Source organism: Lissotriton vulgaris, chromosome 1_1 (genome assembly GCF_964263255.1).
Source record: "Lissotriton vulgaris chromosome 1_1, aLisVul1.2, whole genome shotgun sequence".
NCBI classification, from domain to species: domain Eukaryota; kingdom Metazoa; phylum Chordata; class Amphibia; order Caudata; family Salamandridae; genus Lissotriton; species Lissotriton vulgaris.
In genome coordinates, this window is record NC_141685.1 from 834,714,246 (window position 1) to 835,290,961 (window position 576,716).

The 576,716-nt window shown below is 44.8% G+C and overlaps 2 protein-coding genes across 3 annotated transcripts; one reads left to right on the forward strand and one right to left on the reverse strand.

The window, feature by feature from the left end:
- The first annotated feature begins 12,314 nt into the window (after window positions 1-12,314).
- On the forward strand, window positions 12,315-262,968 carry LOC147747975 (cytochrome P450 2D6-like). Its single transcript, XM_086957438.1, has 9 exons — window positions 12,315-12,805; window positions 107,265-107,436; window positions 151,911-152,063; window positions 158,411-158,571; window positions 179,489-179,662; window positions 184,405-184,546; window positions 189,591-189,778; window positions 229,964-230,105; window positions 261,633-262,968. Exons 1-9 carry the CDS (start codon window positions 12,596-12,598, stop codon window positions 261,809-261,811), a joined length of 1,521 nt encoding a protein of 506 aa, XP_086813564.1. The 5' UTR covers window positions 12,315-12,595; the 3' UTR covers window positions 261,812-262,968.
- Window positions 262,969-312,234: 49,266 nt separating this feature from the next.
- LOC147747976 (uncharacterized) lies at window positions 312,235-465,201 on the reverse strand. 2 transcript variants are annotated; one of them, XM_086957454.1, is made up of 8 exons: window positions 465,028-465,201; window positions 461,210-461,336; window positions 433,087-433,197; window positions 419,486-419,575; window positions 401,333-401,404; window positions 398,053-398,151; window positions 378,798-378,893; window positions 312,235-315,772 (listed from the first exon to the last, which is right to left on the reverse strand). In XM_086957454.1, exons 1-8 carry the CDS (start codon window positions 465,049-465,051, stop codon window positions 314,970-314,972), a joined length of 1,422 nt encoding a protein of 473 aa, XP_086813580.1. In that variant the 5' UTR covers window positions 465,052-465,201; the 3' UTR covers window positions 312,235-314,969. The 2 variants fall into 2 exon arrangements, with proteins under 2 accessions (XP_086813580.1, XP_086813589.1); XM_086957463.1 differs by lacking the exon at window positions 398,053-398,151.
- Between the last annotated feature and the right edge of the window lie 111,515 nt (window positions 465,202-576,716).

The following is a 576,716-nucleotide window of genomic DNA, read 5'->3' on the forward strand; positions in this document are numbered from 1 at the left end:
AACTTCTAGTATTTGGATTTCCTCTGCTTTGCTACTCTGGCACGGACATGCAGTTCAAAGTAACACTCTTCATTCACTGAGCGTCTGCTCTACATACACCTCTGCTATCTATGAGGAAGAAGAAACCATCCAGGCTTCCAAAGTAAACATCTATCGTTCTTCTTAATGTCTCAAATGGACCAACTTTACTTTCTCTCAACAACCAACTAACACCCTTTTTATTTTATATGGTAAACCACCGTCTTGACTTGAATTTGAGTTTCACCCAAATGATATATTGCAATGCACACCACACATGCATTTTCTGATTCACCAACACAGGCAGTCATCTTTTCTTTCTCCTCCAACCATCCTTGCTTCAAGCAGCCATGCATCTGATTTCTTCTTATCAGCCACCTCTGCATGCATTCAAAAACACGTATCATTCTTTACAGTCATAAATGTTACGACTCGCTCGTCCTTCCTTGCACCCTTCTTTCCCTTTTAGTTCATCACATCCCTCATGTTCATCTGATCTAACTTGGCTTCAAGATAAAAGTTTCACAGCTGAGTTGAAGTCAAATAGAGGGGGCCATTGCTTACTCGAGAACTACCGAAGCTAATGCTATTGCTAAGTCAAGGGTGACTGTCTTCTCCGTGATTGGCAAAAATGTAGTTCTAAATTAGTAACTGTTCTTAGCAGTACAGTGTACTTGTACTAGTGTACTGTCTACTGTACAGTACATCATACACCCCTTTTGGAGCCTACTCTAAAATGTCAATAAGTAAGGAGTATAATAACTTACCACCGTCCGCCGCTACTGAGTCATCCCCCACAGCAGCTCCTCATGGTGGCACTTGTGGCGCCGGTGCATCAGCCCCTTGGAGTGGACGCCTCAGGGCTGCTGGCCCTGGCACTGGTGGTGGTAGGTGCCGCATCCGATAATGTGACGCCTAGAAAAAACATGTCATATTTTTAGATGCCATACACCACCCCCTATTTCGTCTCGTAATGGAAGAAAATGTTAATACATAAACTATTTTTAATTATTGGGACTGAAAAAAAGTGACGGTTTTGGGGAGGGTGTTAACTTTTTACATGCTTAGCCATAACATGCAACACTTTTTGGCTCAATTGATGAATGCTTGCTTTTTAACGTCCACCATTTATCTAATTACAGACAGAAGATTCCATTGCCCTTCTGCCAACAAGAGCTTTTCAAATTTCACCATCTACTCCACATCGCCACCAGTACTTGAAGTTCAAACAAGGTGAGGTCTCCCGCACAGTTATTATAATAATTAGATGTGTTAAGTTGAAGTATATTCTAGGGATGGGTCTTTAAACTTTAACGTCATCTATCACCACTGCTCGCTGGGAATACTGCGCTATTAAAAATAAAGAAATAGTTTTTTTATTTGTTATTTGAAAATAAAACTTTAAAACTAAAAAACACTGTGTAGTTTTTGTTCCCGAGTGAGTGAGCGGAAGAGTTTGCAGTTGCACTACTGCACTTCGCAAGCATGCTTCTGTGACTCCGATAGGTCAGGACTCAGTAGTCTTCTTCTGTGTTGTATAATCATTGGTCAGACACACTAGGTAGTCGGTCAGGGGATTGGAGGTTCAACTTCTGTTCTGACTGAGATATGTGGAAAGTCGACCTGCACCTATCATCAACAATGTCTGTTTTCTCTTGTGACTTGTCCATACTTCTGTATGTGCAGAATAGTCCCTGAAACACTAGCGGTATGGTATATGCTCCTATCAAATCAAAACGCCAACTACTAGCTTATTCTTGGTGGACATTGACATTTTGTTGTTGGGAATTGTCAAAGCACTAACATTAAGAAGACTGGAATAGACAGCAAGGGCAACCCAAAGGACTGCACTCAGTGCCTAGAGCTATTGCTGGATCAGAGCTTTGTTTAACTCTGTTTGCCGACTGGGCAAGCTTAGCTACCTACACAGACAGACTCGTAGTCATAATAATAGTAAATAGTAGTAGCACAGAGAGTGATATTAGAGGCAGGATAAGAATGTAGAAACAGTCTACAAGAAGATCAAAGACTATTTTGTAAAAAATAGAATTAGGAAACAGTTTGGAATGAATAGGTGCTGTAAAAGATAGGGAAGTATAATTATTAATATTAACAACAGAACAACTTACTGGGGCCAGCAGAAGAGACCTCTGAGGACAGATCCTGCCCACCTTGTTCCGCTGGCGTCTTTGTCGTCTTGCCCCGGGAGGTGCTGATGATGATCATGAAATAAACACAAACATGGATGATTGTTTTTTTGAAATATTTGATTTCTTTGACAACAATCTAAAATTATCTTGGGGAAACAAATTACCAACAATTGCACTACATGTATTGACCTATCTGATCTGGTCATCTAGGAGGATAGTACAGTATTGCTGGATTCACAGACCATCTACTTGGAAAGTTATGTAAATCACAAACTAAACCAACAACAAAAAGGTTCTACTACGACTGCCAGCACTCAGCAGCACGCGACGAGACAAACACAGTCCGTCATCATGATTGCAGACCACTAAAAAATGTCCTACTACTAAATAACAAGTCATAATATACTCAACCTATCAATCCACCACTATCTCTTCTTAGTGGCAGCAGGAGTACAAAGGAAGGACTAGACTTGAGTCTCTAGTCTCTCTAGCATTACGCAGTTCTGTAAAGTACTAGACTCATACATAATGAGGCCAAATAAGCACAAATTTGCAAACAAGTAAGCATAGCAGCACGCCACTGAGCAGGCGAGCACCTGCAATCACAGAAGCTATTTAAAACATTAATTGACCTGCAATGTAATCGAATCGGCAGCCTTCATGCACTTCGGAAAAAACATATATTAGCAATATAACACAGAGCAGAAAAAAACAAAGTAGTTATTAAATAGCTACTCACCAAGGCCAGGGATCTCAACGCCTAGCAGGTCGAGCAGGTCCTGCTCCCGGTCAAGGAGGTCCGACCACCAGTGCGTTACCTGCTTGTAGGTGCACCGGACTGCCGACTCCCTAAACACGGCCCAGCACACCTTTTCCCAGAGCTTGCGATGCTCCCGGAGGCCATACCCTGCACCGGGCCTGCCGCCTGCTGCGACGGTCTTCGGGATATGGCGCTACACATAAAATAAAGTGCGCCCACCTCCACCGTACTGAAGATCTCCCTGGCCAAGACTTCCTCCCCCCTTAAGCGCCCACAAGGGAGTCGGGTACGAGCTGCGGGACCCTTCCCCTTCATATTCTTCCCGGCTCCCTTTGCCATGGTCCTGGACAGGGTTAAAATAAAATAGGAAAGAAAGAATAGGGAAAAAGTCAATAAAAGGAAAGAGTTCAAAAAAGTAGTTTTAAAGTATTCAAAAGTAGAAAAAAAACACAAAATGTAGATGTAGAAAAATAAAGAGATAGATAATGAGTAAAAAAACATTAAAACGAAGTTCTAAGAGATAAAGAATTGCAAAGATTAGCGGAGGATAGAAAAAGCATGCCCAGACCCATAGCAAGGAATGAAAAACAAGATGGCCGCGCCCATTGGGACCGCATGGGTAAGTTTGCGTGATATTTCCCCCGCGATCACGCAAAAACGGGCGCGAACACGTAATTGCACACCGCACGTAGGAAATGCACAACGCGAGCATGCAACTGGTGCCCGGAAACGGAAATACGCAACGCAGACACTGAAAACAATATGGCCGTGCCCATGTACGACCGCATGGGTAACTTCGCGGTTGGCACGCTGAAAAAAACCTGCAAACGTGCAAAGCGCCCTGCGAACACACTAAAATAAAAAAAATCTGCAAATTAGCACAAATTTGCGGATTTTGTGGACCCTGAATTTGCTTTCGCATGAATTCGCGGACCGCAAATTCCCAAATTTCACCCTTACTTACGCACGATCAAGGCGAGTAAGTGCCAGATCGGACAGTGTTCCGTGGTGTACTTGGGACACTAAGTTGGGAGCGGCCAGGTGGCGCCCCTACAATGCAAGATTGAAACCATCCTGGCTTGGGAGCCACCCAAAACGCAGACAGAGGTGAGAGCCTTCTTAGGTCTCACAGGGTATTACAGGAGGCTTCCCAAGAGGTATGGAAACATTGTTGCACCCTTGACAGAGCTGACTTCCAGGTAGCAGCCCAAGAAGGTGATCTGGACTGACACCTGTGAGAAAGCTTTTGAGGCCCTGAAAGCTGCCATGTGCCCGTGCTCAGGGCACCCAAATTTTCAACTGAGTTTATTGTTCAGACAGACCCTTCAGAGCATGGTGTGGGGACTGTTCTGTTACAGATGAATGAGGAGGGCCTAGATCAACCTGTAGCTTTTATCGGAAGAAGGTTACTTCAACGGGAACAGAGGTGGAGTGCTATTGAGCGGGGGGCATTTGCTGTGGTCTGGGCACAGAAGAAGCTGAGACCATACCTGTCTGGAACTCACTTCCGGGTTCAGACAGACCACAGGCCCATCAGATGGTTGATGCAGATGAGGGGTGAGAATCCAAAGCTATTGAGGTGGTCTATTTCCCTACAGGGTATGGACTTTACGGTGGAACACCACCCTGGTACAGAGCATGCCAATGCTGATGGTCTGTCCAGATTTTTCCACCTTAGTGATGAGAACTCCCAGGAGTTAGGGTAGTTCCCCCACATTTCAGCTGGAGGGGACACGTGTTGGACCTGGCACCTGGCACCATTAGCGTGTGTCTCCCTTACATCTTTGCTGTTGCCTCATGTATTTTTGCTGGTGTTAGATGCTTTGGGCACTGTGCCACTGCTATTACGTGCCACAGTGCAGGTGCTCCCTCTTGTTAATTGATGTGTTAAACAGTGGTTCCATGTTTTGCTATATGGTTTACTTGTCAGACCCTAGTCTGGTGCACTGAGTGTGCCCAGGGTATGTAAACCCAAATGCTGCTGGTGGGCCTGCAGCACTGGTTGTGCCACCCACAAAAGCAGCCTTGTAAAATGTGTCTGAGGTCTGTCATTGCAGAACCTGTGTGCAGTCTGGTACTATCATGCTGACTGGGCAAGTGCACCCACTTGCCTGTCTCCAAACCTTCCCTTTTCTTTATATCTGTCACCCCTATGGTAGGCCCAAGGGCAGGGTGCATGGTAAGTATAAGGTAGGACAAGCCCTGATATGTGTGGCATGTCCTAATAGTGAATTACAGCCATTTCGTTTTTCACTATTGCAAGGCTACCTGTTCTCCATAGGCCAGAATAGGTTGTTAGATTATTACATGTTTATAATCCTAACTTTCTCAGGGAAGATGGTAGAAATTCGAGTTTAGATTAGAATGCCTGAACTAAGAATGATGAAATACATCTTTTAGTGAAGTTGGTTTTAACATTCTGTGTTTGCAAATACCACTTTTAGAAAGTAGGTATTTGCTTGTCTAACCATTCAAACCTGTCTCTGCTAGGTTGTGTATTCCTTTGTATGGTTTTGTCAGAGACAGGGCTGGGGGATTCCAAGAGATAGGCTGAGTCACCCAGTGGAGAATAGAGAGATTTGCATCTAGATGGGAGGGAGGAGTTGCACCTGAGCCTTGAATAGGGCTGTGTCTGCCTTCCACAATGCAGGCTCCACCTCCTGGGGAGCGGCTGATGTCTCTGCCCTGCACACTGAAAGAAGAGAAGGAGTCCTATAAACAAAGTGCTCCAGGACTGTACTTGCCTTCCACAATGCTGGCTCCACCTCCTGTGGGGTGTCTGATGTATCTGCCCTGCACTGTAAAAAGGAAAGGAGAAGTCTGGTAAACAGAGTGCTTTGGAACTGGTTTGGACTGGGCATCGGCCCCTCTCCCCTCAGAGAACAAAGGATTTTGGGGTATAAATATTGGGACCCTGATCCCATGAAACTAGATCACTTTGGACTACAAGAGGAAGCCTTTACTGAGGAGAGGATCCTGAAGAAACTAAGGAGAGACTATTCCCAAGCTGAAGTGCTGCTTGGGGGATTGGCCTGCAGTGGTTGCCTTACTGACAAAGGAAGGAGAAAGGAACTTTGTGTACTTTGCTTTCAACTTGTGAAGGATCTCCAAGGGCTTGGAAGAGAGGTTGCCTCCTGCTAAAGTCTCAGGGACAACAGACTTCACCTCTCAGCTCCCCAGAGTTCTTTGGAAGTGATTGGGCTGTTTTGGGTCTTCTGAGGAACAGCATGTCGCAAGGAGCTGGAAGCGCGACTCAATGAGAAGAAGCTTGTCGACTTCACTGTGCCTGCCGTCGCAACTTCAAAGGAGGGGCTCGCTGCTGGAACTGTTGCACTGCACCACATCGGAGATAAGCGTGCTGCAACGAAGAGGAAGCGTGTTGCCTCTGTAGCTGTCGCATTGCACCGCATCGAGAGAAGAGTCTTGCAACGAGGTCGGAGCGTGTCACAGTCGCTGTGCCAGCCGTCACAACTCCGAAGGAGGGTGTCGCCACTGAAACTGTCGTACTGCACTGCATCAAAGAAGAGCACCTTGCATCCCCAAGAAGCGCACCGCCGTCGGAGCTGCGGTCGCTGCATCGTGCAGAAGCTTTAGTCATCGTGGGAGAAGAGTGTTGCCGCTGGAGCCGCTGCAGTCCACGCATTGAACCGAGAACTTCTCGCATCCCCGATAAGCGCGCCGCCTCTGGAAGATCTTCACGTCTTTATTTCCTTGCACCTGAACTTTGCCGCATTTCCTTCGCTGTAACATTGCTTGTCGTGGAAGTGCAACGCAACATAAGGTACATTGACGCAAAGTGTTGCATCTAAGAACTGAACTGAACTAAGCTTAATCTACCATTTTAAAGTAACAGTATTGTGTATTTTGTCATTTTTGGTCTTGTGGTAACTCTATATAAAGTATACTTATTTTTTATATAAAACCTGTGTGGTATCCATTTGTAGTGTTGTCACTGGGTTACTGTATGTGGTCAAAAATGCTTAACACAACGCCACTGAGTTAAAGCCTGTCTGCTCATGCCAAGCAACCAAGGGGGTGAGCAGGGGTTATTTTAGGAGTGTAATCCCCTTATGCTGACTAGAGGCAAGGGTCCCTATTTGTCACAAGTACCTACCTGTGCCAACAAGAGACCCCCAAATCTAACAACGGGAATACTTGATGGCATTTATTTTTAATTATGAATCTGATGTATCCTTAAGATTTATGAGTTTATTAGAAGTTGTCAGAGTTTCTTTCCTGTGCTTCCTTGTATCCATACCTTGGATGTGATAGGCAAAGGTCTTCTTCATCCTACGTGTTCCAAAATTGGAACCTTGAATTCCATCTTTGTCAATACTGCGGTAGATATTCTAACTTGAGGCACTGTCATTTTGTTGGGGTGCGCCCTTCTTCTAGATTCTTGGGATTAGGATATGTCCCCTTTCCTGTTGATGGAAAAATGCTTATTCCTTTTAGACTCTAAGGAGGGAAAAAACTAAGATTTCACCATTTCCCTAATCTCTAGGTGATTTTTAGTGGGCCATATTTTTGCTGGGAGGAAATTCCATAGTTTGGCAGTTTGAACTGAGAAGTATGTGCGCCTAACATTTTTCTTTTTATAAGGTGGGGTGCTGTTAGTTGTGGTAACAAATTTGAACATAGCACGGTTTTCTACGAGTGTGTCTTGGGGTTCGTCAATAGAGATAATGGTCCAAATTGGTTTATTCCATCGTGAGCTATGGAGAGTGGTATGGAAATATGTACCCAATGAAAAACTTTCATTGCTGGTCGGATGTTTATTTGCTGACACATTTTGAATTCTTTGCGGTCAACTCATTGTTGATATTGGCATTCCATGGTAAAGGCTATTGGCCAAGTCTTAATGTGATAGAACAAGCAAGGTGATTATCTGGAACTTCTTTGGGAAACCCAGGTAAGAAAGGAGGCATTGGAGTATCCTCATGGTGTGAAATTTGAATATAACCAATTGGTTAATGTAAGAGATCATGCAGATGGCCAAAAACTATAATTTATATGTGTTGTGCCTTAATGAGGCCGTTGACTGTGACCTTGGCCCTTCAGGCCACTTTATTAGCAGGTTGTAACATTCCTATTTGCTATGTTAGGATTTTTGAGTTTGAGGCAAGACGTTATCATTCACTGATCAATGTATTTGAGGCTGACATCTAATTTTGGGAGGTCAATGACATAGATGTATCTAGTTTGAAGATTTTCTGGGTTTCAACAGTGCAGTTGTAGCAAGTGAGGTTTAAGAATTTCATGAATTACTGTAATGATTTGGACCAGATATTGAAAAGAAGTGGTGAGATAATTGATCCTTGCTAAACTCCTATCTTGGAATGAAAGGATTTATAGAGATGATGCTCAACCTGTTATCAGGATGAGAGTTGATCCTGTAGAATGTATTTTTTAGTATACCAGTATCACATTGTGTGCTCACTGAGGTTTTGTGCTGTACAGTGTCAGGTCTCCTGATAGGTCCAAGAGTCGGTGTGCTGCTACTTCATATTTATCAACTAAAGTTTTCAAGATGTCCTAAGTGGAGAAAGTACAGGAACTGCTTTGTCATACTTGACCTCGGGTACAAACATCTCAGGCATGAATTAGAAGAGAATGAAACATGACACTACCAAATTTCGCACCCTCTTTGGTCACTGTAAGAATTACGATACCTATCTAGACTCTAAAAACGAGTATCAGGGCTAAAGATAGCTCGGACTAGGTGAGGGACCAAATTACACCCCACTCCTCTTGCAGAACAAACACCTTTGAGGGATAACATAGGACAAAGTTAACGCTCAGGCTGATAAATTGCAGTATAGGCCCCTTCCTCTAAAGAACACGGCCAAAGGGAAAACCATGACTGCCTTACACCTGGGAACAAGAGCTAGGGCCTATGAGGTAATATGTTGTTGGACTTGGCCCTTTTTGCAGGGTTATCCCCAAACGTTTTGATTCTTCCTCCTATTTTTTCCTGACCTGTTGTTGTTGGTTTTAGGACTCTGGGTTCCTTACCACTACTAATCAGTGCTAAAGTGCATATGTTCTCTGTGAAAATTGTGAGCATGATTGGTTATTCACGATTGGCATATTTGACTTACTGGTCAGTCCTTAGTAAAGTGCACTAAGTGTGCCAAGGCTGGTAAATCAAATGCTACTTACTAGTGGGCATGCAGCACTGATTGTGCCACCCACATGAGTAGCTCTGAAAAGGTAATGAAAACCAGCTACCGCAGTGTCTGTACGCAGTTGTTAACTGCCATGTCGACTTGGCAAGTGCATCCACTTGACCGGCCCTAACCTTCCCTTTTCGTACATGTCAGTCCCCCCTAAGGTAGGCCCATGGTATCTCTGTGGGCAGGGTGCGGTGTATGTGAAAGGTAGGACATGCCCTGATGTGTGTGGCATGTCCTGATAGTGAAATACTGCCAATTTCGTTTTTCACTATTGTAAGGCCCATAGGAAAGCATGGGAGTTTGTTTAAACCTTCTTATAAATATAACTTACCATTGGGACCAGATAGGAAAATACATTTTAGTATGCCTGAACTTAGAATCTAAAGATGCATTTTTAGGAAAGGTGATTTATACATTATGTGTTTGAATACCACTTTTAGAAAGTTAGTATTTTCTTGCTTAGCCATCATGTGTGCCTCTGCTATGCTGTGCATTGACTGTCTGGCTTTGGAATGACAGGGCTGGGGATGTGCAGTGGCTCTAGAGAGTCTGGATGAGTCAGCGCTAGGCTGAATAGGCCTGATCTGCATTTGGAGTGGTGAGAGGGGTAGCACCTGCACCTGAATAAGGCTGTGTCTGCTTTCCACAATGATGGATCTGCCCCCCTGTATTGTGTCTGGAGTCGGGGCTCACACTTACAATGGAGGTTGTTGTGCACTTGCAAAGTTCCCCCCAGGACTGGTTTTGGCTGGGCACAGGGCTTCTCGGCTCAAAGAGAACAAATACATTTTGGGGTATAAGTATTAGACCTGAAACCCCTGAACTTTAGAATACTTCTGGAATCAGGAGGAACCTTTGCCAAGGAGAGGAGCTGGAAAGTACTGCCCTTGCTTTGTGTCTTGGGTTGGCCTTCAGTTGCTGTTTCTGCCAAGGAAAGGAGAAGGAAGTTGCTGTGCAATGTTTCCCCTGCTTGCGGAAAGTCTCCCAGGGCTTGAGTAGAGCTTGCCTTCTGTTTTGAAGTCTCAGGAACACAAAGACTTCACCCCTGTTACCCCTGAACTTCCTTCCTGGGAGTTCTGACCTGCCAAGTGTGCCTGTGGCTGTGTGTGACCTCTGGAGGTTGTTTCTGCTACTTACAGGGAGCTGGAAAGCAACGCAACAACAAGAAAATCGCAGCATCTCTCTTCTTGCAACAGTTTTTCTGACGCAACGCAGTGAGGGAAGAAGAATCTCCCCGCACTGCTGTGCCGCTGCTCAAACTGACCCAGCGCTTGTAATCGCTACAAGAATCGACGAATCGAGGAAGCTGAAGAAATCGACACAGTGCCGCTCAATACCGCCGCATCGTTCGATGATGTATCCCGGATTTCCACGCATCGTCCCTGTCGAGGCATCACCCGTTGATCGGAGTTGTCTCAGAATCGACACATTGCTTCCCCCTACAGACTGGACCTGACACACCACTACCCTGTGTCCAGCGGATATGTCACATCGTATCCAAGAAGGTCTCAGGAATCAACCCATATCTTTGTTTTTTTACGCTTCCCATTGTTGCTGCTGTTTGGCTTGGTGAATTTTGTCGCAACGACAGGTACTTTGCAAGAAATCACGGGTCCATAGTTTTCTATGGACTCAGTTGCTAAAACCTTTTGAAAGTCAACTTAAGAATACTTGTATATTGGATTTTTGTCAATTTGGTCTTGTTAAAGTTTAGATAAAGATACTTTGTTTTTCTAAACCGGTGTGGTGTTCATTAGTGGAGTTATCATTGTGTTACTGTGAGTGTTGGTACAAATACTTTCCACATTGCCTTTGGGATAAGCCTGTCTGCTCGTGCCAAGCTACCAAGGGGGTGAGCAGGGGTTAGCTAAAGTGTGTATCCCACTTATCCTGACTTGAAGGAAGGGTCCCTATTTGGACAAAAGTACCTACCTCTGCCAACTAGCGACACCCATTTCTAACATATGTCATGTTATGCTATGTTATGTTATGTAATGTTATGTGTATTTATAAAGTGCACTATCATCCGCCAGGATACCCTGGCACTGAGCAGGTGTTTGTGCCTAGTCCTGCCCATGGTAGGTAGGTTAATTGAAAAGATAGGTCTTCAACTTCTTGTGAAATTCAAGAAGAGAAGAAGAGGCTCTGATCAGTGGGCAGGTTTTTCACGCTTTAGGAACAATGGAAGAGAACCTTCATCCTCCTGATCTGGTACAGTGTATGCACAGGATGTATGCCAGTAAGAGTCCTGTGGAGCGCAGGTGTCATTTATTTGCACGTTATGTATAGCGCCACTGTCTTCTCTCGGTTACTTCACAGCGTTAAAAGTCTGCACAGGAACCGTCTTTGTTCCGAGGGGGGCACATAAGACATTAGCATCTGTTCGTGAGGTAGGAGCGTTGTCTGATCTTCTCCATAACGACCCATTTTCTGCCAGGATTTTGAGAGCGAATGTACCACAGAGGCCAAAGATGGAGCGAACATGCAAAGATCACTTTATTTTTCCCCACATCTGATCATTCCATAGAGGACTGGGATTTGATGAACATGGAGACTGAAAAAAAAAATACACATGCCAGTTAACTGATTTCTCCACATAGAGGCCACACATTGAATGGGCTTTAATAGCCCATGCTTTTTTCCACTTCAGTTTGATTTTCTCTACACGGGGACTAAATACTGAGTGAACAAGAAGTCTGCATCCTTCTGTTTGCTCATATGTCTTTCCCTCTCACTGTTTGCCCCGGGTCTTTCCATGTGTGCCTGCTTATGTAGCCTGAATACACGTGATTTAGGACCGTGCATGTCTATATACTTCTACATGTGTGTGTGCTGTGCAAGTCTCTGGGTATTGGTCTGTCTGCACGGATTCCTGTCGAGCCATTAGTCAGTGTGAATATATATTGGGTGATCTGGATGCATGGGTGCTTACATACCTGGTTGTCTGTGTGCATGGAAACCTGTAGGTATTTGACTCATGCCATCTGTTTGTGGGTGTCTGTTGGTGGGGTTGGTCTGTGTATGAATTGATATTTGTGGGTGTGCTGTTCTATTTACAGATGTGCATTTTATGTGTGATAGATTTCGCTATGTTCAGACATTATGCAAGAGTCGAGCCTATTTGTTTTTTCACTGCGTTGCTCGGCAACGTCAGGTGTGCCATAAACTTGTACTGATTCACTACCCCACCGCCTTCTTTTAGTGGCCAATGAGAAGGCACTGCCGTCTGTCCAACAGATCAGATGCCTGCCTTCTGCAGAAACAAATGAGAGGGAGGGAGAGACAGAGAGAGGCAGATCGGATTTGAGAGAGAGGGAGCTGATCGGTAGAAACGCTATGCAATTGGGCGGACCTAGGAAAAGAGGCAAGGACTAGATAGAAATGTGGAAGTGAGGATATCAAATTTAATAAGTAAGCACTACAACAGAACGGGGAGGGTGGAACGAAGAAACAGAAAGTGACATTTTGGTAGCGACTGGGAGGTAGCAAGGATGGGTCTGCTCTCTGCGCCCTGGTCCCTCCTGCCCTCGGGTGCCTTCCTGACGATGCTGGCCCTCTTCTTCACCGTCTTTGCTCTGCTCTATGACTTCATGAAGCGTCGGAGGAGTTGGAGCCGCTTCCCACCCGGACCCACCTCCCTGCCCTTCGTTGGGAACATTCTGCAGGCGGATTTCAAAAATCTACCCAAATACGTTACTCAGGTAAGTCAGTCAGCAGAGAACAGCTTTGAGCCAATGAGTGTTGTCTGAATGTGTTGTGTAGTGAAGATTAGGCACCATACACAACAATATATATGAGCAGGGCAATATGAAGCACGCTTTCCCTAGCATTTGCGGTCATTTACAGGTGTTTTATGTAGTTAGAACTCGCCCGTAATCAGAAAATTATGTCACCAGACCTGTAACAATGCATCACAAGCGAGTCCCCTACACGTGTACGCCACCTAACACGCCTGTAATAACGCATCACAAGCGAGTCGTGATGTCACAAATGCCTCTGCCCTGGGTGATAGAACACGGCCATGGCTGGTTTCCCTTAGAAGCTGTGAGGGAAGAGAGCCAACAGCAGCCGGAATACGGCGCCTGTGCGCCCCGAGAAGATTCTGTGTGTGGTAAAAAAAAAAAATGTAATCCCCATCTGTACAGAGTTGGTATACCGGTCCGCTGCCCAAAAGTGACCTCGACTCACAACCTCCGAAGGAAGGATGAAGGAAGGTTGTCCCGAAACCTGCTGTGTGGATTTACGATGAGCAAAATCTAACGTTGCAAAAAAGGTATTTATTCATCCCAAGTAATAGGTTTGGGTTTAATTCATCGTTATTTCGCTCGCCACAACAATCCAGTTTGGACTCAGACATATGCAAATCAGCCTTGACCCTGGTCCTCATGGGAACAGTCCAGCCCGAACTGCTAGGTCCTCCCTGGACCGGAAACCAAGCATCCTGGTACAGGTTTCAGGGCATCACCCCTCATCAGCCAGTATAGGTTTAACCCGGTGGCCTAGCGAGCATGGGACCAACATCTGGGCATACCCTTCCCACTAAGGCTCTCTGTGCCACTGGATTCAAGCTAGTAGTGCCACGCAAGGGGATGCAGGGCAACGCAAAACCTAAAATGAGATTTACCAAGTAATGCAAGGCCAGCTTGTGTGGCCCTGCGTGGCCTGGTAAATCTGGAGTAACGCAAGGCAGCGCAAGTTGCTGCATTACGTTACTCTGCATGATGTGCGTGTTAACATGGATGGAGTGTGGGATTTTGCACACATCCACCCATGTGGGCATTTTCATGTTTACCAAAACTGGTAGACCTGGCAATGTGTCAGAATTGAACGCCTTCCTATTACAGGCGCAACACGGAGAAATAACGTTATTTCTTCATGTTTCCTTTTTCTATGTGTGCTGCATTCTGCAGCACACTTAGAAAGAGGAATATGCCTATGGGGAGTGTTTTGGGCAGGAAAGTGCCCCTTTCTGCACAGAAACAATCCTGCCTGTAAGGCAGGCAACCTTGCTCCATGGCACAAGGTTGCCTGCGTTAGCGTTAGGTTGCAGATTGTGTAGCAGCACCGACGGAGTACAGGAATGAGCCATATCTTGATAGGTATAGTGCATTCCTGCCCTCTCCCTTTTGCACAACGCAGGAAGTTGTATTTTTGCGTCACATTGCATGAAAAAAAGTTAAATGTGGCCCTCGGGTACCTTCCTCTGTTTAAAAAGGATTGCCCTAAGTGGTTATTCAGACTGACACTAAACCTCATGCATTGTCGGTCGGTTTACTAAAAAGTTATTTTTTTTTTCATTGTGTACCTACTTTTATTTTGGTGCAGCAGAAGTATATATTAATTGCAAAGTAATGGTCTGAATTGTAGTTTGGCAGACAGGGTACTCCACTACAAACCTGGTGGGTTACCCCTACCGTCACACTGATGATCCACCCACTGTGTTTTGAAGCAGGTGGACTGTCAGGTTTCTGACACCAGTCCCCTTACTGGCTCCACCATTTGCAAGCTTACACCAACACCCTAACGGAGTAGGGACTATCAGTGTAAGAATATCTGTCCGTTCCTTCTACTTGGAGAGGAAGGTCTGACATATTTTTTTGCATTCACGTCTCCAGTCCTGAACAGATCAGGTCTTCAGTCCTATGACTTCGCACACCCTGGGAGAAATCTCCCAGTGTGTCAGGGTTACTAGTAATTTGTTTTTCAAAAACAAACTCCCTCTTCATGAGTTTGTTGCTGAAAAAAAAGTTGATGGTGCAAGTGATGAGCAGCCAGCTGAAACATGGCACCCACTCTCTAAACCTTCTTTGGCAGAAGACTCTGCGAAGACACAGAGATCACAGCAGGGTGGGCTCATAATATGGTGGGGGGTCAGAGTGGCAGATGTAAATGGCCTTTGTCACCCTGAAGGATGGCAGGCCACCAGCCAAGCTAGAAATCAAGCTCTAGGACAGGGTTCTCCAAACCGGTCCTGGAGGGCCGGATCTATGCCAGATTTTTTGCATATCCCCATTTAGATAAATGTAGGTATTTTAAAAATCTGGCATGGATCCGGCCCTCCAGGACCGGTTTGGAGAACCCTGCTCTAGGACATCATGCAAATAAAATAATATTCTTAAAACAGTAATAATAATAATAAATACAACTTTACAAGTATTTCAAATATTACCACTAGTCTCTGTAGGAAGAATTGTGGTAAGGAGGGGTGCACATTGATGCTAAGCATGAGCGAATTTTGCGGATCTCGCGTTCGCGAATTTTGCGGATTTGCGGATTCGCAATCCGCAAAATCCGCGAATTCCCGCGAATTTGCGGATTTTTTTTTTTTGTGTTCGCCCGTGTTTCTGCCAGTTCGCGAGGGTTTTGTACACTTTCGCAAATTGCGAACTTACCTGTCGGGTCGCAAGTTTCGCGAACTTGTTGTTTCTACGTGTCCAGCCTGTTTGGGACACTCTTCTTCATCACTGCCACTCTCTGTCACCACTGCCACTCTCTGACTACTCATGCCACCCTCTGGCCCACCCATGCCACCCTCTGTTTCATCACCACACCCTCTGGTTGTCCAGTGTACATTATTTTCGGCAAAGCAAAGCACACCTTCCCTGCCTCAAGTGAAATGAATTAATTTGGGGCTGATTAATGTGTCACAGAATATTTTTTTAGCTGGCACCTGCTTCCTTAGTGCGCCCTGATTAGTGATCTTTTGCACTTGCTAAGTGCTTTCATTGTTGCAAAATTAGTTACAACACCTGCCCTGCCCCAACTGACAATAATGAATTAGGGGCTGATTAATGGATTTTAACTTCCAGCCTGGCTCCTGCTTGTCTCCCTTAGCTGTAATTCAGGACCTTTGTGGCATATGTGTAACTATTCTGAGGTTCAGAGCAGGGTCACATAATAGTTTCAACTGGCAACTGAACTCTGGAGGGGCCCCTCAGGAAGCACTACAGGAAATGGCTACTAATGATGAGCCTGAACTTTTGAACCTGGTAAGTAGTTACTTTCAGTTTTGCTAAGATCGTATTTCTGCAATTTTGCACTTATTCGCGGGGCGCGAACTCACGCGAACAGTGCGAGCAGTGCGAGCAAAATCCGCTGCTCGCGGATTTGCGGATTTTGCGGGAAATTCGCAAATCTCGCGGATTGCGGATTTCCCGAAAATCCGCAAAATCCGCGAGCGGAACGGATTTTCCGCCCATGCCTAATTGATGCACATTTCCTCATAGAAAAGCTGCTGACAGCAAGTTTATCATTAATACCTGTCACTCTGTAAAACCCTCCCTACACCATGACATGGTCTCTTTCTACAAATACCTTATAATTTTACAAAAGGGCACTTGACACACACAGCCTTCAAAGACATGTCTCCACTGCTATCAGCAATAACATTGTCCAGACCAATAAAGGTCAAGGTTATACATGTAATGGTGCTATGCCTTTGCGCGGTGACCTTTGCAAGTGCCAAGAGTCAAATAAAAAATGAACATTCTGTTCAAGTCTGTAAGTACATGCGCCAGTCCATGACTGGAGCAAAATTCCTAAACCATATGCTTCCTCTAAAGTCCCGCCCTCTTGGGATTAAAACCCCCCCACGCCCTTCTAGCCTACTTGTCATGACTGTAGGAAATCCACCTGTTCTGCATGGCCATCCTTGATTTTTCACAGTTTTCTGGATGTTAGTTTTGATATATATATATTTTTTTTTTCCAAAGACCTTTATTGTACACTCACAGTATGACACAGCGTAGTGCCTACAACCCTTCAGGCCGGCCGCGTCTGGTATTAGACCTTATCAAGATTGGAGGAGTTACACAGCCCAATAGCGGACAACCCAGAGGTCCGGCGGCGTGACAGAAGAGCATTCGCACATTCTAAACCATTCATGGTACGAATAAGTCCCAGGTCTATGAAAGTTTCAGTTTTTTTTCCCCCTGTAACATTGGAGTCGTCTACCCTGTAGCAAACCTTTCGTGTTTAAACCCGTAGTTGTAATTTTTCTGAACTTTAATACAGATGCATTTGTACATATAGTGAAGACCGTGAGACCACTGCTCCATATATTTTGACAGTCATATAACAAGCAGAATATATCAGGTAATAAAAATAAACTTGTGCAGTATTAACCAATACTAATGAAGAGGGCAGCATGAGTTATAACAGTTAATTTCGCCTCAAGAAGCCACTCTCCATCACCATTCCATGCCATTTATGCAATCATCCCCCATAACCTTTTCTGCACACTACTCACAGCATACCATCGTTGAAGCAGAATCCTTATTTGGAAACCAGGGAATCCCATCCATTCATTTTCATTTTCATTTCATGAAGCTTTATTCGGTTCATAACAATTGATGACCATAAAAGCACATAGCAAAATGCAACAAGGTAAAATGCATAAGTAGCAGTAATGTTTAAAAAATCATACTTTTCCTAAAAGCCATAGATTTACAGATAAAACTTGCAGCATAAAAACATATAAAAGGGCAGTCCATATTGTATAATATACACATTGCATCCTCCACAGTACGAATACCATACCTAATAAATATTGGTTTCAAGTATGCATTCCTTACATGTTGAAACAACGAACAGATCAGCATAAAATGCATGGTGCTTTGTTTAGAATGCCCATCACAGGGACAAGGGCCAACCGGGTGCTTTTTTTGATGTGGAAAAGCCACCAAAGCATGAGCAATACCAGCTCTCAATCTAGTTAGCACAAATCGATGCGCCGGCCTAGTTACCACACTCAGGTAATTCTGGAATCCCTCGATAACAATATATTTATTGTAAAGATTAACAGTAACGAGGGAATTGGTCACGGCTGAGCGTTTCAGAGCTCTGTAGGACTTAAGAGAGTTTTTCATGTCTTGTTTAACAAGACCTTGTGGGGGACACTGATCTAACAACAAGTTAATATCATAAATACTCAGGTAACTGTCCACAACATATTTAAGCCATGGTATCATCAGCCAGTTGTCTAAACCAAGGCAATCCCTAATGACGAGTTGATTAAATTCAGTCTCTTCCTTGAGCCAAATCGCTCGATAGAGTAGTAGAGGCCTGAGTAAGGCTAGGTCCCCCAGATATGCGACCCCTACCTCTTTGTGTATCAACTCTGTAGGGGCAGATTTAGGGAGGCACAGTAATTTCTTTATAAAGTTATTCTCTTCCCTCTGCAGGTACTCAACATTACAATAACCCCAAAGTCCCGCCCCATAGAGGGCGATGGATACACTGCGCGCCTTATAGATCTCCATCATATCCTTAATTCGCCTATCTCCCAATTTAGAGGCAAATTTGAAGATACCAAAGGAGCTTTTTCTCATTTTCGTCCTAACATTGGTTAATTCTTGCCCCCAGCTACCATCGCTGGAAAAGGTAACCCCCAGGTAGCAAAAGCTGTTAACATGCTGAACCTTTACCCCCTCTATAAAAAAGGCACAATTTTTTCCCGTCTTTGTCCCACAGGTCATAGTATGAGTTTTATTTTTATTAATCAGCATCCTCCTACTCCCAATAAAAAGTGTAAACCTGTCCATCAGGCGCTGCAAGCCAACAGGTGTTCGGGACAGAAGAACCGCGTCATCTGCGTAAAGCAGAACAGGGACACTATTACCAGCAACCTGCGGGGCATCAGCTTTAACAGATTTCAGGGCAGAATCAACCCCATTGATAAAAAGACTAAACAGCAAGGGGGCGAGGACACAACCCTGTCTGATTCCTCGTTTAACATTAAAATTTGGGGTACACTCTCCACCAACCCCAAAACGAACACATGTTTGCATCTTACTGTACAATCTTGCAAGGAAGAAAATGATTTCTTTGGGGGCGCCCATATCTAGCAGAACTGACCACAGGAGGGAATGATTTACCAGGTCGAAAGCACTGCTTAGGTCAGCAAAGCAGAGATATAAATTACCGGGCTTGGCTCTAGTATACTTGCCTATCAACAATTCTAGGTTCAGGCACTGGTCTAGCGTCCCTCGCCCCCTCCTGAATCCATATTGTGAATCGGCAAGAATCCCGTTCTCATCAGCCCACTCTTCTAATCTAAGTAACAACACTCGACTCATAATTTTAACCGAGGAGTCAAGCAGGCTAATAGGCCGGTAATTACAAGGTAGAGCCTTGTCCCCCTTTTTATAAAAGGGGACAATGATGGAATCACCCCAAGAAGGTGGAATCAGAGTGGTAACCGCAGCATTGAGTACCAAAGTAAGTATTGGTCCCCATAGCAACGGCTGTGCCCGGAACACATCAATTGGGACTCCATCTGGCCCCTGGGCCTTTCCACCCTTACTGGATTTGATACTATTTTCCACTTCCTTCAGGGTGATATCTAAAGGCACCACAGGCCAAGGCCTTTGGTCCTCGGGCATAATGAGATCTTCCTGAAAGATTGCCGAAAAGTGTTTCACCCATTCCTCACTCCCAACATTGGAGGAGAGCTGTGGATTGTTATCATCTTGGAGGAAAGGGGAGTTAATGGTGGACCAAAATAAGCGACTGTCAGCAGTTTCTGCCGACTCGGTTAGAAGATCCCAGGCCTCCTGCTGAAGTTCCTTCTTCCTTTTAGATAATGCCTTTTTATATTCAATTCTTAAAAGTCTGACTCTATTCTTATCTCTCGGAGTAAGGGCTAGAGCGTGTTTAAGTTGCGAAAGGAGGGCAGTACATGTATGGTCAAACCAACCTATCCCTTTTCCGCTTCTACCCGAACTGGTCCCCGTAAAGATGTTATTGATGACACTGTTAATGTTAAGAAAATGAGTCATAACAGAGGCAGGCGGACATCCTGGAGTCAGGATGATAACAATATCCGCCAGGCATTTATTTACAATAATGGGTTCCACTATAGATGCTTTTTCCCCTTTCCACCTTAGCCTGGTCCCATTAGCCCTATGTGGTTCAACATCTACCAAAGTTTTTATTGGCCGATCTACTCGGCATTCCCATATGGTAATTTGCATAGTGATGTAGTTATGATCGCTCAGGGATGAAGCATCCCTTACCATGGTCAGGCAGTGAGGTACCAAATTAGATGAAACCATAATATGGTCAATTATGGATCCACTATTCCGCCCAGTAAAGGTTGGGATGGGACTAACACTACCCCCTAGGTCAGCACTTACTAGCTCTAGGTCGTATGAGGCCATCACGTTATTAATAGCTTCCCCATAGGCATGATGTGGGAAATGCGCCATGCAATCCCCACTATTGGTTTGAATCCCACATGCCCTAGAGGAGGACAGACTACAAACTGTTAAATTAAAATCCCCTAACCAAATATAAATAAAAGTGCATCTTGCCTCAGATATCAGCTTCATGAGGGCACAATCTAACTCCTCAATTACTTTGTGCCGTAAGTTGTTAAATATATTATTATAAAAATTTATTAAAAGCACATCAGTGCCGTCCATTGTGCGGACCCAAAGAATTTGCGAGTGGGGTTCGACTACCAGATGTTTAATAATTGTCAGCTGTAAATCCACAGAAATTAGGAAAAGCAAACCTCCCTTTGCCCTGCCATGCCTTGATTCAGTAGCTTCTAGGCTATAGCATGTGTACCCTTCAAAACTAGGTTTGGCAACACACCATGTCTCCTGTAGGCATAAAATGTCATAAGACCTTATAATTCCCTCCCACTCTATTTTATGTGCCTTAGAAGCCCAGCCGGCAATATTCCAACTAACGATTGAAATCCCCATGGTAAGCTCATTATTGGGACTACCGTGTGCATTATTAGAATTCTTGCCTTTGCTACAATGTTCATTTGTAGACCTACCATTTTTGGTAACAGCATCATTCACTAGGTCCTCAGAGATCTCAGCGACATAAGACCCACTTGCCCCTCTACACTTATTGCCCATGATATCATTAGACTGCTGACTCTCAATGTCCACATTTACCTCACAAGGATTAGTCAGACTGACACCCCTGTTGGCATCCCCTTCAGGGTCCCGCCTCTTAAGAAGTCAATCATTCTGATCCAGGGAACTCAGGGGTTGATACCTGTTCTGGACAGGGACTTCGTAGACCATCCCCTGGGTTTGTGGAAAAAATCTAACATCATTAGTTGGGAAAAAGGGGTTGGATGGAAAAAAACTATCCACAGTAGGTGTAGGGTTTGGTGTGGGCAGAAAAAATCTATCGCCAGTGGGAACAAAATTAGGGTTAGGCTGAAGGAATCTCTCGCCATTGGAGGCAATATTGGGGGTAAAAGTCCTATCTCTACTAGTGGTAGGTGGTATCTTATTAAGATAATTATAGAAATAGCCCAAGGGACGTGCGGTTACATCGGTCTCGTACTGAGTTATTGCAGCAGCTATTAATAGGACCGTCGCCACATGCTGGGGGTGTTTGAAGTTAACAATCACACAGTCTCCCCCACAATTCTTTCTGGTGTTACCAACCCATGTAACCCTTCTAGTAGATAGAATTTGGTCCGAGAAATTGATGGGGAACCCACAGTGTCTATGTAGCCAGGCAACCGTTTTATTCTTTAACGAGTCCCGCGGCTCATGAGGAGGTGTAGCTTGACTGGGTACTAGGGGTGGGACGTTAGTTAGAACCACAACGTAAGGCACACACTCGGGTGGGAGGTCTGCCGGGCGATTGTAGCCAGCAGAGGCCCCTGCAAACCCAGTAGCTGCTGACGAAACTGGCATTGCCGGTAACTGGGCTCCCCCGCCTGTCTTAGGAGCTGGTGTTATACTAGCAGGTCCCACAACAGACCCATCAGCCATAGTCATCACTGGTGGTGCCTGCATTACCCTTCCTGGATTACATACTGGTAACATACTTGTACTTGGCACAGCAGATGGAACCTGCGGAGTCAGACTAGTCATATTGGAGCCAGAAGTCGCATTTTTCGTAGAACAAGACCTCCCATTAATTGGCTTAGGGGCAGAATGAATACTAAGGGCATCCTTACTAGCCGGTCCAGTGTGAACTGACTTGGCTGCGTGCACATCTAGCTGGGATCCCAATCTTAGTACTTCAGCTGATAAGGCATCAATTTTTGCAAGTAATGGTTCAATAATCAGCTTCAATTTACCGTCGATGCAACCCACCAACAAGTCAAATTGATCAGTATTAATATTAACACAATTGTCCTTGGTTAATGTCCCTTTGTCGCAGACAATTTTATTGGGTGTAGGTTCCTTTTTCTTCCTGGACATGTGGCCTCCCCGCTTGGTAATTAGTTTTTTACAGGCTCTCATAGAACGTGTAGCCCTTGTGCATGGTTGCAGGGTACCATCAGTACTTTCCAGTTGGTTTTCCACAGGGATAGAGTCATCTAACATTTCTACAGAAGTAGTTCCGATGTTGCAACTAGTATCGTTAGACTCGACTATAACAGTAGGGGAAGTGTTAATTTCGTTGGTGGGTTCCAGGTTTAAGTCAAGTTGTAGCTCAGGTAAATTACCTTTCCCCAAAGATTTTCTTCTGTCACTGTTGATCCTACTAACAACTTTGAGCAGATAATTATCCGTTAGGGTGGTTTGTATCGACATTATGAGTTGTGATTCGGAAAATAATAAGCACGGGTAGTAACAGAAGAAGTGTGGGAAAATAACAACCACTCGATAGCCTTCTTGCTAACCGCAGTACATGGTTTATGTAAATCGGAGCACTTACTCAGACCAACGGCCAAGGGGGGTGGCCCAGCCACTGACGGCCTAAGACGGCCCGCCCTCTGCCCGCGCTCCGCCCGCGACGCAGGATTAGCCCCTTCCTTTTCAGCGCCTCCGGGCGCGATGGTGGGCTACCGCCCTGCTACCTGGGAGCTGTAGTCCCCCCCCTCGGCAGCCGCACGATGAGGCAGGCAGCGGCGGCAAGGGAGACCGACAGCGTGGGGTCCCTGGTGCAGGCAGCGTTGTTCCAGTCTCCTGGGCAGGTAGGCAGAGTGCACTTGGCCCCAACAGCAAAGTGTTCGATTCCCTCCTCAGTTCAACTCTGCTCCCGTTTTTTTTCCCCCTTATGCCGGTTCGCTGGTTTTGGGCTGTATTGTACTATTTACCATTCCATTCAAGCCGAGCAGCCTCCCTCTCTCTGTGCACACCTCTGGCGCCGCGCCGCTCTTGCCCCATCTCACCTGGGAAGCTGAAGCATTCTGGATCACACAAACGGACCTGTGGCAAAAACAGCCGGCATCGGCATTAACATCAGCAGGAGCGGACGCGAACGCGGGCACAGGAATCACGCAGGACTCCCCTGACGACTCACAGTCTGCCTCCAACACGAAAACGCCGCCACAGGACCACAGCTGCGAAGCACAGGCAGATGCATCGGCACTAGCGTCGGCGAGCACACCAGCAACAATCCGCCATCATTGAGGGGGGTGGGGCTTCCATCCATTTACCCGTCAGGTAATAGAGCATATAGTACAGCATAGACATTCATTAGTCGCAGTCCACAGTGTATGGACCCATGTCCTACCCGTCCATGGCAATATCCGCATCCTCCCGGCTCCCGTCATCTGATGGATCTATGGTAGCCGTCAAATATCCCCTTAAAGGATTCCATATGTCCTTCGCTCTACTACGCACCGGTTGTGTTTCTGCATATACTGTATTCTGGTCCTGGCAATAAATAAGATCAGTTAACCAGTCCTTAAATTTCGGGGCTCTTCCCCTCCCCCATCTACACGCAACTCTTCGTTTCGCTAGCAATAATGTGACGTCCACAAACCTCCTGACAGATTTAGGAGTCTGCATCGTATAACCTAATAGCATAGTGAGTGGATCTCTATCAATTGTGTCGCTTAACATCTCTTGGAGAGCTGTGTGAACCTGGGTCCAGTAGTCATATACCACTGGGCAGTCCCACGCTAAGTGTAAGAATCCTGCCCTGTCCGAATTGCACCGCTCACACCTGGCATTGTCCGATAATTGGAACCTCATTTTCTTTTCCGGGGTATAATATATCCGCTGCAAGAACTTATAATGAATGATTTTGAGTCTGCAGCTGGAGGAGACATTAGCAGTGATACCACAACAGTAAGTCCATTGTGAGTCAGTTATCTCCCTGCCGATATCCGCACTTCAATTTCTTAGTGCCTTGCTCTCCCCGCTTTCACATTGCAGTCGAATAATCCGGTAAAGGTGGGAGACCAGATGCCTTCCAGCCGCAGATGTAAGCATAACGTGCAGCGGCGTCACTATGTCAGGCTCATCCGGAAACTGCGGTAGCACACTCCGCAGCCCCTGTTGTAGCCTAACGTAATAGGAGAGTTCTAATGGCGTAGGTTGAACACCCTGAAACATCTGTTCACGCGTTTTTAACTTGCCATTCAGAAATAGGTCCCCCCAGGTGTACACTTTCAGTCTATGACACATTGTGTGAAACCCTCCTTCCTGCAACAGTGAAAGACGTGGATGATAAACAAGTGGCATGCCCGGTGCGTATAGCAAGGTAACGGGCAACATATATAGGATTCGTTTCCACGCATCAATAGTACATGTCACCATAGTGGCCGGTGTCTCTATAACACTGGCTGGGCCATGAATGATACCCTTCAATGGGAGAGGTCGGACTATCCACTCCTCTACAGCTAATTGTGGCATGAACGGTGTAGGTGCAAACCAATGGTAAGCATAGTGTGCCTGAGCGCTTAGATAATATACCAGAAAATCAGGGACATCAAATCCCCCATTGATGTAAGGTTGGGTAATGACAGACCACGCTAGTCGGGCCGCTTGCCGCCCCAGAACAACCGCAACAGTTCCGAGCGCAATGTTTTAAAAATAAAAGCCCCCGGATAGTATGGGACGTTCTGAAAGAGGTATAAGTAACTAGGCAGAACCACCATTTTAATTAGCGAGGCCCTGCCAGCCATGGATAAGGGTAATGATATCCACCGTGTAACATCATCCGTCAATTTAGATATAGCTGTGCCATAATTCAACTGTATCGTCTCTTCCTTTACAGTAGATACACAAATACCCAAATTGTGGAGGTCAGAGCTACACCATTCCAGTGGATAATCCAGAGGAAAACGGGACACAGCTGGAGTCAGGGGGAAAAACTGCGATTTCCTCCAATTGATTTGTATCCCAGACAAGCGACCAAACACTAAGAATTCTCTCAGTAGCGAGTTAAGGTTAGATTGTGGATCCACAATGTATAATGTTATGTCAGCGGCATATAGCGATACATCAATCTGCCGCCGAAAACATTTAAATGTGCTCTGTTTATGTAGTTGTCGTATGCGACATGCTAAGGGTTCAAACGCAATCGCGAATAGTAACGGGGATAACGGACATCCCTGCCTGGTACCTCTTGTGATTGATATTGGAGCCGAAAGCTCACCATTAATTAGCACCTTTGCCGTCGGGTCGGTATAGAGTAGCCTTATCCATGCAATAAATACCTTAGGGAATCCCATTCTGTTTAATACTGCGAAGAGGTAGCGCCATTCTACCGAATCGAATGCTTTTGTAGCATCAAGGAATACAGCAGCTACAGGCAGTTCTGGTGCTATGGTTTGAATCTAAGAGAAAAGGGTACGCAGATTGTGAGCAGTGGATCTGCCTGGAACAAACCCTGCCTGGTCTGGAAGCACTATCATAGTCCTGAGCAAAGAGAGTCTGGTCGCTAGAACTTTCGCCAGTATCTTTGCGTCACAATTTATAAGGGAGAGTGGTCTATACGAATCGCACTCTGTGGGTTCCTTCCCTGGTTTTAAAAGGGAGGTAATTACCACCTCTCTCATTGAACCTGGCAATATGCCCACCTCCAGCGACTCTTCGAAAACCTCCTTCAACACTGGGGCCATTATATCAATATAACATTTATACAATTTGGCTGGCAGGCCATCCAGCCCAGACGCTTTACCATTAGTGAGGGACATAATAGCATCGCGAATTTCATCTCTCTCGAGCGGAGCACCAAGAAATTGTCTATGTGTGTCACTCAGCCAGCATAATGCCACATCGTCTAAGAGCTCCTCAAACCGTACCTCACCGGAACGCTGTGTAGAATATAAACCTCCATAATGTGTTGTAAATAAGTCCAGAATTCCCTTTGTATCTCGGCACGCACTACCCTCCGGTGTGTGTAGTTCCAGTATGTTTGTGTTACCTCGTGGATGTCTGGTGATCTCTGTTAGAGCACATCCCGGCCTCTCCCCCTCACAATATCGTCGTGCTTGCCAATGTTTGCCTCTGAATTTGGCCTCCCTGACCCCCTCCTCCTCATATTGCGTAAGCTTATCTGTAAATTCTTTGCGTATAGGCCCCACCGTTCCCCGTGCCATCCGAGTCTCAAGCACTTTCAATTCACTTTCTAATTTCTTAATGGTGCCTTGGATGTCTCTCAGGGCCCCAAAGCATTTTGCGATGCAGTACCCCCTGACCGTTACTTTAAACACTTCCCAAATGGTATCAACGCTCTCCACCGATCCCTTATTCCTAGGAAAAAATTCAGCAATCTCCTCCCCCAACTCCGTTTTAAACACTTCATCTAATAGTGCCGTGGGCTGCATGCGCCATGTGTGTTGTGCCCTATCGTACCCTGGTATAGAGATTTGGACCTAAACTGGACAGTGGTCCGATTATGACCTTGGTAAGTGAGCAACCCTGCCCAAATCAACCCCTAGTCCTCTAAACAGCAGGCAGTAGTCGAGTCTAGCCCAAGTGTTAGCATACGTCGTAAAGTGCGTTCCTTCCCGAAGCCCAGCATGAACAAAACGCCAGCTATCTATCAATCCCCCTTCTCTAATTATACCTTGAAGTGCATCCCTGACGTGTCTGTTATATTGGGGACATCCATCAGATCTGTCCAATCCAGGGACCATTGCAACATTGAAGTCCCCTCCCCAAATAATATGCAATGAACCTGTGTCTAGTATCTTACCCCATAGATTCGTGAAGAATTCAGGCGTATCTACATTAGGAGCATAGCAATTCACTATTGTAACTGTGTCAGTGCCAAGCCTGCCCCACATTAGAACAAAGCGTCCCTCAGGGGCTGTGACATCACCAAGCTTCGCAAACGGCACCGATTTTTTAATTAATACAGCAGTACCTCTGGCATACGCGGAGTACGAAGAGAAGCTTCTCACCGCTGCCCACTTGCTAGCAAATGTGTGAGTGGAGCGTGGGCTCAGATGCGTTTCCTGCAATAATGCAATTTGTATGTGATGCCACTCCAAATATGCCACCAAATTCCTACCTTTCCTGGCATCATTTAAACCCCTTATATTCCAGGATAATACAGATATTTTCGAATTCCGCTCAGTAGCTGTCATCACAATTCCAATCTACATGTCTTATATACAATATACTCCGGAGCAGTACCTTCTCTTTCTGAACCTGCGCTGTAGTACTTACAAGCATCTGTATCTGAAACAATTGACACATATGAAAATGCAAACAACAATCCGATTTACTTCCCCAGCCACCCTCCCCTGTAAGGAAAAACCCCTCAACTGTCCCGCACCTCCACCCACCCACTGCAGCATCCCAAACATGCCAGCAAGACACCCCCCCTCCCAGCCCCTCCCCCCTGAATCAGTTCAACAATCTTTGGGGTATACCCATAGGGGTAGTCTGCTAGATGGTTCACTCTATCCCGGCTAATCACAGAATCCCTCAACAGATGTCAAGGTAAACCAGGGAAAGCAGGGGTGTCCGACATGACATCACAAAGTAACCACTGACCCCCCAACCACCTGTTCCTCGATGTATAGACCCACTGTCACCACACCCGATCATATTAGGCAAATGAACATTTTTACATTACGTCCCAGTCACCGCAAAGACATCCTTCTGCAGGCCAGTCAGGCCCCGGATATAGCAGCCTGAAGAACAAGAGGGAACCCCATAGCTCCATCGTCTGCGTTTATTCCACCCCGACATAGTCCCTCCGTCCACCTCGTCATCTTCATCCTGGCCCTTGTTTCGTGTCTTCAAGGACTTTAAGAACTTATCCACTGACTGTGGGGTGGTATGAAAAGATTGCTTTCCCTGATAGGTGATGCATAGTCTATCTGTGCAGTACGCAACTTCTGCTTCACTTGGACACATTTGCGGCGTTCTTCTTGCACTCTGGTAGTGAAGTCTGGGAATATTTGTAAGGAAAGGCCATCATAGCTAAGCTGTTTCTTCTCTATTGCGGACCGCATCGCAGTCCCGGTAATTGAGCAGTCTAGCCACGATAGGTCTTGGCGTCATTCCGGGTTTTGGGCGTGGGCCCAGGGTCCAGTGTGCTCTTTCGACTATGAATTGCGCTGATAGTTCGCCCTCCGCAGTGATCGCCGTCAGCATCTTTTCAACATAGTTCTCTAGGCGTCCAGTGTTGGTGCTCTCCGGAATGTTCAAAATCCTAATGTTATTCCTCCTACTGCAAGCTTTCATGTCCTCATTCTTCACATCAATTATGCGCATCAATTTGTCCATCTGGGTAACCGCTTTTTTAAGTTGTTCAGTGATGTCCTCCGTGTCAGAAATGCGCTATTCTGCCTCTTTTAATCTCCCCTCATGGCCATCCAATTTATGTGCTATATTATCCAGGCGAGATTGTAGCGTATCCACTTTTTCACCAATCGTAGCAAACCCCTGTCGCATCTCCGTAAGTATAGTGCACAAATCCAGGTAAGGTGGTGATGCCGCTGAGCCTGCCATATTCTCCTGTCTCTCCTCGTCAACTTCAGGCGTTTTTTTGGCCGGTCTCTTATTGTCAAAGGTAATGCGCGGTTGCCTGGGGTCCGGTCTCCCCATTATGTTCGATTCAAATGACGTGCACAGTACTGTACTCACCTCTGTAAATGCAGTGCGCACTATTAGTGAAGCTTCCCGTCACCTGTAAAGAAGTGGTGGAAATTCACCTCAATTATCTCCAGCACAATGTCATCCAGACTCCTCTCCTGATCAAATCATAAAAAGCCCAATGACAGGGGCAATAGAGTCTGAAATCGCCACAATATGAGTTCCGGAGCCTTCCCGCCAATAGGAATGCAGGGCCCCGATCCGTGCTGTGGAAGCACCTATCAGTCTCAGCCGGCACAAGTCCACTCCGCCGTATTCCTTTGAGATCTGTTCAAATGAAGGTATATTATAGGGTTGGAAGCAATCGTATATGCTCACCAGCGCCTTAGTCTTACTTCAGTATGGAGCGCCTGTGTATGTCCCCGCAGCCAGACAAGCCACCTGCGCTAAGGCATGTCAGAGCTCGCCTCAAATTTGTCTGGTTAGCCAAGGATGTGGGCAAGAAGGGCGATCATGAAGTCCCCAGTGCGTATCCACTATGAACTATATGCCCTGAGTCGCATCTCCCAGTCGCAATTCAACCCTACCGATGCAGGCATATAACGCGGCACTGTGATCCCGCCGCAATCTGTTTTGCCTCACGCACTACAGGAACCGTTCTGCGATAGTAATTTTGTCCCATCTGATTATTAGCCACCATTCATCAGCCCGAGGTTGGTTCAGAGCGTGACCGTTCCTCTCAGTCGAACTAACGCCCGCTATGCAGCTGACATACAGCTCGCAATTATAATCACAGAAAAAACAGTGTCTGCCATTTTCACCTCGCATTTCAGTATGCCGCCGAGCACAAACCTCGCTTTACGTACCTCTTTAGCCAGCTCTGATTCTCCATTGCCGGTCGTTTTAACGTCCCGACTCCTCCACCAAATCAGTCTGGGCAGCAGCGCGTTGTCCGAAGCTGTGGACGTATCCTCCATGTGGACGGCCCTCTCCCGCCACCGAATCCACGCCGCTCTCGCAGATCCCGCAGACGCTTACCAGTTCCAGCGCCGCAGTCCGTAGTGCCCCCTTCTCCTGTCCGGCGCCTGAAGTGAAGGTGTGCAGACGGCAATCTCAGCAGCTTTGCAGGTCCGACGTTGCTACCGGACCTTGACTGGCCCAAACGCAGTTTTTTAGGTGTCTGTGGGGTGTTTAAGTGAAGGATGAATAATGGATCTGTAGTCGGACGGCAGGAGCCTCAGCAAGCTGCAGTCATTCCGCTCGTGCGCCACCTAGCGCCCCCCAGTTTTGATGTTTTATTAACTGTGCACTTTACCCTTGCTAAGCAGGAGTAAAAATACCGGAGCTTCCCTTTTAAACATGGTTAAATTGGCTTACTCCTTTTTGACACATGTTCTTGCTTGTAAGCCCCTAGTATATGGCATAGAAAATGCACATAGAGCCTGGAAATTGCATTCTACCTGTGGACTGCAGCACCTAGTGTTCCCTCCACAAAGTGGGTCTACAAGCCATGGTCTTAGGTCTACCGTTGTAGTGTGGTCACTGCAGTTTAAAACATGCAGTGCGACCCGCAAAAATAATAACCCTTTTACATATTATTAAGTCACTCCTATGTAGGCATTGCTGCCCACGAGGTAGGGTGCATGGTATTTAAAACTAGGACATGTAGAAAATAAATGTCAGCATGTGCCTACAGTGACAAGGCCCCCAGAGCTATTTTCAACGTGGCAGGCCTGGCTCTTCCACAAAGAAAGCCAAAGTACAGATTAAAATATAAATATTGCTATCTTGGGGTTGTGGCAAACTAGAAAAATAATGAAAACACTACTTTTAATATTTATTAAAAATCCAACATTTTTAATAAGTATTTAGGAAAATAACTTTTAGAATGTTTTTGTTACCCTGACTGAAGCTGCAGTGGCAACAAATTTGCATCATCTCGCTGGAAGCTGCCCATTGTGTACTTAGCTATTAAAGAGCTGTGAAATTTCTATCATGAACCACACAATAAACCATGTTGATTGACAGGTTGACCTAAATGGGCAGGGGTTATTCTTCTGAGCTCACCTAGGCATTTAGGATGAGGGCTACAGTCCCTCCTGTTGGCACAACAGTCTCAAATCCTTCCTTAAAAGCCTGTATGAGGCACATGGAATTGTTATACCCACCAAGGGGATCTACCTGGACCAGATCACAATTCTTATATATCCTCTCTGGTTGCCGGAGGACCCTGCTTTGCCTTATCAGACTTCTGCCTCATGTCCTCATGTTTTTTGTGGGCCCCAGGGCCTGCTTCCAACTGAATATTAGAGTTAGATGTGGGAGGACACTAGTAATTTCTCAAGTAAATTTCCCTACACACAATCAGCTCTTAGAGCCCAAGTTTAGTCTGGCTTAAGACGTTGGTCACCTTGGAATTGCCTTAACACATTAGGTTTTGGGCCTGTTTGCAGTAAGGCACTGTCTGTGCTCACCTAGGTCATCTCTTAATGTCTACTAAGTCTGTGCAGTGAACTCCGCTCTGCTCACGGAGTTTGTGGAGATTTCTGCACTCTGTGTTACGTGGAGCTTGCAGAGTTCCGAAAAGCTGCGCTCTCCGGAGCTGAGTTTTTTCCCCTCGCTCGCGTTTGAGAATTTCAATTTGCAGAGCGCGAGTGAGGAAAATCCACCTCCCAGCAAGATTTTTCCTCATTCGTTACTGTCAACCTCAAGTTGGCGAACGCAAGTGTGGAAAATCAATTTGAAGGTCAGATTTCTCATTGCATGTGGTCGAGTATGCTCACGACTGCTAGCATTGAGAAACTGTCCTCTCGCATTAAGAAAGCTGCCACTCGTGTAAAAATCTACTTGAGCAGCAGAAAGGAAGCAACGTATGCTTACCCTGGGCATGGTGCCGTTCGCAATGATTGGACAGTGCCGACAAGCACCTGGCACTAAAAATCAAAGGAACAGCATTTATCCAAAGCATTCCATAGCTTGCGGAGCTCCGAATAGCACGGCAGAATTTGTTTTGCAATTCGCTGAGTTCCACGTAGTAGAACTCCACGAACTCCGCCCAGGCTTAATGTCTACCCAACCCTCAGACAGCTTTTGGGAGCTGCATATCCACTTTTCAAGTTTCTCAGGTTCAATTTTTAAAACAATGGTCATTTTTTATGTATCTGCATTCTTAGTATTGTGCTGTGCGTAAGTCTATGGGTTCAAGAAGCTTTGCTTGTTACTGAGGTTTGTGAATAACCAGACTGTACCTATAAACCAGTAAACATATCAGGCAATAGATTCCTGCACAGGCTGTTGGCATTGTGCCCAGGAACATCAATGTTCAAGTTGAACGTGGAATTGAGAATAACTGCTGTTTGCGGAATAGATTGTTCCTAACTATTTATTTTACGGAGAGTACTATGCACCAGCATTAATGTGAGAACTTTCTTGTGACACATTCAACAGTTAATAACAATGGTTGCTGCACAAGGCCGGACTGGCATGTCGGGAAACCTGGCAGTGCCCTATGGGCTGGTCTGACAGATCAGTGTGTAGGCTGTGTTTTTAGGAGTTTGTCGGCCGTTTTTCTTGACAGGTGGGACGGTTTTTATTGTTGCTTTCCCTTATATTACAACAGGCATTGCCTTTAGCATACATCAATGCATACAGTCTCCCATACTTGCAAAACACCTACACAGCCTCGTGTCTTTACAAGTTACAAAATGGCCTAATTTGCAAATGAGGCCCAATATTTTAGCTACCTTGTTTGATAATAGAGGCTACTTTTATTTTGGCGCCTGGGAATACTTTTTTCCCAATCCTTCCCTGTTCTTGAATGCAGTCTTCTTGGGTTGGCACTTGTCAAGCCTTAGGCATTTAAAGTTGAGATATTGAGAGTAAGTGGAATGCAGACAATGCCTTCAGGGAGAGGCCACCACTTTGGGAAGATATTTTACACCTCTCAAGTTTCAGTGGTCTTTGGAAACATAATTGGGTGAAATATATCTGTTGGAACTGAGAGGACTATTTGTGGCATGTAGGATTTCTAATAAGGCTGCCTCTGAAGCAATACCTGAAAAGGCATAAGCTTCAATACAATGCTGCATTTTTTCCGTCCTTTCCGTTTCACAACTGTGATTTTTTATCTTTTGCTTCTTTTTCTCAGCAAGGAGATTAGAACATATCATGTGACGTGTATTGTATTACATCATTGTTGTGCCCAGTTTTATGTAGATCCTGTTCTGCAGGAAAAGGTCATGCGATATTTGAAGATTTGACATAATACTGCTGCTTATTTGTATAGGAACCTTTTTAACTTCTCCTTTTCAATCTGCATTCCTTTATATGTGATTATGAGCACTGGGGAATTAATGTTTGTCTTTCATTAGTGATGTTTTTTAAACAACAGTTATTGCGAAAGACGAAAGATGTACACACAACTTGTAATTGTCCATAACTGCTAAAACACATGAATTAAGCAATGGTGGCTGGCGACAATTGAAAGTGGTGGGGGCGTAAAAGTTCATAATGAGTGAAATGCGACATTTGACAAGCTGGGAATTTGATTGGAGAGGGAGGGGGAATCGAACCGGGATCCTGGGAGGCTCTTGTACCGATACGCCATCTTTTTTCAAGACGGTGTGGTATAGTTGTTGCACGTTGGGCACTTTAAAGCGGGATGCTGCGTGAGGACGCAGTGGGCGCGCTGCTGGCACACCAAAGGCGCACCTAAGACAAGCCCGTCTGCGCCCATCAGCGTCCCGGAGGCGGCCGGCGCCGAAAATGCTGCTGGTTCACCATCAGAGCAGCTAAACATTATCAGGTATGGAAGAGATAGCCTTCTTAACATCAGTAGACGTATGAGCTGCAGGCCTCACCTCCATATGCAGTTGAGCGACGATCATCCTGTGTGTAAATATTGCAACTGGGTAGCTTCCCTAATCCAGGAGAACGCTATTTAAACTCTAACACAGGTATACATAGATTCCAGCAGGGTTGTGCAGGTAATCACCTGAAGGCTTTCCTACTTAATACTCGCTCAGTAAAAAAACATGAACTTCAACTCAACGACCTGTTAGCTGACGCAAATCCTGAACTTCTGTTTCTAACTAAAACTTGGCTAACGGATGCCTCTAACCCCACCTTCGCTAGCGCGATTCCCCCGGGTTACCAGTCCTAAGGAAGGATCGACCTAAGGGGAGAGGAGGGGGTGTGGCCTTAATCTTTAGGAGCTTCCTCAGCTGCATTTCTTTATCGATCATGGAGATGGAGGGGGCAGAGAGCATTGGTTTCCTCCTGACCGTCCATCGCGGGGTAGTAATCTACCACCCAGCGGGGCTGGGGGGGAAATTTTGGAGTCTATCAGCCATGCTGTCCCTCCCATAGCTGCCAACTATAGTCACTGCCTGGTCCTTGGAGACTTCAATATCCATATAGATAACCCCTCAGAACCAGAGCCTATGTGGTTGCTTGAATCCCTTGACATACTTAATCTAACCCTGTATGTCTGTTTTTCCACCCATGAAAAGGGGCACATATTGGACGAGATCTTTTGATCAAATCGGATCAAAATGGATGTCCCCCTTGCCTTAGCCTAGTTGGATCACCGCTTGATAGGTTTAGAGTAGAGGCAGCAATTGGTCTGCCCCCTGATGCTAGCCATAATACTGATTTCTCCCTTATGAAGTTTCCAGACATCACATTGGAGCAATCCCTGGCACTCATGAAAACTCTTAAGTCCGGCTCACCATCTGATCCCTGTCCAGCTAAGGTACTGTCATCTATTGCTGACTTGATTAACCCTGTTGTGAATGTGATTTTGGACACTGCCCTATGAGAGGGGCTAATGCCGCAAACCTGGGAACACACAAAAATTCTCCCGCTTTTAAAGAAACCCACGGCAGATCCTGTGGTCGCTGGTAACTACAGGCCTATATCCTTGCTGCCTCTCTTCTCCAAGGTCTTGGAGAAATAAGTCAACATAGTCACCACGGATTACGAGGAAGCCAACCATCTTCTGCCAGTCGGGCTTCAGAGCTAATTTCAGCATGGAAACGGCCCTGCTAGAAGTCACTGAAACTATTAAAGCAACACTTTATAGAGGAGGCAATGTGGTTTTGGTGCTGTTGGACCTCTCCACGGCCTTCAATACCGTGCCCCACAACAGATTATTGCAAAGACTTAAGGATGGCGGTATTGGAGGCACGGTATTGAAATGGTTCACCTCCTTCTTAAATAACCATTTACAAACTATCTGGTCCCCTCCTTTCGCCGCCGCAATCCCTCCCATGAATGTGGGGGTTCCACATGGCTCAATATTGACCCCAACATTGTTCAACTTGTATATGCCCCCCCTTGCACTCCTCGCCGAGAAATACGGTGCCAAAATAGTGTTGTTTGCGGATTTATCCCTAAATCTACTTGCAATACAATCGCAAAAAGACTGACTGCTCATTTCATTTTTTACTAGGTATGGTGGTTAGTTTGTTTACCACCTGACTTAATTCTTATGAGGAATTATTAGCCTTTTCGATTTGATTTGTATAGAAAGCACCTTTTTAGTTTAGTAAGAGGATTTTGTTTTTGGAAAATGCTTATTTTCATTTTCTAGGTCATCATACCTTGACCTCCATCACCTTTCTAATCTCCTACAATTTTGTTTTTCTAAACTCAGTGCTTCTGAGAACCAGGGAGGAGAGGGAGTCTCCCTGTTTCCTGATCACCTTATAGTCAGTGCTGCCTCAATAAAGGCTGAATTCAGCCAATTTGTGTATTCTTTAACAGCTATCTCAGGATTGGAGTTTAGAATTGGTTGGTAAATATTTCGCTGTTGCAGTTATCGGTCGGGGTACATTTTATTCCAAGCTCTATATTCTATTGGATGCGTGTTAGTATGTTTAACCGATGAGCTCTCCGGAAATTTCAATTCAAACAAGATAGCAGAGTGATCAGTCCAAAGTAATGGTAATACCGCTTTCACTGTGATAGCCAACTCAGAAGTAAATAGTCCATCTAAGGTATGCCCTGCCCTATGAGTGGCATTATTTACATAATGTGTTAAGCCTACGGAACCCAGTATTTTTAGTAGGGCTACTGTCTCTTTGTCAATGTTATCTTCTAGATAGAAATTAAAATCACCCAAGATATTGAAATTGTTTGAAAAAACTTCGGATTCTAAGGGTGAGTGAATGTTACTATTAAAAGTACCCCTGGACCCTGAAGGGCAATATAAGAGAATACCCTTAAAAGTACGTTTCTGAATAATTTCTAATGAAAAGTGAAGTGCTTCTTAGTGCAAGTTAGAAGCCGGCGAAAATTTGGCTGAATATTTTTCTTGATATATTATTACAGATGACACAAAATGCAGCCACAAGATTCTTATTGGGTTTGCCCAAATTTCAATCTGCCTCTACAGAAATTCGGATTGCACTGTCTCCCAGTGGCAAGCTGTAAAAAGTTCAAGGCTTTATGCCTGGCTTACAAAGCTCTAAACAATACAGGCCTTTAAATGGTATCTTCCTAGTAGACTCCTTCACTCCACCGAGCCAAATATATGACTGTTCCCAGATTTCAGAAAACCAATTGGGGAAGATGATGCCTGAGTTATGGAACAGCTAATCTTTGGAACACTTCCCTTCCATATTAGGTCTTCACAAGCACTTCTCTCCTTGAGGAAGGGACTTAAAACATTGCTCTTTCAGCACTAATTCTCTGTTCTAGTTGTGTTTTGTTTCTATGAGGTTCAGTGCCAAGACACCTCAGGGTATTCGTGCACTCAATAAGTTGGAATAACATTAACATACAGAAGTAGTGCAGGCCTCCGGTAAGTATAGAGCAGGGACATTATGGACAGTGGTTTAGACTTCTCATTGATTGCTGAGAGACACCACAGAGGAGAGACATGTTCATATATGAACTGTCTACATCTCAGCAGCATTTCCAGGGGTTGGACTTCCCTCTTCATATGCTCCATGTAATATATTCAAAGCCATTGGAATTATGCGGCAGAGGAGGACCAAATTATGCAGCAGTGTTTTCTAAATTATGCTGCAATAAATGTCAAATTATGAAGCATAATGCAGCAAATTTGGTGACTGTATTATTTCATTATTTTGCCAATTTTGAACACGGTAAAACATTCTGGGAATCGATTCCACAATATTAGTGCCAATGTAACACACACATACGGCAATAAACAACTGAAAGATGACCAGTCGACCTCTGCGAGGGCCATTCAGTGCACAGAAAAACATGTTGCAATGTTTTTAGTACATTTTCATCTGTTTGAGCTACAAACAAAACGATTTTTTGATGAAAATCTGCAGATTATGCAGAAGATGATGTATTATGTGGCAAATACAGCAAATTCATAATTATGAGAAAAAAGCTGAAGATGCAGAATCACATAATTCCAGTGGTCTTGAGTATATTCATTGGTTGGTCAATTATGGTTCTAGCATTGGGACCACCTCTCTTTAAAGTATTTTCGCTCTTTGCTTAACAGTGCTTCAGGGATTGGCCAGTGATACTCTTGGGTAGTCCCGATGAGCCTTATCATGAATGCCTGCAAAGGCGTAGAGTATAGCTATGCACCTCTTTTTAACATGTAGCATTGTCTAAACTCAGTTAATGAATAAGCTGTAGACAACACAGCTCTGAAAAGAAAAAGGTAACAGCTCTGAAAAAGGAAAAGGTAACAACAGTGGTGTAGCTCGGGAAGAGGGGTGGTCCACCCTGGGCGGCACTTGTTTTGGGTTGTATGACGTTACAATGCGGGCTTTTACCCCGCATGCCATTACAACGCGTGGATTACAACGAAAGTCGTTACAACGACTTTCGCTGGAGGGCGCTGGATAGTGGAATAGTTTAATTTTCTATTCCAACTCCAGCCCACGTTGACAGTAGGGAAGGTGTTGGATAGAAAATTAAACTATTCCCTATCCAACAGCGCCCTCCAGCGAAAGTCGTAACGACTTTCGTTGTAATCCCTGTGTTGTAATGGCATTGCGGGGTAATCCCCGCGTTGTCATGGCTGTTCTCCCTTGTTTTGGGGGTGGCGGCGAGCGCAAGGTAAGTTTTCATTTTAAAAACCTCTATTTTATTTATTAGTCGTCTGTCGACCCCCGCCTCCGCTCTTACCTGCACAGGGCGTCACTGGGTGACAAACGCAGGGACCGCCCCAGGCAGCAAAAGCTTCAGCCATGCCACTGGGTACCACTACTGATCGAAATGCCATCCACAGATACTGACCAGTTGACAGCCAGTTCTAGATGACATTGGGACGTTTTCTTGCTTTTAATCATCTGTGTAGTCAGTTCAGTGTCACAACCGTTATTATTAATAAGCAGAGCAAAACCCTCACATTTATGAAATAAAAAACAGGTAGGAGAAATTGATGTGAATTAACTAAAGAAAAAGCATTAAGGATTATTTGCAGAGATTAGACAGCACAGCTTCGGCCAGAGTTAGCAAAGAAGAACCAGTCCCAGTTTAAGCAAAGTGCACTTTTTCAGGTTCCTTTACGGGGAGCTCAGTTTTAACATCGAGATGTTGTAAAGGGGATCCCTACACAATGGAAATGGCTCATTTTTGCAAGATGGCGGCTGTGCTCTCGGCCGAGTGAGTTGGCGTTCTGCTCTCCTGAGCTACAGTGGACCCCCTGAATTGACCGTTCTGCTCGTTTCATCTAACATCGCCTAAATACTTCTCAGTGGCGAAAAGCGACCACTTTGTTCACGGCACTAACCTTCCGTTTGAATTCCATCCAGCCTGTTATCCCTTGGAAGCTGTCATAAGGGGTGTTGCAGTTTAAGCAAAAACAAGCCTTGGGATAGGACTATGTCACCTCTCAGACCCCCAGGGTAGATGAGTTATTGTTAAACTTGCTTGTGGAATTACTATTTGCACCATATAGGGGTCAAACCACGACGATCCAACTATCTTTGAGGTACTTGAAGCTGAACTGGCCACCTGGCAGGGCCCACTAGTTTTGTGTGGTGATTTCAACATATCACTTATACCGTTGTTGTCTAATACCCCCTCCAAACAGAAATATCATGGTCGTAAACCCAGGGTGTATCAGGCTGTTAAAAGACTCTTGGGTAGTTATGGATTAATTGACGTCTGGTTACAAAACAATGCTCACGACCCAGGATTTCCTTATTTTTCACATCCTCACCAAAAACAAGTTCGGATTGATTACATATTTGTCTCTGGAGATTTAGCACCACAAGCGACAATTAATAAACCCCTAAGAATAATTTCCGATCATAATGCACTCATACTTGGGATCACAGCCAATTCACAATACACTCAACGGCGCCCCTGGTCGTTCGATAGGAAACTCTTGTCTAATCACAAGTTCATTATTTATCTTAAATACTGGACAGAAGAGTTCTTTAACATAAATCGGTTCAGCGCTTCCAGAAACACAGTTTGGGACTCCTACAAATCCGCTTTAAGTGGGGAGATTACTAGTTTTCAGTACTTCGCCAGAACTAAAGCAAGAATAGAACATGATTTAAAGGTGTCAGCTCTGGCTAAAGCTGAGCAAGACCATACTACCTTCATTGCACAGGGTAGAGATGCTAGTACCCAGATGCTCCAAGTAGCGGTCATAAAAGCTGAGCTTAATACCAATCTTAGCCAGAAAGCTGCCCAAACCTATAGAGCTCAGAGGAGGAAGGTTTATGAAAGCGGTGAAAAGGTGGGAAAGCAGCTTGCACTTCGAACCCATCAAAAAAACGTAATAAATAACATCTCTACAATTATAGACGGTGGCCAGACCTTCTCGCAAGCAGCTGATATCATCCTTCAATTCCAAAAATACTATCAAAGGTTGTATTCAGAAGAAGCTATTACCCCCGAAAAAGATATCGATTATTTTCTGGCGAATTTCCTCAATAATTCGGAGGCTGTTAGCCTACTAGATGATATATCCAGGGAAGAGTTAGAAGGTGAGATCACGTTGGCTGAGGTAGAGTCCGCATTATCGCTTTTAACATCTGGCAAAGCAGCGGGCCCGGATAGATTGCCGATCGATATTTATAAAATTCTTGGCCAACAATTATGTCCCCTTCTATATGGTTTATTTCTGGGGGTTCAGTACAATGGTGTTCTTCCACACTCCTGGGATGAGGCCAGTATTATTGTTTTTCCAAAGAAGGGAAAACCACCAGAGCAATTAACATCCTATCGCCCAACATCTTTGATTAATTCGGACTTCGGACATCTGGTCTCACCGTGGCAACATGGCTTCGTCCCGGGCAAGGGGACTACAGACCATACCCGTCGGGCTAGTGCCCTATTTGATGCCATGTCTGTCACGTGGGGCCGGATGTCATGATCCTACTTAACGCTGAGAAAGCCTTTGATCGTGTTTCATGGAACTTTTTGTGGGTAGCCATGGCACGCACTAATTTCGGCCCTAAATTTTTGAAATCTATTAAATCAATGTATCTACGTCCCAAAGCAAAACTTCTAATGTTAGGTTCAGAATCTGGTTATATTAATATTGCAAGAGGCACAAGGCAGGGGTGTCCCTGTTCGCCCCTACTTTTCGCTCTCTACATCAACCCCCTAATTCTTAAATTTTTGGAAAGCAATGTTATTAAACCAGCACTTTGTAATCAATTTGAAACAAAAGAGTTAGCTTATGCTGATGACATTGCGGTTTTAACACCTGACCCGATCGAGGCGATCCAGGAAATTGAGCGAGTGGCCTTAGAATATGGTAATTGCTCGGGGTATTCTCTTAATAGAGGAAAGACTGTTATCCTATGTACTGATAATACTGTCTGCCCAGATCAAAGAAGAGCTAAGACAGCTACTTATCTTGGAGTAGTCATCTGCTTTAATACTAAGCTTGTGGTGCAACTTAACTTGGATCCGCTCCTAGAAAAGATAAAGACTGATTTGGATAGGGTAAATGGTCTCTACCTCTCCATTATAGGTAGGGTTAATTATTTGAAAATGAATGTACTGCCTAGATGCCTATATTTATTTCGAGCTATTCCATTATCTGTCGAACCTAAAATTCTCACATTGATCAACGCCCTTATGTCTACATTTGTTTGGCAGCACGGTAATATTAGGCGATCACACTCTTTTCTGTCTCTTCCACTGGATAGGGGGGGTTTACGCTACCAAATATAACTTTCTACCACTGGGCAGCTTTGCTTAAACAGCTAACCCCTATGGTCTTAGATTCAACCGAAGAAAATTGGACTGATAGAGCGTTAATTCCCTCAATTTATAAGCTAGTATTCGGCCAAGATGCTAAAAGTTTATTACTAAGAAGGGCCGAGGCAAGTTATTACAAGAAGAACAAGGGAGAAATCCTAAATAGCGCCTGGAAAATCTGGGATAAAGTAGCCAAACACATGCACATTGGGAAAATCAAACGCTATACACCTCTCTGGCATTCTACTATCAAACTTGGTCTTGATTTTGAATCTACTGCAAGGAAATGGGAAAGGCTGGGCATTAAAACTGTTAACGAGTTTTTGCTAAAAGGATCAGACACTGTTTTTACTGATTTAAAATTGAAATATGGTCTTCCTAATGGGGACTTTCTTAAGTTTGCACAGTTATTCGCTGAGGTAAGAGCTTAAGGGTCTCCACTGTGTCTTTCAAAAATTGATATAATTGAGACAATTGGTAGACCAAATACTAGGATAGGAACGTTTTATGACACCCTTCTGACTGAAACACTGGATGATATGGAACAGACCGAAACTAAATGGGCGGCGAAACTCAATAATCCAGATATTGATATAGACAGAGTCCTGGAGTTGAGCCATAAATTATTTATGGCTAGTAACCTAAAAGCTCAACTGTTCAAAACAGTATTCAATCTCTATTTTACCCCGGCCAAACTTTTTGCGTGGGGCAAAAGAGAGAATGATCTGTGCCCACGATGTTTACAAGGACCCGCTACTTTAATCCATATGTTTAGCAACTGTTCCGAACTTATTATTATAAACAATATGATTGCTTCCTTTTGGAAGAAAATATTTGGTCATAAACTCCCCGAGTCTGATACCTTATTTGTCTTAGGTTATGACAACTCTTCAAAACTTTCAAAAACTGAAGAAAGACTCTTATTCATTGGTACAGCAGTATTGAGATTAATTTTGTCCGCCCGTTGGAAAGAAGCTTCCCCAACTAGCTTTCAGATGTGGCTAGCCCGCTTTTTAGCGGTTTACAGTTACGAATCAGCTACATTTGCTACTAGAGGCTTTAAAGCAAGGCTTCGAGGGGAGTCGATTTGGCGGGCTGTCTCAAATTGGAAAGCCGGGATAATTCCAAGTGGAATTGGCTGAGGTTTACAAGACTCTATTTGATTGTATTTATACCACTTAGTAGCTCTTAGCCTATGCATTTAGTTCCACAGTTTTAAATGTTCCTAAATCTATGTATAATGTATTTATACATGAAGCTTTATGTTTGTTTTGTTTTTTCTCTATTACATGTATTTTTTTCCGTGTATATACTGTTTAAAAGTATCTCCAATTGTCTTATGCTGCTACTGGTTCTTTATTAAAATAAATAAAATAAAAAAAAGGAAGCTGTCGTGGTACTGGCGGGCTCTGTTCCGTTCTAGCTGCTGCACACCTGGTTCGGCGCCCCGTGCAGTATCCTTCCGATTGAGATTTGGCGGCTGCTTTCCCGGCTATCGTCCCACGCCATCGGCTTCAAAAATAAAAGGATGCCGCCGAAAGTACTCTCGAAAGCGGCGGCTGCCGCTCTCAAATCCCGCAGCTCTACCCGCGGCCAGCAGGAGGCGGAACCGAAGGGCTCTGCGCCCGGGGCCCAGAAGACTCGCCCTGCAAGTACGGACAAGCCCTCACCTGTGATTCCTACTGCAGCCGCCGCCAAGGGACAGACATTACCGGCAATGTTTGACAGGCTGGGAGGTAAGGGAAAATCTTTGGCTACAAATGATGGGTCTCCTGATATAGTGCAGGGAAAAGTCTTAAGATCGTCTGGAGTCCCTGTTGGAAGGGGGGGGTGAATACCTCCTTAATAGTACCTATCACTGCGATTTCTGACTCTGCAAGCCCCCCCCCCTTATCGACCCTCCTGAATTCCCTGAACTCATTCATCACAACAGTATATCAAAAGAGGCAATTCTGACACCAGGTTCAGTTCCAGACCTCTCTGCTCATCAGTCCTCCTCAGCCCAATGCATGCTGGATAATGTAGTCCAGCCTACCAACGGCCATATATCTACTTCTCTGGAGTTACCTACAGAGTTCTCTCACGACACTAGGGGGTCCGTGCTCAGTGAGTCTACGGAGAATTTTTACTCTGTCTCCGATCACTCTCTGTCTGGGGAGGATGATGCTGATCGCCCAGAGCTCCAGTGGTCGGACTATGGTAGTGACTCTGCTGATTGGCGTCCCAGCCAGGCATCAAAAGATCTGAACATTAATACAGTTCGTAAAGCTCCGGGTACTAAGGTTCCATCCCAGTCTAATCAGCAAAACCTGCAGAAGGAACTATCTATGGAACAGTTTCAATTAAATTTGCGGGATGAATGCGGAGGCACTAGTGAGACTATGTCAGGTATCCCCGAAGAGGTCTCATTGATAACGATCTATCAAGCCATAATGATGCATAGAGAAGCAACTAGGCAAGAAAATATGCATACACAGGGGGCCTGCGCAAAATGCAGAATTCTCTCTGACGGGTTATTAAAACCTGTACTGAGACCACTACCAGGATTGTTGAAGCTGAAGAAAGGATTTCGGCTCTTGAAGATGCCGCAGCTACTCAGAAAGACTTAGTTACAGAGGTCAAAGAACAACGTAAGGACAACTTATGGAAGCTTTCAGATCTTAAAAACCGGGCGAGAAGGAATAATCTTTGCGTTTTGGGGATAGAGGAAAATAAAGAGGGTGACTTCGCTCTGCAGTTTTAGTGGAGCTTTTTTCCGAGGCTTTCCCAGAGGTCACCCAGTGGGATTGGAATCTTGAGATACAAAGAGCGCATCGTTTTCCACAAAATAAGAAAAAACAATCCTCTGCTGCTGTGAATAATTCCTACCCCGTGCTATTTTGGTATGCTTCAATAATTTCCTTGCCCGTGAACGTATATTTGACCTCACTAGACCCAATAAGAAGCGATTTGCTAAGGAGTGTCAATTCTTTGTCCGTCCGGACTTCTGTTCAGAGACGGTCACTCGCCGCTGGCATCTGCGACAACAGATTCCTCTGTTCCAGGCGAAGGGCGTCCAGGCATTCTTACTTTTTCCGGCAAAATTAAAAATCATTTTCAAGGGTCAGACAAAGTTTTTTCTGTCGGAGATACCTGCTAAGGAATTTTTGGACTCAATATAGTTTGAGTTAGGCAATGTATTATCTTGATTGTTAAATATAGGGCAGAACTTATTTTCATGTCCTCTTTCTTTTCTCTTCTTTTTCTTTGATGACCTGAGGGTTATATATAAAAATTCTGAATTTTTTCCTAGTTGATGTTTCAGGGTTATCTGATATCTCTTTGGAAAAGGGGGAAACTATAGGTTCAGAGGAGTGTGGGGATACGCTTACTCAACCATCACAAGGACCAAGGTCCTGTTGCTCAATGTGGGGGGTGAGGGGTGTGGGGGTTCACTGGGTGGGCGGGTGAGCTTAGCTGGGGTGGGTGGGCCAATCAGGGTGGGTTGTGGGGTGGTGTGGTGGTGGTGGACGGAGATGACCAGATTTTTATTGACAGTCGGTTGTATCTCTTAAATGTATTTGATCTGACACAAACTTTCTAATTTTTCTTAAAAAAACAGTTTGATTGTAATCATGTGTGTGATAAAATGTTTAATAGCTTTCTAGGGCTGTTTTTCTTTGATCAAACTTTATGGCTGCTTCTAGATTGACATGTGCAATCTGGAATATTTGCGGATTGAATGACCCTAAAAAACGTAGGATTTTCTATAAGATGTTGCAGGTGATGCAGGCGGATATAATCTGCCTGCAGGCAACTCATATACCTTGGGGCAATCGGGCTTATCTTAGATTCTTGGGTTATGAATTAGTGGCCTGTACCCGACAAACCTCCATAATTAGGGGTGTTGCTATCATTTTAAAAACTGGGATAGGGCGTGTTAAAAGAGTAATGCAAGACAATTTTGGTAGATGGTTAAAAGCAGAGTTATTGGTCAATGGTCGTTTGTTTTCTATTTGCTCGATATATGCTTCTAACCTTGACGACCCACAGGTCATGAGGAATTTAAATTTAGAGTTAGCTACGTGGCCGCATCCAATGTTTTTCTGCGGGGATTTTAATATCAATATCCCTAGTCATTTAGATATAATAAAACATAACACATATGTAGGACGAAAGCCCCAATTTTATAAGGCGCTTCGGATTCTTCTAATTGAACACGGTTTGACTGATCTATGGCATTATCACTATCCAAATCAAGAGGGCTATACCTTTTATTCAATACCTCATAATAAAATGGTACGCATTGACTATGTTTGTACTTCTCTTCAAACTGTTGGGTCTGTTAAGATTGAAATTAACCCAAGGACTATATCCGACCATAATCCTATTATCTTTGACTGTCCTTGGGACCATCCTGTTAATCAAATCAGACCATGGACTTTTGATAAGAAACTCCTATTAGATAAACTATATCAGGAACAACTCACTCTTTGGATCTCAGAGTTCTCTGCAATTAATACCGGCACTGCCTCGGTTGGTATTGTTTGGGACACATTCAAAGCCGCATTGCGCGGTGAAACTAAAAGATTTGCCTCTCATCGTTGGAAGACAGAAAAGCAATTTGTTAAAACTAGACTAGCAGCCCTTCAACAAGCTGAATTGGATTTAAGTCTTAATATTCGTATGGGGGAAGAATTAGCAGCTAGTTTGAAATCAGTTGCTATAGCAAAATCCAACTTATTAGACCCTTTTTATAAAGATATATAGCAACCAAATATTTTCAATTGCGAACCTCGTACGAGCTGGGTGAAAATTCCGGTAAGGTTTTAGCAAAACGTTTACAACAAAAGGCTGTAGCTAGTCAGATCATCAGGGTCAAAGATCAGTCCGGTATAATTCAGGACACAACCAGTGCTGTTGTAAATACCTTTGTTAATTTTTATTCAACCTTATATACACAATACATGAATATAACTTTACAACAACAAACTAGTTTATATCAATTTTTCCAGTCTATGGATACTCAAAAGGTCACAGATGAACAGAATCAAATTCTGGCTGAACCCATCAGTTGGGAGGAAGTTGTTATCGCTATGAAATCTCTTTCTAATGGTAAAGCCGCAGGGCCGAATCTCATTCATCTGGAATTTAAAAAAAGTTTTGCATACTTATTCAAGCAGCAAATGTTAGAAGTTTTTCGTCTTGCCCAGACTGGGTCAGTTCCTGATTCTTGGCGACAGTCTACCATTGTTCTTTTCAGAAAGAAAGGCAAGGATAAATTAAACCCAGCATCATATCGACCATCCAGACAGCAAAATCTATTCAAGGATATTGGCTTTTCGTCTAACCCAAACAATTGTTCCCTTGGTCTCTATTTGTCAGCATGGGTTTATTCCCGGCCGGGATACGACGGACCATATTAAGCGTGGTGTAGTAGCCCTGCTAGACTGGGCAAAAGTCACAAACTCCGCCCTTGGGGTGATCCTGTTGGAAGCCGAGAAGGCGTTCGACAGGGTCTCCTGGGGGTACCTATGGGGTGTTTTACGCTGGAAGGGCTATGCACCAGAGTTCATTCAGGCTTTACAAGCATTGTATATATCCACAACTGCTAAAATCCGCATCTCTGGTAGTGAATCACAGTATTTTCCCATCAGCAGGGGCACCAGACAAGGATGTCCCTGTTCTCCCCTTCTTTTTGCTTTGTTTATTGATCCTTTTTTATGGTTAATAGAAAAATCTCAGACTATTACTCCTGTTACTGTTCATGGAATTGAATATAAGGCATTGGCATACGCTGATGATATTATTGTCCTAACTGATAATGTTGCCCAATCTTTTCCTGCATTGGAGACGCTGGCAGCTCAATTTGGTTCAATTTCTGGATACAAACTAAATATCTCAAAGACGCAAATTTTACAATCTACGGCTATGCCAATCTCTCATGTTTCTACAACCACGGAGGCAACATACCTTGGTATTCAAATCTTCCCTGATGTAGATCAGATTCTGGATCTGAATTATTCCCCAATTATCGATTCACTTCATAATAAATTAGAGCGGCTGGATAATTTACATCTTTCATTATTTGGCCGATCTAATATTCTTAAAATGTTTGTCCTCCCTTAAATTTCGATATCTTTTTAGATCTATTCCACTTTTAATCCCCACTTTAATTTTAACAAAAGCAGAAAGAATATGTCAACGATTTTTATGGTCATATCGTAAATCAAGGAGGGCAGCTAAGTGGACCTGTCTTCCGCAGGATCGTGGTGGGTGGACAGTCCCGAACTTAATGTATTATTATTGGGCAGCTATGGTCCAACACTTTGCCGTTCCGCTACTAGGTGATGTTGTTGAGCTTCCGGTACATCTCTCACCATCAATATACTCAATATCTTTGGGAGATTCCGCAAAAGGCATATTAACTCGTGTCCTTGAACCGAGTTATTTAAAAAAAACTAAATTCAAGGTTTTGTGGGCATTATTCTTGGTTTGGCAAAAAGTTTGTCGCCATTTTCATATTCCTAAACTTAACTATTATACCCCACTAAATGCCTTTCGATTACTTCCAATGATATTTCAAGAGTAGGGTGGCAATTACTTGGACAGCCCTTGGTTTGAAGGAGATCAGCGATTTAGCCGATCTCGGGCAAATGGCATCTTTTGTTTTTTTGAAGGAGAAATTCCATCTGCAGTCCAATAATTTTTTTAAATACTTACAATTGAGAAGTTTTCTTGATAAAAAGCTTCCTCTAAATCCAGTAATGTTTCAAAAAATTACTATTGTTGAATCTACAAGAAAGAAAGAAAAAATTGGCAGTTTATATCAGTCTTTTCTATCTCAACTCACTGATGATTTAGATGACCAGAATAATAAGTGGGCAACCAAATTTGGAGTACCTTCTATTGATGTAAAATTTCCTCTGGTGTTAGCCAGGTCTGTTTTGGTTTCAGGTACTCTCCACTCGCAAAGTTATATGGCTATTTTTAATCTTTATTATACACCCGCAAAACTAGTTAGATGGGGGGTTGTTAGCGGGGACAAAGGGACGTTTTGTGCAAGATGTAAATTTCCGTCTGCAGATTCTGTTCATATGTTTTATAAATGTCCGGAGTTATCTTTTTTTTTCAACCAAATTGAACATTTTCTTACCCAGATTAGTCAAACCTCAGTTAAAATCTCACCGGAAATGGTAATCACTGGCTATGGACATTCAACGGCCCATGAAAAAACAAGACATTTACAAGCGTTTCTTTTTATTGCCATGGCCATGGTCAGACTTTGTGTTACATCACTCTGGATAAATCCTGAACCCCCTACCTTTTGCCATTGGAAGGCCTGGATGCTGGCCTGGTTCAAACTAGAGACTGCCGGTCAGGCTTTCAGAGGAAAGAAAAGACGTTTAACTGCCTCTAAGAACTGGGCACCATTCGAAAAATGATTGGCAAATTAATAATGTTTTTCAATCATCATCGTATAATTTCTTATGTATGAATTATGTATGATTTATGTTGTTTGGTTTAAGCTCTCTCCCCCCACCACGGGATAAAAGGGAAAAAATTCAATAAATAAAAAAAAAAGGAAATGACTCATTTTAGCTTGCCTGTCTCCACTTAAGCCTGTAACCCAAGGATGTAGTGAGCAAGGCTTTATGTGGGAGAATGGCAAACAACGGGTTGAGCGGACTTCATCTGTCCTCACAGTCACAGATGTTTAAATAACTTTATACTTTAAACAATGCACACTCACTAGGAATAATAAAGCAGTTGAAGATAGTTCTGGCTTTATAACCATTTCCCAATTGTCCACGTAAATCTATCGGTATTGCTAACATTTCCCTTGGTGTTGTCCAAATTCATTATTGGAAGTAGCTGCAGATGCAAAAGAGAAATTCAGATTTCTGACGTGCGTCTTGTATCTTGACCCTTCTAACAGACAGAACAATCTATTTCTCTAAATACAATTACTTCATTCGAGAAACCACTGAAATAATTAGATTTGCACTCACTAAGTGGTGTGTAAACGTGTTCTCAGTGGCAGTCAATTGTTTTCATTTTCAGGCTATTTCAGGCCTTTTGACTCCTTTCCTTGAGAATGAAAACAAAAGTGAGCTTTTAATAAATGGTGATGTTCATAGACGGTCACCCACATTGCGATTACAATGATTAAATATGTGAGTGAGAATTTTACGCATTAGTATCCGAAAAAACTATGGGGCCGATTAGGATGTTGTCAGGAAAACATTCCCACTGAGTCGGGTTAGAAATGCTCTCCAAACAATTCGTGTTCGGTGAATCCTACCGACCAATTACAATGTGTCCGGATGCCTATAGACTCGGTACAGTCAGACTCCCATTCATTTCAATGGGAGTCTGTGTTCCGAACGAGAACATAGGCTCCCATTAAAAAAAGGGGTGTGTGGGGCAAACCTTGTACCCTGCGGCGGGCACTCCATGGTTCCTGCCGCACCGGGCATGGTTGGGAAGGGGGGTCTCTTGGGTCCCCCCACAGGCTTCACCCGGAGTCCTACGGGTGACGGGTGGCCTGCTATGGGCCCCCAAAATCCGATTCCCACAGCTGTTTTGTCTCGGCCAAACCAATTTAGAACGTCTATCCATATTGGTCAGGGTACTCGCTCGAAACCATCTCCTTTGGGCGGTATGATTCAGCTCCGAACGACTGGGGCTGCCTGAATCCCGTTCGCAACCGATTTGGACAGCCCGGACTGCTTCCTTACATTGTTCTTGGTCATCCAGAAAGATGACCGATTTGGTTAGGAACATATGTCCTGATTCAGATTTTCAGAATCCGAATCCCGTTGGTAGCATTTTCTGCCGTCATTGTAATCGGCCCCTATATGTCAAAGTGCATATTTATAGAACCCAGCCGCCATGAAGGTCCTGGACAGATTTGGACTGCTGCGCTGTCCGGACTTTCAGTGTATCAGAGCAAATCTGGGTCTTTCCATGTGCATGCCCCTGACCCCATTGTAGAACCGTCTCATGCATTATATACTGTCTGAACCCATCATCATCAGATTCTTGGGCGTCCAATTCAATTATATTGATCCAACGAGGGCAATAAGAGCATTTTACAGCAGTGTGCAGGGGTCACTTCCCTTATCTGTCACGGGTAAAATACTAGCAATTGCTAAACTAGAGGAGGCATTGTTTCAGTTCTTGATAGCAAATAGGGCCATAATTACTGGGTCTGAGCGTGTCCCCTTGACTTGGAGTACATGAAGAATTGGGGTTGCCATTTATATGTGATACTTTGGTTATGCCCCCTTTGTTGTTTTGGCTTAACTGTTGGCTAAACAAAGATTTAGCTTTCAACCACCAGGTCTTAAGAGAAAATATGAGCCTTGATCATATGTCACGCATTCCATGGTTAAAATACATTAAGCACTGTTTTGAAGAGCTGGGGCTGCAGGACCTTTTTTATATAGCCTAACACTATCACTTTGAAGGATGTGGAATTTGTAAAGACAACTTTTACTACCCTAAAAAAGCTTGGTAGAGATGATCTAGAAATTGGAAAATCTAGCGTCCGTAAACATGTGATGCTTAAACAACCCCATCCATTGAGCCATATCTGTTGTGGCCATTGACGTCTCATGAGCTGTTTTTATTGACCAGGTTCCGATTGGACTATTTCCATCTGTTGCTTGCTGTCCCAAAAGGGAGCTGCAGGGGCCAGGTGTTAGCATCCTGTGGCTGCGACAGAGTGTCTCCTCAGGATTTGCTACACTTTATGTTTTTCTGTAAATTTTATGAAGTTCCTCGTAGATATTTTCTAACTCCTCTCTTAAAGACGTTTAATTTTATCCAGGTCCGCCCAGCCCTTTTTTATTTACAACTGCTGAAACCAGAATGTGTATCTTTTATAGTAGGCTTTTTGAAATCCTCACTGAGTTCTGGATCTGTATGGAGAGCTAGTAAACCCTCAACGTTGGTAGGCACCCCCCAATACCACCTATAAAGATTAAGTTTTTGTCCTTTGACTGTGTGTTTTTGACCCCCTATTATACCTTGCATTAGAAGTATATATTTAAGCTTTTTAAGGGACTATCTCCCTCCATTTTACTGCTATGAATTGTATCTTTTAATTGTTATATGGAGTTGTGTATCTTTTATGGTTTTATTCTTAAACCGAATAAAGTATTTTGAAATTGAAATTGAAATTGACTTGGGAGTACACTTGGATTATTCTTGACTACGATTGATCACACAGATCACACACAAGCCCGCTCGACTCTCCAAAGCAGCATGGGGTACAGGGCAGTGGAGGGATTATGGGGAGACAGGCTGGACGAGCAGCCTGCGCCGCTCCGCCTATCTAGAGCTGCTCCCTTGCTGTTATACAGCATGAGAGCAGCACCAGGATTGGCTTGAGTGGGTAAACTCACTGCTCATTAGGAAACTGGGGGTCTGCGGCTTTGAGCAACGCCCACTCACTAATGAGCAGTAGAGAGACGCCTTTAGTACGCATGTTGGGCTGGCTGGAGAAAGGTAGCCGTCCAACCTGACATGCGCACTTTGTGCCCTAGGTGCCTTGCGCTGCTACCCATGTGTGTTTATCAACTTGAAACAGCCCCACCCCAACCCTTTTCAGAACCTCCATCGTGCCCGTGGTTGAACTGGAAGACTCGCAGTCCCACCAATTAAATACTGGACTGTTGATTACAATAAAGTGTGTACCACTGACTGTCAATACTGTTTACTGTGTGGTGTATATTTACATTATGGGGGGGCAAAGTGTCATTGGGTCAACGCCCTGAGGCAGATACCGCCCCTGGAATACAGTCCAATTTGTAAGCCATACGGTGCTCATTTTAGTAGAATGTTCTAGATGTAAAATCTATCCATTAGAATCGCGATAATAAGTAGTGAGGGGGATTAGCAGAGGAGCACAATAGATGGCGATTTGGGTCATTGTGTTGTGCATTGGAGCTATAGGCTTATAACAGTTTTGACAGGATGGTGAGAGTCTATGATCTAGCGTATCATTTCACGTGCCAAGAGCTAACACCAAGGAGCCCAACAGTCTGCCAACTTTGTGGGAGCCAGACACTGTGGCCCATTACATAGAGAATGATGGGTGACTTAATTGCCTGAAATGTTCCATACTTCCACATGACGGCTGAGTTTATGATTACTGTTTGTGCCAAATCTAATATTTTTGCCCACCACACTTCTACAGAGCGCTTCAAAGATGGGATCTACTAATGTATCAGGATAAATCTCATTGACAGTAGAAAGAGCATAATCAGTTGGCTTGAAAACAAATTTAAAATGTATCTATTGTCTCTTCAGGGAGCCAAGAAGTGAGCGGTACAGCAGAAAGCATTTTCCCTAGGTTAGTCCGGAGCTGGGTACTTTCTATATGGTACTTTAAGAGTCCTTTAATTGTTTTGCTTGTATGTGGAGCAGGAGGTTGCTCTGGACTAAGCTACAAACCATATGCCACCGAGGTATCCCTACCCATGTCTAATTACCATTAGAACATTGGAATGTTGGGAGCTCCATTGCAGACAATGGACTGCTCCCTGCTTCTACGGGCCGGTAAAGGCCCGCAGAGCAACATTCCAATGTTCTACAAAGGCTTCTTGAAGCTCGAGGGGATTTATATCCCCTCGAGCTTCGAGAACCCTTTGTTGAATTTGTTAGAACATTCTGCTCTCTAGTGGCGGAATATTCTAATAGCCTTATAGCCCTTCGTAGCAGGGCTATACCGGCAATTAAAGTCCCGCTGTCTCGTTAAAGTCCCTCGCCTTCGGCTCGGGCCTTTAACGATTCAGCGGGCCTTTAATAGCCGGTATAGCCCGCTATGGCGGGCTATAAGGCTATATTAGTGCACATACAATTGAGTATTCCTTTTGGGCAAACTACAAAATATTCTGTAGAGATCTGAAAAATTCTCCTTTACTCCAGTACTTAAAAATCTATTTGAAAAGGTATCATGTTCGAATCCCTTTGACCTTACCTCTTCGTGCGACACCCATTCCTCAATTAAATGCACCTGAAATTATCTTATCTATCTATTGTTCCACAAGTCTGAATTCCAAATTTGAACTACATGTGCACGACATCTCAGGGAGGGTGTGAATTCTGAGTTACCGAAAACTGGTGTCATCCGTGATGGGTAATGCAACAGCCTAGAGCTCCGGATTGTAGGCTCCTAGTAAGCTAGTGTCTTTAAAAAAAGTTGGGAGTCTTATGTGTGCTAATTTATGGGATTTGGACTAAGGTGTCCGGATATATCCATAAACGTGATTGTTCTAATTGGAATCACTGATTGTCTGGGTTGTCGAGCACCTAGTGTATTATAGCAACCAAGTGACATATCTACTATTCTTTCACCCAATGCAACACAGCAAGGCAATTTGATGCGCTGTGCTGTTTTGTGTGAACGGTAGAGAGCAGAAATGCTCCATATTTACAAAGATATGACACTCTTCAGCTCTCTCCTTGCTCTGGTGTACTGTGTGCAGGCTAGCACCAGCGTGGGCACCCTTTGCACCATTGTGGAGGGTTGTTTATGTTACGTGCAGGAATGTTTTTGTGCAGGCAGGGACACCTTCCAGTACAAAAACAGTAATTAGAAACACATGCCTCTTTCAATGTGTACTGCAGACTGTAGAAATAGGAATAAATGAGGACAAATAAAGTTCTTCTTTCTCATTACACCTCTGTCGGGCAGGCTCTCCATTTTGGCACAAATCCAGGTTTACAGCATTTGTAAATGTGGGTTTTTGTCACATAAATGGGTGGATGAATGCGAACATCCATGCTCCACATAATGCAAAGTAACTCAAAGCAGCACTATACACTGTGTTGCATTACTTTGTCTTGACTACACCATGTAAAACGGCTTTGAAAGGCTTAGTAAGTCCCCGTTAAGGACTTGCATTGCCTTGTGATGATTTGCGTCAAGGGTCTGGAAAGTACTTTATGGGAAATTCACCAGCATCCACTGACACTTTCAAGTTGTTTATGGAGATTTGTGCCCGTCTACCCTCTTTATGTGTAATATACAGTTAAAAAATATATTACATGTAGATATTTTTTTTTTTTTTTTTTTTTTTTTTTTTTTTTTTGTCCTCATTTGCCTTACCCACTGCTTAGGAGGTGCCAACCACCTTGCGTGTCCCCAACCAAGAGAGGGAACCAAGAAGATGAAACCCATCTCTGGACCTGGACTCCGAGATATTTTACTGGTGGCAGAGAAGTCCCAAGGAGAAGGGAAATGTAAGTTCTTAATCTGACTCCATCTAGGTATGTCTCAACCTGCAGGACCAAAACACCGTATCGGGGCCAGACCCGGTCCAAGGAGTAGTGTTGGCATAATCATAGGACCCGGGGAAAAAAAAAAAAAAAAAAAAAAAAAAAAAAAAAAAAAAAAAAAAAAAAACCCCGGAACACTATCTCCACTGTGTCAACAGATCCCAAAAAGCCAGATTACGGTTATTGCAAGCCCTAGCCATGTCCACCTTTGATGTTTCGTATAGTGACGTGAGCCAATCCGAATATATTGGAGCAGATTTTTCCACCCACTTTATGCAGATCTGTCTCCTAGCCAACAGAATAGCATAAAACAGAAAAGATCTTGCTTCGCCAGAAATACTGTCCTCGATTCCAAAGATGATTAGTGGCAATGAAATTACTAATGAAGTGTTCATAATGCAATTTAAGGTAGATAGCACTTCCTCCCAGAACTGACCGATGTTGGGACATTCCAAGAACATGTGAATATCTGAAGCTCCTGGTAAATTACATTTGTTACACTTCTTGTCTGGGAGAAATTTGGAAAGTCTCTGCGGTGTCATATAAGCCCGGTGTGCTGTGAACAAATGGTTACGCCTCAGCCATGATGGTTTCACCACTTTATGGAGGAGCGCAAAAGATCTTAACCATATCTCCTCACATTGTAAGCCCATTGTCTCGCTCCACAATTCATCTGGAAGGGTGAAATCCCCATCGGTTTCCTCCAGAAGCTGCCAATACCAGAAGGCCACCTCCTTACCACCCCTAGGTCTTTCTAGTAGCAGCTGCTCCAGGGAGCTTGATTTCCCGAATAATGCATCTTTGCGCCGCTGGGCACTCCCCCAGCTTTCCAGCTGAATGAATTTAAATCTAGAGAAAGCTGGGCCTATGCGTTCATGCAATACATCCCAGGGAAGTATCGATCCATCCACCAATAACTCTCCCCATCTAGTAATTCCTGCTTCCTCTAGTGATGAAGATAAGCTGTCCCTGAGACACTCCGGTAAACCCGGGGAGTCCCATATGGGAGCGAAGTTGGAATAGTAGGACAGCCCCAATCTACTTCTAATGGCTAGCCAACCCCTAGCCCAAGACTGTATAATTTTCAGTCTTATTTTCTTGAAGTATTTCTGACTCCCAAATTTAAATAGAAATCCGTCAACTGGTAAATTTGCTCCGGTTAACATGGCTTTATACATTGCCACCTCCAGAAGACTCGATGGTGTTTTTAGTAACATCCTGGAGTAGGACAACTGAAAGGCCCAAGCGTAGTATACTAAATCCGGTAGGGCTAGGCCCCCCTTCTCCCTTCTCCTCCTCAACTTCTTCCACGCAATTCTAGTTGCCTTGTAATTCCAAATAAAGGAGTTAAGCTCTCGCTGACATCTGTCCAACATCTTCACATCAAACCCCAATGGAATGGCACCAAATATAAATATAAACTTAGGAAGGATAGACATTTTTATTAAGTTGACCCTCCCCATTATGGAAAGTGGCAAGTGTGTCCAAGATTTCAATAGGCTCTTACATTCCCTGAAAACTCGATCTAGGTTAGTTTGGGCAATGGTCCCAATGTCTTGGGTGATTCGGATCCCGAGATAACGCATAGAGGTGGTGATATTAATGCCTAACCGTGGGTCCTGGATATTCCAGACCATAACCTCGGTCTTACTTGAGTTAATATTGTAACCCGAAATCTTACCGAACTCTTCCGCCTTCTGAATCACGGCCGGGAAGGACAACACCGGGTCCGAGGTAAAGATTAAGATATCGTCGGCATATAGTGCCGTCCGCCTCTCCCAATCCTTAAACTTGAATGATGGTATATTTTCGTCTGCTCGCAAAGCCTGAGCAAACGGCTCAATGTACAAATTGAAAAGGAGGGGAGAAAGCGGACAACCTTGCCTCGTACCTCTGGTGATCTTAAAGGGGTCTGTCAATATTTCGTTAATCAGCAGCCTAGCCGAAGGGGATCGATAGAGTAAGGCAATAGTTCTGCGAAAGCCCTCCCCAAAGTTAAACCTTTTTAGCACTTCGTTTAGGTAGGGCCAATTGACCCTATCGAAGGCCTTAGCTGCGTCAAGGGTTAAGGTGGCCAGTGGTAGGGAAAAAGCGGAGGCTATATCTATAGCCCCTACCAAATCATGTGTAAGATCTGAAAGATGTCGCCCTTTAATAAAGCCTTTCTGATCGTGATGAATAATGGTGCCCATTACCTTACCCATTCTTGCTGATAGTATTGCGGCAAAGATCTTATAATCACTATTCAGTAAAGAAATTGGTCTATAGGACCCACATTCTGATACGTCCTTCCCCGGTTTGGGTATAAGAACAATAGTGGCCTCACCCCAAGATTTTGGAGGTGGCTCTCCTTCCCTGAGGATAACGTTAAAAAGAGTTGTCATTACTTGGACGATGTTCTCCCCCAATACTTTATAGATCTCCCCAGGGAGACCATCTGGACCAGAAGCTTTCCCTTTTTTTACCTGTCTTATAGCTTCCTTTACCTCTACCTCTGTTATTGCAATCTCTAAACTGTTGCTCTGTGTTGTTGATAAGGTTGGGAGCACTATTCCATTCAGCCACGTGCTTCGTGCCATCTGATCATCAGGCAGTTCTTCCCTATAGATAGTCTCAAAGAATTCATAAAAGGCTTTACCTATCTCGTGACTAGCTGTCCTAGGTACCGCCTCCCCTTCCACCTTGATTTCTCTAATATATTTCTGAGCTTGGTCCGATTTAGTTTTCCACGCCAGTACTCTACCCGCGGCCTCACCAAACTCAAAATGAGAGATCTTACTTGCCTTCCATCTTTTGTTAACCCTCTCTTGTAGTGTATTTTCTAGTTGGTGCTTTAGCTCAGCCAATTTTAACTGCTCTTCAGGAGATCCTAGAGACTGACCAAAATTGGATTCTATGCCCTTCATTTCTTGTTCCAAACTATTTACTATATCTTTGTATTTTTTACTCCGATATGAGGACCTATTAGTGATGCAGCCTCTCAAAAAGGCCTTAAAGGCCTCCCAAACCACCACTGGAGTGGAGGACTCCATATTAATTTCAAAGAAGGCATTTGTCTCAGTGGCCAGGAATTTCACTTCATCTTCTTCAAGTAGGAGTGTTCGGTCAAAAGACCAAGAAGGATGTTGCCTCCTACTGTCTGATCTAATTGAAAAGACAAGGGCTGAGTGATCTGACAGGTGAGATGGAAGATAATCAATCGCTATTAAAGTGTCTTTCAAATTATAAGTAAACAGAGCATAATCAATTCTGGATGAGTGCTTAAAACGACTATTCCGATATGAGATCCCCAATTTACTGCCTACTCTTTCCCGCCAAGGGTCCGCCAGGCCTAGCTGGACCATAATAGCTAATAGAGTTCGCCTAGACTTTGGTGAACTACAGGCCCGTGAATTTGCTGATTTATCTAATTTAGGGTTCAACACAATATTAAAATCGCCCATCCAAATCACCGGGTCCTGAAAAAGTAGCAAATGGTTTCTGACGGCATCCAAATGCGACGGATCATCTGAATTTGGTCCATAATAGCCCACCAGGGTGTACCGTTGACCCACCAACTGAACTCTCAATATCAGCCATCTCCCTGTATGATCCTCTATACACTCCAAGATTTGGGCTTTCGCGGCTCTTTTAAAAATAAATATAACTCCCCTAATGTTAGCATTGTGGTCGGTAGAGCTGAATTTATCCACCCATTTCTGTTTTTTAAGTATCTCTACTGCCTCTGATTTAAGAAGGTGTGACTCTTGAATTACAATAATTTGCGCCGGGGAGTCCCTCAGATACTGCATTATACGCTCCCTCCTACTTCTCCCTCGTAAGCCATTGACATTCCAAGACAAGTAGTGGAGAGCTGTCATTTTACCACCGCTACCCCCCTCGTATCAACCTCTCTCTGTAGCTCTTGCGGGAACCTTAATTTTTGCCATTTTTGATGTTGGACAGATGTCAGGAATAGACTTTCCGAAAAATAGTAGGCAGACTTTTGAGGATATTTTACTTTATTCCCCTTGCCCCCCTGCACCCACCCTCCCCAGGAAAACCCTCCCCTACTTACATGTAGATATTTTTACTCCATTTACCCTGCCTATCCAGGATATTTCCTGTTTTCCCCAACTGTGGAGGCCTGTGAATAACTGCTCTGGAATAGATAGTTCTCTAATGTTACATTGTGTAGTCTTGTGGGTGACCTGGCCAGATTTACTTTAGTGTTGTGTTTCACTCAGGTGACTTCATATGAACACAGTGGTATTTGGACAAAGTATCGAGATACGGAAATATTGAGTTTCCATTGGCTCCCGATACGCAGCCGTATCAAATTCAAATCGCTGTGTATTGTTTACAAGTCACTCAATAATCAAGGTCCCCACTTTCTCAAACAGAATCTTCTCCATCATGTCCCAACCCGATCTCTTTGTTCCTCTATTCAGAACTTCTTGACTGTGCCTTGCACTAGAACAGTCACCTGGGGCGACAGGCGTTTCCTGGTTGCCGCCCCTAGACTCTGGAACACCCTTCCTGCACATATCCGAGCAAGTCCCTCCCTGTTCACATTCCGCAAACAGCTAAAGACGTGGTTATTTGACCAATAGCCTTGTATATCTTCTTTACCCCAGTTGCTGATCCATCCCTTAACTAGCGCCGAGACGCCCACGGGTATTCGCCGCGCTCTACAAATGTCAATAAATAAATAAATAAATAAATAAATGACATAAATAGCATGATGCCAAAATATCGTTGACAAGAAAATTGCTTTTTTTAGGGAAGTAATATCGTTTTCAAGAATATCAGTGCATTTAATATTGTTTTCAAAATTATAATTGTAAAAAATATTGCATTTAATTACAAATATGGTATTTTCAATTTATTAATTATTACATTGATAATTATGTAAATTGTGTAATTATATTTTTTAAGTTCTATTTTGGGTGCAGGGTTTTAGGTTTGTGTGGGTATAGGGTGGGAAGTAAAATAAGTAATATTTGTATAATGATTATTTTATTAATTGTTTAATTGACTATTAATTATGAAAATTGCATGATCATTATATTTCTCAAGTTCTCTTTTATATGCAGGTTGTTGGATTTAAGGGGTATAGGGTGGGAAGTTAGGTAATAATAAATACACAATGAATTATTGATTTATCATTCATTATTTAATTGATTCTTAACTATAATTTTTTTTAATAATTATATTTTAAGCTATATATTAGGACCAGGCTGTTGTGTTTGTCAGGGAAGTATAGGGTGGGAAGTTATTTTAGTAATAATTGATAAAACATTGTTCATTTATGCATAATTATTTAATTGATTATTACATTTGTTAATTTTGTTAAACATGTTTAGTTAAAGCGTGAGTCGCTAGGTTTGTGGAAGTGTGTGGGAACATAATAAATAAATTCATTTAAAAAATGTAATAAAAAATATTTATTAACATAATAATTACGTACATTTTTAATTGTTTTTAAGTTTTAGGATTAACATCCCTTTATTATTTTTAAAACATATAGCTTACATTATTATCCGCCTACACCCATTTTTAGGGAGGCTTCAAAGAATATAAATTGGAAATTGGGGTATATCCGTTTGCAATATGGTATTGATCGAGGTAAGAATCTCTAACCAAAACGCTGCCAATTTGGGGCATTGCCAGAGTATATGTGCGAGTGTGCCCTGTTGTTCGCATTGGCGCCAGCATCTCCCATCCCTGGATTGGTTCCAAGGCGCTATTCTAGCAGGCGTGTGATACTAATATTGGGCGATCTTGTGAAGCATCTCCTTACTGGTAGTGCTGAGGGCCTGATGTGCGTGTTCTATGGAGAATGTCATTCCACTCCTTGTTAGTGAAGGTGCGTTCACATTCCCATTCCCATCAGGGCAGAGACGGTGAGTCTATCGGGTGGACCAGCTTTACTAAAAAAGCATAACTATCTGAGAGGAGTTTGGCGTCTGAAGATCTAGTAAGGATCCATTTCTCATATGCTGTCAGTGGCCTACTGGCATGTGAGCGCATCCAGGGCTGCAACACCCAGTGTGTTACCATGATATATTGCCATTTTGCAGAATGTGGCAGGTTGAAATGGCCTTGCAGGTTGCATAAGTCCATTAGTCCGTCTATCGCCAAATAGATCCCCAATATTCTTACAGTTGGCCTCTTGCCAGGGCTTGAACGCTGCCCCTGTGAGTGCTGGTGGAAAATCAGGGTTACCAATTAGGGGAGTCTGAGGTGAATTGGGTTTTGAGAGCTCATGTCGCAGTTGTACTTTGTCCCACACCCCCACTGTGGCCCGCATGACTGAGGAGACATATGCCCCGGCAGGTCTATGCGGCGTAGGTAGCCAGGGAATCTTCTAGATGTGGGTTGCTGCAATGGATTGATCATAAAACCACAGTGCTTCACAGTAAGCATGTGGGACCACTCCACCATATAGCGGAGTTGCGCCGCTTGGGAGTAGCACCTCAGGTTCGGGACACTAAGACCGCCATCCACCAAAGGGAGGTAGGCTCGGGCCTTGGACATACATGCACGCTTCCCTTCCCAGACGAAATCCCAGAGCAGGGATTGTATTCTCTTTAAGACCCTAGGAGGGGCTGGAGGGGAAGTGTTTGCATTGTGTGAAGAAGCTTAAGTGTTTTTTAGTTTTATATTAATAATTTTCCTATTAATATTTCTGGTTAAGTAATAAGGTTATTAAAATATGTTATGTGTTTGAATTGAGGTACTTTTCCTACTGCTGCACAGACTGGAGTGGGTATAGTAAATATTACCCCTCTGGAGTCCAATGCTTTCCCTACTCTTGCACAGACTGGATTGAAAATAGTCAATTTAACCCATTCGAAGTTCAAAAAGGCTGGCACAAAAAGGCAGTGGAAAACTGCGATCGTAATTCTTCAGCCAGAAAGACCCGCCTTGGGGATTACTGTAGACCTTCCGAACGGCGGTGGCAGTGGTGAAAATGTATAAGGCAACCTGTCACAAGCCATTCAGAAGACTGGTTCGGATTCCATTCCGACTGAGCCCATCAAAATGGCTTGGTAGGAAAGAAATCTGAATCAGTGATTACAATGCTGGCAGGAGGGCTCCGACTGATGGTCGCAGCCCTTCCTGCCCACATCGTAATCGGGCCCTAAGTCTTTGAATCCAATACTGTCCTTCCTGTTGCATAGACTGGAATGGGAATATTGTATCTTTTATTTACTGATTTAAACACCTAGGGGTCCATTAGGATGGCGGGCGGAATAAGTCCGCCCGCCACCCTAACGGAGATCGGGACCGCCCGTCTAAAGGGAGGGGGTTCCGATATTGGCATTAGGATGCGCCCGCCACAGTGGCGGGCACATCCTTCATTTTTAGCATTGTGGCGGGCGGTGCGCTCTCGACCGCCCGCCACAATGCTAAAAATGCATTTTTGCATTTGCATATACAAAGCGGCAGGCACCGCGCGGTGCCTGCTGCTTTGTATATGCAAATGAAGGGGGGGGTACCACAGGTACCCCCCCCGTGTGCCACCCCCCTATGGCCGTCACTCTGAGTGAACACCGCATGCCTTTCCGTGGCGGCATTGCCGCCAAGGAAAGGCATTGAAAAATGCCCATTGTAATATTGCGGGCGGTGTCTGACAGACACTGCCTGCATGTTACTCGTTTTCCGCCCCGGCCGCAAGGCGACCGGGCGGAAAAGTGGCGGGTGGTGTTTGCCTCCGCTGCGGTCCCCCCCGCCATTGTAATGTGGCGGGGGGGGGGAAAGGGTGGCGGGCGGGCATTTCTGTCGGGCGGCTCGCCACCGCCACCATGGCGGAGGCGATCCGCCCGACATCATAATGGAGCCCCTATTATTAAAATTGTTGAAATATATATTTTAAGAATTATTTGTTTGTGTATTTAACTTTTTATATATAGATTTTAAAAAATTGGTAATATTTTTATAAATATTTGTTTTAAATTTTATAGGTTTTTAAATTTAATTTGTTAATTTAGTTCAATGTTTTGTACTTGTGTTTTATTATTTTTTGTTTTTTAAAATATATAAATGTATATTTATATTTTTTATAATAGTGATTTTTAAACTATAATTACATTTTTTGATGTAAATGAAAATATATATTTTTATTAATAGTATTACATCATACATATGTGGGGGGATGGCTTAGCAAGCCAACATGGCGGTTGCACTTTAAGAGGGCTTCAGACCCCTCTAAGATCTGTTGTCATTCGAAATTCCCTCCAGTGACATTAGCCAAGTTGAGGCGCCTTTAGTCTGCAACAATACGTCGCTTTACGGACACTTGCTCTATCCATTGCTATTATTAATCAAACAATTTACCACAACAATACCACTCTAAAATGGCGGAGCCTAAAAATACAAACAAGTCCTTCTTTGACTATGACTAAACATACGTCAGTGTGCCTGTAACCTCCGGGTCAATTGAATATAAGTTTTATAAATGAACGAACACACAAAAAAACATGATCAAATATCAGACAATATTGAATTTACCTAACTTAAAATATATACCCTGTAGTTCCTTTTCTCAAGCATAAGAAATTAAGCTAACAAACACTCTCCGAGCGCAAAATTACGGACCCTGTCTTCCGGGTCAACCTCTTTCTCTTCCGGTTTAAAAGAGGCAGCATTTAGTCACACATAGAACGCGAAAGCGGAAGACACATCCAGCGGGTTACCGACGACGCAACTTAGGGATTTTACCCTTACAAGTAAGTGGCTTAATAATCGCAATGGACACCCTTCTCCATGTTAAAATCTCGTTGTCCGCGCTACCCCACTTTGACTAAATATCGGACCATTTTTCCTCCGCACTAAGACTACACGCCGGCAATTAATTAACTTGCTAGCGTATTAGCTTAAACAATATCACAGATTGGATTTTACAAGCGAGACTCTAAACAACCATCACCACCTTGCAACTCGCCGTGTTTAATAAACAATGTCCCCCTCCCTCTGTTTGAGTGCTACAACCTTCAGAATGGAAGAACAAAGATGACTTATTTCACTAGGTCCATCTCCTTTACTTAATTGTACACACCGCAGCGCATTGTGTCTTAGCTATACCTGCCTTATAAATGTTAAAATACCCTAGAATATAGACTATTGGCTCATTTTACGAGTACTGTGGAGAAAAGGCAATGAAATGGTTGTGGCATTATCTCATACCTAGAATTTGAACCCTTGTTAGATAAAGAAACATACTGAAATGGAATCTCATGTATATAGCGTAGAAAACTCTCTAAACAATGTACATGTTGTATCAACAGATTCACATTTTGAAAAAAACGGATTTTGGTTTGGAAAGTAGCACAAATTATGAAGAACTGTAAAGAACAAACTATACTATAGGTATGCAGCAGTAACTGTTGAGTCATTTTTCTCGCTTTACACCTTTCTGGCATGTCATCCTGATCACTTGAAACTACATTATTCTGTTTAACTTATTCAAATCTGATCATTTTGAATTGCATCCTCTGTAAATAGCTTGACTAAACCTCACTCATGATCTATATACAAAAACTCTATAAAACATTCACGTATTAAAATCACAGAGGTGATTGGTTCTGGCTCTCATGCATCCACTTTCGTTTATGTTCTTAAAATTGTCACAGGGGTACATCTTTTCCACTGATTCCTAATCAGAAACTTATACTATGAAATTACGCTAGCGTCTATCTATCTCGCACCGCTTCACTTTTTCCTTCTCATCTCCATCTCACTGGTATTGGGGTCAAAGGCTAGTTCTTTCAAACCACTTGCGTTCATATATGTATTTCTGATCTCTTACAGCCTTGAAAAAGCCCCGGCGCAAATCGCCACTGGGGGCGAAACACGTGTCGGCTGTTCATGTTTTTATCTAAATTAACAAAGAGCAATTTTTCTACACAATATGGACTTTTGACTCTGACTACATGAGTAAGGATTCAGCCTAAGGATATCAAGAACCTTTGCTAAACACACTCATTACCCCCTTTAAGACTTTACTGTTCAAAAACTCAAGAGGTCCAGAGTTTTTTTGAGTGTGTTTTCTTTACAAAACAAAACGTGAAAACTGATATGGACTTGGTATTTCCTGTGGACCACTCTCTCTCCCTAGAAACTCTGGCACGCCCTCCCCTGCAGCATTCCGGTGAACGAGAGGTGCCTGTAGGGATCAGGGAGGCTCCAGATGGTGATCCAAGGAGCCCCTCCAAACTACACTAAGATGGCGGTGGAGCAGCCTACCTTGTAGTGGTGGACTCCTTGTGCCCGAATGGTGACGCCTTGGTGCGGAGGGGTTCCCGGGTGATCCCGCTACTTGGTTGGTCCTGAGGTGGGGGCCGTCCTCTTCAATCCAGTCCGATGTTGCCTCGGGGACTTGCTGACACCGCTGCAGACAAAATGGTGGTCCTCGATTGAGCAGAGCTCCAGATGCCGTCGCAGGCACCCGAGGTGGAGGCGGGACCCTAATGGTGCACCGCCCCTTGCGAGGGCTGCCATCCTCGGAGACTGGATGCCAAGCAGAGAGCAAGATACACCCGAAATTCGGCCTGCGCCCGGGGGGACATCATGGGAGTGTCGGTGACTGCTACGAGGCCAAGACTAGTGGCGACCTGCCGTCTGAAGGCTTGTGACCCTGATATGTCCTGTACCAGCGGTGATCTCTGCTCCATCCTACCCTGCCTGAAGCTGTACAAGAGCCTCTGGACAGCCGTGACTGGGTTCACACTCCCGCCGCCATATCGCATGGGGAGTAGCCAGCTGCTTAGAGGGACCGGCGAGGCCTAGAGTGCTCGTGAGGAGGCGGCACCTGGGAAGGAGTAGACTGGGGCTCACCTGAGGCAGTCGACCCGCGAACGGCAGGACTCCTCATGAAAATAGACATTTAGCGGGCGCTCTAGGGCATTGAAAAGGGTGAGGTTCGAGAGCACTGATGCCCTTCAGCGAAACCCCCCCAAGCATTGAACCCTGTTTCCTTTTGCCCCCAACAGCACTATTTGAGTGAGGCCTGGCATAAGATCGGCGACTCTGGGGTCCAGTCTGTGGAAAACTGCAACAATCCTTCACAGTGCAAGAAACGGGGCCCTCTCCCTCCTGGTGCTGGCTTGACACTCCAGGGCTGGAGCCTGAGGGAGACTGCCGAATTGGACTGAATGGCAGGAACCGCTCCTGGCTATTGACCTGCGACCCTCATGATGGGGTTGCGTAGTTCCTGTGTACAGAACATCTGAATTTCTAGAAAGGAAGCTCTTGAGGGGCGGGGCCTATGCTTAGCCCCTGGAGGGTGGTCTCCTCCAGTCCTGATGCGGGGCATTGTGCTAGGTGACCCCGGGTCTGTGCTGGTGGGCAGACGGCACTGGAGAGTGAAGGACTTGCTGTGCCGGAGCTCTCCTGAGACAATTGATCGGTAGTGGGGTCCGAGTTGGACCATGGCTGCGTTACTTGGCCCGTGATCGGCGGAAAACAGCACCAGTTTCCTTAAGGATCTTTTAACGAACAGAAACACTCCCTAACTAGTAAAGCAGCTCTTGTCTTGCACAACTGAGCTTCATAGGCGGGCTGAGGATGATGAAACCGATTGCGGCAAAATATTCTCTGCCTGGTGGGCTTTCCTAAGGTATGTGAACCTTCACAAATAATACCTTCATCGAAGACTGGGTTAAATAATGGATGCCCCAGAATGCCCTTTTGTCATGGTTCATCGCAGAGAGGGTGTCGTGACCTGACAGATAAGGACTGGAGGACACTAGGACCCTGTGGGTCATGAGGGAGGTGACCAGGTCACCGGACACCACATCCGGTTAGGAGACAGGAAGGGGATCAGACTGACCAGGACGGACATGGGGATAGACGTGCATGTAACCAGCTACGAATATATATAATAAAGAAAGCGTTGCACAACCAACCTTTGTCCCGCGTTTGATGTGCTGCCAGCGCCCACAACAAGGACACGACAGAGGCCCCATTGGGCGCTCGAGTCTAAGCTGCCGCCGGGAACCCCCCACCGGCCAATTATCACAATACAAAATTTCAGAGCTCCCGACCAGAGTTGTCCCACAAAGACCCCAAAGTCACGATCTTCCCTGATTACACCAAAGAAGTGGAAGCCCAATGAAGATCATATACACATTTGAAACGGAAACTACGGGACCTCAACCTGCAATATAGACTCCGCCTCCCGGCCCACCTCAAAGTGATATTCCAAAATAAGACTTTTTTCTTGGGCAACAAGGAATGCCCAGCCCACCCATTGAGAGGAGCCCCCACAGTCAGAGCCCCAGAAAGGACCAAGAGCAGGTTCTTGTTGGCGGTGCGGTGGATCCTGAAGAAGATGTAACGCTCATGGTGTGGCTTTGGCCTCACCCACAGGCTCCTCCATCGAGAGGAGCCGATGATCTCCACCCCAGGAACTGGCAGGAATCCATGAGAATGCTGAGAGTCTATACCCGGCACCGGAGGTGAACTCCATGGCCGCTCCTGGGTCTAGCTTTGAGGACAAAGACCTCTCACACAGCCCCCATATCTGACTATGCATGCCCTCACTAGAAATGTCTTTGACTGGAGGAAACAACAATCCTTAGTTATAGAGGAAGCTTATACATTGCCATACATGACGCTTTAATAGCTAGTACTCCCACATTCTAAATTATCGTTTACTGGGTGAAAGATGCTTCATTTGGGGAATTATGGGGAGGTGGGTTGGTTGGGACAGTGGGTAGGGATTGTTTTCCCTGCTTTTGTTGCTGTTAACCTGTTCTTCTGTGACGCTGTGTAACAAAGTTAATGATGCATCTCCGCATGGTCTGCGTGGTGAAGTTGCGCACTATCAGCCATTCCTTGAGCCTGGTCTTCAAAGCTATCTTGGCACCACGGATCCTTGTCCCCGCCGCTGATACCCTGTCATGATGTCACAACATTACAGTGGAACTGAGCACCTTAGAATCCTTTCATGGAACGTCTGTTAGATAAAATGAAGTGGGCGGTGATCTTAAATTATGCAAGAAATCCACTTGATGGGAAATCAAGTCTCTTTTAGCACACCAGGGCTTTGATAGAGTGTTGCACTATAAGTTCTCTAGCGGGGCTCGAAGGAATATTGATCCTTTTGCGGGGGTCCCTCCCATTTACACCGACTAAGACAGTTATCGATCCCCTTGGACATTTTATCACACTTACAGGCACCCCAGGGGGGCAGGGGGGGGGGGTGCAACTATCAATCTGATGGCAGTGTACTCCCTGTCGGAAAACTTAGAATTCACAAACAGGGCAGCCGTAGAGACGATGTCCTCCCTCCCCCAAGGCCTAACAGTGATTGGAGGAGATTTCAATGCATCCCTGACTCCACCAATGACGCCACAGGCTCACAATTCTCACATAGAAGGCGGGGGTTAGATTTCTCAGAGACAGCTCCACTTAACTGGGCCTCTGCGATGTCTAGCATACCTGGCACTCCAGAACACTACAACATATGCATGCATTTGCTGCACATCCACCCACTCCCGCATCGACCTCATTTAAATGCCCACCCTGGACTGTAGATTAGTCACAGAAGTTAAGATCCTGGCACGAGGCATTTGAGATCCCTCCCCACTCCCTGATGCAAGTGGGGGGCCCTTTGGGAGTGCTGCGTCCCATATGGAGGCTGAATGCATGGTTCTTTTAGGACCAAGAATATAAGCAGGGGCATGGAGGGAGAACTGAAACACTACTGTCGTACAAATGAGGGCACAGTATAAGTTCAGGGAACATTGTGGGAGGAGGATAAGGTCACAATTTGAGGTTATGCAAAAGTGTTCCTTAAGCATAGGCGGCAGGTTCAAGACCGCCATCTTTCCCATCTCGAGGCCAAAGCCCTCTGCCTGGCAATTACCGTGGCCACAGGGAATGAGAAGGAGGACCACCGGCTGCTCTAATTAGTGCAAGAGGACCATCTATCTTGAATCCGCCAAAATTATCTGGAGGTCCTCTGTGGCCAGGCTGTATGGCTGGGGAGATAAAAATGGCAAGTTGCTTTACTAGCCCACTACTCATCCCCTGGCCAACTGGATAGTCCCCGAAATTCGAGACTCCGGCAGGCAAACCTCCCAAACCTCCACGGAAATCACCCAGGCCTTTGTGACCTACTATGCAGAGCTTCATTCAGCAAATCGTTTGTGCACGCCAGCCACCAGTTCTCTTTTTCTACATTGTGTCCCTCTCCCGCAGCTCCCAGAGGGTGAAGTTGAGGCAATAGATGAACCCTTCACCACTGAGGAAATCGGTGAAGTGATCTCAGCACTGGCCACTCGCAAGACTCCCAGTCCAGACCGGTTCCCTGCGGAATATTATGCAGACATCTTGACCCCACAACTCCACACCATGTTTGACAACGTCCTGGAGAAAGGCACCTTCTCCTCTGACATGGACACCACCACAATAGTGGTCATACCTAAAACGGACCCTCCCCCAGCTTCCTGCTCTAGTTACAGTCCCAATCTTGTTAATGAATACTGAGATTAAAATCTACACCACAATTCTCACCACTTACCTGAGATGTGTGATTCACACTCACTTACACCCTGATCAATATGTCTTTATGCTACTTCGCAGCACACTGCACTGCCTGAGGAGCCCTCATTTGGCTCTCACTCACCGTCATCTCCTCACTCATTATTTGGCCTTAGTGCTCATTGACTTTGAAAAGGCCTTTGATACGGTCGACTGGCGCTACTTGGGGTGTGTTTGGAGAGGGGAGGTTTCGGTCCCCACTTCCGGAAGCTGGTGGCAGTCCTTTATTCCAACCCATCTGCCCTGGTCCTGGTTAACGGCGCACTATCAAATACCTTCCCAATCAGGAGGAGTACCCGGCGGGGTGCCCACTCTCTCCCCTCTTATTCACTCTTGCAAAAGAGCCTTAGGACTGTCTCATACGGGTTGATGAGCGGATTCGGGGAAGGCATTGGCATGACTCCCTGAAGGAAAAATCACCCTTTATGTGGACAATGTTGTGCTCTTTCTGGGCGTCCCAGCCCAATCTGGACCGAGATGTCTCCAAATCCTCCAATCCTTTGAAAGAGCGTCATGCCTGAATCTGAACCCAGCTACATCTAATGTAGTGCCCCTGCATCCCTCGCAGGAGTGTGTGGACTGGCAAACCACCATTCCCCTGCGGAGACTCTCTTTTAGATACCTAGGTATTTGGGTGGCCCTTCTCCCAAAGCTGACCTGGTCCCTTAACGTGAGCCCGCTGCTCAACATACAAAAGATAACCTCAGGCGTTGGCAAACCCTTGCGCCTAACCCCCTAGGCAGGGTTGCCTTGTTCAAAATGATGGTTCTGCCCTGTCTCCTTTACGTTCTTCAGAACCTCCTGCTCTATCTACCCCGCAGTTGGTTTTGATGGAGCAAGTACTCATAGAAAAGAGACTTGCTCGGAAGCAATCCTCTCATTTAACTCCCTAGCATGTTATTAATTAAGTATTGTGTAAAACTAATACGCACTACATGAAAACGAGGGATAGTGAAGCTTGCGTATGTGTTTGCAAACAAGAATAATTCAAACGGCTTTCTAAAATGGCTGTAAACTGGAAATCTTTATTGTGCATGCGTCAATTCTATCTACGCAGTATGACAAGCTGTCGCTTGGAGGGAAATTCTTGCGCATGAGCAGAAAGTACTAATATGGAGTCTTGAAGACTCACATGCTTTGCATCTGCTTTGCTTGAAACTAAATGGAGTGAATTTACTAATGCCAATGCGGGGAAAGTATTATTCAGTAAAAAGGATTAGAGTAGAGAAGGGTGGTATACAGTGAAACCATTTATTCTTGAAAGTAACATCTGTCTTTCTGACTTTATTACTAGTGTGCATTTGGGCCTTTTGGGTATGTCTGGAGTGAGCTGTGTCACATGGGTTTTGCGTATGACAAGTGGAAGTCAGCCCGGAAGAATGACGTGTGGTTCAAGAAGATTACAAGGCAACAGCCTGCCTGAATCCTGAGAACCGGCAGTACAAGACCTGAATGAAAAAGACCACATATTAAAGTCAAACATTTGTAACAGATGTAATGTGAATATGGGTGGGAAAATACAATATGAATAAAAATTAAGGGGAAGGGTTTAATAACAAAGGGCTAACTGAAAAGAGTGATATGTAAGCATAGTGTGATGATCCTCCCCCTTGCCTGACCAATCAGAGTTAGTATTGTTACGATATTGAAACATTAATGAGTGATACATGAGGAACAAAAATATATCATTGAGGTCGTTTTTAGTTAGTTAGAGAGACGTCGATGCTGGATGCTGCAGAGCTCGGGATGCTGTCGGAGTATCGAGAGATGCTGATGAAGAATCGAATGTAGAGCTTAATATCCTAAATTATTAGGCTTAGAAAGAAGATTGCGGAAGAATCTCGAGGAGGAAGTGAGTGTCAGAGAGGGGTGTGGTGCCACCGTCGGTGTTAGAGAGACCATCTATCCTGTCCTGAATCCTGTCTTGAAGTCTTTGTCTCCTGAACTATCCCGGGGGACCCCTACTAGCCCTTTGGCCAGGGGATTGGTCTTCACACCATCCTAGGTAATTATACATTTCGTGAATTTGCAGATGTTCTTTTCACTCTGTCCTCTCCTTTCTGAGCATAAGTCATTGCAAGTCAGGGGTATATGTTGATGATTTGATTAATTGAATCTTCTCTCCTATGGGTGATGGTGACTGTATTGAACTTTGAAGTGGTTCACATGCAATTAATTTAGATAAAGATTTCAAACTTACCCGAGTCTCTGGTTATTTACTTTAAGAGTAAAGGTTAGAATTAAGTTATAATTTTCACCATCAACTAGTTCAACTAATGGACTATCGACCAGAGGAAATAACTTTCTGATCAGTGAAAGGTTGGTTTAGAATGAGGAATAATCAACCTTGAGGTATGATAATGTAATAAACTTTGACTCCAGCGGTTTACTCAATTGTGTAAGATTATGGGCCCAGGTGAGTATATGGTATTGGAGTATCTGTTGTTGGTATGCCGCTGGATCAGTTTTCTGGTAGCAGAGATATGGTTATTATTGACTAGTTTGGTGATAAATATTGATTTTTGATTAATGATTTATGTTTAACAAAAAGACTTAGGGGCACATTAGGATGGCGGGTGGACTTTGCCGCCCCCCAACCCGTCGTACAGAGGGACCGCCCGCCATAAGGGCGGGAGTCCCATGCCTGCATCCCTAACATTGTGATGGGCGTTGCACTCAGCACCGCCCTCCACAATGTTAGGGAGGCATGTCGTGCACTTTGGTGCCTGCCATGTTGTGCATGCAACTGCAGGGGGGTACCATAGGTACCCCCCATGTGCACCCCCCACCCCCGGAGTCCTTGGGGGCCGCAAAGGGCCCCCCTAGCAGACTCTGCATGCCTTTCCATGGCGGCAACGCCGCCATGGAAAGGCATTTCTAAACGCACATTGTAATATGGCTGGCGGTATCTGAAAGACACCGCCACCATATTCCAGCTGTTTCCGCCCCGGTCGCAAGTCGACGGGGGCGGAAATGCGACGGACGGTCTTTCCGTCCGCCGCGGACCCCCCAGCCATTCTAATATGGCAGGGGGGCATTTGTGCACGGATGGCGGGCGGATTGCCCCCGCCGGGCCGCCGGTTTCCACCACCAACCCGGCGGGGGCAATCCGCCCGCCATCCTAATGGGGCCCTTAGCGTCTTGTTTTATGTCGTCTTGAAAATTCCCGGGGAATGAATAGCGGGTAGTGATAGAAGCCACACTGCAGTGAGGTTACTCATCTGTTGGAATAGCACTGAGAAGCTACGCAGGGCTGGCAGTGTTAAAATTAGGGACTATTTCATATAAGAGTCGAGTGTGAGTGATAGCAGAAGAATCGCTGATTAAACTTTGGTCTTTTATCACCTAGTACGGGTATCACTGAAGGAGTAACAGGTTCTCTCGAGCTTGAATGAAGGGTAAACAGAGGTTTTTACTCGCAGTAAGAGAAGGGCCAATTCTGAGACTCCAGAATAAATTGAAGATATATCCTTTGTTTTAGTGGAACAGGCAGAGCAGCGATGTTTTTTGTTGTTAATAACGGATTTTATTTTATGAAATGAGTTTTCGTATTACCATGTGAAGGGAGGGTCAGTCACAGGGAGCCGTGCTGGGATTAGTTGAAACAGCAGGCGTGAAATAGAAGCAGATTGTAAAGGAGGGGTCAGTAGTAAGGAGTGAAAGTGACGTCACAAAAAGGCAGCACTAGCATTGGTCAGACCACGAGTGTGAGCCTGAGTCTGGTCGGTTGTTAGATAGAAGCCGCACTAGTATTGGTTAAAAGGGAAATTATATGTCAGATTCTGATTTTACTGCGGCTGTGAGTCACACTGACAGGAGACTTCAAGAGTTTGTGTAGTATTCTTTTAAACATGTGTATCTAAAATGTATGGAGGAAAGAGAGAGCTGTCATTAATAAAGAAAATTAAAAATTTCTTTAAGAAAGATAAACCTGTGTTGACTAGAGAGGGAATTCCTATTCCACCGCCGAAAACGCCTGCTTCCCTTACGATGATGGAAATAGGATATCATACTTGTGTGTGGTTGGAGAATTGGATAGAATATACCAAAGGTGATGGAGTTCTAGCTTTCCCAGAGAATAGTACGTTTAATGGCAGAATTCTTCAGAATTTGAGAATTTAAATGAATGAGTTGGAAGCAAGACCCAGGTTAACTCAGTATGAGGCTTTAGAAGAGTGGGAGATTGAATCATTTGAACGAGATAGAAACAGGAGTGGGGGGTATTTGGGAGCTTTTCCTTGATATTCACGTGAGTCACGTGAAGGTCAGATGAAGCAATGGAAGAGAGCTATGGTATCAGAAGGTTTATATCCAGTATTAATGACTGAGGAACAATAAGGGAACAGGTGTAAGGAAAAAACTAAACATATGAATGTGACAGGATATGTTGAGTCAGATGATGAATTATTGGAGGATATTTTAACTAAAAACTCTCCACTGTATCAAGAAGGACCCAGTAGAGTCACACCGAGTGCACCAGTAATGGGAAAACCCTTTGTTCCACAAACTTTACATGATGGATCAGTTAATAGAGTGCCTCAAGACAGAGAAAAGGAAGCGTTAAGTAAAAATAGGGAAGAATTAATACAGAAAATAGTCCAATTGAGTTTATGCCCGGAAGCATTGACAGTACCAGTGACTATAGGTCCTGTTACTCCATTATATGGAGATAAAATAAATTGTCCAAAACCCCTAATTGTAACAACTCCTTCGAATAATCCTAGAAAGGAGGTAGTAATAGCTAATGATCAAGCCAGTGAGTGCGATTCAGTCATTTCATTAATGCATCTAACGATAAGAGAAACAGTTAGTGAAACCCCGAAAAGAGTTACACCTAGTAGTTCGAAAGAAAGAAAGTCTGTGGTACCCTCAGGAACTAGAAGCTCAGCAACAATAACCCCGGAAGATGTTGAGAGATGGGTACAGGGAAATGATAAGCAAAGCCCACCCCCAAAGATTTAGATATTTACAAATTGAAAGTAGAATTGGAAGAGATGATATCTGGAAACGTAGGAATAGAAAAATTAAATCATTACAAGAAGAATTGTTGTTTGTGCGCTGCAGTATAACTAGAAATGCAAAATTGTTTCATGAGAAATTGACAGAGATTGCTTCGGAGATGGGAATAGATATAGGGAGATCAAAAGGATTACAAAAACCATATTGAGTGGAGTTTACTGATAAGGATTTGGAGAATATGAATGTGTATGGTAAGAAATTACAGGTTAAGAAGGAGTTAATGTATATTCTGCAAAAATGGGGAGACATTGACAAGTGGAGAACTAGGTGGACAAGAAAGAAGGAGGAAGCTCAGGCGAAGGAAGTGTCGTCTGCATTTTTGTTAAAAGAATCAGGAAAGCCAGAAAGATTGTGCCTCATGAGAGAGGTACATGGAGGTGGATACGTTCATGTTCCATGGAGCAGACAGGATATTTTGTCATTTACGAACGATATTCCTAGATGAAGAGAGAAACCAGTTGAATGGTAAAAACAAGTTGAAAGAATTGTGAAAGTTTCAAAGGTTTTGTTAAAGGATTTGGATGGTTTGTTTGACATAGTGGTTCCTACTGATTTGTGGACAGAATGTAGAACTACCACTGATTGACCAAGTGAGGAGTATCCAAGGGACTCGAAAACAAGAGCACCCTCAGATGAGGTGATGAAGAAATATCATCATGTAATTACTTTTCTGAAATGAAATATCCCATCCAAAGAAACAGATTGGGTAAAGATAGATAGAACAACTCAAGAGCCAAATGAGTCTGTACATGCGTACTATGAGCGACTACTACAGGTGTTTAAGCAGTATAGTGGATTCGAAAACATTGAAGATAAGGATATGAGACATTTTGTGTATCGATTTGTGTATGGTCTGAAACCAGAGATTAGTCAAATGATTCAGCAGCACATGTTGTGCTGGCAGGGAAAGCCGATAAATGATATTTTGAAATACTCAAAATACAGTGGAGATTATACTGAGGCAAGGCATACAAAGTTAAAAGAGAAGATGATGTGGGCACAAGTAAAATTGGCAGAACAGCAGGAAATTAAGTTGAATGGTCAAACTGATAGTCAGATGAAAGAACAGACTATGAATGATCAAGCTGTGAATGGTGGTAAATTAAGAGGATGAATTAACAGAAAGGTTGCAAAGAAGAAGTTTCCTTGTCATGTGTGCGGAAAGCTTGGATATTGGAATAACGAGTGTAAGAGTATTCGAAATAATAATGGGCCAAATCAAAATTTAAATCTACAGACGCAGAATGAAGTGCTTATGAATCAGCAGGTAGTTAATTCACAGTGTCAGGTGCCACCAGCTCCTATGCCACATTTTGTGAACCAACCAAAGTACATTACGGACGCTGGATTTCAAGGAGTAAGTGGTAAGAAAAATTCTGTGGTTTCACAATATCTTTTGCAGATTAATGATGATGAAATTAGTTACTTGCAATGACGGTGCCTGAGGGGGAGGAAGAGGAATGCGTACTTGGGCCTTCTTGCTGGTAGATCAGTCAGGTCCATTTGTTGATGGGAAAGTGGAAGGTAATGATGTCACTCTTCTATTAGATACTGGTGCTACCCGTTCTACTGTGAGAACAGCAGACATCCCAAATCTACCCCTCTCTGGAGATTCTATCCAAGTTGTAGGCGTTTCAAATCAACAGATCAAAACCCCATTCACTGAACCAATGGAAGTGCATATTGGAAATTTTAAAGCCATGCATAGATTTGTAGTTTGTGACTCTAGTCCAGTAAATCTATTGGGCAAAATAAATTACACAATCTACTACACACCAGATGGTGTTCCATTCCAAACCACTGATGAAGATATTGTATATAAAATCATGCTAGCTAAACGAGGCACAAAAGTAAATAAAATGTATTCTTTGATGACAATAAATGATTTACCAGAAGATTTGAAAACAACAGTGAACCCAGAAGTATGGGATTTCACAGGAAAAGAAATTGGGTTAATGTTAAACGTAGATCCAGTGAAGGTGACCAGTAAAAGAAGGTGCAGTTTATCGCAACACCCGACAATACAAAATTAGTTCAGAAGTGAAAGCAGGAGTTGCTTCAGAAATTTACCAAATGATTAGACAAGGCATTTTAAAGGACATAATGAGTAGTCCTTGTAATTCGCCTATAATGGGACTTAAAAAGCCTACCGTAAAATACAGGCTAGTAGGATCTGTGAAAAATCAATAAAATTGTGGTGCCTTGTTGTCCTGTAGTGCCAAATCTAGCAGTGATCCTTAATCAGATACCCTGGAATGCAGGCTGGTTTACAGTAATTGATTTATGCCAAGTCTTTTTCTCTATTCCTTTGCACCCAGATAGCAAGTATCTTTTTGACTATAAGTTTGAAAACCGTATTTTGGCATGGTGTCAAGTTCCTCAAGGGTATACAGAGAGTCCCTCACTTTTCAACCGGATTCTGTATAAGTGTCTAGAAACATTAGTCATGCCCAGAAATTCAGTCCTAGTACAATATATTGATGACCTATTTGTGGCATCAAAATCACGAGAAGATTGTGTCACTGATTCCATTGCATTACTGAACCATTTGGCGGAGGGAGGACACAAAGTGTCACCAAAAAAGTTACAATTTTTTTGAACAGTAGTTAGATATTTAGGCTACAAGATTGAAAGAGAAGTGAGAAAAGTGATCCCTGAAAGAATTAAAAATTATCAAGAAAAGGCAGTAACCACAAACGCAAAGGGAGATAAGAATGTTTATAGGAGTAGTTGGATATTATCAGCAGATGATTGTTGGGTTTTCCCTGCTGGCAAAGCCTTTGATTCAGATGACACGAAAAAGAGCAAAGGATCCAATTGTCTGGAACGATGAATGTGTGAAAGCATTTGTGAAATTGCGACATTGTCTGTGTGAGGCCCGTGCTTTCGGTATGCCTGATTATGCAAACAAATGTGCACTATTCTGTTGTGAGAGAGGGAGAGTTGTGCACTTTCAATCTTGACACAAAGGCATGGTTTAAGTCGACGTCCAGTGGCCAATTTTTCTGCTCCTTTGGATCCTGTGGCTTCAGCTTTGCCTGGCTGCTTAAAAGCAGTAGCTGCTACCTGTATGAGTCTGGAGCAGAGTGAGTCAATTGAGATGGGACATCCAGTTAAAGTCTATGTCCCACATTCAGTCGAGATCCTTTTAACAAGAACTCGAACACAGCACCTTACCCCTAGTTGCATGACTAAGAATGAAAAAGTGATTCTTGAGCAGAAAATGTTACAGTGATTAGGTGTACAATGGTAAATCCAGCCACACTATTACCAGACCCACGTTGTGAAGAAGTGAAAGATGAAGAAGATCATGATTGCTTGGATGTGACTGAGTTGTGCACTAAGCCCCGCCCTTATGTAATGGAAGAACCTCTGAAAGACCCAGATCATGAATTATTTGTAGATGGTTCTTGCCTGAGAATGGAGGGAGGAGGACTCAGTGCAGCGTATGCTGTATGCAAAGTATTTGGGTTATTGAAGCATCCTGTTTACCGGGTGTCAAGTATGCACAAGGTAGCCAAATTAGTCAGACCCACCAGGATATAGCGGCATTGATTAGCAAATTTAGCGGCACAAAAATGGAAATTTAGCGGCACAAATATGGAAATTTAGCGGCAATTTAGCGGCATTTTATTTAGCGGTTTTTCCTGCAACAAACACAGATATCTTTGTTTTTTTAGTTGTTTAACAACATGAAACCACGTATATTTGGTTTATTTACAATGTAGACACTTTGTTTGGCTTCAAGGCTGCATATAGGACAAAAAAATGTTAATGAATAATAATGCACACGATTTCAGTTTTTTGTCTTCACTTGTGCCATTGTGGAGGCGCCTTCATGATTGGTTCACATACAGCAGGCCCTGAACCTCGTCACCACTTCAACCCCCCCCCCCCCCCCCCCCCCCCAAATTTAAAATTGTTTAATGTAGCATCATACTCATCTGGCTCCTTTTCTCCATTATCATCATCTTCGTGAATGGATGGAAGTTATTTCAGTGGAGTTAACTGTCTAAACCCAAGCCACGGGAAAGCTGCTCTCCTCTAACATTAGTAACCAAGAGGCCATTGTTTAGCCCTCCTGACAGGTTCCACACCCACCTGCGTTTTACGGCATATTTCAAACAAGCATTACATAACAGCTGAGCAAAACATCCTCACATGCACGCAATAAAAACACAGGCTGAAAAAAGTCTAATAGCGTTTGGGAAATATGTGTCAAAAAATATGAACAACGTTTCCCATATTGCGAAACAAAAAATCCGACAATTGCTCTTTAACTCGTCATATTCTTAGTTTTCACTTGATTTACACATCTAAATTTAATGAACATATTTCATACTTGACACTGTATGCTTTCTTCACATTCCTTTTAGATGCAATCATAAGAGTACTGGAGAGAGGTGGGCGAGGGAGAGATGGGCTGCTGTTAGACGAGGGTAGAGAAGTTTCTGAGAAATGAAAAGGGACGAGGTGGAGGGTGAGGTTTGGAGGGGTAGGTGGGCGAGGGTGGGGAGACGTTGGTGTCTGGTGAAAATAGAGAATGCTGCCAAAGCACGGGGAGGCCTCGGCTGGCGCCGGTTTCATCTGGGGCACACGAGTTGCTAGGTGCGCGGGCTTTGTCTCCTGCCTCAGTCCTGAGCCCTGAAGTTGGTCCCAGGTGAGGAGGGGGTTCAGTTCCCATTAGCGCTGTTTTCTCTCAGCGCGCTGCACCAGATTGAAAGCGCACCAGCCAATCGTGATTCCCGGCTGCCTCCGAGCAGGGGGCTCGGTCCTCAGCAGCACCGCGGCCGAGAAGACAGGGCAGAGAAAGGGACGAGCAGAGCCCCTCCCCCGCCGCCCAGCAGAGGCGGCGAGACTCAGCCCGAGAGCCCACGAGAGAGAGAAAGAGGGGTGAATAACAAAGCCTCATTAACAGGTGAATGGGTCTTTCAAAGACCTGTGAAGAGCTCCGTGCGGCTCTGTGTGTGCTCGGAAGCTGCCTCGGGCCCCGGCTGACACACACGAAGGGAGGGGGCGCACAGCCAATTAAAGGGCATTGTTTGTTATGCTGTCTCCCAGTAAATATCGCGGCCAATATTGTTATTATCGCGGCCATCGCGGTAGTCTGCCGATTTCGCGATTTTTTCGTGAATCGCGAAATCGCGAAATGCTGGAGGGTCTGATTAGTGGCATTAACAATGGCATGCAAAATTGGGGAACAATGGAAAATAACCATATTTACGGATAGTCAATATGGTTTCGGGGTTGTGCATTACTTTGGCCAGTTATGGATGCAGAGGGGATTTCTGACTTCTTCAGGATCCCCTATCAGAAACGGTAAAAATGTTAAAGAATTGTTGGAAGTGATAGAATTACCAAAAGAAATAGCAGTGGTCAAGTGTGCTGCTCAATGACTATGTGACAGCAGGTAACAGATACGCTGACCAGATTGCTCAATAGAAGATGTGAGAGAAATAACATGGTGCTAAACTGAAAAATTGAAACAAGTTAAATCAGCTGCCAACTTATGTTTTTCTCAGCCTTAGACACATGGGATGAGGTAAGACAGTTGCAGGATAAAGTTGAGATAAACAAAAAGGAAAACTGGATAACATCAGGCTGCAAAAGGAGAACAGGGGATGATGTTTGGGTGTACACTGATGGCAGACCAGTCATACCAGACTGCTTACTCTCTCAAATGGCAAGAATGTATCATGGAGATACACATGTTTTTAGGGATGCTATGATCAGACTATTCAGACAAAATTGGTACAATCCAGTGTTTAGGGTAGTTGCAGAGAGCCTTTGCCAAAGATGCTTAATTTGTCAGCAGCAAAAATACAGGCAGGAAAACAGTGGTCAGTTGCGGAAAAATTGGAAAGGTAGAAGGACCATTCACGAGATTACAGCTAGATTTTATTGAGTTGCCTCCAAGCAACGGAATGAATTATTTCCTTGTCATAGTGTTCTTGTTTTCAAGATGGGTGGAAGCATACCCCATGAGAAGAAATGACACCCTCACAGTTGCCAAATTACTGTTGAGGTAGTTGATACCTCGGTTTGGTTTTCCGGTCACTTTGGAATCAGATAGAGGACCTCATTTTAATAATTAAATAATTCATCTAATCTGTGAAGAATTTAAAATTGAACAAAAACTACACTGTGCATACCGCTCAGGGGCTTCTGGAGTGGTTGAGCAATTAAATGGCACATCACTGAAATGGCCAGATGCATTGCCTCTTGTGTTGATGGGACTCCGAAGTATTCCTGACAGAAAGACAGTATTGAGTCCCCATGAAATACTCATGGGAAGGGCAATGAGACAAGCATTTATTCCTGGTCACAAATTAATGAATGTAACTGATGATCTGGTGTTGGATTATTGCAAAGAATTAGCTGACCTAGTGCGTTCTGTCTCTCATCAGGTTGGAGAAGACACAGTTGCAAAGAGCAGCCAGCACAGGGGCATGATTTCAACCCTGGAGACTGGGTGGTTGTGAAGAAACATGCAAGAAAAACGTGCTTCGCACCCACGTGGGATGAACCACATCAAGTCATACTGGTCACTAATACAGCTGTGAAGTGTGCAGGTTTACCCAATTGGATTCATACCAGTCACACCGAAAAGGTTCCAGGCCCCACTTAAAAGGCACAACAACTGAGCGAACCAGTTGAAATGGCTGTAGGTTGCGAAGTCAAAGAATACAGAGTGATAGATTCAGAACCAAAAGACGAGGAACAACCGAGCACAAATCAGGAGGGCTGGTTACCATTGGTTGACATACCAGAAGTTATTATTCAAGCAAGAAGCAGAACAAGATTAGACAGACAGGAAAGTAGTGAGGACCAGATAGGTATAGAAGAACATGCTCAGGAGGTAGTAAACAAGGTTACTCGAGACCCTGAGCAGGACCAGACAGATAAAGGAGAACATACTCAGGCGAAAAGACATACCAAAGGTCCTGAACAGGGACAGACAGGAGAAGAAGAACACGTTCAGGCAGCCAAAAAAACAATTGTAGTAAGACCTGAACTGGATCAGTTAGGAGAAGAAGAACAGGTTCAGGCAGAAGAAGATCAATTTGAAATAAGACCTGAACAGAACCAAATAGAGGAAGAAGAACAAGTTCAGGTGAACGAAACAACAAATCTAAGACCTGAACAGGAAGAGGTAGATAGTGAATCTGAAGAAGAGGAAGAATGGATTGTGCCCAAAAATATCAAAAATAAAAGAACTCTAGAGAGCGAGATAAAGAGGGTGAAAGTGCAGTACAAGTTAAAAGGGTCAGAAAAGGTGACAACTGGCCAGGTGGAGTCAAAAGATTAAAATACTATCTGAGAAAAACAAATGAAAGACCTGAGCAAGTAAATGAGGTTACTAGTTAAACTCGGTCTAAGCAGTCGACTGTGAAAAGCACTTGAAGAAGTCCAAAACTGAGAATTTTGAACAATAAATTCAGGGTCCTGAGTGGACCTATGTAATATTGGAAGAATTAGAAAATTTGGATTTGGGTGAAGAGACAGAAGAAGAAATAAATGCTGCACATATTGATGAAGGGAAAGTGAGGCCTCCTTGAAACCAAGAGTTTGAACTTGCAAGTAAAGAAAAGAAAAGAAGAGGAATCTTCTTAGACAAAAAATGGCTAAAAACAGGTTTACTGAATGACCAAAATGAAGTTGCGCTCAAAGATGTTGTACAGCTTGTATATGTAACATTTTGTTAGTAAGAACAGTAGCGGTGCCTTATTTGATGATAGCTAATAGAAGGAATGAAACAGTTAATAGTGGACATATATTTACAGTAAGAGGGGATAGAGTAGAATCAGAAGCAGCAGATGAGATAGATGTACATCACACAGTATCAGATAATGACACATCTTTAAATGTCTTCACAAACTTGTTATTCCAATACTTAGATACAATGGAGGTTAGTGATTGTTATGTATGTATGAAATTACCAGCTTCAGTATCAGAAGTGTTACATATCACCACTTACCTTTAACATATGGTATTTCATGTAATATATTAATGAGTTTGTTCTATAGAACAGGGAACCTTCAGTTTTATTATTCAAACTTAGATGTAGTATTTTCAGAACTTCCTATTCGAAAGAATATAAATCCATTTCTAGTAGTCAATTTGCACAGTTTATGGAAGAATTTTTTCTAACGATGAAATCAATAGATTTAGTCAAAGCTCACAAGAATAACTTAACGTGTACATTACGTGAAGAACAGAAAGTGTTTTTCAATTTAGTTGAGGAAAGGAGACAGGATTTCCAAAAGAAAGCAGTTGAACAGAAAATCAATGTACCACCATGGGTTGGCAAAGAAGAAATGTATGCAACTGGCAAGGCTCATGCTGCAATGTCTCTCGACTTTGAGAAGAAAGGGAAAATCTGCCTCCATAGATTAAAGACAGATTATAATAAAGTATTTATTGGTTCCAGTGAATGTGAACAAAACTTCTTAATTCTGGGAGGTTGGGGACTAAAAGGGGGAACTGATCTGGTATTTCCTGGGGTGTGTGGGAATATTGTTTACTATAAGCTGCCTGCGGGGTGGTACGGAATTTACTACTTTGGGATAGTATTTCCAAAAATATACCATGTAAAAGAATCACTGGAAACAATGAAAGCACTAATGAACTAACACGAAGAAAAAGTGCTTGTTTTTCAAAAATATTAGGTGATATATTTGGTGCATTGATACCTTCATTTGGAGTCATTCTAAATTCACATAGAATTTGTCAATTGTCAACAGTAGTTGATCGTCTCACGACTGATACTGCTGGGGGTTTCTTGATGATTAATACGGAAATGGTGGCGATTAGATCTATAGTTTTACAAAATCAACTTGCTCTTGATATTTTATTGGCAACAGAGGCCGGAGTCTGAAAAATGTTGAAAGTTCAACATTGTTGCACTTACATACCTGATAAAAGCAGGGAAATTAGAGGGTATATTAAGAATATTACAAATCTTCATGAAGATTTGAAATCACTGGAGGTTGACAGTGTATGGGAAAGACTAACAAAAATAATTTCTTCAATAGGGACTTGGTTTTCTAATTTAGGGAAAAGTATTTTAGGTCAAATAATTCTTCTGTTAGTTGGTATAACAATAATAGTTTTTTTTTTATTTCTTTATTGCAGCCGGTCATTGTTACAGGCATACAGTCATAACTACAACATTGAACAAATCGTATGATATTATATCTCCGACCGTATAGTTAGAAACAAATCTACCATTTTACTTTTTAGGAAACGTCCCTCTGTTTGTAACTTCCCCCCTCCCATTCCCCTGCAGCACTTAACATTCCGCACATATTTTTATCCACAGGGCAAGTCAAAACATTTCCAAACAATTGCGTAATTTACAGTACATGATAAACAACTTTGATACACACTCTGCTGACGTTGTGACTTTCATATTAGCACTTCCTGTTGTCTGGCTCGCTGAGCCACAACTCCTCCTATGCATCATGTTGACAATTTTACAACTGAATAATCCTTTATCTCATAGTGGGCATGCCAGTGTCGCAAGACATTAATCTAAAAAAATAAAATTAGGATTTTGACAAGTTAAACTTAAGACAAACTTAAACACAGTTGCTGCAGGAACTTGGATTTATCAACAATTAAAATCTTGGAATCATGTAAGTTAAACAAATAAAAACAGTTAAGTTAATCATTATCACAGCTTCATCTGCTTCCTTCTTATATTCCACATGTGACCAAAAAACTGGACAGCATGACAAGCAAACACGGGTCTTAGGTCAGATCTAAGGATTCAGAAGCTTCCCCATAACACCTTAGATGCGGCGCAAATATCCCTCCCCAGTGCTGAGCTGTCCATTGGAACTAGTGCTGAATGGACGTCCAATGGTCGTGCGCAGCACTGGGGAGGTAGTGCTGCCGTCGGCCAACGCCCGGACGCAGCACTTAAGAGGATAATTACCTGTCCCTAGCAGCTTGCATACTGGTGTAAGCCACTTAACTCTTGGTTGTGGGGAGGCTGGGCACGTAAATAATACATGAGCAGGTGATTCAAGTCCAGTAGGACAAATAGAGCAAAACTGTGGTAGCACTGGTGTGCTGTGCCAAGAGCTTATGAGTGAGATCAGGGGTAGCGTGTCAAATCCTGAAGTGCATATATAGTTTCCTGTCATTGGGAACCTAGATGATATCTAGATAGCTTTCCAAAGAGCTGACTGACTTGGAGGCCATAAACTCCAGGGTTAGCCGACCCCATGATGGATTGGAAATTTTAGACTTGGCTACCCAATCTCAATATTGGGCTTTGATTGGATGTTTGGTATGGAGCAAAGTCGGCTCATTGTTTTCCCTATAGCCCTCCAGCCCTATGTCTGCCAATAAACATTTCACATTTCTTAGCCAGATTATTTTATGAAACTTATCTAAAGAGCTGACTTCCTCAATAGTAGAAGCATAAGAGCACAGTTCAGGAGTGGCCCTGATTCTCCAACAGAAAAGCAACGGTTGCAGCTTAGTCTTCTCTGCAATGGATTTCCTGCCCAGATCTAGCCTTATGGGGAGAAGGGGTGTACTCTGGGGCAACAGTACTATGCTCCTCAGGAACTTATTCTCAGATCTAGAGAGGCCATCTATCTTATCAAAGCCCTACATTTTTTCCCCATATAGGGCTGAACTTACTGCTATAACTCGTAGATCTGCAGGGCTGCTGCCACTGGTCTACTAACACCTTAGCTGCTGTGGAACGTCCAGCTCCAGTGCTGAACGTTCCATTGCGCAGGTGCAGCTGGAACGTCCAACGGCCGACGGCAGCACTCCCGAGGTAGTGGTGCCGTCGGCCGCTGGTATAGGCGCAGCACTTAAGAGGCTAAAGGAAGCACTTTGTTCTTTACTCAGGGCTCCAGATATTTGCATGTGCCTCAGAGTCGACTTAGCCACATGAGCTTCTAGGTCATATCTTCAGGTAATGTTATGCCCAAATAGTCAAAGGTATTTACTCTCTCAAGAGGGATGCCTCCCAGAGTTGGTCTTCCTCTATATGTTTTGTGGTGGTTGATCATCAAAAAGAGTCCCCCTTGTAACTACATGCCAAAATATTTTCAAATCTTTACTACCACATGCCTCCTGATGAGCCCCTACCTTTTTCATCCCAATTCCTTTTTGCTCTTTCTTTGGCTTTTTTATATGACCTTCTCAAGTCTCTCACTAGGCCAGTGTTCTTAGACCTAAGTGCAATCAACAGTTGACATTTTAGCTGTCTGCACTCACAGTTGAACCATGCATGCTGCGATCTTGTGCTAGGTCTGGATTCTTCAAAAGTCATGGTCTCAACAAAATGCGCAGCCAACTGCTTGAAGAAATGGGAGTGTCCATACGATATTGCATCTAGCCCACACGGTTGCTCGAGCAGGGCTGTGATCGCTGTTGTGCACCCTACCAGTTCTTGTTTGATCAACTGTAGCTTTCCCTGGTCCTAGATAAACTTTCGCCACTTGAGTTGGCTCTATCGTTAGTTGGGTATAGCTCTGTTGTAATTAAATGCTCTCTAGCTCTCTAAGGGGGCTTGCCCTAAGGAGACACCAAACTCAGCGGATTGTGGTCGCTGTCAACAGTTGTGCCCACAATCATGTCTATTAGCAGGGGCCTTAGCCTTAGGTGTAGCAGAAAGAAACCAATATGGCTTGTGCAGTTGGTCCAGGAGACGCACCACTGCCAGGTGAATCGGGCAAGCCTGGAGTAACCAGAGGAGCCGAACAAAAGCAGAGTTGACCCTCAATTGGACCCACAGGCCGGAGGCACAGGAGTCGCAAGAGGATCTCAAGCAGCTTCACATAACAGGCCACAGAGCACTCAGTGCGAGGTGACTGAAGATTGTTGTGGGAAAAGTAGCCAGAGGTGGGGGCACTCGGAGCCCAATGCACTTGTCAAGGAATTTTCAACAAGCACATGCACTTGCACATGTACTCGGTGCACAGGGGTTTGTGTATTGCAGACCCCACAGGAATACTGACCTCAAACTCGGTGGGAAGGCAGCTTGGGCCTCAAGGGATGTAGAAAACCACCTCCTGTGTCGCTGGACCCTTCACAGTCCGTAGGATCTTGGGAACAGCAGATAGGTCAGCAGTGTGGCGGTGCCTGCAAATGGAGGGGAGTGATTCCTTGACACCAAGCAGATTATCTTCAGGTCTCTTTGATGCTCCACAGGTCGTGCATGGATCCTGTATGGTGCACAGGCACAGGCAATGAAGCAGACTGAGAGCGAGATGAAGTCAGGCCCAAACAAAGTCGAAGTCCAGAGTGCCCAGATAGTCGAAGTGCAATGGTTTCAGTTCTGAATCTTGTCCACGACTGATCTAAGGGCCTACAGCCAGGTAAGCCCTTAAGTAACCACGGGAGAGGGTTGGCAAGATTCAGGGGACCCTGCCAGGGGAGGGTCTGGAAAGGGGGGAGGTTACTCCCATGTTCTTTGTCTAGTGTTGTCTAGTTTTTGGCCATGTCTGAACTGGGGTGGTGTGGAGTGCAAAAAACTATGGATTTAGGCCCAGAGCTATGTACTGTGGTGAATGTATGAAATTGTTCTGCATTCTGTCCATCAATTGTTTTTTTTTGCATCAGTCACCCCGAGTGGGATGGGTATGCTCAGATGTGAGTCCCATGCTCTCCACACCACTGGAGTCAAGCTATCCTGGCTGAAGACAGCTGATAGCCAGAAACCGGTCCTAGGATGCTTGATTCCGGTCCAGGAAAGACATGGCTTGACAGTTCGGGCTGGACTGTTCCCATGAGGCACAGGGTCAAGGCTGATTTGCATATGGCCATGTCTGAACTGGGGTGGTGTGGAGTGCAAAAAAACAATGGATTTAGGCCCAGATCTCTGTACTGGGGTGAATGTATGACATTGTTCTGCATTCTGTCCATCAATTGTTGTTTTTAGGTCTCGGGACGAAGCTGCAAAGCAGCTTCCGGTCAGAGAATTAATGTCCTCTAGTGGGGCCTCAGAACCCGCCTCCCTGCCCCGTCTCTCCACCATTGGCTGGCTTCCTAAAAGGAGGCCAGCCATTGGAGGAGAGATGCATCACTTCAAACAAGCCCCGTCTTTTTCGGATTTGGGGGCGTGATTTTTTGCATTCTTTAGCCCTGTGACGTCGTCCGTCACTCAGGACAGCAAAACACGCCCCCAAATCCGAAAAATGCCGTAAGCTTTGTGGCCGCCATTGCTGCCTAGCCTGCGCCGAGTACGGTGATGCTGCCGCTTTCCACCCGCTCTAGAGCCCCTTCCTCAGCTCTGACGCGGACACGGGCAGTCAGGTAAGCTTTTTCTTTTTTTTCAAATGTATTTTTTAACCCCCGCGCCACTCCCGTCCCTCCCCCCCCCCCGCCAGTCCCGTCCCTCCCCCACACCAGTCCCGTCCCTCCCCCCGCGACAGTCCCGTCCCCACGCGCCAGTCCCGTCCCCCCTGCAGTTGCAAGGAGAGAGGATCCACAAAGTGCGCCAAACATCATCAGCTTGGGTCCCGTCCCCCACGCCAGTCCCGTCCCCTCTGCAGTTGCAAGGAGAGAGGAACCACAAAGTGCGCCAAACATCATCAGCTCGGGTCCCGTCGCCCGCGCCAGTCCCGTCCCCCCTGCAGTTGAAAGGAGAGAGGATCCACAAAGTGCGCCAAACATCATCAGCTCGGTATAATAAATGCGCGCTTACTTTGAAAAGGCTCTGGAGCAAAAAAGGCGCTATGCAAGAGGAGTCTGTACATATTAAAAAAACACAGTAGTACGTTCCTGAAAGACAATGGGCAGCTTCAGTTGTGGACACTAAATGGGGAGAAAAGGTCCAGGTCGTGGCATGCACCTCGGAGGATTTCCGAGTCCGGGTGTGCTCTAGTGGGTGGTGGTGTCCTGCGCCTAGCTCGCACAAGTATCCCTAGAGGCGGAGGCGCTACTCTTTGCCCTGTTACTTGTTCATCCCAATGGGCCTCCCTTGAAATGGCAAAAAGAAACGCCATCTTCTCGAAGGGTGTAATGGAATCCCGGTCACCCGGTCTGCTTAATTAAAGGAGCGTTCCCACTTCCATAAAACCGCGCTTAATTGCAAAGCAGCTCGCGCTCCACCAGAGGTGACAGTAGCCCCAAATGTACCTTTGCTCGTGTTATTCAAGGAGCAGCTCCTAGCAGTCAATCCGAACAAATGGCACAATGAACCTTTTCTACTGCCCCCCTCGCCCCCCCCCCTACTACCCCGAGATGCCTTAGCCCCCCATACTACCCCGAGATGCCCTCGCCCCCCATACTACCCCGAGATGCCCTCGCCCCCCCATACTACCCCGCGATGTGTCGCAATTAAGTACCAGAAATTAGCAACTTCGGTAATTTCGTTTGTTGAAGAATCTTTTTACACAAGGCGTGTTTCTATTTGCGAATGAAGAGGTAACATATCTTATCAGTGTTAAATTATATACAGCGAGCTGTTCTGTTCTTTTGGTGAATGCTTGTTTTAGTAGCCGTTCAGCCGGCTCAGTATCGGCATATTTTAATTTAACGAACCAACTCGCCCTCAGCAATGAGGGCGAAACTTTGCAACAGGGGCGTTAAAAGCGGGCGGGAAAGGGTTTTGATGAAAAACCGAGCTCCCAGAATGCATCATCGGTATGTGGCGGGGGGGAGAATGAGTAAAAGTATGGCGGGGCTAGGGCAGAGTCATTTGTACTTAGAAATACCGGTTCCACTGACCCCTCACAGATAGGACAAGGGCCTGTTTATTCTCTCATTGTTTGGCCAACTCAGACCGAGTGTGACGGACTCCCCCCCCCCATCCCCACTGACCTGCATGGAACAGTATAGGCGCTGGCAGTAGGGGTGTGAAGACTGCCGCCGACCCCCAGGATTGCTATGCTGCAGTTCAGGACAAGAATGAGCAGGCAAGAGGGCTTTACAGTTTGATGTGATCTTTTGCGTTTGCAAGGCATTCAAGGTCAGGGGTCAAACGGCTTCTGGAAAAAAGATATTGCTGTTAACTTTTCGTCCTGTGACTGCAAAGAGAGGATTTTGTAAAGTGACCTATCTGGGGTCAGGGAGTGTGAAAGAAAGGGTAGTAGGTTGGGATTTCTTTTCTAACACCCAGCAACATTTGAACACCTGGAAATAAACTGTCACATAATTAAAAATATGTCCGTATGAAGGAAAGCGCACAGGAGGCACGTTTTTAATTCTAAAGTGTGACGGAAACAACGTTTCTGATAGGTGCGAAAATGAGAAATATTCCCTGAAAGTTGACAAACGTATAGATATTTCAGTAAAGCTGTATGTTGTGCAAAGTTATTGGGCATTTCAAAGCAAATGTGCAGTTTGTAAATTCAGTGCGCTTCCACGCGATGCCCAAGTGATATATGTGCAAATGTATGCTCTAAAATGCACCCTCGCCTCATACCACACACTTACCACTCTGCTGCTGCAAGGGTCCTCCAGGGCCCAGCCAACACTCCCCCCCCCCCAAACCACAGGAAGCAGACCCTGCCCCTCCACCCCCACCCCTGGCTCCTCAGGGCCCAGCCAAAACCCAGAAGCCTACTCATAACCATAGACAGCAGCAGACCCTTCCCACCATAAACCATATGTAGCAGCTCCTGCCCCTCCGCCACACCCTGGCTCCCAAGGATCCGGCCAAAACCTGACATGCCACCGCACAGACAAATAACCTAAGCGCCGCTTGGTCCGTAGACAGTCATGGCTGCTGTCCCATTACTCATTTCTCTGCACAAGCCCACCACGGTCACTGCTGCAGACCACCTCCCACCCCACCCCCACGCGACAGCCCCACTCAAGAGGACCGTGCGGGCGGGGCAGCTGCTTCAGTTGGGGTGAGCCTGGAGCCAGTCACCTCCACGAAAAGGGACCTTTGTCCGCAAACCAGCCGTGCCACGCATCGCTTGTCTTGCAAAGGGAGCTCTTTCTGAACACAGACCTACAAGGTGGCTATGCTGTTGTTTTATTATAGCGCAGGCTTCACCCCTTCAAGTTTCACACCGTTGTACAAGATTTAGTAATAACACATGGAAACAACACGGAGAAACATGTCCAGAAAACAAGATAACGGGAAGGAGTTAGTGGAACAACTTCTCTGTGGTGCATAGAGCGTCTGAAACAAAAGCGCATTGCCAGCATTTGGTGCAAAAACTCCAGAAATGCACTCGCTGATCTTTAAAGCGAGAGCAGACAAAGCACAGCACGGAGACGATTTGAGGGGTTAAAGCAGCACAGCTAGCAGCAACGAACAATCGCACAGAAAGTCAAGAAAAAGCCCCTGATTCAGAGTTTGCGAGAAGGAAGGTGCTCTGGATCGTACTTGATAAATAAGTATACCGTAGGGTCCGTTATGCGATTAATAACACTTATGACAAGTTTATGGGGTATAACATGCTGATTTTAGTGCTTACTGCACCAAAATCGGAATGTGCGCTCAATACTTTATACTTTTACCCTGTTACACTCCGGCAGGTTTAACCTCACAAAATTTAAAGAAGGAGGGATATTTAACACACCCAGTGATTACTAGGATGAGTAAATAACACTCAACTCATAATTCCGACCACTACGCAAACACGAGTTTTCGTAGTGCTTGGAAAATAAAGGTGGCTAGTAAGCATTTTAAAGTATACAGCTTCACTGCCCTCATGAGCACGTCTTCATTTCACCATTCACGTGAGTGTGTGTGTGGGGCCCTGTGTGTGTGTGTGTGTGTGTGTGGGAGGCTCGCTCTGTGTGTGTGTGTGGGGGCTCTGTGTGTGTGTGTGTGTGAGTGGCTCTGTGTGTGTGTGGGGGGGACTCTCTGCAGTGCAGCCACAGAGCATGGGTCACTCTTGGCATTGTAAATGACAATGCAATTTATTTAACGATTAAGCTATTGCAATGTAAATGACAATGCCATTTATTTACGATTTAAAAAAAAAATGTCATGAGCAATGCCAATAGCTCTACCTTTAATAATGCCGAGACCATTGCATTGTAAATGCTTGTTGCATTTGTCACCCGAGTGGGATGGGTATGCTCAGACGTGAGTCCCATGCTCTCCACACCACTGGAGTCAAGCTATCCTGGCTGAAGACGGCTGATAGCCAGAAACCGGTCCTAGGTTGCTTGATTCTGGTCCAGGAAAGACATGGCTTGGCAGTTCGGGCTGGACTGTTCCCATGAGGCACAGGGTCAAGGCTGATTTGCATATGGCCATGTCTGAACTGGGGTGGTGTGGAGTGCAAAAAAACAATGGATGTAGGCCCAGATCTCTGTACTGGGGTGAATGTATGACATTGTTCTGCATTCTGTCCATCAATTGTTGTTTTTGCATTTGTCACCCGAGTGGGATGGGTATGCTCAGACGTGAGTCCCATGCTCTCCACACCACTGGAGTCAAGCTATCCTGGCTGAAGACGGCTGATAGCCAGAAACCGGTCCTAGGTTGCTTGATTCTGGTCCAGGAAAGACATGGCTTGGCAGTTCGGGCTGGACTGTTCCCATGAGGCACAGGGTCAAGGCTGATTTGCATATGGCCATGTCTGAACTGGGGTGGTGTGGAGTGCAAAAAAACAATGGATGTAGGCCCAGATCTCTGTACTGGGGTGAATGTATGACATTGTTCTGCATTCTGTCCATCAATTGTTGTTTTTGCATTTGTCACCCCGAGTGGGATGGGTATGCTCAGACGTGAGTCCCATGCTCTCCACACCACTGGAGTCAAGCTATCCTGGCTGAAGACGGCTGATAGCCAGAAACCGTTCCTAGAATGCTTGATTCCGGTCCAGGAAAGACATGGCTTGGCAGTTCAGGCTGGACTGTTCCCATGAGGCACAGGGTCAAGGCTGATTTGCATATGGCCATGTGTGAACAGGGGTGGTGTGGAGTGCAAAAAACAATGGATTAGGCCCAGATCTCTGTACTGGGGTGAATGTATGACATTGTTCTGCATTCTGTCCATCAATTGTTGTTTTGCATGTCCCCCCGAGTGGGATGGGCATGCTCAGACGTGAGTCCCATGCTCTCCACACTACTGGAGTCAAGTTATCCTGGCTGAAGAAGGCTGTTAGCCAGAAACCGGTCCTAGGATACTTGATTCTGGTCCAGGAAAGACATGGTTTGGCAGTTCGGGCTGGACTGTTCCCATGAGGCACAGGGTCAAGGCTGATTTGCATATGGCCATGTCTGAACTGGGGTGGTGTGGAGTGCAAAAAAAACATGGATTGAGGCCCAGATCTCTGTACTGGGGTGAATGTATGACATTGTTCTGCATTCTGTCCATCAATTGTTGTTTTTGCATTTGTCACCCCGAGTGGGATGGGTATGCTCAGACGTGAGTCCCATGCTCTTCACACCACTGGAGTCAAGCTATCTTGGCTGAAGACGGCTGATAGCCAGAAACCGTTCCTAGGATGCTTGATTCCGGTCCAGGAAAGACATGGCTTGGCAGTTCGGGCTGGACTGTTCCCATGAGGCACAGGGTCAAGGCTGATTTGCATATGGCCATGTCTGAACGGGGTGGTGTGGAGTGCAAAAAAACGATGGATTTAGGCCCAGATCTCTGTACTGGGGTGAATGTATGACATTGTTCTGCATTCTGTCCATCAATTGTTGTTTTTGCTTTTGCTCCAGAGCAGGAGCCAACGGCTACCAGAACTGATTTGAACTGGACTATGCTCAAGGACCTCAAATGTGCCTCTCATGAAGATTTTAAGGTGCTTTGCAAGCGCCCCCATCCAACGCTAATACACTAAATCCTGTCTGGGAGGTGGTCACACTTCCCTGTGACAGGATGCCTATTGTTCTGCCTTCCCCTGCTTGGGCTAGACTCAGCAGCAGGCGGACAGAAATGTGTCTGTGGTCGGATGCAATCAATTTGTGCTGTCCGGGTCAAGAAGGCTGGTACCGGAAATACAGAGGGCCCCACGAAGGGACTACATGGTGGGTGGAATCATACCTCCCACACCGGTTACAGGTTTGGGGGTATGATTCCAATTTTGTAATACCAAATACGATAGGGTTGGTTGCAGCCATTTTCGAGATAGTCATCACGAGGTCGCGTAATGAACCTTTATATAAAGTATATGGCTGCTTCACTGACAAACCAGGAGAATGGACTCTGTAGGCTGCAGAGGCGTCCTGCTCATGCAGGGGCACCCTCTCACTTAGAACCAAGCACCCTTCCCTCAGGATTGTAAAGGCCTTATATAGGAGTGATGTATAGGTTTTAAGTGCAGTGACCCTTAGATATAGTAAACCTATCTCTTAAGCAAGGGGTGCATGCACCAACCTACACAGGCTGCAATGGCAGACCTGTAGGTCCATTTTGAATGTTCTCTCATGGGTTGCATATTACACGCTGCAGCCCATGGGAGACCTCTGGGGTACCTATGCCCTGGGTACATGGGTACCATATACTATGGACTAACGACAAGGGTACCCCCATATCCAATCTAGGGTGTACCTAAGTACATTGCATAACAACTTAGGGAGAAAGCAGACAGACTGGGGTCCTGATTAGCAGGATCACAGTCAGACTAGTCAAAAACAGTATTATATCCAGCAAAAAGTGGGCGTAACCATAAGAATCAGATCCTACTTTCCTACATCTGGTACATGGCATTTTTAGGAACATTAATCATAAACATCTTGTTATAAGATGGAGGGGGGGAATATGCACTCCCTAATCAGTGGACTACACATAGTTTCACTATTTAGAGTTTGATCCTGATGCGCAGGATGTACAAGAAGGCCCTTTGCTACTTACAACGCCTCCAATCGCTTTGCCAGAAATTTACTAGATATTGCTAACTCAGCAAACTTCCGCTTGGGACCTACGGGGGCAACTCTTGAAAGTGAGTAACAGCGCCCTGCGGGAACCGAACATGTATCATTATCGGGTAGGTTGCCAATCCGTGGGGACAATTCCTTCCCTTGGGCATTAGCGTTTGCGCCTCTTGCCAGGAGAAGATTTACCTGGCCTCTGAGGTCACCTATAATGAAGTTGAGAGCTTTGATTTCTGCTCTCAAGTCGCTTATTATCTTGAGGTCATCTACATCACTCTCAACTTACCCCTTGGATGGTAAGGGGTCATTCCCCACTGCCCTCTCTCCAGTTCACCCATTGCTAGTGAGTCATCTACCAGATTTAAAAGTGGTGTAAATCTGTTACTGCAGGTTAGATCTAGTGCAGGTGTACCTTCGGTCAGCAAGATGGATGAATGAGATGTTTCAGTGACAGATGGCTTGGGTATGTCAGACCCATGACTTTATGTAGTGTGTTTCCGAAATATGTGGGGAATGTCATTTTTTTTTGATAATCACATTCTTATTGACATTTTTGAGAACAAAATTCATTGGTATCACGTCACATATCACAGTAAGAGCTTCCCCGATCCCCCCATTGTCAGCATCAAGCACAACGACATCCCTGATTAGGAGAAGAGTCTCGTGATGGTAGGGCAACAAAACTGATCAGGGCCCTTCAGGGCGGAAGCAGACCAAACCATTTGCCCCATACCTTGTTGAACGTCTCTGGGCATCCCCGCGCTTCAAAGAGAGACTCCTCCTGCACCCCACAACAGTCCACCCCCCTCCTCCATTTCTGCAGTATTGGTGCCTCTGCCTCTGCCCACTTAGCAGCTATGTCTCATTTCGCCACAGCCAGTGCGGTTCCCAGGAAGCGCCTATCAGCTCTGGTGTCATCCAATCCGTCCAATACCCCCAGTAATAGGTGTTTTGGGTCATGGGGGACCACCCAACCCAGGACCTGCGTGAGTTCCCTTCTTCACCCCCCACCCCCAGAACAAATTCAGGGCTGGGCATAGCCACACCATGTGAAATAAATCGGCTGGCGCGCCAGAACAAAGTGCGCATTCCGGGGAGGCTCTCATACCCGCACCAAAAAGGTTGAGATAGGTCGTGTGGAGGTAGTACAGCTGGACCAGCCGTAACTTGGAAGAAGTAGTTAAGGTCTTGGGCGCCATAAGGGCGTCGCGCCAATCCGCTTCATCTAAGGGACCACCCATCCCTCCCATCGCTCCTTAAGCCGATCTAGAGATGTGGGGCAGTTGTTTACCAGGGAGCGGTATATACGGGACACTCCTCCTCGCCCCAGATTACCCATCATGACTTGTGCTTCCAGGGGGTTGAACTCTGGGAGAGAGGTGGGTGTTGGGAGGTGCATGTGAAGAGCATGACGGAGTTGTAAGTATTTATAGAACTGGGAGTGCAGGAGATCATGACGGTGTTGTAGATCGGCAAAGGAGCGCATATGGTCTCCTACCCACACATCCCGAGTTGAGTTATTCCCACCAAATCCCAGCGACGAAAGCCTGCCAGGGATGCAACCTCGGTCAGCCAGGTGCCATGCCAAAGTGGTGTCTGCCTAGTCAGCTTCCTATCCCAGTTCACCACGCGGAGGGCAGCACGCTAAGCCACGAGGACCGACCTGGTGAGTTGGGGCATGGATTGCGGAACCGGGGAGCCATACAAGAAGCTTAGAATTTGCGGGAAGTCAAAGGCCGAAAGCTCCACCCGGTAAGCTGGGTCAGACCTGCCGCCCGCAAACCAATCATGGATCACTATAAGCTTGGTAGCTAAATAGTAGAAGTGGAGGTTAGTGATTCCCATGCCGCCGTCGAAGGGGGGAATCCGGCAATGGGACAGGGACATGCGCGACCTCCCACCTTCCCATAAGAAACGAATGAGTATGCCATCAAGCTCTTTAAACCAGCTAGTGGGGAGTTGCCCGAGGTGTTCTGTAGGATATAAAGAAAGCAGGGGAGAATCATCATTTTAAAGAGGGTGCTTCTGCCTAGTGGGTTGAGGGGGAGAGATTGCCAATTCTTGAGGTCAGTTTTCATCCGGTTGACCAGGGGGGTGATGTTAAGGGCCCATTCCAACTCGGCAGGAGGGTCACCAACACTCCCAGATACTTAAATGACTGCCTTCGAAGGGGGATCGCGTCCTGCCAATCGAAGCAGTCCCGGGACGGGTGGAGGGGGACCAGGGTGGACTTAGCCTGGTTGAGATGAAGGCTCAAGACCTGTTCAAACTCAGAGAAGGCCAGCATAGACCTAGGGCCCGAGTTCTTTGGGTCAGCTAAGTACAGAAGGACGTTGTCTGCGTACAAGGTGACTTTGTCCACCTGGCTCCGATCCCACGCCCATCCCTGAATGAGGGGGTCCTGCCGGATCAGCGCTGCCAGGGGCTCCATAGCCAGGGCGAACAGGAGCGGACAGAGGGGGCAGCCCTGCCTGGTGCCCCTCCGGATTGGGAATGGGTCAGAAAGTGCACTGTTGACCAGGACACGAGCGCCGGGGCGATTGTAATGGGCCTGGATCAAGCGGCGGAAGGGAAGGCCGAAGCCCATGCGTTCCAGAACCTCCTTTAAGTACCCCCAGTCTACTCTGTCAAATGCCTTCTAAAAATCCACGAGGAGAAGCGCCAGGTACGGGGATAGGCGGTGCCGATGGGCCAGCGCCAGATGAAGGCGGTGTATGCAATGGCGGGTACCTCTGGCCGGCATAAACCCGCATTGGTTGGGATGGATCAGGTCGGGTAGGAGAGGCCTAAGTCTTTGGGCTATCACCGTAGCGAAGATCTTAAATTCCGTATTTATCAAAGAGATTGGGCGGTAGTCAGAGCAGTTTAGGGAGGGTGGCTACGTCTTTGGGTGGAACACAATGGTCAACACATCCGATTCAGGGGGGAAAAACCCGTCTTCCACCACTTGGCCAAAGAATCCCAGAAGGTGGGGGACCAGGTCGTCACGGAACATAGAGTAGTATTCTTGGGGGAATCCGTCAGGTCCGGGCGTCTTACCAGAGTGCAGCAGGGTGATAGCTCCATGGATTTCCTCCTGGGTAAGGGGGTGGTCCAAGGAATCCGCGGCTTCACGGGGGAGGCAGGGAAGGCTAGTTCCGAATTCCTCCATCAAGGCAGCGAGGGAGGCTTTGGGGGTACGTGCCTCGTATAGGGCAGCGTAATATTGAGCGAAGGTTTGCGAGATAGCCATCAACGCCACCTGGCGGGATCCATCGGCAGATCGAATCTCCGGAATAATGAGATGGGCCTTGGGGTATGATAGCTGGTTGTGCAACAGTTTGCCATTCTTGTCCCCCCACCTGTAAATACGGGCTACAGAGGAGCGCCATAGCATTTTGGCCGACTCAAGGGAGAGCCTCTGAATCTCATCCCGGACCAACGCCAGTTGCCTAGACGCGTCTGTTGAGCTCGCAGCCAGCTGGACCCGCTCCAAATGAACGGCTCGGGACTCCAACAGCGCCAGTTGGGAGACTCCGGCTGCCCGTTTGGCGTGCACTAACCCCCTAGCGACCCCACGCACCACCTCCTTGCCCGCCTCCCAAAGCATGCCCTGCGACAGAACCGAGCCTGCATTAGTAGAAAAATAGTGGCAAAGCTCTTGACCAAGAGCATCCACCAGCTCAGGGTCTTGTAGGAACCAGGCGTTTAAGCGCCAGGTCGTCCTGGAGCCCAGGGAGGGGGACCGATACGGAGAGAGATGGGGGAGTGATCCAAAATCCGCCTAGGAAGGATCTCGGCTCCAGATATCAGTTGGCAATCTATGGCGGGCATTTGAATAAGGTCTATACGGGAGTGGGTGTGATGGGAAGCCGAGGTGTATGTGTATTGGTCTTTGCGAGGGTTCCACACCCTCCACACATCACAGAGACCCATAGCCGAGGTCCATCCTGTGAGGCTCTTCGCGGAAGTTAGTCGGTGCACCGAGGGGGGGCCTGTCGAATCCCTAGAGGGCTGTAGGACTGCATTAAAATCTCCCCCAATGACCGTGAGGCCCTGTGGCAGAAAGGAAATCACCTGTGTAAGGCGCTGAAGAGTATAGGCCAGGAGCCCCGTGGGAACATAGGCGCAGAGAAGATTGATGAGGTTGCCCTCCATCATCCCCGATATGGCCACAAACCTCCCTTGCGGATCGGTGGTGGCATCAATTAACTTGAAGGGGAGCCGACGTCGCAGAAGGATTGCCTTCCCCCTGGAGCCCCTGGCGAAGCCGGAAGGCCAGTCTCGGTCGAACCCATAGCGTGCCAGGAATTAGCAGTGGGAGCCCAGAAGATGTGTCTCCTGTAGGAGTAAGGCAGCGGGTGAGTGGCGGCGAGCCGCGCGGAGCACTGCAGTGCATTTACGTTCTAAGAGAGGACGCGGAGAGGCGCGTTAGGCAGGTGAGTCATCTGTGAACTCGGGGCAGAGTGTGAGGCATGAGGAGAAGAGAACCCCCTCGTGAGCAGGGGGCGGGTCACGGCCCCATCCGGGCACCGGAGCATAGCTAATGGGGGCAGGGGGCGCACTCAAATGCAAAGAAAGACAGCAGGACATATGACTACCGATGAGAATAGCGGACGGCGGCCCGTGGGCGGCCAAAAACAACAAACTCTTAAGGGAAAATGGTCCCTCCCCCCTCCCATTCCCCCCAACTCCCCCCACCCTATACTTCGAAACAGGAAGCATCTGTCGCCCTTAACTAGTCACCTCCTCGCAAGGGGGCAAACAGCTAAACGAAAACGGTTAGCAACCACGGAATTGGGACATGGCTGAGTCGGACCCCCCTCCATGCATTAGGATGAAGAGCTAAGTGCCTGATAACAGCAAACAATAACAAGCAAACATCTGCAGATCAAGATATGTGAACTCGGGACCACACCGCCGGGAGGCCCCCGACATAACCGGTCTGTGTGCTCAGCGTGGGCTCATACGCAGAGTTAGGAACAGGACAGTAGCGACTCGCTACGGGATCTAGTTGTAGGCACCGGTGGTAGATTTTTATTTTATGTAGATAGTAAAGTGGGTTACTGCTTTTAACACTGAGATCCTTTTGTTACCTGCGGTTCATAAATTGTAATCCTTCTAAAAGACCACAGTGAGGTATGAAGGACATGTGACTCGTACACCATGTACCCCTCACTGTCTCATGTAACTCATCTTGTGCATTGATTTACACATGTACATGATTTATTGTCAATGTATAATGTGTATGTTACTTAAAGAGCTCTGACACCCTGCATAGCACAATAAAAGAAATAAAACAGTGCTATTGAAAATGTTATTTGTGTATATACTGGGACAGACACATCTGACATTCTTACAGTACATACATCTCTTATATACAGAGACTGAACAAAGGCAAAAGCATGCCTCTTGTTAGACCTGACATCATTGGCTTGAGTCTCTCCTCCATTTTTTCTGTTTGCCTCCACTGTTTCACGATGTTTTGCTGGTATATGCTTTGGGCGCGGTGTCGCTGCTGATCAGTGCCACAGCGCAAGTGCTCCCTATGTTAAATTGATGTATCTATTGTATCCATGTTTGGCCTATTTGGTTTACTGTCAGTCCCTAGTCTAGTGCACCAGGAGTGCCGGGGCTTGTAAATACAAATGCCGCTCGTGGGCTTGCAGCACGGGTTGTGCCACCCACAGGAGCGGCCTCGTAAAAGAATGTCTACGGGTCGGTCATTGCGAGACCCACGTGCAGCCTCGTGCTGTCACGCCGGCTGCGCAAGTATACCTACTTGCCAGCCCCTCAAACCTTCCCTTGACTTCATGTTAGTCACCCCTATGGTAGGCCCACAGGCAGGGTGCGTTGTAAGTATAAGGTAGGACACGCCTGACCAAGTTGGCATGTCCTAATAGTGAATTACCGCCATCTTCGTTCTTCACTATTGCAAGGTAGCCTGCTCTCCATTAGTTAGAATGGGCCGCCGGGATTATTAACGCTATAATCCTAGCTGGCTCGGGGAGCATGGTGCAATGTCGAGTTTGGTATCCCTGAACTCGGGGTTTAATTACGCATCCGTTGGTGTGGATGGTTCTTGGACTCTGGGTTTGAAAATAGCACTTTTAGAAAGTGTCTATTTTCTTGTCTAACCATATCTGGTTTCTGCTGGTCTTGCGTGTGTGTGACAGGAGCTGGGTGGCTCCACAGGTCTGGATGAGTCAGTGTGGGATGAGTGGGACATTTGCGTTGAGAGTAGGGGGAGAGTAGTTGTTGATAGCCTGCCCTGCCTGGTACAATGCTGGCTCCACCTCCTGCCAAGCGGCTGATGGCTCTGTGCCTGCCATGGACGATCCTCGCCCCACCTCCTGCCAGGAGGCCGATAGCTCTGCTCCTGCCAGTGTCAATGCTGGCTCCACCTCCTGCTGGGCGTCTGAGGACCCAGCCCTGCTCAGTGAATACGCCAGGTGCTTCTGCCTGGCTCCACCCACAACAGACCCAGGATGTTGGGAAAATCCCCGGCATGGACAAAGGGATCAAAGCCGAAAAGGGGTATAAGAGAATGACCCCTGAACTAAGAAATCAGATCACTTCTGACAAGGAACCCTGTAACTAAGGACAAGAGGCCTGCTGATCTGAGGACTTGCCTACCCCTTCTGCCAGTGTGCTGTTGTTGGGGGAATCCTGCAGTGCTTCTTTATTTTTGCCAAGGAACCAGGAGAGAGGAACTTTGTGTGTACTCTCACGCTTGCTAAGAAAATCTCCAAGGGCTGGAAGAGTGCCAGTCTCCTGCTGAAATCACAGGGCTAAAAGACTTCATCTGCTTAAAGTGCTATTTGCTGGAACCTGTGAAAACAGCACCTCTGAAAGGACCAGCAATCTCGACGCCGACGGACGTCGCCGAATCCAGCTCGACGCAGTGGGTAACGGCCCCAGTGTCCCGCTTCCTCGACGACCGGCCGCCGGGCCCGACCGACGCCAGCAGCAACGCCAGTGAGTGGGAGTACGGCTCTAGCTCCAGAGGACCTCGTGTCTGCACCGCTGCTGATCGCATCAACTGTGTGCCCTTTCGACGCCGTGAGCGCTGCTCACTCTGTGCAACCGCATCATCGACGACGCCTGCTGAGGCCTGATCGATACCGAAGACGCGACGCCGGATTGCTCGACGCCGCTGATCATCGTGTGCTTCATTTTCCAAAGGTACTGTGTTGTTGGGGGTCCGTGTGACTCCGGGCTCGACGTAGCGCTCCTCGCAATCGACGCCGAACCTTTGGATTAACTTTGCCTCGACGTCGTGTAGCCCCCGTGTGGGTTACCCTGTTGCTAAGAACTGTATTGCCAAGAAGAAGATTTGCTTTGATACTAAAGACTTTTGTGCTAAAGAAGAACCTACCTTTGAACTATCCTTTTTCCCTTCCCAGAGTATTTATTAAGATTGTGTACGTTTTTGTCGTTATTTGGTCTCGTGCTAAGCCTTATATAAAAATACTTATTTTTATAATACTACTGTGTTGTGTCCATTTGTAGTGTATGCACTGTATTACTGTATGTGGTCATAATTGCTTAACACACAGCCTCTGAGATAAGCCTGTTCTGCTCTGCCAAGCTACCAAGGGGGTGAGCAGGGGTTATCGAAGGGTGTGAACCCCTTGCCCTGACTAGAAAAGGTGTGTCCCTATTTGTCAGAAGTGTATACCTCTGCCAACTAGAGACAGCCGGTTCTAACATTGGATGCAGCGGTGAGGATTTGGACCTTGCATTTATGACCCATGTACAGTGATTAGTGTGCGCTACATAGTGAAAGCAGACCATAACGCAGTCACAATCTAATTGGGAAGGATCCTATTTTTGGTTCTCCACTTTTCTGAAGCTTGATTTTTTTAACACTGCCAGTTTTGACCATGAGTGACACCGGAGTCACTACCCCTGTTGTTGTCGTGGAGGAATTCGACAGAGCGAAGATAAACGTCTACAAACTGGAGGAGCTGAAATCCTTCTGCAAGAAATTCAAAGTTCCTATCAAGGGCCTCAAGATTAAGGAGGAATATCTCAAAGCATTGCAAGCCTGGTTAGAGGCCAGAGATCCCACTGATCCGGTGGTGGTACCGCCAGTGGAAGGGGATGAGGAGGCGCCAGCGAATGGGCCTGAGTCCTCTCCCGGAAGCAGCGTTTCCTCCAAAGGTCTTTCCCCTGAAGAACGAGAAGAAAGGGCGAAGGAGCGAGCATACAACATGGAAATGGCAAGGCTAAAGATAAATGGGCAGTTGGAGTTAGAAAAAGCAAGAGGTAGAAGAGAAGCTGATTTGGAGATCAAAAAGTTAGAGTTTGAAAGAGAGAAATTAGCTTTGGAGCGTGAAACCAAGTTGAGGGAGTTGGACATCCAAGCTAAGAAGTTAGAATTGAACCCCTCTGGTGGCAGCATTCCATCTGGGCCTGCAGAAAGTAAGTTTTACTTTCCCAAAGATGTGATAAAGGATTATCATAGAAACGAAGATATTGGCCAGTGGTTTAAAGCGTATGAGTTAGCATTGTTGGCCCACCAGGTCCCTGAGAAGAATTGGGGAGCGGGGTTGTGGGGTCGCTTTGTGAATGAGGGGAGAGATAGACCTGCCTGTTGCGGATAGGATGTCGTATACTCATATGAAGGATGCTTTAATGTTGCGGTATGGCCTAACCCCCGAGAAGTACAGACAAGCTTTTAGAGAATATAAGAAGTTGCCTGGTACGACGTGGGTTGAATATGTGTCTTATTTTTGCAGAGCCATGGATGGTTGGATAAAGGGCAGCAAAGTGGAAAGTTATGGAGCTCTTTATGATTTGTTTGCTTGGGAGCATTTGTCTAATAACTGTTTTCCAGAGCTGCGCCAGCACCTTATTGATAGCAAGATATCTAACCCTAGAAAACTTGCTGAGGAGGCGGACCGCTGGGTCAGTACCAGGGTCCACAAGGGTCCAGTGGGAGACTCAGCCAAAGGTGGGCAGGGTCCCCAACAGAAGAGTGGGGGGGGGACAAGGGTAAACAGAAGGAGTCTCAGAAAGGGCCCCAAAGTAATCCCCAAGGGAACCAAGGGAAAGGTTCCCAGCCTCCCCCTGAGAAGAAGCCAGGGGCCCCGACGGGTAAACCTGTTCATAGGGGCCCCTTAACCTGCTACACTTGTGGGCAGGTGGGACACCGGTATTACGATCCCCAGTGTCCCATGAAGAAATCGAATGCACCGCCGAGTGCACCCCCCTGTCAGTTGGCGAGTGTAGCCCTGGGAGGGGAGGAGATGGTTGTCCATGGTGGGAGGGGTCCCGCAGAAATGTCCCTGGTCTCGCTAGGAGACATGCAAATGGTCCCTCCACCCCCTCTGCCTAGTAACACTAGTAAATATAGGCAGTGGGTGACCATTAATGGCCATAGAGTGGAAGCTCTCAGAGACACCGGAGCGAGTGTGACAGCTGTCAAGTGTCACTTAGTGTCCAGAGAGCAGGTGGTTCCCCACGCATTCTACCCCGTGATAGCTGCCGACAACTCCCAGAAAGAGTGCGAGGTAGCTCAGGTTTCCTTTGAATGGGGGGGAGTTTCAGGTACTCTTCCGGTTGCTGTGAGGCCCGCCATGCCTGTCGATTGTCTCCTGGGCAATGATTTAGAAGACTCCCCTTGGGCTAAGGTGGAGAGAGAGGCGCACTTGAAAATGTTGGGCGTGCCAGAGTGGGTGTGTGCAACCACTCGATCGATGACAGCGAGTAAGGGTGTTGATGGGGTCCCGGAGCCTGAAAGTACGGCCCAGGACCCAGCTGTGAAGAGAAGAGGCAGGAGGCGCGGGAAACCGGCCCCCGTAGTTCCCGTGGTCCAGGAGGAGGTAGACCCTGAGGGGGATGCCCTGGAGCCCACAGGGGAACAAATTGCCGAACTGGGAGACTTGCCCGAGCTGACCCATTGGCAGCAGGATGGTGGTCCCTCCAGGGAGGAATTCTGTGCGGAACAGAAGGAGTGCCCTTCTCTTGTGGGCATGAGGCAGCAGGCCTCAGCCCAATCCTCAGGTGATCAGTCAGGGTCACATTTTGTGTACTGGGAGAACGACCTCCTGTATAGCGAGCCTAAGGCTGCTGAGCCTGGGTCAGCCCGTGTGCTGGTGGTACCTAAGCGCTTCAGCGCCTTCCTACTGGGTTTGGCTCATGACGTTCCGTTAGCTGGACATCTGGGGCAGGACAAGACCTATGACAGGCTTGTCACCCATTTTTATTGGCCTCAGATGCGAAGGGATGTAGACATCCATTGCAAGACTTGTCACACTTGCCAGGCAAGTGGGAAAAGCGGAAGGAAGCGGAAGGCTCCCCTCTAACCTTTTCCAGTGGTCAGTACCCCCTTTGACCGGGTGGGTATTGACATTGTTGGGCCCCTGGACCCCAAGACAGCCCTGGGCAACAGGTTCATCCTGGTGTTGGTGGACCATGCCACACGGTACCCGGAAGCCATCCCTCTCAGAACAGTGACGGCCCCCGTGGTGGTACGGGCACTGATGGGTGTTTTCTAATGCTGATGGTCTGTCCAGATTTTTCCGCCTTAGTGATGAGGACTCCCTAGGTCAAGGGTAGTTCTCCCCACATTTCAGCTGGAGGGGACACGTGTTAGACCTGACATCATTGGCTTGAGTCTCTCCTCCATTTTTTCTGTTTGCCTCCACTGTTTCACGATGTTTTGCTGGTATATGCTTTGGGCGCGGTGTCGCTGCTGATCAGTGCCACAGCGCAAGTGCTCCCTATGTTAAATTGATGTATCTATTGTATCCATGTTTGGCCTATTTGGTTTACTGTCAGTCCCTAGTCTAGTGCACCAGGAGTGCCGGGGCTTGTAAATACAAATGCCGCTCGTGGGCTTGCAGCACGTGTTGTGCCACCCACAGGAGCGGCCTGGTAAAAGAATGTCTACGGGTCGGTCATTGCGAGACCCACGTGCAGCCTCGTGCTGTCACGCCGGCTGCGCAAGTATACCTACTTGCCAGCCCCTCAAACCTTCCCTTGACTTCATGTTAGTCACCCCTATGGTAGGCCCACGGGCAGGGTGCGTTGTAAGTATAAGGTAGGACACGCCTGACCAAGTTGGCATGTCCTAATAGTGAATTACCGCCATCTTCGTTCTTCACTATTGCGAGGTAGCCTGCTCTCCATTAGTTAGAATGGGCCGCCGGGATTATTAACGCTATAATCTTAGCTGGCTCGGGAGCATGGTGCAATGTCGAGTTTGGTATCCCTGAACTCGGGGTTTAATTACGCATCCGTTGGTGTGGATGGTTCTTGGACTCTGGGTTTGAAAATAGCACTTTTAGAAAGTGTCTATTTTCTTGTCTAACCATATCTGGTTTCTGCTGGTCTTGCGTGTGTGTGACAGGAGCTGGGTGGCTCCACAGGTCTGGATGAGTCAGTGTGGGATGAGTGGGACATTTGCGTTGAGAGTAGGGGGAGAGTAGTTGTTGATAGCCTGCCCTGCCTGGTACAATGCTGGCTCCACCTCCTGCCAAGCGGCTGATGGCTCTGTGCCTGCCATGGACGATCCTCGCCCCACCTCCTGCCAGGAGGCCGATAGCTCTGCTCCTGCCAGTGTCAATGCTGGCTCCACCTCCTGCTGGGCGTCTGAGGACCCAGCCCTGCTCAGTGAATACGCCGGGTGCTTCTGCCTCTCTCCACCCACAACAGACCCAGGATGTTGGGAAAATCCCCGGCATGGACAAAGGGATCAAAGCCAAAAAGGGGTATAAGAGAAGGACCCCTGAACTAAGAAATCAGATCACTTCTGACAAGGAACCCTGTAACCAAGGACAAGAGGCCTGCTGATCTGAGGACTTGCCTACCCCTTCTGCCAGTGTGCTGTTGTTGGGGGAATCCTGCAGTGCTTCTTTATTTTTGCCAAGGAACCAGGAGAGAGGAACTTTGTGTGTACTCTCACGCTTGCTAAGAAAATCTCCAAGGGCTGGAAGAGTGCCAGTCTCCTGCTGAAGTCACAGGGCTAAAAGACTTCATCTGCTTAAAGTGCTATTTGCTGGAACCTGTGAATCCAGCACCTCTGAAAGGACCAGCAATCTCGACGCCGACGGACGTCGCCGAATCCAGCTCGACGCAGTGGGTAACGGCCCCAGTGTCCCGCTTCCTCGACGACCGTCCGCCGGGCCCGACCGACGCCAGCAGCAACGCCAGTGAGTGGGAGTACGGCTCTAGCTCCAGAGGACCTCGTGTGTGCACCGCTGCTGATCGCATCAACTGTGTGCCCTTTCGACGCCGTGAGCGCTGCTCACTCTGTGCAACCGCATCATCGACGACGCCTGCTGAGGCCTGATCGACACCGAAGACGCGACGCCGGATTGCTCGACGCCGCTGATCATCGTGTGCTTCATTTTACAAAGGTACTGTGTTGTTGGGGGTCCGTGTGACTCCGGGCTCGACGTAGCGCTCCTGGCGGTCGACGCCGAACCTTTGGATTAACTTTGCCTCGACGTCGTGTAGCCCCCGTGTGGGTTACCCTGTTGCTAAGAACTGTATTGCCAAGAAGAAGATTTGCTTTGATACTAAAGACTTTTGTGCTAAAGAAGAACCTACCTTTGAACTATCCTTTTTTCCTTCCCAGAGTATTTATTAAGATTGTGTACGTTTTTGTCGTTATTTGGTCTTGTGCTAAGCCTTACATAAAAATACTTATTTTTATAATACTACTGTGTCGTGTCCATTTGTAGTGTATTCACTGTATTACTGTATGTGGTCATAATTGCTTAACACACAGCCTCTGAGATAAGCCTGCTCTGCTCTGCCAAGCTACCAAGGGGGTGAGCAGGGGTTATCGAAGGGTGTGATCCCCTTGCCCTGACTAGAAAAGGTGTGTCCCTATTTGTCAGAAGTGTATACCTCTGCCAACTAGAGACAGCCGGTTCTAACACCTCTCTTAAGTACCGGTGAAGAGATAAGCTGTGTGCCTTTATTGCCCCTCCATGGCATTTACATTTAAGTGTGAATTTTCCAGCCCGCCTCCAGTCAGGATAGTCAAACAAAAGGAGGTCTGTTGGCCCCTTAACTTCAGACCAGCTGGAGGTGAAAAAAGTTCCCTCGCTGCCTGTACATTGCTGCTGGGAATGGAAACCAGACTACATGTAGATGCTGCTAAACGTGTCCCGGTGTCTGAAAATTACACCGGGACAAGTTCAGCATATTTCAGCGGGGCCCAACTTCTTGGCAGAGGGGACGACGTCCACCTTGTGAAAGGAGTGGGTGGATGCCATGTACCTGCGTGTACCCTTGACTTGTGCCCTGGACGTATCACACAAGTAAGCACTGGAAGTGCACATTTAAAACAAGACTCTGTCACTGGTTTGAGCAGCTGGAAATAGTTGTTAGTTGTTGGAACTTTATAAAGTTATGTGATGCTTTTGGCTGGATAGAAGCACCATTTGTATCCAACTCTAATGTAATTACAAAGTTTAAAAAAAAACTCAATAGCATAACTCAAACTGAAAGAACAACACAACAGAATCATAATTGCACAGCACAACAAAAGACAAATACAACAACCCTACCATAGTACAACAAAAACACAACATATCACCACCACAGCAAAATGCAACACAACAGATATGCACAGGTATTCGTGACACACATCACCACCTCTGTGAAAAAAAAACTAAGGAGATGCTTTAGAATCATTCAATATTTTTTGCGTTCTGACCCTAATGCCCTTGCCTCGTTTTCCTCGCTTTCTTTATTGCAGCTCAGGAAAAAATATGGAGATGTCTTCAGCTTACAGTTCTGCTGGACAAACGTGGTGATCATGAGTGGGTTTGAGTCAGTGAAGGAGGGACTGATTACCAAATCCGACGACACGTCTGACCGTCCACATTTCCTAACGTTACAAAAGCATGGCTTTAAGGAGAATAGTTCAGGTATGTGCCCACAATCCGTAGCTGTAGGGAATTTTGGAACTGGTCAACAAACATGTTGCTGTCAGTATAACTACCACCATCTGTCACATCTCTAAGCTGTCTGTGTCTGGATTTGCAACGCTATTTTTATGTTGATATATCGTCTTTGTAGTTAGTACCCTGTTTTGCCAGTATAATATCATTTTTTTTAATTCAAAGAAGTTGGTTTTACACTCTTAAAAGAAACCACTCATGCAAAGATGTTCATGTAAGTAAAGATACATATCTATTACCATCGGCATGGAGTGGGCATTCCAGAGATGGGTTAAGGTGGGTGTTTTTGCAATCTAAAAAACGTTCACAATAATAATTAATCACAAGGTCTTTTCTCATTCATTCCTAAACTAAACAAGCATTGGCAAAGTCAATATTTTTCACCTATGCGACCTCTCTTAGGTTGGTCAATGTTTTTTTACATGTTGTCCAGCAACATAAAACCAGTGGCATGTGGCAATGCAAATAAGTGATAACTAAGAAGGGCATATTGGCTGAGCCACTCTTCTACAAGCTATCCTTACAGAAAAGCCATATTTAATAATAAAATTATCAACGTTTTAAAAACAAATGTATTGAGCAGAAACACAGAAGATACACAAAAGGAAGGAAACTGCAAAACGATTTGGACCATAAGTATCTTAGTATACCTATGAATTTCCAACAATAACGAATGTAAAGTATAAAGTGCAATGTGTCATATTTATCCCGGGTATGTCGTTTCTAATAGGGTTAACGTTAGCAGCTCCTTACCGATTACAGTGCAATTACCGTACAATATGCCATTTAACATCCAAGCATACCAATTGCAATTTATCTTTATAGAAAAAGATAAACTGTACCAAGTGCAATACAATACTACCAGAGTTTTATAATGTGCAAGATGCGGTATTTCACAAGTTTATGCTATTACTACAAATTAAGACTGATTTATTATAGATACATTTCTAGCTAAAATGCAATATGCAAGTTACCATCAAAAAGGGATGTTAAAAATATCTTCTTCTGGGCATAGCTCCGTCTAAAATACAATATGATAATTTGCCTTCTAAACAATCTCTAATAGGGAGAGAGAAAAAGAAACAAGGAAGAAAAAAAACATTCCTCTTGGTCTTCTGAATGTACCTTGAAGTACTTTCTATCACAGTATTTTCCAAACAAGAATTTACAAAAAGTGCAGTGCATAAAGTGCAAAAGTGCTAAAATTTAAAAAGAGACAAAGAAATGTTCCCATTTTCCTTTTTTTTCCTTCCCCTCCTCCCCTCCTTCCCTTCCCCTCCTTCTTTTCCTTCCCTCCCCTTCCCCCATTCCCCCCTAACTCCCTCCCTTCTTTTTTATTGATCCGACCCTACATCTCCAATAAGGTCTCCAGCCTCTCTATAAACCTCCATACCATACTGAATCTTTTATTAGCACCTATTCTCTTAGCATATGCTTCTTCAAATTTCCTAGTACGAATTAGTTTATTGAACCATTCCGCATAAGTAGGTATTTTTTGGGACCTCCAATTCTGCAGGATCAGTGAACGTCCAACTTTGTCCCTCTTCCATGTTATGCTGTAAGCCCCAAGGGGGCTTAATAGTCGGGAAACGGCAGGCCCATAGGGCCCAGGGCCGGGCTAAACCACTGAGGGAGGCAATTGCTACAAATGTCTCTTCCCCTCTTGACATACTGAGGTTCCGTCTCTGGCTTGCCCAACCTAAAAGTGCAATCTCTGCGTCAGGCGCCAAATATTTCTGTACTCTCCAGCTAATAGCCAGGAAGAACTTCTCCAAGAATTGTCCCAACTTCGGACAGGTAAAAAAGGTATGAAACCAGCCTCCCTCACCTGGAATCTGACAACAGAAACATTTGGTCTCTAATTCAGAATAAATCTTATGAGGAACATGGGGAGTATAATACACCATCCAGCGTGACAGAAATGTCATTCATTTAAGATTAGCTGCTCGTAGGGCCTTGCTGCCTAGCTGTGCAAAGGCTTGCCAATCCAGATTTGAGAATCTACATTGAGTCTCCATTGCCACTTTTTCTAAATGGTTGTTAACCATAGTAGGGGTGTGTTACTGCTACAACGCATCTTTTACAACGTAATGCTGTTACAACGCAGCTATTACATCGCAAATACCATTACAATGCATGCCATTACAACGCATGGCATTACATAGCAGATGCTAATACAACGCATACCATTACATCGTAAGTATTGGTAAGTATTGAATTTTTTTTTTAATTTTATTTAATATTTTATAATTGATTTAATTATTATTAATTATAAAAAAATATTTATTTCGTTTTTAAATATTATAAATTAAATATATTATTTTAAGTATTTTTTTAAATAAGTATGAGTATAGGAGTATATGTTTTGGGGTACTGATGTATAAGTTTTGGGGTGTTTGGGTATTTTTAGGTTTTAGGGCAGGGTTTGGGTTTTGGGGTACAGGGGTGTTTTTAGGTTTTAGGGCGGGGTTTGGGTTTTGGGGTACAGGGGTGTTTTTAGGTTTTAGGGTAGGGTTTGGGTTTTGGGGTACAGGGGTGTTTTTAGGTTTTAGGGCAGGGTTTGGGTTTTGGGGTACAGGGGTGTTTTAGGTTTTAGGGCAGGGTTTGGGTTTTGGGGTACAGGGGTGTTTTTAGGTTTTAGGGCAGGGTTTGGGTTTTGGGGTACAGGGGTGTTTTTAGGTTTTAGGGCAGGGTTTGGGTTTTGGGGTACAGGGGTGTTTTTAGGTTTTAGGGCAGGGTTTGGGTTTTGGGGTACAGGGGTGTTTTTAGGTTTTAGGGCAGGGTTTGGGTTTTGGGGTACAGGGGTGTTTTTAGGTTTTAGGGCAGGGTTTGGGTTTTGGGGTACAGGGGTGTTTTTAGGTTTTAGGGCAGGGTTTGGGTTTTGGGGTACAGGGGTGTTTTTAGGTTTTAGGGCAGGGTTTGGGTTTTGGGGTACAGGGGTGTTTTTAGGTTTTAGGGCAGGGTTTGGGTTTTGGGGTACAGGGGTGTTTTTAGGTTTTAGGGCAGGGTTTGGGTTTTGGGGTACAGGGGTGTTTTTAGGTTTTAGGGCAGGGTTTGGGTTTTGGGGTACAGGGGTGTTTTTAGGTTTTAGGGCAGGGTTTGGCTTTTGGGGTACAGGGGTGTTTTTAGGTTTTAGGGTAGGGTTTGGGTTTTGGGGTACAGGGGTATTACGACTTTATATAAATTAAATAAATTAAATTAATTTTATTTAATTTAATTACATTAATAACTATATTTACAATTATTAATTTAATTGTATTAATAAACGATTATATTTAAATTACATTATTTAAAAATGTTTAATTAATTAAATTCTTTTAAATATATTAAATATAATTATATTATGTATTATTTATAATTTAATTAAATTATAATTATATTTATTGTAATTAATTACATTATATTATTTACTATTTATAAATTTTTTATATTTCATTAATTATATTATTTTAAATATATTAAATTAATATCAATTTTAATATTAATTAAATTACTATAATTAAATTAATTACTGTTTTAAAAATGTTATATTATTTTTATTAATTTAAATTAATTTAATTAACTTTATTACATTTTTAAAAAAAAAAGATATACTTACCTATACTTACGATGTAATGGCATGCGTTGTAAAAGTATCTGCTATGTAATGCCATGCGTTGTAATGGCATGCATTGTAATGGTTTTTGCGATGTAAAAATCGCGTTGTAACGGAATACGTTGTAAAATAACGCGTTGTACTGACACCAATCCATAGTAGGCTCCCCTTGAGACTGTATACAATGATTCCAGTTGCCCAACCCTCTCAGCTTTGCTCTAAATAGTGGAGTTGTGCCTGGGGCCAGGTAAAAGACTGTACCTTTTTAGTAATTGTGAAATCTGAATATATTCAAAAAAGGGAATGAATTGAATGAATTTATTACATTTGAATAGTTACTTAAAACTATTGCAATACGAGTTTCAGATAATAAAATAAAATCATGATAAGATAAAATTACATATTTCCAAAAATTCATAGTTCCTTAAAAGGTCAAAACAGTTGAATTGCTATCAGGTAAAAATTGCTTTGTTCTTTATACCCAAAGTTCTCAATGTAATTTATGCGTTCTGCTAGGCTTCATACTCTGTCTGGGCGGTACTACTATCCAAAAGGAGACGTTATTGAGAACCCTGTCCAAGTGCTCATATGGAGATTTCCCAGGTCGACCTTAATGGTGGCAGTCTCGTATCATGATTAGGAGTGCACACAGCATTGCAGCTTCCCTTTGGCCTAGGTGGAGTTTAAGCGTTCAATGGCATTTTTTTTCCCGGCTGCATCTAGGAATCTCACTAGTCTGCAGTTTAATTGAGGCGTTCCTGGGCATGCCAAGCATGCTTGTATCCTTGAGCGAATATTCCTATGGTTTAAGGGGACTCTTAGCAGCTGTCTCCTTTCCTGTGTCAGCTCCTTGCAGGAGCATAGTAAATGGGTAATATCGCCCTGGCCAATTTTGCACACACTACAAGATGTTCGAGATGGCTCCCTCTTCCATAGTGGAAGGTTCTGAGTGCACAGGATCAAGCCGAGGCGAAATGTTAAGAATTGTATTTTCTGTGATTTCGAGTAGCCCAGATTGAAATATTTTTGAGGGGCCAAGGCTTTGCAGTCATCCAGGCATGCGATCTTGCTGAAAAATCTGCTTTGTCTTCCACCAAAGCCAGCTTTTTCAAGGATTTCCACACTAATTTCTTGAAAGCTGAATGGTGGACCTGCATGTTCCAAATGGCCTAGAGTCCAGTGCATGCTAGAGCCTTCTGAAGATAGCATCTTGCAGGTGAATCCTCCCTCTGCTGAAGATTTTGCCATAGAAGGTTATTTAGAGTTTCGGGAGCGGCTAGTCTAATTTTGCTCCAGCAGTTGATATATGCGCCGTATCTGGCCCATGATTGCTTCAGTAGGCCGAATTCCAGTCTAATTTCTGCTGAGGAAGTGAAGCTTGAGAGGTTAAAGGTGGTTCTGTATGCTTTTTCTAAGGTTATGTCCAGCAGTTTTGCATCTCTCCCTCTTAAGGCTTCACTACCATAAGTAATTGTGGGAAGAATTTTGGCCTGTGCTACTTTTAGTAGGGGGCTTAATGTTGGGCCCAGTAGTTTAGATGTTAAACTTTTCATGGTTAATGCTAGCACCAACCCCTTTCTTTTAATCTCCTCTAGTTGTCGGACAAATGATCCTTCCTTATCAATGTAAACACCTAGGTACTTATAGATTCCCGCTGAGTCTATTCGTTCGTGTGCAGCCCAGCTGCCAGCTTCTCTCTGGCTTCCTTTTATTGTTAATTGACAAAGTTCTGGTTTCTTTAAGTTAATTGATAACTTATTTGCTTCAGCAAAGTCCTGCATGCTGTTAAGAAGATGTTGCAAGCCTACTACTGTATGGCTGAGCAAGATTACGTTGTCTGCATAAAGGAGATTGGACAGAGTTGTGCCCCCCATCCTGGGTGCGTGAGAGTTGCTAGTGTTGAGTAATTGCGGGAGGTCTGCCATAAATAAATTAAACAACATGGGTGCAAGCACGCAACATTGTTTGAGGCCCTTCGTCGTATTTACTTTCCTTGTCAAATGCCTCCCTGTGCCAAGTTTTACCTGTACCCAGGTATTAGGGTTGGGGAGCATTATCATTTTGAAGAGAACATTTGGGATCCCCCAGCTTTCCAGCTTCGCCCATAGCCTTGATCTGTCCACATTATCGAAGGCGGCACTATAATCAATAAAACAAAGGTGCAGCTTATTCGAGGTGTCGCACCTCACTTAGACTTCTAGCCAGGTAATGCTTCTGCCGGCTAATAAGAAGTGCCCTAACTCTTTGAATCCCCAATGAGTCCAGGACCTTATATGGCTGGCCTGTATTTGCAGACCCAAGCTCTTGCATTCAGTTAGTTCCAAAAAATAGGATCCTGTGGAGCAGGCCTGTTTCGAATAAAAAGAATGGAGTGTGTAGGTAAACTCTTGCAAGGTCTTATATCTCTTTTTTCTCAGTGAGTTCAGCTGTTTTCAGAAATACCGGGACCTGTGAACCCGCCTCTTGCACCATCTTGCCTAAAAAAAAATCTCAATAGAATCCTTGCGATCAAGTAAACGGGCTGTTAAATCTAAAAAGGCTGCTTCATAGTATATACGGGCTTGAGGAAGTGCAAGCCCCCCCTGGCAGATGTCAAGTTGGAACACTGGAAGTTTTACTCTCTGAGCCTTCTTATTTCAAACAAATCTTCTAAACAACGTTTCTAGCACCTTAAAATAGATCGCATTAATTTTTATAGGAAGATTTATAAACAAAAATACCAGTAAGGGTAAGATTGACATTTTAATAAGAGCCGCCCGACCTATCTATGTAAGCGGTAGAAACAACCACTCTTCTAGCAGCTTTATAAAAAAAAATTCTTGTTGCTTTATAATTTAATTTATAAATTTCCGTGTAATGGGTAGTAACATAATTCCCTAGATATCAGATTGGATTGGGACTAAGGGCATGCTGTTTAAGATTATCGAGAAGAAAATCATACAAAGTATTCATTGTTAAAACCTCAGTCTTGTTACGATTAATTTTGTAGCCTCCAATCAATTCAAATTGTGTCTATTCGCCTAATACTAAATCAATATTCTGTCTTTTTGGGCTGAGGTAAAGAATGATATCAGCAGCAAACAATTTAGCCCTACCTGGTATTGGCGGTTTAATCTCTATACTATTACAGATTTTAGTGGCTAAGGGTTCAATATAAAAGGTAAAAAGTACAGTGGAAAGTGGGCACCCTTGCCTAGTCCCCCGATTGACAGTAACCGTCCCAGCTAGATTTGAATTGATAATCACCTGTGCCTGAGCCCCTTGATAAATATTACGGAGCATTTTTATAACCTGGGAGGGAATCCCCCAACTACCCAGACCATAAAACAAGGCATCCCAATTCACTAGGTCAAACGCTTTCTCGGTGTCGACCATCATGATAAGAGCTGGAGTTTGATTGATTCTCTATGGATCACGTTTTGAGCAATTGGAGAGAAGCACTGCACCCAGACTTTCATTAAAACTTTATAGTCGGAATTAAGTACGCTTATTGGTCTATATAAATTGACTTCTCTGAGGTTCTTCCCTTTCTTTACAAAGCTGATAACAATAGATTCCTTAAAAACTGTCGAAACCAGCCCCCCATATTTACATGGTTGAAGAGCTCTACTACGAAAGGTGTCAATTCTTTTGCAAAAGCTTTATAAAATTTAATTGGTAGCCCATCATTACCACACACTTTTCCTCCTGACATAGAGGCTATGGCACGCTGAACTTCAGCTGCACAAATATCAGCTTGAACCGCCTCTACCTGGCTATTTGATAGCTGTGGGAAATTGATGTCCTCAAAATATTGTTGGATAGCCTCTTGCCCCACCTTATACTTAGTTGCATACAGCTGCTTGTAATGCTGCAGGAAAACTTGAGAAATAATTTCTTTATCAGTCACTGGGGTTCCTATATTAGGTTCTAAAACTTCGATAAGTAGGGCCGCTTCCTGTTTAGTCTTGGTGGCCCAAGCCAGCTGCTTGCCTACCATTTGGCTCTCTTCTTAAGCTCGCTGCTGGAATGTGCGGGAGCTATTAATTTCTTCAAGAATAAAGAGCTCCTTTAGCTCCTGTTTAGCTCATTTCCTCCTAAAGAAGCCTTTTTCTGGAGCAAGCCAGAATCCACCGCTGCTTGGAGTTGATCTATCCGAGTCCTATGTTTCTTATACTGCGCAGCCATAAGGGCAATCAGCTCTCCACGAATTGTGGCCTTTAAACCCCCCCAAACTGAAAAAAGATCAGCCGTACCCTTATTATCCTTAAAGAAACTCCGATATTCTGGAGCAGAAATGGGGGCCAACTCTTTCTCAGACTACTGGCTGGTCAAAGTTGAAATAGAAATAGATGAGGTCCAGGCCCAGGTGGCAGATGGATCTTTCAATCCACAATGGTTATCTGATACAAGAGAATGGATATTGGAGTTTTCTAAGGGAAAAATGATTCCAAGTTACCTATTTCTGTGCATGTGAGATCGCGGGACCATGTTAGGATGCCTCGTCAGGGGTAGTAAGCGCTATAAATGCATGGTGTGTTTAATGAATGAATGCCAAGGCATGAATTCCTATGCGTGAAGGGGAAAAAGATAGTAATTAAAATAAATGCAATGTTAACAATGCATGGTGTGTTTATTGGGGGAACAACCTTTACAACGAAGGTTTTACAACGCAGTACTGTTACCACGCAACTTTTACAACGCAAGTCGTTACAACGACTTGCGCTGGGGGGCGCTCCAGGATAGTAAATAGTTTAATTTACTATTCAACTCCTTCCCGACTATCCACGGGGACTGGAGTTGGAATAGTAAATTAAAATATTTACTATCCAGCACCCCCCAACGCAAGTCGTTGTAACGACTTGCGTTGTAAAAGTTGCGTAGTAACGGCACGCGTTGTAAAAGTAAGCATTGTAACGTCGTACATCCGTTTATTGAATGAATGCTAGGGTATGAATTCTTTGTGTGGGGGAAGAAAGTAATTAAAAGTAAAAGTACCACCAGTGTTGCATAGTAACAGTGAGCTGGAAGAGGCTGCAGGGGCTGTGTGAACTGTGCTTTGTTTCTCTGGTTAATGGAGGGTTAGAGGCGTGTGAAAGCCGGCCACCATTCAGTACAAGCTGGATAATATTACAGGAATACTGCTCAGCGGTGTCACATCTCACACCCCACCGACTCTACCAACCCGTTCTCTTTTGCCTATCCCGCCAGCGCTCTGTAGTTGCCAAAAATTGACATGTTGACGCTTTATAAAATCCCCAGAATATTGTGACTTGACATGAGTCAGGTGGTATCAGTACGACTCCGGTGGGTGCACTATGCCTGTTGAGTATGAGAGGGCTGCCCTTGATGTAAACCATTTAATCAGTTTTGCACTTATTGACCTCCAGTAGAAAAGGCTGGCAGGGCAACTTCCTGTCTATTTCATGTAAAAAGGCCATTCCCTTCACTCCTCAGTTATAGAGCAAAGTAGAGAGGGCACTGAGCAGAGCTGAAAATACCAATAGCGCCTAGAATGAATGTGTGTAGCCCTCATGATGGGGGTAAATATTAATAAGCTGATTTGCGGCAGGCAAATAATTAAAAATGTTTCTCACTCCTTTCATTTTGGTAGCCAAGGGAAGCGAGATCCGGGACTGGATGGTGTAACCAGCTATAAGGTGCTGGGTCATGTCCCCCTTCTCCGCCAAAGCTTTGTGCCTGTGCAGATTGGAATTAGGAGGCATTTTTAAATATAGGAACTGATGTTATGCACATTTCTACCACCAATAAGATAAAATAAATCTCTCTCTTAGCACATAGATTTATTACTGGAAGGCAGGGACGGGGGATTTTGTTAGGGGTGGGGTGCTATGGTAGCGGTATCACCCGAGACTGAAGCATAGATTGCGCTGCGTTTTAGACCCGGCATGCAGGGGTGGAGTAATGAACACCAGTACATTATATTCTGAATGTTCGATATTGTAAATCTTGTCTGCTTAAGGGTGTGAATTGAACTTTGTTATTTGAGGGTGGTAGGGAACCTCTGGGGGGAGCACAGAGGAGGCACATACACTGTTGGATCAATATTAAATACTCATGTCATTGTATTAAGGGATTTTAGTATTACCGGACTGCCTAGCCCCACCACTGAAATTGTTGTAGAAAAAGTACAGACTGGCACACTCAAGTTGAGGGGGGGCTTGAAAGAAAGAGTCAGATACTAACTAGATTTGGCAGCCACAAGGATAGTCCACAACTGTACCACATGTGAATCCTTACAGCAATATAAGTACTGAAGTGCATGCCTGTTTGTGCCGTTGGGGCGGTAAGTCGGAAAGATGATGTGCACCGTTTCCATGATCTTCGGGTAGTCTGTGTTTCTGGGATTGAAATAGCAGAGGGCTGAAAAGCAAGGCTTGGAAGCCGATGAGTTCCAAGCTTCATGTAGAGAATAACATTTACAGTGTGAGTTAAACAGAAATCACTTTAACCAATTAAAGACAGCGGATCAGATGGCAAAAACATTTGAACAGAAATGCCATCACTTTAAAAATTAAACGAACCACAGCTCAAGCACTGTACAGGCGAAACCTTACAAAAATAGTTCCACAAAAGTGGAAGAAAACAGTAATTTGTCTCCTGGAAACTGATAAGAGAAACACAGGAAGAGACATTGGTAAGTGCAGGAAACAGTATTTCACCGCCAATAGAAATGGAGAAAAAGTAAGTGGCAAGCACAGGAACCAATGAAAAGCAAGGAAAGCAAAAAGGTCCCTTTTAGGATTTATATTAAATACAATAGATTTAGAGCAAGCGCTATGTAGACAAAACCTAAAAAAGGCTGGAACTTTGTTTGGTCCCAGGGTAAAAAGCAGGTCACCTGCAAAAAAATATTTTTCCCTTTGGAGAAAAATGAAAAAAATAGTTTCTTGGCACAACAAGCCAAGTCAATAAGCAAAGCTTTAGATGACACATGGTTGTCAATGGCAGTAATGCACATATCCCCCAATATCTTCTTAATAATTGATTTGAACCCTAAGTTATAGTTATGTGACATTCTACATTATGCATCCGATATATATTTATATTTGTGTCTTCATATATGTCAAGTGGCGCTCGTTCCTGGGCAACTGGGTACTTATAGTTAGAATTGTGCTTCCATAGGAAATGCCTTTCTTGTGTTTGCTAATAGTATTTGCGCCATTTGACAAATCTGCACAAAACTTCCAAAACAGTGCTCTATTTTTGGCTACTTCGTTCATGGAATGTTTTGGGGTGATCAATCAAGCAGGGCTGCAAAAAAGGGGGGGTTCTACAATGTGTTTTCCTCATTAATTTTTACAAAAGAACTTTAGACACAGCCACAGCCCAAATGTGTGAACAGATTTATACCACATTTGGCAGAAAGATACATTTGTGTCCAGAAAGAGTGCTTTTTTGTGATTTGGTGTAAATCCGTTCAATAGTTTTTGAGGAATTAAGGCTAGAAAACATGTCATGCTTAGATGTGATTGACTGCCGCCACATCAACAAGCATATGGCAACAGCCTTCTTAGGACCTCCTGACCCCCTTAGCCAGGTGGACCCGGCCTTTGGCCAAAAATGTTTTTTGAAAAAAGATCAGTGAATCAGCAGCAAAATTGAAAAAATACAAGTGCAGGAATACAGGGAGGGAAAGCATGTCTGCTCCCACTTGGTGAGAGCTTTAAACATGTTCCTGCTGTGTAGAAGTAGGCTTTTGTTTTTCTGCTTGTGTTCTTGCAGGCTAGGAAACACATATTGCTCCCACCCAGTGAGAGCAAACAAAAACAGCTGCTCAAGTGGCCTCCAAGTGCTACTTGTTTGGTGTCCCGAGTGGACCCTGTGGCACCCACCCACAAAGAATACTGGACCCGGGGATGGGGTCCAAGAGGTAGCTGAGTCTCGGGGAGAGGGGCAACCCTCCTCCCCTTAAAGTTAAGTTCAACCCTGGGGTAGAGTCCCTGGGGCCTATTAAGGCTCAGGGCCACACATAGCGCCCTCCCTAACATACATGTTTTGGACCCAAGGGATGGGTTTCCTGGGCTCCCTTGTGGCTTGGGGAGGTGCGGTACAACCCCCGATACAAATATCTTTTTACCCTGGGGGATGGGGTCGCCAGGGTCACTATTGGCTCAGGGAGGTGAGCCATATGCCACCCTCCCCTTTAAAAACCAAAAAAAAGCCACAGGAATTGGGTCCTAAGAAACCAAAGGGACATGGGGAGGAGGCTATCCAATGGGTTGGATGCAGGCCCTGATTCCAATCCCACGCTGCACACAACCAAAGGATGCACATGGCATTGGGTTGCCTGAATATGGGGTTTGAATGTAGACCCTCACCACGCCCTAGGCACTGAGGCCAACCCTCGCCATGCACGGCCCTAGGTCAAGGGCAGCTGGAGGTTGGCTTTACAATTGGTAATAAAGGTTTACATTATGTTAGAAAAAAACGATAAATTCACTAATAAAATAACGTTATAGTTAGTGGAAAACTTCAGTGTCAACTAAATGTACAAGGTGGACCAGTTTAGAAATAGTGAGACAGGTCTGGGTAACAAGTGTATAAATTATGACGTGGTAAAGAGATAGTTGTTGATCAGTGCCAGCGAGCCTTGTTCTGAAAAAGTCAGACTCCCGGCTCCCAAATTCCCAGATTTAAAATATCTGGACGGTGTCTTAAGGAAGAGCGACCGAGGCTGACGCATCAGTCGGAGAGTCTGATGGTTAGGTAACGGGACAATGAATTGCTAGTGTCAATTGACTTTACCCTGAGCACGGCCGGACCCTTCGTTGCGAAGATCTGCAGTGATTGCATTCTTCAGCTCCCAAAATGCTGTCTCTCTTTCAATAGTCCAGTTTATTTTGTTTCCATTGATATGGGATTCTTTCAAAGTGGTCCAAAGTGATGCAGTCAGGGTGGCATAACCAAATACCCACTGTCTCACATAATTGCAGTGTCCTAGGAATTGCTGCATTTGTTTTGTGGTGCTGGGCTTGGGCGTATTTTGGATGCTCTCTATTCTGTCTGTTGTCACTCTCTCACCATCTTTGTATATTATCTGTCCCAAATAATGAAATTCTGTCTGCACATATTGTAATTTGGCATTGTCTACTTTGTATCCTTTTTCTGCAAGTTGGGCTCCACACCAGAATGTCATCCACATACTGTAAAGTGTGCTTTTATATTTAGGTTTGTTTAATACTTTGTTACTGTCCTGTTAAAGATACTCAGGGATTCACAAAATGTCTTCTATAGGACGCATTTGTACCAATGTTTACTATACTTTTGTATCCTCATCTTGTCTGCAGGGAAAGTTTTCATCAAGCGCTCCAAAGAGGTCTCCATGGTCCCCTAAGTGTGTGTGATTTCCTATGTGTACTAGAAGTGACACTTTTAAACCCTTGTTTGTTTGCCCACTGTCTTTAGACCTGCCTCCTTCACTAATATATATATATGTTCTATGAATATTGCTAACCTATTGTACTGGTGAACACATATTGATCATATGCAGTGTTACCTGACTTCACTTATACCACCATGAGGCTGAGGTGATGGACATGAAGCACACAAATCCGTATAACACTTCTTCCATGGTTATATCTGGTTTGGGTGCATTTATGGGGGGGGGGGGGTCTAAGAGGATTTGTGCCTTACATGTTATAATATTATCATGAATATAAATGAATATTTGCGGTGCTCGAGAGTGGGGTGTGGTGTCCCATTCATGTTTCAATTCCTGAATCGTAAATATCTGTGAGGAAAGCATCAAGAAAGCCCTCTAAGATGATGTGTGACTGTTATTATATGAATTCCAGGGGTATTACATGGAAACAGAGGTTCTCCATGAGCCTATAAAAATATAAATTTTAATTCAATCTCAACTGTTACCTGCCATGGTAAATCAATCTCACTCACTATTTTGACTCCCTGGATATTTATCTGAAATAAAGTTTCCCCACATCCAGAACACCCTAAGGGTTTGTATTGAAATACCAAAAATATTGCGAAGATCTTGCTGCTTTTCTTCATTACTTATACCAAACTGTACAACAACTGTTGGGGAACCCTGCCACTTCTCTATGAGTTATCTTTTGTGATTATGCAATACTGTACTCTTTGTGTTGTCTATCTTATTCATGGAGTGATATCTTCTTGTTGCTAATGAGCTTTTTGGATTCAGAAAACTCATGTTAAAATAAACTTTAAACAGATATCTGGAATAACTCCATACCGTTTGTAACATGAGGTATAATGTGATAAGATGGTTGCTGCAGGTATTTCTAAAAGTGAAATCCATGTTGTCCTTCTTTTATGGTGGTGGAATTACAAATATATACGTAATGACGAAGCAAACGCACCTGACCCGTGAGCAAGGAGCGGTTAGCTATGAAGCGCGTCAGGCATTTTTTTTATGCTTGAAAAATAAACATTCAAAAGAAATTGAGCTGCAGCCCGTCTCATCTTGTATGACATCCACGTATTGGAAGAGGGGATTATTGGTGATTTGAAGGGGTTCTTATCTCCGCTGCAGGCTTGCCTTCATAAGAGGCGGGAGAATCAGCTATCGTGCTTGTGGAATATATTCACATATATTTAGTTAAAAAAACTATTATTTAACTAATAATTTTAATTCCTATTATAATTGAATTACTTTTATAATTATTTAAAAATATAAAATATATTTATACACAAATACCCAATAACATATTTTTTTCAACCAAGCCATTTTAATCACAAATAAAAAAGCCTAAAAACATTAAATTATAATTTAAAAAACATAATAATATAAATTGTAACAATGTAAATGAAACTATAATATTTTACATGTAATACATATACATATAACTGGTCTTTGCCAGGGGTAGAAAGTCGTGCTGCAGTACACCGCCTGTACCGCTGGGGAAAAACTTCTATTCCCGTCAACCCCTAGGACAGCTTCACACACTCGTGACAACGCAGACCCAGGGCATGGTGGCCACCAGCAACTACTCTTTGTCAGGGGGAGAAAGCCGCACTGCAGTACACTGTGTGCACAGCTGGGGAAAAACGTACATTCCTGTCAACCCTCCCAGGACAGCTTCATGCATTCATAAGCGTGACACGGACCCGCTGCACGGGACATGTGTGTGGACACGCTCTGGCCTAGGGTGGGCCCGTCCACGCCTCTCGGAGATTGGAGGAGACTGGGCTGGGCCCCCCCCCCAACATCACTGGTTCCACAGACGACGTTGGAGTTCTACCATGGGCAATAACAATAAAAAGCAGCCAGAATCTTTTAAAGGCAACAAACACCAAACAAAGGAAATACAAATAATGGAATGGAGACTCTTACTGGTAGGGGTTGTTGAGGGAAACTCAGGTGGTTCCATCCCCCAAAAAATGATGCCATTACTCTGCCAGAGGATTCCTTGCCAGACAGACTAAATATACACCTGCTTCCAAGTGACTCTTTGGCACCACCTCCTGAGGAAACAATAGGTAAGAGGAAAAGAGGTGTGTTGAGAGTCCTATCTTCTACTCAAGCTCAAAGACCTAAGAAAGGTCCCATAACAAGTACTTTGATGGACTCTCAATCCCAGATGCAGGACTCATACCCTCCTAAATTTGATGATCTCTGTGAAAGACTGAAAAGCCTTTCACAAACTATGGTACAGCTTCTTTTAACCCCTTCAATGCTCATGACGAGCTCAGCTCGTCATGAGGCACGGTTGAGCTGTGCTGATGACGAGCTGAGCTCGTCATGAACAACTGGAATCAAGGATCTGCAGCACATGAGGGGAATTGCAGCAGCAGCGATGGTGTTAACAAGCTTGGAAACTATTTATCAAAGGGTAATCCAAATAACAGAAGTGGTGGGTATCTAGAAATAGGGGCCCCTCCCATGTTAACCCCTAGTTTTCGGAGTGCCCCAACCATATCTTCAAATTTGTTTACCACTACTCCAGGGAGGGAAATGATTAGGCTGTGGCAGTGGAGAGGAGGACAGGTCCTTTCCAAATTCCTCCAGTGCCAGCCATGGTCGTGAGTCAGCCAGATAGGGTGCCCAATGAATGAGGCCCTAGACGAGCACCTACAGGTGATAAAGTGGAGAGCCCATTTTTAAAGCAAGTTTGCTCTAGTAAAGAAGTGATCAGGCCATCAACAAGGGTGAGGAGGGACAAAGGAAATGTACCCCTAGCAAACAGAGGAAGCAAACCACCATTGTTTTGCCTCCCCGGCATCATGCTCTTTCGTTAGTACTGGTCAATGTTCTGGAATTAAGACCATCCCTACCTTTGATAATGGAAGAACTAATGTCAAAAGTACTCCACTGGTTGATTAAGCATTCAAGAGTAGGACCGCAAATTCAGGGAACACCTCCTTGTGGTAGGAGAACCACATAGGTCAGTCCCACACCAAAGTATATCAAGGGGGACTGCATTGTAGTCAACATGGATAGCATTGTAATAGTTGGAGAGTTATAAAGCCAATTGCCTACAGTACCAACAGTAAGAACTAAGATCTTTGCCTTACCATTGGGGTTTTTCTTTAAACCAAAAGATATTGTGAGGTACCAGTATGGTAGAGAAATGTTTATGGGCACCCACCGTAGCAATATCTGCACTAAATTGCTTTTGCCCAGTGTCCCCTACGACCTGAGAGGGATTCCCATCTCAAATCAATTCACACCATTAGATAGTTTAGAGGACTGTGCTTTGCCTCTGAACATTGAGATTCGATTCACAGAAGGAGGACAGGCTCCCAGCTATCCACCAGGGAGGAGAGTAAAACTCTAGATGGAATCACTGAGTTGAAGTTGAAATCATGGAATACTGCAGGGTACAATGGTAAAAAAACAACATGGAATGGATAAGTGAGATTAGCAAATTGTATATCTTCTGCTTCCAGGAGACATGGGAGGAGGGCCTATCTCCCTGAATGGTTATTGTTCATTACAAACCCTGCCCTTACCATCCAGAATGGGCAGAGCAAAGGGAGGCTTACTAACATTATTAGCTAATACTGTCAGAATTAAAATTACAAAACATTTTAATAAGTCAGTATTTTTTCATTATGTGGTTTGGGCGGGAAAGGGGGATTGGGAGCTGGTTATTATAAATTATCATAACAACTACTTCGGAAACTTAGATGATGTTGCAGAAGAAGTTGAAAGGGAACTAGATAAATATCCTCCACTGCAAACCCCTGAAAATACTACGGATGGGAGACTTTAATATAAAGAGTTGCCCAATAGTTGGCAAATCTATCTGTGGAGTTACAGATCCAGAGAGGGACCAAATTATTCATTTTATTCACACTCTTTATGGGAATGTCCTAAATAGGCTCCTGATTACCTGGAATTTAGTGATAGGCAATGGGATAAATAAGGATATCAGATACGTGGACAGAACCTTTATAAGAGCAGTTAAAGCATCAAGGATAAATTATATTATTTTCTCAGATTATCTGAGAACTAGTATAAAGGCTGTCAAGGTGCTATCCATTGACTTTAACAACCATGCCCCCTTAACCTGTGAATTTGGTTGGAGGTGTGATATTCCCGGTACAACTAGGAAAGTTGCTAAACTAGCCCTTACCAGGAAAAATGGCTACATTTTAAAGTGGGATAAAGTGGATGTGCAGAAACTAGTCACCTCACTTCTAATATACATGATGTGATTATCTGTCTGGATGACCAGGTAATGCCAAGTCGGGTGACATGTGTATTCCAAGATATTCTAAGTGGCATTATTCAGCAATTAACCCGTCTGTTACCGTTAAAAAAAAGCACCCATTGTTGCGGTGGGTTGATATTAAACTGTTCCAATGCACTCTCACACCTGCGCACAGCTCCAAAAGGGGTCCTTACAAACATTCAGCTGGTACGGTCCTTTCAGGCAAGGTATAAAGCAGTAAGATAGAAAAGATTGACATTTTGAGATAGGAAGCGTGGGAAAACTTGCTTCAAGTCACCAAGACACCTTAGGGCATTTGTGTGCTTTATAAATTTTAAATCAAATCAAGTCTTTGAGTGAAATGATAATATTGGGTTTTGGAAGACAGTAATTGCCCCTTTTAGAAGATTCAGGGGACCCGTCTCTAGAAGTATATGTTGAGGAAGAGAGGTGGTTTAACCACTTTAAAAAGATTTTCCATTGTAACAAAGGGCCACGCACTCAAGTAGATCCTTTTATGCGATAGCTCATACCCCTTCCATGTTAATCGAAGTAGCAGAAGTAGATTTAGCCTTGCAGCAGTCAAGTGCCTAGAAGGCCCTGGGTCCAGACAGGGTTCCTGTCGATATTTTTTTAACTAAGATCTTCCTATGGAGCCCATTGTTAACAAATGTTTTCAATTCAATATCTAAAGTAAGCCCATCAATTTCCTGGAAGCACTCAATAATTACACCAATTTATAAGAAGGGAGATACCTCTAACGCTAAAAATGATAGGCCTATTTCTTTAATTGACATTGCGGCTAAAATTATGGGCCGTCTCCTATTCAATAGGCTACAAGAAATGTCAGGAGAAAAGAATATTCTCCCTAAGGCTCAATATGGCTTCAGGAAAGGTACAGGCACTATAGACAAATGCCTGAATCTAATGCTGGTGGAAGCCAAATATACTTTAGCAGAGCAAGGGCAACCTTGTATAGCCTTTATCGACCTTTCAACTGCTTTTGCCTGCGTGGTCCATAGCAAACTGTGGGGAAATTATGGAGAGCATGGATGTTGAAGCCTTGATGATCAGCTATGAGGGGGAGCCACAACCAGTAAACTGTATGGAAAACAAGGGGAGTGTACAAAAAACGTTAACATCAAAAAGCATGTAAGACAAGGCTGCATCCATGCCCCTTTTCTTTTCACCCTCTGACGAATAATTTGGAAGCATTTTTAGTGTGGGAGCACAACGATACTCCTATATTGAGGTGGCCCTCCTGCCAATATTCCTCTATGCTGACCACATGGTGTTTAAGGAGAGAATCCCCAGTGGCCCTACAGAGCCTCATAGAGGAGTCTTCATGCTTTATGGACAGTCTGGACCTACATGTTAATGAGTCAAACACATTTGTCCTCACTACAGCGACTGGTGTGAAAAAATCTTCAAGTAACTTCATTGGAAAAGTAGAATAGAAACGGAGGATAAGGTCAATTATCTGAGAGTCCTTTTTGATCGTAAATTAAATGGGAAGGACATGGTGACAAATAGAGCCAACCTCATAGAATGAAACAATTTTTTTAGCAAAGGCAAAAGCCATCACCACATACGGGCTGCAATTTGGGGTGTCGTGAACATAGAAGAGTTTCAAAGTAGGGAAGACTTTTTGTAAAAGTTTACTAGCTGCCCCCAGTGCCTGCTAAAACTTTGTCTGCCATTCTAAATTAGGCTTACCTTTTATTACTGACGCAATCAAATTAGCCCCATTATTAATGTGGCACTCAATATGGAAAAGGGATAGTGTTATACTGAACCAGTCAGTGGAAAGGGACATCTTAAAAATGGATCACACATCAAGAATACCTTGGTTGGGCTATAGAGAGACCTCCTTGACATCACTAAGTTTGTGTGAACTCTATGATACTCCATCTCTTTGCGCCACCTTCCTTAAGGCTAAACTTAAAGAACTTTTTTTATTTAAAGTGGAAAATAATAGAGCGGAAATTAATAGGGACAAAAGTACAATCATTTTATAACAGACGTTACCCACTGCAAATCATAGTAGATTCTTATATTTGGGTAGTGTTCATAATTCACAACATTCGTTAATTTTGACACAATTCTGTTTAAATCTCTTCCCACTTACGATAGGTTAATTGAACCAGCTGTCGTCTTGTATTTGTGATAGTATATCTACACATTCTAACATGCACCTTTTATTCTTTTGTTCCCTATAGTCAAGAAAGGAAAAATACATCGTCCCACTTTTGCGCATATATGGCCTTAGACAATGTCCTCCAGCACCTTAATTTATTCTAGGGTCCGACAGTGTAAATTGTTCTGATTGCCTGTCGCTCCCTGCCCCCCCCACATCCCTAGAATTGTGGCAGTGCCTAGCAGGCACCGCCCGCCTGATTAGGATGCAGTATCCCCATCAGCATTTCCATGGCGATTCAACCAGACTTTCAACAACATAATAAACAATTGAACATATAAGTATGTAAAAAAGATAATATAATTATATTTTTGATAAAAATTAAATACAATAAATACGTATTACAATGTTGAAAACTTATCATAAATTACTACACATAATATTATAAGATCAATAGAAAACTATATTCTCAAAATATTACAAATGAATAAATACAATATTATTTACATTTAAAAAACACAATTAGCACATACGTTAATAAATACCATAATGAAAAAATAATTACTTAGTTTAAAATTTGTTATTACTGAATTTAACTTTCTATCTTGCACTTCAACTTTCTAGAAATCTTCGTTAAAATAATACTATTTGCACATGTTACAGAATTAAATAATAATTAAGTAGTAATAAGTGTTCATTCCTTAAATAGTTATAGATAATTACCATCCCACCATTTAGCCATTAAAACAAGACAACCCACACAGTTATATAAATTAACAAATTATTATTTCCTTTATTTTCATAATTAAATATCCAGTTAACAATTGCTATGAATTTTTAATTAATAATTAATTATTAATGGTTAAATGATAATCCCACCGTCTATTCCTACAAATTCAACAACTCACACCTAAAATATAATTTAAATAATTATTGTTCACATATTTAACATAATTATTTATCATTTTTGTAAATATTCTAAATAAAATGTATTAATTCATATATTTAATTTCCTACACACTCTTTACACATACAAAAAAACACCACACAATATTAATAAAAACATTTAATAGATTTCACAATTTAAATAATTATTATTTAAATAATTACCATAATTTAAAATGTAAATATTAACACAAATACAATTATTAAATATACCTAATTTAGTTACTTTACACCCAATATCCCTAAAAAACACACTACTCATACCTAAAACTTAATTTAAAAAACATTAATTATACAAGTACTATTAGTAATTATCTATTAAATTAATTAAATAATTACTAATAATGAACAATAATTAATTAATAAATTCCAAATAATCGAGAACAGAGGGCGCCCCAACCACTGCATTTTCTAACACGCGCTAAGGACGCAAATCCTTACTTTTTAAAATTGAAGCTCCCACTTGTTTTTTTTTTATTTTTTATTTCACAATTCCTATGTGTTATTTTTAAAATTGAAACAGCATTGCACTCACCTGAGGCTCTCTCTGACTACTAGATCGCCTCAGCCACCTCCGCCCTGCTCCCGGGTCCAGAGCACGTGACCACGAGGAGGGGCATAGGCACCCGGCTGATTTACAAGCCGGTTTCAGCGCGGGAGCAGGCACTCGAGAACAGAGGCCGCCCCAACCACTGCATTTGCTACCATCGCGCGCTAAGGACGCAAATCCTTACTTTTCAAAATTGAAGCTCCCACTTGTTTTTCTTTTAAATTTTCACAATTCCTTTGTGTTATTTTAAAAATTAAAACAGCATTGCACTCACCTGAGGCTCGCTCTGACTACTAGAGCACCTCAGCCACTTCCGCCCTGCTCCCGGGTCCAGAGAACATGACCACGAGGAGGGGCATAGGCACCCGGCTGATTTAAGAGCCAGTTTATTTATTTATTTATTTAAGGATCTGTAGTGCGCATGACTGCCTCAGCGACGAGGCGTCCCAGCGCATCCAGAAACCAGACAAGAGACTGGGAGTCACAGCGAGCGAAAAATATCAAATAGTGGATTCAGCGTGGGAGCGGGCACTCGAGTACAGAGGCCACCCCAACCACTGCATTTGCTGCCATTGCGTGCTAAGGACGCAAACCCTTACTTTTTAAAATTGAAGCTCCTACTTGTTTTTTTTTTAAATTGTCACAATTCCTGTGTGTTATTTTTAAAATTAAAACAGCATTGCACTCACCTGAGGCTCGCGCTGACTTCTAGAGCGCCTCAGCCACTTCCGCCCTGCTCCCGGGTCCAGAGTACCTGCCCACGAGGAGGGGCATAGGCACCCGGCTGATTTAAGAGCCGGTTTCAGCACGGGAGCGGGCACTCGAGAACAGAGGCCACCCCAACCACTGCATTTGCTACCATTGCGTGCTAAGGACGCAAATCCTTACTTTTTAAAATTGAAGCTCCCACTTGTTTTATTTTTAAATTGTCACAATTCCTATGTGTTATTTTTAAATTGTAAACAGCATTGCACTCACCTGAGGCTTGCTCTGACTACTAGAGCACCTCAGCCACTTCCGCCCTGCTCCCGGGTCCAGAGCACGTGACCACGAGGTGGGGCATAGGCATCCGGCTTATTCAAATGCCAGATTCAGTGCCGGAGCACAGGCATGCCCGTCTGCACCCGTGCGTGCCTAACTGGGACCGGGGGCCAAGACACCGGGCCCCCGTTTCCTGTACCGCACAGAGGACCTCTTGAGACTGGGTCATAATACTGTGCCACTCAGTGATTCTACTATTAAAGCCCTCAGATCACAAAAGCTACTCAGGGCCCATAGGGGATCAGTCACACACAGGCTCACTGCACCCCCCTCAAAGCCACCTCAACCCCTCTCACACCATGGACCCAAGTTGGCCATTCTTAATACTCGCTCCCTACAAAAACACAACCTCAAGGTTTTTACCCTCCTTCAAGATAACACCCTAGACCTTCTTGGTATCACAGAAACCTGACTTGAGGAGTCCTCTACCCCGGACATAGTAGCCTCCCTGCCTCTTAACTATGCTGCCATCTACCACAACAGACCGGGCAGTACCAGAGGGGGTGGTGTAGCAATTCTGCACAAACAAGAGCTGAAGGCAGAAATTATCTTTGCAGAAAGCATCGAGGGGGCAGACGTATTAGGGGCAAAAATCTGCTCTCCAACTACCTTCTTAGCCATCTTAATAGTTTACTGTCCCCTGCATACCCTCCCAAATTCGTGGAGCTCTTCATTGAACTAGTCAACGACATCCGCACCCGTTACCAATGCTTACTAATAATGGGAGATTTCAATTTCCATTGGGATCAGACTCCTATGGAAAGCCAGGCCATCCAACTCAATGAAGCATTGACTTCCCTGGAACTTAAACAAGCAGTAAATGCACCCTCACATGAGAAGAGCCATACTCTAGATCTAGTCTGGTCTTCCCACCCGTTTACCTGCCCAATAGACATCAGTCCCTGTGCTTGGTCTGACCATTACTTAATTAGTGGCCAGCTTCCACCCACTAAGCGTACAGTTAACCCTGCACCCGAGTGGAAAGTGCTGCGAGGCTGGAAAAAAATCTGAGCAGATTACCTGGTCAACACCCTACAGAACACAGTCCCTCCACATCCAACTGGAGGTAATCCTGACTCAGCTAGCATCGCCCTGTCCACCAGGATGAAGCAGGCCATATACATAGATGCTCCCCGGCGTAGAGTCAGATTCAGGGACAAAGGCAAAGGGGCCCCTTGGCTCAATGACTCCCTAAGAGCCCTGAAGCAAACCATCCCCAGAAGGAGAGAGCGTGGCGGAAAGCCTACAATGCAGACTCCCAATCAGAGTACCTCTCAGCGCTTGGAGCCTATAAAAAAGCCATCCTAGCAAGGAAAGCTGAATTCTAAGAACTTAGGGTCACCTCAGCTAAGGATACTCAAAAAGAAACCTTTCGTGTACTTTCTGAGCTAAGAGAAACAGAGACTGTGAAGGCCGCCCATAGCCCGGAGAATTGCAGCAAGTTTCAATCCTAAGTCAAGGACCTATTGAACGTGATCACAGCCACTCCCATCGTCTCCTGTCCACTGTCACCGGTCCCCCCAGCCCCCTTGTTTGCGGCACCACTCACCGTCTTCCCTACTCTGACCACCGACTCTCTGCCTCCCTTAATTGGACGGGTCAAGTCACGCTCCCCAGCAGACCCGTGCCCACCAACAATCTTCAAGATGGCACTGCAAGGGATCATGGACGAAGTACTTTCACTTCTCAAGCAATCCCCGGTACATGCCATCGTCCCCGCTAACCTCAAAGAAGCACGTGTCATCCCACTCCTGAAGAAGCCAGGAGCGGACATGAAGAACTTAAAAAATTTTAGACCGATCTCCCAACTCCCCTTCCTAGCAAAAGTGCTGGTGCAGCACATGCTGAAATCCCTGTCCCACCACCTCGAAATAAACAACCTCCTGCAGCACAACCAGGCAGGGTTCAGGGCCTATCACAGCACATAAATGGTCATGCTAGCAGTGCTAGACGATCTTAGGCTCCGGGCTGACAAGAAAAAGCTGTTTGCCCTGGTCTTACTGGATCTGTCTGCGGCATTTGATACGGTCAACCACAACCTACTCCTGTCGCAGAAACACGATCCGGGAGTCCAGGGCACAGCCCTCAAATGGCTCACATCCTTCCTCAGCGGTCGATCACAGAAAGTACAGTTGATGGCCCACACGTCCAATTCGGGCAGTCTTTTCTGTGGAGTCCCGCAGGGATCGGCAATGTCCTCCCTCCTCTTTAATGCCTACCTACAGCCCTTGATAGCCGCCCTAAACACCATGGACTGTCAGATCTACAATAACAATGATGACACCCAACTTAACATCCAGATCGACAACTCCCCAGCCTCTCACGCAAAAACACAAAACACCCTTAAATTTATCACCAACTGGATAACGGCAAACTCCCTAAAAATCAACCCGGACAAGACTGAGGTCTTGGCCATCAACCCTGCCTCTAACCCTTGGAGCAACCTCTTCTGGCCTCAGGAACTGGGCGCCGACCCGGTCCCAGCCATGGCCGTTAAGAGCCTAATGTGGGTCCAAAACTTATAATTCAATCTGAAGAAATCACTTTTTAAATTTTTGCTTAAAGTGCATTATTTAGTTAGCCTACTAATGCACTTTAAGCTAAAATTAAAAAAAGTGATTTATTCAGAGTGAACTATAAGTCTTGGACCCACATTCTTTTTTATTCTAATGTGTTGTGGTTAAAAAGAAGGATTAATGAGAACAGTATTGGTGATTGTTTAGTTTTCTATTAGGTCAGTGGCTTGGCCTTACTGTTGGGAGCCCATACCCAGTGGTGTTTTCTATTCCGTTAAGAGCCTAGGCATCAAAGTTTATGCTAATCTGTCCATGACTCAGCAGGTGTCTGCAGTTGCAGGAACTTGCGCCGGCCTGATGAGACAGCTCCGTAAGCTCGCCCCCCTCTTGACCTTTTCCATTCTCAGACTGATCGTGTTGGCCATGATAATCTTACGTATCGACTACGGAAACACCTTGTATATAGGCCCCCCTGAGAATTACTTGCCAGACTCCAGGTCACTATGAACGATGCTGCCAGGCTAATATTCAGACTATACGTAAACAAAAAGATTCTATCAATGTGTAGTGGTTTAATTTTTATTTTATTAATATTTTTATGGGTGGTGACAATCTAGTAAATAGACTCTCTCTTTGGGTTGCAAAGATGAGAGCACAATGTGCTTTTTAAAATACCCCTCACACACTAAAAAAATCCAGTAGTGTCATGCTTCATCATTGGGGTCTTCCCGTCCCTCTACGGGGCGGGGCGTGCTACGACCTGACCGACTACGCGGGAGCACTAGTATGGTGACAGGACTATGTGACAGTGCAATGTGGGTGATGTCAGTGAAGTGTACACTTAGTAACTGAGCTTTGTTTTAGTAGGGACCACTAGAAGGTCCTGATGAGTAGGCAGTAGGGGACTGCCTACGAAACATGTAGACCAGGTTGTAGCGAATTGCTCCACCTCAAAACCCCCTTCTTAACATCCCCAGCTAGGGAAGTGAATAAATTGTTTTTTTCTACTAGCTAGAGGATTTTTAATTTTTTTATTCCCACACATCGTTAGGTCCCTACACTTCACTGACATCACCCACATAGTCCTGTCACCATACTAGTGCTCCCGCGTAGTCGGTCAGGTCGTAGCACGCCCCGCCCCGTAGAGGGACGGGAAGACCCCAATGATGAAGCATGACACTACTGGATTTTTTTAGTGTGTGAGGGGTATTTTAAAAAGCACATTGTGCTCTCATCTTTGCAACCCAAAGAGAGAGTCTATTTACTAGATTGTCACCAACCCATAAAAATATTAATAAAATAAAAATTAAACCACTACACATTGATAGAATCTTTTTGTTTACGTATATCAGATTGGAGGGTGATTCTGTCAATACCTCTTCACTTCCTCTACTGTTTTGGTAATATTCAGACTACCCAGAGGGGCCCACGCCACTACCCTCCTCCAACAACTGCACTGGCTCCCAGTAAAACAGAGAACTTAGTTCACGGCCCTCTGCATCGCGCATAAGGCAATCTATGGCCGAGCTCCCATGTACATCAAAGATCGCCTAAAACTTTACACCCAAATAGGGCACTCCAATCCTCAGAGGCCTGCCTACTGGCATGCCCCCGCTTCAGGCCTACTTCCAAAGGGGGCAGAGGCTTTTCCACCTCCACCCCCCCCACTGTGGAATAAACTACCAGAGACACTGCGCAAAGAGCGCGCCCTTCTCCCCTTTAGGAAGAAGCTAAAAACGGTCCTCTGCTCAGAACCTTGGGGCTCTCCCCAATGCTAATCTCTTCACAATGCTAATCTCTTCACATCTGCAGGCCAGGACGTGCCTCTCTCTCTTGACTGTGTATGAAGGTGAGCAACCCAATATACCCTTGCGGGCTTGGGCAGAAGGATAAGTAATAGATTGGGCCAGCAAGGGATTTTATTGTTAAGGTTAGGAACCAGTCAGTGCGGAACTCAATCAAATTGTATGCTCACACTATTCTTTGATTGTAACTGGAGAAATCAATTATCACTATAAATCAATAACGTTACCACACTAACATTATATAGTAACAGTAATAATACAAAAACCAGGTTGTTATAGTCAAAAGTATTTCTTTGTATTTTATTTTCGAATAGAGAGTTTATCTCTTGTGCTTGATTAAGGGTACATAAGAATGCAGGTAAGATATACTTTGGCAGTGTTGTTCAATGACATGGTATATCTAAAAAAAAGTCTAAACTGCTGATAAATGATAACTTTGACTCCAGATAAAAATAACATGAAAGTCAATGATAATGAGTGAAACTACAGCAGAATTGAGTCAATGTTGTCGACGTTTCGGTCTTTCTTTTAAATTCACAAGACCATCTTCAGGACAGAAGTTTAAAAAGCATTAGATCGAAGACCCTTTGTAGCCAAATTATAATGGGCTGTCTTGTTAAGCCAGTGAAACGGTGTCACAAACGGTTAAAAATCGACCATTCTGGGCGACATTACTTTCAGACAAAGGCAGTTCTTCTGTTGTATGGGAAACAATACGTGCTTGTCTGTCAATTCCAGTCTGTTGTTTTCACGTTTTGTAGTTTTAGGATTTCCAAATTACTAACACCTAAGGGCCTGATTCTGATGCCGTTAGGAGGGCCTCCTAGCGCCATTTTCTCCGTCCAAATCGGATCGGGAACATGTCTTTCCGACCAGCTCGGAAAGGTTTCTGACACACCGAGTATGGAATATCCCAATCCCAACCCAACAGCATTTGGAATGACCGAGCCGTACAGAGCAGAACCGTACATCTCTAAGGGCTGCGTTTCCGAACGACCAAGTACGATGCTGGATTTAGACAGCCTTTATGAATCATGCCATCCGACTCGAATCAGACTTTGGGGGCCCCTAGGGGGCACCCCTACACCCAGAGCCTTCCCAACCAGGCCTGTGAGTGTTCCCATGGGCCCCCCCTTACCAATCATGCACAGTGTGGCAGGCACCAGGGGGTGCGCACCACAGGGTGCCCGATTTTCCCCAGCCACCCCTTTCTTCAATGGGAGCCTATACATTAGGTCAGAACAAAGGCTCCCATTGAAGTCAATGAGAGTCCAACCGAATCGTATTGGGAAGCATCCGGATGCATTGTACTCAGTTGGTTGGACTCTCCCGATCTGATTTGGCCGGAAACCATTCCCAAACCCTTTCGGTCAGGAAGCTTTCCAAACCACATCAGAATCGGGGACTTAGTGTCTCATTAGGATGTCGGTCGGAGTTGCCTCCGACCTACACCTTCTATGACTCAGGACCAACCAGCCTCCAGTCAGCGGTTCTGACCGCCTGATTACGATGCGACTGCACACTGTTCGGTCGCATACTCACTTTTCTCTATGTGAGCTTGTGTCACGGCCGTAAACTGGCTATAATACAGGCTCATACAGCTAAACGGGAGCCATGCTTAAACTGATGCGCCCCAAATCCGAAGGTGGCATTCGTTTCCCTAATTTTAAGTCATATCATTTGGCCTTCCTGATTAGACAAGCTTTTTCTTTGGCCTATGACTTTCAGGATACTCCCATACCTGCCTGGGTTCTCCTTGAACGCTCTCTTTTGAAGGATTTTTCCTTTCAGCATACTGTTTTTATGTCAAATTGTTCTTTTTTGACTAAATTTCCTATTCTTAAATATTCCCAAGCTGTGTTATCCAATGTATTTTCCTCTCACCTTTCCCCATTGCAATGTTTTTTAGCATCAGTTGTATAGTATAACAAATTCCTTCGTTACAAAGGTAAAACATTTTATTTCAAACACTGGAAGGAAAAGAATGTTGTATTTGTTCATCAGTTTTTTGTTGATGGCTCTCTCCTTCCCTTTTTGCAATTGCAAACCTTATTTGACTTGCCCTCTTCCTCCATTAATGAATACAATATTATAACATCTGCCATTCTATCTCATTTATCCTCCCTTTCACCTCCAGCTACATTTCCTTCTTTTATCCCTTCCTCCCCTTTATATCCTTTATTCTCCAGCCATCAACGCAAAGCTGCTCATGTTTATTCAATTTTGACTTCGATTGTTGGTGACCGTCCCAAATCTGCTGTTGAGATTGCATGGGAATGTGAGTTTGATACTTCTTTCCCTGTTTTGTTGTGGGATCGTATCTGGTCTAAAATGTTTAAGACATCTATTGCTGCTCGAATTACTCAATCTTTGTTTTTTATTCATCATATAGTCATAATTACACCTGTTACTGTTCATAAGTTTTCCCAAACTTCATCTACACTTTGTTGGTCATGTTCTAAAGAGCCTGGAACACTTAAACACTTATTATATGCTTGCCCTCCTGTTCTTTCATTTTGGAAGGAGGTGTGGAAGACTTGTATGCGCATATTCTCTTGTTCCGCTCCGTTATCATTACAGAATGTTTTTCTAGGCTCGTTATCAGATGATGTTGATATTTTATCTTCTTCTGCCAGATTGTTAGACCTGTTCATCTCTATTGCATTCAAAGTCATTTTATCGTAATGGAAAGATAATTCTAAGATTTATGTTCATACTTGGTGGAATTTTGTATGCGATGAGCATAGGCTCTCTATTGCTGCCTCTTCTTCTACTCCCCAAAAAATTAAATCTGATCTTCTTTGGCTTCCTTTCACATCCTATCTTTCTTCTAATTCTCTTTCTTGAATGCTTTCTATCTATTCCCACATATATTTCTCCTTCGCTTTTCTTTTATTATTCTTCCCCTTCCCTTTCTTTTTCTTTTCTTCTATATCTTCTTTCTCTCTTGTTCTCTTTCTGCTTCTTTTCCTTTCTCCTTCTTTCTCTTTCCTTTATATCCTTCTTATTAATCTAATTAGTTTTTAGTGCATATGTTATGTATTTCTTATTTATACGTACTATTTGCCTGTTTTACGTAAATTCATAACATGTGTACTGTTATTGTCTTTAAAATACTCAATAAAAATGTATTAAACTGAAAAAAAATACAGCTAAATGGGGGTATTTGTAAAATCCTGCACCCTGTGGCACGCACCCTATGGTGCCTGCACACAGTGTAGGGTTTTACAAGGGGGTACCCTAGGCACCCTCTCAACTACCAACCATAGACCGAGGAGGCAATGGGGACTCTAAGGCCCCCAAAGTCACTTTCCGACAGCCTTTCCATGTCGGAAAGGCCGACAAGGAAAGGCTGTGGGAAAGCAACATCGTAATCTCGATGGCTGAAACGCCATCCATAGGGGATTATGGTGCCATTCAGATTTCCTGGAAGAGACTGAGAGCCGGACCGAATTGAGTTGGAATGGCCGGCCAGTTTACTTTATGACTGCTGACATCGCAATCAGGCAGTTGGAACGCAAACCAACTGTGTTAGTCGGAAAGCCTCCGACCGTGGTCAGAAAGTTTCTCATGAGCGGTCGGAGGCTTTACGACCAACAAAGGAATCGGCCCCCTAATAACAATATTTAAAAAAACATTAACAATATTTAAACATATACTTCAAATAACATACAATTAAAATACATACTAAAATTTTAAAAAACATGATGTTATTAACAACTGTATTTTAGTAAACTATATTGATGCTTTCAATATTTCTATAAACTATATTAATGACTTTGATATTTTTAACATTGATATTACTTACCTAAAATCGATATTTTTGACAAATAAATTCTTGCATATGATTTTTCTATGTCACGATTTTTAAGGTTTGATTTGTAGGAAAATATTATTTTTTCAATATTCTCTCTGAATACCGATAAAGATATATTCCCCTGTCCTGAGAGCCCAAGTATACTGTTGTCTGGACCCCAAAAACAGTTTTTTGCCATAGGCGAACATGGATCATACTTTTGCGCCATCACAAAGGCCTGTCTTGCAGACTGCAGTCTTGTTGGGCAAGAGGGGTGTCCAAAGAACTGCCCTCATAGCGGTTGAAGGCTACTGCCTTCACAGAAGTTAAGCAGCACAGTGGTGGCAGGATACTGTGTAGTGATCTGTAGTAATGAACAGCCTTTCAACCCTGTGTCACTGGAGTGAGGCATAGAGGTTCATTCCCTGTTTAAAAGTACCTCTGCCTTGTGCTCAAATTGCGCTTGGCCTACATCAAGTAAGATGTGGAGTGCTGCGCAGCACAGGAGTGGTGACTCGTCGTTGGTTGCATGTGTGCCTGAGAGGGCTACAGTACAAGGATGGAGCAGTACTGTGCAATGCATGTGTTGTTAGTACATGTGCTGGGTGTATGTATGACTGAAAGGAATACTTTACATGAGGGATGTAATGCTGTGCAGTGCGTAGGCACCGAAAGCATGGTGTATGTGTGCCTGTGTGAAGTACAATATGTGAAGAGTGATGTATTGTGCAGCATGCACATAATGAGTGTAAGTAACACACCCTAGTTGATAATAGAAAGGCTTCAGTGCTGAACAGTGATCGCGGATTGAGTGTGTGTACTGAATACATATGTACATGCAAGGGTACATTGCATAGAGGTAACAGTGCTGGGCCCAACGTCTGCTTTGAATGCACACTGAGTGAGTGTACCTACAATAGTACATTGTATGGAGCATACTAGGCTTCATTTTGGGAAGCCCAGACCTGTCTGGTGAAGATGTGAGGAGTGGAGGAATCCACCAGACAGATGTGTATGTTACTGCATTTCTGTGAACTGGGTGGGGACCCACTGGAGGGAAAAGGAAAAGAATCCCTTTAAAAAACAAAAGACTGCTCTTTGATTGAGTGATACTTCACATGGGAGGGGCCAGGACACAACTCAGGAGCTAATAAGGAAATCAAAGAGTGATATGTGGGGTCTGGGATTAATTTTTTGGTGCACATATCACTGTGGTCGATATCTAGATAGAACGCTGGTCACTTCCTTAAATTGTATTGTGGACAATCAGCTTCAGTGTCCTGACTGCTGTGACAGACATCTTTCATGAAGAAAGAAGAAAAGAAGAAGTGCACTCTTTAAAGAAAGGAACCTCAATATAAATTGTTAAAGACCCAGACCCTAAATCACATTTGGTGTCTGGAAGAAGACTGTGAGAAGGGGAGGTTGAGTCTCTAAAAATGTGTCATCTGCCAAGCAGTCAGACGGGCTGTGTGAGAAAGGGAAGCTCTCCAAGACTTCTGCCTGTGACCAGGACTGGAGGCAAGACCTGCTAGTCTCTCTGCTGAATGAGATGACATCATCCAGGGAAACCAAGACTACCTGGTTTGGAGTCTATAGCACCAGTGCCTGCTTGTTTGCCAAGACCATTGTCCCATATGAGGAAAAGGAGAGCATTGGAGGGAGTGGGTTCCAGTGGGGAGCCCTACTGTGAGGAATCCCTGTGTAAGGTCTGAGGATTCGACGGTGCACTGATCAGGCCTTAGCCCCTGTGACGACTGTTTTTGGAGATTCCCTATGCCAGGAGAGGGCCACCGGTGGCTGAGACAAATATCAAGTGCTTTGCCCTCAATGCCTCTTGGCAGTGACCCCAAATGCCAGACTGAGCTACAGGTGATGAAGTTGTATAACTAGGATGCTAGGACTCGAGAATGCCTAAGCGGCAACCCTGTATGCCAGGAAGGGCCGCAATGATTTGGGTTATTGCACCCGGGGAGTATATATTGGGGTCAGTAGGTACAGTGAAAATTCTGTGTGCCAGGAGGGGCTGCCGGGACCAAACCATCAAAAACATCAGGGAGTCGCCTGGGGCTGGAGTCAGGTCGTGACAAGCAGGTCAACCCATGCTGAAGGAGCTACCCTGACTGACCCCTGTGGACAAGGAGGATGCCAAGGACGATGGCGCATTCTCACAGGACTCTAGTCGGGAGATGAAGGACTAAATTCCCCCAGTGCTTAATTTGTAAAAAAACATTAGTGCCAGGACTCTTGTCAGGAGACCATTGCAGCTTGCACCACTCATTGCCCCTACTAGTGCTGTTGATGCCACTACCATCACAATAAACCATCACACTCATACAACTGTGACAATTCAGAATTTAAAAAAACATGAAAAATGAATAATACATGCAGCCCAAGCCATTTTAATGGCTTTGGGTGGTATGTATTGCTGATGTATATTTAATTATTAAACAACTGTTTTGTGCTTCTCACAAAACTAGACACACAGCACCAGAATGTGACAGCTGTTATAAGAGCTGGTATTGAAAATAAAGTGCCAGTGCTGAGCAACCACAACCACTGAGTCAAATTAAGCACTGAATTTCCCCTGCCAGGAAGAACTCAACTCACAGCATCACTGTGAGCTGAAGCTGCTCCAATCGCTGAAGACAGTGTCTGCGCTACATTGGCGAAGCCTGACTTCTCCAAGCAGGATCTGATCTCGTGAGTTCCTGCTTTCAGGGCACCCTGTGTAAGGCCAAATGCTTCTGCAAGGAAATGCCTCTTTTTGCATATTTATCCCCACATTTTTGGACTGATGCTGCTGGTTTATTGACTATGAGAGGGCACTGAAGTCTGCTAAACAGACCTCAGTGCCAGTGTTCTAACCCATTACAAAGTGTATGTTAAATTGGCAACTGCAATTGGCAAAGACTGACTTACTTATAAGTCCCTATTATATGGTACCCAAGGCAGATAAGGTAGAGTGTCAATCCACGGCTGCAGCACTAGTTGTCCCACACTGTGTATGACAGCATACAAAATGGATTCCAGCCTACCACTGGAGACTGGAACAGCAGTGGTCATATGGCTGAGATACCCGCCACCCCCTCTCAACACAATCCCCAAGGAATGGGAAACCGGAAACGGTTCTGAACTTTTGGAAGACGGGAGGGAGTGACCCTCCCGGCCGTATTTATTAAAATATGAAACAAAATTAAAACATTAAAATAACAGTTTCATATTATGTACAATTTCATTTCCACATTGCGATGTTTGGCTAACCTTAACATATTCTCTAATACAAAGGTTCACCTAGCCGAACTAACATCCTACAAAACATTTTAACTTGAAATTGTACATCCTAACGTTTAAGGGCCAACGGCAAGGTCGTAACCGGTGTCAGATCCCTAAACCAGAAATATCCCCCTCACTTGTGAGGGGCGACCGCACAGAGGTGTACCTCACGTGCATCTACCAATTTCCCTTGACTTGACGGGGGCCCCAATAAACTCGACGCCATTTAAAGGTCGTCCGAGGACTCGTGTGAGGTGTCTAGAAGGTAGCGTAAACCCCCTCCCAAACCCCACACAACTTACCACATCTGCCGTCGCAGATGTCCTGGCCCCGGGAAATTCCCCAGGAGGGGGCTGTAGCCCCTCCTACCCAGGAAGGGGCCTTGACCGCCTTTCCTTTCCTTTCGGCGGCCCATCCTTAGAAGGGACCGCCTCCCCGTTGAGGGGCCAATGGCCACCTCCCTCGAGCGCTCCCATCCGTAATGGGTGACGCCCACCCATAGGGATCTTCCAATTACTGCTCACCGATCATGACCTTACCGCCCGACCAAAATAAATACGACAATTCTAACTAAATTACTAAATGACTAAATTACTAAATGACAGTAATAATTACAACTTATTAAAAGCATGATTATTGATCAACACTAGTGCAGAATTACTTTATTTGGAAAAACATACTACAAATTGACCATTCTTTATTGCATATTCAAAGTTATCACGATAATCATCACAACCTGCAAGAAATAGAGTCACCACATCAAACTTTATTCAAAACCACTTGCTGTCCTCAGGGGCTGGTGGGTGGGTCAAAATTGGCTCTTCGTTCCGTCTCGAGCTCACGTGCAGTGAGGAGGTGCAGCTTCTGAGCACAGGAACAAGAGGATGCTTTCTTGGCTTGTTGCTCCTTTTATCCGTCTTCAGGGCGGGCGTAAACCCGCCCCTGCCTGCCCCAAGGGCGTGGCCGGCCGCGTCAGTGTCTAGGCCAGCCCACTCCAGGGCGGGAAAAAGGCGCGCCCCGGCTACGCCGCTACGGGCATACCAGCCGAGACTCGCCTCCCGCCCAAGATGGCTTCCCGGGGGGATCGTGGTACTCCGCCATACGTTCGGGGGGACCGAATGGTCGCCCCTTTCCATATGGCTGAGATACCCGCCACCCCCTCTCAACACAATCCCCAAGGAATGGGAAACCGGAAACGGTTCTGAACTTTTGGAAGACGGGAGGGAGTGACCCTCCCGGCCGTATTTATTAAAATATGAAACAAAATTAAAACATTAAAATAACAGTTTCATATTATGTACAATTTCATTTCCACATTGCGATGTTTGGCTAACCTTAACATATTCTCTAATACAAAGGTTCACCTAGCCGAACTAACATCCTACAAAACATTTTAACTTGAAATTGTACATCCTAACGTTTAAGGGCCAACGGCAAGGTCGTAACCGGTGTCAGATCCCTAAACCAGAAATATCCCCCTCACTTGTGAGGGGCGACCGCACAGAGGTGTACCTCACGTGCATCTACCAATTTCCCTTGACTTGACGGGGGCCCCAATAAACTCGACGCCATTTAAAGGTCGTCCGAGGACTCGTGTGAGGTGTCTAGAAGGTAGCGTAAACCCCCTCCCAAACCCCACACAACTTACCACATCTGCCGTCGCAGATGTCCTGGCCCCGGGAAATTCCCCAGGAGGGGGCTGTAGCCCCTCCTACCCAGGAAGGGGCCTTGACCGCCTTTCCTTTCCTTTCGGCGGCCCATCCTTAGAAGGGACCGCCTCCCCGTTGAGGGGCCAATGGCCACCTCCCTCGAGCGCTCCCATCCGTAATGGGTGACGCCCACCCATAGGGATCTTCCAATTACTGCTCACCGATCATGACCTTACCGCCACAGGCCGGATAGTTGACCGGCTATCCGGACCCCCCACAACACTCCTGCCTAAAGGTCATGTTATAAACTCTTTAACCAAGCTATGAGGTCTCCTATGAGTAACTCGTTCCCCACTCGGGACAAATGAACACCATCCCCCAAATACATACTGTCCCCTTTAATACAACCATGCGAAACAGAATGCAGTGTACTTGAACGAAACAATCTACTCACTTTGTTATTAATTTTTCTTACTGAATGATTCAGAGCAGAAAGCGAAATAGCCCCCCGCCACACTTTTCGTGGGATCATATGGGACCATGCAATTGTGCACCCTGGAACTCTTCTTGCCAACCAACTTACTGTGGAAAGCATTGCCTCAAGAAGAAGTCGTCTACCAGTGGCCACCAAATCGTTGCCCCCAAGATGGACTATGATTATAGACGGCGGTGACCTTGTCCGCCCTAACAAACCCTCAAAAAATGATTGAAATTGGTCAATACAGAGCCCGCCCTTTCCGTAGAAGGACACCCTGTACCCGTATTCCCCAGCCACGTGAATCATGTCACCTGCTTTGAATACGTCCGCGGCACGCCTCACGTATGAGTGGCCCACGACCCACACCTCCTTTTTCACAGCCGGTGATGTCTGACCGCTGGTCCCCAGGTGTCGGGTCGACTGCACAGTCCGCCCCGCCTCGTAGGCTTGCGCAACTGAAAACCAAACAAAAACAAGAAGCGTGAGTACATCATTACAGCTTCACAACATGTGCAACCGCACATACCTTTTATAACAGTTCGAGGACCAACGCCCCACACGTTTTACTTCTTCTACACTCAGAGCCCTGGCTGTAGCCTCTGTAGCAGCCCCTATCCGAAAGGAATGGGTCCCAAACTCGCCGGGGTTCAAGCCCGCGGCCGAAATCGACATCGCAAGCACCCGCTGGAACTGAAACCTCGTCAGTGGGGTGGCGTCAGCGTGTCTCAACAAGGTCCCCCCCCATGATGCCACCCTTTGCGCTAAATATTCCTCTACGCAAACCACAGGGCACATGGAAGACCCGGGAACCCTCTGTAGGATTATGCAGTCCCCAATCGCACCCTGATCGGTTTTGGACCTGACAAACGAGACAGTCATCGTCTCCCCCTTGACCTGAATGTGCTCTCGGCACAGTCCCCCCATCGTATCCTGCTTGTTCCTCGCCACTAGTTCGCTTACCCGCATAGCCCCATGGAATGCCAGCGCAAAAGCGGCTCGGAATAACACTGTTTCATACTGTGATGAACACGTCGCAGGGAGTACGGATAATAACAGGGCCAACCTATCCAGACCTATCGGGTGCCTCTCATCTACTCTGCGACCCTCAAGGCGTTGCCACCCACGTAGCGCTTTTTGCACAACGAAAGACGCTGTCGGGTCCTGGATCCCGTGAGCCCTTGCCATAAAGGAAATGGCGGCCCGATGCCTCTGGGCCGTAGCTACAGATTTGCCTGCCCGATGTAAAGACAGCAGAAATTTTACTACAAACTCTTCCTGGCCCCAAAGCTCCCCCCTAGCAGTCCCCAAAAAGGCCCAATAGGAACGGAACGCCCCTTCGTATGCCTTCCTCGTCCTGGGTGCTAAACTCTCTCCCACGAGGTTTTGTAGTTCGGGGCACCGAGAGACCAGAGAGCTTCGGGAAAGGGTGCCGCCACCGGGTCCGCTGTGGGCAGAAAACCCCAGAAGGCCTGCATACGGAAACGAGAAAGCGCATCAGCCGCTTGGTTCACTACCCCCGGCACATGTTTTGCCTTAAATAGCACATTCAATTGCATACACAATAACACAATTTCTTTGAGCAATCTCAGAATCCATTTGCATCGTGCTGCCTGACTATTGATACACTCAACCACGGTCATGTTATCAGACCAGAACACCACAGAGTGATCTCTGAACCCCTCGGGCCAAGTTTTCCGGGCCACCAGAATAGGGAAAAGTTCAAGAAAAGCAATGTTACTTGTCAGCCCGCACTCGTGCCACCATGTCGGCCATTTTTGAGCCGACCATCGAGTGCCGAATATGGCACCAAAACCAATGCTTCCTGCCGAATCTGCCCACAGCCCCAGCTCATCGGAGGACACCGCCGGTTTGTTCCAGACAATTCGACCATTGAAATCCGCCAGAAATGCCAACCAAATGCGCATGTCCTGGCGAACCTCTGCCGACAGCCTCGTGCGATGATGACCCTCCTTCAGGCCGACCATGGCTTGAGCGATCGAGCGGGAAAAGGGGCGGGCCATCGGCATTACTCTCAGGGCAAAATTCAGCTGGCCCACCAATTGTTGTAATTGAAGCAGTTTGACCTTAGATTCATTAATACACGTCTCCAGGGATGACCTGAATCTTAACACTTTTTCTCTCGGTAATCGAAAACAACCTTCCTCTGAGTCGAGCTCGATCCCCAGAAACTCGAGGCAAGTCGAGGGACCCACAGTCTTACCTGGTGCCAATGGCACACCAAAATGCTTCATTAAGACACGAAATTCATTCAAAGCCTGTCCACATTCTGGATCCCCGGCTGCCCCCAGAAACAAAAAGTCATCGAGATAATGCATAACATTTTGAAAACCCGTCCTCTTTGTGAAGACCCATTGCAGAAAACAACTGAATTTTTCAAAATAGGCACAAGATATAGAGCATCGCATTGGCATACATCTATCCATGTAATAGTGACCCTGAAACATGAAACCAAGGAGACGCTGATCGTCTGGGTGTACCGGGAGCAACCGGAACGCTGACTCAATATCTGACTTTGCCATCAGCGCACCGGGCCCTAGGCGATTCAACATGGCGACGCCCTCATCAAAAGATGCATACCGCACCGAACACACTTCCGGGTCTATCGCATCATTCACGGAAAGACCACGTGGGGCTGATAAATTATGTATCAGTCGAAACTCACCCGGGTCCTTCTTGGGGACCACCCCTAAAGGGGAACAAACAAAGTTAGCCATCGGTGGCACATCAAATGGACCGGTGACTCGACCTCGAGTAACCTCCTTCCCAATTTTTTCCTGTACCACGGTCGTATGTTGCAAGACCGACAGTTGGTTCTTACATTTTGCTACACCCTGAAAATCCCCCACTGGGATGCGGAAACCATATGAAAACCCGTTCCGCAACACCCCAGCGGAAGCATGATCCGGGTATTCGTTGAGCCAAGGAATCATCGCCATGATATCAATCGGAGTAGGTAAAGGCGCCCCTCGGACTATTTCAGACCTGTTTGGCGCTTCCCCTACCACCGTTATCACCCGTTTTGGCTCTGCACATGGACTCAGGATGGGATGGCTGCCCACACACCCCACATTCGTGTCTGAACTTGCACGACCCCTGGGGCCTCGTACATTTTCCCCTGTTAAAATTCCAACAAATCCCCCTTTTACCTGCGTTGCCATTCGGCTTAGAGTGGTAGTCGTTACCTGCACCCGATCGAAAGGGTGTTCCCAGGTATTGGCGGGAGGACTCGCCCCCGCTACTCCCTACCAATGGTACTTTCAACATTCCTGTACTCTCCATTTTTGACCATGAGACGGAGTCGTAACAATCCCAAGTCAAGTTTTTGTCGTGTTCTTTCGCTTTTCTAAAAATATTATCATAGCAGAACCACTGATTGCCCCCATATGATACGTAATACTCCATGATCCGTGACTGATAAATAGGTAATTCGGTCAACAACTCGGGCCTACGTTCGCCCATGATGGAGGTAAAGATTCCCCATGCCCTGCCCCAAGTGCCAATGTTTTCGTCGACCTTAAAGGCGGCCATATTTGCGCGCCAAACACTCGGATGCATGAGCTCCTTTTGGCTCTTAACATGCTCCATCTCATAATGGTCGGTAAGCAACGAAAAAATGTTTACATACTCATCCGCCCAAATCTTTTCCTTAATTGCCAGAGGAACATGCTGAGCCACCTTCTCCCTTCGTGAAGGTGCAGACCCCTCCCTCGCCATCGGCAATGGCCGCTTACCTGAACCAGAAGCTGCATCCGCCGCCGGACCTGGGCCTGTTGCTTTTTCTACCGCCGGAGACAGCGGGGTAACTGACGATGGTGCTTTCACCGCCTCCCTAGTTTCACGCAGTTGTCTCATTAACACCCGGGCGTCGTCAGCCGTGGCGCCCTCGCTATCTTTCCCCAACCACGCTGCCAATTGTGCTGCTAACTCGGGAGGCATATCCTCCCCGGACACGGGAGTGACCACCACGGGAATCGGATTCCCCTCCTTCGGCACTGGAGTTGGCTCTTCAAGCGGGATATCGGGAACCGGGGTTTCCCCCCCAGATGCCCCCCTTCTGGACCTCTTGCCTCTCCCTCCAGGGGCTGCTCCCGACAAAGGTCGTTTCGGTCCCCCTTCCCCGTCCTTAGCTGCCATCTGCTTCTTCAGATCGGTTACTTCTTTCATGAGCATGCGGAGCATCTGATCGGTACTGACTCGCTTCCCGACTTTCTTGGGCATTCTCAGACCGAGTATCTGTAAGACAAAAATCACCGCAGCAGCGATGCGGTTAAAGACTACATGGAGTCTGAGATCTTGTGAACCATGTGTGATAATGTGTACAATATGTCTTTTTTGCAATATGATTTAATATATTTTGTCAAAAGAAATTCTCTTATTAAATAAGAAGAAGAATTGCTAATTCAGGTTAAGAGGAATTGCCTTGTTGATTGTGTTAGATACAATACTACTCCCATACCTCATAATTGTGCTATTAATTTTTCAGACAGCGAGAATTTTGGTTTAGTGGGTGAAGTGCACAGGGCCAGTTGTTCAGTGATTCCCAAAATTGTAACATGTAAAGTGCACTAATTCATTTGGGTTGAGTTGTGCTATATAAAACTGCAGAAAGTAGGACTAGTTGTGCACTCTCCTGGGTGAAGGCAGAAAAGATTTCTTGAGGCAGCATTTTTGGTGAGTCGTATTTTGCATATGATAAATATGCGTGCACCAAGGAATAGGCTATTTGCATAATCAGTTTAGAGATTATGAGTTGGAGGGTGGCTTGCATTTTATGTTGGTGAGCAAGGAAATACTCCTTATTGACCCCAACTAGACCTTCTTCCTGTTGAATTTGGTCACCCAAGACAAGCCGGAGTAGCCAAACTCAAGTATTTGAAACTTCTCAAAAGTTTACAAAATTTACAGTTACTAATGCTTGTTTGCAGTTAAATAAACAATTCAGTTGTCTTCAAAAATGTGTATCTCCTGAACCCTCCAGTTAATTTTGCTCATCTTGGGCTCTAAAAATTCATTAAAATATAATCTATTTTTAGAAGTTGGTGTTGGATTTCTTTCGTGTTGTGAGGCTTTCTTGTTTCGCTGTTTGGTACTGTTGAATGCTTTACACTAGTCCTTTGTTTAAGCTTTGCTACTGGAAGACTTGGCTACCCATGGTTAAGCTTAGGGTTTTGCAAATAAGCCTGACTGGACCCAAGACAGTTTATGCAAGTGTATTACACGGTAATCCCACACAGCTATACCATATCATAAACCCAAATCCTCATAGCTTCCGTGTTCTAGCAGCGGGTAAGACTTGAACAAGGGTCTTGGGGCCCCCCGGAGATTCGCTGCTGAAGGTACTCCAGCACCATAGACACTTTTGACCAAAATTCTGGGGAACTTCTGTGTACGGCCTAATAATGTGCATTCCCTGGAGGCAGCCACCAGTAAATGGGAAATAACCCTTAACATGTTACAAGAAGGAGGGTGGGATAGGGATTCGCCTGACAATGCATCCTGAATTAGTCTGATTTTATAAGGGACTTCTCACACCTACGATTGGGATTCCTGTTGGGTACTACGCCACTGATGATCCCCTAAACATTTCAACAGGCTGAAACGCCGTTGACTCTTACAGCTAAAATCTCGGCTCTAGCTCCTTGAGGATACCCATCCTGACTGCATTTGTGTATATTAAAATTAATTGTTTGGGTATCTTTACTATGTAAAAATTTCACCACCAACTTTCTTTTTTTTTTGGGTCGCTGTACATACTTCCTCACGTGTCACTTGTGTTGTCACCATTTCACGAGCAATTGTGCACAGTATGCCACAGGTTACATGCCATTTAATGTAACGCAGTGCTGTTCTTACGCATGTTGAAATATATGAAGTTATTTATAACAAATATGTGCAATCACCAAAACCCAATTTTTTGTTGTCCAATTGTATTTTTGTCTCCGTCGTTTCTCCTTCTGCTCCCAGCAATTAATTGTGCTGCTTTAAATTGATCTTTCACACAACATAGCATGGCACGGTAGCTCGCTGCACTGAGCTGAGCTACATGAAAGTTTGATAAATATGCCCCCCAGTGCTTAATTTGTGAAAAGAAAGAGCGCTGGTGTTCAAAACTCTGCTTAGAAGCCCACAGCCGATGCAATTACATGCCATTGAGTCAAATACCAAAACTGCATAGTGTGTAATCCACCTTAGGCCTTTTTATTAATTCACTATCAAACACTCCCTGTCCCTTTCTCGCGCTCCTGCGTTCTCCTTTGTGAAAGTATTTCCTTCTTTCTCATGTTCTTCCTTTCCCTTGTGTGTGTTTTTTCCTCTCTTGCTTGCAGTTAGTATCTGATGAGGACAAATTAGGTCCCAGACCACAAAAATAAGTGCTGGTGCCCCCACGGCAACCACAGGCTAAAAGTAACCATTGCATTTATCATTTTTGCTCTGGGCCATAGTCCATGTTGCCTTTCACAATAACAACCTCAGTGGTGTTGTCTACTTGCCACAGGTAAATATGATTTAGCTACAATCGTTTTTTTTGTTAATATTTAACTTCCTGGAATTTACCCCATTTCTTTTTACACCATCTAGGGTTGCTGCTGGTCATGATTTACTCTTTTCAACATGCGCTCCTACATCAGATAATTTATTGAAGTTAGTTGTCGTTATTTATATCAAAACGGGCTTCGGAATTATATTGCATGATATATTGCTTGCAATTTACTTTTAGCTCATTTGCTTGAAATATTGCCTTTGGAGCAGAATGCAGTTAACATGATGGAAATAAATGTTTAACGGAAAAAAATGCAAGCGACCTGTCAAGAAGATCCCTAACATATTTGTAATTCCTTTCAGGGGTTGGCAGAGTGAAACAAGGCAGTGTTTCATGTTTAACTAAAACAGTTATCCTTAATTTTAGAGTGAAGTGGTCAATGCTTATTTTTTTAGACAGTAATACAACTTTGGGCCTGATTACAATGCCGTAGGAAACGGTCGGAGCCGTTTCTACGGCATCGTGATCTCCTTTAATCCGACCTATTTGGATGGAGTCGGTCGGAAATTATTCTGAACCAGATTTCTGAATGGTTTCCGACAGGCTCTGAGATCCTGTCTGCCATTCAGAAATCCTCCTGTAATTCCAAGGGCGGCTTTTAACACCCGAAGGATTACAATGTCAGATTGTAAATGTAAATTGATACTTGTATAGCGCACTACTCACCCGCAAGGGTCTCAAGGCGCTTGTACGAATACCGCTGTGGAACCCATCCCGGCTTTCCCTGTGAGGCGTCCACTCCTGGGCACCCCCAAGGTAGAGGCCAGGCATCCTTAGCGTTGTGGGGGCCGTTGTGGAGATTAAGCAAGCTATTGCCCAGAGTTGCAGAGTGGGACTCCATGATTGGAATAGGCACCGAGGGGAGAATTATCAGGTCCATGGAATTTTGAGCCCAAGACCCGCCGAGGCGGGGAATTGAACCCTGGTCCCGGGCTAGACCTCTGCATCAGGGTCTGACGCTCTAATCATTGAGCCACACTTCTCCAACAGCTTTTCTCTGCTGGCTGTTTTCGACACAGAAAGGCTGTGGGAAGTTGACTTTGGGGGCCCCTAGTAGGGCCCCCATGGGGCAAGGCCTCCGAAGGCGGTTGAGGAGGCACCTTTGGTGCCCCCTGTTGATCCCTGTACCCCGTGCTAGGCACCTTGAGGTGCCTGCCAAGGGGTGCTCCTATTGTAAAGAATAGGAGTGCAAACCTACAGTGTTCTGTCGCATCCTAATTGCTGGGTTGGAATTGCTAACAGTAGGTCGGTCGGTCCCAGTACCCAAACTATGTTGAACAGACTCAGGTCTGTCCTACATCATAATCAGGCCCTTAGGTTTCACATTTTCAACTTAATCAGACTGTCAGTGTGGCTGGCAAATGCTGTGGTTGTCGAACACCAGAGTCGCTTAATAAGTTCTCCCCAAACTTAGTGCCGGTGCCGTCACCTGCAACCACTGGCACAAAGAAAGCACCAAAAGAAGTTTTATGTATAGATTTACAAATGTATGCAACTTTGATAAAACATAAACGGGCATATTTACAAAGAAAATACGCAGCGCAGTGTGTCCTCTTCTTGCGCTGCATGATAGGGAAAGAGCAGGAATGCGCCCTACCTAGCCATTTACGGCGCATTCCTGTTGTTTCCACCATGGTGAAAGGGTGCCTGCTTTCTAATCAGAATTGTTTTTGTGCAATAACAGACACCTTCCTGCAGAAAAACAGACAGGCTCCTGAGGCATTTTCCTCTATCTAGGTGTGTTGCAGAATGCCTCCCTGGGGCAGAGTAATGCAGCACAGCAATATGCACTGCGTTGCGTTTCTGTAGATTTGTCAAGCCATGCAGGCCACACAAGGTGACCTTGTATTGCTTGATGAATCAAAAGTAAGAGTTGTGTCACTCCTGCACCCTGTTGCACCGTGCAAGAGCGATGCAACTCTTTAATAAATATGCCCAGATGTTCTAAAATCATCATAAGGCCCTTCCTAGCCATGATTCAGGGTTATTAGTTGCCAGAAAAGATAGGTGAAATACATTTTGTTCCATTTGATCACACCTGAATTTCAATATGCTTATTCTGTTTTGGGGGGAAGTGGAAGGATGACAGTACCTAGGATTTTCAGAATAATCCTCTTTGTTCAGTGCTTTATCCTAAAATGAAATCAAATCTACAAATAGTAATTTGTTAGGCTCCATTTGGTTTCTTTTTTTAATGTAAGTATACAATTTCTGCTCTTTTTCAAACCTTTTAAATCTTCGCCTATCTCCGTTGACAAAAATTACATGCAATTGCTTTGTCAATGCCTCATTTTGTCCATTATGACCCTAACTTGCATTTTACGGAATAAATAAGATTTACTTATGTATGTTCCCATACTTTTCTCATGAATGTTTTTTTTTTATTCCGTTATCATATTGTTTTCCATATGACTGCTCGTATGCCAAGTATTTTGTTTTGTTTTAATTCTACAGGAGTGGTGTTAGCAAGATACGGTCAGTCCTGGAGGGATGTTAGGAGGTTCTCACTTTCCACTCTGAGAGACTTTGGGCTGGGAAAGAAGTCCCTGGCAGAGAGAGTGACAGAAGAGGCTGGATTTCTCTGCTCTGCATTCAAGTCCAAGGATGGTAAGTTTCTGCCAGTGAAGAGAATCACACTCTCCAGCATAGCAGTTGGCAGCATGTCTCCCTGTGGTAGATTATTGCAGGGATGCAATTTTGAGGTCTCCAGAGAATGCAACATTTAACTCTGGCTTTACGACCTCAGATTTACAAATAGCAAGGACAGTGGCAGGAAAGAACCCAAACAGGTGTCACCTAGACCAGTGTTTACTCTCTGCATTTTCATCCTTTTGGCCACAGCCCATAAGCACTAAAAATGAGAGATAAACAAAACCCAACCCTTCCCCTTTTCTAGCCCCTTGGCATCATCCTATTTACCCCAGAGTAAGTGGGGTGAAGACAAGAGGGAACATATTTCCCCTCTCTCTCGCCTGACTACACAGTGCCAAAGGGAGTAAAAGTGGGGCAAAGGTGAGACTGGCTCTAGCACTATTAGGATACCTTGAAGTGCAGATAAGATGGAAGGCCTCAACAGTTTCAACTTCTTCTTTTGTACTTATGCTGCAATAAAGCAAGAACAGCCCTATTATTGAGAGTTGCTCTTTCCCTGGCACTGTATTTGTCCTGCAGAACCTTCTACCGTTCCACCATGGGATGCACAGGAGTGGCTTAGAGTCTCAGTACTGGTACCCCAGTTAGAGTGGGGAAGGTGGAAATTCTGGTGACATAGTTATACTAAGCTCTCCTCTGCCTGTAATTGCCGCAGGTATTTGCATGCCCTACTGCACAGGGTCCATAGGCACTGCTTGGGAACAGAAGGAAAAATATGGGAAAATGAATCTATACCTAGGTATCTGATCTTCCTCTATTAATAGCAGACTGTGCTTAGGCATTTGAGGTAGGTCCATGGTCATGAATTGCATTATCTTTGTAGACATAATACTCTATTACAAATATTTGTGTTGATAATATGTGGCTATACTTAGGCTAAAGAGTGTGTACATGTACATATATGATGGCCATGTCTATATGTGATTGTTGTGCCTGTGCATTTGAGACTGTGGCTGGGCATTGAGGCTGTGTGTGAGGCTGAAACTGTATATTTGCTATATGATGGTGCACTTGAGCACATACAACTCTTTTTGGTATTGTATGTTTGTGCCTGGCACATGATGGTTGTAGGTAGCCTAAGTTGTTGTGTCCATAGCATGTTAAGGATGAACCCCAAGAGCATCGTGTTAGAAACTTCCTATAGGGCTGCTAACTAATGTATCTTATTATTTGCTTTAAAAAATGTTGGTCTTCCTGTGATAATTGTGGAAATAGGACACATTTTTCCTTTAATGATTTCACTTCCCATGCTAATATTAGGCTCAAGCATTATGGGAATATGCATCCTGTAATGAGACAGGGATAATGGGTATGTCAATTTCCTGAGATGCCATTATAATGGGACAAGGGGCATAGGACTAGTGACTTCACTTCAACTTCTGGATTATGGTGAATTAATATCCAGGGATTATTGTATCTATAATTATGGTGGTACAGTTTGATTTATTTATTCGGGAATCCAGACTTGAGTATTACGCAATCCATACTTTGATGGGTTTCTCCTTTGCCTATGTCTCTAGTAGCAGACCTTCCTGCTCTGTGCTTAAATATTGCGATGGCAGGAAGCACAATGGAGAGCTCACGTATTCCATTACATCATGCAACCTAATTTGCTTCATGGGGCCTCATTAAGGGCTATCTTGATTTAGATGCAGAGATACTGGGTAAGGGGTAGGGATGTGGTTGGTATCCATGCACTTAAATCTGAAGATTACACGCTATTTCCAACAGGACAGGTAGTATTGTGTGCTCTGGAAACCAAATCCATTTGGTCTATAAGGTCAGATCAATTCATCAACAAACCTCCAACTGATATCCTAGATGATTTAGGAAGGAAAACCACTAACACAGTCAAGCAACTGGTTGCCAACAGTAGGCACAAGTGCAAAGGAATCACTTATGGTGCCCATCAGCAACGCTTCATTGCAGATTCCCTGAAGGCACAGACATATCCGCCTGCCTATGTTAATCCTGAAGTATGTGAGCTCAGGCCATAGCAGTCACTGACTGGGTGGGCTGTCAAGCCACCCACTACTCTAAATCTGCCTCTAAGCCTCAACTCCCTCGGCCTACATTAGTAGGAGCCTTAATGAGTAACTCAGCAGTGGAGAGAAGACCACTAATTCCCTTTTCCAGTCATGTGGTAATGACAGCATGTTAGACTTGGCATCTTTTGGTGTGTTTCATCTGAATTTTTGCTTTCTGACCTCCCGGTTTTGACTCCGTTTTTGCTGTTGTAATGATTCTTCTCACTTTTCTCACTGCTGATCAGTGGTAAAGTGCAAGTGCTTGTGTAGTAAAATGTGTGACGGATTGGTGTTTCCATGATTGGCCGATTTGATTTATGTGTCAGTCCCTAGTAAAGTGCACTGGGCCTGCCCAGGCCCATAAATCACATGCTGTTGATGGGTTGCAGCACTGGATTGTGCCACCCACTCAAACAGCCCATAAGGTGTAACTCTGGCCTGCCATTGCAGAGCCTGTGTGCAGTCTGTGACTGCCATGTCGACTTTGCAAGTGCCCCCACTTGCCAGTCCCTAAAACATCCCCTTTCTACATGTTAGTCACCCCTAAGGTAGGTCCAAGGTACCCCTGTGGGCAGGGTGGATTGTATGTGAAAGGTAGGACATGCCCTGATGTGTTTGGATGTCCTGATCGTGAATTACAGCCAATTTCGTTTTTCACTATTGCAAGGCTACCTCTTCCCTTAGGCCAGATTGAGCAGTTTGATTATAACATTTTATAATCCAAACTGACCCAGGGAACATGTTAGAAAAACAAATTTAATATGCCTGAACTCAGAATAATAACATACATCTTTTAGTGAAGTTGGTTTTAACATTCTGTGTTTGAAAATACCACTTTTGGAAAGTAGGTATTGTCTTGTCCAACCATCTAGCCTGCCTCTGCTAGGTTGTGTGTTGCATATCTGATTTGTGAGTGACATGGGCTGGGGTGTCTCCGGGAGACAGGGTGAGTCAGCACAGGGCTGAATAGACCCATCTACATGTAGAGTGGTGGGAGCGGGAGCACCTGAGACCTGAATAGGGCTGTGCCTGCCTTCCACAATGCTGGCTCCACCTCCTGTGGTGCGTCTGATGTCCCTGGCCTACACTGTCAAAAGAAAGCTGGAGTCTGTAAACAAAGTGCTCCATGACTGACCAGAACTGGTTTGGACTAGGTACAGGACCCTCTGCCTTCAGAGGACAAATGATTTGGTGGTATAAATATTGGGGCCAAAACCCCAGAACTTTAGAACTCTTTGGGATCAAGAAGACTGCCAAGAACAATAGAGCTGGAGAAGCTATGAGGAGGAACTACCACTTTGCTGTGTGCTTTGCTGTGTTGGCCTGCAGTGGCTGCTTCTGTCTTGGGCAGTGAAAGGACTGGACTGAACGTTCTGCAATCTACTTTTGTGAGTTTCTCCAAGGGTTTGAGGTAGAGCTTGCCCCATGTTAAAGAAGTCTCAGGAATAGAAAAGACTTCAAGCTCTTCTGCCCTCAGCACAGGGAACTGTGTGTTTTGTGCTGCAACAGAAGAAAAGCAACTCAACGATGTTTACGACGCTGCTGCTCTCACCGATGATGCCTGCTGACGCCACTACAGAGCCACTGCTTGCACTGCGACCTGTGGGCACTGCACTCCGCACCGCATCGCTTCACGACGGCGCCGTGGTATCCCCAAGGAGGCCGCTCCATACCTGAATCGACGCGGCTGCTTGCACCGTGGTACAAGGGCACCACTCGTAAAGTTACATGACGCACCCCCCTCATCCCGCACCGCAGCCTTGGCCTACCAACGCCGGTGCCATCGACTCCAGTTCGTCAGGCGATGACAGCGCTTCAGCAACTGCTTGCGTCGTGACCTGCCAGCACTGTGACGAGCACCGCCTTCCACTCGCACCGCAACCCTTGTCTCAACGACGACACCATCTGACACCGCCACCGAGCCGCTGCTCGCACCGCAACCTGAGGGCACCGCACGCTGCACTGCTGCACTTCGTACCGCAGCACTCAACGCCTGCCGACACCAGCAATCCTGACTTCACCAGAGAGGAGTTCCATCTACAATGCGTGTGACTTCGAGGGCCTCGACAACTCCTGCACCGACCTCCGGAACCGACGCCAGCGAACGCAGTGCTTTCAGAAGCTCCATGAGAGGTCGCTGATGCCCTGTATTTCTGATAGGTACAGTTTGCGAGTTACCCGAAACCGTAGCTGGCCCGCAACACCCGGTCAGCCAGAACTGTTTGGATTGGTTTGGTCACGACGCCGTAATAGCCCCGTACGGAGCTATCGACATCAAGGAATTGTGTTTTAAGGTTATTTTGATAACTGAAGATTTCTTAGTATTGTATTGTGGATTTCTTTATTGTGTTGGTCTTGTTTTAAGTATATAAAAATAATGGATATTTTTCTAAACTGGCGTGGTGTACTTTTGTAGTGCTTACACTGTATTACTGTTGGTTATGTGCAAATTCTTTACACACTGCCTCTAAGATAAGCCTGACTGCGCGTGCCAAGCTACCAAGGGGGTGAGCAGGGGTTATTTTAGGAGTGTAACTCCCTTATCTTGACTAGGAAGAAGGGTCCCTATTTGGACAAAGGTGCACGCCCTTGCCAACTAGAGACCCCCATTTCTAACACAGCAGATAAAAGAACATTGGTAATTCTAATGTACTTGTAATAGCACTGAATTGTTAGCATGATCTGCTCTGCAGTGTGCCAATCTGGAAGCTGAGCAACCAGTAATTTGAGGCTAGCCCAGTCACTGCTGATTCTCTCACTTCTGTTGGCTTCCTCCTCTAGCCTGGGTTGCTCTGGGTGGCTTTGATGAGCACATTTTAAGAAATGAATTATAATCTAATTGTGAAAACAGGCAGGAAGCCATTTTCCTATCAATAATCTTGCATATATCGCAAGTGTGACTACTTTACTGATATCCATTTAAAACACACTCTGCATACTGAGACATCTCTTAGAGGTTGAACATTATAAGGGACGTGATATGTAAAGGAATAAAGTGATTTTGTCCAGGATCATGCAATTTGATTATCTGGGAAATTTGGGATTCAAAGTTGGCTTCCATATCTTGACTCTATAATTTAGCCATTGCTCCTAATTACATTATCGTTTCAACCCTAGTTTGATTACTTTAGCAAGAAAAGTCACCACCGTCTTACCAAACCATCCAGTATGAGTGTGGTAAACCTGAAGTGGCTAGATCTCTGACCATTATTGTTCGGGATAATTGTAATTTTTATTAAAATACATTTTGTAAGAATAATATTTTTCATATAGTCACATAAATGTTATTCATGAGCACATTGGAATAATGATACAAGAGCACTATTCGAAGTACTGTAGCAAAAGGTAGACTTTGCTCGGTAATTAGAGCTCTCTCACGCTTACCTTTTAATCACCAATTTAGTTGACGGTGTACTTTTAAATGCACTAATATTTTGTCTTGTTAAAAAAGAATTGTGAGAGGAAAATCCCCTAAAGGCCCTTTCATGTGGCATGCCTCTGACACCTTCAGTGACTCTTTAAATTCTGCACGGTCAATTTATTAAATGGATATTTAAAATTTGAGAATGCAGTTTTAAATTCTCAGGCTCTCTCTCAAGTTCATCGCAGTTCTAAAGTCAAAATCACCCTGTTCATTCACGCCCAGGTCTGGCGACTGGGCTGTCCATCCATGTTCCATATTTTGTAAACCATAAAAATATGTATCCTGTGAACACAAGATGCATTCCATCCATGCACTCCTTTTCAAACTTTCATAAATTTGCGTGCAAATCTTTCTTTGATGTTTGATAATTCATTTATTTATCAATAGTATTTTGTTCAAAACATATCATTGTATACATGACTGTTCAACATATTCCATGTCTCAGAAACATTTTTTCACGTTGCTAGTATTGCCCAATGCATTTCAAGCGTATCGCCCTTCCTCAGGGGACTTCATAAACTCTTGATGCATGGAATTTTTCATTCACGATGTTTAGCGGGGTACTGGAACCGTGGAGTTTCCCTCGCTAATCTCGGCGTGCAGCGCTCTATACGGGCTGTCCATCCATGTTCCATATTTTGTAAAGCCAGGGATGTTTGTAAATGGCCCTTAGTTTATAAGCTGCGGGGCTTCCTGAATATGTCCCTTCTGAGCTAACCCAGAGCTTCTGGTTCATGTTAAAAATGGAGCCAAGGCAAGATTGACCTGATCTTTGGTTATCAGAAGCTCTTTTGAACATTTAGGCCCATAACTGCGTTTGATGTTGGTTCTCCTGTGCTTTCTCTTTGCAGGCCGTCCATTTAACCCACATCTCATGATAAATAATGCTGTGAGCAATGTGATCTGCTCCATCATTTTTGGGGACCGCTTCGAGTATGATGACAAAAATTTCAGGAAAGTGCTGAAACTATTTGAGGATATAATAGGCTCTGGCACCGATGTACTTTTGCAGGTGAGTCATTAATATTATCACAGCACAAATTACAAGGTAATATGCAGCAGTAAAGTAACTTTGGCTTTAATTAGTATTATTTCATGAATTCTGTAACAATGGTTTTGACAAACAGAACGATAATGGGTGTTATTTATGTAACTGCATACTAACAGAATGGCAATGCAACTTAAAGAAACACATTTCCTTCCTTCAGCTGTTGTTCTAGTATTCTGTATGACCAATTAGGAATAGTCAAGAATCCCAAGGGGGTCAGGATGTACACAACTCCAACTTGAATCTTATGTGTCCTATTGAGTCACTCTTAAAAATGCAAGTATTAGTATCCATACCAAACATGTTTTAATACATTCCCTGACCTAAAGATTTTCCCTGGAATCAATCCAATTGTAAACAATGTTCCACAATATATATTAGTGTATCTGGCTTTTACCTCTAAAAATTATGTTTGCTAATATTTTGAATTATGACTCTCTCGGGTAATATGCAGGAGAAATCAAATACAACATTGTCGGTTTTACATAGTGGCTGGAAGTAAAGAAACATGAATAATTCCTTCATTTTTATGCTGAGAGAAATGCATCAAAGTATGGATCCATATAATCTTTCAATTTCCTCTAGTCTTTGGTTTCTCTTTTATCTGTGACCCTGGAAGTATTTGGGAAAAAAACACATGACCTTTAATTAATGAATATAAACTACTATCAGTATTGTGCCCTTTCCCAGTCTTTTTGGAAAGAAAGGGTGCCTATGAAAGACAAGACATCTCTCATATTCTGACAATTGAGAAATTTTAGAGGAACCAGAGACCTACTGTCGATATTTTGGATATAAAAGCTGCTTTCCCAAAGCTTTGTTCGACGTGACCGACAGGCAGTAAGCGACCATTTGTTTTTCAGTTCCCCTTGTATTTAATTTCTAAAAATGGGAATATTAGTACATGTAAGGAAAATTGTTCATTATATGGTGTGGTTATGGTGTGGTTATGTGACATTGCTGTGTACTAAACTTGCAAACCCATCTTGTGTCCCGTCAGTTTTGTTTGCAAAACCTTAGGCCAATCCTAAATAACCGTGGCTTTGAGCAGTCAGGCTTTGTCAAAGGAACTAGTGCAAAGCATTTAGAAGTACCAAAACAGTTGAATAAGAAAGTAATACTCTGACAAAAGAGAGCGGGGGACTGAGAGTGAAAAAAGGTCCAGTGCCCTTGCTTCAATACAAAGTATAATGCTTAAAGGGCGGTCACTGTGCCTGAAGAAGAAAGGGGGAGGAGAGAGGTCTAGGGTATAGATAGGAGAGTCAGAGAGACTAATAATTGATGCCCTCACACATCCCAAGTGATGCCATACTTCATCACAGGGCAGTTGCTCCTCATCTGGCCAGAGGTCTGGCAGACAACATGACGAGTTTGTGTGCTCGCACAATGTGACCGCCTAACCTATGTGACGGTCCTGCACCCTTTCTCCTTGACCCAGGGGGCATTTCCCTCACGCAGATGAGGTTGGATTACTCAAGATAGAATCCAATAGGTGGCACCACCTCACTTTAGGGAGAGGCGTTGCACACTTCCACTCACAGATAGGGGCGCGAAACATGTTGACCCATTTAATATAAACTATTAATACTTATGTCCACATCTGACTACCTAGGGTCATTACAATCCTCTAGTAGGACCACCATCTATAATTTTTAAAATTGGCAGAAGAATCCACCTATTAAATTGACATAGCATCGATTTGCTCTAGTCAATTTTAGATTCACTCATTTCTTTATGAACACTTCCTCATAAGCATCATATGGCGAGAAATTTAAAAGATCTCTGCTAAAGTGACCCTTCGGGAGGTCCGTAGGGCATTGCAGTGCCGGCATGACGAGGATCAACCAGCCTATGATTAAGCATGACATCCCTTGGGATGTGTGAGGGCATCAAGTAAGAGTCTAGCTGACTCTCCTATCTATACCTTAGACCTCTCCCCCCTCTTTCTTCCTCTGGAACAGTGATCCCCGTTTTGGAGTATAAAAAAGAAATACGACACAAAAAAATACAGCACTGATTTATAAAAGTAGCTGCGTTATTATTAGACACCAAAATGAACAAAATCCACTGAATGGTTCCTGGGATATAAATTACAAAGCAAATAATAAATCACTGTTTTTCATCCAAATTGCAAACAAACATGGGAAACTAACGCTGTTTGTGGTTGCTTGGAAAACGTTTGAAAACTTTTTTAAAGTTGTCTTTGGTTATTTTGGTCTTCTTTGGGTGGCCAACTATGATAGGGAGCAAGTAACAGGGGCAAATAGGCTTGACAGGGCCATTATCTTACAGTCAAAGCAGTCTCCAGGCTAGTTTGAGGCTCTATGTGCAAACCGCTATCAACATCAGTGGAGTGCTCCTGATCTTAAGGATAAAGGATGTTGAAAGATGCTGAGGAGGCTAATCCGGTGATGGGGGTCCTACTGGGGCCACCCTTTGGTTTGCAAACATGATGGGGTGACTTTGGCCACAGGGGTCGATGTCCCTTGAAGTCCAGCTAAAAAGCTGTTGAAACTGGTCTACTGGTCTCTGGTTACAACAAAACCAGTGGTTCCCTTTAACTGAGGCTAGTGTCTGAATTACCAAAATGCACTCTCCTGGATCCAGCAGGCTCTGGTGCAACTTTTAAGCATCGAGACTCCATCTCTCAGTCTGCTTCATGGTTGTCCATGGCGGTCAATCGATTGTGGGTACCAACTCGCCAAGGCAGGCTTCTTCAGCTTTTATGGCCCTGTATCCGTAAAATGACGTCAGCCGAATGACTCTTGAAGTCAGGTCTTCTGTCTGGGGCTCAGGGATGATGTTTCTTCTAGCAGGCTAGCAGGGCACCACAGGCACAGGTCCAGTCAATGTTGCAGCCTCTCTTTGCCGGATCCAGGGAACAGCAGGGCACTGCTTCTTCATTCCTCTGTCCAATGTAGATGAGGTAAGGGTGCCACTTTTATGGCCACAACTTGCCTTTGGGGGAGGTGGTGACTATTAGCTAATGGGTTACTGGGTCCCCTCCCACTGTATGACAACTTCCTGCAAAGTGTGGCATTTTGCTATCCCAGAATGCAATGTTCTGCACACTTACAGGATGGCAGAACCCCTTTTTTGATTAGTGGAGCTTGGTAGCCACACTAGAGACGTGGATACCTGGTGATTTCGTCCTCACAGGAAAACCGCTTTGGTAACTGTTTCTGCCTCTCTATCCCAGACGCCAATCTGTCTACGAGAACGAAACAGCAGCTTCTCTTGTGTTTGTCCACCATTGCTCTTCAAAGTCAGCCTCCCCTATGAAGCTCGTCTTTTGGGCTGCCAACAAGTTTGGGTTTCCTGTCAGGGAGTGGTAACACTTCCTCCAATGGCAGGCCCTTTGTGCTCCTCGTTCACACCTCCCCCCATGGGGGTAGCAGGCTGTCTCGGGCCATCGACCATAAACGTTCACTGGGAAACCTGTGGAACAGAGTGGCAACTTTCTAAAGTTGCCATTTACTTTTACAATAAGTTAGACTTGGGTATCAAAATGAGTTTAATATAAAGATTCTTTTGATATATTGCAATACCAACTTTCGAAATCCCATTCAGAAGTGTGCACTGCTGAGTTGTCAGCATGTAACCTTGTACTAGCTATTGGGGCTACTAGCTTTTTCACAGCAAAAATAAAAATTTGCAGTTTTTACAATTAAGATATATAAAACACATGTCCTACTTTTTAATATGCAGCACCCTTCCTTAGGGCTTAATGTGTCTTCCCTAGGTGTGACTTAAATATATTAAAAAGGAAGGTCAGGACATTGTCATTAAATATCAACGTCAAGTTAGCAGTTCGGAAACTACTCTGCCAGCCAACAATGGCAGGCTTGAAGTCCTGCTTTGCTTTTTCACACCTGTGGTGGCATAATAAGTGTCTCAACAATAGAATCTCCTTTCACGTACCCAAGGGGAACCCCCGATCCGCTGACCTTGCCTTGCTAAATCCCCGCACAAACGCAGAGCACGAACGGGTGGACGAACCTTCTCCTATATTGCGGCCAAGACCTGGAGCAATCTCCCGATCAACATCAGACGTGCCCCCACCCTGCACATCTTTAGGAAGACCCTCAAGACCTGGCTCTTCAACTGACCGGAGTTGTTGAATCCCCCCTCCCCCCAAGCGCCTTTAGACCCTCACAGGTGAGTAGCTTGCTAAAAATCTCCTGATTGATTGATTGATTGATACGTACTATAGTCCAGGTGGGACTCTTTAACTTACAGGCCCTGGGTACCCCTGGTACTATATACTAGGGACGTAAAAGTAAGGTAACTTAAGCCAACTGTGGGTGAGACAATCAGACATATATTTTTTAAGGGTCAGAGCATTCAGCGCTGTTTTGTTTCTCAGACATAAATATTCAAGAACAATTGTACTTTAAATGTATTTGGGACTGCCACAAGGGGTGCCAAAATACAATCAATTGAAAAGCACAGCAGAATAGATTCATACACTTCCATCTTAAAAATAGAATTGCTCTGATTATGAGATATCCAGTTATCTGTACTCCCTATGTATGTACCTTGAGAATTTTGTGTAGGACAACTGCTATATGTGCACGTGGTAAATATATGCGCAGGCCTGTGGGTGGGGTGAGGGGTAAAAGTTGAGTTGGGGCGGGAGAGTAGAAGAGGAAAGGCGAAGGTTTTTTCTGGAAGGGGGAGCATTGTATGCACACCCTGTCAGAAAAGACAGGGAATGTGGCTAAGCATATGCTATAGCCAAAACCTCACGCAATTGTACAGTGTAGAATACACTCACCCAGAATAATGGGGTACAGTAACACCAACTCACTTGGTATCCATAAGGTAATTCCACTCTGCCTGTCTCATAATGAGGGTGTATATTGGTTGTTGCAGATCTTTTACTGGTCCATAATTTGACAGATAACAAAGGCTCCTGCTTTTATGGTATGAATTTTATTTAACATTTGCGACTGTATTTATCCAGATTTATTGATTTGCCCATTTTATCTCTATTTATCCATATTTATTTTGTGCTTAGTGTAAAAAATAAAGCTGCCATAGCTATATTACCATATGTATTTAACCTACAAATGTTTATTCATGTTTGAATGTCCAATGGATTTTAGCCATTTACAATACAGTACTGTCAGTTGAAACCATTTGCATTGTAGAACAGCTTAAACAGCTGCATTCTGCAGTTATTTAATCTTCATTGAACAATTGTTTCAATTTTTTTAACTCCCCTACCTGTCCACCTGCACAGATAGTGACCTAACACTAATGACTGACAGTAGTGAGAATCGCCCAAAAGAAAACCTAATGCACGTATTTATCCTTATTTAAACGTGAATACAGATAGGAAAATATATGGTTTTCTGTCTGTATTTATCTGTAATAACGAAAAGCTGGGAGCCTTACATAGATCCAATTACCATTTACTGAGTATGTATAAAGCTAAGTCATTTGATCATAAATAAACCCTGTTCTGTAGCAGTCTGCCTAACTACAGGTTATTGTATTCTAATGCATGTGTAACGAGAAGGACGGAGTATACTTCACATTTGCGATGGAGTACCCCTCCCAAATCTCTAAATCAAGCCCTGAATCAATATATCAAAAAAGCTTTGTTAGCCTTCAGATAAAAATAAGTATTAATTTTTTTAAAAAGCCTCAATTTTTAAAGTGGTGCATAAACCCATTTCCAATACTGATTCTCTGATAGAGGCTCAATGAAGAAGGCAAAAGTAGTGGTAAAGGAGACATCTTTTATTGAGGTCTTCTAGTAAAACAAACTGTATAGGTGGGTGAATGTCTAATTACAAGTCTGGCTTTAAGTGGCATAGAAAGCGCCTTTAATAAACCAGCAATTAATTTAGGGATACCTTTACATGGAGACAGGAGACCTCTATGTTAAAAGAAGTTCTGACTTGGGAAGACCCCTCCACTGCAAAACAGTGTAGCACTCCGTTGGTGATCAACAACAAAACACATGTAGAGTACTTGCTGGTACACTTGTGACACAAGAGTCATGTGCAGGAAGACTGCCTACTAGAACACATGGAGTATTACTTCACGGAAAATGTCGGATCAGTGAAGTTGGCCATAGCCATCTGGGAGGCCTAAAAGGCTGTACTCAAAGGGAAGGCATTAGCTCTTAAAACTGACTATATACATAAACAGAATGAACACCTAATCCAGACCGAGGTGGACCTCGTCCCCCTGGAATCAACCCACAACATGAACCCCTCGGACGAGACGGCAACTCGCCTCTGAACGAAACAGCTAGAATATAAAGCACTAGCCTTAGAGAAAGCGCATGCTAAACTGTTGAAGACTCGCCACCGAGTGTATGAATTGGGGGATAGAGCAGGTAAAATGCTGGCGTGGCTCGAAAAACGCGAGCAAGGCTCTAGATGGATCCCAGAGTTGGCCGGACCTGGCAATTCTCCTATCACAGACCCCGGAGAAATAGCGGAGGTCTTTGCTGCCCATCTGGAGGGAGTATACACAGCCAGGGCACACTATAATGCCGGGGAGTCTAGACTGCTCTTGAATAAAATGAGACTACCCACTCTTTCCGAGGCTGGCGCGCAGGAACAAGAAGCAGACCTCTCAACAGAAGATATTGGCAATCCATTGTTTGCCATACAGTCAGGTAAAGCTATGGGCCCCAATGGTGTCCCTATTGAATTTCTGAAGGGCATGGCGGGGGAGATTCTCCCACACCTGAAGGCAATGTTCGAGGAGAGCCGGGATGCCGGATGCCTACCACTAGACCAACGGTTAGCTTCAATAGTTGTTATCCACAAACCTAATAAACCGGCTACTGATTGCGGCTCCTATAGGCCGATTTCCCTCATTAACTCCGAGGTGAAAATTCTGGCGAAACTCCTCGCTACCAGACTCATGACAGTCCTCCCTGCCTTAATCCACGAGGATCAGGCTGCAACACGGCGCTTAATCTCCGTAGGGTCCATAACGTTATGAATAGAATACCATATCTTCAAGAAGACGCAGCTATCCTCTCCCTCGACGCCACACTAGTCTTCGACTCCATAGAATGGTCGTACCTTTTCGAAGTCCTACTTCGTTATGGTTTTGGTCCCAAATTCATTCAGTGGATCCGACTGCTCTATACTGATCTTTGGGATCAGGTTTATGTTAATGGTCATACATCCAGAAGATTTCCTCTACATAGGGGTACTAGGCAGGGATGTCCTCTGTCCCCACTATTGTTTGTGCTCACCCTGGAGCCTCTAGCCCATTGGATTAGAACTGACACCTCTATCCAAGGCCTCCGGTGGAATGATGATACATATGACAAGATCTCACTATACGCAGACGACATTCTCATCTACGTCTCTTCCCCTAAATCCTCTATCAATAGTCTACTGCACGTCATCACTACTTTTGGCAAATACTCTGGCTTCTCCATCAATTGGTCCAAATCAGTCCTATACGGGCTGCACGGCCCACTCCCTCCTCTTCCGAGGGGGTACTCGATCGATGTGGCCCAGGACGGATTCAAGTACCTCGGCATCTTTGTCACCCCAGACCCCAAAATCTTTTATGACCGTAACCTCAAGGGCCCGCTACAAAGACTTCATAACGACATATCACACTGGAAATCACTCCCTCTGTCTCCCCCGGGCAGAGCAGCCCTTTTCAAAATGCTTGCACTCCCTCACTTTTTGTATGCCTTGCAGAATTGCCCATTTCCCATTGCCGACTCCTATTTTGGTTCTCCCCGCATTGCTCTTCCCTCGCTCACGCAGGGGTGGTTCGATGGCGGTATAGCCTTGCCCAATATCCGACTCTACTAATGGGCTTCTCAATTGACTGCCACTAACTCTTGGTTATATGGTCCACCGACAAATCCTGCTTTCCACCTCGAACGATATCGGACGGGCCGAGAGGGCTACCTTGGGGCCTTGTATGGTAAACCTTCCCGCACCCGCTATATAGGCCCGATGTCACAGACACTGACAATTTGGCATCGAGCAAATAGGCGGCTCGGCTGGTCTGACACTCTCACATTATCCACTCCGCTCTGGGCCTCACATATGGTAGGCTCCCTCTGCCACTATCAGGGCTTTGACAAATGGGACATGATCGGCATCTCTACCCTGGGAGACATGCTTCACAAGGGCAAACTATTGACATTCGCAGAGCTCCAGAAAAAATATGAGTTAGCCCTATCTGAGGCCTTCCGCTACCTCCAAATCAAGCATGCCATACTCGCTAATGTCCCTGATCTCTCTTCTATTCCACAATCCTCTCCTCTAGAGCATAGGTCTTCAAACTGTGGGGGGCGCCCCCCTGGGGGGGGTGCAGCATCCCCTCAGGGGGGGTGCGCACTCCACACCACCACTTCATCGTCCACTGTTGCCTTCAGGCGCCTCAGCCTTGTGTGTCTCAGCCTGGCCATAGTCAGAGTGGAGATGCAGGGGCGCTAAGAGGTGAAAAACACAACAAAGCCTCGTTAACATGTGAAAGGCCTTTTAAAGAGCTGTTAAGTACTCGGCGGCCGGCAGCTCAGAAACTGTCTGTGTGTGTGCCTGGAAGCTGTCTCAGCCCGGGCAGACACACGATGAGGGGGAAGGGGGGTGGGGGGGGTGAAGAATGCCAAGCAGTCCCATCCAAAGGTGAGGAATCAGCAGTTAAATTTGAATCCACCAGAAAGAGTAAGTAGCTTGTTCTTTAATAATCGAGGAAACACATTCAATTCCCCCTCTCCCTCAATGGCTTCTCTATGTGTAGTACATCCACATTCCATGGACACAATCCTGCCCACTGTTAAAAAAAAGTCTGCAAGAAATTAAAACTACAATGCCGTGTTTTTGTGGCATACCAACAACAAAAACACAGCAATGAAGATTTAATTTCTTGCACTACGTCACTGTGCTTACAACTCTGCAAGAAATTAAAAATGAAAACTACATTGCCGTGTTTTTGTGGCATACCAGCAACAAAAACACAGCAATGTAGATTTATGTCTTACACTACGTCACTGCCCTTACATCTGTGCCGACTTTGGAGTTGGCGTTTGAGACTCGGCTTCGGCTCATATGCAAATCACAATTTTCCCGTGCCTACCAAGAAAATATTGCGTGCATGTCTGTTACTGGTGCTCATGTAAAACGCCAATACCTTTGGGTAGAGTTCACCAGTAAATAATAAAAGCAGATCATGTTAATTATGCTCTCCTGCCTGTTCCATGCTGCATGTAGTGAAGTAGTCGGACTCACTGTGCCGGTGTCCCTCAAATTGGAAGCAGGCACAGCACTGTGACCCGGGCTCTTCAGAGGGGTGGAGAAGGCAGTGTGCTCCTGCAGTGGCAGTGAGCTGAGACCGTGACTGCAGGCCTCGTTAGCCGGCCTGTGCAAAATTTACTTCAACAGAACTAACATAGATAAAGGCTCAATGCTATTTTATTACCTTGCGGAAGGCTGGGACAAACAGGAGGATGTGCAGCAATTGGCAAACATGCAACTGTACACATGGAGCTGCGGACTGACCCCATATTAGTAATGGTGGCCTATATCAAACAAAAATGGAAATACAAGTGGGAGTATTTGGAGGGTGTTTTCGCAACTGTAACTTGTCAAGAGTAGCCTTTGTTCCAATTATCTCTTATCTTTGATCCACACTTTGGGGACCCTCCTGCACCCAGAGAGTGTGCCCGTACAGAGACACTTTGCGAGTCCAAACCGGTCAGACAGGAGGTCCTGTATTTTTTTAAGGCATTTGACATGGCTGCCACAACCGATTCAGATACTGTCAGCTCTAACATGATGATAAAATCCCTATCCATAACATATCTCACAAGTCATAGAAACTTAAGGAAAGGCTATCTGATGGGGGGGAGTGGTGGCTGAAACCCTCTGATCCCTATGGACGTTGCACGCCTCTTAAAGACCATGTGTATATTTACATACCTTTGTAAACTGATTACACAGGTTTGTTTTCTGGTTCCAGTACCCCCTGGGACCCTACTCTGCCTATTCCTTGCATTTGGATTTTACTGCCTTAGTGTGAGAATAATTTTTATCATTAGGAATATAAAGTAGGGTTCCCAGAAGAAAAATGCCAGCCATGTGTTTAAAGAGCCTGCAAAGGCCTTGTCTTGACTCTAAATAGGGTTATAAATAAAATAGTATGTATTCATTTGTAATGTGACTTTTCAATCTTTGTTCCCTTTAATTTTCAGTCATTGATCATTCAGGCAGCCTTAGAACACAATTAAAAATGCTTTCTATTTATTTTTGCTGTTCCAAGTATGCACAGATAAGTGCTGAAAATAGGCTTTAGGTGACTGCTTATTTTTGTACCATCTGGGACATCAATATAAAGAGCTGGCAATGTTAATCGCAAGACTGGAAGTTTGATGCAGGATAGGCCCAATATTTATTTCCTCCACTCTCGATCCCTGGAGCCTGAATAATGTCATAAAAGCAATAGTTTAACTTATATCTCAACCCTTATGGCAAGCCTCAATAACATGCAGAGTAATTTTAACTGTGTTTGGGAATGCACCCTGCATTCAGACAACTCACTCCTCATTCTCGCCCTTCTTTTTTACAGTCACCCTGCACTCACAGGGATCACAATGTACTCACACTGATCATCATTTACTCATACCACTCCCTCACCCTGCACTCACAGTGACCACACTGCACTTATGCCACTCACCATTAACTCACACCGTTCTCCCTCAACTTACTTGCGGTCACTTGAGCACACTAAGCATGAGCGGAAAATCCGTTCCGCTCGCGGATTTCGCGAATTTTCGGTAAATCCGCGATCCACGAACTCCCGCGAATTTACTGAAAATCCGCGAGATCCGCGAGCGGCGGATTTGGGGGGCAAAAGTTCAAGCCTGTTGAACTTTTAACTATTTTAGGATGGCGCCGGCAAGCTGCCAGCGCCATCCTAAAATAGTTACTAAGTTAGCTTCAACAGGAAGCACTAATAGATAAAATAAAGCAGGTGCTCGAGCACCTGCTTTATTTTATCTATTAGTGCCCTGATGAAGCTAATTTAGTAACTATTTTAGGATGGCGCTGGCAGCTTGCCGGCGCCATCCTAAAATAGTTACAGGATGATGTGTGTTTTGTCGAGGCTGGGTAGGTGTGCTTTCTCCCCATATCTATCGTCGAAAATTAGCTATGATGCTTGATGGAGGACTTTGCATAATTGACTTTCACGAGCTCAATCCCTGTGCAGTTCCGGTGACCACGAGCTTACCTGATCCGTGCCTGTCCTTTTATGCAAACAAGAGGCATGTGAACTCGCATATAAGCCTCGCCCGTTTGGCCCTGCCCCTCACACTAGCGATGTGCACCGTTTTCCCGCCCGGCCATTACCCACACAATCCACAAAATCCGCATATCCGCAAATTCGTGGATTTTGCGGATCGCAAATTCGCAAATTCGCAAATTCGCAAATTGCGAATTCGCAAAATTCGCCCATGCTTAGAGCACACCACACACTCTGCACTCTCAGTGATCACTCTGCACTCTCCACTCACAATGCTCTTGCGCGGTTCACCCTGTACCTCACCCTGCAGTCACACAAGTTCACCCTGTACCGCACCCTGTAGTCACACAAGCACACTACTCACCCTGCTCATGTGACACTTCACTCACCAGTCCCCCTCAGGTGTGCGATCAGTGTTAGGGCCAGCCCTGGCTGGGAGTCTTAGCCCTCCCCCCCCCCTGAAAGTTCAGGTCTAGTTGCATCCCATGTTGCTTCTCACGTCGGAAGTACGTTTCACTGGGCTCTGCAGGAGGGAAGGTCCATCAATGATGCAGAGTACAAGCTTCCAGAACTTTTTTGTTAGGTGGTGGTGATGGTGGGGGGGCTCGACGTGTAAAAAGTTTTCAATGGGGGAGCTCAGCCAAAAAAAGTTTGAAGACCCCTGCTCTAGAGGATAGACTCTTATCAGAACCCCTTCAAGCCAAGGCGATATCCCTTACCTACTGCAAGCTCTACAATAACATGCCCAACACCTTCCAGCTTCTGAGAGACAAATGGCAAGGCGACATTGGTACCATGGAAGATGCTGAATGGCACGCGGCACTGATGTCCCAGCGCGAATCAGCTATCAATCACAGATTTAGGCTTATACAGTTAAAGATATTACACAGAACATACGTGTCTGCTCCTCTCCTAGCCAAAATTGGTAGGCGTGCGACAGATCTCTGTCTCCGTAACTGCGGGCAGGTTGGTACCTTCTACCACACTATCTGGGAATGCCCGATGATTCAAGACCTATGGAAGCGAGCTGTTCGCAAGGTGTCTGATGCACTGAGAAAACCTGTTCCTCTATCTCCCAAAAGCGGACTCCTTAAAGTATGGGACCCCACAGATCTCACTGCACTAGAACGACAATGGGCGGCTCTGGGCTTTCTCTTACTAAACGTGAAATAGCAATGCAACGGGGCTCGCCAACTAAACCGCTCTTGATCAAATGGGTCGCTGCAATACATGTATGTATGTTATCTGAAAAAACTGTATACAAGGTATGGGGATGTCCTGGAATTTGCGATAGGAAATGGGGACATTGGAATGTTTATAGAGGCGAACTTTATACTTCCCCTACAACTGAAATGGCGATGACCAGGAATGGTCCTCCCCGCACTCACACTTGTAATGCACCACTGTAATGTATGCCCTCTATGTCAATTTTGTACTTCATGACTGTCAACTGATCACTTACTCTGCTTTTGTTCAATAGAATATTTTAAATTTTAAAAAAAAGAGTCATGTGCAGGAAAGCATACCGGCCCATAAGAATGCTGAAATAGAGTGCAATATGGCATAAGGCACTCACAGCAGGGACATTAAACCGTACAAGTCCTTACTATTATTTTCTCCAAATATAGGAAGCATTTCAGTGATACCAGGAGGTTCACAGCCTCTTCCAACCGGTATTGTACTACTTTGAGATAAGAGGCTTTTATATCACAAAAACCGCTAACTTGAATAGTCTTTATCTCACTGTTGATAGGAAAGGAGAAAACCTAAAGATTGCGAGTGTAAGAAATTGATACTTATGTCAACACAGTTGATATTCACAATTTCCCTGAAGTTAACATACACCATGTTTAGTGCCCCTCTTTAAACTAGGCCTGGGCAATGAACTCTGCTCCGCTAGCGGAGTTCACGGAGATTTGTTAACTAAGCATTCCATTAAAAACACGGAATTCAGACAAAAACTCTGTTCCTCCACATAGCGGAGTTAGCTACTAACCTACACCCACAAATGCTTTGATAAAGCAACTTTACATTCGAAAAAGCATATAACCAATTCATAAAAGTGAAGTTTGAATATGAAAAATATCAGGAAATGAGAGAGGTGATGATTTTAGGTTCCCCCCTAACCTAGGGGGAACCAAGCAGATGCCTTGAACACAAAGAGAATGTCATGCTGAACGATACAGTGGTGGTCCCATCCTCTTAGGACCGCCCAAAGCACAGTTATGGGCAAAAATACAATCCCAACCAAAGACCCTGCAAAGCATTATGGGACGAGATTAGCAGTGGGCAGTGAATATTATAGTGTCCAATATCAAAATATTTCTGCAAAGAGCTGCAGTTCAACTAGTCGTTACTAGATGTCACTCACAAAGTTACTGTTTGTCAGTAATGAAATTTGGATCCACTATCTGGCTCTAGGTCATGGGCAATGAAGTGGTGATAATTTTTTGTGATTCCAAATTGTAATCTCTCGAATAGGTCTGCAGTTAAAAGCTGCTGCATGTTTTTTATGGATGGTAGCATTTAGTGTTTTTGCATTTTTAGAGATTGCAGTTTAGGGAAGGCTATGTGGAGGGAGTTTCTTGGGTTCATAATTAGGTGATTAGATTGTGACATGCTGATGGTGAGTGGTCAGTTAATTGGTTGGTAATGTTTCAGACTGGTATTCTACTTAGGTTTCAAGGTCCGTTTAGTGTGGTAGTCTTGTGTTTTTGGAGGTTTTCATGATATCACCCTTAAGGTGTTGGGTGGCCTTTTAAGAGACACTTAGACCATTTGTGTTCATTTGCAGTGCCTCCCAGAGACATTAGTAACATCATCCACTCTAAAAAATGTTTCATGTTTCCCAGTCCAAAATGTGGGAGAATCTTTTCTTGTGATGTTGGTTTCTTTTTGAAGTACTGATAAAGGAAGCAATCAAGAGTGGAAGATACATTTGTTCCCTGATTTTACATGTAGCTCTTTGCCTCTTATTTGAACTTGCACCTGAGTTTTGCTTCTGGATCATATTCTGGATTTTACTCCTGGTTTTCACCTGTCTCCTTTCTTCTCCCTGATGTAAGGATAAGTTTGGTGCCTTGATGCTTCCTTCAAACATTTTTTTCATCTCCTATCAAAAGCTACAGGATTGGCAATGAGATTTTTTACCCTTTGTGTTTTTTCCTATCCTGAGACTCTCATAATCAGACATGTGACACCTTTCACATATACTGTTCTGTGAAGAGCAGCCTGTAGGCTTCTAGAAGGCTTCACTCTTTCTTTGGATAATCAACTTGGGGACCTAATAGGTCATAACATCATCCAGTGTTTGTCAGACTATTATCCCCTTTTAAAACCCTCCTCGGATACTCTCCTTTGCAAAATGGAGTATGACTTTCTTTAAAAGTGATTTTTATCAGGGCTATCCTCTTGTCTTCTGTCATCTTGACAAATAGTGAACATTTCTGAGAAACCTCTAAACTTTGTAGCACCTACATATATTATTTTTGATAATATTAGTTGTATGCACGTTTAACACACTCTGAGTGGCAGATATTAATATATTGTCATCTAAACATTCCTGCGCTCTAATAGTATTTGTAATCAGAGCTCATGAGGGGACACAAATAAGTTATGAATTCCTATGATAATATCTGATTAGTTTGTTGTATACATTTCCATTCATTTTTCTGCCTCACAGAATACACTAATTCTGGCACTGTTTTGTGGTTATAGTGTTCTATTGACAAGGGGCTTTGGAAAATTACTAGGTGCTCCATGTGGATCAGACTTGCACATTGCAAGTCCTGCAACATGGCCTTTTCCAAAATCAAACCTTAGAAAGACTGGACTTTCAAAAGAGCCTATGTGCTAGAAGATGACATAGGGATCTAGTATGCGGATTTGATAAAGGCGTTAAACATGATTGTAGTCTCACCATCACTGCCTGTATTCAGTATCTACCTAAACTGGTATGTTGATTTTTCATTGTATTATAACCAGGGTTCTCATGTAAACAAACCTCCAACAGTGAATGCACCAGCTAGGCACTACCAGTAGACCACTTCAATGCTTTAGAAATCCTTTTGGCCAGCTCCAGTTAATTCTTGGCTGTCACTTACATTCTGGTCACTTCGCCATATAAGAATAATTTTCTTTTTCAGAATTTAATTACATAACTTTCATCTTTCTAACCTCACTCAGTATTGCATCAGCAATTTTGATCAGCCAAATGTTGCTACTTAATTACTTTATGACTGTCCCAAGCCAGCCTGCCTGGTGTTGAAAGACAGCTAGGGATCATTCTGCTGAGAGTGGCTTACCTGAATGATGGTGATACATTTTGCTTTCTTTTTATTTATTCCGTGTTTTATATAGGGCAGCCATGACCCTATTAGGGTACCCGAGCGCTTCACAATGCCATAACCAAGAACTTTTAATGGCCGGTTTGGCACAAACCTTTAAGCAAACATTAACAAACATAAAAAATCAGATGCAAACATTAACAAATGAAAATATCAGATTGGGCAATTTGTGCTTACTTTAACATGTATACATGTCCTAACGATTACTAGAGATCTATCTGTGTTAACATAGTCTGTGATCTAAAATGTTTAATAACAGTGTCTAGTCTTTTGTTACTTATGGTAGGTACTTGCTCATAAGAAAGGTCTTAGCTTCTTTTTTGAAAACTGTTGATCTTTCTGATGCTCTGGGGGAGTGAGTTCCAGATTCTTGGAGCCACGACAGAAAATGCTGTGTCATAAGTTATCTGCTTACAGAAGAGGGCAGGTTTCAGTAATAGGTCTCCATTGCTCCGAGAGCATCTGCTGCCTCCTGTCAATGTGATTTTCTGGGCTAGATATAGTGGTGTTTTGTAGTGTATTGCTTAGTGTGTGAGACATGCCATCTTTATCTGGATTCTTGCTTCATAAGGAAGCCAGTTTAGTGCTTTCAGGTGTGGGGTGATGTGGACACACTTTCTGGAGCCTGTTATGAGTCTTGTGGCTGCATTGAGACAGGCTTTTAGTGGAGCTTTTAAAATCTTGGGTAGTCCTGATAAAGTTGTGCATCCGTACTCAATCCTCGAGATTACCAGTGCCTGGACTGCCGTTTTGAGATCTGTTGTAGAAATTAAAGGTGTTCTAAGATAGCTCAGATGGGACCAGGCAGTTTAAATCATCGTGCTAATGTGAGATTGCATGTCCAGGTTCTTATCTAGCGTGATTCCAAGAGACTTGGTTGAGTCCACTATCTTTGGAGTACAGTTTAGCACAGTTATCCAAGTTGGTTCATTCCGTCATCCTAGCTGAGCTTTTCTGGGGTGAAATCAGAAGGAATTCTATTTTATGCCAGTTAAGCTTGAGATGAATATTAGTTAGCCAATGAACGGTCCTCTTCAATACCAGGTTCATGATGGTAATCTCTTCCAATGAAGTCCTCTTGATATATATCTGTGTGTCACCTGCATACATTTGAAAGGCAATGTTTGCCTGCTGTCAAATGTCTGTTAGAGGTTCTACATAAAGATTGAATAGATTAAGTGTGGGCCAAAAATCAGTTCCGCTCGGGCAATTTGCGGATTTTCAGCAATTTCACGATCCGCGAATCGTGCAAAATTGCCAAATAATCAGCAAAGCTAACTTTGTAACCATTTTAGAATGGCGCCGGCAAGCTGCCAGAGTTGAAGTTGCTTACTTGTAAGTTGCAATTTAATTTCTGGCAGCTTGCCGGCTCCATTCTAAAATGGTTACAAAGTTAGCTTCAACTCGGGCACCTGGCTTAACTCTGTAAGTGCTTCCTGTGGGCCAAAAATTAAACCTCAACAGGAAGCCCTTTTAGATATAAATAAAGCAGGTGCCTGAGCTCAAATTCAGTAACGTTTTAATTAGCCCAAAACATTAGTGAGCACGGTCGAGGCCGGGCAAGTGTGCTTTAACCCCATATCTGCCGTTGAAAATTAGCAGTAATACTCGAGAGAGGTCTTTGAATCCCTGAGTTTCTCAAGTGCAACCCCCGTGTAGTTCCTGTGACCAGGAGGCTGCTTACTCCTCACCTGCTGCCCTGCTCGCTCGCTGACCTCATACACGAGAGGCATGTTGACACGCATAGAAGCCCCGCACCACACACTAGCAGTATCAAACGTCTTTGCAGCCTTTCTCAATCTCAACTATGATGGACAGCTCACTCAAGGGACCTCGGCGCATTTTGGCGCTGTGGCAAGTTACCGGCACACATGGTCAATGGAGTCAAATCTTCTGGCCCTTTACGCAGTTGCAGTGTAGGAAAAGCACTATACATTTACCCAACAAGGTAGCACTTACTGATTAGCCAGTAGAAAGTAATCCAGGTGAGTAGAGTGCGAATCGCAAAAAAGTCTGCGAGTTTGCGCGAAAATCTGCGAGTTCACTGATTTTTTTGCGATTTCACGCGAATTCGCGGACCGCAGACCTGCAAAATTCGCCCATACTTAGAATAGATTGGGGATAGTGTTGATCTCTGTGGAACTCCAATAAGATTTGGGGTTGATGCTGATAGTATTTGGTTCACCTTGAATCTTTGCGATCTGTTGTTTGGGAAGGATCTAAACCATTCTAGGACCGTTCCTGATAGTCCCATCCTTTCCTCAAGCCGGTTTAGAATTTTGACATGGTTTACTGTATCAAATGCGGACGAGAGGTCGAGAAGTACTAGGAGACAAGTTTCATTGCGGTCTAAGGCAAGAAGAGTGTCATCCACTATGTGAAGAACTGCTGTTTCCGTACTGTCATTTGGTCTGAACCCCGATTGGCAATCGTTCCGAAGCTTCAATTCAGAAATGTGTTGGCTCAATATTTGTTGAACACATTTTTCTAGGACTTTGACTAGCATGGGAATGTTTGTTACCCGTCGAAAGACATTAGGGTCTGAAGGGTTCTCTGTAGGTTGTTTTAAGATTAGAATAACTTGCCCCAATTTCAGGCTGTCTGGTAATGAACCTTGTGATAGCGAAGCATTAATAATCTTGGTCCACGAGGTGATGAGCAAGTGGTTGATCGTAGACTAGCATTTTGGGGGATGTGGGTCATTGAAATGGTTGTTTGGTTTTATGGTCAAAAGGGTTTTGGCAATATCTTTGTGGTCATAATAAATGAATTCTGACCAGAGAGCATTATTTTTGAGCATTGTCTGTACTGGTTGAGACTGATGCTTTGCTGGAGTGCTCTTTTGAATCGAGGGGGTCTTCGTGTCATTCTTGAGCTCAATCTGTAGGGAGTTGGCTTTGGCTGTAAAGAAGGAAGAGAATTCTTCACAGCTGATTTCTGATTTTTTTGCTTTTAGAAATGATTTGGCCATTTTGTTAGATTGATCTTTTAATAGTTCAAAGAGTTTCTTCGGTCTATTTTTTGCATTATCCAATTCTTTTCAGAAGAAGTATTTTATTTAATATAGAATACTTTTATTGTAGGCATTTCTGGCCTGTCTTGGTAGTTTTAGGTGGTTGGTGGATGGATGTTTTCTCCATTTCTGTTCAGTTAATCTGAGCGTCCGGCTTTCTTCGTTGAGGGATCCGTTAAACCAAGGGTTATTGTCCTTGATCTGCATTCGTTTAAGTTATAAAGAGGCTATGTCATTAATTATTTTCATCAACGTCCAGTTGTAATGTTCCGTGAATTCGCAGACGTCTGCCATGTTGTTGGGAGGTTGCAGTTCTTTCTCACATCATGCTGCAAGATTCTCAATGTTGAGACCTTTGGTGTCAGGGACTCATTGCCTGGGTTTGATTGATAGTGATGAAGTTTTCCTTCTTATGTATGGTACTCGGAAGGTAATAACGCGAAAGCCAGACCCGTCTCAAGGGATGATCGCCATTGTATCCACTGCTTTTTCTTTTGAGATGATCCAATCTAGTGTAGAGTCTTTCATGTGGTTAGTTAGATTGCAATCTTGAACCAAGGATTGATCTCCAAGGAAGACTCTGAGAAAATTGACCTGACTATCATTGTGGTCTTCCCAGTGAAGAGTTAAGTCCCCTAAGAAAATGCCAGACTGAGGAGCAGAGTTTGCTGTGATGATTTCTATCAGCTGGCCTATGAATATGATGTTTTTGACTGAGGGATGGTAAAATGCTTGTAGTTTGCCAAGTTGATTATCTGTGGATCTTAACCTCTTCGCTGTGGTGCTAATTCCCCCGCAGTGCTGGGGGAAGGGGGGCCGCGCGCGGCGGCGCGGTGCTCGTGACAAGCTCGCTGCACAGTGGCACTGTGCTCATGACGAGCTCATCATGACCTCGCCCGTTTCAATGGAACGCCCAGCACAGCGGGAGAATTATCCCCACGTGGGCATTCAACGGAGGTCATGACGAGCTCAGCTCGTGATGAGCACAGCGCCACTGTGCCTCATGATGAGATGAGTTCGTCATGAGCACTCAAGAGGCTAAGGATAGCCCGCGGTATTCACATGATTCAAGCGGGTCTGAGTGTACTTTCGTGATTGCGATGTCTATGTGTACAGGCGATGCCTCCTCCCATTTTCTTAATTCTGTGAAGTCTCACGATGATTCAGATGGCAATGATTCTGTTAGGATGGTTACGTTGATTTCCTGGTTTAAGATAAAGTTGGCTATGTCTGTGGCATGTTTCCTTGCAGAGCGGTTTCTGTGGGATATCACTTACTGAGTCTAGCTTCTCGGGGATTAAAGTCACTTTTTTCAGGTTATTGAGGTTTGGTTTCCTGTGGTTCATTCATGAGGTTCTATTTGCGTTGATTGGGACTGATTGAAATTTTTGTTCCTCTACTTTATGGGGTGAATTGGGCGATGACTCAAGGATGGCAATAGTATTTGTAACTCAATATCTTGCAATCAAGTGCAGTCTGGCAAAAGAGCAATATACCTTGCAATCAATTTAAGTTGATTGCAAGGTCGGAATAGTCTGTTTGTCAAGGACATTGGTGTGGTGTTTAGTTTGCTGTGTGGTGCGTATAATTTCTGAAAAAGTCTTTTTTTGAGAGCTATTGTTCTGAGAGGTGTAAAATGTTCTTCATATCTTTGATGGCGAGTTGCAAAGCCCTGTATTTCTTGTTCAATTTGGAACTGATGGTATCTAACTTCAGTCGTGAAGGAGGAGAGATGAGCGGTTGTTGGGGTGAGCCTGTAGGTGTGTGTAATGAAGTGCTGGGTAAGTCTAATTTCTGGTGATTGTTGCTACAATCTGACCTTTCTGTAGATAGATTCCTATTCTTTAACGGTATGTCAAGATTGTTAGTTTCACCTTTAGAGACTTATGAAGGAATATCCTCAAATGTTTAAGAGTTTCACAGTACTCTTTAAGAATTGGCTGTGCCATTTATTTTGCATACGATATGGGTAGAGAAAATAGGTATATCTAGGGTGTCACAGGTACAAGCTGCAGACTGCGACTCAAGTTCCACATTCATCAGAACATGACTCTAGCACTTGTTATATTCAAACTAGAAGATATTCTGAAGAATGGTACAGGAAGCAATATGACCTTTTTACTGTCTCACAATTGGAACCTCTCTTTGCTTTCAGAAATGTCCATCAAAGTAGGGAAATTGCTAGCGGGGGCACAGACTCACCATTCATTACAATCTCTGTCTTCGTAATTAAAATGCAGTGATAATAAATTAAAATGACTATTCTTATTGTGTCCTTCAGTTGGCGAACGTGATCCCTGTCTTGGTCCATTTCCCTGGAGTGGGGCAGAAATTGTTCAGAGCTCAGGAAAATCTCTTTGACTTCTTGAGGGGCATCATCGCAGAGCATAAGGCGAGCTGGGACCCAAATTTGAAGAGGGACTTTATTGATGCCTTTTTGGAGGAAATGGAGAAGGTAAGGGGGAACCCAGACATGAATTAGCTATTTACTAGAGGATGGACCCACCTTTATGTTAAGCTACCAGGTTTTTTTTGTATTAATTATGAGAAATGATAAGACAGTGGTGATTTAGCCTGGCAAGCCTAAACCCCACTGCACAACCTATTATAATTGTATCCATTTCTTCTTTTGCTCCCTTTGGTCATGGGTGTGGCAACTGTACTCATACCATTAATTAGCTAGTTCACTGTATCCAGGGACCCTTGTAACCCACTCTTGTAGACCTGTTGAGCTCTTGGACAATTACACCAGTGTGCCTGTTACACTCAAAAGGTGATTGGAGTTGGAAGCTGCTTGCAATAAATGTAACCCCTGGCAATAGCTCGGTGTAGCACTCAAATCTATTGCTCTTTTGCTCGCTATTCCACCTCAGTTTGGATCCAGCCATATGCAAATCAGTCTTGAGCCTGTTCCACAGGACAACAGTCCAGCCTGCACTGCCAAGCGAAGTAATCCCTGAACGGGAACACAAGTAACCCAGGACCGGTCTCATCCTAGTTATGAGCTCATCAGTTAGGTACAGCTTGGTTCCAGTTACACAGCAAGCATGTGACCCATAACTGGGTATACCAGTGCCACTAAGGGCAGTACATGAAACACAAAAAAGGTGATGGGACGCTGTTTGCAATAAGTTTAACCTTGTGCAATAGCTTGGGGAGGCACTCTAAACCATTGTTCTTTTGCTCATCATGCCATCTCTGTTTGGACCCAGCAATATGCAGATCAGTCTTGACCCTGTTCCTCATCGGAACAATCCAGCCTGAACTGCCAAGCCAGCTCCTCCCTACATCGAAACACAGCAACCCAGCTCAGATAAGACGGAAGTCCTCATCCTGGGATCTACGCCCTCTGCCTGGGATGACTCCTGGTGGTCCCATGCCCTGGGCAGCGCACCCAAACCTACAGACCACGCACGCAACCTGGGCTTTATCCTGGACTCCTCCCTCTCCATGACCAGACAAGTCAATGCCGTCTCCTCGTCATGCTTCAACATCCTACGCATGCTACGTAAGATCTTCCGGTGGATCCCCACCGAAACCAGGAAGACGGTCACTCAGGCCCTCGTCACCAGCCGACTGGACTACGGCAACTCCCTCTACGCCGGAACCACTGCAAAACTCCAGAAAAGGCTCCAGCACATTCGGAACGCCTCAGCACGACTCATCCTGGACATCCCCCGACACAGCCACATCTCCGCACACCTGAGAAACCTGCACTGGCTCCCCGTCAGCAAGAGAATCACGTTCCGACTCCTCGCCCACGCACACAAAGCTCTCCACAACCAGGGCCCAAGATACCTCAACGACCGCCTGAACTTCTACACTCCCACCCGCCAGCTCCGATCGACCACCCACGCCCTCGCTGCCGTCCCCCGCATCCGAAGAGCCACAACGGGAGGAAGATCCATCTCCTACCTGGCCGCCAAGATGTGGAACTCCCTCCCCACCCAGCTCCACCTGACCCAAGACCACCTCGCCTTCAGGAAGCAACTCAAGACCTGGCTGTTCGAGCAGTAGCGGACCCCCCTACCCCAAGCGCCTTGAGACCCTCCGGGTGAGTAGCGCGCTATACAAATGCTTTGATTGATTGATTGATTGAGGACCAGTTTCACCCTAGGCATGGGCTCGTCAGTCAGGTACAGCTTGGTTCCTATTATACCGTGAGCATGGGGCCCTTGTGTGGGCATTCCCATGCCACTTTGGGCGGTACATGAAACACACAAAAAATGATGGGAGGCTACTTACAATAAGTCTAACCACTCGCAATGGCTCAGGGTAGCAAGCCAGTTCTTTTGCCCACCATGGCACCTCCGTTTGGACCCAGCCATATGCAAATCAGTCTTGACCTGTATCTCATGTTACCTAGATGGCTTGGTGTGCAAAATAACTATGGATTGGGATTCCGCCCGCGTGATTACCAGTGGCCGAGGTTAATTCAAGCATTCCACCCATCACTGTTTTGTATACTAATTGTGTCATCCTAAGTGAAACGGCTATGTCCAGATATGGGTACTGTGCACACTGTGTCACTGGAACGAAGCTGTACCTGGCTAATGAGCCCATAACTAGGGCGAAACGGGTCCTGGAATGCATGTGTTCCATTTCATGGAAGATCTGGCTTGTAGGGCTGGACTGTTCCCATTTAGCAGGGTCAAGACTGATTTGCATATTGCTGGATCAATGATGGATAGGGATGCGACTGAGGAATTACCAGTAGCTGAGATTAATTTGAGCATCCTATTCATCACTGCTTTGTTTACTTAGTGTGCCGGTTGGCACAATGAGGTTGCCATGTCTTCACTGCACCCTTGTGTGGGAGAATACACTCCAATACAATCTCTCATTGCTTTGGAGGTACTTGAAATGCTGGTGTTGCTGTTGTGTTGTTTTTCATCTCATGTTTTGAACAACTAAGTTTGCACAAACCTTTAAGCAACTTAAAATGATAACCAAATGTCTTCTTTTGTCAGGAAGATTTTGTAATCTTCTATTTGAGTAAACATTGTCCTTACCCTTTATCTTTAAAATCAATCCGTAGCCATTAGCACATGCAAGATTGTGCTGTGCTTTTCCTGTTTGAGGTTCTTCTAGTTATGTTATGTTATGTAAATGTCTCTTTTATAGCGCACGGCTACCCCGAGGGGTGTCCCGGCGCTTTGGCAAAGTTTTGTTGTTCATGTGCATTAGCGTTTACAAACATTACAACTGCATAATGCATAAGCATAGATGAGCAAGTTTAGCCATGGGCTCTGATTTTAATAGCTTGAATGTGCTTTATCAGGTCTCCTTAGACAGCTGGTCCCACATGAGACACCCATTTTTATAGTGAGGAAACTGACTTATTTAATCCTTATCGGACAATATTCATACTGTAATGTTGTGTGTTATGTATTGAATTTTCCTATGACAAAACCATTTTATGCAATATAAATCTAACTATATGTGAGTTATTATAAAAAGTGTTGTGAACAATCAATCTCCTGTTGGACCGTTATACTTTATTGCACTTTGATGGTTGTTTTTCACTGCATCTGGACACTACATACAGCCTGACCTGAGTTGAATCATTGACTTCAGACCCATGTATGCCCAGAGAGTCAATATGTTTACATGAGCCCCCAATTTCTGTTGCACACTGTGTACCATGAGGGTTGATCATTACAGCCATGATCTTCCTCTCATTTACATCTTAATGGCCCCTTTGATTATCTACTTTGGGGCACTCACCCTGACACACCCATTGTTCAGTACTATCAATCGAGCATTTGATGACGTAGGGAGCAGCAAATAGACCATGACAGAAGCAATCGATACACCGTCCAAGTATGCATCTAGAGACCCTATAAAGCAAGCTGCCAGCATTGGCAAATGAAATGGCTCCCTCATATACCATCAGGGATGCTCGAATATTTTGCAGGAAAGACCATTTTCATAAGGTACTTTGGGCATATTTACAAGGCCCTTTTGCCACTGGAGCGTATTGTTTTATGATACTGCAGTGTCGTAGTGCCATTTCACATATTTACAAGGTGGCACTAAGCCACTTAACATCGCTTAATGCCACCTTGTAAATATGCCCCTTTCCGCCGCAGTCTTCTGAGGCAAAGTGGTGGGCATTGGGTGTTGCAGTTAGTGTTTCACCGCAACACCCATTGCTTTTTGAAGCTGCCCCATATTTACAAGGCTGGGGCAGTGCCAAAAACCTGGTCTTAGGATAGCGATACAAAGAGAAATAATTAATCTCTTGTTTTTGCTCTTTGCATGTTTGCATTCTGCAGCACACATAAAAAGAGAAAATCACCATTATTGATTGTTTATGTGCAGGAAGGTGCCCCTTCCTGCATATAAACAATCACCCCTGCAGCGCAGACACCCTTACAACATGGCACAAGAGCACCTGCACTAGGGCTAGGAAGCTTTTTTAGTGCCAGCGCTAGGGGGAACACCGGGGTGCACCGTTTTTCTGTAAATACTGCTCATCAATGCATTTTAAAAATGTCAGAGCACGGCGTTGCCAAATTTTGCGTATTACCTCCTCTGACATTTTTTTGTAAATATGCCCCTTGGTGTAATGTTGGCTGCTTGCAGCACCCTCCCTATTATGATAGCATTGGTTCCTAAGAGGTGAGCCTGAGAGTAAAAGGCATGGATGGAAGGAGAAATCTGCAATCTGGTCCTTCTCTTTCCAAGATACATCCCAGATAACAACTTGAAGTAGTAAATTAAAATTAGGATGAGTAATATCTGTAAAAGAACATATACCTCAGCCTTTTTTCATTAAGGACTACTGGCTTTGTAGCACAGATTCTTTTGAGTGTGTTGTGACTGTCACAGTTTTCTTAAGATCAGACCCCAGCAGCAACCTGGTTGTACCAAACTGCAAGGCTGTAAAAGTGTCTATGTTTGTTGTGTGGTCACCGGGGTACGAACCCAGTGATCTTGACCCAACAAGGTCTTTGGACTTGCTTATTCATTTGTGAATTTTATGGAGTGGGCAGGGCAGACAGCCCTGTTTGCTTTCCATCAGGACTCTGCTGTGCAATAAGTATCAGCAGTAGCCACATTTCCCAGCACTGATAAGTTTATCCCTTCTTTTGCTGTCGCTCGTTACTGATTCTCTCCATCATATAAGGTAAATCATTGTGTATAACGACACTACACTTTGATTGAACTCTGTCTTTATTAATGTCCTTTCAGGTCAAAGGTGACCCCCAAAGCAGTTTCAGTGAGCTCAATCTCCTCGTAACAGTGAGTGACATGTTTTCAGCAGGCACAGAGACCACTTCCACAACTCTACGCCATGGGCTGTTGTACATGATGCTCTACTCAGACATTCAAAGTAAGTGCCATATTTGCTTTCGGTTATTCGTGGAACACAAGGGCTAAATTAGTGTTCTATCTCTCATCTTACAAAATAATATTATTGATCAAAAAGCTAATATCACAACTTACCAACAGTCTACCTGAATTGACTTGTGATCATCTGACCCTCTTAATTTTCTCCTCCCCAACTGTATCCAAATGAGGCTTCTAACAGTCAGACTCAAGGGGCATTTACTCCATTTGCCCAAGCATTTCAATTATTCAAATATGTTTATGCATGTAGTTAAAATATGGCAAAACCATTGTATTCATGAAATATTAAAAAACATAAATTAAAAGGCAGTGGCGTAACAAAAAGCAATGGTCCCCCCCTGCAGAATGTGATGAGGGACCCCGAGTTTCACGCACCTCGCAGATATTCTTTGGCCTTGGACGGAATCGGTCCCCCTTTAAAGGGTTGTTTTCTAAGAAAACAAGGCAGAAAATGACAAACTGTATTGTGTGCAATTCCATTTATATATAGCGCTCATTACCCATGAGGAGCGGTAGCAAGCACTATAGAAATGCAATGAAGTGGAGAACTTTTTTCTTTTTAAATGGGTTTGCAGTGGCTCAGTGTCCTCCAGACACTCCAGACTTCTCTGTCAATTGCATTGCACCTAGCATTGCGTTGGGGCGGAGGGGGCTTGTGTTTTTTTTATAATCAAATCCAAGTAGTGGCTAAAAAAAATACGAACCTCCAAAGTGGTATTTGCAAATAGTGTTATGGGCAGTACTGTTTCTGTGGATGATGGTGCATGGCACTTATTAACAGGGTAACTGGAATTAAGCGACAGGGAATGACCAAATTATGTGGCAGGGTTGACTAAATTATGCAGCAAGAATAAGGATACTATGCAGTGTAATGACACCACACATTTTGTGATAGTACTTCTTCATTAGTTTGTCATTTTTACACATCTGATATAAGGTTTGACTTCACTAATACTAGCTTACTACCCAAATACAGGAATAAACAGCTAATGATGGAAAGTCAACCTTTGCGTAAGGTCTTCCACTGTGCAGCAACACATGTTGCTGGATTTTCAGTAACTTTTGATCCTTTCTAGCTGGAAACACATTTTACTTGCAAAATCATCAATATGTGGCTAATGCATACCCACAATGATGCAGAAAAAGGCTGGGGTCCCAGAATTGCATAATTCCAGTGATACCACTTATTAGTGGGAACAGGGCCTATTAAAAAATGATCTCACAAGCAGCAGTCCACATCCTTGGAGTAACATATCCCTGGCTTTCTGTTCTATCTCAGAAAAAAGGCTAGCTAAGACTCAAGCACTGATGTTGCTTGGGAGACTGTCATGAAGTATTGGCTTCAGGGCGATGGCTGGACAATAACACCATATCATACATGTAAAACAGTCAATACACAGGCAGCGGCTCAGAGCAGGCCGTCACTGTGCTCCTCTTCCTCAAATATGCTCTTTGGCTACGTTTTGTATGAGCAGAACATGCACACTACAGAAGGGACACAAATGAGGTGCAATATTCCATTATGCCTTGTTGAGGACTACTGGGTGCTAACCTGTCATAGTCCCCTTCACAGAAGGCACTTGTGTGCCTGTCCCACCTTGTTTTTGGGGACGGACACACTATAGACTGAAGAGGTGGATTAACATGGCACTGTGCATGGACAACAGCTGGCACTGCGCCTATTGAAGCATTCAGACAGCTCCGCAATCGTTGGGTCTACCTTTCAGTCATCTTCCCCATCTCTGCAAGTGACAGCTGGTACTTGGAAAACATTGAGATGAAGGAAGAAGGAGGATGCCATGCTCTAGATATACAAACTTACTTTCAAAGACTCACTTGAAATTCATATTGGCTGTGCAGGTGCCGGGCCTTGCTGCTATCCCTCAAAATGATCCATATTTGCAGTCAGCTGGTGCCTGCTTAACCTTCTACAATTCTATGCCAGGTGCACATCATGTAAGTCTACTTCTCTGTTTCTGTGGGAGCACATTCATGTGCTCATTGGGAGATCCTCCAACAAACAACTTCTTGTTCCTTGGAACCATTTGTATATTTTGTGGCTTATGTTGCTTTTCCTAAGAAAAGACCGTCCAGTAGGGCTAAAATGCCCCTAGGCGAGATTTCTCAACACGGTAGGTTGAGGAAGGTCATGACCGTTCGCATTTAAAAATCTACATCTTTACCACACATTCCTTTACCATGCATATTGTTACAGCGACATGCCTTAGAGAAGCGCTGGACTTTGGAATGGTAAAATTTACTATTCCAACTACAGTCTGTGCAACAGTAGGGAAAGTGTTCAAGTTTAAAGTACAATGCCGCTTTCCCTAAGGTATATTGTTTTATCGATATGCGTGATACAGGAGCGCATTCATTGTAATGCCTTTGTTGTAATGGCAGTGCATGGTTTGCGCCACGCTGTACATGCTGTTTTCCCATTTTGACTATTTAATGAAGAGAGGAAAAACACTGCATGAACGAAATCATGAACGAGGTGCACAGTGCAACATTTAAGAGCCACATTTTATGAAGCCAGAATTCAACTTAAACTGGCATGTACTACCCACAAAGCGCTCCTCTCTAAAACACTAAGGTACTTAGCTCAGAAAATTTAGCTCTCAGCGGGAAGCAGACCAGCTAGGAGTGCCAGAGAGCTGTTGTTGAAACCACCTATCTTTCGGAAGAAGAAAACGTAAAACAGAGCTTTCTCCAGAGCAGCCCCCAGAATCTGGAACTCACTCCCTCCAAACATTAGAAAAAGTCCAAACACAGCAACATTCAAGAAGGAAGCGAAGATCTTGCTAATGAGCAAGTTCCTTCCTAAGGCTAGACTGTTTATCATCAGCCTTGTGATTAATACCCAAACGTCGATCGTGAATTGTTTCTGATGTAGAGCTCACGGAAAGAACATCAGAACCATTTGTATAGAAATACTGTTACACCTTGTTCTTTAATCATTTCCTTAAAAAAAAAAATTCTTTTGCTGAAACTGCTAAGAAAGTCGGGTACCAGAATATTATATATATTAATGCTGCTATACCCACTGTATTCCAAATGTACCTCATGTAACTGTGAAGAGCTCTGACATCCAAGGGTTACGTCCGCACTATATATAAAACTCTATAAATGAAAATAAATACAATTTTATTTGCAATCAGGCTAAGACCCAATATTAGTTTTGTGGTCTACTTATATTATTATAAACACATAATTTATTAAATACTGAAGGCCATTTTAACTCTCAGTGCACAGAGAAATGATATAGCGTGTTTAAAATGTGCAGAGTATGACTTTGTAAATAAATCTCACACCCTGCCTTGCCAACTTTAAAATGCTTCATTATGGAAACACAGGACACTATCATATCATGCATATTAATTTAACACAAATTCTTATTAATTCTAAATTCACGCTCATGCACCCACACTTTCTTATTGTGTCAGGATCTTGGAAGAAAAATTATAGTCCCCATTAAGCATCAGCTAAAGCAAAAGTTCTTTAAAATATAGCTAATTTATTTATTTATTTGCGTGTTTATATAGCGCTATGAATAAACTCCCGAAGGAGTATCTCCGCGCTGATGACAACCGGTAAGGAAACTGATAAGGAAGCAATGAGTTTAAAAAGGGAGAGTGTTGTGAAGCTCCTATAACCAGCAAAGGTGCAGGTTAAAATGAACTAAACAGAAAGGTTTTCAGATGTTTTCTGAATTGGTGGTGGTTATGGCACTGCCTCAGTGAGAGTGGAAGTGTGTTCCAGAGATTGGGGCCTACTACGGACAGAGCCCTGCCACCTAGTCTGGATTTGATTATCCTAGGAACATTCAATAACAGCTGGTCACTGGATCTAAGGGATCGAGTAGGGACATAAGGGACAAACGTGCTGGCCAAATACTCTGGTCCCAATTGATTGAGGCCCTTATGGATGATGCAGCAGGTCTTAAACTTCACCCCTTGGCGTATTGGTAACCAGTGAAGTTTGTGAAGTAATGGTTTTGATGGGGATCTGGGGGGTGCATTTAGCACCAACCTAGCTGCTGTATTTTGCACCACCTGTAGACGATCCAGAACCTCCTCATTTGCACCTGCCAGAAGACCGTTGCAATAATCAAGGCGGCTTATAACCAAAGCCTGAACTAAGGTTTTCCTATGAGAGTCAGGGAGGAAAGGAAAAATTCTACGGAGGAGACCAATCACATGGAAGCAGGATCCCACAGTAGTATTGACATTTTGCTTCATGGTCAGCTCCGGCTCCAATCTAACTCCCAAGTTCTTGATTATTGTTTTGGGCTCAGGAACTGGGCCCAAATCAGAAGGCCACCAGTCGGGGGACCATTGAACCCTGGCTTCCCCGAAGAGCATCACCTCTGTCTTTCCAACATTACATTGAAGGAAGTTGGAAGACATCCACCTTGCAACTGCCTTCATCCCATCGGAAAAAGATTGTATTATTTCCGGGGTAAGTTGTTTAAAAGGGAAGAGCAGCTGCGTATCGTCAGCGTAGGACACTGGGTAGAATCCAAAAACTCTAGTAACATCTGCCAAGGGAGCCACATAGGTATTAAATAAAGTCGGGCTCAAACAAGAGCCCTGCGGGACTCCCTTGGTGATGTTGACCTCTTCCGACCTAAACTCACCCATGGTGACAGATTGGGTGCGGTTGGAGAGGAAGCTTTTGATCCAATCCAGTGCCCTTCCGCCGATTCCACTCACAGACAGTCGTTCGATCAGGATGGTATGGTAGATCGTATCGAACGCTGCCGATAAGTCTAGCAGCACCAGGACAGCAAAGTAACCCCTGTCCTGGTACAGCCGCAGGTCGTCCGTTATCGACAGCAAGGCCGTTTTGGTGCTGAATTTTGAATTTTAATGCCAAAAATATTCAGGGGCAAATGACTCAACAGATTAGATTTCACATTCCGTATTCAAATTGAATTCTCTGTTTACAGTCACTTTGGTCACTTACAACATTTTATGCATTTCAACTGAAGTTGTCGCTTATTTTACTTACTGTCTCTCTCTGTCTAGGAAGAGTCCAGGAAGAAATTGATCGGGTGATCGGAAGAGAGAGGCAACCTACAATGGATGACCGAGCCAACATGCCTTATACCAATGCTGTCATCCATGAAATTCAGCGATATAGTGATATTCTTCCCCTCTCTGTACCGCACATGACATCAAGAGACACAGAGGTTAATGGCTACTTTATACCAAAGGTAATTCTAGTTATAATTTCAATCCAGCAACCTCCTCTTAAGAGAGTCCAGTTCTCTTCAGATATCTTTCCTCAAGGACAGGCATCCATTTTAATGGTAAAACAAAAGACATGGTTAGTCATTGATGGTCTTTGTTGCTCATTAGCAGTGTACACATAAAAATCTCTGAATGCCTGTTAGAAATGGGGGTTTCTAGCTAGCATTGGCTTGTACCCTGTCCAGGTAGGGATCCGTCCTAGTCGGGTTAAAGAAGTTACTCACCCAAGAAAAGCCCTGCTCAACCCCTTGGTAGCTTCGCATGAGCAGTCACGCTTATCCCAGATGCAATGTGTAAAGTATTTGTACATAAAAGCACAGTAACACAGTTACAACACAACAAATGGTCGCCACACCAGTTTAGAAAAATAACCAATCTTTATCTAAACCAAAAAAGAACGAAACGACAAAAATCCAACATACACAAATCAAGATATTACTTTTAAAAGGTTTAAAACAGTTCAGTCAATATACTTTTTTGCATTAAGTGCCGGGAATATGTAAAAATAAAAGACAAAAACAGGTGCAGGAAAGGTGAAGTGCTGGAAAGCAAGGTGATGAGTTGGTTCCTTACATTCAGGGAAGGTAATGCATCAGTTCCTTGCTCCCAGAGGAGGTGATGCGCTAGTTCCTTACTGTTATGCTGGTGAGGTGATGCGTCAGTTCCTTACTGTGAGAGGAGGTGATGTGTCCATTTTTTACTGTGCAAAGAGGTGATGCATCATTTTTCTACTGCGTGGGGAGGTGATGTGTCATTTCTCCAGACACCTATCCTTGGTTCCTTACTAACACGCAGCATCGATGTTGACTTGGCACACAGGTGCAGTGCGTGGAAAGTCTGAATGCTCTGGGGATGATGCGGCAGAGGTGAAACAGCATTGCACCGATTCTCCCAGCCATGAACAGGCACTACATCGATCCTTCGGCCACCGCATGGTGATGCATTGTATTTTTTACCACACAGCAAGCTTGTGGTGCGAAAGACAGGAGCAGCAGGTCACTGTCTGGACTTTCCTCTTTTGTCTGCCTCCAAGGTCTCAGAATTGGGATTGAAACCTTGTGGCAGGTCAGAACACCCATCAGAGGAGTTCAGGGGCTGCAGGTTAAGTCTTTGATGGCGCTAAGACTTCCAGCAGGAGGCAAGCACACACATGCCCTTGGAGAACCTTGATAAGCAGGATACAAAGCAAAGTCCAGTCTTTGTACTTCTCCAAGACAGAGGCAGCCAACAGTAGGCTAGCACAACACAGCAACAAGCAAAAGTGGTGGTTCCCCTCATACAGCTTCTCCAGCTCTTCTTCTTGGCAGAATATCCTCTTATTCCAGAAGTGTTCTAAAAATCTGTGGTTAGAGATCCAATACTTATACCTTTTTTGGCCTTTAAAGTAGGAATAGTTCAAAGGATAGTCTTTGTAGTGCACAGATCCTGCCTTGCCCTGTCCTGGCTCCAGACACATTACAGTGGGGGTGGAGACAGCATTGTGAGAGTACAATCGCAGCCCTATTCAAGTGTCAATGAGAACTCCTCTCACCACTCTAGCTCAGGAAGGCCCATCAACCTGGTTATTGCCAATCAGGATATGCAGTGCCCACCTCAGCACCTTTTGTGTGATTGTCTAGAGTGAATACACAAACAGCCCAACTGTCAGTCTAAACCAGACGTTGATTCCACAGGCAAGCAGAGGCACAGAATGTTAAAGCAAGAAAATGTCCATTTTCTAAAAGTGCCATTTCAAACACACAGTTTAAAAAACATCTTCACAGAAAGATGTGTTTTAAATCCTTTGTTCAGGGAACCCATGCCCCAAATCTATACCTCTTCTCAATGGAAAGTTACGCTTCTAAGATGTTACAAAGTGGTACAAAAGGGGGTGGTGATGGATGGAGCATCTGAACCAATCAAACACTCACACCCAGTCAACAGATCTGGGTTTAATCCATCACCGTTCTTTAGCCCACTCTGCCACCCCAGTTCAGACATGGCCATATGCAAATCAGTCTGATCCTTTGCCTAATGGGAACAGTCCAGCCCGAACCGCCGAGCCATGCCTTCCCAGGACCGGAAACAAGCTTCCTGGGACCGGTTTTTGGCATTACAGCCGTCTTCAGCCAGGCTTGCTTGAATCCAGAGGCAAAGTGAGCAAGGGACTCACAACTGAGCACACCCTGCCAACTTATGGCAAACAGAGCCGTACAAAAGGGGGTGGTGATGGACGGAGCATCTGAACCAATCAAACACTCACACCCAGTGTGTGATTTTCTAGGATGTTACAAGGCAGCTCCAATGATAACCTAGGGGAGAGATAGCCCTTGCCATAGTGAAAAACATAAGTAGCAGTATTTTACTATCAGGACATGTAAAAGACACCAGTACATGTCCTACGTTTCACATACGCTGCACCCTGTCCATGCGGCTACCTTGGGCTTGAATTAGGGATGCATTACATTAAGAAAAAGGGAAGGTTTGAGCTAGGCAAGGGGGTGCACTTGTCAGGTTGACATGGCAGTTTAAAACTGCATTTGAAGATGATGCAATTGCAGGCCTTAGACAGGTTTAAAGGGCTACTCATGCGGGTGGCACAACCAGTGCTGTGTGCCCAGAAGTAGCATTTTATTTATGGGCCCTGGGCGCACACAGTGTACATTACTAGGGACTTATGAGTAAATCAAATATTTCAATCATGAATAACAAATCAAAATCACAATTTACATAAGGAGAACTTTCACTTTAGGAGTGATCAGCAGTGGTAAAGTACCCAGAGTACAAATACCAGCATAAACGAAGTCCAGCACACAGTAAAAAATACCTGAGGTAGGGGGAAAAGAGACAGGGGAAATCACACCAAGGATGCCATGTCTAACTGTGCCGCTATAAAATCACATTGTGTGCTGTACATTACAATCTTTTACTTAATGTCACTAGATATTTTAGCCCTTAAAAGCCAAACTTGGATAAGAATTACCCACTTATCTCTTTTGCTACAATTGCTCATATACTAGAGTTTGTTTTAGACAATGCCAAGAAATGATCGCCTCCATGTACCAGATCAGTGGCAAAAACATGAACCTAAAGTACCCTCTTTGGATTTGCTTAATAATTTCTAGATTGCGTGTCTCACTAAATACTTCAACTGTGAGGAGGCGGGTAGGCCTTCATCATAAAATTGTGTGGTCTCCTTCCATAACTCCATTACCTCAGTCACCCTATTCTGAGATGCTGGCATTGACAACTACGTTGCTGCTATCCAGTTCATCTGAGAGCATTGCTAACAGCACCAAAGATGGTGGTAGTTCAGCTGCCCCATCTGTAAGGACACATCTTATAGCATCAAATGAAAACCAATAAAGCACTGTAGAAATTATCATGAGCTTTCACAAACAGATATATGTGCATTTGTAATGTGCCTCAAATTTGAGTTACATGTTTTGAATCTACAGTAAGTGGTGGACGTTTACCTCTAAAACTAGCTGTCCCATTAAAGGGACATATATTATTTTGATGAACAAAACATGTATTTGTGGCAAATTACTAAATTAATGCATTTCATTTCAGAACAGTTTTCTAATTTTTTAATCCAACGTGATGTTAGACATATTCGTGTACCATTATACAGTCCATCTTCTAACGGTTTGGTTGAGAGGGCCAATAGGTTAATCAAAGAAGGTGTGCAGACAGTTGTTGCTAACAATCTTAACGTTGCAGATTTTTTACATTTTAAAGTGTGGAACTACAACATCACTCCACAAAGTACCACTGATGTTGCACCTTTTGTTTTGTTAAGAGGTAGAAAACCTATCTCTGCTATTAGTCCTACTTGGTTATTAGACAAAGTTGAATGTTATCCCAATATTAACTTACAGGAAGTGCGTGAACATGTTAAGGAAAAACAAAAGTGTTACAAACAGAATTATGATAGTAGAATGCATGTGAAAGAAGGAATGTTAAACATTGGTGATTGGGTTTTAATAAAGAAACCCAATAAAGTCAGCAAAGGACAGTCAACATTTTCTGAACCTGTAAAAGTTTTGAGAATCAACAAGACAGCTCTCTTATTACAGAACAGAGGATGGTGGAATAGGAACGACTTAGTTAAGGTAACTAAAGTGTGCCATGTTAGACTAATGTTATGATTTGTTGTCTTTGCCTCAAATTGTGAAGCGCTCTGATATCCTTCGGGATCAAGTTTGCGCTATATAAAACTTTATAAATAAATAAATAAGATCAGTGATGCATATCACTGTCACACATGTAATATTAAACCTTTCCTCTTAAACATAATTACACAATTCCTGGACGTGAGAGGCACAGGACCAACATAGGTCTGTAATTATGACATACTTTCCAGTGCATTGATTACAATAGAAATGGCCTGCACTTCTTTTATTGAAAACCTCACATAATAGCTGAAATGTTTACCTCTGTTATTTGCAATTTTGTTAAATATTAAATGGTTTCCTTGTGTGCCTCCTTACATCATTTCATGTGCTTCTTCTTAATTTAAAACTTAATCTTAATAATTAATTCTTGGCATTGTAACATACATTGATAGTCCTACATCCAGTGCTTTTCAGTGTCCAAGCACACCTTTGTTGGCAATACATATTTTACGTGTTCCGCCAATCTCTGCAATCTCTGTCAACATATAGCTTCGGGAATACTAGACCTCAAATTTTCATACTAATTACAAAGCATACTTTTCTAGTTTTATTCTGAACCCCTGTTTCTTCATGTCTGACATGACGAAAAAACAGTGCAAACCTATAGCTTCTTTTTCATTTCTTTAAAGGCCATGTGATATGTTATGTCTATAAAAGCCCTTTTGTAGTTCTCAAAGAAAGCACATAACGTTGTGTATTAATCTGAGACCCTGAAGGCTCGATTATTCCAAGTGCTCTATCGAAAGAGTTTCACAGTGTGCTAAATTCTTTCTGCAGTCACTTTCTCTTGGTTAACATTATTTATTTCTTCAAATGTTCTCCACACACAAGAAAGAACCGCACCTATATTTATAAACCACATATATTTTGGCACTAAGCAACCACCATAGTCCAACTGTTTCTGCCCCTGATGTGGACAGGATGTGGTACTTGCTCAGCAGGTACACATTTCCTTTTAACTCTCTGTATAGTTCACATTGAAAAAATATTCCCAATGCCATTGCTGTGGAAGAGGAACTGTTTTCTGGTACATATTTACGTAGAAAGATAGTTCCTTTAGCGTCAGATTTGTACCACCTTTGTCTCCACACAGTTTCAACAATTTCAGCTTAACTTGATTTCAGCATGTTTATGGTATACATTTTACAACAAAGGGTTGTTTAGTTCAAAATCACATTTGTATCAGTTTTATCACACCAAAGGAAGCTAATTTCACAGGCATGCAGCATCTATTGAGGAAAATAATTTAATCTCATGAGCAAGTTTTAAAATGTGATTAACACAGGTTTAAGCATATAAGTACTTTCAAAGCGAGTACATATTTGTAAAGGACAGCCATTTTCTTTTTTTTATATATACGTGCACAAAACAGTTCCTTCTATCTGGTAAATCATTTAGGATGCAAGCTTTCAAAATCAGTGGTATAGAATGACTCCAGTATTCTGAACTTGATCACTCTATCAACTACTATGACCCTTTTCAGAACTCTTTCTAAAGAACACAACCATGTGTTGTCACGGGGGTATGTTGCTTTAAAGCATCTGGCCATGGTAAGCATCACAATCTGGTCTTTTATGACCATTGAGAGGTCAAAACTGTGTTTCTTTTGAAGAAAGGGCATACTGGCTATACATATGTTCCTAGCATGTACATTTCAGCACAAGGAAGGTATATTCGGCTGTGCATGCTATATAATTATCTATTTTGTTTTATGAATTTTGTGTGTGGTCTCTTATATTGTTTGTGTCAGCTGTATTTTTGCAGGCCTTCATGAATAGAGACCTAATCTTAATGTCTCACCCATTTCCACTGCTATTGGATTATTGGGCATGCCACTGTGTCTCTCAAGATGTACTTTATGATGTCTGATACTGCCTAATTCTTTTCTTTTAATATCATTATTCAATAATTACTCCCTTGTTTTGTGGCTACTGTCAGTTAGGCTGTATGAACAACTTTCTTGTGATAGTCTCTTGCTTGAAATATCATCTGAAAATGTTTTGATTTTGTTTCGTAAAGGGCTTAAGTACAACATATAGGTTTAATTCTCATACGTTCATCATATGGAATACTTTCTTTCAACTCTAGTTGTATGTTGACTGCAAGCATGCTGTATCATGTTGCTAGTTGTTTCTTTGTAAAATAAGAGTTGTTTTGAATGAATTATTCTCAACCATCAATTTTGGATTCAATTATATAATTTGTTAATTATGTATTCCTTCTGTCATTCTGAGATTCAATTATGTTTGATTAAAAGTTTATTCATTATTTTGTATAGCTTTATCATCTGTTGCATAACACAAATACGCGATCTATAAATCTTAGCCTGATGGCCACATTCTTTCTCTCTGCAGTCTTCTTTTTCCATGTTACATAGTTTTCTTACCAGCCTCCTAGTAAGTTTATGTGGCTTATGGTGAACCGTGCTGATGCCTGTTCCTCTTAATTGATGATAGATGGGATGTTGAAAAATAGATATTTATGTGTTTAACAAAGTTGTAGTATTTTAATAACTATGGGGCACATGTATCAAAGTATAAGTTTGCGATTCCTTAATAACGTTTTTTTGCGAATCGCTATTAAGGACTCGCAAACTGCTATGTAGGTAGGAATCTGCTAATATTTAGTGATTCCTACACATTCCTTATTTGGGACTCGCAAATTGTGATTCACAAATAAGGACTGGCTTCCCATGAGGCCCATAGGAATGAATGGGAATAGCGTGCACAATTTGCGAGTACCCAATAGGTTCTTGCAAATTGCGCATGCAATTTCAGGGCTGCAAGGGTTCCTAAAGGACACCCTGTTGCACCCCTGAAATGTGCAGGTGTGCACATGTGGTGAACATACATGCCCAAAGGGCATGTATGTGTGCCACATGGCACTTTGAAAAATGCATAAAATTGCATTTTTAAAGGAAATCGCAATTTACCACCAACCTGAAGTTGGTGGTAATTTGCGATTCCTTTCAGCAAAATCACAATTTGCGATGTCCCCCAGAATAGTATTTAGAGAATCACAATTGCAATTCTCTAAATGCTTGAGCAAAATAGGCAATCGCAAATTTTGTGATTCCTTATTTTGCGAGTGGGTTTCTACTTACCTGCATTGCACACAGCTGAATTGCGATCGCCAACGCTGAAATTCTGCCAATTACAGCGTTTGTGAACGCAATTTACCTTGATACATCTGGCCCTCAATCAATCAAACAATCAATCAATCAGGGGTTTGTAAAGCTCGCTTCTCACCCGTGAGGGTCTCAAGGCACTGGGGGGGTGGGGGGTGGGGGGCGGAGGGCAGCTCCAGATCAGTTGAAGAGCCAAGTCTTGAGGTCCTTCTTGAATGTGTGCAGGGTCGGGAAGCGTCTGATGTTCACAGGGAGATCGTTCCAGGTCTTGGCCGTTATGTAGGAGAAGGCTCTCCCGCCTGTTCTGTTTCTGCGGATGTGTGGACCTCTGCCAGGGCATGATCGGAGGAGCGGAGGTTCCTCTTGGGTGCATGGAAGGATAATCAGCGTTGAGGGTATTTGGGTCCGATGTTGTTGAGGGATTTGTAAGCGTGGATGAGGAGTTTGAAGGTGACCCGCTTCACCATGAGGTGCCAGTGGAGGTCTTGTAGGTGTTGGGTCATGTGTATGTGACGTGGAGTCCCAAGGATGAGTCTGGCTGCAACGTTCTGGATGGTTTGGAGTTTGTGTAGAAGGGTTCTGTTGTTTCTGGCGTATAGGGCGTTGACGTAGTCAAGTCTGCTGGTTATGAGTGAGTGGGGGACGGTCCTTCTGCAGTTGGGGGGATCCATTTGAAAGTTTTGCGGAGGATACGTAGGTAGTTGAAACTTGTGGAGGTGACAGCATTGATCTGGCGGTTCATGAAGAGGGAGGAGTCGAGGATGATACCGAGGTTTTGTGCGTGGTCTGTAGGGGTGGGTGGGTTCCCGAGGGCGGAGGGCCACCAGGTGTTGTCCCAGGCAGAGGTGCAGAGTCCGAGGATGATGACCTCGGTCTTCTCTGAGTTGAGCTTCAAACAGCTGTCTTTCATCCAGTCTGCCACGTTCCTCATTCCTTCCTGGAAACTGAGTCTGGTGTCTTTGGGCTTCTTCGTGAGTGAGAAGATGAGCTGGGTGTCGTTGGCATTGGATACAATGCTAAGCCTGTGCTGTCTGACAATGGCAATGAGGAGGGCCTTATATCTATATGCTGTTTATATGCAGGAAGTATTTGCATACCTCTGTGCCACCACAGTGATATTTACTAGTGTATAAGTAGCAAATAATAATAGCATTCATTATGTGATCACATTCACAGTTGACCTCTTGTATTTTGGTCATAAAATCTGCACTGTCACTTCTCCCTCAACTATTACAACTGTGAAAGCTTTTGGTCTCTGTGAATTAGCTGGTTTAACTCATGGCACATGCACCACCAGATGCATATGCCAACCTTGAGGAAGCTGTAACCTCAATGCTGATGCCCCACCATCTCTACATCACTTTGGAAGGACCAAGCTTATGTTCCAGGACTTGTCCTCTATGTCAATCTGCAAATCTTTTTTGATCTCATTTTGCCTTCACAAACTGCACTACTATTGTTCTGTGAGTTTCTTAAATCTTTTATACATTACACTGTAGCAGACCTAAACTGAGAGGCTAAATCCCGAGATGAATTCCAAGCATACAGAACAATCATATGCAATGCAATCAGTCTCGCCTTTGGGACCTTATATGTATTTAGCTATGCAGCTCATTAGCCTGGGTGCTGAAACATCTACTGTTCTTTTACATGGAGGGAAAGTAAGCACCAAACTGCGTGACAGGCCAGGTATGGGAACACATGGAGAGAAATATTGCCTTTCAAAGGAAATGGTATAGTCCAAATCTCTGTTTTTAAAATAAAAGCAGGGCCTTCGGTCGTCATATCACTGAAAATACAAGATTTGAAAAAAATATTATTGTCTACAGGTACTTGTGGAAGACTATTTCAATGGACTGGAATCCAGAGAATGCTAAAGTGATTCTGGTATTTTACTGACCTCTGCTTTTCGCTTTCTATCAAGAAAGTCAAATAGAGGCAGTTGCAGAAAAATAAAAACAGAAAGTCCCTCAGCAGAAAGCAATTTTGGTATTTTACTGACCTTTGCTGGTCGTTTTCTATCAAGACAGTTAAATACAGGCAGGTGAACAGAAAAAAAGTCCTTAAGCAGAAGCAGACAAGTCCTAGGGCTGATCCCCAGAGCCCTCAAAGTACATACACATATAAGTATATAATAATAATAAAGGAGCTTATAGAGCGCCTGGTAACGCCTTCCCGGCGTGTCCCCGCGCTGTGGAGAGAAGAGACCTACCAGAAGTCAAGGAGCGGACCCCGATTCCTGCTCGGCACTATGTAGTGAATAGGTCTGTTTTGAGAAGACTCCTAAACCTGGACTCAGAGCTTTCCAGCCTAAGGCATTTCGGGAGTTTGTTCCAGCTTTGTGCGGCTAGGAATCTGAAAGAGCGGCCGCCCATCCTGGCTTTCTGAAACCTGGGAATAACTAACTGTCCGGTCCCTACTAATCTCAGCACTCTACCTGGCACATACCTGGTAACCAGATCTCCTAGATAGGAGGGAGCCTTGTGCCAGAGGATACAATGACATATGAGCAGGGATTTGAACAAGATCCAATCCTTGATAGGAAGCCAGTGAAGGGCTGCCAGGGTAGCCTTGGAGGCTGCTCTTCTAGGTAATCTCATTACCAACCTAGCTGCTGCATTTTGTAAAACTTGTAGGCGGCCAAGATTCGTTTCAGACGCTCCCAAGTATAGCACGTTCCCGTAATCCAGGCGGGACGTAATAAGCGCTTGTGTCACCGTTTTTCTGGCCCCTAGTGGGAGCAAATCCACTCCATTCTTGTATATACTAAAGTATATAAAAAAAGTCTCGAATTCTCGACCTAAAATGGGGACGCACCTGTGGATGTGTGTATTGAATTACATTACTGTAAGCAAACTCACAAGTGGGAGCCACTTTCTCCATTCGCCAAAAACAACAGAGTCATTGTTGTAATGTCTGATTTATTCTTTTAGTCTGACCAACCTGTTCAGCAGTTCATTCCAAAACCTAGAAACACATTGGACTCCCTTATCATTGACAATAACTTATGGCAATCTATCTAGACTAACAAGCTCTGTTAAACATTTCAGTTAACCTTGGAGCTGATTGCAGTTGCTTTAAAGAGATTAAATGGTCTTTCTTGTTGAAAGGCTCCACCACCACCACAAGGGACTGTATTTTACCAAACTGGTTTTCCATGAAATGTTTATTTTATGCACTCGCAGTACATTTCAAAATATTAAACTACAATACACCCGAGCACACCCGATCATTATGTCTATAATCTAACAGAGGAGTCAAGAGGATAGAGTGGAGTTTCTTTCTCTGAGTACATTTCAATCACTGGTCGAGTGTACTTGCAATTGAAAATTAAGCAGAGTCTTGAATCAGGTCCTTCCGTTAACTTTATTTTCATTTCTCAAAACACGAAGAACAACAGCAGCCAACGCACGTTTTGCCCTCTGGGCTTTTTCAAGGCGCTAATTTGAAAATATTGTGTCCGAGTGTTCGTGATCCTGCTTTGTAAAAATTAACCTCTGTGCTAATTATTTCCGAACAATTAACGAATGAAATGTCGCTCCAAATGGGCAGTAAAATGAAATGCTTTAAAAATAATGGAATCTCTCCATGCGCTGCCTTTCATATATAATGACCCCTTCTTTCCTTTGTAGCTTGTGTAATCATTCTGACCTTGATACGTCCATTCTGTATTTTCTCGCTTGTGTCTATAATCGTGACTGGCAGCTACTACATTTCAAAATATATTGTTCAAACATTTTTTTCATATGTGGGCATCAAAACATACATTCCGGTTCTTTTGTCTTGGAAGGGCCGGGAAGCTGCGGCTGTGATATCATAACTCAGGCAAAGAAATTCCTATTTTAGATCTTTGATTGTGTACTTAAAACTACATTGACACTTTCTGTGTTGAGGTTCTTGTTGCAACCACTCTTTCCTATACATCCTAGATTGTTTTTCCTATATATTTTCCAATATTTTAGTGGCTTAGCATCCAGATTGAATTGCTAGTATTGTATGGTTAGGGATGCAAAATTCTTCTCCTTTTACATGTCAGGATAAAGCACCAACTTCCCCTTGTCTTTTTCCTGGTCAAAAGGTAATTTTATAAGAAAAGCAAGAGAGAAATAATACAATCTGGGATGTCTGGCATCCAACCATTTGATGGATTAAAATAAATCCAAGGTTCTTGTGATCAGTCCTGACAATTACTTTGTGCACAACCCCCCTCGGTCAGTGACTCAACTGAGTAAAACATTCTTTAATAGCCAAATGCACTTGATCATAGATTGTGCAAATGATTTCTGTAGGTGCTAAAGTTCTTGCGCAGTAGTCTACTGTATATAATTTATCTGTGAGTTGGTGTCTCTGAGAAATATGGCTCCAGCCACAAATGCTGAAATATCAGTTTCCACAATGTATTGTCTAGTACAATCTGTATGTCTGAACATGGGAACAGATGTAAACGTTTCTTTCGGAAATTGATGAAAACTCTTCTTGTTCTCTTCCCCCCAGAAAGTGTTCACTCTTCTTGGCCAGCTGTGTTTTTGGAAGGACAGTGATTAAATAATATTTGAAAATGATCAGTAACATTTTGAGAAACCAAACAATTTCTCTATGTTTTTTACATTAAATGGCTGAGGCAACTCAATTAAAGATTTCACTTTTTATAATCCAGCAGCACTTCAGATACTGATATTGTGAATCATAGCAGTGAAATGGAAGAGATCTCAAAGCAGCATTTCTCCAGTTTGGCCTATAATGAGTGGGTTCTAAGCCACTGTAAAATATCTGTTGGGTTTTTCGGGAAAATTGGAAAAAAATCAAAATGTTGTTTAAATATATTACAACAAAGGTGTCCAAAATATCTTTGTTCACAGAATGTTGGTGCTTAGCTGGTACATTATAGGGGTCAAACAGCATGACCAAGTAATGAAATAGCATATCTCATATCTCATGCTGAACTCCGTCTTCAATTCTCATCTTCCTCCTTAATTAAGACTACATTTATAGGCTTCTCTTAAGCTGAGCTGTGCAAAGGCTTTTGCTGTCTTCACTTGATCCAACACCACTGAGATTATTGGTAGTGGATAATGGTTCCTAATGGTGACCAATTCATTTCTCTTTAATCAATGCAGACCCTAGAGGTTATGCCATGCTTGAGGATGAAAAAGATACGCGCCCCACTGGGGAGGTTGAATGTTTTATAAATCCCTTTTTTTGTTTTAGTCCATAATACTTGGTCTCTGTCACAGTGAAATTGTGTGTCTAGCTATAAGGAACATTGGGGTTAGACCAACTGCACTATCACAGCTCTGATGCAGAGGTAGTGTAGTGACTCGTTTTTAAATAAAAACATCAGCAAAGAGTTACGGGTTGCCATCTGATTCCTTGAATCCTATTTTGACACAGAAAAAGAACCTTCAGCACTATGGTTATCATCCCCCAAGCAGAAGAAAACAATGATGCAGGTAAAATTCGGATGCACAGAAAATTATGGTATTCTTTAGTCAATTTGTGGTGCTGAAAATGCAGCCATGTTGTTCCCAATATCACAACAAATGTAAAAGCATTATTCATTCAAAAAATGAGGAATTCTTTATAACACACTTCAGTGGTCATAATTACTTTCTGAGTCTCTTTCAATACATCAACAGATTTTAATGGCATCCTCTATGTGTGTTTAGTAGAGCCCAGTATTTCTTCTCTCGTGCAGCGATGCTGATGTTTGAATCATGCCTCTCATGCATTAAACACCAGGTAGCCTCACTGTCACTCAAAGCCATAGTTTGCAGTGTTACAGAAAATATCACTTGTCACCAGCAAACTCTTGTAACTAAGTTGTACCCACCCTTTGTTTGCTGATGAGGATTGGGGTGTTACATCGCCCAAAAGCTAGGAACATTTTGAACAAAATTACCTAATTAGCCACAGTATAAACAGAACCTTTATTTTCTTTGTCTCTCCTTTTCTTCCCAAATCAGTATTGAACTAATTTGCATGGGTTTTATAGGTTGACTTTCTTTTGACATTTTTTCTGAATTGTTTTCGGATACTCTATGCTGAGCCATCCTCCTTGTTTTCAGACTGGCTTTGTAGCTCAACCTGTCTCTGTATTGTTAACTTGATCAACACATTGGGGTTTGCAGGGAGATCCACAAACAATTCCATCATAACTTATAGATCTTCTCAAAGACCCTAAAGAAGACAGCAGCTGCTGCCTCACCCCCATCCAGACCACATTTATAACACATTTTTGATTTTAGAAAATACAAAAATATTATGGTTAAACTATTGAGAACAAAAGTATCACCTTTAAATACTGACTATGTGAAGTACAATAATATTGACTACAAGAAGCCCCTCGCTTGTTTGCCTACAGCTGCCTGGGAGGAGGACTACACTCCCCAGCAACCTTGGCCAGGGACCTGATGTAGTCCTTAGGTGTCGGAGCGCCTTAAGTTGATCGGAGGTGTCCCGCAGTGCGAGACCCTCTTTTGTTTGTCTACAGCTGCCTGGGAGGAGGACTACACTCCCCAGCAAGCTTGGCGAGGGACATGATGCAGCCCTGAGGCGCCGGAGTACCTTAAGCTGATCGGAGGTGTCCTTCAGTGCAGGACGCACCCAGGCGTAACCTAGGCAAAGACAAGACCAAGAGCGGGCCCGTCTGTAACCGTCAACAACCGTAGGAGGCCGGGCTGGGCCACCCCGCTTGACATCAAGGTAGCCTCTGGAATATAAATTGATTGATTCCCCATTGAATTATTTAGGCAAGACCAGGTAACCGAAGAGATCATGGGGAAAAGGAAACTCAATATAACTGAGGGTGTTACCACTGACCCTCTAGAAACATTTCTAACAGGTGCAATAGGAGCTTTAATTAACTAGATAAAACGCACCATGTTAACCTTAAAAGCAGCCATTATAATGAGAGAATTTCCTGCATCTATGGTGCAAGCAACAAACACACAGTAGGGCACATCACTGGGCAAAGACCCTAGAGCAGCACAGTCACAGGGGCATCCCCTTTATCCTGCCACAAAAAAGTATAATCTCTGGGGATCTGTGCAGTATCACTCCTCCCAAAATGTTTGAAGCGAAAGGGCACACAAATTAGCCATTCCAAGATCCCTCCCATGCAAATGGGCATCATTGCACCATAAAACGCCAGTTTACCTTGCACAGAAAATCACGCTTTCAGGAAGAAACAGATGCACCAGGAGCAAAGACAATCTACTTCTGAAGCCAGCTCGTTTTTGTAAGAAAAGAACTTATGGCCGAGCGTTCTCTGGAGCAGCACCACAAATTTGGAACGCACTCCCCCCTAGCATTAGAAGAATTCCATCCATCTCAGCATTCAAAAAAGAAGCAAAATTATTCTATATGAGAACATTTCTTCAATAAGACCTTGCAGCAGTACCTATGGATCAAATCTTTCCATGTTTGCTTCCAGTCATCTGCCAGCCTATCGCATGTGCAATGCGACCGTTACTAATTCAATTGCTGATTCAATTGCTGATTCATTATTTTGTTTATACACTTCCCTGAAGTGTACTGTTGTAAAGAGTTTGTAAATTGCAATCTATGCTTCTAAATGGTGCTAATGTTGATATACGTCTGTAAGGCGCTCTGATACCTCTCGCAGGGTCATGTTCGCGCTATAGAAAACACTAAATAGATAAATAAATAAATAAGGTGGGAAAGCGTCAGTCTGGGGCTATGGAAAAAAAAAGAATATATCCAACGGTGATGTACAGGGAGGACATGTAACTATGACAACAACCCACATAGACATTAGGGATATTTTGGTTGCTATGGAACAGAGGATGTCCTCCATGATTTCACTGATGTCTAGTAGACTGCCCTAGGTTAAGAACTAATTACAAGCTTATAGTGGAGTTCTGGACCAGTTAATGAAGGGGGCTGTATGTAATAATGCTGTCTCAAACCAAAGAGCCCAGAAGCAAAAACGGGGTGAAATGGAAGAGGCTTCTAAGAGGGAGGTTATCAGATCATATGCTGGGTCTTGGAGTAATGGGTCGGGTATTAATATTAACACAACTACCAAACATGTACCAGTGATGAAGCAACAGGAGGAAATGGGTAATAGATTATTTCCTAAAAGGACTATGGATTTGCCACTTGATTGTGTACCGTATGTGGTTGCCCTTGTAGACGTCCCCCCGATCTCCCGAGATAAGGAGGAAACACGGTGTGAGGTAAAAAAAATTATGTGTTCAATAGATAGGGACAAGGGCTAGACTGTGTATAAAATTGGATGCCCTTCTGTCTTTTTGCAGACAAGCTATGGCAATAGCTAGAAATTGTTTCAGTCTCATAAAAGCTCTGAAACAATTCTTTGAATACCTTCTGCTGTCGGCCAGGAAAACTATAGCATTGTCCCTGATAACCTCTAGCTAGACTATTGTAATAGTCTATATTCAAGCTCCTCTAAACAAATCTTACAGAAGCCTTAGGTGGTGTAACACAATGTAGCCAGACTAGTATTAAAACTCCCTCATCACTCCTCAGCATCAGCAGCTCTGAAAGTACTTTATTGGCTACCAGTTCATAAAAGGGTGCTTTTTAAAATCCTTATCTTTAGAGCCTTCAGGGGACTTGGACCAAAATACTTGGTATCCAGTACATTACCCCCCCATAGGACAACATGCACTCTCAGGACCTCACAAGCCAACCTGCTCAAACCTCACAAGCAGAGACAAAAAAAACTAGGAGGAAAATCTTTCACAGTCCTGAGCACTAGCGCCTGGAACATCCTTCCCAGGGAGTTAAAATTCATGGACTCAGAAAGGATCTTTAAATGGCAGCTTAAGACCTAGCTTTATAGCCTCCCTGTTGCCTTGTCCTTATCACTTATTCTCTGACTCATCGTTCTCCCCCAAAACTGATCAAGTTAGACTAAGGTTATACTGCCACATTAAATATTTCTGCTTGGCGCCAGAATGCTCCTCTAGGAGTGGCAGTCAGCACTTTAGAAATGCAATACTCATACTCATTCTCTAGACTGAAGGGCGTGAGTGAGTTGTTTAATTACATAATAATGGTCAGACACGTGAGCTGGGTGGGTAGAGATGAGAAATCTATCACAGGAGACTGCGTGATTGTGAACTTCCGAACACCTTCCCCAGTTGACAACATGACAGCTGTTCCCCTTGGCTTCTTTTATAGACCAAAAGATGCCCACTGGAGTCTCAGATGCCCTGGATGCTAGCTAGGAAAAAGAGAGACACTCGGGGGGAGTTCAGCTAGAGGGTTTTAGTAGCCCAAGGGATCCATGGAAAGTGTTAATAGGTTTTAGTGCCTATCTGTGTTGAATAAAAAGGAATTGACTTGACCCTGAATTAGGTAATTCTATAGATAAGAGATCAGGATAGTGGCAAAATGTCAGAGTCAATGATCATTAAAGACGATCATATGACTGCTATAAAAGGGAAATCCCCAAGCAGGGATCCACCCACTGGGTACCAGGTACCAGGGAGGGGGGAGCTGCCCCTTAGGCAGGGCTTTTGCTCTCCCGAAATGTTTAGGCACATTTCAGTCTTTCTGCTCTTCCCCCCCCCCCCCCCCCCCGCAGCAGAAAGGACACTAGGCACCAGTGATTTATTTCATGATGCATACAGGGGTGAGGGATGGCCAAAATGGGCATGCCAATGCCCTCCCCCTCAAACAACCTTCACAGTGTTTCTGCCCACCAGGGGGCAAATGGGGGTTATTACTCTGATCTGCTCCCTGGGGAGGGCAGAAAGCCCACTAGACAACAGGGATTTTGTTTTATAAAAGAGGGGTGGGGGTTGCCCGCAAAAGGCAAAACCATGCCCCCACCCAAAATATATTTGAAAACAGTCTTTCTGCCCCCGTTGGGGGGCAGAAGGGGTCAAAAGCCCCCGATCTGCCACCCCAGGAGGGACAAGAAGCACACTAGGCACCAGGGAATTTTATTTTAATAAAATGGACCCCACTCCCCTAAAAAAATTACCACAGTATTTCTGTCCCCCTGGCAGGCAAATAAGGTCACTAGCCCTTGATCTGCCCCCGGGGGGCAGAAATCCCACTAAACACCAGGGATTATGGTTTTTTTATACTTAGGGGTGGGGGCACTAGCATGCCAATTTTGAATAGCTCCCACCCCTACTAATTGGATAATCTTTCGGCCCCCCTGGGGGCACATGGAGGCAATAGCCACCGATCTGTCCCCGTATGGGCAGAAAGCCCACTAGGGAGCCAGTGACTATTTTTTGTAGTTGTGGGGTAGGGGTAGCCCAGAAGAGCATGCCAATACCCCACCCCCTAAAATAGTTGCCATAGTCTTTCTGGATTTTTTTTATACATAGGAGTGAGTTGCCCAAAATGGGAAGGCCATTACCCCCACTGCTTCAAAACTAATTGGACAGTCTTTCTGCACATCCCTGGGGCAGATGGGGCAATACCTGCCAATCTGCCCCACCGGGGGCAGAGAGCCCACTAGGAAGCCCGGGGCTATTTTTCTTTAGGGTCAGGGGTGGAGGCTTCCTAGAATGGGCATGCCAATTCCCCCACCCCCTAAAATATTTGCCACAGTCTTTCTGCTTCCCCTCAGGGGGTCAGAAAGCCCACTAGGCACCAGGGATTATTTTTTGTATATGTAGGGTGGGGGCTGCCTAGAGTGGACATGACAGTGCCCGCAAACACAAATTAAACAGTCTTTCTGTCCCCCTTGGGAGCCAGATGGGGTTAATACCCCCGATCTGCCCCATGGGGGGCAGAAAGCTAACTCAGCACTAAGGATGTGCATGTCAGAGAGTGGCCCCACAGACAAGGGCCACTCCCCATTTTTCTAGGGACACATTTTGGCTGTTTAGATCAGCAATATTTTTAGATTCATCTGACCCCCAAAGGGGTCTGAAAACCACTAGATACCAGGGAAAGTTTCTGTGTGTGTGCGAACTGGAGTCCTGCTGACAGTCTGCGTTCACTGGGGTTTGACTGGCTGTGTGTATACTGGCAGTTTGATGGCGGTGTGTGTGTGGACTTGCACTTGGATGGTGGTGTGTGTGTGGACTAGCACTTGGTGGCGGTGCATGCAGACTAGCACTTGCTTGTCAGTGTGCGTGGATTGGCGTTTGCTTGTTGTGTGCATGGACTGACGCTTGGCTGGGGGTGTGCAAGAATGGTGTTTGGCAGGCAGTGTGTCTGGATGGTGTTTAGCTGGCGATGTGCGTGAATGGCTCTTGGCTTGTGGTGTGCACAGCGGCGGATCGACCACTATAGCAGAGGGGCATCGCCCCCCAAAAAACGGCTGAAAAGTAAAAATAAAACAATGATAAACACTTGTTTTATTTTTCCTTTCTTGCCTTTTCTTACACAAGTGCGGTACCATTTTTATCGGGAGACCTAGGGGAACGTTGGGTGGTAGGAAATCTGTGTCAGCCCAGTTATCCCACAAATTTCCCACACAGAAATGTGAGCAAAATGTGGGTTTTTTAGTTAAATTTGAGGTTTGCAGGGGATTATGGGTAGGAAAATGTTGGGAGATCCAAGCAAGCCACACTTCCGTGGATTCCACTGGGTGTCTAGTATTCAGAAATACTCAATACAAATTACGGAGAAGGGGAGCATATATATTCAGCATACAGGCCCCAATAAATACAATGTAGCACTGAAGAGGTATGCATTTCCTTTTAGGTGGGGAAGAAGAGAAGGAGGCTAGGTTGGTCAACACCCTTACTCAGTAGTGGAGTGTGGGTGTATCCCAAATTGGAAAGTGGGGCCCTCACACACCCATTTGGTGTCATGCTTCATCAAAGGATTTGCTCCTCGTCAGGCTGGTGCTGCAATGCCTGAAAGGCACTCTTTGAGGGGCTCTTAGTCTGAGATCTTTTCCGTAAGCCGTATAGGTGAGGTGCGTGTGAGGGGTCTAGTGTTGTAAATGTGAGCTGATGTGAGGAGAAATAAAATGAGGTGAGGTGGTGCGCCAAAATGAATTTTAATCTGCAAGCCCACTCGTCTCAATTCTAGAATAGGGATATCGCTGATTATAATGGTCGAAGGTGTCTATATGTGTGTAGTCATGGTCAACATGTTTGTTGCCCTATGTGTGTAAATCACTCTGCAATTCTTCAGGACCTATCTTGATGCACTATCTACATGGGTGGTTGGTTATGGAAAATGAACCAATCACTTTCATGCCCTTTCAATGAGGTGCCTTAATAATACAAATAATGACACCAACCTAATGAGATTCAAAGCAGAGAGAGAAAAACAACGGTACACAAATAAGGTATGCACATTCAGTAATAATGCTTCCAGAATGAAATTCAAAAAATTTGATAAACACATGCACAAGTGGTTAGTGCACCCCAAGAGGTGCATGGCCAGACAAACATAATAAACAGACTTGTGTCACACGTGACAGTTACCAAAACATACTGGTGTCATTGGTGGTAACCAACCACCATAGGAAATGGTGTAATGGGACTCACCCAATTTGGGTTCAAGTCACGCCTCATCAATAGGCAGAGCAATGATCGTTACAAAAGTTAACGTCATGCTGGTTTTGAGGAGAAAAAGAGGGGAAGATAAAAACACAATGGGTATAAGCAAAGATGGATGGCTGCCCAAGGATGAGCATCCTGTCAAAGTGGTATAGGTCTCTGGTGCCAAAGGAAGTGGAAGGTCAAGGGACATGCGGCGGCCATCTTTAAAGGAGGTTGAAGCTACAAGCTCCCGGTTCAAACGGTGTCGTCCATCTTAGAACGTGGAATGAATGTGGTATTCACTGGTCGATAAATATACGGCAGCTATCTTTGAAGGGGGTAGAAGCTTAAAGCTGCTGATTAAAGCTATGGCGGACAACTTATAATGTGGAATGCGCATAGCATTCAAAAGGTGGGTACTCTATTGGATGGGTCACACGTGCACCTGTATGCGCTAAAGTGTGCCCACCCTCGTGGGACATCTTGAGGCCAACACCATTGGCAATGTAAAAAGGGGTGAAGGAAGTATCCAATTGACCAACATTATCGGTCTGCAGGCCGAAGTCAGACAATCAGTAGGACACACACGTCAAGAGTGATTACAAGTGGGTGAAGTCCCGGCATTGGAATGTAAACATTGACACCTCTACATGTGATAAATCCAATGGGATGTCATGATAGTTATCACACGTAAGAGGTGAAGGAGGGAGTCCACATGGCCATGGCGACAGGGACTGTATGAAGCCAGGCTTGGTTATTGTGGCAAAGTAGATTGTGTTTAAGGGATACTAAATGCCCGCTGGTGATGGTTAGTATCTGCAGTCAGTGACATCAACTGCATGTAGTGGGCAGATAGTGCAGGGAGGAGGCTCTAATTATTTACCTCCCCCAATGGAATATCCTCATTGAGCACATCTCTGTTGCAGGATAGTCTGAAAATCCAACGTTGCTCTCTCGTGAAGAGGCTCTGTTTGCTAAGATTGGGGTGGGCCTCAATCACTGTTCACCTTAAGCTATCAGTTGTGTGTCCCTTCTCTGTGAAATGTTGACAGTTTGGTAGTTAGTCTGATGCAGCGTATGTTGCTTCGGTGCTGCATAATCCTGACCTTCACTGCCCTGGTTGTCATGCCAATGTACCTGTGTTTACAAGGGCAGGTAATGGTGTAAATACAATTGTTGGTGTTGAAATTGGTGTGAGACCTCTGGACCCATCTAAAATTGGGCGATAGCTGTAGTTCTTTGGTTTTCTCAGTAAGAGGGCACACAAAACACATGCCACACGCTGTGTGACCTGTGACCGGAGGTAGACCCCATAAAGTTGGTTGGTTATTGTGGCGTGGACCACGGCGGGGATGTGTGTGGACTAAAAGGTCCTTAATGTTGCTTGTATGTTTGAATGCAAACATGGCAGGGGCCAGTGCCAGGTTCCCTGTCTGTAGGATACCCCAGTTCTTTCTAATGATTTGTTTAATCTTGTTTGAATGTGGGGTGAAAATGGTCACATAGGTCAGTATGTCCTCCTCAGTTTTGGGTATTTTCTCGAGTAAGGCCTCCCTGATATTGTTCCTTGCCCTCTTCCTGGCAGTGTTAATGCCATGTACCAGCTAATCCCTATATATTAGGTTGTGTTTGAGTTGTAATCTCACATCACCATAATCCCTGGTGGTGCTGCAATCACCACCCCCTTTTCTGAATCGTTTTTGGCCACTATAGGTGTGGCAGGGTATACTCAGACATGAGTCCCTTTCTCACTGCACCATCAGGATTCAAGCAAGCCGGGCCGAAGACGGCTGAAATGCCAGAAACCGGTCCCTGGTAGCTTGTCTCCTTTCTGGTCAAGAATTGGCTTGGTAGTTTAGTCTGCCCTGTTCCCATGATGCACTGAGCCAGGGACAGACTGATTTGCATATAGCCAGGTTCTGAGCTGGGATGGTGCAGTGAGATAAATAACGGTGATGGATCAAGCCCTGATCTTTGGACTGGGTAAGAGTGGTCTGCTTAATTCAGACACTCTGTTCATCACCACCCCCTTTTCTGAATCGTTTTTGGCCACTATAGGTGTGGCAGGGTATACTCAGACATGAGTCCCTTTCTCACTGCACCATCAGGATTCAAGCAAGCCGGGCCGAAGACGGCTGAAATACCAGAAACCGGTCCCTGGTAGCTTGTCTCCTTTCTGGTCAAGAATTGGCTTGGTAGTTTAGTCTGCCCTGTTCCCATGATGCACTGAGCCAGGGACAGACTGATTTGCATATAGCCAGGTTCTGAGCTGGGATGGTGCAGTGAGATAAATAACGGTGATGGCTCAAGCCCTGATCTTTGGACTGGGTAAGAGTGGTCTGCTTAATTCAGACACTCTGTTCATCACCACCCCCTTTTCTGAATCGCAATTACGCCTAAGGCGCAGGACCTGCCCAAATGGAAGATTGTCCCTAAGAGCCTTTGGATGTTACGGTCAGTTGTTTTTTTGTGGATCGTGGTGTGTAATCTACTCTCCATCAGTGTTATTTCCAAGTCCAGAAATGGAATACGAGTGTCATAGATGGTGTTTGTGAAGCGTAAGTATGGGTTGAGAGTGTTCACCCACCAAGAGAACTCGTTACATGTCTGTATATTCCCCTTCCAGAATACCAAGAAGTGGTCTATGTACCTTCGCCATAGGAGTATGTCCTGGGAGAATGGGTTGGAGATGTCGAAAATACACCTTGCCTCAAAGGCTGCCATGGAACTTACCAAACCCAGAAATGGCTGGGTTTGGTAAATTTCCCTAGGTGGCCGCCAAGCCCGGGACCAAAAATGCAGGTGACTCCCTCGCAAAACCAGTTAGTTTTGTGATTGATAATTTTGAAGTGTTCACAATACATTGTGGGAAATTTTCTGTCACAGGCACCATACCTACCCAAACTTGTTATTGGGAGACTTGGGGGAATGCTGGGTGGGTGGAAGTTTGTGGCTCCATGCAGATTCCAGAACTTTCCATCACAGAAATGTGAGGAAAATGTGGTTTTTATTTTAGAAAGTTTGAGGTTTGCAAAGGATTCAGGGTAACATAACCTGGTGACAGCCACACAAGTCACACCATCCTGGATTCCCCAAGGTATCTAGTTTTAAAAAATGTACAGGTTTGTTAGGTTTCCCTGGGTGTTGGCTGAGCGAGGGCCCACAATCCACAGATAGGCACATTGCGAAAAAAGGGTCTGCTTTCACTGGAAAAATGTGATGTTCCCAAGTTGCGTATGGGCCATTTCCTGTCGCAGGCACTCGGCCTACCCACACAAGTGTGGTAGCATTCTTATCAGGAGACCAGGGGGATGCTGGGTGGGTGGAAGATTGTGGCTCCCTGCAGATTTCAAAACTTTCCATCACAGAAATGTGAGGAAAATGTGTTTTTTTTAAACCAAGTTTGAGGTTTGCAAGGTATTCTGGGAAACAACCTGGTGAGAGCCACACAAGTCACCCCATCCCGGATTCCCCTAGATATCTAGTTTTTAAAAGTGTATAGGTTTGCTAAGTTTCCCTAGGTGTCAACTAAGCTAGGGTCTAAAATCCACAGGTAGGCACATTGCGAAAAACAGGTCAGTTTTCCATTGAAAAAATTGATGTTCCCATGTTGCATTCTGGGTGAATTCCTGTAGTGGGCACTATCCCTATCCACACAAGTAAGGTACCATTTTGATTAGGAGACTTAGGGGAATACAGAATTGTAAAACAAGTGTTAATACCAATTGACTTTCTATGCATATCTGCCTTTTCAATTGTAAGACAATGTGTAAAAAAGAAGTAATAATAAAACATGTCCTCTAATTCACATGCTAGTATGGGTACCCACAATTTGGGAGATGTGCAAATAACTACTGCTTCTAAACTCTATATTTTGTTCCCATTCCAGAAATACATAGGCGTCATTGATAGCTATTCTTGACTCTTTATATTTCACTAAATGAATTGTTGTATACCCTGTACACCATTGCAAGGTGCAGCTCACTTATTGGCTCTGGGTACCTCAGGTTCTTGGTGAACCTACAAGACCTATATATCACCACAACCAGAAGGGTCCAGCAGATGTAACAGTATATTGCTTTAACATATCTGCCATACTTAGAAGAAGTTACAGGTGAAACGGTTCAATATTGTTTTAATTCAACTCTTAGTTTCTATAGGGAAACCTTAAAGGATCTACACAAATGACCCCTTGCTGAATTCAAAATGTAGTCTAATTTTCAGAAATGTATAGCTTTCTGGGATCCATTAATGGCTTCATACCCATTCCTACCACTAACTAGGAGGAGGTTGAAAGCATATAAAATAGGAAAAATAGGCTATGTCCCAGTAAAATGCCAAAACTGTGTAGAAAATGTTGTTTTCTGACAAAAGTCTGCCTGTTCCTGAAAGCTGGAAGATTGTGATTTTAGCACCACAAACCCTTTGGTAAAACCATTTGCACAGAAAAAAAACAGATGCTTTCTTCTGCAGCACTTATTCCCAATTTTTACCAAAAATGTAGCTGTATTTTGGCTAATTTCTCGGTCCCCTCCAGGGGAATTCACAAATCCCGAGAACATTTTGAATCCCCAGGATGTTTGAAGAAAAGGACGCAAATTTGATGTGGATACCTTATGTGGACAAAATGTTACAGGGGCCTAAGTGCAAACTACCCCAAATAGCCCAAAAAAGGATTAGCACAGGGGTGGGTGGGGGGAAGGTCTATCAGCGAAGGGGTTAAGTGGTAGAAAGTAGATCCCTTAGTTTTTCCCCCATCCATATTACATCACACTATGCCTGAGATAAATCTATGCCTAGATCCTGAGGCTGACCCATTACAAACAATTTCTTCTTTTTGAACCATCACTTGAAGTGTTAACCAGGCATTGAAGTCATAGGTCACACTCATCACAAGCCCAAGAGAGGGGTTGGTTTGACTCAGAGTGTTCCCTAGCTGGAAAGTAGTTGCTCATAGCCTACAGCAGCAACCAAAGGATATGGCATCAATTAGGGGTGGTGTGTATGCTTTTTAACAGACTATCGCTCGGAGAAAGAAACGTATAATGGAAGCAGTATGGGATGATTTGGTACAGGCCAGTGCCCTTAAGGATATTTGATTCTTTTGGAAGTTGATTAACAACAACTACTTTAGGGGGCCTCATAAACCCTCAATTGAGGTGCACATCGCAGAAGAGGTGTGGGTTAACTACTTTGCTGCCATTTATGATAACAGCCCTCTCACAACCATGGATCAAGTGACACAAAATAGTGCAGGAAACTATGAGACCCAAGGGACAGATCCCCTGCAAGCACTTTCTTCAGCCTGTCAGTTTACCTGAAGTTTAAAGGGACCCCTCTGGATATGTATCGGGAGCAGCAAAACCTGTGGGCCCGTTGTTAACAAATGTTTACAATGCCAGTGTAGAGATAGGCCCCCCTACATCATGGAAATCTAAAATTATAATCCCAATTTACAAAAAAAGGTGATAAATCCCTTCCACAAAAGTATTGGCCCATATCACTGTTAGATGTAACTGCAAACGTTATGGGGCGTATACTACTCAACAAATTGGAAGATTGGGCTCCCACTAATAACATACTAGCTGATACCCAATTTGGATTTAAAAAGTACAGCCCACTAATTTTTTAATTTAAGTATCATTGTTGGGAAGTACACTGTGGCTAAGAGGGGATAGTTATATCTAGCCTTCATGGATTTGTCAGCAGCCTTCGACTGCATTTGGCACTCAAAGCTGTGGAAAATTATGGAAGATCTAGGGGTTGAGGCAGGAATTATCTCCTTCATTAGGCAAATGTATTTGGGCACCAATGCCCATTTGTGTTTTGGAAGGGATGGTGAATGTTCAGGCAGTTTTAACATCAGAAGATGGGTTAGGCAGGGATGTATCCTTATCCCCTTCCTGTTCTCCCTATATACGAACCAGTTTGAATCAACCCTAAGTTTATGTGCTAGGGACACAGCGATGATAAGTTTGTGCTCGCTGCCAATTTTGCTTTATGCAGATGATGCTGTAGTAATTGCCAGAACTGGGAGGGGGTTGCAGAGCCTAATTGATGCTTATATTGCCTTCATGTTGGGTCTGGAACTGAAAGTGAATGGCACCAAGACGTACACTATGACCTACGGGGTGAAATCCAGGGTAAAGCCTTCCTTCTATGTGAAAGGGCACAAATTGAGGGAATCACCTACTTTCTGCTACTTGGGATTCTTCTTGACAGTAAAAATTCTTGGTCCCCCATGATAGCAAATAGGTGTACGCAAATGGAGAAATCCATTAATGGGAAATCTTCCTTTATAAAGAAGTTGGGTTTTAAGGCTCTAAAGGAACTTTTTACCCTATATGTGAGTAGGATTGTGGCAGTGGCCTCATATGGTGCGGTTGTCTGGGAACTGGTTAACACTCAGAATATTCAAAATGTTGAAAACGTATTTCTTAATCATATTTTAGCTATTTAGCCAAGCTGCCAAAATACATAGCCCATTGTGAAGTGGGAATCTCGTAAGCATCTGTTAAGATAAAGGTGGCCCGATCATGCTTGGCATTCAGTTTGGTCACAAGAGGAAATGGGGCTGAATGAGTAAATCCTCAGGGACACCATGAACCTAGACCATGTGATGGAGATCATGTGGCTGAGACACATAGAATCTCTATGTGAGGAGATTGCCTTAGTGGAATTGTTTAATAATCCAGACTCCTGCAAAATGCTAGCCAAGGATAAGCTGAAGTCTTGTGTTCAGAACAAGGCCATGAGAGAAAGATGGATGGGGAAAAGAGTTAAATCAACAGTTTTTGCTTGTAGTATGATGGCCCACCGGGAGGGCTTGAAATTTTACCTGACCATGGTACAAAGCGATCAGCAAAGGTTTATTCTGACCTGATTTAGGGCAAATATGTTGCTTCTGATGGTAGGGTTTCTGAGTGGATGCCATTCCCTGTCTGAGCTAGCACTGTGTCCGTATGACAGTGAGTTGCCCATAACAAATTTGCACATTGTATTTATCTGTCCATATTATGAAATTCCCAGGAAAGATCTTTATTGCCTACATTTAAGACATATACATTTACACAGTGCAGACCAGCTCATCGATTCTTACAGCAATTTAATACTCCACTTGTGTGTAGTGTAATGACCACATATTTATGGCAGGTATTAATAATAAGGAAAAACTTGCGTGTGAAAGTTCCCTAAGTAAAGCATTACTGTGCATGATTATCATGTATCCTATATGGAATTTTATCAAGATTTATTTTAGAAAATCGCTTCTTAGGATGTCTGTAATAACTGTTAAGTTTGGTGATTTAATGAATTTTATAAGTGAAATGTATGTATGTTAATTATTGTGTGTGATCTCTTTTCTTATTTTCGCTTGAGGTGAAAGTTTTTTATTATCCTTATCTTTTATATATTTGTACACTTTTATGTTACTGAAAAGTATTGAATACAGGTATTACTGACTGACTGACTACAAGAATAGTGTGGAGAAAAATATTGAAAAAACATAGATATGTATTTATATTTCAAAGGATTTAATTAACTTTCATTTACATATAACTATTTCTCTCTCTCTCTCTATATATATATATATATGTATATATATATATATATATATATATATATATATATATATATATATATATATATATATATATATATATATATATATATATATATATATATATATATATATATATTAATGCAAACAATTAAAGATGAATTGAATAATTAAAAAAATTCATGTGTAACTTCAAATACATTATAAAAAATATATTAGCATTAATAGTCATGTAAGTTAAATAAATATACAACTGCAATAATGAAAACATATACTAATATTAACACACATTATATAAACGATGAGCAATAATAAACAACACTCAAATTGTATATTGTAATTAGTATGTTTTATAAATTAGATATAAACCTATTAAAGTAACGTTTCTCAAAATAATAAGACACAAAACATTAAAGATCATGTAAAATATAAACAAAAATGAAATTGAATAGCTTCTTTAATATTAAATAACAAAACTATATCTGAAAATACTAAGGCAAAATGTAAAACATCCACATATAAATAATCACTACTTGTATAAATGAAATCCTACAAATATAGGAAAAATACAAGTTGAGAACAAAGAAAAAATATTTTGAACAATTACAAAATTATCAAAAATTATCAAAAATGCCATTATAACTCCAAGCAAGAAAAATGTATCAAAAAGTTATCAATCAGAAAAAATAAATGTACTCAAATTCTGACTTAAGCAACAATAGAGAAAGTTTTGAACTTTGATGGGATCCTATTTACCTTTCTGTATTCCTTTAGTATCTTTATCTTAACTCTATCCTTATATTCTTTATTTATCTATCATTATTCCCACTCCATCATAAGCAACAGCAGGTTTAAGTGTTGCAATTTGTAAGGCTCAGATTTACTATCTCCATTCTTTCCCCATTTCAACCTGAACAACAGGATTGAAAATGCTGATCTTTGGTAGGGTCAAATTTACTATTCCCCACTCCATAATAAGCAAGCGTATGGAACATGTTGGATTTTGGATTGGTCAGATGCATTATTCCCACTCCAACGTAAGCAATGGTAGGGACAATTGTGTGCTTTAGAGTGGTCAGATTTACTTATACCTCTCCAAAATAAGTAACAGTAGAGAGAGTGTTGGATTTTGGAGATTTACTAATCCAAATCGAAACAGAGCAAAGTTGTTAAACTTTGACGTGCTGGATTTTCTATTCCCACTCCAAGCTAGGCAACTGTAAGAAAAGTATTTGACTTTAGAAAGATAAAACATTCTATTTCCAATCCATAGTGATCAGCAGAAGAAAAAGTTTAAAGATCTATAAGAATCACATTTACTATTTCCAAACTTAGGGGTCGATTATGATTGCGGTGAATCCGCATCATCCTGGCCGGTGGAAGCCACCGCCGGCCCGGAGGATGGAGATTCACTGCTGCAGACCTTCAAAACACGAACCACCAGATTATGATGGCGGTGGGATCAGCGGCGGACGGCAGGTCCATCCGCCGCTGATCCCCGGGTGTTGGCCGCAATTTGGTGGCGGTGTCTGCAAGACACCGCCAGCCAAATTACGATGGGTTTGTAAACATGCTTTTCCACGGCGGATTTTCCGCAGTGGAAAAGCATGTGGACATTAGCTTCTGGGGGGCCCTTGCAGGCCCCCAGGGTGTCAGGGGGTGCACATGGGGGGTACCTATGGTACCCCCCTGCATTTGCATGTACAAAGCGGCAGGCACCGCGCGGTGCCTGCCGCTTTGTGCATGCAAATGCAAAGCATGCATATTTAACCTTGCAGCGGATGCTTCTTAAAGCAGCACCCGCCGCAATGTTAAATATACAGGAGTGACCGCCAGGGTGGCGGTCACATCCTAATCCCAATGTAGGGAATGCCGCTTTCCCTGCGGATGGTCCCTCCACCTCGGGGGTGGCGGACGGACGCAAGTCCATCCGCCATCCTAATCGACCACCTAAATAGCAAAAGAGTTACTTGGAATACAAGTACAAAAATATTTAAAATAAATGTAGTAAAATAAAATAGTGCCATTGAAAACTTACACGACACAATACATTAAGTAGTTAAAATATATATCAATGTAAATACAACTTAAAATCACAACATAACAAGTAATAACTACAATTTAAAATGAATAACATATATGTTTAAAACACTTCCACCCTGCTTCCTACAAACCAAACAACCCATGGAAAATAAAAAAAGTACAAATAAATCATAATTTATGAAACATCCTAAACACAAACAGATATAATTACACTTAATAAATAACACAAATATTTCTAAATATATTTACTAGTTTTACAAAATAATAAAATACTCACAAATCTTTCCATATATTGTAAAAAAAATGTTTAAAATACTTCCTTCGCTAGTCCTCTACAAACCCAACTTCTCGCACAAAAATATTCAAAATATTATGTATTATATAAAAAAATACAAGGATTGCACTAAAAATAATAATGAAAAATATTACATTTTATAATTAAAAAACACATTTACCTATAAAAAGAAATTAACTCATTATTGACATGAATAGCCTGATCAATCAATGAAAAAAGTTAATTATCATTTTATAGAACACTATAAAATACCTATTATCCACATACAAAACAAACAAGTAGGGTTGTATTTAATTTCAGTAATTTGCTTTTGTGTAATTAAATGAAATTTCAACATAATTATGTGAAGTTACAGGTAACTATGCACAATTACGAAAAATGCAAAATTTGGTATGCTATTTGAGTGTGAAATGCATCCTCACATCCTCACATCCACTTTAGACAGGAGGATGCATTTTGTGCTCCAAAAATAGTTTTTATTTAGGATTTGGTCAGGTTTAAAAAAAATTCTACGAAGGTTGCAAAGCAAATACTGAAGTAGAATTTAGCATAAGGGTGAATTTGGTGATAGAAATAATGGTATAATGCAGAATAATGGGTCCTTCAATCCTTGGATATGAGGTCATAAGACTGGACAGAACTGGGCAAATTGGGAAGGACATACTTCATTGCATAACACCTCCCTTTCCAATACAAAAATAGACCTACAATTGCAAAACTGCACAGGGCTCTGCATTATAAATTGCACTCCTGGTGAAAAAACAAAAGGGTATATGTACAAGGGGATAGCGCTACCAGAAAATCTTAGTGATGTTCTGGTGGCGCGATGCCCTTCTCCATATTTACAAAGTGGCGTTAAGCCTCTTTTTGTGGCTTACCCCACCTTGTAAATATGCCCTTTACACGTAGCATTTAGCGTGCAAGAGGCGTACCATGGCAATTGCTGTGAGCGTTCCACTACAACACCCATTACTATTTGAGGCTGCCCCAGAATTACAAGGATGTGTAAATCTGAGGCAGCGCCAAAACCTAAAGCCATGCAAGAGCAGGCGTTAGAATGGCAAAATGAGAAGAAATACTGTATTTCGCCTCCTTTTTGCTTTTCTATGCGTGCTGCACACACATAGAAAGAGCAAAATGCCATTAACCATTGCTTATGTGCAGGAAGGTGTCCCTTCCTGCACATAAACAATAATTAAATCGTGACGATTTGCTAATTCTATGTGTGCTGCATTCTGCAGCCCACATAGAATTACGGATTGTTTATGTGCAGGAAAGGACACCTACCTGCACATAAACAATCCTTTCCTGCAAAGCAGTCACCCTTTCACTATGGTTCAAGGGTGCCTGCATTGGCACTAGGCAGCTAATTTTAGCCCCATAGCTAGGGAAAACACCGGGGTGAGCCGTGTTGTTGTAAATACGACGCATCCCTGCATTTTAGAAATGCCGGTACACGGTGCTGCCACAGTTTGCGCAGCTCATCGCTCCGACAATTCGTTGTAAATATGCCCCAAAATGTGTTAAAGGCTGCCTTCACTACATGACAAAAAGCTACTAATGGAAAATGAAAATCCCTTCCTCAGTGACTTTAATGTTCCTGGGATACACAGGAAAACTTGTCCACAAGAACTTTAACTCCTTCCTAAGCAATTAAGGCCTTTAACAATTTTATGTTTGATATTATTCCTAAGAAGTTGAGGTAGGTTATTATTGGGGAACTAGAGAATGTTCTGAGTCAGATTTCTTCAGATTACTGAATACAGCCCACAGGTGTGTTAAGTATTCAAATAATAACTTGGAATGCCAATACGTCTCATTTCAACATGTTAAAACATGCAAAAACAGGTACATCGAATTGCTGTTTGTATGCATTATTGCATTAAAGCTACTCCTGTTGGCTTTCCCACAACTTGTTCGTGTTTGCTTGCCATTCGGATAGATATTAAATTTTGCAGGCAAAAATCTTCCTACACCTTTATCAAGAATAGGGCTCCAGGTTTTATGGTATTTATTTGTTTGACATTTCAATCTGTATTTATTCATATTTATTTATTGCTCATTCTGTCTGTTGTAATCCATATTTATTTGGTGTTTAGTGTTAAGTGAACCTCAAATTATATATTTCCATGTGTGTTTAACTGACAAATCTTTACTCACATTTGAATGTCCAATGAGTTTTAGCCATTTACAGTACAATACAGTCATCTGAATTCATAAGCATTGTAGAACACCTTAAACAGCTGTACTTCTGCAGTCTTCCCTCTTGTATTCAGTGGACATATGTCCCTAGGCTGACAGAATACTTGTTCCTTTTACTTTTTGTTTGCTATATTATTTTGTGTGTGCACATTTGATGGATAGGTACTAAAAGCAAATATCTCAAAGGATTAACTTGTTGCAATTCCTTTTGAAAGTTTGAGAAAAAACGATTGCTTCATTTGCTCAACAAACCCACAATTATTTAGAAATTGGGTGCAGAATAATTGGCAAAAACAAGATTTTAAAAGTATCCAACCTTTACATCTAAGAGGAGAACAATGTAGACAGCTTCTCAGCTAAATTAAAAACAAATCTTTTTTCTTGTCTTGGTGCTAGCATATTCATTATAGTCTGTAAAAATAAGAGATGTAGGTCTATAATTGTTAAAAGTGGTGTTATCCCTGTCTTGTTTGGGATAAGGCAAATTATCATTCCTTTGACGTTTCCTCAAGCTTTAATTTTAGAAATAAAAGTTGAGCTCACATAATTTGAAAAAGATAAAGGTAGAGAAAGAATAAAATGCAGTAAGGAAGCCATCAAGGCCTACTTCTTTCATTCAGCTTAAAAGTGATATAGTCCTAATCACCCCATCAAAAGTGATATTTTTTCCATATGTGGACAATTTAATACTAGGAGAAAGATCCATGGAAACTGAAGGGAACTAACTGTTAAACGTGTCATCTTCTACTCTAGATCATTGAAGTTATATTTGTTTATAAAACTGAGGGAAACAATCACTATTGTCAGATAGGGTACTTCTAGCTACACTGTTCTCTCCATTTATAGAAGAGATTAAGGGTATTTCTTTTTAACTTTCAAATAATTTCCTAATAATTTCCCATTTATAATTTTACCCCCAAGCCCCCCTTGGAATGTGGATTTCATTTTATTTATAATCCCAGGCCCATATTCCGTTTTTGACTCATCATATTCAAATGTAGCTATATTTAAATTATTGAGAGAGTCTTGTGATTTCAAGGTGTAAATGCTATGTTCTAAATTACTGATTTTCTTCAATACAACTATTGAGATGTGGCATTGTAAACATCTCATTATTTTCAATGAATACATCTGATGAACTGCTTTAATTCAGAAATTTAACTGAGAAAGCAAGGGCATTTATTCAGAAATTTTGAGCCAATTAATAAATCTCTGTTGAATCTACATTGATTGGTACCTACTGTAGGCAGAATATCAAAATCAAAACAAAATCAAAGCATGGTCAACAAATACCTTAAAGCCAATTTCTGAATGTAAGATATTATTTGTAAGTTATAAGCTAAAAAAACTAAAACAATGCTAGATTGTGTGGCATGAACTGGAGCGAAAAATATACTTATTTTATCTGGACTACAAAATCATCGTATAGCAGAGCAATCTTGCACTCCATTATTTTGTTAGACGTTTTCACATTTTATTTTGAAAGCATCTACACAATGATCACCTACAGAGAAAGGGGCCTACCACCTACTCAATTCACAATACCAAATTATCCTTCAAAAAAGTTGTTAGAATATAATTATTGTTTTTCCAAAATAAAATATTAGAATTATTAAAGCTATTGATATATCTACTACCATCTGTTTCATATTAGTGTGTAAATACACGGATCAGTTGAGGTTCATAATTAGAATTATGACACCATCATTTTTACCAAACAAAGTGGAACATAAAATATGACCCACTCAAGATCCATTTAATGTATTTGCTTCCTCATTAGTAGCAAGAGTCTCCTATGTTAAATGGTTTACGTTTCACTAAGTGAGACAATATTCTCTACCGATGATAGAATTATTAAGGCCCTTAAATTCCAAGAGGTACCACGAGTTAAAGCATTACCCACACAGATGTGCTTTCTTTTTTTCTTCCTCTTCAGTAATATGAGTTTCCTGATTTAAAATAATTTGAGATTTCAGTGTTTCTAAATGAGACAACACCTTTTGTCTCTTAGTGGATTAGTAAGGTCTTTAACATACGCAGATGTTCCTCAAGTCGCTAAAGGTATTGCAAAGAAATAAACACTGAATGATGCCTTCAATTGTCTACATTTGCCACAATGTAAATAAAGGAAAACCAATGTAAAGTCAGTTGAAAATGGCATAAAAAAGAGCAGAAATGTTTAAGCAAAGTAAATTGCACATAATAAACAACATCTAGCATACAACAAAAGACAGTAAACAACTGGAGGAAGAGACCGCATAACATATCTAGAGAAGAATTATTTGACGAAGGCCAGGAGGGAATGGTGATGGACCGATCCATGAGATGAAAACATCGAGTTAAATTGTAAAAGCATGAAAACTTGCCACTATCTGAATGTGAAGATAAAACATGAACACATAACCATATTATTTAAAGCATGAATAATTAGTTACATTAACAAACAGGACCATGATAGTGCAAATATATACCGTTTTCACAGTATTGTTTATACTGTGAAAAACAGTATAAACAACCCCTGTCATCATTTTCTCCATGATGGACTATCTTTCATCTATTCTGTCTGAATTCTTGTTAATTTCTTCCATGTATGGAAGTAAAGACCTGACTTCCTCAATTAACACTTCCAAGGTTTAACCTGTTGTACATTTATTAGAGGTGAGGCTGATTAACTGTTTTGACAGAAGAAGTAGTACTGTTCACATGTTTTTAGTTATTGATGCCTGATGAATAAACAACAGGTTTTTGAATGTTTGAAAAGTGCCAATTGTTTTGACTGCTCAGAAAAGGAAGAATTAATATCTACTAAAATTAGAGTAAAATCGAATTCATTACAATATGTACATTTTCTAGATAATGTGTTAGAGATGGAGTTATTTTTATTTTCCTTGTTCTGTCCATAGACTATATATCTGACAACAGAACATTAAAACCTAAATGAAAATCTAATAATAATAGAAAACCTATAGTCAGGACTACTAACTTGCCAGTGGCCTGTAAATAGTGCATAAAGCACTATGGAGATTTCAGGTTAATCCATAGGTTTCTTTTGAAATCTAAATGTCAAGAAATAGTTATAAAATATTTTTAAAGGGAATATTCTACTTGCAATACTTCACACACCCATTATTGTAAAGCATAACATATCAAGTAAAAGATCCTTTGCTGTTTCTCTGGGAGCTAAAAGTGCAATAAATAACTCAGACATGTACACCAAAGACCAGAAAGGTTACCAACTTGCAGAGAAAATGAAGTCTGCACTGCAGCAACAATGATGATTAAGTAAAATTATTTAGCACTTTGACCTTTGAAGCTTTTATTGGTGTCTTGCTAAAGCCCTCCCTACTTGGTCTGCTGGCTGTGGCATGAAGCCAGGCCCCTGCCTGATCTACATTTGTTAAATGTGATTTTAGATCTATAATTAGACAAAGAACACATGTGAGGCTACAAACTAAATACAATTTAAAACTGGCTTACCACTTTGGAATGTTTTAGTGGATTAAATGTATCTCTGAATGGGATCTTCAAATTGAAGCCTAACTCTACAAACAGCTGCAAGACAAAATACTGTGGCACCCTGAGAGGGTGTGTTAGATCTGTGAGCCCCTGGGTGGTCTTCCTTCAACATTTGTGCCTACTTACCTCTTTCTGTTGCTGAAATTCATTTGTATTTGCCTTCGGTCTCTGTGCACTTTCCCACTGTTAACCAGTGCTAAATTACTTGTGCTCACTCCCATAAACATGGGTTGAGTGACTCACCCCCTGATTGGCATATTTCATTTACTTATAAGTACCTTGTAGAGTGGTATACCATACACCCATGGCTTGATGATAGACGTTACCAGTGGGCCTGCAGTACTTACTGTGACACCCGCTTAAGTATTACTTTAAAACATGTCCAAAGCCTGCCATTGCAGCCTGAAAGAAGTTTTAAAATATTAATTCAACTTGGCAATATAACTGCCCTGACAAACTTTAAACTCTAATTTTAATGCATGTAAGTCACCTCCAAGTATGCCCTAGGTAGCCCATACGGCAGGATGTATCATAATTAAAAGTATGGACATGCACTTCTACCTTTTACATGTCCCGGAAATTAAAAAGTCCTACATTTGTTTTTCACTACTGTGAGACCTACCTGTCCCACAGGATAAAACTTGGTTGCTTATTACATTTAATACTTGCTGACTTTTGATTGGGACCAGGTAACCAGTTCATGTTCGGTATCCATGAAACTGCAATGAAAAATCCTCTTTAAAGGTAAAGTCAGATTTGTAATTACAATTTTGAAAATGCAGCTTTTAAAAAGTTTACATTTTCTTGTCTTTAGCAGCCTGGGGCCTGCAGTCTTTCCTCTATCACATGACTGGGTATAACCAGCAGTTAGACTATGTGAATTCCTTCCATGCAGTCACACAATTGTGGTATTAGGTGTGCCTGAATGGAGCCTCTTCTGTCAGGATCCATCTATAACTGAATAGGCTGTGGTCTGCCTTCACACAATGGGCTTGTCACCACTGTATTGTTCCTGCAGCCAGTTCGGAGCCAGAACAGGGAAGTCAGAAAACTCTAGTCACTTCAAAGACTCTAGAAAGGATGTACCATGTTACAACGCATACCATTACAACTACCTACTATTACAACGCGACCATTACAACGCATACCATTACAACGCATAGCGCTTTGAGGTGCTGGATAGTGGTAAGTATAATTTACTATTCTAACTCCAGTCCCCGTGGACACTAGGGAAGGTGTTGGATTGTAAATTATACTTATTCCCTATCCTAGAGCGCCCCCCAGTGCAATGCGTTGTAATGGTATGCGTTGTAAAAGTTGCGTTGTAATAGTAGGTAGTTGTAAAAGTTGCATTGTAACAGGTGTATACCCTCTAGAAATGTCTTCCAAACTTCAAAGGAGACACTGGGTAGAAACATAGGACCCTCAGACCCCCTTTTCAGTTCACTTCTGCAACTGTGGAAAGGACACTCAGAGGACTGCCTGTTGCTGTGACTTGATGTGCACTCCGCAAGACTACTTTGCGGCCTGGAGCCTGCCTTTAACCTTCAGAGGCCAGGTCTGCTTTTGGAGCTTCACCTGCACCCAGGATTACCAGAGTAGCTCCAAGGGCTATTTTGCTGGCTTCCTGATCAGAGCCACAGAAACATAACTGGCACCCACCATATTGAACCCGTACTTGGACCCAGCCTGAGTGAGTCCTTAACTCCTCACTGGTGTCCCACCAATCCTGGACCCTGGGTTGGGGTGCTAAATTTACCCAGATAGTCAAAATCCAAAACTTGGGACTTAAGAAACATTTTGGCTAAAAACTGCTGAGAGAAACAGGAAGGGACCAGGACCAACCTGTTTGTCTATCCGCCCAAGGTCCATTGCCTGTTGCCATGACTTTGCAGCTACTTTTGCTACTTTCTTCTCTGAAGCAGCACATACTGTTCAGCGGTCTTTTGACAAAGGGGTGTCTGGCTTCGTGGAACTGTCTTCAACTGTAGAATACTGCCTCGTCCCGCTAGAGATTTTTGCCTTCGATAAAAACAACTACATCCGAACGTAGAAATCTTCACCACAGCTTTGACCTCAGGCTCCCCGACAACGATGCCCCCTCCTCGGACACCAAAACAACAGCCTAGAAAGACCCCAGCTGCCTGATCACTGATACAAAAGTGCTAACAAAATCACTGATACTATAAGGCATTGCTATACAAACAGACAGAGTCCCCCAGGAGAATAAGAAAAAGTGGAAAAAGGAAAGTAGATGTATTTTTTTTATTGTTTATATTATTTTGATCAAAATTCATCAGAGAATCATGAGACATAATAACAGATCAACAAACATAGATATATATGAAGTCCCACATTTACACACCAACAACCACAAATTCACACATACTTATACATTCTCCACATGCATGGAAAATTCACAGTTTGTAATATAATCAGAATTCAAATTTGTTCACATATGTGATACAATCTACATAATAAGCCTACAATAGTAATTTATATATTTTCTTGATATCGAAGGTGGAAACAAACAGAGGCACGAGGTTTTCCAGCGCCAACGCACGTTTCTGTGTCTAACCCAATATGGGTCAGACCTTCATCAGGGCGGTCAAATGTGGGACCTGAGAATAGGTGCATCTGGGTTGGGGGCATCTGAGTATACTGATAAAGGAGAGGGAGTTAGTCGGCAAAGGGTTTAGCATACAACATCGGGAGCCTTAGATAAATACAGCTGACATGTGGGCATTCAAGATGGTCATCCGACTCAACTTGACTAGAGGTTCAAATGCTGTGGGGTCATTTTTTAGATAGGTCCATTCTCCAAAAAGAAGGCGCTCAATGGAGCGTATTCAGGACAATGCAGGATATATCTATAATGAGATGTTCGACACGGCGGCCAAAGTCCTCCAGCGGCGTGAAGGGAATATATTTCCAGCTCGAGGTCAGTATAGCTAGGCCTCCTCGGACACCACCTGCAGCCTTGTGCAGCTGAACTTTACCTTCTCAGAACATTTTGATCAAAAAGTTCAAAAGTAAGTGCTGAGGGGTCACAATCTAGTTCTTGTATCCAATCCGCGGATAGGCCAGCTGTTTGAGACTCAGCAAGGCACTGAATCTATGACACTCCACCTCTAACCAAGTGCACTCCACTTGAGCCCAGATCAGGCTCTATAAGTAAAGTGCCATGAGCTGAAGGGAGAGTCTCTGAGTGAAAGTGTAGTAGTGTGCAACGCTGAAATGAACTGCAAAGATACATGGCTCATGTCTGCCAGTGCCCAGGAAAAGGCACTCCTTCAGAGCCACTGAGAATACCAGAGCAACCATATGAAATATGGGAAGATGTTGCACTTGATTTCTTTGGACTCAGTGCCACAAGCCAACATCTTGTAATCATAAGCCACGAACTTTCAAATTTCCCAGAAGTCTTGGCCTTTCCAAAAAGCTTGGCGGACTTTATTAACTCTGACCACAAACACATTTTCCCCACTTTTGGCACACCGTCCACATTGAAACATGTAACAGCACTCTGTTCAATGGTAGCAACTTTAAATACTTTACAGTACATTTAGCATTTCACTACAATAAAATCACTCCACTGTGGCCTCAACCCAATGATATCATGAAGCGAGTTATGGCCACTTTATAAGAAATCCAGAATTGGTGTGAAGGTCTCAGGAGCCACCATTTCAGAGACATTATGTCAAGATCTGAGGGATTGTAAGGACGTCTCACAACACCACCAGAACATTTCCTATTGAACTTTTATTTGGCAGAAAACTGGTGGTAAAATGTCCTCATGTTGCAAGAAAGTGTTCCCCAACATTGCAAGATGTGAGAATACACAAAACTCCAGGAAGAGGGACATGGAACTGTACAAAGGACAAAAAAGTACCAGTCCTTCCAGACTCTGTCAAGGATATTAGGTAGTAATTCATTCTAAAGACCACTGGGAAGACGATCCCTCTTTTGATCAACATTCTTAACTGATAAATAATCAGACATTATCCATGATCACTGCTTGGAGGGACAGACTCAGAGGTAGTTGTAATTCATCTTAGTTGTTCATGCTCAGCGAGGAACCCTGTGAACACCCATCAATGGATGAAGTGTCAGATTGAAAAAGTCCCTTGTAAGAAACCTTTTATCAACAACAAACCCATACCTGACTCTGACAGTCACACACACACAAGACCTCCTTGTACTCCTTGTACTCATGTCTCATGAAGGCAAAGGTGCCACATCTAAGATATGGCAGAGCACCACTGTGGCAGTTAGAGTGATGATTGATCTTCTCCACTTCTATGGGCTACCATTGGCTGAGTCTCAGCAAATGACCAGGTCAGTCTCATTTTTTTCAAGGGCACTCATGGCAAGTAGTATACTAGCTGAGGCAGCTCAACTAAACCTTTAAATTCCATTGTTGAATCCACAGGTAGTAGTGCTCCCAGAGTCGACATGGTAAGGTGAGAAAATATCGAGACATCAGACTAAACTTGTTATGTTTGTGTGATTTTCATAGACTTTGTACCTTATGCATCGATGAAAGTCCACCCTTGAGTGCATGGTTCACAGGATTGTATGTAAGAGTAAATACCACAGATAGCAACCAGCTTTGTTCCACTGAATGAAATAGGGTCATCATCCATGAAAAGAGGTAGTTTTCGAGTAAGAAGAGCTTTGCACAGCCTGCAAACCAATACTTTTCTGTGTAGACCCCTCTGCTATCATGTGTATCCATGAACATACAGATATGAACTTGAGCATATTCTCTGTTTAACATGTTGACTATTGCTTGTAGGGCACTACACTAATGTTCAACCTGTCGTCCGTCCTGAAAGATGAGTCCATCTGGACAAGACCATACCAGTTTTATCCAGAAAACTTCTTGGATGATGATGGCCAATTCATCAAGCGAGAAGCCTTCTTACCTTTCTCTGCAGGTAAATACATACTTGTTAGGCTAAGGGTGTGTAGATTAGCACTTTGGGTAGAGAGGTGAAACATGTTTATTGGAGGCAATGTCACAGTAACATACATTTATTTGCAGATGCTGACTGTATTGCTAATTTTATGTGTGCTTATAGTTCACTATTGATAGATGAGATAAACACATAGAGTGTACAGTTGAAGAGAAATGCAGAGTCATATTTATCATAATTTCACACAAAGCAATGCAGCAAGCCAACTTGCTACTCTGCATGGAAGAGAAAGGACAGGAATGTGCTTTATTTAACATTATATGGCGCATTCCTGTCCTTTCCTAGCACTGATGCACTTTTGGCGGCCTAGTGCCAATGCAGGCACCCTTGCGCCATGTTGAAAGGCTGCCTGCCTTGATGCAGGATTGTTTTTTGGAAAATCCTCAAAGGCATTTTTCTCTTTCTATATGTGCTGCAGAATGCAATGCACATACAAAGTGGAAAAAACACTGAGAAATAAAAATCTTTCTCCTTGGGGAGGTGTAGCATTTTGATGCATTCCCAGGTCCACCACTAATGGTAAACCTGGGATTGCGGCAAATTCCTTCGATGAATGCGTGGAAACACCCACGCTCCAACTATGGAATGCCTCCCTGGGGCAAAGTGGCCTTGCGTGGCTTGATAACTCTCAGTTAGGTATTGCATCACCCTAAAACCTTGATAAATATGCCTTGCAATTTCCATTGAGATCAATATTTAGCACAATCTTGCTTTTGTTAAATTTCTTATTGAACGCCAACGAACATCAGTGCAATGAGAAACCCTCTAAATGACCTCAGTGGCTCATGTTAAAAGAATAAAGTACATGACTGAAACTCGATACAGTAAAATTAATCCCTGTATAGCCCCAAGTAAGATTTTTATGTGGCAGAGGTGGTTTTATGTCAGTATATTGGTACCAAAAATATAGTCTGCCAGAAATATTGGGTGCTAAATATTATTTTTAAAATTGTTGTCCTTTGGTTGAAGACTATCTATTATTAACTCCAATGATGCGATTTTTTGTAGCTGATATCTAGAGATTATATTTCTGTCAGAGAATATCATAGTTGCAATTCTCTGGTACTCAGTAGTGGCTCGTGTGTGGGCAGAGTGGCAGGATGGGGGAGGGGACACAGCTACGAAGAAAATAGAAAAAAGTGAAAAGAGAAACTTATCTGAAGCCCGGGCTGCTGCTCTTTTCCTCCGAATTCTCGCTGCAGCACAGGCTTTCAGACTCCCCTGCGGCCAATCCTGATGCTGCCCCCATCCCTGAAAGCAGCATCAGGATTGGCCTGAGCACCTTGAATTTGCGCTCGGAGAGAGACTGGGAGCCTGTGCTTGCTGTCTGCAACCTGGCAACACAGCTTGTGTTGGAGACAGCACAGTGCACTTGTCCTGAGATGGCCGGCCAAACTGACATGTGCATTGTTTTCAGTGCCCACCACTCCCCCGAATGACTGACCCCGTGATGGCCACAGCCCCAAGACTCGGCCCGGCCAATAGAACCTTTAAAAATAAAATGATAATAAACCTCCTTTCTGCTAGACCTAATTTGGATGGTCACAATTTTACGCCGTCGTAATATTATGGGAATTCCAGCATTTCATTTTACAATTGTTACACAAAATGCCTGAGAATAAGCTGTTATTCCATAGAGGGAAATTGAGACTTTATGTGAGTGACAATCCTAGCACAGAAGGATAGGAATGATCTGAGCATAACAGGCTGTTGTTAATGTCACACGTAATGTTGTGCTTTTTTATAGTGAAACAAGTCCTTCCTGCAAAAATGTATGTGAGGACACATGTCACGCCAAACAACAGTGCAACAGTGCAAAATGTCAAAACCAGCATTTTGAGACTTTGCTGAAGAATGTTCATCAGTGTACTAGGTGCACAGACATGGATACATAATCAAGCTACACCAATTTAAATATGAAAAGCAAATTCATACACAGTTGTTTTAAACATATATAAATGTAATTATTACCGATCACTGTATGATCATTTCAATAACAGTCTCAACTATCATAAACAGTGTGGATAATCAAATGTTAAACAAATGAAAATCAGTACATGAAAAAACATATCGTTAAGATCGTGCTACTAATGTGCAACAATCTAATGCGATTTCGGCGAAAATAACCAGCCCAGCCCAATGCATTTCGGGATCTGTTGCATCCCTTCTTCAGGGGACACTGTAAAAACAAGTACTCGTATTACAATGCTGTTGTTGCATAGGCAAAAATATTTACAAGAAGGAAAACGTTCAGGAGAGGCCCACTAAGCCCTGAATAGGCTTTATAAACTTGCACATGGCAAGAAACTAGGATTGTGAAGACGCAATCATGCTTCTCATGATAAAAATCCAAACAAGAGAGCCTCAAGTGCTAGTGAATAGAGAAATGAACGAACAGAATGGTGATAGTGTACTCAATAACACTTTAAGCCAGCCCCGTGTGTAAAAGTCAAATGTGACTAAATGCCAAACAACATGATGGTGCACAAACCCCATGTCCACAAAGAAACACTCACTGGTTACTGAAAGCCGATGACCACCATGTACTGCTTGCTACTGCAGCTCCAGCTATGGATCTGTGAGAAAATTGGCATGCTAAGGACCCTATCTATAAAAATCAATACGGACTCTACACTATGTAGTAGACGCATGAACAAAATCATCACTACCTCACAACTGAAGTACACTCAGCCCCATGGGAAAGAATGTCACAGGAATCACCAGAATGTCTGCCTACAACAAAAAATGACGATGTTACAAGGCAATATCCACAATTGTGACCAACCATACACATCCTCTTTCAGATAAAGTGGAAACTCTTATTTTACCTCGAATTCCTGGGATTGTGATGAACATGCAGAAACTTCTATCCGATATGTGAGTGTACTCTCCCTTCTTCCAGCTTGTAGTTTCTGAAGAATTATGTAAGAGCTCTGCATTGCAAGGTAATCCCAAAACCAATGACGACCCTCTTAAAAAACGAACTCTGTACCACTGCCAAAACTAAACTGCATGCTTAGTGCAATGTCAACAGTTTAAACAACACGTTGTGAAACAGCGCTGCTGGCCACCTACCGAATCACGAACTTTGGTACTCCGAACTGCTTGATCGTCTGCTGCAAGTTTCAACCCCGCGTCAGACCATTCCCAACTGAACCCTGTAGCTGTAATGATTAAAGCTCACGCGATATTCACCAACACGAGTAACATTTACGGAAACAAACGAAGGACTCTGTGTCTACGCCATCATATGCTAGTCAAAATGCTGCTGTCAACCAAACTCCTGATACAACATAAACGTGTGGCTACATATCGCTCAATGCCACATATACAGAACTCAAAACTCCAATTACGGTGATCCAATGATCACTGCCACACACTAAAAGACAAAGAATAAAAAAATGATACCCCAAAGTTGATGACACCAACTGTGGCTGATATAAATGTAACTGGCGGCAACTGAAGTGAATAAGACCTGGCCCTCACTGCCAATTACTCACTGCCACGAAAGAAAGATTGCTAACTCAAAATCAGTAGATAAAACACGTAATCACAATAAATCACTCAACAAGGTGCCACTCGGACTGTACATCATTGTGTAAGACGCAAGATGATATCAAGAATAGTCAGTGCGTAGCGATTCTATTGATTAAGTGATAAATCCTTAAGGCGGTCAGAACTAGATTACTAAAGCTGCTGCATGCAAAGAAGAACGTCAAGATGAGTAGCCTCTAAATAATAATCTCAACAACAAAGGAAAACACCCTGTGAAACACACTTATATTATACAAGATGTGTGAACACATGTGAAGCAAATAAAATACAAAATAAGAGAATTTGATTACAAAAAAGTTGGCATGTGTAAGTATTATATCACAATCTAGATATAGAAAATCAATATAAAAATGACCAACATCGGAAGAACTTGTGACACACATCAACATACCGTCTTAAAGAAAACACAACATTTCCAGTTTGTCATTGAGACCACCTAGCATCATTGTCTGCATTGTCTTGATCCACCACACTTTCCCTTGAGATAATACCTTGGCATAATCACAACCTACTTTATGAGGTAACAATTCCAAAATTGTGAACCTTTAATTGCGCAATAGAGTGTGTGTTCCTACCAGTGTGACACCAAATTTGATTTGACATTGCTTGTTCGAATGGTACTCTTATGCTCTGAAATGCGCACCTTAATTTTACGTGTGCTTTTGCCAATATATAGAAGGCCGCAAGGACATTTGATGCAATATATAATACCTGCAGAGTTGCAGTCTCCATTGTATCTCAACTTATTTATCATGCCTGAGTGTGGATGGTTGGTTGGTTATGTCTCCTAAGATTGCATTATTACAATTTACACAGTTATAGCACTTGCGCATACCGTTATGTGTGGATTGAGCGGATTCAGTTGGATGCATCAACAATTCTTTGAGGTTCCTACTTCTCGTATAGGCAAACAAAGGTTCTCAAGAAAATAATCCATTGAAATCTGGTTCACTTTTTAGTAAATCCCATCTCGATTTTACACAATCAACCATCCACACTCAGGCAAGATAACTAAGTTGAGATACAACGTAGACTGCAACTTCGCAGGTGTTGTATATTGCATCAAATGTCCTTGTGGCCTTCTATATGTTGGCAAAACCACACGTAAAATTAAGGTGCGCATTTCAGAGCATAAGAGTACCATTCGAACACGCAACGTCAAATCACATTTGGTGTCACAATGGTTCGAACACAAACACTCTATTGCTCAATTAAGGTTCACAATTTTGCAATTGTTACCTAATGAAGTAGGTTGTGATTATGCCAGGGTATTATCTCAAGGGGAATTGTGGTGGTGCAAGACAATCAGACAATGATGCCAGGTGGTCTCAATGACAAACTGGAAATGTTGTGTTTTCTTTAAGACGGTATGTTGATGTGTGTCATAAGTTCTTCTGATGGTGGTCATTTTTATATTGATTTTCTATATCTATATTGTGATGTAATACACATGGCAACTTTTTTGTAATCAAATTATCTTTTATTTTTTATTTTATTTTATTTTATTTGCTTCACATGTCTTCACACATCTTATATAATATAAATGTGTTTACACTGTGGTTTCCTTTGTTATTGAGATTAATATTTAGAGGCTACTCATCTTGACATTCTTCTTTGCATGCAGCAGCTTTAGTAATTTAGTTCTGACTGCCTTGAGGATTTATCACTTAATTGATAGAATCGCTATACACTTACTATTGTTGATATCATCTTGCGCTTTACACAGCGATGTGCAGTCCCGAGTAGCACCTTGTCGCGTGATTTATTGGGATTACGTGTTTTATATACTGATTTTGAGTTAGCAGTCTTTTTTTCGCAGCAGTGAGTAATTGGCAGTGAGGGCCAGGTCTTATTCACTTCAGTTGTCCTCAGTTACATTTATATCAGCCACAGTTGGCGTCGTCAACTTTGGGGTATCAATATTTTATTCTTTGTCTTTTAGTGCATACTAGTGATCATTGGAGCACTGTAGTTGGAGTTTTGAGTTCTGTATATGTGGCGTCGAGTAATATCTAGCCACACGTTTATGTTGTATCAGGAGCTTGCTTGACAGCAGCATTTTGACTAGCCTAAAATGGCGCTGAAACACTGAGTCCTCCTTTTGTTTCCGTAAACATTACGTGCATTGGTGAAGATCGCGTGAGCTTTAATTATTAATGCTACAGGGTTCCGTTTGGAATGGTCTGACTCAAGGTTGGAACTTGCAACAGAGGATCAAGCAGTTCGGAGTACCAAAGTTTGTGATTGGGTAGGTGGCCAGCAGCGCTGTTTTACAGCGTGTTGTTTAAACTGATGGTATTGCACTAAGCATGCAGTTTAGTTTTGGCGGTGGTACAAAGTTTGTTTTTTAAGGGGGTCGTCATTGGTTTTGGGATTACCTTGTAATGCTGAGGTCTTATATAATTCTTTAGAAACTACAAGCTGGAAGAAGGGAGAGTACACGCACATATCGGATAGAAGTTTCTGCATGTTCATCACAATCCCAGGAATTCGAGGTAAAATAAGAGCTTCCACTTTATCTAAAAGAGGATGTGTAGGGTTGAAGGGATTTTGGTCACACGTGTGGACATTGCCTTGTAACATCATCATTATTTGTTGTAAGCAGACATTCTGGTGATTCCTGTGACATTCTTTCCCATTGGGTTGAGTGTACTTCAGTTGTGAGGTAATGACGATTTTGGTAATGTGTCTACTACATAGTGTAGAGTCCGTATTGATTTTATATAGATAGGGTACTTAGTATGCCAATTTTCTCACAGATCCATAGCTCGAGCTGCAGTAGCATAGCAGTACATTGTGGTCATCGGCTTTCAGTAACCAGTAAGTGTCTGTTTGTGGACATGGTGTTTGTGCACCATCTTGGTTTTTTCATGTTGTGTGGCATTTAGTCACATCTGACTTTTACACATGGGCTGGCTTAAGTACACTATCACCATTCTGTTTCTTGCCATGTGCAAGTTTATAAAGGCTATTCAGGGCTTAGTGGGCCTTTCCTGAACGTTCTCCTTTTTGTAAATAATGTTGTCTATGCAACAACAGCATTGTAATACGAGTACTTGTTTATCATTTTTTCAGTGGCCCCTGAAGAAGGGATGCAACAGATCCCAAAATGCATTGGGCTGGGCTAGTTTTTTTCGCCGAAATTGCATTAGATTGCCGCACATTCGTTGCACGATCTTAACCATATGTTTTTTCATGTACTGATTTTCATTTGTTTAACATTTGATTATCCACATTGTATATGATAGTTGAGACTGTTATTGATCCGATCATACAGTGATCGGTAATAACTACATTTATATATGTTTAAAATAACTGTGTATGAGTTTGCTTTTCGTATTTAAATTGGTGTAGCTTGATTCTTTATCCATGTCTGTGCACCTAGTACACTGATGAACATTCATCAGCAGAGTCTCAATGTTTTAGAGGTTGGCTGCCTCTCACCGGGTAGCACCAACTTTGATTTAATATAGATGAGGTTTTTCCTTTTGATATAATAGGAGGGCGCTGACCAACTATCCTTAAAGCCAGCATTTTGCCAAATATCATCATTTCATGTAGTATTCTAGGCAATTGCTCAAACTTTTCTCAGGCCAGGTCTTGAAGTCAGCAATTAGTGGACTCAGTGAGTTTGCACCATTTACCACAGGTGTCATCGGCCACTGTTTCATTGGCCCCCATTTTAAATAACCGCGTACTTTCCTTTAACACATTACTTTGGTTACAAAGCAGAAGACAGTCCAGCGCTTAGTTTAGGTAGCGATGAAAGTATAGACACTCAGGGGCATATTTATGAGTTTTGTGGCACTGGGCAGGGCAGCAAGTCCTCCTGCTCCACCTCCCTGCATCATAGGGAAAGGGCAGGAATGCTCTGTATTATCCAGTATGGTGCATTCCTGTCCTTTTCCCTTGTGCTGGTGCCATTATGACAGCCTAGCGCTACTGCAGACACAATTGCACCATGGTGTAAGGGTGCCTCTCTTGTAGGCAGGATTGCTTTTATGCAGGAGGGGCACCTTCCTGCACAAAAACAAACCTGAGAGGCATTTTCCTCTATCTATGTTTGCTGTAGCATGCAGCACACATAGAAAGAGGAAAAAACAAGGAGAAATAAAGATGTTTCTCCTTGTTACGCCTCTCCTGGGGAGCAGTATCTCTTTGGTGCTTCCGATGTTTACCTGTTCTTGTAAATCTGGGAATGCATCAAAATCCAAGGATTTTGCGCTGGAACACCACACACCACCCATGGAAATGACTTCCTGGTGCAGAGTAATGCAAAGCAGTGATGTGCACTGTGTTACATCACTCGAGATTTAAGAAACTACACAGGGCTATGCAAGGTGGCCTTGAGTGGCATCATAAAACTAATTTTACATTTGCGCAACTCTTGCACCTTGTTGCGTGGTGCAAGATTAACGCAAAGGGGGCTCATAAGCGTACCTCTCAGAGCACAAAATATCTCCATCCCCTTTAATAACTGAATGGTTAGTGAGTGCATTACTTTTACAAAAATAAAAGTATTTGAAGACACATAAACTAAATAGAATATATAAAATGAGAATCAGCAAATATAAATGAGACTCTCCAGAAACTTCTTTCTAGGAGCTTTGATCCCACACATTATTATAGTGCTAACAAACTAAGGGCCTCATTATGATGGAGGATTTTCCGCCTCCTCCGGGCCGGGGGAAGCCACCTCCGGCCCGGAGGAGGCAGAAAATCCTCTGCGGACTCACCAAAGACCCACCGCGGCATTACAATGGCTGGTGGGTCTTGGTTACTGTCCGCTGCTTTCCCGCCGCGGTCGGATTACAACTGTGGCGGAAAAGCTCTCATTTGGCTAGCAGTGTCTATCAGACACCGCCAGCCAAATTAGGAAGCATTTGTAAACATGCTTTTCCGCTGCGGTTTTTCTGCCGTGGAAAAGCATGTGTATTTTTGATTTTGGGGGCCCGTTGCGGGCCCCCAGGGTGTTGGCGGGTGGGGGGTGCACATGGGGGGTACCTATGGTACCCCCCAGCATTTACTTGCACAAAGCGGCAGGCACCGCTCGGTGCCTGCCGCTTTGTGCATGTAAATGTTAAACATGCACTTTTAACATTGCGGCGGGTGCTGCTTGAAGCAGCACCCGCCGCAATGTTAAATATCCAGGATGTGACCGCCAGGGTGGCGGTCACATCCTAATCGCACATGAGGGAACGCCGCAGCCCATGCAGACGTTCCCTCATCCTCTGGGGTCGCGGACGGACGCAAGTCCGTCCGCGATCCTAATGAGGCCCTAAGTGCTAATTTTTATTTTAACATTGAGATTTGTGCCCAAGATTAAGTCTATGGAAGTGTTCTTGATAAGGTCCCTAATTTGTAAGAATAAAATCAATACTCAGTTTGCAAACATGGAACCAGATTATGGATGGCTGTCCAATTACAGCAATAGAGACACTTCAGACAATGCGTTCTCAAGAAAGAGCACTGTGCATAATCAATTCCTTGATATAGTTCAGTGCGTTCACTAGCCTAACACCAGTCTGAGATTTATGCTGATGTTAAAGTGGCAATCGTTTTACTAGGTTTCAATACAACTGCTACATAAACCGCTAGTTCAATGCAGTGCCCACAATCCTCCCAATAATTGCCAGAAGAGAACTCCCAAAGCCTGGCAAACACCAACAAATTGGTTGAAAGGGGGAGTGCCCAATTCCCATGCCTGTGGACAATACTACAGGTGTCTACAAGACCAACAGCTATAGTGGTCGTGGTGGGGGGCCCTACAGCTGAGGTCTGTTCCCTATCACTGTAATTACCACTAGGGCACCAAATAATTCTCAGTGCTATATATTAAAATATGCCAGTCATGTTTCGATTTTTAAGGGGCCATGATGGCCGCTGACATTATGATTGGCCACATTAAAGCTGGTGCCAGGCCAATCCTTGGAGTATGGAACGGTGGTTCAAATTGTTAAATCTCTACAACCATATTGCAGATATTCATGTGGTCAACTGTTTTTGGATTTGTGTTTTCAAACCAGCTGCCTCTCTTCCATGTAGTCCTGGACGGAACGCACGGCGTTTTCCTCCGCAGAATTCTACAAAGTTACAAAACAAAATTCAGTGAGAGTCGGGTGGAAAAAGGCACATTGCACTACACACATTGTGATTTAGCACTGAGAGCTCGTTCTGCGCTGAAAAATTGGCTCAAACAGCACCATGCTGTGTGCCAGCGTGCGGCACAAAAGGGGGTGGTGATGGACGGAGCATCTGAATCAATCAAACACTCACACCCAGTCAAAAGATCTGGGTTTAATCCATCACCGTTCTTTTGCCCACTCTGCCATCCCAGTTCAGGCATGGCTATATGCAAATCAATCTGACCCTGTGCCTCATGGGAACAGTCCAGCCCGAACTGCCAAGCCATATCTTCCCTGGACCGGAAACAAGCTTCCGAGGACCGGTTTCTGGCATTCCAGCCGCCTTCAGCACGGCTTGCTTGAATCCAGTGGCAAAGTGAGCAAGGGACTCACGTCTGAGCATAGCCTGGGGGTGGTGATGGACGGAGTATCTGAATCAATCAAACACTCATACCCAGTCAAAAGATCTGGGTTTAATCCATCACCGTTCTTTAGCCCACTCTGCCACCCCAGTTCAGACATGGCTATATGCAAATCAGTCTGACCCTGTGCCTCATGGAAACAGTCCAGCCCGAACTGCCAAGCCATGTCTTCCCTGGACCGGAAACAAGCTTCCAAGGACCAGTTTCTGCCATTCCAGCCGTCTTCAGCACGGCTTGCTTGAATCCAGTGGCAAAGTGAGCAAGGGACTCACGTCTGAGCATACCCTGGGGTGTGCCAGCGTGCAGCTTTCTGGCTTGATTTTGCTGCCGCTCGAGTAGATTTTCTACTGGAGCAGCAGCTTTCTGACTGTTAACGGTCATGACTGCCTGCTTAAGAGAAATCTCTCAGGGGCAGGCAACTGAAAATCATGTTATCGGGTGCTAAATTTACGTTGTGCACGCCAACTTACTGTTTTTGAGCTGCCCATGAGATAAAACTCTGCGTAACGCAGAGTGCTCAAAATTCCACCAATTCCACCGGTGCAGCAGAATCTATCTCTCACCCCTACTTCCAAGCACCATTGAAGGAACTGGATAGGCACACAGGTTACCCTCAACACAGGTGGTTCTGGAAGAAAGCAGACTCACCGCAAATGTTGTAACTGGTGACTCTTTCCTTGGGCCCTCAGATGAAACAGGAATATATGACAGTTGAGGGTATCCTCATTCAGTTGGATAGAGAGGCCTCATGCTGGTTGGTGCAGTCACATGTTAAGTCTCACAAATCTCATGGCTACAGCTGGCCTATGGTTCTCTGGTATGCAACAGGAAGTAGTCGTTTTGGTTCAGGACAATACCGTAGCTTTTCCTTAGTCCAAGCTTAGTGAATCATGATAGCCATTCACAAAGTGCTGCGGCTGAAACACAATTGTCTATTTCACAATAGTCTGCAGCTCTGCGTTGGATTGAAGAGAAATTCTCCAATGACTTACTGAGTCAAGAGGACCAGTACTTATAGTCGGAATTGACCTCTCAGCTCTTCTAAAGTGTTTAAGTTCCAGGGAAGCTCCTTCAATCAAGTACTGCATGTCCAATGCACAATTAGCTCATGCCAAGGCCCCGAAAAACAGGAGCCTGTCTTGGGCTGGTTTGTCACTGACCTAGGTAGAATGTGTTAGCCCTTCAAACCGCAGGTCTTGTCTCAACTCATGCACATGGTGAACAAGCATGGTGGGAGCGTAGTGTTCTATGAGAAAGGGCTTTGAAAGTAAGATGCACTGCACTCATCACCCCTCGTAACAATGTATTATCTCACTGCAAACTATGAGGGGGTTACACAAAGGGCAGATTCCCAGGTCAGCAGTGACCCGGAACGATTTGCTCAAATCTCACCCTCAACTCCGGTTCTAAGGACTCTTAAATGAATTCCACTGAGCATTCTTACTAATGTGCATACAGTCCTTACACTAAAGCCATGACACATACACATATACAAACAGCGCCAGATTTACTAACATTTTACAACATGGTTTTACCGGTTTTGTGGCATAGCCACAACACAAAATGCTATTAGATATTTTCAAAGCCACTCAAGGGTTGATTTGCGCGACCTTCTGCAGCTTTGTTGATAAATGTAACGCAAGGCAGCTGCGCCGTGTTGCATTACATTTAATTCTGGGAGATGTTCCATTGGCGGAGCATTGCATTTCCATGAATTCACCCATGGAATTCACGCAATTCCTGATTTACAAAGGTTTGTAAAAATGGGAAATCATCTGGCTTTCCAGAGGATGACACAAAAAGAAGATACATCTTTTTTCTCCTAGTTATTTCTTCTTTTTATGTGTGCAATTCTACTTGTAACACAGGCACCCTTGCACCATGATGCAAGGGTGCATTTATTGGTGCAAGGCTCCCTGAAGTGCTCCAGTACTATGAGAGAGCAGAAGGATGCCATATCTTAGCAGATATTGCACATTGCCTTGCTGCAATCATTGTGTGAAAGGTTAGTAAATCAGGCCCACTGTAGCTACACATTTCCGAAGTGTATAGAGGCAAGACCTGGTTAATGGAGCTTGATAGAACCATTTTCAAAAAGGGAAGCCAATTGGCATATCCCCTTGAATGAAACAGTTACAAGGTCTGCTCCTTCACTATTAATCATGCTGGCACCAACACCAGCCACAAAAAAACTGTTTGAGAGGGTAGTACCATCTCTCTTTAAGAGGGTTGCGCCTTGAGTTCTCATACTCAACGTCAGAGCACCACGCTGGGGTATCAGTCCACTTCAACAAGGGGATTCCTCTTTGATATTGCATAATTTCTCTAGGGGTAAACGGTAAATGACAGAGTCTGCACAGGAAAAACTGTACAGGGCAGGAAAGCATATTCTTCTGAGTCATGCAGTACTCAGAAGTTCTGCTGTATACTGTTGTTCACCTACAATGTTGGTCCTCAGAACCTTCTGCGTGTAAAAGATGCAGTTTTTTCTTGACCACCTAAAAGCTCTGAAAGTATTGCCCCTAAACCTTCAATACTGGCATGAGTTGTTATATATTTATATTGACTGCGAATTGAGTAAATTATTTACTTACGCATAGTACATCTTTTCAAATGTAGACATGACATTTTAGGGCCAGACATTTAATGCTCAGGTGCAGGACTGGCAGTAGGAAGAAATTTGAATAGTAGCCGCTGGTGACATTTGAAAATGGTGGTGATTAAAAGTAGGTGACGCGTGCCCTGTGGCAAGGGAGCGAGCGCAATCATCATAAGGAGGTTTTTGGGGTGGGGAGGGAGGTTCTCACCCTGGGGAAATTTTAAAAAAGGGTTACTAAATGGTGTATTTTCAAGAAAATTTGAGAAAGCAATTGTGAAATTGAAATTATGACATCAATAAAGAGATTTCAGTGAGCCATTCCAAGGTCCCTGTGACCTTCAGTTTGTGTGTGTGTGTGTGTGTGTGTGTAATATGGGTGCAGCAGTACCCCTAATCCCTTAGGAAATGGACTCATCTCCTGGTTTCCATCAACCCTAAGCCATGCTTATGTAATGTGGGAGCAAGGGTCCTCCATATCGCCCAGGAAATGGAGGCATGTCAAGGTATCCATGCCCTTCATGGTGTTTTTGTGTAGTGTGGGAGCAAGGGGTTCCTAATTCACTCAGGAGATGGAAGCACCTTAGGGACACCAGCTTCTACTGATGTTTGAGTAACCTGGTAGCAACAAGGAACCCCTCAGGAAAATTGTGAAACTTCAAGGTCTCCATGAGTTTCAAAGCATGTTAGTGTATAGAGGTAACCAAAAGCACCCCCCTCAATAATCTAAAGTGGTGGCACCTCCTCATCCGCTTATAGCACCCCTTCTTCAAATTATGCTACTTTCAGGTCTCAATAAACTTTACATTATGTGTTTACAATCTAGTAACCGCAAGAGACACAACAGGAAATGAATGCACCTCCCAGGTCACAGCGACCTCCAGGACATGTTTATGTAATCGACGCACAACAAAAGAGCCCTAAAAAATGATGGCACCTTCAAGGTCTCCATGAGCTTCCAACACACTTGCAGTGTGTTGACCTGCACACAATGAGCCTCTAAGTTCTTTAATGATGATTATGTTTACACTATTACACGCACCAGGAAAGCCAACCCTGATGTCAAGTAACCAAAAAAATAGGCCAAAACAATCCAAAATTAAGTTTGCAAGTGCACACTTAGAAGCAAACCACAAAAAAGCACACTTACTGATTCCTACACCCAAACATCAATGCCCACCAGATCAATTAACAATACAAAAATGGGGAAGAAGAAAACATATTGTAATTTACCTTTCCTTATTATGAAAGTTAGCTGAACGGTCCTTGTTGACAAAAGGACTGGTCCAAAGGAGAAGAGAGAAAGAACAACTGAAAAGTGGGAGAATGGGAGGCAATGAAAGACTCATCTATATATGTGTATGAGTGTGTATATACACACATACTCAAACACACCCAAGTCTTTTGCACAAACACATATAGAGACAAATTGCCCCATATCTTTTTAGGTCGAGCATGGGCAGCGCATGTGCTGCTCTGCGAGGCATGCTGTATTCGAGTATGGACATGAAGCTCCGCCCTCTCTCCACCCATATTTTTCATTGGCTTGTGTCATTGTCATTTGTAAATGCTTGTTAATAGTCCCTCCTTAGTACCGCCTTGTCTCATTTTGTAACCTCCCATGAGGACACCCCCTTATGTTGTTACTTGGTAGGCTTTAATTACAGCCGCCGAGCAATATTTGGGTAAATGTTTTTTCCTGCTTGCTGTTGCAGGCAGGAAAAACTCTCCCCCATTGCTTTTAAAAAAAAGTTTATTCAACTAGCGCAGCAAGCCTCAGTCGGAAAAATGGCAGCTGTGCCTTTTGTTTGTTAGTGCCCTTCCCCCCACCCCTCCAGTTTGTTTTATTTTGCCCCTGCATTGTTTGTCTTGATTCGGGTATCTTGATCTCAGAACAGTGCAGAGGGTCCCTTACTCTTCGAGGACTTGTAGCCGAGGTGAAAGGTTTTATTCAGTGCTGTAGCTCTACCTCCCACTGCTACTCCCTGGAGTCTCCAATGTGTCATGGAGTCCTAAGTTAGTGGCTGGACCGTGGCAGCGCTTCAGTAGCGGAAACACTAAGCCCCACCCCAAACTTGTATTTAAAAATAAATGGCATTACCTTTTTTGTTTAAGGAAGACCGAGTCATGACAATAAGAAAACAAGCATTTTGCAATGCAATAGGTCTCGCAATCGTGAGAGTTATAGTTATTGGAGTTGTAAATGATAATGTTTTTTACCTATGTGTTTTGTTTTGGAGTGTAGTGGGTGTATGTGGTGTGGGGTGGAATTATGTGGGTTGTATTGGAGTTGTTAGCTGTAGAACTGTGTGTTATGTAGTGTATTTGTGTAGAGGAATAATGTGGCACGGTGAATAGATAGTGGTGAGAGCTGCAGAGAATAGACAGAAAGGAAGAATGAGAGGTATAGGTAGCGTGTGTAGGAAGCTGTTTTTGAACTTGAGACAGATGAGCCGAAATAGTGTGTGAGAAAGATAGAAAGAAGGGGAGAGAAGGATATAGACGCGTAAAGAGGGAGTTTTGTGTATACAGAAGATACTCTAAGAAGGGGAGGAAAGTGTGGGTTTGAGGGACGGAAACAATAAAAACTTACGGGATAGAAACTGTGCTTGAAGACCTGAAGTTAACCACATGAGATAGGTGGGAATAGTGCGTGAGTGAGAAAGATGGGTGAGAAAATGTTCGAGAGAGGGATAGAGGGACAAGTGGAAGGGGCACCTGGGGGGAGATGAGAGATGGATTAGTGCACAGTGTGAGGAGGTAGAGGAAGGTAGCATGTGTGAGTAGGCAGTATAAAGAGGAGACAGGTAGTGTGAGTGAGGGATGGGAGAGGGCAGTGTTTTTTTGTGAGATGAGAGTGGGCAGCGGGAGTTGAAGAGAGAGATGAGAGGGGAAGTGGGTATGTGGGGGAGAGATGACAGTGTATACTTTGGACAAACAGACGCAGAGCACTAACAAAAACTACCTAGTGAGCAGGAAGAATTTTCCTTACTTCAATTGTTGTCATAGTGTTGTAAGATTTGTGTTTGTTCAATGTGGACTATAATATAATTTCAACAATACACATGCCACTAATGGAATGCAGTGGTGAGCATATATAGGCTGAATCTGCAGTTGATTATCGGTTGTTGCACTAGAACACACAAAATTGCCTGTTTTAGAATACAGTCAAAAGAAAAATCAATATTTACACAAAAGCAGGTTGCCAAAACACAGGGCCAGCATTAGAGCGGTGCGAACAGTGCGGTCACACTGGGCATTGAGCTGGAGGGGGCACTGGCCTGGGGTGGCGAGGGGAGCTGGGAGGGGCAGGTGCTGAGTTTAACAATAACTTACAATTAAAAAGCACCTGCTGGAGAGTTCCTTCTACACACAGCTTTCAGGCAGCAATAAAAATGTCAAGATAAATCTTGTGATTGATGTTCCTGCTAGAGAAAGATGGATCTGAGTTTTCCCTAGTGGCAGTTTTGATGACCATAAAGTGGTGCTGAGGGTTAATATGCCTTCTGCAAAGAACAGAGCTATATTTTATGTGGATAGGCGAGTGGATTATTACACCCAGCCTTTCCCAGAGGTTTACATTATTTTAATTGTATGTGAGAGAGGTTCTGTGTAGAGATGAGGGGCCCTTTTGCCGGGTGGGGAAGGATTCCAAGGAGTAGGTAATAGTGAGGGGAGGCACCAAAAAAGACTGTCGCACTGGGCGCCACCAGGGCTAAAGCGGGCCCTGCCAAAATATGACACCATTTCATAAGAAAAACACACATGAGTCCTATTTTACCTCTCTTTAAACCCCATAGCAGAGAGGTAACAATTTACTCTATGCATCAGGTTCTCTACCAAGCCCCTACAAATGCACAGGTTAAAATTAGAGATTGCTGCATGCCTTAAAATATGTTATATATTTCTTTCAATGTGTCAGCATCGCACTTCTCAACCTCATACTAACTTATTGGTGCACGTTTGGTAAAAAACGAATTGTACAAACAAACGTGTGCATGCACTTCATATTTGAAAGCTTGCTAAGTTCACATTGAAAGGTTGGCTGTTGTCTAGACTCAACCTCAAAAGGTAATGAAAATGTTATAAACTTCCCCTCATTTATTTGAATATTGTCAAAAGGTTTATTGCATAATTAATTAAAATCATTACAATTTCCACATGTTAATTTTGATACAAAAATACTACTAAGAAAGGTTAGGCTCTTCCTTTATTAAAAATGATGTAACACAGTTTTAAAAAGGGTTTCTTCCAGGGAAACTCCCACCGGCGTTAGGAAGTCAGAATGTTATTACATGTTTGTGCAAGGGTTACCAGTCATTCGGATCAAGGCAGCGTTATTCCACCGCTTATTTCACCATGTCCTTGTTCCACAAGACTCAGGCGTTTTTTCACTTCTGCCAGGAATTTTATACCCCGGCATGCCAAAATAATTGAACTCCCTCCCAGCCAGCAAGTTACCGCTTGCCTGCAGGTGCGGATTTTTAACTCGTTGCAGATCTGTTTTAGTAAACATCGACGTTGAACCAGTAGAGCCGGACAGAGGCACAAAAAGTGGGCTAGTGATTCTGTTTTATAGCCACAAAGTCTACAACTCTCAGTCTGGTGGTTACCTTTCCAGGATGGTAGTAAGTCTTTTGAAATGTGCATACCCATCCTATAGGCTGTAAAAGCTCTTTTTATGTGCACATTGAAGTGAGAGGTTAAGTATGCGTGCGGTCGTCCGGCTTTGAAGGAGTTGATTATGGTCCAACCATGTCGCCTCTTGGGAAGTGTTGCTTTGTCATCTTGGAAAGATTTCGTCCTTGCCGCCTTGTTGGCTAGTCTGCTTATGGTTGCTTTATCTGTCACAGATTCCCACGCTCCTTCCAGCCCCAGCTCTGTTACGCAGGATTTCAAATGTTTTCCCCAAGGGCACAGGGTTCCATTCACTCCTTGATTTTTTATGGCTTCCCAGTTTAGCCAATCCATTGAATCCGGATCTGCAGATCTTAACTTGTGACACAGTTTTATGAAGCCGCTCATGCTCCTATATTTCTGGTTTTGCAGACCGAATTCAAGCCTTACTTGCGGGGCTGAAGCACACTTTGGAAGGTTAAAAACTGCTTTATAGATTTTGGTTTGAAGCTCGTTTAGCAAGTCTATTTCCTCGCCGCACCAGGTGACGAGACCGTAAGATAATGATGGTAAAATTTGTGCCGACATGACCTTCAAGAGGTGATTGTAGTTCGGGCAATTCATTTTTGTTTTTAGCAACCGGTAAGCAAAGATTAGACTTTGGGCTTTTGCGCGTATTGCAGTTATATGCTCCGTTAGTTTTGCTCCCTGGATATTGTTACTCCAAGATATTTATACGAACCTTGTTCGTTCACCTTCGTCCCGTTGAACGTCCATGTGAAACTGAGTATTTTTGGGTCTACTAAACGTACCACTTTGGTTTTTTCTTTGTTTAAGTCCAGCCCTTCTTGTCTTAAGTACACTGATAAGATGTTTAAAGCTCTTTGTAGACCAACTGGGGTTTTACTCAGCAGGACTATGTCATCTGCGTATTGCAGACAGGGAATTCGTCGGTTTGCTAACGACGGAGGGTGCACTTCATCTGTGTCCAGCACTATTGCGAGATCGGAAAGGAAAAGGTTAAAAAGGGTGGGCGCTAAAACACAGCCTTGTTTTAGGCCCTGGTATGTTGGTATGTTCCTTGTTGTGTAAGCTCCATTTCCCAATTTAACCTTTGCCCATGTATCTTCATGCTAAACTTTTATTGCCTGTATTAATTTTGATGGCGTCCCCCAAAGCTGCAATTTGCCCCATAGACGCTCTTGATTAACTCTGTCGAAGGCAGATTTGATATCAACAAAACACGCGTATAATCGTGTGCCCTTTACTGCTGTTCTGTCCATTAATAGTGACAGGCAAGTTAAGTTGGTGATTGTCCCCATACCCCGCCTAAATCCTGTCTGGAACCAGGGGATTCTGTGAGATTCTTCAATCAGGTCTTGCAGCTTTAGGAGGATACAAGAGGCGTAGAGCTTTGCTTCAACGTCTATCAGCGATATGAGTCTGTAATTTGTTGGATTGCCATGGTCGCCATGTTTAAATATTGAATGAATCACGTTTCCCTTCCATTTTCCGTTTATTTGAATAAAATAATGCAAGAGGCTTAACATTCTCAAGTTAATCGTTTTGTTCAAGTGAGAGTTTTGTGAATTAATTAACGAGTCAGAGAACAGTCATACGCCACAACGTTGTCAATCAAGACCTCGTAATATAGGTACCTCTTATGAATATTTGTTCACAATCATAAAGTTAAAGGGACGTTAGGTTTTACAGGGGAAATTCGAATGTTAACTGGCTGAGCTTCCATCCATTCTATCAGGAAAGGTCGGAATGAGGTGTGAATGATTTGTGCTATCAGGAACGGTTGGAGTGAGAAGTGAATGAGTGCCCGAATGTATGGGTATGATAAATGGCGCACACTTCTCTGGGTCTACCAAAACAATTCATCACTGTTACAGAAATGTGCCTAAAAGGCAAGGGAAGATTTAAAAAAAACAGCAAAGTAAATCTAATAAAGTTCAGTAAGGATAAGGAAAAAAGGAAATGATAGTTTAGGTGTAAAGTAGCCCAAGAGCAAACAGTTACAAACGATAAAACAAAAAAGGTTTAAAAAAAATAAAGTTGGATAGAATGCAAAAGAAGTTGCTAGAGAGTTACCTAAGGAGAAACAAATAAAAGTAGCATGACATTAAATATTTAAGACATATAACCATCAACACAATCTAAGAAACTGCAAAATAGAGGTTTACAAACAAGAAGATATTATGTAGAATATATGTGGCAGCCAGAAGAAGACAAACCAAGGCACAATACAAATGCCAATACACATTTCCACTTTAAGAATTTTCACATCCTCACTTACACTGTTTTATGGTTTAATATTTCATATTTAATTATTGAACATCCAAATTTAAGATATACAACTGGAGGCAAACATTTCCGCCTAAGGAATGTCTTAAGGCATGCACGGTACAACACCTACAGTCAGGTGTTGTCCCAGAGAGTCTAAAAAGTCTATCTTAACACCACTCATAAACAATTCGATCAAGTAGTTGTCATCATGAGAATATCACAAATACACATGCCTCTCCCCACTGTAATCAATAAAGCCCAATCCTCATTAAATGCACTGGATTTCTCTGTATCCATCTCAAACATCAACACATATCATTTGTTCGCACTGGAAACAATAACCACCTGTCACTATATTGTCAGAACCTGAAGCAACTTCGGGCTAGGACGAAGTACATTACAAAACTGCCATAAATACATGCAATAACACCTCTCCTCGCCATCCCCACCATTTCCTAGGGACAGTGTCAGTTGCCAGAGCTCTAACCAGCTTCGCCATTAACATGCCACTTCTGTTGAGAATCAGAGATCGTGATACTTGGACATGTCCGCCAGAGCCTCAACGTGCATTTCTCCCCACGTATGAGGTTTGTGTTCTGAACATATCCCCAGTACCAAACAAATTTCCCAGGACACCGTCCCTTTTACTGCAATAGCGTGTCAGCAGCCCAGATATTGCACTGCGACAAGAACCACTGGAAAAAAGTGGTGCAAACATAGAGTACTAGACAAACTGGGGAGAGGCATTGGGCACCTTTACCATAAGCATGAGCCAGACTCCTGGAGCCTGATGGTAGTTGTAGCCATTCCTGGAGGGCAGGTCCACCAATTTTTGAGCATCATACAGTGTGTCACGCTTGGAATGCTGGAAAGGCTAGTTCGTGATGGATGGTCATGCTACAGATTACCGTTTCTTCGGGAGAGCGAGCCAGGTTCGGATTGGTGATGGGGCACTCAGGAAATGGCCGAAGGGCGGGTAGCCAAGTTTAAGCTGTGGGCTGCTTTTTGGGGCAGCCTGGGGGCTGTCTGTGCTGTTAGGATGCCGCCAGCAGCCCAGTGGGTGCCTGAGTGGCCTTTCTGGAGGCAGATGAGCGGAGGTGTCACTCCCTTTCTCTCACTGGGCCAGCTCATTAATATATGCTGATTGAGCGGGGCACTGAGCAGAAGTGGTCTCACTTGCATCCATGTGTGACTCAACAGTGTGAACTAATCTGCATTTTTTTTTATCTAAGTGAAGTTAATAAAACATGCCCACCACCCCCTTTCTTTTTCATAAAATTTCCCTGAAGCAGTATTTTGCGGAAAGGCAATGCTTAAATCTAGGCCACTATTTTTTAGTGTGCCCGGGCTGATTTTTTTTATCCCAATCCAACCCTGGAGCTAGCCACAGTGGCAATTTGTGTGGGTCTCGAAACGGGAGCAGAAGTACTCATGTAGAAGGCATCGGGTTCAAAATATACCAAGGAAGCAAAGAAAATAATCAAGCATCTGCACGCTCACTTCTTCCACACTATATAACATGCGCTTGGGCACCACTAAAGAATGCTGCCCTTTTAAAAATAGTATGCATTCGTTGACATGCGTCCCGGTCTCAGAGAATCTTCTGCACTACAAAGGTACACGGATGATAGAGGAATCCGGAGGAAATATTCTGCTGTTTTTGAAACGCCAGTGAAATGGCGACATTCCATGTTAAATATAACTGAATCTGAACTGAATCACTCTTCCTCATTGTAAAGGTACAGCAGCCCCAGGGGCTGCAGAGGAAAGGACATGTTGAGATCAGACAACCATAGTGGTTGCAAGAGGGAGGGAGGCAAATATCTCAAATTCCTACTCTCTGTAAGTCTGTCTCTGATGGTGGAAAAGAGGTGGTCACCTTTAAGTTCAGAGCCTTATTGTAAATAACAGGATCTTTTAGTCCCCTTTCCCAAAGTATGCCATTTATATGAAGATACAGCAGCCACTCATTTCATTTCATCATACCTTATTTTGCTTCAGCTTGTGTATTACCGAAGGGCCTTCATGGCTTTACGCAGCGTTTCACTGCAACTTTTTTTCGGTAAATGTTTAAATGTTTGGTAACTTTACAGCCAGCCAAATGCTTCACTTTATACTGTTAGTCCCACTTCTGTTACAAGCACTTTCATTTGTAATAGTCCCAGTGCTAAATACTCATTTGTTTGTCCTCTTGACAGTGCTGCAGCTATGTCTGTTCCCTGTGGTAATTCCACAGTCTTAATCTTCTAGCCACTGCTGCTAGCTGCTTCCCATGTCCCAGTGCTAATAACTAACTATTAGTCCTCAAGGCAGTGCTGCAGATGCATCTGTGTACCTACTGGTATTTCCTCATTCTCAGTCCTCTAGCCAGTGCTGATAGCTGCTTCTCTGGTCCAGTCAATAATTCCTCATCTCTGTTCCCATGTTTAATTCCTCACTCTAAGTGCTCTAGGCAATGCTGCAGCTGTGTCTCTGTTCCCACTGGTATTTCCTCATTCTTAGTCCCCTAGGCAGGGCTGCTAGCTGCTTCTCTTGTCTCGTCGGTAATTTCCACACCCTCCGCAGACCCATCATGCTCCTTGGCATGCAGGAGGTCAGGAAGAGGTTCACTTTCCTCCTCCATTCCATCATCTGTTGCCAGGAGCATAGTCACTTCAGACCTCTCAAAGTAAGATTTGAGGCAGTTTACATGGAGGACCCTCAAAGGGTTCCTTGGAGACTGCAAGTCCACCAGACAGGTGATATCACTCTTGCGCTCCACCACCTCAAAATGCCCAGTCCACTTGTTCTGGAGAGCATGCGGCTCCACTGGGGCTATGGCCACACTTTCTGGCGAGGCTGAAACTCAACCAGAGTTGCATTCTGGCCATACCAACGTTTTATATACTCCTGACTGGCTTCTAGGTTTGCCTCAGCGAGTTTCCTGACTCAGGCAGTCTGGCTTCTGAAGGCCAGCATGTAGCTAAATACATTCTAGGGGGGCTTCCTGGGAGTCTCCTCCTAGCCCTCATTCATCAGACTCAGAGCTCCTTTCACAGGGTGCCCTACAACAATTCAAAGGGGCTGGACCCAGTCCCTTCTGCTGTACCTATTTTTAAACAAATAGAAGGCATGGCAAGAGGACCTCCCACTCACACCACATGGAGTATGTCAGACCCAAAATCATGTCCCAAGGGCTTGGTTGAATCTCTCAACCAACCCATTAAATTGGGGGTAGTATGGGGTGGTGAACTTATAGGTTACACCACACTGTTCATACAGAGACTTCATAAAGAAACATAGAAAGATGCCACCCAGGTTGAATGACACTTTTTTAGAGAACCCCATACGGCAAAAGATCCCCATCAATGCCTGGCTCACCACAGGCACCTTCATTGTTCTTAGAGGTATAGCCTCTGGGTACGGGTATCATGGTCCATCAAGACCAGGATAAACCTGTTGCCCATGGCTGTCTCGGGGCCCAGAAGCCTCACAAAGTTAATGCCCACCCTCTCAAAAGTGATGCTCGCGACAGGAAAAGTCTGGAGCAGAGCCTTACATTGCTCTCCACTCTTGCCACGTGCCTGGCAAGTCAGGCAAGTCCTACAATGAGTAGAAGAATCTCTGCGCATGTGGGGCTAACAGAAGTAGGTGACAAGACACTCAAAGGACTTTCCTGCCAACGGCACCTCAAGACCCAGGAGGTAGGCTCTGAAGCACTGGGTTACCACCAGCAATGAGCTGACCCAGGCTCAGCAACCTTAGGCTCATTATAAAGGAGACCATTCTTCCAGTAAATCCAGTGTGATCTAGACTCCTTGCCAGCTGCCTGGTCTACGGCCTGCAGTCACGGGCCATCAAGAGAAGGGCACTCTTCTCCTCCTGGCAGAATTCCTCCCTGGTAGGACACCCTTCTTGCTGCCAATGGTTCAGCTCAGGCGCATCCCCCAGTTTGGCCACTTGCTCCCCTGTAGTTTCCAGGGCATCTCCCTCAGGTTGCTGGACCGTGGGATCTTCTGGGGGTTTTGCCACATGCCCACTGCCCCTCCTCTTTCTGGCAGGGATCTGGGCCACTCTTTCAGGCTCCAGTCCCCGCTGATCAGCCTTCCTGGATGCCATTGACCGAGTGCTCACACACACCCACCCTGGCAACCCCAGCAACTCCAAATGTGACCAGCGTTCCACCTCACCCCAAATGGAATCCTCCAGGTCATTTCCCAGTAGACAATCAATCGGCATGGTTGGGTTCACAGCGACCCTCAAGGAACCTGAGACCCCCCATTCAAAGGGTACCTGTGCCACCTTGTACTGTCACTCAGAGTTGTCCACTGCAACTACTTTGTCGAACATATTGGGGAATACCTGCTCTTCAGACACCAGGTGACACCTCACTGCAGTCATTCTGGCTCCAGTGTCTCTCAGAGCTTCCATCCTCTATCAATTGATGGTCACCCACTGCCTGTATTTCTTAGTGTTTCAGGAACAAGGGTCTTCTGGACAATGTCACTGTCCCTTAGTGAGACAAGGGTCATCTCAGGGAATCTGGGTATGTTCCGCTCTGGAACTAAATCCCTTAATAAGGGGGTTCCTCAGGGCTCATGTCTCAGCCCCACATTCTTTAACATCTACAATGCCACCCTTACAAAGATCATCAGAGAACACAGCTTTGACCCTTTTTCATATGCCGATGACACCCAACTCCTGTTTTCGTTTGACAATAGCATGGACACAACTAAACAGCTCTTTGCAGAGGGTATTCATGCTATCTCCAACTGGATGACAAAGAACTTCCTCCAGTTGAATGCCAATAAAACCAAAGGCCTCCTGTTTGGAAAAGCACAATTGATCTGGTCCCCTGATTGGTGGCTGGCAGAATTAGGGCCTGCTCCTACCCCCACTACCAAGGCAAAAAAACGTAGGAGTATACCTGGACCTTTCTTTATCTATGAAGGACCAGGTTTTGCCTACATAGCACCGGGTCTCTGGAACTTGCTCCCCAGTGCCTTACGTATGTGCCCTAACTTGCTTAAATTCAGAAAACTATTAAAAACAGAACATTTTAAAGAAGGATTGCCCTCACTACCTCCTCGCTCATATCCATTGCTAGTGCAGAGATATCCCTGCCAGGGTGAGTCCAGCACTCTAAAAATCATTCATTCATCTCAGCTGGCTCCCAACATTCACCTGGAACCAACTCCATCCCAAGCGCTACACTGGCCACCCCGTGTCTGCGCACCAGTGGGTGACGCTGTCCACTTGAGGCTCCATCTCAATGTGACCCTCCTGACCACATGCATAACACTTGCGGGGATCCACTTCTGCAGGTTTCCCTGTGTATTTAACATGCGTATTTGTAAAGCGCATGTATCACCCAAGCTAGGGTCTCAAGGCGCTAAAAATAGATGTTTATTATTGCCCAACTCAATGGTACTAGTTTTATTGACCTCAGATCGATGAAAGGCTGAGTGGACCCACCAAGATTTGAACCTGTGACCATGAGGTCAAACACAGGTCCCTACAGTGGGCGCATTAGTCCACTAAGCCACCAGACCCTGTAGAGATACATGTTTTTTTCTCATTGGGGATGGGAACCTTTACTTTGGGAACTAGATTGGGGCCCTTTAGAGAACTCCCTCTGTATACCCTTGTCCCCCCCCCACTCTTCTGCTGGGGACCCTGCCAATCTTTGGCGGAGTCACCCACATAACCCATGTGGACCCTGGTACTCGTCCAGCAGTTCACCTCCTGAGCAAACTTTCAGGGGTCAGTCATCTGGCTATTAATCATATGCTGGTGTAGCTCTGGCAAACGCAGACTATACAAGTGCTTCCAAACAACCTAATTGTAAAACCCTGATAGTCAGTTACCTGGCTGTCCTTCCTTTATCCAACCATCCAGTGCTCCTCAAAAATGGTAAACACATTCCAACCAAGTGAATAAATTAGCCCTACCAAGGGCGGACTATAGGCACCACACTTGGCTGTCCCATTTCCTCCTTATTATAGTGGTCAGTGCACAACAATTCCTGCACCTGCCATCATTAGGTGCAACTGCAGATGCAGAGCAACAACAGAAAATTTATGGAATGGTGCACAAATTACAGTTTTTTGTTCACTATTATCAAGATAATGAGTCTGGCAAGTTATCCAATTTGTCATTAGTTTTATTCAATAAGCTCAAAATAGCATCATCCAGCCAACTCGTTTCTTTCAGATTGGTTGCTTGAACTTTATCAGGGCTGTGGATAATACATACTCAAAAACATAAACATTCACATAGTGGACACATCAACACATAAAAAATAAATTTTTACACAAGATTTAGAATGTCCAACCACAAAATTCCTTTTAAAAACAACTGTACGACAAAAATAATGTTTAGACAAATCATTATTTCATATAAAAAGAGCACACATACATAGACATGACTGACCCATAAGAAAAATTACTCACTGGGACTGATGTGTTGTAAAAGTGCATGCTGAAAAAGGTGGTAAAAAAATAGTAAGAAACACACTGAGAAGTTACAAACTGGGGTAAGTGTGTCATGAAGATACTAAACAGAAAACGCAGATCCACTTAAAGAAAACACAATAAACATGCCATTGACCGAGTGCTCTCACACACCCACCCTGGCAACCCCAGCAACTCCAAATGTGACCAGCGTTCCACCTCACCCCAAATGGAATCCTCCAGGTCATTTCCCAGTAGACAATCAATCGGCATGGTTGGGTTCACAGCGACCCTCAAGGAACCTGAGACCCCCCATTCAAAGGGTACCTGTGCCACCTTGTACTGTCACTCAGAGTTGTCCACTGCAACCACGTTCTTTAACATATACAATGCCACCCTTACAAAGATCATCAGAGAGCACAGCTTTGACCCTTTTTCATATGCGGATGACACCCAACTCCTGTTTTCGTTTGACAATAGCATGGACACAACTAAACAGCTCTTTGCAGAGGGTATTCATGCTATCTCCAACTGGATGACAAAGAACTTCCTCCAGTTGAATGCCAATAAAACCAAAGGCCTCCTGTTTGGAAAAGCACAATTTATCTGGTCCCCTGATTGGTGGCTGGCAGAATTAGGCCCTGCTCCTACCCCCACTACCAAGGAGTATACCTGGACTTTTCCTTATCTATGAAGGACCAGGTTGGCTGCCGTCCCAGGCAACTATTTTGGTATGCTAAAGGTTCTCATGAGAGTGTTCTCATAGTCTTATCACCCTATCGGTGTGCAAGACCCTGCTCCAATCTCTGGAAGTCAGTCGTTTGCACTATTGTAAAGCACTACTGGGAGTGGCAAATGAGATGGTGCTAAACAGATTGCAAGTGGTTTAGAACACTGCAGCTCAGTTGGCTCTGAATCAACCATTCAGGGCTCCCTCCTGGCCATTAGGCCCAAGTACAGAAAGACAGAAGATTATTTAAATGACCAGTATAGTGTTGCAAGAGAGGTGAGGAAAGAGTGCAGCAGGTAAAGTACTCCACCACCCTTACCAAACAATGAACCAAAATACTTTGTATCCCACATGATGGCGTCACAGAGGTGAGAAAGGTAATCATGGATTGTAAGGACCTGATACCTAATTATCAATGATCCGTGGATACGATACCCAATGGAGTCGTAGACCGCTTACAATAAAAAGTAATGCACCCGTAAAATAAACTAGAGCGTTAAAGAGGTCAATTCCAACCAAGTATGAGAATCAGTTTTCTTAAAAGATCTAAACTTTTCCTTATACTGCTCTGGGGGTGAGACCATACTGGGTAATCAAAGCATCCTTCATGTGGTGTAGATGAGAGCTGTATTTCTCCCTAGGGCTGTCAATGTGCCTCTCCTCTTTACCTCAAAGTGTTTGCCCAGATCCCCTTTCCCAAAGGGTGTTATGGACCTCATTCAGGTGGAATGATGCCTCAAAAGCTGAAAACCAAGTATGCATGCCATCTAGCTTCCTGTACTCTTGCACCAGATACTTTGGAATGTGCACCTACTACCCAGACTGCACTGGCTGCACGCTGCCACCACTTGAACTGGACTCTGTCTGCTTGGCAGCTGATGTCCAGCTCCTTTAATCTCAATTCAGGGGCTACAAGCAATTTGTTTTCCTCCAGAGCAAGGGTCCTCTGTTCCAGGGAAAAGGCATTCTCCTTATCTTGTTACTTTTGCTCCCACTCAAACGTTTTACTTTCCATCCTGAGTTTCTCCAGCTCAAGCTTATTGTCCCTGCCCCTCTCTCTTTCCTCCGGCTCCTCTGGGGACACACTCCTAGATGACACATTGCCGCCATCCCCAAAAGAGTCTCCCACAGGCAGATCCTGAGCTCCAAAATCCTCTTGCTGGCTCTACACCCCCGGATCCATATTACCATTCTCAGCCTCCCCAGCTTCTCTTGTTGCCCGCCAGGCCTGTGGCGCCTTTTGAAGCACCTCCAGCCTAGCAGAGCTTCTAATGGTGTTGCAGGGATTCTAATCTGGAGCAGAACTATGCTTGGGACCATAGCACTTCGGTATGTAGGGACTGACAGCCTGATTCATCAAGCTGAATTGCGCTCGCAAAGGGCCAGATTCTGAGAATCTGGCCCTTTTCAAGTGCGATTTTTGCATTTGGGATTCATCATCCCAAATGCAAAAATCGGTAATAGCGATTTTGCTATTTTGCGAGGAATTACATTTAAGGAATCTCTATTTGAGATACCTTAAATGCAATTCATCATCCATTTTTAAATAGCGAATTCGCAATTTCGGCCCGCTATTTACCGCGAGGTCAAACCTCGTGGTAAATAGCGAAAACTTAGAAAAATGCTTTTAAAAGCATTTTTCTAAGTTGCATGTTGCACACACACATGTCCTTTGGACATGTGTGTGCGCAACACCTGTTTAAATTTGCATTTAAGGGGTGCTACAGGGTGTCCTTTGGACACCACTGGCACCCTTTAAATCGCTATCTTATTTGCGATTAGCAAATTGCTAATCACAAATAAGGAATACTCCCCATTCATTCCTATGGGCCTTTTGGCCCATAGGAATGAATGGGGAGCTATTCCTTATTTGAGATTAGCAATTTGCTAATCGCAAATAAGGAATATGTAGGAATCGCATTTTTTTGCGATTCCTACATAAATCCCGTTTTGCGAGCCTGTAATAGCGATTCCTTATGAATCGCTATTATAGACTCGCAAAACGGGTCGTTAATGAATCAGGCTGTGAGTCACCATTACCACCTCAGTATCTACGAGCCTAACTTAGACTAGCTAAGTGCCTCACTTGCCCTCCTAACCTTACCAGAGCAACAATTGATTAGGCAACCAAGTTTACAAATCTCTCGACCCACACAGGTATCGCAGTAACAGGACACACCCTTTCTCTCTCTCACTTATACATGTCAATAATAAGATAAACAGGAGACACAAAGGAAATTTAGGATATTTATTTATTCATGCTCAGAAATGCAGCATTCATGCCACAATTAGAAAACAAATGCATACTAAAAATACTGTTAGCATGGTTAATAAACTGAACACCATGAAAAGCCCTGTCGTTTTATAGGACAGAGTACCCTAAATCACCCTCCCCTGCTACTGAAGCTAATTTATTATATATTGAAGATATCTGATATTAGTGGCTGACCCCGTACCTTTGCAGACACAGATGAGCGTTCCACATTTCGGCAGATGCAGTGTTCTTGTCTCAGAACTCTAGTCCATGTGTGTTTTTATTTGACAAGACGTGTGTGCATAAACATCAGCTGCATTTTTTAGTTATGTCTAGGTGCTAGTGCCTGGCCAGAAAGAATGACAAGGGACAAACAGGCAGATGAATCAAAGAAAATACCGGGAGCAAACGGGCAGATTCTCAGAATCTGGCCGTTTGCTCCCGGTATTTTTGCATTTGGGATGCATCATCCCAAATGCAGAAATCACAATTTAAGGAATCTCTAAATAGCAATTCCTTAAATTGCTCTTGCATTTAAGGAATCCCAAAATAAGATTCCTTAAATGCAATGCATGAAACCCAGAAAAATAGCCCATAAAGGCCCATAGGAATGAATGGGAAAGCCATTCCTTATTAGCGATTAGCTATTACCGAATCGCAAATAAGGAATATGTAGGAATCGCTAATAACATTGCAATTCCTACATGCATCCCGTTTTGCGAGTCTTTAATAGCGATTCCTTAAAATTCACTATTAAGGACTCGCAAAACGTAACTTTGATGCATCTGCCAGATTGTTGTTTGACCTTGTCTGTGGTGTTGAGACAAATCCTAAAAAACGAACAGAACACGAAAACATATGTAGGTTAAGTGTGAAAGCGCAATGTGGCACAAAGCAAGTATGTTTATGTAGTATCGTGTGCAAAAAGAAAATGAGGCCTACACAGTTAGGCTAACATACAGAAAACTGCAATGGGCCATGCAGGAAACACTGAACAAGGGGGCATCCAAAATCTTTGCACAACTGTTTGAACTGATCCACTTTGTAAGACTGCAACTTCTCAATCTTAAACACCAATTTTGCAACCTCACTTGCTGGCTCACCAGACAGAGACATGGTATGTGGATACTTCAAGGGTTATCACAAAAATAGGAATAAGCAAAACGCAGTATGTGGTCGTGTAATGGTCTGCGCAAAGTAGTAGTATACACCAATCACTGTGTGTCAAAGTAAAAAGCAAGTCATATCCCACCGCTGACCTCCAATGTTAGAAATGAAGGTCTCTAGTTGATTAATCACAATATTTCCCTCAAGTTGTTTTTATTATAACACCTTACTTTGGCATTCAAAGTCCATACCATGTTTACATGCTAATTAAACTGAAAAGAATTTGGAAACCAGGGCCTGTATTATGTATAGGGTGCACTATCCATGTTTGCGCCACCACGTTCCTTCAACAGGTGCACCAGGCACAAACATAAACAGTGCATATGATTGTAATTAATGTGCTGCCCTCAAGAGAGCTGTGAACTCAGAGCTGCCATGGGGCAATGTATTCAGTGAAATCCAGAGCAGCTACTTTAATCAGCCACACTGTTTTCACTGTGCATGTGGCACACACCTTCAATTAGAGAGAGGGGACAGAGATCCCCCTGCAGGCAGATTCAGTGAGTGACTGCATCTACTTGCACGCGGATGTCCTGAGGGGTCCATGGGACCCTTTTTTCCTCCAGAGGGTGACCCACAGGAGGCACATAATAAGTGAGCCACCGTTTTGTGGGACAGTCAATGCGCCTTCGAACAGCTTCTTTGCCCTGGCACCCACATCCATAATATGGTGCGAGCGCAGAGGCAAAGAGATTCCATCATTTGCATGAGACCATACAAATGAGAGAATGCCCCTTCGAAATACTGCTGGTGCTACTTGTGCGCCAGTGCAATCTGTAATACAGAAGGGGACGCACAGCGTCTGCAGCCTCTTCTGGAATACCTAAGTGCCCTGGCAGTGTACACTCTTGTTGCGCCCCCATGGAATTTTGGATGTATGAAGGCCCTCTTTTGTGATTTCCTAATTGCGAATCTTTGCAATTTTCAATTAGGAAATCGCAAAAATAGAATGCATAGATGTGTGTTTAACACTTTTAGTGATTCCTAGGGGATCGCAAATGACCTACCTTATGATTATTAATGAGGTAGGTTGGACCACTGCCTGCTCTTTAAAAATGATGGGCCGATTCTGTGAATCGGCCCGTTTGCGAGGCCAAAATGCTTGATGCATCTGGTCCTTTGTGTAATACAGCCTCAGGGAGGTTTTCTGATAAAGATAAAACATCTTTTTTGTTACCATTTCATGAAATGTTTTGATGCTTGTGTGGATATGGAAAGACATCATCTCATAAAAGATAAAACATCTAAAGGTCAATTGCACTTTTAAACATTTCTCTCCCTTTTGCCCTTTTGTCTCAGGACGCCGAGTCTGTTTGGGAGAGCAGCTGGCAAGGATGGAGCTTTTTCTCTTCTTCACCACTTTTCTTCAGCAGTTCACTTTCTTCATCCCAAGGGATCAGCCGAGACCTAAGGAAGAGAACTTGGCAGGTGCCATAAGAGCTCCCAAACCTTACCAATTATGTGCTGAAGTGAGATGAGGAAGATGACCCTACAAGGCAAAACATCTTACCATTAATATATCGAAAACAATAGAGCCACTGGTGTCTCTTTCAGGAAATGATGGCTAAAATTTTACATACAGCATTCAATTTTAAGGTCCTTTACACTACGTTCTGTGATGAGGGATGGGCTCTGAGGGAATTTTACTAATCTATAGTTAGAGCTCATTCTTTGCTGTTAATTCAGGACAGGTTTCATCCATATATTATTATGGTGGCTATCCCTCAGCATATGTTTATATTGAACCATTTTTCCTTAATATGGCTCACAATTCAAACTCCTCTCCCACACGTTCAAGGTACTACATAACACTGGCCCACCAATTTTCAACAAACAGATCTTTTTTCACAAATCTTCCAGTCACCTACATTCCTCTGGACTTCTACTTGCACACATCTCACGCATATGGAAAACAATATCCAGTGGTTGAACCTGCTCTTACAGTGCGCATGAAGCATGGAACGCTCTGCCATTACACATCGGAGCCTCCTCCTCACTTCTTGAATTCCACAAGAAACTGAAGACCTCCCTTTTCAAGTAGCCCACCTAGGCTCTAGATTTGGTTCAACTCATACCAGCTCAGTGCAAGGATACCCTACCAGGTGATAGTGCACTCTATAAATCTACATAACATAACATAGCATACCATAACATAACTTACTGGTTGTGTTTTCTAAAGTGGCAGGAGTTCATTACCTTTCCATGCTGTCCCTGTAACAACAACTCTATTCATTGTACCCTCCATTTTATTGGTTTTTTTTGTTGCAAATACTATAAAGCCCTTAGAATATGATTTTTGAAACCCTTACTCAAAAAATGCCATTTTACTCAATGCACACTGGCATTGTCGTTTTTACAGCAACTATGTGCAGCAAACATCTGTTTTGCATTGATTCATTTGTTCAATGCTCTGGAAAGATAAAGTGATCGCTTTTTGTGTAGTTTGAATTATTAACTTATATATGCAAACTTCATTTACTTTATAATTATTTGTCTTTGTTTATGAATTTGAGAACTATAACTCTGCATCATGGATTGTTTGTAACATTGTTATTGAACTTTGATTTTGCTATATTTTGAATAATAAAGATATATTTTATGGTTTTTCTTAAACTCATTAAAGACCAATTAAATTTAATTGCATAGAGGTCATTAAACCATCCTTGATTCGAGGGTGGCTTCTCAAACTAGTCTGTTATGTACTATCTATGAATTTGTGGGATATAAATTTGATGGTAAAGAACACAGCCTTTGTATGTCAAAAGGGGCTCATTACAATGGACGGACTGAAGTCTGTCCACCATCATCTCCGACGATTGTGACCGGCTGCCTATAAGGCGGCGGTCCTGCAAATGACATTACAAATCACCGCCACCACAGTGGCTGCAAATGGCATGTTTAACATTGTGGCAGGTGCTGCTGGCTGTTTGAATTTCCCTGCACTACATGGCAGGCACCATGCGGTGCCTGCCACATGATGCAGGGATATGTAGGGGGGCACCTAATGCCCCCCAAGTGCATAAACAACCAGCCCATGCACAAGGGTCCCACAACAGGCCTCCAAAGTACATTCCCGCCAGCTTTTCCATTGCGAGGTAACCCTTGAAATTGAGCACATCAGTCATGGGAAAGTCAATATGACATGTATCAGATCCGGAGTCGTAATTATCATTATCCCGTTACCGCATTGAAAAGATTTACCCCTTTGACTCACCTAGATGAACAGGGCTGACGGTAGGAGATCAAAGAGATGAGCATCTGTGATCAGGATCTAGAGCCACAGGACCCCAAATGTTATATAAGGGGCAGGCTGGGGGATACCAATAATATCTATGATTATTTAGTAATCAAATCCTGGAATGTTGCAGGAGTGAAATGTAAACTTGGGAACCCAAACTGACTTAATTTTAGAATGTCTGCCCATTTGATTTGCCTACAGGAAACTTGGTTAGAGAAGATTTCCATATAGATGGTCATGTCTCCATGATCATTCCAGCTTCACCCTCAATTAGTGGGCGAGCAAAAGGAGACTTGGTGATTCTAACCTCTGTTCTATAACCCATCGTTCTAAAACACATGCAATAAATCTCCCTACTATCAGCTGGTACACCTGCTAATTGATCAGAAGTATGAGGTCATTTTAATTAACTTCTACAACAATGTATTCAACGACACACGTAACATTATTGTTATGGAATCGGGAAAGGAAATTGAGGTGTATACAAAGAAAGTAGGTATTGATTATATGTATCTTTGGATTGGAGATCTTAACACAAGCAAATGTCAGTGCCCCACCAATGCAGTATGTGGCTACTCAGACTGCTATGGGAAAGAAGAGTCCCATTTCCCTCATGTCTCAAATGGTGTCTTAATAGGCAATGTCCTTTACAAATTAACCTTGGAATCGTTAGAACAGAATGTTGAGGAAAATGTATTACACAGGAATGGCCACCCTTCCATTATCAAAGTTTTATTTGCATTATTAGTTAAAATTGTTACAAAATTCGCGTAATAAAATAACGATACAAAGTTTATTAAAAAATTTACTAAAATTATTGTCTCTCGGCCTTTGTTTTGTTTAGGGACGGGCTTGTGAAATCCTGGGGTTAAGCTGGCCCTGTTTGCCCACCAACTGAATGGTCCTCCTATTTTATCAGGTCTAAAAGTTTTCTTGCTTCTGCCAAGAATTTGACTCCACAGCATGCTAGAATTATGTTGGAACCATCGAGCCAGCTTGTGACTGCGTGTCTGCAGGATTGAATGTTTACAGCGTTGAAGATGGGTTTCAATAAGAGTCGTCTCTGACTTATCAGGGCCGGACATAAGCAGAAAAGGTGGACAAGTGTTTTGGTTTTGTACCCGCAAAGGCGACATTGATTCGTCTGGTGTGATGATTTCCAGGACGGTAGAAAATCCTTTGTGACATGCATCCCCATCCGATAGGCTGTAAAAGACTTTTTTAGATGACCACTGAAGTGGGATGTTAGATATGCGTGTATTTTTGGGGTTGTGAAGCAGTTCAGGATGGTCCAGGCATGCTGCCGTTTTGCCAGTAACTCCTTGTCCTCAAAAAAAGATTTCCATTTTGCTGCCGCGATGGCGGATTTTTTCAGACTTACTTTATCTGTCCCTGATTTCCAAACGACTTCTAGCTCTAACTTTTCCACGCAGAATGTCAGATACTTTCCCCAATTGTTCGTGGATTCAGTTTCCCCCTGTTTTTTAATTTCCTCCCAGATTAGCCAGTCCAGGGAGTCTGGATCTGCAGATCTAAGTTTGTGGCAGAAGTTCACGAAGCCGCTCATGCTCCGGAATTTCTGATTTTGCAGTCCAAATTCAAGCCTGACTTGTGCGGCTGAAGCAGATTTAGGAAGATTGAAGACCGCTTTATAAATTTTAATTTGTAGTTCATTTAAAAGGTCCACCTCCTTGCCGCACCACGTGACTAAGCCATAAGATAGGCTGGGCATAATCTGTGCTGCCATTGTTTTTAATAAATGATTATAGTTGGGTCAATCCATTTTTTCCTTTAGAGAGCGATATGCGAAGATTAAGGATTGTACTTTTGCTTTGAGTGCTATTTTGTGGTCCTTATAATTTGCTCCTTTTGTTATTGTAATTCCCAAGTACTTATAGTGCTCTTGTTCTTTCACTGGTGCCCCTTGGGCCATCTATTTGTACTTTAGGTTTTTCCGGTCAACTAGGCGGAAAACTTTGGTTTTCTCTTTGTTAAGTGCTAGGCCTTCCCGTTCTAGGTACAGAGTTAATTTATTAATAGCTCTTTGTAAGCCAATAGGTGTCTTGCTCAATAATACAATATCGTCAGCATATTGTAAGTAATGTATTGAATTGTTTGCCAAAAATGGAGGATGGTTATCTGCTGATTCGATCGCGCTTGTGAGGTCAGAGAGAAAAAGGTTAAAAAGGGTAGGGGCTAATACACAGCCTTGCTTTAAGCCTTGGGGCGTTTGGATGCTACTAGTGGTACTGCCTCCATTTCCCAACTTCACTCTTACCCAAATGCGGTGATGAAGGGCTTTGATGGCTCTTAGGAGTTGGTAAGGCATCCCCCAACTCTCTAATTTGCTCCACAAGCGCTCTCTGTTTACCCGATCGAAGGCAGACTTGATGTCTATGAAACAGGCGTACAAGCGAGTGCCATTTGCTATTGCTTGGTCCGTTAGGATAGACAGGCAGGTTAGGTTGGTTGTTGTTCCCATTCCTTGCCTGAAGCCTGTTTGAAATTTTGGCATGATCTTTGTTTTTGATATCCAGGCTTGTAATTCACGTAAGAATGCAAGAGGCGTAGAGTTTGGCCTCTACGTCTAGTAAGGATATCAGTCTAACATTTGCGGGATTGCGATGATCGCCATGCTTAAAAATTGGATGGATAATACTTCCCTCCCAAGAGGCGGGTATCTCTGCGAGATTGTATATTCGATTGAACAGTGGCATTAGAATTTCTGCCCACAGATCCGGGTCATGCTTAAATATTGCGTTCGGTAGCCCGTTTGGTCCTGCTGCACCCTCTGACTTTAGTCTTGAAATTATAGATCTTAGTTTGGTTTTAGTGATTAAATCAGCTGGGTCTGTTGACCCCTTCAGGGGGTTTTCCTGGTTGGATTTCCAATAGTCCTTCTTCGTCGCTCCTTTTGGTTCCTCCGTGTGGCTTTAACTGCCCCTGAATCTTTAACGAGGCCTGAATATGTATTGCTATATAGGATTTGCACATGTCTGATCCAAGTTTCTGCTCCAACCCCGGCTTCTTGTAGGATTTTTGCCCCTTGGTTAAGCTTGTTTATGATGCCCCAGAAGACCCTGCTATTAGGTTGTTTTCCCGCAATTAGCAGTTTATTCCAAATAGATTCTTTGTATGAATACTTTGCGGCCCTCAATGCCTTCCTGTAGATGTTCCTTGCTCCCCTCAGGTTAGATTTGTTTACCACTAGCCCCAACATTTTTTGGCTTGCGACGGCTCGGACCTCCTTAGCGACCTTTCTTTTTTTGGCTCTTAAGTCCATATTGAACCAGGGCTCCTTCTTGGTGTTGAGGTTACTATGCTTCCCTTCCCTTGCTGGGAACTTTTGCTGCAGAACTCGAATCATTTGCTCCCAGCTCATTACGAGGTCCTCTTCCTTTTGGATTCCAAGATTGGCTATATGTGCTTTTACTGAGTCCGTAATTTTGCCCAACCCCTCTCCGTGCCATTTAAATTTTTTCAAGTTGAACTTAGATGCATGATGCAGAAGGGCGGTCGTTGTTGGCGCCATATTTGGTGCGATATTCAAGGTTAATATTTGTGGGAAGTGGTTGCTTTCTACCCGATGTTCTATGCGGAATGATTTGATGTTGGGGATTAATTCGTCGCTTACTAAGGAGTAGTCGATTATTGAATGGACCCTGCGGCTCAAGTATATGACCGCTGCCGGCATGTCCCCCTTAGTATTGCCATTCATAATTGCCAGACCGTGATCTTTTAATCTGGATGCAAATTTTTTTCCACTACTATTTCCCGTCATCTTCACCTTTGCCTTGTTTAGATCAATAAGGGCGTTATTGAAGTCCCCGGAAATTACCAGTGGGTATTGCGAGTAGGTTCTTTGCATGGACTTGATAAGTGACAATAACTTTGCGTGTTTTTCTTTTTGTACCTTTTTGTCAGGATGAATGTAGACGTTAAATATTAACAATTTCCATGGTTCAATCCCCGGTGGCGATGCTTCGGTGATTTTGATCACTTGGGCCCACTGCAGGCTAACGTCTATTTCCTCAGATACCCAATTATATTTATGGGTTACATAAGTTGATAGTCCGCCACGGGGATGGGCGTGCACTGAGAGTCTTTCTGCATATATTTGATGTTCATGGAAACCTTGGACTGGGGTTGATTGCAGTTTCCAAGATTCCTGAATCAGAATTATGTCTTGTCGTTGGAAAAAGACTCAGGTTTCACTATCATGGGCCATTTCTCGAAAACCATGCACGTTCCATGAACAAATTGAAACTGATGAATTCTTTGTTAGATTCTGGGGGAGCGTTTCGTTGCGCTGGTTCCATTATCGATCATATCGATCATATAATGATCTCAGTAAAAGGTCTGAATCTGAATACATCTTTTAAAATAGCATTCTCAGCTCTCAGTGACCATTCAGTACTTAAACTCACGCTCAATGGTAATTGTGATAAATTGAAGGGAGTAGGCTGAGCACATTCAATTGAAATTGGGGGTAGAAACAGTGGTAGCCTAAAATGGGCAGGTATAAACTAGACAAGATTATTAGAAACATAGTAAGGAGAACTGGGAAGCTTTTATTATATGCACTGGATGGGGCCAACTATAAAAGGTTGCTGGAGGCATTTTATACTATAGTAGCAGCAATCATGCCAACTTGAAAATCCCAGCAAAGGAACCAGGTAAAATAAGAAAGGATCACAGGTGGTTTAACTCTCACTGTACCAATTCGAATCAGATCTTAAGAAAAGCAGTACAGGTAATCCCGAGAAATAGGAAAAAGTTTAAAGAGCTAAGAAGTAATTACAAGTCAGTGTTATTCACAAAGAAAAGGCAACTCCAGGACCAGGCATGGACAAGTGTCGAACACGCAGCAGATACTGATGACTGTATCTTGTTCTGGCAAATCGTACATTTTCCTGTCGTTAAAGATAACCTCATGCCAACCACGGAGGTGTCAGCTTCACACATCTTAAAGATATTTTTAACATAAAAAACTTCGACATTGCTATAAAGCAGACTCCCTCGATGTTGCTGGCTTTGAACCCCTGAAGCCAATAAGTGTAGAAGAAGTAAGTGTAGCTCTAAAAAGTAGTGCGCTTGGGAACCCCCCGGGACCAGATGGGGTCCCAGTCAATGCTTTCAAAAATCACACACCGCTATGGGTGCCAATACTAACCCACATCTGTAATGCAGCAATAAAAGGTCACTTCCCCAAATACTCGAGTGATAGTATTACCCTACCTATATTTAAAAAGGGAAATTGGGGCAGTTCTAGATGTTATTGCCCAATATCCCTTTTTAGATTCCTCTAATGAAAATTATGGAAAAAGGTGATACTAGGGAGGCTAGAATCCTGTGCCCAGGAAAACCATAAACTGACAGACTCTTAATATGGATGTAGAAAAGAAAATGGCAACGTGGAGCAGGGCATCAACTTGCACCTAATAATTAGTAAATTTACAATGGCACATGAGGGGCACATTCCTCTCTGCTTTGCAGACCTGAGTAGCGTATTTGACCTAGTGAACTACCGAAAACGGTGGCAAACATTAGCCGATATGGGCGATCCAGTAGATATTAAATGCCACCTTTCACAGCTGTATGCATCTTCAACAGCCTGCATATGCTCAGGAAAGAATGGGGAGTGCACAGATAAATTCTGGGTCACACGAGGAAGTAGGCAGGGATGTGTCCTCAAACCGTTTTTTATTTTCACTATACATTAACGGAGTGGATGACCTCCTACAGAGAGTAAAAGCAGATGTGCTTAGAGTGGGCACCCATGTTATCCCTATTTTATTATAAACAGATGATGCAGTGTTGCTTTCTAGGATGGCAAATATCCTCCAGTTATTTATAAATAATTTAGTAACTTTCATGGAAGGTAGAGACATAAAACTTAATTGAACCAAAACATACAGTATGGTCTGTAGCAGAGGAAGAAAAAGTAGAAAAAAGCTAGAACAAGTGAAGACTTTTCTATATCTGGACATATTGTTCTCACAGAGAGGATATTGGGTACCACATCTGAAAACTACCAATTTAAAATTCATCAGTGCTACAGATGCAGTTTTTAGATTTGCCAATAAGTTGGGCAGTAAACCCATAAGAGAACTTGTGATATTGTATAAAAGCAAATGTCTCCTGGTTACAATATACGGGGACCTGGTCTGGAGCAAGAGAATTTTGTAATTTGATCTAGATATAGGAGAACATTTTCCTACATGGGCTTTTGGTAGTCCCAAGTTCGACCTCTGACTACATTATCCATAAAAAACGTGATATCATGCACATAGGAGATTCCATCAATCTTAGCACTTTGACTAAATGACATAGTATTTGGAGTAAACCTGGCACTAGGTTTACTACAGATATCATAAGGTATTGCCTGAAACTTGACCATTATGAAAAAATACTATGGATTCAGTATGTGAATGTTCCTCTACAGGAATTGGAGGACGTTTCAGCATCTTGTATCCAACTAGTATCATGCAATTCAGCAAAAAGGAATTGAGAACTGTTTTCTGTGAGGAAATGGAGGCACCCAGAGAGTCTCGGTAAAGATCTTGGGGCCCGATGTAGGTAAATCCCATTTACCGATTTTGAAATACCGAATCCTACCGATTCGGTATTTCAAAATTGGTAAATGGTATGTAGGTCCCAACATCTGGATTCGTTACCGAATCCTTAACAATTCTTTAATTACCGATTCGGTAAATACCGAATCGGTAATGCCCATTCATTCCTATGGGCTTTGAAGCCCATAGGAATGATTAGGCATTACCGATTCGGTATTTACCGAATCGGTAATTAAAGAATTCACAAGGGTGCAGGGGGTGTCACTTTGACACCCTCTGGCACCCCCAAAACAGGCACAGGTGCCATGTGGCAGGCATACCTGCCCTAAGGGCAGGTCTGCCTGTCACATGACATAGGTGTGCATGCACACATGTGCATGCACACCGGAATCGGTATTTTACCATGGATTTGTATTCCATGGTAAAATACCGATTCTGTAAGCCATGTGCAGAAGGTACATTGCCTACCTACATTGCATTTTCGGTAATTTTACCGAATCGGTAAATATTACCGAATCGGTAATTATTTTACCGAATCGGTACATATTACCGAATCGGTAAATTTACCGATTCGGTAATGATACCGATTCGGTAAAATTACCGAAAATGTGCCCCTACATCTCAATAGCCCTTTACCGATCGGAAACGGCCGAAAATCGGTATTTTCGGCCGATTCTGATCGGTAAAGGGCTACCTACATCTGGCCCTAAGTCCACAGTGGAGAGATATTGCTTGGGCCCAAAACAACAGGGGATACAAGGTTAACAGATAAATGTGAACATCCCTCAGGATAGCTTTTTGCTAGCTAGACTACGCTTAGAGTTGCTCCACCATCTAGTTGTAAACCCTAAATCAGAGTTGTGGCCAGTGAATTTACCAAGGTGCCTATGCAATAATAAGGCCAGACCAATAACACTCCCCTCATGCTATTTTGTAAATTTTATAATGATATAAGATCCCGTATATTGCGTCCCTCCTTTTTAACTCAAGGCCTTATTTACTATCAGGAAGCCTTCAAATGTTTTCAAAATCTGTCAGATCCTTATACATGTTGCACTATTCTGACCTATATAAAGAAGGCTATAAAGCATTGAACCATTTAGAAAGACTGTGTTATGATGAAAGCTGTAATATGGATTCGATTGTTTAATTTTCATGTTCAAATTGCATTATTGATGGTATCTTATAGTATAAATCATGTATTGTATGTTCCAAACCTCGAAATGTTTATGTGTATGATGTCTTATGACCCTCTGCTTTATTTTGCACGGTAGAGTTCAAGATATCTGTCAAATGATTTTACCCTAATGAGTCCTTTATTGAGGAGTTTTTAACCATGTGAAAGGAAACTTTTAAAACGTATGTATTTTTAACTGTATCTACATCTCAACATTAGCACTATAATTTTGCAATGTAATTTTGCATTGAAACATTTTTGTTTTTATATTGTTCTGTTTGGTAAAACATATGATTATTTGTTCCTTCTTGCTTTTATGGATTTTTGTATCAATCTGAATAAAGATTTTATTTGGCTGTGGTTTAGTAGCTAATCTCAAATTTTAAGCATGTGGCAATAGGGCATGCTACTCCATCCATGCTAATTCAATCACTATCACAAGGTTAAAATCAGTGTTGATAGTCTTGGGTAGTTATGGTCTTGGAGGAGTGGATTTTATTGTTTTTTTTTGCATTTTTTTTATTATTATCAAGTTCATTTCAATAATCCATGTAATACAAAGAGACCATCATTCTACCCTGAAAACCCCATCCCGCCCCGCTACACAATTAATCAAAATAACATTAAGTGACCACAGTACTAAACATCAATTCATAAATGATTACAAACAAGGGGAATACATAAAGCCAGGTCCAGATTCCATACATAAAGTCCAGTCACATAACCAAAGTGCAACGTGCATAACCTTCACCTCTCATCATGTTATCTAAATATTTCACAAACCGGTCTAGCTTTCATCAGGGACTCTTCCCTGTAGCGGTGCCCACCTCCGAAGGCCCTTCCCTTTTCTCAAATACATTACTAGCCATTGTTCAAAAACAGGTGGGGTATTATGCAACCATGCTGATGTTATACGTTCTTGGAAAATAGAAATGGAAATAAATAAGAGCGCTCTGCCCCCCACCAGCCTCTCCCCTTCTGATACTTCCAAAAGTATCACAGCAGGAGTCAAGGAAACCTTCATATTTCTTTTTTCATTGAAAAACTCTACATTATCGGATTTAATATTTGTGAACGCTTAACAGGTAGCAACAGGTTCACTATCCACCTCCCTAAGTTGACACCTGGAGCATCGAGAACCCTTACCCTCCCCCATTTAATAATCGTACTAGGAGTATAGTAAAGATCAAAACACATTTTATAATTCTGTACTTGCAGCTTCGAGGATAATAAAGCAGATTGAGCCAAAGAAAAGGATTTCAGAAAGCTCGATTCAGGGATAGCAAACTGCTCTTGCCATTTCAAAGAGTGTCTATCTACATAATCTTTAATCCATTTATTAAGGAGGGTATAATAAATACCTCCAATAGGGGGTTTACGCCCATCTACCAATATGGCCACCAGGTCACATCTTTGGAATCCCATAGGCACACCTCCCTTACGAGTTAAAATATCCCTTACCTGAAGGTACTTAAAAAAATCTTTTGGGCTAATATCAAATTCATTCCTAATGTCTTGAAATGACTTGATACCCCTAGGAGAGAAGAAAATATCAACCTTATTTAAGCCAGCTTTTACCCAACTGGTCGGCAAAGATCTCTGGAAGGTTCCCATTATTATTTAATGGAGTATAAAAATTATGTTTCCCTAATCCCATTAATTTACGAGCCATTGACCAACTTTAAAAGCATTCAATAAGATATTAAAACTGACTCTTAACCCCTTCGATGCTCATGACGAGCTTAGCTCGTCATGCAGTACACTGCTCGTGTGCTCATGAACAATGGGAATAAATCAGAAGTAGCACAGAGGGGGAATTGCTGCAGCACTGATGGTGTTAAAATAAATAAGTTTAATTTGTCTCCATAGATTTCCCCAAGCCCCCTCACCTATCAATAACTCATAAGGGGAGGGGAAGTACTCAACTCCTACTTGTGGGGGTGGTTTGTCTTGCAGTAAAACCAAAGAATGTTGCAGTATGGTAGCCCAATAATATAATTTAAGATTTGGGAATCCCCACTTCCTCTATCTCTAGGAAGTGTCAGAAGTTAAAGGGCCCTTCTCAGTTTAGCATATGCCCAGACAAATCGAGACACCAACTCTTCCAGTTTCTTAACCACACATTTCCTATCTCTAAAGGGATAGCACAAAATCAATAAAGGATTTTAGGGAAAAAAATCATTTTAAATACGATACACCTCCATACCAAGGATAAATGTAGGTTATTTATCATACATAAGTTCCTTTTTACATTTTCAATAACGGGCTCAAGATTTCCTTTAACGATAATGTCCCAATTGGGGACAATAGTGATTCCCAAATATACCACATTTGTGGCTACAAGAAAGTCCCCCAGGGTAATCCCACTATTAACCAAAATCACAGTTTTTTCCTTGTTTAACCCTTTCCATGCGGCCGCGATTCCGCTGGTGTGCTGTAAACAGCACGAACAGGGGCGGGCCTGTGACGAACCCCAGCCGTGATCAGCACACGAGCACCGTAGTGCATGACGGCTGGGGTTCGTCATCAGCATGGAAGGGGTTAACAAATAACCCGAAATGAGCCCAAACTCAATTGCCTCTTTCTCTATCTCAGCAAGAGCTGTGGACTGTTCCGATGAAACTAAGGCAATGTCATCTGCATAAGCTAGAGTTTTGGTATCCCAACCACTAAAAATCATAGGGTGAATGCAGATATTTTGCTAAAGTCTACGTATAAATGTATCTATCTACAAAGCAGACAAGAGTGGGGAGCAGGGACGCCCCTGCCTAACCCCCCTCGACATCTCAAATGACTCCAAGAGCTCCCCTGCATCAAACACTCCAGCTACTGGATAAAAGTATAGAGTTTTGATGGCTAACAAGAATTCGGGCCCAGAGAGGAGCCACGCTAGCAACCAAGATGGCCGCGTAAGTTCCCGGCTCCGCCGACCTCGGCCTCTCGCCGGAATATCCTGTCAATTATCCTGTCTTTGCGCCCCGCCACAATGTGTATGAACCTGCCGTGAGATTAATGGTGTTATCCCGAGATTTCTACTTGCTCGGCTGACGAAGATATGTCGAGTGGAAGTTTGCGGCCTAGATCTGCCCGGAAGCCGGGGTCTCAAGTACTGGCCCATCCGGGTTTCAGTTCAACAACATCGGCTGTGGTGGTGTGATTGGGTCCGGTCTACCGGTGTGGACAAAGAAATTTTTCTTTCGTTTTTTCGAATTGATGTGGACGATGGTGGGCTGTCTTGGTGAAGGTCGGAGGAGGGGTGACAGCCTAACGCTAGCAGTTGTGGACGGGGGCCCTGCCCGGTGACCCGGTAACCGGCCCGCTGGTGTTCGCTGGGTTTGGTTCTCTGCTTGCGGTGGCAGCCCTAGGATACCATCGAAACAATACATAAGTCTCCCTCTGCAGTCGACCGCTTCTTATTTGCCCGTTCCCCTCTGAGAGATCGAGCCGCGGGGGGAAGAGATCATGATCGACACTGATCGAAGAGTGGCTGAACGGACCACGAGTGGCCCGTTGCTGCGAACGGTGTTGGCGGCCATTGAGTCACTTCAGGTGTACGTGGAAGACCGCATTCAGGCGACGATGGAGCGCCTGGTTGAGATGCTACGAATTGGACCAGACCCTACTCCACTACTAAAAGAACAGCGACAACCGATACACCCAATATGGCCACTCTGATGAAGGAAGTAGACTCCCCATTGTGTGCGGTATCGGAGCCTTTGACCAGTGTTTTGGAATACGAACACAAGTTCAATGCCACCAATGGATTGTTAAACCTACGATCGCTGCCGACCATGGAAGGACTAATTGATGTTCCCACTCCAGAAACTTTTGATGAGAACTGTTATCTTCCCCATGTATCGGAGCCGCTAAGATGGCGGACAAATCAACGCTGGGAGTTCATAACGGGGAATGGAGTCTTTGGATCTGACGATGTTCACGGCACTTTCGTTCTACTACTTTGCTTTGCATTGAGTTCTATTATAGTTGCTTCGCACCCGGACTGTCTTGTGGAAGAGGGGATTTATCAGGTGGGGACTCATGTGTCTGATCGGAGGGGGCAAGGATGAGATCGAAAGACTGGGTTTGACTCAAGTATCGATGGGCACGGGATTTGCTAAACTAATGCTATAGTAAGACTGGGCGGTGTTTGAAGACTCCCTTGTTAAGACACATATTTGTTGTCCAATTGATGTCTTGACTTTAACTTGGGGGTCCTTGGTTCTGGCGGGGGGGGCGACCGGGAGCCTGTACGACTATGCCCTCCTCCACTTCTCTTCTCTACTTCGGTAGATTTCTTCTTTTAGTACCTAGTTAGTTGGGGCAACAGGCACACTGTTACTGGGGGTTAGGCGATATCCGTTTGCAGGGGTGCAGGGTGGGGGGATGGGTTTATTGTTTTCCTTCTGTTATCGCCCATATGGTTTTCTCCTTCTTTTTCAATTTTTTCTCAGTCTTTCCTTTACTCGTAATATTGACGAAATATCCTGACGTTGATCCTTAACTTCTAGTACCTGGTTGCCATGATTCTCCTGCTGTTTTGATTTTATGGGTGGGAAGGTTTTGAGGATTCGCAACTGAACTATTAACCGGCTATACTGATGCAATTTTATTGTGTGCTTAATCGTGCGAGCCTCTCGAATATCTTTGCTGTTCCACGACTATCCTGTTTTTTTTTGTTTTTTTTGTACCAACTCACCCTGTCATTATTGGATGTATTTATGGCACCAGATATGTCTGTTTATTTTTTTTCCTAAAACAATAAAAAGATTTATACAAAAAATAGAATTTGTGCCCAATGTTTACCCTCTCCATCACGGCCCACAGATAGTGCCAGGAGACCTTGTCAAAAGCTTTCTCCGCATCCAGCAGAATCAAAGCCACAGGGTCTCCTGCTACCTGGGCAGCATTGAACATAGAGATTACTCTTCTGAGGTGATCCATAGTGCCTCTCCCAGGTATATACCTGGATTGTTGTCCGGACACTATGTTACTAATAGTTGGAGACAAATGAGAGGCAAGAATTTTTGAATATACCTTAGAGTCCCCATTAATCAGGGTGATCGGTCTGCAAGACTCAAGTTCATTTGCCAGGTGTTCTTCTTAGGAAAGACCACAATCTTTGCCTGAGACCAAGAACCAGAGGGTTGTTTCCTTTAAAGATATGTGCAAACAGGATGATTAGACAGTTCCTCAATTCTGGCTCAAATACCCTATAAATTCTAACAGGATGCAATCAATGCCAGCTGCTTTACCTGCAGCAAGAGAAGAGACAGCCGGTAAGATCTCTCCCAAGTAGGAGCCCCCTCTAGAACCTGCTGTTCTTCTTCACAAAATCGCAGGAGTTGTATCAAATACAAAAAGCAACCTATAGCCATGGCCTTAGCCTAGCTAGTTTCCAAATACAAGGATTGATGGTATCTTTTAAAAGCCATCCTTATTCCTACCGGGTCAGAAATCATACCTTGTACGGTATCTCGTATTTCTCGAACTTCATTTTAACCACCCCTCTGCCTCACTCTGGTGGCAAGAATATGACCAATTTTCTCACTACATTCATAGGCGTTCTCCCTCCACACTGTATAATTATCTGCTATTTTTGCAGTGGTAATCACATTAGGGACAGCTTTTGCCAAAGTTACCCCCAGTTGTGCCTCTTGAATGTGATTTTTCTGTTGAGTTGGAACTATTAGTTTCCTTTCATCCGTGGCTAGTGTAGAGTAGAGTTCCTGCATTCTCAGTTTTTCCTCTTTTCTCCTGCGTAAAGTAAATTGTAAGGTCTCCCCCCGAATCCCGCCTTTCATGGTGTCCCAGACAACTTCCACAGATGCGCTACCCAAGTTTTACTTAAGGAATATCAGTATCCATTTCCTCATGTGACATAGATAGTCACTATTAATTAATAACCCTCGCTCAAAACTTAAATGAGTTCCCTTCTTGAGACAGCCCCTATTTATTAACACCAACACAAGGGGATTATGATCAGACATGACCTGGGGGTAGATTTCAAAATTACAGTCTTCAATGACAGAGTGTGATACAAAAGAAAAATCTAACTGAGCATGCGACTAATGTGGAAAAGAAAAAAAGTATAACCATTTTCCATAGGTCTCTTAATCTGACAGACATCCATCAGCATATGATCTTTACAGAGCCCTCTACGAGACTGAAATACTTTTGGTTTCCTTCCACAATACTTATAATGCTCCTCGCAATACCAGCTAGTTGATAGATTATTATTTAAGTCCCCACAGAAAAAGATCGGTGATGGCCATGATACTAATTCAATAGACAGCCAGTCAAATAACCCGGGATCGTCTAAAATGGACCCATATGCAGAACACAAGGAAAATCTTCTTGCATCAGGGCAAAACTCTGTCTTACCCCGTCATCCATATCTATCTGAATGCGTTTGTGTAAGGAAGTGTAAAGAGCTTCTGGATAAAATTGCCACCCCACATGTCTGTGTACCTTGAAAAGTACCACCAACCAGTTCAAACCCTAACAAATCACACAGTGACAATTGAGATCCCTCAATATGTGTCTCCTGGAGGCAGAAAATATCAGCCTCTAAAACTTATAATTGAAGAGCCACTTTAGCCCTCTTCTTTTTATCATTAAGCCCACAAATATTCACAGAGGCAATTCTCAATTTACTCATATTCTCCCTTCTTCTAACTCCTTCTTAGAACCACCACTCATAATATCTCTACGCGGGTCAACCAATAAATTCATCATTCCCCTTTTCTTTTTGTGTCTCTGTAGCCTTTGCATTAATTGTGTAGCATTCACCCTCAAACGCCTCCCCTGCTCCCCCTCACAGCAAATCCTCCCTCCACCCCCAACACCAAATGAGCAATCAGGCGAGATACCTGAATGATAGCACCCGTGGAAGCATGATTCCCCGGTCACTCCCCTGCCGAGTCCCCTCAAGAAAATAAAAAGAAACCAGAAAAAGCCCAAGGATAACCATAGTGGGCAACTTTCTCCAAGTGTAATTAAAACTTTGGGCTCAATAGCCCCTTTTAACTGACTTAACTGTTAACTCACCTCAGTTTAACCCCGGGCTGCCTTTACAACCTCTGGTTATTTTCCTACAGGCTTGGAGCCAGCTCACCGCTAATTACCTTTAGATATTCCTGGGCTACAATCTCGGATGTAAAACTATGGGTGTGCCCCTTAAATACCACTTTCAAATGGGCAGGATTTTGGAGGTACACTTCGGCCCCAATTTTCGGAAACGGGTGAAGAGTTGTCGCAACCGCCATCGCCTCTCTACTGTGGCATGTGCAAAATCCTGTCTACAAAAAATGTGACAACCTCAAACTCCTTTTTCTAGTTAGGGCAACCTTGACCAAATATTTCTTGACGCAGCAAGAAATTCCCAAAATAGACTAGAATAGCCCTGGGTCTCTCTAATTCATCAGGGGAAATCTGTGGGCACACTGAATTTCTGCCTCCCAATTCCACTTTGTTTTTTCCGGAAAGGCGCCCCTTAATAGTTTAACTATATAGGCTCTTAAGCCCAAGCCTTCCAGTCCCTCAGGCACCCCCAGAACTCTCAAGCTATTTTGTCTCTGTCTGTTTTCTGGCTTCCAGAGAAGTTCAGCCATGGCGGCTTCCTGTGAGGATTTCCGTATTTTAAGAGCATTGACTTCATACTCAAGACACTAAGTCCGTTCGTCCACCACAGTTATTCTGCCAGCAATATCTGAGTATTTCTTATTTATTTTCTTTATAGTTCTGTGCAATTATTTTGTAGCTAGCCATGCTCGACTGCTCGAGCTTCAGGCTCCTTCCTGCACTTGTTTTATTATTTGGAAAATTACGGCCAGCGAGCCTTCAACTATAGATGGTTCTAAGGAGATACCCCCTGTCATATCATTGAGTTTGTTTGGAGTTCCCTCAGGTTTCTCTGTCGAGAATACCAGCTGAAGACACAAAATTGAGGGATGGATAGCTGAAAGCCCGAAACCGGTCCTTGGATGCTTGTTTACAGTCCAGGGAGGACCTGGTTTGGCATTTCGGCTGGACTGTTCCCATGGGGCACAGGGTCAAGACTGATTTGCATATGGCTAGGTTCAAACTGAAATGGCATGGTGAGCAAAAAAACGATGGATTTAGGCCCAGAACTCTGTACTGGGGTGATTGTATGACATTATTCTGCATTCTGTCCATTGACTGTTGTTTTTGCATTTGTCACCCGAGTGGGACGGGTATGCTCAGACATGAGTCCTGTGTTCTCCATGCCACTGGAATCAAGCTATCCTGGCTGATGAGGGCTGGAAGCCCAAAACTGGTTCTAGGATGCTTGTTTCCAGTCCAGGGAGGACCTGGCTTGGCAGTTCGGGCTGGACTGTTCCCATGGGGCACAGGGTCAAGACTGATTTGCATATGGCTAGGTTCAGACTCAAATGGCATGGTGAGCAAAAAAACGAAGAATGGAGGCCCAGATCTCTGTACTGGGGTGAATGTATGATATTGTTCTGCATTTTGTCCATCAACTGTTGTTTTTGCATTGTTCACCGAGAATACCAGCTGTGTTGCAGAGTTGTCCCATCGTAGATTCTCCATTGAGGCCTCCTTCCTACTCTACTCCTATCGGAGTCTTCACCGCAGCCTTCTTTTTTTTCCCCCTTTCGCCCTTCCCTGACAGTTTGCACTGTGTCAAACAAGTAGCATCATCAAGAGCATCACTAGAGGGAATAGGAGACCGGTTCATCAAATAAAGAAGATGACGAATTCTCAATGTTTGAGAGATCTGAAACATTAGTGAGCGAAATAAAATTCTCTCCAATATCGGGAGATTTAACCATGGTTATTGGTTGCTTCCCATTAAAGTCCCAGCTCTGACCTCTTATCACGAGAATTTCGGGTTCGCACTCCGGTGGCTCTGGCTGCTTGGATCGCCATGTGACTGGTAATCACGGATTGTCATATCAACTGAGATTGTGAGTGTAATTCAATCATCTGTCTTTGGTTTTCAAGACCGTGGTCACTGTTTCCATTTCCAGTATCTGCATCACAAGATATGGCCAAGATAAACGCACAGCCCGATAACGTGTCCTCCCCCAGCTTTAACAGTAATTAGGCTCACTATATTGGGGTAACGTTTCACTATGTTGAGTAGCGCCACTATTTGAGACTTCCACTTTCCGCAGGTGTACAGAGAGGGGTATTTCCCCCTTCCCCCTTTCCAGTGGGATATCTGCCTTACACCCCAACCCACTTGCCAGATTCAGTCCATGGTGGGTGCTTTGCTGCTGACCGTAAAAAAGGCAGGGATTAGTGGTTGAGACCTCTTAGTGTTACTGGGCAAGCCTGCCTTTACAGATCGTTTACTATTTTTAGATCCACTATCCAAGCTATTTGGATTTGCCCCTGCCAGAAATACCTTCAGGTTTCTTCCCCCCTACATCTCGTTACCAGGGTCTTGCAGAGAACTAATGGAGGGAAGGAGTTCTATCGCCATACCTCATCTGGCCATGGCCATTTACCTCATCTGGCCGCGGCCGGGCATTCCTCGTTTCCTCAAGAAAATAGCCCTGAACAATAGCAGGCAGCGGTCGGTCCACTGTAGCACCAAAACTGTGTTTGCGGTCACGACAGCCGCAGCCTGAGTCAGTGAGGCTCGATCGTTACCCGCTCCTGTACTTGAACAGGCCACACCCCGCCTCTGATCACAGGAGACTCACAGGAAAAGAGCCATTCAAGCTCACATCTTACACCGGCGCCATCTTACTCCCTCTTCTAAGGAGTGGATTTTATATACATTATAATTTAGGCAATCTATATTCTAATCCATATTTTAATGTGGTGTAAAAACGTATACAGAATCTGCACTTCCAAGCATAGTTTTTAGTTTCTCAGTATATTCACGCTTAACAAAATGTAATTACTTAAGTAATCTTGAATAAAAGTAGGCCTCAAATGATTTTCCATGATACATTAAATGTTCCTTGCATTTTTTCTTTCATGTTTTTCTTTTTATTCTAGTAGCAAGATAATATGTGCTTTAGTCTTTAGTGGAGATTAGATCTGAAAGAGACACGTTAGTGATGGATTCCTTACCTTAGAATATCCCCAGGCGTGAGACTGGATCCGGAAACTTTTGCGTAGCAGTACCCTTGCGCGTCGGTAGGCGTCGTCTGCGGCTCCGCGTCCGTCGTCGGCGTCGTGGGCGTCGTGATGACGTCGTCAGAATACTTAGATGCCGCCTCCGCGTGCTGACGTCAGTTCTTCTATTTTCCGCGTCAGCCAGAGCAGATCTGGAAAGAGCAGTTACCCAAGTCAATTTTTGACTAACTTTTTGGATCAATTTTTGATAATTTCTCGTAGTCTAACGACTCCGATCGGTGCCGTAGGGATGCCCGGATTTAAGCACTGTGAGGAGTGCGACCGCACGATGTCGGTCACGGACCCTCACCGCCTGTGCCTAACTTGTCTAGGTGTCGATCACGACGACGAGGCCTGCCCCGACTGTCGGGCCCTCTCGAGGAAAGCCAGGCGGGAGCGGCCCTGCAGGCGGCTCAAACTCAGGCAGTCGGCCCCGCGCCGAGTGAGGTCCCGGTCCCACAGGAGGTCGAGGGACAGGTCACGGGGACGGAGCCGTCACAGCTCCGGGAGTCGGCAACACTCCTCTGGGTCGAAGTCGTCAGGTAAGAAGCACAAGAAGTCGAAGAGACGTCATCGCTCTTCTGACTCCCCCCGACGCTCTCGCGATGCGGCCGGGGGTTCGGGTGACACCGCCCACGCGGCTCCTTCCGAGTCGCGGGCGTCTCGTCCCGCCCCACACCCTCCGGTCCCTGGGCAGGACGCGACGCCGGAGGAGATTGAGCGCTTCCTCATGGCCATGAGGTCCCTTTCTCCTCCGACGGGTTCCGCTGCGCCTTCGGGCCCAGCGGACCCGTCTAGGGGCCCTAGCGGGTTGAGGGCTTCGTCCCTGACGCCGTCGGGTGCTTCGGCCCCAACGCCCCCGGCGCCTTCGGGCCCGGCGCCGCAGGGCCCCACGATTCCGACACCGCCGGTGCCTTCGGGCCTGGCGCCGCAAAGAACAGCGGCTCCAGCGCCGCCGGCGCCTTCGGACCCGGTGCCGCGGGACGCCGCTGGCCGTTCCTCGGGCTCTGGATCATCACCGGTGGACCTTACGACCCCCCCGGCGTCGGTCTGTCAGGTGTCACCTCCGGTGCCGTGCTCGGACGGCGCCGCCCCGATACCTCCTCTGCTTCGGTTCCGACGTCGGAGCGGCACCGCTGGGCGCCGCACCCGACGCCGTTTGGAAAATTCCACTTCTACGAACCGAACCCATTCAATTACAACCCTGAGTCTCAGGAGATGGGTGAAGAGGAGGATTGGGAGGGGTCTGAGGACCCTCTGACCAAGGAGTATCAGTCTCATGAGGACTGGGCAGGAGACCTTGGGGAGGCCAGTGGCCTGGACACCTCTCCAGACACTGGTTTGGTCTCTCCTCCTACCGTGGCTTCAGAGGAGGGGGCTACCTATGGTGTGGTGTTGACGAGGGCTGCCAAGGCCTTGGTCCTTGAGCTCCCCGTCGCGACCGTGAGGACTAACCTCCTCACAGAGGTCCTTAAAACGCAGTCATGCTCGGCCGAGCCTCTGCTGCCCTTTAATGAGGCCTTGACCGACGTTCTTTTGGGCACTTGGTCCAGGCCCGCTACGGGTTCGCCCGCAGATAGGAACGTGGCCAGACGCCACCGCCCGGCTCCGGGCAACCCATGTTTCCTGTCCTCCCACCCCACCCCGAGAGTCTGGTCATCCAGGCCTCTAATTCCCAGACCGCATTCCCGACGGCTCCGCCGAACAGGGAATCCAAGAGGTATGAGAATTATGGTAAAAAGATATTCTCCTCCCTTAGTTTGGGACTGCGGTCTTCCAACACTGCATGCCTCTTGGGCCGGTACACCCACTCTCTGTGGGAGACGGTGGCGGAGGTGCTGCCAGAGTGCCCGTTGGACCGCCAGCCACTCGCCGCAGACTGCCATCCAGCGCGGCGGCGGCCGTGGAAACCGCCGTGGAGGCGGTCGGGGAAACCGGCGAGGTCAGTCCACACCTTCCCCCGCAGCATCCGCCTCTAAACCCTCCAGGTCCGTGCTTTTCGGCCCATGTGACGCCAGTGGGAGGCAGGGTTCGCCATCACCACTCTCACTGGCTCACTGTCACTTCGGACAGGTGGGTGCTGCAGATCGCCCGGAGGGGCTACTCCTTCCCCTTCGAGACGACTCCTCAAGCCATGCCACCGCAACACCACCGCATGTCGGGGGATCACTTGCGGCTCCTGCGGGAGGAAGTTTCGGCCCACTTGGCCAAGGGGGCCATCGAGCACGTTCCTGGACCAGAAGTAGGACGTGGTTGCTACTCCCACTACTTTCTGGTACCCAAGAAGGGCAAAGGGGGCCTACGCCCTATCTTGGATCTGAGGAACGTCAACGGCTTCCTCCGGAAGGAGAAGTTCAAAATGCTGACTCTGGCTCAGGTCTTAGCTGCCCTAGACCCAGGAGACTGGATGGTAGCGTTGGACTTGCAGGACGCGTATATCCACATCCCGGTCCTGCCGGCCCATCGGCGTTACCTGCGGTTCACGGTAGGCCACGAGCACTTTCAGTTTACCGTGCTCCCCTTCGGCCTTACCAGCGCCCCACGGGTGTTCACGAAGGTGATGGCGGTGGTCGCAGCTCATCTGCGCAGGTTGGGGGTCTCAGTCTTCCCCTACCTCGACGACTGGTTGTTGAAGGCGGGCTCGCCCCAGACAGTCGTCAGCCACCTCCAGACTACGGCGGATCTCCTGCACCAGCTGGGGTTCTCCATCAATGTGCCGAAGTCACACCTGTGTCCCTCTCAGAAGCTCCTTTTCATCGGAGCGGTTCTCGACTCGGCGCAGTTTCGGGTTTACCTGCCCGAACAGTGGGTTTGGGATATACAGGCTCTGATTCCAATCTTCCAGGCTTTACCCCGGGTTTCGATCAGGTTGACGCTGCGGCTTCTGGGGCTGATGGCCTCCTGCATCCTTCTGGTGCATCACGCCAAGTGGCGGATGCGGGCTCTGCAATGGGACCTGAAGTTTCAGTGGGCCCAGCATCAGGGCAACCTGTCCGACCATGTCCTGATCTCGGAGGGCACTGCGAGACAGCTGCAGTGGTGGCTCATGGACCGCGATTGGGTCAACGGCAGATCCCTCTCCCTTCCCCAACCGGAGCACGTAGTTGTGACCGACGCGTCCCTCCAGGGCTGGGGAGGCCACATGGGAGAGGCGGAGATCAGAGGCCTCTGGTCTCCGGCGGAGTCCCGGCTCCATATCAACCTTTTGGAGCTGCGGGCGATTTGTCTGGCACTGAAGGAATTTCTCCCGTCTGTCCGAGGGAGTGTAGTGCAGGTGTTCACGGACAACACCACCGCCATGTGGTACTGCAACAAACAAGGCGGGTGGGGTCGTGGACCCTTTGCCAGGAGGTTCTGCGCCTCTGGCAATGGCTGGAACATCAGGGCGTGACTCTGATGGCTCAACACCTCTGAACGCCAGGGCGGACAAGCTCAGCCGCTGGTGCATGATGGATCACGAATGGCGTCTGAACTCGGACGTGGCGCACGGTCTCTTTCTGCAGTGGGGAGAGCCTTGGTTAGATCTATTCGCGACCGAAGAGAACGCGCAATGTCATCAGTTCTGCGCGTTGGAATTTCCAAGGCGGCACTCGCTCGGAGACGCTTTTCGTCGCAAGTGGAGTTACGGTCTGTTGTACGCCCTTTCCGCCTATACCACTTCTGCCCAGAGTACTGAAGAAGATCAAGCGCGACCGGGCACAAGTCACCCTTATGGCTCCGGACTGGGCACGAAGGTACGGGTATCCCGAGCTACTCAGTATGTCAGTCGATCCCCCGGTTCGTCTGCCTCTTCAGGATGACCTTCTGTCGCAGCAGCAGGGGACGGTCCTCCACCCGAACCTGTCCAGTCTCCACCTCCATGCTTGGAGATTGAGCAGCGACAGTTGAGGCCATTTGACTTGAATCCTGAAGTCTGTAACATCATTCTGGCAGCCAGGCGTCCCTCCACAAAGTCGGTATACGCCTGCAGGTGGAACAGATTTGTGGCATGGTGCACAGCAAAGGCTGTGGATCCCCTTCTTTCTCTTGCCCAGCAGGGCTCTGCTCTGGGCACTATCAAGGGCTATCTTTCAGCTTTTTCAGCCTTTCTGAGGCTGCCTGATCAACCTTCTTTGCTCAAGTCCCCTATCGTTAATCGATTCCTGAAGGGCATCACACACACGTTCCCTCCTGTTCCCTTCGTGATGCCTCAGTGGGACTTGAACCTGGTTCTTCCATTTCTGATCTGCGCTCCCTTTGAGACACTTCACAACTGTCCTCTTCGCCTTCTCTCCTTGAAGACTGCCTTCCTGGTAGCCATCACCTCTACCAGGAGAGTGAGTGAGCTCAAGGCTCTATCTTGTAAGCCTCCTTTCCTTTCAGTCCATCCGGACAAGGTTGTGTTACGAACAAGGCCCTCCTTCCTACCCAAGGTAGTCACGGCCTTCCACATTGGGCAATCTATCACCTTGCCCACCTTCTTTCCGCCTCCGCATCCCTCGAGAGAGGAAGAGAGGCTCTACCGTCTGGACCCAAAACATGCGCTCTCATTTTATTTGAATCGCACACAACAGTTCCGGGTGGATGGCCAACTCTTTGTTGGGTATGTGGGCGCTAAGAAAGGGAAAGCGGTGCACAAGCGGACCATCTCGCGGTGGATCATCTTGTGCATCCAGGCGTGTTATTCCTTGGCTAAGAAGGAAACCCCTGTGGGGCTGAGGGCTCATTCCACTCGAGCCACAGCGACTACAACTGCCTTGGGCCGAGGTGTGCCCTTGCAGGACATTTGCCAGGGGGCTACGTGGGCCTCGTTGCACACGTTTGCACAACATTATTGCCTGGACAGTCAAGTCCGGAGGGATGGCTACTTTGGCCGTTCCGTCCTCCAGGACTTTCTGGTTTGATTATTGGTTCGCAGACCCACCACCACGGGGTTGGTATTGCTGGGGTATCTATTCTAAGGTAAGGAATCTATCACTAGCGTGTCACTTTCAGATGCACAAGTTACTACTTGTGTAACGATATATCTGTAAGAGACATTAGTTAGTGATAGATTCCTTACCGACCTACCCATCCTCCCCGTTCTGCGAACCGATATCTAGAGTTAAGGTCATCCCCTTTCAGGGCCCTAGTTTCATGGCACCAGTGTTGGTTTTTGGCATAGCTCTGCGTTCTGGCGCGGAAAAGCTGTGTCTAAGAACTGACGTCAGCACGCGGAGGCGGCGTCTAAGTACTCCGACGATGTCATCGCGGTGCCCACGACGCCGACGGTGGATGCGGAGCCGCAGACGACGCCTACCGACGCGCAAGGGTACTGCTACGCAAAAGTTTCCGGATCCAGTCTGACGCGTGGGGATATTCTAAGGTAAGGAATCTATCACTAACTAATGTCTCTTACAGATATATCGTTACACAAGTAGTAACTTGTGCTTTAGGCATTTTAACTGGGAAACATTCTGATTCCGACATTGCATGGGGATGAAAAGAAGCCTTCTGTACCATGTGATCCTGCCTGATGATAAATCCAAGGTCATGCAGCTGTGTGCTCCTTTACTTGATGATGGGAAAGACAGGAGTTTACCTATTCCAGGAAGAATCTGTATTTTTATTTGTCCTTGTGTCTTGGGAACTGGTGTGAACACGTTTTTGGTTGAAATGAAATGTTTAATTGTGTGCCCTTAGAGTAGTATCTAGCCAGAACCTTTCCTGACTTTGCCCAGGGCAGATCTCTTGTCATGTCTTTCAGGATAGTCCTATTGATGTATAGCCCATTTTTACATACACTGTCTCATCCACACGACAATATCCATTCTAAACAGGTGACCTTTTACCTAGTAGCTTGCTCCTGTCTCCTCAACACCAAGCTCTAAGTATTCTATCATAATCCCTGTAGCTGACGTACATAAACATGTACCTAGGCACAGCAACATTATTCTGTATAATGTTCACCACTTTTTCCTCCTTGGCCAACAGACAGCTGTGTATGATCACACTTGTTTAGAAAAGCATCAGGGATTGTTTTCAAATCATTTATGATTGTTTTTAAAACATCCATGATTGTTTTAAAAACATATCTATTCTAGAAAAAACCCTGGAGTGACCCCTTAGTATACAAATTAGAGGAGAATTCCTTCCAGGCTGAGACGGGGGTCCTGCATGCCCAATCTCTGACACGCAGTGATCAGACATCCCTTGAGTGGTTGTCATCCTCGACGTAGAGACGAGGTCCTTCGTTCTAAACCATCAGGTGAGGGGGCTGGTTCATCCCTAGGGGTTTCATGGCTACAGATACATATAGCTATTTGCATATACACCTACACATCCAGGTTAGGCTAGGTACATTTAGGCAAATTACTTAGGGCGCATATTTTAGGAAAATGCAAGTGCAACTGTTTTTATCTCACCTGCTTCTGTTCATCAATTAGCTTTATAGTAAAAATGTATCTACTATTTACGATATTGGTACTAGCAATCTCTTTCGTATTCTTCTGTCTCCTGATTTTTGCAGCACATATGTTTTACACAAAGCTGTTGCTGGACCAATAAATTCTTATTGAAACGTCCTAATCGCCATCCTGTGTATTTTCTGTGAAAGCAAGCTCGAGTTTTTGAGCGAAACGTACTGTACTCTTTTCCACAATCCCTGAGGAATCAGGGTTGTCATGTTCAGTGGTTGCCAGAGACTACCTACGCCAATGTAAGATAAAGGGGGGTGGTAGTGGCACTGTAGTGCTAGCTGGTCTAACTGCTGACAAATCCTATATGGGTGTCCGGAAGAGGTTGGGACACCAAAGCCTCAGTTTAGGTCATCCAAAACGCACAGGTCCTAGGGTGCTCCTAGCAATTACACAACACTCTCTTATCTTTGAGACCCTATATTTTCGGTTCATGGATTAGACTCACAAACACATATGACTTTTCCTTGCTTTGATTAATCCTATATTTGGTTCAGCTTTAGAGCTCCACTTTTGATACCTTCTGTAAAGATTTTCCCATCTTAATTTAGGTATTTTGGTATTAGGGAAGTTCCTATAAGGAACGGAAATGTTTTCTGTTTTACATTTTTGGACTTTGCAAATGATTCAGGACTGTATTAGTCACTTGTATTTTGCTTGGATCGATTAATTTGACTGAATTTTGAAGTATATCTAATTCATGATTAACTAATTGAATAACTTTGTAGCTTGACTAACTTGCTAACAAACCTTTAGTGTTTGGAATTATTATTCTCTATCATCTTTGTGAAACCAGATGGGTTTAATGTATTTGAAATTATTACCTTAACCATGTGCCTCAACACTTTTCTTTGCATGCCTGCCAATTTTCACTTCCTAACATCCAGTAACTTACGTTGTTTTCATATCTCATGATCAGGGATGTACCCTTTTTCTCACCTTTGCTTTACGGTATTCCCTAGTTTTTATACTGTAAATCTATGCATGACCTCCCATTCTCTTGCAGACATTTTCGCTCCCCTTCCAAGTGCTTAAATGTTGCCTGTGTCCTGCCTCAGTATCACTACCTGACCTGATATGGTTGAGAGCAGTCAAGCACCTTTTTTGTTTTTTTTTGTTTTGTCAGACATTCAAACGTCATTGTTTTCTTTCACAGGGCCAGCAGTATGTTTATCTTAGCTCCTCCCTAGGAGGGTCTAGGAAATGTATCCAATCATATTTTTGATCGATTGATCGCTCTTTATTTTTATCTCTGTTTCTCAATATATCATTATGTAATTAGCACCAACATGTGGGTACTGTTTATAGTGCCTTCCCTGTTGTGATATATAAACCTCTCTCTTTGGGGCCTGGGAATGTCTACCTCAGGGATCAATTTAAATGTTGGCGGAAAGAATACTCCTTCGCAGTGGTGATTGAGTGTGCTTACGACCAACATTTTGGTCTGCCAGCTTAATTTATAAGCAGGCATACAATAGTTCAACCACACGGGATTCTACTCTGCCTCTTCTATGGCCAAACATTTCCAACGGCCTGACAGATTAGGAGCTGTTGTAGAATTGGATATATGTCTATCTGCCCAAATAGGATGGGCGGACTTAAAACAGTTTTTTGCTGCCCTTGAACTCCAGCCAAACCCTGCCAGTAAAAAACAAAAAATGCTCTCCTTGCCATGGGAGATGACCTCCATAATTTGTTTCTTTATTTTCAAACACAAAATCCCCAAAACCTTGGAACTTTTGCCGTACAGCTCTGTCATGTTCGATGGAGGTGTCGGGCAAAGTTCCAATGCATTCAGAGGAACCACCTTGATGGTGGTTCCTTTGAATGCTGGAAATGGCTGACATTTCTAAATTCGACAGTCAGGGCCACCGCCAGGGTGACCGAGTATTTCACTCCGTTGCTCTGGCAGAGGTTGGCCCTACTGCCAAAAAATAAATTAGGCCCTCAGTTTTTAATTGTTTATTTCAATACTCCATTGCATCATTTACACAATCCACAGGTAGTGTATGTCAAACCTTATGAGTATTAATAGGGATGTTATGTGCCTTCTTTGCCATCATGCATGAAGTATGGGATCCTGTTTCAGGCTAATGATGTGTGTTATGTTATTATTAATGTCCTCTCCACTAACCCCATTATGTGACATTATAATAACTTAGGAGATTTTGACTTGGTACTACAGTTCATCCCATTAAGGAAGTGGGTTTCTTAATAGTTTGTTCGATTACCCAAATGTTGATGTAAAGTTTATGAGCTAGATCTCATAGCTATGTCTGGAGCAATGTATCATTAACATAGCACGTTCCAAACTATTTAATTACTTAGGGACTCATTAGGATGGCTGGTGGAGGCAAAATCACGGTGCTCTCGGTGGCGGAAAATGTAATTTTCCGTACTCCAGCAGCGGTCCTCGCATCCGCCATAATACACAGGGCAAACATAGCCCATTTTCCATCCGCTGAGGAGTGACGTAAACTGCCAAATACTTGCGTCCACACCATGGTGGTGGGAGCCAATAGAGACCCACCCTCATATGGAAGGAGTCCAGTCTGCCGTACAAATCACGATGCCGCAACCAGCCCATCACACCGCAGCGGAGAATCCACCCACCCGGAGACGGCGAAAGCACTCCTGCGGAGAGCTAAACAAGACTCCCGGTGTCCTCCACCCGGTCCTGACCACAATGGATCCAGCTCTGCAAGCCTTTCCACTGCTATACCTCATCCACTACCAGCAAATAATGCACTGTCGCGGACAATGCCACAGGAACGCAAATACACAACTCCGCATACAACCACAACACACAACTCCTGTGCTGACATATAGTTCCTGTCCACATCAGACACTCTGGTGGGGACAAGAACATATCCCCCAGGGTACCCACACATGTTCTACCTGTCAGAAACTCACCCCTCCGCATCCGGGTCACCCATCAACCGTGAAATCACTGCAATGTTCCGGCCACGTCATCGCAGCAACCTGTGCACAATGTAGTAGGCAGGGCCTGCTCTAGACATGTCCAGTCCGTCCAGATTCACAGGGCTCCACCTTCACCCTTCACACACTATGCTTCGTACACCTATTTGGGAACATGCTGTGTGCTCCTCCTGTACCCCCCCCCAGCACAATTAATCTGCCAGGTGTAGCCAGACCTCGAACCTCACACATCAAAGGACAAAGGAGATTGACAGGGAAGGTAGGGGTGAAGAGGAACACCCTGTACAGAAGCTATGGGGCTGGACAACCCTCCTCCTCACACCAACCTTCCACTCATGTGAAGCAAACTGAGTATGATTACAAAATGGAGACTTACACTGCATATGAACATCCAATGAATTGTTCATACTGCCTGCCAAGTCACTCACAAACACCCAACACTGACACACAGCCACAGACTCATACCATAGCTCAGCAGCAATGGAGGACAATAAATGGGCCAGACAAAAGTGTAGTGGACAGTGCTGGAAAACCATGGAGCAAGCCACATAGCATCTGTACATCACATGCAAGAAAAGGAACTTATCACACCACCCTTAGGTCATCTAATCAGACATGGGTGGCACAGTGAGTGAAATTAAACCAGAGTGACTCTGTGCAACAACTCAGGAGACATAAAAGCAAGCTATGCATAGGCACAGAAATGATAGAAAGTGTCAGACATCATACAGTGACCAGCAACACATCTGTGTCAACTACCGTCGCACTAACGATAGGACTCCTGAGGCGGAAAGCCGGGAGCGAGGAAAACGCTGATCTTTTAAAAACTTTTAATATTGATTGTGATACTTTGTTCTGATTATCCCCCCCACCTACCTGCACTTTCTGGCATCTTTGAACAGCGCTACACGCTGCAACGACTCCCTTCTCTGGCAGCCATTCTCGAGGGCGCGGCGCGTGAACGAGACACCCCCCCTCGGTTGGCCACGCCCCCTCACCAGATTACATAAATAGTGCGCGCCGAGGCTAGGCGCCGCACTAACGATAGGACTCCTGAGGCGGAAAGCCGGGAGCGAGGAAAACGCTGATCTTTTAAAAACTTTTAATATTGATTGTGATACTTTGTTCTGATTATCCCCCCACCTACCTGCACTTTCTGGCATCTTTGAACAGCGCTGCACGCTGCAACGACTCCCTTCTCTAGCAGCCATTCTCGAGGGCGCGGCGCGTGAACGAGACACGCCCCCTCGGTTGGCCACGCCCCCTCACCGGATTACATAAATAGTGCGCGCCGAGGCTAGGCGCCGCACTAACGATAGGACTCCTGAGGCGGAAAGCCGGGAGCGAGGAAAACGCTGATCTTTTAAAAACTTTTAATATTGATTGTGATACTTTGTTCTGATTATCCCCCCCACCTACCTGCACTTTCTGGCATCTTTGAACAGCGCTACATGCTGCAACGACTCCCTTCTCTGGCAGCCATTCTCGAGGGCGCGGCGCGTGAACGAGACACGCCCCCTCGGTTGGCCACGCCCCCTCACCAGATTACATAAATAGTGCGCGCCGAGGCTAGGCGCCGCACTAACGATAGGACTCCTGAGGCGGAAAGCCGGGAGCGAGGAAAACGCTGATCTTTTAAAAACTTTTAATATTGATTGTGATACTTTGTTCTGATTATCCCCCCCACCTACCTGCACTTTCTGGCATCTTTGAACAGCGCTACACGCTGCAACGACTCCCTTCTCTGGCAGCCATTCTCGAGGGCGCGGCGCGTGAACGAGACACGCCCCCTCGGTTGGCCACACTCCCTCCAACATCTTGTCCTGCTGCTATAAATCATGTGTCTTGGTAGGAAGCGCAGCGGACGAGCGCAGCGGGCGCGACGTTTGCGCGCCAAAGGCGCGCCTAAGGCAAGCCCGTCTGCGCCCGTCCGCGACTGGCCGGGACTAGGGGCGCCTCACTCTGCCCCTCTCATCACCTACACCCCGGACCTACTTCGTAGCTACCAGGGCCCCTGGCCCATCTCAGCCACAACAAACTCTCGCATTTCTGCTCTTGGTATTGCTCCCCCTACCCCTCTTTCTCGCCCTTTTCCAACTGGCGATACTTCTCCCACGATCTGTGAGTCAGTTCCTTTGCCAATCCCTAAAAACTTCACTGCCTTCTACCTTAACACCCGGTCCACTGTTGCCCACGCGCACGAACTTTCGGTCCTGCTGGACCTTCACGCTCCTGATCTCCTCTCCTTAACCGAGATCTGGTTCTCCGACGACTCCATCCCTGCCCTTCTATCCACCTTACCGACCTCTTACTATGCCCTCAGGGCGGATCGTCCTTCAGGCAGAGTCGGGGGCGGCGTGGCGGTCATCGCACGTACCGATCTCCCCTTTCAAATCCTATCCCTACCTACCATTGCCACCACCGAATTCCTGGTGATTCGCACAGTTTCCACCTCTCCCCCCCTAACCTGCTTCCTTACCTACCATCCCCCCCAGTCCCCCCTGCAGTTTCTCCCCGACTTTTTGGAGGTCCTGGCCACCATTACAGTCAACAATTCCTCCATCTTGCTCCTTGGCGATTTCAACTTCTGGCCTTCTGATCCCGCCGAATGTCCGTCATCAAAGGAATTTTCTGAAACCCTTCACTCCCTCAACTTTATATCTCATGTTCATTCCCCCACCCACATTAAAGGTCACCAGCTCGACCAGATCTGGTCCCTGAACTGTCCTGTGGAATCACTCTCTATTTCCCCTTGCCCTTGGTCCGACCACCACCTGATTTCTTTTCTCCTTCCTATTCTCCCCCCAGCTAAGCCCCTTCAGCCCAAAAACATCTGGGTCCGATCATGGGGCCGTGTCAACCTTGAGAATCTCTCTTCCCTCCTTACCTGCTCCCTTCCCTCTCTTCAGGGCCTTACCACCGCCTCCCAGGTTGATGCCATAGATCAGTGGCTCTCCCACAGCCGCGACTCCGTTGCCCCGCTCAAGCGCATCACTTCCAAACGCGACAAAGACGCCAATCAGTGGTCTAATAAAGAGCTTAAAACCACCAAACTAACAGTTCGCCGCGCGGAGCGGGCTTGGAGGAGAAACTACTGCCCCACCTTAAAACTGGAATACACCAACATCCTGAGCCAGTACAAAAAAGGTATCTTGGAGGCTAAAACATCTTATTTCTCCTCCAAGATCTTAGCAGCAGAGAACCAGTCCAAGGAGATATTTACCATCGTCCATAACCTGGCGTTCTCGGACAGAACTACCCTAAAACCAGCCCGTCCGAAGATCTCTGCCTCTCTCTCAATAATTATTTTATTCACAAAATTGCCACTATCAAGGCCAACATCCCTCCTCCTTCCCCATCTTTTGTTGATCCTCAATGTCCTCCCCCAAAGGCGCACTGACCACCTTTCCCCCTATCACTTGGGAAAGTCTGACCTCTTTGGTGCCTTTGATCAAATCTGGTTCCCCGCTCGACCCCTGTCCTGCCCACATCCTCCGTCACATCTTTGTTTCTTGCCCAGACCCTCCCCTTCACCTCCTCAACAGCTCCCTTTCTCAAGGCATAGTCCCCAGCTCCCTGAAATCCGCGGTAATTGTGCCCATTCTGAAAAAACCTGGGGCAGATCCTTCTGTCCCAGCCAATTTCCGCCCCATCTACCTTCTGCCATTTCTGGCTAAGGTGCTCGAGCGCCATGTCACCTGCGCTCTGAGTTCCTTTGTGGAGAAGCACGGAGCCCTTGCCCCCCGCCAAGCCGGCTTTCGCCCCGCACACTCCACGGAGTCCGTTGTCATGTCGGTTCTAGACACCCTCAGGGAGGGTATGGACACCAATCAGCACCAGGCCCTTGTGCTCCTCGATCTCTCAGCCGCCTTTGATACGGAGGATCATAACATCTTACTTTCCAGTATCAGGGCGGCGGGGATCGGGGGGACTGCCCTGGTCTGGCTGTCCTCCTTCCTGAGCGACCGCACCCAGGCTGTCCGCCTGGGTGACTACACAGCGGACATCCGGAAAGTTCAGTGCGGGGTCCCCCAAGGTTTCTCTCTCTCTCCCCTCTTGTTTAATCTGTATATTGCCCCTCTGATTTTCTCTCTTCAACAGATGGAGGTCGCCGTGTTTAATTATGCGGATGACCTCCAGCTGGTCTTCAACCTTTCCTCTCCCTCTGCTGTTCTTAACTTTCAAACTGTCATGCTTCATATCAGGGACTGGATGAACCACAACCACCTTAAACTCAACCCTGACAAAACCGAGCTGGTGTTGACGGGTGGTTCATCCAGTCCCTGGTCCCCTCTTTTCTGGCCCCCCTCTCTTGGCTCTTCTCCTGTTCCCTCCTCCTCAGTTAAAACTTTGGGCATAAAACTTAACTCTCAACTCACCCTTCACTCCCAGGTTAGCTCTGTGGTATCTTCCTCTTTCCTTTCACTGCGTACTATACGCAGGGTGTCCCGCTTCTTCACTCCCTCTGCCCTCAAATTTATCATTTTGGCCATGGTGGTGTCCCGCCTGGACTATGGGAACGCCCTGTATGCCGGTATCCCTGCATACAGTTTGCGTCGCCTACAACAGATACAAAACCAGGCGGCTCGCCTGATTTTCAATCTCCCTAAATTTCACCACTCTACCCCTTCTGAAATCACTTCATTGGCTCCCTGTGCGAGCTAGAATTCAATTCAAGCTCACATCCATCACCTTCCTGGCCCGATCGGGTTTGGCGCCAGCCTTCATCTCCTCCGAGATTGTCTCATACGTCCCCACCAGGGCTCTACGTTCCTCCTCCCACTCCCTCCTTATCATCCCACGCTTCCGGAGAAAGAAGTGGGGGGGATCCAAATTTGCTATTCTTGCCCCCACCCTTTGGAATTCCCTCCCCCTTGAACTTCGCTCCATCACCCTCTACTCACAATTCCGTAAATGCCTTAAAACCCACTTATTCACAAAGTCCTTTGATTAAATGCTCCCTCTGCCTTCCCTGCTTCTAACCTCAGTCCCCGTTAGCTACAGCGCCAAGAAACCGCTGGTATACGTGCGCTTTAAAAGTACTTTAAAACTCAAACTCAAACTACCTTGACATGTGTATGTCAGCAGCACCACACACATGGCTCATTGTCACACTCCCTAACTGTCAAACACAAGTAGGAGGTTCATACATATCCCTCCTCTACCCACCTCACACCTGCAACACTCAACACCTGTGAGAAACACACATAATGGTCAAAATGATGTCCTGTGAATTCAATGACAAACAATCACACTCCCTGTGGTGCATCCACAAACATCACACTCACACTCAGGGATGCCTGAACCAATGCTGACACAAAAAAAATAGCCAAACACAAAGCTCACAAACAACATCCACAGAAAGTCAACAAGCCCAGACATGTGCAGCCAAACAGTGGAAAGGCAATGTGACCCTAGACAGAACAGCAGTGCACACCATTGTCACTCAGTGCCAATGTACAGACACCATACCCCAACACAAACAAGAATTGCATCATACCTAACCAATCATGAACACTAACTGGGATCAATGGGACAATCAGCTAACAGAGACACCACACCACTCATCAAGTGAACATGGTGTCATAGTATAAGACAAACATGCACATGCACAATTCTGACAAGTGACCGGTCAATAATAGGAGGACAAACCACAAATGTTCACTCAAAACAAGCTCGGGAACAAGAATCCATCTTGCTGCATGTGACAGACACACAAGTAATCCACACTACACTTGTAACACACATCTGAATGTAACACACATCTGAATGTATCACACAGCCACATGTCATGCAAATAGAACATTACACACACACATATCATCTGTTAGTAGAAAGAGCCAACACAGGCCAAACACTGCATACATCCATAACAAAAACACAATGGATGCACATACCAATCCATCACATTGCATAGCCTATTTTTGCTATTTTTTTGCGCTTTCAACTTCCTTCCAGTTAGTGGTAGAAATTGGTGTGAAAGCAATGATGGATTCCGGAGAGCTATACATTTCTGAAAAGTACAACATTCAGAATTCAGCAAGGGGTCATTTGTGTAGATGCTTCAATATTTTTCTATAGAAACTAACAGTTGTAAACAAAAATATTGAAATTGAGTTGAAAAAATGCCATTTGTATCAACACTTTCACCTCTAACTTCTTCTAAGTTTGACAGATTTTTTATAACAATATACCGTTACATCTGTTTGACCCTTCAGGGTGCGGGGATACATAGGACTTGTAGGTTTACCAAGAACCAAAAGAACTCAGAGCCAATAAATGAGTTGCGTCTTGCAATGGTTTTTCATTGTGTACAGGGTATATAGCAATTCATTTGGTAAAATATAAAGAATGAAAAATAGGTACCAAGGGAATCTATATATGTTCGAAATGGGAACAAAATATAGAGTTTAGAAGCAGTGGTTATTTGCTCATCTCCAAAATTATGGGTACGCATACCAGCATGTGAATTAGATGATATTTTTCAAAATGAGTTCTTTTTTACACATTGTCTTTCATGTGGAAGACAGTAATGCAAAGAAAGTAATAACACTTGTTCTACTACTCAGGGTTTCCCTAAGTCTCTCGATGAAATGCTTCCTCAATTGTGTGTGTAGGCTAAATGCCTCCGACAGGAAACAGCCAAACACGCAACATGGACACATCACATTTTTTCAGTGAAAACTGACCCTTTTTTTGCAATGTGCCAAGCTGTGGATTTTGGACTCTAACTCAGCCGGCACCTAAGGAAACTTAACAAACCTATACATTTTTGAAAAGTAGACATCTAGGAAAATCCAAGATGGGGTGACTTGTATGGCTCTCAACAGGTTCTGTTACTCGGGATCCTTTGCAAAACCTCACACTTTGAAAAAAAAATACATTTTCCTTACATTTCTGTGATGAACAGTTCTGGAATCTGAGAGGAGCCACACACTTCCACTCACCCAGCATTTACCAAAGTATCCCGATAAAACTGGTACCACACTTGTGTGGGTAGGCATAGTACCTGTGACAGGAAACTGCCATAAACGCAACATGGACACATCACATTTTTCCAGTGAAAACTGCCCCATTTTTTTGCAGCACGCCTAGCTGTGGATTTTGGACCCCAGATCTGCCGGCACCTAGCAAACATACACATTTTTAAAACTAGACATTCAGAGGAATCCAGGATGGGGTGACTGGTGTGGCTCTCACCTGGTTCTCTAACACAGAATCCTTTGCAAACCTCAAACTTTGTAAAAAAAAACAAATTTTCCTCACTTTTCTATGATGGAAAGTGCTGACATCTGCAGGGAAGACACAAACCTCTACCCACCCAGCATTCCCCAAATCTCCCAATAAAAAAGGTACCTCACTTGCATGGGTAGGCCTAGTACCTGTGACATTAAATGGCTCAAAACACAACATGGACACATCATATTTTTCCTGTGAAAACTGACCCTTTTCTCTCAACGTGCCTAGCTGTGGATTTTGGACCGTAGCTCTTCCGGCACCTAAGGAAATCTACCAAGCCTATACATTTTTGCAAACTAGATATCCAGGGTAATTCAGGATGCGGTAACTTGTACGGCTCTCACCAGGTTCTGTTACCCAGAATCCCTTGCAAACCTGAAACTTTGTAAAATAAAAAATTAAAATCCTCAAGTTTCTGTGATGGAAAATTATTGAATCTGCGTGGATGCACACATGTCCATGCACCCAGCGTTCTCCAAAGTCTCCCAATAAAAATGTTTCCTCACTTGTGTGTTTAGGCCATAGTTACCACCACAGGTAACGGCCTAAAATGCAATGTGACACATCAAATTTTTTCACTGAAAACTGACCTCTTTTTGCAATGTGCCTAGCTGTGGATTTTGAACCCTACCTAGCTCAGCCGGCACGTAGGGAAACCTAGCACACCTAAACATTTTTGAAAACTAGACACCCAGGGGAATCCAGGACGGGGTGACTTGTGTGGCTCTCACCAGGTTCTGTTACCCAGAATCCCTTGCAAACCTCTAACTTTGTAAAAATAAAACACACTTTCCTCACATTTTTTGTGATGGGAAGTTCTGGAATCTGCGTAAATCCACAAATTTTCCCCCACCCAGCATTCCCTAGACTCCCGATAAAAATGGTATCTCTTTTGTGTGGGTAGGCCTAGTGCCCGTGGCAGGGAAGGGCCCAAAAAGTATTGTGGAAACATAAAATGTATCTATCACAAACCAATCTGATTTTGCAAGGGGGTCACCTGTGTTTTTGGTCCCGGGCTTGGCGGCCATCTAATGAAACCTACCTAAAGCAGTCATTTCTGAAAACTACACAAACTGGGCAAGTCTAGTTAGGTATGGCTTGTGTGGATCCCCCAACGTTTTCCTACATAAAAGCCCCTGCAAATCTCAAATTTAGCCTAAAAATCTAATTTTCCTCACATTACTGTGTGGAAAAGTTGTGGGATCTCTGGGCTGACACAAATTTCCAATCACCCAGTGTTTCTCAAGGTCTACCGATAAAAATGGTACCTTACTTGTGTGGGTGAACCAAGTACCTGCGGCCGGGAAGGGCCCAAAACGTATTGTGGACATATATATATATATTTTTTTAATAATCTTTATTCGGTAAAAATTTGTTCACCATAAAAGAGTACATATGCACAATAAATATACAATTTATTTATTTATTTATTTTATAGCATTTATAAGGCGCACAGCTACCCACAAAGGGTTTCCCGGCGCCGAATTTAACAAGAACACAGGGCACAGCTAGAGAGAGAACAAATCCGAAGGCAGTTATTTGTCGAACAACCAGGTTTTTACGCTTTTCTTAAAGCTCCTGTAGTTTTCTTCTTTGCGTATTTGTATGGGCAGTGTGTTCCAAAGTGTTGGACCCAGATATGAAAAGGATCTCCCGCCCATTCTAGCCCGTTTGTACCTGGGTACCGCAAAGTTCGCTGATGAAACTGAACGAAGATTGCGATTGGGAAGGTAAGGCTTGGCAAGATCTTGAAGATACTTGGGAGCAGTCCCAGCTTTGATTTTAAAACAGATAGCTGAGGGTTTTAAAGCGAATCCGGTTTTCGACCCTGAGCGAGTGCAGATCCCTGAGATGTTTAGTGATCCTGGCGTATCTGGGAATTCTGCAAAGCAGTCTGGCAGCAGCGTTTTGTACCAGTTGCAAGCGTCTTATTAATGCTTTGTTTGCACCCAGGTACAAGATGTTACCGTAGTCAAGCCGAGAAGTTACTAAGGCATTGACTACGGTCTTCTGGGTGGTAGGTGGCAATATCCAGACAATTTTACGTAGCCATCTGAGAATAGTGAAACATATGCCAGCCACTTTGTTGGCTTGCTGTGTCATGGACAGGCTGTCGTCTATGATGACCCCGAGATTTCTGACCTGAGTGGCTGGGGGTGGAAGTTTGCCCATTGACGTCGGCCAGTGGGGATCACTCCAAAGATCTTTGCTGTTCCCCAAGAGGAGGGTCTCTGTTTTCTCCCCATTTAATTTAAGTTGGTTGGCCAACATCCAGCAGAAAATTTCGTGAAGGCCTAATCTAAGTGCAGAAGGAGCAGACGTGTCAGATTTGGAGAGGGAAAATAAAATCTGAGAATCGTCTGCATAAGTCATTAGAACGAGACCGAAATTCTCTGCGAGGTTGGCTAATGGACGAAGGTACACATTAAAGAACAGGGGACTCAGGATAGATCCTTGTGGTACACCATGGGGAGAGTAGAAGACATCCGAACAAGCCTCAGAAGAGGTGATCTGGAAGGTGCGTAGGGATAGGTATGATTTGATCCATTCTAGAGCCCTGCCCTCGACACCACTCTCCTCCAACCTGACAAGCAGTCTGGAGTGAGAGATGGTGTCGAAAGCCGCACTTAAGTCCAACAGGACCAGTGCCACCGTTTGGCCATCATCTCTGAGCTCTCTGATCTTTTCCGTGATCCCAAGCAGAGCAGTCTCGGTGGAGTATCCACTCCTAAAACCGGACTGAGACGGGTGAAGTAGTTCATTGTTTTCCACATATGTGGAGAAGGCCTCATGGATATGCTTTTCCAACATTTTGGAAAGAGCAGGGAGTAACGATATTGGTCGGTAATTGGCCAGTATCGTAGGATCGGCGGCCGGCTTTTTTAACAGAGGGCTGACTATGGCATGTTTCCATAAAGCAGGAACTGAAGCCTGTTCCATGGAGGCATTTAGTATCTCTGTAATGGGCGTCAGGGTAGAGTCCTCCAGTTGGCTCATGATACTAATGGGAATGGGGTCGCGGGGGGAGCCTGATTTGATAGATCTTAGAAGTTTCCTCAGTTGATCCAAGGTGATAGGAGGCCAGGCTTCGAGATGACAGTTTCCTTTAGAGATTTGGGAGGTGTCCTCTTGGTTATGAGTGGTAGTGTTATTTTTATTGATGTTAGAGACGATCTTCTCGATCTTTTCAGTTAAAAAGGACGCCAAATCCTGACACTGCTGATTGTTGAGAGGGGCAGCCTCCGCTCTAGAGTTTTCACCAGCCAGTTCCTTCACAGTGTTGAAAAGAGTCTGGGATTTGTTAACAGCTGAATTTATGGTAGTAGTAACATAGCATGCTTTGGCTTTCATGCATGCCGAGTGATAGCTGTTTCTGGCCTTACGGTAGATCTCTTTTTGGTGCAGTTCGTAGTTCTTACGCCACTGTCCCTCCAAGTTCTTACAGGTAGATTTTTCTTTCTTGAGGGCCTCTGTATACCAAGGGGCCGGGGGACGATGTACTTTCCCTTTGCAGCGGGATACGGGCAGACAGGCGTTCACTGTGTCATTAAGCCATGTCTGTGTGGCCTCAGATATGCTTTCCATGTCTCCATCAAGGCAATTCCCCCGCTAAAAACAGTGATAAAAAAGTATTGTGGACATATCAAAATGACCTGTCACAAAACGACTTGGTTTTGCACGGGGGTCACATGCAATTTTGGTCCCTGGCTCGGCAGTCATCTAGGGAAACCTACCTAACCCAGACATTTCTGAAAACAAGACAGCCGGGGGAGTCCTGGGAGGTATGGTTTGCGTGGATCCCCCGTTTCCCCACTCAGAATCCCCTGAAAACCTCACATTTTGCTGAAACAAATCTCATATTTCTGTGTGGACAAGTTGTGGGATCACTGGGCTGACACAAATGTCCTACCAACCAATGTACCCACAGGTCTCCTGATAAAAATGGTACCTCACTTGTGTGGGTGGGCAAAGTACCGGTGGCAGGGAAGGGCCCAAAATGTATTGTGGAGTAATAATTGTCTTTTCTGTCTTTCTCTGCCAAGGTGTACATTACCTCTAGGAAAAATCTACCAGCTCTAGATATTTTCGTAAACTAAACACGCAGGGGAATACACGGTGATGTCTCTCTCATGGATCCCAACAAGTTATCTTACCCACAATGTCCTGCAAACCTCAAATGTGACTAAAATCCTATTTTCATTGCATTACTGTGCCATAATTTTCACGCTTCACAAAGAAACCGCAAATTTCTTACCACCCATCTTTTCCCCAAGTCCCCCGATAAAAATTGTACCTCATGTGTGTGGGTGGGCCAAGTACCCGCAGCAGAGAAGGGCCAAAACGTATTTTTCCTAGAGGGAATGTATACCTTGGCAGAGGATGACAGAAAATACCAATATTAATAAACAACTATATAAATAGTAAGTAAACTCACATACTGGTTGATTTGGCACGAGGGTGGGTGATGGTTCAATATATAACGTTTTATTAACTAGAGATTTCACAAAAATTAAAAGCACTGTTCATAATTAAAAGGACAAGAAACAGAACCACGACAAGGCACCAACCTCTTTACAAGTCATTCACATACATACATGTGACTCACACAAAACCATTCACACCACCAGCTGTGGGCCCAGCACATAAAACTAACATCAACAGACAGCGCCATTTAAGGGCCATCGCTTTCGCATGCCTGACACAGGCTGATGGATTGTTTGGAATGGCGTTTCGCTACCAGTGTGAGTCACTACTTGCACACCGCCAGCCAAGCGCCAGTCCACACTCACCGCTAGCTAAGCCCCAGTCCAAGGACATCGCCAGTCAAGCGCCAGTGCAACACTCACTGCCAGCCAAGCGCCAGTTCACGCACACCACCAGCCAAGTGTCAGTCCACGCACACCGCCAGCCAAGCTCCAATTCACACACACCGCCAGCCAAGCGCCAGTCCGCACACACTTCCAGCCAAGCGCCAGTCCACACAAACTGCCAGCCAAGTGCCAGTTCAGGCGCACCACCAGCCAAGTGCAAGTCTATGCACACCACCAATCAACAACAAGATCCCTATACCTGGGGCGATTATTACATTTCAAAGACATGAGTACACATCACTCAGGTTGTATTCTTTGTTTACATACCGAGGTAGACCCCTGCTATCTATCGCAGTGCGGTATCACTCCTCTAATGTCAGACATTAGAGGAGTGATACCGCACTGCGATAGATAGCAGGGGTCTACCTCGGTATGTAAACAAAGAATACAACCTGAGTGATGTGTACTCATGTCTTTGAAATGTAATAATCGCCCCAGGTATAGGGATCTTGTTGTTGATTGACTGTCTAGAGTGGAGGGCGATCCCTTATACCTTTCCATATCCCTCTTGGCTCCTTTTTGCTATTGTGTGTGTATGCACACCACCAGCCAAGCACCAGTCTGCACACACATCTCCAGCTAAGCCCAGTCCATGGACATCGCCAGCCAAGCACCAGTCTGCGCACATGGCCAGTCAAGCGCCAGTCCACACAAACTGCCAGCCAAGCGCCAGTCCATACTCACCGCCTGCCAAGCACCAGTTAACACACATCACCAGCTAAGCACCAGTCCACGGGCACCACCTGCCAAGCGCCAGTGCAACACTCACTGCCAGCCAAGCGCCAGCCCGCGCACACCGCCAACCGAGCGCCAGTCCACTGACACCACCAGCCAAGCGCCAGTGTACACACACCACCAGCCAAGCGCAAGATCATGCACATCACCAGCCAAGTGCCAGTCCATGCACAATGCCAGCTATGCGCAAGTCTACACTCACCACCCGCCAAGCTCCAGTTCACGAACATCACCAGCCAAGCGCCAGTCCACGCATAGCACCAGCAAAGCACCACTCCACACACACTGCCAGCTAAGTGCCAGTCCACGGACACCACCAGCCAAGCGCCAGTCCACGCAAACTGCCAGCCAAGCACCAGTCCACACTCACCATCAGTCAAGCACCAGTTAACGCACACCAGCAGCCAAGCGCCAGTCTATGCACACCACAAGACAAGCGCCAGCCCAAACACACAGCAGGGCCTGGCGTTGCACTTTTCTAGTAACTTTGTTAGAATCAGCTGAACAGTCAGTTCATGTGTCTCCAGTACTTTTGGCACCAAGAGGGTTTGAAGCCAAAGATGTTTTAGATGTGGGTTTTAGCACTGATATTGATTTCGAAAACAAAGGCGGTTTCAGCGCCAATGGTGTTTTTGGCATCAAGGGGTATTTTGTTGCTGAGGGAGTTTTAGCTGAGAGTAGTTTGGAGCCTGAAGGCGCTCTGGGTCATTCTGTGACCAGTTTCGGCTCCAAAAGGCTTTTCTTGCCTCAATATTTGTTTTTTTGACACCAGCTCAGAAACTGGCTTCGACTTTGGAGAAGTTGGGACCTTTCGTTTTTTCAGTGGCCTAACATAGGGGCATATTACCAATAAGTAGCGATATTTATCACTAAATAGGCTTAGCGACGATTTTTTTATCGCTGGATATGTTAGCGGAGAAAACCTGCTATTAGCAACGTTTTTCTCCATTGTGCTAAAATATCCAGCGATAGCGGTGAAATGCGTGAATATCGCTGAGAACACAGCGATATTCACGCATTAGCGACGAAATGCTCTTAGCCATGTTATCCACCTCCCATTGGATAACATGGCTAAGAACTGGTCTGGGCAGGTGTTAGTATTTGGAGATATTCGCGCTTAGCGCGAATATTTCCAAAGCTACGCCTGCCTTGCTAATAGGCGATAGCGACGTTAGCGACTGCTTTCAGTCGCTAACTTGTTGGGTACGCCCACTTTGCATGTCATTAGTGATAAACATCGCTGACATGCAAAGCGGGCCCCAAACCGCTCTCTATCGCCTAAAAGCTGTCGCTAACATCAGTTAGCGACAGCTTGCTAATAGGGCGATAGAATTATCGCTGCTTAGTGGCCGAAAACGGCCGCTAAATCGGCGATAATTGCCTATCGCCCCCCTTGGTAATATGCCCCATAGTTTCAGCAGAGGGACGACTGTTTGCTCCTTTGCATTATGCTGACACCTCCATGGCCCGAGGGCAATCAGGTACCGTGAGCCTGTATTTTAGGTTTTGTCTGGGAGGCTTTTGCCACAGCACTCACGTGCCCTGTCGAAGCAATCGGTTGAGCTTCTAGTTTGTGGTCGTAGTTGGACCCTTCCCACTGCTAAGGAGAAGAATGGGAAAATCCATTGGTGCCCCTTGTGCGTGGAGGCTGTGTTCTGGCTCTGTCTGCGTCTGTTACCCGAAGATATCAGGTGCATCTTCTGTTTGGTGCAACTGCATTGTGCTATGGGCCCAAGGTCGCTCTCTTCGTTGTCGAGAGTTTTCTTCAATCAGAAGGCCAGGCACTCTTCACACGGTGTTTCGTCATGTTCCTGAGACAAGCAGAGATTGCAGATTGGATGGTTATTTTGCCTGGAATAATTTTTGTGGCATTTGTGGCAAGGAGTCTTTTCCATCACTCCACTTGCATCACATGAAAGAAGATGGCGGTAAAATGTTGAAGTCAAGCCGAGCCCGCGGAACATTCTGCAGAAAACCAGTAACTCACCAGCTGAAGGGTGATGTAGCAGTCACAGAAAAAGAAGGTGAAACTGCATCGAAGCTTCAATCCCGAACTCCGAGGTAGACGAGCCCAACACTAGAGGGCAGGAGCATGCTAAGCATATGTATCTACGGCTAACACATGATGCGAATAAAATAGTTACGATTTTTCATGCTCTTATAGGTCTCAAACGCGTGCAATTTCATCTACTCATATGTGCATGAGTGTAATACAGTGCAGTAATGTCCTGTGATGAACTGTGATGTATGACAATTGGCAGGACAACGACCACTTAAAAAAAAAAAAAAAATATATATATATATATATATAGTTCCAATCAGTTTATCTGAAGCACCGACCATTGCCCCCTTTGCATCTGTTGATTGGTTGGAGTTCAGTCTAGTGAGAAAGCGGCAGAAGGACTCGCCAAAAACAAAGTGTTAGGTACTTTCTTCAGAGAGCATGTCATTCACAGTTACAGAATGTACAGGAACAGCAATTTTACTGCCTTCCAAGAAGAAAAGACAGGTATCAATTGACTCAGCCAAGCCATGTCTTGTGTATCACCCTTAACAGCTGTCTGCTGATACTGCTGCCAGTCCTGCAGGCTGGGCCACAGAGAGAAAATGCTCCCAGTAACTTGCAACTGAGTCCAACTGCAGTTTAACAAGATCTAAGCACTTTGGTAGTTTAAGATGAAAGAAAAAAAATCATTATTTGCAATTGTAGCGCTCTCATCACCAATTGCATCTATGCTGGAGGTGCATAACTCTGAGGTTAAAATTCAACTGAGTGCGAAATTTCCGTTGTGGCACAAGACAAAGAAGGGGGTGGGTAGGTTGATATAGTTACCATAAACCTTTATTGTTCCAGCTCTAAATCAGTAGTAAGTCAAAATCTAACTTGCCAAGTTAAAAGGGCAATGCACATGTGTGCAATTAATAGACATACAGTCCCCCAGGACTTAATTTTGGCTGGTTCTAATAATGAGTATACTCGCAATGTGGATTATACTGGTGATCTTTCTTGATCAACAGTTGCATGGAAATTACTTGCCCATGTTTGAAGAACCAGATCCAGTTACAGTACAGTTAAGCAAACAAGGAGTGTTTCATTGTTTTATAAGGAGTTGGGCTGCTGTCAATAGACACCCACCCCATTACTAATTGGTGTTTACTAGGCAGAACAAGATTCAACCAAGAGAAGTATCACGCTTTTCATCTCAACCTTCATGCCACGGCCTCACTAGAACTCCAGTGAATGGTACACAGACACTGTCAACAAACTCCTTATAGATATACCGTCATGTGCTTTTTTTGTAAGGTCCCGAGACATATCTAAACATAAATAATTAGAAAACATAGTGTTTCAACAGGTCTGAGGATTGGTTCTTACACCTATCAGTCACCACCAGAGAGGTGCATCCATGTTTTCAGTAGTAAAACTGAGCGACCTCCAAACCTGGGCAGTTCACCCGAATTCATATTATAAGTCATGTCTTTCTTTCCAGGCAGAAAATATGTGTGTCTTAATTTCTCTATAGACAGATAGACAGACAGGCAGGTAGGCAGACAGATGGATATCACATTGGGGTAGATTTTGTGTAATTTGGCCCTTGTTTTCTTAATAGCTTCGACATTGAAAGATGAACCTGCAAGAAACTTCCCTTGCCAAAAAAAGTACTTCGGCTTCAGGTTGGCTATGGCAAGTTTCATGCAGAATCTGTCAAGAATGATTCAAAAAAGGGGGCTGAAGTCAAAAAGTGACATTTCCAAATACCAAGCACAGTGGCAAACCCTCACTAAGCACAGCCGCAGGCCATGTGCAGTGTGGGTTGGGATCAGGTTCTCTGGCCAACACTAGTGTGAAGCATAAAACTGATGGATTTGGTACATGATGAAAACATCAAACAAAGAGTGTCTGAACTAACATACAAATTTGATATTAGAAGAGAAACTCAAGACATCAAAAAGAGAGCAAAAATAGGGTTAGGTAATATTAGTACTGCAATCCATTTTGCAAGCACTCAAGACTCATTGAGTTCCAGAATCTTCTGAATGTCACTGTTTTATTTTAGGCTTAGAGGGTGATTCTAAACAGTGGACTTTATGTAAACAAGATTTGCTGTATTGTCTGTTTAAATTTGAGTTTTCTATGTTTTCTCCACATTAAACATTTAGGATTTCCTGGCATGCTCATGGGAGCATTTGATTATGAAAACATGCATTAAGATTTGATGGTTGAGCAAAACAAAACAAAATGGATTGTGTAATGCTTTGTGAAGTGTCACTGTGTATTTTCAATAGGATATTCCAAATGCTCTACATTAGCTAGGAAAGGGCCAGTCTGTCTTATTGAGTGTAGTAGCATGCTAGTAACATCACTGCTTTTTAAACTAGTCATGCTACAGTCAGAACATAATTTCTTCCAGAGAATCAATACTCATTGTGTTAACAACAAAAATTATCACTGAAGCATAAACACTTTTTAAAAAGCCATGGAAAAGCGAATAGGTCTAGTCTGGGTAAGAAGGTACAATGTATTTTATTGCAAGCACATGCCACTCAAAAAAAGGAAGAAAAAAACATGTCACTGCCAAAAGAGGAATGTCATTTGCTTGCTTCAGACATGTCATGTTTAAAAATACATTTATCATCGCATATACTTATGAATAAAGTATATGCTTCCTAGCAGGCAGAAACCATTTTAGTTTTAAACACATCACAGAAAATTAGATGTGTATTGTATCAAAGAAAAGGTACTACTGACTTTTAATTAATGTAATCTGGAGAAATAGTTAAAAGGAGTGGCAAAGGAAAGCACTGGCACCCAACCATGACATCAAAGTGTTGTTCTTTTTAAGGGATGCACATGGGATCAGGCAGAATGCTGTCACTCTGGAAGAATATATAACCAACGGCTAAAGTGTGTTGAACGATTGCCCCAAGCAGTAAGCTGTGGTTGATGGAAGCAAAACATGAATGACAGTTGAACAGACCAATGGGTGAAGAGAATTATTTCAAAATCTCTCTTTGAATGCAGAGATGCAGATGCGTATATGTTTTGTTTATGATTTGTATTAATAACATCAGGCTTCCAAAAGAGCTATAGCTATCATGCCTAAATGGATCTTATTTAATTTATTTTGTAAACAAACATGCTATTTCTGAGAGAAGGGTCACTTATTTAACAACTGTGTTTGAACAGACTGAATGTTGTGGCTATGAATTATTATCACCGTCACATATAGCAACCACGCTTAATTGGCCAGAAAATCAGCCTCTCATATGACCTTGATAAGTTAGCAAGTACAGTTTAATTACTCCTGAAACACAAAATTAACTTCTGCTGTGGATTACTTCAGACTACATGTACCACAGAGTGCATCATGAGTGGCACAATTGTTGCAAATTACCTACCCACCTGATTTCATAGAACGTTCGGCACTGTTTTACACCTGTCTAACACCAACAGGAATAGTTAAGCGTTAAAAGTTAGCTGGCAGATGGTTACTGAATGTTTTTCATTATATTTTAGGATGAGTGGCGAGAGCATTTGGATTTTTTATAGTCCACATTTTCTCTAGATTGCCTCTAATATTAATTGTGGGTGTAAATATATTAACACTGTTGCTTTATTTAAAAATGACTTGGACAAGGAGAGCACAGCAGCTTGTTGAGTATCCAATAGACAAAAGCAATGCTACATTTTCACCTAAAAGAAATGATGGAGAATGGGTTTCAGTACTGAACTACATGAACTATTGCTACTTTAGCAATGATATGAACTTAATGACATGTAGCAAAGTACCAACTTTCAATTAATTTCACTTCAAGTAGAATGGTGGCGAAATGAACATATCCATATCTTCTGAGAGTTGATGTTTTAAAGTACAAAATGTGCAAGCTAGCAAGCAAACACAAATTGGCAGCCAATGGATCACTGAAGAATATCCTTGAGAGCAATTGATTGGTCCATACCACTGAGCAGTTTGGGGTTGTACTGTCTGTTTTAATATTTTTTTCTAGAAATCAAATGTATTTACTTTGTTTATCAATTACACTATACACATAGATTAATGAAAATTAAAAGTAACATACTTGCAATTCATATCTTGAATAACAGATGGGGACAATACATTTTCTAGTACAATTGCAGACAAGACGGGTGTGACGAGTAAGCATGCTTTTATATATGTTTGATGTTGTTTGCATGTATAATGCCTGCATATTATTAGTGTATTAGGACTAGATCTTAGGCTTCAATTACAGCCAGCTTCTCTGTTTCATTAGAAGAAAGCAAAAGTGCTATTTGTAGGATTCCAGCACACTGAGTCCTCACTTGCTCCATAGGCTCTTCAAGTAGGAAAAGGTGGTATACAAACCTCTAGCATTTGGGGGAGTACAAGAAGGACTGCTTGTTGGGAAAAGATGCTGTCAAACGAGGATCTGACAGCAGGCCTTCTGGCTTACAGGAAAGAAGGAGGCTTTACGTGACTCAGCAAATGCAATAAATAAATATTATCAAATAGCAATTAGGTAAGCAGGATTTAAACTAGGGATGAGGGATGAATAATGTTTGGGGTATTTCTAGTATTCACTCTCATTTTAAATGTAATTTTATAGGTATTTCTTATTATGATTCCTTTTCGTATGATTTGTAGAAGAATAACACAATAAATTCCAGCTGTTAACAAATTCCAATATTTGCGTGTGCACTGATTCTCAGGGTTCAGAGCAGGTTTTTCTTATCACTTGCAAGAACAAGAACTTCTCTCACGGCTGTGAAATTCTAACCTACACAACTATAAGTCATTTGATGAGTGATAAATGGCGGTTAGTTTTCATATTCTCTACAAAGGGTACAGATATCTTAAGGGGCTCTGGAAATCTAGTGAGTGTTACAGCCAAAACATTTGGGGGTTTAGGGTAGAGCCACAATTTCTAATGGATGGGAACTATGCATTTCAGCTGTATTTTCTTCATTCACTGTGGGGACAAGAACTAATTTAGCATTATTGGATACAATTGAACAACAAAAGGTAAAGAAATGGTATACTGAAAGTCTTTTAACTCTGCATGAGGGATGTCAAGGAGTGGTTACACTCCCATTACCTTAAACGTAACCGTCATAATACCGGAACACTTGGGCCAGTCTAATTAGGCACCTGCTCACCTCAAGCGGTACAAAAGGGGGTGGTGATGGACGGAGCATCTGAATCAATCAAACACTCACACCCAGTCAAAAGATCTGGGTTTAATCCATCACCGTTCTTTAGCCCACTCTGCCACCCCAGTTCAGACATGGCTATATGCAAATCAGTCTGACCCTGTGCCTCATGGGAACAGTCCAGCCCGAACTGCAAAGCCATGTCTTCCCTGGACCGGAAACAAGCTTCCGAGGACCGGTTTCTGGCATTCCAGCCGTCTTCAGCCCGGCTTGCTTGAATCCAGTGGCAAAGTGAGCAAGGGACTCACGTCTGAGCATACCCTGCCACACTTATGGCGGCCAAAAGCGGTACAAAAGGGGGTGGTGATGGACGGAGCATCTGAATCAATCAAACACTCACACCCAGTCAAAAGATCTGGGTTCAATCCATCACCATTCTTTAGCCCACTCTGTCACCCCAGTTCAGACATGGCTATATGCAAATCAGTCTGACCCTGTGCCTCATGGGAACAGTCCAGCCCGAACTGCAAAGCCATGTCTTTCCTGGACCGGAAACAAGCTTTCCGAGGACCGGTTTCTGGCATTCCAGCCGTCTTCAGCCCGGCTTGCTTGAATCCAGTGGCAAAGTGAGCAAGGGACTCAAGTCTGACCAGCCAACCAGAGTAGTGAAAACTATTGGCTTCAAATTCAAATTGGAGTGTCAACTTTCCATTTAAAATCACGTCAACAATCAATACCCGCAATAACCTTTTTAAACGCTATGCAAAAATGACACAATATTTGACTGCAAATGGCAAACAAGCGTCAGTTGCAGCGATCATTGGCTCACGCATCCTTTGTAGTTTGACATGCCTAAAAATCAGCTGTCACATCACCAGGTGAATCAAAATGCAGCAGCTTAGTTAATGTGGACTCTAAATTTGCCTTCCAAAGCCTCTACTGAAAAGGCTTCGCAGGCTTACAATTCAGGCTTGAATCTCATCTTAAACAATGGACGTGGTTTTCAAATCGCTGTTATAGAAAGGCTCCACAAAAAAGTAACTCCAGCACCATACCTTGGAGTGGTAGCTGTGACCATGAAATAGGGCCTTAGGTTCTATAAATTAGTCAGTTTATTCTGCTCAGTCAAAGCAGAAATGTTGTTAGACTCTGGAAAGTTCAAGATGCTGCTGCCAGAATGGTCCTCAACACACCTCCCCGCAGTCACATCTCCGACCACTGCCATAAACTCCACTGGCTCCCAGTCAAAAAAAGAATCACCTTCAAGTTCCTCACTCATGCCAACAAAGCCCTCCATGACCCAGGACCAGCATACCTGAACCACCGCCATTCCTCGTCCCCACCAGACAACTCCACTCCGCCCAGCAGGCTCTGGCCACCATCCCTCGGATCCACAAGACAATAACCAGAGAAAGATTCTACCACACTGTTTTTTTTGATTGATTGATTTCTTTTTATTGTTTGGTTACTCAAAACTATTACGTTAAAACCGAAGTACAAAATTACAAAAATTAAAACAACAAGTAAGTCAGCTGGCAAGTCTATATAATGGATCCCTGGACGCTGGTAAGCTCAAAGGAATAGTGTCCACGATAAGGCGGCCCAGCATGCATCTGCAAAGTCTCTAATCGTTTGTGCCCTAGGTGGCCATCAGCTTGGACCGTGTCTGTTGGATAAACTTTCCAAATGAGGCCATCTGCTTTGCTGTGGTCAATGTATATAACTGATAAACCGCCTCCTTTGCGGTACGTGACCCCGATTGTCGTAAGATTAGCCTGTGATAAAGGCGGCATGCTGCGCGCAGGGCCGGGCGAAAAAATTAAAAGATGAGCCAGCGACTCAGGTTTGTAATTGTTGAGCCTGCATTGCGGAGCTCCCAGTCCTGCCCGTTCAAGGGCATATAGTTCTTTAAGGGGCAAGGGGTGTAGTCTATAGGCAAAAAATTTGTGAAGGGCTGAGCGGCCCACAGCCTGCGTAAGATGGTGTTTGGGATTATGCACTGTGTGCGGCAGGCATAGGGACTCATGGAAATCTTGTTTTGCCAATGACTCCAAATCCAGTTCCCGGGAGCGGATGCAAACTTGTTTTTTAATCGCGTTTTTGATTGCCGTGTAATTGACTAGCTCAGGGTTCCAATGATTGGTGGCGAGGTTAAGGAGTTCTTTCGCCGTGGTAAGGGTGGCTAACCAAGGGTTCCCAGATTCCGTGAAAATATATTTCAGAACTGCCTTCAGTGTCTTGTCTTGTGCCGCTATTATGAGATAGTAATATGTGCTCAAGGCAGCCATCTCTTCCAGCTTTTGTAGGTTGAGTGAAAATTCTAGGCGACAAGAGTGTTTCTGGTGCACTTGGGTAGTAGGAATAATCTCTAGTACGCTCTGCAGTTGATTTTTTCCAGTTCATTGTTAAGTTTGCCCGGGAACGCTTGTTGGGCGTAATTAAGGGCCGGCATTAGTTTTGCCTTAAGTACTCTTTGAATGGCCATTGTAGAAGGGCTATATAAGGTGGCTTGTAATTTGCAGAGGGCATAGGTGATGGTTTTCCCTTTGCATTGGATTTTCTTTAAATGAGCGCCAGAAAGCCCCGACTCGTGGTAGCAAACACCCAAATAGGTATATTGCTGTGTGCTTTCCAAGGACAGGTGGCCAAGTCTCCATTTGGCTAGTTTTTTGTTTGGGTAGCGCCCAAAGATTACTATTTTTGACTTGGAAGGGTTAGCTACCAACCTGTTTTTGTCATTATAAATTGCCAGGGCGGTCAGCGCCTTTTGCAAGCCTATTTTAGTGTGATCCAGGAGTACCAGATCGTCAGCGTATTGCATGAACTGGATTTTGGTCCCACCGATCCTTGGGAGTGGCTAGGGCTGCCCCGGACAGGGCTATCTCCATGTCTGCTGCGTATAGATTAAACAACAGTGGTGCTAAAACACACCCTTGTTTTAGACCTCGATCCGTGTCAATCTTCTCAGATGCGGAGTCGCTCGAAAGTTTGATTCTGACCCACGTTTTTTGATACAACGACTGTATTACTCTTAACAGGGTCAGATTGATATTCCATTGAGCCAGATTTCTCTATAGGATAGCGCGATTCTACCACACTGCCAAGACCAGAAACTCCCTGCCTACCAACCCCAGACAATCCCTGTCGCTGACCCAATTCAGTAAGGACCTCAAGGCCTGGCTCTTCGACTGAACACCTAAGCGCACACAGACCAGCAGCCACCTCCCCCCGGAGACCTTCACGGGTGAGTAGCCGAACTTTACAAACCCTGATTGATTGGCTATTTTTTTTTATGAGCATTCCTGAGCTGGTGCCTTTCCACTTCAGTTTAAGACCATCATAGCCTCTTGTCTAGTGCTTACCCAGCCAAATTCCTCATCCACCACCTTCTTTGACTGTATGCATGGCACTACGAAGATGCTGAAAGATGGGAGGCTGATATGAAGTAAAACAAAATAAACACAAAAATATCTAAAGATGGATAAAATAGTAAACATTCATCAGTGTCTAATGCATCTCACCCACAATGCAAGAACTAAATACTAAAACTGCTTTGTTGTCCTATCCTTCATTTCTTGATGCAATCTGTGGTTCAGCTGCAATTTATAATGGATGGGAACTATGCTATTCAGCTGTCAATTTTAGTACACGGTAAAAACAATCTGCAATTTACCATTATTCGAAACTGATGACAATTAGACGAAAAAGGTCAAACATAAAATCATGGTGAAAAAAAGCATAACACACAGCATCCTCGAAAACAAATACAGGGCAGTCTTTAATAGTGAAGAGAAATGGTGTCACTCCAGAATGGACTCTTCCGTTACATACAGCACGATTGTCCTTTAAGTAAGTCACATAAAGGAAATGCTCCAGTGATGAGTCACTTCTGCTTTAAAAAAATTGCTTTTCACATAAGAGCAGCAAGAAAGTGGCAACCCTTTTTTGTATTCTCTAGTGCTCATGCTCAAGGCAGGGATAGGGGTTTAATCCCAGGAGTCCTCATTTGAAGTTGACAATCTGTTTAAACTGTCTTGCCCAGATGTAGATACTCTGGTGTCATAGAAGATATCTCTTTTTCAGCAAATCTCTTGTAACATGTTGTTAATGCCAAGGGGTTCTCAGCAATGTGCAATATCCAATGATGCTAAAGAAAGGATCACACTAACTGCATGAAAATCTCTTCTCCTCAAAGTGAATTTTCCAGTGACACTGAAGATCTGTATTAGTCCTAAAGCTCCTATTACATTCAGTGCATGTAAATCCCTTTTCATCTTTGTGGAGTATCTGGTGACGTTTAAAAGATGTGTATTGGTTAAAACTTTCCTCACATTTATTGCAGGAATAGGGTTTCTCACATTTGTGGAGTTTTTGGTGATGCTGAAGGACTGCCTTTCGAGTAAAGCTCTTCCCACATTCAGTGCAGTGAAAGGGTTTCTCACCATTGTGGATTCTCCGGTGGCGGTGAAGGATTGACATTTGAGTAAAGCTCTTCCCACATTCCATACAGGGAAAGGGTTTTTCGCCAGTGTGGATTCTAAGGTGACGATGCAGGTCTGCCTTGTATACAAAGCTCTTTCCACATTCATTGCAGTGAAAAGGTTTCTCACCCTTGTGGATTCTCTGATGACGCTTAAGTACTTTTCGCTCACTAAAGTTCTTTCCGCATTCAGTGCAGGGAAAAGGCTTCTCGCCTGTGTGAATTCTCTGGTGACGCTGAAGATCTGATTTTTGAATAAAGCACTTCTGACAGTCACTACAAGGAAAGGTCGTCTTCCCTGTTTGGGATTTCTGGTGCAGCAGACTATTTCTATTGCCTTTACATTTATTTATAGAATCAGTAAAGAGAGTGAGGTTCTCATCAACTTGGATATTTTGGTTTAGGGTGGACATTCGATTAAAGTTCTTCTTTGTTTCATAGTGCATAGGGGACTCTTTCACAAATCTATGCTTCGAGTCAGATAGACCTGTAACAGAATAAAAAAAAATATTAGGAATATCAGCATTTGCTTAATTAAACAAAATATAGATCAAGAGACCAACTGTGAGAGGGAAATGAGAATAATACTGGCTAATAATCAATGATACTCAAGTAACATACAGATGCCGTCCTATCCTTTGATAGGCAATTGCCAGCATAAGCATTGCATGCCAAGTAGTGATCAGCTCTCTTACTGGCAAAAGTCAAGCAATGCATCCAAAGGCAAGTGTTAGACATCTAGAGTGATACATGGGTATCAGTAATTCCAATAATTCAAACATGCCAGAGGTGTAAAATAAGCAAACCGTTAGGCAATCTTGACCATATATCAGAAATGGGCATCTTCATCCATCAGATGTTAAAGAGTAAATAACAGCCTTCGATTTTATTGGGGAAAGCTATTATGTGTCAGTCAGTCAGTCAAAAGTACTTTATTCGGTTCATATCAAAAACCATAAAAGTATGCTAAACATTAAAAGTCAAGACCGCAGTTAAAGAAAAATTGTGCAAATTAGTAATCCATACAGTACATTATCATATATAAAAACATACAGTAGCGATATAGGTAAGGGAAAATATCTGTAGATATCATATAAAAAGACCATGAAAACACAAGAAAACATTTTAAAAAGAGAACAAGATGCTCGATCACAATTCATAAGTTCATCGCTATGTACACTAGGTCCACTTGATTTTCCTCTTTAGTCTCATAGCAATTGTCAAGAAATTCGCTGTTAAAAATCTCCCAGACGTTAGACAACAGCTGTAGGTACAAAAGGGCAGGTTTAACTTGTCTAAAGCCCTTGTCTTTAATAAGAGGAATAATGAACCTTTTGCGAATGGGGCGAAGATGTTCACAAAAGAAGATAAAGTGCACAGTGTCCATAATGGAAAATCCATCACAAGAACAAATCTCCAAATCTATCTCCTTAGTCCAACCTGGACGTTCTGTAAGAAGAAGATGGAATTTGTTCAATCTGAACTTTGTCAATAAGAATCGATGATTAGTGTTACTAACAATTCTTAAATAGGGTTCTATTTCGCTTGAGGTTATTAACAGCTGGTGAGCCCTTACTGTTGATTTACCTAGCTCCTTATCTTCTCTAGTCAGACATGTCATTAGTTTATATGTGTCTTTCACCCATTTCACACCCCCCTTCAATAATTTATTCGGCTGATCAAACAATTCTGGGCGACCCAGTTTAACTGCTAGTTTTTTAACATAGTTCAGCCAGGGGATGGAGTTACCATGTTCAAGGGCTAGATAATCCCTGAGAATCTCATGGTTCAGCTCTAATTCGGGGTTCAGCAAGATTAAGATCCATTTTAATAGCAGGGCTATGGCTATACGATCTTCTATGTTTTCTACCCCACACTCTTGATGAGCGATGTAGCCAGAGGTTGACTGGGGGACGGATAAGATGGATTTCAAAAACTTATCCTCTGCCATCTGTATGGCCTTTACATTTTTAAGCCCCCACAAATCAGTTCCGTACATAGCTAGTGAAACACATTTAGCATCGTATATCTTCAACACTGCTTGCAACGGCTTCACCCCCAATTTACGGGCAAAACCCAAGACAGCCAAGATGGACCTAGCAAAGACATTACGTTTTGCAACCAGTTGGGGCAACCATGTAGACTTGTCGTCAAAAATAACCCCTAAATATGGGAATCTTAAAACCCTAGACAGAACATTCCCTTCACAGTGCAAAGTCTTAATTCTTTTAGGTTTACTGGCCACAATCATTACATGCGATTTCGAAAAATTCACACTAAGATCCAGCGCTTTCATAAAATCAGCAAATGAATTTAAAAGACATTGCAGCCCTACTGCTGTGCGTGCTATAAGAGCGGCATCATCCACATAAAGTAATGCCGGAATAGAATGCTTGCCTGCCCTCGGTATATCCTTACACACCTCAGTTAAAACAGTACCTAAGTCGTTAGTGTAGAGGGTGAAAATTAGGGGGGCTAAAATACAGCCCTGCGTGACCCCATTAGTGATCCCAATCTTACCCGTACAATTGCCCAAACGGTCATATCTGACTGTGGCCGTGAGGACCCTATGCAGATCAGCCAGGAAGTACACAATATTTTTATCAATGCTAAACTTAAGAAGCAACTCCCATAGTTTGGACCTATTCACACGGTCAAAGGCCGAGGAAAGATCCATGAAGGCTAAATATAGCGTGCCCCTGTTGGCAATTGTGTATTTCCCAATTCATAGTTGAAGGTTAAGGCTTTGATTTATAGTGCCTCGTCTCTTCCTAAACCTAAATTGTAGGCCTGGAAGGGTGTTTGTTTCAGCCAGCCAATCTGTGAGTTTGCCCAAGACCACCCGACCTAGTACTTTAACGGCAGAGTCAATGAGAGAGATCGGGCGATAACAACTAGGTTCCCCTCTATTTCCTTTCTTGAAAATGGGTACGATAACGGATTCAGACCAGGTACCCGAGATCCCTGATTTACATACCCTATTAAAAACATTAGTTAAAACTCTAGACCAGGTCTTGACATCTGATTTAAAGAGGTCGGCTGGGACGCCATCAGGGCCCGGAGCCTTGTTACTTGTCAACTTCCTGATGGCGTCTGCCACTTCTCTCTCAGTAACCACTAAAGTGTAGGGGTCCGCAATAGAGGTAGGTATAATCACCTCCCCTAAGTTTTCCCCTTCATAAACTGACTTAAAAGGAGAGCACCACACCTGTTCCCGGATGCCACAATCCAATTGGTCATTCCAAGGATCGTGGAAAAAGGGTTTATTTACAACAGCCCAGAATTTGGAACTGTTCTTAAGCACATCTATAGAGATTAATTCTTCCCAGGCCGCTTCCCTGATTTCCCGTCTTCTGACTTCCAGTGCGTTTTTAAAGGCTTTCCTTAGTGAGGTCACAATGGCCTTATCCACTGGTTTACATTTTAGGGCCGCCATCAGCTTTTGATTCGCTGATGAACAGTTTTGGTCGAACCAGCCTATCCCAGCAGGGTTCTTTGCTTTACCTGGTCGTCTAAGGTCGGCTGCGACCTGGGTACAAATTTTTGAATATGCCTCTAGAACCTCCTCATTCCCTGCTTGCACATTCATACATGTGTGCAGCTCAGTTCCTACTTTAGTTAATAGGTTATTAGAAAAGTCTCCAGGTACAACTCTACTCCATCTAATTCTACGGGCCTGGTCTGTCGGGCGGATATCAGACTTATCCGTCCTATTATGGCCTGTCTCTGGCTTTTTGATCAGGTCCGTGATGCTAAGTACCACTGGGTTATGGTCACTAAAATGTGACCAAACCGCCGAATAACCATTGATCTTGTCCCCCAGCGTTGAGCTAATAATGATATAGTCAATACCTGAGTGACTACCATTCCCTTTGAAAGTAGATATCTCCTCATCCACCATAGTTGGAAGCATTAAACCATTATCTGCCCAAAAATGTTCAAGGAGGTCTCCTTGAGCAGAGTGCTCAAAATGGGTATCCCCTGACTCTATTGGGCCTAATTGGTCCAATGCAAGACATTTATCCAGCAGCCATGAATATTAAAATCGCCCAGAACTATGATAAAACATTGGTTTTTATTGACTTCTTTGTAATCTGCCAAAAAAAGATCTAACGTGGCGGGATGAACGGTCGTGATGACTCTATCGAAAGAGTTATAAAAATTAATAATTAAGATACTGCCCACCCCGCTGCAAGCAATTTGTACTGCCAAACAATGTGGTGATCCTGTGTCTAGTTGTGTATGGGTACCAGGGATGGTAGCCGAAATTAGTGTGACCAGCCCACCCTTTGCCCTCCCCATATTGGATGCAACTGCAGGGATAAAGTGGGTAGAGTAACCATCCAAGCTAAGGATGTTCCCTGTATCCCATGTTTCTTGCAGCCCAATAATATCAGCCATACCTAAAAATTCTCTCCAGAGCGGGTCATCTACTTTATTTTTAAGGCCAGCGATGTTCGAACTTGCAAGCTTTATACGTGCACCCATAGCTGGTTGAGCCGCCCCGTTTAAGAGACAAATTTTGCTTACTGGTGAATCTGAACTAAAGTCTATAAATGGGGTGACAGAGGTGAGGGTAACTTCGGGAATACCTAGTCACTCGTTTTCTCCCAAATTTGATAATGTTTCAAATCTATTAAAAACTGGTACAGAGAATTCATATAGACCTTTCCCCTTTAATGGGTCACTATGCGCTGCCCCAATATTGTGAGGAGGATAACAAAATCCCAATGGCAGTACGTTTACATACTCATGTTGTATTGTAACTGACCCAGCCTGCCTCAATATGTCATCAACCAATCTGGGGGATCTAAAACTTATGACAACGCAATCGCCTTGCAAACTTTTTTTAGCCTTGCCCACCCAAGGGACCCTTCCCATCATTTTGAAGTTGTTGTGCAGGTGGTCACCTAACACAGTTTTGTTGGACAAATAGTGGTGGGCTTTCTTTTTTAATGTGGTCCAATGTTCGTTATGGCCATCATTGGCCAGAATTATTGTATAGGGGCATGCCTCTGCTGGTAAATGCAATGGCAGCTCTCTTTTAGGGGGCGATGCCTGAAGGTTTATTCTCCCCACTGGACTCCGAGGACCTTGCTTCCCTCCCTGCGTGGCTCCCTTTGCTCCTGAGGCTACAGATGAAATATTTGGTACTACAACCAGGGCTACAGGTGGTGGTACAGGTTGGGGAAGTGAAGTGATCATGGAATCCAACAAATTATTTACAGAGGTTGTGACTGCACTCAGAGAGTAAACTACAGGTGGATTGGACCCCAACATCAGGCCTTTGTAATCTTTAAGATGTTTTTCAATTACATTAAGTCGGCCATCTATTTGCTCTAATTTATTCATTGGTGGAGAGGTAAATAACCTGAGCGTTTCTTCCATAAGTCTCATAAAGTCGGACATCTTTCCCCCCCTGTTATCTTCTACATCCGAGACGGTGTATTCATTTCTACCTGCACCCCTATCCTCAGCACCCTGATGGGAGGCATTAGTTTCCTTCCGACCCAACCCAGATGTTCCTCGGCTATTTTGCCTGTTGACAACTCCCTTTGGGGGTGTTCTTAGCCTTCCTTTTCCCTGAAATAATTTAACTGCAGTTAGCCGTCGTATCCGGCCTAGCCCTTAGCTGCCTAGTACATGCAACCGTGGGGGAAGGAACTAGGCTAGTTGCAGGTGAAGGTGCGGAAGAAATAGATAGACTATCAGCTAGTACTGACCCATAGGGAACTTGAAGGGGGTGCATACAATCTTGTAGGGCAACAATGGGGGCGGATATCTCTGCGTTTATTACCAGAGAGACTGTTTGCCAAAGTGGGTCCAGAGGCAATCTCCTCTCTACTAGCTCAATTTCTTTAGCTACTGCAGATTCTGCTCGTTTCAAGAAGGCGTCAAGAGTCCCCACACACCCTGCCCCGGTGCACGCTTTGAGGTTAGTTTAAGCCATATCATTGTTTTAAATCTTACTATCAACGATTATCTCTTTAAAGTAAAATTGTTCAATCTTAATGGCCCAAGAAATGTCTCACACCTCACTTGTAGAAGGGTCGGCTACTGTTAGTCCAAGGGTCGAAGAGAGGTGGGCCCAGCCCGGCCTCCTCTGGCCTTTGAGGTGCGTTCTGGGGGCTGTGGTCCCCCCCCCCTCAGCGGCCGCGCAGATGGAGGATGCGGCGGCGGGAGAAACCAGCAAACACAACCCTAAATCTGGAGCAGCAGCGCAGGAAGCAGGCAGGAGATGACAGCGCCCACAGCAACAACAGGTAGGTTTCCAGACAGTAACTAGCACCCAAAGGATTTTTCACGGAGCTAATATGTGGTTAATATCTTGCTGTCATTCAACAGATTGCAGATACCTGTTTGATGTTGTATGCCATCCTATATGGCCATTTGACCTCAACCTTCAATACAAAGACTAATCCCTGTTATGTCCCTCCCTGGAATAACTGTTACCTGGTGTCCCGGTAAATTCAGAGGGTGTAAACAACAAGGAGTACACTTTTGGAGAATAGTATTCAGACATTGGGTTTACTTTGTCAATTACAGGATAGGTTTACCCCAGTGTTTCACCTTCGACTTCGCCTGCATACAGCAGGTCAAATCCTTGGGTGAAAAATGACAGAGCTGCAACATTACAGTAAAACATAATTTTGATTATGCTAGTAACTTTTGTTAGCCCATATGTTGAGAGCCCTGGTGTCTAACTTTGCTGTCTGATGGAGCCGAATGGATGTGCAGAGATTACCTTAATTACATGCTTCATATTCTGCATGTTCACACAATTTGTTTTGGTTGTTTAGTGTGCCAGCACCAAATTGTAAGTATAAAAGTAAACATCAACTAAAACTCAAGATCAAGGCCTATGATTTATGCTGGCACACAATTGTACATGTTTTAATTATATTACCTATTGCACAGTTACAGCTTCTGGTTGCGCAGAAGGCCTGATAGAATTAAAAGTTTCAATAGTTCCGTTTTTAGAGTTTTCCGAAAACCCACGTGGGTGAGTGCAGATCATATAGATGGGATGACAATTAAATACTTTAACCTTAAACTCCTAGAGATCTTACTCCATATTTCATCCTCTTGAAAGATCATTATGACATTAAGATAAAGCTTTCAGCTGGGATATACAATAGAGCTGTTTCTGAAGCTATTTTGGATCTTTTTCTTAGAATACTTTGTGGAACGGTGTAGAGAATCTTAAATGTAATGATGGCTTTGACTAGTAGGTAGAATAGAGTTTTCAGAGCAGGCATAAAGTGGTCTCTTTTTTGTCAGTCGAGGCATGTTTAGGCAGCCTGGCTTTATAGCCTTTGCAGCATATTAACAACCATTCTGGGGAGGCCATTACAGTGATATTGGAGAAAGGGAAATATGTTGCGGGTGTTTCGAAAAAATATGGAATAAAACATATTGTGTTATTAAAAAATGGTGTCAAGATTATCGGGATGTTAATATTTTTACCCTCAACATTCCTGTCAATAATATTTTTGTTTTAAGTGTTGTGTTTAATAACGTAAAAAAATGTGGTTTAAAAAATACTGTTGCATGTATTATAGTTTGTGTTATTTTGTATGTAATGTATTGTACAGTTTGATTTATATGGTTATAATTTTTTGATTTGTGTTTTTGATAAGATCATTTATCAGTTATGAAATTATTGAAATTTTTCTTTTTAGCTGTATTTATGTAAAAATATAATGGTTTTATAATTTTGTTTAGCAGCAGGGTATTGCGTATTTAGGAGGAAATAGTAGGTAGATTTTGTAAAAGCTAATATTTTAATCTATATCTAATGGTTAATATTTTCATAATATATATATTTAAATTGTACATCTTTAATTTATGTAGTCAAATTCGTATAAATAATTAGTAATTAAATAAAATATAATAATCAATTATTTTTTATTGTAAATATTTAAATAAAAGCGTAAAAATATATAACAGGTACATTTAATGAAGTAAATAATTTTAGATTTTTAAACGAAAAAATATAAATTTCATACTTTTTTGTGAAACAAATCACAATAAACATATTTGTAGAATTTTTATGTAGGAAATTATGTCAGTAGAAATATTTTTAAAAATTGTATTTGCATTTTTTTTTATAATTGGTCATTTTTTGATTATGAATGTTCAAAGGTTAGGAATTGCACTAAATATTTAGAAATATATATTAATCATTAATAGTGATAAAAATATTCTTGTGTATGTTAATGTTTAAATATGAATATTTAGGTTTGTAGTTTTGTTCTGTCTTTTTATGAAATGTTAGTTTATCTTATAGATAAAAAGGTGTGTGTGATAGTAAGGAGCAAGGCTTAGGATTTGCCCCCAGTAGAGGTATCTGTAGATATTCAATAGAGAAGGACATAAGGGACTTATTTTGTAAAATTAGGATCAAACGATTCTTTGAAAATAAGGACAATAGACCGAAAAACAATATATCTGGGTTGAAACCTCTTTCAACCCGGACTCCTGAGATCTCTATGGTTAGTCAAGAGGTTGATACGTTTGAAAAAGTTATCACTATAGGCCTTGAAAAACTATTGGATGAAAAGATATGGACCACCAACAATCTATCCAAAGCTGAAAGGGTGGCATTGACAAACCTCCAAACATATGACGACATTACAATTAAACCTGGAGATAAGGGTGGAAGTATTGTGATCCTTAATACCAAGGATTACAATCAAAAAATGTATGCCCTACTCAGTAATAAATCTCACTATAGAAAATCCAACATAGGTGAGTGGAATAGTCTCAAAAGGAAAGTGAAAAGTGTAGTGGCCCTAGCAAAAGAGGATTGCATCATCTGTGAAGATGAATATAAATATCTAATCAACACTCATCCCAAAATACCAGCTCTCTATGGACTCCCCAAAGTCCACAAGGACATTGGGGATCCTCCCATGCGGCCCATAGTGTCAGGCATAGATTCCATCACAGAGCCACTCAACAAATATGCTGATTGTTTTATCCGCCCTTTGGTAGAGACATTACGGTCCTACATAAAGGACACCAAAGACATGATTTCAAAGGTGGAAGGTATCAGTTTCAATAATAAAACTCAATGGTTGGTGTGCTTGGACATTGAGTCCTTGTACACCAACATACCTCAACACGATACCATCAAAATTATGAGGGAGATTTTGAGTGATGAGGAAGGTTATCTCTCTGCTCAAAATACATTCATTGTTGACTGTATAGAAATTGTCCTTCTGAATAATATCTTTTTGTTTAATAGTGATTTCTTTTGCCAAATAAAAGGCACGAGCATGGGTGCTACCTGTGCGCCGAGCCTTGCCTGCTTATATGTGGGTAATGTTGAAAAACACCACATTTATAATGAATTGAGTCCATTCTATGAAAATGTCAAACATTGGTCTAGATTCATAGACAATGTTTTCTTTGTGTGGGAAGGCAGTGAAACCGACCTCACAACTTTTATTGAGTGGCTTAACTGTGGGGATGGCAACCTCAAATTTACAGTAAACAAAAGTCAAGTGGCAGTTGACTTTCTGGACATCAAAATTAAAGCAGAACAAGGGAAGTTATGTGTTGAGCTTTTTGTCAAACCATCTGACCGAAACACTCTGCTCCACCACAACAGCTATCACCCTAAAAACCAAAAAGAAGGTATCCCCTACAGCCAATTCATAAGAATAAGACGAAATTGCACTGACAAGGATTCCTTTGAAAAACATGCAGAAAATCTGAAAATGAAATTGCTCCAGCGAGGATACCCAAAAAGACTAATAAGAGATAGCTACAAAAGAGCCAAATATCAGAATAGAGCATGCCTCTTTGAACCTAATAACAAAAAACAGGAACCTGAAAATACCATTGTAATGGTTTCAAACTACAATGGTCTAAGCTTCAAAATTAAGACCCTTATCAACAAGAACTGGTCTATTCTAAATAAACAAGGCAAAACCCCACTTCCAAAACCCATTTTCTCCTACAGGAGGAATAGGACTATACGTAATTGCCTGGTCCACACTTATAAAGAACCAAAAAAGGGCAGGCAATTGAGCATCGACCAAGGGAGACCCGTTAGAGGCAATCAACCCTGTGGATCATGCTCCCATTGTAAATCAATTGTCCAATCTGATAAAATAGAACTGAATGGCACATCACATTGGATGAATGATCGCGTTAACTGTAGAACATCCAATGTGATATACCTGTTAATTTGCCCTTGTCAGAAGGGCTATATAGGCGAAACAGGTCGTGAAGTGAGACTGCGTCTAAACGAACATAGATCAGCTATCAAGAATAATAAGAAGAATGCCCCTCTGGTTGATCATTGGATCACAGAAAAGCACAAAGAGGATGAATTCAAATGGTTCATAGTAGAAAAAATCAAGATAACTGCTAGAGGAGGTGACATAGACCTAAAACGTAAACAAAGGGAACAGTTTTTTATGTCCAAGTTTTGAACTTACAATCATGGGCTTAACAGTAGAGAAGAGTGGGAAAGATTGGTCAGATAATGTCATCCCACAATGGACATCTAGTCAATATACTGTAACTGTATGTGCTGTCACTTATAATCAAATACATTTCTCTTGTTGTATCAATAACTGTCTGTACACTGTTTCATCTCAACACAACGGATAAACATACTTGCTACAATGTTTAAACTAAAACAGATATGTATGTATAATATATGCACAAATGTTTATATTGTGTAATTATCCATTGAGACTACTGCTGTGCTGTGCGTGATGGGAAAATGACAGCACCTCTTGAAGGATAAAGATATGTTTAGCGTTACTCATGTAATACTATCTACATGGATCCAGATATAGGTTCAATTAATGTAAAAGGACGCTCCGTTATAACAGCTACATGTGTGGAGTTTACACGCATGTTTTAATATCCTTCTAGCTATGGATTAAGGCCCCGTTGCATCATTTGGGTTCCCCTTTTTTAATTGCCCAGTTATTATAATGGTACTGGTTCCTTTGAGATTTATAGCTACATAATATGAGCGTTCTTATTTACCTATGTATCTGAGAACCCAGTGCATATAATTATGGATTTTTAAAAAAACATCAACTTAATATGGGTAAAGTTATATTTTCTACCAAAATCACGAATGTGATGGATGTAGGGTCTAAAAATCTAAAAATCTGGGAATCTAAAAATCTGAGAATTATATTAAGTTACCTACATATATACACCTTTGAATGTAGTATTAGCACGTTTATAGCCACTAATTCCTACAATAGCAAGGTTTAATTACTTGCATTGTGGCCCCTCGTTTATACCTGATACCATCAATTTCGCCCACAATGATATATAAAAACCGGCTCTTCTTGATAAATATAGCCGCCAACAGCTTATCACAATGAGTCCGTTCTAAATACTACTATGAAGCTGTCCTTTACACTATATTAAACTCGCCAATAGCGCAATATAAACGAGTCCGTTTCTTATGAGTCGCGTCTTTATGTACTGTTTAACCCTTTCGATGCTGATGACGAGCTCAGCTCGTCATCACCCACGGGTGTCGTGTGCTGATGACGAGCTGAGCTCGTCATGACAACAGCAAAATGGTCATTTGCAGCACAGCGCAAAAATCACCGCAGCAGCGATGCGGTTAAACTACAGAAATGGCGCTCGTCTTAGACTAATGCTCCATCCAATTGAGTCCGTTTTCACTTGCGGACAACACTCGAAATAACGTAACTAAAAAACTACCAAAATGGCGCGGGAACCGGATTAAATCGACCGGTATCATGATCAGGTGTGGACCATTATTTAATTAACAAACACACATTGTGCATATAAATAGAACCATCACACCCTGGTCTCCATACCGACTCTGGAGACCGGGGAGACCAGGCGGACGGCTCGAGCGACTACCGATCGAGGTAAGAGGATGCCCATAAACGCGGAGGGTTTCACCCCTGTTTCTAGCATGAATTACCGGCCATATTTTCAGGCGAACTTTATATTAAATAGACAAACTAACTATGGCACTTTTCTTGACATCTGCCTGCAAGTTTTTCTACACTTGTGCTTTAATCATTAAAGTTGTAAGCACAATACGCGGAGGTTTTCACCCCTGTTTCTAGTACGAATTACCGGCCATACTTTCAGGCGACCTTTGTATTAAATAGACAAATTAACTATGGCACTTTACTTGACATCTGCCTACAAGTTTTTCTACACTTGTGCTTTAAACCTTAAAGTTGTAAGCACACATATCAGTGATATCGAGTAAAGCCTAATATTTTAGTCTTTCTACAATGATAAAAAACAATAAATTGTGCCTACGGTGGTTTTTTAAGTCCAATGCGAAAACCCCTTATTTTTCGATATAAAGGGTTCAAATATGATCTGTAGAGATTTCTCTTTATGCTCATAAACTAATTACAAATTGTGCATAAAATAGAACTTTCCTCTCAATTGCCTATACAGGTGAGAAGCTCGCCTTCAATTTTACCAAAGAAGTGACTAATTTGGAAATAGCTCTAAAAAATTCTGAAGAATGAATATGATGATACAAAAGTGACCTTGGTATGTACCAGGCGCTTGGAAGAGTCTCCTCTAACACTACATATAATCTGCACACCACCATCAAGTAAGCATTTAATCCTGATAAGTAAGAATGCAGATACTATGTATTATAGTGAGAGTTATATGTGAAACTGAATTTTGCTGTTACTCCATATATAGATCCTCTAGATGGTCGAGCTGAGGTGTATAACACTATAAAGATTACTCTACTCCAGGATCAAGACTGGCACTGCAAATTGAAAATGCTCTAATAGTAAGACCTTATGATCACTATTAGCTATGACCCTGTATGACTTTAGATAAATAACTCTTTTCTGTAAAAAAATCCTCATGTACTGTATACTAATGATATGTCACATATACCTTTTTAGATTCATGAAGTTTTTAACCATAGTCCTGAGGAAGGTGTTCTATCCATCTAAGCACCGAAACGCGTCGACAACACTGGCTTTTTAAATTGTCTTCATATGTTTTTACACTGTACTTTTTTGTAAGAAATATAATATGTATGTAACTTTATGATAAGAAAATGTTTATGTCGAATTATTTGAATCATTTGATATAAGAAAAACTATTTTTCTTCTTTTTTAATAAATGTGATATTTTTATATAATCTATGGTCTGTTGGTGTATGTGTTACTGAGGATTTTTGAGTTTTCTAGACAGGTGTCTTGCTTTACTAGTTCTATTCATATACAACTACATCTAAAAACCACAGAAAGGAATCCCCCCTTTTTTTTAGCTATAGTAAGGAGCAGTACTTGTGCACATAAAACTTTCAGCCTGTAGCACCTTGCATATATTTTTTTAGATTGTAGTAGAAAAAGTAATTTCCACCCCTTTAGTGCCCAACACCTTTCCCAAATTGGTATAGATTGGGGTGGATTGGGAATAGCAAAATGTCATCCCTTCAGTGTTCAGCATCTTCCTCATATTGATTTTAATTGGAGTGGGAATAGTAAATGTCACCCTTTTAATGCCCAACACAGTCGTTCCCAAACTTTTTGGACCCGCGGCTCCCTTTACCTATTGGCCATGATCCCCATTATGTTACTTTTTTTGGGCGGGTGGGAGAATGTGGGCCTGGCATCAGGAATATTTGAGATTGAAGGTATTATACTCATAGATGTAACAAAATAAAAATATAACAGTTGTGTAATAAAAATCTTTAATTGGTTAAGTCAGAAACAATACTCTTCAGTACTGCGGTCTACATATGGATTTTTTTAAACACTTTTTTGTTTTAAAAAATGGCCTCTTCTTAGTGAGTTATGACCATGCATCAAGGAGCTACATGGAAACGACAAGGCACATAATTGGAACCTTACTGTTTATTTCCTCAATCTTTTGTTATCTTAAGGCTTATTAGTAAGGGCTATGTTATAATTATTAATATCGTAACTACTGAACAGATACTTCTGGCATTCTTACTATGTATGCAGACTTCTTACATACATACAAAGCTTGGAAAGGTCAAAACCCTAGCTCTACCCCTTGCCCTGCCCTTAGCACCACCCTTAAACCCACCCAATACTCCATCTCTAGTCTACTGCACCTTTTGGTGAATACCTGCACCTATTTTTTTACATTTAAAGCACTGGACGTAGGTAATTAATAAATACCCTGGGAGGACGCGAACCTCGGCAAATCATGAGACCAAAAAACACCACTTGTGTCCTAGGGTTTGATACTGCAGCCTAATCATCATGCTCTCCTATATATAAAGGAATGGGAGATTCCTACTTACTAAACTGCCCCTTTCAAGTCACCTATGACGCAAACTATCCCATTCTGTTTGTCACTGCAGGTGCTACCCGCCCCTTCAACTTTGCCCCATCCAATTCTTGTCCCTCACCCTTGCTTAGTGTCACCTTTAAAGCTCAGCCACTTTAAGTGCTGCCCATGCCCCCCCCATGGACATATTTTTCAGTGCGAACATTGACACTCGGATAGGGTGTCCCTTTCCCCAGTGCTAATATGCATTTCTAGTATGCGTCAGCCCGCGTGCTAATGCTTGCACTCTCAGAAGCTGTCACCTCTAATGTTACACTAAGGTGACAGCTGTCAAGTGGTCCATGACACATGAAAACTTTAAGCCAGATCTGGCTTTTTAGGCAATACCACTCTGCGCATTAAGGTTATAGAGCCATGCTCTGCACTAAAATGTCACAATTTCGAGAATGCAACATCCTGTTGTCAAAAACTGACAAGTTCAGCTAATGGTGCCATATAGGACACAGGGACACTTGCTAACATCGTCATGTCAGTACATCTATTCACCACTGCCTGCTGTCCATTTTAATTTTCAGGCTAACCACCAGATGACACACCCCTGCTATGATTCCCTCGCTCTTGGGCCCTATTTCTTCCCCTTGCCTTCCAGGACATGTGACAAACATGAGGGTTCTGACTAGAAAGCTTAAAGTGGTTCCCAAACTGTGCTTCATGGGCATCTGTTCGGTGCCTCGGCGCACACACTCCCCCAAAATGGTATAGGTTGGAGTGGGAATAGTAAATGTCACCCTTTGAGTGTCCTATATCTTCTCAAAATTGGTAACGATTGGAGTGGTAATAGAAATGTTACCCCTTTAGTGTCCAGCACCTTTCCCAAATTGGTGTAAATTGGAGTGGGAACAGTAAATGTCACCCCTTCATTGTCCAACATATTCCCCAAATTGGTTTAAATTGTAGTGGGGATAGTAATTGTCACCCTTGTAGTGTCCAACACCTTCCGAACATGGATACATATTGGAGGGGAATAGTAAATGTCACCTTTTGTATTGTCCAACATCCTCACCAAATTGGTATAGATTGGAGTGGAACTAATAAATGTCATCACTTTAGTGTCCAACACCTGCAACAAATAGGTATGGATTGGACTGGAAAATGTAAATGTATTCTCTTCAGTGTCCAACACCTTCCTCAAATTTATTTAAATTGCATTGGTAACAGAAAATGTCATTCTTCTCTATCCAACACCTTTCCCAAATTGGTATAGGTTGGAGTGGGAATAGTAAATGTCATCCGTTCAGTGCCCAAAATCGTTCACAAACTGATTTAAATAGGAGTGGGGGTAGTAAATGTCACCCTTTTAGAGTCCAAAGCCTTCCCCAAATGGGTAGAGATTGGAGTGGGGAAAGTATATGTTACCATCATAGTGTCCATCTTCCCCAATTGAGTATAGATTGGAGTGGGAATAGTAAATGTGTTCTCTGCAGTGTCCAACACAATCCTCAAATTAGTTTAACTTCAAGTGGGAATAGTAAATGTCACCTTTTTATTGCCCAACCTCCTTCCCAAATTGGTATAGAGTGGTTGAGAATGGTAAATGTCACCCTTTTAGTGTCCAACACCTTGCCCAACTTGGTGTAGATTGGAGTGTGAAGAGTAAATATCACCCCTTTAGTATCCAACAACTTCACCAAATTCGTATGGATTGGAGTGGTAATAGTAAATGTCACATTTAAGCGTCCAAAACCTTTCCCAAACTGGTTTAGATTGGAGTTGAATAGAAAATGTCATCCCTTTAGTGTACAATACTTTCGTAAAAATGGTTTACGTTAGACTATGGTTATTTAATTTAAAAATGTTCTGTGGGGACATGCAGTACATCGAGCTGGTGGTGGGGGACTCCAGGTTCCACATCCTTAGGCAGCAGGAGGCAGCTCTGAGCGCTTTTCCCATGTGTCTGCAATTAGCACTATAAAGGATGTTCTTCCACCCCGCAGCGTGGGACACACAGTTCCTCGAGCTGGGAGTGGGAGATTCCAGGTTTCAGCATCCTCAGGCACCAGGAGGCAGCTCTGAGTGCTTTCCCTTAAAGCATGTTCTTAAAACCCAGGCCAAGAACAGACCCGTCTGCGCTCATCCGCGGCAGGACGAGGATGGGCGGGCCGGCCCTAGTCTCTTGACTCCAGCGTTTGGTGAATCCTTTTTAATTCAGATACTACGGGATTGCGGAGGACAAGGCAAGTTTTTTTCTCATCCTCTTTTTCTGCTCGAACCTAAAATGGGGAAAAAGATTACTACAGCCAGGAGCCTCCGAGGGGATAAAGGGCTCGCCCATACTGCCCCAATTACAACCTCTATTACTTCTGTGATATGTGCCATCTCCTCCAAGCTAGGGACTGTGAAAAGTCACATAGATGCAGTACAAAAGCTTAATGTTTTAAAAGACTCTAGGGGTCCCACCTTAGCGGTGGATGTATGCACCTCATCTAGAAACTCTGGTCAAAACAAGAGGACTTGCCTGACATTGGACCACCTTTAGACCCTGTTGTGGTCATTCAAAAGCCCAGTATTACTTTAGATTCCCCTTTAAAAAACCTGCCTTTCAGTGATATTAATTCTCAGGCTTCCAACCCATCCCAAGCCAAAAGACGTGACAACACCACCCATAAGGACTCGATAGGTGCTAAGAAGCCGCATACAAAGATCAGAGAGCCCCATGCTGTGCTTTTAACCCAATACCGTTTTGAACATCTAAGTTGCCCTATTGAAAGTGTATAACCCTTTCTTCTCCAAATTGGAATCCTACATGTTGGAATTTTGGAATATGGCCTCTGCCCAGTTCAAGTCCCTGGGGGACAAAGTGCAAGCGCTAATGTCCCAAAGATACTCCTTACAATCAGATTAGGCCAATCTACATCAACCTCAACCTTTTCCCTTACCTATTTCTTGTTCCAATCCAAGGGGCACACCCTTGCTTGTGAGCGACTGCTCACAAACCACAATGCCTATTCAGTATCAGTGTCTCAGTTTGATGTCATGCACCACACCCATTCTGAATCATGCCTTTCCAAAACTGCCAGTTGGGGGCCACTTGTTAGCCCAATCCCCCCCACACTAGGAGGCTCATATTCAAGGCAAGAGTGTACAGACCCCTTGCAGCTCCCGCCAGACTTCATACCATATGTCAATATCCTTGCTGGCATTCCTCCAGAGCAGACATTCACCCCAGTACAGAGATATGGGCCTAAATACATTGTTTTTTTGCTCACCTTGCCATTCCAGTTTAGACCCAGCCATCTGCAAACCAGTCTTGACCCTGAGCCCAATGGGAACAGTCCATCCCGAACTGCCAGGCCAGGTCCTGCCTGACCAGTTTTGGGTTTTTGTCACCCCGAGTGGGACAGGTATTCCCAGACGTGGGTCCCGTGCTCTTCATGCCTCTGGAGTCAAGCTAATCTGGCTGATGAAGGCTGAAAGCCCAAAACCGGTCCTAGAATGCTTGTTTCCAGTCCGGGTAGGACCTGGCCTGGCAGTTTGGGCTGGCCTGTTTTCATTGGGCGCAGGGTCAAGATTGATTTGCATATGGCTGGGTCCAACCTGGAATGGCATGGTAAGCAAAAAAACAATGGATTTAGGCCCAGATCTCTGTACAGCGGTTAATGTTTGACATTGTTCTGCATTCTATCCATCAATCTTTTTAGGTCTCGCCTGTCGATGCGCATGCGCATCGAGCAAGCGAGACTATGGGGGCTTATCCACTCTTTGTCCAACTTGCAAGGAATCGTGGCGATTCCTTGCAGTGCCCGTGACTTTTAAGCTCAATGCGCATGCGCATTGAGCTTAAAAGCGCGTGCACATGCCCCCAGCCGCCTGCCTTGCCTACTCTCCCGCCCCCTCACTTCTTGATTGCACGGCCGCTAGGCCGTGCCTCCCCTACTCTCCTCCTCCTACTCTCCTCCCCTCGCCGTCTGTTCCCGCACTCCTCCCACACCCCCGCTCCGCCCCCTCCCCTGCCTGCCATGTCGCGTCGCATTTCTCCTCCCCCCTCCCCCCAGCCGCCTGCCTTGCCTACTCTCCCGCCCCCTCACTTCTTGATTGCACGGCCGCTAGGCCGTGCCTCCCCTACTCTCCTCCTCCTACTCTCCTCCCCCCTCCCCTTATCTGGCCTTCCCTCCGTCTGTTCCCTCTCCCCGCTCCGCCCCCTCCCCTGCCCGCCGTCTGTTCGAGACAATCATGAAACCAGATGCTTTGATGCAGACTTCACTGCTTTTAGTGGAGCTACTGACGGATAAACGGCTTCAGGGCGCACTGTCACTCAACAGTTGTGGCAACTTATGCAATTGTGCATGAAAAGCTGCTTGTTTACTTAGTGTGCGGAATTGTAGTGCCTAGAAGCACAAGGCCAAGACCTGAGTGGATGTGCTGAGCCGCTCCTTCTGCACAGAGAAGGAGTTCCCTGCGGCTCACACCAGTGTTTATCCGTACGGGCAGCAGCGTCCTGGCGCTGTGGATCAAGGAACAGACCATTATTTCTTTGAAGTCGTGGAATGTGCTGTGACATCACCGTCTGTCGCAGACCTGTGTTTGGTTGTCTCTCGCTTCAAGGCCAAGGCTGTGCTTGGACTTGCCTTCTTTACCTCCAGACTCATGAATCAGGGATTCACCCAGACCAAGCCCCGTTCTTTCCACAAGGCACTCGTGGATTACACCTCCTCCGACGTGCTTCAAGAGTTATACTTAACTTTTCAGCCACACACACTCGCCCAAATACAGGTCGGTACCCACAGATTGAATATGTGGGTCAATGAGGCAATGCCACCTCAGTCTGTTTTTACATGGGCTGGTTTGGGGTTTCGGAGCATATCCTTGGTTCAGTTTGCATTGACCAGTATCCAGCTGGTGTTGGGGGTTTGTATTTAGCACGGCAATGGCAGCGCCCATCAGTTGTGTGATTCCCTTTCAGGGCTGCCCCTTTAACAGGATCTTTTAACTAAATGGACTGAAGATCTGAACTTGGATACACAGCACATTCACTGTGCCCAGTATTCCCTTTTGGGTAAGCCGGGGCCTGGGTTCGACCTCGGGGTCACAGGTTCAAATCCCAGCAGGGCCACTCAGCCTTTCATCCTTCTGATGTCGATAAAGTGAGTACCATTGGACTGGGTATCAATAAACATATGTTATTCAGTGCCAGAATACACGCCTGCGTGAACGTGCGCTTTACACTTTAAGTTAAGTGCTTGGATTTGACCAGACTCTTTGAAGAAACTTTACTCTGTTGCCGAATAGAATATCTTCCTTGGTGTACGCAACCAAGGTTACAGAATACACTTTCACGATAAGTTGAAGAAGGATTAGGTTGACCTCTCAGGGTGATTGTGTGATCTGTAGTGTCAGGTTAACTGGAATTATGTTCTATTGAAGTGCAGGCAGTGCTTTCTTCTACAAACACAAGTCCTCGAGTTTGTGTGGAAATACATTTACCCTCTTTTTATGGAATAACTTCCTTGGAGCTCTGCTGAAGAGGTATTTACTCTGGATAGATTTCTGCTGAATCACACAATTAGGGGCTAGATCTGAAGTAGTGTCCAGGCCATGTGAAATGTCATGCTTAGTGTCTGTGACATAAAGTGTGCAAATGATAATAAACAGGGCTCTGTGCATCTTGTGTGTGGTACGTCTAACCTGCTCTAGTTAATATGCATGTCATCAAAGAGGTTCCTTTGATTTGCAATTTTTGTATATTGGGAACAAACGTAGTAGTGGGGGATGTTGTTATTCAGTTGGTGGAAATTAGCTAAGTGCACAGCTGTTGCCAATCAAAACATTAACAAAGTTGTGTCCTTAAACCTAATTTTTCCTAGGCCCAGATTTCTTGCTAAAATATTGTTCTAAGAGAATTGTCATGCTGAAACACATGTTGGCAATGTTTTCATCTTGCTTTTTTCTTAAACATTTCTAAGTTTGTAATCTACAAGAAAGAAGCAGATAGTTTTTAAAAAATGTGGAAGTTTGCGTTGACAAAGTCACTAAACTTCTCCCGTCGCTAAATAAACCTTGGTGTAAGATCTACACATTTGTTGTTGTTTCTTGTTGAGAGAAATGCTCTTATGACACCTTTGATAATGTTGTTTGGTAATAAAAGTGTAAAATGAAGGAATAATCTCACTGCCCCATTCCACCACCCTTCCATTCCGAAGAATACAGGAACATTTTTTCCACCGAAGATAAACAGGTTTTGTTCCCCCAGTGTTTCACGGACTTTGTCCACTGACGGCTGCCTTGTATTTAATTGCAAGTGTACTTTTTATATTGCCACAAAGAGGGCAGTCTCATGTTCTTTCACCTTTTTAGGATCTAAAACGTTTGCAACACTAATGCGCCTTTAATTAATCCAACTCAGTTGTAAATTATATAAAATCAACTTCAAATCCTGCCCAAATCGCACTATTTACATATTTATTGCCTAATGGGGGTAGAAACTCTAGTTATAGTGAGTGAATGGTAAACAAAAATGCATGATTGACCTAATACTGGCGGGCATTTTACTCTCAATAGGTAGGATATTTTACATTTTACACCACTACCTGTAAACAAATGTGACAGAAAGGTAAAATAAAGTCACGTTCCAATTAGGAAAAACATTAGCTGTGTGCAGCCAAAAATCAGTGTTGGCAGGACTTAGGTCACATACTTAAATCTTAGGCTGAACATGTCATCAAGACTCTGTTTTCCCAGTTATGGGCTTTTTTTTACCAGTACTAACGTTCAGATGTATTAGTGCAACCGGCTTACTAGTATCAAATCCCAAGAGTGGAAAAAGTGTTCGGGTGACAAGGAGTCACAAAGGAGCTACTCTGCTATAAAACTCACCCACCCTCACCCTCACTCACCCTTAACCCCTCACTCACCCTCAACACCTCACAATGACTCACACTCACCCTCACACACCCTCACCCTCACACACCGTCACACACCCTCTGCATAACAACACCTCTCACACCCTCACTCACCCTCACACACACTCACACTCACGCAACGTCACACACCCGAAGCCTCACACCCCCTCACTCACACTCACCCTCACACCCCCTAACCCGCACACCGCCTAACGCTCACACCCCCTAACGCTCACACCCCCTAACAATCACCCCCTAACCCTCACCCCCTCACTCTCATCCCACACCCTCACCCCTCACCCTCACCCCCTCACCCTCACCCCCTCACCCCCCCACCCTCACCCCCTCACCCTCCACCCTCACTCACCCTCAACCCCTCACCCTCACACCCTCAACCCATCGCCCTCAACCTCTCACTCACCCTCACTCACCCTCAACACCTCAGCCTCACCCTCACTCACCCTCACCCTCACTCACCCTCAACCCCTCACACTCACTCACCCTCAACTCCTCACCCTCACTCACCCTCACCCTCACTCACCCTCAACCCCTCACCCTCACCCTCAAACCTTCACCCTCAACCCCTCACTCACCCTCACTCTCACTCACCCTCACTCAGCCTCAACTACTCTCACTCACCCTCAACCCCTCACCCTAACTCACCCTCACCCTCAACACCTCACTCACCCTCACCCTCACTCACCCTCAACACCTCACCCTCAACCTCAACCCCTCACCCTCACTCACCCTCACCCTCACTCACCCTCACCCTCACTCACCCTCACTCTCACTCACCCTCAACCCCTCACTCACCCTCAACCCCTCACCCTCACTCACCCTCACCCTCACTCACCCTCAACCTCACACAGTGCAATAGGTCTCAGACCATTTCAGTTAGAGCTTTAAGAAATGTTTATGGCTTTTTTTATTTGTAATTCTTTAGCATTGGCTACAGGAAACAAAAATGCTAAACATTTACAAAAAAAACCCATAAACAATTCTAAAAGCACTAACTCTAATGGTGCGAGACCTATTGCATTTCCAATGCTTGTTGCAGATTATCTCTTGCGCCATCCGAACAGGGATGCGATTATTTGGATGGGCAATTTTAACTCTACCATTTGTCCTTTAGGGAATGAGCGGGTGTGTGGGGTTTCAGGTGGGTCAAACGAGAACTTGACCCACTTTTTACACACCTTGTACTGAGATACCCTGAACCAAAGTATTAAGAAGTTTAATTTACTCTGTAGGATTGATTTTTCACACGAAATCAGTCCCCGTCCCACAGTTACCAGCAAAGGAAGAGTTTCCATAATTGATTTAATTTTCTGTCCCCCACATCGTCCTCCATGCTATACTGTGACTTTGCTTTTAAGTGATCGCAATCCTATTGTTATGATTTTCTCATGTCCCCTCTTGAAAACCCAAGGGACTAATGGTCCTTCTGATTAAAAATTCTCTAAAAACAAGAGCATCCACCTTAAATGGGATAAGACCGTCCATAGCAAATTTTGGGAAAACTTAATTTCTCAGAGCTACTCAGACATTACGGTCTGTCTGTCAGAGGGTGATAACTCTGTTGATATGGTGAAGAGCTTTGACAGTATTTGTTAACAGGCCGTTGGCCAGTTAATTGTTCAGTTGAAACCAAACGATCCCCATCCTTTTAAATGGTTTTCTTCCAAATGTACAGCGGCTTTAAAGCAGCTTAAAGAGGCCCTTAAAGAGTCACCACACAACACCACCCAAATTAAATTGCTCAGATCTCCATATAAAGCACTTGTTGCAGTCAGAAAACAGGACGGTAGGAATCAGGCTTGGTAAGATTTACTTTTGGCATCGACATCAAGAATTACAAGGGCTTTCTCAGGAGTTATTAACAGGCCTTTTTTAATGATACTAATTCTCCCAAATAGAATCTCAAATCCCAGCTGCTGAGTGGCTTCACCCCTTCCCGCAAATTTTCAGTAATAACTGTCCATTCCAAGTCTTGCAAGATGTACTTCCGTCTATAGACGAAGTGTTAGCCCTGAGTAATGCCACTGACGATAACATGGTAACAAAAGCTATTCTTAATTCTTCCCCAGGAAAGGCCCAAGGGCCAGATGGGGTGACCATCAATGTTTACAAACAAAACCCTGCCTTTTGGGCACCCCGCTTAGCAAATGCTTTTCGCAACATAGTGGAAGGTCAGATTCTCACTTCTTGGAAGGACTCAACTATAGTCCCAATGTTTGAAAAGGGTAATAGGAACCTGTCCTCCTGTTACAGACCCATATTCCTCTTGCATTCTTTTGTTACATTTCGTTACATTTCTAAGGAGGGTAATCCATCACCTTCTTGAGGAACTGGCCAGAGAGACACCAATTTTTATTGGAAGCATATTTGGCATACACCCAGGATTTGGAACCGTGGAACAATTATAGAACTTTCTCATGATCTCAGGCGAATACGTGCAAGCCAATGGTGGGTCAATCCATGTGGCATTTAAGGATTTAAGCGCTAAAGAAGAGGCCCCCCACTATGTGGGTGAGGTTCCTTAAAGTAGGGAAAAATCAATTAATGTACAGATTTAAGGCAACCATTCAAACACGATAATTAGTACTGATACATGAGCAATGAGGAATAGAAAGAACCAAGGCAACAAAAACTATTTATCAAAAATAAAAATATCATTTATTTTAATTATTAACAATTAGATGATCAGTGGCAATCATACATTCACTTTTATGTACGACAATCATAATCCCATACAGACTAAATGCAGTTAAAAAACATTGTTGAAATAGTAACATTTTACGCAAAAGTGATAAATGGACACAAGGTATAAGAAATAGATTCAATTAAAAAAAGTGGCACAGATTCAAATGACTGATGGTGTTCATTTATGGATTTATCCAGTGCTTTTGACCTGGTAGACAGGGAAACAAGCATTTACAATGCAATGGTCTCGGCATTATTAAAGGTAGAGCTATTGGCATTTCTCACAACATTTTTTTTTTTGGTGTTTTTTTTAAATCATAAATAAATGCCATTGTCATTTACATTGCGAATAGCGTAATCGTTAAATAAATGGCATTGTCATTTACAATGCCAATAGCTTAATCGCTCGCAAATGCATGACCTATTGCATTTACACCCACACAGAGCCACACACACATACAGAGCCACCCACACAGAGTCATTCACATAGAGCCAGCCACACACACAGAGCCACCTACAGAGAGCCACCCTCACACAGACAGACCCACCCACACATAGAGCCACCTACAAAAAAAGCTATCCACACAGAGCCACACACACACAGAGCTACACAGTGGTGGCTGGTGACATTTGAAAAGTGGTGAGACGTAAAAGATCATGTGAGCGCCTGGTGGCAAGCGAGCAGAACGAGGAACAGGGAAGGCAGAAAAGCAAGCACTCACCGGCTGGGGCGAGGACTCAGCGACTTCTTGCGGCGGCGGTCGGGGCGAAATGGCATAAGAAAAGCGCCGCCATTTTCGGATTCGGGGGCATGTTTTTTGCGTTCTTTCGTCACAGATAGAAAGAACGTAAAAAACACGCCCCCGAATCCGAAAAAGACAGGGCTTGAACCGAGTGACGCACGGACCGAACTGCTCAAGCACAGCCTACGGTCCTTGACCTAAAAACCCATGACTCCACCACATGCCGATGCACGGATCTCCAGTATTTTGTGGATTCAAGCGATCTAGTACGAATAGATCCATTGGAATCCAAGAGTGTTTGATCATTAGAGCATGTTTATATCTGTACCAAAAGGGAGAATACTTCTTACTATTGCCCCGCCTCCCACACAATAGCCCATTCAATGACAACTATAAACAGAATATTTAATTTGGAAAGGAAGTACTTCCGGGTCCATATCATGCAACTGATGTTAAAGACACAATGGCAGGAAAATGTTCGATGTTTACATAGACATGTCTTTAGAGCAGTTATTAAAAAACTACCTCCTACTTGCCCCAGATGATAGAGAGGGACATGTGGCTCAAGGGGATGCTTCTTGTCTTCAGCTCATTACAACTGATGTTGTTCATGATTTTTATACTTTCCATAGTTTACACTCAAGTATTAGTCACATCTTGAACACCTTAACTCTCTAAATGTGCCAACCATGTCACACCAATGACTGCCACGCAGCCCAAAGACATAGGATTGTTGAACACCATTCAGAGAAGTCTGGCTGACTGACGAGGCTATCCTAAGAGTGCCACCGACAGCGGTGAGATTCTAATTCCAGTCGCAGCATAGATTTAGAGATGTTATTGTTACATGAGTGAGGTCAGGGTACAGGTGATGTCACGCTCTGTGATCCTGACAGTTTGAAAAGTAAAGTGATATCATTGGCGATGATGTCACAAAGTCACCCAAAAGTTTTAGAAGCCATGACCAGTGCAACAAAGACGATTAAAAAAAAGAAGAGCAGAACATTGTTATTAAAAACAAATTTGTAAACCATTGAGGAAGAACGAAATGTGACATATGGGGTGCAAAATTGTCGGACAAAAGCAGAGAGGGTTAGCTAACAGACACATTTCTGTACCTGCTCAACTGCTGATCTCGGCTGGAATCAATCATTGATAGCGCTTGGTTAGATGTCGGTTCAGTGCTTTCATAACTGTAGAGTTCGAAATATCTGAGTTTTGCCGACTCTTCAGTAACGTTTTCATCAACACGGGCCCTGCATCGGGGCATTAGTGCACTACACTTGAGTTACAATTGGAAATGTGGCGGGCGTTCTGCTAGTCCCGCATAAACTGTGTAGAACATTGTGATGTACTTGCTTGCACTTATGTGAGGCAATCCTCTTCAATAATTTTCTGAGAAAACGACAACTATACATTAAATAATGATTGATTGATTGGTGGCTATTTTTTATTAGTTGTAATTCATACAAGTAAAAAAAAGACTGCGCAGTACTGATTAGCTTAACCCGCGCGGTATTTTCAAGTGCGCCATTTCTTCTGTAGGTCCATTTAACATCACTATTACGAATTCCTTCACACTTCACCTGTCAAGGTACTTACTTTAATTAAAGCCTGTTCTCCAACTCGGTTCGACTATTACATGTTGCTCATAATCTTTGCTGACATTTCACACAAAAGTCGCAATTTAACGCTCGCAAAGCACATCTTTAAGAATACAATGGAGCGACTGAGTCACTCTGCCACCCGTGGCTTACATCACGGGAGTCACACGTGAACAAGGAGGTGCTTTGTTAGCAAACTTCCTGATGAGTCAGTGAGAGTGGGAGTCCCGTGTGTGCGGTACATGCCTCGCGCTCGAGGAGGTACCGCCATGAGCAGACACCGCCGGAGCCCGGGAGTGACAGGGGACCCGAGGAGGGCTACTCATTCCGTGATTTGCGGGGCGCTGCTGAGCGTCAGGGGGCGTTTCCGTGACGGAGAGCAGCCCCCCCTCTCCCCCCCGAGGTAGCACCACAACGCCATGCTTGCATTACAGGCGAAGTCAGGGCACGCCGCGTGAGTCCCACCTTGTAGCGCCTGACCACATACTACTGCTCCTGTGTTAGTCTGCCTGTGTCCAAAATTGCCCCGTGAGGTTTGAACCTATAACCTTTGTCGTTGGAGTCAGAGACAATTCCCCTACACCACTGCAGGGATCATAAATCACATTGCACCGTCGCCACTATAAACCTCACCCCCCACCCCCCGCCCGGCCTGAAATTGTGCTCACGCCACAATCAGGAAGGGCACTACTGCCTGCTCAGCCACAGATCCATCGCTGAGAAAGCAAGCCATGCACGGTGTTTCGAAAGTTTTAAATGGCGCGGGCTTGCCTAAATGACATGTTGAGTTTGATTACACATGCACGCGTTCAATTTGGTATGCACAGCAAGAAAAGAGATTTGTCCAGAATCACGGGACTTTGGGGTTCGCTTAGGACACTCCATGCAGGAAGGCCCGGCGCTGTTTACCCACTAGTCTAGCTATTCCCCTAAGACACATGCCACATCATGCCCAGGCCGCAGCAAAGCACGGCCTCCAGTCGGACCGGGTCACTTGAGGGGCAGACGATGTTGAAGGCGAGCGCTGTGAAGAGGATACCGGGGCCAGCATGCCTCGCACCCAGTTGGAAAGGTAGAGGAGTAGGAAACCTGAATGTTCCTCTCCCCTGCACAAACCCACACTGTATCCCGCACGGCCGCATCCTTCCACCCTTAACCCCACCCCTGTTTGTCCTGGGCCAACCCCGACCAGGGGAGGGGACAACGAAAGCAGGGCATATGCTCCTTCGCCGACATGGATTCCAGGACAGAGGGGGTGGGGTGGGAGAGGGGGGGTGGGCTGCGTGGCACCCCGGTCCCCGCCTGGGAAAAGCGGACTGTAGTGGCCTGGGAACACGGGCCGGTCACGCTGCCTGGAACTGGACCCTGTCCCTCAGGGGCAGCATAGGCCATGATAGCGGCATTTTCTGTCTTTAATGTGTGTTTTTATATAGCGCGCACTTTACCCGCAGGTGTCAGAGCGCTTCACAATAGGAACAGAACTGATACATGAGACAGTACAAGTGAACAAAATACAAAAGCAAACGTTACATTACATGAGGCAAAAGTGACATGACCACGTTTCTCCGAAGCGAGGCAGAAATGCCTCGGAGAAAGCAGGGTCATTTTTCGGAAAGAGGGGCGTGTTTAAGTTCTCTCCTCTTCACATTGGCTGGAAGGTAAAATTCCAGCCAATGTGAAGAGGAGAGAAAGTAAATAGAAAGAAACGAAAAAACACACCCCTCAATCCGAAAAAGACGGGGCTTGAAACGAGTGACGCCCCTCTCCTCCAATGGCTGGCCTCGATTTAGGAAGCCAGCCAATGGAGAAGAGGGGCGGGTTCAAGCCCCCTTACTAAAAAACATTAATTCTTCAGGACTCCGCCCTCTCACTGCCGTGAGAGCTACGGTCCCTCGACCTAAAAATCAGGTTAATGATGAGGAAAGCTGGGATTAACCCAGCACTGAACGACCTTTTGAAAAGATTGCATCACGAAAACATGGGTCTCTGTTGACATAAATGGAGATTGTACACCTTTTTACTTCTCTAACAAAGGTATCAGACAGGGCTGTATTGTAGTCCCTTTATGCATTAATGCCCTAGAGAGCGAACTGTTAGCCAGAGGCATAGATCTAAACCAATTTTGGAACCATGTCGTCCCCATGCTTCTTGACGAGGACAACGTGGTCCTATTTGCTGGAACTGCGTATGGCCACCAGTTGTTATTAAAAAAAATATATGATTTTATGAGGAAGCTAAGTTTCAATTAACCACACAAATATTATACCAAGTTATGCAGGCCCAAAAAGTATCTTTCCTGCCCCCATACCATCGCAGAGATCCCTATTACAGAAGTACAGAACTTTAACTACCTTTGGGTATTGCTGTCATGCAACCTAAAATTAAATAAACTTTTGACCCAAAGTGTTGGCAAGATGTAGGGGGCAATAGAGGCAATATTTCGATTCTCAAAGAAACAAGGCCATAAACCAATCAAAGAGCTAATCAACTTGTATAGGTCCAAATGTGTATCTCAGGGCACATATGGGGCAGGGATTGGGGACACACATTGCCCAGCTTATTGCAAATAACAGAAAATAGATTCTTGCTCTGGCTCCTTGCTATACCAATAAGCACAGACAGACTAATTACCTATCTAGAATCCAGCCTCTCTTATCTTGAAGAAACGGTTTTAGTTGCCCCCCTGCTCTTGTGGCTTAAGATTTGGAGTTCCCCATTTACTTCATTTTCTAAAGAGACATTGGAGGACTATATGAAGTTCGAACATGCTGCCTCTTTCCCTTGATTATCCTATGTTAAAAAGTCCTTCACTGACCTTGGACTGCCACATTTCTTTTTCTCTCTAAATCAAATTACTGGAAGTACAAAGAAACGAGGTAAAACCAATATTCTTTCAACATAGAACCCACATGAGATTCTCCAAACCACATTTATCAGTTACAGTAACCCTTTATCTAGATCTTAAACAAAAAGTAGGAGTCAAATGCTACCTCCTCTGGATAACCAACTCTGAACATAGATTTTGTCTAACTTGATTCAGATTAGGATTGTTCATTTTTTTGTAGCTTAGTCTCTGCATGGCTCATGGTTTTACATTCTTCTGCCTTGTCCCTGTGATGGTATTGCTAAACAAACACATGCACATTTTTAGTTTTTTGTGGCTTTTATATTCAACCCAGATTGCTTTTTTTACAGCCTGTATAGCATTAATTTGGTTCCAGAGCCCACAAGATCTGTTTGTCATACTTTTTACGTCTAGAGTCTAAACTATGTTGTTTTGCCATTGCAAGTTTTGCCTGTTGCACCTTAAAAATCAGAAAATCAACGAGTTAAAAAGCATGTTAGTTTTTAGTATATGAATGAATTACTGCTTTTTTTAATGTCTTCTAACTATTGCCTGAAACCTGTATTGCCTACTAGATATTTCACCAATCACTTAATACATTTAGTCAACATTTTAACATTTTTTCTCATTTATTTCTATGGGGAAATAGACTTTTCGTCTCATTTAGCTGCAATTTTATTCCACTTTCTTCTATTTGATAGGCTATTTGTGTCATTTATTTTTTTGTTTGAATCTGTTTTATTGTTTTTTTCTGTATAACAAAAGAACAAAGCAAATATCTGCAATACAGTACAGTTTACAAACAGACTGTGGCCATTACATTCATGTCACTTACATATGTTTTCAAAAAAATAAAAAAAATGTCTCTGCGTACATCAATGTGTCTCCTATCTTGTGGCTCATACAAGTCTCTTACATTCGGCAGGCTTGTGACTGCCAACTGCACCATCTGCCAAATAAATGGCAGTGAATGTACCATAGTGGGAGCTGCTAACTCGGGAGGCGGATAGTAATGTTGAGAACAACTAAAACTTAACTGGTATTGTATGTTCTGTGTAATATGGCACCACCTGCTGGTATGGTTGACCCTCCCCCGAAACGCACAATAATAGTCGAAGGTGAACTTCTACAGCCAAGCGTGTACGTTCTATTGAATTTACGTTCGGTAAACCACAATCAGGCGTGCCATTTCTGCTTTTGTATTTGCGGTGGATCACGGCAATGTATTCACAATTCCTATTCATGATATGTGTCTGGTGTGGCATCAGACCCAGTGTCAGGGGCTATGTATTTCCTGTGGCTCTTGCACTATTGTGTCCCATTGTGCAGCGATTGGTGTTTTATGCAATCCTAGCGCCTCCTCTCTATGCAGTGCGACACTTTCCGCTTTGGCCCATACTTGGTATGAGTGCATCCAATCAAGAACAACAGGGGCTTTCAGGGGATCACCACCTTTTCTAAATCAATCGTTTGGCTACTATCAGCCCCACAGCGAGAAGGCTCTTAGTTCTACAATAAATGTGCAGAATTCAGGCTTCCCAGCACAGGGGTACAATGCGGTCAGTGTAGCGATTTAGAGAGGCTACCACTGATTTCCAGTTCTCCCTCAGATGTGGGCAGCTCCATATCATGTGAAGCAGATCTACTTCGATTGCGTGACAACGCAGGCATCCAACATCTGTGCGATTGTAATATTTATTGATCTTTGCTGGAGTGAGATATGCTGTTATATAAAGTACTGTTCTAGGTGAAAACACATGTTACGGGGACACTTTTTGGTCCTTCCAGCACTTTATTCCATTCAGAATCCGAAAAGGGACGCTGAAGGTCTCTCTCTTAACTCATATGTAAGGGAATTAGCGGTATCTCCCTGTGATGCCTAAGGGAGGCGGTGAACCACCTGTCCCATAACATGCAAGTATTGAATAGTTAAGTGTGTTGGGGGCTCACTTGACATGTAAACCCAACGTTTATTCAATGCTGATATTATCGTATGGTGTATGAGGAACTGTCCTGGCTGTAGTCCATTACTTTCCGCTAGGGAGGCAAACAACATGAGACTGCCCTCATGGTATAAATCACAGGTGTCATGAATCCTGGCCTCCTTCAAGTGACGCAGTTCATGAGTCGTGGGTCCTCTGGATATACCCAGCAATGGTTGTGCAGGGGCATATGGTTTTGTGTCTGTTGTAATGAACACTCTACTGCGGTAGCATCTGTATGCTACATTAGCAGTAATTGTGTTGGAGCTTTCTGCCTGCCACATAGGCGGAATAATGTAAGAAGAGATTGATGAGATGAGGGTGGTGTGAATGTTGCAGTGTCCGATAGGTAGCGCTCAGAGAACCACCCAATCACCTACTGCAGTTGTGCAAAATGTTTGGGGGAAAAAACTGGAAGTATGCATAGGGGTAGGTTGGTAAAAAAAAAAATACAGGAGCCATGGCAAAACAAACATTTTTACCAAGGCCACTTGGCCCATAACAGTGAGAGGAAGCGCGCTCCAAAATGGTATTTCAGAGCGAATCGAATTCACCACCCTACTTCAGTTACCATCGAGCAAGTCGCCCTGTTGGTGATAAACTCGTACCCGCAGGTAGTGAAAGGTATCTGTCTGCCAATCTATGCTAACATCATTGAGTGTGTATTGTGGGTTGGGACACAGCTTGCCAAAGGACATAGGCAGGACTTGCGCGTGTTTACTTTTAACCCAGACAGGACCGCAAAGTCGCCCAGGATGTGTGCAACATTCTCCGGGATTGAGTGTACATCTTTGAGATATATGAGGAGGTCATCTGCATAGAGAGAGATCGTAGGCAAACCATCACTTAGCGGAATCCCCCAACCCGTTCCCTGCTCACGAATGTGAAGCGAGAATAGAAGTGTTGATAAAGGGCAACCCTGTCTGGTCCCCCGCCTCACTCTAATGGGGGTCGAAATGCATGGACGCGTCTGTACTCTCATCGTTACCGCCTTAGATAGGAGCCAAACCAGATTAAGGAAGGCTTCTCCGAACCCATAGTGTGGCAACACGGCAAATAGGGACTCCCATTCCAAGGTGTTGAAGGCCTTCTCAAGGTCCAATATCAGACATCCTGATCAGGGACAGTGGTCCGGCGCGTATCGAGCCACTCTAAAAACAAATGCTGCACATTCAGTGAGGTATTCCGTGTCAGTACAAAACCATTGTGGTCAGTATGAACCAAAGACGACCAATGGTGACAGTCTAATCGCTAGGAGCTTCGCTAGGATCTTATAATCTGTGTTTAACAGGACCAAAGGCCAAAAGGAACTCAACTCTGCTGGGTCTCTGTCAGGCTTAGGGAGTGAAACTAGCTGTGCCTCGGCCATTGATTTGAGTAGAGTGCCATCTTCTAAGGCAGCATTAAAAATAGTAAGTAATTGGGGGGCGTGGCCAGCAGCCGGCGATGGCGGCAGCTTAGGAGGAGAGCTCCGTGATTGAAGCGGCCCCCAGAGAAATCCGACAACTTATCCTTTAATAATAATTCCCAGGCGGGAAGGCACCGAAGCCCAGGACCGGGCGGCAGAGATCCAGACCAGCGGGACTCCGATCTGAGGTCGGAAAGTGCAGATTTGACCGTACCCCGTGTGGGCCTGCGTGGAGCATCCGGGCCGGGGAGCAGAGTGCGCAGCTGAACTGGCAGGAAGTGGACCGTCCCGGACAAAGAGACACCGGAAGTGCCCGGCCGCAGCCAGCGACGGAAGAGTAGAACCCGGGACATCCGGCCATCGCCACCGGACTTCAGACACCCAGAGTGCGAGCCCGTGCGCCCGTCCGAGGTGAGGGGGAGGACGACCCGGACGGCCTGCAGGGACGGGTAGAGGCGATCAGTGCGGTGTCATCGAGACCAGTGACCGCCATCTTGAGCCGCATCAAAGCCCTGCGTCAGCCGCTGCGGACCCGGTGTGGCAGACAGAGTACTGTGGCAGGTAAAGGAAGAACCCCCGCTGCCGAATTGACCGCAGTGCGGCTCCTGGGCCCCTCCGCTGACTGAGGGCGCATTGCGAGGCAGGGAGCCCGGGCAGACAATGAATCTAACTGTGCCTCCCCCCGGAGCGGACTCAGAGTACAGAGGTGCGTCCGTGCGGGACGCTCACCTTGCATCCGGGAAGTCTACCTGCCAGTGTCACGGGCCCCCCAAACTATCTCCAGGGGTTCCAGGCGGGAGATCAGATGGTCACGGGATACGAGCAGCAAATGAGAGGTGGAAGAGGAACAGCACACGCTCTTCCGAGGGGGTAAAAAGACTACAGACTGCCCCTCGAGGGGGCCTGAATCACAGCTGACGACTTCATCCCACCGTCCCCATTGAACACTGCAAAAGCGCCACCGGCCAACGGAAACCCTGCACAGCCTGCTGTCGTAGCTGGACACAGGGGACACAAACGACTCTCAGGGACCGCATATACCCTCTGCGCACAGCGTGGGCCCTTGGACTATGCCCGGTGGCTGTCTGGGGGAGGCACGAGTGGGTCGGCCCCAGCGGAACCGGGTGTAGATTCATACGTTCAGATATACCGGCTTGGGGGACTGAGAAACCGGCTACACTCACCTTTTGAGAAACTAATAGACAATATGGCCGGCAAGGGACCGAAAAACGTGGCGGCGCAGTCGCGCCTGGACCGGTTTGCATATGAAAAGCCCGGCTCTTCTTCGCCGGACGCCAAATCGCAATCGGGCAAGACTGCTGAAACAGCCGGGGGCAAGAAAGCGACCATAGATGACGTCATGCGGGCCCTCACGCAGGTGCAGGCCACGGTGGGGTCGATCTCAGCCGAAATCACACTTATAAGGGCGGACTTCCATAAGATGGCGGAGAAGGTAAATAATATGGAGGTGGTGACCAAATCCCTGGTTGATGACGTATCGGAGCTGCAGATTGGTATGGAACGCATCTCAAAAGAAAATAAGGAACTGCGCGACAAGCTCGATGACCAGGAAGGGCGCTCGAGGCGGAACAACATCCGTATAATAGGTGTGCCGGAATCGGAAGACACGAGGGCGATGGACCTATATGTGGAGGACCTTATCAAGCAGAACCTAAAGCCCAAAGGACTATCCGCCTTCTTCACTGTGGAACGGGCACACCGGGTCCCAGGGGGACGCCACAAGACGGGCACTAACCCCAGACCGATCATAGCGAGACTCTTCAATTTCAGAGATCGAGACGCCATCCTGCAGGCGGCGAGGAACTCACCCCCTATCAAGATCCAGAACGCTACACTGGCCTTCTTTCCGGACTACACAGCCGAGGTTGCACGGAGGAGGAGAACTTTTTTCGAAGTTAAAAAGGAACTGAGAGCCAGAGAAATCCCGTATTCAATGCTTTTTCCGGCCAAGCTGCGGGTCGTAGCAGACAACAAAACTTGGTTCTTTGACTCCCCAGAAACGGCGCAGGAATGGCTGGAGGGGTGGAGAACGGCGGGCCTTCCTCGTCGCTCCCACAGACAGAACAAGCACCGTAGTAACGGATCCAGGCAGGGCTCACAGGCCAACGATGAGGATGCGGAGGTACACTCCCCTTTGACTGATCTTCAAGAGGAGAGCGCCGATGGGGAACAGTGAGTCACTGCTAATGTCTGGCTGAATTGATGATAACGACGACCGGCAGTGCCGCCATGGACACTGGGCTGAGGGCCTCCGCGGCCGAGGAAGGGGGCCGCTGACTATGGAGAGTCCTTCACCCCAGCGAGCAAGTACTATGGTTTGGGTTGGGGTCAGGCACTCTGCTAAGTTGGGGGGGCGGGCAGTTTTGAGTCCGTTAAGCAGGGGGGCAGGGAGGGGGGGAGTTGGGGGTAGGAGGAGGAATTGGTTTTTAGTTAGTACACAGGGTCAGGGAAGACACCACGGAACACACAAGCGTAGAATGGTAGTATTGCGGCACAGCATCCAGGCTCACCTCACGGGCTGCTTGGTCCTCCACGCGCACAAATTACCTTTCCGCTCATTCAAGCATGATGGGGGGGGCACTAATATGGGGCAAGCATCCCCGTTAAACCTTATGTCCTGGAATGTGAGGGGTCTGGGAGACAAAATTAAGCGTGGGCTGGTCATACAGAGCATAAAAAGGTTAAATCCCGCCCTGGTTCTATTACAAGAAACGCACCTCACGGGCACAGCCACGAGGGCCCTAGATAGGAAAGGCTACAGCATGATTGTCCACTCTGAGTTTACCAAAGGGTCCCGGGGTACAGGAATATTAATGCATCGCTCGTCCAGGTTCATAGCCCAATCAGTTAGCACTGACACTCAGGGGCGCTTTGCGGCGATACACGGGCAGTGGGAGGGAAAGCCGCTCAACGTGGTCTCGGTGTATATCCCACCAGCACTGCACACCATAGCTCTCCCAGAACTGGGAAAATTTTTGTTAGAACTTCCAGAAGGGGATCTCATCGTGGGAGGTGATTTTAATGCTGTGGCACACAATTTATTGGACCGCCACCCAGTGCGCAGACAAACACCGGGGCCCTCCAGATTGTATGACTTCATGGAAGCACAGGGTTTAATAGATGTATGGAGGAGTTTCCACCCAGAAGACCGGCAATACACATTCTATTCGGCAGTTCATGATAGCCTATCGCGAATTGACTATTTCCTTACGTTGGGGGGGGGCCTCCTCAACTTCACTGACTCCCAGATTAGATCGCGAGGGGTCTCTGATCACTCCCCGATGACACTGACTCTATCCAGTCGGGAGCGCACCCATAGACGCATCTACCCTATCTACCCGGGATATCTCAGGGAACCAAGTATAGCCAGGGCTTTGAAGAAAGGTACGCGATCCTACCTCGCCGAAAATGCAGGCTCGGTGGCGTCACATACAACCCTGTGGGAGGCCTACAAGACGGTTCTTCGCGGGCAGGCAATCTCAGCTATCACGCAGCACAAGCGCGCACAGCGTCAGGAATTGATGGATCTAGAGGAGCAACTAGACAGGGCGACACAGGATCACGAGAGAAACCCGACTGGGGACACCCAACACACGCTCCGACTGTGCCAACAGCGGCATAACAACCATGTACGCCGCAGGGTAATGGACAGTATGTCGGCAACAACAAGTAGGGTGTATGACGTAGGAGATAAAGCAGGGAAGCTCCTGGCATGGTTGGAGAAGACACGGGGAGGGCAGAGGGCCATACTGCATCTGAAGGACCCTGATGGTGAGATACATACCAGTCCGGAGCGAATAGTAGAACTCCTGGCAGACCATTTCCATACCGTATACTCCCCAGAGTTTGAGGTCACGCGAGAGATGGCAGAAGCTTCTCTTGTGGGGGTACCTACCCGTACTCTCCCACAAGACGAACGGGACGAACTTGACTCAGACCTAACGGCCGATGAAATACAGATAGCTGTGGGAGCGTTACACCCAGGGAAGGCACTGGGCCCCAATGGAGTGCCGATAGAATGGTACAAATTCATGTCCGAAACGCTGTCCACGCCATTGCTCCATATGTTCAGGGAATGCCAGGAACGGGGGCGATTGCCTCCTGATCAACGCACGGCCACAATCATTGCCATACCGAAGCCCGGCAAACCCCCTGAAGAGTGCGGATCGTACCGCCCAATCTCCCTCCTCAACGCCGAGAGTAAAATATTGGCTAAAATATTGGCCACCAGGCTGCTGCCCCATCTGGCACACCTGATACATCCGGACCAGTCGGGCTTTATGCCACACCGGAGTACGGCACTGAACTTGCGACGGCTCCACAGGGTGTTAGCTAGAGCCCCGCAGTTGACAGAGCCGGCAGCGGTGCTGTCATTGGATGCCAAAATGGCGTTTGACATGGTGGAGTGGCGCTATCTTTTTGCGGTCCTGGAACACATGGGTATTGGCTCGAAATTCATATCGTGGGTCAGATTACTGTACACTGAACCTGTGGCAAGGGTGACTGCAAATGGACATATCTCGAGGGAGCTTCCATTGGCAAGGGGCACGAGACAAGGGTGCCCGCTCTCACCGTTGTTATTCGCCCTGGTGCTGGAACCTCTGGCCACGATTGTCAGAACCACCCAGCTGCTGAAAGGCATACAATGGGGAGGTGGATGGGAGGATAGGGTTTCCCTGTATGCCGACGACATGCTCGTCTATCTAACGGACCTCACGAACGGTATCCCGGTCTTACTGGCACTGTGTGAGAGGCACGGGCTGCTTCAGGCTATAAACTTAACAGGTCCAAGTCCATAATCTACATGGTGCAGGGCGACCCTCCGGTCCTGCCTGCAGATTGCCAACTGCTCGTAGAACCCATCTCCTTCAAGTACCTAGGAATTCAAATTACCAGGGAACATACCACCTTTCTGGACCTGAACCTTAAGCCCCAGCTGGACAGGCTGAGGGCAGACGTGCGCCACTGGAAGAATCTCCCCTTGACACTCCTAGGTAGGGCGGCGCTTTTCAAAATGATGGCACTGCCTCGCTTCCTCTATGTCCTGGAAAACACGCCGGCGGTGGTCCCCGTGTCATTCTTCCGCCACGTGTCGGCGCAATTGTCAGGCCTCTTGTGGGGAGGCAATCCGGCCAGGGTAGCACAGTTGAAATTAACTAAAGACTGGTACAGCGGGGGGATAGCCCTCCCCAAACTTGAATTGTACTACTGGGCAGCTCACCTTAAGGTGATCAACCAGTGGATCCATAGTGCTCAGGATGACCCGGCCTACATGGCGGATAGACGCCAGTTGGGCACGACCACCCTCCTGGCCCCACTCTACAACAAGGGAATGGTGAGGAGGCTGGAAGGGCCTACCAAACACACTGTATCTATATGGCATAAAGCTCAGAGGCGGCTTGCATGGGAGGGAGTAATTACCAAACTCACGCCGCTATGGGATGCCAAGGCCCTCGGCAACTTGCGCAGTTCTAAGGGGTTTGACCAGTGGGATACCATCGGAATCTCCACGGTGGGCGATCTATGGACAAGAGAGGGCGTGCTCCCCTTTGCGACCCTGAGGGAGCAGTATGACCTTGGGGTGTCTGAAACGTACAGATACGTACAGGTTAGGCACGCACTCATGTCTGTGTTGGAGCCAGGTGTAACAATTCCGGAGTCAGCGCCGTTGGAGGACCGACTGCTCACGGACTACATGGAGGCGAGTGCAACTTCCCTCACCTACCGCAAACTCCTGAACAACCTACCGGATCCACTGGGGAAGCTGAGGGAATATTGGGAAGACGAAATAGGGGACCTGGATGAGGCGGACTGGAATGCAGCGCTGGCGTCGCCCAGGGAGGCGGGCATATCCACCCGATTTAGACTGGTCCAATTTAAAATACTACATAGGGTTTATTACACCCGCACGACACTATACAAAATACACAGGGCGGAGCACCCATATTGCCTGCGAAATTGTGGGGAGGAGGGTACACTGTTTCATACTGTGTGGGCCTGCCCTAATATACAAGAATACTGGAGGCGTGTAACGCGCACGATAAGCCAGACCCTACAGAGCCCGTTCACGCCTGACCCTAGAATTTGCCTATTAAATGTGTGGGGCCCAACAGACATGTCACTGCATGCGAAACGATGGGCAATCATTGGTGTGATGCTGGCGAAGCGGGATATCGCAAAAAATTGGGGGGCACTGGAGATACCGACACTGGCACAATGGTGCAAGAACATGGATATGCTTATGGTGACAGAGAGGGCGGTGTACCAGCAAAGGCTTAACCCACGCAAATGGAACACTATTTGGACTCCCTGGAACACATACAGAGGGGACATTTGTGAGCCTTTGCCTGAAGAGGAAGATGGGGACAGCTCAGGGGAGGATGAGGATATGGAATAGGGGGAGGGAGCGAAGAGTAGGCATCAGGAGCAGCGCGCATCACGAAGCCGGGGGATCAGAAAGTGCAGGCGAGCTAGATTGTGTCACTGAATGTGTACTATGCCGTTAGATGCTCCTAGATACGCCAATTATACTATTTTATTTCTGATACGAATCATTGACTTTGACCCTTGTAGTAACAAGTTTAAAGTTGGGGGGATAAAATTTAAAAAAAGTTGCTCTATTGATTGACGGCAGCTGAATGTTGACGCTGCATTGAAATATGATTCACCGTAACTGTATACCCTGTGACAGTAACAATAAAAACAATAAAAAAAAAAAAAATTGTAAGTAATTGCAGATGCTATACCGATGCGGACTTGACTGTAAATGCACTGTATATGTTAAAGATGCTGCAACTGTATGTTTTGTCGCCTTCCCTGTTACATTCAATAAATACATGTTTTTAAAAAAAAATGGTAAGTAAGCGGGGGCTAGGGTCGCCGCATATGTTTTATAGTACTCTGCCGGCACCCTGTCGAGGCCGGGGGACTTCCTGGTGGCCAGTGCTGCTAAGATCTCCCTGATCTCATCTTGCTCGATCGGGGCATCTAATGCTGAGCTCTGATCGTGTTTTATCGCAGGGAGGCATATAAAATTCAGGAAGATACTTGTGTGTTCCAGATTAAATTGAATAGTGTTTTCGTATAGGGCAGTGTAGTGCCTTGTCATCTCTGCGTGTAAATCATGTTGTGTGTATACTGTGGGCACTGCAGCAGTGCATATTGCATATATAGGATGCTGGTGTTGTTCCTGATGCAGCAACCCCGCTAGTAATCACCTGGGCATACCAGATGTTGCATGTGTTCACGCTGAGTGTGTTGTATAGTTTAGGCACCTTAATCTAAACTCTAGTAGTTCAATTTCCTCAATGCGCATTTTGCTTAAACGCTGCAAGTCGTCTGCACCCGATGCCACCCGGGTTCTTGCATGGCAACAACTCCTGCTTCAATCTCCACATTTCCAGAGTCAGATGTTTCTGTATATTCCATGTGAGACCCATACTATGCCCTTTGATGACCACTTTGAATGCCTCCCATTCAAGAGTTGTGCAGAGTGGTGTCTGCGTTAATGCCAAAAAATTCCACAATGCAAATTCCACAGACTGAAGCCGGAACGCTGGGTCTTCAAGCGCCGCCGGTTGAAGTGGCAAAGTAGGGACCGGAGGCGGGCCGACATCCCAGCCGAGTTGCATCAGCTGAGGGTTATGGTCGAGTCGTGCACCCAAGGTAATCTATGTGCCTAATGAGCGGTAGAAGTTAAGGGGAGATTACTATGAGATCCAGCCTCACACGGAGTTCATGTACATGAGAATAGAAAGAGAAAATGCCGGCATTCGGATTATGATTGCGCCATACATCTATCAGTGACCAGTAGGCGAGCCAGGTGTTCAGACCAAGGGCGTGTAAGGAGGCCAGTGTGTGCATCAGAGGAGGAAATGAGTGGTCCAGAGCAGTGTCCAACACTGAGTTAAAATCCCCACCCAGCAGCCAGGGGACCCCGCTCCAGGGGGCAAGTACACTAGTAAGGCGGCAGAGAAAAGTGGCTTGAGCCACATTTGTGGCATATATAGATCCCATCAGAATGATCTGACCGTTTAAGTGGCCTTTTACAAAAACATATCTACAGTATGGATCTACCTTCAACTTCTCAACCATAAAGGGTGTCCCCGCCTTTATCCATATCAGCGAGCCCCTCACGTTTGTGGAGAAGTTGGTAGTAAATACTTGCCATCGCCAACGTAGACGAAGGCAAGAAGCCTTAAGCTGTGTTATACGTTTTTGCTGCGATAATGCTATATTGGTGGCCCAACGTTACAAATAGGAGTATATGGAAAATCACCTGGATGGTGTATGTATGCCTCTCTCATGCCAGGGGATTACGTTAGCTTATGCCATGTTATATGATAGCTCGCTTGCGTACAATTGATGAGATGTAGATAGCTCGCCTGTGCTATTTAGCTACAATCGATTGAGTGTGTGGGGTTCGGGTGATGACCAATTCATATGTGGGAGTGTAAACAAAAACAGAACATATAGCATTAAAACATATGCAACAATATTAGAGCAGACCCAAAACGAGGGTCCTTTCAAACCACATCGTAGTAACATGCTGCTTTCAACAGTGGCAGCCCGTGCCAGGGGTGGCTCGTGCAGTGGTAGCGTGTCTTGAGTGCCCTTACAGTGCAACATCAGAAGGACCTAGCACTGCTCAGTGATTACAAGATTATCTCTCAGCTCTCCTGTAATGGAGCGTTGTAGTGTCCTATATTCCTGATGTTTAGCCAGCTGAACCACTCCAGAGTCCGCTTATCTGAGCAAGGAAGTCCAAACCAAGCAGTGTTATTGGTTTGCATGGGGCCACAAGCGTCTATCGAGTTGATCTGTGATGTGTATGAGGTTAAACAGTGTCGTCCGAGGTTTGTAGCGTCACCACTGGGAGAGATGGTGAGTCAAGCCCATCAGGCCAAAAGTGAGGGGGGTCGCCATTGTTCATTGACTTTGTTGACCCTGCTTTCTGGTCTGAGCTGCACATCCAGTCACTAATCGTTGCTGCCACTTGTAGCGCCTCTCTGCGCTCCACAATTATTTGTTCCAAGTTTGGGAAGGTCTTTGTTGAGGGCAGCTGAGACGTTAATTTGTGTTTGCCGCATCTCCTGCCACTTCCGGCACAGCCTTGCCTGGCAATCAGATGCTGCGCGGCCAACCACCAGCCTCAAGCCCTCCAACCAGTCCCAGGCCTCTGCTAAATTGTTGAAGAAATGAGTGACGCCTTTAGTCACCACTCGAAGTCGCGCTGGGAATAGGAGTGAGTAACACATCTCAAGCTCGTTGAGGCGCCGCTTCACAGGTTGTAGGGATCCACTGCGTCTTTGCACTTGTGCTGTATAGTCTGGGAACAACATGACATATGCACTGTTGCACAAGTTACTTACCTTCGGTAACGATATATCTGTAAGAAACATTAGTTAGTTAGATTCCTTACCTTAGAATAACCTCCAGACTAGATCCGGAAAGTTTTCGTCAGCAGTACCCCTGCGTGTCTGTAGGCGCCGTCTGCGGCTCCGCGTCCGTCGTCGGCGGTGTGATCGCTGGGATGACGTCATCGTAGTACTTAGACGCCGCCCTCACGTGCTGACGTCAGTTCTGTACATAGCTTTCTGCACCAGGAACGCAGAGCCATGCAAGAAACCGACAATGGTGCCATGAAACTAGGGCCCTGAAAGGGATGACCTTAACCCTAGATATTGGTTCGCAGAACGGGGAGGATGGGTGGGGCGATAAGGAATCTAACTAACTAATGTTTCTAACAGATATATCATTATCGAAGGTAAGTAACTTGTGCAACTGAAAGAAACACGTTAGTTAGATTCCTTACCTTAGAATAGATACCCCATCAATACCAATGCCGGTGGCGGGTCTGCAAACCAAGATCACACCAGGAAGTCGTGGAGAACTGAACGGCCAAAAAAAACATCCCTCCGGACTTGGTTGGGAGGCAGTAGTGCTTGGCAAACATGTGCAGCGAGGGCCACGTAGCTGCCTGACAAATGCCCTGCAAACGGACTCCCGTCCCAGGGCGGTAGTAGAAGCTGTGGCCGGAGTGGAATGGGTGCGCAGCCAAGGAATAACAGACCTTGATGCACAAAACGACTCACAGAGAGATGGTCCGTTTGTGCACCGCCCGTCCCTTCTTAGCGCCCACGTAGCCAACAAAAAGTTGGTCGTCCACCCGGAACTGTTGTGTGCGGTTCAGGTAAAAAGAAAGCCCACCTTTTGGGTCCAGAAGGTGGAGCCTTTCTTCCTCCTTCGAAGGATGTGGAGGCAGAAAGAAGGTGGGCAAGGTAATGGTCTGGCCGATGTGAAAGGCAGTAACCACCTTGGGTAGAAAAGAAGGACGAGTCCTCAAAACAACTTTGTCTGGATGGACAGAGAGAAAAGGAGGCTTAGAGGAAAGAGCCTGGAGCTCACTCACTCTTCTGGCAGAGGTGATGGCAACCAGGAAAGCAGTTTTGAGAGTCAGAAGACGAAGAGGACAGTTGTGGAGTGGCTCAAACAGAGCACACATCAGATAGGTTAATACCAGATTCAAGCCCCACTGAGGCATTACGAAAGGAATAGGAGGAAACATGTGAGTAATGCCTTACAATAACCTATTTAAAACAGGGGAATTAAATAGAGAAGGCTGATCAGGAAGCCTCAAGAAGGCTGAAACAGCTGAAAGATATCCCTTGATGGTGCCCAGAGCAGAGCCCTGCTGGGCCGGGGAAAGAAGAAAGAGGAGAACCTCAGAAAGAGGGGCCGAAAGACGATCCACAGCCTTTGCTGTGCACCATGCCACAAATGTGGTCCACCTGCAGGCGCATACCGTTCACTACACTTCCCCGGAGGGCAGGAATGCTTTCAATGCAAGTTGGATCACTCGCAGCTCCAGAAAGTTGATATGGAGCCGGGACTCTGCCGGAGACCAAAGGCCTCTAATGTCCGCCTCTCCCATGTGGCCCCCCCATCCCAGGAGGGACACATCCGTCACCACTGTGTGCTCCGGTTGGGGAAGGGAGAGGGATCTGCCACTGACTCAATCGAGGTCCGTGAGCCACCACTGCAACTGTCTGGCAGTGCCCCCCGAAAATCAGGACTAAGTCGGACAGGTTGCCCTGATGTTGTGCCCACTGGAACTTCAGGTCCCACTGCAGAGCCCGCATCCGCCACCTGGCGTGATGCACCAACAGGATGCAGGAGGCCATCAGTCCCAGAAGCCGTAGGGTCAACCAAACCGAAAACTCAGGATAAAGGCTGAAAGATCAGAATCAAAGCCTGAATATCCAGAACCCACTGCTCGGAAGGATAAACCCGAAACTGCGCCGAGTCCAGAACCGCTCCGATGAGGAGGAGCTTTTGGGAGGGACTCAGGTGTGACTTCGGCACGTTGATGGGGAACCCCAGGGAATGCAGGATGTCAGCCGTAGTCTGGAGGTAGGAGACGACTGCTTGGGGCGAGCCCGCCTTCAACAACCAGTTGTCCAGACAGGGGAAGACTGGAACCCTGATCTGCGCAGATGAGCTGCGACCACGGCCATCACTTTCGTGAACACCTGAGGGGCACTGGTGAGGCCGAAGGGGAGCACGGTAAACTGAAAGTGCTCATGGCCCACGTGAACCGCAGGTAACGCCGGTGGGCCGGCGGGACGGGAATGTGGAAATAAGCGTTCTGCAGGTCCAACACTACCATCCAGTCTCCAGGGTCTAGGGCAGCCAAAACCTGAGCTAACGTGAGCATCTTGAACTGCTCCTTCCGGAGGAAGCCGCTGGTGCTCCTGAGGTCCAAGATAGGGCATAGGCCCCCTTTGCCCTTCTTGGGAACCAGAAAGTAGTGGGAGTAACAACCCTGTCCCACTTCTGGGCCTGGAATGTGCTCGATGGCCCCCTTTGGCCAAGAGGGCCATAACTTTGTCCCGTATAAGTTGCAAGTGATCCCCCGACATGAGGTGGTACTGTGGTGGCATGGTTGGAGGGGTCGCCTCGAAGGGGAGGCAGTAGCCCCTTTGAACGATTTGCAGCACCCACCTGTCCGAAGTGATGGTACGCCAGTGGAGCAGGTATGGAATGGGAAGGAATGCTTTGAAGCAGATGCTGCGGGAGCGGATGTGGACTGACCGGCTCTCTGCCCCCCTGCTCCGCCACGGCAGAATGCACGTCCGTGACCGCGTTGAGGTTGGTTCTGCGCCCTGTGGGTGGACGAAGAGTGTGGGGGTGCCTCTTCCGTGGCCAAGTAAGGAGTGAAAGGCAGAAGTTTGCTGGCACTGGGCTGACAGGCCAATGGACTTGGCGGTTGCCCTGGAGTCTTTAAAGCGATCCAGCAACCGCTATCTGCTGTGTGGCCAAAGAGGCAACAGCAATCAAAAGACGTGTCCATGAGAGTGCTCTGGACATCCCCTGAGAAGTTTGTGGACCTCAGCCAGGCGTGACGACGAATCGCCACCGCCGTTGCCATCGCTCATCCCAGCGAGTCTGTGGTGTCAAATCCACATCAGATGGAATTCCATGCTGCATCCCGCCCCTCAGCAAGAGCTTGGGCGAGCCGTGCCCTGGCCTCCTCCGGACACTGGGGCAGCACATCCGCGACCGTATCCCACAGAGAGTGGGTTTAACGGTCCAAAAGGCATGCGGTATTAATGCTTCGCAACCCTAGACTAAGGGAGGAAAACAGTTTCTTGCCAAACTGTTCCAGCCTTTGGGATTGCCGGTCTGGTGGTGCAGTCTGGAAGGCGGTCTGGGATGTGTAGGCCTGGATAACCAGACTCTCAGGGGTGGGGTGGGTGGACAGAAAGCAGGGGTCACCCGGAGCAGGGCAGTGGCGCCCGGCCACGTTCCGATCCACTGGAGGGACTGTGGTGGACTTGGACCAAGTGCCCATCAGAACGTCAGTAAGGGCCTCATTGAACAGCAGCAGAGGCTCCGCAGAGCTTACTGGTGGATGAAGCATCTCAGTGAGGAGCTTAGTCCTCACGGCTGCTGCAGGGAGCTCAAGGCCCAAGGTCTTGGCCGCCTTGTGCAGCACCACAGCAAGAGTAGCTCCCTCCTCCATAGCCACCGAAAGAGGAGAGAGAAAGCCAGTGTCAGGTGAAGTGCTCATCTGCCCAGTCTTGACTTAACAGGCACTGATGTGCCAGAGGGTCCCCAGACCCCTACCAGTCCGTCCCTTCATCCGTGTCCTGATAAACAGGCAGAAATGACGGAGCCGGGGCATAGGTGAACAATTCACCAGTCGGCATCGGAGAAGGCGCTGCTAGGCGCCGGGCCCGGGCTGAAACCGGGGCTGGCGTTGCCCGAGGACGGCGCCGGAGGTGGCACAGTGGGAGTTGGCGTCGGCAGAGGAGTCGTGAGGTCACACCGGCGTCGACCGGGATCCAGGCCTGGACCCCATGGGGTCCTGCGACACTGGGACCGAAGTCGCCAGCGGTGCCGGGGGCCGAAGCTGCCGGCAACACAGGGTTAATACCCCCCGTCGGACAGGCGGAGCCCGGCGGCGGAAAGAGTCCTCATGGCCATGAGGAAGTCTCGAATCTGCTCCCAGGGACCGGAGGGTGTGGGGCTGGATGAGACTGCGTGGGCTCACCGAAGCCGCGCGAGCAGCGCCACCTGAACACTCGGCTGAGTCACGCGACCGGCGAGGGGAGGTCGAAGAACGATGGTGTTTCTTCGACTTCTTATTCCCATGCCTCGACTTACCAGACTGCGAGGACTTCGGTCGGGACGAACAGTGATGACTCCGGCTCCGCAACCGGTCCCTCGACCTCCTCCTCGACCGGGACCTCGATCTTGAGCAGCTTACGGGAACGTTCCCGCCTAGCCTTCGACGTCAAGGCCCAGCAGTCGGTGCGCGACTTGTCGTCGTGGTCGGCCCCTAGACAGTAGAGACACCGACGGTGGGGGGTCGGTAACCGACATCAGTCGGTGACAGGCGTCACACGGCTTGAAACCGGGCATTCCTAATGTCACCAGGAGTCGATGTCGACTCGAAAAAGATAGACCAAAAAAGTCCAAAAGTTAGTGAAAAAGTGAATAAGGGTATGCTCTTCCCAGATCTGCGCTTGCTGGCGCAGAAAAAAGAAGAACGGACGTCAGCGCACAAGGGCGGCATCTAAGTACTCCGACGACGTCATCCCGGCGATCACGACGCCAACGACTGACTCGGAGCCGCAGACGACGCCTACCGACACGCGGGGGTACTGCAGACGAAAACTTTACGGATCCAGTCTGACACCTGGGTGTTATTCTGAGGTAAGAAATCTAACTAACGTGTTTCTTTCAGATATTTCTGGTTATTTGCAGGTTTCTCTCCGGATCACGCCCTTATCTCTTAAGTTCAGTAGTCGGATCAGGAATGGTCCGGGACTTGTACCTGGAGTTGGCCTTCAGGACGGCACTCTGTGTGCTCGCTACACTGCGAACTGAGGGGACAGTGTTGTCAAGCACCATCTCTCTTAGCCAGTGTTCTGCATAGGATACCGGGTCCCTGCCCTCTACATCCTCAGGCAGCCCCGAACATTGTTACGTCTTGATCAGCCCTCAGCATCCTCCAGCCTTTCTTCTAGTATAGGCACTTTGTCTATTAAGCTGAATAGCGCGGCTGTGTTAGAGCTAGCGGGTGGCCTCAGTTTCGTGAGTGCAGCCTCGTTCGCTTGTACCCTATCCACAGATTTGCAGTGATTCGTGTGCAGCAGTATGAAGTCCGAGGCGACTTTATCTATTTTGACCTCCAAGAACGTGCGGGTTTCATCAAGCAAGGCACCGAGCTTCTCGACAGTGCCAAGCACCATCTCCATTTTTGGGGCCAATCTGTGATGAAGGGGATATTCGCTCTGAGACGCATGCGTGTGGGCTTACCCGTCCGACTCGGAGCGGGCCGTCCCCTGAGGAGTGGTGGATCACCGACAACCCATTGCCAATTGTTGAGCTGTGGGCATGTGGCTCGCGAGTCTCAAGGTTCCAGTAGATATCAACCAGTGCTGAGGCGCTGGCAATGACGTGGGTTCACTGCGTGCATCCGCCTTTACCTCGGCTCCAAAGGAGGGGGTCCTGACTTATGGAAGTGTTGTGTAGATATTGAAGAACACATAGTGGCGCCTGAAGACCTTATCCTCTGTGCTTTGGGTCCAAGATTAATATAGTGGGGAGTCTAGCATGGGCTGAGGCCTCCAACCCAGCACCCAAGCCCCACACTGCCTTAAAAAACTGTAGCACTTCCTCTAAGTAGTGCTCGGGAATGTCTAAGCAGCCCATAACATATCCTTTGGCCTATGGGTGTCTGTATGGTGAGGGAACCTTGCTGCGCAGTGCAGTGACTGCTCCGAGACTGCTACCTCTGCTCAGGTCACTCCACCTGCCTTCGGTCTTAGATTATGCTTCCTACCGCATTGCTCGCAGCCACAGCCCCTCAATCGTGCCCAAGAAGAGCAGCCGTCACCTCCATTAGGCAGTTTACAGTATGAGGTGAATATGCTCCTCCCAGTGGCTAATCGCCAACTTCGGTCATTTCAGCAGGGTTACATCAGTCAGGAAGCAGCTGGGGGCATTTGAGATTGATCCTGTGCAGTGACTGAGAGCAGGGGGCCAGGTAAGTAATTTGCAGAACGGCCCAGTAGGGAGTGGGATGAGTGGAGAGAACAACGCAGGGCCTGGGCCCGAACCGATCCCCAAGGCCTACTCCGGTACCTTCGCCACCGGCCAGCCTCTCACCTTGTATTACGGAAGCTGCGGAGGGCACCTCTGTCACTCCGTGGGGTACAGCAGGTGCTTCCTCCTCTGTCAAGTCGTGGCGGCACTCTCTGAGGATGAAGACAGGCCGCAGTGCTTTGCCGCCCATTCTTCAGAGGGCTTCTCTTGGTTCCTGGTCTGCACCTAGGTCCAGGATTCTCAATGCACCACTCAGCCTAGGCCGATGGTTGATGGCGCATTTTCTGAAGTCATCCATTGAGTTCGACAGAGGTTTCCGACGCCACTTCACACCTATCCACCCGGCTTCACTGGTGCAGGTATCATGGTTCCTAAGGTATCCACGGGTGGGGTGGTTCTCCAACCTTCTGTCTTCCACTGGGTTTCTTCAGGGTCAACTGGGAAGGGTCCTTCTTTAAAATTGCAACTGCAACTTACCCATTGACTTGCATTGATCCAAGGTCATGTTCTCAAACTGTACACTGCCTCCATGGGGCTCCTGGTTACTTACCTTGGGTGGTTCCTTGGGTGCCTGGCACTTCTACGTCTTCTGGATATAGTCTTGACTCGAGTAGAGGTTTGTATTCCACTATTTTAGTATGTGGTTTGGTCTCCCCCTGGTGACCACTGTGTATTTCGTGCTACTTGCCTGTTTCTATTGAAAAGTATTGTGTCTATGTCCGGCTAGGAGATATCTGTATGTGTTAGTGAGTGTCTTATAATAAATACATATTTTTATAAATAAACTGTGTTGTTCTTTTTCACTTAATCTATACCTATAAGATTATGTTCTGGTAAAACAAGCTGCTTTACACTCCTTCTGGACTATGCCTGAAGGCTGCTCTCCACAGCTACCACTTTGAGAGATTTCTAAGTTTGCCTAAGACCACTAAAATCACCGTGGGGGTTTACTGGATTGATGCAAGGTGCCCCCTTACATAAGTGTACACCACATACCAAGTCAGCTTCTCACAATGACCCCTGCTGCCAGCAGGGAATGCAGCAGGCTTGGCCCTCTTTTCCGTCAAACGCCGACCGCCACCTCCAATAGAGCAATCGAGTACGGGGATAAACGAGTACAATCCCGCACCAATAACATGGAACCGCCTCATGAGGCACAGCGCTTAACAATCCCTTCACCTGTGCCGGCACATGGTGTTTTTGATGTGCTATCTCAGCCCCCATCAGCACGGTGGTGGGTAGGGATCATTCTGCTCACTGATTGGATATGGATGGCTCCTTGTTGCAGTGCAGTCTGCAGAATAATAAGGGCTAGCGGCGGAGCGCTTCTAATTTGCATCTGCCATCTCTGCTGCTTGGACATGCCCCTGTCTATTTGTGTCATTTTTAGTCCATTTTCCAGGATGCAGGTCGCGGTAACGTGCTGCTGTTCGTCGGAACAGGTAAGTCCTTTGTTAAGGTTTTTTTAAAGGTTTTGTGGGTAGATGGGGTGTTGAGCATTGTCTATTTTGCATCTCTTTGTGCCATTGTTGCCTGCTTTTCACCCAAATTATATGCAGAGAACAGAGACGTACTTTTGATATGGCTCCAGGGCACATAACCAGAGCGCAATACTGTAGCGTCCAGCTTAATAGCATAATAGAATGTAACTGTGATTGTCTGTGTTGTAAGATGGACAGATCACGTTCCATTATGTCTATAGCAGAAGATACAATGTTGCCCAGTGAATAAATCCTGGATGTTAGTGTGGTCATACCATTATCAACCACAGCCAAAGCCAAAGCCTTTTCCAAGTTAATTCTGTCAATTTCACGCAATCTCTCCGGCGCTTCCTGTTGGGAGATTTTCCAAATTTCATTATAAACAGCGTATTAAAAGCGTTTCTGACGTGGCTTTCGGGGACCTAGTAAAAAAATCCCTGAGATCCATGTCATGTGACAGTAGGGACAAGTGTTGTTTGACCAGAGACAGTGTTCAGGTTCTTAGCCAATCTAGGCACAACTTCCCAACACTGTATGATGTCACCACCCCGGATTTTCTCATTGTACATAGCGTAAGTCGGGCCTATGAATACTAAACCCTTCAGTGGTACCCCGGAATCTTGACTGACACCTATTTGTGTTGGTAGGCCAAACTTACCATCCCTTTCAATTGGGGTTTGTTGAATTGTATGAAATGCCCCGTGTGATGTCATCTAGTGTACCTTCACCATTTCCTGTGTAATTTTGCCATTCCTCGAAGTGTGAAAGTGAGGGTATGCAAGGTATATTCAAATCCTTATTTTTGGCTAACCTAAGAAAGGAAGTCTGTTGCACAGTGTCGTTCAGAAAAATCATTTGTTGTGGTATGAGGCATGCTCGAAATAGTGCCTCGGTTCCCTGAACCTGCCATTTCTTAGTCCCCAAGACTGATTTAATGTCTATAGTGTCTTTCCATAAGCCAAAACCCTGTTCAGACAGTTGGGCAATAAAGGATGCAGAATATATCTGTTTTGTGTTAGTGGGCATACTTTTCTTTGCAGATAAAGGTGCAAGTATATAATATTATGAGCATGGATCAGATGCATTGAATCCCAAAAAATAAGCAAACTTTTATGCAAACGTTTGTGAACTGCCTTTTGGTGGTGTTGGGCAATATTCCCATTGGTGGAATTTGAAAACATTACGTGGTGCACTCATTTTAAGCAAAAAATGATGACCATAGTGTTGATAACAGTACATTTTGCTGAAATCAGAAGAGTCATCAAACATTTCAATTGTTGAACATGCTGCAGACAGTTTTAAATCAGACAACATATTATTATCCGTTTTAAAATCCCAATATTCAGAGTATATACTAAAGGTAATGATATAATTTAAAGACATTTTAAATACATGTAGTATTTTTTAAAGTTCTGTTGGACCAAATACATCATATGAAACCGCATTCCAAACTATTCTGTCAGGAACTGGTGTACTGTTCACATAGGACAGCTCTCTTTGTTCACAATGAGATGAAGTATGAGATTTCAGCAGCAAGTTCACATTTGATACTGTGAAGCGTTCTGGGAGATAGTGTGCATTCAAGACCAATGAAAAGACAGTCACTAAACTTATCCAAAATAGTAGGAACAGTATTCCTGTTATTATCTAGAGCTGTAGCCATGGTGATACTAGGTATGTCTTTCAGAAAAATGTAAAAATCATGAAGTTGTTTTTTGCTTGAAACGAGCTGGTGGTGACTCGGGGAAAAGGTGTCAAAATCGATAAAGTAGACAGATGCAGTTCGATATATCGTTGGTAGCTGAGCAGGTTTTGTTGAACTGGCAGTTGTCTCCTGTAGAGGCAAACTGATGTAGATGTCGGTTTTAGGCCGAATTGATATCTGTGTTTCATTTGTGTTTTATTGTTCAATTTCAATGGGAACGAATTCCATTTCATTGCTGGTCACTCCATTACTTCGAATTGTAGACTCTTCGAATGTTATCAGTCTTTCTGTCTGAACTTCCTGTATGGTAGCGAGAGGAGAGCGGCGGCTACCCAGGAACCCAGGTGGCCTGCTATTCAGGTTCGGCCACATGGTGCGGTTTGATCTGATCGATTGAGACCAATCTCTGCTCTTTTTTGCCGGCAAGAGGCGGAAGAAGTACTGATCTTGTTCCTTTGACAGCCAGGACAGGTACAGGCTTTCTGTATGATGGCCCATATTCTTTCTCGTCCACAAGTTTTTCTCTGACCAGGTCTCTGTCTTTTGGGATCTATTCAGGTCTTGCTGTTACTGATTTCACTTCCCCAGTGGTGGTGCGTTTTACTTGCACGTTGCTTTGTAGTACCCAGAAATCATTAAGATCCTATAAAACAGCCAAATGTTTATCGATATCAAAAGGTTTTTCATCCGCCACTGTGCTTTCATAATCGAGATCAGGAACCCATATTCTTGTCCCAAATAGTACCTCGTAAGGGATGAAACCTCCTGAGGAACTTCTTGGCATTTTATTTAGTGCCCTCTGGACCCTATATAAGTGATTGACCCAACAACCAAGCAAACCTAATACTCTTGCTGTTAAAGATTGCTTTAAGTCCTGGTTTTTCCTCTCCACAACCAAATTTCCCCCAGGATAGTACGGAGAGGAGTACTGCAATGAAACACCCAAACTTCCCATGGCTTCCTTGTAAGCCCTAAAGCTAAACACAGGGCCACAGTCAGAATGTCATGTGCCAATTGCGTATGTCCCTGTGTAGACTTACAAATCTTTTGTAACACTTCGAGTGTCAGCCGAGCACTAAGGCCAAACCCACAGTAATCTAGAGCATGAATCCACTGCCACCAAGATGTACTTCTAAGCCCCGCCAGATTGCAAGGGGCCGCAATGGTACAAATAGACACAAGCGAGAGGTCTGTCTGATATCAGTAATGGTGTTTGTGCTGACAGAAGTCGCACTTAAGTACAAACGATTTCGTCTGTTTAGTTAGACCTGGATACCAACAGCGTTGTTTCAGCAATTAAACAGTCATAGTAACCCCTGCATGTGAAGAGCCTAGACCCTCATGTGCAGCTAGAATTAAACCTAACCTGCAATGCATGTTTGGTATTACTCTATCCCCTACTACTGGAATTTGAGTATACACAATCTTTTTTGCATCTAACTTATAGGAGTACTTGAGTGGAAAACCTTTTGGCAAGACTGTGCTGTTTTTTGGGTGAAGCAATGACAGCTACCCATTATCTGTCTGTCTATTCTCGTGCTAGAACGAGTGATAGCAGCTACGGCAGCAGTTTGTACTGCCCCTTTTGCAGCAACATCAGCCAATGAATTCCCTTCAACATGAACGATATCACGTTGATGACTCAGCGTGTGTATCACGTGAGCTCAAGGCAAGTCTTTTTCCAACTCTGCCACCTGTTCCCAAAGCATTTTATGCTTTATTGTGCAACCTATGGAGACTTTAAACCCATTCGGAATCTAATAGTAAAGATATTTATTGTCAGACTGCACACAGTAAAACGAATCGCACACTATGAGTGTGGGGAATTCCCAATCAGTATTATTAGTGCCAGTAGTAGGACTTTTAATTCTTCCAGCTGCTCTGTGCAATCTCCTAGAGACTGCATCTTCGTACTGCTAGAATGGAACTTGCCGTCCTGCATACGTCCCTTTACAATCGCACATGCTGTGCTGTATTGCTGTTTACTTTCTATGACATGCTGAGCAGAACCGTCAGTATACATAATGTATTCATACTGATCTAAAGGTATTATTTTGTTTGGGAGAGGATATTCTTGTTCGTATTGCAGAAATGCTTGTGTTTTTTATGTAGAATCAAATTTGTATTCTACATTTGTTACAGAGAGAGAATTAGCCCATTATATCCATCTCGGATGTAAAGCTTTAGCGTTTGGAACACTTGCCTATGTGACAGCCTCTGTGGCCGGTACCGGAGTTATGCAAATATTAATTTCCTCTGAGCCAGTGCTCTTTCTCTCACTATAGCAGTCTGTACTGCTGTCAGAATTTGCTTTGTAGAAGCAAAACGCATTTCAGAGTTTGTGTACACGTGTGTATTGTATGCTATGGTTACTGTTTTGCCTTCATTGAAGGTTGGGAAAGTGTACCCTGATTGACCCGCAATTACACGGATCACCAGATTTGTGGTATTTACAAGTGTGTGTAAGTGTTTTGAATCTATTGTGTCAGCTTGTAAGGAACAAAGTATACCTGTGTGTTTCTGTGTTCAATGTCTAATTGGTAAATCAGGTCTGAATAAATCGTAGATAGGTTTTACTTTTTGTGTGTAATCCAAAATGTATGTTCTGCCAAAATTTAGGAATGCCAATATGGATTGTAAGTTTTTCTGAGTTTTTGGAGGTTGGAGCAGCGCACACTTTTCTCAACAGTTAGCTGCTAGGCTTTTCCCTTCACTTGACAACTCGTATCCCAAAAATAGGACATTGGGGTGGGCTATTTTAGATTTTTTAAAGTTGCATTTGTAGCCCTCAGCGGTGAACACCAAAATTATGGTGCTCACCCTGGTCAAATAATCCTTTAAATCATCATCCATCAGATAAATGCCAAGCCATGTCTACCCTGGAACGGAATCAAGCATCCTAGGACTGGTTTCTGGCTATCACCCATCTTCAGCCAGGATAGCTTGACTCCAGTGGCTTAGTGAGCACAGGACCCACGTCTGGGCATACCCTTACTATATAGGGTGAACAGCAAAACACCCACCTCCCTCTCACTGGTTCTGTTCCTTAGAACGAGTTTGGGGTCCAGGTGGAGAAGACTGTGGAAGAGGCACTGAAGCTCTGGAGTTCGAAGTCAACAAGACACGGAGTCTCATTACACTCACTGTGTAGTTGAAGATATCTAACCAACAGCTGTGAGAAGAGACATTATACCTGTTGCTAACGATCTTTTCATATCTAACAGCTTTGATTGCTTAACTTACAAGATGCGGGTAACGCCTAAATGAAAAGTATACCTTATTTTTTGATTTTGTTGGTGTATTGCCTGAGGGGTGTCGGAGACTGTTCCACCCAGATCAGTGTTTCTCTCTACTTACCCTTTCCTTCCTGTTTCCCGCACCAGACATCCAGGCTTACACAGGAAAAGGGTCTATTATGTATGCACAAATGGAAAATGCTACTTACCAGTATGAATCTGTTCTTGGCATGTAGAGCTGCAGATTCTTACACTGTGCATTAGATCACCACCTGGTGTTGATCTCGGATGATTGCATGTTGTTGTCATCTTTGAAGAAGTCTTTGTAGTCACAAGATAGGTGACTCCTCCCTTGGACGATAGTGCGCATGGGCATCGGCTCCATCCTTAGATTGTTTTTCGCCATGACGGGAAATGATGGAGTTTGTAGAAAGAAGAAAGGATGTCCATGTGTGTATATCTAATTAAGATAGAAATAGAACAGATACAGGCCCCGGGGAGGCGGGAGGGCGTGTAAGAATCTGCAGCTCTACATGCCAAGAACAGATGCATACTGGTAAGTAGCATTTTCCGTTCGAGGCATATGAGCTGCAGATCTTACACTGTGCATAGATTGTACAGCAGTGTCTCCCCTTAGCGGTGGTCACCTGTATCTGTTGTAGTAGTTTGAAAGAGAGTTTTGAGGATGGCTTGACCTACTACAGCTTGCTGCTTGGCTTGCACATCAACACAATAGTGTTTAGTGAAAGTGTGTGTTGTAGACCATGTTGCTGCCTTGCAGATGTCTTCTAGGGGAATGTTCCCTAAGAAAGCCATGGATGCTCATAGTTTGCGTGTGGAGTGTGCCCTAGGAGGAACTGTTAAGGTACATTTTGCTTTTTGATAGCATATTTGTAAACATTTTAATATCCATCTTGCAACTCCAGCCTTAGAGATGGGGTTGCCCTTATGTGGTGGAGAGAAAGCTACAAACAATTGCTTTGTTTTGCGAAATGATTTGGTCCTATCTATATAATAGAGGAGAGCTCTTTTAATGTCTAGTGTGTGTAGAGCTCTTTCTGCTACGGAGTCTGTGTTTTGGAAAAACACTATTAACTCTACAGATTGGTTTAAATGAAATGGAGTAATGACTTTTGGAAGGAATTTAGGATTTGTCCTGAGAACCACTTTAATACGGTGTAATGTAAAAATGGTTCTTGTATAGTGAAAGCTTGAATCTCACTTACTCTCCTAAGAGAGGTAATAGCTACTAGAAAAGTTGTTTTCCATGTGAGGAATTGCAGTTCACATTTGTGTAGAGGTTCAAAAGGTGGTCCCATGAGCATTGTAAGAACAATGTTTAGGTTCCACACTGGAGAGGATGGTAACCTGGGAGAAATGATTCTTTTTAATCCTTCCATAAATGCTATAATAGCCGCCACCCTAAATAGGGACAGATGTTGTCTATTTTGTAAATATGCTGCAATTGCTGCCAGATGTAGGCGTATAGATGAATATGCCAAGTTACATTTTTGTAAATGTAGAATGTAGCAAATGATATTTTGGATGGTAGCATCTAGGGGATCAATTTGGTTATTGTTGCAGTAAATGGCAAACCTTTTCCATTTAGCAGCATAGCAAGCTCTAGTAGTAGGTCTCCTGGCTTCTTTAATGATATTCATACAGTCTGGTGGTAGGTTAAGATAACCAAACTCTAAGACTTCAGAAGCCAGATTGCCAGATTCAGTTGACTTGGGTCTGGATGTCTGATGTCTCCATGGTTCTGCGTTAGCATGGATGGTGTCAGACGTAGTTTTTGGTGTGGAACTAGGGATAGTTCTAGCAGAGTTGTGTACCACGGTTGGCGTGCCCATGTGGGAGCTACTAAAATTAGTTTGAGTGACTGTTGTCGTAGCTTGCGCACTATTAGTGGTAGTGTTGGAAAAGCGTACGCAAATCTGCCTCACCATTTCATCCATGTCGCATTGCCCTTGGACAGCGGGTGTGGAAACCTGGAGGTTAAGGTTGGGCATTTTGCGTTTTCGTGTGTGGCAAACAGATCTATGTCTGGATGACCCCATTCGTGAAAGAATGGTTGAAGAACTTTCAGATGTAGTTCCCATTCGTGAATTTGTTGTGTCTGTCGACTCAACAGATCTGCTATTTGATTGTGAACTCCTGGAAGGTGTACCGCTAACAGATATATATTTTGTGGAATGGCCCATCTCCAAATGTTCTGTGCAAGCTGGGACAGCTGTAGAGAGTGTGTCCCCTCTGTTTTTGTATATAGTACATGGCTGTCATGTTGTCCGTCCGGATTAAGACAGCTTTGTTTTGTACTTGTACTTGGAATGTTTTGAGTGCTAAGAATATTGCCAGCAGCTCCAGGTGATTCATATGGAACGATCTTTGTTGAATGGTCCATTGTCCTTGAGTTGTATGATGTAGGAGATGGGCTCCCCACCCTGTGAGAGATACGTCTGCTGTAAGTACTATTTGTGGAACAGATTCGAGGAACGGTCACCCTTTTGTCAAGTTTCTGGTGTTCCACCATTGCAGAGAGCGATGTGTGCGGCTGTTCACCAAAACGAGGTCTGTTAGTTGATGTTGGAACTTAGAGACTAAGGCTTGAATGCTCTGTATCCTTGCTGGACTGGGATACACTAGAGCTGTAGACGTGTTTATTGTAACCCCCAAATATTGATGTCCATGAGAGGGCTGTAGGTGTGACTTGGTGTAGTTGATTGTGAACCCTAAGTCATGCAATGTTTGAATTGTTTGATGTGTGTGTTGGACACACTGATTGAATGACTTGGCTTTTATGAGCCAATCGTCTAGATCAGGGTAAACATGTATCTGTGGTCTTCTGAGATGTGCTGCTACTACTGCTAGGCACTTTGTGAACACTCTTGGTGCAGTTGTTACCCAGAATGGAAGGACTTTGAATTGATAATGCTGTCCTTCCAGTACAAACCACAGATAGTTCCTGTGAGAAGGATGTATAGGAATGTGGAAGTAGGCGTCCTTTAGTTCTAGTGTTGTAAGGAAGTCGCCTTTTTGAAGCAATGGGAGCACTTGTTGTAAAGTGATCATATGAAAATGATCTGAGTGTATATAGTTATTGAGGGGCCTGAGGTTGAGAATTGGTCTTAGTGTCCTGTCCTTTTTGGGTATTAGAAAAAACATCGAGTAAACCCCTGTTCCTTGATGTTGTAAAGGAACTATTTCTATTGCGTCCTTTTGAAGAAGTGAAAGGACTTCTTGTTTGAGTAGCATCAGATGTTCTGCAGATATTGGACGCTGCCTGGGTGGTATGTGTGGAGGGGTAGCTGTAAGTTCTAGGCAGCAGCCATACTGGATAATTTGTCTTACCCACCTGTCTGTTGTGATGGAATTCCAAACAGGTAGGAACTGTGTTAGTCTTCCCCCCACAGGAGTGGAGGGCTGTTGGGGGAGCAGAGGGAAGTCACTGTTTTGTGTTGGAAGAGGTTTGATTATTGTTGTTACCTCAACCTCTTCCCTTGTTATTGTTGCCTTTGCAACCTCCTCTAAAATATCCTTTACTGGTGGATGTACGTGTATTGGATTTGAAGGAAGCTGTATTGTCTGCTCCAGTTTGTTTGGAGCGTCCTCTATAAAACGAGCAATGAAAGGAGCCTCTAGCTTGTGTGGATTGCAAAGCTCCCATAGATTTGGCGGTATCTGTATCTTTTTCCATTTTTTCCAGTGCTGTGTCTACCTCTGGTCCAAACAATTGATGTTGGTTGAATGGCTGATTTAAGATGGTAGTTTGCACTTCCTGCTTAAATCCTGAAATGCGTAGCCACACATGACGTCTAAGTAGGACACTAGTGTTTACAGCTCTAGATGCAGTGTCTGCTACATCAAGTGCGCACTTGATTGAGGCATTTGAAATTAACTTGCCTTCTTGTATAAGGTTGTTTGCTTGCGCCTTATATTGGTCAGGTAGATGTTGTAGTAATGTCTCTAACTGATCATAATGAGCCCTGTCATATCTTGCAAGGAGGGCTTGTGTATTAGCTATACGCCATATATTGGTAGCTTGTGCAGCTTTTTTTTTTTTTTTAAATCTTTATTAACATGAAGGCATAATATACAGTTATTATGATACATTCAAGCTGGTATATTCACAGTTGTATGGTACATTTCTGGAAGTTTTTTTTTCGGCATTACCTATTCTGCATTCTAATCTCATTCTCCCTCTCTAAAAACTGTATATGCTCTTCCGTATATCCTTACATATGTTATCAGAATTTAACAATTTTCTCCCTCTATGTGGTACCCAACATGGGCATCTCTTGTGTAACTCCAAGAGAAAGTCCCTCCCCACTCCTCAAACTTGGGTCATCACTTTTATTTATGTTTCACACTTCTCCTCCCCTAAGCAGGTCTCCTTGCCCCATTGTCTTCACATAGGTAAGTTATTCCAATACGTTGCTGCGTTTAGCACGAGTAAGCAGACATCCCCAGCCCCATCCGTTACTCCTCCTCCCCCTCGGAGTCTAGTTTGTCTCCCTCTGGTAAGGGTTCACAGATCTCACCCCTATAAACATTCCACGCTGTCCACACCTTGTTCCATTTGCGGGGGGAAGCTCGAAGGACATACACAGTTCTCTCCGTGACCATCAGGATATCCATGTTTTTAGCCCATCTGTTCGCAGTGGGCAAGTCCGGAGCCCCCCATTTCTGTGCAATATCACGCTTAGCCACTGTCATGGCCAGTGTGGCCCAAATTATCCCGTATCTATCTAGGTCATTGGGGTCCCAGATGTTCAAAAGGCACTTAAGTGGTTCTGGTAAAATGGAAGTGCAGCTATTTTTTTGCCTGAAGCATCTATCACCTTAGATTCTTTATCAGGGGGTGGTGCTTCACCTGATGTTTGTGAGTTTGCTCTTTTTCTAAATTTTGAGACAACTAGGAAATCTAAGGGTAGTTGTCCTTTAATATAGGCTGGATCCCCAGTAGCAGGCCTGTACTTTTTGTCAATTCTAGGGTTTAGGATCCTAGCACGTACAGGATCTTTAAATACTTCTGCAGCATGTTTGATGACCCCTTTAATCATAGGAAGAATTTGAACAGACCTTTGTGCTTGTTCAAACGTATCTAATAAAAAATCTTCCTCTGACTCGTCTGAATGCATAGTGACCCCATGATAAATGGCAGCCCTATTCAGTAAGTGCCCAAAACCAATATTGTCTTCTGGGGGAGAAGGTTTTGATGGATATGACTGTGGGTCAGGAATATCTGGCACATCTTGTGGGTTTGGGTACTCCCAATCTGGATCATCAATAGGGTAGGGAAAAGGCTCATCTGGGTCTATCCCTCCTTCTATGCTCATCATTATTTTGTGGTGTATGTGAAGAATGAGGAGGAGAGTGTTGAGGAGAATTTTGAGGTGAGTTGTTAGGAGGAACAGGAGATGAAGGAGAAGGAAGTATAGGAGAAGAAGGGTGTATAGGAGATGTGGCAGAGTCCTTCTTCTTGACAGGCACTGCAGGTGTAGGTGCTTTGTCTAATATCCTCTTTCTGTGTGGTGTAGGGGATACATGACCTCTCTTTGGGTCAATGTAGATCTTCTTTTGCAGAGGATCAGGTTGGAAAAGGTCTTCTCCTTCCGGAACCTTTGCCGGCGCCGATTTTTTCGGTTTCGTGTGCGTGGTTGCTGCTTGTCTTTAGCCTTAGGAGTTGTTACTGTGTCCTTTGGTGTAGATTTCGGCACTGAAGGTGTTGTTTTCTGAGTCGTAAGCTGTTTCGAGGGCTTGAGCGCATCGGAATCAGGCCTTGTAGGTTTCGGTACCGAAGACATTGGCTTCAGAGTGGAAGGTGGTCTTGTCGGCCTCGAGGCGTCAGACGTTGGCTTCAAAGTATTGTCTTTAGAAGTCGGCGGTTTCGGAGTCGAGACTTCTTTCGGTTTCGGTGCAGAGGGAGCTGGTGGGATCGGCACATGCGGCTTGCTCAGTAAGGAGCTACCGGAAGGCTTGAGTATTTTCTTCGGAGCTGGGCTCGATGGTGGGGCTTTCGAAGTGGTTTTTCGGTCGCAACTGGGCCCTGGAGGCAGAGTGTTGACCTTTGCCTTCGATTTGGGTGGTGGGTATGGGGCCGGGGCAGTAGTACTCACGCACTGACCCGATGGTATGGAGTCATCTGAGTCGTCTGCCTCTGATACGATTTGGAGATCATCTGAATCTTCTTTGGGATCGTACGGAACTTCTTTGTTGAAGATATCCACTGGTTCCGGTGCCGATCTCTGCATGTCGTGTCGATGGGCCTGCCGATCTCGGATGGTTTTCTTGGATCGAAAAGACGCACAGGCTGTGCAGCTGGATTCGTCATGTTCTGGCGATAAGCACAGGTTACACACCTCGTAATGGTCACTGTGTGGGAACTTTGCTCCCCACTCGGGGCATCTTTTGAATGGCGTCCTTTCCATGAGGTGTAGGCCTCACAACGTGGATAGGCCCAACGGCCCGCGTCAACGACCGGAATCGAGCTGATGGTGTCGAGACGATGTTTGTCGATATTGAAAGTAGTTTGGTGAAGTTTGAATACGTTTTTGTGCGTCAAATTCTCTGCAAAGGAGATTTCGAACCGGAGCGGAAAAGTTTCATCTGAACCCAGTGGCGGAAAAAAACAATCTAAGGATGGAGCCGATGCCCATGCGCACTATCGTCCAAGGGAGGAGTCACCTATCTCGTGACTACAAAGACTTCTTCCAAGACGACAACAACATGCAATCATCCGAGCCCAACACCAGGTGGCGATCTAATGCACAGTGTAATATCTGCAGCTCATATGCCTCAAATATAGTATTTCTATGGTGCAAACCTGGCCGAAAGGCAGCAGAGCACTGTACAAGGACAAGCATAAAGTCATTTAATGATATTAGACAGAGCTGAGGTATGGACAGTTAATATATTGTGATGTAATTCTTTAAACAGGTCAGTATACACATCTTTCCTAAATTGAAGCAGTGTTTGGGCAATCCTGATGGATACAGGGATGTTGTTCCAGACCCAGGGTGAATAGATGGAAAAGGTCTGCTGTCTTGCGTTTTCTTTTACATACTACTTAGTCTGCAGTCTGCTGATGTCCTTGCTGCGAGTGTGCCAAAAATTACCAGAGATGGTCAACTTGTGAGCAAGATAAGCAGAAGTGTTGGCCATGCCGGCTTTGTGAATGATGCAGGTTGTTTTGAAGGGCTGTCTGGCAAGGGAAGCCAATGGATTTCCATCAGGGTGGGGGTGATATGATCATGTTTCTTCAGGACATGCAAGAGATATGCTACGGCATGTAGCAAGCCTGTGTGAAGTATGGAAAGCTGTGGAGCATGGCGTTACCTACCATTCTGATGTTAGGGTACAAGGGCTTGAACAGTGTTTCTGAGGTCTCTTCCTGGAACATACAGATTCACTTTCTTTAGAAGAGACAGCTGGTACCTAACCATTGTTGTTATTTTTCCAACGTGTTCCTTGAGGGCGAAGTTGGTGTCTAGGGTGAATCCAAGTGACTTGGCATTCAGTGAAAGTTAGGGTTCAAAGCCATCAAAGTTCATTTCATTGAGCCAAGTTTTAAATATTTTTTCTTGGCAAATAACAGTAAGCTTCATGTAGGCACTGGACATTCAGGTCTGGATGATTCTTAGGCAGTGTTAGAGGTGTTGGATGTCTGAAGCAGAGGAGACTTTCTAGTAAAGTGGTTTATCATTGGCATATTAGTAAATCTCAATTCTGTTGCTTGTGAATATAGCACCAAGTTCTATGTAGAGGTTTAAGATGACAGTATGGAACCCAATGAAACTCCACAGATGATAGGGATCTTTTGGGACCGGGGGTGCTCGTGTGAACAAACTGATGCCAGTTGGAAAGGTAAGAGTAGAACTAGTGGAGGGCATTGCCAGTGAACCATATGTGAGACTCCAGGGTGCTAGCATCTGGAATCCACCATAAGAGCTCTCGAGATCCTGGTACTGAAAAAAACAAGAGTATGTCCTCTTTGAGGGTAACCTGAGGGCTTAATATAAAAAGAGTGAAATCATGGTTCACCTGACATCGCAATAGAGAACCTGGAAATCACTACTTGGACACTGTCAGGACCTCAGAAAAGGCCTACCTTTGGTACCATTTGCAAGAGACACATTATTGGTACTTCCTTTGTGTGATCTGAAAATCTTAAACGATAGGCATGCAGAATTTAGACACACACTTGCTGGAAGAAGCACAAGAGCAGAACCTAGGTCTCAACAATGTGCACAGCAGACTGGTGCTTTTGTAAATGTAGGACATTAGGGCAAATGGTGAAGATGGGCACTTGGGGCCAATGAAATAGCAAAAGGGTTAGGTGCAGGCAGAGAAAGCAAAAGACAAGCTGCCCAGTAACACAAACTGTTCCGATTTCATTTGCTGTTTGACAATAAGGTTACATTTATGGGGATATTTTCAGAGCATCTTGTAAGCACAGGAATAATTACAGATATTTTGCAGGCCCCGATATAATTTACAATGCTTTCTTGAAATAACTAATTTACTACCTATCTTGAAGTACTGCCCTAAGTAGCATTTAAAAGTATTCTCCACCCAGAGTGGCCAGATCCAAAGGTAAAAAGCTAATGCATCCCTCCATGCATGGTTCCTTGGCACTTACTTCACTTATCTTGCAGCAGAGCTTTTTCAGAATTTCAGAAATATTAACCAGACACATCCTGTCTCTTCTAAACATCCATATTGGTGCCCACAATTGCAGGGCTCTGAATCCTTATGCATGTTTGCAGCACTGAATAAACCACAACTGGGAACAGTATGTGCCTTCATAAAATTCTGTTTGAAACTATAAATATTATTCAATCTTTTCTGTTGAAACTTAAGGGACACTTCCATAATTTCAGCAATAAAACGTTTGTCAGAAATACCCCAAAGTTCACATAGATATGTATATAAAAACAGCATTTCCTAGATGCTGAAAGCCTGTCCCAATGTCTACCGTCTTGGAATGAACATGATGTGCTCACCTGAAGTCCTTTTCGTGAATTCCTTTGTCTCATGTGCTCCCGTTTCATCCTCTGGTTTTGTATGTAGTGAAAACACAGAAGTAATATTTGGAACTCCTGAAAAGAGGAGACATACTACAGATAATTGAACGCCATACTAAACATGCTAATCTGACAATTTCAAGACGTATAACCAAAAAGTAACACCTGTCCACAAGAAGGGTCTGACACAGCTATGGAGCAGAACACACGGATGAGGAAGCTATGCTAATGTGGGAGTGTGGATCAGAGAAAATCCAAAACTTTTAGACTAAGCACAATTATGTAATTTACTTAATAATTTAGTTCTGGTGATCATTTAAGCGATATAAACATTAACAAGGGAACAGTATATTACACGAACACAAACTCGATGTACAAATATTAATATCACCAAAACATTTATAATACGAGTAGTTCAAACTGGACCCAACATTCAAAATTAGACCCAATTAGTTTCTTGTGGTTAGAATCCATCAAATTGTATAAATTGATTATGAATTAGTATTAACATTGTAGCTACAATATATGCCTAGTAGCAACACCCAAATTTCCTTAAAATAATATATAAAAGCATTTCTAATTGGTCATAGTTACAAACCATGCATAGTCCATCAGCACACATAATCCCTATACATTCCATGGTCTTAGCATGTCCCTGGCAAATGTGCATGTACCTCAGTCGCAAATCAGGATTCATCTGAATTCTCATACATGCTGAGCTAAGATCTACATCAGACATATGACTTCTCAATTATAAGAGCACGCTTTTCTGCTTGCCTAGAAAAGCACCTCATTTACTTTTAAACTTATTTTAAAAATCGGAGGTATTGTAGTGAAGTCACAAAATATAGCTTTGCAGCCCATAATGTGTTACAATTGGTACAAAACATATATACACCGTTTTCGGCCTAATATTCAGTTGGACATAAAAGAAACCCTGTTGCATATCTTTCTTTACCAGAGATTCTGTAAATAAAAGAGATTTTAACAACTATAAAGCAGAACATAGTACAGAAGTTAAATCCAATTCCTTTATAATCATCTCCAAATGCTTTGCAGGTGAAACAACCTCCTCCATACTGTTGTTTCAAGCCCACCAATACATTATTTGTTGTAGGGAAGTCAGACAGGAATCCTATAAGTAATAAATGGGTGCATTTGCGCAACAACCATAAAAGTTGTTAAAATTACAAATTGAGTTTGCAAAAGTGAGATCACACTATTCTTTGGTGAGTACTAACTCAACAAGTTAGTATGTTGTTTATATACATTGCTATGTATAATTGATCACTGAGGCCCCATCGAGGTGCCAAGTGATGTTCTCATCAGTTTGAAATATGCACATTATCTGTGTGTTTGTAAAATCAACCACCAGGTAATTATGTCCACCACCTGCCAGTAAGATGTTAAGCAACGGTATGGGGAGACAAGAGTCATATCAAAAAGCACACCAATCTTGGTTATCAAATGCTGTGTACCAGCATTCGCCTAAACTTTGAAGGAAAATGTAGCTTGAACAACTCTAACAAATGTACTTTTATAGTTCACGACTACACAGTACAGTGGCACAGCCACACACATAAGGCTTCCTAATGCAATGGACACCTGGTCACGTTGACATGGCCTTGAGGAATTCAACCTTGTTGGAAAGTGACACGTTGCCTTAGACACCCAAATAAATAATTGACTTGAATTAATATCAGGAAAGTCTTAGCTGGGGGTTCAAAATAGCCAAGGTTCAATAACTAGAAGACATCTATTAAACTTCATATGTTAGTAGCATTAAATGCTCCGGTTTTCAAGTGGATCAAAAAGACTGCACTGGACGTAAGTACAGTATTAGCCCAGCTAATAAAACCACTAGCACTGCAGGGTAGACACTCCTCAGATAAGTTGTTTCAAGAAAACCCAATCTTAGACAGGTTTTCCCTTTTGTTACCTAAACAAGTGCAGATGCCCTTTGGTTAGTATGCAGTAATGTTATGATTTCCCCAGTCTGCGTCTAATAGCAAAAGGCACCCACTCTGACCCAAAGCACCTATACTTTTTTTAAAAAGCTATATACCAGACATCCTGGTCCTTATGCTCTAAAATGGTCTTCAGCGTTTTTCTGCAAAACTTTCCAACAGAGGAATTCAATCTTCTTAATTCGATTTTATACACCAGCTTCAGGCATGTGTTTCACAGTAAAGGGGCTATCATTATTTATCTTCCTACTTTGTATGTTTCACTCCATATGCAGGAGCTGTCAGTGAATACATAGGACACATCTCCTAATCGAACTATACCTGCTTAAACAATTTTGTAAATAACGTTTGAATGTACCAGTTTGATAAGATGTCACTGATCCTGGATAAGGTTCCAATTCTCCCAGTGGGACTAGCATGTTGAGGGATGAAGAAGACTTACATTTGCTGGAAGATGCTTTATTCCATTTGCAAGAATGGGCAGCATTTGAAAATGTCCCAGCAAAATGTATAATAAGGCTCGACTAATGTGAGACACTAAGGGTCTTATTACGAGTTTGGCAGTCTATTCGCTGTAGGACCACCTCTCCAGTAGCCCCCGCGCTGACAGTTCAAAGATCACCGCATTACGTATTGACTACGTGGCCGGTAGTGTGGAGGCAGGGATCTTGCAGCGGTGGTGAGTACTTTTTCCAAATATAACGATGCCTATGTGTGCATTTCTACTGGATTTGTGTCAGATGAAAACATATGCATGATATATGTTGAAAAATACCATATATCCATTACTGGAGTTCGGCCATATGTGGACAGTCCTGGCAATGGGTATATTATATGAAAAGGAATCACCAGCAGATCGCCCCACACAGGGTCGTATTCCTGGGGGTGAAGATACTGCTGTGAAAGGGTGACCTGGAGAAAGAAATACACGTTGGAATCTGCCTTGAAGAACAAAAACTGGGTGAGTCCCGCAACCCAAATCCTTCGTCACCACCACCTTGAAGCAGGCAGCGGACCGCTGCGGTCTCCTCGTGGAACAGGAATGTAAATGTAAATGTAAATGTGTTTGAATTTATATAGCGCACTTCTACCCTGAGGTCTCGTAGAGCTGTATTCATACCGCTGTGGAACCTTTCCTGACTTTCCTGAGAGATGTCCACTCCTGGGCACCCCCAAGGTGAAGCCAGGCATCCAAGCGCTGCTGGGGCCGTTGTGGAGATTAGGGGCCATATGTATCATAGTTCAGTTTTGCGAATTCTAAATAGCGATTTTTAAGGAATCGCTATTTACAAATCGCAAAACGGTATGTATGAAAAAAATCGATTTTTTTTGCGATTCCTTAATCTTCCTTATTTGCGAATTCGCAAGTTGCGAATTCGCAAATAAGGAATTATTTCCCATGCATTCCTATGGGCCAGGAGGCCCATAGGAATGATTGTGAAATGCATTTCATTTTGCGATTCGCAATTTGCAAATCGCAAAATTAGATTGATTTCAAGGGTGCAGGGGTGTCTCAAGGACACCCTGCTGCACCCCTGAAATCAGCATGTGTGTGCATATGGCGCACATACATGCCCTATGGGCATGTATGTGCGTCACATGCCACATTAAAAAATGGCAATTAGTGTATTTTGAAAAGAAATCGCAATTTACCACCAACTGAAAGTGGTAAATTGCGATTTCTTAAACTAAATTCGCTACAGTAAAATGCTTCATACATAGCATTTAAGGAATCGCAAAATTGCGATTCTTTAAATGATATAGCAAAATAAGGAATCGCAAATATTTGCGATTCCCTAAGATGCGATTTTTTGATACATATCAATTAATGCAAAACAGCCTTTTGCGATTCGCAAAGGCCGAATTTCGGCCTTTGCGAATCAAAAAAGGCTTGATACATATAGCCCTAAGCAAGCTATTGCCCAGAGTCACAGAGTGGGACCCATGATTAGACTACGCACCGAGGCAAGAATTATCAGGTCCGGGGAGATTGAGTCTAAGAGCTGCCGAGGCGGGAATTGAACCCTGGTCCCGGGCCAGACCTCTGCATCAGGGTCTGCCACTTTAACCATTGAGCCACCCCTGGATGAGAACTAGGATTACAGGTAAGTAACTAATCCTTCTCATCCAGGGAATACTCATCAATAGTCATAATCTATGAATAGATTAGCAAGCCCGTACCCAAAGTCTCGCGGACGAGCAATCAAGTACAGAGCAAAAAAATGAATCAATATCACATTTATAATGCAGTTATGCAAACAAATTCCTCAAAGAGGAGGGTCCCACTTGGGCATCGGCCTGTGCATCTGAATCTAGGCAGTAATGGCGGGTAAAGGTATGTACTGAACGCCATGTAGCCGCCTTACAAATCTCAGATATCGGAATGTTGCGAAGGAGAGCTGTTGTAGAAGCTTTCCCTCTAGTGGAATGTGCACGTGGTTTGCCCTGTAAAGCTTTGTTAGCTAATTGGTAAGACAGAGCTATACAGGAGACAATCCATCTAGAGATAGACCTTTTTGAAGCTGACAGACCAGTATTAGTTGTACCATAATTAACAAAGAGCCGGTCAGACTTCCGAAGTGGAAGAGTTCTAGCCAGGTAAAATTTCAAAACCCTCCGGAGATCTAGGGAGTGTAAAGACCTCTACGGGGGAGTGGTTGGTTGAGGGAAGAAAGTAGGCAGTGTGATGGTCTGATTGATATGGAAATCTGAGACCACCTTGGGCAGGAAGCCTGGAGGTGTTCTCAGCACCACTCTATTGGCATGAAAAACTGTGTAAGGTTCCTTGCAACACAGGGCCTGGATCTCACTCACCCTGCGGGCTGAGGTGATGGCTTCCAAGGAAGCAGCTTTCCAGGTCAAGTGCTGCAAAGATGCCTTATGAATAGGCTCGAAAGGAGCACCCATCAACTTGGTAGGTACAATATTAAGCTCCCAGGGAAGAGAGTGGGACCTCACTGGCGGAAACACTTTCTTAAGCCCCTCTAAGAAATCTTTGACCACAGGCATGAGGAAGAATGAGGTCTGGGAAGGAGACTTCCTATAGGCTGTGATTGCCGCTAAGTGAACCCTGATGGAGGGGTACTTCAGGCCTGACCTTGCCAAGTGTAATAAGTATGGGAGAATCACCTGTTCCTGACCTTGAATCGGATCAAGAGCATTGTCCATACACCAAATGTAAAATCATTTCCACTTGAAAGCATAAGACTTTCTGGTGTAGGGCCTCTTTGCTTCTCTAAGGATGTCCATACAGTTAGCTGAGAGGTCTAAGTGGCTATACTGGATGACCTCGGGAGCCATGCCGTCAATCGAAAGGAAGGGAGATTGGGGTGAAATACCCTCCCCTCGTCCTTGGTCTGCAAGTCTGGTCGGCAGGGCAGCCTCCGGTGAGGAACCTCTGACAACTGGAGGAGATCCGGGTACCACCTCTGGCGTGGCCACTCCGGCGCTATCAGAATAATCCTGGTGTTGGCCCTGTAGAATTCCTGTATCACCGTCGGGATCAGAGGCAGTGGAGGAAAAGCGTACAGCAATGTCTGAGACCAGCTGATCAAAAGTGCATTCCCCCGTGATCCCTGGTGGGGGAATCTGGACCCGAAGACGGGGCATTTCACGCTTGCCGCGTCTGCGAACAGATCTATGTCTGGCACTCCCCATTGCCGAAACACCTCCAGAGCGACGTCTTTGTTGAGCACCCAGTCACGCGCTTCTACGAAGTCTATGCTTAGGCCACCCACCTGAACATTCAGGATCCCTGGAAGGTGAACTGCAACGATGGAGAGACCTCTCGCCAGAAGCCACCGCCAAATGGATTGAGCTTCCAGAGACAGAACTCGTGACCTGGTGCCTCCTTGTTTGTTCAGATAGAACATCGTTGTTGTGTTGTCTGTCTGAACTTGAATGAGGCTGGAGTGCATAGACGGGTACAGGGACTTGAGCGCCAGATAGACAGCCCGTAGCTCCAAGAAGTTGATATGATAGCTTCTTTCTGTCTCGGACCAGAGAACTTGTACCTGAAGCTGGTCCAAATGAGCACCCCAGCCGTGCATTGGGGCATCCGTGACCACTGTCTGTGTTGGAGGCGACTGATGAAACGGAACTCCTTGCAGCAGGTGAGAACGTTTCATCCACCATCTGATGGAGTCTCTGGCAACTTGGTGGAGAGAGACACAATCTTCCCAGTGGCCTGACCTCTGAGACCATTGGTCCAAGAGTGCCTGCTGCAGAGGCCGCATGTGAAGGCGTGCATTGGACACAATGCAGATGCACGAGGCCACCGATCCCAGTAGTGACGACACTTGTCTGGCTGTAGGACTTTGGATGTCGAGCAGGGTGCGGCACTTCAGAAGCATTGATGACAACCTCTCCTCCGAAGGACACACGCTTGCCTCTGCAGAGTCCAGGGAGGCGCCCAGATAATGTATTGGTTGGGTGGGGTTGAGGACCGACTTTTTGTAGTTGACTTGCAACCCTAAAGAATGCATCAGGTTGAGACAGTAAGAGAGATGGCTCTGAAGCAGAACAGGTGTAGAGCTTTTCAAGAGCCAGTCGTCTAGGTAGGGATAGACGAAGATCTTTCGCCTGCGGAGGAAGGCAGCCATCACCCCCATGCACTTGGAGAATGTCCGCTGGGTAGATTTGAGGCCGAACAGAAGCACTCGATATTGATAGTGGTGACGGGCTATCTGGAACCTGAGAAATTTGCGATGCTTTATTGAGACAGGTATATGAAAGAAGGCGTCCTGCAGGTCGATGGCACACATCCAGTCTCCCTGGTGAAGGTGCGGAAAGATCTGATGCAGGGCTAGCATATGAAATTTCTCCTTTCTGATAAACCTCTTCAGCAGGCGCAAGTCGAGGATAGGTCTGTACTCTTTGGCTACTCCCCGCTTTTGGACTAGAAAGTAGCGGGAGTATACTCCATGATTTCTTCGCATGGGAAGGACCTCCTCTATGGCCTTCTTTGCAAGAAGGGTAGATACTTTGGCTTTCAAAAGCTGACTTTGAATTTGTGGAAGGCGCTTAAATTGCGGGGGCACTTGCGGAGGAGGAGACTTGAACCTCAGCAAGTAACCATGCTGCACAATATTCAGCACCCATTTGTCTCTTGTTATGGCTTTCCACTTTTCCAGGTGACAAGCTACACTCCCTCCCACCGGAGTGGCGAACGGTTGCAGAGGAAGAAACAACTCAAGGCTTGGGAGGCTGCTTAGAGGTGGACTGCTGCTTGTTAACTCCTCTTCCTCTCCCAGGGCGCCTTTGTTGGAACTGGGATCTTTGTTTGTTCTGAGAGGACCATTGAGGGGTTTGAACCCTCTGTTGAAATGAACGTTTGTCGCCCTGACGGAAACGTTACTTGAACTCCTTGCGCTTTTCCAGACCAACAGCCTTGACAGTGTCCATCTCAGCCTTCATTTTGTTCATCTCGTCATCAGCGTGAGCCCCAAACAGAGATGAGCCATCAAAAGGGAGCTTCAGAATTTTCCTCTGGGCATCAGGCTTGAGGCCTGTGAGGCGCAGCCAGGCTGAGCGTCGTGAACAGACTCCATGGGAGTAGCCATGAGCGGCGAGATCTGAAGCGTCCTCTGCAGCACTCATTACCTGATTGGCTACTAGCCCCCCTTCCTGTAGAATTTCTGTGAAATCCTGCCAGTCTTCTTTGGGGAGCTTCTCAGTGAAACGTGTCAGGGAGTCCCAAAGAGATCTGTTATATCTCCTGAGAAGGGCACTCGCAACCTTCATTGATGACGCTTAAATATTGCACATCTTCCACCCATATGAGTCCATCTGTTTGCTATCCTTCTCAGGAGGCACAGAGGATGATGTAGAAGCGGAGTGGCACTTCATGGCTGCAGCCACAATGACTGAGTCCGCTGGTGGGTCAGCCCTGAGAAACGGGGTCCTCTGCTGGAGCCTTGTATTTTTTGGCGATTCTGGATGGCACGGAACCCACCGTCGCAGGGATGAGGAAGGTGGCCATAGCCGGTTCCAAGAATCCTGTCACAAGTGGTAGCAGCGGTCTAGGAGCTGTCCAGTGATGCAAGGTGTCAAAGATGACAGATGTGGGAACCACCGGGATATGCAAAGTGATGTTAAGTTTCTTTGCACCCCTACCCAGAACATCTGTGAAGGTCGAGATGTCATCTATGGGCGACACCCGTGATGGAGGCGTTGAGGAGAAGGTCGGAGAGTAGTCCCGGACAGTCGATGGGCCTGTCGTGATGACGGCTGTGACGACCCCTGGACCTAGACCGACATGTAGAAGGCAATCTTGGTCTGAAAGGCAATCTTGGTCTGGGAGGGGATCTTGGTCTGGGAGGCGATCTTGGCCTGGGAGGCGATCTTGGTCTCCTAGGGGGAGACTTCGAGGGTCCAGCCGGAGTGCTTTTACGCGGAGTGGGCGCGGATGGCGAATACGTGCGGGAGTAATCCGAGTCCAGACTACTGTGGCCACCTGACACAGCACCTTGCGGACGGTGAGGCGACAGACTGTGGGCCCTCCCCTCTGCAAGTTTGGGGGATGCTTCTGGTGAGATCTCCACAATGTGCTGTCCTGGAGACGATGACCAGTCTCCTGATGATGATCTGGACCAGGGAACTGACTGCCGCTGGGACTCCACAATTCCCATGTCCTCTTTTCTCAACGTCGAGTGCTTCGACGGCGATGAGGTCTGAGTCACCATCGGCATTGAATGAGGTCTTGATGGTCTTGACGTCGATCGCCTACGGCGATGAGGTGACCTAGACGTCGACCTTCGGCGTCGATTTGGAGACCTCTATGTCGATCTGCCATGGCGTCGAGTCGACGGCAATCTGCCATGGCGTTGAGTCAACGGCGATCTTTCAGGACGTCATGTTGACGGCGACCCTCCATGCCATCGTATCGACGTCGATTTTCTTGACGTCAAGTGGTATTACCTCGACGATCCTCTCGACGACAGCACGCCCACCGGCGGCAAGATGCTAGCCGTCGCTACTCTCGGCGCTGACCCCCTCGAGGATGGCGGAGTGTGTCTTGGCATCGATGGAAGCCTCGACGTGGACGGAGACTTAGGTCTCTCAGCACCCACAGCCTTCAAGCCCGAAGTGTGGTGCCTCGACGCCGACTTACTTGCATGCGGCGGAGACTCTCGACGCCGAAATGGTGTTCCTGAAGAGTGTCTGGGCCTCTTCGATGGCGAATTCGATGTCGACAGTCATTCTCTTATCCCCTTTCTCTTCCTAGGGTCAAGAGAGGTTGAACGTCGCCGCTTTTGATGCTGCTTGCTGGAAGATGATGTCCTGGGGCCTCCATGGCCACCCACCTGATAACTCTTGTCCTTTTCCGGCAAAGCATGGAGTTTTATGCGTTCCCTGTCGCGCAGGGTTCGCCTGGAGAACTTCTGACAATGGTGGCACTGGTCATGATTGTGTGAGGATAGAAGACACACAATACACACCGAGTGTGGATCTGCCAGTACCATCTTCTTGTCACAGGAAGGACATTTTCTGAATAAAGCTAGCATTCTGACTGGAAAAAAATTATGGAAGTCCACAAAACCAGCAGCAGAAGCCTTTAGAAACCAGAAACGTCGAATTTTCGGAAAAATCTTTTCAAAATCATTTTTAGTCAAAAAACTGAAGAGCTCAAGCTCCAGGATCCTCTCAGAAGGAGCCGGAAAAGAGAACTGACCTAACTGCCACCTGTGGTGCATCATGGGAGCAAGGGGTCGCCGGCAGGTCTTAAAGGCACGGTAATCCCCTACTCTAATGCCTAAAAGGCCAGGTGTCAGTTTTCTTTCTTTTCTTTATACTCTACTGCAGCCTACAGGCAAATGCCTGCAATTACAGGTTTCTCTATGGCAATAAAGCATTGTTGTATGCCAATGTTTACTGCTCTCTTTCTTCCTTAGGGGTTGGGAGAGTATTGGTGTTACTATACAAACCTATGTAATTTCAGCATTTTGGCAACTGTGGAAATATCTTAGGCTGCATAGATATATACATATATAGGTATATATATATATGTATTTTCTCTATGCTCTGGGATCCCGCACATGGACGGGATTATTCATGGATTATGACTATTGATGAGTATCCCCTGGATGAGAAACTTGTAACATGGACAGCGGTGCAGCCCCCCTGCATGCCTACCATTCCCCAATCGCAAACCCAGCAGTCTGCGGTCTGTTGCCTGTCTCTGAGGTCCAGTGGCGATCTTCACAAAGCCGATCTGCCCAACTTCTGATACGGCAGTCGGAAAGCCAAGCTCTCCACGCTCGGGCCACCAAACTCGTAATAAAGCCCTAAGACTAGAGCTCACTTTCCAGACTTTAACCCCTATAAAATTCTCATTAATTATTATAAAACTTTGCAAGGCACAAAACGGAAAGCATTTAATGGGCTGTGGCAACCTCTTGTCCTTGTACCATGAGCGGGCTGGTCACCATAACAGCTTTCAAGTAAACAAAAATTGGCAAAGCCAATAGGTTTCACCTATGCGAGATCTATTGGCATTATAAATTTGTTTTTAAGTGTTGCACAGCAGAGCAAGCTGCTGTGCTATATAGCTTAAAGTAAAAAATAAAAGCAATTTCATGTCGCCAGGCCACGTCATAGTCCTTTTTTTTTACTTTAAGCTATGCACTTCCGTTCTTCGGGAGGGCGGGGAAAAACATGGCGGCAGCAAGCTAGCTCGCCGCGGTGCTCCGGAATGAACTCCCGGTAGGATTGTCTCCCGCCATGCAGTATGAGTATCTTAGCAATGGATCAGCTACCTGAAAGGTGAAGGTCTCCTGTGCTCCTTTGGAGAAGAGTGTGGTTCGCCGATAGCTTTGTTTTTTTTTTTTTCGCTGAGCTTCTTTCCCTGCGCGGGATGCGGTATTCCTCTCAGTGCAGCGGGTGCTACTGCGGAGTCCTCTCTCTGTCTCCATGGTTCTTGGGCCGGAGTGAAGACGGAGCCGTGGACGAAGACGGAGGACGCCGACCGGAGTTCCAAGGTAGCGGGTGTAGCGGGGGGTCCCGAGTCGTGCTTTGTGGCGCAGGCAAGTGGCTCTTGGGCAATTGTGATACTGAGGGCACCTGCAGGGCTGAGGAAATTCGGCCACTGAAAGGCTCGCCGACTCAAACAGAGAGCGGGTGCTTAACCCTGTCCTCTCCCTCTCCCAAAAATCTCCCAGAAACTCCGGTCACTCCTGAACGCAGCCCAAGGATCTGCTTAGCCGCTGGAGCTAAGGAGAGGTAGGAAGCTAAGAAGCTTGATCTCCCCTCGGGGGTTAGCTAACGCAGGGAATGCTACGCACACAATCGTAACCTCCAGCTGCAAAGAAGGCTCACAAGATCAGCAGCTTCACCTACAGCATCCCGGTCTTTTTGCCGCAGTGGAGGGGTCCTTGGCACATGAACCCGGTTATGGGAATCTTACTGATCTGTCTCAAACAGTAACTAAACCTACTCCCCTAGATTGCACTCCCTGTGTTGAGGACAATTTACAGACTTCTCCTATTATAAATACTCCTAAGACTCCCAATACCTCAAAGACCCTTAACACCTCACCTAATACTCCCAGAGGGGGGTTAAACGAGGTCGAGGTCGGGGGCGTAAAAAGAAAACCGGAGTAAGCAAAGTCGGGGTCCCGGAGGGGGGTGCAGAGGTCGGAAAAGGGGTCAATACACCATCTAAGAAAAAATCTTCTTCTTTTTTTAATACAGAACTTAAGTCTAAAAATACTAACGTGAAGAGTAAAACTAAGGTGAAGGCTAAAGACTCTAAAACAGTGCTCCCCACAGGCTCAAGAATTACTCCTTCACTTCGCTCCTACTTCAAAGTCGTTCCTCAGATTTTACATCTCTCTGAAGAGATTTATGGGTATGGCATCGGTCCCAGAGGCCAGTTCCTCCTTTCATTGCCAACCTTTCATGCCAGCAGATACACCGCCGCTGGGGGTGAAAGATGCAGCTGAGAAGAGCTCTAGTCAGATTATTGAAAATGTTGTAACTACCGGTCTAGCAGGGGACCTGCTAGGTCTACATGATCTAGAGATAGAACAACAGCCTGTGCCGTCCGTGCAGTTTGCGCAATCTCCGCCACAATCTTCATCTGTGATAGCAAAGAGTTTACCCCTAGTCCCGACTACAGAGCTGGCCGAGGAGGCCGAAGAGATAGATTTTCTTGAATTAGGAGGCGCATTTGGGGGTGCAGATATGGAAACCTCTTCTGTTCTACTTGATTCTAACTCATTACTGGTCCCTTCTTCTTCTCCTTCTCCGATGACGGCAGCCTCCGTTCTGGAGATGTTTTCGGCTCTTACCCTGGAGATAATAAAGGGATTCGCGGAATCATCTGCTAATCAAGTAGAGTTTAGAAAATACTGTGAAACGCTTGATAATAAAATTGAAGGGCTCACTATAAGAACCGGAGTGCTAGAGGAAACGGTTGGTGCGCACTCAATTTATTTGGACCAAGCGAAAGTGGACATTCAGAAACTTACAAGGGAAGATCTGTCTCTCAGCGAGAGGATGGAGACTCTTGAAAATAATGCAAGACGGGGGAACACTCGTATCCTGAATGTTCCTGAAGGATCTGAAGGGTCAGATATTAAACAATACATCGTGTCTCTATTGAAGGAATCCCTGAGTTTAGAGCACACTCTCGCAGAATTGTCGGCTGACATTCAGAGGATTCACAGGGATCCCTTTAAACTGAACCCCCAGAGGTCTAAACCTCGTAAAATCTTAGTTAATTTTCACACTTACCTTTTAAAGGAGCGCATCCTAAGCATGGCTTTGAAACAAAAATCTTTGGCTGGGAAGGGTTTTACTTTTTTGATAAGATCAGACCTTTCTAGAGTTACACTTGAAAAGCAATGGGAATTTGGGAGGCGCCTGGATGCCTTTGGAGAATTAGGTGCAACAGCTCAGCTCATGTTTCCGGCAGCCCTTAAAGTAATGTACAATAACAAGATGTTTAACATCAGGTCTGTACAAGCAGCTGATGAGCTACTAATGGAACTGGGCAAGGGGGCTCGTAAGGTATAACATCAGGCACCTATAATTCCACCTTACGAATTTTAGGAGACCTCCCATTTAATTCTCTATTTTGATCTGGAAATCTAGATGTTGACATAGCTTTTCTCTTCTTACTTAAGTGCACTAGTCAATATGGTTACAGTCTTAGTTATTCTCCTCTTTCTCTTGAATTCTTTTTCACTCTTTATTTGTCATTTGAGAAGAAGGGTGGTGATCTTTCTTGCCGGAAGTCAACCGGCGGGGCACTATCTACTGGACATTGTTCCGGTTAGATATTGCAAGGGTTTTTCACGGGGGGAGGGGCTCACACCTTGGGTGGGTGAGTGCTGAGGGGTGGCAAAAATATAAAAAAGTCCTCAATAACTTAAATAGTAGTTTAAGGAATGGTAACTCACACATTATACACAATTGTTGTAAGGAAGTCATGAATGTGATCATAAAAAACTTTTTTTGGTACAGTATTTTTAGTCGTCTTGGTTTACTGGATGAGAGATGAGTAGTGTTGGGTTCTTCTCCTGGAACATCAACGGCCTCCGCACCAAGCTCCGAGCCAATAGAATCTTACAATATCTGAAGGACTTGGATGTGCAGGTCGTGGTGTTGCAGGAGACCCATTTAACTCATAGTGAATTGATTGCACTTAACAAGAAAAATAGATGGATCGACTTTGTGGTCTCTACCACTCAAAAATCTCATACTACGAGGGTGGCGATTATTTTTAAAAAAGGAGTGAAGTAGTGTGGCTCACTGGTTAGAGGCGGCAGACCCGAGGACGACCCGGGACCAGGGTTCGATTCCCGGCGCGGCAGGTTTCTGGACCAGGGTCAGCGGACTCGATAATTCTCTCGCCTCGGTGCCCACTCTGATCAGCGATCACACTCGGCAACTCTGGGCATTAGCTTGCCTCATCTTCACTAACGGCCCCACCAGACCGCTGGGGATGCCTGGTCTCACCCTGGAGATACCCATTAAGGGACCATCTCTCAGGGAAGCCAGGAAGGGTTTCGCAGCGGTCGAAGCGCCTTGGGACCCTACGGGTAAGTAGTGCGCTATATAAATGCCAATACATTTACATTACATTTACAAAGCTAAGCTGGTTTCGCAGGCTGTAGATTCTTCCGGTAGATGGGCCATGGCGTCAGTCCTCATGGTTGGGTTTTTAGTTACAATCGTGGGCTATTATGGCCCGAACCAGGATGACCCTTCTTGTCTGGAAACCGTTTTTTCCCAGTTACTTTCCGTTTCAGGCCCTATAATACTAGCCGGCGATTTTAACATCGTGTTGGATCCCGTCTTGGACAAGTCTCCTAATAATCGATCTTTGCTTTCGTCTAAGACTAGATCCTTCCTATTGGACGCTATGAGGCAGTATGGGTTTGTTGACGTCTGGCGACAAAGGTTGGGACAACAACAACGAGTTTCTTTTCGGAACCTTAAATACCATCACAAGTCAAGGATCGACTTTATTTTAATAACTCAAAGACTGGTTGATTCTGTTAAAACAATAGACTACCTTCCGTCTCACCTTTCAGACCATTCTGCGGTTAAATTGGAATTAGGTCTCCGTATTAAGAAATCCCCGAGTACGTGGTCCTTTGATTGCTCTCTCCTTACCAATGATAAGGATATCTCATATCTTAAGTCAGAGACTCAGAACTTCTTTCTATTAAACAACGGTTCTGCCTTAAATAGAATTATCTGGGACTCGTTTAAGGCTACCTTGAGAGGGCTTATTACAGCTAAAATTGCCTATCGTAGGAAGCAATATAACGAAAAGATCTCTTCCATTGAAGCAGAAATGGCTCGTATTCAACACAACATTGATATCAATTGTACAGCTTCAGGGTCTATTTTAGATCCTCTTCATAATCAACTGTTGATTCTAAAAGGAAGCCTGGCTTCGATTTTAAATCTGAGGGTTCAACAAAGATGGGAAGCCAGTAAGTTGGCGCATTTCGAAAATAGTGAAGGTGCTGGTAAATTACTGGCTTGGAAGAGCAAAGTAGATCAGGTCCGTAATAACATAGTATCTATAAAAGTAGGAAATAACAACTTTACTTCAGATGATGAAATTAAGAGGGTTTTTAGGGAATTCTTCCAAGATATACGTTAAGAAGATAAGGTACTTACTGCTGAGGCTATTAAGAGCTGGTTGAGTAACATTACTTTACCCTCTTTTTCTTTTGAACAATCGCAATATTTGGATAATCCCATTACAGAGGATGAGGTGAGATCTGCCATTAGGAAGGGTAAGAAGGGGAAGGCGTCCGAACCTGATGGGCTGCCAGCTGAGTTATGTAAACTCCTGGAGTCAGAAATCGTTCCCTTCCCCACTATTCTGTTTAATCAAATCCTTTTAGAAGGAATGCTCCCTCCGGTATCATAGGATAATGCCTCTATCACCCTTATTCTAAAACCGGGTAAACCTAAGGAGGCCTGTGGCTCGTATAGGCTGATCTCTATTTTGAATGTGGACTACAAAATCTTCACCACAGTTCTATCCACTAGATTAGCCTCTATCGCGCCCTCTGTTCTTCATTCGGATCAGAAGGGATTCCTGAAAGGGAGACAACTTTATGAATTAACTTATGATTTAATTGGTGCCATAGATATGGCAATAACCAATAATCTCCCATTGGCGGCCCTTACGCTGGACACAACCAAGGCTTTCGACAGGGTCAATTGGGTGTACCTGTCGGAAGCCTTGGCCAAGTTTGGTGTTGGGGAAAGGTTCCGTAGGGTGATAGGCCTGTTAAACAGCAATGCATCTGCGTGCCTTCTTGTTAATGGTGACCTTTCGAACCCCTTTTCCATCTTTAGGGGAACCCGACAGGGATGCCCGCTCTCTCCCTTGCTTTTTGATTTTATTTTTACATTGAGCCCTTCGCGCAACATCTAAGGGAGGAGGAGACCATCAAACCTTTTTCCTATCAAGGTTGGATGAGGAAGGTAGCATTATATGCCGACGACGTGCTTATTTTAACATCAGAGGTCACCACTGCTCTCACGGCTATCTTGAAACTGGCCCATGCCTTTGGACAAGTGTTGGGATATGAGATTAATGCAGCCAAGACTGAAATGCTTCTATGGAATGATGAGGACTCCGTAACAGAACTTCAAGCAGGCATTTCAATGCGATACCTAGGCTTGACGATAGTGAAGGACATTAATAAACTTGTCCAAGTCAACTTATCTACAGTTGTCAAAGATTGTCATAAGCTTCTCCAATCATGGTCGCATTTGCCCCTTTCATTACTAGGTAGAGCCAATCTCATTAAAATGTCTATCCTTCCTAAAATTTCTTTTTTATTTAATACCATTCCTTTATACTTTGATCAAACTACTTTAGCCAAGTTCCAGACTAATATATCATCCTTTATCTGGAATAACCATCTTCCACGGATCGCTTGGAAAAAACTAAGACGGCGACGTGATAAAGGTGGCCTGGCGGCTCCAGACCTAAAGATCTATGCTTGGGCCTTTCAATTATCCCATTCACGAATGCTGTTGAAGGGTCCCTTAGTCTCGGGGTGGGTCCTATGTATGCAGCTATGTTGGATGGGGAAAGAATTAATCGTTCGGGTTTTCTTTTCAAATTTGGTAATCCTAACTTTAAAAAAAAATTAAACTGAAGACTCTACAAGGTCTTGCCAGAACTTGGTCTGAAGTCATGAAATCCATAAAATTAAATTACTTTTGTGAAAAAACTCCGCTGTGGGGGTTGCCTGAAAATCCTACCTGGCTTGAAGACAGTCTAGCTATCCCTTTGAGAGAGGAAGGCCTGGAAGTTTGGGGAGACCTCTTTTATGAGGGGGATTTACTCTTGTGGGAACATCTGCAAGCTAAGGTTGGCCCCTATCTTTCACGATTTAAATACTTACAGATTCTCAGTTGGACTGTAGCCTATAAAACCTCTCCCGCTAACAGGAATAAATTCAAACTTGGAGGGCATAGCCCATTTGTCTCTGATTTAGTAATCTTGGGTCCAGTTAAAAAAGAAGTGTCCAAGTGGTATAATCTCATTCTGGAGGAGTCGGATGGGGACTTTGTCCTGCCGGAGTCGTTATGGGGCTCTGTTTTGACGGACCTGAATCTACAAGATCTTCGGATGACTTCTTTTGAACTTTTGTGGAACATTGTTAAGCCGTCCTGGCTTCGCAGAAATCATATCTTTACCCTGCATAGGGCATACTATTCCCCTCTTAGGTTATCTAAATTTGCAGGAGGAGAGTCAGTGTCTTGTGCTAAATGTGGGTTGATTGCTGCATCAGATACACATATGTTTTTTGAATGCCCCCAGTTAGCCACATTTGGGAGGAAATCAGTAATTCCCTCACAGAGTCATTGGGAAGACTTGTCACCATAGATCTGCCCCTAGTAGTATTTGGTGTTCTAGAAGGCGTACAAAACCCAGCCAGATGTCTAGTCTTTTATGCAATCCTGCTTGCAAGAAGGGAGATCTGCAGGAAATGGAAAGACTCTTCACCTCCTACTTTTGGAGATTGGCAAACTTCAGTCTTGCAGACCTCATGTACGGATCTGGCTAGATCTGGTAATCAGAGTAAAAGGGCGTTCTGGTATCTACTATCTTGGCTTCATTGATTCATCCGGTTTTTTTTTTCCCCGGGTCCAATGATTGATCTCCTACGGTGCTTCTAAATCTTGCACCTGTGGAACAGCCGTTATCCGGTTCATGCCCGGCCCCATTTGGCTGCTAAACTACCCTAAGGTTTGCCGCAGATTGGTAAATCACGGACTCTGTGCCTTCCTGGAATACAGTTGACAGCTAAGGGATAGATGGCCTCCACAAGATTCGTGTCCCTTCCAGTTTTCCAGATAAACTGAGACAGCTGCTCTCTGTAAATTCCTTTCGGTACTTTGTCTATATGGTGGTTATGAGGACAAAAAAGCTATGCACTTCCAAACAAGATAAACATTTTATTTTCCCTATATTTAATATGCAGTTTATATTTTTGAGCAAATGCCCATTGCAGTTATCAGCGTGTCCAAGTTTAGCTAGCTAGAACACTGAGCATGGAGAGGCTGGGGTGTTACAGCCAGAGCTGCTGACTTTGGACCTGGGGAACCAAGTTCGAATCTCAGCGCCGGATCAACATCCTCTGGTTCTGGGCAAATTACATAGGTCCAGATGCACCAAGGTAAAATCCGCTCGCAAAGGGGCAGATTCTGAGAATCTGCCCCTTTGCGACCGGTATTTTTGCATTTGGGATGCATCATCCCAAATGCAAAAATCGCAAATTAAGAATTCGCTAAATTGTGATTACTTGCATTTAAGGAATCTCAAATTGAGATTCCTTAAATGCAATGTATCAAAGTTAAAAAATTAGCGATTTCGCTAATAGGAGTGGCAAATTACCATGAGTTCAACTTCATGGTAATTTGCCAAAACTTTGAAAAATGCATTTTTGTGCATTTTTCAAAGTTTCATGTTGCGCACACACATGCCTTAACGGCATCTGTGTGTGCAACACATGTGCACAGATCAATTTCAGGGGTGCAACAGGGTGTCCTTTGGACACCCCTGCACCCTTGAAATCGCATTCTTAATTTGGGATTCGCTAATTGCGATTCGCAAATTGAGAATGTCTTCCCATTCATTCCTATGGGCCTCTAGGCCCATAGGAATGAATGGGGAGGTATTCCTTAATTGAGACTATTAAGGAATTTTAAGTATTCGCTATTTTTTGAGCGAGTTCTTCTTGCATAGCATTTTGCTATTCCTTATTAGCGATTCCTTATTTTTCGCTAATAAGAAATCGCAAAATGGATGCTTGATGCATCTGGGGGTTAATGTCTCAGTGCCTGTAAAAATTAATATGCACTTGTTTAATGTAACTGGCACTCATGTAAAGCAGGACAAGTCCTACTGGTCGACTTGGCACCATATAAAACAAGCTATGTATAGCAATGGGGTGGGGAAGTGCAGGCAGTGACGGGAGCGAGGTGGTGGGAGAGACAACCCAGCAGTGAGTGAGGGTGCATACAGAGGACAGACGGGGCAGAACATGGCTCCGACATAATTGTTAATACACACAGAAGATATCAGGGACACAGCACAATGCATACAAGTGATTAAAGGTACATAGTGATGACAGAAGGGACACTACACAGCCTCTATCCATGATCAACTATGTAATTGGACGGCATAAGTGGCACTGCCTCTGCAAGTGCCTTCTCAGGACTTGGAACCATGACACTGTAACTTTTCCTGTGCAAAGTGGCTGATCACCATTTACTTACTTCTAAGACTGTCAATACTTTCTTTTCTCATACTGTCATCGTGGTCCGTGCAGTAGACATTGCCTTCATCATTCATGCTGAATGTTATAATTTCATTCTCTATTAAACAACAAAAAAATCAAAATATATTATTGAAAATGAAGCATCCTTCGCAGTGAACACCAGTGTCTTGTGAGAGTGTGTCACTCTTTCCATTCCTTACCAATGATCTTATTTAACACAGGCAGAGAATGGGGGCGGGGGTGGGGGTGATTACTTGGACAAGATTATCAGACAGTTTATTGGGCATGGAGAAGACTAAAATGTTTACATCTCTGTGGTAATCTATGTAACGGGTTTAAGAAAGGCTAGAAGTATTAAGAAAGTATAACACGGTGCACTATTCTATTAGAGTCATACCTAGGAATGCAGGTACCAAAAGTAGATCACCTAGTGCCAGTGTCTCATCAAGGCCTAGGGACTGGGAGATCAGATCATCTTGTACTATCAGTGCCTTACCAGGGACTGCACGTACTGAGAACAAATCCCTCTGCAGTAGTCTCTGACATTCCTAAACACATGCTGAGAGAACATGACTGTCTTAATCTAGCATAATCTCACAAGGGGGTCCTACTGCAAAGCGCAGAATACTTATTTATAACAACATTTCAAAGACAACCTTGCAGCAATAATCTTCCAAGGCGTACCACTGTGAAAGTAGTATATGATTCAAATGATATGCTTGAAAGGAAGAGCATACTAGTCCACACAAGCACACCAATAGCACCTCGAATGAAAGAAGAAGTACAAAAACACATTTCTGGATAATCTAGCATCTATTATAAACAAGTTACTATGGAAAAAGTAGGCAATTTTGAAAAAATATCATATTGAAACGTATGATGCACAATATTTTATGCAGGATTAATTAAGTACCATAATAATTTATCTGACCCACAACAACATCCAGTGGTCCAACATATCTTTTAACTAGAACTTTAGCCCAAGCGATGCAACACACATCAGTGAACAAGTCTACAACAACCTGCCTGTAAAAGCAACGCTAAAAGATAAAAAGAAAACCATTGTATTCCTCTTACAAGCAACTCTTATCATAAGCAGCTGCCAACGTTTGCTGCTAGAGGGAACCACTTCACAAAGGAGCAAATATTATATTTGTTAACTTAAAATAGCCTTTAACTTTCTCAGGACACTTGATTACTATTTTCAGGGAGGACAGATGAGGCCAGTGCTTAATTTGAGCTGGTGGTTTCCGGTGCTCAGCACCGGCACTTAATCATCAACTCCAGCACTTTTCATGAGCACCAGTTAAGAACACATTAATCTAAGGGGAGATTAAGCGATTTGCCCAGAATCACAGGGTGTTGAGCCGACGCTGAGAATCCAATCTGGTTCCCAAGCTCTTAAGCCTGCAGTTCTGGCCATTACGCCACCTCCTCTCATCACTTTTATAGTTAGTAGTTGGTTCTGTTTTATGCGGCGCAAACAGGAGATATGGGCTGGTGCAAGCTGTCTCCTGACAAGAGTCCCGGCATTTATGTTTTTTCACAAATTAACCACTGGATTGGGACTCTAAAGCCAGTCCTTTGGAACCTATCAAACTGTTGTTCTCGCAACTATTAAAAATACAAAAATGTGATGATGCAATAACACTCTATACGTAGAAGACTCAATCTGTTTTCCTTTCATGTATCCTCTACTTTTACGCAGTCATTTTTTTCGGGCGCTCATCCCATGACTCAAATGCTAATTTCCGGACTTCCAATGGTAGGAAGCCCCTCCCCAAATTTTCCTCATTCCTCATTCTATGATCAGCCACTGCTTGTCTAGCTTTTCCCCACTATTCCTCTCCCATGACCTCTTTCCCTCCCTGCACCATTAACCTCTACACTTTCCCCTTCCTCTGTGATTTCCTTTCACTCCAAAAGCCCCCTTCCTCCACTTCCTAGTGCATTCGCCTCATCTACGGTTTAATTTCTCCTCTTTTTACCTTTCCATCTCTTTGTCATCTCTGCTCCTTCCTTGTATCTGCTATCCTCCCTTTGGGGCTGTAGCAAAGCAAGCTAGTATTGGTATAATTTATACCAAACACAAGCCAAGCTCCTTCTAGAAGATAGATATAGGAGTATTTTTTCCCCAAGAGTAAAAGCAGAAATTACCCCCCTCACAACTGGCTATATCCATACACCCTATGCTGTCAGCTATTTGTACGACCCTAAGCAAGGTCGGTGCCACCAGCCGTCCTCACAGTTATCTCACCAGAGTCAGAAATGATGAACTTGTGTAGAGTAGGAGCCTTGGGCACCCTTGCTTCTTATCTTTCGCCCCAATTGATTCACCAGACATTAAATAGATCCTACTCAGCAAGATTTCGAAATCAATACAACAGCACTCGTCAGACGCAACTTCTGGAACTTACACCTGCACAACAAAGCTCCAAGCAATCTTGTTGGTGAAGTTCTTCTCATTTCAACACCACATCAAGATAAAGAGTTACTTCCACATCGACACAGCGCAATAGGCCAAGACGTCTTGTTGAGTAGCATTTACTATCAACCGAACCTCTAGATTAGGTTACAGTCAATCCACTTTAGCAATACCCATTAGACACAAAGCCTGGCACCATCGCACATATAACATGGCTTTAACTTATATACATAGCTAATGATTGCCACTTCAACAGAACATCCATTTAGCATTATTCTACTAAACTACGGGGGACAAGTTAAATTAAACTTACTACTTTCACATATGCACTGATGTGACAAACACTTATAAAAGGATCAAGCTGGCCACTTTACAATACAACCCATCTTAACCAATACATGAATTGATTTATCCTAATAACCGCTATCCAATACAATTCAGCATGCAACGCAACCAAATACCCAATTAACAGTCCATTGTCACTCAGATCATCATAATTCCGAGGACCGAAAATGTTGTACTGGTTCTAAAAGCACATCAGGACCATACAAATGGCAAGAATGCGCCATACAAATGCACGTGTAACCTTTCTTAGGTAAGGGGCTATTACACAGTCCAACACAAGTGTAGAGCTGTAACCTATCAGCTGAGAAACAATCACACAGAGTCCAACTCAAGGGTACGTTTGTGACATACCTGAGGCGCAGTCACTGCTGTGGATACGCAATCATACACTTGAACCTCTCTAATATCGAGGAGTGACTGCCTGTTGTCCAGCACTAAAATATACATATAGCCTCAAGGACAGACTGCCTACAGACTGTCAAAAGAATAGCAACAATTCTGGGCTTACCTTTCTCGAGACCAGTGCTGCTCTCTTTCACTTTCACATCAGGAGAATCCATAAAAGGTGAAAACGGTTCTTCTTTCCTCAATCAAGTGTCATTATTGAGAAAGGAAAAGCAGGTACAAGTCTTCATCAGGTATGGATTTAAGTAAACTGAGATTCACACATTGCAAAAATAAAATGTTTAAGCAACATTATTTATCTACAGTGATTAGGAGGCCTTAGAACAATGGGATGTTGCAGAATAGCCATGCAGGGATCAATGCAAGAGATAGGTATTGTCAACAATGCTTTGTGAATATAGCACAATGACGTTGGGACTATCCTGGAGGCTCATGAATGGCAAGAACGAGAACTGGAGAATTATACAATTCTGCCACTAAATGCAAACCAAACTAGAGCGATCAGAATCCAGCACTATGCCATGCCTAGAAAGGGCTGAAAGGAGTAGGAGCCAGAACTCTGCTTAGGTAGGATATGAAAACAAAAAGGAGCTGGACCTACCTCACTGAACTGCTAGGACACAGCAGAAGGGGGCAGAACCCAGCCCCTGCTCAGTCCAGTAATGACAGAGGATAGCAGGGCACAAAACCCTTCCCTGCCAGAAAAGTGATTGGAACCCAGAACCCTACTGTGCAGTGGCAGGGCAGGCATGGAACAGTGAATTTGAATTTAAAAGAATTTATAAAGCGCGCATACACCATGCGGTTTCTTGGCGCTGGGGGATACTAGTGCCGGGAGTACAGAGGGCTAAGGAGAGAAGGCTTGCTGGAACAGAAAGGAAATAAGAGCCCTACGAAACTCCATATAGGAGTCGGAAGATCTAATTGGGGGCGGAAGTGTGTTCCAGACGGTGGGGGCGAGAACAGAAAATTTCAAACCACCGGATCTGCTTTTCTTGAAGCGGGGGATTGAAAGAAGGGATTTGGAAGAAGAGCGCAGGTCTCTAGTGGGGCAGTAGGCTTTAATAGCAGAGGAAATAAAGACAGGGGCTGTGCCTGCACGCGCCTGAAAAGTCAGGCAACCCAGCTTAAAAAGAGCCCGCTGTTTGATGGGTAACCAGTGTAGTGATTTGAGTAGGGGGGAGGAGTGGTGGAACTTGGGAAGGCTGTATACCAGGCGGGCGGCCTGGTTCTGCACTAGCTGGAGGCGCTGGAGGGCGTAAGCGGGAACCCCGTTGTATATAATGTTCCCATAATCGATCCGAGACAGGACCATCGCTATTAAAATCAGCTTGAGTGCAGGAAGGGAAAAGAAACGGGAGATTTTCCGGATAATACGCAAAGTAAAAAAATACGAAGAGACAACAGAACTAATGTGGGAGTGAAGTGTAAGATGTTGGTTAAGTGTGATCCCAAGGGTTTTGACTGAGTGTGAAGGAGAGGGAGAGGGGCCTAGGGAGGGGGGGCCAGAAGGAAGGGGACCAGGGGTTGTGACTGTCACCGGTCAGGACCAACTCTGTCTTATCCGGGTTGAGTTTGAGGTGGTTGGAATTCATCCAATCCCGGGTAAACAACATGACCGATTGGAAGCTGTGAATGCCTGCTGAGGAAGGGGACAAATTAAAAATGAGTTGGAGGTCATCGGTGTAGTTATACACCGTGACCTCCATCTGCTGCAGGGCAAAAACAAGAGGGAAAATATAAAGGTTAAACAATAAGGGGGAAAGGGAGGACCCCTGGGGGACCCACACTGCACCTTACGGGGGAGGGCAGAGAAGTCGGCCAAATGGACGGCCTGGGTACGGTCACTCAGGAAGGAGCTGAGCCAGGCCAATATTGGGCCCCCCATGCCCTCCGCCTTGACACGGGAAAGAAGAATAGAATGATCAACCGTGTCAAAGGCGGCGGACAAGTCAAGGAGGACAAGAGCCTGAGGAATGTTAGTGTCCAGCCCCTCCCGAAGCTGATTCATGACCGAAATGACCACCTTCTCGGTGGAATGCCGAGGGCGAAAGCCCGCCTGGCAAGGTGCAAGATAACCGCTTTCCTCCACAAAGGAGCCGAGTACCTGAGTGACGTACGACTCAAGGACCTTACCCAAAAAAGGAAGAAGTGAGATGGGACGGTAGTTTGCCGGGGAAGCGGGGTCAGCCCCGGGTTTTTTTAAGATGGGGATGATGGTGGCGGATTGGAAGGGGACAGGGACAACGCCCATAGTGAGGGAATCGTTCAAGAGGGTAAGGGGAGGCGAATGACAATCTGAAAAAATCTGGCGCAAAATGTGAGCTGGGCAAATGTCAGCAGGGGAGCCAGATTTGACACGGCTGAGAAAAGGGAGTAAATATTCACTGGTCAATAGAGGAATGTGAGTGAGAGCAGACCTATTGGATGGCGGTTGGAGGTCGCTGAAAGTGGGGGAAGGGGGGGGGGGGGGGGACATTGGCCTTGATGAGGGCGACTTTCTCAATGAAAAACTCATTGAGAGAGTCGCAGAGGTCCTGGGAAGGGGGAATTTTTGACGATGTCCTGTCAGATGAGGCCAGCTCACGAACAGTAGCAAAGATTTCTCTTGGCTGACTCTCAGCAGCCAGGATTCGCCCGGAGAAATATTCGGTCTTGGCGGCAAGAATATCTCTTTTGTATTCGCTAAGAGTAGAAGTATAGCATTGCTTGCGAATGGGACAGTAGGCGAGCCTCCAGGCTCACTCGGCTTGTCGCACCTCAAGTTTTTTGGCTTTGAGGCCAGAACTAAACCACTTGTTCGCATCATGAGCACGTCTGACTGTGATGCGCTTCATGGGGGCTACTTGGTCGCAGGCCCTCGAGAGCCAGCGATCAAGGGAGGCTATTTGGGATGACACGGCCAAGCAGCTAAGTCCGGGCAAGAAGTTGTCAACGAACCACACAGGGAAGGGATATCTACTCTATACCAGTTCCTTGCCCAGGTGTTTCTGGGAAAGGAGGGAGTTTTGGTAAGACTAAGGTCCAAAAAAAAAGAAATTAAGAAATGGTCGGACCACATGCAAGGCATAACAGTGGGGGCAGAGACTGGGATGTTTAAAGTCCAAATTTGGTCCAGGGTATGACCTCGAGAGTGGGTGGGGGTGTGAACCTGTGAAACAAAGTTAAGGCTAAGAAGAAGCTGGGTAAAATGTCTAGACATATTGTCTTCTGCGGGGTCATTGGGCCAAAAATTAAAATCTCCCAGAACTAAAACTGATGCATTGTTGACTACCAAAGTGGCTAGTAAGTCCTGGATAGCGGGGATAAAACAGGGGCTAGGCTGGGGCGGTCGGTAAACTAGGACACACGTAATGGGGGCCAGGAAAGAAGCGGAACGCACAACCAGGCAATCCGCTGCCGGAATCGTAGGAGAGAGAAGCATCTGAAAGTGGAGTCCTTTGCGAGCGATCAAGGCAACCCCGCCACCCAGCTTGCCCTCAGGGCGGTCAGCGCGGAGTAAGAAGTAGGGGGCCGGTAGAGCTGCAAGGACGCTTGGCAGGGAGTCTGAACGAAACCATGTTTCAGTCAGAAACAGGAGGTCCGGTTTATTAGAGTCCAAAAAATTAAATAACTCAAGTTGGTGCTTGACTGCAGACCTAGTGTTCAAAAGGAAGGCCGAGATGGTGGAAGGGGAAGTGGAGGAAGGGGGGGAGGGGGATGGAACCAAAGGAAAAGAGGACAGGGAAGGTAGGGAATCGGGGAGGGAGGACGAGGGCAAGGGTCGGGCTACGCCAAGTGCCTTGGCCCGTAGCAACGTCGCGGGCTGGAGTGGCCAAGAACCCTGAAGGGAGCACAACTGTGAGGCAGAATAATTAAGAGTGCGAGCATGATGATGTGCCCCTAGCCCCGGCCGGCCACGGACGGGCGCAGACGGGCTTAACTTAGGCGCAACTTCGGCGCGCCTCCGTCGCGCCCGCTGCGCTCGTCCGCTGCGCGTCCGGTTACCCATGTGCACTTTATACGGAAGAGCCTCGGACAACTAGACCGCTAACTCTGGTCTCAGTGTCCTTCAGGCTCCCCCAAGATGGCGCCCGCTTTCCACCCGGCAGGCATAGAGAGCCGCGGGGGAAGAGCCGCCCTTCACGCAACGGCAGAGGAGCCGCGATGGACCGGGGCGAGTGCAGCCACACAGATGGTAAGCCCACAGCGTTCTAAGCAATAAAATACGACAGCAAAGTAAAAAATACTGGGCGCCTGCATCTAATCATGCAGAGCGCCAGAAACTGCAAATGCAAATGCAGTGCTTAACGTGGGCCAGTAGCTATAGGTGATGGGCCCCAGTACATTTTTCAGTTGGTGCCTTGGATTTATTTTGCAACATCAGACTTTGACCGAGTGCAGGAAGGGCAAAAGCAAAAAAAGGAAAAACAAGGAGGAAGAAGATTGGAAAATAGTGATCAAGGAAGAAATGAAGGATGAAACAGAGCTTTCAAACGTGAGATAAAGTGAAAGGAAGTGTAGGGTAGTGAAAGAAGGAAACATGAGGTAGAATCAAGACTAAGCAACTTTAATATTTGGTAACCCCTGAAATTGGCAACAGGCTTGCACGGAAAACCTTTGGCCCCTGCACTGGAGTGGGACTCAACATCTTGCACTCCCAAAACATGACGCATATTAGAAGAAGTCCATATTTTGTTTCAGAGGTGAGAGTCAGTATAGGGACAAACATGGCATAATAGCAAGTCACTCAACCACATCCACTGCTTGGCATGCCTTTAAAGTGATTGGAAGTAAAGGACACAGGGGTGGGAGCCCTACGGGGGGAAAACAGAGCAGGGATCAGTAAAAGCTTCAGCGGGGTTGATGCAGGCTATTAAACCATAAATTAATGCAAAGCAGATTGGGGGCTTATATAAAAAGTAAAGGTCATCCCTTTCACCTTATTAATTGAACCATTCGCAACAAGGATATGAAAGAATTACACTCACTGACAATTTCCATAAGATTTACTTATTTTCAGACAACATTCTGTTAACAATGATCAACTCTGAAATATCTTCCCCACGAAATTTAAAAGAAGTAGCTTATTCTGAACGAGAAGCAAAGTTATAAAAATCTAGACAAATGCAAACTGTTAAGTATCTTGGATGCTCCCGCAATAACCTCAGTTCTGAAGCTGTGCATGCCATTAACATTGACAGATAAGCCATTTAAATATTTGGGTATTTTTGTCACTGATTTGGTTAACCAACTGATGAGATTTAAGTAGGTAAGTGTAACAGATTTGAAAAATGGAAGCCATATGTATTATTATGAATACATTTTATAAAATGAACATTCTGTCACATTTACTATATCTCTTCGGAGCCTTTCTGATTTCCATCCTGAAGATCTGAATTTATTGAGCTACAAAAAGAACTGGCACCGTTTCTTTCAGCAGGAGGAAAGGCAATAACAGCTATGAAGGTGCTGAGGCCACCTAAAGACGCGGGAGCCTTGCCTTGCCCAGATATTTTGAAGGACTGCCTGGCTGTCCATTTAAGGAAACTGAAAGAATCGGTTAGCAAGGAATCAGACAAGAAAGCGGTAAACATAGACCACAAGCTGGCTGGGTGGTCCCTGTAGGAACAGATATGGCTACTTTGTAGAATATCATTTCAGAACTTGTACAAAAGTGGAATCACAAAAGTGATGATAACGTTGGATCAAATTGTTATTTGTAGGGGTAGATAGGATTGTGTTCAAACCCGTCACCTTGACCACCTGTAAAATTTGTATTCTCACTTCTCACCAGCCAAGTTCTAGAGGCAAGGACACAGCAGAATACTAGAGGATATGTTTTAAAATGGAAAAATTACGTTGTTAGAACAATGTAAGCTGAATATCAAGGCCCTGAACAGGAACGGTTCCATTATCTACAACTGAGGCATTGGGTACTGCACCCTAACAAATAAAATTTGCTGTCAGGCCATCCACATCATTCGAAAAATTTACTATAAAGAGCAGGAGACTGATCACATCCCCAGGATCCTATCTGAGGAGATTCCAAGACACAAGTGGGTGTGCCACACTCTTCGGGAAATAATTCAGTCCCTGATCAAGAATGGGAGTCAAATACCAGTCCCTGCACAAAATTCTGTTTGCCCAGCCACTGGAATTCAGAGTTGTGTGTTAATTTCTGCCCACTTCCTCCCTCACTATTTTCCCCTGACAGATTTCCCCGGGGTAAAACCTGGTGAAATCCATTAGGGGAAAAGGCTAGTAAAAGGCAACAACCGCACACATCAGTGAAAGAAATACTGAATCTGCATGGTATGCCTCCTTTTCAGATTCAAAACTCAAAACAGGAGGTATGTTTCTCACCCAGTGAATACCTCATGTCAGGCGATCAATCCTTAACAGGTGCAATAAATACATAACCTCATTCCACCGCCCTTATTATCAGGGCCTTAGTAGAGAAACAAGAGGATGAAAAGGGCAGTCTCCACTTTGGTAGACTCAGGGAGCGCGGTTGTATAACCCACAGGGAAGCTTATTATAAAGCCATGTTCCAGTTGTATCTTACACCAAACCTCCACACACACAAATATAAACAAATGCAGAGGGGTCAGGTTGTGGATGTAGGTCTGTGTAAAGCACCGTACAGCACATCTGATGCTATATTACAAATAGTTCCCTGGGGACACGATGGGTGAGTGCACCCTTTTTCTGCACCCCCGGAACACGTTGGTGTTATAGAATGGGTTGCAGATACTTGTGTGGCCTCTTCTGTATTACAGATAGTGGTGGCACTATCTTATGGGGACATTTCCTCATTTGCATGGGGGTGTGGCCACAGGCAAATAAGGGAAACAATTTGCATCTGCACCTACTCCTTATTATGTATGCAGGAGCAGAGACAAAGAGGCCGTCAGGAGGCACGCTGACTGCCACATAGGGGACCATGACACACTCTGCAGGTGGGTGCAGTCACTCACTGCACCTGCCTGTAGGGAGGTCTCGGCCCCCCTTACATGCGCAGGCCAGGTGCTGCCTGCACTGTGAAAGACCAACGCCTGGTTTGAACAATTGCCTTGCCTTTTACTAATATCCTACCTTAAAGGTGCACAGAGGTGCAAACAGGGACAGTGCAACCTTTTCAAAATGCAGCCCATGGTGCTTCTCTGCTAATATTAAGCCTTTTTTAGTCGAAGCCTACCAGACAGTGTAGCTGTCTGGTTTGCTAAAGACATCTTGGGGACATTCACAAAGCTTACCTGTGAATGCAGTCCACCCATTGCTTACCATTGGCTTAGTAATTCACATTTTCTGCCTTTCAATTTTCTGGCTTTGTTTTTAGACAGTCCAGAGTGAATGTGTCCCTCCCAAGGAGCAAAGCTTTTCACACTACCTCTTGTGGTATTCATCCAGGAATGCTCCTTTCTGTAAACAGGCCTGCAAATCTTGTTCTTATCTTGTCACATTTGCTGTGCATTTAAAGACAGAGGTCAAATGTCAGGTTCTGTCTCCAGAGAGAGAATGGTTTTCACTTTTCTTTCTGTGACTTGAAAGTGAGAGGATTCATGCGCCAATCTTGCTGGATACTAGGGGTAGGAATGATTTTTTTCTAGCACACAAATGAACTGTTGAAGTATTTGTAAACTGTATAGCTTAATTAGTAAAACTGTATGTCTGTGCAAATGTAATAGTCATTTAAATTGAAAATGTGTTGTCTGTAATGTCAGTGTGCTACCACACTATACATACTTCCCTCTACGCCACTCTACTCAACTCTGCATCACTCCACGCCACTTTCCTTTACTCTGAACCACTACACTCCGTGCCATTGTACTCTACTCCACTCTACGCCTCTATACTCTACTCTGTACCACTCTACTATATGCCAATGCACTCTAAGCCACGCTACACTACACCACTGAACTCTTTGCCACTGCACTCTATACCACTCCAGTCTAGGCCTCTCCATTCTACTCTGCACAACTCTACTCTACGGCACTCCACTTTACGCCACTCTGCAACACTGTACTCTATGCCACTGCACTCTATCCCAATACACCCTGTGCCAATGGACTCTATTCTGAACCACTCAACTCTATGCCCCTGCACTCTACGCCAATCCACTGTATGCCTCTCTAATCTACTTTGCACCACTGTACTCCATGACACTGCAGTCTACGCCTCTTTACTCTACGCAATACACTCTAAGCCATTATACTCCATCCCACTGCACTCTACCCTACATACTCCACTCAGCTCTGAAACAATCTACACTACACCACCCTGCTCTAAACCACTGCACTCTACTCTGCATCACTGTACACTACACCACTCCTCTCTATGCCAATATACTCTACACAACTGTACTCTACGGCACTCTACGCTGTACTGCTGCATTCTATGCCATTGTGCTCTAATCTACTTTGCATCACTCTAGTCCATGCCACTGCACTCTGCAGTACTCCATTCTACGCAACTGTACCAGTCTACGCCAATGAACTCTCTGTCACTCTATTCTACGACATTCTACTCTACTCTGCATCACTATACCCTACGCCACTGCACTCCACTATGTACCACTCTAACCTATGCCACTGAATTGTTCGACAATGCATTGTATGGTGCTGAATTCTATGCCACTTCACTCTACGCCACTATACTCTGCAACACTCTATGCCAATGCACTCTAGACCAGTCCACTCTATGCCAATGAACTCTACGTCACTGCGCTCTACTCTGCACCACTCCACTCCACACCATTCTACTCAATATCACTCTACTGTAAGCCACTGTACTTTACATCAATGCACTCTATGCCAGTCTACACCACTGCAATCTACAACACTTTACTCTGCAACACTGCACTCTATGAGACTAAACTCTACATCACTCTACTCTGCTGCATTCTATGCCAATGCGCTCTGTGCTACTGCAGTCTACACCACTCTACTGTGCATTATTGCAATCTATGCCACTGCACTGCGTAGCACTCCACTCTATGCCACTGCACTCTACAGCACTATACTCTACTCTGTATCACTCTATGCCATTCTACTCTTCACTACTCTGCGCCACTGCACTCTATGCCACTCTTTTCCACTGCACTCTACACCACTTAACTTTATGCCAGTCCACTCTACTCTGAACCACTGCACTCTACTCCACTGCATTCTACGACACTGCAATGTATGCCTCTGAATTCTATGCTTGTGCACTCTATGCCACTGCATTCTATGCCACTATACTCGGCAACACTCTACGCCAATGCACTCTACACCAGTCCACCCTACTCTATGTCACTCAACTGTACAGCACTCTACGCAACCCCACTCTATGCCACTCCAATACAGAACACTTTATGCCACTTCACTCTACAACACTCCACTCCACTCTTTGCCATTCCACTCTATGACACTCCATGTCACTCTCCTCTATGACACTAACTTTTAGCCAAGCCGGTGTATAACCTGGCTAAAACTCATTGGCAAAGTCAATAGCTCTTGCATAGGCAAAACCATATTGGCGTTCCCAATGCTTGTTTATGGCAGGCAACTTCCTAACAGCATTCTCCTAGCTGCACTGACTGCATTTAGGGACGGAAATGAGGCACTTGGAGCAACTGACAAGGACAAGTCATCTAACTAAAAACACCTCTGTTGGTGGGCCCCTGGCTGAAGCAATTCCCAATCCTAGATGGCTTCGCTTGTTGAGATAGCGTAGAGATCGCCTAAATTAGGGATGGCCTAAATTAGGGAATGTAGTGCATCAGAACCACATGATCGCCTTTGCTGATCAGCAAAAAGAGTTTCAATTAAATATAAGTCATTCAGGCACCCAAGGCTGGTGCCGCTAAAAAGAGAAAATCTCGGATCAGTGTTTTTTTTTTCTTTTCCTAAGGTGCCTTCTTAGGGTCGAGCCTGTGAGTGCATGCACTAGTGCATGCGTCTCTCTTGCTAGACCTTCTTGTTTACAGAAATGGGCTTGGAGCCCACCCATTGCTTACCATTTGTACTGTTCAAGTCACTTTTCTTTACCACCTCTGTAATTGGCCAATGTATGCAAAATGCTTTTTTCCAGTTATTTTGGTGGAGTAGAGACCAAGCACATATTGATTAAAGTTAATCTGTGCCCGTCCGCTGCTCCAGATGTGACTGAGGTACTGTTTCTTGTCCTCTCCCACTCCCCCTGCCTTCTGCTCCCGCCATAGCACTTGTTCATGAGCCTATAACATTCTTTAAGGTTCTTCTAAAAGTACTGTTTCAAGCCTTACTTTCTTGGCACGAGGTCTATGCAACTAGGCACAAACAGTTAACACTGAACTGGATCAAATACGAACTGGTTAGAGGAGCTAGTTGCTTTCCAGCTTGCAGCGCCACTAACCTCATGGCCGTTTTGAAAAGAGCAATACAAGTTTCTGGCGACTGCTTTCCGAACATAAAATGAATTTATGATGGTTATTTTAAGTGCAACAATAAACCAGCTAATAAAAAAATGGACATCACGCATAATGTCTCAATCTCAAAGGAGGTGCAGTAAAACTGAAATGGGAAGTTACCTGCATAACCTTCATACGATGTTCATCAAGAACGGAGTGTAGGAATGCTGTTAACACTATTATAAACCTGAAGGAAATTAAAAATAAACTTACTTCGCACGTTGATATAAGAGATTGTCGTGTTCCGCAGTCGGACAGACAGTCCCTTGAGATGGGACGTTTTCGAATTATATTACTTTTCAAATTAATCAGTATAATGTGCTAGCTGCATATAATTACTCTTATCTGTTTTTATGTTTTCGAACTGTAAATTGTTCGTATTAGAAAAGTCAGATTTGTCAGAAAAAAGTCACATGTGTGGAATTACTGTTTTTGACACCGATTTCTACTTTAGTCAAACAGTAAACATCGTATTCTCCAATGGCTGTCTCTTTCTCAAGCTTCAGCCAGGGTCTTTTCTAGCTAGTGTCGCCAACTCGGTAACTCCACCCTTTATAAACCAGATGATACTTGAAATAAAGTATGTATATTGGTCTCTCTCTGTTTTGCTCGGTGCCTACTAAAACGACTGCCCCAGCTATACGTTATTTCCATAAAATCCTGAGTTGCTGTATTCAAGGCACAGGGCATAGGTGTTTTCCAAATAAAAAAGTTATGTATGAACAGTTATTTTCAATATTTTGTCTATCTAAGAGCTGCACCAGCCTCATCCTTGGAACAAGCGTTTACGTACTTCTGTGCTGTTCGCATTCGTTGCCCTACTTCATAATTAATATGCTATGCTATGCATGTTCACTTTCCAAATGTCTGCAATACTTTGCAAAGAGCAGAAATCACACCATTCTTTTAGGCTTCCACCAACTTCTGAACTACATCCCTCATCTTAGAGTTACTCAATATGGTTGTCCCATTAGGTGAAGAAGCATGATAGATTTGGTCTTATTTAGAAGAGATGTTGTCATAAGTCGTTCCGCTATCTCTTACTAGTGCCTCAAACATGCCCATCGCTGCGTATCCACACAACTAGATAATATTCAAGTAAAATAGTTAGTAAAGTAAATCATTTGGTTGTTCGTTGACACAGTAGTTTAACAGTCCAAGTGCCCACTGAGAGGCTTGCAGGCCACCGATTTAAATCTCAATGTGGACAACTCAACTTTTAATACTTCAGAGGCAGATCTGGGTGAGAAACAACTCAGTTTTTCTGCTTCATAAATAAACCATGGTGTTAGTCATTTTGGGGTGAATTCGGCAAAGAACAGTGTACTCTTGCTGACCAGGGCATGTTCCTAAGATTTGTGTTGATCTGCTTTATCATAAGGAAATCTCAAAACAAACCATGTGACTGGAAACCTATGGCAGTCATCATTTTTAGGTCAAAGCCTACCAGACAGTACAGCAGTCTGGTTTGCTAAAGACATCTTGGGGACATTCAGAAAACGTCCCTGGGAATGTATTCTGCCGATTGCGTAGCACACTGGCTCTGCGGTTTGTAACTCACATTTTCCTACTTTCTATTTGCTGTCTTTATTTGCATTAGGCAGTGGCTCCCAAACTTTTTTGACCCGTGGCTCCCTTGACCTAATTGGCAGTTGGCCGTGGCTCCCCACCATTTTTTTACCGGCGCACCGGGGTGCCGCGGCACACACTTTGGGAACCACCGCAGTAGACCTTTGTACTCTCTACCATTCCTATGTGACTCTTAAAATGTATCCATTTGTATCTCTTCCTTGAGTGACTTTACAGCCTGTACATTTGCAATTTTTTCTATTTGTCTCTTCCCTGTGTGACTTTACTACTTGTACATTTTCAATGTATTTCTGTTTATATCTCTTCCCTGTGTGACTTTATAACTTGTACATTTGCAATTGTTTTCTGCTTGTATCTTTTATGTAACGCATGTAATCCTAAGTCCTTATGTATCGCAACTGGTTCTTTTGTAAAGCGCTCTGACACCTTCGGGTAATGTTCGCACTATAAAAAATCACATTAAATCAAAATCAAAATAAAAACAAAGGGTGTACGTTCTGATATGTATCTTATTGTAGTGATTTTTCTGCTTGGTTTAAATTGCAATTACGTTTCACTGTCTCTCATGAAGCACACTTAAACCCTACTCATTGAAAATTAAGACTGCATTTGGCAGCCTGCTGGCGGAGTTTGATTGGATGTGGTGTCACAAAAGCAGGTTGATTTAGAGTTGTTTGTCGCAAACTTTGGGCATGAAAATGCATCCAGAAAAAATCAGTGCGCAGAACGCAAATGCAGCTAATACAACGTTTCCATTGGCTAACTTGTAGAAATGTGTGGTGGTTCCTTTGGAGGAGAATTTAAATGGTTTTAACTTGAGTGCACCTTATTAAGAAGCAAGTTACTAGTCTATTAACCTAACTCTCACTGTTAGCTCGAAAATGCTAGGCTTGTCTAATGGTTGTTGAGGAAACTCGGGGACAGAGGTAATGCGCTGTACTTTTGCATAAATGTATATATTTTCTCTAAGACTTCACCTCAGAGTCGCTCCTTGACGGTAGTTTTCAAAGTGTGACAACAAGCATACATTTCAATGAGTCCAGTGCTGGGGATCCACAATCATACGTATGCACTTTTTCAAAATCCCTATTTCCCCCACTTCACTAATTCCTGTTTCCAAAGTGGTTCCAGTTCAGCCTCTAGTGCTTTTCCTTTCAGTTGGGATCTGTATAGGAGCCTGAGGTTGCCTGTTGTTTTGATGATTTGCCACACATCATGCCTTCATTCTTTCGAGAGTTGTCTTGGAGAGGTAAAGTCTTATCCGCGTAGGGAACTTATGGCCGTAAGTCATAGCGCAATAGGGCTGCTTTCTTTAGGTGCTGCTGTGTGAGTAAGGGCTTTCATGTTCCCAGCGGCTTTGATCACTTAGACCCTAAGTGTTTGTTTGTTTTAATCGTGCATAATTACTCTGGTCTTCTGGTACTCTGCACTTCTGACATCGCTGCACAGGGGGTCCTAAGGAGGCCAGATGCTATCTTTCCCACGTAGTGCGGCGGCGCCCCTGGCTACTGATAACGGCGCACCAGGGCGCCGCGGCGCACAGTTTGGGAACCACAGCATTAGGCTATTGAGGTTCAAATCATCCATCCAAAGGAGCAAAGCCTTTTCACACTAACTCTCCTTGTATTCTTCTACAAGTGTTCCTTTCTTTTAACATGCCTGTAAATCTTGTTCTTATTTTGTCTCATTTGCTTTGCATTCCAAGACAGAGGTTAAATGTCAGGCACTGTCTTCTGAGGGAGCTTGGTGTTCACTTTTCTTTCTCCAACTTCAAAGTCAAAGGATTTATGTTACAATCTTTCTGGATACTGGGAGTAGAGGAAAGCGTTTTTTCTAGCCCACAACAACATTTAAATAAACTGTGCATCTATATAAGAATTAGCAAAGCACAAATGAAGCACTTTTTTGTTAATTCTGGAGTGTGTTGGAAACAAATACTTTAATATGATCAAAACAAATCAATATACTAGGTTATACCATTTCCACACATTATCCTTTTGTGTGCTGTATAGCTTTATAAGTAAAACTGTACGTCTGTGAAAGTGTAATGATCATTTCAGTTGAAAATGTGTTGTGTGTAATGGCCGAAGTGCTACCACACCATGCATACCCCACTCTACGCCACTGTACTCTACTCTGTATCACTCCACTTTACAACACGCCACTGCGCTGTGCCACTGCACTCTACGCCACTTCATTCTACTTCTCTCTACTCTGTACCACTCTAATATGCCAGTGCACTCTATGCCACTCTAATCTATGCCAGTGCACTCTATGCCACTCTACTCAAAACCACTCCACTCTACTCTGCACAACTCCACTTTACGCCACTCCAGTCTAGGTCACTCCACTCTGCATCATTGCACTCTATACCACTGCAGTCTTTGTCAATATACTCTACACCAGAAGTCTTCAAATATTTGGATGCCGAGACCCCCCAGTTCAAATGTTCAGGCGTAAGGACCACATCCTGACAAACTATTCTAAACCTATAGACAGAGCTACTGGAATTATGAGGCAGGTGAGGACCAAATTATGTGGCATGCTCAACTAAATTGTATACTACGAAAATATGAATAATGATATGTGATACCATATATTTTGGGATAGTATTGCTTCATTATTTTGACATTTTCTACACACAGTAACACTGAGGAAAGATTTCACCTCATCAGTACCAGTTTATTACGAAAATACAGCAATAAACAAGAGAAAGATGTTGCGCCAACCTTTGTGAAGTGCCTTCCACTTCGCAGGAATACGTGTTGCCACATTAGAAGCTCACCTGGCCCTGGCCGGAAGCAGCAGAGGTCCCCTAAAACCCTGGCGTTCTTATGCAGAGTTAAGCAGTTTACCCACACCTCTTTCCTCTCACCCCCTCCCTTTCATACCTCTCTCCTCTTCCAACCCCGGAATCCTCTCTCACTTTGCAAGCCATTTTCTTTCACCCCTCTTTATAACTTCTGAACACTCTCCATTCAACCTTTCACTTCACCTTTAATCACCTCTTGCCATTTTGTCTTTTCACTGCCCTCATCTTTCGCATTTATCTCATGGCCTCTCTGGACACGTCACCTCTATCGCCCCTCAGCACTTCTCATTCACCTCAAGTCTCTCACTTCAAGATTGTGTCTATTTGTATCTTACACCTCTCCAATCCCTCATTCATCTTTCCCATCTCCCCTTTGTACTTCCACACCTTCTTGAACCAACGTCCCTCTCCCCTGTTACCTCAGCACCCACCTCAGTACTCTCTCTCCTCCCCTATCACTGCTGTACCTCACCCATGTTGCATCAAATGCTCTTTTTACATCACAGATCATCTCTCAGCTATCTTCTCTCACAGTTTACCAGTATCCCTCCTCTGTGCCCTCACCTTTCGCTCACATTCACTTCTGCTATTGCGTTTCCGCACTTTCTTCAGCTCTTCACATTTCTCCTCATCCCATACCGCTTAAATCAAATTTCCTCGCACCCTTGCTGTCCTCTCTCATCCCATCTACTCTCACCCTCTCATCTCACCTCACCAGGCATTCCCATATGATCCTCTCGGCCTGTGCTAATCTGTTTATTTTTCTCTAATTCATGAAGACATGAATTGTCCGTCTCACTGTTTTGGTGCGGGCCGCGCAGTTATGGAACCTGCACCCTCCTTTGCTTAGCTCCACCAAGAATCAATTACTCTTTAGGAAGCTATAAAAACCTGGCTCTACACCCTGTTGGTTACCCTATTTGGCTGGTTCTCCTTCCCTTTCTGTGTGTTTCTCATTTGCCATTTCAGGCAGCAGATCGTTATTAGCCCCAGGACACCTTTTTGTAAATGGAAATATTAATAGGCAGTAGTGTGACCGGGAATTTGCGATCCCCTTTCTATCAATCCACGACCCCCCTGGGGGTCGAACCCCACAGTCTGAAGACCCCTGCTCAAAGCCAATGCACTCTATGCTGCACTACTATTCTATGAAGCGGCATTGTACGCTGCTGAATTCTATGGTGCTGTACTCTATGCCACTATACTCTGCAACACACCAGGCCAATGGACTCTGCAGCAGTCCACTCTACGCCACTCCACTCTACGCCACTCTTCTAGGCCTAGGCAGAGTTCGCGGACCATTGAACTCTGCCGTGCAAAGTTCTGCAAGCGGCAGAGTGTGTTAGGCACCATATGCAAGAGGACACTGCTTCTGTCTCCCGCCCAAGTAGATTATGTACTCGAGCGGCAGCTTCCTCCACGCGACCTCCTGCGTGAGAAGTCTCACTGGGAGGTGGTTTTACCATGTAAATGGGGCGGGGGGGGGGGGGGATTTGAAGGGACAGAGTGTGCATTGAAATGCAAAATTGAACTGTAGAGAAAAGTTATATTTTCCTCTGCTGGGAACTGGTTCATTTGGGTGTGGAGATTGCATACAATACCAGAGTCATGTTAAGGATAAACCGTTTACTATTTTTCACAGCTGGTAATTAACACAGTAAGTGGCTAAAGAGAAAAGAGAAAGCTTCTTTGTCTATCTGAAAAAAAGTGTTTTTAACAATCTGACCTGGTTTTACATATACTGATATAGGTTAATAAACAATAACATTGACGCTTATATTTGGGTTCAGTATTTGGAGTTACAGAATGATTGAGGTATGAGGAGTGAAAGGAGTAAGCACCTAAAAAAGGGTTTCCAGATTGTCACATAGGGATACTTTTTAAATTCTACTGTGGCATCAGGGAATGTGGATCTAGTCCAAATGAAGGTGGGTGGAAGGGAATGTTAAAACAGTACAGCCCTGTCCGCCCTGCTTCCTGTGGAACAGATTCCAAGCATTTCCTCCAGAGCCGTCAGAAACCTACCTAGGGAGGCACTTCCATGAAGGGTGTTAGCAGAAGATGTTAGGGTAATGGCTGATGTGGTGAAGAAAGTAGAGGGTGAAGACAACAGAGAAGGAAGGTGATGTCAGTGGGTGTGATGGAAGATGGCCATGACATGCAAAGATGAGGATAGGACAGTCGCATTGGGGTGATGGCAGTGGGTGGGATGGTGGCCGTTGGGGTTGATGAAAAATGAGGGTGGGGGAGTGGCAGACGTGTGGTGATGTGAGAGTGAGCAGGCTCGCAGAGGAGAAAGACAGGAGGGTGGTAACGAGGTGAGTCAGATGACAGAAGAGGCGAATTATTGAAGTGCTATGGGTGAGTAGGGTGATGGAATGGTAAGATAAAGGCAGAGAAGGGTGATGGAGGTAAAGGGAAGGAGAGGATGCATGATCAAAGAGCATGTCGATGGCAGAGAATGGTGGTAACAGAGGAGGGTGAGGGTGATGACAGGGGTGGTGAGACAAAATAGGATTGTAACAGGAGTGAGATGATGACAGAGAAAGGGGAAGGGTGATGTAATAGGAAACCTTATCAGAGGAGGGTGCTGGCAGTTGGAGTCCTCATAGAGGGGAAAGATAATGAGAGGGTGGTGTTGTAAGCAGAGGATGGTGAGGATAGGTTAATGGTGGCAGATGGTGTGGTTGTGGGACTTTAAACCATGATAAACAAAGAAGTGTCAGTCAGTAAACTAAAACAACACAAAATTGCACCAAAACACAAGTTCGTGCGGAAAAATGTCTATTTTAGTGGTGCTCATTTTCTAATGTGGTGCTGCTAGATGCAGGATACTCAATTCTACACATACTTGCAGATGTGACATGTCTGACTACCTACCTGAATGATTTAGAAAACATGCCTGACGTCAGCCCATTGGAATCAAACCCCACAACGGATGCACTAGCGACGGTAAGCGGGTATCCCCCATCTATAAACCCCACGTCCCAAATATGCCCAATATATTTCTAAAGCTTAAAAATTTATGAGAAGATGATTTAGATGAACTGTTCAAGTAGGACTAGATGGATATTTTTATGGCCCCCTGGGTTGTCCTAGAGAAGAGGGTGCCAGGCACAAAAGATATGTTATGGCCACTTCTCTATAACGGAACCATGTGGGTGAATCTCTTGATTTACAAATAATATGTTTTAAAGTCATACAATCTCATTATTCTGGGACTAATGAAGCGATAACCATTCATTCTGCAAGGCTTACCTACAATGTTAAAAATAAATTAATATCACAAAGTCCTACTAAATCCAGAGGTTTGTTATAAAATACCAGTGTTGGTGATGCATATTTGTCCCTATGTGGGCAATCGTGCTATGCGAATAAGGTGGAGAACAGTCAGGAGTATGTGCTTTTAAATAGATTTTCATAACTTTTCATATACTTACCCATGCCAGGATAATTATGTCTTTCTATTTCCCGATGACAGTTCAGATGTGCGTTTTCTTCTATTTTTATGCTGAACATCTCATGGTCGCCTGGTGTACAAGGACAAAACACAATTTCAACTGAGGAAAAATAATAATCTTTCTGATTTGTGTCTCATTCACCGTTTTACTGCGCCAGAACTTCACCCCTTTGCTCATTTCCCTTCAATACTTTAAAGTGAACTTGCTATCGGTAAAAATCAAAAATCTCTGGCCTCTCTGTAACCCTGTGAGAGCAGAAGGCATTCAGACCTCTAATATGGGCCTGGCTCTGAATACATCACTGAGGACCTCTGAGGACAGAAGGCACTCAGAAATACAGAATTAACATGGCTCTCTTTAAACTGTAGAAGGCAGAAATTCTTCATACATAAATAGCAGCCCCCTCTTTGTACTCTTTGGAGGACACAAGGAATTTCGATCTTCAATAAGGCAATCTTACAGTTTTCTCTAGTCCAGTCCCAAGTCGCCTTCCTGCTAGTTAATGGGACAGATTGTTAACCAGTAGGGGTCGGCTTCAATGCAAGGAGGTGGCTGTATATGAAAGTGTCACAGGATGTGAGAAGCAATCAAAGGCAATGCAAAAATATAGATAAGTGACAGTACCAAGCAAACAAGAGAAAACTAAAAGAATTCGTTCTTGCTTCGGACTAAGGCAGTCAGTGCGATGAACATAAAGTTTGCCTTTACTGAATAACCACTACAGAAAACTGGACTACTGTGAGCTTGGCTAATAGTCCCTAAACTGAGAAGAACGGGTAGCTCGAAAACTTTGATGAGAGTCATAGTTAGTGTAATATGACCTTTTAACAACCTGGCTGTTAGATTTGGGGGTCTCTAGTTGGCACAGGTAGGTAGGTGTGACAAATAGGGACCCTCTCCTCTAGTCAGGATAAGGGGATTATACTCTAAAATAACCCCTGCTCACTCCCTTGGTAGCCTGGCACGAGCAGAAGGGCTTTACTTCACAGGCGTTGTAAGTAAAGCAGTTGTGACCACATACAGTAACCCAGTGACAACACTACAAATAGACACCACACAGGTTTTATATAAAAAATAAGTAGACTTTATATTGAGTTACCACAAGACCATAAACGACAAAAATACACACTATGATTACTTTAAGATGGTAGATTTAAGCTTAGTTCAGTTCCTAGATGCGACACTCTGCGTCAATGTAACTTAGGTTGCGTTGCGCTTCTGCAACAAGCAATGTCGCAGCAAAGGGAAATGCGGCAAGGTTCAGATACAAAGAAATATAGACGTGAAGATCTTCCAGATGCAACAAGCTTCTCGGGGATGCGAGAAGTCCTCGGTTCGATGCGTGGACTGCAGCGGCGACACCCTTACGATGTGACGACAACAGCTCCAGCAGCGACGCTCTTCTCCCACGATGTGTGAAGCTTCCGCTCGATGCGACAACTACAGCGGCGACATCCAAGATGCGACAGCAGCAGCTCCGACGGCGGCACACTTCTCGGGGATGCGAGGTGCTCTTGGTCGATGCGGTGCAGTGCGACAGTTCCAGTGGCGACACCCTCCTTCGGAGTTGCGACGGCAGGCACAGCGACGGCGACATGCTCCAACCTTGTTGCAAGATTCTTCTCCTGATACGGTGCAGTACGAAAACTACAGCGACTACACCCTCCTTCGGAGTTGCGACAGCAGCGACAGCGACACGCTTCCTCTTTGTTGCAGCACGCTTCTCTCCAATGCGGTGCTGTGCGACAGTTCCAGCGGCGACACCCTTCTTCGGAGTAGCGACAGCAGGCACAGCGACGGCGACACGCTTCTTCTCTTTGAGTCGTGCTTCCAGCTCCTTGCGACACACAGTCCCTCAGAAGGCCCAAAACAGCAGCAGGCACTTCCAAAGAACTCTGGGAAGCTGGGGGTGAAGTCTGTTGTCCCTGAGACTTCAGCAGGAGGCAGCTCTTTTCCAAGCCCTTGGAGATCCTTCACAAGTTGAAAGAAAAGTACACAAAGTTCCTTTCTCCTTCCTTTGGCAGTAAGGCAACCACTGCAGGCCAATCCCCCAAGCAGCACTTCAGCTTGGGAATAGTCTCTCCTCAGTTTCTTCAGGTTCCTCTACTCAGTAAAGGTTTCTTCTTGCAGTCCAAAGTGATCTAATTTCATGGGATCAGGGTCCCAATATTTATACCCCACAATCCTTTGTTCTCTGAGGGGAGAGTGGCCTTTGCCCAGTCCAAATCAGTTCTGAAGCACTCTGTTTACCAGATTTCTCCTTTCCTTTCACAGTGCAGGGCATGCACATCAGACGCTCCATAGGACTGGACCACTTTGTTTACAGGACTCCTTCTCTTCTTTCAGTGTGCAGGGCAGAGACATCAGCCGCTCCCCAGGAGGTGAAGCCAGCATTGTGGAAGGTAGGCACAGCCCTATTCAAGGTTCAGGTGCAACTCCTCCCTCCCATCTAGATGCAGATCTCTCTATTCACCACCGGGTGACTCAGCCTGCTCCTGGAATTCCCCAGCCCAGTTATTCACAAAACCAGACATAGGAATACACAACCTAGCAGAGGCAGGTTTGAATGGTTAGACCAGCAAATACCTACTTTGTAAAAGTGGTATTTGCAAACATAGAATATTAAAACCAACTTCACTAAAAGATGTATTTTATTATTCTGAGTTCAAGCACACGAAACTCGAATTTCTAACATGTTCTTTGAGACAGTTAGGATTATAAAATGTAATAACTATAACAGCCCATTCTGGCTATAGAGAACAGGTAGCCTTGCAATAGTGAAAAACGAAAATGGCTGTAATTCACTATTAGGACATGTCACACACATCAGGGCTTGTCCTACCTTATACTTACAATGCACCCTGCCCTTGGGCCTACCATAGGGGTGACTGATATGAAGAAAAGGGAAGGTTTAGGGACTGGCAAGTGGGTGCACTCGCCCAGTCAGCATGACAGTACCAGACTGCGCGCAGGCTCTGCAATGGCAGACCTTAAACACATTTTTACAAGGCTGCTTCTGTGGGTGGCACAACCAGTGCTGCAGGCCCACCAGCAGCATTTGGATTTACACGCCCTGGGCACAGTGCACTAGACTAGGGTCTGACTAGTAAACCAAATAGCCAAACATGGAACCACTGATTAATACATCAATTTACAGTAGGAAGCACTTGCACTGTGGAACTGGATAGCAGTGGCACAGTGCCCAAAGCATCTAACACCAGCAAAAATACTTGAGGCAACAGCAAAAATGGAAGGGAGACCCACGCCAATGGTGGCAGGTCTAACACTCGTCATATTGTTTCTGAAGGGGTCTCTAGCATAAGAGACAATCTGTAACTTCCAACTACTTGAACTGAGGGAATTTGGGTGGGCAGAGGCAGGCCCATTAATTTACTTACTAACACTCTTCGAATTGTCCAATTATGCTGCACCCTGTTAGTGAAATGCTACTTGCCCTAAATTCTATAGTGTCTAGCCCTGATGCCTTCTACGATGCTGTGCTACATTGGGACTCAGACTTAGATTATTGGGGTGATATCTCTGCTGATGACCAATCAATGCAGCTTTCCAGATGACTCCTTCTGATTCCAGGAACCAAAATATTATTGGAAAACCGATTTACAGTGTCTGCCACATTTCCTAAGCAGCGCCTCATACAAGGAAGACTGAGAGGGGAGAGCTGTTTGCAGTACCACTCTCCAAATTTCACCTTTGCTGTAATTTCTAACAGATTCCACCTTTTGAAGACAATAATAAAATATTGCATAGAATGAAACAACACATGCAAATCAATTACAAGACACAGATAAGACCTGTTGAGTAATGCGGGTCGGGAGAGCTTACGTACAAATTTAAGTGGAGACTATATTTTATCATCTTTATGTTCTCCTACCCTTACTGAAAAGGTTCAACTACAGAGGAGGCTGGAGGCATAACAGAACTCTATTAAAATGGTTCCTCAAGTATATATTTTATAAACCACAAACAATAATGCCCCATAGAAGCGACATTCCATGAATAAGATGAAAAACGTGAGACAGAATGAAGTTAGGATACAGATAACAGTACATGATTTAAACAAGGATCCTAGCTAAGATGCGACTAAGGGTCGAAGAGGCTGAGTTGCGTGGGTAGGGAGGGGGAAGTTAAATAAGGAATAAGAAGAAACTTTATGCCGATTATAGTGTTATATTGGGTTTGAAACCGGAACACAGATTTGAAAAGTTGAATTTTAAGATACTCAGATAATTAATATGTGTGGAAAAAAGCTGTAGTTTCAAATTATGTACAGACTGGTTACAGGTCCTATGTTTCAACAAAATGACAATATATATATTTTTAAAACACCAACAAGACCAATTAGCTAGAGGAAGGGGTTGACTTTACACAAATTGTCTCGGCCTCTATACGGGAGTAAGTGGTTTTTCTAGCTACACGGGGAGCTTTAAATTGTCAATCTTTGAATCAGGCAGGGCCCAAGAGGAAACTTGGGACAATGAGCAATGTTAGTACTTCAGAGAGGCTCGAAGGTCATCTAGATGGAAGTTTCTATCCAGAGTCTGAAAATGTATAAGTCTGTCCAACCTTTGTTTAGTTTGAATATAAATGATCCCCCTAGGATGCCGCCCCAACTACTAATTAGAGCTGTCCTGTTGACCTCTGGCCAATCTCTGACCGGAGACTATTTATCCCTTATAAGTAGTGGCGGGAACTGCGGACCCTTAGAAGTAGGAGTATCTACTTCAAACGCCAAACAGAATTTCATACAAACTCTCTGCAATTTACTAGAACTTTTCAGATAGGGACAACAAACAGAATAACACCGTATGGTCAATTTCATTACCCGGTATGATATCATTGACCTGCAGGATGCCGGGCTATAGGAAAGGAATTCAGTAATTTAGATGGATTGCATTCTTCTTCGGTCCAAGCCACTGTTGCTACAGGGACTGACGATCCGCTGGCCGCCTAGTATAGTGTCAATTAACTTGACTTGCTTAAGCCAAATGCTGGAACTAGAACCCACTAACATCTTGGGTCTTGAACTTTAGTTCTGTAAACCTAATAAACTATTATAAAACAATGCCTGCGATAAATATTCAGGTCACCTAGTGCAATTCTCTCACGTTTTAGATCAAATGTTGGCACTTGTTATACTAGTGAGTCCATAAAGGTGGGTGCTGTCCAGCGATTGAGGTGCTTAATTTAACAGTTGATAGCCAAGGAAGATACAATATGTACAGAATTCTCTCTATACATTTGACAGGCTCAGCTGCACAAGCCACTTTTCTACAGCTCACCCTACCATTATGGGCAAAGTCCTGTAAAGCAAACTCACCATGTTACGGTCTCAGGACTTAAAACACTTTAATGTATTTGAGGTCCTGTACAAAACAGGAAGTGACTGCAAACTTTTAGTAATTAATCTCTGTTTCTGTGGTCAAACTGCTATCTCATTATAGCTTTCCCCTGGAAGGGACAATAGGCTTTAGATGTTATTTCTGAATATAGTTGACTAAGCTATTCACGGAGTTCATATGGCGAGAGGGAGGTGAGCAGTGACATTGACTGAATAGCCACACAAAGAATGCAACTAGAACCTACTGAGTTGACAGATTTACTCTTAATTTATTGGTGACAATTCCAGCCAACAGAAATGGGGTTCTTCCTCTCTTTGGACACTGCTTTTGACTACAATTCTAGATGGGGTATTCCCCATGTGTAGTTTTCCATTAATATCGGGGATCTATCCATTCATATCCAGAGAATGAGCATAGGGCCAGAGCTGGTATCTACCAATCTCCAAATTAGACAACACTGTTAAACGTTTGGGAAGTAGCTCATTAAGCAGATTACAAGAATGTGAGACAAGTGAGGAGAACTTTTGGGTGAACAATTGATTTTCCAGAAGGATGGAAACCATACATAGATCAATGTTTAAGCTTCTGTTTCCAGTGATTAGCTATCTAGTGGTTTAAATAAGGCGGGTACCATTGAAATTTATAGACCTGACTACTGTGTTAGACACAGCCGGGTCCCAGGGAATGAAAACGGCCCGAAAGGGGTGCTCTGTGCCCTACTCCCAATTTACATATACAACTGTGCCCCAAGGGATGGGGTCCCCGGAGCCAAAATCGGCCTGAGGGGAGAAACGTGCCCCCTCCTACTTCACTACATGCCCAGGCCCTGGGGTATGGGGTTCACAGGGCTGAAACAGCCCACGTAGTTGGGCCGAATGTATGACGCAACTACGCCATACATTACCACGCAGTAGGTTACAACGCGGACGTTACATCATCCGCGTTGTTACCACGCATGGCTTTACATCGCAAGTCGTTTCTATGACTTGCACTCGATGGTGCGCTGGACTTAGGAATAGTATAAATTACTATTCCTACTCCAGTTAGCGCAACAGCAGGGAAGGTGTTAGATTTCAAATCCAAAACATTCGCTGATGTTGCGCGCCATCTAGCGCAAGTCGTAGAAACGACTTGCCATGTAACGATGTAACGGCTGCGTTGTAACCTACCCTCGTGGTATTGATAGCGTTGTAAACGCTGTTTCCCAGGTGGGCCATGTGCCCCCTCCTCTTTCATTAGATGGCCGGACCCAGGAGATGGAGTCCCGGGGCCAAAATCCATCCTGGGAGGGGGGCATGTGCACCTCCCTCCCCCAAAATATACATATGTTTCCTCCTGGAGCCTGGCCCACCCATGGGGCTATATAAAACTATTTTCCATTTGCAGCAGATTCGTGAATACTCCACAAATTTGTGGCAAACATTTTTTAGAAAAATATTTTTGGCTCCTGTTGGGGTCCCTTTGGGACCCAACCATCAAGCCTAGTGGTCAGGGTGTTTCTATCATGTCCCCTTGTGTCTTTTTTTACGTTTTTCCAGGACTCTGACCGAGTCTAGAGTCCTAAGATAGCTGCAACCACATCCGGGTTGAGGTAGTGGCAGTCAATCAGATCTCAGTGTGAGATCTGTCGGTATCTGTGAAGCAGCCCCATCCCTCAATACACAAAGTTTTGAGCATTAATTGCTCAAAATCGACTGAACGGATTTACACCAAATCACATAAAGCACTCTTTCTGGACCTAGGTCTGGCTTTCTGCCAAATTTGGTGTAAATCCAGTCAGTGGTTTGGGCTGTAGCTGTGTCTATAGTTCCTATAGGAAAATGAATGGAGAAAATTTGTTTTGGGACCCCCCTTTTTACTCAGCCCCCCTCGACAGATCACCACAAAACTTTCCATGCACAAATTAGGGAAACGTTTCATGGAGATTAGTCAAACTGCACCGAAGTTTTTTTTGCAACACAAAACATGTATTTCCTATGGAAACACAATCCTAACTATAACTGCCTAGTGGTGACCGCCACTAGATAATAGATATATATAAACCAAAGGTAATGCTGTACTTAGGTGAACAGATCAGTAACAACATAACATTTATAGTTGCTTGAGATAACCATAACTACAACCGGTAACGTTCTGTGTTTTTGAAAGTTTAAAACGTTACGTTGGTAGTGAACACATCACCTAATTATAACATTATAAAAGTTGAATCCAGAGTACCACCAATTGTTAATACATGGTCTGTCGATCTGACAGGTCCATAGTCGTTACACCAAGTAATCCGCGCAGATTTGGAAGTAGCAGCTGCTTTGGGACTTGGAAGTATAGGCTTATCAGGGCTCGTTACAATGAACTTGACATAACAGCTTTGGCCTTCATTGATAACAGTGTATTGTTTTTTTCACACTCTCGAAACATCACTGGACATAACCATCGTGATTTGTAAAATAATTGAATCTCAATCATAGTTCTTGGGTCTTCAGGTAGAAGAAATCGATCACTGGTATTTATTGGATGCACTGCCAAACTATTTGCATTTAGCGAAGACCATTTGAGCCTTGAAACAGTCATTGAAAACGACAAAACACATGTCGGCTGTTTATAGTCCAGATTTTGCAGAGATTGAATACTCTAAGAAACATTAAAGTGTTTGGAACATTTAAAATCGTCTTGCGTCTTAATACATTGTGGACTGTAGTGAATTTGACTCTCATCTGTTTACTTGGTGTAAAGACTATGGGCCTGTCAGATCAACGGACCATGTATTAATAACTGGTAGTGCTCTGGATTATTATGGACTTTTATATTGTGTGTATTTGAAACTTTCTTTCTTTTATGTATTTAAGACTACTTTGGTGACAAAGTGTTATTTTATCCATTGAGCACACATTACTTTTTGCTTCATCTACACATTTCCTGAAACTGTGTTGTGCTAGCATCTAGCTTAGACCATTGTCACAATTTTTCGTCTTAGTGTAATTATAACATTACTTTAACCTCTGTTCCTTTCAGTGAATTTCCATTTTTTTTTAACACAAAATAATATTTTATTACCAAACATAAATCCAACTTCCCACCATGCACCGCCAAAGCTCAGCTGCACTGTCTATTCTGCGGCCAGGCTCTGTGGCAAACTCTCCTGAAGGCAGCCAACCCTATGTTGTGCAGGGCATTCGACCGTGTGTGCCAGAGGATTAGCCACAGGGTCTGCAGCCATTCCTTCTCAGACAGCCAACCCCAAGCTGTGCACAGTCTTCGGCCGTCCGCGGATTGAGCCTTTGTCACATGACGTAAGTTTGACCTTTGGGCCCAGGGGACCTCCTCCCCTGGGGCCAAATACAATTAAAGAGAGGAGGGGGCATGCAGCCCCTCCCAAAGCCTTCTTGTGTTCCATGGATCCTATCCCATGGGCCCAAATATAGTTTTTTTTTTAAACGAGAGAGGGTGCCAGGCAGTCCCCCTCCCGAGCCTTATTAGGCCCTGAGGGCCCCATCCTCCAGGGCCGTTATTTTTAAAGGGTTGGGGGCCACATTACCCCACCTCCCTGAGCCTCACCAGTGCTGGGGATCCCATCCCTCAGGGTTGTATCTCTTTTAAAGGGGAGGGCGACCACATGGCTCCCCTCTGCAAATATATTATGGCCCCAGAACCCCATCCTCTGTGGTCTGCATTATTTCAAGGCGGTTGCCCTAGTGCCCATCCAGGACTTCCACCATATACACAGTGAGGGCGCAGGGAGGTCCGTGGCACGAGCTGGTTCACCGCATGCAGCAGGAGCCAGCATTGTTCTCACCGGAGGGATCAACTATTTATTCTACTGCCACCATCTGACGGATCATTCTCCATCTGACAGATCACCCCGAAACTTTCCATGTACAAACCAGTCAATAAGTAACACGGATTTTAAAACGTGCGACGTGCCCCCTCCCTTTATAAAATGACACTGGGCCCCAATGAATTGGGTCCCTGGGGACAAAATTGGCCCGAGGAGGTGACCGAGTGCCAGTTCCCCTTTATTTATGAGTGTGGCCCTGTGAGGGTTGGCCACACAATCCCTGCTCCCTCTCAAATTAATGCCTGGCACGGGGGATGGGGTTCCCGAGACCGAAAACGACCCACGTGGCCCCCTCTCCCTCAAAAGAGCACCGGATGTCATAAGTGATGTTGTTAATGATGTCATAGAACATGTCATGAGGGATGTCATATGTGAGGTCATAAGCAGTGCATGGAATGGGTGCTAGGGAGGATCTTCTGCCCTGATTATGCTAGATTTAAGTGCCGCTTTTGACACCATTTCTCATGAGATCTTGCTGCTTGGTCTTCAGGAGATAGGCATTGGTGGAGCAGCACTGACTTGGTTCACTTCTTGTTTAACTGATAGATCCTTTCAGGTCATTTCCTCTCCCTATTAGTCTAAGACTCAAATGCTACGTTATGGTGTCCTCCAGGGCTCTGCATTGAGTCCACCTCTATTTAAAATCTACATTCTCCCATTAGACCAGGTGGCAAAATCATGCAACATCACACTGGTATCCTATGCTGAAGATACGCAGCTGTTAATCTCTTTCTCTAATAATTCCACACAGAATGTAGCCAAATTCCTAGAGGACATGGCGGGCATTGCCAAGTGGATGGCAGCCAACTGTCTTCAGCTAAACACCAGCAAATCCGAAATTCTTCTCTTAGGGAGAGACTCTCTTCTATAGGGAGATCATTAGTGGCCTCCCGCATTATGTTCACCTCCGCATCCCAAAATGGTGGTAAAGAATTTGGGTGCTTGGGTCGATAATGCTTTGTCTTTTGAAGCCCAAGCAAGATCGGTAGTAGGTGTCTGCTTTGGACTCCTAATAAGTGTTAAAACCCATTTTGGCATTCTCTGACTCCCACACTCACCAGATGATTATCTAGTCCACTATACTTTCTTGGCTGGATTACTGCAATTTTTGTTTTTGAGGTTCCAACAAGACAGTGATCAAAAGGCTTCAAATAGCCCAGAATGTTGTGGCACAAATTCCATTCACCCTTCCTAAGGTCTGTTCAATCTCTGGCTTCATCCATAGGTTGCACTGGCTCCCGGTGGATCAGAGAATCCTCTTCAAGACCCTAATCATTACTCATAAAATTCTCACTCATCAGGGTCCTCCTACTTTAGCCTATCTCCTCCATCCTCATGTCCCCTACCGAGCCTTGTGCTCTGCTAAGTTACATTTAGCCTAGGTCCCTTGGGTGAGAAGAGAAAGGGCAGGAGGCTGCTCCTTCTCTGCGAAAGCTCCCGCCTGTGGAATACTCTGCCTCTGAACATTTGGACCACTCAGAATCACTGGTCTTTCAGAAGAGTCATGAAGACCTTGCTAGTCTCCATTTAACCTCTGTTCCTTCACCGAGTTCCCTCTCAAAGCTAGCGCTGGGACGCCCCGTTGCTGGGGCATTATAGATTGAAGTAGGTGTAAAGCGCACTCTGGTTTCAGGAATTTTTTAGTACGTTCTGATGATATGTGTGCTATGTTAGATTTATGCCTACTGTGCGTATGTTACAACAGAAAAATGTGACCAAGCCCCTAATCAGGCGACTTGGACTCTAACATGCAACAACAGAAAATAGATTGATTGATATATATTTAATAACAGTTTGTCAGTTTGCTAACTGCATTCTTTGTGTCATTTAAAGTTCAACATAAAACTGCATAAATAAATACATTTAGAAATCATCTAAATATATAATGCAAATACAATTTGTGAAAAATTCAGATTCGAACAATTTCAATCATTATGCGATTCCAACCCAATGCATTTCAAGACCTAGGGCCAGATGTAGGTAAATCTAATTTACCGACTCATAAATACCGAATCATACCGAATCGGTATTTATGAATCGGTAAATTAGAAGGAGGGAGATGTAGGTAATTTTTTATTTTGAATTACAGAATCTGTAAGATTCGGTATTTACCAATTCGGTAAATACCGAATCGGTATTCCCCTTTGATTCCTATGGGCTTTGGAGCCCATAGGAATCAATAGGAAATACTGATTCGCTATTTACCGAATCGGTAAATACCGAATCCAGCAAGGGTGCAGCGGGTGTCACTTTGACACCCTCTAGCACCCCAAGTGCAGGCTTGTGTGCCATGTGGCACACATACATGCCCTAAGGGAATGTCTGTGTGTCACATGGCACAGGTGTGCATGCACAGATGTGCATGCACACCTGAATTCGGTATTTTAACAACCCAATAGGATTGGGTGGTAAAATACCGACACTTAAGGGCCTGTGGCACTCTGTGGAGTGCCACCTACATCTTGATTTACCGAATTCAGTAAAATTACCGATTCGGTATTTTACAGAATCGGTAAATTTACTGATTCAGTGAATTTACCGATTCTGTAAAATAATGGCCCCTACATCTCAATCACCAATTACCGGTCGTTAACGGCCGAATTCGGCCGTTACCAACCGGTAAAGGATTGAAAGCCTGAAGTGTATTTTTAGAGTTCAAATCTGGAACGTAGTGTGTTCAGCTACACAGCTTCAAAGGAAGGTGAATTTGATGAAGGAATCCATCTAATCAATTAATCAATCAAACAACTTTCATTTGAATAGCGTGGTTAATCTCCCATGAGCAAATCAATGCGCTGGGTTCTTGCTGGTATTAGTCCAAGAGCCAGGTCTTGAGTTCTTTTATGAATTCAGGGAGAGGATGAGGTACGGAGGTGCAGGGGGAGGTCATTCCAGGACTTGGCAGCGAGGTAGGAGAAGGAGCATCCTCCACTGTTGCTTTTGAGTGTGAGCAAGAGCAAGTCATTCCACGAGGTGTGGTTCCCAAATATCAGCACTTCTGTCTTGCCCGTGCTGATCTCCAGGCAGCTGGTCTTCATCCAGTCGACGAAGCTCGTTATGCAGTTGTGGAAGTTGGTCCTAGTGGAGGAGGGGTCTTCAGAGAGCAAGAGGATGAGCTGGGTGTCGCCTGCTTAGGATATGATATTGAGGTCATGGGCTCCGACGATGTTGGCTAGGGGCGTCATGCACGTGTTGAACAAGGCGGCCTGAGCGATGAGCGTGAAGTCTAAGGCCCTCCTACTGCTGTGCCCTCAATGATGGGCCTATGGTGCTTCCTAAGTCCAAGAGTCAAAAGTTCTATTTTTGCTTGTCTGTTCACTGCTTCAGTCTACATAACTGTATATGGTGTGGGTGGTCTTACATGCCCTTCTTTGTCTTTGTAAGTGTATGCTCAGTTTATTATTCTGTAACGTGCTGTAAGAGCGGCCAATAAATTGGATTCCTTGTGACTAGTCAGAGGGAGGTGATTCCAGTGAGCAGCAGTTGCTACATACAGCGAATTCTCTCGCCCTAATTCTTTGTTTGACTTTTGGAACCTGTGGTAAAAATTGAACATTAGAACTTAGAGAACACAATGGGTGGTGCCACCTATATTGTGCAGTTAATGGTGTTTGCCTTTGAATGGTCAGTGCTTTGTGTGCTAAGCATGTGGACTTAAATACGATCCATTTCTTACTCTGAAGCCAATGTAACGTAGCTAGGGCCGGAGTATTTTGACTGCGCCTGGATAAACTCAGTAGCATCTGAGCTGCATGTTCTGAACCAGCTGGATTCTGTGCAAAAAACACTGAGGTAACTTCACATAAACTGAATTACAGTAATCAACACTTGAAGATATAAAAGCATTCATGATCAGAATCCTGTGTGAAAAGGAGAAAAGATGGAGAAGCCTCTTCAAGACACAGAGATGGTAAAAACACAATATGATAATTGCACTGACCTGCTGTGTCAAGTTCAGCTCTAAATTAACCCACTGATTTTTCACAAAGTAGAAAGGTTTAGGCTGAACATCCTTTGAGTGTGACATGAAAAGGTATTGCCATAAAAGCGTGCTCAATACTCCAGTCCCAGTCCGTAAGCCAAGCTTTAATTCCTGTGGTTAAGAATGTGTCATCTGTGTTAGTGTGCGTACTGCTTCAGTCTTAACACCATGCGCGCTAGCGGAATTCTGCTCTCATGCTGAGATTTTTAAAAACGCACTTTACGTGACGAGCTGGGCTCGTCATCAGCGTGCGAGGAGGCTACGCCATGACGAGCCCAGCTCGTCATCAGCGTGGAAGGGGTTAAAGAAGGGATGAACTTAATGTGCTGACCATACGTGGAAATGCCATTATGAAAGTGAAAAAAGCTGTCAATGTTGGGTTACACCTAGTGCGTTTCTCACTTACCTGGGAAACTATTAACACTGAGTCTTCTCTTAGACTCCAGACTGTCCCTAGGGAGCAACTGCTGCTCTCCTTTCACTCTCAATGAAAAGACACTGGTGGCAATAAGAGGACCTGTTAATAAAATAAAACAAAGTAATACATCTATTAGAAGTCAGTATTAAAAATGAAGGACGTTCAACTTTTTTGACACTTGGTTCACATTCAAAGACAGAGCTGAAGTCCAGCAAGCAATTGTGGTTCAATCGCAGAAACCCCAGGAGTGAGAATGTAAGATATGCTCTCAGGACCAGAAATAACTTTGGAGACTTCTCCACAACCCATGTTCAAACTAGGATTAGATGCATTTTACGGGCACAAATCGGAATGGTATTCCCCAATAAAATCAGAAAGGTAGATAATTATAACAACCAATACATTCTGCACAATTAATGAGGTTGAAAGTGATGATGGAGTGTGCAACAGTGCAGTGCTGAGTGATGTTAATACATACACTGAAGCAAATGGCTTTCTGTAACAAGCAGTTAAAAAATTCCTCCAACTTCTCAACAGAAGTTCAGATGGCTAATCGGCCAGGCTAGATGGTTTGGGCAAGTTACAAAGCTCTACGCTAGCTGATCAATGGCTCCAAGAGCCCAAGAAGTGAAATCAACCCACAAGGAATAAAAAAAATAAGTAACAATACTAATGGACCACTGTATACAAGGCACAAATGCACACATTTTTTTTACCTCTCTCTCTCGGATATTCGGTTAGGCTCCCTTTCTATGGCTTATTACCTCCCATCAAACTGTCGGTTCTCGTCTCCCGTAGTCTGCTAGAAGGACTTGACTAACCTCCCCACCCATCTCAACATCGTTCACGACTCTCAGACTTACCCCTTTGTTCTTGTGATCTTCGTGTCCATGCACATTCTTTCCTGGAAAGTCAGTGGTCTTACAAATTACATTAAGCATAAAAAAGTGCTCTCCTATCTCAATTCCAAATGCGCAGTCATAGCTCTTCTCCATGAAACCCACCTCACTGAGACAGAAGCTGAGAAAGCGATACACAGTTGTCATCCTCTGCGAGCGCCAGATGACTTTCACCATTCGCATGTCAGGTTTGTCAGAGGCCGCTCGTAACGCAACCATCTTCGCACGTTAGCTCATGCGGACTGGTTAGCAGCGGAACTTCCTAAAGAGGATTTGGCACTGTCGTTGGGTGCCAAGAAGGCCTTTGACAGGAAAGAATGGGACTACCGGTTTGCCATGTTTCGGAGATTCGGCCTTGGTGATGACTTCATCTCCATGGCGAGATGGCTCTACGACTACCTCTTGGCACAGGTCAATTGTGGGGGATATCTTTCTGACCCCCTCATGGTCCGTAGGAGTACCTGTCAGGGTGTCCACTCTCCCCTCGGCTATTTCTTCTCGAAACTGAACCTTAAGTGGCATCCCTGTGCCAATCGGATTGGATCATAGGTATTCCTATGCCAGGTGTCCCTCGATACTGTATCTATATGCAGATGACATCTTATTCACCTTAACGGCCGTATTCACCTACATTCTGGCAATGCTGGAGGTCACTGACGCTTTTGTGGCAATATCCGGCTGTAAGGTGAACTAGGGAAAGAACGAGGTCTTGCCGCTGTCACGGATCACCACATGCAACACTATCGCCTTTTACCCATTCCAGTGGAAGAATTCCCACCTCAAATATCTGGCCATTCTAGTTAACAGGGGCTTGAAGCGCATGGTGGCGGATAACCTGGACCCACTTATGGAGCAAATGCAATTTTCGTGAAGTGGTCTCACCTGAATCTCTCACTCTGGGAATGGTCTCAAGTGGTTAAAACGGGTACCCTCCCCCAATTGACGTACGTGTTGAGCACGCTTCCCAATTAAAACTCCTCTCGACCCTCCGTCAGCTAGACAAGACCATTAAGGCCTTCATCTGGGATTCAGTGAAACCTCCCCTGGCAATTCAAAAGCTTATCGCTCATAGATCAGCAGGGGGAACGGGCCTGCCTTCTGTGGCGCATTACTGTCTAGCCCTCTAATGGCACTATATAAGTACATTCATCCCTGGGTCCAAGATACCCCATTATGGGTTGCTATCGAATGCCGACTTTAGTAGGCCTAATTTTGACTACATGCTCTCTATCTTCCCACCCCCGCCGCGCCCCCCCAAACCCATGCATGCTGAAAGCCATGTATGCTGCCTAGATGAGGGCTCATAAGCGCCTTATGGTGGATGTGCATCTCCATGACAAAGCTCCCCTTTGGAACAATACGGGTATCCACATAAGGAAGCCATACTTGATTGGAGCCCTTGGCGCAGAGTTTGAATCCTGACTATTACACACTTAATCTCTAAAGGCGAACTCAAGTCCTAAGATGCTATGGGACAAATTTGGCCAGCTGCAAACAAATATACCTCTTTTTAACAAATTGTTTTCCCGCCGGGAATTACAACTTGGTCGTTACAACGACCACGTTGTAACCACACATACCATTACTACGCAAGTCATAACAACGACTTGAGGAGGGGGGACGCTGGATGTTGGAATAGTATGATTTACGATTCCAACTCCAGTCTGTGCAGACAGTAGGGAAGCTGTTGGATTTTAAATCCAACACCCTCTGCCCCTTCCGCAAGTCGTTGTTACGACTTGCGCAGTAATGGTATGCGTGGTTACAACGCGGTCGTTGTACCAACTGCATTGTAATTCCCTGCGGGGAAAATGTTTTGTGGTAAACATTGGTTATCGCTGCATACACAACAGTGGTGCTATACACAGCTACACCATTGCCTGCAAACCAAACTGGGTTCCCAACCCTACACCATCCCCTGTTCCCCAGTGCTCTCTTAACTTAATACTGGGGACAGCTTCAAAGTGTGATGTCTGGATTTTACAACCTCCCGATTCACCACTTCTACTCCCAGCAACAATGGCTAACCTCAGGATGATCTGGCAAACCCACCTGCCGACTGAATATAATGAGAAGGACTGTCAGAACTTTTGGAGGCCCTGGAATGGGGAGTTCAGTAGGCATGGATGAAGCTCAGTCTTTTAAGATCCTTCAGGGCTGGCACAGGACCCCTGCACGGCTTCAGGTTGCATAGTTGCTTCCTCACTCTGCCTACTGGCAATGCCATCACGCGCCTTGTGACATTGTTCATATCTTAATGGATGTACTGTCATCTGCCCCTTCTAAACAGCAGTGGGGTCTACGCTCCAGTTATCTATAGATTTGCCCCTGCCACTCCCGGACCCCATATATTCCTCAATGACCTATCAGACCTTTCCGAGATGATCCGCAATGCCCGTTGCTTGCTTGTCACTGCCTTTTCAGATGCCAAGATTTGTATTCTGCGACACTGCCGTTCTCCACAATTGCTGTTTCATGAATAATGGCTTGCGGAGATGTACAAGATCGCACCCTACGAAAAGGACATTTACAATTTAATGGATAAAGCATATATTTTGCTACTATATCAGTTATGATGTGAGACGCATCACAAATTACCTGTACGTTGATTGAATGATATGATTTTCTGTTCTGATACACGTACTCATTAGCAGAGGGGGGTCAGATTGCAATATGTGTCCCATTGACATGTGGGAATTGGGCCATCGGATAGAAATCCATCTTGGTCTTATGCAGTTCCATTTGCGTGCTGGGAAACCGGATACAATGGTGCATTCTTTGAAGCATGGCATCCAGGAAGGTGTTGAAGAAGCATGACAGGCAAGTTTGTGAGACACCTCCAGCTACAGCTATCACCCCGTGGTAACTACCTGATGCAAGTAGCTGCAGGGCACTAAAGACCTGCGCATGTGGTGGATTTGCGTGCGCCCTGCGTGTCTGATGCTCCAGGATTGGGTGCAGGTCACGTATCGGGTCTAGGATGGTAGTGGACTGTAGCCTGTACATCTCATGTATTTCTTCTTCTGTGAGTTGGGAAAGGGTGATGCGCCTCTGTATATGCACTTCTGTTGCCTCCACATCCTCTGTGCTGCTGCTTGCATCCGCATCCGCCTTGCAATGACTTAGAGGGCTGGAATTGTGTTGAAACTGATACACTCTGGGGCTATTTATGTGCAGTGCACCTGGTTACCACCTGCTTTGAGTTGGTGGTAATTTGCGACTCGCAAATAGCAATTTTACCAGAAATCGCTATTTGCGATTTTTCATACATTTCTTTGCGATTTTATTTTTGCGATTTTGCAATATGAGAGGCGCCTCACCATACTGGCCTGTGTGCCTTGAGTTGCCCAGCGTGGCATCTCCCCTAAAGTCATTAAATGCTAACACACCAGATTTGTTAAATACTTACATTATGAGGGAAGGGCTTGGAAATCACAATGTGAAATTAAACAGTGCAGGTCAGACTGGAAGGGAAACAATTCCTGAGAAATCGCGTGGCAACAGGTGCGCAACACCCATTGGGCAGAACGGGCTGCGTCCTTCCTCCCCCCTGACCCCCCCCTTGTCAAATGCCATCAGAAGGGCTGCCTGTGCTGGAGTTGGTGCCTGCCAGCCTGACCTTCAAGTAGGGTGCCCAACCGTCCGTAAATTTCACGGACCATCCCCGATTTGGATCTCACGTCTGTTATCTGTGAGGATCCCTTTAGTTGACGCCTTTTGTCTGTATTTTGGGCACTGGGGAACAGCACTGTTCCCCTGCATGAAGCCTCAGCTCCTTGCCGTTCAGCAGTGACCTACTTGTGCCCGCGGGCGCCGCTTGCCGGCGAGGGCGATTTGCGACCCCATAGGATTGGGCGCCCGCCGGTGCCAATCGCCCCTGAGACAGCCCGGAATTGCATGGGATATTGGCACCGCTTTCACGCTCCATCCTCACATGGGCTGCCTCACTGCTCATGTCTGGGGGCACAAGAACAAGAACTGGTGCAGGGTCATGTTCTTCCCGGACTACACTATTCAAGTACAGCGACAAAGACACTCCTTCCTGGCTGTTAAACGACGACTCCGTCAACTGGACCTGAAGTACTCTCTTCTCTTCCCCGCGCGCCTGAGAGTGGTGGCGCAGGACAAAACACACTTCTTTGCCACCCCAGAAGAGGTTGAGGCCTGGCTGGATGCAGGGATGATCGCGAGCTCCCAGCCGACGCTGTCATCCTCACCTCCACCGAGGTTCAGAGGGTCCCGAAGACACCGTAGGAACAGGTCGACACGAACGGGGAGGCTGCGTGTGGCGGCGGAGATCGGACCCCCGGCGGACCTGACCCACAGTGAACAACAGGACGCCCATCCGGAGGGTGGTGGAACTCAGCGGATCCCTGGACGAAGATGCAGCGTTGGAGGACAGCCCACGTGCGCTTCCTAGTGACGATGAACACATCTACGGGTTGCCTGATTCGCAAATGTCCATGGAGCCCCCTGAGGTAACCACACAAACGGCTGATTTGATCCATTGACTGCGACATTGGCCCTTTTCAAGTGCTCCTTTGACACGGGGAGATTTCTTGAGCCACTGCTGACCCGGTCATTGTGGAACACTCCGGCACGGCAATGACCGGATGACGGCTGTGATCTCCACAATGCGTCACCGCTGAGTTGCGCAGTAAGTACTGTTGTGATACCTGGGAACATCATGATGTGGAGGAGTGGTCCTATGATTGGGCGTGCCTGGCAGAGTTGGTCCCTCCTTGGACACGGGGGACGGGGCAAGAGAGGGCCCCACTGTCCGGTGGGGTCCGGACATTGAACATTTAACTTTGCAGCCCAGGGGTTCCTGGTCAGTAACTGTGTGTACATTTCCTTTGGCCGATCTGACACGCCTGAGCGAGGGAACGCCCCCCCTCGGCTCGAGTGGTGGGAGTACTCATGGCGACCGCGCCGAGTGCATGGCTTCCCCCCTGAATTCAGATGTTCATTGCCTCATTAGAGAGTTTGGACGATGGCATGTTCCGCTATCGCCCTTTTGGTATTCATTGTTTGTATTCCCTTTTGCCTTTTGCGTTGGGTGGTCTGCTGTCCATCATTTTTGCTACATGCACTTTATCAGGGTGCTCGCTATCCTATTCCCCATGACATGGAAGATGTGGCCAGGGGGGGCGCTGGATCGATTGCTAATTGCGAGTAGGTGGGAGGGTGGAGATGGGGTGACACTCAGGAAGCGAAATGTCGGAGATTAAAATCTGTACATGGAATGTACGCGGCATGCATACGCCAGCGCGCAGATATCAGATATACTCATACCTACGACGCCACCACATACACATAGCTCTATTACGAGAAAAACATTTGGCTGGGGGGGAAATACAGCGACTACACCGTAGGTGGCGAGGGCAGCTGTTTGCAACGGGGTACTCAGCTTACGCCAGCGGGCGCTCCTTTGGGTGAGACCAAGGGACCCCGCTTGCGGTTACCCACTTCCAGGTAGACCCGGAAGGCAGGTATGTAGTAGTACACGGCAGACTGGATGGGCAATCAATTGTCCTCGCATCACTATATGCACCTAACACCGATCAGGGCAGTTTCTTTACACAGATGTCCACGGTGTTGGCGCCCTGGCACGGCACCCCTTTGGTACTGGGGAGGGGATTATAACTGCGTACTAGACATTGGCCTTGATCGCTCCTTCCCGCCTCTTGCTGGGGCTCCGGCCCATGGAGCCATGAGGGCACTAAAGGCCTGGCCCACGCACTGGGACTTACATGACACATGGCGGTGTCGTAATCCACAAGCTAGGGTATACTCGTACTATTCAGGTGCGCATGCACTACACGTTAGGCTGGATAGATATATGCTGTCGAGAGACCGACTCTCCCACGTGTCAGACACCGACTACATGGGTGGCACCCACTCTGACCATAACTCTCATATCCTAGACTTAACATGGGAGCGCCCGCACCCGCCAGTACCCACCTGGAGATTCCAGCCTGATCTATTGCTAGACACAGCATCCACGCCGCAAATTGAATGGGATGCTTTTAAAGTTGTCACTAGGGGTCATTGTCTGGGCGCACAGGCAAGCATGCGGAAGCAGCTGGAGGGGGTGCTGACGCACGTAGAGACTGACCTACTTAGAAGGGAACAGGCGGCGGAGAGCGGTGATGATGAGACGCTATTGGAGGCCCGAACAGAACATGCGAGTTTATTAGCTAGACTGAAGCATCTGAACTATGCAGCCCACTCCGCACGTACTCACCATCTTGGGGACAAGCCAGGCAAATTGCTGGCACATCTGGTCAAGCAAGATAATATGACAACACCTGTGACATCCATAGTTACTGCCTAGGGCACCACAGTATATACGCAGCACGCCATACACAAGGACTTTGTGAAACGCTATGGAACTCTGCATCGCTCCAAACTACGGGTTCCTGCTTCTGACATCTCTGACTACCTTTCAGACACAGCCCTGCCCACAGTCACCGACGCGCAGCGAGACGAATTAGGGGTCCCGTTTACACGGGACGAATTGCGCACAGTCATCTTCTCCCTCTCCAACGGCAAGTCCCCGGGCCCTGATGAACTGGCCGCAGAGTTCTATAAGGCCTACTCCACATTATTGATTCCGGAGCTTCTATGGGTGTATGCGGCGGCCGTAGATGATTCTTCCCTTCCACCCACGCTCAATGAAGCTACACTAATTTCCCTCCCAAAGCCTGGCAGAGACGGCACGCAATTGGGCTCTTATCGCCCGTTAGCCCTTCTAAATACGGATTATAAAATCCTAGCCTCTGCACTAGCTCAACGATTGGCTCCCTTGATGCCTGGCCTCGTACACGACGACTAGAATGGCTTTGTTCTCGTAGCACCTCGCTAAATATTTGGCGCCTGTTTAGGGTGCAGAGATTTGCTACGATACAATGGCCTAACTCGGGATGCTTGGTGCTTGACCTAGAGAAGGCTTTTGATTCTGTAGAGTGGCCCTACCGTGTAGCAGTGCTACAGAAATGTGTTCTTGGGGACGACTATATTCAAATGGTGGAACTGCTATATCGGCAACCCATGGTGCGGGTTCGTACCGGCAAGCTGCTGTCAGATGCCATTCGGGTCCGGCGGGGGACCTGACAGGGGTGTCCGCTGTCGCCCCTGCTTTTTTATTGGTGATGAAGCCACTGGCAGCCACACTGCGGGAGCGAGGCACGGATTGGGGGATCCCCCTAGCGGACGTTCTGCATGTGGTGTCACTATATGCAGATGATCTATTGCTATATATAATAAACCTGACACGTCTGCCACCGGTTCTAGCCGACATATTTCGCACCTTTGAGTCCATGTCAGGGCTCACAGTCAACTGGGCCAAATCAAGGGTGTACTCCTTTAACGCAGATACCCCCGAGTGTGACATTATTGTTAATAATGGGCGACTCACTTGGCACTCCACCATGTTCCGATATCTTGGAATATACATATATCGAACGCTCACAGATGTGATGGAGGGCAACCTAGTGCAGGCGATCTCCTCCCTACAGGCCCAAATGGCCTTTTGGAAGACCCTCCCCCTGAATGTGCCCAGTCGGATTACGTTAACGAAAATGATAGTGTTGCCTCGGCTATTATACTATTATGCTACTCTCCCGGTATACGTCCCCGCGCGCGTCTTTCGAGAGCTGGAAACCTCAATCAGGAATCTCATTTGGAACAAGGGGCGACCCTGCGTGGCGTTGAAGACGCTTTACCCATTCCCTGAAGCAGGAGGCCTGGCAGTGCCTAATCAAGAACTCTACAACTTGGCGGCACAATTACAGTGGGTGGCCAGCTGGCTTAGTGGGAAACACCTGGGAGATACTGCTACAGACGCCACGAGCTTGACACTCACGCAGGTTCATACACTGTTCCACCCTCTGAATAAAACCCCTTGTCAGACGCAGCTACATTTAGCGGTAGCACGTCGATGCTATGTGAGAGGCTTGAAACTCACTAGCGCAGTGAAACCATATGCCCCGGTGCTCCCACTGCTGGGCACGCCCAAAGAGCAAGAAGTAATCACTGAGGCGGCACTGGAACACTGGACGCGGGCGGGGGTGGATACGGTGGGAGATTTGTATGCGGAAGGGTCGCTAGCCCCCTTTGAAACATTGGTCGCTGATACAGGCCTCCCAGCGGTGCAATTCCTTCTTCACACAGCACTAGTGCGCATGCTAAGGCGGGCCTGGGGAGACCTCTCAGAGGAACTGCCGACACACCTACTGGTACAGTATTTACATGTCATGGGAAACGGCTCTCATGAGTGCACTGGCTAGCACAAGCGCTCCTTACCCATGCACAATTTTCCTCCCACAGACTACGGGACAAATGGGCGACAGACAGAGGGAGAGCGTGGACGGATGGGGAGTGGGCGATGGCTTTGGCCGGAGCCACGAATATCCCGCGAAACTCCTGCTTTAAGCTCATACAGTTTTATATCATCCACCGCGCTTATTTGTCGCCTGATAAAATTTATTGTTATTTCAATATCACAACATCAACGTGTCCGCGATATGCTCTAGTAGCAGCAGACCTGTTACACATGATCTGGGCATGCCCCTTGCTGCAGTCATACTGGCGCAAAGTGACGGATTCCCTGGCGGAGAGTGTCGGGGAAGTGTTGCAACATACTTGGGAGACGTGCATATTAGGCATTTACAAACGGACGACACAGACGAGAGTCCGTTCTAGATTTTGGGACCTAGGACTCATCACGGCAAAGAGATTAGTCACCAAACGATGGAAACATAGTGAAACCCCACCCCAGGTGGCGCACTGGCGCAGCTCCTTTGATAATTGGGCGAGGGCAGAGGGCGCGACCCTACACAGGGAAGAGACAGCGGGATTACGGAAATACCCAATAGCACAGCTCTGGGATGATACTCTGAGGACCTTTCACGAAACATGCATACGAAAGGGCATTCTGTAAGAGACAATCTAGCAAAACCTGCCTGGGGGAGTGGTGGCGCTGGAGGTGGCAGCCCCGGGTAACCTCTACGCGCCATACATCCATAGGCATGGTACCTCTGTTGGGTCATGATGGGAGGACACTATCCCGACCGCTGGAGGCTCTCCCCCCACTACATGGCAGGTAGGGCATGGACGCTGCGCATGCTGTTGAACCCCCCCACCACCTATGCTGACTCCACCGAAACGACGGCTACATACCCTCTGGCCCTGCACACCACACATCGCACGAGCAACGACCTGAACTAGCGATAGCACTTGATTGGATATCTCTGTTTATCGACCCACTTTTTATTTGTATTTTCATTCATCTTTTCTTTATTGGTTTTGTGTCACATTGTTGTATAAGTTGGGATGACGGTTATAGTGTTATGAATATCGAAGTGTGCATAGTTTTATACCATGCTTTTATTTGATTGCCACTGCTGCACACTGCCAAGAAACCGACTTATCTATGCTTATTGGTATGGATTGGTAAAGAAACGCACCCGGAGTCTTTCCTACGTTTGTTTATCGCCCAATGCCATGTTGCATAGAGAGACAGGCTGCATTGTAATAGAATTGTTGCTGTTTCAGCTGTTCCATGCAGTTCCTTGATTGCTCCATACCTAGGGCCTAGCTGTGTCACATTGATTCTAGGATTGTCTTCCGTCCTCTGCACCCCTTCCCTGAAGGGATCACACACCTGGGCACTGAGGGGTTATTGGAGGTCGTGCCCTTGGCAACCGCCGAACTGGAATAGTGGGAAACATGTGTATATGTGTTGTGGCAAGTTGCTGTTTTACACAAATGTTCTTATACGGTCATGCAATGTAATGCAATCATTTCTTTTTTGAAGTTATATTATGTACTGTGCGCAACATACAAAAATGCAATAAAAGATAGTCAAACAAAAAATAAATTAAAAATGAAGCCTCAGCTCCGTGATGGGGCCGCCTTGCACTCTTCCTCAGAGCACAAGAGCAGCCCCACCAGTCCTTTGTTATTCTGTATGCGGCTGATGATGGTCACACACTGAATGACAATGGGCCAGCCTGGGCTGTTAATGCATGGGGTGGGCCCCCTCTTGCCTCGGTCTAGGGCAGGGCATTCTGTTTTAACGGTACATAAAGAAAAATGTTGCACTTCACGAAATTAAAGAAATGTACAGAATCCAGTTCATGAAAAGAAGCCAGCGAAAGAAGTTAAAAAGAAGGGGTTATGGGTATTTCACTGTTTTATCATTTTAGAACGGAAGTATACAACAAAGCCATAGTTGCTGCTTTTTTAGGTCTCGCCTGAACAAGCTCATGCGCTACTCTGCGAGACATTTAGTAAGTGGGTTTTGAAAGTGCTTCCCTAGGCTTTTGCTGGCCTCAAGCTTGCGGTTACGCGCGCAGCGCCATCTGTCTTTCCTCTGTCACGGGTCATTAAGTGCATTGCGATCGCAATCACTTTCATTTTCACAGCCGCCCGGCCAAACTGGCCCCTTATTTCCATTATTGCCCGACCTTCTGTAGCAGGCCTTTTCCTGCCCTCGAAGCCTAGGCCTTAATTGATTCCATGTAGCAGGCACCGGCCGTGTTACCAGATCCCCAGAGGGCCGATCCGTGTGCTTAATTCAGCACAATCTCTGCTTTCAGCACAGAGGTCACCGCAATTATGTGTCCCGGCCTCGGTATACATCTGGGAAGATATCACATCTTACGCCACGTTTTTTTTTTCTTCTTCCTTACTGCATTGTTTAACGAGACACAGAGCAAGCCAGAGAAGCAAAAGACCACGTAAATATTTAATCTATTTCTGCAGAATATATAATGAGTGTGCTTAGCCTCAGTTGGCAATTTTCTCCCTCTGCAGATGTGAAAAGAAGGGTTTGTTTTGCAGAACGCTCACACGGGTGCAGCCTGCAGCAGTCTTCCCTCGCTGTTTTGTATTATTATTTTTTTCAAACCCTGCGTAGACGTCTACAAAGCTGAAGGTAGAGGATACTGTTCCCACATTTTTAGATGGTATTTTTTTTTAACAGGTTCAGCTGAACAATAACTAGATAACGTACGTTTACACGGTTGGTCGGAGTAGTCAAAAAATTACATACAAATCAAAGTGTGAATAAGACAAAAGAAAACAGATTACCAGAAATAAAAGTAAGTTCAAGAACAAAAAAATAATTTCCAATGTAGCACCAGCATTAAATGCAATTGTCAGTCAAAGCATTAATCGGTCATTATGCATTACTTATTGATAGTGCACATAGGTGTAGGAAGCAAAAAGGGAAATTAGGGCAGTGGTAGTGAGTTGACGAGTGAGGGACAGGGTAAAGGTGTTTGTGACAAAAATACAATACACAATATATACAAATTGACCTTTCCAGCCTATATAAGGTCAGTTAGTTCCAATATATATATTGCTCATAGGTACATTTTCAATTGATACATTTTATTCTATGAGCATGTGGGGGTTTGATAGGACCTACTACGTTTTGACCCCAGCATAGAAGAGGGTGAGTGATTGCCTCACAACGGGGTCTTCATCAGAACAGATGAGCACTTGTGTTTAGGAAGGACGGACAACTTTTGTTCCTGATTGGGCTTTCACGGGGCTCTCACGGGGCTCCTGGTTCATTAAGTGTTTGGTCTAGCAGCGCATGGGGAATCAATCTCCCGATGCAGGCACTGGTAAATCCGGATGCGTGTCTCTGTGCGGCTGGGCAACACACTAAGCTAAGCATAGATTTTTAGCTACTGTGTTTTAAGCCACAGTCTTAATTAAATCTGCCACACCATTTGGAGAGACCCCCAAGTTTTGAAGACCTAATTCAGACATAGTGTTCTTAAAGTAGTTTAACCACAGGATCCTTTCTGGGAAATCCAGTTTTTAACAATCACTGAGGATCACCTGATTATGTTGTAAGCATTGACTTGCCCAAATAGAATGAGGGGCACCAGTCTAATTGCATCCTCAAGATAGGGTAGGCCCAGTTCTGCGAGCGATAGTTTGCACAAGTCCGGGGAAGCTAAAGCAATTTCTTACAAAACCTGTCCTCAACAAGTTGGAGTGGAGCTGGGTCTACCGTACCCCAGATCGTTGCTCCATACATCGCACTTGCCAGCTTTTTTCGTGAATAAATATGTATTATTTCTGGCAAAGGCTTGGATCCCATTATTTTAGAAAGATCAGCCAAAGCCCTAATCCAATTTTCCAGAAGAGCCTTTCTACTTAGAAGCATCTTTTTTCAAGATAACTTACTATCAAAAGTTACTCCCAGATAGACAAATGAATCAACCACCTCCAACTTCTGGTCCTCTGAATGAAAGTTGAAAGATTTTTTAGGACGAGCACCAGCAGTTAAAACAAAAGATTTCAAAACATTTATAGTCAGGTCTAGGCTAGCCATATTGCTCAAATAATCTTGCATGAGTTTCAGTAACACCATCAGGGTCCTGGCCAATAACACTGCATCATCCACATACAGCAATATGGGAAAAGGGGATTATTCTACATATGGAATGACCTTCGTGGAGCGACCCAGAATTGCCTCTAGCTAGTTAGTGTACTGGAAAAACAGGAGTGGGGCCAGTATACAACCCTGTCTTACCCTCCTCCCGATGTTGAACGTCCTTGTTCGTTCTCTACTCCTACCATACCGGACAGTGCTGTCACTCCCAAGTCAACTGTCTTATAAAGGTACTAAGAGGGGGATCCACACCTATTTCCTTCAATATTACCCATAATTTACTATGCAATATACAATCAAAGGCGGATGATAAATCCATTAATTCCAAATATATTTGGCCATCCTCAGCTAGGGTGTATTTAGAAATAATCATGGTCAGATTTAGACACCAGTCAATCGTGCACTTTCCTTTTCTAAAACCGTACTGGGCCGATGCTAATATATTTTTCTCTTGAAACCAGTCCTCTATCCTGTTTAAAAGCACCCTCCCCATCAATTTTGCAGTGCTATCGATTAAAGAGATGAGTCTATAATTTTTTGATTCTGCCCTGTCACCCTTCTTATAGATAGGAACAATAACCAACTGCTTCCAAGAACTGGGAGGACCAAACTTAGATGCAACATTAAAAACACTGCTCAGTAACGTGGCCCAGAGCGCTTTGGTTTTCAGAAAGATGTCTGCCAGGACGCCATCGGGACTAGGCGCCTTCAATCGGGTGGTCTGTGGCAAAGTTAAATCATTTTTTTCTACCTGTAAAATTAGATCTGATGCTCGTTGAGCCTCTGTACATGAACCAGGGTTCCCTATTTACAACATGGCTTTTAAATATATTCTGGAAGTGGGATATCTAGCCTTCTTCATCAATGTGTGAATCTAGCGTCAGAGCCCTCGCCTGCTTTAGATGGGGAGCCTTCACCACTCTCCAGAACTCATACAAGTCCTTTCTGAGGAGGGCCAATATCAGATTTTCCTACACCTCGCGTTTAGATCTCTTACTCTTCTCTCACTCGCTCTCTTATAGCTTGCTCGCAAGATACGTACACCCCTCTCATCCCTCGGGGTAACTCGTAAGACATTATGTAACCTAGAGGCAGCTATTGAGAAGTTGTGATCAGACCACGATGTTTGGGTCCTAGCTTCCTTCTTAGGATAGCATATTAGATTGCTATTAATCCCTTCCATTATTTCCCAGAAAGCTGTTATGATCTGATCAGGTGGAGCTCCTATATTAAGGCAGGTCAAAAACGTTGAATATTTCTCAACGAGTAGAGTATGGAGGAAGTCATATCCCATTTTAGGATGTACCCATTATTTCTTGACAGAATCGGCTTTGGTACCAAATCTAACTTACTGCGGGGGTTAAAGTCCCACCGTATGTTACAGGCCAGATAGGCATGATCACTAAAAACAGTGAAAGCCACACTGTTATTATTCAGCCTATCACTTAGAAGTTCTGAAACAATTATAAAATCAATAGTGGATCCTAAGTAAGGGGATCCAAATGTCTTATCCAGGGTTCCTGTGATATCATTTATACTATTTTCAACCCCCATGTCCCAGACAACTAAGATTCTGCTAAACGCCTCTCCATAAGTGGAGTGGTAAAAGTGTACAATTTGGTCACTGCAACCATCTGTGACCCCACAAGCTACACTATCAATTTGATGGCATGTCCTAATATGAAAATCACCCACCCAGTAAATCCTTAGGGGGTCATTAGGATAGCCGGCGGACTTTGCCCGCCAGCCATCCTGGTGGTAATAGGGACCGCCCGCCATAAGAGCGGTGGTCCCGTGGTGGGTATTAGGATGTGCCCGCCACAGTGGTGGGCACATCCTGTATTTTTAGCATTGCTCTCTGCACCGCCCGCCACAATGCTAAAAACGTATTTCTGCACTTGCATTTACAAAGCGGCAGGCCCCCCCCCCCCCCGTGTGCACCCCCCTACTCTCCTTCACTCTGGGGGCCCACCTGCCTTTCCGTGGCAGCATTGCCGCCACAGAAAGGCATTGCCAAAAGCCCATCATAATATTTATTTATTTATCTTGAAAGTTTTATATAGCGCGAACAAGATCTTCGCAGATATCAGAGCGCTTTATAGAGGAGGGGAGCATGTATACGCAGATACATCAATCATGTTAGAAGTACATCGAAGTGATATCATAACACAATCAAGTAAATCAATTTCAGAGTCAACATAAGATATGTTGGATATAAGATACATAAGATACAAGGGTTCGAACAAGTAGTACAGATGAGTATCGAGTCTTTGTAGTTTTTCCCCAATAGTCGTTCAAGTGTATTTAGCCATGAGGATTGCTTTTACTTCTCTCTTGAACAGTATGGTAGAGGTGATGAGCCTTGTTTCAGGGGGGAGAGAGTTCCAAATCCTGGGGGCCATTCCTGAGAAAGAGCGTTTATAGGTTTTTTCCTTGCAGAATCTTTTAGGCTTTAGCAGAAGATTGTTTGTGCCTCTAGTGTTCCTGGAGCCTCCAGAAATCGTCAGCTTCTGAGCGAGGTATCTAGGTGAGCTCAGGTGCACAGCCTTGTGGGTCAAACAAGCGATTTTCAGGTGTATTCTGGCTTCAAACGGCAGCCAGTTCAGGGATTTGAAGTCAGGGGAAATGTGAGAGTGTTTTTTTGATCCAGTGATAAGTCTCGCTGCGGCGTTTAGAGAGGCTCTCATGGGTGCCGTAGTGGCTAGGGGGAGACCGCAAAGGGCGGTGCTGCCATATTCTATTCGAGGTATGACTAGTGATTGTACCGCAGTTTGGAAGTCTTTGGCTGGAAGGAAAGGTTTCAGTTTCCTCAGGGTGTTGATTTGGTAGTTTGCTCCCTTAGTTGCTTTGTTGATGTGTTCCTGCATGCTGAGATTGGTGTCTAGTGTTATGCCCAAGGATTTCGCTGAGTCCACGATGGTGGGTTGGACATTGAGTGCCGTTAAGTCTTTAAGCCACATTTGCGCGGTAGTGATCTTCGCGGGAGGTGCGATCAGGAGGAACTCTGTTTTAAGGGCATTGAGTTTGAGATGATTAGCGGCCAACCAGGATTGGGTGCTTCTGATTGTTGAGTTCAAAAGCGTGATGTCTTTGGGTGATTGTAGTTTGAGATAGAGTTGGGTGTCATCAGCATACATGTGGAAATGTACATTGGATTCTTGCAGCAAGGTGGTGAGAGGTTCCATAACTAGGTTGAACAAAGTTGGGGATAAGGAGGATCCTTGTGGTACGCCTAGCGATACAGGTCTTGGTGCGGACATCAAGTTGTTGCTCTTGAATTTCTGCGATCTGTTGTGCAGAAAAGAAGTGAACCATTTGAGCACAGTTCCAGATAGGCCCATTCTTGTGTTTAATAGTTCGAGTAGGTTCTCATGTTTGACGGTGTCAAATGCGGAGGAGAGATCAAGGAGGATGAGGAGGCAGGTATTGTTATGATCTAGGATTTGGAGGGCGTCATCGATTATGTGAATCATGGCAGTTTCCGTACTGTGATTGGCTCGGAAGCCTGATTGGTGAGAGTTGAGGAGATCAAATTGATTAATATGATTAGTCAATTGTATTTGTGCGCATTTTTCCAGCAGTTTGGCAAGAGTTGGAATGTTGGTAATGGGACGGTAGTTGTTTAGGTCAGAAGGGTCGGCTGTAGGTTTCTTTAGCAAAGGTGTTACTTGTCCAACTTTGAGGGAGTCGGGAAAGATTCCTTGTTGAAGTGAGCTGTTAATGATTTTGGTCCAGAGTGGAAGGAGCGACGGGGTAAGAGCTTTTACAGCGTTAGCAGGAAGGGGGTCCGTGAGGTGATTGGATGGTTTCAGAGTGCTGAGCAGTTTGCCAATTTCTTCTTCCGTGTAGGTGACAAAGGTTGACCAGGTTGCATTGTTTTTTGGTTTAGTGGGTGTTATGCCGTGTGGTTTGGGATAGAGGCTTGCGTCCATGAGGAGATCATTCTATTATTTCTTTCCCGCCCCGGCCGCAAGGCGACCGGGCGGGGGGGAAAACGAGAGTGGATGGCAGGTGGATTGCCATCATAATGGGCCCCTTAGTGTTTTCAAATGGTCGGTAAAAGCATCCTCAATTACTTTCTCTAGTTCTTCCACAACAGTTTCCATCATCCCCTTAAATTTGTTATTATTAACAGATCCCAGTCCTCTAGTCCTTCTACAATTAAATAATGATTCATGAAAGAACTTTAAAACTCTTACACGGAGGGTATTTGCCACAAGCATAACTACCCCCACCCCCCCTTTGCCATGCCTGGTTTAGCTGTAACTGCAGGAGTCTGGAATGTTCTAAAGCCATCCATAGCTCTATCACTGGTCTCCCAGGTTTACATTATATTTATTTATTCTGTTTTGCCACTCTATATTATCCCGTTTCTTACTAAAACCTGCAATATTCCAGCTTATCATTTAATTTCCTTCGAGCCTTCACTCTTACTCGCAGAGTCGGGCTTTAATCCCAATACCTCCCACATCAGCCACCTCTTGGAGTCAATCACACTCTGCCAAACGTTCTAGAGGGATACATCTATTTCTGGTACTTAATGCAGTGGAACCTCTTCTTGGTGCATGGGCGCTTTGGGATAATAGTTTGTCTTCTACTCAGAGCCCATTCCCAACCCTATAAACTACGTGAGGCTTGTAAAAGTAGCCCAGTGAGAGAGCAAATATCAGTGTACTTCTTGATGGAGCCATTGGTAGACGTCCCAGTAAATCCCTCAACAGATCCTTAGTCTTAGCCTTAAAATTTAGCACAATACAATCCCCCACAATTGGTTTGCTCGACTAGCCCACCCAAGAAATTCTCCTGGCCATGATCATGTGCCTGTGTATGAATGTACCCATTCTACCAAACTGTTTCAGCTAATGTAGTGCATATTTCTTAGTACCAGCATGTTTACCAGGCTGAGCACTAGTGGGCTACCTTCGGGTGCGACAGCGATGGTTGTTGGGTTGCTCGATTCCATCTCAGCTCTTTGTTTGGTATTTCCCTTTACCCCATCCCCCAGAGTCAACATTGATAGTCTACCCTGTATAATAAGCTCACTTCTTGGATTACACTATGAACCAGGTTTCTTGAGATACTACAAGGGGCTGGTGCAAGTCAGGGTATTATATGCGGACAGCCATACCCTCCAATTTGCCTTTGGCAGCTGTATCTATACCAAGAGGCAATTGCTGGATAGTTGCGTTTGAGTGATGGATCTGGGCCTCAAACGTACCCCCCTCGAATTGCCTTCTTTTCTTCCCTGCTGAACCCCTGTGGCTGCAGAGGGTAATTTGAAGCCCCTGTTACATGAATATTTGGAATAATAGGCCCAGTATTCCAAAGCGCTCCACCCTTCTCCATTAAAGAGGCTAGGTGCTGTTCTATCCCTTCTTGACAAACTCCCACCTTCGCCATCGCCTTTGATACAGCCTGTTTGATCATTTTACATAGATCATCGGATATTCTGTTAGGATTATCCAGAGCTTTGGCTGAATCAGCTGCAGTACACACCATTTTTTTAGGCCTGGGTGGAATCTGCTGTCTCCCTCCACCCATCTATCTTTCGTTTAACAGGAGGTTCTTTTGGGGAGGTGATGCTAGTGTTTGGGCTCACCGGGAATTCTTGGAGAGTTTGTGAAGGCCCAGATGCTGAAGAGCCCGGAGTTATATTGGAGGTAAGGCAGATCCTACTACAAACACCCCCGGCAAGCTCTCAAAGGGATAGTCTGCGTTCTGTAAGTTCAATTTCTTTAGTCAGTACATTTGCAGCCCTTACCAAAAAGGAGTTCAACGTTGCAATAGCCTCTGCTCAAGGTTCTGGTTGCTTGGTCTTTTTTTCCCATATCAATCCACATGTTAGATCTTAACACACAATGTAAGGGGAGTGGCCGAGTCCAACCTCTTCCAGGCTCTGATGGGCGTGGCCCGGGCACACGACCCACACTGCGTGACCCAAATCCGGGGCTTTGATGAAGTTTCCCCTCCAGGTGAGGAAGCATTCAGAGCAAGTGGCCACACTCGCAGCGGGACCACACTGCACTTAAAAGTGCGAAAGGGTCATGACCCAAATCCGGGGCTTTGATGCTGTCCCCCTCAAGGTGAGGAAGCGTCCACAGCAGGCGGCCACTTGGAATCAACAATAATGGACAACAGAAGCACTTTATAAAAAAGATTAACATTCGGGAGAACAAATCGACTAGAAGATGAGGCCTGCAGAGTAATTTGGCCAATTTTCAGAATACCAGGTTTAGAAAAGGCGGAGAAGCATATTATGGAACTGTACGGCTTAAGAGCAATTAATAGGCAGGAAAAATATGATTGCAAGCAGCAGAAACCTTTGAGGTGCCAGAGAAGTCTAGCTGTATTTAGTATGAACTTGGAAATCTGCAAGCTGGAGGATAATGATGAACTTGAAATCAATGACAATGGTGGAGCGCTACAGTAACCCTCTATTTCACCAAATAATCTTTTGCAAGTACGATAGTAGAGAAAATCCTCTTGGCATTGGAGCTAAACAAGATTAAGTCAGACATAGAAGGCAGGGTTGTCAGATGCTCTTCCAAAAATCAGATAAAGAGAGGGAAGGATATATTTTTACTGAAATCTTCCAAGAAGTCTAAGGGAATATGATGGAAACAGGGGGGTGGTTATCTTATCTCATCTACCATGAGTTAACCCTAAGAAAGTTGTAGTAAAAAGAACAGGGGCAAATAAAAAAATGTGGGTACCCTATGAAAGAGCTTTACGAGTAAAAAGCCAAACATGTAGTAATAGAAATTAGGGGACAACTGGTAACTCGAGATCAGAGACATGCAAGATTAAAATGTTGGAGAATTTTAACTGGAAGCAGCAGCAAAGAATCAGCCATGTCGTAGTTATTTAGGGTTTTAAGATTGTGGTACTGAAAATTCTGAACCTGTGTTTTAAATATCATGATTCTGTTATGAATTTGGAAACAGCAGACCGTAAACAGTGAGTTCAGCAAGTGCGAGTGTTTTCGTCATGTTACACCAATGGATTCACTGTGTATTTGAAGGTTTTGTTTTGAACCCTCGGGTTCCATCTTGTGAATAGCAGCCATTTTGTGCATTGCCCTTACAGTAGGCTCTCACCGTGGCAGAACAAGTATTTAAGGACATGATCTTAGCATGGGTTTGTGCTGACTTCTGCATGACCTGACGAAAGCTGACCCTGTTGCTTGAGGCTAACCTTGCCAAGCCAGTTCCTGCCCTTTAGCTGATCAAGATTATAGATCAGAGCACAGGACATTGCAAAGATTTACTACACACAAACGTGCCTATCTTACTTCCATCTGTTCCTGTTTCTGCCTCCACAAGCTATTTATGACATGGGCTGTGATCTTACTGTTTTGGGTTTATCCGGCCTTGTCAGCTAGAGAATGTAAGCATTATGTGAACATTGTTTATGGCCTGGACTTATCTTGAAAGTGGGTTTGTCATCATACAGTGCTTTGTGTGCACGTCCTGGGAGTGACCAACAATAATGTACTTCAAAGAGAGAATGTGTGCCTAGGGCATAATAAATTATATAAAAGGTCTGTGCGGAGACCATTCAGCAAACTGCCTCATTCAGTTGCTTTAGGTGTGACTGGGCGACGTAGCCTCACAATTAATTGTAATAAAGATGTCTTTTCATATTTCAGATTCTCTGTTGATTTCTTTGCTGCTTTTGAATGGATTACTTATTGGTAAGACTCCTGAGAAGGAGTTTGAGGATTTTTAGGTACATCAGATGGCGCGACCAACGATGGGCCTCATCAAGAAGTGACTATCTGGAGAAGTAATCTTGTCAGAGGACAGAAATCTACTGGGGAAGGCAAGACAGAAATCTACTAAAAGAGGTACTCTGTGCAATGAGGTTCTGGGGGATTCTTTGTCTTTGTGGCCCAGTATATTTTGGATTTTTCTGACTTAAACTCTCCAAAAGATGTCACTCCTGACTGAGCAACCTTTTTTTTTGGCGTAAGTTTTTTTTAAGAGAGAGACTGTTAGTGCAGTTAGAACTTGGCAGTTAGAATTTGGACAAGGTTTGTATAGGTTTGTATATGTGAATTGCAATTTGTGTAGGCAGGTAATGAAGGGATTTTTTTCTCCATCTGCTTTAGTTGAAGTATAAGTGGGTCGCTCCCAGTCCTTTGTTCTGTGGTTCTTTGCTTGGTTTGTTTAGTCCTTAGTATTATTTGAAGATTGCAATTTTCAATAACCGAGGGTCTTGTATATTTACAAGTGTATCGATAGAGATAGCCCCTTGAAGTTTGAAGCTAGATTAGTGAGCTATAAGATGCCTGATCTTAGAAAATTTGAAGGTTTGTGTTGGCCAACTTTGTATACGTTTGGATTAGCCGGTTTACAAACATATTTCTTCCTTGGTGATTTTGTATCCCCAGGGAATTCAAATATGACATGATACAAAACAAGGATCCTTTGCTCTGTGCAATTTTATGAATGGAGATATGCAGAACAAATTTTGGTGTTCTGCCAGCTAAAGCTAGTGAACTGAGTGTATTTTTAGTTTCCTGCACATTCGGTGGTCTGTTGGGCTGTTTCGGCAGTCTTTTGGAACACTATTCAGAAGAGTTTCTTGTAAATATGACTTACAGCTACTATTTACAAATGGTTTGGTTTATGTACAGTCTGGACTGTCCTGTTTTCGTCCTGAGTGTTGATTTGTGGGTTTAATGTGGGTTTAAATGTTTATGTGGTTTTCTCATTAGTGTATCTTCAGTATGTAAATAGCGTTCGCGCAATTTATGAAAGCACTGTATTGTGTGTCCTGAAGGTTTCAACACTTTCTGTTTATGTCTGAAATGAGCTCAATGTGTGTGTGTGGGTCACATTCAATAGATATAAATAAGACCCCAAACAAAGACGAAATTACCTATTTTTGCAAAAATAAATAAATTTACAGCATTTTCCTTAGATGCACTGTATTAGATGTTCACAGGCAAACCTTTCAGCTGCAGTATATTTGATTGGAATGTTCATTCAGCCAGCACTTTTTCAGTTAAAAACGGGTGGAATTTTGCATAACAGTCCTTTTAAATAAATGTGGCGCAAAAATGTGACGCAGGATTGTGACGCGTTTTAAGTTAGGCATATGCGCTTAGGTTTGTGAGTTACTGCATCTAAATGATAGGCAAGGGATGCAGCGGGCTCTTATATGTAGAACAATCACAAAAAGGAATAATTGGTTTTTGTTAGAAGACAAACATTATTAATTATGAAAAATAATTATTAAACATAAGTGCTACAAAAATCGTTTTTTAATATTTATAAAGCTTAACATTCATACTATGACCTCCTAGCATTAAAATTTGATTTAAGTTATGTTGCATCACTAAAATGACAAGTATTCGTGTGTATAATTTCCCCTTGGCATAGGCGCAAGCAAGCTCATTTTTATAAAGTATAAGTTATTATTTTCAAATGCCTGACTCGTGGGTTATGTAATAGACATTCTAGTAATGCATATTATGCAAGAAAAGTGTAGGATATTCATTTTTTAATGCCCAAAATATGAAAGTCGATTTTGAGTAAAAGCACTGTTTAAACTGCATTTTGCTTTCATTCAGAGTACTTTTTAAAGTGTCTCAGGCTTAAGCAAATGCATACGTTTAGGTTTTGATATACATTTGCAGGTTGTGCCTTCTTATGGTTCAGTGGGTTAATGTGCCAGTACACAGGCTTGTTTTAATATCAGGGTTGAATGTTCTAGCTTCAGCTAGGCCTACGAAAAGTGTGTTTATTTAAGACTGATGAAGTGTGTACCATAGGATTGCAACAAGCATTTACTCTAAAAAAGTGGTCTGTGTGTCTTTAAGGTTTTGAGAAACATTGACAGTTAATGTAGTTTACTGATCTGGGAATAGAGATAATTTTAGCGCCTAAAAAAAGAGAAATTATTTTTCAAAATAGAGTGAATTATTGCAGGTTAGAGCCTTCTGGCTTTGTCAGCTTCAATGTGGCAGAGGCCCGGGGCTGGGAGAATTGCAGAGGCTGGAGTGCGCTGCTGAGATGTTATCTTTTAGTTTCCCTGTAAACAATGGAGAAGGCCGTCATGTTGACATTTGTGACCCTTTAATTAGGACTTTGCCTCTGAGGAATGCAGACTGACCTTGCTGAACGGGCCTCTAGAGGTGAGGTTTCTGGTTTCTCTGTGAGAACATCAATAAAATGAAATAACTTAATTTAAAAGGGAAAATAAATAGGGGTTTCTCTGAAGGTCCCAAACATCGTGTTAAATGCTCTGCAGAACTGATACATTTGTGTCTCCACGCTAAGGAAAATAATGTTTGCTAGCTGCGTTTATTTTACAGAATACGAAGTGTTGCATCAAATCTTAGATAAAAAATAAGATGCAGCCCTTTTCCAAAATTTTGAAGGCTACAGGCCTAAGTAAAAAAACGATTTGCTCATTAGTAATGAAAATGTATTTTTGTGTATGTTACAATGTTTTATTGTGTTGTGTATTTTTCTGCTTCTGCCTACAGATTATTAATGGATTGTTCTAAGGCTGAGAAGACAAGTGAGTTTGGTTAGTTGAAAGGAGCTGTGTTTTTGCGTAATTTCTTTGGAAAAAAAATGTTCATGTTTTTGTTTGTGTATTTGGCCCTATCGTGAAATATTTTAGTTGGTCCTGTATGTTAGGAGAGAGACAGTAAAGTTATATTTGACAGTAGACTCCAACTCAGTTGTGTTCTACTGTTAAAAGGAGGGTACAGGCCCAAATATTGGGGGGTTTTTTTGGCTGCAGGTTTACAGGGCATAAAGTACATATACCATGGTGCTGTGTGTCACCTCCAACAAGTATATCTGATGGCTTGACATGTGCATTTTTATTTTTTGTATGTTTTGTTTTATGTTGTTACTATTACAAGTTCTCCTGTGTTGTGAAGGGATCCTATTGACGATACGTATCGTTGCACAACAGTTGGATGAATTTGGTATAATGCTAAATTTCACAGATATGGTTTTCATACTGTGAGGAAGACAGGCAGCATTTTTACCAGTGCATGCCTAAATTTGGCTATATTGATATTGAAGAGAACTAAAAAATATACAGGTTCAAAGTGTATCACCTGATGTTAATCACTTACTGTACATTCCCTTAAAGGAACATGCAGCCCTGCATTCATGTATCCTTGATTGGACCTAAGGATAGAATTATAGATCTGTGACTCAAGGTGGCCTAATTTCTATATTGCATTATTTAATCATGTTTTGTTTCCCAAATAGCATATGGCTTTGTCCCTTGAAAGGAAACCAGGTTTCATTTTTTTCTCTCCCTGAAGAGAGAACAGGAACATTAGTTAGGATTACCGTATATGGTGTAGTTGCCAGCGGTAGAGTTAAAATTTGCGTAACTTTGGTCTTTTGTGTATCCCCCGTACTCTTGGTGCTGTGTCACATGCCTGAGGCACCCAAGCAAACTCTTGTTCTTCCTATAGATTTTTCTTTTGTTGCTTCTCCCCTGACCAATGTCGCATCATGCTTAGTTATTGGGGATTTTAGTTGTGTCCTAGTTCCATTTCCCCTTCTCCATATTCCTTTCACCAGTCAGCCCATTTATTATGGGTGTATTATTTATGTGCACACTTCTAGACTGTAGTGATGTATCAGGGACCCCCCATGTTATGTAAAATGTTTTTTCAGACTGACTGTCGGGGTAGTGATAGGCTGGTTAACTGACCCAATATTATAGTAAGACAAGTTTTCCATCTCAATAGGAGATACCTTAAGTTTACCCTTTTGAACATGACAAATTTTCAATGTCTATTTTTATTTTTTCAGTTCTTTTTTGTTCCTGCTGCTTTAATTTTTGGTGGGATCAGATTTGTTCTAATCATGCAAATACCAGGACTTTCTAGTGCTTGTCCTTTGTCTGCACATTTGATCATTAGCCTTTGTATTGCATAGTGCACCTGATGCACATTTTTTAAAGGGACTTTTTCTTCATGTCCTTGATAATCTGTATTATGTCATTTCTCTATTTGGGATGTTCTAAGATAAGGAACACCTAGGTTTAATAATTGAGGGAAATATTTATTTACCCCATTAGACAATGCAACTGTGTGAGGACATCCATTTAGATTCCTATGGCGTATTGCCACTCCCTTGCAGATTGCAGGCCACCTGTTTGCAGTCCCCTTGTTAAAACACATGAACTGTTTTTTGCGCTTGATTTGAAGGAAACTAACAATTGTGTTACATTTTCTATATCACTAGGTTCTGCTGGATCTTCCAGAGTCAAAGGAAGAGTGATACCCTGCAGACCTGTGATCGAGACTAAGCCCACTCCCCATCAGTGACCGCTACAGATGAATGACAGATTTCTTGGCTCTACAATTTCTGCAACCAGGAAGTCGCGAGGTTGGACAGCAATCATCAGCGTGACATCAATGGTACCTCCCAAGCAAGGCATTTGCTTCATTGGAAGGCGTTGCAGAGAAAAAAGAGAGGAGCTGGTTCTTTGTTTGCCACAGAATGAGAGCTTCTGTGTGTTTGAGCTTTGTACCTGTTATGTGCTGGAAACCTCTGTCAGTGTACAGTCCCTTGAGCTCTTGGCCCGAGTTTTGGCCATACACACACCTCTTTTCCCTTTGCTCCGACGGAAAGGCACTACATTCTGGCGTCCATGGGAGAGCAGCTTGAGCGTCCTCTGACACTGAATAATGAGTGTTGGAGTCTGAAAGTGCTGCTGATCTTGAAAGGTTGTTTCTCAGTAGTGCTTGGATCTGCACGAGATGCTTTGTGCCTTGATTAATGAAGAGCACATCATTTGTAGTGTCTACCACAAAGAAGAGACACTGGTGCATTGTTTTGAGACATTGAGACTTTCAAGTGAGCTGTGGGTGTTTGCCAGGAGGGCACTCCAACTAAACAGTACTTTTTTCTCATGAAAAAGCCTGAATTGAAGAGGCTCAACGCGGAAGAAGACAATGGAAGCTGATTTGTTGGCCAAGAACTATGACTATGGACAAATGAAATTTTCTTTTTTACTTTTTATTGTGCAGCTCTCTCATCCAAGAAACTTGCTCATTTTTGATTTTCGAACCGCCGTCCGGTTCTGCTGCTAGGGTCGCGGCGGCTCAAAGTCTTTGGGGTGCAGCCGAAGACGTTTAGGTTGACGGTTCTGGTTGGTCTAAGGGAGTTGCCCTGGACTGACAGAAGCACCCTTTAGCAGAATCAACCTCCCGCCGCGGGCAGCAATCTAGAGGATGGAGTTTCCCAAGATGGAGAGACCTACCAGACCAACGAACTTTGAAATCAGAATATGCACTGTGATGGCGAAAAAACGATTTTTAATAATATGCATTTTTTATGTTGTGTAGTATAATGATGTTTTTAATAGGCTATGCTTTATTCACCTTTCGAGTATCATTTGTACCCACGACACAGCCCATACCTCCTCCTACTGTTTCCTCGCATTTTTTTTCACCCTCTGCTTGAACATGTCATCTGCTAGAAGATTGGAGTTTGTCAATAATTCATTTGTTCAGCTTTTACACCAACACCAGTTAGTGATGAATATAGACCTGGACTCAGATATAGCATGAGTATAGTTTACTGCCTATGTAAGGGCAAAATAATGGTCTGTGGTACTGAAAATTCTGAACCTGTGTTTTAAATATCATGATTCTGTTATGAATTTGGTAACAGCAGACCGTAAACAGTGAGTTCAGCAAGTGCGAGTGTTTTCGTCATGTTACACCAATGGATTCACTGTGTATTTGAAGGTTTTGTTTTGAACCCTCAGGTTCCATCTTGTGAATAGCAGCCATTTTGTGCATTGCCCTTACAGTAGGCTCTCACCGTGGCAGAACAAGTATTTAAGGACATAACCTTAGCATGGGTTTGTGCTGACTTCTGCATGACCTGACGAAAGCTGACCCTGTTGCTTGAGACTAACCTTGCCAAGCCAGTTCCTGCCCTTTAGCTGATCAAGATTATAGATCAGAGCACAGGACATTGTAAAGATTTACTACACACAAACTTGCCTATCTTACTTCCATCTGTTCCTGTTCCTGCCTCCACGAGCTATTTATGACATGGGCTGTGATCTTACTGTTTTGGGTTTATCCGGCCTTGTCAGATAGAGAATGTACGCATTATGTGGACATTGTTTATGGCCTGGACTTATCTTGAAAGTGGGTTTGTCATCATACAGTGCTTTGTGTGCACGTCCTGGGAGTGACCAACAATAATGTACTTCAAAGAGAGAATGTGTGCCTAGGGCATAATAAATGATATAAAAGGTCTGTGCGGAGACCATTCAGCAGACTGCCTCATTCAGTTGCTTTAGGTGTGACTGGGCGACGTAGCCTCACAATTACTTGTAATAAAGATGTCTTTTCATATTTCAGATTCTCTGTTGATTTCTTTGCTGCTTTTGAATGGATTACTTATTGGGAAGACCCCTGAGAAGGAGTTTGAGGATTTTTAGGTATATCAAGATTAAGTCCTTAATGTACAGAACATCTACCACAAAAATATTGTTAATGTAAGTATATATTGGCCAGTATATATTTACTATCCTTGACAGTGAGAGAGAGAGAGAGAGAGAGAGAGAGAGAGAAAAAGATTCAAGTATTGTAACTCACCTGAACATAACCAAATAATTTCCACTGCCTGTGAGAACGAATGCAATATGATCTTAGAAAATATTTTACATAGAATTAAGACAGAAGATTAAATCTTAATCCATTCTCTGACTCCTGCAATATTGATATGTACTGTCTCAGGTAGATAGCAACATTTCTTGATTACAATGATCAACAGTGTAATATTACCGAGTAAGATCAGGGCTTGGTGAATTTCTTTCATCACATTCCCACAAAGTTCCTTCTGCCATTCCTGCAAAAGCTTCCACTCCTCTTCAGAGAAACAGGACGAAACATCATGGAAAGGAAAGGGTATCTGGAACACATGATTTACATTGTTTATTCAGCCTCAATATTCAGTGTCATTCAGAATACAGTGACCATTTATTAATCTGAAATAGATCATATTTCAATATTAATGTCCCACGAAATGATGTCTTCTCTTTTTATTTATTTATTTATTTTTGAAACTTATAAAGCGCAACAAATGCCCTTGGGCGTCTCGGCGCTGTGGACTAGGCAGAGTCAGAGGCCAGCTTATTGGGTAAACAACCATGTTTTTATCATCTTGTGGAAGTGCAACAGTGACTGGCAGGAACGAATCTGCAATGGTAGAGCATTCCACAATCTTGCCACTGTCACCATGAAACGCCTGCCTCCCCAAGACACTGTCTTTGTTTGTGGTACCTGTAGCTGGTATGTAGTGGAAGAACAAAGTTGTCTGTTGGGACAGTATGTGGGTAGCTGATTTATCAGGAACTGGGGGCCTAGTTTACGTGAGGCTTTGAAGGCAATGCATAAAACTTTAAATTTTATATGATTCCTAACTGCCAATCAATGGTAATTTTTGATCACGTGGGATATAGCTTTAAATTTAGGGGTCCTCGACAACATTCTAGCGGCGGCATTTTGAACTGTTTGCAGTTTGTTGATTACCCTGCTTTGTGCATTAGCAAACAACCCATTGCAGTAGTCCAGAGATGACATCACTAGCGTGCTAACCAAGGTTTTTCCTGCGCTTTCGGGAAGATAAGGAATGATTTTCTTGATCAGTCTGAGTTTGTAAAATGCTGTCGAGACAACTTGATTGGCATGAAAGACAAAATTCAGACTGTCATCGAACATAATTCCTAAATTCCTAACCTTGGTGACCGGGTTAGGCAGAGTACCCAGTGACGGTGGCCACCAGGAACTGGACCATGAAGGAGACAGCTTTCTGAAAATGATGACCTCCTTCAATTTAAGGCAATTGCTGGCCATCCAATTACTGATGGCCAGCATACCTTCATGAAAGCTTTCAGCAACCTTCTCTCCATCATTGTTTACGGCAAGCACTAACTGGGTGTCATCCGCGTAGGACATAAGGCCCATCCCGTGAGCTTTTATGACTCTAGCTAGGTCCGACACATAGATATTAAAAAGTGTTGGACTCAGGGATGAGCCTTGGGGAACTCCACACGGTAGAGTCAGTTGGGCAGATTGAAAGGAAAGGCTCTTTTGAAGAAAAGAGCCACAAATAGAGGCTAGGACCTTTAAAGTAAACTTCTAAAAAATAAAAATGGTGTAATGAGAATGCTTTTGGAGCAGGGTGGATATTAAATAAGAGATAGATTACATGATAAATTCTAATACTGTATTTGGAAATTTCTTGATGTTCTCTGCTGCCTTGTAACCTATCTGTAAGGGTTTTACACTGGTGATTGAGCGGTTTCAGGCAGAATCTACATATTTAATGCCTTTCATGGGCTTAGTGTTCTCATTTTACCAAGAAGTACAAACGGGTAAGGATTCTATTCACTCTACATGTAAGAAAATTCAATAAAAGGCATCTGTTTTTGAATATTTAAACCAGGTGTCGCCAGCCAGTCGATCCCGAACTACCAGTAGCTCACAGACACCTTCAGAGTAACTACCAGCCTTAAGTTCATTTTTAACTAAGAACTGCAATAAATCAGTGTTGCATTTTCCTTTTACATTTACTAAAAGGCTATGTTTATTTTACATGAGCAGGTCACAAATAGCAGAGCCTGATAATGAGTGGTGCTCTACTCATATTTATGATATGTGGATCACAGAGGTTGCAGAACTGAGGTTTTACCTCTTGAATAAAAGTCCCTCTTAACTCAATATTGGAGCATGAGAACAAAATGATATATCTGAATGCTTTTAAATGAGAGAAAATTAAAATGAAGAGTTAACAATGATTAAGTTAACTCTTCATTTAAATGTTCTCCCTTTCCAAAGTGTCACATTTACAAACACCAGGCACCTTGCTCCCGGGGTGGTATACATAGTGCCATATTTATAACTGCAAAATGTAGTCATTTTCTTTTCAATGGGAGAAATTTAAAGTGGAGAAAAATATTTCTATGAAACAGTCTTAATGCGTTTCTCTTCTTTAAATTACGTCAAATAAGTCCTAATGTTTTATGAAGCATGTTTCTTCACTTTAAATTCTTCACATTTAAACAAATGACTGTTTTTCCTATTATCCTGTTATAAATGTGGCATCATGTCTATAGGCCACTGTAAGTAATATGCCTGCTGTTTGTAGAGACACTTTGATGTTGGAAAAAAAATGTTTCATGAATTTTATGTAATACATATAACATTAAAATTAACTCTTCAGATGAATGTTCTCCCATGTCACAGTGTTGCATTTACATACAACAGGCATCTTGCTCCCAGGGGCTGGTAGACACGCTGCCATATTTATGACTAAAAAATAAAGCCTTTTTTTTTGTTTAAATGGGAGAAATTTGCAGTGCAGAAAAATGTTCCAGCAAGTGCACTTTAAATTTCTCCCATTTAAAAAAAAATGGTTGTACGTTTGGGTTGTACATATAATGGTGCCACATATGGCGAAAGATATGTCCTGTGCCACAAGTACACACGACACAGGCTCTCAGTCACCCATAATATATTGCATTCATTCGCACATCCCAATACACTATGCATTCACTGACGCACAAGGCAGCCCTATCATAATACTCCTAGTCACAGTATTTCGTTCAGCCCATAGTCGCGTGCTCCAGGGACTTTAGGTTTAAAGTTCAAGTAAGTCTGTGACATACATGCCAAAGGACCCGGTTCAGACGGGAGACTCCCGATTTAGTGCTCCAAAAATGGCTTTCTTTTAGCTGTCTCCTGCCTTTCTATTTAAAAACCTCCCACTTCCCTGTCCTAAAATGTTCGCATGTATGCTGTGATATTGCAAAAACAACAGTTGATGGACAGAATTCACACATTCATCCCAGTACAGAGATCTGGGCCTAAATCCATCGTTTTTTTGCACTCCACACCACCCCAGTTCAGACATGGCCATATGCAAATCAGCCTTGACCCTGTGCCTCATGGGAACAGTCCAGCCCGAACTGCCAAGCCATGTCTTCCCTGGACCGGAATCAAGCATCCTAGGACCGGTTTCTGACTATCAGCCGTCATCAGCCAGGATAGCTTGACTCCAGTGGTGTGGAGAGCACATGCTGCAGCGATGGAGAAACATCGTGCTACTGTGTTAGCTCTCCCTCGCGTTAAATGTGAAGCAAGTTCAAATTAACGTGCTCATATAAATACATTCAAGATGGTTTTGTAAGCAGTTATATGAATAAAAAGGGTTTGTAAGCAGTTATATGAATAAAAATGTTCAGAATAAAACTGAAAAGAATTGCCTAAAGCTACATCGTTACGGGGATTGCAAGCCACACTGGGGTGCAAGCCTGAGAGAGAGCTTTAGTAAACAACGCTATACTATAATGCGTTTGTTAAACTTATGCTTAATTTGAAATGACGTGACACTCTCTAGGCTAGGGGAATGAAGAGTGTTATTGAAAGCGGTACAAATGCGAGAAGTATCATCAGATAGGGTAGATGTGGCGTTACGGCCAGAGCTGCCGAATCTGGAGCTACGGAGCCAGGTTACAGTCTCCCAAAATGAAAACAAAATGAGAAGATTCACCTCAACAAAAGCTGTCCCAAATAACTCCCTAATACGAGACCCAACTCACCCCCTCGGTGTGCTGCCGGTACATTCTTATATGACCTTAAAGGGTTTCTTCTTCGGAGAATAGATTACAGTGACGGAGAGGAGCGCACCGGGAATGAGTAACTGTGAAGACCCGGAGAGACAATAGCGCCTCCTCTTAGTAAATAAACACTAGCATGTGCTGTCCAGAGATTCCAGCGATTCCAGCGCGCGTGCCCAGAACTTGAGATACTCACAACAGGTTAGACTAGATATTATCGTACTGCGCATGCTCAGAACCAGACAACAGTTAGAGAGTTCACTGTATGAACGCTACCCACGATTTTCGTTTCCTGTTTGTGAACTCACCGTGCTGCAGCAACCGTTAAACCGTGTGTGTGTGAATTGTGATATTAGATTGACATGGAATGAGCTTTATGTGTCTATCAGGGAGTTTAAGTTTAAAAATGTTGCAATAATTACAAGAACGGACACGCAGCTTGTTGTTATTGGCAGCAGTCGCAGCACGTAAAACTGTATACCAATTTACTTTCCCAATGCGCGCCAACTACTTGAACCACGAGCGGTGTAGTGCCTAACAGCCAGTGCTCCCCAATAGACCGTCTCTGCCCTATTAAATCTCGTGCACTAGAATGAAGCTGTAAACATTCACAAAACGAATGACAGACACGTGTGAAAGCTTACTCATGGAATATAAGTAGAGAAATACAAAACATAGACCTTCGATCTAGCATACAGGAATAGAAATCATATACAAAAAGAACTCAGTAAAGTTCTACAGAAAATCCAGCATAGATTCGCCTGCTAAGAAAGGGAAAATGTGTAAATTCACAAGCGGAATAAGCAGGCCCTTATGTAGGACTTTAGACAAAATATTTCATACATTCAGTACACCAATACATGCTTCTTAGGGTATATGACCAATGAGAAACAAGAAAGAAGAAACATTTTATTACAAAATACATCTGAAAATTCTCTCACAATTCTACTACATTAGATTTAGATGTTCCCATGGTCTATTCCGGTGATATGACTTGCTACATAGTATGGTATTCTGCCTGACACCGTTAGGTTGTCCTTGAAATGTCACAATTCTTTATTACAGCAGAAAAACAGCAGTGATAATGTGATATTTACAACTTCACATGCAACATGGAAGAAAACACAAAAATTGTCTGAAGTTAGTGTGAGCTTGATTTCTTGTGCCTTAAACATTACAAATAAAAACCGTTCCCACCTGATGATTTCTGAACCATCACATTCAAGGGTTTATTACAACACAAGTGTCATCATGTTAGGATTCTTCTGCTGGGATACTCCTAATTCCTTCATGGTATCATAAAGTTTGCTCTGCATCTCTTCAGCTTTTATATCGACTCTCTTTCTCTTTCTTCTGCTCGTTGCTAATCGCTTCTTTATCCAACAATTAAACCCATCATTTGATAACATTCCTGTGCAAAGTTTTAGGAAGAAAAAAAAGCACACATACATCAACAATTAGTATGACCAAAAGAGGGATCAAAAGCTATTTTAGTATTCCTCCACCTACGCTTCCTAACCATTTGCTTATTTTGGCAAATCCCTTTTCAATAGACCCAAATACAGAGCCTATTCTCTCCCAAATATTTCTTCCAATTCAGTTATTTCATAGGCAAGGGAGAGGAGTTGGCCTAACGGCTAGGGCGGTTGACCTAGAATCTGGGGAAATGGGTTCGAGTCTCGGCAACGATGCTGACCATCCTGTGATTCTGGGCAAATCACTTAATCTCCCGTGCCTAACAAAACAAGCATTGGTATAGCCAATAGGTCTCGCCTTTGGGACTTATGTGTTTAGCCAGAACAGTTGGCTATGTTGTAGAGCATTGTGGCTGCAGTGCATCATGTAGAAAAGTTATAATAAAAAGTGTTTAGCATTTTTGTTACCTTTATACAAACCAGGACGACATTATAGACAACTGAACAACCTGAATAAAAAAAGATTTTAACATAAAAAATGTCTTCTAGTTTTTTTGTACTTGCACTGCTGGCACCTTCTTCCTGCCTGTTCTCATGCTTGTTTGTTATCATTTTTTTGTTATGGGAGAGCGGGACATAAATAACGGGGGAGTGGAGCTTGGACAACAGTAATTTAATTAGAACACGAGCAGCAGACGGACAATACGGGAGAATCAACAGATGCCAGATTCCGAGGGCAGACTGACGTGATGCTTAGGTGATGTTTAGGCGATGCTTAGGTGGTGTGCTGATGTAAAATGGTGGTGGTGAGTGATGTTTGGTGCTCAGGTGGTGCCCCTATATGGTGTGGATTTGAGGTACGTTGTGGATTGTGGAGTTGAAATATGTTGGTTCGTGTGTAATTATGTGTTGTGTATTGGAAATGTGTGGAGTTGAATTGTGTGACCTGGAACTGTGGTGTTGAGTGAAATTATGCTTAGTGAAATTGTGTAATGGTGTGGAGTGCATTTAGGTTGATTGGTGGTATGTGGCATAGATTGCATTTATGTGGAGTGTATTTATGTTGCATTGAGTAGAGTGCAATTTTGTGGTGTGTTAATATGTGGTACTGTTGGACTTGGCCTTTTCCCCCAAATTTTTCGCTTTTGACCCCCTTATCTAGGATGTCTCCCCCATGGGATTAAACCTGTATAGGCCATGAGTGGTGTGAGACACCTTGTTGAAAATGTAATGGCATGTAATAATGTGAGCACTTGTAAATTTCCCCATTATAAAACTGCACCTGATTAAAATGTACTGTGTTTAAAATGGTTGCCATGGCCATGGGTTTTGCCACTGGACTGCCATAGGTCAGCGGTCTAGATAATATTACCCAGCTACCCCTAGCTTTTGGAGGGACGCCTGGCACCCAGGGTGCTCAACCCCTCCCCTTGAGCCAGTGTGAACCAGTTTTCTCCAACATTCCGGAAGGTGCTGGCTCTGTGAGGGAGGAGGGTATAAGTAGGGAGAAGTGCCACCAGAAAGTCAGTCAGCGCTGGGACAAAGAAGAGAGGGGACCTGCTGTGAGGTGCTACCGCCACATGGGCCTGAGAGCTGGGCCCTGCACCCCTATAAACCCCCCTCTGCTGTCCCCATGGGCCCCTGACAAGGGAGGGCCCCTACCCAGGTCCCTGACACTGTGGGGACCGGGAATTACGCCAGCGCTGCGATGAAGAAGCGCCCAGGAGGTGAGAAATAGGACTGTCTACTCCCTCTGGTGAAGCTGTGACCCTGTGGAAGTGCTGGGTCGTGAGGAGCTGCCTGGAGGAACTGTTGAAATACTGCCTGGCAAGCGCTATTCTGGGGAGGTTGATGCCCCCAGGGAAGTTGTGGCCCCTGTGAAAGCGCTGGACTGGGAGGAGCTGCCCAGGGAGGATTGGGCCCTCGAGGAACTGTGTCTCTTAATCTGCCCCTGGACTGCCTACCAAGCGCTGTGGGGAGAGAAGCGCTGGGGCTGGTGTGGCCCCCGGAATGCTACTGGCCCTGGAAGTGGTGTGGGCAGAGGGAGGAGCAGTGCGCTGTGAATAGCGCCATTCTCCTGAGGAAAATCACGCTGGAGGAGCCTACCCTCGTTTCAGCGCGCTGTCCGCCATATAATTAATTAATTAAGAAGGGAGCCTACCCCTTATTGCCGCCGATATCACCGCCGCAGCCCGAGGAGTGCTGGCGCTGCCTTGCGCTGGTTGTACATAGGCGAAATCACCGCCGCGGCCCGGCGCTGCCGAGGGGACCCCCACCGCTGTGGGTATCGTCGCGGCGGCCCCCGGTACCAGGAGAGGGCCGCCGAAGTGAAGGAAGGGCCGCGCTCGGCCCTCAGGCCGCCGACTCCCGCATCACGTGACGGGGGGCCAGGCCGCGTCATCGGCCCGCCCCCGCCGCGCACGGATTGGCCTGCGCGGCCGTGACCTTTAAAGGCCACGCAGGGATTGGCTGTCGGCCGGGAAGGCCAGGAGAAGCTGAATCGAAGCCCCGGGTCCCCGTGAGGTAGGAGGGGGACCCGGGTGAAGCGCTGGAGCGGGGCCCCCGTGGACGAGGGGGGAGCCCCGAGGATTAAGCGACCGGAGCGGGAGGCCACCCCACCGGTCTGTGCCCCCACGCGAGGGGCCGGTGAGGTAGGCGGGGCCGGGGCACACTGTCGGTGCCAGCCCCGCCTCCCGACCTGAGGTGGCCGGAGCAGAGTGCCGGTGGGGCTCCCAGTAGGACGAGGGAGCCCCGAGTGTACGGCGGAAGCCGTGTGAGGTGGGGGAAAGCCAGGCAGGCTTCCCCCCCACGAGTGCCTTGACACCGGGTGTCTCCCTGGAGGCCTTCTTGAGGCCGTGTTGAAACCCCGGGCCCCTGTGAAGAAAGGAGGCCCGGGTGAGACGAGTGTGGCCGCCCACAGGCCGTTTTGAACCCCCGGGGCCCCATAAGGAGGAGGGGCCAGGCGACGCCGCAGTAAGGGGGGGCCCCGAGGCACATTACCAGTGCCTGCCCCCTCTACCTCGAAACTGCATAGGCCTGAGTGAGGCCTTGCGAGCCCTTCGAAGCTGAAGAGGGCCCCTGTTTGGGGCCTGAAGCCTCGCGGAGGCTACCTTTAAGTCCCGGGCCCCCGTGAGGACGGAGGGGCCCAGCTGTCGTTGGGAGAGAGAGGAGGGGGCATTGAGGCATATTGTCGGTGCCTGCCCTTCTTCAGTGAAGCCCTGCGCCTGCTGAGGACCCTAAGCGGGAGAGAGCCCAGGAGCAGCCGGTGAGTGGGGCCTGTCTTAAGTTGGTGAAGGGGGGGTGTTGGAACTGGGGTAGCCTGGCCTAGGGCAAGACTAACATACAGAGGCACAGTGTAAAGGTTGCAGACCACCCAAAAGTAAAGCCACGCAATAGCACCCAAAAAGAAAACACTACACCAAAAATGTGGGAAAATACGTACTGTTTCATAAAAATAATATTTTCTTTGGGGTCAAAATTTACAGTTTATGACATTTCAGATTATTGACGTTTCAGCAATTAAACCTTGTAAATTCTAGCAATTTATCAGTTAAACTCCCAATTACAACTCATTCAGTTATCTAGAGCTCAGAAAAACCCACTTCCAAAGATGACCACCAATACAGTACACTTTACAGTAGAGTAATAATTACACTTTCAATTAGTTCTCAAAGTTCAGCATCAATTAACCATCTCAACAGGCTCTGAAATTAGCTTCAATAGGTTATTACACAATGCTCAATACTGGTCACCCACAGCACCAACCTCCCTCAGTGGTAACTCCTCGCAGTTGATCTAAATCAGGCTCCACAATTTCCCTCTGTGGATTTCCTCCACCACCACTGTGAGTTTATCGCTGACCCTTCTCTCACATTGAGGTAGCTCCAACTCTAGAAGGAACTCTCTCTCCACTCCCTCCTTCTTGAAGAATTGTTCCCCTCCCCTTCAGGTGATACTCCTTACTTGTAGGCAGAGTTATCTGCGATGTCGAGAGAAAGATCCTGCTTCCCAAGAGCAGAGGAGGACTCAGCGCTGATGTAGATCACCAGCCACTCGGTACACTTTTCTCTCCTCTCCCGCTCGCGCTGTATTTGCTGGTAGCGCTTAAGCGGGGAGAGAGACCTAAACAACAGGGTGGCGGCTGGATTACTCTATTCTCCCTCCTGCTCGCGCTCGAGCCAAAGGGAAGATTCACCGTCGCCTCCGTGACCAGGGAAACTCCCGGCGCCACTCCTCAGGATCTCCGATGGTAACGGTGATCTCCTGGGCATGCGCAGAGCTCCCTGGTAACTCCGCCTCCGCTCCCGCCTGTCTCTGTGGGCCGCGCTGATCCTCGCAGATCCCCTCACCTCACAGCTCGCCTTCCGCTCGCAGGACAGACGCTTTACCCCTGGGCCTGCCCGATCCTAGGCCCCTCCTGCCTTCAAAAGCGGACGTGCTCCGGGCATGCGCGGAAGCGCCTCTGTACTCTCCAAGCCTCGGGATTTGTCACTGACGCGGCCGGTGCCCCCGGGGTCCCGCAGACGATCGGAGCAGTGCCGCCGCTCTCACTCAGTCACTTCCCTCACCTGCTCCAGGGGAAGTATGCTCTCGAGCGGCGCCCTCGCTCCCCAGGACGTTATGGCTGCACAGACACACGTCTTCACCAGAACACGTCAAGGGAACTTCAGCCACGTCACGGGGCTCACAGCTGTTCTTCAACGCTGGTAGGTGCAGCGCTGGGAATTGGAAGTTAGGGAAACCCTCAAATAAGAGCGTCCTGTCAGGATTCGTTGGGGCTCAGATTTAGAAGGGACTTCCTTCACACGTAGCTTGTTTTCCTTATCAGCAGATGATGATTGGGGAGGGATTGGTCAGAGGCTGAAGGGGGAACGTCTCTCTGTAGTGACTGTCTGCCTCAAAGACAAACTAGCTGCTCCCAGTGCGTCCACCTCCTCTCACCACTGCCTCACTCCTCCACTCTCGGGTCAGCACAAAATGGCTGCTGGTCACTGGCCTTTTATAGGGTGGCCTGAGACCTGCAGAAGTCACTAGATGGTTCTGGAAAGTTCCTCATGATAGCCTATGGGCCTGTTATCCAGTAGTGTCCGTTATGGCAGTTGGTGGACACCATTTTAGGTTTCTGGGTGTCCCTAGATTTTCAAGGGCTTAACTAGGCCTCACAGGTTATGAGGGAAAAATGGCGTCATCACCAAGGAACACCTAGCCCCCTGACAGCACTGAAAAATCCTGGTGGACATATGTAAAAAATAAAAACAGAAACTCTGGGAGGCTAAGGGGGACAAAAAATAAATAATGTTGGTTAGAGTATCCCCAGATGCAGACAGGTCTAACACGCTTCCCCCCCAGCTGAAAGTGGGGAGATCTACCCAATCCCTTGGGAGTTCTCATCACTAAGGCGGAAATACCTGGATAGACCGTCTGCATTGGCATGGTCCGATCCAGCCGGGGGTTCCACCCTAAAGTCCATTCCCTGTAGGGAGATGGACCACCTTAGCAACTTGGGATTCTCCCCCTTCATTTGCATCAGCCAACGAAGGGGGCGGTGGTCAGTCTGAACCAGGAAGTGCGAGCCAAACAAGTATGGCCGCAGCTTCTTCAGAGCCCAAACCACCGCAAAGGCTTCTCGCTCAATTGTACTCCACCTCCTCTCCCTGGGGAGTAGTCTCCTAGACAGGAAGACCACAGGTTGATCCAAGCCCTCATCATTTAGCTGCGATAACACTGCCCCAATGCCATGTTCTGACGCATCTGTTTGGACAATGAATTCTCTAGCAAAATCAGGGGCCTTGAGAATTGGAGCGGAACACAATGCTTGCTTCAAGGTCATGAAGGCTCGCTGGCAAGCCTCCGTCCAGACTACCCGTCGGGGTTGTTTCTTGGAAGTAAGTTCAGTGAGGGGGGCCACGATGGTGCCATACCCCTTCACGAAGCGACGGTAGTATCCAGTGAGGCCCAGGAAGGCTCGGACCTCAGTTTGAGTCTTGGGGGGCTCCCAGGCTATGATAGCCTCAATCTTTGCCTGGAGGGGCTGCACCGTCCATCTGCCCACCAAGTGGCCTAGGTACACCACCGACCCCTGTCCGATCTGACACTTGCTGGCCTTGATTGTCAAGCCAGCCTGTTGCAGGGCATGAAGAACAGCTTGCAGGTGCTGCAAATGGTCCTCCCAGCTGCTACTGAAGACAGCAATGTCGTCCAGGTAAGCAGCAGAAAATGCTTCCATTCCAGAAAGGACCCTGTTCACCAGCCGCTGAAAAGTGGCAGGGGCGTTCTTGAGCCCAAAGGGCATCACACGAAATTGGTAGTGTCCCTGAGGTGTAGAGAAGGCTGAACTTTCCTTCGCCCCCTCGGTAAGGGAAATCTGCCAGTACCCTGAAGTTAGGTCAAAGGTACTTAAGTATTGGGCAGCTCCCAGCCGGTCGATAAGCTCATCCGCCCGTGGGATGGGATGTGCATCAGTCTTGGTTACTGAATTTAAGCCTCGGTAGTCCACACAGAATCTCAATTCGGGTGTGGTGCCTGGTGGGGCAGCTTTTGGTACCAAAACCACCGGGCTAGACCAAGGGCTACCAGAAGGTTCAATCACTCCTAGCTCCAGCATCTTGGCGACTTCACTTTTGATGCTGGCCTTCACCTTGTCCGACAGCCGGTAGATTTTAGACTTCACAGGTGGGCTGTCTCCTGTGTCCACGTCGTGGGTACATAGGTGGGTCCTACCCGGGACAAGGGAGAACAGAGAAGAAAATTGCTCCAGGATCTGGCGGCAATCACTCTGCTGTTCAGGAGTCAGGGATGGCGAGAGAATCACTCCCTCCACAGACCCATCCTTTTCTTGGGACGAGAGAAGATCAGGGAGAGGTTCGCTTTCCTCTTCCTCTGCTCCATCGGTCACCATCATTAAGACAACCTCGGGCCTCTCATGATGTGGCTTGAGGCGATTGGCATGCAGCACCCTGTGGGGCTGCCTCGGGGTCTTAAGATCCACCAGGTAGGTGGACTTACCCTTTTTCTCCAATACCTCAAAGGGGCCTGTCCAACGGTCCTGGAGGGCATTTAGCTCTCCAGGTTCCATCACCCACACTTTTTGTCCAGGCTCCAGTTCCACCGGGTGAGCGTTGTGGTCATACCACTCCTTCATAACTGCTTGGCTGGCCTCCAAGTTGTCTGAAGCTTGCTTCCACAACTTAGCCATTTGGCTCCGGAAGGCCAGCATGTAGCTCACCACGTCCTGGGGAAGCTTCCTGGGAGTCTGTTCCCATCCGTCTTTCACCAGGCTGAGAGGTCCCCGTACAGGGTACCCGTACAAAAGTTCGAAGGGGCTGAAGCCCACTCCCTTCTGTGGCACTTCCCTGTAGGAAAACAAGAGACAGGGTAGGAGGACGTCCCATTTCCTCCGCAGGCTCTCAGGTAGACTCCTTATCATACCTTTCAATGTTTTGTTAAACCTTTCCACAAGACCATTGGTTTGTGGGTGGTAAGGAGTGGTAAACCGATAGGTAACGCCGCACTCCTTCCACATAGCCCGCATGTATGCTGAGAGGAAGTTAGTCCCCCTGTCGGACACAACCTCCTTGGGGAAACCCACTCGGGTGAAGATCCCCATCAGGGCCCTTGCCACTGCAGGTGCAGTGATGGTCCTCAGAGGTATGGCCTCTGGGTACCGTGTGGCATGATCCACCAAAACCAGGATGAACCGGTGACCAGCTGAAGTTGGTGGATCCAATGGCCCTACAATGTCGATGCCCACCCTCTCAAAGGGGGTGCTAACGACAGGTAGTGGTTCCAGGGGAGCTTTTAGCTTCACCCCTGTTTTCCCACTGGCTTGGCAAGACACACACGTCCGACAATATGTATCAGACGCCACTTTCATTCGAGGCCAGTAGAAGTGGGGGACAAGCCGGGCAAAGGTCTTGTCCTGTCCTAGGTGTCCTGCCAATGGTATCTCATGAGCCAGTTCCAGGAGGAAGGCTCTAAAGCATTGAGGGACCACCAAGGCCCTGGATGAACCATGTCCAGGTGCCTTGGGCTCACTGTAGAGGAGTCCATCCTCCCAGTAAATCTGGTAGCTCCCTACAATGTTCCCTGCTGCCTGGGCTTTGGCCTGTTGCCGCAGCCCCTCGAGAGTAGGACACTCCTTCTGAGCTTTACAGAACTCTTCCCGGGAAGGACCTCCCTCCACATGCCATTCAGTAGGGATGGGTAGGTTCTCCAGGGAAGCAACATTCTCCCCTGTGGACTCCAGATCCACCTCCGCAGGTGGCCCGTCTGTCTCACGAGGTGGAGATGTCGAGGCAGGGTCCTCCGGCCTCCTGTCCTTCTCCTCTCTGGCAGCCGGCTGGGCCATTGTTCCAGGCTCCAGCGTAAGTGAACTCCCCCTTCGGGCAGTCGCGGACCTTGTGCTGACACAAGTCCAGTCAGGGGGTCCCAGCATTTCAGAGTGAGTCTGGTACTCCACCCTCCTCCAAGCATTGTGCTCCATATCATTCCCTAACAGGCAGTCAACAGGCACGGCAGGGCTTACGGCAACTCGAAGTGGACCTGCAACCCCTCCCCACTCAAAGGGAACCTCGGCCACAGGGTAGTGGCCCAATCTGCCGTCAGCCATTACGGCGGGATGGAGTACATCTGGGATGACCTGCTCTGGAGACACCAGCTGACTCCTTACCATAGTCATACTGGCTCCTGTGTCTCTCAGAGCCTCCCCTCTACGGCCGTTGATGGTGACCCACTGCTCATACTTAGTAGTATTAGAGGGCAGTTGGGTCTTTGGAACCATCTCCTTATCTCCCAGGGACACTAAAGTGACACCCGCCCGCTCCCCTCCGTTACCCAAAGGCATCTCCTCCCCGAGCACTACACTAGTTATTCCCGGGGCTTTTCCTCCAGTGGGAGGGGGTGGTCTTTTTGGGCATCTTACATCTCCTTTATAGTGTCCCACACCACCACACTCAAAACAATGAACAACCCTTGGCTGCTGGCTTTGGCCAGGGTTAGGGTTGCGAGGGGGGTTACTCTTAGGGATGAATCCTCTGCCCCTTCCTTGCGAAGTATTTTGTGGACCTTTTGAGAACTCCCTCTTATTATCCCCTCCCTCTTTCTTCTGGGGGGCGCCCTGTCCATGCTTCTGGGAATCCCCTCCAGTCCCCTTAGTTGACACCCGGGTACTAACCCAGATGTCCGCCTCCTCAGCAAGCTTCCTGGGGCTGGTCAGCTTGCTGTCCACCAGATGCTGTCGTAGTTCGGGAAGACATTTCTCGAGTAGGTGTTCCTTGAGTATGAGGTCATATAAACCCTCATAGTCCCCTACCTCGCTGCCTCTCACCCAACCCTCCAGGGCCTTCCTGGCGTAATCCAAAAAGTCTACCCAGTTCTGCGTGCCTAGTTTGTGGCTGCCCCGGAACTTTTGCCTATACTTCTCAGGGGTCAACCCAAACTTTCTTAACAGCGCCGACTTCATAGCAGGGTAGTAGGTCTGTTCACTTTGATCTAGGGCCAACAAGGTATCCCTGCCAGTAGGGGGCATGTATTTATATAACCCACCCCCCCAGTGGACTTCCAAGATCCCATGGGCCCTCAGTGAGACCTCGTAGGCGGCTAGCCATTTTGCAATATCGTCACTGGGTACATAGCACGCCATAACATCTTTCGGTAAGTAAGGTCTGGGTTCTCTGATGTTTGTCTGGGTATCGCTGCCACCATTCTCAGATTTGGGGGTTCTTAGGTTCAGGGCTTGTAGATCCATCTCTTTGATGGTCCGCTCATGCGCCAACCTCTTGTCCTCCCTTTCCATGTCCATCCTGGCTAGTTCTATTCTCATCCTCCTCTCCTCCCTCCTATCCTCTAACTCGGCGTCGGTCAATCCCCTCTCCGAGACACTACTGCCCACTCTGGAAGGTGTCCTAGGACCTGTTAAAAGGTTCCCCCCTCCCGCCTGGTACAGTGTTGCGGTCTCCAGGACAGTGTCCCTGTCACTCCCCTCTGGATCTATTTCCTCCCCGGAATGAGCCTCCACCCATGCCCGGATACTGGTCAGCAGCTCAACTTTCCTGGCGCCTTTCTTAAAAAACACCCCCTGCTGCTGACACCATTCCTTTAGTTGGGTCACGGTATAGTTTTCCAGCTCTTCCACATTTACCTCCATTTCTACTTAGAGTATAAACTTTTACACAGGAGAAATCCCAAAAGTGACCTGGGGTCAACCTCCACCCACCGCCAGAAGTCAATTTAGAAAAATTAAAAAGAACAAATTAGGAGGGCCGCAAGGAGAAAACTCCTGGCGTAGGTTTAGTGTATTGCGTCGAATTACTAGTGAGTAGCTGCAACCAAGTCAGTATCCCACCGCTAGGCACCAATATGTTGGAACTGGGGTAGCCTGGCCTAGGGCAAGACTAACATACAGAGGCACAGTGTAAAGGTTGCAGACCACCCAAAAGTAAAGCCACGCAATAGCACCCAAAAAGAAAACATTACACCAAAAATGTGGGAAAATACGTACTGTTTTATAAAAATAATATTTTCTTTGGGGTCAAAATTTACAGTTTATGACATTTCAGATTATTGACGTTTCAGCAATTAAACCTTGTAAATTCTAGCAATTTATCAGTTAAACTCCCAATTACAACTCATTCAGTTATCTAGAGCTCAGAAAAACCCACTTCCAAAGATGACCACCAATACAGTACACTTTACAGTAGAGTAATAATTACACTTTCAATTAGTTCTCAAAGTTCAGCATCAATTAACCATCTCAACAGGCTCTGAAATTAGCTTCAATAGGTTATTACACAATGCTCAATACTGGTCACCCACAGCACCAACCTCCCTCAGTGGTAACTCCTCGCAGTTGATCTAAATCAGGCTCCACAATTTCCCTCTGTGGATTTCCTCCACCACCACTGTGAGTTTATCGCTGACCCTTCTCTCACATTGAGGTAGCTCCAACTCTAGAAGGAACTCTCCACTCCCTCCTTCTTGAAGAATTGTTCCCCTCCCCTTCAGGTGATACTCCTTACTTGTAGGCAGAGTTATCTGCGATGTCGAGAGAAAGATCCTGCTTCCCAAGAGCAGAGGAGGACTCAGCGCTGATGTAGATCACCAGCCACTCGGTACACTTTTCTCTCCTCTCCCGCTCGCGCTGTATTTGCTGGTAGCGCTTAAGCGGGGAGAGAGACCTAAACAACAGGGTGGCGGCTGGATTACTCTATTCTCCCTCCTGCTCGCGCTCGAGCCAAAGGGAAGATTCACCGTCGCCTCCGTGACCAGGGAAACTCCCGGCGCCACTCCTCAGGATCTCCGATGGTAACGGTGATCTCCTGGGCATGCGCAGAGCTCCCTGGTAACTCCGCCTCCGCTCCCGCCTGTCTCTGTGGGCCGCGCTGATCCTCGCAGATCCCCTCACCTCACAGCTCGCCTTTCGCTCGCAGGACAGACGCTTTACCCCTGGGCCTGCCCGATCCTAGGCCCCTCCTGCCTTCAAAAGCGGACGTGCTCCGGGCATGCGCGGAAGCGCCTCTGTACTCTCCAAGCCTCGGGATTTGTCACTGACGCGGCCGGTGCCCCCGGGGTCCCGCAGACGATCGGAGCAGTGCCGCCGCTCTCACTCAGTCACTTCCCTCACCTGCTCCAGGGGAAGTATGCTCTCGAGCGGCGCCCTCGCTCCCCAGGACGTTATGGCTGCACAGACACACGTCTTCACCAGAACACGTCAAGGGAACTTCAGCCACGTCACGGGGCTCACAGCTGTTCTTCAACGCTGGTAGGTGCAGCGCTGGGAATTGGAAGTTAGGGAAACCCTCAAATAAGAGCGTCCTGTCAGGATTCGTTGGGGCTCAGATTTAGAAGGGACTTCCTTCACACGTAGCTTGTTTTCCTTATCAGCAGATGATGATTGGGGAGGGATTGGTCAGAGGCTGAAGGGGGAACGTCTCTCTGTAGTGACTGTCTGCCTCAAAGACAAACTAGCTGCTCCCAGTGCGTCCACCTCCTCTCACCACTGCCTCACTCCTCCACTCTCGGGTCAGCACAAAATGGCTGCTGGTCACTGGCCTTTTATAGGGTGGCCTGAGACCTGCAGAAGTCACTAGATGGTTCTGGAAAGTTCCTCATGATAGCCTATGGGCCTGTTATCCAGTAGTGTCCGTTATGGCAGTTGGTGGACACCATTTTAGGTTTCTGGGTGTCCCTAGATTTTCAAGGGCTTAACTAGGCCTCACAGGTTATGAGGGAAAAATGGCGTCATCACCAAGGAACACCTAGCCCCCTGACAGCACTGAAAAATCCTGGTGGACATATGTAAAAAATAAAAACAGAAACTCTGGGAGGCTAAGGGGGACAACAAAATAAATAATGTTGGTTAGAGTATCCCCAGATGCAGACAGGTCTAACAGGGGGCAACGGGGTACATTGCCGGTGCCCGCCCCCTGGGACTGTGCTACCTTGTCAGGCGCCCCGGTATTGCGGATGGCACCTATGACTTGAGCTCCAGATTTGTTGAACTGCCCTAACTTTCCTGCAACTAACTGCCCTACCAGACAACTCAGGAGCAAGCCGGTTGCCCTTATTGCATATTCTGGGGTAGAGAGTCTTATTCCCCCTCATTGCAGATATAGGTACTTACCTTACGGGTTGCCCTGAGGTCCCCAGTTATAGAGGCAGTCTGGGCAAGGAAATATCTAAGGGAGTCCAGAAGTAAGGAGGGTTGACTGCGGTGTACACCCTGATGTTTGATACCCCTTAGTTGATGGTAAAGGGAGCCTAGTTGAGTCCTGACAGGTGTTCCTGATCTATGAGGAGGGCCCCTACCTGATATTTATGCTGGGCGATGTATGTTCCGCCTTATGTTGATCAATGGGTTGGCCTGATGTGTTATTCCAGGTCCTTGTTTATGTACCAGATTAATGGGCCAGACGGGCTGATTTATTACAGGTGTTCCTGTCCATGTTATGCCATGATGCCCTAATGTTTTCTTTCCCTAACAGGGGTTGGGTTGGTGTTAATGTGCATGATGTATATCTTTGCTAATGTAGAAATTTTGCAATTACAGCCTTCCCTTTAGGATGAGAGTCTGAGATGGCCCCGCCAGATTGGCCCCAGATCTAATGACATTTTGATCCCATCCTTTTTCTTCCTTTCAGCATGGACTACTTCCTATGTAAATAATTCCCCCCATTATTCACTTGGCTCTGGCGCCAATTGGCGTCCTGTTGTGACACTACTGTTTTGCATTCTTTTGCCTTGCAGGTTGGAAACACTACTAAACTACGTATCTTTTTCCAACTCAAACTAGTGTCCTGCCTCTTTTGTGGTGTGCCTGGTGTGTTGACTGTGGGTACTGCGTGAATGCTTCACATGTCCTCGAAGTTTGGCCTGCCCGCTTGATGCCATGCTACCCCCTTGGAGATTTGGGTAACCCCCATTTCTTACATTGGTGGCAAGCGGTGGGATAGGACTTGTGCTTGCGCAGTGCCACAGCGGCCACGGGTTACACTGCAAATAGAGCTTTGGATGTAATCCGAGCCTTGTTGTGGGGATTATTGTTGTTTGGCTGAATATTGTTTTTTGATTGCTTCCTCCTGAAGAGTATTCTGAATTGTCCCCTTGTTCCACTGGGAGGGTGTGTCCCGGGTGTACCTCGCCACGATGGGGTTGGTTTACCAGGAAGTGGAACTGATGGAGTACACTGAGCAGGAAGTGTTACATTTTCTCCAGGAGAGAGGGATACCCCCAGTAGGAAACATTAGGAGAAATTTGTTTCTCTATGAGGCCCTCAAGAGGGGAGAGCCCTTAGAGATTGGTGGGGACTTGTCTGACTACCCCCCGAGTTTTTGAAGGGTCAGTGGGTTAGAGACCAGAGAGAGGGCTCCCCATCCAGAACCCTGGGAGGTAGTTACTCCGATGAGGAGGAGGAAGAGTTTGAGAGGGCGGAGATGCCAGGAGCTGATGAGGACACCGTAGATAGGGAGTCCCGCACTGGGTCCAGACCCGGGGGCACTGCCCCATCCCTTTCCCTGTCCCCAGAAGAGTGGGTAGATAGGAGGGAAGAAAGGGAGTATCAGCTGGCGCTGGCAAAGCTCAGGCATGCCGAGAGCTTAGCGCAGCTGAGGGTAGAAGAGCAGCGACTAGAGACTGAAAAAGTCCTAGCGCAGGAGAGGATGGCGGAGGCGGAGAGGGCCTTCGCCAGAGAGAGATCAGCTCAGGTGGGTAGGTTGTCCCCTGAGAGTGGTTTTAGGAGTCTGGATTCACAGAGGAGGGTGGGATCCAGTGGTGGCAGCGAGTGTAGGTCCAGTGCAAGGAGTCCCACTCCCGAAGCCCAGGAGACCGTGCCTGATTCCCCGGAAGAGGAGGACGGGCTAGTGTTCAGGGGCAGGGGAAAGCTGTCCCATCAGTCCTGGGGAGAGTTCGAGGAGGAGTGTTGGACTGCACTGGAGGATTGGGTGGTGAGGAGAGCAGTGGAGGATTGGGAAGGGCTGTGCCATGCCGTTATCTGGGAGCACATGCTGAGGAGTTGTTTCCCAAGTCTGCGTCACCATCTGTTGCAGTGCGGGTTCTCAGACCCCAGGGAACTTGCATGGGAGGCAGACCTCTGGGTAAGTGCCAGAGCGTCTGGGAAGGCTGAGGGGAGTGATCCTGGAGGGAGTGAGATGGGGAGGTGTCCCGAGGTGCCCCAACTGCAGTCCCCGGGCCTGGAGCGTTCTTTAAGGGAACCCCAGGTTGGGAGGCTAGGCTGTCCCGATGTGTCATCCAGAGGGAGGGATCCCCTTATGTCAGGAGAACCTGGAGCATCAGTAATCAGAGCTCCAGTGGTTCGGGGGCCTGACCAATCACAGGGTTTAGATCCTGGACTGGGGTTCCAGGTTCAGGGGTTGCCTGACCTGGAGGGTGGGGTACCTGTAATTCAGGTCCCTACCAATTTGACTCCCAGGGGTACTACTCCAGTTAGGAGGGTGCGGATCTCTGGGAGGGGGTGCAGAGGGAGGAAGGTCTCTTCTCTGTCACCAGCTCAGCCAAAGGGTGCAGATCCCGGGTTGAGTGGCCAGGTTGAGGGTTTGCCGGACCTGGCGGGTGGGACATCTGTGTCCAGAGTCCCCCCAAATTTGACTCTCAGGGGTACTACTCCAGTTAGGAGGGTGCGGAACTCTGGGAGGGGGTGCAGGGAGAGGGAGGACTCGCCCCTGTCACCAGTTCAGCCTGAGGGTTTTGACTCCAGGTTGGGGAGAGAGTGGTTGTGTGAGGGTGTTCCCAGGCGTAGGAGATGGAGGAACCCTAGGAGGAGAAGTAGGGGGAGGAGAGCCTCGCCCCTAAGGGCTGGTCAGTCTGAGGGTGTAGACCCCGGATGGGTGGACCAGTGGCAATTTGGAGAGAGAAGAGTGGTTCCAGAGTATCACAAGCTTGAGGCTAGAGCCTCCCACTCTAGGAAGGAAAAACATCCCACTAGGGAACACCAGTGGGGTGGTTTTGTTGGTGAAGGGAGGGTTGCGAGAGAGAACCATTGGGTTCCAGAGTGGAGGAGAAACTGCAGGTGCTCCTGTAGTTGCAGGCCTGCGTCCACCTTTTTCCGCCCCAAGCAGGGAAGCCCATCAAGGCATTGATCGGTCTACCCTGGCTTTTGGCTGGGGGGGAGTTGTGTTGGACTTGGCCTTTTCCCCCAAATTTTTCGCTTTTGACCCCCTTATCTAGGATGTCTCCCCCATGGGATTAAACCTGTATAGGCCATGAGTGGTGTGAGACACCTTGTTGAAAATGTAATGACATGTAATAATGTGAGCACTTGTAAATTTCCCCATTATAAAACTGCACCTGATTAAAATGTACTGTGTTTAAAATGGATGCCATGGCCATGGGTTTTGCCACTGGACTGCCATAGGTCAGCGGTCTAGATAATATTACCCAGCTACCCCTAGCTTTTGGAGGGAAGCCTGGCACCCAGGGTGCTCAACCCCTCCCCTTGAGCCAGTGTGAACCAGTTTTCCCCAACATTCCGGAAGGGGCTGGCTCTGTGAAGGAGGAGGGTATAAGTAGGGAGAAGTGCCACTAGAAAGTCAGTCAGCGCTGGGACAAAGAAGAGAGGGGACCTGCTGTGAGGTGCTACCGCCACATGGGCCTGAGAGCTGGGCCCTGCACCCCTATAAACCCCCCTCTGCTGTCCCCATGGGCCCCTGACAAGGGAGGGCCCCTACCCAGGTCCCTGACACTGTGGGGACCGGGAATTACGCCAGCGCTGCGATGAAGAAGCGCCCAGGAGGTGAGAAATAGGACTGTCTACTCCCTCTGGTGAAGCTGTGACCCTGTGGAAGTGCTGGGTCGTGAGGAGCTGCCTGGAGGAACTGTTGCCCCTTATGAGGTACTGCCTAGCAAGCGCTATTCTGGGGAGGTTGATGCCCCCAGGGAAGTTGTGGCCCCTGTGGAAGCGCTGGACTGGGAGGAGCTGCCCAGGGAGGATTGGGCCCTCGAGGAACTGTGTCTCTTAATCTGCCCCTGGACTGCCTACCAAGCGCTGTGGGGAGAGAAGCGCTGGGGCTGGTGTGGCCCCCGGAATGCTACTGGCCCTGGAAGTGGTGTGGGCAGAGGGAGGAGCAGTGTGCTGTGAATAGCGCCATTCTCCTGAGGAAAATCACGCTGGAGGAGCCTACCCTCGTTTCAGCGCGCTGTCCGCCATATAATTAATTAATTAAGAAGGGAGCCTACCTCTTATTGCCGCCGATATCACCGCCGCAGCCCGAGGAGTGTTGGCGCTGCCTTGCGCTGGTTGTACATAGGCGAAATCACCGCCGCGGCCCGGCGCTGCCGAGGGGACCCCCACCGCTGTGGGCATCGTCGCGGCGGCCCCCGGTACCAGGAGAGGGCCGCCGAAGTGAAGGAAGGGCCGCGCTCGGCCCTCAGGCCGCCGACTCCCGCATCACGTGAAGGGGGGCCAGGCCGCGTCATCGGCCCGCCCCCGCCGCGCACGGATTGGCCTGCGCGGCCGTGACCTTTGAAGGCCGCGCAGGGATTGGCTGTCGGCCGGGAAGGCCAGGAGAAGCTGAATCGAAGCCCCGGGTCCCCGTGAGATAGGAGGGGGACCCGGGTTAAGCGCTGGAGCGGGGCCCCCGTGGACGAGGGGGGAGCCCCGAGGATTAAGCGACCAGAGCGGGAGGCCATCCCGCCGGTCTGTGCCCCCACGCGAGGGGCCGGTGAGGTAGGTGGGGCCGGGGCACACTGTCGGTGCCAGCCCCGCCTCCCGACCTGAGGCGGCCGGAGCAGAGTGCCGGTGGGGCTCCCAGGAGGACGAGGGAGCCCCGAGTGTACGGCGGAAGCCGTGTGAGGTGGGGGAAAGCCAGGCAGGCTTCCCCCCCACGAGTGCCTTGACACCGGGTGTCTCCCTGGAGGCCTTCTTGAGGCCGTGTTGAAACCCCGGGCCCCTGTGAAGAAAGGAGGCCCGGGTGAGACGAGTGTGGCCGCCCAGAGGCCGTTTTGAACCCCCGGGGCCCCATAAGGAGGAGGGGCCCAGGCGACGCCGCAGTAAGGGGGGGGCCCCGAGGCACATTACCAGTGCCTGCCCCCTCTACCTCGAAACTGCATAGGCCTGAGTGAGGCCTTGCGAGCCCTTCGAAGCTGAAGAGGGCCCCTGTTTGGGGCCTGAAGCCTCGCGGAGGCTACCTTTAAGTCCCGGGCCCCCGTGAGGACGGAGGGGCCCGGCTGTCGTTGGGAGAGAGAGGAGGGGGCATCGAGGTATATTGTCGGTGCCTGCCCTTCTTCAGTGAAGCCCTGCGCCTGCTGAGGACCCTAAGCGGGAGAGAGCCCAGGAGCAGCCGGTGAGTGGGGCCTGTCTTAAGTTGGTGTAGGGGGGGCAACGGGGTACATTGCCGGTGCCCGCCCCTGGGACTGTGCTACCTTGTCAGGCGCCCCGTTTTGCGGAGGGCGCCTATGACTTGAGCTCCAGATTTGTTGAACTGCCCTAACTTTCCTGCAACTAACTGCCCTACCAGACAACTCAGGAGCAAGCCGGTTGCCCTTATTGCATATTCTGGGGTAGAGAGTCTTATTCCCCCTCATTGCAGATATAGGTACTTACCTTACGGGTTGCCCTGAGGTCCCCAGTTATAGAGGCAGTCTGGGCAAGGAAATATCTAAGGGAGTCCAGAAGTAAGGAGGGTTGACTGCGGTGTACACCCTGATGTTTGATACCCCTTAGTTGATGGTAAAGGGAGCCTAGTTGAGTCCTGACAGGTGTTCCTGATCTATGAGGAGGGCCCCTACCTGATATTTATGCTGGGCGATGTATGTTCCGCCTTATGTTGATCAATGGGTTGGCCTGATGTGTTATTCCAGGTCCTTGTTTATGTACCAGATTAATGGGCCAGACGGGCTGATTTATTACAGGTGTTCCTGTCCATGGTATGCTTTGATGCCCTAATGTTTTCTTTCCCTAACAGAGGTTGGGTTGGTGTTAATGTGCATGATGTATATCTTTGCTAATGTAGAAATTTTGCAATTACAGCCTTCCCTTTAGGATGAGAGTTTGAGATGGCCCCGCCAGATTGGCCCCAGATCTAATGACATTTTGATTCCATCCTTTTTCTTCCTTTCAGCATGGACTACTTCCTATGTAAATAATTCCCCCCATTATTAACTTGGCTCTGGCGCCAATTGGCGTCCTGTTGTGACACTACTGTTTTGCATTCTTTTGCCTTGCAGGTTGGAAACACTACTAAACTACGTATCTTTTTCCAACTCAAACTGGTGTCCTGCCTCTTTTGTGGTGTGCCTGGTGTGTTGACTGTGGGTACTGCGTGAATGCTTCACATGTCCTCGAAGTTTGGCCTGCCCGCTTGATGCCATGCTACCCCCTTGGAGATTTGGGTAACCCCCATTTCTTACAGGCACTGAGTGGTATTTTGTGGAGTGTATTTATGTTGCATTGAGTAGAGTGTAATTATGTGACGTGAAATTATGTGGCACTGAGTGATATTATGTGGAGTGTATTTATGTAGCATTGAGTAGAGTGTAATTACGTGGCTTGTCATTATGTGGTACTGAGTGGTATGTTATGTTAGTCGAGCTTATATAAGTGCATGGCTGCCCCAGCAATGGGGTGTCCCAGCACTCACAGCGCACCCAGCGGGTATATTTATGTTGCATTGAGTAGAGTGTAATTATGTGGCGCGTAACTATGTTGCACTGAGTGGTATTTTGTGGAGTGTATTTATGTTGCATTGAGTGGAGTGTAATTATGTGTTATGTAATTCTCTGGCACAGTCTTATGTGGAGTGTATTTATGTTGCATTAAATAGAGTTCAATTATGTGACGTGTACTTATGTGCTACTGAGTGGTATTGAGTAGAGTGTAATTATGTGGCGCGTAACTATGTCGCACTGAGTGGTATTTTGTGGAGTGTATTTATGTTGCATTGAATAGAGTGTCATTATGTGGCACAGTTTTATTATGTGGAGCGATTTATGTTGCATTGAGTGGTGTGTAATTATGTGGTACTGAGTGGTATTATGTGGAGTGTAATTATATTGTATTGAGTAGAGTGTAATTATGTGGCATGTTATTACGTGGAACTGAGTGGTATTATGTGGAGTGAATTTTGTCACATTGAGTAGAGTGTAATTAGGTGGTGTGTAAATATGTGGCTCTGAGTGGTATTATGTGGAGTGTATGTTGCATTCAGTCGAGTAATTATGTGGTGTGTAATTATGTGGCACTGAGTGGTATTATTTGGCGTGTTTGTTGCATTGAGTGTAGTGTAATAATGAAGCATATAATTATGTGGCACTGAGTGGTATTATGCAGAGTGTATTTATGTTGCATTGAGTAGAGTGTAAATATGTGATGTGTAATTATGTGGCACTAAGTGGTATTATGTGGAGTGTATTTATGTTGCATTGAGTATAGTGTAATTATGTGACAAATACTTATGTGGTACTGAGTGGTATGTGGAGTGTATTTATGTTGCATTGAGTAGAGTGTAATTATCTGGCATGTAGCTATGTCACACTGAGTGGTATTTTGTGGAGTGTATTTATGTTGCATTGAATAGAGTGTAATTGTGTGGTACTGAGTGGTATTATGTTGAGTGTTTTTACGTTGCATTGAGTAGAGTGTACATATGTGGTGTGTAATTATGTGGCACTGAGTGGTATTATTTGGAGTGTATTTATGTTGCATTGAGTAGAGTGCAATTATGTGGCTTGTAATTATGTGTACTGAGTGGTATTATGTTGTGTGTATTTATGTTGTATTGAATAGAGTGTAATTGTGATGTCTGATTATGTGGTACGGAGTGGTATGTGGATTTTATTTATGTTGCCTTGAGTAGAGTGTAATTACGTGGTGTAAAATTATGTGGTACTGAGTGGTATTATGTGGAGTGTATTTATATTGCATTGAGTAGAATGTTGTTATGTGGTGTGTTATTACATGGCACTGAGTGGTATTATGTGTAGTGTATTTATGTTGTATTGAGTAGAATGTAATTATCTGGTGTGTAATTATGTGGCACTGAGTGGTATTATTTGGAGTGTATGTTGCATTCAGTGCAGTGTAATTATGTAGCATAGAATTATGTGGCACTGAGTGGTATTATGTGGAGTGTATGTTGCATGCAGTAGAGTGTAATTATGTGGTGTGTAATTATGTGGCACTGAGTGGTATTATTTGGAGAGAACACTGTACAATAATAAGGTATTGTGTTTAATGGACCCCATGTATTTACATGCTTGATAAAGCATGCGACTCCACGTTCACTTAAGAGTGCTGGGACATCCCCTGAAGATTTGGAGTAAAATTTTACGGGTATATACTATACTGCATGCAACTATTTGAAATGTGAACCCAGTACACCTCTCTCCCAGTCTTTCAGTCATAGACTACTGTGACACCAGTATAAGGTGCCACCTTCACCACAGTGGTTTAGCTTTTGCATTTAGACTTGGGGTCATGGCTTTACTGGTTCTCTTGAGCCAGATGGCCTCTCAAACCTGGTGTTGCAGTATTCAAATGCGTTCCCTCCCCCACCCTCAAAGTGTGAAAACTAGTAGATGGGCCTTAAGTGCTCTATCTGGTGCCCCCACCTGTGAAGCTTAGCTTAGAGGAAGCTGACAAGTAAGAACACACATTCCAGAGACAGCCATATGCATCCTGAAATTGGGTGCGTCGGTGTAGTGTGACTGGAAGCCTTCTGCCACATGCTGTGACCCTGATCACATGCCATGCCAGGGTCTCCCCCCTCAGAGGGGGGAGATTACTGTCAGCATAGGAAACACTCATTTCTCCCTTTTACTTGTGAGACGCCCCCAGCACCATGACCCAACACCCTCCCTAAAAGCAAGAGGGCTTTAACCTTTCTGCACAGCTTTCTAACATTTAAATATATACATTTCAAAAAGAACGTTTTGCACCAGAAACACTGCGAAGCAAGAAGCTGGTGCTTAAGATCACAGGTTGCGTCCTGGTTACTAAGCCACTGGGCGGGAATGAATGGGACAGCGATGACTGCGTTACATAAACCTACATAAATAACACCATGACGTTGTGTTTTATATACGCTTACTACATCATCCTGGCCAATATAACACTTCATCTCTTAGAAACAGGCAAAGCTAACTATAAAACATTGAATATTAAGACATCAGCATTTGTTAACTATACAATATTCTTGAGACCATTATATCACTAAACATGTATCGTATCATGGTCTTGACCTTGACATGACCTTGACGCGACACTAGTGCCCGAACTTTTTAGAACCGAGTTGAAATAGTACATTTGCAGGTCGAGGCAACGACCATGGACAGTAGTGAAAATTGAAACGTACTGGTAGCTAGGTGGTAAGTTAACTACCAGCATGCTTTCCCCCAAGACGTCCACAAATAATGACCTCAAACAAGGCTGCATTCTTGCACCTCTTCTTTATTTTAATTATATATCAGATCTATCCTTCTACTTATAGAAGGCTAGCAGCTTTGCGCCAAATTTAGCAAAGCAACTCATAACCTACTTAGCCTGTGCTGGCGATATTATACTTTTATCACTTACCCTTAGTGTTCTCCAAAACCATCTAATGAAATTGGAAGAATTCAATCATGCTTATGATCTAAAGGTAATCCTTGATAAAGACAAAGACGCATGTTTGTTTGGGAAGCCCAGGAGAGGTCTGAGGTGGCTTATTATAAACAGGATATGTTTGCCTTGTGGAAGTGAAGTCATGTGATTACATGGGGGTTACTGTTACTAATAGCTTATCATTGTCTGCACATGTTGAAAATAGGCGACAGAAAGCACCCATTATCACAACATCGGTGAAAAGATACACCAGTAACTATGGCGGGAGAACAATTACACAAGCACTTAATATAATGAACTTGAAATTGATGCCAAATGTATTGTAAAGTTCCATTGTCTTCAATGATTCAACAGTTATCACTCTAAATAAAATTTACAATAATGAGATGAGATCTTCGTTATCTTTACAGCGTTCAACGCCAGAAACAATTAGGATCGCGGACGGACTTGCGTCCGTCCGCGACCCCAGAGCAGGAGGGAACCTCCGCATGGCATACGGAGTTCCCTCCTGTGTAATTAGGATGTGACCGCAAGGGTTGCGGTCACATCCTCTATTTGTAACATTGCGGCGGGTGGAGCTTCAAGCTGCACCCGCAGCAATGTTAAAAATGCATGCATTGCATTTGCATGCAGTAAGAGGCAGGCACCGCGCGGTGCCTGCCGCTTTCTGCATGCAAATGCAGGGGGGTACCATAGGTACCCCCCATGTGCACCCCCCACCCCCCTTCACCTAGGGGGCCCGCAACGGGCCCCCGCAGTGAAGTTCCGTATGCTTTTCCACGGCGGAAAACCCGCCGCGGAAAAGCATAATTTAGACGCCATCCTAATATGGTGGACGGTGTCTGGAAGACACCGTCACCATATTAGAGCTTTTCCGCCGCGGTTGTAATCCGACCGCGGCGGAAAAGCTGCGGACGGAAACCAGGACCCACCAGCCATCCTAATGTGGCGGTGGGTCTTTGGTCAGTCCGCTGCGTTTTTTCCGCATCCTCTGGGCCGGCGGTGCCTTCCGCCGGCCCTGAGGATGCGGAAAAACCGCAATCATAATGACCCCCTTAGACTGGAACTCTCGCTACCATCTCTAAACCAGCCGTTGCTTTGAACACTGCTTCCTGAACACCTCCTGAGCATTTTACATAAATATCACCAATAAAAATATGAACAAGGGGCATGGAAGTGTCCAGTCCTCGTTAAGGTGAAGGATAGATCTGTACACCCAGTGAGGTGAAAGGGTCAGTGAGGCGACTGAGTGAATATGAAACGCCTGTGAAATCTACGACTTTCTCCCATCCGTGTGGTGATTGGACAGATTTAGACACACTGATGAACGAAGAGCCTGGACTCCATATGAATTTGAATATATCGGTCTACTCCTGAGAGGTAAATGGAAGGGTCTAACTCTTCACAGTTGGGTTAAAAGACGGGCCTGTCTTCCTGTGAGGTGAAATGAGTGGAAAGACTTGGGAGGGGCAAATACATTGGTATAGTCCCACTTTTAGGTGAAATGAGAGGTTCAGCTTTCAGTGGGGTGAACTGACGTCTAGTCTCTCCTATGCTATAAATGGACAGGTTTGATTCCAAACTCTCAGGGCCATTGGTGATGTACGGCTGATTAGTCTTTCGTGGTGTAAATTAAAGGGTCTGGTCCCTTCGTGTGGTGCACATTGAGGGGTTTGCTGTCCAGAGTGAGCAGCAAATATACTGGGCTGGTCCACCTAAGATGTGAACTGTTCGGTATAGCGCCTAGGAAGCGAATGGACGGGCCTGGCAAGTCTTGCTATATAAACGGATGGGTTTGATCACCCATGTAAGTGGTAAACTGACCGGTCTGAGTACTAGGGAAGATGAAATGTTGGCCTGCCCTTCTCAGATTAATAAATAGGTATATAGCACTGAGCTGAGTGAGCGGGTCTGGTCCCTCCAGTGGTGACATCGAAGGGGTACTATTTCCTCTGTTAAAGTGTAAAATGTGAAGTATGTCGCAGGCTTGTGAAATGAACTGTGTAACGCCAACTGGGCCCTTTGCGATGTTAATGGATGGGTCTGGTAGGCTGGAGTTGCATATGGCTGGGCCTGGGAACAGTCATGGATAGCCCTGTGAACAGTCGTGTCTTTTCTCTCATGTGCTGTAAATGGATGGCTTGTGGTTCAAATGGATGGGTCGGGTCCCCCACCAAGTGAGATGGACGATTGATGTATTGGTTCTAATTAGGGACGATGATACCTCGTGTGGTGAAAAGAAGTGTGCTTGCTGCTTCTATGTAAAATTAAACTGATAGATTTGAACCTCCTGTGAGGTGAATGTTTCGCATTGTTGGCAACATATGGGTCTTTCCCCTAATGCGATAATGCCCCCCTTCTGGTGCAGCTGTTAGGCTCAGCTCTTTTGAAAATCTGTGACAGGAATTTGAGTCTCAGAGATGTGCCCTGCATGGGCCTGATGCTCCACTACCGGTTAGGAAAACGGTCAAGTGGGCCGGCCCCTCAGTAAGAAGTGGTACATAAGGGGGTGGTGATGGACGGATCATATGAATCAATCAAACACTCACACCCAGTCAACAGATCTGGGTTTAATCCATCACCGTTCTTTAGCCCACTCTGCCACCCCAGTTCAGACATGGCCATATGCAAATCAGTCTGACCCTGTGCCTCATGGGAACAGTCCAGCCCGACTGCCAAGCCATGCCTTCCCTGGACCGGAAACAAGCTTTCGAGGACCGGTTTCTGGCATTTTAGCCGTCTTCAGCCCGGCTTGCTTGAATCCAGTGGCAATGTGAGCAAGGGACTCACGTCTGAGCATACCCTGCCAACTTATGGCGAACAAAGTGGTACATAAGGGGGTGGTGATGGACGGAGCATATGAATTAATCAAACACTCACACCCAGTCAACAGATCTGGGTTTAATCCATCACCGTTCTTTAGCCCACTCTGCCACCCCAGTTCAGACATGGACATATGCAAATCAGTCCTTGAAATAACGGGACTCCTGACGCCTACCTGTCCCCTGCTGACCGGAGGAATCTTGCTGCTTGGCCCCGCTGTCACTCGCGCTGTGAGTGCGCCATTGCTTGACTGTCCCCCATGCCGCCGCGACCTACCAACTTAGCGGCCGCAGTGCGGTGGGACCACATTGCCCAGAGCACCCTGCGGGACTGCCCCGCCCACCAGCCGCACTTCCGCGCCCAGAGGCGCTTAAAGATCCTGCGCTTGTCCGGGGAAGCGGGTGAACCTTGAAATAACGGGACTCCTGACGCCTACCTGTCCCCTGCTGACCGGAGGAAACTTGCTGCTTGGCCCAGCTGTCACTCGCGCTGTGAGTGCGCCATTGCTTGACTGTCCCCCCCGCCGCCGCGACCTACCAACTTAGCGGCCGCAGTGCGGGGGGACCACATTGCCCAGAGCACCCTGCGGGACTGCCCCGCTCACCATCCGCACTTCCGCGCCCGGAGGCCCTTAAAGATCCTGCGCTTGTCCGGCGTCACGGGACACAAAAAGGCGATCGCCGGGCAGAGGGCGGGCCGTCTGTGGCCGTCCGGGGACTACAGGGGACGGGACGGGCCACCCCCCTTACGAGTGACATTCCAACTCAAAAGGATTCGGAGTTTACTACTAAGGTACTGCCATCTGCACTTCCTTGCCTTTTAGCCATTGCTCACTGACTCAGCGGGTTCCCATAGGATTGAGAGTGTTATATTTGTTTCGTGCGAGACTTCTTATTTTATCTAATTCCGTCTTCAATACCCAGTTGTCAATCAAGCTATCACTCCCTAGCAAAAATGAGCATTCAGGTCAAGAAATCTAAATTACCTGCATCTCGCCCAAATACTAGACTTCAGGCAACATTGCCACAGTCCTTGCCAACATTGACGGCTATTGACAAAATGCTACAACAAACTATAGGGGTGGTGGCCAATGCAATTGAAAACACAGAAAGAAGATTATCCTTTCCACCCACAGTATGTTCTAAAGACCGTGGCGAAGATTGTTCAGTCATTGCGATCGACCCCACGATCTTGGACTCTTATTTAACATCTACATACGCTGAGTTGCCCTGTGCACAGATCCCGGCTGAGACCTCAGTAGATGTTGAATTACCACAGGTCTCAGTAGAGTCCCCAATAAAATTGGTGATCAACCCTGTATTCTGACTCCCCCCCCCCCCCCCACCCCCTGTGGCAATTTCAAAACCTGGTAGGGTGGGCTCCAAGAGGAAAAAGGATAGTTTCCCTAATAATATGGGTAAAAAGAAGCAGGCCAACCATAATTTGGTGACCCCATCTGATCACTCCCTGCATTCATCTACAGAGATACCATGCTGGGTCACCAATATGGTGGCTGACCTTCAGACCAGTTTGGAGCAAACCATTGCCTCCCATATTAAACCTCTGGTTTCAAAACTGGACAGATTAACCTCCATCTTAAATAATAGGATTGTAGGGACAACGAAGCCACAAAATCCTCAAGGTAGTTCGGTTGGTGCTTCTACAAAGGCACCCTGTCCTGAAGAAGCTAAGTCCACTGTCCCAGTAGTATTGAATAAAAACCTAGGGCTAGCAACAACTACTGCCAAGCCCATAAACCCCGTACCTCCCCCCATATCAACGGCCAATACACCAGGTCATACCATTCTCCCCGTAGTGGACCCTACTGGTAAATCTAGACAACATCCTAAGGAGGGTAAAAATTTGGGAACAAATAATGCAGCACCATTATCGAGATCTCCTATGTCCAAGGCAGTTTCTAGTCAACTGCCGTCAATAAATCTGCCCCCAGAAGCACAACCATATGTGGTTGCCCTAGTGGGTGTCCCGGCCCTTAGTGAGGGGAAAAGAGAACATGAGGTAGATTTACATAATAAGTGTATCCAGTGGCTGAGCTTAAATAGACCCTTACCTCCCAATATCTCGGGTCAAATACTGGCAGTGAGAAGAGTAGACTGGATTGGAAGGGGCCCTAAAACAGTGGCAGGGGATGTTGTTACAATTAATTTTAGGGACTCCTCTGCTGTTGACTACATCTGTAGAACCCCTTCCCATAGAGAGTCCCAAATATTCCTTTGCACTTATCCTATTTCTATCCTACCCCTATTCACAAACCGACCTTCCATAGGAGGCCTCAGCATATTAGAAATCGCCTCACCCCTCCTAATAGGATTCACCACTGGCTGCCATTTGGGGAGGGTCTCTTTCCACCTATTCCCACCTACCCGCTGCAAGCCCATTGGAACAGGTTTAGTGTCCTCGAGGAGGTTGATTGACTCACCCAGATAGGTACGTCTCCACAAGAACTTAACAAGGGTAACCTAGGGGAGGGTTTTGTAACAAAGGAAAAGACACTACCCTTGGTTAACGGAGAGGATTCCTGTCCTAATGTAACTACGAAGGAGGGGACTAGGGCAGAGCAGAGTTTGGACCAGGGACTCCCTAAAGAACAAGGGGATGTGCAAGATATAGTAAAGGTCGTGGAAGGAAGTATAAAAATCCTCTTATGGAATGTAGCCAGGCTAAAGAGTAAGCTACTTGTACCGAAGTGGTCTTCTTTTATGGCCACACACGATATTTGTTTGATGCAAGAAACTTGGTCCCTAGAGGAGAATGCCAGTCCCGGTTTCGCGACCTACGATATTCCTGCAGTCTCTGGGGGGAAGGGCCGCCCCTCGGGTGGTCTTTCTATATGGGCAGGCGTACACTTAGGTGTGCAGGCTACCCATGTGGATACAAAATCCCCAGATATCCAATGTGTCTTACTAAAGCCCGTTAATAAATCTAGAGTGGCTATCATAAATATCTACTCTAGGCCCACCGTGAATGGAAAGGAATCGAGCACTATTAAAGCACTCAACCTTTTCCTTCAGGCACTTGACCCCACAACTTCGATAATTCTCGGCGGCGATTTCAATTGCCAGTTCGAGCCCCTGGGTGGATCCAAGTTGTGTGAGGAGGATGAGGTCGACTCGCTTTGGCATATTCCTGCCCCAAGGCTTGCCCCGGTAAAGGCCTCGACCTCGCTAGTACTACAAATCAAATCCTTGACCCTTGCAATGTCTCTGCGGGCATGCAATGGAAGGGCCAACAACGAAAGTTCCGGCCTACCCACATATAAGAGGACAAATCGTACTTCCACCATTGACTATCTCATGCTGGAAGCCAAACATTGGGACAGGTTCAAAGACTTTAGGGTTGTTCCAAGGCACGACAGCGACCACAATGAGTTGGTCCTGACGCTTAAGCCTGGTGCATTTGGACTAACTAAACCTGATTCTAGCTCTAACTTGGTATTGCCACCCTATATTATATCCAATAACAGGAGAAGGGTTAAATGACCTTCCTGTCTGGACTCCCCTACCCGTCTTGCAGAAATCTACCTGATTGCTATCCCACTAATAAGTGATATGGGTAATACCACCTCTCATGGGCAGACTATAGAGACTCACAGAAAGTTAGTTGAGAGTCTAGGGGATGTATTTTATCCAGTTAGTGGGACTAAGTTGCGTAGGACCAAAACACATCCCTGGCATGACCACGCCTATAAAAAATCAAAGAAAGATCTTCTTACAGCAATAAATCTAGGGACATCCTAAAAATTCGAGCATCAAGACTGCTGTATAAGAAGGTACTCATCAGGGCTAAGAGTGAATGGGAGGAATCCAGATGGGATGAGCTGAGACAGGCACTCCTCTTAAAAGATTCTAAGACCTTTTGGGCCATTGCTACCTCCTCGGCGGGAGGCGAGAGAGACGCTGGGGTCTCGAATATCGCTCCCATAATGTGGGAGGCACACTTTAAGTCACTTTACACAAGTCCCTAGATGGAGGGAACTGTGTGTTAAGGTCGGGACAAGTTGTCCAAAGTGGCTTTGGTCCCTCGGACCTGTATGGCCCAGGATCTCCAGCACGAGAATCGACTGCCGGGGGTTCCGGGGCCTGGGGTTCTGGTCCCCCGGACCTGCACGGCCCAGGACCTCCCGCACAAGCATCGACTGCCGAGGGTCCTGGGGCTCCCTCCTGTCAAAATCAGGACACCTTGTGAGTTCCCGGGATTTCCACGGGCCCCAGACCCCCTGCACGAGTATAGACTGCCGGAGGCCTTGGGCCCTGGATTCCTGACAGAGCAACTGGATGCCCACAATAGGACCGCCACTAATAGTTTAGACTCCATCTCCCTCAGGGAAGTTGAATTGGCGATTGAGAGACTGCTTCCGAATAAAGCCCCGGGTCTTGACAAGCTCCTGGGAGATCTTTTTCGTTCCCAGCCAAAAATCTGGGCTCCATACCTGATGGTCTTGTTTAATGCGGTTTTACAGGGTTCTGCATTACCTGAGACCTGGCTAGGAGCTGAGATTGTTCCGATTTTTAAAAAGGGCTGCCCGCTCGTCCCATCCAACTACAGACCAATCAGTTTACTTGACACCACCCAGAAGCTGATGGGCCGAATCCTACTCGATAGATTATTGGGCTGGATGGAGGAGAATAAAACTTTGACCATCCTCCAAGCCGGATTTAGATCAGGGGTCTCGACCTTGGACCAGATCTTTCGGCTCCAGGTCCTATATTGTAAAATTGCAAGAGTAGAGGGTGGCAGCCTCTACCTTGTCTTTGTGGACCTGCGGGCCGCATTCGATCTGGTTCCTAGGGAGAGGCTCTGGACGGTGTTGGAGGAACTTGGTCTCCCTCCCTACTTATTAGATGCCCTAATCAGACTTCACACTGGGAATTACGCACAGGTGAGGTGTGGGAAGAACGGGGAATTATCAGCTCGCTTCCCTGTCACCCGGGCCGTATGCCAGGGTTGCGTATTGGCCCCCACTCTTTTCAGCTTGTATGTAAATGGTCTGATAGATAAACTTAATTGCGTTAGGGACAACGATGCTCCACGCCTGGCCACTGGAAGGGTGCCCGCTCTGATGTTCGCGGATGACACTTAGTTGTTGTCGCGGACATCATCGGGCATCCAGCGGGTCCTGGACGGGTTTGTCTCCTTCTGTGCCTCGCGGGGATTGGAGGTCAACTTGGAGAAAACCAAGTTCATGATTTTCAATCCCCCGAGGCACACCCGCCCAAATCCCACACTGAATGGAACTCCACTAGAGAGAGTCAAGACTTTTATATACCTGGGGGTCACGTTGACTGAGCACTTTGCATGGGACCACCAAGTTTCTAAATCTTCCCTGAGACTTGCACAGATTATGGGAGGCATAAGCAGACTTCACAGAGCCTCAACTTTTAAACCAGTTACCCCTGCCCTTGAGGTATTTAAAACACAGGTCAGGTCTGCAGCTTTGTACGCTGCAGAACTTTGGGGACACACAAACGTATGCAACTTACTGAAGGTTGAACAGGCCTTCATGCGACATCTGGTTGCCCTTCCCCAAAGCACGCCCCTCGTACCACTACGCTTGGATCTGGGCTTGGAACCCATTAACGAATTGGTAGCTGCACGACCTCTGCTCTACTGGAGAAGGCTCTGGTCTGTGCCGGAGCTCGTATCCTTTAGAGCAGAGTTCATTACAATTTGGGGGCAGCTAAAGAATAAGAACATACCCTGGTTGGCACAAGTAAAGGCTCTCCTCTACCAAATTGGTCTACCCCAACTATGGGACACACCAGAGGACAGCTGCACGAGGATGCAAAGGTCTGTTCTAGTGGCGGCTGTAGGATCGCATAACCTTAAAATGCTATATTGTTCGACTTCCCTGGGCAGGCTGTCTACTGAGTTCCTACTGATGAAAGCCGAATCCAGGACGGAGGTGTTTCTGGACCTAGTGCAGCCTCCACTTGCAAGAAAACTATACATCCGACTGAGGCTCGATGGAGGCCAACTGCCCTGCTTGTAAATACTGTAGGGAAGACATTGTACATATTTTCTTTTTCTGTCCGGCATATAGCGAAATTCGGAAATGCTGGATTATTCCATTATGCAAAAACCTGGATTTCAGACAATGTGTACAAGCTTGCAGAGTTTTAACCTATGATACCGCCCCTCCCATTGTTTTTGCTGTCTCACGATTTTTACTTGGCATGTGGCGGAGAAGAACTGTTTTTATTAATAAGAAATAACGGTCTATTGCTTCTCATCTTTTCTCATCTTTGATAACTAGCGTTTAATAACTTTTTAAATTTCAATGTATTTATGATTTTATTTCTGTGCCTGTACATATTTTATTGCACTTTTATGGTCATTGACCGAAATAAAGTTATCAAAGTAAGCAAATCAGTCTGACCATGTGCCTCATGGGAATAGTCCAGCCCGAACTGCCAAGCCATGACTTCCCTGGACCGGAAACAAGCTTCCGAGGACCGGTTTCTGGCATTTCAGCCGTCTTTAGCCCGGCTTGCTTGAATCCAGTGGCAAAGTGAGCAAGGGACTCACGTCTGAGCATACCCTGCCAACTTATGGCGAACAAAGTGGTACATAAGGGGGGGGTGATGGTCGGAGCATATGATTCAATCAAACACTCACACCCAGTCAACAGATCTGGGTTTAATCCATCACCGTTCTTTAGCCCACTCTGCCACCCCAGTTCAGACATGGCCATATGCAAATCAGTCTGACCCTGTGCCTCATGGGAACAGTCCAGCCCAAACTGCCAAGCCATGCCTTCCCTGGACCGGAAACAAGCTTCCGAGGACCGGTATCTGGCATTTCAGCCATCTTCAGCCCGGCTTGCTTGAATCCAGTGGCAAAGTGAGCAAGGGACTCACGTCTGAGCATAACCTGCCAACTTATGGCGAACAAAGTGGTACATAAGGGGGTGGTGATGGACGGAGCATATGAATCAATCAAACACTCACACCCAGTCAACAGATCTGGGTCTAATCCATCACCGTTCTTTAGCCCACTCTGCCACCCCAGTTCAGACATGGCCATATGCAAATCAGTCTGACCCTGTGCCTCATGGGAACAGTCCAGCCCGAACTGCCAAGCCATGCCTTCCCTGGACCGGAAATAAGCTTCAGAGGACCGGTTTCTGGCATTTTAGCCGTCTTCAGCCCGGCTTGCTTGAATCCATCACCACCCCATTTTGTACCCCTCAGTAAGAAGACATCGCTCGCACACACCTCCCCTCAACCGGCCACACACAATTCGGATTATAACGTTCTACAAGGGTGCGCGACGCACTGGGCAGCGACTCGAGCTCTTCCCTGCCTCGGCTGCAGCGCCTCACCTGCAGGGCCTCGCTCCGATGCTGGTGGCTAGAATCCGGGTCCATTATGACTTTCACCGCCTGCACAAGCTTCCTGCAGTGGATTCTCACTTGCTCCTCCGAGGTACCTGTGGAGGACGACATCTTGCTAGCTGGTCACGGAGGCACCAGCAGTCCAGTAGGCGAAGACAGCACCAGTTCACCTATCCAAGAAGGGAGACCTGGACGAAAGCGAGGCCTGGAGGGCACAAGGGTCGGGCAAGAAAAAACAAGCATTGGCCGCGCGGCAGTGAAAGTGGCAGCAGGGGGAGGGAGCATGGACGAGTTCCTTTCGGGAGCGTGCGCGCATATGGCGCCACCATATGGCACCGCACGCTCCCGAAAGGAAATCGCCAAAATGTGCACGCGTTGCATTGCAAGCAATGCAACGCGTGCACTTCTTTGCTGAAAAAGTTCTGCCGATGGCATTAGCTCCCCTCCTATGCAACACATGCGCGTTGCGTAGGACGAGACCTAAAAATGAATGTGTCCTCATGTCACGCAACTGGTGCTATGTGAATTGCTCTGATACCTTTGGGTCAAGTTCGCGCAATATAAAACTCAGTAAAATAAAAAAATAAAAATATTAGGGATGATGATGACATATCTATTAATTTGCTTATTTATTTTAGGAGCAGTAGCGCATTATTCTCTAGTGTTAATGACCTTGCAGACTCCAACTTCCTTGGTAAGAAGCATGTTTAAAGCGAGGCAATTTTGAATTATCATGGCTCTCATAGCAAGCAATACTTCATTACCAACTTTTAAGGCACCTGGGGCCAGATGTAGGTAAGTATATTTTACCGATTCATAAATACAGAATTTTACCGATTCGGTATTTATGAATCGGTAAAATAGAAGGGGGGAGATGTAGGGAAAATCGGAAATTGAATTACCGATTCTGTAGGAATCGGTATTTACCGAATCGGTAAATCCCGATTCGGTAATGCCCATTGATTCCTATGGGCATTGAAGCCCATAGGAATCAATGGGCATTACCGATTCGGTATTTACCGATTCGGTAAAAACCGAATTTTGCAAGGGTGCAGGGGGTGTCACTTTGACACCCTCTAGCACCCCGATTTAAGGCATGTGTGACATGTGGCACACAGACATGCCCTAAGGGCATATCCGTCTGTCACATGCCATAGGTGTGCATGCACACATGTGCATGCACACTTGGAATCGGTATTTTACCACCCAATTGGATTGGGTGGTAAAATACCGATTCGGTAAGGCCTGTGGGACTCAAAAGAGTCCCACCTACATTTCAAAATTACCGAATCGGTAAAAATACCGATTCGGTATTTTACTGAATCGGTAAATTTACCGATTCGGTAAATTTACTGAATCAGTAAAATAGACCACCTACATATAGGGCCAGATGTAGGTAAATTAGATTTACCGATTTTTAATTACCGAATTTTACCGATTAGGTAATTAAAAATCGGTAAATCTAATGTGTGGATATGTAGGTATATCCAGATGTTCAAATACCGAATCTTTAACAATCGGTATTTACCGATTCTGTAAATACAGAATCGGTAATGGCCATTCATTCCTATGGGCTTCAAAGCCCATAGGAATGAATGGGCATTACCGATTCTGTATTTACAGAATCGGTAAATACCGATTCACACAAGGGTGCAGGGGGTGTCACTTTGACACCCTCTGCCACCCCCAAAACAGGCACGGGTGCCATGTGGCAGGCAGACCTGCCCTAAGGGCAGGTCTGCCTGTCACATGGCATAGGTGTGCATGCACACATGTGCATGCACACCTGAATCGGTATTTTACCATCAAATAGGATTTGATGGTAAAATACCGATTCGTTAAGGCTCCTGGGACTCTGAAGAGTCCCACCTACATCAGAGAATTACCGAATCGGTAAAAATACCGATTCGGTATTTTACAGAATCGGCAATTTTACCGAATCGGTAAAAATACCGATTCTGTAAAAATGAGCCCCTACATACCATTTCAGGTATACCGGTCGGTAACGGCCGAAAATAACCATTTTCGGCCGTTACCGACCGACCTACATCGGGCCCATAGAATAGCCATTTGCCGGTCGGTAACGGCCGAATCGGCCGTTACCGGTCGGTAAATGCCTACTTACATCTGGCACCTGCTGTATTAGTAGCAAGCCTATACACTAGGTTTGACAATTTCTAATCTTAATATAATTTAACGCTGCTCCCACTAAAGGTATTAAGGCTCCGAAAATATTGCTGAGTATTTGCTTAAAGCTGTGCCTGCTTCATTTCACATAGCGCTCAAGTTGCAGATCTACACCATTAGTGTGATACATTATTGGAAAGACTAGAGCTGCATAGCAACTACCTACCCAATTTTGTGGCAACTGGAAATAAGCATTGTACAAATAAATAAGTAGTAGCAGCAGAGCAAAAAGGAATAGGCAAGAAATAACATATACACACTAAGAACAAATGAACTTAGAATATACAGGATACCGAAATGAATATAGGAAGGATAGTCCAGCTAAGTAAAATAAGGAATCATGAAACTAATCTGTAACTAATGCTGAAGGTATCAAATTCAGCAAAAGCTTTTAAAAATTTTGTTTGAAGGATGTAATCATAGGATTAGATCTAGTTTCAGGGGGAATTGCGTTCCATATTCTGGGGGCAAGACCAGAATAGAAGCAATTATACGTTTTCTTTTTGTTGCACTTCTGTGGCTTCAACAAAAAGCAGTCAGAACTTCTAAGGGAGTGACTCCCACCTGATAGTTCACATTTTTTAGCAGGTAGATGGCAGTGTTGTGATGACGAGCCTTATGGGTCATGCAGGCTATCGTAAATTGAATTCTAGCTTCAAACAGGAGCCATTTGAAATCTTTCAGGTCAAGTGTGATGTGGTTGCATTTTCAGGATTCCATGATGAGCCTGCAGCTGAGTTTAGTGTGGCCCTTAACGGAGCCAGCCTGGCTTTGAGTAGTCCTGCCAGAGTGGCACTCTTGTAGTCTAGGCAGGAGAAGACTAGGGTTTGAACTGCTAACTGAAAGTCATCTGAGGGTAAGAAGGGTTTGATTTTCCTTAGAGTGTTGAAATGGAAATTGGATTCTCTGATAGTTGCACTGATTTGATCTTGCATATTTAGGTCTTTGTCCAAGGAAATGCCCAATGATTTAGTAGAATCAACAACATGTGGGGTGCAGTTGAGTACTGTAAGCTGTTTGAGTCATTCATCTCTGGGAGTAGAGAGATTGTAGAGGGCAATCAGGAGAAGTTCTGCCTTGAGTGTGTTTAGCATAAGGAGATTGCAGGATAACCACTGTTGGATTTTCAGTAGGGCGCAGTAAAGAGTTTGATATCTTCAGGTGAGTCAATTTTCAAGTATAATTGTATAACATCCACGTAGATGTGGTACTTTCGGTAATCGGTCCCATGAACAAGTTGAATAGCGTGGGCAAGAGTGTGGATCCTTGAGGTAACCCCATTGAGACCAGAGTAATATCAGACAGGGTTGATCCAAACTGATCACCAGCTGCCTGGTTTGCAACCTGCTGCTGCTAACCTTCTAGAGAAGGGCATTCCTTCTGCTCGCTGCAGAATTTCTCCCTGGTGAGACCACCTTCTTGCTGCCAAAGGGCCAGCTCAGATAAGTCCCCCACTTGAGCCACTTGCTTCCCTGTTGGTACCATTGTGTCCCCTTAAAGGTCAACCTTCTCCCGTTCTGTGGAAACCTCAGGTGTGGGTTTCCCGCTCCCCTTGTACTTTCTCTTAGCAGGCACCTGGGCCACTGTTTCAGGCTCCAGGTCCTTCTGAGCATCCTTACTGGCTGCCATGGACTGAGTAGTTATGCATGCACATTCTGCAACCCAAGCATCTACAAGTGAGACCTGAGCTCCACATCCTTCCACAAGGACTGCCCCAGGTCGGTACCTAGCAGACAATCTGCAGGCATGATAGGGCTCACAAACACTCTCAAGGCCACAACCATTCCCAAGGAACCTGTGCCACCACACACTGGCGCTCTGAGTTGTCCACAGCAACTACATGGTGTAATGCCACAGGGACTACTTGCTCCTCAGAAACCAGGTGACACCGATTGAGGTCACACAGGCTCCAATATCTCTGAGACCCTCTACACTTCTCCCATTGATAGTCCCCCAGATGCTGTACTTCTTAGTGTTTGCAGGCAGCCGGTTTCCTGGGACCACTGTCTCCTAGTGAGACGAATGTAATTTCTGCGAGATCCCCACCCTCCTCTGGGTACCCCTCCTCCCCAAGTACTACACTAGCCAACACCTTGCGCTGCCCACAGGTGGGTGGCTGTGCCTTTTTGGGGCACTTGGGATCCCCCTTCAAGTGACCCACCTGCTCACATGCATAGCACCTGCGAGAATAGGTCACTGCAGGCTTCTCCGAAAAGACCCCTGGTTTCTTTTCTCCTGGGGATGGAAACCTTTACCCGGGTATTAGTTTGGGGGCCCTTTGGAGAACTCCTGTGCTTTACACTTGTCCCCACCACTCTTCTACTGGGGACACTGACCACCTTTGCCGGATCTCCCCTATGTACCTTCTTGGGGACCTTGGTACTCACCATGTGGTCCACCTCCATTGCAAGCTTCCTGGGGTCAGTCAGCTTACTTTCAGTCAAGTGCTGGTGCAGCTCTGCAAAAACATAGACTAGACAAGTGCTCCCATCTAATAAAAAAGGAGAGCCCTGAAAATGTATCACATTACTGCCCTTGACCCAACCATCCAGTGACCTACAAAAAGAATCTACACATTGCAACCAAGTGTGTTTATCAGTTTTCCTACTGGACCTAAACTGATCCCTGTACTTGTCAGAAGTGAGACCATACCTGGTGTGAAGGGCCTCCTTCATGTCAGCGTAGGTGAGGTTCTTCCCCTTACCCAAAGCCACTACAGTGTCCCTCCCCTCTTCTGGGAAAAGAGGCAACAATCCTGCTCCCAAATTCTTTTCAGGAACCCCATTTGTTTGTATAGCTGCCTTATAACCCTGAAACGTCCTTTGGATATCATCACCCTTCTTGTACTCCTTGTCTACATTTTTAGGAATGTGTACTATACTCTCTGAGTGCATTAAGGAATTGCTGAGACCATCTATGCTGGATCTCCTCATCTGATGCAGCTCCTTTACTCTACTTGCAAAAATTACAATGGTTTTTGGTGGCCTCAACGAGGTCCTGGGAAGAATACTGTTAATTATGAAATTAATTCATAAAATTAATTCAGGGAGAAAGTCTTAGTAGAATACCATATAGGTCAGTTTTATTACAATATTATACAAAAAATTTTTTGAAAAAAATTAGTAATAACGATAATTACTTTCTTATCAGGTGCTCACATATGTGACAAAAGTGCTTAAAGTGACTTTAGTGAATATATTAAAAAAGCAATTATATACATTTATATACAAAGATGTCACCACAAGGTTATTCCCACACAAATTATATACAATGAAAAATAGGGGAGTTTTCCTTGAGTTTGTCGACGGCGTTTCGATCTAGTTTGTTTTAGATCATCATCAGGACGTGAGCTTCCCTGAAACTATTAATAAAATTATTTTTAGTCCTATGGTATTGTACAAGACAGAACAGTAAATTAATTTGTACTCCCAAAGTTCTACAGATGAAAATACTAGTTAGGCGTTATTAAATTGCCCACAATCATTTCAAAAATAAGTATTTACACACATTTTTTTAAAGGCTGCACCTAAACAATTGACAGTCATAGTCCTGGACCTAGCCGGTTGTGGACTAGTTTACGCGCTTTACTTTTTGAAAAACAGTCCTAGTACTGGACCTAGCCGGTTATGGACTAGTTTACGCGCTTTACTTTGCCTGTAAACTTACTTAAAGAAGTATCAACTGTGATTCCTAGGCGGCGAGGAAATTAATTTGGCCGGTGTCGTGAATCTACCTTTTTTTAAAAAATTAAAAAGGAAGTGATTACATTTAGGGAGGGTACAGCAAAGGGCCCAAACAAATTAATTTGATTTAGCACTTACACGAAGTCTATGCAATAAGCGCCAGAGATTGCAGAGGCTAATGTTGTATTTGTTGTCTCCGTTTCCAAAGGGGTTATCTAGAGGAACAGGAAACCAATTATATGACTCATGTGTTCAATTATTTTAGGGTAAACCAAATTCTAGCATTCATTCTTTTAAACATTTTTTTAAAAAACATTTTTACCTATTCAGGTTTGGAAATGAAGGGGCCGTGTTATTCCCTGATACGAGCAATTGAATCCTCGCATCACATAACGTTTCCCTGCTACGGAAACCACACCTGGCCCAGGGAATAACACGGCCCCTTCATTTCCAAACCTGAATAGGTAAAAATGTTTTTAAAAAAAATGTTTAAAAGAATGAATGCTAGAATTTGGTTTACCCTAAAATAATTGAACACATGAGTCATATAATTGGTTTCCTGTTCCTTTAGATAACCCCTTTGGAAACGGAGACTACAAATACAACATTAGCCTCTGCAATCTCTGGCGCTTATTGCATAGACTTCGTGTAAGTGCTAAATCAAATTAATTTGTTTGGGCCCTTTGCTGTACCCTCCCTAAATGTAATCACTTCCTTTTTAATTTTTTTAAAAAAGGTAGATTCACGACACCGGCCAAATTAATTTCCTCGCCGCCTAGGAATCACAGTTGATACTTCTTTAAGTAAGTTTACAGGCAAAGTAAAGCGCGTAAACTAGTCCATAACCGGCTAGGTCCAGTACTAGGACTGTTTTTCAAAAAGTAAAGCGCGTAAACTAGTCCACAACCGGCTAGGTCCAGGACTATGACTGTCATTTGTTTAGGTGCAGCCTTTAAAAAAATGTGTGTAAATACTTATTTTTGAAATGATTGTGGGCAATTTAATAACGCCTAACTAGTATTTTCATCTGTAGAACTTTGGGAGTACAAATTAATTTACTGTTCTGTCTTGTACAATACCATAGGACTAAAAATAATTTTATTAATAGTTTCAGGGAAGCTCACGTCCTGATGATGATCTAAAACAAACTAGATCGAAACGCCGTCGACAAACTCAAGGAAAACTCCCCTATTTTTCATTGTATATAATTTGTGTGGGAATAACCTTGTGGTGACATCTTTGTATATAAATGTATATAATTGCTTTTTTAATATATTCACTAAAGTCACTTTAAGCACTTTTGTCACATATGTGAGCACCTGATAAGAAAGTAATTATCGTTATTACTAATTTTTTTCAAAATTTTTTTTGTATAATATTGTAATAAAACTGACCTATATGGTATTCTACTAAGACTTTCTCCCTGAATTAATTTTATGAATTAATTTCATAATTAACAGTATTCTTCCCAGGACCTCGTTGAGGCCACCAAAAACCATTGTAATTTTTGCAAGTACTTTCACCCCAGGTTTTACTAATGGGGTACCCTTGTTTTCTTTAAATACTCCACGCGCAGTGGCCACACTGCAAGGGTTCCGCTCATTGAGTGGTTTGTTTTCGTTGACTCAATTTATATGTGTTGTATATATTACATACTCCAATTTAGATTGACATGTCTATACCAGTAGGTATAACCTACACAGATGATTATGTAGCCAGTAAACTTTCAGGTCCTTCTTTGCTGCAAGGCTCTTTACCAAACGCTGGCACAAGTGTCGATCCGGCTAATGATAAATTATCTGAACTTGAACATCTTAAAAAAAAGCATGTGCGTACTGAACTACATGCGCTTATGCTAACTGATTATTTAAGAGCAGAAATAATACCAGTGGGCCTTCAAGTACGGAACGTCCCAGCGATTTTTACGCAAGATCCAAAATTTAAATCAGGTTTCGCACATATTGGTACGACGTGCTCGCGCCATTGGATGGTGCTCGGTATCGACACAGCAATAGAACATAGTAAACAAGAGCTTGAACAAATAAGGATTTTGGAACAAGCAATAAGAGATCTTGACTCCCTGGCAGATGCAAAAACCTGCCTAGAAAAAATTGATCGGACTATCAAAGACTTTGAATCTTTTGAGATCCACAAAAAAACAACGAAAGTCACCAAAGATATTAAGAATTATAATAAAGATAAAACCTATCCCTACCTCCAGGAAGATTTTTTCTCCAAAAGTGCCACGGATCAACAACAAAAATTTCCAACAGGCACCTGGGGTAGGTTTAAAAACAGGGCACCTGTAACTTTTTCAGTTTCTTCAGCTGAATCAGATGGTTCTGACGGCTTAGAGGGCCCCAGTACCTCAACTTATAACAACTCTCATTTTTTAGGCAGAGGTCAACAGAGGAACCAAGATCCCCCGAGGGGCAGAGGGAGAGGCAGACCCAAACCGAGGTACAATTTCAACCCGGGAGAGCGTCAGACCAGGAATCGCTTCTACCAATGGGGCAACCAGTATTAAATAAGGTACCCTCAATAACATCAAATATGGAAATTATACCCATATTTAACCTCTCTAGTCACCAACTAAACCCTACAGATGTCTCTCTGCTGAGCAGAGGACTCTCTTTTGTTCCAACTGAGAAACCGAACTGGTTTAATATTCAATCAGAAATGTTTTCTTTTTTTCGCAAAATAAGACTACAAACCTTCTTTAAAGACAGAGAAGCTGTCCAAAAACAGAGCATTACCGGTCTACGACCGCCTTCTTCTTTTAATCCGGCAAGTAGTGTTATGCCACCTGAGGTTTTAACTTTTGAACACTTAATCCTCAGGGATCTGGAAAATCTAAAAAATGATTACAGGTTTACACCATTCAACATCAGTAAAGAAGAACGAGACAGCCTCATGGAACTTAAAAAGAATGATAACATCGTGATAAAACCATGCGATAAAGGAGGTGGGATCGCTATTCAAGACCGTTCCTCCTATGAAGCGGAAATTCTCCGCCAAATAAATAATAGTCTTTATTATGAGAAACTAAGACATAACCCCACTAAAGAAATTGGAGATACAATTCAGCGGATCACAAAAGAAGCGCTAGAGGATGGGTACCTAAGTAAAAATGAGTTTTTGTTCCTTAACAACAAGGAACCCCGAATCCCAGTGTTATACACACTCCCTAAAATTCATAAAAATCAGGAAGCACCACCGGGAAGACCTATCCTTTCAGGATGTGGCTCGGTTGTGGAACCTTTGGGCAAATATATTGATTTTTTTATAAAGGATTTGGTGAAAGACACAGCCACATATGTTAAGGACACCACGCACCTAATAAGTCTTGTGGAATCATACCCATACAATCCTGACTCACAAATTCTGGTTACTCTAGATATAGAGTCATTATATACTAATATACCTCAGCAAAAAGGAATGGACGTGATTCGTAGACATCTGAACAACCGTCCAGCTCCACATCAGGTCCCGACCGAATTTATAATGACTCTACTAGAGATTGCCTTAACCAAAAATTATTTCATCTTTAAAGATTCATACTACAGACAATGTAAAGGGACCTCTATGGGAGCCATTTTTGCCCCAAATTTTGCTATATTGTTTGTAGATGATTTAGAAACCAATTTGGTGTTGAGTACAAATAACCCTTACCGAGAGAATGTTCTTAACTGGCACAGATACATCGATGATGTGCTGATGATTTGGAAAGGTGAGGAGGATACATTAAAGGAATATTGCGTGTGGCTTAATAATAGCCAATCAGACCTCAAATTTACTTACAATTTTGATAGACACCAAATTGACTATTTGGATGTAACTATCAAATGTCATGAACAACAACTGTATACTACCCTCTTTAGGAAGCCCACAGAGCGGAACACGTTACTACAGTACCAAAGTGCACATCCAAGGGCACTCAGGGACGGCCTACCTTATGGCCAGTTCCTCCGAATCAGACGAAATTGCAAGTTTAAAAAGGATTTTTTTCAAGAAGCAGAAATCCTATGCTCTAAATTGACAACTAGAGGCTACCCCAGGAAGCTTGTAAGGAGAGCTATGAAGCGTGCATGGTACACGCATAGGGAACATCTGTTTGAGTCTAAAAAGAAAGAGCCCTTAAAAAGAATAACTTGTGTAACAACTTTCAACACTGTTAGTAATAAGATCTGTAAAGCCATTAAAAAACACTGGCCTGTTCTAGCTCCTCTTGAGCTCGAGACAGGTATCCCCTTATTTTCATTTAAAAGGGGCAATAACCTGAAAGATCATCTAGTGAGAGCCGCCTGTTGTACAAAAAATAAAAATGCAACTATAGAGACCTATCTGAATCTTCCACCCATTATAGGGCACTATAAATGCAATAATTGTACTGCATGCGTGTTCACGAGCAATACAAAATTTTTTGAGTATGAAAATTGCAAGTATAATTTAAAATCTTTTACGAACTGTAACTCAAGGAATGTTGTGTATTGCATTCAATGCCCCTGTGAAAAACTGTATATCGGCCAGACTACACAACAAATCAGGATGAGAATCTCTCAACATCGAAGCCGAATACGATGTAAGGTACTTACTGCGCCCCTAGTTGAACACTACGTGGAATTTGGACATTCAGAAAATGATTTGTTGTGGCAAGTGATTGACCAGGTTGTACCTAATGTAAGAGGAGGAAATCATCAGACAATTTTGAACCGCCTGGAGTGTAAATGGATTTTTCAGTGTAAAAGTATTGAAAAAGGACTTAACACTCTGGATCAGTGGAACAGTTGTGGCTAAAGAAATAATTTTCAGTATAACGTTCATGTTAAAAAACTGTTCAAAACTGTAATTCTGACGATGGTTACTATTTGTAAATATAAAATATATCTGTGCATATAAATGTAAATTATATAGGTTTGTAAGTTATGTTTTCTGTTTCCTGGCTTAAAAGAATCACTAGTTTAAAAGAATCACAGGAATACGTGGCCTGTCCCCACAATGCTACTAGAACTTACTTAATAGACTCTAAAAACCAATAATTAGACATGGGCTCGCGCTAGTGATACTACTATCTTAGACATGCGCAGCACTAGGACGATACCACGCATGCGCGCAGTTAGATCCAGTCGACGCATGCGCTTAAATACACCTAGGAAGCAAGAGAGTATTGCTCGAGAGAACGCCGGATTAGAGACGTTATCTGCGCTGCCGGACGGCATAGAACTAAGCGGTGTTTAAGTAAGTACTGGCACTTGGATAGATATGCTCGGTCCCCGTCCCCTTCTTTAAAATGTAATCGTCAGGATACACGATCCTAACTGTCGTGTATTATTTACTGTCTTTCGACTAGCTCCCGCATTGATGCCGCCTTTGAGCCACTGATACGAGCAATTGAATCCTCGCATCACATAACGTTTCCCTGCTACGGAAACCACACCTGGCCCAGGGAATAACACAGCCCCTTCATTTCCAAACCTGAATAGGTAAAAATGTTTTTAAAAAAAATGTTTAAAAGAATGAATGCTAGAATTTGGTTTACCCTAAAATAATTGAACACATGAGTCATATAATTGGTTTCCTGTTCCTTTAGATAACCCCTTTGGAAACGGAGACTACAAATACAACATTAGCCTCTGCAATCTCTGGCGCTTATTGCATAGACTTCGTGTAAGTGCTAAATCAAATTAATTTGTTTGGGCCCTTTGCTGTACCCTCCCTAAATGTAATCACTTCCTTTTTAATTTTTTTAAAAAAGGTAGATTCACGACACCGGCCAAATTAATTTCCTCGCCGCCTAGGAATCACAGTTGATACTTCTTTAAGTAAGTTTACAGGCAAAGTAAAGCGCGTAAACTAGTCCATAACCGGCTAGGTCCAGTACTAGGACTGTTTTTCAAAAAGTAAAGCGCGTAAACTAGTCCACAACCGGCTAGGTCCAGGACTATGACTGTCAATTGTTTAGGTGCAGCCTTTAAAAAAATGTGTGTAAATACTTATTTTTGAAATGATTGTGGGCAATTTAATAACGCCTAACTAGTATTTTCATCTGTAGAACTTTGGGAGTACAAATTAATTTACTGTTCTGTCTTGTACAATACCATAGGACTAAAAATAATTTTATTAATAGTTTCAGGGAAGCTCACGTCCTGATGATGATCTAAAACAAACTAGATCGAAACGCCGTCGACAAACTCAAGGAAAACTCCCCTATTTTTCATTGTATATAATTTGTGTGGGAATAACCTTGTGGTGACATCTTTGTATATAAATGTATATAATTGCTTTTTTAATATATTCACTAAAGTCACTTTAAGCACTTTTGTCACATATGTGAGCACCTGATAAGAAAGTAATTATCGTTATTACAAATTTTTTTCAAAATTTTTTTTGTATAATATTGTAATAAAACTGACCTATATGGTATTCTACTAAGACTTTCTCCCTGAATTAATTTTATGAATTAATTTCATAATTAACAGTATTCTTCCCAGGACCTCGTTGAGGCCACCAAAAACCATTGTAATTTTTGCAAGTACTTTCACCCCAGGTTTTACTAATGGGGTACCCTTGTTTTCTTTAAATGCTCCTTTACTCTAAGCTCATGGTCTAACATCATCTGTTTCTCTTCCGTTGCCAACTTGAGCCTCTCCAGCTCCATTGCATCTCTTCTTGCTTCCTACCTGTCCTCCAGCTCCTCTGAGGACAAGCCACTGCTCCCTGACCTGGGGGGTGACCCACTCCCAAAAGCACATCAATCCTTGGAATAGGCTCCTCCGCTTCCATACCAAGATCTCCAGATTGCTCACTAGCAGGTCTGGCTGCTACCCAGGCCCTCAGCGCCTTTGGTAGCTCCTCTTTTCTGGTGAGGCCTCTGATTTGGACTTTAAGGTTTTCACAAATAGGCTTCAATTCCTTTACCTTGTAGGTTTCCAACCTTTCCTCCTCAAAGGCTACTTCCAGGGATGCAACTGATAATGCTATTGACTCAGGTACAATGCAATCTAAAGTTAAAGGTTCCAAAAAATGGCAAGATCAAAAATAGACCAAAAAAGAAAAAGTATGTGGTAAGTAATGTTCTGCGATATGGTAGTAGTGTACACCAATCACTGTAGGTCAAGTGCAATTGCAAGTCCTATCCCATCACTGCCAACCAATGTTAGAAATGGGGGTCTCTAGTTAGCAGGTTGTTACCCTGTGCAAGTAGGGACCTTCCTTACTAGTCAGGATAAGGGGGATACACTATTGAAATAACCCCATCTCACCCCCTTGGTAACTTGGCACGAGCAGTCAGGCTTACCTCAGAGGCAGTGTGTAAAGCATTTGCACAAAACATACAGTAACATAGTGAAAACACTACAAAAGGACAGCACACCAGTTTAGAAAAACATCCAATATTTCTCTGTGTAAAACAAGACTAAAACGATAAAAATACAACATACAGCTCTCAGAAATCTCAATAATCAAAATACACAAGACCCACAAAAATAGTATGTTTAGAAATGTAGGGCATCAATGACCTCTCGTTGAGCTCCAAAGAGCTGTCGTAGGTAGACGTCGATTCCGAAGGTCAGTTCAGGATTCGTTGGGCTCTTGAAGTCACACGCAGTGCATATCAAACTCCTTGTGGTTGAAGTCAAAAGCACTGGTGTCGGCAGGTGTCGGGCTGCGGTACTAAGTGCAGTGATGTAGCGTGCAGTGCTCTCAGGTTGCGGTGCAGGCAGCGGCTTGGTGATGGTCATCCAGGGGCGTCGGTGAGACCAGGGCTACGGTGCAATGTGGTGTGGTGATTGCCGTGGTGCTGGCAGGCTACGAAGCAAGCAGACACATCATAGTTGCTGGAGCACTGTCGTCGGCTGATGAATTGGAGTTGATGGTGCCAGCATCGGTAGTGCAAGGTTGCGGTGTGGGATGAGAGCAGTGTGTCTTGTAACTTACAAGCAGTGCCCTGAACCATGGTAAAAGCAGTGATGTCGAAGTCAGCGTGGAGCATCATAGTCAGGGATACCAATGCGGTATCGTGAAGCGAGGCAGTGTGAAGTCCGGTGCCCATAGGTCACAGTGCAGGCAGCAGCTCGGTGGCAGCCACAAACTGTGTCACTGGTGAGACCAGGGTTGTGGTGCAAACTGTGGCGGAGCACTCTACAGTGCCTTCAGGACACCGAGCCTGCAGCTGCGTCAGTGATGGTGTTGGGTTGCTTTTTCTTCTGTTGCAGCACAAAAAACACAGTTCCCAGTGCTGGTAGCAGATGAACTTAAAGTCTTTACTATTCCTGAAACTTCTTGAACAGGGGGCAAGCTCTACCTCAAACCCTTGGAGAAGCTAAAAAAAAAGAAGTTGCAGAAAGTTCAGTCCATTCCTTTCTCTGCCCAAGAGAGATGTACAGAAGAGGACTGGATCTGTTGTCTGAAAACTGTGTGGACACGTGAAAGGTGGGACCAGCTCCCACTTGTACCAAGGACTCCAGCTTCAGAGGTCTTTTAGTTTTATGTTTTGCTGAACCATGTTAACCTTTAACTATATTTTTGTCAGTGTACTTCATGTGGTTTTTATGATACACTTCATGCTCTGGTCATGTACCAATGCTGTGCTTGCATGGCCTACAGCCAGGCCCTTTATCCAACCTTTTTGGCTATGTGCAGCACACGTTATTAACACAGCATACTTGGCCTTGAACTGAATTTAATTTGCTAACTGTCTGCAAAATTGCATGCAGATTTATCAAACAACACCAACGTTATTAGTAAATGAAACATTTATTATCCACATTTATCTCTGCCCCTCCCAGATGGATCTGTTCAAAACTCCATGTAACTAACAGAAACCTGCTAAATGTCTGCCCAATTTCATGCAGAATGTATTAGCAATTGAACAATTCTTTGACCCCCCCCCCCTCACTTAAAATCTGCCCCCAGTGGAACTGGAAAAACCAAGACTAGGCTAAACATGCTAACTTTCTGTTAAATTATGTGCAGATCTGTCACATGATTACAACATTATTAGTAAAAGAACAATGTTTTGACCTTTCCCGTTTAGTTTTGCTTCCCGTTGGAACTACATGAAACATAGAATACCTGCACTGTGTGTAACTTGCCAACTACCTGCCATGTTTGATGCAGATTCAAAGGAAAGCAAATTCAAGCAAATGGAAATGTTATTGCCCCCCCCTTTAACTAGACACCCTTTGATGGATTGACACAAAACTTACCTCAATAGATCCCTTCAGAACATCTATCCTAATTTGTACAGATGTCATCCAGTGCCAATGTCACTAGTATATGAACAATATTTGTCCCTTTTAGCTGGGCCCTCCTTGATGGATATTCATGAATTTGGAAAAAAACACAAAGAGTAGGCTAAACATGCAATGGCCCTGACAAATCAAATGCAGATACACCAAATAGTGTCAAAATCATTAGTAAATACAAAATGTTTTAATTCACCTCTTTATCTTTGTCCCCCAATTTGATCTGCATGAAACCTGACATACCTGTATGGGTGCAATTAGCTGGCTGCCTACCACAGTTGGTGCTGATTCATTGAACAGCGCTAAAACTAATAAGCAAATTACCAATGTTATTCCTGCCTCCCAATTAAGCTTTCTCCACCATTTATAGATTGGCACACGAAATGACATACCAATAAAATACTTATTTCAACATTTTGTCATATTTTATCCAAACTCATTGTACAGTACCAAAAGTATTAGCAAAGGAACACTTTTGTATCCCCTCTTTTAAATGGTTCCCCCCTTGTTGCAGCAAATTGAAAATACCATGCTTTCAAAAAGAATACCCAGGCCCTTCACAATCAGAATGTGATATCTATTGAGATAGAAGTCTGTCTAACAGAGAATATCATGATGCAAGCCGGTTATATCTAGTATTACTCACACAGATAATGTATACTTAGCTAATTAGTACCATATGCCCACTGAATTGTCTGGTTTACAAGGCGCAACTTCTTTTACTCCACTACTACCCTGTTTTGCTGTATAATTTCATCATGCTGTCAATTCAACAAGTGTTTTTTTAACTGCCAGGTCTACCTGGCACCTTTTTCAAAAGATAATATCTCAAAAACAACTGAACAGATGCAACCCAGACTAACAAAACTTTCTACGGTACAACTGTATCCATACACTATGACTATGATATGACATTTTATTTCGTAAGGCACAGAGGTCATCTGGTTTAGCTCTTAGCTACCCGCCGCCTATCTTGGCCTGTTTTTCACCACTCCGCTGCCGCCTATGATCCTCCACTCAATGCACCACAAAATAGCGGTGCACAAATCTGGAGCTGTTACCTATTAACTGTTACCGGATACCCTGACCTGAACCGCAGCCCATACTCTGAGCGCTATCTTTGCTACACCGTCGTGCAGTTCCAGTCCAGGTTTTGCGGTGAGAGGAAGCAGGCACAGCAGCAGGAGAAGGGGAGAGCAGCAGCGACGGTGGCTGTAACGGGCGCCAGAAAGCCGAAAAACCCTCCCGGGACAGAACCGGGGCTGACTCGACAGACTCCGAGCACCGCGAAAGTATCCTGCGAAAGTACCCCGCATCACCCTCCGAGTTAGGGGGCCTGGCAGGCGGTCACGCTGGTGCCGCGCCGGGGGCCGCGGAGCTGTGAAGACGCGGAAGGAGCTCCCAAGAGTCTGCAGCTCGGGAGGCCGGCGGTGCTGTACCAGTTTTCCCCTCAAGAGAGTGCGGAGACCGAGCCTGCAGCTTCGCTCGACAGCAGGAGGCGGCGCCTGAAACAGAAAAGCCTGAGGATCTTTTGACAACTACCACAGCCCTTCCCGAAAAAGATCTCAGTGCGGAAAACAACCAGCAAGCACCTGAAACAGCACATCCTGAGAATCCTTTGGCAACTACCACTGCCCTTCCTGAAAAAGATTTCAGTGTGGAAAAACCCCAGCCAGGATTGCTTACTGTGATCTGGCGAGGACAATTCAGGCGAGGACGCCAGAGGACGCTAGAACGCCAGAACGCCATTCCACAGCCGCGGCTGCGGCACCCGGTCTGCGAAAGGCCTGTGAGAGGGCTAAGAACTCCGTTGGATTGAGCCGTGCTGAACTGCATCGAAACGCAGGTGAGGGGCGAGGCGAGGGCGAGGTGCTTTAGGCACGGATTCAGGACTTGGGGGCACCAGGGGGCGCACATTTCTCAGAATAAACCCCCTGCAAAACTCCGCAAAAATCCTGCAAACCCGGTCAAACCCTGTAAAACCCTGTGAAAACCTCCTACATAACAAAAGAAAGAAGAAAACAGGCACAGGACTGGTCCAAGGTGCTAGCGTGGTGACCACGGCGGCTGGCAGGTGTGAGCGCTGCATCAAGCGCTGTGATAACTACGCCTGCTAGCAGTGCCTGGCCCCTCACGAAAACCATCAAAAACATTAAACGACATCTAAACGTCAGAGCCAGAGTGCAGTTGGTAGGCTTGCGCACTGTGTCTTGCTTTGAGCGCTGCGATAACAACGCCACCACCGATACTGCTCAGTTCACACATCCGGGTCTCACCCTATTGAAATCAGCCTTGAACTATAGGGGAATTGGAGCGTGTGAGGATTACGAGCAGAGGGAGGGCAGCGCACTGGCCCACCTTCGAGATCCTTCTAGTGGAGCACGATAGCTCGCTCCCTCACCGCCCTACTACCCCGCAGTATCCAACTCAAGCAGTAGAAAAATACACACCTAGCAAGAAATTACAGGAGAAATAATGAGGACCAGAAACTCTTCCTTATTACAGGCACAGACACAGGCAAAACCTCGCCCTCACAGATCGGCCCGAAGACGGAAGGCTAAACTCTTCTACCCCCCAGGAATGGGGGAGCTCCACCCCGGGTCTGTGCTTTTGGAGGGGGCCCTTGCGGATTCATCTGGAGTCACCGGAGCTACACCAACACTCCCAGGCTCATTTGTGGTCCCCCCAGCTTTGTCAGTGTCACCGAGTTCTGTACCACCGCAAATAGGGGAAGAGGGGAAGAGCCATTCCTCAGCTAATTTGAACTCCCGCCCTGGTGCCTTCACAGCCGCCATTGGGCTCTCAGGGAGCAGAGACATAAGATCTTTCTTGCTACCTTCGGCAACAGGCTCGGTAGCACCTTTCAGGCCTCTGAGCTGCTCATCAACCACCAAAGCTGCCGTACAGAGCCCGAGATCCACCGCGGGGCAGGCACCAGGGCCTCCCCTATCACCAACAATAATCACTCTCCAGGGAGCAGACTTCCACAAGCTAGTGTCAGCTGACAATGCAGTATTGAGGCTCGAGTATGACAGACCAACATCTCCATCCCAACAAACATTAAAAAACCTTCAACTCAATACGTCATCATATGAGCCTCGGGAGGTGAATGTTGGCAACGAACCCCGTTGCAGTGCATCAGCAAACAGAGAGCATATACTAGATGATCCCGGGAGCCGTAAGGTCCTTGATGAAGGAGGAGCAACCATTGCACCACCGGCCGGGCAGTCCCAATCCCCGATTTTGTTGAGCTGGAGCCCGCCAAATCAAGATAAAACGTCTCAGCGTTCACCTCCGACACGTGGAAGGGAGGTCTCCCCTCCAGTTTTTGTAGACCATCTAACACTGATAAATGAGACCCTCATTTCCATGACTGGAGCAGCAATGATGCATGCCGACAAGCTTGATGCCCAGATTGATATTTTACAAACAGTGGCAAACCTAATTTCAGGGGTTGATGCTAAACTGGATCACTTGAACTCCCTGATTCGTAGAGCTCAGGAGAGCTCATATCTCATGTCTGAGCCTTGCAGTTGCGGTCCAATTTTAAAAAACCTGGAAAAACTTCCGTATATTATGTCTACCTTAATTGAAGATCTTAAAATAGACGCTAGCAGGAACAAGGACTCAAACACAAAGGCATCAGCGTCTGATCCTTCTATAAAAGAAAGCTTAAAAATCTCTTTACTAGATGGCACAGCAACATATAATGAAAAACAATCTACTGGGGTCGGGCCCATACCAACGAATAACGTAAACACCAGAGATGCTGTTTCAACTACACACCAAAACTTTGAACGGCAGCAGGCTCCTACATCGCCCTGCTCAGACCCTCAAAAGAATCTTTCGAGGAAAAATAAGAAAAAATTAAAAAAACTGAACAAGGCGATTAAAAATAAATCTATACGGGAATGGCTGCAGCCCGGCCGCCAGACGCAAGGTCACACAGAGCCAGCGGAAACGATTGAGCCAGAAGCTCCCCCCTTAATAAAAGAATGCTTGCTTCCAAAGCAGGAAGTCCCACATTTGCCCAACCCAATAACAAATCAAGGTTTGGCTGTCTCTTCAGTGGCGCATCGACCAGCCCCATTAATACTGACCACAAACCCAGTAAATGATCTACAAAATACAAACGCTATTGATGCGAACCACCTTCGCATTACTGATCATGGTCATAGTCATCCGTTAGCTGCTATTCCATTAATGCTGACGCAAGGTGCGCCTCAAGTGTCACGGGCTGTTTCGGATACTAAGGGCATTGAAAACACTTGGTTTAACAACGGGTTCCCCAGCTTCCCAAACACGACGGCCTCTGATCAAGTCATGGGGGGAATACGGCATATAGATGCCCCTTCATTGGGCCTCCCACAGCCAATAGAATCTGGCACTCAGGCCACGGACTCAGCTGGTAACTTAAATCACTCACAAATGCAGGATCGGGAAATATTACTATACCCAGAATATGTCTCGCAGGGGAGGTGGGACATCCTCAATCGTAGCAACCTCCTGATCCTTTGTGCAAACATCCCAGGGCTGGAGGGAATAAAAACTGCAGACATCGAAACTATCTCCTTCCTACCGCCAGACGCGGAAGAGATAAATGAAACTACGGAGGTAACCTTCATGAGTTCGGCCATGGCTGAGGCTTTAAAAAACCAGCACATGCTACTGGAAAGCTGGGGCATAAGGATAAAACCGAAGTGTTCACAAAAATATCCCTTGATCTTAAAAACACACTCTGCACACCCTTTGATGGGAAACATGGCCCAGTCAGCTGGAGAGCTTCCCCGCCTGTACGCGCCCCACAAGGATGCCCCAGATTTGGCGCCTACATTTCAGGGGCTCAAAGGGGTTACAAATTCTGGTCACCCCACCAGAACGCCAATTAAGATCACCAGGGACCTAATCCAGGGGACACGCAAATGCGCAACACTGGGTCCTGTGAACAAAGACTGGTCCTGGCTCTCGCTTGCTTTAAACTCCAAGACCTAATGGATCGTGCCTTAATGCCTGGGGTTATTTTCCACGACGCACGAAAAACTTAGACCTGAAACCCACAGAGAAGGAATGGTCTCCGGTGAATCTGAAAGTCATGTCTTGGAATGTTGCCGGCCTTAGGCGGTTGCTTCTTAAACAAAATGCGCTGTCATTTATGGAGGAAGCCGATATAATTTGTATACAAGAGACTTGGCAAATCCACCCTCTCTCCCTGAGAGGATACGCTGAGTATGGAAAACCGGCAAAAAAGCTCAACATCTTCGGTAGACCCTCGGGAGGGATATGTGTTTACATTAAACATGCCTTAAATTTGGAATTTGCAGAAATCGCTAACCTACCGGACTTCCTCCAGGCAGGCATCCTGAAAGGTTGTCGTCTGGCAAACAGTAATTTCTGTATATTGTTAATAAATCTTTACCACAACCCGCATGGGCCTTCATCTAACTCGGCTATGTTGATACACCATATTGAGTGTTTATTGCTCCAATTCGCGGGCCTTGAATGTATCATTCTTGGTGACTTTAACATTCATAATATAGGGGTTTCAACTACACGCAGCCACCAGGCAGGGGCAACTGATGCCCTAAATGATCTACTAAAATCTTATAACCTGGCGACGGCCCACTCAGTCTCTACAAAGATCAGACCGGGGCAGACGGTCGGCCCCACATACAATAACCAAACCACGGTCGATTACATAATATTAAGCGGCAAACTCCAACACTTGATGTCAAAATTTTCTGTCCATCCGCGAGATGATAGCGATCATGCTGCATTAACTGTCATTCTGAACCTCATTGTGGAACAACGCAACAAGCTTGAATACATCGGAGTGGCCGATGGAGAAGAATTAATAAAGCTACCCAGAAGGATCAAATGGGAACAAACCACCATTAATAGATTTAATAGCTGGGCAAACCAGTGGACAGGCTGGCCGTGGAGTGGTCAGAAAAATGGCGCAATAGACAGCTGGAATGCCACATCAGAGTCCCTGGCGGTGATTCTTCGTGGGAATCAGACTAGTGTGTCGCATAGGCGTCCCTCCCCTAACTATGGTTTTAACATAGAAATCAAAGCAAGTGCCAAAATACTAAACAAGGTACGCAAACGGTTCCATAAAAGCGGTTCAATACAAAACAAGAATCAATTACAAGAAGCTAAAAAAAGTCATGCTAAAAAGGTATGGGCTGCAAAACGTGCCCATTGTGAAGCACAATGGTTAATCATATTTGATCTGCTGAGCCCGGGAAAATCACAGGAGTTTTGGAACTATATATGCAACATGGGACGAGGCCCAAATCACAGAGAAAATGCTCTTGAAGCTTCCATTTGGGTCGCCCATGTCAAAGCATTATACACTACCGATGGTCCCGCAAACATGCAAAATGTCACACCTATTGGAGACCACCTTGATCCTACCATCCAGATGACGCCCCCACCGGGAAAATCGTTGGTCTCCAAAATCTTAAAAAACATTCGACAAAACGCCGCACCGGGCCCTAATGGGCTTCCTGGGCATCTATTCAAGGAAAACATTGACTTTTGGACAAAAAACTTGACTCCTCTGTACTCTGAATGTTGGCTTCTGGGGGATGTCCCAGATTCGTGGAGAGGCTCGCTTTTGCAGCCTATTCATAAAAAAGGCCCAAAATCAGATCCCGCCAATTACCGCATGATTGCCTTGTTGGATATTGAGGGTAAAGCTTATGCTAGCGCCATCTTGAGGGACCTCGAAGACTGGTCAAGCGCAACTGGCATTCTTCCATTCTGCCAAACCGGATTCAGACCTGGGTCAGCGACAGTTGATAACATAATCGCTCTCTCTTACCTGGCGCATCGCGCACGGTCAGGCAAAAGTCTCCCCCTCTTCGCCTGCTTCATTGATTACTCGGCGGCGTTTGATGGGGTTGACCGGGCGATTCTGTGGCACAAGCTGGCCCAATGGAACATTAACCCGGGGCTGCTAAGAGCGATACAGTCCCTGTATCAAAAAACTTGGGTGCGCATCAAACTCTCAAGGGACCACGCTTCTGCTAAGATCAACACAGATCGAGGCCTAAAACAAGGGTGTGTGCTAGCCCCATTACTATTCAACCTATACACTGCGGACATGGAGAGGGCCTTGGCTGGCGCTGCCCTAGCCACCCCAAAGATTGGCGGGCGAAAAATACACTTTATGCAATATGCTGATGACCTGGTCCTATTGGACCATACGAGAATGGGGCTGCAAAAGGTGTTGACGGCACTTGCCGTATACAACGACAAAAACAGGCTTGTAGCTAATCGAACAAAATCAAAGGTAATTATATTTGGGCATTACCCAAGGAAAAAATCTTTAAAATGGAGGCTAGGCAATCTTGTGCTGGAAACTACACAGCGTTACATCTATTTGGGCATCTGTTTTCAGGAGTCAGGGCTCCCAAGTGCTCATCTTAAGTCAATCCAGGCCAAAGGTAAATCCATCACCTATGCCATCTGCAAGCTGCAAGCCTCCTTATACAGTCCGTCTACCACGGCCATCAATAGAGTACTTAAAGCTAAGCTCATGCCGGCACTCAACTACGCCCTCCAGGCATTCCCGGGTAAACTGAGCCATGAATTAGAAAAAATTCATTGCAGGGCATACAAGAGACTTTTCCATCTCCCAAGCTGCACTAGAAACATCCTCGTTCGCTTGGAGTTCTCACTCAACCAGCAAAATCTGGAAGAACTGGCCGCCTTAAGCAAATATTACTTTCTAACAACGGCGGCTCAGGAGAACACACTGAAGGCAGTCCTGAAATGCATTTTCAGAGAGCCAGGGAATCCTTGGTCGGCCGCCCTTGAAGTGGCCAAGGCCCATCTCAATCTCGCCACGGACTCCTGGAACCCTGAATATGTTACATACTCTGCCATCAAAAACGTGATTAAAAAACAAGTGCGTGCACGGTCACGGGAATTGGACCTGGAATCCCTGAGGAGAAGAAAAGACCTGCATGAGACCGTGTGTTTCCCGCACATCCTGCATACTCCTAAACAGCATCTGACGCAGGCAGTGGGAATTGCAGCCCTTCACAAAATCTTGGCTTACAGATTACATCCTTTGCCCCTTAAAGAATTGTACCCGTGTGGCAAGGCCAGCCCAGGTGCACATGAATGCAGGCTCTGCAGCTATAAACGGGAGTCATTGGCACATCTTCTCTTCTGTTGCCCAGCCCTGCGGTTGCCCCGTAGTCTCTATCTTAGGCCGCTACTTAGATTTTCTGGGTTACGCTCTGCAAAGGATGGGATCTTTCACCTTTATTCCCTGTCCACGGTAATGCACATGGCCACCTTTGGGAAATTTATCTTCCAAGCACGGGCAATGCTGATGTCTTCTACTGGTCGGACTAAAGAGTCTTTAGCCGGCTCATGAACCCTTTCCTTGGCATCTTGGCATTCTTGGAGTAACTATACAACTTGATTTGTTTGAAATTTTCTTGATTTTAACTTTCGTAATGTGATGACTTTTGTATTTTTGGCTTTATGTAATGGTTTTCAGTAACCAACAATAAATATCATTCATTCATTCATTCATACTCTGAGCGCTGGGTCTGCGTCCAAGCATCCTCATGGCCTGCTACCTAACCAGTTTTCCACTATTCCTTGGCCTCACCACCGATGCCAAGAAGCTGCCTCTTAATGGCTCCACAAAATGGCTGAACACCGATCTCCTTCCAGCTACCTCTTTAACATCCATATACATGCTCGTCTCCTTTGGGGCTCACGATTTTGTTAACGGTCGCATGATTTAAATCTACTGATTCAACGCTTCCTGCCTCTACGCAGCTTACCACTAAGTTTTCCAGCTCTCTCATATTTGACTGCCGATTGGGGGGGAGGAGTGAGGGGGGGTGAAGCAGACCAAGACAAGGAAAATGTGGAAAATGCCGCTTTTATTGGAACAGGTGCACATCACATATAAATAAACCTCGGCAAAAAGCCTTCCAAAACTAAGCCTCACTAAATACGTAACATCACTAACCCCGCCCCCGCCCCCTCCCCTAATATTTCATGGCCCCGCAACTACCCATACAATACAGCATTTCAAACATTACAAAAACATTACATCACCAATGTCAATGTCAATGTCATAGGTTTTTATAGAGCGCAACTTGTCACCGCAAGGTCTCAAGGCGCTTGCAGCATAAGAACCGCCTAAGAAAAGACAAAAACAGAGCGAGCATCGAAGCAAAAGACAGGAAACAACCTGCTAGGGAAAAAGCCATGTTTTCAAGGTTTTACGAAATTGCTGATGATCAGTAATAGAGAGAAGGTGAGGAGGCAGCTTATTCCAAAGCGCCGGTGCGAGATATGAAAAGGAGCGCTGCCCATACCTAGAGGTGCGCACGCGGGGTTGCGTTAGTAAAGACTTGTGGCTAGATCTTAAGGACCTCATGGGGACATACCAGTTGAGTTTTTTGGGGAGCTACTGGGGCCCCTTGTTGTATAATGAGTTGTGGGTCAGGCATAAGATCTTAAATTGACTTCTTTGCCATATGGGGAGCCAGTGCAGTTTTTTCCAATATGGTGCGGAAGCAGTTCTATGAATGAATGAATGAAGGTAAATTTGTATGGTGCTACTTAACCCGGGGGCATCAAGGCGCAGATGGTGGAAACAAGCTGAAAGGTTGTTCTAGGTGGTTGTTCTAGGTTCGAGGTCCAGCACTAATATGGCCGCTGTATTCTGCAAAGTTTGTAGTTTTGCCAACAGATCCTCATTCAGGCCGTGGTACATGGCATTACCATAATCAAGGTGGCTGATGATCAGGCCCTGAACAAGCGGCTTCCTGGCTTCCAGCGGAAGCCATTTGAAGATCTTTCTGAGGCCACGCATTATACCATAGCAGGTGCCCGTCACCTTGGCTACATGATTTTTCATGGACAGGGCACTGTCCATTATGATTCCCAGGTTACGGACTACCAACTTGGGGGCCGGGCAAGCTCCCAATTCAGCCGGCCACCACTCTTGCGTCCAGCATCTCTCTGCTTTTCCGAACAAAATGATTTCTGTCTTGCCAGCATTGAGTTGGAGTTTATTCACCCGCATCCAGCTGTTGATCTTAACCATACATTTTTTTAAACGTATGCAAGTGTCGGCAGGATCAACACCGCACGTGATCAGCAGCTGTGTGTCATCGGCATATGACACCGTTCCAAAGCCAAAGGATTTGATTATTTTAGCCAGAGGCGTCAAGTACAGATTAAAAAGCAGCGGGCTCAGAATCGAGCCTTGAGGCACACCCACAGTGACTGGGCGGCTGCGGGCAACCAGAGAGTCGACTCGAACGGTGGTGAGGCGGCCAGTAAGATAATCCTCAATCCAACCCAGTGCCCCTCCTCGGACTCCTATCTCCCACAGCCAATGTTTCAAAATGCCGTGGGAGATGGTGTCGAATGCTGCGGAGAGGTCTCGGAGGATGAGTACAGCTGAGTCGCCCCTATCCACCGCGAGTCTGATGTTATCCACAATCTCCACTACTGCCGTCTCTGTGCTGTGCGCGGCCCGAAAGCCAGACTGGGAGGGGTCAAGAGCTCCACAGGCTTCTATGTAGGCCATCAGCCGGTTGTTCACAAGAAGTTCCAACACCTTCCCGAAAAAAGGCAGCAATGATATTGGCCGATAATGGGAAGGCAGAGTAGGATCGTCAGATGGCTTCTTCAGGATAGGCTTTACTTGGGCATGCTTCCACTTAGAAGGGACCTCAGCTTGCTCCGGAGAGGCGTTGAAAATGGCCATAAGGGACTCGGCTAGCAAGGGCATGATTTTCATGCAATGGCGTGGCGGAAAAGGATCCATGGGGGAACCTGACTTTATTCTGCTAAGACCTTCAAGAGTCTCCTTGACCGTGATCGGCGTGAATTTCGTCAGGTGGAGATCTTGGCTGCAGATTGTTGCGGATGGCGACGTCACCAGGCTGCTGTCTGAGATGGGTTGGTCAAGGTCTGGAGTGGTAAAAGCCAAATATATTAACTTGATTTTATTCTCAAAAAATTCTGCCATTGACTCAACCCATTTTTGGGAGGGGCTGAACAAAGATTGCTCAGCGCGAGGGGATGTAAATTCCTTCAATATTTTATATAGTTCCCTACTGGAATTTGCTGAGATTTTTATCCGCTGAGTCAGATACTCCTTTTTTGCCAATTTTATATTTTTCATATAGCCTGAATGAAGTAACTTGTATTTGGCTCTATTCTCCTCCTTTTTAGTTTTCCGCCAGTTACGCTCTGCAGCTCTACTAGCCAATTTATCTATCTTAAGATTGGTGGTAAACCATGGAGAGGCCACCAATTTGGCTTTGACAGTAGTTTCCGGAATAACCTGATCTAAGGCTCGTAAAATGGAGGACTCCAAATTATCTACCCTTTGCTCTAATGGAAGAGCCAGATTGTTTACATGCTTAAATGAGCCAGAAATGATTCCGGAGTAAGTTTCCGCCATGGGCGGATCCGCACTCTTATGCCCCTCGCAGGAATGGCCGGGTACTTGTTCGGGAGATTAAACTTTAAAAGATAATGATCCGTCCAGATCATTGGGAGGGGGTCAACAGTGCTTAGTTTAGGTGAACTAGTAAAAATTAAATTAAGGGTATGTGCCGCACAGTGAGTGGGGCCCCTGACTCGCTGAGTCAGTCCCAAGCTTTCCATAGTCCTTATTAGGAGGCATGTCTCCGGATCTAGGGGAAGATCTACATGGTAATTAAAATCGCCTAATAGGATGAAATTCTCCGTGGTCAGGGCATGGGTGACTATTATTTCTAACAGTTGGTTAACAAAACCTGTTTTGGCAGCCGGAGGCCTATACACTAGCGCACCTCGCCAGTTATCCACACGGGAGAGCTGTATGTTCACAATCATGATTTCGAGTGTGGGACTGGACAGAGATTCTAGTAGCTTGATCTCAATGGGGGTTCTGGCTGCTATTGCTAAGCCACCCCCCCCCTTTTTCCCCACCCTGTCCAACCTTGTGACAAGATATTCTGAGGGAAAGGCGGCCACTATGTCGGGAGCCACCAGACTATGGAGCCAGGTTTCTGTGAGGAAGCAGAGTTCCGGTTTGTCTGCTTCGAGTAGGCTCCATACCTCCGTGGTGTGCTTGGGTAGAGAACGAGCATTAAGGTAGAGTGCATTGATCTTCACACCTTCTACGGGGTCATTCCTAACTGGTAAGGTTGGCGCGCTTGTTAGCGATATGGTCTCTGCTCTGCCCTTTATTATGGATGTGGGGGAATTTCTGGGTACCTCCCACAGGGAGAGCTCCCCGGTGGATGTAGGTGACTGTGCAGGCTGGGAGCTCGATTGTGGCTCAGCCGCTCTACCTGGATTCCAACTCTTTAATTCCCCGCTGGTATAGGTTAACATTATAGCACAGTTATCAACCATTATCAACCATTATAACCTATAAATACAAGCCCTCCGTTAACCAACTCCTATGCCTGCCCCTTCACATCCCCCAAAACGTGTAACTGAACTAAAAACGACCAACTTATCCTTTTCCTGTCCATAACACAACTTACCCATTAATCAACAAACCTCTACCAAAACTGCCCAAAAACAAATAGACCCCGCCACCCAGAAAGGCGGGGGAGGGAACTACCCCCCTTTCTGCCCCCCCAGTAGGAAAACATTCTAAAACTCCTCACTTCTGAACATTCAGGCATCTAGACAAAACTTCCCTGATCTCCAGCAAATAAAGATCTATTCCCATCCTGGATAAGTGAACTCCATCATCACGGAAAAACTCAACTGACTCAAAGCGGATATCCCTTTGTGACACTCTCCCGAAACCCAATTGACGGCAAAACCTAGAAATCTCTGAGTTCACCTTCTTCCTGGCCCTGTCAATGACTCTGGGGTTCACCGCCCCTCTCCAGATCCTTTGTGGAACTAATTCTGTCCATAACACATGGCAACCAGACCATCGCTCTTTAAGTAAAGATAAATCTCTCTTCATGGATCAATGACGTTACAACGCGTTATTTTACAACGCGGACCGTTACAACGCAATTTTTACAACGCAGGTACCATTACAATGCATGCCATTACAACGCATGTATAGGTAAGTATATCTTTTTTTTAAAAATGTAATTAAGTTAATTTATTTAATTTAAATTAATAAATATAATTTAAAAAATTTTAAAACAGTAATTTATTTAATTTAATTTAATTATTGTAATTTAATTAATAATAAAATTGTAATAAATTTTATTTATTTAATTTAATTTAATTAATGTAATTTAATTAATTTATAAATAGTAAAAAATATAATTTAAATTATTACAATAAAAATAATTTAAATTATTGTAAAATAATAACTAATATAATTTAATAAAATATAATTAATGTAATTTAATTAATTTATAAATAGTAAATAATATTATTTAATTTAAATAAATTATATAAATAAAAAAATGAATTAATTTTATTTTATTTAAGTAATGTAATTTAATTAATATTATAAATGTAAATATTGTAATTCATTTAATTTAATTTAATTTAATTAATTTAATTTATTTAATTTATTTAAAGTAGTAATACCCCTGTACCCCAAAAACAAAACCCAGCCCTAAAACCTAAAAATACCCCTGTACCCCAAAAACCAAACCCAGCCCTAAAACCTAAAAATACCCCTGTACCCCAAAAACCAAACCCAGCCCTAAAACCTAAAAATACCCCTGTACCCCAAAAACCAAACCCAGCCCTAAAACCTAAAAATACCCCTGTACCCCAAAAACCAAACCCAGCCCTAAAACCTAAAAATACCCCTGTACCCCAAAAACCAAACCCAGCCCTAAAACCTAAAAATACCCCTGTACCCCAAAAACCAAACCTAGCCCTAAAACCTAAAAAATACCCCTGTACCCCAAAAACCAAACCCAGCCCTAAAACCTAAAAATACCCCTGTACCCTAAAAACCAAACCTAGCCCTAAAACCTAAAAATACCCCTGTACCCCAAAAACCAAACTCAACCCTAAAACCTAAAAATACCCCTGTACCCCAAAAACCAAACCCAGCCCTAAAACCAAAAAATACCCCTGTACCCCAAAAACCAAACCCAGCCCTAAAACCTAAAAATACCCCTGTACCCCATAACCCAAACCTAGCCCTGAACCCTAAAAATACCCAAAAACCCAAAACATATACCTCAGTACCCCAAAACATATACTCCTATACTCATACTTATTTTTTTTAAATTACTTAAATTAATATATTTTATAAAAATACATAAATTAATATTAATTTTTTTTAAAATAATAATTAAATTAATAAAATAATGTAAAATAAAAAAATAAAAGAATTATATACTTACCTATACTTACGATGTAATGGCATGCGTTGTAATAGTATCTGCTATGTAATGACATGCGTTGTAATGGCATGCATTGTAATGGTACCTGCGTTGTAAAAGTTGTGATGTAATGGCAGTGCGTTGTAAAAGTTGCGTTGTAACGGTGCAATACCCCGGACATAGGCCCCTCACCATCGCTTTATTCAAACATGGAATGAGTTCCTTCCAAAGCATACCCCCTTTTCCCCTCCACACAATATTAAACTTTTGGTTATTAAAACCCAGCATTTTTTCAAAATAACTGTGGGCCGCCTGAACCTGGGCCCATTTGATGAACGAATGCCCCACTATCCAAACCGTCACTTCTTTAGACTGGGGCCCAGCCACAGAACCTGTAAAGAGAAAAATACAATGAATCTCAAAGCAAAGAGGATGACGCATGCGCCTCCCCCGCATTGCCCCTCACATAACGCTGAAAACAATTTGACGTCCAGCGCCCTAAACGCATGATTTCCCCTTCAGACCATCCCCTATTATGCACCTCAGTCGCTGCCCCAATCCTAAAAGAGTGAGTTGCATATTGCTCCCCATCCAACCCAATCTTCTGCAAAGCTTTACGCAACACCATGCGCAGTTGATAGCTGTTACTGGCGCCCCATTGATATGCTGAAAAACAGGGTCACAGTCTGACCCCGCTGGCAATGTCCTCCAGTGACGGGCCAAACGCAATGGACACGTAACGTTAGGAGTCCTTGCTTCCAACCAGACCCCTTTTCCTATCTTCTTTTGGTCGGTTTTTGAACTGGAAAGCCAAATATGCACACCCTCATCTGATAAAAACACTTCATGCCAAGAAATACCCTTTTTTAATTTGGTGCCCAATAGTTCTGAAACTCGGAAAGCACCAAAAAACTTGAATGCCATCAGAGCAGCAAACAAAGAAGCTTCAAAGTCATCCCTACAAACCAAAGGTAACATTTCCAACAAACGAGCCAAATTCTGCCACGAAAGTGGAGCACGGTACAACTGAACACCTCCACGCTCTCTAGCCCAACCTTCAAGCATTCTCTTCCCAACTGCGCCAGCCGAAGGAGAATAACCCCAAAAGAGTTTCCCCATAAAAGAAATACCTGCGAACTTCCCTGCGATGGTCACCCGTGAAAGGCCTCTTTCTATAAGATCCAAAATGACCTGTACTACATCTTCAGAACGACGTCAAGCTTCCTCACGTCTACATGCCCCAGATGCCAAAAATTCCTTCCATGCCAGAGCATATGCTGTTCGCATGGAAACAGACAAAGAGCCTACCACCAGTTGTAATACCCTACGTTGCCTACATACCACAGATGTTATGGCATTGGGGTCGGTGTCCTGTCCGCCTCCTTGGCCAGCCCACGGAATCTCTCCCACTGCGAATGAGACAAAGCATCGGCAAAGTCATTGTCCACACCAGGGATGAGCAAAGCTCGAAATGAAATATCATTCATACTTCAGGCAGCCGAGCACAAAAACTCTCATTGACTTCAAAATCTGTTCATCTCTAGCTGACTGCCTGTTGACGATCTCAACTACTGCCATGTTGTCCACCCGAAACAGGACCTTCTTGTGTGCCAGTTCCTCCCCCCAAAGGGACAATGCCACCAACAATGGGAAAAGCTCAAGAAATGTTATACTCCTCCCCCCATTCCTCCAATCCTGAGGCCACTTTTCTGCACACCACCTGCCGCGCCAGTACAAGCCAAAACCGTCACTGCCCGCTGCATCAGAAAAAATTTGCACATCCCACTGAACATCCTCCTCTCTGACCAGTGACACACCATTAAATGAATTAAAAAAAAAGGACCACATACGCAAATCCTCTTTCACTCCTGCTGACAGGCGGACACGGTGGTGAGGAAAATGTTGACCAGCCAAAGCTCTGCCCAATCTCCTACAAAATGTTCTCCCTGCCCTGACCACCCTGCAAGCGAAATTAAGATGTCCCAGCAACACCTGAATCTCCTTCATCTTCACCTTCTGTTTTGACAGCATAGTGACCAGTAATTCTAGCATTTTTGATTTTTTGTCATCCGGCAAGCGAGTCCGCATTGCCACTGAATCAATTTCACTACCCAAAAAGGATAAAACTGTAGCAGGTCCCATCGTTTTTTCAGGAGCCAAAGGCACCCCGATATCCTCCATGAGCTCATGGAAAGTGTCTAGAGCTGTCTGGCACTCCATGGAGCCTGGGGAACCAACAAAGAAAAAATCATCCAAATAGTGTGTTACTAAGGTATGACCTGTGTGGTGCGTGAAATGCCATTGCAAAAAGGTGCTGAAACATTCAAAAAGCAAAAAGTAGGAACAATGATGCCCACGGTGCAGTTTTTATGTATATGTTAATTGTAGGAAGGATACTACCAATTATCTTTCCTTGACACAATATGTTATCCTCAGAATTAAATCAATCTTGCATTCTGGATAAACTTCATTCCTATACATGCATGCCCACCAAAATAATAAATCAGAAAGAATTCAAAATATTGATTTGTATATTCTGTTTATCTTTCTCCTTTTCTCTTATTTTGAAAACACGTATATATACAAACATTTAACAAATATATATACACATACCTACAGTATATATACAAAATCACAAACTACAAACATAGAAAAATTCAAACATAAATCTTGAACCTTACTTCTGGTTCGATGCCCACAATTAATTCAAGCAAGGGATGTTAACCTATAATTGCATCTATACATTCCCTATACTCAGATCACCAACAATAAATATAGTGGAGCTTATGAAGGTCTAATCATTTCTTCCTCCTTTTCTATTAAGCTCCTTTCTTGTTATTTCATATATTTGATATAAATGATCTTACGTTGATGCGGTAAACAAACAGTCGACGCGTTTCAGCCTCTCTTTTACTCCAGGCCTCTTCAGGACTTAGGGCAATTCAAAAAATTCTACCTAAGGAATTAAATATACCTAATTTACAATGATGCCATATTTAAATAACTACATAAATACATACAACACAACCAGAGATATTGATACATACACCAATTAAAGTTGTGTCTAGTACCTCGAGGTGTAGGGCAACCAGATTTGTTTCTCCAATCTAACACCCATAGTGTGCAACCGATTAACTAAAGAAATTGTGAAAATGTGATAAAGAAGGTAGTTAGTGTAGTCTTTATCCCAGTGTGAACTTCTATAGTCCCTTCAATACATAGTGCACATGTTGTTTCTCACTAGTGTGGCCCACGGTGTCTCATAAAACATACCTTTACTCCATATCTCTACCTGCGTCTGCTATTTCATCTTATTTCTCTATCCTCAGGTTAGATTACACTGAGGGAGAGCAGAGAATAATAAAGATCAAATTCTCACTCAAGGTTAAAGCGTAAAGCACTGATATATTACAGGTGGTATTACTGGGCAAACTTAGTGCATCACAAAACGCTTACCAGTAGTGTATCAAGGGTGGATGCTCGCTCTATATATCAGCGGCCAAGCTTCTAAAAAATCAAGAGAGCACTTATGAGTAAACATCCACACGTCGACAAGTATCGATGGTCAAACAAGGGAAGTTAAACGAAGGGCCATAACCGCGCTCACCTTAATTAAAGTAGCGGCGAGTCCTATCCTCTCACTTCTTACTCGGAATTCGCATTAAACCAATTATGGCTCTCGCGGTGTTTTAACTCTCACGGATGCACTTCCGTGTTCAACACAAAGGACGGACTAGCGGGAGTCTTGGCCTCGCGGAGAAAAACACTCCGGGGAAATTCCGTATTAACCACAAAGGACGGACTAGCGTAAAAAAGGGGAGTCTACCAACCCTTCCAACTTTAAATATAGACTATAGATGGAATTACTCTAGCTTTTAAATTGAACGGATACAATGTACTAGAATCCGTTCCTACAATAACCTTACATCCGGCTACAAATAATAATTGTTAAGATAACCAACTATATTATTCAATCAAATCCAATGTAAAATGCATACTTCATATTAAATTCAACCTTATAACCCTGTGTGTTGCCCAACCTCGTACAATCTTTCAAAAAACAATAAACAGCAAAACATATAAAGGTTACTTTTTTTTGCAAAAATCAGGACCACAGAATTCATGACATCAAGCCAACTATCGTTTTGCATGAAATAATTTACATTTTCATAACAACAGAGCCCAAATCTCGTCTCTATCATTCAGGCCAGTTTTATATGTTTGATATTTTTCTATCATTCTTGCCTCCAATCGATTCAATTTAATTTCTGTCTCACCTCTGCTAGCATTGGTTACACAACACAACACTGACCATTCAATGTCCCTTTCTGAGTGATTATACATTAGGAAGTGACTTACTAGCGGAGCCCCTGGTGTTTTGCATTTTACTCTCGATTTGTGTTGTAACATTTTTGTTTTTACTGTTTGAATCATTTGTCCAATGTAAAATGTATTACACGGACACTTGATACAGTAGATTATGTACTTCGAATTGCAATTTAAAAAGGATCTTTGAGTGTGTGTGATTCCATTTATCACAATTTCTTTGGTGTCTTTAGTAACTCACAAGCTAAGCAATTGTGACATCTAAAGTGTCCAGTTACTGGGGGTAGTCCGAGGAGGTTTCTAGTCCCTTTAGGAGGTGGCAGTGTTTTAATTGTTGCTTTCACTAATTGATTCCGAATGTTCTTTCCTTTTTTTAAAGCAAATAAAGGTTTTGGTATGCCAAGTTCTTCTATTAATTTCCAATTTTTGGGGTTTATTTTCTTGACTTTCTTGGCCCTTGGATCAAAGGTCAACACACATGTCAGGGGAGTATCCTTATCCTTAGTTTTAGGTACCAAAAGTGTCTCTCTCGGGGTGTACGAGGCTCTTTTCAGAGCTGTTTTTACTAATTTTTTAGGGTATCCCCGATTTAGCAGTTTGTATTTTAGTTTTTCTGCATTGTAAAAGTAATTTTCTTTGCTACTGCAATTCCTCCTGACCCTGCTTTATTCCTAGATGCCTTTGGGTTATTGGAATTCCCCTGTTTATACTGATGAAACATTCAAAAAGAGCACATGACATGGAGCAACCCATCGGTAATGCTTTGTCCACGTACCATTTACCCTCAAAATGGATACCCAGAAGATCCCAATCATCTGGATGGACTGAAAGCAACCAAAACGTAGACTTAATATCACATTTTGCCATCCCTGCAGTTGCGCCCGCGGTCACTACAAGTGACATGGCCACGTCAACTGAGGAATATGAAACCGAGGCAGCCGCCTCATCAATGAAATCATTCACCGAAGACCGTTCAGGCCCCGACAAATGCTGAATTAGCCTGTACTGCCCTTGCTCTTTTTTGGGCACCACTCCAATAGGTGATATTATCAAGTTCTGGATCGGCCAATCATCAAAAGGGCCTGCCATCCGTCCTTCATGCACTTCTTTGCTCAGTTTTTCTCGCACCACCCTACTATGTTCGGACGATGACTTCAAGTTATCTGCCCACCTTCTCTGCCTTGGTCCCAGATAACCTAAATGAAAACCATACTGAAAACCTTCCAAAAGCTTCTGTTTCACTCCTACATCCTCATACCCTTGAAGTGCCTGTTCTAGCTTTGACAGTCTAACTGGCGTAGGAGCCCTTTGGCCCAGATCCCTGCGCCCCTCTAACTCTCCGACCCCCTTGGAATTGCTGTGGGGTGCCAGATGTACTTGCACCTGACTGATTCCCTTGCTGGCTACCTTGCGGTTTAGGCCCCAAACATCTAACAAGGGAATGGCGCTTACCACAGTTGGAGCATTCATGTCTGTACTTGCAATACTCCCTAGTGCACAATCCTTTATTGAAATCCCAGCATGCTCCGATTCCAGACTGTGCAGTTGCTCCGCTTCCCACCCCACCCCGGGTGGGCTTCCCCTGAAAGGGCCGGTAGATTAACGGCAATCCGCTAGCTGTTAAAATGGTCTTGCCACCTGAAGCCGCTCCCATGGTATGCTGCCATAAATCTGTGTCTAACTCCCCCCACTTTGCCTCTGGGTCCCACGCCATCCGGGCCCGAAACTCCTCATCATATTGAGCCCACGCATAACCTCCCCCTGTAAGCTGCGCTTTCCGAATAACATCCATATATTTAAATATAGACACGCTACGCTCCGGGAATTTTTCAAAATAGACGCTTACATATATTAAAAATGCTGGCGTCCAGTTCTCAATAGTCAATGACACTTTTGGGCGCTTAGCCAATTCATACTCCTCCTCCTTAGAACCTTCTTTAGACCTAACCTCCCTGTGCAGGAGTTTCAATATCTCAACATACTCACCTTTCCAAATGCGCTCCTTAGTTGCCAACATTAAATGAGCGCCCAAAGGTTTGGTTACCCCCATATAAGGCATTTTTTTTAATTTTCAATTCTTTACTATCAAGCGGCTCTTTAACACCCCCGGCCGCATCTGTATTCGTCCCACTCTCCACCTTGCTACCCAATGCCACTCTGTCATCAGTGCCCACACCTGTGTCCTTAACATATTTACCTTTGAGCAATCTCCCCTCCGGCACCCCCCTCCCCGACCCCCTCCACTGCTGTCCCCACAGACCATTTTTGGTTTGGCCTGTGTAACAATGTTCTCACCTGGCTCTAAAGAAGCTGCTCTAGCAGACTCCGACCATCGCGCTGAGAATTCTAGTGCATACTTTCTTCGAGGAGCCCTCACCGAGGGGCCGCACTCTTGTCTATTTCGTGTCTGCTGTGCCTCTGAAACCTGCAAAACACTATGCGACAAGAGAGAGGGCCCTCACCCCTCCATATCCAGCAATTCCCCTTCCTCGGGGCTGTCTTCATCATAATCAAGCAGAACCAGCTCCACCAACTGAAGCCCATCATTAACAAAATCAACTTCACGGGTCCTACCAGACCCTGAATTACCAACACTGGCCATCATGGTCTCTGAACGTCCTCCTGGCAGGGGAGCCGACTGTACCTGCCAGTACTCCCCCATGCGCTGACTCTGTAGCTCCATAGCCGTCGGTAAAGTAGACCACCTAGACCTGCTATTCATTGAGGCCAGCGAGGTCGCGCTTGACCTTCATGTGCTGACCGCGACGGGCTCCCTCGGTGGTACAGAAAGTGCTGCGCTAGGCTCTAACCTCCCTTCACCTCGGCGAAGATGGGTCGTTCCATTCCCTACCGAGTCTGCGGCGCCGCGCCGATCTGAGTCCTGAAAAGAAAAAGTTTGGACTGGTGTGCTGGGACCCTTAAAAGCCAAAGCTGCCTCAGACCCCTGCCATCTAGGAACCATCGGACCGGCCGACCGCCTTCTCACCCGACCCAACTGCACATCCCTGCCAGTACCCACCACCGGGGAATAACCACCTACCTCTTCATCCTCACTCTAATCTAACATAGCCGCCACCACTGATGAAGCTGGACCTAATTCTTAACCCCTTCTGCCACTCCCTTCTCCTCCTCTCGCCTCTCTACCCTACCCCTGTTATCTATCAAACTCCCAAAGGGCACAATACTAGAGGACCGTTCTACCAGCCCACGGCCCCGCAATCCTTCTGACCAAGAGGGAAAGATGTCCAAACCCTCCCAAGCCTGCACACTGCCTGCCGGCTCCAAATCCCTGCCTACCTGTGAAAAAGAACTGGGAACAAAATCACCCACACTCTCCCCTGCTGAAATGGCCCACGCACTAGCTGATGTACCTCCAAAGACCTCCATCCCCTCTGCCTGCCCCACACCAAAACGCCCCCTTCTCCCAAGTGAGCCCATTCGCCATCGCCTTTAGAGCTCCCTACAACTGACAAAACATCCCCCCTAACAGATGCTGGGGTAGAAAACAATAAGGGGCAGCCCAAATTCCCCTCAACCAATTCTTGCTTATCCCCCAAATTAATATCTGCCACACACTGTCTTTCTTCTAAATGAGAGGACACAGTATCCAAAGGTCTACCTGGCTCGACAATTTAGCCGCCTGCAGCGCCCCCCACATGAGAGCTCCCTTGACACTGCCCCGGGACGTTCAACGATGAAAAATCTGGCTCCCCTCCCGCTTCCCAGCCGCCCCGCCCCTCCCCCAACAACACAGAGACCCTTCGTGCTTCACGCGAAGAGACGCCCGCTACTGACTCCGGCAGATGCACAATGGCGGAAAGCGAAGAGGAGCGCTTCTTGCTCCCCCTCCGGCCTCCGCGCCTTCCGGCAGTATGCGGGGAGGCCCCGAACCAGACCACACGCTCATAAAATCGGGCCCCCTCGAACCACACAACGCTTACGGGGACAACATAGAGGCCTCTGCCACAACGCGTGGAGGATCGCCTGACGTGCCAGGAGCCTCCCCGCCCCCAACACGCAACGCACTTGACGGGACCGGGTTTCCGAGTAAAGGACCGGCCCCTCTCACTTACCGGAGTCACCCGGCGCTTCTTGGGGGAAGAACAAGCTGCCACAGCAGCCGCAACACCAGCAGATGCCTGGCGCGGAGGGCGCGCCGGACCCCTGCCGATCACCAGTCCATTCTACCAGCTTCAGATAGAAGACGAAGCGCCTCCAACACACGATGGTCTTCCATAACCACAGTAAGTCGACAACTAAGTAATAAACACTAACTCTAAAATCTAGCGCTAAATGCAATTACCTAATATCCCTATAAAAAAATCATGCCTACGCTCCCAGCCACCAGGTCACCAAACCTAAAATGGTGGCTGGGAACAGGAGCCCAAAGCATTTATGCTTGGGCACCTTTTGGGCTATCTACTAAATAAAGCCCAACGCCTAAAATGGCTGCTGCTCCTGCCTCTAACCCCCCCTACAGCCCTCCCAAATCGCCCGGGGGGGGGGCCTCCCTGCAGTCGGCTGCCCCCCCCAAGCCCCCCTTCTGCCGCACAAGCTGATGATACCTGGTTTACTTCACCTTACCACGGTGCAGACCACTGCTATATTGGCATATTTAAGACTTCCACTTTTCACGCTCCTCACTTCAACCTTCTCTTTGTGAAGCGTGAGCAGGCCACGCATGCTTTCTTGACATATATGCTTATATATATATATATATATATATATATATATATATATATATATATATATATATATATATATATATATATATATTTACTTAAAAAACCATAGGTTTCAGGCCTTATATAGTTAGGAATTAGCATTTAAAAAACCATTGAAATTGCTCCTATATAGTTAGTTGTACTAACTATATTTCGCGCACCCGCAATCCACTGCTGATGATGTCACATATTACATCATTCATGACATGGTCAGTGACATGTCATCAGTGATGTCACTGACCATGTCATGAATGATGTAATATGTGACATCATCAGCAGTGGATTGCGGGTGCGCGAAATATAGTTAGTACAACTAACTATATGAGTGCAATTTCAATGGTTTTTTAAATGCTTATTCCTAACTATATACGGCCTGAAACCTATGGTTATTTAAGTGAATTTGCAAGGTTTTTAAAATGCTAATTCCTAACTTTATAAGGCCTGAAACCTATGCTTTTTTAAGTGAATTTGCAAGGTTTTTTAAATGCTAATTCCTAACTATATAATGCCTGAAACCTATGGTTTTTTAAGTGAATTTGCAAGGTTTTTTAAATGCTAATTCCTAACTATATAAGGCTTGAAACCTATGGTTTTTTCAGTGAATTTGCAAGGTTTTTAAAATGCTAATTCCTAACTATATCAGGCGTGAAACCTATATTTTTCTCAATAAATTTCAAAGGTTTTGTAAATGCTAATTCTATTAGCAGATAACGTTTATATATGTTATTATCCTTCTGGGACAACCTGAGCAGCCATCTTGTTTCTCAGGAGAAGTGAGGCACAAGAGAGCACAAGACAAGAGTGGAAAACGTGAAAAGGGGGTAGGGTTGAGACCCCCTGACCCCCTAGCCCTTCTCAGGGGGTCCCAGAAGGACCATCAAGTGCAAAAAAATGTTTTGGTTTTTTTAAAATCGCGGGGTACCCCGCGATCTTTTTGAATTATGTTTTTCTTTTGCCCTTGGGGGTCCTTTGGGACCCCCTGAGAAGGGCTAGAGTGTTGGGGGATCTCTACCCTGCCCCCTTTCCGTGTTTTTCACTCTTGTTTCGGGCTCTCTTGTGCCTCAGTTCTCCTGAAAAACAAGATGGTGGCCAACACTTCCTGGTTTGGACAGTTTGGAATGTTGACAGTCGACTGCCATTTTGGAAAAGGGGGTGGTGATGGACAGAGTTTCTGAATGATGCAGAATACTCTTACCCAGTCAAGAGATCAGGGCTTGATCCATCACCGTTTTTTAGCTCACTGCACCATCCCAGCTCAGAACCTGGCTACATGCAAATTAGTCTGTTTCTGTCCCAGTGCATGACGGGAACAGGGCAAACCAAACTACCAAGCCAATTCTTATACTGGGAAGGAAACAAGCTTCCGCGGACCGGTTTCTGGCATTTCAGCCGTCGTCGGCCCGGCTTGCTTGAATCCTGATGGTGCAATGAGCAAGGGACTCACGTCTGAGTATACCCTCCTACACTTAGTGTGGACAAAATCGATTTTGGAAAAGGGGGTGGTGATGGACAGAGTTTCTGAATGATGCAGAATACTCTTACCCAGTCAAGAGATCAGGGCTTGATCCATCACCGTTTTTTAGCTCACTGCACCATCCCAGCCCAGAACCTGGCTACATGCAAATTAGTCTGTTCCTGTCCCAGTGCATGATGGGAACAGGGCAAATCAAACTACCAAGCCAATTCTTATACTGGGAAGGAAACAAGCTTCCGGGGACCGGTTTCTGGCATTTCAGCCGTCGTCGGCCCGGCTTGCTTGAATCCTGATGGTGCAATGAGCAAGGGACTCACGTCTGAGTATACCCTCCCACACTTAGTGTGGACAAAATCGATTTTGGAAAAGGGGGTGGTGATGGACAGAGTTTCTGAATGATGCAGAATACTCTTACCCAGTCAAGAGATCAGGGCTTGATCCATCACCGTTTTTTAGCTCACTGCACCATCCCAGCTCAGAACCTGGCTACATGCAAATTAGTCTGTTCCTGTCCCAGTGCATGATGGGAACAGGGCAAACCAAACTACCAAGCCAATTCTTATACTGGGAAGGAAACAAGCTTCCGTGGACCGGTTTCTGGCATTTCAGCCATCGTCGGCCCGGCTTGCTTGAATCCTGATGGTGCAATGAGCAAGGGACTCACGTCTGAGTATACCCTCCCACACTTAGTGTGGACAAAATCGATTTTGGAAAAGGGGGTGGTGATGGACAGAGTTTCTGAATGATGCAGAATACTCTTACCCAGTCAAGAGATCAGGGTTTGATCCATCACCGTTTTTTAGTTCACTGCACCATCCCAGCTCAGAACCTGGCTACATGCAAATTAGTCTGTTCCTGTCCCAGTGCATGATGGGAACAGGGCAAACCAAACTACCAAGCCAATTCTTATACTGGGAAGGAAACAAGATTCCGGGGACCGGTTTCTGGCATTTCAGCCGTCGTCGGCCCGGCTTGCTTGAATCCTGATGGTGCAATGAGCAAGGGACTCACGTCTGAGTATACCCTCCCACACTTAGTGTGGACAAAATCTATTTTGGAAAAGGGGGTGGTGATGGACAGAGTTTCTGAATGATGCAGAATACTCTTACCCAGTCAAGAGATCAGGGCTTGATCCATCACCGTTTTTTTAGCTCACTGCACAATCCCAGCTCAGAACCTGGCTACATGCAAATTAGTCTGTTCCTGTCCCAGTGCATAATGGGAACAGGGCAAACCAAACTACCAAGCCAATTCTTATACTGGGAAGGAAACAAGCTTCCGGGGACCGGTTTCTGGCGTTTCAGCTGTCGTCGGCCCGGCTTGCTTGAATCCTGATGGTGCAATGAGCAAGGGACTCACGTCTGAGTATACCCTCCCACACTTAGTGTGGACAAAATCGATTTTGGAAAAGGGGGTGGTGATGGACAGAGTTTCTGAATGATGCAGAATACTCTTACCCAGTCAAGAGATCAGGGCTTGATCCATCACCGTTTTTTAGCTCACTGCACCATCCCAGCTCAGAACCTGGCTACATGCAAATTAGTCTGTTCCTGTCCCAGTGCATGATGGGAACAGGGCAAACCAAGCTACCAAGCCAATTCTTATACTGGGAAGGAAACAAGCTTCCGGGGACCGGTTTCTGGCATTTCAGCCATCGTCGGCCCGGCTTGCTTGAATCCTGATGGCGCAATGAGCAAGGGACTCACGTCTGAGTATACCCTCCCACACTTAGTGTGGACAAAATCGATTTTGGACTGCCAACCAATCAGAAACTCGCTCGCGCATGTAAGGGTACACGCACGTACTCGTACGGTACGCGTACCGTACGCGTACGGTGCGTGTACGGTGAGAGCATATAGATATATAATTTGCTCAAATTCAATTTTCTCAACAACTACTGGAGGGATTTTTACCAAATATAGAAAAGGCACTACTGCATACCTGTCCCTACCATATTGCCAAGTTTGGTGTAATTCCGTTCAGCCGTTCGGGCTGTAGCCGTGTCTAAAGGTCCCATAGAAAATGCAATTTGAAAAATTTCAAATTCAATTTTCCCAAGAACTACTGCAGGGATTTTCACCAAACATAGCAAAGGCACATCTGCATACCAGGCCCTACCATTTTGCCAATTGTGGTTTAATTCCATTAAGCCGTTCAGGCTGTAGCCGTGTCTAAATGCCCCTATGGAAATTAACATGGGGAAAACACATTTTGGGACCCCCCTTTCGGCCCCCGCTTGACGAATCCCCCCGAAACTTTCAGGGAAGGAGCGGAGCGGAGCTGGCCAACATTCTGGAAAATTACACACAAAGCCAAAGTTATTCCTAATAGAATGTTGAGCGCATATAGATATATAATTTGCTCAAATTCAATTTTCTCAACAATTACTGGAGGGATTTTCACCAAATATAGAAAAGACACTACTGCATACCCGCCCCTACCATTTTGCCAAGTTTGGTGTAATTCCATTCAGCCGTTCGGGCTGTAGCCGTGTCTAAAGGTCCCTATGGAAATTAACATGGGGAAAACACGTTTTGGGACTCCCCTTTTTTCTCGGCCCCCGCTTGACGAATCCCCCCGAAACTTTCAGGGAAGGAGCGGAGCGAAGCAATTTTAAGGAAAATTACACACAGATTCCTCAATCGGCACCAAAGTTATTCCCAATAGAATGTTGGGGATTTCCTATGGTAACTAGGTCCTAACTATATATACCTACTGGCGACCGCCAGTAGGTAATATATATATATCAACTTGTCCCGCTCCTCACCCTCCTCTATGATAAACGTGAGCAGGCCATGCAGGGTCCTGAGCACATCACTTCGACCAACGTTGAATCAGACAACGTGAGCTTCATTCATCAACAGGAACAGGAGAACTATCCTTTTTTTCCAGAAGACAGCAGCACAGACCAATACTCCTGGGCGTCTCATGCCTCACTGCCAGGTGAGAATGAATATGCACCAACAGGAACAGGTGCACAATCCTCTTTCGCCAGAAGACAGCTACACAGACCTATAATCCTCAGCGTCTCATTCCTCACTGCCAGGTGAGATGGAATATGCAGGAAATCAATGTAGGTGGGAGCGTACAACACAGAACTCCCTAATTATGTTTGGCACATTCCATGAACATGGAGAGTGCCGCTGAGAAAGACACCTCTGTCATTTCCTGTCAGATTACTCCTCCTCCATCTGGGCAACATTCATAATGGTGAATTTAGAAATAAGAATCAAAAGTAATAAAGACTAATTAACACAAACTTAAAGACTACTGTTAACTCCTTGTAACGTCTCTCTGCTGTTTATATTGTGCCCCTCTGCTCTGATTTAAATCTCTGTTAGAATTATATCTCACCACTGACTACCGCCTAGGCCCTCTAATGTTTTATATTCTTCCGTTGCCTGCAACTTTTATGACTATTTATGACTATTGCTTTGTAATTTGTACTGACCGACTAGCTTCCTCATACTATTTATATCTTCATTTTATCTATGCCATGACTTCTCTTATCAATAATGCTTGTAAATGCATTTATAATTTCCTGCCCTATAATCACACCTATTGCTCCCTCCTTAATATTCTCCCGCCCCTCTTCCCCCTTTACCATTCTCCCCCTCTCTCCTCCTCTAGCACCGACCCCCCTCTCCTCTCTTGCACTGACCCCCTTCTCCTCCTGTACCCACTGTCACTGCATACTCTTGCCCCAGCCCCTACCTTACTTTCCCACTCGTCGCCCTTCTAGTGCTGACCTCGCTCTTGTCCTCCCACCCCCTAATTGCCCATATTGCCCTCTCGCAACTCTCACCATCACCTCACTGACCTATTATGCCACCCTCAATCTTACCCTCACCCCCCATGACTCTACTCTCTCCAAACATGGCCCTAACTCATGGTCTATTCTCTACCCCCTGAATCTATCAAAAAACGCTAAGAACATTTTTAAACACAAACTCCTCATCCGAAACCCTGAAACACTTATTGTTGATAACTACATCAGCCTCACTGCCCCCATTAAAACCAACTACATCTTTTACTGTAAACACCCCTCCAAATGGAAAAGCATCTTACTACAATATCTCCCAGTCACCAACTCAGTCAAAATTGCCTATGGCTTTAAATTATCTACCACGCCCTCCCCAGTTTTTCCTGGCAAAATTGACTTCTCCATTTTCAAAACGGGTAAGATCCTCATTCAAGCCGCAAAATCCCACCTCACCACCTTTGAACACCACTTCAGCACCTTTACTTTCCAAGTTTACAAATCCACTCCTAACCTTCCCTCTTCCTAACCACATAAAGCCCTTCCATTCTCTCACTTACATCCTACCCCACCCTCCCCATACCATCCCTACAGACACCATCTCCCAATCAATAACCGCACTCTCCCCCTCCCCTGACATCTCTACAGCTAAGGCCACTTCTCAATCGCTGACCTCCTTATATCCACCCCCCCTAACCACCCTCCCTCTTCCTGATATCCCCTATCACCCCCCTGCTCCCAACCCCACATGCACTCTAATGCCCTGTTCCCTTTGTTCCCCTAATACTTATATTTCTAACCCCTTTCCTTCCTACCTTCCCCCCAACCTGAATCCCTTCCTCTCCACCCTGAATTTCCTTTCATGCCACCTCCGGCCCCATCATCTTCCTCTCCGAAACCACTATCTCACCCTCAGAAATACACATTGCCCCCTAACCCTGAAGCTGTCCCTCTCCGCAATCATCACACCCTTCCAACATCTTAAACCTCTTCCCCTGAGGGCTCAATCCCCTGTCCCCCTTCATGCATCCTCTTACGCACTACGACCGTTGCACTCCTCCTACCCCTCCCACTGACCTCTCCCTTCCTCCAAATAACGGACCTCCTTCTGCAGCTAATACAGAACACCCCCTTTCTACCTCCCTCCTCTAACTATGCCCCCCTCACTATAATAATCGAGTCTCTACGCAACATAGAGCGTGACCTCTCCACAGTGACAAGGGATATCACTAGTCTTAGAATAGATTTTAATGCCCACAGCTCCAGCACCCTCCTTTGTCAGGCAAACTCCCCCTACGCAGGCCGAAAAAACACCACCAACTACAAACCTTGAAGAACTACTCTTCTACTCTGCCGTATGCATAGACCTCTCCACACCACCTGCCATTTCTCCCCGTCCAACCTTACTGACCTATGCAACTCCTACCATCCCAGCTCATCAATCAATAATCCTCCACCACACTACTCTACCATCCCGTTATACTGGGGATGAACAGAATCCCCCTTTCTCCCGTCACACCCAGACCCCCTCCTCAACTCACCACCATCCACTCTTGCGCCCCCCCAAATGCAACCCTAAACCACTCGCCTGCATGCTTGTGAACTGTCAATCCGCTGCCCGACATGCCACTGAAGTTTCCGAAACTATCCTTAGCGAATCCATTGACATTGCGTTCCTCACGGAAACCTGGCTAAATGACCATTGCACAAGCATACTTGACCTACTCTCCCCTCCATGATACTCTATCCTTAGAAAAGACAGACCTGACAGAATAGGTGGTGGTTTAGCCATCATCTTCAAAAATGATATTCAGGTCTCCCTTGTTAACAAATCCGAACACTCCACCTTTGAATACCTTGAAGCAGATCTAAAAGTACAAGGTTCCCACCCTATTCGCCTACATAATATCTACCACTCTCCTGGAGATCCTCATCCCTTCACTGATGAGTTATCCAGGTGAGGTGAGCACAATGCCTGACAGTGAAAGCCTGTGCAATGCAGAGTTGGCTGTCCATGGTAGGTTGGGAGCAGGGTCTAGCCTTGGAGGCCAACCCCCTATGCACACAGGAAAGGTCATGAAGCTTTGGGGCATGACTCTAAATAGGAGCTCAGGCACAATGAACAGATGGGGGTGGTATATGATATTATAAACCAGAAATACACTGTCAATGGAGGCGGGCGGGCGCTCCTGGGACTTGTAGTCCTGCGCCCACCCTCGCTCGCAGCCCTGCAGCCCTTACTTCAGCAGCAACCCCACAGTGTCAAAAACAAACATGCTCTTCCAGCAGCATGATGTTTCAGCAGCCGCCCCACACGAAGCGGGACCCACGCAGCGGGTTCCGCGAGGAGTTGACAAGAAGGGAAGAGTATCTCGCAGTCCCAGACGTGGCAAGCAAAGGACAAAGAATTCCAGCGATTGAGCAGTTCGAGACACTTTTCAATTAGCACGAAAAGGGGAGGAGCCTGCAGGGAGAGCGTCCAGGTGCTGTCAATGGAGGCGGGCGGGCGCTCCTGGGACTTGTAGTCCTGCGCCCACCCTCGCTCGCAGCCCTGCAGCCCTTACTTCAGCAGCAACCCCACAGTGTCAAACACAAACGTGCTCTTCCAGCAGGGTTCGCCAATGGTGTTTCAGCAGCCGCCCCACACGAAGCGGGACCCGCGCAGCGGGTTCCGCGAGGAGTTGACAAGAAGGGAAGAGTATCTCGCAGTCCCAGACGTGGCAAGCAAAGGACAAAGAATTACACTGGAACAAAAAGGGTTAAAGTGAAGCTATGGTTATCTTTAGTCATGGGATGCGCTAGGAGAGTAAGGTTATCTCTGCGCTTACAAACGCTGCAATTACGCCGCTCGCTACAATTTTACCAATCTAATCTCGCTAACTGTGTTTTTACCTTTATCATTTGCTGGTTGTACATTTTAGCCTCTGATCTTTTTATAGATACTTCCTCTGCTCATTGACTAGTTCTTTACGCTCCTATCTCCCGCCGGCTGTGACTCACCACTACTCTCCCAGGTCCACCACAGGTTTTCCTGTTTGTGTGGAGGGAGCTATAAGTGGTGTGCTTCTCGCTTTCTCACTTCCGGGCAGGGAAGGAGGCCAGAGTTAGCAGTCTAGCTGCTCCCTGGCTCTATTTAAACACATGCTATTTCCGACGTGCAGCGGACGTGCCGCCGGCGTGCCAAATGCAAGCCTGACAGCGCCCGTCCACGCCTAGCCGTCGCCAGGACTCCTGCTCCTTTTAACCCATGACATAGCCAAAGCCAGAAAAACACCTATACTAGCACGGAGCTTATTGCACTAAGAAAGGTAAGCACTTCCAAATACACTCCCAAGGCCCTCCTGCTAACGAAAGGACCTTTCACGTGTAGAGACTGCCAATTACACAGCTTAGAATTTCAGCAGGCAAATTTTGTGACATCCACCGCAGGCAAGGAATACCTTCAGCTGGAAACCAATAATCACCCTCCTTCCCTTAATCATTCCATCTGAAATCCTAGTGAGGGATGGAACTGCTTCGGTGACGCAACAGTGCTGTAGAGAAAGACGTGCTGCGGCGCCGTGACTTTACACGGTCGCTTATCTTGGGAATTCCAGCTGTATCATCAGCCCCCGTATTTACATCAGAGGAATCTATCGTTCGTTACCACCTGGGACCGCTTATTGTGTTGGGAAAGTGGCTGTACTCTCTTTGGACCCCCGAAAAGGCGAAGGGAAATTAAACTCTTTTCGTATATCCCTAAAGTTATTTTTGGCTTTGTTGTTCCTTTCAAATTATCCTACATATTTAAGGCATTTGGTACCAACGGTGTTCCACCGAGATTTCTCGTGACGGCATCACCTCTTGAAATCCAGATTATTCTGTATTCTCTGGCGGGCACCACCCAAACATTTCGGATTATATATATAATTGTTATCTCCAGCATCTGGATATAGCCCCTGTGATATTTGGCATCAGGCCCTGAAAAGATTGATTTATTGAAAACTCAACAGAGCCACGACTGTGAAGAAACTTTTATATTTTTCTTGCGCCCTGACGAAGGAACTTTTGGATATTTGTCCTTTCCGAAACGCGCGTCGGCGCCATATTTTTGTTTGTATTTTATTTGTCCTTGTTCTTTTTGTGTCACTTGTGGTCCTGTTAATATTGTACTGTGCTTTTGTTTTGGTGTATGACGGTGTGGGTGACTGAGAGGATGTCTGAATGTGTGAGTTTGGTTGGGGGCTATCTGATGTGTTTCTGTTGATCAAATTGTATTGTATACATATATATGGAATGTTTTTTATGAAACAATTTAGGATTGACTTGAGATAATAAATTATATAGGTTTTTCTAATAACGTTTGCTGTGTGGGACTATTGTGTTTTTATCTAGGAACCTAAATCGATATTTCTATTTTATGCCCTTGTACGGTTATAATCAATAACATCCCTATAATGGCATAGGAATCATATCCATATTTAGTTGTAGCCCATGCAGTCACATTAAGCAAGGCTACTTCCCCGGACTTCTAGAAAGCACAACGAGTTCTCTAAACAAACCAAACCTCCAGCAACTTGGGAAATCCCCATTTGCTTTTGTTTTGATTTCATCCTAGAACTCCTGTGAAGCACTGTAAGAACGGCCAGTTCTTAGTGACATCTTTATTGACGTCTTATGTCCAACCTTACGTCAAACCCGGCACCTTTTAGGTATAAATATACCAACGTTGCCTTAAGCAAACACACAGTGGTGGTTTTGGAGCCGAGCAGCTATCTACTTGCCCAAGAGCCCAGCTGATGCGAGAGCCCACGGACGCTGCCCCTCCCTTTTGAGACACTGAGAGAGACGCTGTCTTTTCTCCTGCCGAGAAATCCAGCTCCGGTGTTCTCAGCAACCTTCGCGGGCTGCTGGGATATCGAGTCCTGAAAGAGAGATACCAGACCTCCTGCATTCTATTACCCAGGTACGGAGCTGACTAAACCCTTAAAGAGAATTCTTGAGTCAGATTCTTGGCAAAACCAACTTAACTTAAACTGCTACTTACTTACTCCTTCCCACGTATTAGGCTTAGGTCAGGTACACCGGGGTAGGCGTATTTAGAAGCACCAGTTGAGTACGTTAGTCAGTGTATATATGTATGTATATATTTTATCCATTTTAAAGTATCTTATGGCTAAGAAACCATATCAATGCTTTTACAGTATTATTTCATAATACTCCTTTTACTGTACGCACTTTACTTTACATTAAGTATTGCAATTATGGCAATTAATTTCTCTTGCATGAGAAAGAAGTCTGCTCAGTAAATTACACCTTTTATTGAAAACGCCCGTCTCTCTTTTCTCTGCACTCTGGTGAAACTAAGTACGCACGATTGACTGAGTGAAATAGCTGTCTATTGTTTTCATACGACTCTAGAGATACACTCTTATTCTGAGGGAGCAAAGTTGTCATGTTATATGGTTGTCAGAAGCTAATCCCTTCTTGTCTATCCAGGGAGGTTAAACTCCTCCTCGTTTATTCGAGAAAGTTTCTAGTGACCTCTGAGCTAGCTGGCAAACCTTAAGTCTAATATAGTCAGTAGAGACCTAGTCGACCTCAGTCCTACGTCTACACTGCTGAATATATTATTCCAATGTGCAGAGCCTATTGGGAATATAGGAACTACACTACATGGCGCCCAACGTTTGGTAAGGCGATAAATCTAACGCAAGACGTTAGTGTAACTCAGTCGTGCTTTTTCACACAGACCCTTTTGCCCGTAAATACTCCAAAAGACGTCTGGAGTGGGTAAGAGGTTAAAATCCGCCGGAACTTAGTAGGAAGAGATTCCTATGTATGTTTTTGGTTTAGTCAACGTTGAAGGATACAGTGTTCCAAAATATTGTGCACCTAATCTTTGTTTCCTTGAAACTTGATCTGCACCAAAAACTTTTTCTGCCAGTAAAATGGGGGAAAGTGAAGAGGAGAGGGAGGCAGCTAGAATAGCAGCTTGACTCCTAGAGGAGGACACAAGTCTCCTACAGAATGACCCGAATGCTATACTCATTCCGGTCAACATAAGGTCGATTTCGGCCGTTACCGACCGGTAAATGGGTATTTGTGATGTGGGGGGCCAATTTTACAGATTCGGTAAATTTACCGAATCTGTATTTTTACCAATTCGGTAACTGCCAGATAAAGGTGGGACTCTTCTGAGTTCCAAAGGCCTTACAGATTCGGTATTGTACCACCCAATCCAATTGGGTGGTACAATACCGAATCCAGGTGTGCATGCACATGTGTGCATGCACACCTATGCCATGTGACAGACAAGGGCATGTCTGTGTGCCACATGGCACACATGCCTGTATTTGGGGTGCTAGAGGGTGTCAAAGTGACACCCCCTGCACCCTTGCAGGATTCGGTATTTAGCGAATCGGTAAATACCGATTCGGTAATGCCCATTGATTCCTATGGGCTTCAAGGCCCATAGGAATCGATGGGCATTACCGAATCGGTATTTACTGATTCGGTAAATACCGAATTTTACAGATTCGGTAATTCAATTACCGAATTTACCTAAATCTCCCTCCTTCAATTTTACCTATTCATAAATACCGAATCAGTAAAATTCGGTATTTATGAGTCGGTAAAATATACTTACCTACATCTGGCCCTATAACTCTTAAACTTATAGGCATTCCGCTGTGTATTTTACAGGTGCAATAAAGGTTTTTGGGGAAAAAAAAAGTCACAAATTGCCCACCTAACTGTCCTGTTTTTAGGATATGAATTATCAAGTGAAGGCAAAAGCCTAGCACACAACTTCTTAGAGAAGTGCGCTGTACTCCAAGCACCAAAAACGCTGAAGAACTTACAATCAATACTAGGTTTCCTGAATTTCGGAAGAACTTACATTCTAAATTATGCAGAGAGGGATAAACCTCTCTATGAATTAATAAAACCTGATTTTAAACCAATCAATTGGACTCAGAAACACACAGAAATTTTGAGATCATTGCAAACAGACATGTTAGCTAAAACAAAATTACAAACTCGCGACAACACACGCAACCTTGTAATCCGAGTCAACCCAGGAAGATGCGTATTCACGTACCTGACCTCTAATGAGGGAGAAACGGTACCAATAGCTTACAAATCACAGTTGTACACAAAAGCTGAAATGAAATTCAGTTCAACTGAAAAATTCTAACTGCGGTTCAGACTGCTGTAGCAAAAGAAAGAGTCCTAGCACAAGGTAAACGAATAATAATCGTTACACCGGTACCAGCCCTAGAAGCGGTAACAAAAGCAAGCATTCCAAATGCTAAAGCACTACATCCGAACTGGATCACATGGGTTAATTCTCTTGCTGCAACAGACGTAGTATTCAATTTGATCATAATTTTTTTTTTTTTAAAGCAGATTTTATTGGTAGCATGACAAAAATATAGCGCGTAATGCTCTGAACACCAGAGACAATCACTAGGGCAAATGATCAATAGCACATCATGCAAACATTTTCTTAGGCGATACGTCAGAAGGAAATTGTAAACAAAGAAATGCCCATTAGTAAACCCCTCTGCCCCTATCCCCCCCCCTCAACTCCCCCCCCCCTCCCAAGCGTGCTGCTGCCTACTCCGTCCGTGCCATGCCAAACGCTGCATATTTTAAGCCAGAACAAAGGCCGTAGGGCTATCAATCGAACTGTAGGGCCTCCTCCTCTGCGGGTGGGTCCAGTTCCAGGCCCCGGTAGTCCGCCCACCTCTTCCAAATTTTATAGTGCTTGAGGGGGCATCCCCGTGCGACATAGACAGGCTGCTCCAGACCCATACAATAATCCATACCATTCTGCCATACCGTGACGGTGGGGGCACGAGGTGCCTTCCAGGATCTCGCTATGTCCCTTTTGGCCAGAGTCAGACCCAGAAGTAGTAAGTGACGCTTATATCTATTGCCCCCAATTCCAGCCAGAACATGAAGGAGAGCCAGTTTGGGGTCCCTCTGCAACTCCCAGGCCAGCACCTCACTCAAACACCGGAACACTCTGTCCCAAAACCTCTGAAGAGCCCCACACAGTATGCAGTAGCGTGCCCACCTCAGAGTTGCATCTAAGACATGTCGGGGATGCAATCAATCCCGCCCTCCACAAGCGCTGTCTAGTGTAATATGTACGGTGGAGGTATCTGAACTGTATCAGTCGCAAGCGCGTGGAGACGGCCGCACCCCTGGGCCCCTCCAGGGCCTCAACCCAGTCTTCCTCGTCAAGCTCCCCAACATCCCGCTCCCATTGGGACCTAAGGTGGGCAAGATCTGACGCCCTATGGTGCACCAGAGTCTGGTAGATACGGGAGATCTTTTTGTCCGGCAATTCCCCCATAAAGACCTTGGCCTCAATGGGACTGAACTCCGGCAGGTCTTCCACGTCACGGATGTACGGGGCAAGAGCATGCCGGAACTGAAGGTACCTATAGAATTGGGTATGTGGCATGTCAAACTCCTCCCGCAGCATAGCAAAAGATTTGAGCGTTCCCCCGGACATAACGTCTCCAAGTGTGGAAATACCTATCATGCCCCATTGCCTAAAGCCCACCAGGGCCGCCAGTTGCGGCAATCTACGATTCTGCCACAGCGGAGTCTCCAGGGTCAGGACATTCCACCACCCCACCCTGCGCAGGGCCTGCCGCCAGATCTGGAAAACCACGCGCGTGACGGACGGCAACGATCCCCGGAGGGGCGCCGAGTACAACAACGTATGTAGGGAGGCAGAGCCCATAAGGTATCGCTCCACCGCGTATGCAGGATCCCCCTTGTCCGCGTACCACCAGTCGTTGAGTACAAGGAGGTGCGATGCTTGATAATATGATAATAAGTCAGATGTGGCAAGACCCCCTGTGTAGGTGGAGCGGAAGCACGTCCGCAGCGCAACTCGTGCCGCGCCTCCTCAATTTGATCATAATTTAAAAACACAAGAATTTCTACAATATGAATATGAATGTCCTCTGCCAACCGAAATCCTGCCTATAGAACACTACGGCTGTATAATATATACAGACGGATCAGCACAACCCGTAGTTGGGGGTAAACAAGCTTACAGTGCTATGTGCGCGATTGTTAAAGGTCGTTGGCACAAAGGAAAATTTAGACCACTGGTCACTAAAACGCAATCTCTAGGAGATTGTATAGCTCCACGAGCTGAACTACTAGCATTTAAGATAGCGCTTGAAAATACCGATCGCGAACTCTCCACACTAATAGTGTGCGATTCATATTACTGCGTTCAGTCTTATAATGAATACTTGCAGAACTGGGTTCAAAACGGTTTCAAAGATGCAAAAGGTGGCACAATCAAGCATAAAACGCTTTGGGAACAAGTAGTTCTTTTACAGAAAGAACTACAAAAGACTCACGTGATACATTCACTGAGTCATCAACGTGATGGCGTTCACGTTGCGGTGAATTCATTGGCTGATGAAGCCGTGAAGGCAGCTGTGCAAACGTCTTCCGTAGCTGCTATCACCCGGTCAAAAACAAAAATAGACAGCAATATAATGCAAGCTGTCAGTACGTCAGTAAACCAGGACAGAAAAACACTCCCGAAAGGCTTTCCAGTAAAGTACTCATACTTAACTGATGCGAATAATGTTCCTTTTGCTCGAATCCCTGGAGTGGGGGATAGGGCAATTCCAAACATGGAACACCGGTTAGGACTAATTACAGCGGCACACGAAGGGCTCGCTTCTGCACATGCTGGTGTTTCCGCCACAATATCATTATTAAAACAGAGATATTGGTGGCCGCGCATGAGAATACAAACTAAGAAATATGTTCTAGAATACGAAATATGCCAAAGAATGAAAGTATCAACAGTGAAACGACCAGCACAGACGCCCCTTCTAATTTCAGATTTTTAGCTTGTGTTTACCTGGACCACTGTGGTCCCTTACAAAGGGATGGTAACTATAAATATATCATGGTCACAGTGGATTCCTGCACAAGATTCATTTGGATGTGGCCCCAGCGCTCGGCTGACGCCAGAACTGTTATAAAAGATTTGCGAGTCTTTATCAGCACATACGCAATTGGCATGCTACATTCTGACCAGGGTCCTGCTTTTAGCTCTCGAGCTTATACGGAGGCCATGACCAGCATGGGCATTGCATTGCGGTACTCTTGTCCCTTCCATCCTGAGGGAAATGGGATTGTGGAAAGAAAAAACCGGGACATAAAGCAATCTATAACGGCGAGGGTATTAGGTTCGGGTGATGGGTGGGTCCAACATTTAACAAGTGTCCAACGTAGTCTTAATAATCTGCCAAGAAATTCTCTAAAAGGTTTCAGTCCGTACGAACTATTGTTCGGTACTAGAATGCATATTCAGGACTTAGATAGTCAGACATCAGTGGTAGAAAAAAAATGCTTTGATATAAAAGATCGTTTGGCTGTTTTACAGGACTTAAATGAAACAAAAAAAGCCCTGAGCAACATAAAGTTAAAACAGCAGCCAACAGCCACTGAAGATAAACCACCTGTCCCAGCAAGGCCTGTCTGGATTCCAAAGATTGGGGATCTGCTCAGAGAGAAGATTGCGGTGAAGAAGGAATTTGGGCCTTCTTACAGAAAAGCAGTACCTGTCTTAGCTGTCAGCGGAACAAGATCAGTTGTACTACCGCCCCTTGCTGGTAAAAAGGAGAACCGAGTTGTATCCATCGACCTGGTAAAACCACAATCATGTGGCCAATAATAAGTAGTAGGCCCAGTGGGCTCCCAAGAAATAGCAGAATACCAAAAGTTGCTACAATCCAAGAGGTTCAAACTGAGAGACTAATCACATTTGATAAACCTGCAGTGAGTAAAAAAGGACTATGCAACAATGCCATGGAACTTGTGCCTCTTGAAACCCAAATTGCAACAGTTCGTCAAGAAACACCTGTCTACAACGATGTAGCCTCAGACTATGCTAATGAAAGAAAAAATGAAAAAGCAAAGGAAAATTCGGAAGCAATTCCAACAATTGACAGAACTGCATCTGGCTACTTCATCAATTTCGATAACTTTTCTGAAGATTCAAGCGAACCTGAAGAAACGCCAACAACAAAAACTTTCAAAGACAAATTAACTAAACTCTTTCATCAACTCAAAGAAACCTATCTGATTTTTCCATGGATTGAATTTTGGATTGTGTTAGGTGTACTTTTCCTCCTGCTTTGGCTCATCATGGTACTTTGTTTGGGAAAATTCATTGAGGAGAATACAGTACAATGAACACAGCAAGTCAAAACATCAACTTGGTCCTAAAGCCACACAAGTCATCTCACATCGAGAAAAGAGAACTATCATCAGTGAATGTCACAGCCATTCCAATACCCGGTGGGGTAGCTTGGGACAAAACGGATTACGAAATCTATGGCCCGGTTGAACTCTTGAAATATCCACATCAGTTTAAGGTTTCATTAAGTGACTTTGTAAAACCAAGTACATTCTCTGATGTTTGGGACTTTGAAAGCATAAATAATATGATGTCAGATTTAGTAATGTCAGCAAAATTTACAGAACATGATTACTTACAGGGTTCGTCAAATTATGAACAAATGTACTGTTACAATCACTTTGCACATCACTATTTACATAAATCTGCTCAACCTAGAAATGTTTTTAAGTATAATCAATGGGAACATTGTGCAACTCCACCTAAAAGCAGTTCGAAAACATTTTATGAGAAATTCCTATACTTCTCAGGGTTTAACACAAGTGATGCAGAAACGTTTTATTTTAAACTGTTAAATAAGACAGGGATAAAAACAATTTTGACAAATACTAAATTGATTTATTCTGAAACATTTTATGAAAAAATGATTACATTTGGTTTTGAATTCTGGAAACGCAACATTGAAACGAAAACCATCTGGGGTTCGAAAAATTGGCAGGTCCAAGGTTTAGAAGCATTATTTAGAGCCTGCATGATCCCAGAACAAAAAATATTCTTGAATGACACCATTCAACAGACTACTTGTCTTGGCCTAGCTAAGATTAAAGACTTAAACAAACCATCTATTCCAAAGCCAATACCTGATAGTAATGCCACTACAGATGTTGAGATAGACGTATCCGATATTTTACACCAAAACAGAACACATCCTGATTGGAAAAAGTGGTTGATCTGGCCAACAGACACAAATAACTGTCAAGATAGATTCCTGAACAAAATACAGGGGTTCAGAATGACCAGACCAGACCCTAGATACTCCCAGAGACAACATCCAGGGATAGTAACAACATACAGTGTAGGGAAACTATGTCTTGAGTGGCTACAGAAACCCACACTGGCTGAAATTAAGCAACACTTGACTTTACTTAAAGACGGTGCTGACTTGCGTAATTTCATAATGGGACCACGCAAACAGCATCAAAAACGTTTCATATCGGCCGGTATATACGCTGCATACAACGAAGCTTGGAAAGTAACTCAAATTGAGACAGCAGAAAAAATACGAGAAATTGATCGTATTAATTTGGAAAAATCACTTTCTGTTGTGGACAATGGGTTAATGACTCTGTCCTCCAGAATATATTCACTGGACAGTATTGTATCATCTGCTATTGATATAATAGATCAGGACTTACTAATGTTACAACACGGTCAGTCCCAATTACGTTCTATTGTACAGCTCGGCTGGACGTTGCAAAATCTGCGTTCAGGCTACGTGCCATGGCGTTTGATAAACACAACGTCATTATTCTCTATCTTTAACCTTACTGATAAACAAATCAGTTTGGCACAAAAAGGAGCAGACTATACGATTCTGAGCATTGAAAAACTTGAGCGATTAGCATTGACAATGTCAGAAAGACCTGTCATTGAATGGATAATACACAGAATAATTACAATTCGGATAACAACTTTCCAATTTAAATACTGCCAAGAGTATATACCAGCGGGCCAGTGTGAAAGGTTGGGTAAAGGGTACATTAAGTCATCATGGAAATTGCCTTACACACACACGTTATAGTGAAAAGAAACAGAATGTATTTCTTAGTGGTAACAATTGTAAACAATCACTAAGTGGTATATTTCTGTGCCAAGGTATTACTTTGCATGGGGCCTGTGAGGGGACTTCAAATAACCTTTCATGTCACCAGCACGGCACACCTGCAACACAAATAGAGCCATTCTTTAGACAGCTTTCTAACGGGAGCTATATTCTAATAGTGGACCACAGCTGTTGTGGCATGGTGCCAGGGAAAGCCTATCTCGTAAGCGTTAGTTCCATGGTCACTTGCTGTATGCAAGTATTGTATCCAAACAGCACTCCAGATACGGAGGCGACGATTTGGCCTTCTTTGAATATCTCTTCTATTCGAATTGATACTTTAAGCAGAATGAAGTCTGTTCTTTTACAGACAACCGTGCCTTTAACGTCATCAAAAGAAACGTATGATCTTCTGGTTGCAAGGACAACGGCAGAGATACATACCCTTTTATCAACAAATTGCCCCGTGCATTTCGTAGAAATGCTAAGCCAAATCCTAAATATGTCTGATACCAGTGGTATCCCACATATATTTAAGACAATTTTTTCGGGACTGTGAACACCCTTCAAAACAGTTCTGGGAATTTTTTTCCAATTTTGTCCATTCTGTCTTTGGCGGCCTACCACTACTTTTGGGACTCGTAGCAGGAATTTTATTTTTGATCCTTCTGCTCTGATATGGCAAGCCAAGTCGCAGACAAGACTCCAGCAACGATGGAAGAAACGATCCTAGCTATACGCTAGTTGGGACCGCATAACTAAAGTCCTTGGATTAGCCCTGGCTAAGAGATCTGAATATGACCTGGTTTCTTTCATTCAGACCAATCTGGCAATATTGCATCCTACCTGTGCTTCGTTGTATGCTATGCGGAGAAGAATGCGTGTTGTACGTCTGTCTTACACTACCATCAGCAGTACCATTGGATACAGATACTTTGCTAAGTCCTGTACCGGCTCATGCATCGTGTTGTCCCCAGCGGCTACCCATTCTGATGACGGCATTCGTTGAGACTTCACCACTACGATTAGGTGGCAGTGAAGTACGAGATGAGAGCAGCATCACCCAGGTACGACCTTCTGTGAGCATTGCTGATCCTGACATCGATGATAGCAATCATTCTCACGACTGCACTGTTGCGGCATTTTCAAACTTGGTCGAACTTTCACCTGATGTCGTAGACCAATTTTTTGCGAGTCTGTCTGAAATGATGTTCTCCCCTGAACAGAAAGAATAACTTTTTAAGCAACGAGCACACAGCGTTCCCCTGAACTCTGAATTCGGCCTTCAGCTTTGATAAACAAAAGCTACTGAAAACATTTGGAACTATTTTCTCCCCTGAAAGCAAAATTATTTTTTTTCAAACTTCCAAAATATTTACCTTTTTCTGGCACATGTACTCTGCTTAAAGTAGAACTATTCTTAAAGAACAGAGCTTCTATTTTTAGGAACTCTAGAGACAATATATTACCTCAGCCTCTAGCACATTTACAGCAACTGTATTCATATGTGATGGAATGGTCTCGACCTTCTTTTCTGTATTAAGAGCCATTTCATGTGTAATTTTCGCAAATCGTTCAGCTAATATATATAAGCATGTTTAACTGAATGATTACACTGCTTGAAAAGCTTACAGTACCAATAATCATTTTCGTGTATTTCGCATACACCATTTCAAATGCAAAAAATGTATTTTGGGGTGGGTTGGAATACACATGCACCTTTAAATGTTTACTATTGCTTAGTTTTAGTAATGATGGACATTAGATCGTGGAGTGGGTATTGTGTTTTTATCTAGGAACCTAAATCGATATTTCCATTTTATGCCCTTGTACGGTTATAATCAATAATATCCCTATAATGGCATAGGAATCATATCCATATTTAGTTGTAGCCCATGCAGTCACATTAAGCAAGGCTACTTCCCCGGACTCCTAGAAAGCACAACGAGTTCTCTAAACAAACCAAACCTCCAGCAACCTGGGAAATCCCCATTTGCTTTTGTTTTGATTTTGTCCTTGAACTCCTGTGAAGCACTGTAAGAACGGCCACTTCTTAGTGACCTCTTTATTGACATCTTATGTCCAAACTTACGTCAAACCCAGCACCTTTTAGGTATAAATATACCAACGTTGCCTTAAGCAAACACACGGTGTTGGTTTTGGAGCCGAGCAGCTATCTACTTGCCCGAGAGCCCAGCGGACGCTGCCCCTCCCTTTTGACGCACTGAGAGAGACGCTGTCTTTTCTCCTGCCGAGAAATCCAGCTCCGGTGTTCTCAGCCGCCTTCGTGGGCTGCTGGGATATCGAGTCCTGAAAGAGAAATACCAGACCTCCTGCATTCTATTACCCAGGTACGGAGCTGACTAAACCCTTAAAGAGAATTCTTGAGTCAGATTCTTGGTAAAACCAACTTAACTTAAACTGCTACTTACTTACTCCTTCCCACGTATTAGGCTTAGGCGTATTCAGAAGCACCAGTTGAGTACGTTAGTCAATGTATATATGTATGTATATATTTTATCCATTTTAAAGTATCTTATGGCTAAGAAACCATATCAATGCTTTTACAGTATTATTTCATAATACTCCTTTACTGTACGCACTTTACTTTACATTAAGTATTGCAATTATGGCAATTAATTTCTCTTGCATGAGAAAGAAGACTGCTCAATAAATTACACCTTTTATTGAAAACACCCGTCTCTCTTTTCTCTGCACTGTGGTGGAACTAAGTACGCACGATTGACTGAGTGAAATAGCTGTCTATTGTTTTCACACGACTCTAGAGATACACTCTTATTCTGAGGGAGCAAAGTTGTCATGTTATATGGTTGTCAGAAGCTAATCCCTTCTTGTCTATCCAGGGAGGTTAAACTCCTCCTCGTTTATTCGAGAAAGTTTCTAGTGACCTCTGAGCTAGCTGGCAAACCTTAAGTCTAATATAGTCAGTAGAGACCTAGTCGACCTCAGTCCTACGTCTACACTGCTGAATATATTATTCCAATGCGCAGAGCCTATTGGGAATATAGGAACTACACTACAGTTTCAGTCAGCACTATTTACTAAGAACGGCTTCCACTGTACGGTTCCCTCGCTAAAGACAACAAGGTATTTATTTAGCTATAAATTGTTATCTGGTGGAATTTTAAAGAAATATACTTGGTGAAGCTGAAATATACGGGACCTGTTCTTTACATTTTGGACCGGTGGAAGTAAAATTCTATTGTAGAACATATTTGCCATTCATTGTACCGCGTTTTGCAAACTAGTACTGTTCAAGTTTGGTATTTATAAATATTGATTAATGGTGTATATATTTCCACCAGTATAATTGTAACACATACATTTATTTTTCAACTTCCTATTTAAGTCAAATGCCAAAGTTCAATTTGGATCTTAGAATTATTTTGTCATAAGTACACGTTTTCAGGATATTTATCATATATTACTGTATGTGCAAATGTGTAGTCATTTTCCAGCGTTCCAGTTCTATTGATTAATATCCTAGAAAGTAAGTGTTATTCCTCCATCTGATTCACAATTGAGTATTTTATTAAGCCCAAGACATTAGACTGTAAACAAGAGGTCATGGCGAGTGAACCCAATTTCAGTCACTTGCCGCTTTTCTCAGTGAACCAGGTAAACCAGTTATGAAGTGGCAGAATTGGTATAGAGCTTTCGAAAATGACTTAGTCACAATAAATGGTAAGAAATACGAACCAGAAAGAAAGAAAGCAATTCTGTTTGGACTTTTAGGCGTTGTTGGCCAAGACATTTTTGACAGTTTGCCCAAATACGAACATACCCCTGGTCAATTCATTCCTCTTGATGAGTTTCAAGAAGCTGTTAAAAGACTAGAAAAACAATTTGATGAAGAAGAAAATATTATGGTTGGCAGACACCGATTTGCTAAGAGAAAACAAGATGAATCTGAAAATGTTGAGGAATACATAGCAAGTTTGAGAGTTTTAGCCACAAAATGCAATTTCAAGGAAATGGTCGATGTGTATATTCGCGATCAATTCATTTTTCATTGTTATGAGCACAAAATTCAAGAACGTTTGCTTGCCTGTAAGAACCCTACTTTATCTGAAGTTATTGATATTGCGAAGGGCATAGAGCGTTCACTAGAGGGTTCCAAAGAATTGACAAAAATTTCTAATCCAAGCTCAAATGTGTGTTTGTTGCAAGATAACAAGAAAAAAAATACATATTCAAGTGATAAGTACAAGACAAACCACAAATCTAATGTTTCTCAATTTGTATTTTTTAGATGTGGTTCCCGTAATCACAAAGCTGACTTTTCAGGGTGTCCAGCATTTGGGAGAAAGTGCACAATATGCCACAAAGTATGGCATTTTGCTACGGTTTGTGGAAGTTTTGGCCAGAAACGTTTTGTAAAAACCAATGTAAGTAATGTTGAAGAATTCGATGAAGACATGTGTGCCAACTTAGTTTTAGCAAATTGAAGATTCTTCAGAAGATGTCAAAGGTCCATTAGGTGTTGCTCATGTTGGTGAAGTTGACCTTCAAATTATGGCTGACTCAGGGTCGCCAATAACCATTATTTCAGACAACAAGTATTTACAGTATTGGCCACATGTTGATGAGTATTTTTCGCTCATAGATCTTAAATCAGCGTACCACTAAGTTAAGTTGGATGCTGAATCTAAAGAATTAACCACATTCATCACTCCACTAGGAGCGTTCAGGTACATACGTTTACCATTCGGCCTAGCATCCTCTGCTAGCGTCTTCCAAAAGCTTATGGAAAGCATGTTTAGTGGTATGATAGGTGCCCAGAAATTTCAGGACGACATCCTCATTCATGCTAAAACCATAGAAGATCATAATGCAATATTGGAATCTGTACTTAGTAGATTACAGAAGAAAGGAATGACCGTTTCTAAAAGCAAATGCGAGTTTCTCAAAACAGAGTTGGAATATTTGGGTCATATCCTTAGTCAGGAAGGAATCAGACCAAAGTTGAATTTAGTGAAAGCTATATCCGACGCCCCTAAACCAGAGGAAAAAGACTAATTGAGATCGTTTTTAGGTCTCAGTGAGTATTATTCACGGTTCATAGAAAATTATTCCAAAATGGTTGAACCCTTGAGACCATTGTTACGTAAAGGGCAACAATTTGTGTGGGAAAATCAACATGACCAATCGTTCGAAGAGATCAAAAAAGCAATTTTGAATGCTCCTACTTTAAAACCTTTTGACAGAAATGGTTGGAATATAAATACAGTTGATGCCAGTTCGGTCGGCATAGGTGCCGTTTTCACTCAGAAAGTTGGTAAGCATATTCATACTGTAGCTTTTATTTCCAGGAGGTTACGTGACACCGAAAAGAATTACAGCACTATCGAGAGGGAGGCCCTCGTATGTGTATGAGCTGTAGACAAATTAAAGATGTATTTATGGGGAAAGAATTTTGAATTGATTACTGATCATAAACCCCTCACATTCATGTTTGACGGTTATAGTAAAGGTAATGGAAAAGCTTCAGTCAGGTTAGTACGGCTACTTGCTAAATTGCAAGAATACAATTTTTCTATCAGGCACATTCAGGTAAGAACAATATTAGAGCTGATTTTCTGTCCCGTTTGCCCACCAAAAATTCAGAATCTCCAAAGGAGGAAGAAACAGAATGTGTTCTTTCTAACGTTGAAATTTTGCAAGGGTCAAACAATGTAGTTTCAGAAAAAGAATGGATCAAAGCAATGAAAAATTATCCGGTCTTAACCAAATTTAAGTTATACATGTCTACCACATGGCCACATGCACGCAACCTTACTGCCGATCTTAAAATCTATTTGCATATTTCTAATGAATTAAATGTTGTTAGAGGGTTCCTCGTGAGAGGAGATTTATTGGTTCCTCCTTCCAAGTTGAGAAATCAGTTAATCACAACGGCACATAGTTCTCATCTTGGGTCCACCATGACAAAGAAAAGGTTGAAAAAACATTATTGGTGGCCCGGGTTGGATTTGGATGTGAACTTGCATGTTGACAAATGCGATATTTGTAACAGGTCTGATAAACATTGGAAACCTAGAGTGCAGGAAATGCAACTTGTTTCTATTCCCAATTCATCTTGGTTTAAGATAGCCATTGATATGGCCGGTCACTTCCAAATATTAGAGCAGGATTCCAAATTCTTGATCGCAATAAGTGACTACTTCATCACGTGACAATGTTGCCTGCCTGTTTGGGCTCTGACCCTTGCTGTTGCTGGAGCCAACAGCGCGATAGAAAACTTTGGCGCCTTTTCCTCCCTTAAGCACTAATCCTCGCCGGACCCGCTTCGCGGATCCCGCTTCGCGGCGCAAATAACAACTTGTGTGCGCTGGAGAGCTGAATTCTTCAAAGACTGTTGTGGGCGAATTTAAAAGCAGGGCTGCGAGTGCGTCTGCACCAGGACTGCGATTCCCAGTAGTCACTGGAGCAGACCGAACCCGAGTCAACTGGGCTGCTCTCCCTGTTTGCCACGCCCCCCTCATCACAGCTAAAACAACCGGACCTGGAATCATCGTGGGACATCACGTGACAATTTTGCCTGCCTGTTTGGGCTCTGACCCTTGCTGTTGCTGGAGCCACCAGCGCGATAGAAAACTTTGGCACCTTTTCCTCCCTTAAGCACTAATCCTCGCCGGACCCGCTTCGCGGCGCAAATACCAACTTGTGTGCGCTGGAGAGCTGAATTCTTCAAAGACTGTTGTGGGCGAATTTAAAAGCAGGGCTGCAAGCGCGTCTGCACCAGGACTCCGATCCCCAGGAGTCACTGGAGCAGACCGGACCCGAGTCAACTGGGCCGCTCTCCCTGTTTGCCACGCCCCCCTCATCACAGCTAAAACAACCGGACCTGGAATCATCGTGGGACATCACGTGACAATTTTGCCTGCCTGTTTGGGCTCTTACCCTTGCTGTTGCTGGAGCCACCAGCGCAATAGAAAACTTTGGTGCCTTTTCCTCCCTTAAGCACTAATCCTCGCCAGACCCGCTTCGCGGGTCCCGCTTCGCGGCGCAAATACCAACTTGTGTGCGCTGGAGAGCTAAATTCTTCAAAGACTGTTGTGGGCGAATTTAAAAGCAGGGCTGCGAGCGCGTCTGCACCAGGACTCCGATTTCCAGGAGTCACTGGAGCAGACCGGACCCGAGTCAACTGGACCGCTCTCCCTGTTTGCCATGCCCCCCTCTAATACTCTCTCTCATAAAGCTCACAGCAACCTCGCTGCGCGGGAGCACGCGGGACGGTCCCGGGAGAAACCCGGGACAAGGGCGGGACCGTCTGTGGCCGTCAGTGGCTGCAGGAGGCTGGGCTGGGCCACCCCTCTGACATTTGGACATCGGGATACGTGGTATTGTTGTTAAATATTGGATACAGCCCTTTGTAGAATCCATACTTTCGTAAGCTACGCTACATATGTTTATTTTTGTATAATTAGGTTTGTTGTAAATTGCTAACTCTTACACTTTAAGGGTCCTATCTATATTGTTAAATTACTCCATAAACTCAGGATGTCTTCATCTGATTCGAACATTTTACCAAGTAGTGTAGGGGTATCTATCCTTGGCCCATTGGATAAATACTTCGCTAGAGCCAAAAGAGAGATAGACAGAGAGATCACGCTGGCCGAGAAACGGGCTGAGCGCCGTTTCTCAATTGAACTCCTTAAAAAACAGCCACTTCCTGCTCTACAGAAGGTAGATACATGCACCTTATCGGATATTACTACACACAAAGAAACTGATGCTGACCTATTCAGCACAGAAAACATTCCATTAATATTTCAAGATATTCAATCAGTCTCAGATGATATGGTAGTTATTCCTGATTCCAATACTATTGAACAAATTGAAATATCTAACTCTTTAATTGACCTAAGTACACCTTTACTTATAGATGTGGCCCCCCTTCATAATATAAATGTACCTTCCCCCGTGTTTACACCCATAGGAGCAGAGTTTCACTCGGCTATAGTAACTGGCAAAAAGTTCAAAAAACCTCCTACTAAGGGAATTAAATGCGTATTTAGCTCTCCGCCAAGAAAGAGAAGACGAAAGGGGGGGTTAGAAAGGGGGACAGAATTCTACCTATGGCTACAAGTAATATGTACCCTCCACATAAGATACCTAAAGAAGCAGGGAAGGAAGACTCAATAGGGCATTCAATTGTAAACTTGAAATCTACCCCTAATAATAAAGGGCTATTAGAGGATATTGAATGTCTGCTAAAAGCTCTTATACTTCCACTCACTGAAAGAGTTAAAAGGTTGAGGGAGAAAATGGACCAGATCTTGCTAGAGCATAATGCGACAGAGTATTCAAAACCTAATAACCAAAGCAAAACGTGTTCTGTAGTTAAACAGCTAACTAATAACCCACTCAGGCAACAAACAGCTACAACCATACCTAAAAATATGCCAGTCGTAACAAACTCCAATGAATTAGCGGGCACTAAAACTGCTACAGCTATCGAAGTAATAAGCAAAGAAAAGCTCCACTCAGGTCCTTCGAAAAGTGGCCATACCAAAAATGATCCCCCTAGTAAGGCTACTTACACAACTAGACCAAAAACTAACCATAGAAATGTAGCAGACTTACCCCCGGAATCGTCACATTATGTTATCATTCTTACAGGCGTCCCGGTTGTGCCAGTTGGAAACATAGAACATAACTCTAGCCTTAAAAATAAAGTTATTCACTGGCTGCGTAAGAATAGACCGCTCCCTTTGCATCTAAACGGAGATATAGGGCCCGATGTAGGTAGGCCGTTACCGATCGGTAACGGCCGAAAATACCGATTTTGGGCCCTTACCGATCGGTATACTGCCATCGAGATGTAGGGCAAAGAAAAACGTCCTAATCGGTACAAATACCGAATCGGAATGACTACCGAATCGAAAATAATCCGATACGTACATACCGAAAATCGGAAATGTAACGAATCGGTAACACACCGAATCGGATAAAAATACCGAATCGGTCCATGTACCGAATCGGTAGTGACACCGATACGGAAAAAATCCGATTCGGTCCATTTACCGAATCGGTAGTGACACTGATTCGGAAATTATCCGATTCGGTCCATGTACCGAATCGGTAGTGACACCGATTCGGAAATTATCCGATTCGGTCCATGTACCGATTCGGCAGTGACACCGAATCGGACATAAGCCGAATCGGATAACCTACCGAATCGGTAAAATCACTGATTTGGAAAGTTCCCGATTCGGACAGATAGGGAGATGTAGGGAAGCACAGAAATACCGATTTCGGCCCAAAATCGGTATAATTCACTCGGTATTTACCATGGATTACAATCAGGTGGTAACCAACTCCAACCCATAAAAATAGACCCAAAATGCATTGCAACTTGCAGGATGGCAGCTTTTTATGTCATTGCAAGGCGGCTACTGCTACAGCAGGAAGGACAGAGGGAATGGCAAAGAGAGGAACAGGTCTACAGACAGAGGATCACCCTGTTCATGCTCACAGAGGCAGAGATCCTACAGAGGTACAGGCTGGACTCAGACACCATTCTGGAGCTCATAAGGGACCTCAAACCACTGTTGGACCACCCCACCCCAAGGGCACACGCCATCCCAGCGCACGTCCAGGTGCTATGCAGCTTACACCTGCTTGCGTCTGGCAGCTATCAAAGTGGAGTTGCAGCGGTAGGAGGGGTGACCCAGAGCAGCCTGTCAAGGTTCTTCCACACATTCCTTGACGCCATGATACACAGGATGGACCAATACATCTCTTTCCCTGCAACCCACGCAGAACTGCTACAAACTAAAGCTGACTTCTACCAGATGGCACAATTTCCCCAAATCATTGGCTGCATAGATGGCACGCACATTCCGATTTGCCCCCCAGCTGACACAGAATACATATACCGCAATCGGAAGTCTACGCACACCATCAACGTTCAGGTGATCTGCAATGCGAAGTGCACCATCACAGACCTGGTAGCAAAATTTCCAGGGAGTATCCATGACTCCTACATTTTTCAACAGAGCGGCATCTATGCACGGCTGATGGCTGGCGAATTTGGTGAAGGATACCTCCTAGGTGAGACACATCATCAGACCCCCATAACACAAACTAGCTAAGTGTAATGCATGTATGCATGTGAGTAATGTTACCCCTTTTCCTTCCAGGCGACAGTGCATATGCCCTCCGCTCTTTCATACTCACCCCCTACCTCAACCCCTCCACACCCAGCCAAAGGAGGTATAACCGGGCCCACAAAAGCACAAGGAATGTAGTTGAACGGACCTTTGGCATCTGGAAAAGTAGATTCAGATGCCTGCACAAGAGTGGAGGCGCAAGGCAGTATACCCCCATCACCTGCTGCAAGATCATAGCTGTCTGTGCAATGTTGCACAACCTTGCGGTGAAGAAGGGCACTGAGGTCGAGTTGTCTGACTACGAGGACCATGACGACGACGATGCTGTGCCACTAACACAGCCTGCTGGGGTGTCTACGCCAAGTGATGGCAGATACAGACGTGAGGAGATAACAGAAAACTATTTCTGAGTGAGTACAGATGCACAGACAGGTAAATGGTTGTGGGGAAAAGCAAATTTTAATAATGTTGCAACACCGTTACTGCACTGATGTGCAACAAAATAAAATGTCTAAGTAAAGAAAACAAATGTCAAAGGTCCGGGTTGCCTCACCCGCCCTGGCAAGCCTACTTCTTGGGGCGCTTGGCAGCCCCACTGGGGTGTGCCTCACCCCCGTCCGCATGTCCTGCGGCTTCTGCGGAGCGCCTGGTGCTCCGGCGCGGCTCCGAGGCAGCGCTGGCCGGGCTGCTGCGGCTGCTGCTGTCCCCAGCATCCCCCAGGTCCAGGGCTGGATTGGCGGCAGTGTTGGATATTATCATTGCCTCCATGGCTGTTGTTATGCGGGCCATTCCCCTGGTGACCTCAGCAGTGTTTTGTGCCAAACTTGCCTCCATATTAGCCCCACGTTGGCACAGTTGCGCGGTTGCAGCAGCAAGGCGGCTAACGGATCGGTTGTGCACGCGGGCATCCCGCCTGCGCGAGTGCTCGTGCTCCTCAAGTCTTCCGCATAGCTGTGTTATGGCTGTGGTCAGCCTGCCAAGACCTGCAGCAACCTCCTTGTTTGTGTCTACAAAAGCCTTGAACCCTTGCACCATCTCGCCCATCTGCAGGTTGTGCTGGCGGAGCTGGCGCTGGCAGGCCATGATGGACTTTGCCTGCGAGCGTTGGATTTTGACCATGCTGCCTTCAAGCCCCTGGAAGACGCTGCCCTCCCGTGCCGGCGCTGCAGTGCTGGAAATGGCACGCCTCCGGGTACTGCTGCTGCCGCCCTGCTGTGTGGGCTGGGGTGCCACTGGTGTTGTTGTGGTGGTGGCCGGGGCCTGACCCACTGCTCCCTGGATAGGGTTGACTGTAGCCACAACCAGACTCATGGCAGGAGGTGTGGTAGGTGCAGGGTGGGCCGTTGTCGGAGAGTTCTCAGGGGAGAACAGCAATGGGGGTGTGCCTGACATTTGTGGGGAGTGAAGGAATGCGTAATCAATTACCAGGTCTCCCTCATTACCCTGGCCTATGGTGTTGTTCTCCTACTCCTCCTACAGGGCAGCCTGACTTGTGCTAGGCCCTGCCACCGCACTGGTAGTTGGTGCTGGTGCTGGTGCCTCAGTAGCTTGTGGTCCTCCGCCTGATGGTGCCCCCAGGTATAAAGAAGCATTTGTAAATTGAGTGCCGATGTATTACAGTCACTACAATTAAAGCATTGCACATGTCCTTGCATATCCTTTGAATGTGTTCCACTGTTTTCTATTTTGTGGTTCTGCACTGCCATACTTTGCTAACTTCTGCTCACTACATTTACCATGATGCTTTTCTCTTGTATGTTGGTTACAGTACTGGGCTGGGGTTTGGCTGTGCATTGTGTCTACAGGGGAGGTGTCTGGTAGGGTGTGTCATGATGCGCATGCTTCTTACCTGTAGCTGTAGCTCTGGCTGAGCTATCCAGGGTCCCGATTCCTGTCACACACTCCCTCTCGATGGTGCTGGACACCAGTTCCTCCCGCTCAGTGAGGGGTGGGGCCGGGTTCCTGCCTCCACCAGTCAATCCAGCTTGCCTCTGCAGCTCAGCCATCTTGCGTTTCGTGAGGCTGCGGATGTCGTAAAAGCGTTTTTTAAGGTCATCAAGGGTCCTGGGGGTGACACCTACTGCGTTGACCTTCTCAGCTATCTCGCTCCAGAGCCTCCTCTTCGTGCTGTCCGGCACAGTGAGGGACAGCCTCCCAAAGAGCTGCCTGTGCACCCTCACCACCTCCTCCACCAACACCTGCAGCTCCGTGCTACTAAACTTGGGCTTTCTCTTCTGGCCAGCCTTCTGGCTCTCACTGGTGCTTGCCATCTTGCTATCCACAGTTCTCTGGCTCCTGCTCCCACTGCTGCTCACTGTGAGTGTTCAGCTCAGGCTGGCTCTCCAGAAAGTTCTTAATGAGCTGCACCTGCCTGGGTAGCCACTTCCTGCTTGGGTGGGGGAGGGTGGATCCACCTCATTGGCTGTTTCGGATTTTACCGAATCGGATTTTACCGAATCGGATTTTACCGATTCGGATTTAACCGAATCGGATTTAACCGAATCGGATTGTTCAATGCATTCCTATGGGCATTTTGGCCATGGGGGTGTATTCCGACCTCCGATTCGGTAATTGCCGAATCGGTATTCGCCGATTCGGTAATTTCCGATTCGGTGGTAGCCGATTCAGTACTTTCCGAATCGGTCCGTGCCGATTCGGAACGTATCGAATCACAATACCGATGCCGACCGAATCTGTATTTTTTCGGTGTTTTTTTCCTACATCTCGTTTTCCGATTTCAGAATACCGATTCGGCCCGCCTCGGTATTTTGAAATCGGAAAAACCCATTTACCTACATCGGGCCCATAGTCTCAGTGAGACGGTGCAACTGGGTGGGTTTACGACCTAAGGACATCGAAGGGGATGTGATAATAGTAAACTTTAAGGACCACAGACTGGTCACATATATTAGTGACTGGTTCCCAGGGAGAAGTGAGGGAGGTATATCAACGCGGAACCTGAGCTATTTTTACCCAGAAGCTCTGATGATGCCCCTAAACAATCCGTCAATGTTGTCCTCAAATTATCCTCCAATGATGCACAGATTTGATGTACCATACCGATCAAATCCAATTCTGAACCCTGTTGTCCCCATATATCAGAGCAAAAATGACACCCCTTTTTTCCCACCCATGTATCCAAACTTACACCGATCATTGCTTGACAATAATTATCACCTCAATATTGGAACATACTGTTACATAATTTATTCCATCCTTTAACCGGTATGGATGAAAATGAATGACTCATCGCACCTTGCTTAAAGGAGAAATTTGCTTGTGGGTACATGTCTAACTGTCATTCCTTAGTAGAGTCAGGTAAACCTGATCTAGGGAAGGTTAGCGTAGTCAATAAGAGTGTTGTATCGATAAGGGAAGTTACCTCAAATGAGAGAAGTATCGGTAATAGTGATGACCCTGGTCGAGCTAAACCTGCCAGATTACTGGAGGAGCTTAGTGTAACTAAAAAGCATTATGAAACCTTTATAGGCAAAGAAATCTTGGGGGGAGGTTTTCCCGTAACCACAATAGACAGTGGGACGTGTGACAACCTAGGATTAAATAAAAGCTCCCGAGAAAAATGGTCTATTACATTTTGGAACATAGCCGGCCTCAGGGCAAAAATAGATAATCCAGATTGGAAACACTTCACCGAAAATTGTGATGTTATATGTCTACAAGAAACTTGGGGAGAGAGTGAATACCATATGTGTGGTTTTAAAACTGTTTCTATCCCTGCTGTAGGCTCGGTACATGGTCGAGCGAAAGGGGGATTATGTATGTACATTTCCAATCGCCTAACCTGTAAAAAACTTCAGTTGTATTCTCATACCTGCTTCTTTCATATTGTTGGTGTACATTTTAGTAGTTTTATTTCCATATTAATAGTTAATTTTTATAACAATATCCCTTCCGCAGATATATTGACGGTACTCAAAACCTTGAACAATAATTTAAATGGTATTATTAACAGCTCTAACAGATTGTTCACGGTAATATGGGGTGGGGTTTTTAACTGTTCTCTATGTGAAAGATTTGGAACAGGAAATTGCAGCCTTTCTATGGATAGGGATACCACCCCATCGCATTTTGAGCACTCAATATTGGGGAATGCATTAAATGAGATCATGTTTACTTACGATCTAGGGTTTGCAAACAAATTATGTCATACTAAGACCCCATTCTCGCCAACCTTTAACGGTAGAGGTTTAATGTCAACTATTGACTTTATCCTTATTTCATCATGTTACAGGGATTGTATTGTTAGCCACAATGTTTCAAGTTCTCCATTAAGTGACCATTTCCCGATAAGGATTGAACTACTGGATACACAATTAACAGTGCATAAAAGAGCAGAGGTTTTTTCAGAAGATGTAGACATAAATAGGCAAAATGGATATGCCCTAAAATGGACCAGGGTGGTTCCCGAGGTTTTTCTCAGTAAACTAGTCAATGTTTGTAGTACAAACTTTGATGCCTGCTTGGACCCGGAAACTGAGGATGCAGAAATTATAAGTAATTTTAGAGAGATAACTTCCAATATAAAAAAAGGGTTTATGGGTAAATGTCAAGGCAAATAAGACTCAAAGTAAAACCAGAGGCTGGTTTACACCAGCTTGTAGTAAGGCTCATAAACAACTAAAATTTGCCTTGCATAAGCATGAGAGAAATCAATCACTGATAAGGACCCTACGCAAGGAGTATAAAACTGCATTAAAAACTCAAAGACAGTTGATGAAAAACAAAGCATGGACCGCCATTATGGAGGCTTCAGAACTAAAGGACATGACTGCTTTTTGGAAAGCAGTCAATGCTCCATTTTTTAAAGATAGCTCTAAGGCCCGTATGGAGATAGCCGTGAATGAAGAAGATTGGGTTAAGCATTTTGAAACTCTTTACAACCCAGTAGCAGCTACCACTGATTTAATAAGAGAACCCATGTTTAAGAGAAAGGGTGCAGAAGGGCAGCAACTTAACTTTTAACTGGAGGAGGTAATCAAGGGTATTAATTCCAGTCTTGGGGGTAAGGCACCAGGCCCCGATGGTGTCCCAGTAGACATTTTTAAGAAAAACGTCTCGCTTTGGGCTCCCTTGCTCACTAGAATCTTTAATGCTGCCAGCTCCATAGGATTACTTGACACCTGGTACAAGTCGATTATAATCCCAATTTTTAAAAAAGGAGACAGATCAAGCTGTGCTTGTTACCGGCCCATATCGTTGCTTGACTCCACCGTTAAAATAATTGGTAGAGTCATTTTAGATAGACTGCAGAAATGGGCAGAGGAACATCATATCATCAGCGATCTTCAATATGGGTTTCGAGAAGGAGTTGGCACTATTGAGCAAGCACTTAATCTATCAATATTGATAGAGAAATACACAATGGTCAAGGGAGGTAGACTTTTCTTAACCTTTTTAGATCTTACTTCGGCTTTTGATTTTGTAAATCATGGTAAACTATGGACTATTTTAACCAGTTTGGGAGTAGAAGTAAACATTATTAGCTTTTTAGGAGAATTGTATAACGGGGCTAGTGCAATGGTCAGATATGGTGTACATGGGGAGTGTACAAGGGAATTCAGCGTTGCAAGGGGCGTGAGGCAGGGGTGTGTCCTTGCTCCATTTTTATTTTCTATTTATATTAATAATTTAGAGGATACACTATTACAGGAATGTAATGATATGCCAAATGCCTCAACCCGTCGGTTACCTGCACTCATTTATGCAGATGACACTGTGCTTATGGCAAGAACCCCCTTAGCCATGCAGGCCATAATTTCGTCTTTTAGTGCTTTTATGGATAAACTTGAACTACAAATAAATTGCACTAAGACATTTGCAATGAACTGCGGTGGTAACGCGCGTCAAAAGAAAAAAACCATGTTCATCGGATCAACCCCTCTACAGCACACCCCAACTTTCCCATATCTGGGGATTTTGTTTGATCATACGGGGAACTGGAATAGTGCAATACAGGCTAGGAATTTATTATTCTCCAAATCTATAATGGCCCTTAAGTCCTTTAGCAGAAAGATGGGCAAAAAGCCAGTTAAGGAGCTTTTATATATATATATATAAGGCTAGTTGTGTCTCGGTGGCATTATATGGGGCAGGCATTTGGGGAAATTTAAACGTGAGCAGTTTACAAGTAACTGAAAACTTTTTTTACTATACCTTTTGGCACTCCCAATGAGCATGTCAAACTATAATTGCCATACAGAATTGGGTATCCATTATTTGGAAGACCTAATTAGGATTCAACTGATGCTTTTATGGCATTGGGTATGGACCAATGAGAAATGCCACCTAAACAGACTCATATTGGGGGACGCATTAAAATTAGATGGGGTAAAAAGGATGAAATGGTTATGGTATATAAAAACTGTTTGTAATAACATCAAGCATCCAGAGTTTTTTGATGAGCCAGATACTATGTTTAATATTACCAGGAAAGCATTGAAATATCTGTGCCTAAACTTCCTTGTGAATCAAAGACAATCAAGTGAACTGGTAAAAAAGACTGTGATTTCCCATCAAATGATAACCAAAACAAGGATTATCCAGCCCTATCTAAACCTACAAATGAAAGAGCAAGAAAGGTTCTTACTGACCAGATTTAGGTTTGGAATTTTGTTTAGATTATTGAGCTTCCTGCCACAAATGACTGGTCTAAGGATATGTGTAAATGCCCTTGTGACAATGTCTCTGCTCAATCGGATATACACATCTTATTTTTCTGTAGATTTTATGTGACATCTAGGAAGAGATGGATAATGCCAATTTTAAAATACATAAATTTGAGACAATGTCGCCCAGCGTTTTTAGCTATACAGATTTTGGAGGACATTTTTTCCGTTGCTTCCGTTGTGGCTTTTCTTAAAAGTGTATTTTATCTACGCAAGACAATGATTATATGACTTCGGCCTATGTATATATATACTGTGTACATTGTTTTCCTTCTTCTTTTTAATTAATGTTGATGTAATTTTTTTTATGTGATCTGATGTACTTTTCTGGTTATGAAATATAGCCGAATAAAGTCTTTTGATTTGATTTTGACTACTACAGTAAATGGATATATCACAAATTTGTGCATATTATTGACTCGGACTCTGTCATTGACTTTTTGGAAACTTGCTTTACCATCGAAGGAAGTCCACGCATTATTGTATCGGATAAAGGGAAGCAACTAACATCTAACAATATGACTGCCTTTTTGACCCAACATGGCATTCGTCAGGAGAAGACACCGTTGTACTCACTGAAATTCAATGGTCAAATCGAAAGAGTCAATCGCTTTCTCAAGGACGGTGTCCAGTTGGCTGTGGCTTCTAGATTACCAGTTACCAAATACGTCACCGGATTTCCTCCTTTTTTCTTGATGAGAGGGAGGAGATGTGATAATGAGACTGTTCCAAAGCTTGAAAGTGTTGAGAGTGGTTTACCTGCCACTGTGCCCATAAATGATTCAGTTACAAGTCAGAAAGAAAATTGTTGACTGTCAGATGAAATCTAAAATGTATCACAACAAAGTCCATAGGGCTGTAAACAAGGAATTTTGCAAAGGAGAATGGGCACTTATCAAAAAACCCAATACACATCTCAAAGGTATATCCAAATATTTTGACCCAGAAGAAATTGTTGAAGTGTCTGATAGTGCCATTTACCTCAGGCAGGCGGGGGTGGCGTAATAAGAGTGATGCTGTAAAATTGAAGAGAGATCAAGTTGAGTTGTGGTTCAAGGGTAAAAGTGACAGAGCAAGGTTCGAGAACGAATTTTCATGGCTTAACACGTAGTCAGGTGAAGATGTCGATGAGTTAACGGTGCATAAAAAAAAGGGTGATTATCATCAGGTCAAAGGCAATGATGCCAGAAATGTAAGAGTGTCAGGCAGACATACATTTGCTGGCACAGAAAGTGAGATGTGTGATGACATGGTGGATGGTGAACAAGCTAACTGTGATTTTGCTCCCAGAATTGAGTTTCCCACTCCTACTGTAATAAGCAGTGATATTGCAAAGTGTCAAGGTGGTTGGGAAGGTACTTGCACTAGATATGGCAGAATATCCAAATTTCCAAAGGCGTTTAAGGACTATGATGTGAATGAATCCCTTGTCAGAAAGGGAGATGTTGTAAGTCTAGTTTATCTGATTGTGCCCACGCGCTTCCCATTCATTGGTTCCCCACACTAGTCACTTGGAATGTTGTGCCTTTATTTAAGTTACATCACCGCCATATGTTCGGGATTCCATTCTACTTTTCGACTCTGTCAAGTCGTTTCCTTACTCCTTTCTCAAGCTCGTTATTTACAATAAATACTTATTTTACATTTAGCTTATGAGTTCCGCTTCATTTATATTTGAATTTCCACTACACTTCCCAACAACTTTCATTCCCCTTGAGTACTAACTACCCTTTCGACTTTTCATACTAAACAAGCACACAAATTATTACCATCCACTGCTCAGTCGAAAGCATGACGATTAGAGTGCTCATACATTCAGCCAATCAGAGCCTGATGCTCAAGTAGAAGCCTGTCAGATCAGCAGCCAATAAGAGCCAGCGTAATTTTGCCAATCATCGTCTGAACTGCCCCCGCGGTCCCAATTGAAAGCAACAAACAGGAAAACAGGAAGTACCGTAATTTCAGTTTCACATCTAAAGCTGCAGTTTCCTAGGTACTAAAGATTAACTAACAGTAATGTTATGCTATATATTTTTTCCAATAGCGCTTATGGTGACTTATGGCTACCTCATTGTACTTAAAGTCAGTTAAATATTAATGAAAACGGTGTGACGCATCTTCATGAGTTGGTTATTTTGGATCGCTGTCTCGGTTTGTACATGCTCTGCTTCTGATCTCAGCGACTACGTTTTTGCTTAAACGTTTATATTTTATTGTGCACAGCCTGTTTCTTTAGCGCATTATGGTGTCTTAAGGTTATGTAAAAACGCCGGGATTTCCCGGAGTTCGTTTCCATGTTACACCCAGTGCTGCCATACGTACGGGAGGGTGCACGTGCCCTGCTCTCCACATGCGGCCGAAACCTCGGATTGTTTGTAAGAGATGTCATTCTTACCCGAACCGAGCTCACTACGCCACCACAATGTGTCTTCAAAAATATTTCTTAAAGCAAATATTTCTAAACGGCCTGTACACGCATTTTTATGAAAACCGTCCCATCTCAGTGCAAGCTCGTTCAGTGTCCATCATCTGTCTGTGTGCTACAGAGCCATCAGTAGATCTGCCATCGCACTAAACTGACAGTGTCAGTTGGAGGCTTTCCGACCGACATCGTAATCGGCCTCAGTGTCTGTTGTCCTCTGTGGGAGAGGAACAAAGCAGCATCTGATCGAAGAGGCCCAATCACGCTGATACTAGTCTTGAGTTGTTTGTGCTGCGGTTCAGAAAATACCTGATTTGGCAAATCAGGCTGTACTTCTTCTGGAGCTGGATGGACCATTGCTGATTTGCAGTTGGCTGGGTCTAATCTGAGGTGGCTTGGTGGGCAAAGGAAGAATGGTTTGGAATGCTACCATGACCGGTTAGTTGCCAGTAGTTAGGCAAATTATAAGCATGTTTTCCATCACCTTTTGTGTATTTTTTGTATGTTACACCATCTGCCCTGCCAAACCTCACTTTCCCACACACAGCTTAAACAAGTAAAGTGTCCACATACATAATGCATACAGTGTATGTGAAAGTGCCCATAGGCTGTTATCTATGATAAATTAGCTATGTGTTATCACACTCTCCCCTTGCGATAAAATGATTTCTGGTGCTTCCTCATGGGGGCCATCATCAGCATTGTAGCTGTCCCTCACTGTCTCCCTGTAAGCGAGTGCTGCCAGTCATAGGTGCATGGGCGAATCAGTGCAATAAACTGCAAACCCCTTAATAGTCTGTGAAAGGTTGCTTCAATATATTTCGGGAAAAAACACCAACATTGCTGTTCCAGGTACAGTCCTTCACAAAGCCATCGTAAACTGCAAATTATTCAATGAAAATTCGGAACCTCAACTTTCCCCTAAATTACCAAATCCCTGCAACTGAATAACTCCAGGTCTGGGCAGGCTCCTGCATGTGGAAATCGAAACAAGCATTGAAAAAAGCTAGTAGGTTTGTCCTATAGTTGAAAGGGCCTCTTTATTCATTGGCAGGTTTCTTTGTCTGGCTGTGTGATGGGTAATTGGGGGAATTTGAGAAAAGTTAAAAGGATGAAAGAATGGATAGATGAACGAGTGAAGGTATAGATGAGCAAATGGATGGTTGAATGGGCAAGAGTGCCTGGATTATTGAATGAGTGCATTCACGGATGAATAGATATATGAGTAGATGAGTGAGTGAATAGAAGTATGGATGAATGGTACTTCTTAGACATGTTTACATATCCTTGGGTGTAGCTTGCCATCAGCAGAGAAGACAAAAGGGTTTCTTCAACCCATGGAAGATTGTTTCAACCTGTCATCCACAGCTTTAAATGTACACAGCTGGTAGAGCATGTAAATGATTGGCCAATATTTCCCTACATGATGCCACCAATGCCAACACTATGGTAGAAGCTGATTTCATCATGCCATGTATACCAGGCCCACCATTATGGCAGAGGTGGTCTTTTATGGCAAGTAAACACAACCTGCGCATGGTAATGGCAACAGTTGTCACATGCATTCACAATGTGGAATTTGATAATGCAAACAAAAGGTAACTTAAATGTATCAGAATGAGTGCTGGAGCCAGGTGCACACGATTTCGCCCCAGGTGTGGATTACACAAAGAATGGCTTTTCTTGAAATAAGTCAGTACATTACGCAATGCCTCAGTTGCACATCAAATAACAGTCCATAAACAAGTAGTCGAAGCAGTGTGTTACCAGGTTGTCTTAATATTATTTATTCTTAAGTTTCATATCATATATATAACTGTATTTCGATCACAGAGATCTTTTAAAGTACACAGCACGAGGAGTAGAAAACAGAATGTAAAAAACATTTCCTTACTTTTTCGAAAAAGACATAGGTGCCATAAAATAGTTTAAAAAAATAGAAAAGGTAAACACAGTAATAAAATACAGTGCTTCATACAATACCTTTAGAGTGCCTAATCCAAAGTGCAAACCAATATTTGGCCAGGCCAAAAACTATTACCCTGCGTGTATCTGTATACAAGATTCTCAACACATCTATGTAA

What these genes read in the sequence shown, in the direction of transcription:
- LOC147747976 (XM_086957454.1), bottom strand. Translation starts at nt 465,051, where the DNA reads ATGTACCGGCAGCACACCGAGGGG. An exon ending in ACCGGCAGCACACCGAGGGG is followed by an intron (nt 461,337 to 465,027) that starts GTGAGTTGGGTC and finishes CATGTGTTCCAG; the next exon opens with ATACCCTTTCCTTTCCATGA. An exon ending in ACATAATTATCCTGGCATGG is followed by an intron (nt 401,405 to 419,485) that starts GTAAGTATATGA and finishes GATTGAGGAAAG; the next exon opens with AAGAACCGTTTTCACCTTTT.
- LOC147747975 (XM_086957438.1), top strand. Translation starts at nt 12,596, where the DNA reads ATGGGTCTGCTCTCTGCGCCCTGGTCCCTCCTGCCCTCGGGTGCCTTC. An exon ending in TGCATTCAAGTCCAAGGATG is followed by an intron (nt 152,064 to 158,410) that starts GTAAGTTTCTGC and finishes TTCTCTTTGCAG; the next exon opens with GCCGTCCATTTAACCCACAT. An exon ending in GCACCGATGTACTTTTGCAG is followed by an intron (nt 158,572 to 179,488) that starts GTGAGTCATTAA and finishes TGTGTCCTTCAG; the next exon opens with TTGGCGAACGTGATCCCTGT.